Source organism: Leptinotarsa decemlineata, unplaced genomic scaffold (genome assembly GCF_025532065.1).
Source record: "Leptinotarsa decemlineata unplaced genomic scaffold, Ldec_3_MD MMD2_tig00002159_RagTag_RagTag, whole genome shotgun sequence".
NCBI classification, from domain to species: domain Eukaryota; kingdom Metazoa; phylum Arthropoda; class Insecta; order Coleoptera; family Chrysomelidae; genus Leptinotarsa; species Leptinotarsa decemlineata.
This window is the reverse complement of record NW_027412574.1, coordinates 450,451-1,027,166: the sequence shown is the minus strand read 5'-3', so window position 1 is coordinate 1,027,166 and position 576,716 is coordinate 450,451. Positions and strand designations below refer to the sequence as shown.

General features: G+C 34.4%; 6 protein-coding genes and 1 long non-coding RNA gene across 13 annotated transcripts in view; 4 read left to right on the top strand and 3 right to left on the bottom strand.

Moving 5' to 3' along the window:
* Positions 1-13,682, bottom strand: part of dlg1 (MAGUK family member discs large 1) — an 889,881-nt gene extending 876,199 nt beyond the window's left edge. For all 7 annotated transcript variants that reach the window (XM_074177005.1, XM_074177004.1, XM_074177008.1 and 4 more), the window contains exon 1: positions 13,520-13,682. In XM_074177005.1, the coding sequence (XP_074033106.1) occupies positions 13,520-13,667 (148 nt within the window). In that variant the 5' untranslated portion in view covers positions 13,668-13,682. The remainder of the gene's footprint in view (positions 1-13,519) is intronic.
* A 33,855-nt stretch (positions 13,683-47,537) lies between these two features.
* Positions 47,538-50,909, top strand: LOC141482943 (uncharacterized). The gene is made up of 2 exons (XM_074176985.1): positions 47,538-49,281; positions 50,257-50,909. Exons 1-2 carry the CDS (start codon positions 47,538-47,540, stop codon positions 50,907-50,909), a joined length of 2,397 nt encoding a protein of 798 aa, XP_074033086.1.
* Positions 50,910-127,629: 76,720 nt separating this feature from the next.
* Positions 127,630-493,821, bottom strand: LOC111509400 (uncharacterized). The gene is made up of 3 exons (XR_012465823.1): positions 493,441-493,821; positions 132,598-132,875; positions 127,630-127,930 (listed from the first exon to the last, which is right to left on the bottom strand). It is a non-coding gene; the product is annotated as an uncharacterized lncRNA (long non-coding RNA).
* On the bottom strand, positions 140,198-142,467 carry LOC141482934 (uncharacterized). Its single transcript, XM_074176974.1, has 3 exons — positions 142,230-142,467; positions 140,853-142,048; positions 140,198-140,719 (listed from the first exon to the last, which is right to left on the bottom strand). Exons 2-3 carry the CDS (start codon positions 142,038-142,040, stop codon positions 140,198-140,200), a joined length of 1,710 nt encoding a protein of 569 aa, XP_074033075.1. The 5' UTR covers positions 142,041-142,048; positions 142,230-142,467.
* Positions 267,903-275,868, top strand: LOC141482961 (uncharacterized). Its single transcript, XM_074177001.1, has 2 exons — positions 267,903-268,391; positions 268,476-275,868. Exon 2 carries the CDS (start codon positions 270,003-270,005, stop codon positions 271,617-271,619), a length of 1,617 nt encoding a protein of 538 aa, XP_074033102.1. The 5' UTR covers positions 267,903-268,391; positions 268,476-270,002; the 3' UTR covers positions 271,620-275,868.
* On the top strand, positions 291,661-292,956 carry LOC141482951 (uncharacterized). Its single transcript, XM_074176993.1, has 2 exons — positions 291,661-292,539; positions 292,601-292,956. Exons 1-2 carry the CDS (start codon positions 292,278-292,280, stop codon positions 292,714-292,716), a joined length of 378 nt encoding a protein of 125 aa, XP_074033094.1. The 5' UTR covers positions 291,661-292,277; the 3' UTR covers positions 292,717-292,956.
* On the top strand, positions 296,000-320,898 carry LOC141482955 (uncharacterized). Its single transcript, XM_074176995.1, has 3 exons — positions 296,000-296,135; positions 296,199-296,928; positions 320,872-320,898. The coding sequence occupies exons 2-3, from the start codon at positions 296,203-296,205 to the stop codon at positions 320,896-320,898; spliced, it is 753 nt and encodes a 250-aa protein (XP_074033096.1). The 5' UTR covers positions 296,000-296,135; positions 296,199-296,202.
* Positions 493,822-576,716: the final 82,895 nt, after the last annotated feature.

Here is a 576,716-nt window from a genome sequence, read left to right as displayed (position 1 = left end):
AAGTCCGAAATAATGAAATTCACTTCAATGACATGTTTCTACTTTAAGGTTAAGAATATATATATATATATATATATATATATATATATATATATATATATATATATATATATATATATATATATACGTGTCCGCGGTTTGCCTCCATATTTCTTGAGTGTCATGTCCACGAATTTCCTCCTTTTGATTTATATCATACACACTCAATAATATCTATATCTCTGTATCTATATCCTGGATCCGGAAGTCACGCAGGTAGCTATAGCTGCCTACGTGGTGATGTTAGATGATGCCTGGGAATGCTGGGTCTTCTAATTGAAACTACAAATGTGCGGTTGGCTCCTGTTGGTGACACCGTGCATATGTGATGTTTTTTTTTCCATTTTTGGTAACCAGTTGTTGTCCACCTTTGCAATTGGCTGCACCGCGCTGATGAGGCCAATAGCCAGAAACACGTGTCCGCGGTTTGCCTCCATATTTCTTGAGTGTCATGTCCACGAATTTCCTCCTTTTGATTTATATCATACACACTCAATAATATCTATATCTCTGTATCTATATATATATATATATATATATTTGTTCATTGCATATTGGTCAGCCCGGTATATGAACGGGGCGTTGGTCCACCCAGCACTTCCCGAATATATTTAGGTATATACTTTTCGGAATACTCTTCAGTGGTATGATTTTATTAATAGGCCCATCAGAGGGGTAGATTTTTTCTGAAAATAAAAATTTTACATATCCTTTAAACCTTTGTCAGCCCTATGCTGTTGGTCAGCCCATAGTTATACAAATCGCTATATGAAGAGCATCTTGGTCAGCCCTACAATGCTGCCACATCGAAGGGCTGACCAGGAACGCGATCCATTTCAGTGTATCATTGGATTTCATCGTGAGGGTATCAAGTATTTTTAAAATCCTGGCAAATCCAGTTTTTCAGAGATAAACTATGTGTTAGTTTACCGGAAAAAATATATTAGGAAAAGAAAAAGATGCCGTTACTATTGACTATTTATGTTTCATATAGTTTTTGTATTATGTATGATTGATTACTTGTTTATTTTGTGGTAATTCATGATTACTTTAATGAAATGAATAAAAACACTTTTGTCTAAGTACCACTAGTTGATTTTATGTATACGACCAGTTTCGGGTTTGACCCCGCATTATTAAGTATTTTTTCAATACTTCAAATAAAATCAAAAATCTTTATTTCCGTAGACCTAGGGACGGCATGGAAAAAGTCACATAACTCAGTACAATTACAATGAGGTCACAATCATAAAACAACATAATTATATGATATATTACATAACATTCAGACCATAAAAGTGGTACAAAAATTAAAATTTAAAATTCCAAATCAGACTGAAAAAATTCATCAAGCGAATAAAATACCTTTTCACATAATACTTTCCGAACTTTTTGTTTAGAGAGCTTTACACTAGTTATTATTTATTGGATATTGGGAGATTGTTGTACAGTTTTTTTGACATGATATGAGGTCCATTAGTCACCTTGGCTAACTTATGACTAGGAATTAAAATGTTATAGTTTTTTCTCAGGGTGAAGCCCGAAAGAAGACATGTATCATCTCTGTTCTAAAACTTGGAGCAATTTGATTTAACGTAGATTACGCAATTAAAAATATACGTGCAAGTAACAGTTAATATATTCAACTTTGCAAATAGTGGTTTACAGGAATCGAATTTTTTTTTAAAACAAATTGTTCTAATATTTTTTTTCTGGAAAATTGATAAGACACTGATTCTATTGCAGTTGCCAAAACAAATAATACAGTAATTGAGGGCAGAGTAAATATATGCATAATATAACTTTTAAGAATATCAATAGACACAAAATTACGCAGATTCCATATAACGAAACAATGTGTCGCTAATTTCTTCAGTATGAAATCAACATGATGATTCCAATTGAGGTGGGAATCAATAAAAACTCCTAAAAATTTTTTATAGTTTACCTGTTCAATATTTTTAATCTCAGACCTAACCAATACACTACAATCAGTTTCCTGAATTGTAAAGAAAATGGTGTTGGTTTTAAGATTATTTAGAATCAAGCCATTCTTAGAACAATAATTTTGCATGTTGAATACAGCATCATTTGCTCTTACTGACAATGTTTCACATTCCGAACCACTGACAGTAAAAGATGTGTCATCAGCAAATTGTATAGAGCACTGTGGATGATTAATTTTTGAAAGGTCATTAACAAATAAAATAAGTAGTGTAGGCCCCAAAACACCACCTTGGGGCACACCTGTAACAACATTTCGAAATTCAGAGAAAAATGACCCAGTCTGAAGCCTAACTTTAACAACCTGTGTGCGACCAGTTGAATAGGTTTCAATCCATTTCAGACTTGGACCACGAACGCCCATGCCAAACAGTTCATCAAGAAGAAGACCATGATGACTGATATCAAACGCTCGTGTCAAGTCGAAAAGAACACTAAGTGATTTTTCATCGTTGTCGAAGTTTGATAATACATGATTATGTAGAGAAAGGATGGCATCCTGGGTTGACAAGCCCACTTGAAACCCATATTGGTTGCCAGATACGATATTGTATTTATTTAAAAAGGACACAAGTTTTGATATGAATCTTCAAATATTTTCGAAAATGGAGATAGTAAAGCAATACCTCTGTAGTTCGACATTACATGCTTATCGCTTTTTTTATAGACTGGGACGACTATTGCTTGCTTAAGTCGGGAAGGAAAAATACCTTCAGAGAAAGATAAATTGATTAGATAAATCAGAGGTTCCATTATTTTCAAAGCAGCCTTCATTAAAACATTGCCTGGCAATTCATCAACCCCACTGGAATTTTTCGAACATGCGAATTTAATTATTTCCACGAGTTCAGTTTCATCTATTGGATAGAGGAAAAGACTCTCAGTTTTTACACAACGATTTTCAATGCCACCAGGTGCAGTATTTTTTACTAATGACTCCACTGAATCGACAAAATAACTACTAAATGCTTGAGATATACCGGGACCATCGTCAACAAGTACACCATCGCCAATGTCTTAGATGAATCGTTTATAATAGTATTTTTCCTGATGATAGACCAGGCAGCTTCAGATTTATGTTGAGCCTTGAGGAATTGATTATTAAAGTATTGACTTTTTAAGAGCACAATTTTTTGTCTATGATTTTTTAAGAGTTGCTTATATTGACCCAATAAATGTACATTGGTTTGGCTCTTGTTCAAATTATAAATATCTCTGAGTAATATACCTTCTTCAACGATATCCTTAGTAATCCATGGTGTGTGTCTACTTGAATTTTGATTTTGTTTAATTTTTTGAAACTGTTTAGGAAAGGATATATCAAAAGCTTGAAGAAAAACATCATGAAAATGGGAAAATTTAGTATCGAAGTCAAATTCAGTGAAGTATAGAAAATTGCACTTTTCATCCGATAATAAATTAATGAAATGGAGGATATTATGATCATCAAAATTTCTCTTCAAAAAATAATGGTATATATCAGCGGCGACGAAATTTATAGGTAAGGTAATACTTGGTAATGGGGTCAAACCCGAAAACGGTCATATAAATAAAATCAAATATAGGTAATTAGACAAAAGTGTTTTTATTCATTTCATTAAAGTTTCAGTATTCCTACGAAATCTGCAATTGTTTGACACGCGTTAACTATTTTGGCGCGAAACTCTTTGAGAACCGTTACGATCTTTGCAATGGTCCTAATGCTATTTTGTTAATTGGCTTGCCAATATTTTGGTATACTTAGAGAATAATTAGAGAATATATAGGTATATGACGATTACAAATAAATATCATAGAATCTACTTAATTTTAAGTAATTCACTGTTTTCCAATTCCTAACTCAAATGAAATATTATTTTCCTGTGTTTTCATTTTTAGTTCGAATGGATGTTCCAAATTTGGTATATCGATTTGATGTGAATGTGTGTAGAAAGTAGCAAGTATTAGAATAAATATGATACTTCACGGAAGCTCATCAATTTTTTTTTATCAAATAGATGTTACAGTTTGTTCAGGACTGTTGTATTAAATATTCATTATGCATGTATTTCTTCAAGCATTACGATATCCATTTATCACTAGTGAATAATGAAATCATTACAGAAAAGTAAGTAGGCAAGTTCGTTGAATATGTCAATTCCATCCACCCGTCAATAAAATTTACCACTGAGAGGAAGGTAAATAATTCATTAAATTACCTTGACTCAACCATTACAAAAAATAACAATGAACATGAATTTGCAATTTTCCACAAACCATCTTACACGGACATTATCATACATAATTCCTCTATGCACTCTTACCAGCATAAAGTTGCTGCGTTCAATAATATTCTTCATAGACTATTGAATAATTTCCAGAGTTTGATCAAACAAATCAAACAAAAACTACAAAAGCAAGCCATGGACCATATCTACCCAAATTCAAGATGCGATAACGTCAGTTATGAGAATTGTCATTTTTGGCTGAACCAACCAATAATATTTTTTTGAAGAAAGACTGCGTAAACTTAGCTCACAGAAATAGTAATAGTCCGAATAATGGTGTAAGTGCATTTATTAAAAACAATAAAGACAAAACTTCGGTATCGGATAGATCAGGAGTAATCAGCTGAGTTGTGGCTCTTGCCCAAAACTGTATAATGGCCAAACAGGGAGATTATTTTCCAAAAAATTAAAAGCTTAGATGTAATTTTGTGAATAGAAAGACCAATTTCACATTTGCAAACCACCTTTTAGCAGAAGTACACGAGTTCAGTCATGAATATGACATGTTATATTTAGAAGAGAAGAGTTTGAAATTCAATCTTCTAAAATGTCAAGCAATCAATAGATTCAAGAATTCGGGTAACTAACTAAATGATCAATTAGAATTGAATAACCGTTACTGAATATTTTTCAAATGTGGGGACTGGGACATAAGCTCAGGTCATTTAATCCATTACAAACTCAAGTACTTGAAATGTAGGTACTTTAAATTTTAAAATTAGGTATACCAAGCATTAAATTTGTAAAATATAGTAGATAAAGATACGCCCGAAGAAGCCATTGTATGGCGAAACACGTGTCGCTTTTTTATAAAACTGTTTAGTGGAACATTTTTGGCTGTGAGTTTTAGAAAGTATTTTGAAGTGTTTTGTATGAGAAACTTTGCCAAAAATCCGACAGATATAATTCAACGCGACAAAAGTTGTTTTCTGTTAGGAACTTGACAATAGAAATAATTGTTGTATACGTTTTTGTGAGAGATTGTATCAATTAATCTAAAAAGTCGTTCACTTATACTTCAAGGTCCTTCTTCACAGTAAATTAGAAATCAACCCTGAAAAATCATCGTTGAATTCCTGATAAAATCACTTATCCAGTAGATGGCATATATGGGGTTATTTTGTTTGCTATTTTGAAGAGGAGTGTGTACGCATCTTAGCGATACCTTATATTATTTCACAAAAATTAGGTGTTTCGGGAAATTTACATTACTGTCTTATTTATGGAGATATTGAACGTGGCTCCTTTTGAAAAAAAATCCCTATATGCAATCAATTATTTATATTTTGAGCTGTTTTGGAATCATCCGTATCTCTGAGTATAGGTTGGAAATGAATCAAATCACTTTTCAGTATCGTCCTTCCATTTTTTATTTTTATCATTCATTTTTGGATCCATTTTCAACCCGTTTGATATCTTGATAGAGTTTTTCAACACACTGATCTCATTTCAGATCATCAGACACGCACAGTTTTGAAAACAATAAAACTTTCTCAAAAACAAACTTGGTCTAAGGAGCAAAACGAAATATAGTCAAAAAGTTTTTCGCTCCGAAAAAGAAGTGCTAGAATTGAATTAGTTCTTGTTTGTATCTAAAATATAAGGAAAAGAAATATTCATCATTATTAAAAAATAGAAACTGGGCTGCAATCAAAGAATACGTTTACTGTTGTTATAGAAAGAAGAAATAATATTAATAATTTTCATTTGATAATTTTTTACCCATGTTGTAGTTTCATTTAATTAGAAATTATGTTATTTTTTCATACTACGTGTTTATTAGTTTACCGAACAATTTTTGTCAGCAGTTCTCAAATTGAAGAATAATACTCCATTCAAATAAATGTTTATTCAACCTGATCAAATTTTTTCTGTGCTGAAATATTCCAAGTGTTTTTTATTTTGATTGAAATGTCTGCTGCAGGTTATAATCGATGATGATATGACGTATTCATCGTCATGAACAGTCAACATAATAAAAAAACATTGGTTTAATCTCCACTTCATTATGTTCAACCTGAACAACATCATACCTCCAAAAACTGAAAGGGAGTTTTCGAAAAAACTATTGCTAAGAAAAAGAGAATTGAAACTTATTACTAATATCTGTTTCACAAATTATATCTTACCTTATGCTAGTCACTCAGAATTTCGTTTCGTCATAGAAAACATACTTAGTGCGATTTTTACCTAATTTTTGAACTAAATTATATATCGGAAATCTGTAGTGCTGCTGCGGATTTTTATATAGAATTTATTGAAACTGTAGACATTCTGGATATTCACTATTCATTTCTCAATAAATTCATTACCAGATCATTCATCACATTTTAGATTTTTCGTTTGTGAAAAAAATGTCATTTTTCATCTACTCATTTCTACTCAGTCACACTTCGATTATTTTTGTGCAGTCAGGTTTTCAAATCTACAATTTCAAAGTCAAATCCGAAGTTTCCTGCTTAATGTCTAAAATTGATTTACACAACGCGATTTCTCTTGAGGCGTCCATGCCAAATAATTAGAATTTGAAAATTTACATTTGAAAATACAAACAGGAAACGGTTTAAAATATGTCTGTCGCACCCCTACGAACGACAAACCTCAGAAGTATAAACTTGTACTAGCTATAGATTAACGAGGTCTTACATTTTAACGTGTGATTCCGAACACTATATTGATATTTTCAACTTATAACATATTCAAATTTTGTATCTAAGATAGTGCAGAGGTTAAAATTGCTTCGACAAGCTAAATGGAATAACGCACTGTTAGTAATTATATTATTATTATCCTAACTAGAACAGAAACAGTACATTTCCGTACTCGACACCGTTATCCGAAAAAGCTGATTTCGGGTAAGTAGTCGAATGTGGGAAAGTATGAGTTCAGATCAAGCATTTTTCTACAAGTGAATATGTTACGAAGCTCTGATAAAACTTTTATATGCGAAACAATTCCTGATCTAAATTGCTTGTATAGATATAGGGTGATGCACGCACACGAACGCTTGTACAAAAAACATACAAAACAGGAACTTTTTCATAAAATTCTACATCTCTCAAAAAATTTTCCATTTCTATTATCGAATTTCTGCACCACGACAATCTAGTTAGAATCATGAAATGCAAGTGCAGCGTTGCCCGATTGTGGGCTGACCAACATGCTATCCATTGAAAGTGTTCGTATAAACCTGGGCTCACAAAGACACTATTCACATCAGGTGTATACAATTACACAGCCACGCCTCCTGGCGAAGTTTTGTGAAAGTAGGTGGTGTATCAGCTATGTGTATATGGTGTAATGGTCGGCCCAACCGAAAATTTGCTAAACGTCATTTCACATGATAACATGTCCAAAAAACACTATATACAGTGGGAAACGTTGGTGAGCCCGAAACCGGGACGACCGACGTTTCCGAGGGCTGACCAGAGTTCACATCGTATATTCTACGGGCTGACAAATGACCGTTTACATATATATATATATATATATATATATATATATATATATATATATATATATATATATATATATATATATATATATATATATATATATATATATATATATATATATATATAGATACAGATACAGATATATATATATATATATATATATATATATAGATACAGATACAGATATATATATATATATATATATATATATATATAGAAGGGAGGGTTAGCTGGACTGGCTAAGTTAAGGAATAACGTAGGGAATGAATCGGGTATAGCAGTCAGAGGCAGAAAGATTGTAAAACTCTTCTTTCTGTTCAAGCTTTCGAGGCGTTCATTGTCTCTTCATCGGGACCTCTGCAATAATTTATGAATAAACAAAGGGTATGGATAACGTGTTCATACTTACGAAAGTAAGGTTAAAATGAAGTTAACAAATAAGTAACAAAGAGGATCCTCATATTTGTATGTCAAGCTTAGAATTTGTTGAAAACATGTAATATTCCGTAACAAAATTCACAAAATTCTAACGGAATGTTACATGTTTTTATATAATATCTGATTCATGCTACGATTCACTATTCATACAACTGATTATAATACTTCATCGTAATTATAATTTAGAAAAAAGAAAATTATTTTCTTGTTGTGTGATATGCGATTTCTTCACTTCCTTTAGTCGAGAAGAAACCGTACCGAAAGGAGCCAATAAAAAACTGTCACTTTTCGCCTCCTTCGGAGACGAATTTCAACAGCTATAACTCTCGATGGCACCGACGCGACAGGTCACGTTATTTATGTCGAAATACGGTAGAAACAGCTTGAAACAACAATATTTCACTCATGGATAGCCGGAGTTACAGCAGACGCCGTTGGAATGATTTCGTCAGCAAATCTCGTAATTGAAACGATCGAGTTATTCTGAAATACGATTTACACAGATATTTTGAGCTTTAGATACGATTGAATGGGTGATAATACGCAGAAAAAAGTTGATACGTTGAAATGGAACCTTACGCTTTTTATACACCAGAACTGGCGTTGTTCGACGGGCTACGCGTGTTTCGTTACCAACCATCATTATCCACCAAGTTATTGCATGGCAAAACGCAGTTTTGGAATTCTATATAACAGAAATCGCACGATAAACTGCAATACATAGTTGTGATATGAATTTTTACCAAGTATCGGCCAGTTCTATTCAATTTGTGTCAATTCCCACTAGACATATTAATAATCACTTGTTCTGTTGCTTTCTTGAGAACGCTCACCCTCAGAGTTCCACGTTCTTACCTTTTAACGCGCAATTTCTAGCACGGGACTGTTTAATATGGTTGATTGAATGCCAACCGACTATGTAATTATTATGCAAGAGAGCTGTTTGTCATGGGAACTTCATTGTTGTTCAAAGATCTCAGTTAAGATGTTTTTATTCCTCAACTTTCAAATTATGTATACACTAATCTAAACTATCGCAGGCAGTGATCGTTCTTTAAGCCCGGCCGCATACTTATTCGACATTCGTTTTCGACATGTCTGCGACATGTATCAGACACATTTGAATGAAGTCAAATGTATACGAGTAAAATAAAATGCTGAACTTCGCATATCAGTACAACATGTCGTCGGATGAAGATGCAGAAATATTGTCGCTAATAATATTGCGAATTTTTGCGAATAAATGATGGAAGATCCGATAAAATTTAAATCATATAGATGGCCTCGAGAGACATTTACTACACTTTTAGACAGAGTTGGACCTGTTATCAAAAAATCCGATACTAAATTTCGCGAAGCTATAACACCAAAGGAGAAATTAATCATTACATTAAGGTAATTCAATTTACATTTAATTGTACGTATTAAAAAGTTTGTGAAAAATCGTAGTCGTTACTTAGAGATGTTAAAGGTGTGCTTGTGTGACTTGAAGAAAGCATATAGATTGTGGTTGAGAGTTGTTTGACAATGCTGAATGCGATTGAAATGAGCTATGGCTGGCATTATAATCAGTATGTTGCGAATTTGTTGGAACCATATTATTTAGTAATGGTTGGTAGAATATTCCACCGATAATTTGCATAATTTTCCATTTGAACTATTCTATCGGTTGTTATTTGACACAAATCAGGCAAAAGACTTTTGAGAAATGAAAAGTCAGCATCTTCTGTTGTTTCCACTTGACAACGTTCTTCAAAAGCGAAATAATCAAAGGCATATTTCTCCACTGGATCAATTTTTTTGCGCTTTGTACGAGAAACTTTATTGCGAGTTCACGAACTTTCGGGGATTAACAAAAGTTCATTTGTAGCGGATTCTTCAACTACAGTAGTATGATTGTTGTTCTGTAGTTCTAATTTAAGAGGCTGTAGTTCGTACTCTGTCATCAATTCATGTATACATAACAAACTCATCATGGAGTTTAACTTTTCTGATACATTTTTACTTATACGGACATTTTCAGAGAGAAATTAAAAATTTGCTATAAAAATTTTAACATGACTGGTGCAAAGTTTCACTCACTTGGCTATTTTCTTAAACAAACCTTTAATTTCGAAAAAGCAGAGGCAACTAAAAAAAATGCAAATAATTTCAATTGAACTATTATTATTATTATAAATTTTAAACAACAATAATATTATAGAAAATACAAATGGGTACAAAAAATTACTTATTGATTTAAATGAGGTTGTCAAAAACTCATAGCCTACATATCAGTATGTCGTCCTCCACGTTCAATACGAATCATGGTCCTTCTACTGACATCTGTAACTTCATTTTTAATAAATCGGGGATTTATATTTGCACAGCACTCGCGAATGGTATTTTCCAGATGTTGTGTATCAATAAATGGTTTACTTGGTCTACACTTTTTGTTTCAGGTAACCCCACAAGAAAAAGTCTAAAGGCGTCAAGTCGGGTGATCTAGGTGGCCAATTATGTTCCCAGTTACGTCCAATAACTTTGCCTCTGAACATTTGTTGGGGGGACTGTTTAACAGCAACCGTGTGATGTATTGGTGCGCCATCAAGCTGATACCAAAGGTCGTATTTAATATTTAAATGCATATTATCTAAAACTTAACTCACCTCATCAATTAAAAGGTTGAGATAACCGACGGGTGATAAATCTTCCCTAATGAAAAATGGCCCAATTATTTGGTCGTTAAGTATCCCACACCATACATTAGTTTTAAAGGAATACTGATCACCACATTCAACTGTGAAATGTGGGCCCACCATCGGCAATTTTGAGAACTTACCGTTCCATTTGAAGAGAACGTTGCCTCATCCGTCCATAAAATTTTATACGGAAACTTTACATTTTCTTCTCTCTCTCTCCTTGAAATCAGAATGAAAACCCCAAACGGACATCAAAATCTCGTTCTTTTAATGTGTTAATAAATTTTGGCTTGCAAGGCCAAAATTTATTCTTTAATAAAATTTTTCTAAGACTGTCTCTCTTGTAATCGGATTTTTTATAATATCGGTTATGCTCGTTTGCCCGTGTTCAATAACTTTAAAACAAATGTTAATTTGCCCCTTCTCATCATATTTACTTGGAGTGTGCTTTTTCTTAAATTGATTTGCTACGGATCCTGTTTCTCTGAATTTCGACATTATCCTTGACACAGTAGTATGTTGAACATTCTTTCCTGGATGCCACTTGCCGGTATGGTGTATTCTCACCACATATTAAAACTATTTCTATTCTTTCCTGAAGAGACAACATTATTGCAACAATAACTGTTAAAAATTTGCATGCATTTTGTTTGTCAAGACCTACTTAAAAATTTTATTCAACGTGATTAAGCATCCTTACCGCCCTAGTTAGTGTTTATAAATAATCTGTTAATACTGAATATTGAAATTTTAATGTAATTTCAACTCTTGTAGTTTTATTATTACTTATTGCAGTTTTTGAGTTGTGTCTGCTTTTTCAAAATTGAAGGTACTGGCGTTTGTTTAAGAAAATAGCCAAGAGATTGAAACTTTGCACCAGTCATGTTAAAAATTTTATAGCACATTTTTAATTTCTCTCTAAAAATGTCCGTATGAGTAAAAATTTATCAGAAAAGTTGAACTCCATGATGAGGTAGTTATGTATACATGAATTGATGACAATTAACCGAACTTGTTTTTTAAAATAAAGGGGATATCTGTCAAAAATAAGCAAAACGTTAACTCAATCCTAGTTGCATAAAATTGCCGTAGACACACTTTTTTCAAGTAACTTTTTCTTACATTCGATCTAGAAATGCACTTTTTCAATTTTTTTCAAAAAAAAAAGTTGAATTTGACAAACACTGAACGTCAGTGGGTCGCAGTTGGCCGCATCATTTCAAGTTTAATTTGAAGCACAAACAAGTGCCGAAGTTAAACTTCATTGAACCTTTTCGAAAAAAAAGTTTCCCATATGGTACGCACTTTAATGGTGACACTGTATATATATATGTACATATATATATATATAAATCTCTTTTGATGTTCACAAATATAGGCAGTTAAGGCAGTTCAAGTTAAATGTACTTTTAAATTTTCTGTGTCTTTGTGTTGTTAGGGTCAAATTTGTATTGAACTTGTTTTCTAAATTTCTCTTTGAAGAGCTTCGAAAATTAGTTCGGGGGCTGGTTCAAAACCCATACCTTCAATTTTTTTTTAAATAGGAAACGACTGTTGAGTGCTTCTATTTCATTTGAGATTTTTCTGAAAATTATTGGGCATAGATGAGAGAGGAGTCTTTGTTTTTTGTAGTTCCAACCTTTGGTATTCTGGTTGTTTGGGTTTTCAGTCGGGAATTGTATGGATGGTTTATTTGAGGTAGTTCATACTTGTGTACCTTCTGGTGAGATGCAAGATTAAGTAAGTACAGTTGATGGATTGTTAACAGCTCAGATTGTTGGAAGAGTGTATCTGACGGAAATCTGTAGCTTTTATTTATTATCAGCCATTATCTTTATCAGCCATTTTTGTGTCACTTCTAGGTTTTTAATAAGATTATCAGTTATCCCACCCCGAACAAGTATGCAATAGTTCATATGTGTTTGTGCTAGGCTTGCATAAAGTATGTTCATTTGTGACGATTCGAATAATTTTTGATACAGTTTGAATTTCGTTATCAATGATCTCAATTTTTTGTTAGGTATTCAGCGTGTTTGTGCTATCTAAAATTTTGATCTTTTTCATTTTCAAATCCCTATCTATTAAGAAACTTAACCAATCCTAAAAGAATATTTAACTATAGATTGTCACGAGTTCGCCGGTGTCGAATGTGCGTTAGGTATAATGGTGTCAAAATTTAAAATACTAGATAGACCTATTCAATGCTCACCCAATAAAGTCGATAAAATTGTGAAGGCAATTTGTGTATTACACAATTTTTGAGAAAAAGAGGTGGAAGATTGTCAGAGCCAAGATTCGAAATGGATGAATCATTACATAGCAATACTGATAAATAACAAACATTACAAAATTTTCACCCTCAAAGTCAGCGAGGAACAGATGAATCGATTGTATTACGAGATAAATTATGTTCGTATGTAAATCAGCCCTAGCGGCATTGCCTTAACAGCCCAAATATTCTGTTCAATGATATATCGTAGATTAAATTTTATTTATGAACATTATTACGATAAATTATAAATATAATATGTTCATAACTGATATACGGGACGTTGTACTACTTGTTATCTCCGAACCTGGCATTCAACATATTTGTAACTAAAATCCTACCGGGGTATTATCATGAGAAACATACCTGTTTCATTTATTTCTTTTCCAACCTCGTACCATGTTTTGTCCTGCACTTGCCTATTCGAATAACCTTCTGGAGTATAATCATATAAAACAGGGTTTTTTTCTAGTATTTGTACAAATTTTACATTAAATGTTGGATTATCTTCCATTGTACACTTGTTCAATGCAGCAGTCGAGACAAATGACGCTTGAAATTCGAGCAAGTCGTGTCGTACAGAATTTGTAGGCGATAAGTCTCATCTCACCAACTTGTCTGCTTGATATACGAATCGTCATAATCATCGCTGTGTTTTAAATGGAACACATGTCTTTGACGTGTCTGATACATGTCGCAGACATGTCAAAAAGAAACGTCGTATGCGATCGGGCTAAGACATGTCTAGTGACACTACACTTCTCTGGTTTATAAAACCGAATATGTGAAACACGTTCCTCGTAGCAAGTTATTATAATCCGATTAGTCTCACCAAGAAACTGAAGATTTAGTGGTTTTTTACGAAATAACTTTTTTAAATTTCACATCGAAAAGACAGTGAAAGTACCGTGATTGACTCTGTGAAAATAAAAATTAGTTTCAAGCTCTGAGTTAATGATAGTTCAATAATATTGAATAATTGATTCAGTCATTATATCTAAACCATAAGATTCCTGCAATAAGCCACATCTGTTACTACAAGTGGATAGTTAGCAACTACCAGAGGCGTACCAAAAGTGTGTGAAAGGCGTATGGATGATATTTATGTTTAATTACATCGAATGTTCAACGGCGATAAGCAGATCGAAGCCAGCAATTTTTTATGAGTCCTGCACAGTTGAAGTGAGTGTACCAGTGTGCTCAACAAAATGTCATTTGAATGCTGTAAATCGAAGCCCCTTCGCCATTACGTGTGCACAAAATGTTCTTCTGTTAACTATCTATCAGTAGAGAGTCAATTGAAAGATAAACACATGGATAAATTGAATAAGGACAAGAAAATCTTGTTGAATGAAGCTATACAATTGGATACTGATTACAATGAATCACTAAACGAACACAAAATAAACATCTCAGATATGCAAAAACTTATGGCGACCTACAACAAAAAGTAAGAGAACGGACAAAAACTGTAAAATGCATGGCCACCCAAACAAATGCTATGACACAAAAAACGGTGACAATCATCGGTATTCAAACCTACACAGTGGAACAAAAAAATTCGGTTGATCGAATATATACACGGGAACCTGAAAGGCAAGTATTTGAACTCGGCCTTTCACTCCAAAAGGGGCTGAATAAAAACTCCGCCAACCCTTCGCATGAAAGGCAAGTATTTGAATTCGGCCTTTCACTCCAAAAGGGGCTGAATAAAAACTCCGCCAACCCTTCGTATGAATTTAGTATGTTTGAAAAAAGATATGAATCTTCTAAAAATGAAGTTGAAGTCATTCCAGACCGAAGAAAAATTCTACTAGTCTCTGGAAACAATGGCAAATATCTCTTGGAGCTTATAACCAGAAAACCAAATGCCAGTAATGAAATACTACTAAAAACTGCAGAAATGAACTCAAAAAATTTCAGTCCAATTGATACAATTGTTTTCTGGACAAATACTATGGATTACAATCTCTTTGAGAAAATTTTAACACATCTGACACATACGAATACTTTGGTTATTACAGAAACATACCGCTTTGATGGATGGGGCAACAACACCAATATTTACAAAAGGAACCTGTCACTCGTTAAAGATATTCATGCTAATAAAACTCACATGATAGTGCAACCTCTATCTGAGGAGATCAAATTACAATATGAAAGGCAGTTATATTAACAGAAAAGGAAAACTATTCCTAACCAAATCCATTCTAAACTTCATAAAGCAACACTCAACTGCAGTTGGTTCCAATACTATCAAAGCCGATGATTCACGAAAGTCAAATGATCTTCAACCTGAATTTAGTGAGGCAGAACTGAATAGCTCAGAGGAAGTTGATAGAAGCCCAGATGAAAGTCAAAAAAGTTTTTCCCCAGAACTAAATTTTTTATACCCCAGACGGTCATATTTAACAATAGACTCATAACTGAAACAGCGGCTAATATTTCACCTGAAAGCTCGAATAATTTTAACACCTGTCACAATTCAACTTATATTTCATATCATAACCTAAAAGGACAAACAAATAACAATATTCTATTATTAATTTTACTGAAAATTTAGTCAATGAGGAATAAATCTGATGAATTGTTTATTCGCTTAAAAGAAGTGAATTTTCCAAACATCATATTGATGAATGAGCATTAGTTAAAACAAGACGAATCAATTTTAGTATCCAACTACTCTGTCATATCGAAATATAGCAGATCCATTCACTCAAATGGTGGTACTTTAATTCTTGTGAATTATTGGGTGAATGACTTTGGCTTTGAAAATTTTGAAAAATTGAATCATCTATGTGAAGAAAAACTATTTGAGTTTTCAATTGTATATTCAACGAAATTGAAAATATACATATTATCTATATATCGATCACCCTCGTCAGTACCATGTCAGTTACCATGTAAAACTACCATTATTTTGACTGGGGACTTTGACATAAATTTTGGTGATACTGAGTCAAATATAACATACTCCCTCATTTACCTCATTTTATCCTTTGATCTAAGCATGCATGTAGAATCACCTACCCACATAACTCAGTACAGTCATTCGATCATTGACATGTAGGTATGTAGCAATTTAGATAATGATAAAATCCAGTGTTCGATAGATTCACCTGGTTTCTCCGACCACGAGGCGGTTCATGTCACAATATTGATTGACTCACTTATGAAAACTAGGAAATTCAAGCATAGACGACTTTTCAACTCTCGGGATTATGATAGATTCTACCACGGATGTCTTCATGCTGATTGGAATGTTATATTAGAAGTGCGAAATGAACCCCTTTCTGTTTTATATTCCCAAATAAAAAACATTTTTGATGAATCTTTTCCTTATCAAAGAATTGAACTGAAAAAAAGAAACACTGGATTACAAAGGACATACATGTTTCCGCGAGAAATATGAGATCACGGTTAGTAGGTATATATTTTCATACCTATGTTAAAAAATATAGAACTACTTATAGAAAAGTAATTGAATGCTCAAAAAAGATCTACTTTCAAAGCAGAATTTTGCAAGCAAGCAATAAATCAAAAGAGATGTGGTCCATGATTGATGATTTTAATAATAATAATAATAATATCGTCTTTATTATCTTCTAGTACATTTAAAGCAAATTGATCAGGAACAGTTCATTCATTATATGAAAATAAAAGTCAAAGTTCAATTAACATGATGACAAGTCATCATTCAATTGCTCTTCCACTTAACCTCCTAGAGGAAAACAAAGGAAAGAGCAAGTTGATATACCAATAAACGCAAACATACTGAACAATTACTATTGCTCTATAGTAGAAAAATGAACAAAAAACATACCGACTTCTCTTAATCTGCTGACTCATTTAAAAAACATATTATGGATCGCTGATAACCTTATTTTACACCTTACTAATATAAATGAGCTTAAAGAAATAATTTAATCTTTTGAAAATAAAAAGGCCGCGGTAATAGACGAAATTTGAATTATCATTTTTGCTAACCCTCCTGATACTACATTAAATGCTTTAGCGTTCGTAATAAACTCATTCCTCAAGACCGAAACATTCCCTTCCTGCCTAAAAAAATCAATAGTTATCCCATTGCACAAAGGTAGTGATTTCATTGATCCTTCAAACTTCCGTCCTATATATCTCATTCCCGCTCTAGGCTAGCTAATAGAGAAACTGGTTAAATTAAAATTGACAATAGTGTCATAAGCAATAATCAGTTCGGCTTTCAATCAAAAAAGAACACCCATGATGCTATCTTTTCTTTTTTATATGACGTTTATGAAAACATTGATGAAAAAAATTATCAGCAGCAGTGTTCTGTGACTCTACTAAAGCCTTTGATTGTGTAGATCATGGAATACTGCTAGATAACCTATATCACTATGGCATCCGTGAAATAACTCGCAAGTGGTTCGAGAACTATCTCACAGGAAGAAGTCAGATTGTGAAAACCTCATCATCCTCATCAGAAGGCGAAATAAAAAATGGCGTACCACAAGGTTCAATACTGGGACTGCTATACATAAACGATTCAGCATCTATCGATGTAAAAGGAAAATTTACCCTATTGGCTGATGACACCACAATATTGTGGCGTGATAAAACTTTATGTAATCTCCACGAGAATATAAGTACAGATATAAAAAAAAATTAAGAAATGGTGCGACTTTAATCTGCTGTCTTTCAATATTTCTAAAAAAATTTAATAATATCATTCCGCTGCTTTATCGACAGCATTTCTTTACCAACACAGGACGCGGACAGGATAATTGAAAACAGACCTAGTACTAAATTTTTGGGGGTAATAAATGACAATAAACTCAAATTCGCCGATCACATTGTAACCCTTGATGAAAAGCTAGCTTCAGGATGTTTTGAAGTGAGAATAACATATAAGGATCTTGGTTTGTCTGCTGCTAAATCGGCTTATTTTTCACTTGTTGAGTCGCATTCAAGGTATGGAATACCTTTTTGGGGAGTATGTTGCAAAACTCAAATGCAGACTGTGTTCATTATTCAGGAAAGGCCCATAAGATTCATGTGTAATGCCAAAAGTCGAGACTCCTGCAAACCCCTATTTGAATGAGCCTTTTTTCTGAGAATAGTACAGCAAACGTGTCACGAGAGGCAGCACTCGTAGTAGGGACAAACATAAACTATTCACATGTAAAACAGTGGTATTTAAGTAATATTAATTTTTTATTTGAAAATATAAATCTAATATACAAAATCATTTTGTGCTAGTATAATGCCAACAAGTTTCTTTTATTACAGTTTGAATCTACCGCTACTCTTTTACTAGTCTGTATACTAACCTGTCTATAAATTAATTTTTTTTCCAGTTACTTTTAAATTACGGCATGCAAGCCAACGTATTGATGTTACAATATTATTATCCTTTACAGTTGCAAATTCTTCTGTTAAAAACATTCTTTTTTAATTGTACTTTATCATATGTTTATATGAGTACTAGGCAGTGTTTGTCCCTACCGAACTACTAGCGCTGCTAGTGAGTGATTTTTCGTACTTCAGGAAAAAGGTTCATTGTACAGGAGAAGTTGTCTAGTAATTGTTGTGGATTCCAAACATAATATCATATGCAGGGCGTTCCATTTGAAAAATCAAAGTTGATACTACTTTTATATGGAAGTGGCAACACCACATCGTCGAGAATATTCACGTCTAATATGCCATCCACCGTGAATCAGCCTATATACATCAAATTCTAAACCCTCATAGGAGATTATTATAACTTGAACATTCAGGAATGGTAGTTCTTCATTATTGTCAGTTCCATATGATGACAGTATATTTGGGATTTTGTTGTTGAGGCAAAACAAAAAATTCTTATCCTCACTTCTATTCTTGTCGAAAAAGACAAATACATCATTATTATACTGGACCCATGAAAAGTAAATCAACTTTTCATTAGCTTCAATTTCAAATCTACTGATGAACATGGGGTTAAACACCCACCATTTTGAAGAAACATACATGAATAGTTCTTCAACGTATGTAATCATAACTTCAGTTCATTGTATATTCTTTATAAATCATAATTTCATAATTTTTTTCTCTTCAATTTTTGAATCAATTGGAATAGGAATAAAACTGGGTTGAATCATGATTTTGGAGTTTTTTCATTTATTGGCATCATAGTCTAATGATTGATACCAATTAATTGGAACGATTAACTAGTTATTCACCTTTCAGTTATTATCATCCAAATTTTACAGACAGAACCTTCTATTTGATATTAGCTTCTGTATTGAATAGCTTTTCTCCATAGAAACGACAGAAAAAGTCAAAAAACTTTCAAATCTCTCTATTGTTTCCACTCATATATTTTAAACTTTTTTCCAACAATTACCACATGTGAAAAAATCTGTGATTAGATTATGTTTTTTAGATACTTCGCATGGTATGCCCTCATACATTTTTGGCATTTGATAACAAAATTGGTTTGTAAGTATGAAACATAAACCACGATTAATTATCGTATTGTTTTCTGGTGGATAATGCTTTAAAACCGAAGTAACCATATTATGCCTGTTTCTTCCTGAGGTTGAGAAATGGTGGCCAGGAATAGAGTTCTCCTCATAGAAATGTTCTAAGAATGTGATTTTGATTGAAATTCATTCGCTACTATGTTCGTCTTCATCTGGAAAAGGAATATTTTCTTTTTTACACGAGGCTGATGTCAGAGGCTTCTTAGAATTCTGGTTTGGTTCATTAACCATGATTTTCTTCCGATTTGCTTTTGTTTTCAGCTTTTTGATAACTTTGTTTCTCCTTATTTTTTTTTTCTTTTTCCAGCTTGGCCTTTTCTTCATCTTCTTTTCTTTTTTTTCCAGCTTGGCCTTTTCTATAGCTTCATATATTTTTTCCATGCACTCGAAGTTATGATGAAAGGTAATCGTTCCGTCGTTCGTTTTCTTTTTCTTTCAGGTGTCTTGGGCCACAGGAGATGACTCTTCAATTTGTCTCTCATACAATCTTCCGAGTGGAATTTTGTTTCTCCAGAATAAGTCATAGCTGGTTATTTGATCATCGTATCATCTACGATCGTCAGAAAATTGGAAAAAGTGCTTGGAATTTCTGTTGTTAGTTGAGTATATTTCAGATAAGCAGAGGTATGATCTGCTAAAATGAGAATCGACATATCATTTATTCCAGTCTTTGTCATATAGCAATCAACAACAGGAATATTTATGTCCTTCGTTGGATTAACCTCCAAGCATGTTTCAACAAGGTCCTTATCCGATATTTCATTCAATTCAGATGACAAAATTTCATCAAAAACTACATTGGATATCTCAACTGCTGATTGATCAACTTCAAACTCTTCATATATATCGAGTGAAGTTTCGAACACATCCATTTCTGATATTTGAGGAACTGATTTGTATATATTCTCTTATCTGATGATTCACGTATTCCATGATCAACTTCAATGACATTGAATGTATTGAATATTTTCTGCAAAATTTTGAAGTGTCTCATCCCATCTCGGATTTATTCATTTGGTTTTCCTTGCTTCATTTCAGCAATGGTTTCAAGATCACTGACAGAATTTGTCTCTTCGGCTTTTTGCCCCATTCCTTTGGAAGGCTTTCTGCTACATTTTTGGGTAATCTTTTGTAGGGATATTGAAATATTGTTATCATTAACCAAGAGATAAAAATGTCAAATATTTGTGGATCAATTTGTAATAACTGAAGAGAGCATAGGAAAATAATTGATAATGCCTTTCCATTTATATCACAAATTATTCCACAATGAACTGGGAAAATCCAGTACTGATTAGGTGACCCAAAGTAACATGAAAAATATATAAAGAACATCGGTGGAAATATTCATAACAAGAATATTTTTAATGTGAGACACTGTGTAAATATAACACAGTAAATGTAAGGGTAAATTGCTCAAATTGAACCCAAGCTAGGAATAATTGCTTAACAAAATATGGCATTGCAAATGCTGAAGGCTTTCTCCACTAACCAAATCTATCATCTCCGATACTCAAATCATACTTAGAGAAAATAGCAGAAAGAAATTTCATGATAATCATTCATAGTTGGATACTCGTATATAGTTTCATAACACTCAAGAGCTCGAGATAACATTTGCAATCAACACTATACAGTAATTTTGATAAATAGTTTCAAAATAGTTGTTTCGAAGCCTTATACCTCCTGCACGTTGTATGCTAAAGCAATATTTTTCATTCAGAAAAGTAAAACCTTCAAAAAATAGATAAATACTTTGTAAGGAAACAGATCAATTTGTGGTTTGAGACAAACTATTTGAAATGGATCAAAAAATAATACAAATAGCATGAAATCAATCTCAATTATCACTAGTAGGAATATTCACCACCAAAAAACTTGTACAGTGGATATTGACAAGGACACTTCCGAATCAAATTATCAATTCATTTTTGGTAATCCGATTTGTGATGTGCCAAAGTTATTGCCTTCATCTGCTTTTAACTAGAAAATATGTTTTTTTTTTATTTCTTAATAATGTTAATTTTTTTCCATTCATTAGGAAATTTTTATCAATATGTTTTTTCATGTTAGTACCAATTTATTTCTACACGAACTATGCCATGTTTTCTTTCGGAAAAGCCGAAACAAATTTGAAATTCAGACTACAAAATCGATTTTTTGATTAAACATTGTAATAGTAAAAATGCGAAAATGTTAGAGTGTATTTGAGGAAAAAAAACAAATTTCATGCTGTTAAACTCACGAGGTATCAGTTTAGATATGTCAAGAACATATGCATACTCACTGGCGCACCGAAAATCTAACAGAGATATTTCTAGGCACTTGATTTGTATTTAAAAAAATATTTTAGATATTTGGGCTTTGGATTTTTCTTTTACAAGGAACAAACAAAACAGTTTCCTATCTTCAAAAAAAAGGCCTTTACTGATTAATAGATAGAAATTCACAAAAAATGACCGTTTTCTTTGTATTAATGATTTACAATAACATCAGAAGCACGTCACTTGAAAAACTATCTCAGGAGATTGTCACTGAATAGTCCATATACTGGGTAGTTTTGGAGACATGGATATTCCAGTTAAATCATTCCCAGAATGACTATTGCATAATATTTGAATAACTTTCACACTATTGGCTACTGCTTCACTATCAAATACTTGACATGAAGTTTCCCCTCCTATTTAATTTATATTCATTTATATCTTGACAACAACAAAATCATTTCCAACTCCCAATATGGATTCTGGGGCAACTTATCGACTGACCAAGCTGTTTTTGAACTAACAAATAAGGTATTCAACTGCTTTCAGGATCAGAAAAAATGTTTAGCTGTATTTTTAGACCTGACAAAGGCGTTTGATACCGTCGAACATAACATTTTCTTTCGGAGATTGGAGGACGTGGGAGTAAGAGGCATTGCATTGAATTTATTCAAAGATTATTTAGCAAACACAATACAGAGAGTAGAAATACATGATTCTTATAGTGATCCAATGCCTATTACCAGAAGTGTACCACAGGCAAATGTCATGGGCTCTATACTATTTTTACTGTATGTCAATAATATTTTTAACATTGAAAATTCCGAAGAAAATTCAACGTCTTACACTGATGATACGGCTGTATATTGAAACATTTCAAAAATCAGGAAAGAAATTTGTGTTAGTAATACCATTCATATTTCAAGAACAACTGGATTCAATTGAAATAAACAATCCCCAAACCCAACGACTTCGCGATCCAACCTCAGACAACGCTATATCGACCCGCCATAGGTCTAATCCATGGTACTATGATGAACCACAAATACATTACCGGACTTAACTGCCCTTGAAGACCAAGCCTGAATAAACAAAGGCGATGACATCTTTCCTTTCGAAGACATTTATGGCATTGATAGAGAGCTCAATCTTCGGTTATCAAACATGGTTATCAAAGATGAGGTCATTCGCAAAGCCAAGCTTCGACATAGAACGTCGACGAGTTTGGTCTTCTGTCTTTCACTGCAGCCTTCACTTCCAGGCAACTAATTGAAATGAACAGAAACCCAACACAACGAATTTGCGATCCAACTGACCGCCTTGGGGAGCCTCGTTTATCGTTGATATTCAATCGTCCTTTTTCAACTGGATTTGGGATTAAAAGTTAAGTTAGGTTAGGTCAGGTTAGGTTATCTCTTTCGAAAGCATCTCTAGATCCTCATTAAGATATAACTTGCTGTTGCTGGTGGAGATGTGCAACCACAGAGGTTGTCCTGGAATCCAAATGTAATGACGAGATAAGTGTGCTGTCGTCAGCGAAGCAATATATTGGATTCTTGTTTTTTTTCAATAAGTCGTTGATATGCCATAAAAATGGAGTGGAAGAAAATGGATCCCTGAGGAACACCAGCGTTGATGGTGAATGTATTCGTGATATATCCATCGACAAGCCATAGCATCGAAGTTTGCCAAGCAAACTCACATGCCACACACAGTCAAAGGCCTCAAAATTATCGAGCGCAACAGCTTTTGACTCTCCATGTTTCTCGATTGCGTTATTCCAAATATGGATGACATACGATAGGAGGTCGACTGTTGATCTTTGTTTCCGAAAGCCATATTGATGATCGTTCAAAATGTTGAATCCTTCCGATACGAACTGCTTTGGAACAACTGGTGGATACATTCATCAAATTTCAAGACTTCATAGTGGTAGTTTCAGTAATTAACATAGCTCACGACATGTCGTGATCTCAAGAAGAATTTCTCCAATCATTCACGTCCTTAAAAAATTATTATTCATGTTTTTGAGACAAGCAGGTAAGAAAAATATGAATTGGAAAATACATCATTTTGTCTAAATATAACTTATTTACTTGAATTATTCATGACAACTGTATTACAAAATCTGACATTCAATCATTCATTCAGTCATTGAAATGTGCTTTCAAAACAATTGTATCTGATGGAATATGAGTTTTAGGCCACAACGTTGGTCGATTCGTAAGATCTGAATGAAAATTAAAAATATTTTTCTAATCCTTGCCCTATTTCTTTATCTCAGGTTCTTTAAGTCTCTGGGATCCCATTTCCTATGGAATGTATGTTTTCAAAATTAATCAATGATATATCTTCTCAGTTACCAGTTTTCCGATGCGAAGAACCCTTCGAAACTAATCTGATTTCATTTTCTCAACTTGTATATCAAACCATCAGCGATATCGAAGAGTTCCATTTAGATTTCTAATTGCATTAACGCCCGCTCCCCTGACAAGCATTCGAAAGCAAGAGCTCTTCGACTAACCAGTTTTTCTGACTAGTCATCTCGCTTGAAAACTCCTTTAACTCCCTAAAGTCCCACTTTTACTGATTAGCTCCGGAGCTAATCGGGAACTTGACGGCAGAACTGCATTTAGTTGGGGGATGAGAGGTTTTGAATCTTGTTCCGTTTGAGATGGAAGGGAAGAAAAGAAAATATCATAGAGCAAGTGTTATAGAGGGTGATCTGACTGCTCATCTGCCAGTAATCTTATGAAAGAATGAATTTGATATAAAAACAGAAATCGACAAAAATTGAACTTTAAAATTTGTGGAATCCAAAAATCCGGTTCAAAATGGAGAATGGAGAGGAAGGGAGAATCGTTTTTCTGGATGTATTAGTGATAAAAAGAAAGAATGGCAGCTTAGGGTATGAATTATATAAGAAAACCTTCCCATACATCAGACCGATGTTACAATAAGAACTCCAATCATCATCCGCGACAGAAATAAGGGGTTATCAGGACTCTCAGAGACGGCAAGGCGTTTCTGTGGATCGAAAAGACAACAGAAGGAAATGTGTGACATCTGAAGAATGCGATTTTGAATAACGGATATAATGAGGCCGAAAACAATCGAGCCTTATGACCCATACAGAACACAAGGTGGATTTTAAAGTAGTAAAAGTAAAAGTAAAATAATATTTGGGCACCAGGTGAATTTGAATGCCGATATAGAATGATTGTGTGTCAAGTGAAATTATCAGAAAAAAATAACAACGTACCAGTAACAAACATAACGATTATGAAGAAATTTTATTCAATTAGAACCTATGGTCGAAAAAATGGTTATAAACTATGGTGAGAAATACTACACGGGAGGTTTTTGAACAAGGGGACAGTTATAAAAACTGTCATAAGCGACAATGGTAATCGATGACTAATTTTCATCAGACATCTTTGAATTTTCAACTCTTTCTAAAAATGAAAAGTTGGGTGAAAATTGAATAATGAAGTATCCGGTTCAGTTTTCCCAGCTACTTGCCTCTTTTATACCATAGCAAACAACTCTTACAAAAAATTAAAAACTATTATTGGTCAGATAACAGCATTCACCGTTAAGAATATTCAATCATCAATACATGATAACTTGAAATTTAATGGCCATTTGATCATAACGTTAACAAAACCTTCAATTATATTAATTGGATATTTTTACCAATTCATTGGAGTTGAATTACCGAAATACACACTTTTAGGCGGAATCTCTAAATCAGTTCTGATTGAAGAAGATTAATATTTGTAAAGTCCACCTCGTATCCACCATGCATTGAAAGCACATGGGGAGGAAATGAAGAACAAGGCATACAGCCCTCAAAATAAATTGTATGACCTACACACATCTTTTTATATAGTTTATTTTAGAATTGATTACTTTCTTTCTTTGGTATAAAGATGAAGAAATAGAAAGCCAAAACCTTTCTTTCCCAAATACAACTATATTATAAAAATAAAATCGTTTCGTTTAAGCTGAACAGCTTTATTCTAAACTAAATTGAATACAAATTATGGAATATGAGTGTGCAAGCAGCCATTTGCCTATCAAAACGAAGATGTTTATTCACACTTCCAAATCAATTGCAAAACTTATGAATTTATAGTTGTTTTTGAATTGTTTTCAGGAACTGAATCTAGACGAATTGAAAACGAATAATGAATTTCGGTGAACTACCTTATTTCGGAAGACTTGTTTTTCAGCATTCTCTAATGACTCGATTTACAGTCGACAAAGAGAAAAATTTCGTTCCTTGGTCTTTCCAACTCCTGTTGATCTTACATCAAAATTCCTAATCTACGAGAGACAGAAACTTGCCACATTTCAAACGGTTTCATTTAGCTTGCCTATTTGTTAGGGTCGAATTTGGTAATTGAAGTTTGACAGATTGTTCTGACTAGTCTAGTACTAGACTAGAATAGTACACTTTGAAAGATATGCAAATTCAAGATGGTCGCGGCTACAAAATGGCGGATCACATATTTTTCACAACCACTACAATATGGGTATAAAATGATATATCTTGATTAGTAGAATAGTAGTACACTTTAAAAAAGATGCAAATTCAAGATGACCGCACAACCCCAGATACAGAATGACCTAGGTGTAATACTTAGGTAGTAAATGATCTTAATAAAACGAAAAGAATTGAATAACGAAATTACAAACTAAAAATTGGAAATGAAAAAAATAAAAATAAAAAGATTATTATTTTAAATGTTTTATTGAAAATAATGATATAAATAACGTACTAAAAACTAAAAAATAATTCGGTAGGTTCTAGGTAACAGTAATCACATCATTCTCCTCAGCAATATACGTTATTGATCAGATTAAAAAAAAAAATCTTCAGGCGTAGTATTTGAATATTTCCTCAGGCTACGGCCAACGATTCCATTATTTTTTTTATTTGATCAATACCGTAGATTGCTGAAGAGAGTGGTGCTATCTGGAACTTTGCGAATTATTTTTCAGTTTTTTCACATCATTATTATCTTTCATTCCAATGAAATCATTCAACACAGTTTTATTTTAGTTTTTAATTTCCTATAAGAAAATCAGATTTATGTTTCATCATCCACTAGAAATAAATCAAAATGAATGATTTTTTTTCAAGAGATGAAATGGTGTGCGGTTTATGTATCGTTAACTTTATAATTCCTCCTGAGTGTGTGAAAATGTGGGTCACTTTCCCAAATTCGCAATTAAATACTTGAAACAACACCCAATGTATAGTTTTTCATGATTAAACCAAACAAACCTATTCAAGTTAGAGTGTTTAAGAAAACATTTATGTATTCTAACTACTTTATATTCTTGTCAAAAAAAAAAGACTATCGAAGATCTAATCGATCTTGAATTCTATAAAAAAAGCATTGAATTTTCAAGTTTGTGTACTACAATGGAAATTGTAGTATCAAAACTATTAATTCATTGTGAAAAAATAAAAACTCTTGGAGTATATTGGTTAGGCATACTAGATGTGACGTAAAATACACATCTATATTTGTAGAATTCCTACTGAATGAATAGACAACATATACGGTATTCACAAGTATCTCAATGCTATTTTGTTTTCTCTTAGTAGTCTTTTCATTGTATCTGATGATTTTCCTATATATGTAAGTATTTTGTAGGTGAAATTGTGTAATTTTTATTGTTGGGGTATACCTGATTGGTTTTCAAACCGGCTGGTAATCAAGTATACCCTCACATCAAAAATGACACTAACACCTTCAAAACACCCACATATATAGAAATGTCATCAGATGAAATGAAAACAATACTAACAGAAGAAAAGAAAAAATAACAAATCAGGAGTCTGCAAACTAACATGCGGATCGTGCACAGAACTTAATATAGAAAGGACTTCATGATAATTCAAAACGAGAATTTCCAAACATAAAGGAAGTTTTGGACTGAAGGAAACCAATTATATCAATATTTGGCACCTTTTAGAGAACAGAAGTCAAACCTACTGAAATATTTGCGATTCGATAAACACAAAAGTTCAAATTTTCTCATAAATGACTATTGTTGAACTTGTTTTAAATGAAATGTCAATGATCAACATATTTATAAACTACCTGTTTTCCTAAAAATTATATTGAATGGTGATTGCTTTTTCAAAATCTACCTGTTTTATCAGATTTGATGATATACCTAATTGAGTTTTCGCGATAATTTGACAATAATTACCATATGTATAAATTATCTGTTCACCTAGAAGTTATATTGAACTGTAATTGTTATTTTTGAAACGACCTGTTCAACTGGAAATAATCTATACATTCCATGTTTGGTTTTTTTTTACCCTCACAAGGATCATTTTCACGTTTCGGCATCTTCTACCATCTTCTGATGATGTCTACGCGAATAGAAAGAGATGGAACGAATATTTCATACAGGATCCAGAAAAAGTCTACAGTAGTGGTGTTAGGTAATGGATGTGAGTTATGGAACGACCGTTCCCACGGATTGCTGCTCTCACGGAAACATGATCTGCTGACAGCGGTTTTCCAAGAAATCCTCACCTGGACTTGTGAGGCGACGTTCATCATTTTAATGTTCATTTTCATTCATTCCATTTGTAACTCTTGATAGAGAAAGTCGTTTTCAATTGTACATTTATAAAATGAATATTTTTTAAAAACACAATTCTCCGTTCAAAGTATTGAACTGGCGCAGTCGGTAGGATTTATGCATTGCGTTAAAAGTAATTTTTCGCGACTTGGAGTGTCTATTTCTTAAGCACAAATTCGAAAAATCGTGATCCATCGAGGATTGTACCGGACGGACCAAGGAACGACCCTACTTCTGGAGGCTACAAAGAATCATCGGAGGAGGAACTGGAGACTACAAGATTTTGGACCACCAAAATAACTGTAAGTGCCAAATTTCCTTTTCGCCTTCACTGAACCCTCTGCATAAGGATTTCGGTGAAGATAATTTAGGCAGTTCATTGCGAACAAAATCGGTGTCTATTCTAGACGAGTAATTTAAGAAGAAAAAAAAATCAATTTTGTGTATTTTTGTTAAGAAATTTCAATAAATTCGAATCTGAAGTCAATAATACAGAATTATTGATTGAATTTCGATTCATGAACGAACTTGACGATATTTTAAATAGACTAGGTAATTTATCAGTACAAGAAAATTCAGTAGTTAGCGGAAGTAATTCGGAACCTGAACTACTATTACCAATAATAACAATGGCTCCACCACAGCAACAGAATGTTCAAATGAACTGGGATCTTTTCAAGTCTCGACTTAATAACCTGAAACCTTTCGATGGTGACATAGGTGTGATTCATTGATTAATACCTATGAAACATTCAACGATGCATCTTTTAACGAACATGTCTTTGAATGCATCCAGGAAAAATTGATCGAGAAAGCAGAATACATGGTTGGAAATCGACCAGAACTCAATACTTGGGAAAGTTTGAAAAATGCTCTGAAACAGTGTTTTTCTGACCGTAGGAATATAGATTGTCTCGTTCTGGAACTAAAGAGGAGTCGACCTCATAAAGGTGAAGACTTACTCAGTTTCGGAAGTAGGTTGCAACTGATCAGAAGTAGCGTGGTACAGAGAATCAGAAATGATTCTAATTTGAGTAGAGAATAGAAACTTTGTCAAATAACACATTATGATAATGTTGCACTTGGTACATTCATTGCTGGATGTACAGGTATTCTCAGAAATAATTTACATCTTAAAAACCCAAATTCTCTTGAAGACACAATGGCGTATGTGAACGAATACGAAAATTTTGAAAAGTTATATGGCACCGCCCAAGATAACTATAGAACCAAATTCAATACTCATACCAACAGACATACCCACATGACCAATGTCCCAACGAACACCACCGTTCAACAAACAACACCAAATCAATCACAGAGACAATTCAATTATCCCAACACCAATTTTTCGAACCCAAACTTCTCTCCGAGACTCATTTGGCCCAATCAACCAATAAATGTCCAACCCAGGCAACTACCACCCCGAAAATATCCTACTAATCGAGAAGTGTTTGGTACCCCTCAAAATGTCTTCAAACCCAAACAAATTCCTTCAAATCAATTGCCAAAATCTGAACCCATGTCGACTACTTCTAGAAACCCCACTAGGATGTCCCACCAACAAATTCCTCAATACCGGCAAGACCCCAGGACAAACTTCAGAACGCAATATGGTTCAAACCAATTCCAAAACCAACCACGATTCTTCCAACAGAATCAAAACCCAAATTTCATTTCAGAGGAATTATTTTCAAATGAATATGAAAACCCGATTGATTTTTATGATCAACCTACCAACCAATATCAATATTATGAACACCCCAATACAGACGAAAGCCCTGATCAAGGCAATTATTTCGAAAATGAATTCGATCAACAACCACCTTGTATCTCAAACGATGAGATTTTAGACCCTGACGAAATCGCAAATTTTCAGACGGCGAACTAACGAGACCAATCGACCAGCTGGAATCAATCTCTCATGCAATAATACCTTACCATATGTAGAAACCAAAAACCCAAAATTAAAACTACTTATCGATACGGGAAGCTATCGATCGATAATCAAACCTTCGATAATTGAAAAATTATTTCCAGATAAAATATATCACTCCAATACCATTATAAAAACGGCAACTGGTTGTCAAAAGGTCAGATATCAAGCTTCAATACCAGCCTTTTCTGAATTTAATACGGATTATGAAATTGATTTCATCTTATTCAATTTTCATGACTATTTCGATGGCGTTTTAGGACTGACAGATTTAATAAACATGAACCTCAATATCGATTTGATTAATAAGAAATTGATAGGAAAAAATACTGAAATACCATTCAAATTCAGACAACCTTCAGATTTCAGTTTCCTTTTCAGTAAACCCGCTGGAAAAGATGATAAAAAATCTGCCAGTGAGTGTGTATGAAGGCGAAATTTTAACAATCGAAGGAACTATGAATAATCTCACTATTCTCCAAATATTGACTATTGCCAAAAACGGATATGCCCCGATTGAAATTCAAAACCCCACCAATAAAACGATTTCAGTAAAATTACTCGAACCCCTACCTGTCACCCAATTTGTATCGTCGACATACGAAATATTCACCCTCGAATCTTTCCCAAACCCCGATAGACAGACAGATGACCATTCCGTATCAAACGAAGCTGACCTGAATATCGCAGACTTAACTCGCATTGACCACATGAATTCAGAGGAAAAGACAGCTATAATCAGAGTATGCAAAGAATATTCTGATATCTTTCTCAAACCAGCAGACGAGTTGACATTTACTTCAAAAATCAAACATGAGATAAGGACTACAGATGAAATACCCGTACACACCAAATCATATAGGTATCCATACGTCCACAGACAAGAAGTCCAACGTCAGATCAACGATATGCTTGAGAAAAATATCATACGACCCAGCTGTAGCCCGTGGTCGTCCCCCATTTGGATCGTGCCCAAAAAACTCAATTCATCTGGTGAACAAAAATGGAGAATAGTTGTTGATTATCGTAAAATCAACGAGAAAACTATAAATGATCGATACCCAATCCCCAATATTAATGACATATTGGATAAATTGGGACGTGCCCAATATTTCACTACCCTCGATCTGGCCAGTGGGCTCTACCAAATTGAAATGGCCCAAAATTCTATTGAAAAAACCGCATTTAATGTGGATCATGGTCATTATGAGTACTTGAGGATGCCATTTGGTCTCAAAAACGCATCATCAAGCTTTCAACGAGTAATGGATGAGGTCCTCAAAGACTTGCAAAATAAAATCTGCATGGTCTACATGGATGACATCATCATGACATGACATTCAGCACCGGACTTCATTAGCACATTCAAAACCTCAAATTGCGTGAAGCTCGTTTGAAAATTCAATTAGATAAATCGGAATTCCTTCGAAAAGGAGTCGAATTTTTAGGACATGTGATTACACCGGAAGGTATCAAACCTAATCCCCTAAAAATCACGGCTATCAAAAATTTCCCAATTCCAAAGACTCAAAAAGATATAAAATCATTTTTGGGACTATTGGGCTATTATCGGAAATTCATTAAGAATTTCGCCAGACTCACAAAACCCATGACCAAATGTCTTAAGAAAAATGAAAAAGTAGAGCACACGAAAGACTTCATTGATTGCTTCAATACATGCGAATCAATACTTATGTCTGAACCTGTTCTAGCATATCCTGACTTCGAGAAACCATTCGAACTGACCACGGACGCCTCAAATTTCGCAATAGGCGCCATTTCATCCCAAAATGACCACTCAATATGCTATGCCTTCCGGACACTGAACCCAGCAGAAGTCAATCATTCGACAATCGAAAAAGAACTTCTTGCCATCGTCTGGAGCTGTAAATATTTCCGGCCCTATTTATTCGGTCGAAAGTTCATAATATTTTCCGATCACAAACCCCTTCAGTGGCTCTTTCCATTGAAAGAACCCAACTCTAGGTTGGTACGCTGGCGTTTAAAACTCGAAGAGTTTGAATACGTCATACAGTATGAAAAAGGCAAGTTAAATCAAGCAGCTGATGCCCTTTCTAGAAACCCTTCCAACGTCGATTTGAATGCCCTTGAAACCTTATCCATTCAAAATAATCCAGGTGACGTCGACGAAATAATCAGAGACAAATTCCGAAGAAATCCCCGAATTGGACGAGACCGTTCATCAAATTATCGAACCCCCGAAAATCCACAGAAAATCAATATAATTTCTGACATTCAAATCATTCCTCCAAAAGAAAAAGAAGAAAATTCTGACTCAGAAACTGTTCACACTTCACTTGAGGACCCTATATGTAATATTCCCATTTCAGAGCGGGCTATAAATACATATAAATACCAGGTAATCATTACACTTGGGGATATAGAAAAATTGAAGTGCAAGATCGAAAAAGTTTTTGAAAATTTTCGGTCATATGTCACACTACCAAGAAAAAACATCAAAAATAACATCGTCAAATTACTCAAAGAATACATTGATCCAAAACAAACATACGCACTTCACTTTAAGGACCCTTCATTGCAAAGGCTTTTCAGCAATACGATACAATATCTTTTCAAAAATTCCTCTTTCAAAATTGTCGAATGTCCCACATTCCTTACTGATGTAGAAACAGTAAATGACTAAGAGGAAAAACTTCAACTTTACCATACGAAAAAAACGTGTCACAGAGGTATCAATGAAATGAAACAATCTCTGAGTTCACGTTTTTATTGGCCTAAAATGATTGATGATATCCAAAATTTTGTCAATAACTGCGGAGTATGTCAAAAGAATAAATATGATCGAAATCCCCCAATCATATTATTCAATCTCACTCCTACCACTTCAAAACCATTCGAACATATTCATATCGATACATTCACGATATCAAACGAAAGTTTTACTACAATTATCGATTCCTTTTCTCGATATGGTCAAGCATACCCCTTAAGAGTCCTTACCGGTGTCCTAGTTCTCGAAAACCTTCTCAATTTCATTTCTCATCATAGATTACCGCTAAAAATTACCACTGACTCTGGTACTGAGTTCAAAAATAAAGAACTAGAAAACTTTTGTAAATCATATCGAATAGAACTTCATTATACAACTCCCAAAAATAGCAATTCCAATTCCCCTGTGGAGAGGTTCACTCGACCTTGATCGAACATTATCGATGCTTGAGAGAGGAAAACAAGAATCTTTCCCCTGAGCAGTTAATGAAACGTGCCCTCCTAGGATACAATAACTCAATTCATAGTGTCACAAAATTCACCCCGTTCGAAGTACTAAGGGGTCACATTAATAATACGAATCCATTCGATCTCAGTGATCATATCATTATTTCAGAATACGTTCAAGCCCATAAAGACACTACCCAAAAATTGTACCAATCTATACAACAGACAAACCAACAAACCAAAGAAAAATGTATTGAAAAAAGAAATGAAAACCGAGATGAACCCCATGATTTTTCTGATCAACAAGTAGCATATATCAGGACCAAAGCACGACAAAAAGACCGACCCAAATTCAATAAGACTAAAATACTCAAGGAAACAAAAATAAAGCTAAAAACCAACAAAGGAATCTATCACAAAAATATTGCCCGAAAGTCCATGACTAACAAAAAAACTTTGTTACAGGGAATTGACGAAAATGAGGTTACCAATCCTGACCCTAATACTTCACGTACTTCAAGTACTATGTGACGAAGACATTCAAATCAATACCATTCATAACCCCATTCTTCCCATACAATTAGGCAACGCCAAAATTATCTATAGTAAACATACATTTCCTTACTACATCGATTTGAGTTCAATTATCAATCAATTAAATAACTTGAAAATATATTTCAATATAACCAAGAATAATTTCGATAAGGAAAATGTTACCAATCCAATTTCCTACCATGGTCTATCCGAAAATATGCTTCAGAGAACTGAATATCTCATTCAAACAACTCAGACAAAACTGGACAACCTTCAACCACATATTCGTGTTAAACGTGGTATGATCAATGGAATCGGCAAAATCAATAAATGGCTTTTCGGAACACTTGACGCTGATGACGGAGAGCGTTACGATCAAACCATTGCAATATTGGAAAAAAATCAAGAAAATATCATTCACGAATTGAATCTTCAAACCTCTCTATCAAAACAATTAATCAATCATCATAATCGAACCATTCGAACGCTCAATTCAAATCAGGAAGCGCTCGAAAACAGCTTGAAAACATTCCAGTTTGCCATTCAAAAAACCATTGTCGATCTCAAAAATTATATCACCATTACTTAACATTTATTAACCTTTCTGCTCAATTTCATCATCATTTCAAAACATAAATTTGCATACAGCATAATAATATATACAAAAATAGAGAAAACAACATTGAAAAAAATTAAGTAGTCAAAAAAAAACCTGTTGAATACATTTACTGGCCATTTTATTCATTTATTACAAAAGTTTTATCATTCATGAGATCATCAATAGTTTTATCCTTTTCTGACTCTTCTTTTAAGTTAGAATTGTTGGATTTGTGTTACAGTTTTATTACTTATCACACAAAATTTAAATATGTTGTTTTTTTGTTCGATTGATGACTCATTTTGTAGGAATTCATATTGATTATAGGATAAAGAAAGTAACGTTTGTCTGATTCCTAGTAAGTTTTTCATATATTACGACAGGTTTTGGATTATTAAAGCATTCTGCAATAGGGTCCTGAAATAACAAATATTACCTGCATTATCCATACAACACTACAATAATAACTATTTATCTCCTGCTTGTTTTGACAAAATGTATCCCTTACTTGGTTCAATAAACCAAAACCGGTCGTAACAAATAAAAAAAAAACAAATATTGGTTGAATCTGTCCATGAAATATGTCATCTATAAACTAGATAATGTCATCCACAGACAGGGAATAGATATTAATATATTTTTGAATCGTTTTTATTTTCTATCTCTTGAAGACAAAAGAAATTATTTTTCTTGCGTATTCACATACAAATTAGTAAACAATATTGTCAACTCACCAAAATTACTATCTCAACTAGAGTTTTTTTTGCCAAGAATCAGTGGTAGAACTGAACTATGTTTTTACCTACCAAAACCAAGAACCAATATGTTATTCAAATCTCCCTGAATACATATGAATACATTCATATAAGAAATAAAAAATATCATGTTCGCGAAGCAACAAATAATATTCATTTGAAATTTGTTTTGTTCAGGAAAAATAAAGAAGCACGTCAACCATAGTATACAAGGGGAAACATTTAGACATTTGCAGATTTGATGTTACTTCCCCCATAGCACCACCAGAGCATGTCACCAATTTTGTTTAAATGGATCCTCCTATATTGTTTTGCATTATCAGATGCTCCATGATGAGCAGATTTCAAAAAAGTATAAAACATATGGTCTGAAGCTTATGGTTCGGAAGCTAAAAATTATTTGAGTTGAAAACGAGCCACCCTGAATAACTTTTGGAACAATGATTCGCAGGAAAAATAAAAAACCACTTCAACAATAGTATACAGGGAAACACATTTAGATATAATCACGTTTGATTCAACTTTCCCTATGGCACCCCCAGAGCATGTCACCATTTTTTCTATAGATCAATTGTTTTGCATTATCAGATGTTCCATGATGAACATACTTCAACAAGGTAGCTCATAGTGATTGAAATAGTGAGTTTGTACTACCAGAATGGAAATAGTGCTGCTCGTATATTCAATGACAATCATCAAGGAGGAAATGTACGACACAAATACGTTTCGGAATTATTGGAACATCAACAATAAAAAGCATAACCGTTCAGGAATTGTCAACGATGAAGCTATTTGTTCTGTAAGTTTGTACCAAGTTATCTCGAGAATCAGGAATCAGTCGTACACATATTTTCAGGATCCTTCATGAGTACAAATTTCATCCATATGAGATTATACTATTTCATGAATTGTACGAAAATTATTTCGATGACGTATCGAATTTTGTGAAAGTATTACTGAACGAATCAACTCGCATCAGAATTTCTTGTATAAAATCTGTTTTTTGGATGAATATACCTAGTTTGAATGGGGAGGTGAATCGGCAAAATTGTCGATATTGGAGTGATAGTGAGAGTGGATTCATAGCGTCAAGTTCATACTCAACGACTTCAAAAAATGAATGTTTGAGTAGTAATTTCAAGTAAGCACATCATAGGACCTTTTTATTCACCTCATAATGCGGCTCCAGTGCGACAATTTTTGGATGACCATTTTCCTAGTGTCTGGATTGGCAGAAGAGTTCCTACAGAATTGCCACCAAGGCCTCTGGATCTCACTTCTGTAGATTTCTTCCTACGGGGTCATTTGAAGTCTAACGTGTATGAAATAGAATCAACAACATCAGAAGATTGGAGAAAGAATATCAAGAGGTATTGCAGAGAAATAACTCCCGAAATTCCCAACTATGTGAGGGTGACAATGGAATCTCGTTTGTACCATTGTATAGAAGTTGGTGAAAACGTTTTTGAACATTTACTACAGAACATTTTTTTTCTCTCATTGTCCAGTCATCACATTTTAATTCAAGAATTGATAAAAAATCTCTTTATCTCTTTTTCTGATTTATTGCTTCCATATTTGTGTCTAGAACGAATATTTCAAAATGTGGCCTCCTGTATAATTGTTGACCTATTTTTTCATTTTTCCTGCAAATAATTGTTTCAAAAGTTATTCAGGGTGACTCGTTTTCAATTCAAATGATTTGTAGCTTCCGATAATGAGAAACAATATGGGGTGATTCATTAAAAAATAATTGGTGACATGCTCTGAGGGTACGATACAAAAATGCACTTTTATAATGTTTGTTCCCCTATTTCGCAAATTCTCCAACTTATTAGTTCTCTTTAGAATTCAATTGGTTATATTATACGCAATTATTCTATTCAACCGACTCTATATTTACCCCAATTTCAGTGTGTTTTTTTGTTGTTATTAATGCCCTAGCCAAGGTGGTCGAGTGACTTTTAGAAAATGCATTGATATATTGTAGGATGAATCACTTGTCACCTTCTCTTTCATCTTCGTTCGATCCCATACCGACTTCCGTAAGTTATTGCCGGTGCATACCCTCAAACCGTTTCATCGCTTACTTGAAAACCCACTCTCAATATTTCACTGATTACAGTGAAGTTTCCATTCCTTGTGAACTTTCACAATCCTCTCTTGAATATAATCGATAGTTTGAAAATCGTTCTTTGAACTTCATTATACCTCCTTCTCCGTATAACAACTTCGACTAACTTTGACGTATCATCCAACAGATCAGGAAGAAGACCAACGGCCAATTTAACTTCTAGCGGCTTTCCGCATTCTATTGAAAGGAAACCTCGATACCCATGTCAAAATTGTTTTCTTTTTATACGTCATTATGACCGACTACAGCTTACTAAATCCTCCAGCATTGAAACATCAAAACCTTTTCAGAACAAAATGCAGAGTTGATATTATAAATGAAACATATTGTTCAAAATATAAAGGATGATGTTACTGCAGAATCATTACATCATCTATATCAAAGTTATCAAAATTCTCTCTACTTTTATATTCACACTAAATTGAAAAGTTTCTCCAGCAATGCATGAACACTTTCTTCTCTTTAGTTTACGAAAGGTCAAAATCAAATGTGAATATTAATGTCTAACTATCTATGAAAGAAATTTAAAAAATTCTCATCTTCAATAAATTGAAATTCATTTATCCATATAATTGAATTCAGATTTTTTATATAGCATTAATGGAAACCACAATTTATATCTCATTTATCAAATCACTTTTAATCATCATACCAGATCATCATGACTAAATTAGCTACAAAGGGAGGCAAAGGGTTTGCCATTGCAGTATCCTCGGACTGTATGGAGAAATAATTGTTAAACTGGCAACTATTCCGTTTCAAGCAGACCTATGCAAGTTGTATGTATTTTTGACTGCAAAACCTTTTATATCATTATATCATCATATTTTTTCTTTCGTATAATTCAATATTTATATGAAAGTAGCTGTTTCAGGAGGACTTTCTTTCAGTTTGTGTCTGAAAGTTACTTCTTTGCATGATCTACACATCCATGTATAGAGTTACTTCCTTCCTTTCTTTGGAAGACTCCCTCATCCTTCTTTTTTTGTATCAAGATGGACTAGTAAAAAGCCAAAAACTTTCTTTCCCAAAAGTCATATATATATATATATATATATATATATATATATATATATATATATATATATATATATATATATATATAATATATATATATATATATATATATATATATATATATATATATATATTCTGTTTGGTATAGTTGTTTCGTTGTTCTTGGGTTTTGGATTCTCTTGGGAAATGGAAAAGTTTTTTCAATTAAGTGTCAAACGTTTCCCCCCTGGCAGGCTTTTTCAATTGTTTATTTGAAAAATTGTTTTTTATAACACATTGGATATTTCACTGGTTTCACGAAATAGAATACAATTTTTTGTATTACTGTTGTTTTTCTTTTGAATTGATTCATTTTTTGAATGTTTATAATTTTTTGATTTGTACGTACATTGCTTAAAATTATTGATAACTTTTCAAAATGTAAATAATGTTGAAGTGCTGTTGTTCTTCTTATTTGATGGTGATTGTTAGTTAAGGTTCTGATCATGTTTTCCTATGTTTTTGGTGTTTATTTTGTGAGAATCGGACTGTCGTTGTCTTAAAAATGGCGACGCTCAGTCCAATTCTCAAAAAATAAACACCAAAAACATAGGAAAACATGACCAGAACCTTCACTAACAATCACCATCAAATAGGAAGAACAACAGCACATCAACATTATTTACATTTTGAAAACTTATCAATAATTTCAAATAAGGTAGGTACGTACAACACAAAAAGTTGTAAACATTCAAAAAATTAATTAATTCAAAATACAAAATTTTTAATGGAACAGTTAATAAGTTTTATGGTTTACCAAAAATCCATAAATCAACACTCCAACTCAGACCTATTATTTCAGGTATCAATAGCCCCAATAGGGGTGTAGCACAACTTGTCACTAACATACTCACATTATCATATAACAGCAATAATAATTATTTTATTAAGGACTCTTTTGAATTTTGCTCCTTCATTAATGAATTTCAACTCCCTTTCGATACCAAAATAATCAGTTTAGACGCCGTCTAGACACTGGACGGATATTTCTCCACATTGCAATATTTCACAATCGGCATTCTTAAAATTAATCGACTTCTTATATGACACAACAGTTTTCAGTTTTGACAAAAAAAAATTTTAAACAAGTTCTAGGCATGCCAATGGGTAGCCCAGTCTCTCCTATTATTGCACAATATGTGATGGATGATCTCATTGATGATTGTTTGAACAAAATCCAATTTGAAATAACTTTTTTAAAAAAATATGTAGATGATATTATATTAAGTGCCCCTCAGGACAAATTGCAACAATTGTTACTGGTTTTCAACTCCTATCATGAAAAATTATAGTTCACCATTAAAGAAGACGACATTAATCGTAGCGTTCCCTTCTTAGATACGAAAGTTATCAGAAGAGAGGACAACAAATTAATCACTAGCTGGTATACCAAACTTAGTGCTAATATGAAAAACAGGGTAATTAAATCAAGTCACATCTCTTTACGCAATGACAATCTCAAAAAACTTTTATAACTTCTCATTAGCACTGGTTACCCAAAAAAACTCTTACATAAATTAATCTTCAATAGGTCATCCATAGACATTGATCCCCTCAGGAACAATGAAGATAATTCTAATAATCAATCAGTTCAACAGAATCTTCACCTTACATTATCTCACATTCAATCATTGAATCATAAATTCAAAAATATTTTTCTAAAATTCCAAACATTAATATTGCATATAAAAATCAAATTACATTGAACAATATATTTCCAAAATTAAAAGACAATTAGACAATTCAAATGTAATCTAGTGCATACCTTGCACACAATGTGAAAAAAATTATATAGGTCAAACCAAAAGGAAATTGAAAGACAGAATTTGTTCTCATAAAAGCGATATTAGAAATTATAAAAAAAACGTGCTCTAGCTCAAAATACGATTGAACTAGACCACATACCTGATTATGATAATGTAACTATTTCAGAACATGAGTCCAATTCAAAAAAGAGAACTTTTCTCGAAATGACAAAGATCTTTAAAGAATCAAATTCAATCAATTATAGAACTGACATAAATTATCTCAGCACAATTTACTCATATCTACTAAGTCGCCCTCTACAAGGGACTTCCAACAACTGATATAACCCTTCCAAACATAATTTAATATTGGCAACCCTAGATAGTTGGTGTTTTTTATAGTTTTTATATTTTTTTATTTTTCATCTCTCATTGTACGTTGGCAATAAGGTCAAAAAATCACTGTCAATGATTTCATTACTGTCAACTTTCAACTTAACATCATAGTATCCATGGGAGACTATGATTTAATGAATACTGAGGTTATTTCAAATAATCTAATCAATCATTACATAAAATAAAGTTTCTATTTTCATGTTGTTTTTTACAAAGAGTGTTTGTCGTTTGGGAAATGTTATGTCTACAAATTGCGGCAAATGAAAGGGATCACTTTCGTAAGTGTCACACATTTCACAATGTGTTAAATAAATATTAAAATCAATCAATTCATTGTAGAGTTCCTGATGAAGAGCCAATAAAGACTCGAAAGCTAGAACAGAAAAAAGAGTTCACTTATTCTAATATCTCCTTATTGATTGCATACCCGAAAATTATAAAAGATTCTTCTTTATATATATAGCATTAAAGTGTATATAGCATTAAAGCAATAATCGTGTGACCTGATGAAGGGTTTTCACTGAGTGTAAGAGGCATTCATTCACAGTTGATATCTTCTCATTTGAAACATATGTATCAGTGTGAGGATCTAAATAATGTATGGTCAGATGGTGTTCTTCTAAGTTTTATCTTCGAACCATTATTATTCACATAAAAATTTATGTAGTTTCATTGTACTCACAACATGTACTTTGTTTGCTGGATACACGATTTTTATATGCGTAGAACGACAACCCTCAAAAGTCAACACTACAACCCTCAGAAGTCGAAATATTACTTGAAAATGAAAAGAATCAAAATATTGTTACATCATCAAATGCATATTCTAAAGTTGCAAACACTCTTGAGGATTTGGGTTTCGTTTTTGAGGATTATCTAATCGGCCAATTCATATTAAGAGGAATATTCTTCAGTGCTGTCTTTGTCCTGAGACAACTGGAAAATGCCATGGATACTCTATTCATTCAGCTTGGAATCAAATCACTACCAGTATGTCAATTTTTGCCGCATTGTTAGATATCCATAAAAATATCGGAAATTTTTCCGAAACACTACAGGAATCTGCAAAAATGACTACTTAACTGCTTTCCAAAGAAATATTTGAATTTAGATTTTTAAAACCGTCTACATTTCTGTGTGAAATCTTTGTGAAGTTCATAAGTTTCAACCAACTATCAAAAAATGTTTACGCGAGAACAGTTTTAATATAGTCGAGAAGTTTTCATGCGGCTTTTCAAATAACACTTCATTGTGAGATTTCAACTGACAATGGTAATGGGCCCAGGTTGCTAAATGATATAAAAAAAAAGTCATTTTGTTATAATTGAAAAAATATTAGGAAGAGTGAAAGTTGTGAGGTTGGGAGAAAATGATAAAGGTTAAAATTTCCTCTGTACTTCCTTTTCCACAACTAACAAGTAAAGTGCGAACTACCGAAACCGGCGTTTTATAGTTGAGATTTTGTTGGATAAAAAAAATTTCGAAAATATCGTTGATGGGAATACCGATGTTTACAATTCAATGACAAATGAACAGAAGGCCGAGTTTGAAAGAAAGGCAAAGTGCATTATCGTACAATGTATTTCAGACAAACATTTAGAATACATTAAAGATGCTAAAATATCTAATAGAATGCGGAAATCCCTACAGAATATTTTTGAAAAAAAAAGTGCTTCCACCAAACTTTTTGTGACGAAGAAAATGTTAAAATTGAAGTGTACTTCAGATGATTTACAGGATCATTTTATGCAACTTAGTCGTTGCTAAGATAACTGAAGGTAACTGGAGCAAAACTGGAGCAACACTGGATGAAAGTAAAAAAGCATTTTATTTATTGCTAACAATGTAAGAAAATTGTGAAAAAATCATAACTGCTATCGAAAGGGTTACTACGGATATAACAATCGAGTTTGTTAAAGGACGGCTACTTGATGCAGAATTACAGTTCAAAGACTCACAACCGGATGTTGTTGATAATAACTGTGCTTTTAGTACTGATGAGCATCACTTGGTAAATGTTATGAGTGTAGTGAACCAGGCCATTTTTACAAAAACTACCCTAAAGCTGTGAAGAAAATGGAAACAACAGGTAGAGGAAACTGAAAAAGTTATACAAGAAGATTCAGAGGCAACAACTATACAAAAGGTAGAGGTTTCAGGAGACAAGCAAATCTAACACTGTGAAAACAGTGATCTTAGTCAGGAAGAAAGTATATTCTTTGCAACTGAAGTAGAATCTGTAGATATGGCTGATGGTAACAATAATATAGAATCTGAAATTGAATTCATACTTGATATCGGTGCCACTGATAATTAGGTCACTAAAGATGTATTAAGATTTATGACAGATGTTGTCAATTTAGAAAATGAGATCAATTTCAGGGTTGCGAATGAAAATGTTGTTGAAACTAAGGATGAATCAACATAAAAGTATAAAAAGTTGAAAATTGATTTTTATGCATGAGTAGTTCCAGAACTGACACATAATCTACTGTCTGTTGAAAAAAAAATAATAAAAGGAAATCCAATTATATTTGAAAAAGAAAATGCTCAAATAGTAATGAGGGGTAATGACGTAATTAAGTGTTCTACAGGAGGTGATATTTATGTTGCAGAATTTATATTTTTCAATAGTATTTTGTTTGCTAATTCAACAATTTCAGGTGAAACATGGCATGAACGATTAGGTCACTTATCTGAACAGTACATGAAGAAGTTAAAGGTGAATTTAACTTCTTCATGTACCAACTAATATAACTGAATCTTGCAGAGGAGGTAAAGCTTCAATGCAATCATTTTAAAATAAATAGTTACAAGGTCAAAAAGAATAGGAGAGCTACTGCGTACTAATAAAGGAGGTCCAATTAGAATCCCAACAAAAAATGGTGAGAAATACTTCCAATTAATTATTGATGATTTTTCTTATTTCACCATTGCATAGGTACTCAAAGAAACAAAAAAAAATGAATCAGCAAAAAATTTGATGAATTTCATAAGTCAAAGCACGAGGCCATAAATGTGCTTCAATTGAATATGACAGTGGTGGAGATTTCTCAAATAAAGAACTTCAAAATAAATTCCTGTACACAAAAAAGAATTGAAATTAAATATACACTGGCTTATACAAGACAACAGAATAGTATTAGTGAAAGGGACAACCGAACACTCTTAGACAACGTTCGAACAATTTTTGCAGAAACAAAATTTACCCAAACACCTATTGGGTGAAGTAATACGTAATGCAGCAAACCAACTCAACAGATCACCAACAAATGCTCTATCAGCAAAAATTCAGATGAAATAGATCTACATGAATTAGGAATTTTTGGCAGTCAAGCTTGGATGTTGAAACTATCAAACTGTAGTGACAAGCTAGAAACTAGTGCAAAGCAACGTATGGTTGGTTATAGCACAAATGGCTACAGATTGTGGGATCCTGAAACCAACGACATCATTGTATCAAGATATGTTAGATTTGATGAGAATAATTCGTTTATGAATTATATGAAGTAGAACAGAAATGTACAACAAGGAGGTAGCGAAATAGATGAACTGGAAAATAGAGAAGATAAAAAAGATAAAGAAAAAAATAGAGATGTGACATAACACAGAAGAAGAAAATATTACAGACCTGATGAAAGACAAATAAATAGGCCATTCAAATTTAAATATTCTGAACTACATATTGCTTCATAACACAAGAAGGAGGCCTTGAATGGCAAAATGCAATAAACAATGAATTTCAAGCACACAAGAAACATGATACATAGGAACTACAAATTTTACCTGAAGGTAGAAAGGCTATAGATACAAAATTAATTTTTAAAACTGAACAAAATGGTTTGAAAAAGGCTAGAAGCAAAGGAGTATCAAGAAGACAACCACTATAATGTTTACGCACCAGTAGCATGATATCAAACAATAAGTATGTTCATGTTGGTTCATTACCAAACATTAAATTTTTATTTCTTTTTTTTTTCTCTCATTATTTTTGTTTCACACTTGTAAATATGGTTTAGGGTGCATTTACAATTTATGCGGGCAAATAATTCAAATTGTTGTTTTTCAAGAACCTTACTTTGATGAAATCCTACTACTTATTCCTACTATTCAAATCTACTCATGCCGATCCTGTCCTCTTTTTTTGTTTTCCTCGAATTTGTCGTTCCGAAATATATTTAAGGAGAGGAGTAGAGAGACGAAAAACCTTCGTCGTCGTGATTGGGTGTAAAAACTGCAATACAATTACGTCGTGGTGCGAGCCCACAAAGTTACATGTGCGATTTTTCCTTGTCTAATAAGGAACTTCCACTCCTACCATACATCCTTCTGCCATACTACATCAAACAAGATGAGTCAACTTATTCATCTTGCAATTGATTTTTTATTCGTACTTTTACGCAAAGTTTGAGATCAAAACAAATCTCAGTGGTGAATCTGCGTCCCTATTTCATACACCGCTTAAAAAACGTTCATGGTCCTTCTTCGAGCCGGATGTAGTTTCTCAACTACATTTGTAGTTTCAAACTTTGCAATAATATAAATATTGAATGCAACCTAAATTTTTCTCGCGAAATAGCTAGATATATTTGATTTATTATTGTTTGCAACTTTGCATTTCTTCATAAACATTTATCTTTATTTTGCGTTCCAACCTCACAGTTCAGAAAACAATCGTTTCTGAGAGTTGGCTGACGTTTTTTCGCGCATTTTTTGTACTGGTGTTTTGGTTCAGATCTTTGTTATTTCAAGGTCCGGCATTGAATTATTTGTTTTGAAATCAGATTCATTTGATTTAACTATAATGAATTCAAATGATAAGCTTGCTCGTACACGAGCATTGCGTTCTATTGCTCTTAGTCATTTTAAATTGATTGAAGAATCGTCAAAAAATGTTGATGACGAGGAACATAAAAATAAGTTCAAAGTCAGCTTTCGGAAGTTGAAAAAGGTAACCAAAGATTTTGAGAAACATCATAATATGCTTATTACTTTGATTGCAAATGAAGCGGATGAGTTGATTACAGAAAATAAAATATTCGACGATTTCACTAGGAGATGTGATGAGGTGGAAACTATTTATTTTGAATTTTTTGAACTCCCTACCGAAGAACAATCTGAGACAACGCTTCCTTCTGCCTCAAATAGTACTCTGATGCATTCTAATGACGTTTGTTGTTTGCCAAAATTGAAGTTGAAAACATTTTCCGGTGACATGACAGAATTTCCTGCGTTTCATCAAATGTTTATGTCCTCTGTTCATGTCAATCGTTCAATTTCTAACGTAGAAAAATTCAATTACTTGATATCTGTTTTGAGTGGTGCGGCACTGGAATTGATTGACGACATTCCAGTTACATCGGCTAATTATCAATCAGCTTATAATCTTCTCCTAGAACGATACAACAATAAACGGGAACAAGCTCTTACTCACTGGAGTAGAATAGAAGCCTGTCAAGCTTTGCGTACTGAAGATGCAACTTCTTTACGAAACTTAATTTTCACTTTCAAAAAAAATATTTCTGTTTTGAGAATTATGGGTTTAGAAACAGATAAATGGGATTTCATTTTATCGTATATGTTGCTAAATCGTTTAGATTCACATACTCGTAAATGTTTTGAACAAAAACATGCCTCGAATGCTATTCCCAAATATGATGATATTCAATCATTTTTGGAAAAACAGTGTATTGCTTTGGAATCTGCAGCTGAAACTTCTAGTAAGCTGTTGAATTTACCAAAAAATAATAATGAATGCATTACTTCTAGTTCATCCTGCAAAAAAACAGTTTCAATTCAGCTCAAAATAAATCAGCTTTCCTTGTTCAATCTCACAAACAGTATAAGTGTTTTTTGTGCTCAGATGATCATATTATTTTTCATTGTCCAATTTTCAAATCGAAAGGTCCTAAACAGAGATTTGATATCGCTAAACAAAATAAAGCATGCATAAATTGTTTGGCCACTTCTCACAACACTTTGCAGTGTTCCTCTACTGGACGATGTAAAGTTTGTAAAAAATCACATCACACCTTATTGCATTTTGAAAATGAATTAAATACAGATTTGAATCAGAATTCGAATTCTCCTGATCCGTCAGGTTCTCGTGCAAACAATGAGGAAATTCTTCAACTTTCTCGAGTTGGGATGTTACTCAACTCTAATTATGAGGTACTATTATCTACAGCGATGCTCAAAATTAAAGATAATTTCGATCAGTGGCTAACTGTTCGTGCCGTGCTTGATTGTGGAGCGCAATCTTCATTTATTAGTAGATCTTTAGCCAATAAATTGGGTTTAAAAAAGTCTAAAATATCCATGTCATTACAGGGGTTGGGAGAAATGTATTCATCTTCTCAGTCGGGGTCAGTTGTACCATTTCATCATTGACGCAACCTGAGTATTGTTGTACTTTGGAATTTATAATTATAGACAAAATTGGTGATGAACTTCCTTCGACTTCATTTTCAAAATATGAGATGCCATTCACAGATCATCTTAAATTAGCTGATCCTGATTTCAATAAAAAATCTCGGATAGATTTATTATGAGGTAATGACATTTTTCCTTATATTTTGAAAGAAGGAAAAGTTTCATTGGGGGAAAATAAACCGGTTTATCTGAATACAGTTTTTGGATGGATTGTTATGGGTGAAGTACCTCAAATATCTGCTAAATGTGATACTATCAAAGTTAATTCATTTTTTACTAAAGTATCAAATCCAACATTGGACAATATATTACAGAAATTTTGGACTTTAGAGGAGGTTCCCGATATTAAGGTCATTTCGTCTGAAGATAGATTTTGTGAAAATTATTTTATCAAAACTACTACTCGCTACCCTGACGGCAAGTATGTAGTTTCCCTGCCCTTCAAATCAACAAATCTGGATTTTGGAAATACCCGAGGGATTGCTTTACGGCGTTTTCTTTCTTTGGAAAAACGTCTATCTCAGGATAAAAAATTATGTCTTTCGTATTCAAATGTTTTGAGTGATTATTTACAAAAAGGTCATCTCATCAAAGTACCACCTCCTCCGGTAACTGAATTGACTGATTATTTTTACATCCCTCATCACGCTGTCATAAAACATGAATCTTCGACCACTCCTCTTAGAGTTGTTTTCGATGCATCTAGTCATTCCGCGAATAAATCATCGTTAAATGATACTTTATATGTGGGTCCAAAGTTACAAAATGACTTGGTCAAATTACTTCTACGTTTTCGGTTACATTTGTATGTATTCACATGTGATATCGAAAAAATGTACCGAATGATTTGGTTAGCAGAAGAACATCGTAAATTTCAGAGAATTCTGTGGCGATTTTCACCTTCTGAGCCTATCGCAGATTACCAACTCAATACCGTTACATTTGGAGTTGCTTCTTCACCGTACTTGGCAATACGTACCCTACATCAGCTTGCCAATGACTATTTAGAATATCCTCTGGCTTCAGAAGTTTTAAAGCATTCAATATATATTGATGATATTCTGGATGGTCATAATTCATTAAAAATCTGCAGTACGATGAAAAATGAAATAATTGAATTGTTGCGTAAAGGGGGTTTCGAAGCTCGTAAATGGGCTAGTAATTCTCCAGAACTATTACATGATTTACCTGAGTCATATAAACAAAATATAGATGTTTGTTTGGATTTGGAAAATAATATAACCAAAATTTTAGGATTACGTTGGAATCCCATCAAAGACTTATTTTTTTATTCTATTACAGCTGATCAAGATAAAATATGTACAAAGCGTAACATTTTATCCGAACTAGCCCGTATATTTGATCCCCTGGGTTTTTTGACTCCAGTAACATTCTTTGCGAAATTGATTATACAACGTCTTTGGTCGATGGGTCTCGGTTGGGATGATCGACCCCCTATTGATGTATCGAACAAGTGGGAAATGTTTAAGTCCGAACTACCTAAACTCCGGGAAATCAAAATACCAAGACAAATTATTACATTTGGTGGGAAAGCATACGAATTAGTCGGATTTTGTGACTCATCTCTTAAGGGATACTGTGGAGTCGTTTACGTCAGAACAACTTTTACCAATTCTGAAGCTAAAACTTATCTCGTGTGTTCAAAGTCCAAGGTTTCACCTTTAAAACCGGTCACAATACCTCGATTGGAACTTTGTGCCGCAGTTCTTTTAGCAAAACTAATGGAGTTTCTTCTAGATACTTTCAAAGACGAGATTCGTTTTGAAAATATTTTTGCCTTTACCGATAGCTCGGTTGCTCTTCAGTGGATCAAAGGTTCACCCCATTGTTGGCAAACATTTGTAAGCAATCGGGTATCTTTTATCCAGGAGCGACTTGCACCTAGTTTATGGTACCACATTTCTTCGGAATTGAACCCCGCTGATGGTGGTTCACGTGGTATATTTCCAAGTGAAATGATTAATAATACTTTATGGTGGAATGGGCCCCCCTTTCTGGAAAATCCCATTCACACTTGGCCTTTGGATAAATTTGTATCCGTGAAATCGGCAGATATTAATAAGGAGAAACGAAACATTGTTTTGAATATTATCGTGGAGAAACATTTCATTGATAATCTTATAGAGAAATTCAACTCATTTTTTAAAATTAAAAGAGTAACTGCACTCGTTTTGCGAGCTATTCATAATTTCAAGAATTACAAATCTCGAAACACTGATTACCTCACCTCTCTTGAGCTATACCATGCGGTTGTTTGCTTAATTCGACATATTCAGTCTATATGCTTTGTTAAAGAGATAGGTTCAATAAGGAATGGTGTCCCACTTTGCAAATCTATTAGGTCATTGAGTCCGTTTATTGACGATAAAGGCTTGCTACGGGTGGGTGGAAGGATTTCTCATTTCGCCGCTTCCTATGATAAAAAATATCCCTTTCTTCTGCCAAATAATTCTAAATTCACCAACTTGCTAATAAATGAGGTTCATATTAATTATTTACATTGTGGCATATAATCCACTCATTTTTTCTTGTCACAAAATTTTTGGATAATTTCTGCAAAAAAGGTTATTCGAAAGGTACTGAGTAAATGTTACATTTGTTGGAAAACTCAACCCAAACCTTTACAGCCTCCAATGGGTAATTTGCCCAAATTCAGAATTTGTCAAGCCAAGACATTTTCCAATGTTGGAATTGATTTCTGTGGTCCCTTTTCTATAAGAGCCTCTCGTTTGCGAGGAGCCAAAATACTAAAATCCTATGTCTGTTTATTCATTTGTTGTGCGACTAAAGCTGTTCATCTTGAACTTCTATCAGATATGTCCTCCGAGGCCTTTCTGGCTGCTTTACGTAGGTTTATTGCCCGAAGAGGCACCTGCTTGAACATATACTCAGATTGTGGTTCTAATTTTATAGGAAGTGAGTCATATTTACGTCAGATATTTGCAAAATCCGCTAGATCTGAGTCCATCTCATGGCATTTCAATCCCCCTTATTCTCCTCATATGGGCGGAATTTGGGAGGCTAACATCGAATCTTTCAAAACTCATCTCAAACGTATCGTTGGCAATCAAATTCTCACATATGAGGAATTCAACACCGTAATCATTCAGATAGAGTCAGTGATGAATTCCAGACCATTGTGTTCTATTAGTACAGACCCTAATGATCTGGCAGTGCTTACACCTGCTCATTTTCTTACATTAGAGCCTCTTTCAGCTTTACCGGATCCTGATGTATCTCATTTGATGATCAATCGTTTAAATAGATGGCAATTATTACAAAGACTTCATCGTGACTTCTGGAAACGATGGCGCCTTGAATACTTACATACTCTACAACAAAGATATAAATGGACTAAACCACTTGAAACTATTACTCCAGGAACCATGGTTGCTATTAAAAATGATAATGCTAATCCTTTAGATTGGCTAATGGGCCAAGTAACTGAATTAACTTTAGGTACTGACAGGGTCCCTCGTGTTGCTATTGTAAAAACTACAAAAGGTCTTATTAAAAGACCTTTAGTTAAATTATGTCCTCTTCCTGATTACGATGACTACTTCTGAAAATACGCTAAATATTTTCAGGGGGGTGGGAAATGGTTCATTACCAAACATTGAATTTTCATTTCTTTTTTTTTTCTTTCATTATTTTTGTTTCACACTTGTAAATATGGTTTAGGGTGCATTTACAATTTATGCGGGCAAATAATTTAAATTGTTGTTTTTCAAGAACCTTACTTTGATGAAATCCTACTACTTATTCCTACTATTCAAATCTACTCATGCCGATCCTGTCCTCTTTTTTTGTTTTCCTCGAATTTGTCGTTCCGAAATATATTCAAGGAGAGGAGCAGAGAGACGAAAAACCTTCGTCGTCGTGATTGGGTGTAAAAACTGCAATACAATTACGTCGTGGTGCGAACCCACAAAGTTACATGTGCGATTTTTCCTTGTCTAATAAGGAACTTCCACTCCTACCATACATCCTTCTGCCATACTACATCAAACAAGGTGAGTCAACTCATTCATCTTGCAATTGATTTTTTATTCGTACTTTTACGCAAAGTTTGAGATCAAAACAAATCTCAGTGGTGAATCGGCGTCCCTATTTCATACACCGCTTAAAAAACGTTCACATGTCGTATGCAATATAAAACAATTTTGACCAACCAACCAACTAGATATACTCACAGCGTTTCTTCATGGAAACCCAAACATAGATGTATATATCAAAATTCCTCGAGAAGTAATAATAGATAAAATTGTTTTACAGCTACAGAAAGCTTCATATGACTTGAAAGATGAACTACGTAAGTTGAATAAACGTTTTCAAGAACTTTCTGTAGAAACCAGAATAAGACGTTCAGGAAATGATTTTTGTTTGAACACAGAAGGCAATAATATTGAAGAAATATACCGTATAGAGAATTAATATGTTGCAACCAGAAGAAGACTAGACATTTCATTTCTTTCAGAATGAGCAGATTTTTAGACAAGCCAACAAATATAAGCGGAAAAATGTATTATGCCGTATTTAAAGGTTTTCCAAAATATCACTCTAATAATAAGGACAATCAATGTATTATCGTGTACTCAAATGCTGACTGGAGGAGCGATCACTTAGAAAAATGTTGGTGGCAATGTTGTATTTTTAATAAAAAGTTTCATGGCTTTCGTAGAAACAAAATGTTGTTGCACAATCTGGCTATGAGGCCGAGTATTCAGTCAGAGCTTTAACTGCCTCAAAAGTACTTTACTCAAAAGGTATTTGTTCAGATTTTCCTTCAAATGATGTTGAAGGTACTCTCTTGATAGTCAACCAAAGTGCTTTTTATTCAATCCAGAGCTTTGAAAACAGTAAACGTTCAGAACATATTGACATTAAAGCTCATTTTGTTGGAATATTGTAGCGAAAGGCTTATTGAAAGTCGAACACATTCCATTAAATGAAAACATTTCTGATATAATGACAAAGCCCTTAGCTGGGCTTTTTTTTTTTCAATAGAATGATGTAACTACTTATCACTTATATATTTTGTTTGGATATTAATTTCTTTGATATAAATGTTGTTACAATATAATGTATTTTTCTTTTACCGCATTGTAATTGAAGGGGGTGTGAAATGAATGTCCTTTTATATATATTTTGTGAGCATTGTATGACATAAAGAGTTATTTTATTTCTCCCAGTATTATAAAATTATTACCAAAATCCTCAACATCAATATCGTCAATAAAGGCCAATTCCATCACATATAATATAGTTTTTCATATTATTTTTTTAAGTTCACAGAGTTCCGCAAAATTTATTTCCTTTTTTTATGTTATGAATGATATTAATAAATTTACAGTTAATGGGACGTAAATGGTACCTTTTGATCTATGAGACTAATGACCTTTCGAAATGATGAATGAAATACGTCATAGCAATCTTTCTGTTATTGATATACTTTAGGTAATATTGGTTATGGAATGAAAAACAAATTTTTTTGAAGAAGTCCATATAATAATAACTATAACAAAGATTTTTTCCATTGAAAAGGACATAATGCTGTTGCTCGCGAAATATTTTCAATCGAGCAATGGATTTTCTCAAATTTAAAACGTAGTTGTAGTATTCACATCATTGGTATCGAATAATTCAAAATTGATCTGAAACTAATATCCGGTCTATGTTCGATGATAGTATTCACATAAATGTTCTCCCGGGATATATTTGAATGAGTTTCATGTATCATATTGAAAACATTTTCAATATGTCGTGGAGAATGTTGAGAAAATGCAAGAACTAATTTATCTGTCTCTTCGAGCCGTCGAAACCCAAGAAGACATCCTCCACATATCTGAACCAGAATATAAGATGTATTCCTGTGATAAGGCATTCTTCGAGATATGTGTGTTTTCCAAGTTGCTCGTGAAAATATTTGCTAACAAGGGACTCAACGGTGACTCCATTTGGAAGCCTGAATTTTGCAGGTGAAATTTTCCATTGTATTTGAAATAATTCTGATTAAGACAGATACCAAAGAGGTTGTATAGTTACTCAGTGATGTAAGGATTTGTATTCTGTTAATTCAGTATATCTGCTCAGTAGAGCAGGCATTCGTTTGTTTATATCGAAGGATATCAATTTAATGTTAGTAATGTTGCTGATATTAGTCAGCTAATTCGTTAAATCTATGGAATTAATAATATAGCGATGTTTGCTGGTGTGAATTTTGTTAGCTATCTGAACTTGGAATTCAAGAAACTTGCCTTCTTTGTGAAGGCAATCCCACAAGACCAGACGTGCCTATTCTACATTGACGCTCCATCCGTTGAGTTGTCAAGTTTCTTGAATTCCAAGGTCTGACAGCTAACAAAATTTACTTCAATTCTGGTGGGTAACGCAGGGAGTAGAATCGGGTGTAGCAGTCAGAGGCAGAAATATTGTGAAACTCTTTTTTCTGTTCAATAAACGAAGGTATGGACAACGTGTTCAACGTGTTCATAACATGAGGTTAAAATAAAGTTTGCAAAGAAGTAACACATAGAATTCACATAGTTGTATGTCAAGATTAAAATTGATTGAAAATATATAACATTATATACTATTTTTATGATGAAAAAAGGTTGATTGTATAGATAATATGTAATCAAGTACGAGTATTAGAAAATAAACTCGACAGGTTGTCGGACATATTTGAGTAGACACATGAAAATTGACAGAAAACGTTTGACAGGATTTTCTTGTTCTGACCATTACAGTGATGCCAGTGAGATCTTACAGAACTATTAAATGATACATAACAGGGAGTGAAGGTAAAGTGTATGACACATTTTTCTTACTATTATCAGAAGAAAAGTCATAATGTAGGTCCATGGTGTATTGAGAAACATCACGCCATAGTTAACAGGCCGTCTAAGGGAGTGGAAATGGGGTGAAAACTTCAAAAAATCATATCATCAAAAATTGAATTTGTACACCTACAAGATTGAGATATGTTATTTCTCATGATCAAATCGACGGGAAAAACATCATGCCATAGTTTAACAGAACGTCTGAAGAGGTGAAAATGGGGTGGAAATATTTAGAGAATTCGTAACATGAAAGATCCCACATGAAAAATCCCACAAACTGAGGTATGTTATTCCTCATGTTCGAATCGACAAGAAAAACACTACGTTATATTCTTACAGGCCGTCTGAGAGCGTGGAAATGGGATTGAAACTTCAAAAAATCGTATCATCAAATATTCAATCCGTACACTCATAAGATTGACATATGTTATTCCTGATGATCGAATCGACAAGAAAAACATCACTTCATAGTTCAACAGGCCGTCTGAGGGACTGAAAGTGGTGTAGAAATATTTATAAAATTCGTAATATGAAAAATCAACAGAGAAGCAATTTTGAAAGAAAAATTTTAATATTTCAATAAGAATGCATGTTTAAAGAAAAACCATCAGTATTATTTCCAAATCCAGGTTAATTTGGCTGTTACTGAAAGGAAAAGATGCGATCTTGATATTTTTAGTTAAAATGCAATATTCGTACAAAGAATTGCATTCAGTAAACTTTGCTGGAAAAACATGTCCCCAAAATTACAGTTTCTGTTACCTGCAATTATAGATTCTGTCTACCCAGCTAATATCAGAAGACGAAACTGGTCGAAAGATGGGATTGGAAACAACCAACATCCCGAAAAATTATCAGATTCATCGAACACAACTGAAATTTCATGCGTGAAACTACTCCCTAATGGATAAGTTGCAGACATTAACTACTATATACTACTATATGTAATGGGAAATAACACTACATACACAAATTGATTGTGTATTGACCTAAATTTTGTGATTTGAATGGAACAACTTGGTTGACAGATTCCATCATCAATCGTCCTTTATATGTGATTTTCAAACAACACCGTGACGTAAATGTTACGTTTATTCCAATGAAAAACTCATGCCATATTTAATTCAACAAACCAACTGAAAAAATCTTTTTTCGATGCACTATTTGATTTTTCAAAAAAAGATAGTACATATTATATTTCCTCTACATGTTACTACAAATCATTGGTGTTTCATATTCTTGAAAATGAAAAAAAAAACAATAGATTGATAGATGTACCCGTTACTGCTTGGTAGGAAATCATTATGAAGAAAAGAGAATTGAAACTTTCTATGTTTTTTACCACTTTTTTTGTAACTAACATTACTGCAGTTTCTTCTTATAAGGATATTTTCAAATTTATACATTGAACTTATTTAATGTAAAATCTATAAGTTTGAGAATGTCCTTATAGAACGAAACTGCAGTAACATTAGTTACAAATGAAAGTGGTAAAAAACATAGAAAGTTCCAATTCTCATTTTTCATGAAAAAAACATTATTTCATAGATCCCAGAGGTAATTCAATAAAAACCTCTGAAAAATACTCAGGAATATTCTGATAGTTTCTGAAAGAATATGATGAATATCAATGTACGAATTTATTTAATATGACTTGGGAACTTCAATCTCCAAGACTTATTAAACAAATGGACACTTTCAACTTTCGAGTATTCACAATTCATTCCTGCCAACAGTATGCTTCGAAAGCATCATTTGCAACCCCAATAGATAATGCCTTATTCAGAAAAAAAATTGAAATGGACTGTTAGTCTGTTAGTCAAGAAATGAAAATATGTTCATTATGTAAAAGAAAGTTACACGGTAGATGATTTTTGTTTAGAAATGGAAATTGTGATTTATGTATAATGTGATATTTTATTTATACTTCACGCGGTTTGAACCAATTCAACATAATACATTTTTGTGAAAGGCAAGTTTTGGCTTTTCGCTCCATATGCCAAAACCTCTTTTTTCTAAATCTAATCTCATGTGAAAATAAAATTGAACATTTTTGAAGTTTTGTCAGCGATTATTTTCAGAACCGAAAATGAAATGAAAATGCCACTACTCAGTGAAACGATCTTTTGGTTGATAGCCGGGAGGTTCAACGTGGGTGCTTTGTTCACTCAGTCAATCGGCCGATGTGTGACTTGATGGTTCAAGCCGCAGGCAGAACGATTTTCACTCGCTATCGTCCAACCTCTGTTAGGAATCACACGTTGAAAGGTAAGACCTCGTTAGTCCTTAGCTCGCACACGTTTTGATCCATTACACTATACAATTATAATGATAAAAAAAGTTTCAGTTTCATTTTCACCTTCTCATATGTGATAAACATTGACAAGGTGTTTTTTTGGTCAGTTAGTCATCAGTCATTAGAATTAGTCATTAGAATCTTTCAGATCTGTATATTCAATTTTCGACGATATGATTTTTAAAAGCTTCCACCCCATTTTCCTCCCTTCAGACGACCTGTAAAACTATGACGTTATATTTTTCTCCTCGATTTGTTTTCAGGAATAACAAATCTCAGGTTGATAGGTGTACAAAGTCGATTCTTCATGTTACTTGTTTTATAAGTATTCCCACCTCATTTCCACCCCCTCAGACGACCTGTAAAATCATGGCGTAATGTTTTTCCTGTCGATATGGTCATCAGGAATCACATATCTCAGTTTGACAGGTATACAAAGTTGATTTTTCATGTTAAGAATTTTATAAATATTTCCATTCCATCTCCACCTCTTCAGAAGGCTTTAAAGCTAGGGCGGTCCTTTTTTTTCACAAAGTTGTTATATGAAAAAATATTAGTTCAATATTTTTTCTTCTGCGAAATCTGTGGAGGTGGATAACTTCACACCCGTTATCTACTCAACGATTTTATATTACACACAGTATTACACAAAGCAAATATCCAATCAATATCTGATGCGCTGAGGATGAAGAAATTCATGGGTGAATAGAAATTTTCATCACTTATATTTCCATTATCCAATTTCCTTAAAAAAACCTGAATGTTCAACGGAATTTTTCTCAGTTAATTGTTCTATTCCATTCACAGAATTACTTGATTGTTCGTGTATTATCAAAATAATTGAGGACGATCTTGATGGTTTATAAATAACTTCAAAATTTCTAATGTCAAACAAGTTACGCAATGCAACACAGCATTTTATTCCACTGTATGCATATCTGGGATCAACTCGAAGATGATTAGGACATTTAAAAATACCAATAGCACTCTTTTGTTTTTTCATTAGCATCCTCAAAATTTTGTAAACCTTCATTCGAATCGATTGTTATGGCAAAATCAACCAAATTTCTCAAAGAATAGATGCTATCTTCAAAAAGAATCCTATCTAGCGATGATATCCATCCGCATTCCATACGCCTGCGTTTTCACAGACTTAATAGAATTTCAGGTCCGAATCCGCTATCAACATTATATTGAGAGAATAATAACACGCCATGTCTCTCCACATATTTCATAAGTTCGTCATTTCCAGGTGAATCTACAGTGCATTTCCTTAATTCCCCCCCCCCTTTTATTTTTGAACGTTTAAACTCAAAAACTTGAAATTTGGGATAATGAAATTAATGCATGAATACTTTATTTTGAAGTGAAATTGACAGATGAATCTTTCAAGATGGCGACTAGGCGACTGGGCGGAAAAAAATTAAATAGAAAATGAGGTCTTGTTACACATCTTTTTTAAGCTCTTGAGGAATGCTTCAAAACCCTAGAATGTCAATATCTTCAAATACTACAAAATGACGGAACTCGAAATGGTTGCCTTGAACTTCTTGACATATGAACAACCTATCCTATATTTCATGCCGAACATTTTCGAACACAGCAACGTCAATATCTTTACAAATATTTATTATTCTCTGCCATATGTCCAATATTGAAGCAGGTTCAGTTTCGTACACCTTTTGCTTCAAATAGCCTCATAAAGAAAAGTCCAAAGGTGTCAAATCTGGCGAGCGGGCTGGCCATTCTGTAGGACTTCGGAAAAGTAGTATCCAAATAGTTTCTTACTTGTGTGGAGTAATGTAGTACTCCATTTTGTTGGAATACAATATCCATATCTAATTCATTAGGATTCGCTTCGGCGATTTCAGTGATGAGAGGGTCAACAGTAGTTTCCAGCATATTCAGCAGCATATACAGTTCTCCTGTTGAATTTTGATCAATAAATAGAGGGTGTACCTTTTTACTAGTAAAACCGAAAACTAAATGAAAATATTCTAATTGAACAGTGATGTTCATTGTTGTACTGACATTTTCTGTCGTTTTATAAACAAAAAATAACTTAACAAACCTTATTGAGTTGTTGGAATCGCCATTTGGCAGATAAATAGGAATATTTCAAGAAATATCGACATTAATGTGTTTGTGTTCAGGAAATATTAAATTTTTCGCCATTGTGTAGTAGGTGAAGATATCAACTTCATATTCTATGGTTGTGAAGTATTCATCAGGAACTTCAAAATAATGTATCACAAAACCTCCCTTTCCATTTTTTTTCAGATGGCGCCCAGTCGCCATCTTGGAAGTTTCATCTGTTAATTATACTTCAAAATAGAGTTTTCATGCTTTAATTCCATTATCTCAAATTTCAATTTTTGAGTTGACCCGTTCGAAAAATAAAAGGGGGGACATTAAAGAAATGCACTGTATATTCATTCTTGGCATGCCTCACACATTTTTGATGTCATGTAAAATAGTTACATAAAATTTTTCAACAGTCTATTATCCTTAATAGCAACTACTTCTTTTGTTATTCTACAAACTGTGGCTTCAGACACTATGTGCATATCTTGTATGCCGTGAGAGCAGCGCCTATTTCCCTTCAATTCTGTCCTATTTACAGTTGTTGATGTTCTGTTTACAAAGAAAAAATGTTTTATCGCAGTCAACATATGAAACTGTTCTTCCCACTGAAAGCGGTCATTATATTCATAACTACTAGCCATATTATAATAACGGATTTCCTCTGAAGTCTTGTAATAACTTCCTCATTCAAATCTTGTTTCGAAATATTAATAAGAAAAGTTTGAAATAATTCATGGTTTCATTGAAAAAAGAAGATAATAATTGAGTAAATAATGTACTATAAACTAAAAATACTTCGTCCTAGGTAGCAGTCGTCCACCACTATCCTCAGCAATCTACAGTTTCGATCAGATGAAAAAATAATAAAATCGTTGGGCGTAGCGTAACCTGAGTAAATATGTAAGAGTGGTATGATGACTGCTACCTAGGACCTTCCGAATCGTTTTCTAGTTTTCAGTACATTATCTACATCGTTATCATCTTTTTTTTTTCATAAAACCGTTCAACATGAATTTTTTCTATCATTTCAGTTTCAAGTTTTTTGGTTTTTTCATTCTGTTCAGTAAATTTAGTGCCTCAGTATTACAAGGTTCTGTACTGGGGCCAATTTTGTTTATTCTATACATAAATAACCTATATTACCATATACTTCCTAAAAAATGTTTTCTATTTGCGGACGATACCATTTTAATAGAGTGTCACAGTAATGTGTATGATTTAATTGTTTCTGCCAACGCCACCATGGAGTCTGCAAGTAACTGGTTTGTTTTAAGTAGACTTCTTAACGAGGGTGAAAACCAAAATCTTATGATTTCCAAAAATACAAATTTAACCTCGGGTAAAAGTGTTGAGCTACTTGGGCTCTATATAGACGACAGATTGATCTGGTCATATCATGTGGATAAACTAGCCAAGAAATTATCGAGCGTAATATTTATGATTCGTAGACTGAGGGAATTCGCCGGTATCAGAGCGGTCAAATCTTACTTCAGACTCTTCCATAGTGGGATTCTTGTCATAAAAAAAATTGTTGCAAAAAAAGTTATACGTCTGATATCTAATGCTAACTTTAGAGGTCATTGTTGGCCACTTTTTAATCATTTCGAAATTATGCCGCCTCCTTCAGCTTTTATATATGAAACATTGATTAAAATTCATGAAAACATACATTTTACAATGTAGATAATGTAAATATTCAACGAGATCAGGAAATCTAATAAGAACTGGAAGATTCAGACTAAGCACCTCACAGAAAATTCCTATAATAAATTACCAAGTCACATAAACCTGTTTTTCTTCCACACTTCAAGTGAGTAACGATTGTTCTTAACATTACTTGTTCGATGTTTGATTTAAATCTGTTTAGATTTGTTGAAATCTGTTTTTTTTCGTTAACCAGCTGATTGTTTCATTATATTTGTTCATGTGTATATTGTTTTATTATACAAGCATTGTGATAAAGTACCATTTGTATATATGACGATATATTAGTAACTTTTTTTGTTTTGAATTGCTACAAATATTTGTTCGAATGTATCACGTAGCCAATAAAGCATTCTATTCTTATATTTAATCCGCCATTTTGTAGCTGCAGCCATTTTGATATTTGCATCTTTCTCAAAGTGTACTATTATTCTATTAATCAAGCCCTGTCATTTGATACCTATACTGAAGTAGTTGCGAAACAATACGTAATCCGCCAAATTTCAGATCAATATTGCAACAGAAAGGGTGTCAAATTTCAATTATTAAATTTGATTCGAATGAACAAACAAACGGGGCAAGATAAATGAAACTGTTTAAAAATAATGAAACTTCTTCAAATTACTTGAAAATTCTGAAAGGTATTTGTTCACTCTCAAGTCTCAATCATCGTAGATATTCACAAGTAAAGCGGCGTTCCCACGAGGCGTTAATCACGACAGTGAACCACGCTTTCTTGAAATACACTTCTGTGTGAACGCATAGTCGTTAAACTTGCTTTCGTGAGGAACGGCGCACGACTCAAGCGTGGATAGATCAAACCTGTTTGATTTTCAGTCGTGATATACCGTTCGTGAAGCCAAGATGTCGTCACAGCAACGTGGCATTATTAAGTTTAACGACAGTGAAACTACGCGTTTTTTGGAGTTATATTCGATGGAAAAGGTGTTATATGATCCAAGTTTGAAGGAATACCGTGATAGAGATTTACGAGCCGCCGCAGCTAAGAGAATAAGTCATGAATTAAATATTTCTGGCTTTGGACCAAAAGAAGTTGTAGCAAAATTCAAAAATTTAAGAAGCTCTTTCTGTCAAGAGTTAAAAAAAATATCAGACAGTGCAAGGTCTGGAAAAGGTACAGATGACATATACAAGCCAAAAGTATTTTGGTTTGATGGTGACTAGTCGAAACGCGAGGCGTGAACGGCACGAACCCCCCAACCGTGTGAACGTTTTATAAATTCACACTTTCGTGAGTGTCATGAACGAAAGTTGACTAGCGTGGTTAACTGTCGTGATTAACGCCTCGTGGGAACGCCGCTTAAAGTATTAAAGTAATATTTTATGAAATATGCCAAAAAACTCAACAAGTTTTATATTCGATAAATACAACTTCTACATTACTGATACATGTAAAATTACAATAACTTCAGGCACAGCTGTTCACCAGTAAAACAAGTACTACATCAGTAACTTCATGACATAGGAATGGTCTACACTTGTTGGAAATTACTTGTTTTTTTATGTACCCACAGAACTTTTATGAAGCAGACCTCTGGCATTGTTACGGTTTCCGTCAATATTTCAACTTCACGATTTCTATGCTGAATTCAGGAAAATCTTTCGAAAACATTTAATTGATCAACCCTAATTCTGGAAGTCTCTATTTTCTTCAGAATAAATTTATTTCACAGATGTTTCGTTTACTTCAACTGGAAACTTACCATAATTATTCTCATTAATTAAACAAGGCTGTTATTCGTGATGAATTGCCAAAGGCTAATTAGGGTGGAGATAGAACGGAAAAGTTCTACTAAACTTTCAAAATAAAAGACTTCAGGAAGGTTTTTATTCACATCTGGTAATGACAGGTTTCATTTTTCAGATTGGATTCGATGATCAATGCTATTTCGAATACAAACATGTTTTTCATTTAAAACTGTTTTTGATGAGCTTCATAAGAAAATTATTTGAACGAAGTTTTGTTTATAAGAGTGCAGAATACATATATACGGAATAAACTATGTTCGATTTATGACCTCATCAACGATTTTTATGTTTTTCCGGGTTTCGCTCCGTGTTCTGTGTTATTGATTGCTAAGTTTTGATTTTGGCATTAAGCAGTCTCTTCGATTTTTGGGAGTGGTGGATCTTCATGTTGCTGGTAATTTTTGCGCATCATCCCTCTTGTTCATATTACTAGGTTGTTTTTTAATTTCTGATTGTTCGAGAGTGGAAGATTTCTTTACTCGCTAGTGTTTTTGTGTTCTCGACATTCATGTTATGTCCTGTCGCCAGTACGTATTGTAATACTGAAGACGTGGTGACTTTTCCCTTCATCAATGATTTGTGTTCATTCTTGCGTATGTTGGTCTGGTCGATGCAAGTCTTGTCGCAATCTTGACATGGTACTCCATGAACTCCTTGGGAGTTTAGTGGTATCTGATCCATTGGATCACATAGCAAGGACCTTATTGTACGAAGTGGTACGAATGATGTTGCTATGTTGTGTTGGGGAAGAATTCTGCTGATTTTATCTGTGGCTCCTTCAATATATAGTTCTATGGTTGTTATCGATGTATCTCGGGTTTTCTGTTACTTCTGTGTAATCTTGATGAGAACCGCTTTCATAATATTCTCTGAGTAGTCATTCATTCATAGAGTTGAACACTCTTTGCTTGAAGGTGGTTGACAATGTTTCCTGGCGTATTTCATCAGTTCGGGCTTCCATTGTCTAATATAATATAAATCGATTTGAAATCCCTGAAAAAAATAAAAAGATCAATCGAAAATAACAATTTCAATAAAACAAAAAACTGAAATAACATACAAGCTACAACCAGAAAATAAAAAATTGAAATATTAATAAAGCTGAAAATTAAAAAATATTATTAACAAAAATGAAAAATAAAAATCAAAATCAAAAGATTCCAAACCAAGTTACGTCACGACGTTTCGATTGTTAGTACCTACAATCGTCTTCGGGTGATAACTGGTACCAGATATTGAATAATTATTATAATATAAAAAAAGAGTGGAGACATATGAGGCAGCCTATGTTAACAAGAAAAAGAAAGTACTTCTAGCTGCTTTCTTGGGAATCTTTTGAAAATACGTCCTTAATCGAACATCTTGGCATCGGAGAGAAGAGGGTTCAATGACATGAGCTGCAATTTGATAGACTGTTTGCTCAGACGAATATTAACATACATGACTACTATGGGAGAAACAATAGTGGCACGGGGTTGAATAGCTGATATTATGCTGGGGGTTGTCTCCATCGTTATGAAACATTGTTATGGACAGATAATTACGTCTTCCAGACCATAATGGATATTAAGTACTGGAGTTTGCAGATGACTCAGTGGGAAAGGAAAGTCAAACTGCAGGCATTGAATTTGTAGCAGCAAATTATTGATAATTTTCCGCTACAATTTTCTATCAAATTTATGGAGCTTTCTCAAATCCCTGCCTCTAACGAGGTTAGCGAAAGGTTTACCTATCAAAAATTGGACGCCTCGTGGTTTGATTAGGCAGAAAACTGGAATTTTTACTGCTCATTTACAAGATAGCAAGAATATCATTTTCACTCAATTCAGGAACGGCAATTATCAACTTCAACAGAAGGAAGAATTCAAATCCAAAAACTATTTCCTTTCACAACTACCTTGGCACATATGCCTCAGCAGAGAAAAATATCTAACTGAAGCTTCATCCTTGAAAATAATTATTCTTGATTTGACCAATCGAATCAAAAATATATTAGACAAATGAAAAGTAAGAGATTTAAAATTCCGCCTTAATCGAGAGCTGGCAACTATCCACCCACAAAAAGTGTTCGAAAGGCATCCTGAGTGAGTTAAAACTTCTGTTGTGTTTATTCCAATATTTATAAAAAATAATAGTAAGCTTACCTGGACACTACAACTTTCCATTACAAAATGAATGAACTGGAGGACTGAACATAAGCTAAACAAAATAGGTTATATCGTGGTGTTCATTGAAAGAAACAAGTACATCTTAAACTTTGAGGTGAAGAGATGCATCTGTCGAAAGAGATCAGATATATGGAAGTATTACCAAACTCCGGGTTGGCTTGGAGAAAACACCTAAAAAAAGTAAAAAGAAGGGTGGACCTAGCGCTGATACATGTCAGACGCATTTACGAAATGACATGAGGGCTAATACAACGGACTGGTCTCACACCAGGCTATTCAAAGCTATGACAGCATATTCAACTATGTTCGGATGGTTGAAGAAAAGTAGATGAACGATATTTAGAAAACAAGCGGGGTACAAGACTTCCTTTTTATGGATAATAGGCGAAATGAAAACTACACCAGCAGTATTAATGAAGACAATCTTGAATCTTCCATCTAGTATTAGTATGGAAGGCAAGAGTGGGCCAATTCAGACTGGTGAATTCACCAAACCACAATGGGCAAAAACAAAAAATATCAAAAATACATGCTCGACACTCTCTTCGCGTTCAAAGTCCCAAACCACAAAGAGAGAAGAATAAACAGTCATCTAAAGAAGAAACTCTGCAATAAAACCTGTTGTACAGACGGGTCGAAAACCGAACTTGGGCTCAGTTTGTCAAGCTAAAATGTATGAGATTATTTTTACAATGCATGAGAATTCATAATTTGAGGTCTCAACGAAATCAACTGATCAATATTTTGGCAGACAATCAGTTCACATTAATAATCCAATCCAAAGGTGTCTAGCTATGGGCGAACAGAGGGACGAATTAGTGAGAGAAAAGACCCAGATTCATTTCAACAATATTCATCGCTCTTTGTTGGCACATTGTTCCTCAGCGTAACTCTCACGAGCTAATTCAATGATAATGATATAGTGATAACAATGATACCAAGATTATTTCAGTCAAAATAATCAGGCTCAATGAGAACATCTTCTCGCCGCCTAGGCGAACCTTTTTTAGGAATTCCAAAGCAATTTGGCCGCTTATCATTCATCCTCATTTCTCATCCCTCACTACATTCTCGTTCCATTCATCAACAAACTACATGCATTCATTTCCCCCTTCGATTTTTCCTCTCAGTATGCATTTCTCCGTTTTTACGTTTCACGTGTACTTTCCATCGCGTCATCCAATCTTTGCTCTGTTCAAGCATCCTTCCATCATGTTTCAAGCTCCCTCCAATCACAGGGACAAGGCATATCCGGACTCAGGTTGAACCTAGTACTACAGAACCTGTAGAAAAGTCGCCCAGTCATCCAGTCATGCCAGTCTCTCATTCCACTTGCCGTTACTCCTCGATGCGCTTCTTCATTTTTTTCCGCTTCTCATTCTTACCCTAGCTTATCTTGGTATCCTTTCTTCATCCACCCCTTTAGCGCATTCAATATACACCCTCATACAACAAACAACGCAGATTGGTGTCCCCTTTTATTCCTTCCTCCAATCATACTCTGGATTCCCGCGACCATTTTATCCTTAACTAACCCTAATGTTTCACTTTTCTCATCAATTTCTGAATCGCTGCCAATTTTGCTTCAATCACGATACTCTTTCCGAAGAATCTATCATTTCGCATTATATATTCATTTTCGCCCCGTTCATATTCGCAGCCTAAGCCCATTCTCCGATCCCCCATTCTTGCTCCGGCATCCACATACCATCCTTCTCTGAATCCTTCAGCGAGATGCTTTGCAGCCTTTTACAGTACCCTCAGTTTTGCTGTCCCCATTTCTCCATTTCTGTTACTCGGTCCACTCGTCAACATAGAGGTGGCCATACTCGAGAATATCGTGTACGCTGCACATGTGGTAAGCAGGAATGGTCTCTGTGCTGCACCCAGTTGTCTCCTGATTCTGATATCATTTGCCCTACTCCCCCAGGGCAGTCAGTTATCATAGGTAACGAGAAAGCTTATCATTATAATGGACACGGATCATATATAGGACCAACAACAAAATTTTTGGTGGTACTGAACCAGATCGGGAAGTGAGTCTATAAGAAACATATCAGAGGGAATTTATATTTGGAAAACGAAGGTAGACATTTTATGAAAGAACCTTCTGAGGAGACAACAGGAGAACTGCAGAACACAGCAGGGATCGTTCTAAAATATGACAAATATCCAATAGGGGATCAGTACAAACGTATACAAGGTACATAACTGTTGAAATTAGTGTCATGAAATGAATAGGAGAAAAGCAATGAACAAGTTAGACTGCTACTTGATTTAGTATACGTTCACCAACGTATGAGCTGACCAAATACTTGGCAACCCTACTGCTGCCATTCATACAGAAAATACAGAGTCATTTATTAAGGCCTCAAGACACTTCATCGAAAAAAGTAGAGATATTAAGTTAGGTCCTGGAGACATACTTGTTGACTTCGACGTGGTCTCCTTATACATGATGATTTCAATTACGAACAGGAAACGGCTAATTAGCGAAGTATTTTCAGCAGATATAAACGCCCTCTTCGCTCACTGTTCATCATCAACTTATTTCCAGGAGTCCATTGGTACCGCAATGGACAATCCTTCAAGTCCGGCAGTGGCAAACGTAAATGAAAAATTTCAAACAAGCGGTCGTGGAACCATATTATTGGCTGACTCATGTTAATGATACGTTCACGGTACGTCAAGATGGTGATAAAACACTAAATAATTCTCTATTATATCTGAACTTTCTCGACCCAAAAATACAATTTACAATGAAACAAGAAACCAAAGGAAATCTTGCCTTCTTGGATGTTTTTGTTCAGACGTAAAGATGGTACATTTGGCCACAGAGTATATAGAAAACCAACACACACAGACAGGTACCTGAACAAAAAATCTAACCAACAATCACAATAAAAGAGAGGCGTGATCAAAACGTTGGTTGAGAGAGCACGATATATCCGAGAACCTGTCAGTCTTCCTGAGAAACTTACATACCTGAAAATTTCTTAAAAGAAAATGGGTACAGCGAAGGGGAGTTCGAATGGGTCATACGACCCAGGAAAGAGAATTTCAAGTAGTTGGAACAACGAGAACGAGTACCTGCGCAACTACTCGGACACTGCCACCGTTACCACATTGGCTTTGATAATGTCTACTGCAGTATTAGATGAAACGTCAGGTATATAAACCTTCAAACCACGGCTGAAAAACGGAAAATAGCTTTCAAACAACTATTTAGCGCTGTTTTTCGTGCAAGAACTAGTTAATCCACAAGTTCAGACTTCTGAGAGTTGTCGTTCGAAGGAGGCTACAGCTGGTTAACGGAAAAACAAATTTTCAACAGATTTTTAATTAATCGAAACTAATTTGTAGCGATTGTATTCATCTCAGCCCTTGCAAGGACCTCGCATTGAACGATTTTGCAAGTTACCGATTTTATCGGATTCAGCATACCCTCCTATGAAGAAGGTTCTGACCGCATTCAAACTTTCAAACTCTCCGAATGCCGACCAAACGTATAATCGTTTAACGACGTCCTCGGAGATTCAGTAAGTCCCATTATCAAGATTTTCTCTCTGGCGAGATTATTCAGAAGCAAGCCGTGATTTCGGAAGGCTTTTGTCTACTAATTACATTGTTATCATTACTTCCCGGAAGTGGGTATAAATAATGGTACTAAATAAGAGCGAGAATTTATCAGCCTGATTATTTCGGACACTGATGAATCAAATTATAAGGGTGTTCGTGAACAAAATAGATAGAGGAGTTAGGGACAGTGAGGAATGTATAATAATCGAGGATAAACCAGAATATAGTGACAAGAAGTGTAATTCCCATATATTTTTGAAAAGACCGTTGCATGATAGAGATGATTGTACATAGAAGAATTGAAAGGGGTATATTTTGGGAGTGAATCATTTTTGGGAAAGAGAGTTTTTGGCTTTCTACTTCTCCGTCTTCATAGACAAGATTCGTCAACTGAAAGAAAGAAAGCAATCAATTTCAAGATAGACTTTTCATAAAGATGTGTAGATCATGAAAAAAAGTAACTTTCAGACACAAAGTGAAAGAATAAACCATTTAGAAACAACTATTTTCATCTAAACATTGAATTACACGCAACAAAAAATACTTTCAAAACAACAACTATCATATGATCATTTAATTATACAAAAAAACTTTTTTCTATCCAGTTTGTACTCGAAACATTCGTTATGGATCGGTTTTGGAATGAGACACTTACCTCTTCAGCACCAATTTGAATAACTTCATAAGAAGAAACACCCAATTCATTTATGAAATTACGACTTTATGTCACGAATGGGTTAAATTTACTCATGTTATTCAAGAGAGCTTTTTTTCCAGTTTGTGTATGAAAGTTACTTCTTTGCATGAACTACACATTTTTGCATAGAGTGCATTTTGAAATCAATTGCTTTCTCCTCTTTTTTAAAAGATTTTCACATTTTTTTGTATAAAGGTAAAGAAGTGAAAATCCACAACTTCATTTTCCCGAATATATTTATACAATATATTTATACAATATTTATACAATATTGTCATAAATTACTTTCAATCAGTTTTCTCATTCAAGAAAATGAAAAAAAATATCAAATTATGAAAAAAAATTCAGAATATAAGAATCATATAAGTCAGATGTGTCTATTGTTGTTTGCTCATTGATTACATTCTATTTGCATTCATCCTGAATTCTAATTCTATTATGATGTTTCAAAGAACTTCATTAGTAATTACAAATCCGACAGGAGAAATACTCGTATGTTGAATTCAGTGACTCTTTCAGAAAAATCGGTCACCTTTTTTGAATTGTTTCTGTGTTGAAGTCATCTTTGCTCTTTATCGGCCTATATTCAATTCAGAAATTGATATTTTGGAATCCAATTGACTTTCTGTTCTGAATACTCATTTCACCTGCTACACAGCATTGAAATTATTTTCAATATATATGCTAGATTTTACAGGATTTGTCATGAAATGCTCGATTTTAAAATGCGCTTTAAAGTGCTTATGAATTCTCATAAATTTATATAGATTTTTATTTAACTGAAATATTTTGTCTTGATTTCATATTTGAAATAAGTATGAAGGTCATTTTTACAAAATCTTCATCTGAACATTCCACCTAAATTTTTTGCCCTTCCTATATTTCAATATTGTTTATTCATCATTCAATTGAATCATCATATTCGATGAGTATGATTTGTTATATCGACTGAATTTCAAATACACCCGTTTGGTAATTTGAAAATTATATTTACCAAATTCCAGAAGTTAATTTCTATAAATGAAACATATGTAAAACTGGCAAAGCGGTGCATATGTGGTTGTCAGTTTGATTGCATAATTACTTTTCCGTAAACGTTATTGAGTGGTAATTCAAAATGCAGTTTTGTTTATGATAGGAAATGTGGCTTTGTTAATGATGGAAGGTCGTATTACAAACCGACCGAACTCGATGATTAGTGAGACAAATGGATATTTATATATAACTGGTATGCAGGATTATTTATATCAGTTTGTCCAGGATTTATTCTACACTTGGGGTCTCAGTTCTGAAGAATAAACCGCTTATTTTGCTACTTCAAGTCATCTGAACAGCACATTTTCTCAAATGTTTGGAGAGTATAATTGACAAATGGTTTATTACGTTTTTCTTCCCATATTTTCGAGACACCCATTACAACCATTTTTGAAAGGTGTGCAGAAGTATGTCGATGGCAATACAAATTACCTAAAAAAGTTGTTTCATATCTTGCAACCACTAATTATAGGAAAATGATGCGCCGATGTTGGTATTCCTTGTCCACTTCATCCGAAATTGTTTTCAAAACAAATAAAATTAAGATAAAATATATCAGATATCACCTACTGATACATATTAATCATTCCTTCGAACCTCAACCAATGAAACAGAAAGACTCTTATTGTTAACTATCCTTATGAGTACAGACCACAATCAAGATGTAACGTCAATGACGTCTGAAAATTTTGATAACCAAGTACGCACTAACAGTAAAAATCAGAGATCCAAATCAGGTACTTTCATATGGTTTTATTTAGCTTGCTCTGCTTGTTTGGGTCAAATTTAGTAATTGAAGTTTGACCTCCTTTCTGTTGACAGACTGATCTGATATTTGGAACACACATCAACATTTGATGACAATACAATTTATTGAATTCTGTGTCGTTGTAAATCCACAGCTACAAAATGGTGGATTACATATTTTTCACAACTACCTCAATATTGATATCAAATGACAGGGCTTGACTAGTACTATAGTAGTACACTATGAAAAAGATGCAAATCCAATATAATGTATACAAAGAACTTTGTCAACTCAGAATCGGGATACAATCATGGATTTCCCACCCAAGTCAAGATTTTGTTATGTGTCGAGGACTGTGTGGCTTTAGGGTGGTTAAAAATGATACGTCGTTAGCGACACACTATCCAAGTTAAAGTAAAAGGTTAAAACATGTCTAGAACTGGCATTATTTCATGTTTTTTTATCTGTTTATGAACCTTTCTATATTTCATTCTCACGTTAGTAAGTTCTCCATATTTATATATTTTTACAAAATATATAATTTCATTATTGTAGTTGTCCTGACGAAGGTGTGAAATATTCCGAAAGCTTGACATATAAACATATAACAAAGAGTTTTCTTCGTAATAGCCCAGCTATTGACTGCAACCTCACGAATTGAACCGATTTATAGTTAATCCAGACACTAATTATTCTGTTATATATATATATATATATATATATATATATATATATATATATATACTGTCATCTTCTAGGCACTCCTCAAACTGTTTGAGAAATTATGTACTTACATTGTCATTGAGGTTGGACACAGTGATGTTTAAAATAATTTTTGTTATTATTTGATTTTAATGTTGAACTTAGATTTGAGGAATGGAAAAACATTGAAATTAGCTTGGATAGTGATTCAAGAATGATTATAGTTACACATCAAACAATCAAATATATAAACGTGAAATTTGGTAAAATTATTGTGAATCTAATCAATAAATTCCTTTTTTTTTATTTTTATTCTAAAATTCTGATTTTGTACCAGGCCGGTACATGTGATCACAAAATAGGTTATAATACTAATTTTGAATGAAAATGGAGAAGAAGAAATAAATGACATAACAGTTCAGAAAACAATTACATATATATATATATATATATATATATATATATATATATATATATATATATATATATATATATATATATATATATATATATATATATAGAAGTTTTGAAAAAGATGTAATCGGTAACCTAGCAGCATTGCGGGGTATATAACAAAAAGTACAGCGACTTCATAGTAAAATAAATCCGATGGAGCTAGTGAAGGCATAAGTAAAGGGGACAGATATTATAAAAAATACAGAGTTCAAATTGAATGGTGTTCAAAAATTATTTGAAAATTATTTATAGTTAATTATCGAAAATTTCTGCGAAAAATGCATTCATCATGTGGTTGAAGAAGAAAAAAAAAGTGGTAATTGAACCACATTGTAACGTATAATAGAACGTTTCACATATTCTACTATAATGCGATTCACTATAATATTCGGGGTAGTTTTTTTTGTGTCTTTTTTGTGTTTTCAATTTCTATCTGTCAACTCATCTATATTATTGACTGGTGATTTTAACACAAACTCACTCATAAATTTATTTTTAACTTTTGACTTGAATATGCACGTTCAAATACTTGTGTTTCCCAATTTTCTAGCTCTCGCATTGACTATGTTTGTAGTAATTTTGATGTACAGAACGTATCATACTTAGTGATACCATCCGGTTTATCAGATCACGAAGCAATTACTTGTTCTGTACGTCTTCACTCATAAATTATTACTCAACGTAAACTTGAGTTTGGGAGACTTTACAGTAGAACAAATTACAATAGATTTTATCAGAATTGTCTAAAGATCAACTGGGAAGGTATGCTGTCCGAAAGTGATCCTTTTTTCGCATTTCACAACGCGCTATTGAATGACTTCTTCAATAACTTCCGCAGAATATATAAATCCACTATTAAGAGAGCGAAGGAAATCCATTTTGATAACCAAATCGGTAAGGCGACTAATAAAATGAAAGAAGCAGGGTCTGCTATCAGTGATATTACGGGAAAATAAAAAAACATGTGGGAATATCACTGAGTCCTGATAAAATCAATGATTATTATTGTTCGATTGCAAAAAACATTAGTGAGAATATAGTGGTCCCTCACGATGCCTTAATAAATCTTGAAGATGTCAGAAGTGAGAATGACCTAACGTTGTACAATACAAGTATTAGTGAATTAGTAGAAATTTTGAGGAATATAAAGAATAAAAATGCAACTGGTTATGATGGAATCTCAAAAAAAATTATTAAAAAACTTCCAATTGAGGTACTGCAAACATTGCTATCTCTAATCAACACCTCTTTCCACAATGGAATTTTTCCTGATTTTCGCTGATGACACGACGAAATTGTGAAACAATAAAAACTCAAAGGATTAACACAATGCAATATCTGCCGATAAAAAAAATCAAGGAGTGGTGTGATGCTAATTTGCTATCCTTCAATATCACTAAATCAAACATTTTATTATTTATATGTGCTCTTGATGATCTGTCACTTGGTGATAACTTAGTGATCAAGAACGAGACTCAATCTAAATTTCTAGGTATTCACATTGACAACAAGCTCAAATTTATTGAGCATATTGAAAAACTCAAAAGTTAAATTTTTTCTGGATGTTATTCAGTGAGAGTAACTTCAATAAATTTTTGGAATCAAAACTGCCAGAACGGTGTATTGGGCCCTCGTTGAATACCACCTACGTTATGGAATACCGTTTTGGGGAGTATGCAATTCATCATTACTTCTGTCTGTATTAGTACTGCAGAAACGGGCTATCAGGTATATGTGTAAGATTAAACCTCGTGATTCATGCAGACACAAATTCGCTGAGCAAAAGATTTTAACAGTGATTGCTTTGTTCATTTTGAAAATGGTTTGCCTATGCAAACGAGAGTTGGAAATTCCATTATTTGAAATTCTTGGAAATTCATAAGCATAAGCATTGCAGATGTAACCTACTAAATGACCAAATCGACTTGGTCTACTCGCCGGTTTTCAGATTACCTTATCCACATTGTCACAGGTAAACAAAATCCAGGTACTCATTCAAGTTAAGCACCGTCTGTTATTTACAGTGTTGTATCTATACTTATAAATGCGAAAGTCACCTGACAATTATTCCATATAAGTGTCAGGTGACTTTCGTATATGAATGGTTTTCAGGTCTTAGATGCGCATCAATAAAGGATTTTTAAATATTCCAACTGGGGCGCCCCCAGTAGGGGTGAAAGGGGCACGTTCACATATTAAAATAAAAAATTACTTTTTCATTACTATTTCTCCGTACCGCTATATTTTCGCAGGCTGAAATTTTGTGTGTGAGTTCATTTAATTTTGTAAAAGTGCAATGAGAAATAATTTTTGAATATTCCAACTGGGGAGTCAGCCGCCGGGAAAAGAGCGCGTTCATAAAATGAAGTTACCTTTTCATCACTGGTATCGATATATATTCGCAGGCTGAGATTTCCTATGTGTAAGTTCGATTCATGTTGTAGATGGGCAATACGAAAGGATTTTAAAATATTCCAACTGGGGAACCAGAGCGGCTGAAAAAGGCGCGTTAATGAAATACAGTTAAATTTTCATCACTGTTTTATCATATCGCTATAATTTCGGAGGCTGTAATTTTGAATGTAGGTTTGTTTTATATTTTAGATATACGATAAGAAAAGATTTTTAAGTATTCCGACTGCGGAATAACCTTTTCATCACTGTTTTTCCATGCCGTTGAATGAACCTTTTTCCTGAAGTACGAAAAATTACTCGGTAAGAACTAACACTGCCTATTCCTCATATAAACATATGGTAAAGTACAATTTAAAAAAAAAGTTTTTAACAGAAGAAGATGTTCCTGGTGCAAAACTAAAATTTGCAACTGTAAAGGATAACAATGTTGGTACATTAAAACGTTGGCTTGCATGCCGAATTTGAAAGTAACTGGAAAGAAAGTGAATTAATAGACAGGTTAGTATACATACTCTAGTAAAAGAGTAGCGGTAGATTCAAACTGTAATAAATGAAATTAAAAATGATTATGAATTCCCGATTTATTTCTGAGTGAAATATGAATCAAATAAAGATGGTAATGAAATAAATTTAATCAAATATAAATAATGAATATGATTTAATAAACGATTGAGGTTATATCTCATTCTAATCAATGGTAAGTAACGATGAAAAATTTACTATTCATTTCATGTTCACATATATATGAATATTTATTTATTTTTGGAACTGTTGAATCCACTCTCCTCGAAGCATGTATCCATTTCTTACATCCAACGTCATCAATATGAGGTTTTATTAATGGTATATAAAACACGTTTTCTTCCGGATATTGATTATCCGACGTACACTTCGCAAAACAACAATGCTTTGTTGGCATTATACTAGAACAAAATAATTTTTATATCAGATTTATATTTTTGAATAATATATTAATATTACGTAAATAACACTGTTTTACATGTGAATAGTTTATGTTTGTCCCTGCTACTAGTGCTACCTCTCGTGACACGTTCGCTGTACTGTTCTCTCATTTCCGATGGCTGAATTGATATTCAGTAATTAGCAATGCTCCAACGCGGAGCCGGGGCGGATCGCTAGTAGATAACTATATTAACATTGTTGATCATTTCAGTTTATTGTATTTGTTTGAGAATGCGCTCATAGGAAAAAACTGCAGTAACGTTAGTTTCAAATACAAGTGGTAAAAAAACAAAGAAAATCTTATTTTTATTGATTTCAGGTAACCAATTGAATTCTTTCAATTAATAATCTCAGAAGTTATTGGGAACCCATTTCCATTAATGCATTCTATTCTACGTAATCTTCAATAAGGTATTCGAATAATCAATATGTTTGTTTGGAAAGAGCTTCAATTTGAATTTTCCAAATTGTACCGTTTGTCATGGTGAAAAAGTTTTTCATGGCCGATGTTTTCAGGTTTATCAGACGTGATCTACAGGTTTTATACCTGACATTTCATCTTCTACTGCAGCAGACATTGTCAAATTCTTGATAAAACCAGAGGCAATTCAAAGAAGCCTTAGAAACACAAACATTAGAAATATTTCAACGTGAGCCATGAATTAACAGAATATGTATAATTATCAAAATTACTCTGATGTTCGTGAACAATCATTTGATTCATGTGAATTTGTGAGGAGAAAACGAAGAATTGTTCTAAAGATGAGAAAGTTGATATGCTTTTCGTAAACGCAAGATGTTCGAAAAATGCCACTAAATCTCTAGTTTTGTAAGGGGGACAAGAAAATTTCTTCCTACATAGAGCTACAAATTTCTGATAGGGATTTGGACTACCTACTAACGTTTGGCTGGGTTTGCTAAACACCAAGATTATAGATCCTCACTTTTTGAGACATATTTGACAAGGGACTTATATTTGCAATTCTTGTCGGAGACTCTAGTTGGCTTTTTGAAAGATTTGATTTCGAACATTCTGAGAAAATATCTCTTTTTCTAATATGATGAAGCTGCATCATATTGCAGAACCATTCGCAGAGATTTCCTCAATACAATACGACTCAAGCCAGGACGATGGATAAGAAACAATGATCTTATCAAATGGACACCATGTTCACCTGACTTGACCTTTCAGAACTTTCCATTGTGGGGCTTCATCAAAGACAAGGTATTCCGCCTAATTTTGGTCAGTATTCAAAATTGAAAGAAACAAAAAGAAGAGCTTGCATGGCTATAACTTCACAAATGCTGAAAAATTGCCATAAAAATACTATTGCAAGAGCGAATATGTGTTTGAGTGAGTATTGTTTCTATGTATGAATTTCCGCCTCAAAGTATACCCTGAAGCTGCTGGATTCCATCCAGAAAAGAGCCATTCGCCTGATTGGAGACTCAAATATCATTTGCAACCTTGATAGTCTGGAACACCGAAGAAAGGTTGGAGATTGATCACTTTTTTATAGATACTTTTACGGAAGCTGTTCAAATGACTTAGCCCATTTTATTTCACTAAGAGCGGTACATATCAGAAATACGCGACGCACTGTGACTGCTCATCGTTTTGAGGTTCAACTTAGTATACGTTTGAACTTCACTATTGAAGAACTCTTTCATTTGGAAAACAGCGTTTATGTGGAATAAACTTCCTGGAATGGTTTTTTCAAATGAATTTGATCTCACGCTATTCAAATCCAACGTGAATCGCTACTTTCTCACAGGCCCTCAGAGATTCTTAAAGATGTTTTTGTAGTGCTTGTGTTTTGTCTTCAGAAAATCGTGAATGGCGTAGACGCGCTCGCATACAAATCCACTCGTGACGGGATATTATTAATGCGCAGTAGTCCTAAAAAATTGTACTATGAGATACAAACATCAAAAGTTCCGACAAGAGTGACACTACTGATTTTAGCTATACTGTTGTCAAATTATCAGTTTGGTCAATCCCTTGAGTCAAAGATATTGATATTTAAATTTAACTGAGACTCACATACACAGTTTTAACTGACAGTTCTAGTTGTTCAGTTATAAGTGACAGTTATAGTTGTTCAATTATAACTGTTAGAACAGTACATGTGTGGCAGACCATAGAGAGAGTTGAAGACTTCTCCTGGTTAATCATTTATATTCGATGGATCTTCAGGTTGATTGGTTTGTCGAATCAGATCAGAAGGCAACCTTTACTAAGTTTGGATGAAAAAAAATTAGTTTGTGAACTTGTTACTTCCGAAGGCCAATCTTAATGAACTGTGAAATCCACCATTCAAAATATAATGTTGACTACTGGCATTATACAATGTTCTTCCTTCATTCCAATTAAATGCTCGTCCAACAAACCGACGACGTAGCTAATGAGCCACAATGTAGGTCACTCTGTTAATTAACGTTGGTTTTCCTAGTATATCTGTCGTTGGAGACATAAATATTTATTGTTCAACATAAGGTATTTCCTCATATGATATTGATGTAAGAAGTTCATTGATATTCAACTTTATTTACCATTTGTGAGAACACCAACTGTGACTGCAATTGAAAGTGTCCAAGTGAAAACACAATTTACTTAGTATTTCTTGAATAATAATAGATCCATAAAAAAGATCCATACGTAACAGGCTTGTTCTGAGTCTCTGTTTCTTAGAGTAAGAGAAAAGTCGGCCTACTTAATACTGAACATGATGTTGCGTAAATCTTCTCAGTCTACAAGTGACTTACCGATTTTGTACAGTAAGAAAAGTATAACAGCTTCGTTAAGAGTAATGCCAATTTCAATAAACTATTTTTGATATTCCATTAAGCTCATTTTTGTATCTGTCCAGCTTACTGAAGTAGGGTGCTGATGATGCTTCTGATCTTCCCCTCACCATTAGATGTTGACCTTGAATGACATCACACGACCTTGAGCTATGAGCACGTCAATGACCTTGAGCACAAATTTTTGATATTAACGATGACTTTGTTCTTGATACATGACTTCGAGCTAGGACAACATCATACTACCTTGAATGTATAGAAGGTGTAACCTTGAACCCCTTCCTTCACGATCAATCCTATAAAGGCTGGTATTTTTATGCTTCCAAACTCAGTTTAGATAACCTAAAGTGTTCGAATATGTGATGAGTTCCAAGGTGACAGCAACAAGTAACTACCAATCCAAGCAGTGATTGTTGTTGTCATTGTCAAAGAGGTGAACATATTTCATATTCTCAAATCGTTATTTCAATAATTTTTTCGGAAATGGATAATTCGAAAATGGATATTGAGAAGATCAATTTCGAAATTATTCAACAGAGCGAAGTTTTACAGCAGATAGCAATAATATTACTTGTTATTGGTGAGGTATAAAATTGAAAACATTTTTTGCTTTCTACACGATATGGCTGATTCATCAAGTAGTTTTATTGGATGGGGAGAGTAATACTTCTTCCAAAACTTGTCACAGAGGAATTCACAGAAGACATCATGAGCGAAGTGAATTCATCCACGTCCAAATGCATGTTCAAATATATGGGTCAAAGTTTGCAGGATTATCCTGAGGTCAAAATCCGCTCGTTGGTACAATTCGATATTTCAGATCGAAGGTATTGGGTATGAGTTCCATCTCTTTACTGTAAATAATGAAGATATGGTATATTCATATGAAATATGACTCTCTCGCTTCAAACATAGTAAAAATTTTTAGTGAGTGCTTTTCCCGTTCACAACATATCTTCCACACTAATGAATACAACTTGTGTATTTTAAGAGTTCTTTCTCCTCCTACAAATATGTGGATGCAATATACGACTGAAAATTGTCTGAAACCAGGAATTCTGATTCGATGCTGAAATGGTCTGAAAACTTTGAAAGGGCAATGAGAAAAATAAGTTTGGTGTGGCGATATGTCATAAATATTTGTATGAAACTTAAAATTTGGATGAATTTTGTGAACTAATGATTGAAGCAGACTTGAAGAGACTTTGACAAATACCCCAACCAACCGCAGATTATCATAGGCAAATATTGATTCAGATCATTGTGTCAATTTTTACAAGAATTTGACTGATATTCTGAAATATGTATTGTGAAAAAAAGAATCCAATTCAATTCTACTTTGCATGTAGTGGCTACCACATAAGAGGTAGATATATGCTATCGCATACTCTCATTTGAAATTATTGAAGATAAACAACCTTACGGTACATTATATCCATGTCACACACGTTCGTTATATTATGACCTAAAATACATAACATCTTTGTGAAGTTTAATCTGAATCCGTTCAGTCGTTTAGGTGTGAAAGAGCCACAAACATACATAGGTACATACATGTATTCACATTTATGGATACATATATATATATATATATATATATATATATATATATATATATATATATATATATATATATTGATATTGATATCAATCTGGAAATGATCGAAAAGTACTTATCTACTCATTTTTTTGATTTTCATTGAATTATTTTCCAGCAGCTTGACTGCATTAACCTTTCAAGATTTCATATCATTTCTAGAAACATGTGGGTTCTTTTCCGATGGCACTTCAGGTTAGCTTCCCAAATTTCTGCCATCGCAGTTGTCGGTTGATTGGTCAAACCACCAACACTGGCATAAAAACTTGGCAAGTTGACTTGGGTGTCACACCAATAGGTGGTTCCACTTATGTTTTGCTTGCGTTTATGCAGCTATTTTTATCAATTACTTTCTTGGTTTTTCTCATTTTGTCTCCAATCGAGAACCGCCTGCTCGGTACTGACGATGCTCAATAGGCTGAAACAGCTGTCTACCGGTGGCTCTTGAATTGAAATCAATATGGGAATGATCAAAAAGTACTTATCTATTTATTTTTTTTATTTTCATGGAATTATTTTCCAGCAGCTTGACTGCATTAACCTTTCTAGATTTCATATCATTTCTAGAAACATGTGGATTCTTTTCCGATGGTTAGCTTCAGGTTAGCTTCCCAAATTTCTGCTATCGCAGTTGTCGGTTGATTGGTCAAACCACCAACACTGACATAAAAAACTTGGCAAGTTGACTTGGATGCGTTTATACAGCTATTTTCATCAAGTACTTTCTTGGTTTTTCTCATTTTGTCTCCAATCGAGGACCGCCTGCCCGGTACTGACGATGCCCAATAGGTTGAAACAGCTGTCTACCGGTGGCTCTTGAAGCTGACCTGAAATGCCATCGGAAAAGAATCCACATGTTTCTAGAAATGATATGAAATCTAGAAAAGTGAAGCTGCCCGAAAATATTTTCATGAAATTCAAAAAATAAATAGATAAGTACTTTTTGATCATTCCCAGATGGATTTCAATTCACTAAACGGATTTAGATTAAACTTCACAGAGATATTATGTATTCTAGGTCATAATATAACGATAAGTATCAAGTAAGTCGAAAACATTCTTCTATACCGTTGAAGTTACATGAATATAATGTACCGTAAAGTTGTTTATCTTCAATAATTTCAAATAAGAGTATGCGATAACATATATCTACCTCTTATGTGGTAGCCACTACATGCAAAGTAGAATTGAATTGGATTCCTTTTTTTCACAGTGCATATTTTAGAATATCAGTCAAAATCTTGTAAAAATTGACACAATGATGTGAATCAATATTTGCCTATGATAATCTGCGGTTGGTAGGGGTATTTGTCAAAAATAAAAGGCTCCAAGTCTGCTCCAATCGTTAGTTCACAAAATTCATCCAAGTTTTAAGTTTCATACAAATATTTATGACATATCGCCACACCAAACTTATTTTTCTCATTGCCCTTTCAAAGTTTTCAGACCATTTCATATATATATATATATATATATATATATATATATATATATATATATATATATATATATATATATATATATATACAGGGTCCTGCAACAGTGGCGCGGTGTTCCATATCTCTATATAGGAAGCAGATAGGAATCTAATTTTTTATAATATTACCTTATTGCTCGAGCTCGACAAAATAAAAATATTGGCGGTCACACAGGGTGTTCGATTTTTTCTGGGCGGATCCCAACTGTGTCTTTTTAAATGGCAACCTATATTTTTTATCGCTTTTTCGGTTTCTTCATAGAAAATAAAATAAACTTTATGTATATCTGCACTTCGAAAATATTGACGGTTTTCGAGATATCTAGCATGACAGGTTTTTTTTTTCCAATATTCGTCACTCAGAATATTTGAAATTATAAAGTGGTGCCAAGTCCAGTTGGAATTTTTTTTGGTTGAATATTCTACATTGGTAACTCTCTCAAACGATATATCTGAAATCGACCTGTGATATACAGGGTATGAAAAACCGCTTGCCAAATATTGTAAATGAAAATTTGCAAAATCTTCCTTAGATTAAATGGAACACCCTGTATATTATTGATCCATAAGAAGCGCCAACGAAACCTCTACAAATTTCATTAAGTATTCCCTATGGCTAAGTTCAATAGTTTTTCTTAAATGAGCATTTCTTTCGAAAAATGGTCATTTTTTCAAAGCGAAATCCATTTGACGACTAATAAAAATATATCTTGTTTCAATTTTGTGCATTAGAAGGTGTCCAAACAAATATTCTTTAACGAAATAAATGTATGTACCTATCACTTTTTGCTAAATGGAAAATTATTTTTTCATTGGATGCAGAATTTCACTCATAAATCGTGCAATATCAATCCAAACAAGTTAAAAGAAAGAAACATTATAAATAACTATTTTTTTCATGTTATTATATTCATTCAGAGCTTGAGTTCTAGATATTCAAATTTGTCAACTGGCAAATTACAAAACTACAAAAGGGAGAGTTTAATTAAGGTCGATAATGAAACTTTTATAAAATATGTTCAACATGTCTTCCATTTTCTTGAATGCAGAGCTGAAGTCTATGTTTGAAAGACTGTTCTACCCTGCGCAAGACAGCTGGTGTAATGCTGCGAAAAGCATTCGTTATTCTAAGTCGCATATTTTCGGGAGAAGTTGGTGGCTCAACGTAAACCATATTTTTTATATATCCCCATAAGAAAAAATCTAGTTTCGTCAAATCTGGTGATCTAGCGGGCCACCGTACAGGCCCATTCCGTCCTATCCATTTATTGGGAAATACTTCATTTAGATGATCTCTCACTTCTGCCGAATAGTGAGCAGGTGCACCATCATGTTGTAACCACATTCTATTGCGGAGGTCAAGAGGAATATCATCTAACAAACCTGGTAAATCATTTCGTAAGAAATTGAGATACATTGCACCATTCATATGTCCCTCAAAAAAGTATGGACCAATTACATATTCTCCAATGATGCCTCCCCAGACATTTATCGACCACCTATGTTGATAATCCACCTGTCTCAATAAGTGAGGATTTTCTGTCGCATAATAATGGTAATTATGTCGATTTACAAATCCATTTTTATGGAATGTCGATTCATCCGACCATAAAATATTATTGAAAAAATATTCGTTTCGACGAATTTTGTTCATGGCCCAATTGCAAAATCTCACTCTTTTCTCGAAATCAGCATACAGTAGTTCTTGATGTAACTGAACGTGGTATGGATGCAAGCGATGTTTCTTCAATACTCGTTGCACTGATCTCTCACTTATATCCACTATTTCCCCAATTTGTCGTTGACTTCTACTAGGATTTTCTTCAACAGCAAGAAGAACTTGCAATTCATTATCTTCATTAGTAGCTGGCTTGATGCGCTCATGTTTGGAATAATTAATAGATCCAGTTTCAACGAATCGTCCCAAGACCTTTCGGAAATATCTTTCATCTGGATGCCTTCTATCTGGATACCGTTGAGAATAAATTCTACTTGCCAATAAACAATTCCTGTCTGATTCACCTAATATGAAAATCATATCAATCAAATCACTTTTTGATAACAACATTCTGATGAAATTATACCGACAGTTCAACTTCACGATTGACTAAAAATTTCAATATTCATTTGCAGCCAAATATTTTGTTCTGTCATTTGCCAGATTACTTGATTTCCAATAAATATTTCATTCGCTGAAAGGTTGTTTTAGACCGAAAGAATATGGCACAAATTCCGAGATTTTTGAAATTATTGTAACTATTCAAGAACGTCCATTTTGTGGTGTAATTCGCAACTTGTTTATCTAGCAACAGGTAATTTTAGGAATGGGCGATATTTTAAGGAAAGGGTATTTTTTGTATATTCTTATCAGTCGTCAAATGGATTTCGCTTTGAAAAAATGACCATTTTTCGAAAGAAATGCTCATTTAAGAAAAACTATTGAACTTAGCCATAGGGAATACTTAATGAAATTTGTAGAGGTTTCGTTGGCGCTTCTTATGGATCAATAATATACAGGGTGTTCCATTTAATATAAGGAACATTTTGCAAATTTTCATTTACAATATTTGGCAAGCGGTTTTTCATACCCTGTATATCACAGGTCGATTTCAGATATATCGTTTGAGAAAGTTACCAATGTAGAATATTCGACCAAAAAAAATTTCAACTGGACTTGGCACCACTTTATAATTTCAAATATTCTGAGTGACGAATATTGAAAAAAAAAACCTGTCATGCTAGATATCTCGAAAACCATCAATATTTTCGAAGTGCAGATATACATAAAGTTTATTTTATTTTCTATGAAGAAACCGAAAAAGCGATAAAAAATATAGGTTGCCATTTAAAAAGACACAGTTGGGATCCGCCCAGAAAAAATCGAACACCCTGTGTGACCGCCAATATTTTTATTTTGTCGAGCTCGAGCAATAAGGTAATATTATAGAAAATTAGATTCCTATCTGCTTCCAATATAGAGATATGGAACACCGCGCCACTGTTGCAGGACCCTGTATATATATATATATATATATATATATATATATATATATATATATATATATATATTATATAATATATATATATATTATATATATATATATATATATATATATATATATATATATATATATATATATATATATATATATATATATATATATAAATCGATTTAATTCGTGAGGTTGCAGTCAATAGCTGGGCTGTTACAAAGAAAACTCTTTGTTATATGTCAAGCTTTCGGTATATTTCACACCTTCGTCAGGACAATAACGTGAGAATAAAATATAAAATGGTTCAAAAACAGATAGAAAAACATTAATAAATGACAGTTGATAAAAATTTTCACGAATTAAATCGATTTATAGTTAATCCAGTCACTAATTATTCTGTTATATATATATATATATATATATATATATATATATATATAATATCTACAATTCACGAAAGTAAAAGAATAGTATGTAACATATAATATATATATAATATATATATATATATATATATATATATATATATATATATATATATATATATATATATATATATATATATATATATATATATATATATATATATATATAATATCTACAATTCACGAAAGTAAAAGAATAGTATGTAACATGCTAAAACTTTTACACAGATCTATATATACATATACATCAACATTAACATAAATATACACACACAGATATATACCTACATACACAAAATAATATCATAATGAACCCACATTAGGAACCACCTATTTCATACATATATACACATATTCATACATATAAACATATACACACACATACATACACCTACATATACATACAAATTTATAATGTTCAATTTATCACACATTCTTTCAATTTAGTTTCAAACAATTTTATGGACGAAGATTCTCTGATTTCACGAGGAAGTAGAAAGATTGAATTTAACAATAACTTTGAAAAAGACAGATTTCATCGAACTAGCTTTAGAGGTTGGTTTTACATAGAAATTCATATTACTTGCAGTTCGTGTTGCTCGATCATGGATATTATTCACAGGAATCCATTGACACTGTAAATAATTAGCCAGTAAATTATTTATCATTTATTAAAATGAAAGTCATTGTTTGAATATAATGATTTTGTTTCACAATAAGCCAGTTGAGGATATCTAACATGGATTTTATCTTCGTGTACCTGTTGCAACCAAGGATAATACGCATTGCTTTGTTTTGTAAAATTAGCAGTATGTCATAACTAGATATGTTCGTGTAAATTATAGAACTGCAATAGTTGAAATGAGGCAATATCACTGTTATCCGACTAGACTGAGATAAAGATGAAGTTATACGTCTCATGAACCCGTTCAATCTGCTGATCATTTATTTTGATATCTAATTCCATACTTAGAAATTTTTGATCCAGAAAATTATTGCCAATAAACATATATTTACTTTTAGTTTCATTAACTTTCAGTTTATTGATTTTCAGCTAAGTTAGTGTTCAGAATTTTTGGTATTGGAACTATTGTTGTTTTGAAACATTGAGGTACTTTTCCCTTTGATAAACTCAAATTAATTAAATTCAGTAGTGGATAACCAACAATATGAAATACATTTTTGATAACTTTCAGACCAACTTCATCAATACTATATTTTTTCTTTGTGATTTTATTATATCATATAAGTTTTGTAGGGACAAAGGGGTGAATTCAGACATGTTTGACAAATAGTTTGGCACTGTATCGAGTATTTCATATTTTTCTGCATTTTCTGTACTGATACTAGTTATTATATCTTGAATACTATTAATAGAATACTGGTTCAATACATTTGTGATTGTTATTTGATCACTATAAATTATCCTTCGGCAGTTTAGACTGGAAATTGAACTTCCTACATTTTTCCCGCCTAAAAGTTCTTTCAGGTGCATCCACATTAACCTAGGATCACCTTTATTCCCATCAATTTGTTGTTCAAAGAAATATTTTTTTGACTCTCTCATTGTTTTGACGACATTATTTTTAGCCTGTTTATAGAGAATCCAATCTTCTTCCTCATTAGTTAGCTCACATGTTTTATATGCTTTATTCCTTTCATCAGTAGCTGATCTACATGCATCATTGAACCATTGTTTATGATTTGTCTTCATTTTTTTTGAGTCATGGGTGCAATCATAACAATAGAGGAAAAATATAGTGTGGCAGTTGCACTTTACTTTCTCTGTGACCATTTTATTCAATCTGAATAATAATTCAAATCATAAAATTATTCTATTTCATCAGCGGGGCCTTACAATTTTTTTTCTGATATAGTACGAGTAATAGTTCATACTCGTTCATGTTCCTAACTCATATTCTAATAATTTTTGAAGAAAATTGTTCTTGTGGAAATGCCTACATTTCATTTTCAAAACAACCGAGTGAGAAAAAATTGTATAAAATCTTTAACGTTTCTCTGAGAAAGTTGTATAAAAAGTTTGTTGAACTTTTTTTCATATCAATAATATATACAGGCAATATCGATAATTATAGAAAAAGTATAATTTCATTTAAAACTTCGAAATTTCTGAAAATATTGTAATTTGCAAAAGATTTGGATAAGTCCGCTTCGAAGAATGGATTTTGATAATCGACGTGGGAAACTGATAGTAGCGTAAAACTATATAATAATTCTCTAACCTCCCCCCAATAAGATAAACAACATATTACATTACAATTTTACCATATTTGCTATTTCTCAGAAAATATATGTGTAATTAGAAAAACGTCATTTTGCATAGCAAGAATTGAAAATACCAAAAATGTTATAGAATCAATCGTGTTATTATCAACAATTTCTATTGAGAAGGTCTTATTAGTTGTTTTCGCTAAATGTATAGTTCGGGAATGCATGCCTTAAAATGTTTATTCCACTTGAAAATTCAATCGACATTGAATATTTTTATAGACGGGAACTGGAACTGGAAATTGACAATGAAAAATGTTAACAGGCCCTTTTTATAGCTATTGGGGAGTAGAACAAAGCACTTCATTGCCGTAGCTCAAGAATTATTCCAGAAAGTATAATTTCATTCGAATTTTGTCGAGATACAAATAGAAACGAAAGTGGATGAATAAAAAAAAATGTATAGAATGTTTCTGTTCACGTATGGAAGTCGAACGAAATTCCAGTTACTTGTTTTTCGTACATTTCTTAGTTTAGGAATTTCCAAATGCTAAAAAATCGAGAATTCGATTCGAGTCGCACCACAAGTGCGGTCCCACTATTCACATTATTGGTATCATATTATAGTGTGAACAATATTCTCACGAATATGAGTTGAAATTACCATCTAGTCTATTGAATATTGGTTCGGTCGTAGTATTTACATAATTTCAAATGATAGTTTCGGAAAAAGTAGTATTTTCAGTTGGTTCACGTTTAATCGAGTAATCGCTCCGTGTTAAGAATCACACATTAAAAGGTAAGATCTCGTAGCTCGCATAGCTCGCACAAGTTTCGACTTCTGAAGGTTGTAGTTCGTAGGGGTGCGACATCTTGTTAACGAAAAAACAACATATTTTAAACATAACATATTTCAAACAAAAATATAAGAAATCATCTGTTTTCAAACGTCCAAGCTCTTCAATTTCTAGGTATTGCTTATTATGTGTGTGTTTGTGCGTGTGTGTGTATGTGTGTGACAATTGCAATAATATTTTACTGAAATCAAGCATGCTTGAACTCTCTGTTAGGTTTACCAACCCCAAAATAATAATAGTTGGTTCCGCAGTCGATGTTGCGAAATAGTCGATATAGTGTTGGCGTATCTGCTACAATTGTTCTATTCCAACTCAAGTATACTTATTTAGCAGGTTCGAGAGATTCCTCGGACAGTACAGTATGATACAAAACCTAATATAAATTTGCATGAAGTTTTTCTTAGAACTATTTGAATGTCAATTTGTATGTATATTTCCAGAGCTCCTGAGGTTTCAAAAACTTTCATGTTGATGTTTAGTCTCAGTGAAAGCTTTGCAGTTTATGTTCCCTATCATCGAACTGCACTCTGGCTATCTATGTGCTCGTATCGCTCAATCGCAAACTTCGAACAATCGCGCTAGAGAATAAATTAAAGCAGCCTGACAGATCGTTGTTACAAAGTCGTATTCTCGTTTTGTTTTGTATTCAAGTAGATACAGCTGATGTACCCGGCTTCACTCAGAAAGTTGACGATTGACGGATCTTGCTTCGATATATTTCCACGAACATTCCAGAATGTTTTGGAATGTTCTGAAATATTATGAAACACTCTCGAAGAGTCACTCGATTTCAGTTGTTCATAAAATATTTATGCATCAATAGAAGTGAAGTTGATGTCAGTGCTCAGACTAAAGAGAAGTAGGTTTCTGTCACGAAACACTTGTTCGTGGAGAATAAATTGGATCGAAATGGACGAATGGAAAAAATGGTCGCATCTATCTAAGAATTGGGCAATAATTTATATGAAAAACATTTCGTGGAAACGAGAAAATTTTTTCCGGAAAATGATAAATTTCAAATCAGGAGACAGAAAGGTGTATTTCCGTACAGCTCCATCAATTCTTAAGATGAATTGAATTATTCAAGAATATCACCAAAGGTGGATTTTTATGACAGACTGAATGAAACATATGTTTCTGATGAGAAATATAATAGAGAGAAGAAAGTATGCACATCTTCACTTCAAAAATATATTCACGGAATATTTTGCCATACGAAATACGTGTTACGTTTTTGTGAAACTATTTATTGAATATCTCACATTGAAGTGTTTCTTGAACACGTTATGGTTTTTAATCGAGCATCGGCAGATTCCATCAAATACTTCAAGAATGTATCCTTGAAGATTATCATCTGTAATAGGTACTATTGATATTTAGGTGACTTAATTCATCGGACATCAACCATGTCTCATTATCACGATTCGGGTTCCGAATGCAATGATTCCATCCAGTTTCCCTGGCATCAGTATCAAATCATATTATGTTCGGAGTGTGTCAGATGAAATGAAGAAAGCACTTGGTTTCGTCACATCCAAGTCAAGTGACGAAACCAAGTGACCGTTCGACCCATCGATTCTCAGTTAGCAGTTGAAAACAGCTCGATGTACGTACACACTACTTCAATTTATATCATATTGTTCAATATATTCTCAATACACTCCAACCCCTCTGAACCAGGTGCAGTTGTAGGAAGTGGAGCGGTTGTGGCTATCCAACAGAACATGGTCGCGGCTCCTGATGTTGTCATCTTTCAATGAACTCCAACCTAGAGCATGAGAATCTGGAGAAAAAACCATCGCTGCTGTCCATCATGGGGCCACCACATTTTTTGATTACCCCCACCAGGGTAAATTTGCTGGAGGCTTACAACCCAGACCTCGAGGAGTCGCTGCTGGGTGTCTCACTCCTTGATGGCGGTGTCAGACATGGAGGACTCATACCCGAAGGCTATAGTACATTCACCGAATATTTTGTCACAGATCAGTTCGGATGATGAGTTCAAGACCTTCAGGAAAAAGAAAAGTGGTGGTGAAGAGGTTGAGAAACCGGCTAAGAAGGCCAAGGAGTCTGAGTCAAAGCCACCATCCAGGAGGGTAGGCAATCTGAGTTCTTCTCGCAGAAAATGCGAAACAAAACAACCCTATTGATGCTTGGCCTGCAGCATCCGTACCAGTTCAACGTGTGGAAGAGATGAAAGTCATTATCGGATCTTCAACGCCAGTCATTGTGGCCCGAATACATCGAGATGATGGTCCATCACCCCCGCCATCCACCTCCAGATTCAAGTGGTGAGCACACCCTATGAGAGTGGATTTTCATCTAATTCTCGTGTTTGGGATGGACCACTTGAATATATACATATATATATATATATATATATATATATATATATATATATATATATATATATATACAAATATGAAAGTTATTGAGTGTCTTGATATAGAACCAGAAGTTAATATCGGACATAGCACTTTGCTTTGCCACTTTCATGAGTGCTATGTCCGATATTATATATATATATATATATAATATCTACAATTCACGAAAGAGGTATGGGTTTGATTTCATCGTAGAGCCGGCGCGCCTCGATAACATTCCTTTTCACAGACTGCGCGTAGGACCTGAAGCACACCCTATGAGAGTGGATTTTCATCTAATTCTCGTGTTTGGGATGGACCACTTGAATCTGGAGGTGGATGGCGGGGGTGATGGACCATCATCTCGATGTATTCGGGCCAGAATGACTGGCGTTGAAGATCCGATAATGACTTTCATCTCTTCCACACGTTGAACTGGTACGGATGCTGCAGGCCAAGTATCAATAGGGTTGTTTTGTTTCGCATTTTCTGCGAGAAGAACTCAGATTGCCTACCCTCCTGGATGGTGGCTTTGACTCAGACTCCTTGGCCATTTTAGCCGGTTTCTCAACCTCTTCACCACCACTTCTCTTTTTCCTGAAGGTCTTGAACTCATCATCCGAACTGATCTGTGACAAAATATTCGGTGAATGTACTATAGCCTTCGGGTATGAGTCCTCCATGTCTGACACCGCCATCAAGGAGTGAGACACCCAGCAGCGACTCTTCGAGGTCTGGGTTGTAAGCCTCCAGCAAATTTACCCTGGTGAGGGTAATCAAAAAATGTGGTGGCCCCATGATGGACAGCAGCGATGGTTTTTTCTCCAGATTCTCATGCTCTAGGTTGGAGTTCATTGAAAGATGACAACATCAGGAGCCGCGACCATGTTCTGTTGGATAGCCACAACCGCTCCACTTCCTACAACTGCACCTGGTTCAGAGGGGTTGGAGTGTATTGAGAATATATTGAACAATATGATATAAATTGAAGTAGTGTGTACGTACATCGAGCTGTTTTCAACTGCTAACTGAGAATCGATGGGTCGAACGGTCACTTGGTTTCGTCACTTGACTTGGATGTGACGAAACCAAGTGCTTTCTTTATTTCATCTGACACACTCCGAACATAATATGATTTGATACTGATGCCAGGGAAACTGGATGGAATCATTGCATTCGGAACCCGAATCGTGATAATGAGACATGGTTGATGTCCGATGAATTAAGTCACCTAAATATCAATAGTACCTATTACAGATGATAATCTTCAAGGATACATTCTTGAAGTATTTGATGTAATCTGCCGATGCTCGATTAAAAACCATAACGTGTTCAAGAAACACTTCAATGTGAGATATTCAATAAATAGTTTTACAAAAACGTAACACGTGTTTCGTATGGCAAAATATTCCGTGAATATATTTTTGAAGTGAAGATGTGCATACTTCCTTCTCTCTATTATATTTCTCATCAGAAACATATGTTTCATTCAGTCTGTCATAAAAATCCACCTTTGGTGATATTCTTGAATAATTCAATTCATCTTAAGAATTGATGGAGCTGTACGGAAATACACCTTTCTGTCTCCTGAGTTGAAATTTATCATTTTCCGGAAAAAATTTTCTCGTTTCCACGAAATGTTTTTCATATAAATTATTGCCCAATTCTTAGATAGATGCGACCATTTTTTCCATTCGTCCATTTCGATCCAATTTATTCTCCACGAACAAGTGTTTCGTGACAGAAACCTACTTCTCTTTAGTCTGAGCACTGACATCAACTTTACTTCTATTGATGCATAAATATTTCATGAACAACTGAAATCGAGTGACTCCTCGAGAGTGTTTCATAATATTTCAGAACATTCCAAAACATTCTGGAATGTTCGTGGAAATATATCGAAGCAAGATCCGTCAATCTTCAACTTTCTGAGTGAAGCCGGGTACATCAGCTGTATCTACTTGAATACAAAACAAAACGAGAATACGACTTTGTCACAACGATCTGTCAGGCTGCTTTAATTTATTCTCTAGCGCGATTGTTCGAAATTTGCGATTGAGCGATACGAGCACATAGATAGCCAGAGTGCAGTTCGATGATAGGGAACATAAACTGCAAAGCTTTCACTGAGACTAAACATCAACATGAAAGTTTTTGAAACCTCAAGAGCTCTGGAAATATACATACAAATTGACATTTAAATAGTTCTAAGAAAAACTTCATGCAAATTTATATTAGGTTTTGTATCATACTGTACTGTCCGAGGAATCTCTCGAACCTGCTAAATAAGTATACTTGAGTTGGAATAGAACAATTGTAGCAGATACGCCAACACTATATCGACTATTTCGCAACATCGACTGCGGAACCAACTATTATTATTTTGGGGTTGGTAAACCTAACAGAGAGTTCAAGCATGCTTGATTTCAGTAAAATATTATTGCAATTGTCACACACATACACACACACGCACAAACACACACATAATAAGCAATACCTAGAAATTGAAGAGCTTGGACGTTTGAAAACAGATGATTTCTTATATTTTTGTTTGAAATATGTTATGTTTAAAATATGTTGTTTTTTCGTTAACAAGATGTCGCACCCCTACGAACTACAACCTTCAGAAGTCGAAACTTGTGCGAGCTATGCGAGCTACGAGATCTTACCTTTTAATGTGTGATTCTTAACACGGAGCGATTACTCGATTAAACGTGAACCAACTGAAAATACTACTTTTTCCGAAACTATCATTGGAAATTATGTAAATACTACGACCGAACCAATATTCAATAGACCAGATGGTAATTTCAACTCATATTCGTGAGAATATTGTTCACACTATAATATGATACCAATAATGTGAATAGTGGGACCGCACTTGTGGTGCGACTCGAATCGAATTCTCGATTTTTTAGCATTTGGAAATTCCTAAACTAAGAAATGTACGAAAAACAAGTAACTGGAATTTCGTTCGACTTCCATACGTGAACAGAAACATTCTATACATTTTTTTTATTCATCCACTTTCGTTTCAATTTGTATCTCGACAAAATTCGAATGAAATTATACTTTCTGGAAAAATTCTTGAGCTACGGCAATGAAGTGCTTTGTTCTACTCCCCAATAGCTATAAAAAGGGCCTGTTAACATTTTTCATTGTCAATTTCCAGTTCCAGTTCCCGTCTATAAAAATATTCAATGTCGATTGAATTTTCAAGTGGAATAAACATTTTAAGGCATGCATTCCCGAACTATACATTTAGCGAAAACAACTAATAAGACCTTCTCAATAGAAATTGTTGATAATAACACGATTGATTCTATAACATTTTTGGTATTTTCAATTCTTGCTATGCAAAATGACGTTTTTCTAATTTCACATTTATTTTCTGAGAAATAGCAAATATGGTAAAATTGTAATGTAATATGTTGTTTATCTTATTGGGGGGAGGTTAGGGAATTAATATATAGTTTTACGCTACTATCAGTTTCCCACGTCGATTATCAAAATCCATTCTTCGAAGCGGACTTATCCAAATCTTTTGCAAATTACAATATTTTCAGAAATTTTGGAGTTTTAAATAAAATTATACTTTTTCTATAATTATCGATATTGCCTGTATATATTATTGATATGAAAAAAAGTTCAACAAACTTTTTATACAACTTCCTCAGAGAAACGTTAAAGATTTTATACAATTTTTTCTCACTCGGTTGTTTTGAAAATGAAATGTAGGCATTTCCACAAGAACAATTTTCTTCAAAAATTATTAGAATATGAGTTAGGAACATGAACGAGTATGAACTATTACTCGTACTATATCAGAAAAAAAAATTGTAAGGCCCCGCTGATGAAATAGAATAATTTTATGATTTGAATTATTATTCAGATTGAATAAAATGGTCACAGAGAAAGTAAAGTGCAACTGCCACACTATATTTTTCCTCTATTGTTATGATTGCACCCATGACTCAAAAAAAATGAAGACAAATCATAAACAATGGTTCAATGATGCATGTAGATCAGCTACTGATGAAAGGAATAAAGCATATAAAAAATGTGAGCTAACTAATGAGGAAGAAGATTGGATTCTCTATAAACAGGCTAAAAATAATGTCGTCAAAACAATGAGAGAGTCAAAGAAATATTTCTTTGAACAACAAATTGATGGGAATGAAGGTAATCCTAGGTTTATGTGGATGCACCAGAAAGAACTTTCAGGCGGGAAAAATGTAGGAAGTTCAATTTCCAGTCTAAACTGCCGAAGGATAATTTATAGTGATCAAATAACAATCACAAATGTATTGAACCAGTATTCTATTAATAGTATTCAAGATATAATAACTAGTATTAGTACAGAAAATGCAGAAAAATATGAAATACTCGATACAGTGCCAAACTATTTGTCAAACATGTCTGAATTCACCCCTTTGTCCCTACAAAACTTATATGATATAATAAAATCACAAAAAAAAATATAGTATTGATGAAGTTGGTCTGAAAGTTATCAAAAATGTATTTCATATTGTTGGTTATCCACTACTGAATTTAATTAATTTGAGTTTATCAAAGGGAAAAGTACCTCAATGTTTCAAAACAACAATAGTTCCAATACCAAAAATTCTGAACACTAACTTAGCTGAAAATCAATAAACTGAAAGATAATGAAACTAAAAGTAAATATATGTTTATTGGCAATAATTTTCTGGATCAAAAATTTCTAAGTATGGAATTAGATATCAAAATAAATGATCAGCGGATTGAACGGGTTCATGAGACGTATAACTTCATCTTTATCTCAGTCTAGTCGGATAACAGTGATATTGCCTCATTTCAACTATTGCAGTTCTATAATTCACACGAACATATCTAATTATGACATACTGCTAATTTTACAAAATAAAGCAATGCGTATTATCCTTGGTTGCAACAGGTACACGAAGATAAAATCCATGTTAGATATCCTCAACTGGCTTATTGTGAAACAAAATCATTATATTCAAACAATGACTTTCATTTTAATAAATGATAAATAATTTACTGGCTAATTATTTACAGTGTCAATGGATTCCTGTGAATAATATCCATGATCGAGCAACACGAACTGCAAGTAATATGAATTTCTATGTAAAACCAACCTCTAAAGCTAGTTCGATGAAATCTGTCTTTTTCAAAGGTATTGTTGAATTCAATCTTTCTACTTCCTCGTGAAATCAGAGAATCTTCGTCCATAAAATTGTTTGAAACTAAATTGAAAGAATGTGTGATAAATTGAACATTATAAATGTGTATGTATATGTAGGTGTATGTATGTGTGTGTATATGTTTATATGTATGAATATGTGTATATATGTATGAAATAGGTGGTTCCTAATGTGGGTTCATTATGATATTATTTTGTGTATGTAGGTATATATCTGTGTGTGCATATTTATGTTAATGTTGATGTATATAATAATAATAATAATAATATTATTTATTGGCAAAAATACATTGTTCAATGATACAAATTGTACGAGTCAATTTCCAAATAAATATAGAATTCCCACAGAAGGATATACCTGTGCGTGGGGTCTGCAGAAATTTGAATACTAATGAATACAATTCAAAATTTGAAATATAAAGTGGTATGAGTAAATAAATAAAAGGTAAGACGTTTTAAAATTATATCAGACATATTATTTTAATTATATCATCAATCTTCTTGTATGAATATGTGAATCAGTTTCTATGCATGTCACTATGATAGTAAACATTTTTCATATCAACGTGTTGGTGTATCTGAAGCCTTGGCAAGCCTAAGACCCTGGTTTTGAGTTCGTTCTTAAATGAATTATCACTCCTGATATTTTTTATATGATGTGGGACGAGATTATATAACCGAGGAGCTAGGTATGAGTAAGACCTTTGAAGGATGTTTTTCCTTGAATTCGGGACATATGAATTATTTTTTTGTCGAGTTTCATATTGGTGTTCTATTATCCTTAATTCATGTCCATTATTATGTTGTCTTATTATAGTTTTGAGAAAGTAGAGTTGTCTTATGTCTAGAATTGATGTTTCTTTATATAATGAGTCGGTCGGGTAAGTTCTTTTTTTGAGGTGGATAATTTTCAATACTGATTTTTGTGTTTGTTCTAGGTGTTTCAGAAAAGTTGTGTTTGCTGCTCCCCAAGCAATTATTCCGTATGTAAGGTGGGTTTCGAACAATGCATAGTATAACATTCGCATCTGGGCTGTTTGTAGGTATGGTCTCACGTATTTTAATCTATATGCAACAAATCGTAGTTTTTTGACTAAGTAATCAATATGTGCATCCCATTTCAGATGTGCGTCAATATATATACCAAGGTATTTCAATTTATCCACTGATGAAACGGAAAGTTCTACGTCATCATATTTTATTGAAAGTGATTTGAAATCTGGTAGATTCTTGGCATACGAAGTGAAGGTAATGTAAAATGTTTTGGATATATTTATACTCAATAATTTACTTTCGAACCATTTAATTATTATTTTGAAATTTTTTTCTGCTTTTTGTTTCAGAGAATTCCAGGACTCCGATTGAAAAATAATTGCAGTGTCGTCAGCAAAGCTGATTATATCACCTTCCACATTCAGTGAGAACATATCGTTCAGGTAGATGTTAAAAAGTAGCGGACCCAAAACGGTTCCCTGAGGTACGCCGTACTCAACAGTGTGTAGGTCACTCTTGACGTCTTTAATTTTTACACATTGTTTTCTTTGATTCAGATAACTGCACAATAGTGAGTACGGTAGACCTCTGAATCCGATGCTGTCCAGTACTTCTAGCAGTTGATTGTGACTGACAGTGTCAAAAGCTTTTTTCAAATCTACGAATATACATAGGGATGGTACATTTTTATCTACGTATTTACTAATGTGGTTTGTGAGAAATGATATGGCGTCTACAGTTGATTTGCCCTGTTGAAAACCGTACTGATTTTTAGATAAAATATTATTTTTATTTAGGTATGCGCTGATTCGCGATTTCAGGATAGACTCATAAATTTTCGCGAAATTTGTAATAACAGATATTGGACGGTAGTTCTCCAGTTTGGTTCTATTTCCAGATTTAAATATTGGTGTTATAATTTTGAAGGGGTTTGGACATATTCCACTACTGAAAGACCAGTTTATCAGGTAAGTTAATGGTTTTGCAAGTTCTTTAGCTATTAATTTGATAGTTTCTGCTCGGAGATTGTCGATTCCGGGACATTTTTTATTTTTTAGGTTCTGTATAGTTCGCTCGATTTCTAATTCATTGGTTTCTTCTAGGAAAAAGGAATTAATATTTCTATTTTTCAGATAGTTTTTTCTGTAATTTGGCCTTTTAAGAATGTCATTTGCTAGGTTTTGAGCAACTTTCGTGAAATATCCGACGAATTCATTGGCGATTTGTTGGGGATCATTAATTTTTTCACCATCTCCTAAACAGATTTCCCTTATTTCTTCTTTATTATTTCTTTTATTAGTAATTTCGTTTATTGTTTTCCACAACTTTGAGGAATCTCTTTTATTATCATCAATTTTTATTTTATAATAGTTAATTTTAGATTCATCCATTACTTTTTGAAGTTTATTTTTATATTGATTGTATTTTGTTTGATTCACTGCAGTTGGATTCGCCTTCATTGTTTTATACAATTCGGTTTTTTTATGTATCGACTTAAGTATACCATCAGTAACCCATGGGTTCCTTTTGGTATCTCGTCGTCTGATTTTCACAGTACTTGTACTCAGTTCCACGATTTTGTTCACTTTTTCAATTAATATTTCAGTAGCAGCTTCAATATCACCTGTTGAGTAGACTTCTAACCAGTTCTCACCAGCTATGTTATGTTTTAGTTTTTGATTGTCTATGAATTTTTGAAATTTTGGATATTGAGGTGGTTCACTTTTTGTTTCAGGTGTGATAATTTGTAATATGATCGAATAGTGGTCTGTAATATCAGTTTCAAGGATGAATGGATTGAATTTGAGTAAACTATTTGAAGTATTTTTCACGAAGCAGTGATCAATACAAGTGCCAGAGGTGAATCTAGTTATTCTGTTGATGTAGGATATAAATCCCTGAGTATTTAGGACATCTAAATAACTATTTGTGATGTCATTGTTTTCCATTATGTTGATATTTATGTCTCCTAAAAGAATATGTGTACTTATATTCCTTTCTTCACAATGTTCCAGGTATTCTGATAGACTTTCAATAAAAGCATTTGTAGACGTAGATGGTGGTCTGTAAATAGATGTTAATGATATATTTTTATTGTAAAGTTTGATTTCAGTTTGTATTAATTTGATTCCATTTTTGAGTTGTAATATGTCATAGGTATAAGATATATAGTTTTTTATAAAGATCATTACTCCGTCATTTTGATTTATAGTACCGCCATTGTAAATGAGATTATATCCATTGATGTTGTATAGATTTGGATCTCTAACTTGCCAAGTCTCAGACAAAACCACCACGTCGAAGATATGTTTAGATTCCTCAAGCAAAATTTTTATTTGATCTAAGTTTTTATTTACGCTTCTTATATTAGTGTGTAGTATTTTAATGTCTAAGTTCGTATTTGTCAGTTTCGTGAGTTGTGAAATATTCTCAATAATTTGAGTTTCTATCGTTTCAACTTGAAAGTCTCGGAGATACTGATTCATTTTTGAGTATTATTATTCATAAATTACACTATATAAAGTAATAGCTAATAATAGTATTGATATTCACGAGTACATACATATGTATAAATCAATATACTCACATATTTACAATTTACATATATAGGGACGATTTGTATGTTTTCATATAGAATTACTTGCTGGTTTGTTGACGTGTGATAATGCGGGTGTTATGAATTGAAGTGGAGGGTAATCTTTCCTTTTTCTTTTTATCGTCCGTCTTCTTTTCTTCGGGTTTAGTCCTGGCCACAGAATTTACAAATTTTTGTTCCTCTGTGTGTTGTACCTTTTCAGAATTTCTTTCAAGTCCCAGTAGCTTGTCCAATTCGTTTAGAGCGGTTTGATTCCTTTCTGTGTTGTTTAAAGTAGTTTTCTTCGCATTTTCTCCATTTCGGTCAAATTGGACAAGTATTTCTTTCTGTTGGCCATTTTCACTATGCGACTTTGGTGTCTGCAATGTAAAGAGACGAAGACTATCTTCAAAGAAGTTATATATGTATATATAGATCTGTGTAAAAGTTTTAGCATGTTACATACTATTCTTTTACTTTTTATATTTTCTGTAATCTGTATTTTTTATATTTTCTTATACATTGTAATCTGATTATCCGATGATAAATAAAGCATTCATTCATTATAAAGTGAATACATTACCAACTTTTTGAAGCCCAATGAAACCGTCATACCTGGAAAAAAATAAAATCTATTAGCATACTTTGATCAGTGCATCTCAGTCCGGAAATATTATTCAAATCCACAAATAAACACAAAAGTTCAAATATGGAGTGAGGAATACGGATGTTAGTAACCCTCATCCTCTCGAGACCCTAGTCTGCAAATCCACTTAGGCATTCGGATTTAGTGAACCCCAGCAAGCATAAAAGATGACAGTAGTCGCAGTAAAATTAATCCCTTGTGGAAATGTGAGAGAAAGTTTACGACACCCACAAGAGTGAACTAAGTAGTAGAGGAGTAGTTCAACAATAATCGATTTTGAACATTTTGAACTATATTGTGAAAATACAGTGTATACATTTATATTATTCACGTCATTCAGAATCTCAGATAAATAGGCTGACTAAAAGAAGTGATAATAATACCCCTTTGGATGTTAAGAACCACAAAGGAGGTAGAATGTGAAAAATCATAGGTAACAGATATTTTTCTTGAACGGCTCATAATTGTATTATTATATCGTGAAAGCCGAAATGAAGTCGAATCATAAAAAATTAACTCTTTCAAAAATTGTGGAAGTTCCTTCTTTATTTATTCATAAAAGAATTGATCGCTTTATGCATTTTCAAGTAACGAGAAAGTACTTAATATTTCTATGCACGTAATTAACGAGGCCGCAACAAAACATTTTTGAATTACAAAATGTTATTTCTATAATAATTATTGAAATTCAACAATATTTGATGATCAGAGCTTTTATATTGATATTAAATATCACCATTATTGAATTCCCTGGCCTTGATAAATGATTCGCAGGTATCGAGTTATGGAACGAATTTATTAAGTCAAAACTTCTTTATGACGATATAACTACAAAATCGATATTTGCTTCACATATAGTATATGAAAGAAAATTTCATTCATATGGAACACTGTCACTGGCGGCCATCGATGTTTCAGAATAAAACACTTGTCTTATCGCCTCTCCAGCATCAATCTGGAAAACAACAAGAGAAAGCATCAATTCATTCATGAAGATGGAGAAGTAGACCGTCAAAATCTTTCTCAAAAATTAGTCTCTCCTCAAAATATATCCCTTTCAATTTATACCGACTCCTTGTTGGGATTGAATCAAATGAGCAAATGAATGACATTACGTGCTATCATTGACGACATGAGTAGATTCAACTCATTCGTGACATGAGGTCGTAATTTAATGAATGAAATGAGTACTTCATCTTGTAAAGTTATCCAGATTGATTCTGTAGAAGCAATAAGGCAAGTGTTTTATTCAGAAACATCACATGTCCACCATTGACAATGACAGTATCCCATGTAAGTGAAATTTCAACTCTTTCATCTCTGATTCAATTCCATAATGGATGATTGGAGTACAAACTGAATTGGTAAACATCGATGTCCGCCACTGAGAATGACAGTGTTCAGATGAGTGAAATTCAACCTTTTCCACATAATAATAATAATAACAACAATCACGTTTATTATTTCCAAATTTGAAAAATACAATAAATATTAGATTTTGAGGTTTATATGGAAATCGAGAACGAAGTTTATTTTCTGTTGTGTGAGCACGACAAAAAATATTCTTCCACATAATCCCAAGCAAACATGTCCAAAGACAAAATGGTTAAAGTTCTCACGAAGTTTTCAGTGTCACTATTTTTTGGGTTTGAACGCCGTGGATTTTTGTAATTTTTTCCTGAAGTTTCACTGGGTGGCTAGCTTTCTCAAAGGTTTATACATCCTGAGTTAATATCCTCGATGACTGGCTATTACGGCTGCGTACAGGTTTTGTCACACCAGACTACCCAATCAATATAAACACTCTTTACGAAATATACCTAAGCCAGGTACAGGTATTAGCACACCAAACCACCTGAGGAGTCAACACGCGTTTTGCAGCCGTTACTTCCAGTCATCGGAGATATTAACTCAGGATATATAAACCTCTGAAGAAGTTAGCCACTCGTGGCAGCGAAACGTCAGGAAGAATTTCCAAAAACCTACGGTTTCCAAACCCGGAGAATAGTGACAATTAAAACGTGTTCAATGATACAATGAAAAAATATTGACATAAAAAGAAAAAAATACTGTAATTGTATATTTTAATATTTTTTCATACTCTGTATAAGGCAGTGTACTTGTACGGATACGAGATCAACTTTTAACACGCTTTTATCAGCTTCACCTGTATGTATGTATGTTTGTTTGTTTGCTGGTAACTCCCTAGCTCGGGATCTGTATTTGACGGAATTATCGACATAATTGCTAAGTATTTTTTCATCAGAACGCGCGCCTGCTGCCTCATTTGTAACCCTTCTTTGCGCGCCTGCTGGGTGCCTGCTGTAACCTGGGCTTGGTAGCTGATTTTCAGGCTCCCTCTCCGGAATCGGAAAATATCAATGGTCATTTTTCTGAACAATATACGGCTGATTGATCCCAAAGTTCAGATAAAATAAATATAGTTTGAAAAGACTCTGAAATACGCTTTTTTAGCAAACGAAACTACAAAATGAAAAATAAGTATGTTAAAAAACAAAAAAAAAATGCTTTTAAAAAACATCGAACTAAAAAGTTAAAAATGATTATTTTGAAATAAGCTCAAAAGAATAAGAAACGGAAAATACTAGTATTATGGTGAAAAAAGCATGGGCGCCTTGTGCCATATTTTTTGTATGACAAGCGCCCGTCGCTTTTTTCACAATATTACTAGTATTTTTCGTTCCTTATTGTTTGAAGCTTATTTGAAAAATTTTTTTTTTTACTTTTCAGTTCGATGTTTTTCAAAAGAGTGTTTTTTAGTTTTTTTAAACTATATTTATTTTTTGTTAACCTGTTTTTATGTCATAGTATCAGTTGAAATGAAAGCTTGTATTAGTACTCTTCGATTATTATTTTCATTTCTTGTGATTTCCTTCAAATTAAGGATAAACATATCACAAAGTGGTGACTAGGAAAGTTTCAGAGTGAGAATTTTTTTTATTCACGTAAATTACTTAGTGAAACAGCTATAGAGTGGGCCGCCCGTTTGTGTAATTTAATTTCTACTTGTGGTTTCGAAGGACAAACAGAGATTGAATCTGCGTTAGTCGATCAATTTGTAGTTGGCTACGACAGAGGATCTGTAACGGATGGATTTTATATAAGAAAAAATCTACAGTGACTTTTGCTTGAATAGTGGAGATCGCCGATTCGAAATCTGCTGTCCATCAGGGTTAATATCGACATCAGTCAAGAAAGAACTGGAAATTCATTTCGCCGGTACGAGTACGAAACAAAAGAATTAAAGATCAGTCATTTGGATCGACCATCATACAAAAATGTTCAGTATGTGGTCGCAGCAAGATAAGCGTGTTTTCCCTCAATGTTCTTGTCATATATGCAATTGAAATGTCATTTGGCGCCAATGTGTCAAATAAGAAAAAAAAATGATATCAGGCGTGTAAATAATTTTCTTGGAATAAAATAATCTTGCTTTATTCAATTTAGAGTATAAATCTTATCAGTGGTGATAAAAGTAATACTCGATAAAAAGTCGTTTACTTTTCAGTTGAATACAGGAGCAACAACATTTTGCAATAAACAGATAAAATTTTCAATCTTCATAACCGAGATAAATTTCTATCATTCGGTTCATTTGAAAATGAAATAGAATATAATGGAAAAATTGAAACATTAAATATTTTTGTAATTGAGAATGGAGGACCACCGCTTCTGGGACGGGACTTTTTTGATTTGTTTGAGTTGTGTATTTTCAATCCAAATTGGTCAGATCTTCCTAAAGACTTAGGTACATTTTCTAATAAATAAATATAATGATTAACTCTCACCTGGTTTAGGTACTTTTAACAAGGGAATAATTTCTGATAAAATTGAATCGAATTCAGTTGTATCATCAAAATTCTTTAGAGTCCGTCCTTAACCATTTGCAATGAGATATAAAGTGGAAAAGTAGTTGAATAGGTTATGTGAATAGGAATTACGGAACCGGTAGACTATTCAGAATGGGGAACTCCGATAGTATATGTTTGAAAAAAAAGATGGATTGGTACATACATGCTGAGATTTTAAGATAACAGTTAATTTTTTTATAGAAATTGATAGTTATCATATTCCATAAATTGATGAAATCTTCATACAACTACAAGGGGCGAACAATTTACCAAATTAGACTTGTCGAATGCATATCAACAAGTTTGTTTCGATAAAGATTAGAAAAAATTCATAACAATTTCTACACATAAAGGGTTGTACCGTTACAATAGAGCACTTTTTGGCATTGCAAGGTTACCTGCTAAATTAAAAAAAAATAGAATTATTACTGCAGGGCTTGAAAGGAGTCGTTTGCTTTTTAGATGATATTCTCATTACTGGTACCTAACGATAGAATTAATCACGCAAGATGTTTGGAAGAAGTATTTTCTCGATTACAGGGGCAGGTTTGAAACTTTCTTCAAAAAAGTGCAGTTTTTTTAAAATCGAAGCACGGTTTGCATACATCAGAATCGAAAAGTGAATGCCATTGTCTATTAAGTACCGCATGACGGTACTTCCTTAAAATCATTTTTAGGGTTGATAAATTACTATGGTGAGTTTGTTCAAATATTTCTACATAATTGCATCTTTTATACAATTTGTTGAAAACAAAAGTTGAGTGGGCCTGGTCTCTGGATTATCAAGGACGTCAAAAATTTTTTATCTTCCTCACCTGTTTCAGTGCATAACAACCCAGAGCATTACGGTTGGTTACAGTCGCGAGTGAATACGGGGTTAGTGTGTTGTTAGCACATATAACTGCGTACTGTAAAGAAAAAGTACTATCTTATGATTCACGAATTTTATCAGAACGAGAACGTAATTGTTGTACTCTTGAGAAAGAAGGACTAGCAGTCATTTTCGGATTGATCAAGTTCCATACTTTTTTATATGGTGAACATTATACATTGTTAACGGACAACAAACCTCTTTCATATATTTTTCAGCCAAATGAAAATATCCGACAATTTTCTGCAAATAGATTACGTAGATGAGCGATAATACTTTCCAGTTATCAATATGATGTTGGAGTAGTCAAATCAAAAAATTTCTGTAGAAAACATAGATCTGAATATCGTCCATTATTTTTCAAAGAAGGAACATTTTCCTATTGATTTTGAAGTAGTCCGGAAGGCCACGGTCAAGGATGATTTGTTAAAAACCATTTCGACTTTTGTTAAGTAAGGTTGGCCTTCAGGATCTCACAAGTTTGGCAAAGATGATAATTTTTGCGGTTTTTATAAAACAAAAAATGATTTGACCATTGAGTCGGATTGTTTAATGTGGAATGATAGAATCGTAATCTCTAATGAATTGTGTGGTGGAATACTGGAAAGTTTGCATCGTAGTCACATAGGGGTAGTAAAAATGAAGTCTTGCGCGCTATAATTTTTATTGGCCTGGTTTAGATAAAGAAATTGAAGTGATTTGCAAAACTTGCAGATCACTTCAATAGGGAAATAAGAAATCGCCTGAAAAATCAATTTTGAATCCGTGACCATGGCCTATTCAACCATGGAGCAGGTTACACTCAGATTTTCAAGGACCTTTTATGAATAAGAATATTTTGATAATTTTATATGCTCATAGTGAGTGGATATAAGTATTTCAAGTGACTTCCATCACTTCGACATTATTCATTGAAGTTCATAGAACAAGTTTTGCAAGATATGGAGTACCGAAACAATTAGTAACAGACAACGGAATTCTCTCTGTTCTGTACAGTTTGAGAACTTTTCATCAGAAAATATTATCACACACATAATCATACCGCCATTTCATCAGGCATCTATCGGTGCGGCTGAAAATTCAGTTGGAATAATCAAAAAGGCATTGGAAATGCACTGGGGATGTACAATAATGTAACGATGAATATGGCAATAAACAATTTTTTATTTCACTTACAGCTCCACACTGAACTACAAAGCAAAAGTATTTCTTGGGAGAGAGTTACGCAATCGTTATGATTTGTTATTACCGCAAAATCAATCAGATTTGAAAAGTTCTATCTTAGAGGCACAAAATAGGTAAAAATACTATTATAAAAGTAACATATTTGATTATTTTAAAACTGGTGAATCAGTGACAGTGCGTAATTATAAAAAACAAATACCATTGAGTGGTTTGAGGCAGTTGTTTTTAAAATAATAATAATAATCACCCCATATACATTTCAACCATCTGATATTGTTACAAATATGAGAATTCAAAAAGTTTTGTTGAAATGAAAAATATTATACCTAAGAGTGTGGTGAAACCTTAAGAGCGTTTAGAATTTGAGGCAGTGTACTTGTACGGATACGACGCACTTTTTATTTTACATACCTTTGGAGGTGTCATCATTGAATTGATGAAGAAAATGATCTCTTTTCTCCTTTTTCTAGATTCAAAGTTCTCTATATAATTTTTTTCTCTTGTATTGTTTCAATACTTTATCTCTCTCTTTCATTATTTGTTCAATAGAAAACGTCAATCAAGAAGCTTTAGGGGCATGCCTATCGAATAATTCGTTCAAACAATCAACCAAATAAGATAAGTTTCTATCAATATTTTTTTGATCATAAATAAAAAAATATGTATCGAGAAGGTCGTAGTGAAATGCAGCCTCATCAAATTGTTTCAAATTATCCGGATAATTTCAATAGAAAAAAGAAACGGTGAACTTCAATGGAATATTCAATCCCATTCTAAGAATTTCAGGGAAAGCTAACAGCATGTGGAAAATAGTCAATGAATGTTATCGACAAATTACCTAATTCATGCACTATGCACTAATTACCTAATTCATTAGCACTCAAAACTACCTGACACATTACGTTTTACTAAAACGATGAGTAAATAATCGGATATTAATCCAGGATATATAAACCTCTGAAGACGCTAGTCACTCAGGCCATCGAAACGTCAGGAAGAAATTTCAAAACAACAATTCTGCCTATTAATTTTGTTATACATCGAAATTTGAATTTGAAAAATTGTATTCGTTTAGATAAATAATTATATACTGACAAAAATCAACGCATAATGCGGAGGAGCGCCGTTCTATTATAACATCTACCGACCTTCACCATCATCAGATTTACACAAACAGAACCGAAACATATTCAAAAAACACATTTCACCTGATGCAGTTTTTTGATATCAATCCTCAATCGTATTTCCACACGTTCCATCTCATCTGATATAAAAGTAAATGTGTTGAGCAATATCACTGTTTAAGTAGCGAGGAGATGAAATAGATATCCTGTTTGAGTTCTTTGTCAATTTCGTATCTGAACAATACCGAGCGAAAGCCCTATGGCTAGAAAATCAGTTCATTCGAATCCAGCCAGCCTTTCACAAGCGATGGTGTACAGAAGTTGTTTTCAATAACGCCGATGGTTTTTGAAATGCGTTTTGAATGACTGAATCAAACCCCAATTTTAGGGAGGGATGTTGAATATGGGACATGGAATAATATACACTTCGTCGTTATTCGTTATTTTTGGTAGAGGAAAGGGTCGTTATGTCCACATCATATGCTATGAAAAATGTTATTTTTTCTGTGAATTTTACAGGATTTGGAATTCCAATAGATTTTTTCAAAAGTGCAGAAATTATGTTTAGGTACACGCATTAAGTTTCTATTTCACTGGCCGAATATATTTGAACACTACCTTGGAAAAATATCCTACTTTCATTTTTTCATCAGAATAAAAAAGTTTTCATATCAATTTGTGCTGTTTATAGGTATCACTTTGTTTTTCTATTTTTGCATAAAATATTTTTTATAAAAATCCATCTTGAATACATTCCTTCGGATACATAACTTTTTCTTACTTTTCTACCTTTTACCTTCTCTTCCCTAGGTTATCTGCGTCATTTGACTCCAGAAATTGAGAAGAAAATAAACAGTTCAGGGTTTATTCGCTAATAAGCTATTCGATTTGATCTATTTTACTTTCAAGTCAATAATGGCAGCACAAATCATCAGAAAGGAATTCTTATTTGTAGATAATGAACGTTGCTTGTATAAAAAGAAACATTTTTTCCTAACAAAGATCTCACCTGCTAATAATGGCCTGAATGCCGTTATGGTATCGCCCACTAGATCTGCGTTCATTAGAAGATAATGAGACAGTTTTGAAGTTTTCTTTTATTCTATAGCCGTTCTTCGTTCTCCAAACCTAATCTGATTCAACCAAACCTTCTAGCATTTGTTGGAGTGAGCAAAAAGGTTGAAATACTACTTTTACGTCCTAATTTAAAAAAATCGATTTAATCCGTTGGTCTATATTGGTTCGTATGGAAGGTCAATGAACTTTGAATTTGTGTTTCCGAACCAACTTATATATTAACCACTATAATTGAAGGGTAACCTTTGCTTTCAGCTATGTCCCTATTAACATTTTTCTCAATATCGCATCTTTCTTTACCCAAGAGAAACGTAACAAGCATATGGACAAGGAAGTTCGATCCTGCAAAATGGCAGGTCAATGGCAACAGTCGATGAAATTGTTGAAATCTTTATTAGCTTTGACCAATATATACAGTTTACCATCGAAAAGGAAGATGCTATTAGTTCAGGTGATATATGAATCACTGTTCTCACCATAGACAATCCATCAAAGTCAGTCTGGTCAAACAAATGAAACAACGTGAACATTTCTGACTCTTCCTTTCACCAAAAAAATTTAAATATCCTCCTTAAACTCTTTTTGCAGAATTCATATCCATTATCCCTATTGAATGAGATTTTATTTAGCACGTCTCCTATTAAACAATCAAATTCATTTGTAATTCAAATGACACTTCCGTTCTGTTTCTAGCCTGGTTGAGTTTCACATGGTTCATACATAAAATAATTTCAAATATCTTTTTTAAACTATGAATAACTATATATTCTTCACTCACCATCATTTCATTTTTATTACTTTTTAATCATAATTTTAATTATTGTATTTCAAATCATCATATTGCACAATCAAGATTTCAATCTACAATTGAATGTAGATTGAAATCTAAATAAAATCTGAATTTATACTGTTTGTTATACATAAGATGACCGACAAATTTTGATTTGTTATGAAGGAACTAGCTTCTCTCAAACTCACGATAGTAAGTAGTCTCTTCCAATCTATGAAATTGAAACGGTGTTGTTAATTTGTTTACAATTTTTTAGTATGTCCTGAAGAAGGAAATAAACATTTTCGAAAGCTTGACATAATACCAAAGAGTTTTTCTTACCCCCTGGCATCCTCAAAATTGACTGCAACCTCACAAACAGAAATCACATAGTGGTTTCGAAGTTCTTTCCTCTCTCTCTGTCTTTCTCTCTATCTCTCTTTCTGTTGGAGTTTATTTCGTTCATTCAGTTTAAAATCATTACATTCTGTATAATTAGATTCGATATTTTGTAAATTTTTGATAATATGTATAAGTTAGCTGTGACGTTGTTGAAAAAAGAGTTTGACAGACATAAAATTTTGGATTCCAATTTTTTTCTTCGAGACTGGATATTTCCAATAAAACCTAATTTACATGTAAAGTCAAAACACAGTGAAATATTCATCGATAAGAAAAATTTCGTTATGACAAAAGTGAGAAATGATTCGAAACGATTTCTTTTATTTCTCTCTACTGAATTTCAAGTTCTGACAGAAATACAGAACTTTACACGCATCGCTGGTGTTCAACTGAACACGAATGAAATGTGTTTCGTTGTCAAGATTGATTTAATGTCTGTTCAGAATGTTCTTTCTCTCTAAGTGATCTCTTTCCCTCTAAGTGGAATAATTGCCGGTTTTATTTTTGTATCCCACAACGTTGATGAAATCTGAGATCCTCTCGTAATTTCTTGGATATTACTTTCTCAGCATGGCAAGAAAATATCTGATAGAAAACTTCCTCAATCTCAACAAAGATGCTGTGTGAGTTTTATAATACAAACATATCCTTGTTGATGGGAGTGAAATAGTAGAGCTGGTGTTTGGCAATATATTATCTGTCTTAATAAGAAAGAAACAGGTTTTTATTATGCATGTAGTTAGTCAACCTCTTATACATAAATACGGTTGAAATGTTAAATGATTATTCAAAATTTATTGATATAACTGTGTAATGGCATTTTACTTTTTATTATTTCAAATGTTTATTCCTCAATTTGTTCACTTGAAAATTTATTTGTTTCAATTTAATTGAAACAAATAAATTTTGCTAGACACATTGCTAGACACATCAAAAACGATTGTTCATGTAATTTGTTCAATTTCAGCTGACAATTAATTTCAAACTCTACATAAATAAGAATATTTTCTAGTAGAATAAATTCAGTGAATTGATTTGAATTTCATAGTTTTGATAGAGTTGAAATTCGAATGCAAGAGACTAGAGAAATAAGTTCAAACTTTTATTGATTCCAAAAATTGGTCGTTTCAGAATATCACAAAATGAAACGCCAATTTACTATTGAATTATTCGTTCAGTAATGAACGAATAATTTTATTCAATAGTCAAATATTCATGAAGTAAATTTACTGAACGTTTCAATTCTCGTATGAGAGTGGTTAACAATGTTTCGTGGTTAATTTTACTAGTTCGAACTCCCATTGTGTAATATGATTTCAATATGATTTGAAATTTCTGAAAAAACAAATGAAATTCAAATTGATAACTGAAACATCAATTATATTGAGCAATAAAACGTGAAATGAAATACCAATAAAACGAATAAAATAATCAAGATAAAAGATAATAATGACTCAGGGTAAAAATACATGAAAATAAAATAAAAATTGAAATTGAAACGAGCAAAAAATTTAACAATTCAAAAAAAAATCAAGACATTAAAATCTATTTCATACTTAATTACCTCACGACGTTTCGATTGTTGGTATCCACAATCATCTTCGGTTGATAACGATTCAATTCATCATATAAATTTGACTTACGAATGAAATTTCAGTTGTTTATGTGACTGTTGAATTGAAATAAATCTACAAATTCACTTTCCGACAGGAAAATAATTCAGTTTTTCAGTTAATATTACAGAGAAGATTGAAGTTTTTGAAATGACTCCTATAATATCAAATCAAAAGTAGGAGCTTCTCAGTTCTTCAACTCTTGAATGAACTGAAAAGTTTCTCACAAGATTGAAAAATATGAAGCATGGTCTGGAACATTGGAAAGAATCATTCTTCACTATTCTCCATCCCGCTGTGAAACGAATCAGGTTTCCAGCGTTTGGCGGAGTTCCACTCTTGCTAGCTGACTTGAAAAATCACTCATCAAATGGAGTAACAGGCTTTGTTACGGGATTTGTCAATGAAGAAATTGATTAGGGAACTCCATATTTACAGTCCAACGGAGTGTTCATTTAAAATCATAAGTTTGACTTTGTTTTTCCATACATTGAAGTAACTATCATGAAGTATTGGCACGAAGGGATATCTCACAGAGAGACTTACAAAGTGGATATTACCGCCCACCTTCTCTTCATTGATGGAGTAGAGTCGTTTTTCAATCTAGAATCAAAAGTGAAACTCGTGATTTGATATGAAACTTCTCAGTGGAATGTAAGTATCGATTGTCAAAAACAGGGCTGCAAAACCATTTTATCAAGAGAGTTTTCATTGTTCTCATTTCAAAGAATGTGTCAGTGGTCCAATTTCCCAAAATTTTATGGTAAAATTTTTCGAAATTACGTTGCTGATAGAATATGTAAATTGACATAGAGAAACCACTAAAGAAGAAAATGCAACAGAGCTTGCCAAATTTTTCTAGATTTTCTTCTGATGAAGGTGGAGACTTCCACAACGCACACGAAAAATGTGAGTAAGTTAAAATAATTCGTTTGATTTTAGTTTCGAAGTTCCCCATTTCAAAATTAAATGCTTCAGATATTGGACGATCGATAAACATTCGATAGGACAACTATCACAGCTATCCGTATGTTTATATTTACCTAGAAATGTGCACTATTAGTATGTCCGCTCGAAAACCGGCACAATGTTTATCGTTTCTGAATATACTGCTATAAATAAAACTCAAACTCCTTTCTTTTCTTCTTCAAAATCGTATTTTATTCTTCTTGTTTACAAAAACTGTCATTCAACTTTTTTTCAAAATGTCAAAACAAATACAGAGTGATTCTTATTTAAAATAAAACTCAACATTCTCCCCCCTATATTCAAACAATGAACTAGTTGAATACTTCCTTCTAATAACTGAATTGGACACAGCTTGGCAACAGGGCGGCGATAAATATTGTCTTGAATCTTGATATCTACGACTCTTACTCTTCCATCTTTACCGGGGTGTACGTCAACAATTTTTCCTAATGGCCAATTGTTTCTTGGTAGCTTATTATCCATGAGTATGACAATATCACCCTTTGCTACTTTTTTCTTTTCTTGAAATCATTTGCATCTCTTTGTGAGTGTGGGTATGTATTCCGTTATGCGACGATTCCAGAAATGTTCTACAAGTTGTGAAAACTGTAAACTTTTTTTATCGTAATTGATTTTATTTGCATCAAATGTAATAGGTGGTGGCTTTGCTATGCTAGATGTACTTATGAGGAAATGATTTGGTGTAAGACTTTCGAAATCCTCTCCATCGGAAGATACATATGTCAAAGGTCTACTGTTTACTATATGTTCCACTTCTGCTAGCAAAGTTAAAAAAACTTCTTGCTTAGGTGCTTTTTCGTTCAGAATCTTTTTCAGTCCATCTTTCACCGATCGTACCAAACGCTCCCATATTCCACCCATATGTGGTCTTGCTGGTGGAATAAACTTCCATTCAATTTCCTGAGATATCATCTTCCTCTTGATTGAATCTTCGTCTAAATTTCTGATTATCTCCTTCAATTCTCGGTTTGCTGAAGTAAGATTTGAATCATTGTTGCTCCAAATTGATAAAGGCTGTCCCCTCTTAGAAATGAATCTCCTTATTGCTAAAATCGCTGAATCTGTGGTGAGAGATTCTGCGATCTCTATATGGATAGCTCTAATTGAAAGACATGTGAAGATTACCCCATATTTTTTTCTTCTCTTCGTCCAATAGAAACTTCCATGGGTCCAAAATAATCCATTCCAGTATAGATAAATGCTCTAGGTGGTTTCTGCAGTCGTTGCTCTGGAAGTTATCCCATTGTAGGAACCTGAGGTTTTGTTCTTCTTATGCTACAGAAATTGCAAAACCATATTGTTCTAGTTACCAGTTTTCTGGCCTGCAGTATCCAAAATATTTGCCTTATTTCATTCAGAGTTTGTTGCATGATTATTTTTTGAATGATAAAATTGAACAAGTAATCTAGTGAATGTGTGTTTATTGTCTAGTATGATTGGCCTCTTTGCTTGAAGAGAGAGCTCTGTAGAGTTTTCTGTTCTTCCTCCCAAACAAACAATATCATCTTCCATATATGGTGACAATTGATAAAGTTTGCTTGATTTTTGTATAGGTCTATTTTTCATCAGAAGATGGTATTCTTGTGGAAAACAATCCTCTAGCACTTTCTTATTCCAAATTCTTTCTGCTCTCTTCAATTCTTCAATTTTCAATTCTTGTTTTTGGATATTTTTGCCAAGTTGTTTGATATTATGTTGAAATCTGAAAACAAAGGCTATGCTTCTTATCAATTTCATGTAGTCAGAAAATCTTGTGATGTCTGGTAAATATTCAATTCTATGTGAAACTGTCAATAATATGAATTCATGTTTAAGTTCGAAGGTATCTGGATTTTCTTGAATTTCTTCGTCCTTGTCTATTCTTTTTTGTTCCATTGGCCAAAATTCTTGTTTATTGTATAAAAAATCCGGACCTTCCACCTATCACTTTCTCTGCATAGTCTTTCTCTAAATATTCTTCTATTTTCTGTTTGTAGGTCATAGCGAATTCCAAATCTCTAGCCATTCTTCTTTCAAGATACTGAAGTCTTTGAAGAGCTTTATACTTACTTTCTGGTAAAGTTGAACTATCATATCTCCATAACAAACCATTTTCCCAACGGTCTCCATCCCCTATTCTTCTTGAAAGTGATTCTATTATTTGAACTGCTTTTTTGTCTTCCGAATTCATTGATCTACCTTCAGAAATTTTGACGCCGAATGACTCCGTGGAAAAATAATTTTTGATTTCTTTATGTAATTTTTCATCACAGTTCATCTGATTATGGAAAATATGAAGAACAGTATTGCTATCTTGTCTACCTCTGAATTTTCTCAAATTTCCATGTGCTATCCATCCCAATTTAGTTTTTGATAACGCTGGTGAGTACTTAGAACCTTCAATTTCTTCTCGACTAGTGATTAGATCCCAGTTATCTTGTCCTATCAACAATTGCGGTTTTGCTTGAGCCATACTAGCAAAATCTATATATTCCAGATGGCTCCATTTTTCTTTTTGTCTTTTTCCATCAACCGTTTGCCTAGGAAGATCCATGTCTTTCACTGTATATGCATTTTCCATCTGATAAAATGTGGTCCTATTTTTGTCAGCTATTTCAAAACTTACTTTTTTTGAAAATAATCTCTTGCAAGTCCACTTCAAACCTAACTCTGTTTCTTCGCCAACGAGGTTCATCTTGTCTGCTAAATCTTCATCAGAAAGAGTTACCGTTGAAGCTTCGTCAAATAATGCATAAATTTCAAGTTCATTCTGAGAAGATCTTATTATAACCGGAGCGATTTTCAATAAAATTTCTGTACTGAATGATTATGTGGTATGAGCAACTATTTCTAGACTAACAGTATCATTTTTCTCCTTATTTTCATCAAATGCGTCATTATGAAGACTTTTATGATGTATTTTTCCACAGTTGTTTACCCCACATTTCTTTTTGTTACGACAAAATTTCATTTTGTGAGATGTTCCCAAACAAGAAAAACATATACCATTACTTTTCACGAAATCCCATTTTTTGTATATCGAGAGATCCAAAAAATTTTGCATTCATCTTTTATATGTTTCTCTCCACACATGATACATTTGCGAACTGAAGTACTCTTCTCTTGAGAAGTAACAAGAGTTGTTTTGATTCTCTCTTTATGAGGCTGATTTTGAGAGAACTTACCAGATACTTGATTTGTAGAAGGCTTACCCACATTCATAGATTGAGCGTAGCTTGCAGCATTGTCAACTTTCCTAACTTCGCTGATGGTGACATCCTTTTTATGACTCTCGCTTTTTGCTTTGGCAGTTTTGCTACGTGTTTCCATATTGCCGTTCTCTATACTGAAGGACCAGCACAATGTTTATATTTACCTAGAAATGTGCACTATTAGAATATCCCCTCGAAGACCGGCAGAATGTTTATATTTACCTAGAAATGTGCACTATTTGTATATCCGCTCGAAGACCGGCACAATGTTTATCGTTTCTGAATATACTGCTATAAATAAAACTGAAACTATTTCCTTTTTTTCTCCAAAAGCGTTTTTTATTCTTCTTGTTTACAAAAACTGTCATTCAACTTTTTTTTCAAAATGTCAAAACAAATACAAAGTGATTCTTATTTAAAATAAAACTCAACACCGTACACAATCCCACATTTTTTGGAAAAATTACGAATTTACAATTTCAAAAATTCATGGCAACCGTCCCTTATAAACGTATGTCAAAAGGCAGTAATTCATTCCTCCACGGCACTATGAGACTTTCCAAGGCCTTTAATTCTCAGACCGTCCAAAATTGAAATGTGTAGCTAAATTGAGTACTTTATGCGAATGCAACAAAAAAAAAAAACGAATAACATCATATTTGGAAATTGTTGGAAGAAACGCAGAGGTAGCACTTATGTTTGCCAGTCGATCCTACGGAAAGACATGAAGACTTAACCAGACATGGCTTAACACCATGGAGGTTTAACCCACGATAACATATGTATATATTCTGATGGCCAAACCAAACCAAAACAAACGACCGCTATTAGCAAACTTCGCAGTGTGCAAAGGCTTACATTTTTTTGTTTTGAAACAACTAGAGCAATGAAAACTGCTTCTACAGCTTCATTCGGGACATTTTTGAATCTTGATACTTTACATTTAGGAAAAATGGGAGAGGCAAGAGTAGGATGATTCAGACTGGAAAAGTCACGGAGAATCATGGGATCGGACAACACAGAAATTTCGAGATAAGTGAAGAAACTCACATCAAACATATTCTCGTACCTCCAGTGGAGAATGAATGGCCATCCTGAGAACATGCTAGTCAGAAACATGTGGTATACATACAGATCAAGAAGAAAACATGGCATTTACTGTGCAGAGAAAAATCTTGCAGTACACAAGGAGCATTAATTTGAGTCTTTAATGAACTCAGCAGGTCAATATTTCCATAGACATAAAGACTTTTCTTGTTTTGATGGCAAAGGCTTGCAATTTTTGTAATAACAAGAGCAATGGAAACTGCTTTTACAGCTTCATTCGAGATAGTTCTGAATCATCCTTCTTTATATTTAGAAATAATGGGGAAGGCAAGAGTGGGAGAATTGGAAGTGGAAATGTCACTGAGCGTTATGGGATCGGGCAACACAGAAATTTCGAGATATGTGAAGAAACGAACATCAAACATATAGTTACTCCGACCCCCAGTGGAGAATGAACGGCTATCCTGAGAACATGCTAGGCAGAAACATCTGGTATACATACAGATCAACAAGAGAACATGGCATCTATTGGGCGGAAAGAAATATAGCAATACACAATGAACAATAATTTGAGGCATCAACAAACTTAGCGAATCAATATTTCCACAGGCATCAAGACTGGTCCGGCAATACCGTAAAGAACTAATGAAACTGGCGGGGAGAAATGGGTTGACCATATACTGGTATGGAACCAGATCGGATAGTGTATCTATAAGAATCATAAAGTGAACTGGAAAGCATACCAAGAAACACATACGGGAAAACCTTTATTGAGGAACAGTTTGAGAAGAAAACTGAATAACTGCTTCAACGAAGCAGGGATCGACTCAGAACAATCACATGGATTCTCACTGGATACTGATTGTTGAGAGAACACCTGAACAAAATAGGGTTGAATACCGGAGAATTATAGGCAATGCCATAAAGGGACAGATACAGCTCTTCATAATTTATGCGTATGTGAGTCATTGGATCACAGAAGTCAAACGAATTATGGCTAATCTGAATTATGTCCAGAAGAATATGATAACAACGAGAGACCTATACAAACGAGATTGCTGGAATGGGTTTCATGAAAAAGATGAAAAAAAAACGCATTAAGAACACAACACAAATGTATCCCAAATAGTAGAAAACTAATTTTTCATATAACGGGTCTGAACATATCTACTTCCATATCTTTTCTATCCGAATTGAATTGGAAGGAAATACTTTTTGAAAGTAGAAATGGAGTGAAATTGAAATTTATCAGGTTGACAAAATGATAATACATTGAAAAATCTATTGGAGATGAATAATACTAATTCTAACGGCTATGATAATGGTTTTATATGCATTCTACATGAATCATTACCCTTCATAATGTGTCATTGAATTGATTGCTAGTATTTTCCTGTCATTTCTAATGTTATTTGTTACCTCCTTGATACTTATTATCTACTTTTTTTCACCTGTAATTATGTGAGAGTGTGAACAAAATAGGTACTTTTAGAAATGGGAAATGAATTTCATTCCATATGCATTTTTTCATTTCCAAACAATGGAAGGACTTTGTATGGCATACCACGTGTTGCGTTTTTGTAAAATTGTATAGTGAAAATATCACAATGAAGTGTTTTCTGAATGTCAAGTAACTTGTTGTCATGTATCGGTCTCAACAATTTCAAGTATTTCTCACTTATCCTGAGGCTATTCCCTATGAGACATTGAGCAACGTTGGACTTCTCTGGTCTTTGTTACCGAATATGTGAAACTTGTTCTGAATTTTCAGGAACACTTGAGCTTGGCGATCCAATAAACGGGTGCGGCGGTAAAACGCAAGTACCCGCGCATTGAAAAGAACTCTTAGCACAGGGTTGACAACACTGTGCTTATGAACAAATAATCAGAACAGCTTTATTGTACACTTTTCCCGTATTCTACAGTCTGAAAAGTACTCCCTTATGGAGAATCGGGAAGATGCGGAAGAAGGTCTTCCGTATCTGCACGAACAGTGACAGATACATTTCATTGAATGATCTGCTAGATCTGACAGAATTTGAGACAGTCACTGATCACATCAGAAGGTTTTCGTTTCTACTTAAAAGCCCGCTGACGAGGAAGGTCACGGCAATTTGAAGTCATCATATTTGGCCTCATGAGCACGGACTGATTTATGAAACTCTTAATATCTTCCGTGAACGCCCGAGCGTGATCGCGTTTAGTTCACAAGAAAACTAGCTAGGACAGTTCACGAGACATCCATGACCCCGAGAATTTTTCTAACCTGGTTTTTACATGAACGTTTTCCAGGGGTTAGTGAAAAACCTAAATGCCGAATAAACGGTACGCCATCAGGTTACGAAGAGCAACAACACGACAATTCTCGCGTGAGCCTGGGCAGAAAGCGAGACGCATTAGGCGGAGTACGTAATGAAGCTCTTTTGGGTAGACAACCACCCGTCACCATCAGCGGGGGCGTCCCCCATTTCCCAACGTGGGACTATGGGGTGGCGTTTTCATTGTAAACATCCTGGGACACAACATTGAAATCTCCCCTTCTTTTTCCCTATACCTTTCCTTCTTCCTACTCCTCGACCACCCACTCCCGTATGTGGGAGAAATGTATATGTTTATGTTTTTATGTTCTTTATTCCGTACATAAGACTGTTTATTAGAGCTCTAACATTGTAAAGAGAAACAGGCAATGAAGTTTTGATTTTGATGTATTACTAAGCGAACGTTGAACGATCCAGACCCTATACTTTCATATCAGATCATATCAGATCTGATATGATCTGATATCATATCAGATATAAGCAACCATATAAATTGTGCTTGCGATGCAATATGTATCACTTACTATTTGAAATTTGAAAATGATGTACATGTAATGTTTTAAAAAAATGTCAGTGCAATCGTAAAAAGTCCTGGACAGGACAAAAGTTGGAAGGGTGAATTTTTCATGGCCGCATCTTATAAGCTATTTCATAAGAAATCAAAACAATTGTTTTTTTGCATGTTGAGTTTACATCATTTTAGAATACTAATAACTTTCATCTTTAAATATCTGTTCATTTTCTCTTTGTAATAATACTGAAATGAAATATTATGTTTGTAACGTTTTGAATTCATCGTTAAAAATTCGGACTTTTCACTGATTGACATAAAACAGATTTCTGTTAGCTCACAGGAAATTTGAGATTAATGATGCGAGGAGTTTATCAAAATTTTCAAAGATTTAAATATTTGAGACAAATTCATACATTATATCTCAAATTCGTCTTTCAAATGATGGTCACAAATATATAATTCATAAGGCGTTCCTTGATGAATCGAAACAGTTGGTCTTTTTCCAATTCTGGATATATGTCTCCTGAATGTTCTTGAAACAGTAATTTTGGATTAGTGATAGCTTTCATTATAGAATATTTGCTCGTGTTTTATTTGTGATAACAGGAAATTAACCATTCTCTATCTTACGTCTTCAACTCATCAGCAGATTTTGATCAGTTCAAAGAAAATTATCTATATAATATAAATATATGACATTCAATGTTATACCAAATATTTGAATCCTAAAATATGTATTTATAACTCATAATAAACGTCAATGGGAAAACTGCTATATATTTATAATAATTTCAAAGGTCATCTCATTACGAACGTAATTGTGTTGATGTATTTTGGTTAACTTGCAGACTTCTTACGAAACTCGTTAAGTATATGCTTATAGCTTTTCTATTGAAGTTTGGTATGAGATAGGTAGGCGTTGACGTAAAAGCGACAGTTATAATTAGAACTATCGTGTTTTTCAGGACATTTGGGATTTTCATAGAATTTATTAAAAGAAAGTTTCGCATAAAGTCGCGAATTCTACCACTATCGAAATGGCTGTCATTTGTACGTTAACTGCGGATGATACCAAACTTTAACAGAGAACGGTTCAGGATTATTGAATTCGTCCCACGATTAATGTGAAAACTGTGAAGGTTTTTGTGAAGTTTCCTATATGTGGATGTATGTTTATCAATCACGCAAAAACAGCTGAACAGCATGGCATGTAGCACACAGATAGTGTGTAATGCATATGAGATTTTATATCTCGGCAGGTAAATGAAATGGTCAAACGATTTATGTTGCTGATATTATACTATCTGCTATTATCTGCTATTATACTATTATACTGCTGATATTACACTATCCTTCCAATACTATCTTCTGCCCGCGATCCTACTATTATAGCCCAAACGATATGATATCTTTTTGGTTTTATTGTTTGTTTTTCATACACATATATTGAGTGAATATACGAAAACGTTGTCTTTTTGAAGACGCTACAGATTTTTAACTTCAATTCGAAAAAGTGAGCCTTGTTTGAGATATCTGCAGACAATCGACAGATTTCGGTTCTTTGCTATAGCACTTACATGTTCAATGGTATCGAACAGTGATGATGGAACTTTTGCTTCATTTCATATTTGTAACGGTCTTGTTGGACCCAATTTCCATGCAATATTTCGATCATTGGAATACGTCATATCCATATTTTTAAAAAGACCTGTAGATTTCTTCATGAATTTCATAAATGATACATAATTGTAAATTCATTAATTCATCACAATACATGTTTTTAATGACTTTTCTTACGACTGAAATCTAAATGGAGTTTTTCTGTCGGACAAGTTTCGAAAAAAAGGGACACCAATAATTATTTGTCAACACTAAATCATTCCACTGATAACTTGAACACTTCTAGCTTTATCAGAATATTCTACCCATAAATTACTTGATAGTTTGTACTGGAACTTCTGGTGTCAAATGAATCGATTGAAAACACTTTCCCAACACCAGAACAAAATAACGGTTTTTCGACGCGTTTTGTCAACCAAATTAGCGTCGTCAATAGATCATTATGAGTCATAATGATCTCATGAGGACGCTAACTCGAATTACCAAACGCGCGTCGAGTGACCGTAATTTTGTTCTGGTGTTGAAAAGGTGTTTTCAATAGATTCATAAAAGGAGTATTTTCAGAATCAGTGAAATCAAGGGAGTTCTGAAATGAACGTCTTTTTACGAAGTAGGCCAGAGTAAATATCAATTGTATTGTGAATTACTAAAAAAGATAATTATTATATTCAGTGAGACATTCCAAGAGAAAAACAGAGAGTTTTCAAATGACCAAAAAGTCGATATACTTTTTGCATACTTGAAGTTTTTGACAATACTACCAGATCTTCAAGTTACCAATTTTCAAAAGAAATATGGAATTACTTTATGGCTCATTGGACTGAATAATAGAATTTTTGCCCCCACTTATATTAATTATGTTTGGAGTTTTTATCAGAAACTCTATAAATGCTTGAAAATAACTAAGAAAACACTAGTAGGTACTAGAGCAATAAGTAATAAGATATCGCGTCGTACGCGATATCTTATTACTTAAGAAATGTTACATGAAGCATTTCGTTGAGTTGGTTATTTTCTATGGTTTATTATCACAATACAATCTTTTTCCAAACTGTCATTGTGTTGTACTTTAATTTAATAACTAGGTATGTGCAATGACAAATAGTAATTTGGGCTTCTAATACAAAATATTCAGAATATTTTGTTAATGTGTTTTCGAAAAGAATCGTCGAGAAATATATGTGTTATAATACATCAATGCAATTTGTGATCATGAAGACTATCAAAAATTATTGACGTACAGGTCCGTTTTGAAAAATATAAATATTGTTGATGAATTTTAATGAACGAAACGTCGCCGACGCACTGAAAAATTTGTTTCACCGCTTATTGAAATTATTGGAAATTGAGTCGATGAAGCAAAAACATGAAATCATTTTCAGATTTTTGCATATATCTCCAAAAGTGTAGACCAGTTTTCCATATTCATGGTGTCATTCTGTTGCATCATTGAAAAATCTAGTTTTGTCCTATCAACCTACCTTGTAGGACAAACCGTCCTCAAGATAGCAACAGCGCATGGCGCTCGAGCTCAAATAGAGAAAAATATGTGTAGGTTCGCGTTTTCATGATTACGTAGAATCGTATTTTTTCAATAATTGCATATACATCAGTCGACGGCATTCTCTATATATTATTTTTTCTCTGAACCCAATTGTAAAGTCCACACCGACAAAGTTCCGAGCATAAGCTAGTTCTCAATAGAACCAATGTAATTCAATTGTTAACTCAACCTAATAATACAAAACCACCGTCATCATACATTTATCGGAAACAACAATCTAAGATTAAACGACTCACCTGTAAGGAAGTTCAATCTTGATTATATGAAGAACCACTACATCATAGACCACCTTGTAGTTACGCCTCTGAGGCGGAAACCGACCACTAGTTTTTACCCGAATGAAAGAAATATTCCATATCAATATACTCAGCCCATTGATTCATTATGATTTTTGGTGCACCTATTCCAGATCGCGTAAGGGTAAGCTAAAAATGAGGGAGGGTTGGGTTGGTCTATGATGTAGTGGTTCTCCATATAATCAAGATTGAACTTCCTTACAGGTAAGTTGTTTAATCTTAGATTATATTTCAGAACCACTCCATCATAGACCACCTTGTAGATGTTTAAAGCATATCAGCGATCTGAATAATACTCTGTAATTAATCATTATGATTTAATAATTCGTAATTTGAGTTCATAAACTTATCATAAAAAAAAATTATATCATATCGGTAGTAATGAATATATAGTTTATAAAATACATTAACAATAAACATTACAACAATAACAATTTATATAGATTAAATTCCCACTAATTTTTAAAATTAAAAATGATAGTTTGAGCAAAATTTTTACTATTAAACAACGGTTTATTATAGAATCTGGCAAACACACAAGATTTTTCAGACCACCCTGCCGCATTTCTGATAACATCAATAGTTGCTCCACTACGTTTTGCTGCCGAAGTGGAAGCATGCCGCGTGGAATGCGATGAAAATTTTTGAGTATCAATACCGCTTTTAGTCAAGGTTGTTTTGATCCATCGTGAAATACTTTGACTTGAAGCAGCATGATATGGTCTTCTGAGTGTTATGAATAATTTGTTGACAATACCTCGTAAATTTTGTGTTCTTGATAGGTATTCATTCAGACATTTTGCAACGCAAATCTCTGGCTTTTCATAGAAATATGGTGAAATTATCTGCCGGGCGCAAAAGTTTTAATAATTTCTGAAATATTAATTTGTATATTTGAAGACATGTCCCTTATGTCAGATATTTTTATGCTAGCAATAGTCTGTACCCTCTGAGCAGACGCCAATGCCAAGAGAGTTGCTAACTTGTACGTTATTTCATCCAATGATAAGATATGATATGGATAAAGTGTTTCCAAATATTGAAGAACCTGGGAAGGGTCCCAAGTCGTGGAATATTTTGGAAAAACTGGTCTCAATTTGAAAACTCCTTTGAGAAAACGTTTTATTACATCTTCATTATCAAGCGATACGATTATTATTTTAATGCTGATCTGTGTGAATTTAATGTATTATAATTTGCTTCACACTCAAATTTCTCTTGCAGGAATTGAATTATATCTGATATTCTAGGCTCGAAAACATTCACTTCATGCAGGTTACAAAATACCCACCACTGCTTCAACGAGCTATTATATTGTTTTTCAGTATTAGGACTTAATGATTCAAGTAGGGTTGGAATACTACATTCAGGAATTCTGCTTCTTATATATGTTTCCCTGATGAGCGCGCAGCAACCAGGGTAATCTTCGTCCATATTGGATGCGGTTGTCTGAAAGGGCTCAGCATTAGGTTTGATTTTGGTTCAAAATGAATTGGTTGAGAACAATGAGCTTTTTGAAAATAGGATAACATGGCTGCGTGCGCCAATCTGGCACTATTAAAATTCCTTCAGCTCTATCAGTTATTATTTTGTTAAGTACCTTCAAAATAATTGAAAATGGCGGAAATGCATAGAAAAATAAATTTGACCATGATATTGTGAATGTATCTATGTGAATGGAATTTGGGTCTCTTTTCCAAGATACATAATTCTTGCATTTGGCATTAAGCTGTGATGCAAAAAGATCGATACAGGGTTTTTCTGAAACTTGTTTTATTTTACTAAAGACTCTGTTATTCAATGAATATTCTGTTTCGACAGAGAGACTCCGTGATTCCACATCAGCATAAATATTTTCTCTAGAGGGAATATAGGAAGCAACTGATGAGGTTTTTTTTTACAAAAGGTAAACTATAACCCTGAATACAGTGCAGTATGTTACCATCAGAACAAATATTTTGCCAAACCAAAAACAACTTGAGTCAACCAGCATACTTGGTAGATACCTAATTTATTTCCTTCGTTTTTCTTGCATCCTCCTTCTGATCATTTTTCTTTGATACCTCGAGCCCTCGTTTTGGATCCTGTAGTCCACTTTTTGGTAATTCTTTATTCTGTGCTTCTGGAAAGGTCGCTTGAAGTTTAAAGACGTTGATGGTTGAACAGGTTCTTTATATTCTTTACAAGCATTTTGAGCAGCTTGTGCCGTTTTGCACTTTTCTGAAAACCCAGACCCAAAAGGGAACTGATCCGATAGATTCTTCAGCAATCTTTTTTACTTGTTCATTCATCATCGGAAAAATCTCATGTTTTCGGTGTCTCGAAATTAAAAAATGACTCTCGCACAATAATTTGGCAGAGTCTACCAATGTTGCTATGATTTTTTCCTTAATATCTTTATGATTGTCACCAGTCAATGAACAATCTAAAACTTGGCCAATTGCACCAAGACCTTTACCCATTTTATCTTGCACTGCCGATAAAAATGCATCTTTCTTCAATTGTATCCCCGAACATAATTCTTGCAGCTCATTATTCAGTTTTTGTGCACTGAGTAGAGGACAATTTTCAGGAATTTTCCATTTTTTAGATAGGGAATCTCGTATTTCTTTATCGAGACCTTTGCTCAAATAAACAGACCATCTTGTTACAATATCCCCGTTTATAGGTTCTCCCATAACCGTGTCTGAAGAGAGATCAACACCTAACAGATTGACTACAGACAGAGAATCACTTTCTGTAGTTGGGACATTCTGTACCTGCGCCTCTGTTATAATTCTCACAGGTGCGTCTTCATTTGCATCTGAGTCATCATCCGTCGAATTGAGATTTATATGACCCCTCTGTATATTATCATCTCGAGAATTATCACTGCTTCGCGATGTATCACTTTCAGATTCTGACACACCTAAAAATTTGTGTGAACACATGACACAATATTAACTGCCAAGAATATTGAGCAGCTAAGCACACAAGCCAAAATAGCAGGCACAATATCAACTGCCAAGAATATTGAGCAGTTAAGTACACAAAGCCAATTCAGCTAAATGTACAAGTGAGCATGTCTCATGAATAAGACCCTTGTCGCCACTCCTACTGAAAATAATAAAAGCTTGATCGTAACCCTTTTCAATTTCCTAATTTTCTTTTTCATTTTGCACAACTCATCAGGAATTTTCCGTCTTTTACCAGTCATTATTAATAGATGTGATCGGTACCGCACTAAAAAGCATAATAAATCAATGGGCTGAGAGTATATTGATATGGAATATTTCTTCCATTCAGGTAAAAACTAGTGGTCGGTTTCCGCCTCAGAGGCGTAACTACAAGGTGGTCTATGATGGAGTGGTTCGGAAATATAATAGACTCATTGTGATATTCAGCTTATTATTGGTTTCTTGGTATCGTGACAGAATAAACCAATCGGATAATGATTGCAGCAATTCGGAAAGACCTCATTGGGTGGCTGACATATGAGTCCGTTGATATTTTTTATTTTATTTCAATTTAATTGAATTTCAATATGGGATCTGTAACATAAGTGAACTGCCTAGTTTTTTTTAGGGACAAACCACAAGCACTACAGGAAAGTCCTTGAGGTGTCCTAGGAGCGCTGCCTGAGCGAAAGTAGCGATTCGCATTGGATTTGAATCGCTGGAGATTAAATCCATTTGAAAAAACGTCCTCGGGAAGTTTATTCCACTTAAACGCAGTTTTTCTAATGAAAATCTTTTCAAATAGTGAAGTTCGAGGTGTACTGGGTTGAACCTCAAAACGATGAGCAGCCACAGTACGTGGCGTATTTCTGATATGCACCGCTCTTGGTGAAAAAAATGTGTCAAGTAACTTTGAACACTTCCCGTGGAAATATCTATAGAAGAGAGACAAATCCCCAATCTTTATTCGATGTTCCAGACTATCAAGGTTGCAAGTGATGTTCGCGTCTCCAATCAGGCGAATGACTCTTTTCTGGCTAGAATCCAGGAGCTTCAGGATATGCTTAGGGGCGGAGCTCCATACATGAGAACAATTCTTCAAAGAAGGTCTGATCTGAGCTCAATAAAGTATTAAAATTTGCTGAGATTAAACGGAATCTACATACAATGTTGTCCTCTGCCATACCATATATACATCTGCTAGGTGCATGCATCTTACTTGTTTCAAAATGAATTTCACAATGTTGCCTTACCTGACTAGTTATCACATTCATCTAGTAAGAAGAAGATAGAAACACGTGTCGAAGTGTTGGAATAATGGTTTGGGGTTGGGAAAAAACTCCAGTGATATTCATTACTACACCAAAGGATCCAAACAGTGCATCACAAGGACATCATTGTTTGTAGATTTAGTTGATCATGAAATATTTTTATAATATTGAATATCAAACGAAAAATGTTAATGAATTACACTTCAAAGAGTAAAGTTTCTCTGGAGAAAAATTTTAATCTTGATGTTTAGAAAAGTTGTACAATTGCTTAACTAACTAATTTTTTCCAACCTCTACTAATACATATGCCCTCATAAAAATCAAAATTATATGATCAAAGATATCTGCTATATACTCAAGAAGATCATGTCTTTAGGGTTTATTGAAAATTATTTTGTTACAACACTTTTTTAAAATTGAATGATATTTATAAATTCAAGAATTGTTTTTTCAATATCATAATCACTACAACGTAGTCATCGACGTCATGTATTGATTCAAGAGGATGTTCCTCGTAAAAATTCAATCTTTGCTTATAATAAAATTGTTTTCTTATGTTTCCATTCATTGAATAATTAGTGCGGGAATAATTGCTTCTTTCAAGTCATAACTGTCATTCATCGACTATAAATTATTGATATGATATAGAAAAAAATGTGAATAAAATTCTAGAAACAGCCATGTGTGGAAAAATACACTTATATTCATATTTTATTTTTTTCATAACACTTTCTAATATTATACGATAGTGACCTATTGATTTGAGAAACAAACTGATATTTTTCAACTACTATTAGAGATACTATGGTGAATCTTCAGGTCGTTTTCATAACAGATCAATTACCCTTCGAACCTTCATCAGCTAATATAGACATTTTTTCATAAAAATCGAAGACTCTTTGATATTTTTCTTAATTATGAATTATTAATTAGGCAAATATAGTAATGGTCCTTTGTTCACTCAAGAATTATCTTCCAATCATATACATAACTGATTGTGAACTATATAGTACCCAAACACAACGCATTAACAATTCAACACCAGCCAGCGCTGTTTCAACCTGCTAAGGTCGAAGGGCAAGCCTAACCAGGTGAGTGTGACGCTATCTGAGGGATCGACAAAGAACTCAATCCTCGAATATCGAAGATAAACAAGACTTCCAAGGCAATTTGTTGATGAAATTAGCTTCATAAACGACTACCAACGAAATTTGCCCTCTATCCTTCACTGCAGCTCTCGCTGCAAGTCAACTAGCTCTAAAAACTAGAGCTCAAACATATATCATCTGTACCTGAAGGAAAAGTAGTTTCGTATCATATAAAAAGGTTGCTATAAAAATATAATGGGTGTATATGGATATATATTTATATATATATATATATATATATATATATATATATATATATATATATATATATATATATATATATATATATATATATATATATATATATATATATATATATATATATATATATATATATATATATATATATATATACTTGTTCCTTTTTTGCACGTTGGTCGAAAAATATTTGTTATTCAACAATTATATAGCTTTTTAAATCATCAAAATAAAAATGTTTCTCCTGCGGAACTTGATTATTTGAAGTGTTCAGATAACAACGTAATTCATTGGTATTTTTATATTGGTATTTAATACTATGTAGGAACCCAGTTTTGGCATTGAAGTGAAATTATAAATGTGGAGGAAGAGAAGTGCCATGATAAATAACAGAAAAAGGTAGAGTTATTGAATAACTAAGTGCCTTCTTTTTTCATCCCAATTCGTTGATAATAATTGCATTTATTGTGTGCTGTAAAAATATTGAAAATATTTTTGTACACATCATTATGAATCCAATGAACTATTGCTGATATTTAAGGAGCTTCATGTCGTTTGAACACATTTACGCTATCGGAATTTCAACGTCCGTTTTTTAGCGACCATCCCAAATCTACATGTGGTATCCTTACAGATAAACTAATAATATTGATTTACCTTTTTTGGTGGGTTATATCCATGTACCTCGCAGTACGTTGTATGCGTCAGTCTTTCAGGGCTCAGTAGAGTTTCAGCACACGGCAAAGTAGCAGGAGTATCTATAGTGAAGTCCGTTGTATTCGAAACTGGTGTCCGTTGTTGTTCCAACGACTGTCTTTCTTTCAAACACTCGCGCCGACACTTTGCACATCGCTTCATCTCACTGCGCATTCGCAATAGCCACACCATACCGAAAAGAGCCATCTTAGTCGGGCGCCTCATTGTAGATGCTCGCTCATATGGAGGCAGGGACACTCTATATTTAATTAACTTTTTTTATATTACATGTGAACAGCGCTTAACTGATGGCTAATATTTAAGAAATTATTTTTGATAAATCTTAAAATAGAATTTAGAACAATGGAATGACGATGTTTATATTTCACTGAATATTTTGTAGGTATTTCGTAGCAATAAATCCATTCGACCAGAAATTAATAACTATCCCAGTTTACATAGTGCTGCAGCGATAAGTTGCAGATGAATGCTCAGTTGAATCTCATACTGACGATGTTAAATAATATATGTTCTAATAGATTGTTTTTAAATAAACTTCTGCGAGTTATTGCTCACGGAAAACGAGCATTAGCTGAGAAGATATGACACAAGTATAAATGAAATATATGTTGCACACTTCACCCCCAATTCGAATATAAAGTTAACAGGTACAGAGTGGGTCCAAAACTAGATAGATGAAAACTGATGTTTATATCTGAGGGTCAAATTTTATGACAAACAATGGTGAAAACCACATATGGATATCTATCAGCGTTTCTGAGTTACAGCACGTTTTTAAAAAATGTGCATTTTCGAAAAGTTGCTGTAACTTTTTTCTGGTGAATATTACTTGCTTCTATGAAAACATTTCCCAACCTTTTTTTACGTAGAATTCAATGGTGTGAAAACCTTATTTCTTCGAATGAGTTATCAGTAGTTATTTATGGAAAACTATTTTTTCAATGAGACACCCTGTATATTTCTGCATATTTCAACAGAGCTCAAAATTATTTTTCAAAAAATGTAGCACACTTGATATTTTTCTAGAGTTATTTTTGAAATATCGATCTTTTAGGTTTTTTATGTCGACTTTGAAACGTACACTATGATCAAGTAGGCTTTGGACGACGCGACGATAAAACAAAAAAAATTATTCGGTAGTAGCTTTTCACAGCAGTTGCAATGAAACTGATAACAATTTATACTATATTTACTATTGATGAATGAAACTTCAATAATAATTAATAATGATATAAAACAAACAATGGAATATATTTCTTTAGAGAAGGTATTTAAAATGTCTACCAGCTTCTCTCACGAACAGGCGACACCTTTTCTGAACGTTTTTTTTTTCGAATCAATTAGTTCAATAGGGGTACCATTGAAAATGATATCTTTCAACTTTCTCGAGAGGTCAAAGTCCATAGGTGTAAGGTCTGGTTACCTGGCCGGCCAACGTTTGGGTTTTTGGTTGGCTATCCAATTATTACCAACATTTGTAGCTGAAAAATTGATGACAATTGCAGTGTTGTGAGGTGAAGCTTTGTCTTCTTTAGAATATATTTTTCAGAGCTCCATCAGTGGCATTTCATCAACAAGGGGTTCAGTATTTTCCCCTAAAATTTCTAAATATCTCCGAGATATGAGTAGCTATTCTACCCCTATAAATACCTGCCGACACACTGTTCCACAATAGAATGGGGATTTTGTTGTGCCCAATTATTAAAATTGTATAGGTTGAAATCTACCTAACGTCAATTCCTGATAGGCCTATTTATATTTTTTCCATTTCGCGTTAACGTTTTGAGATTATTATCAACAGTTCCTAAAACAACTATTTCTTACAACTCCTTATCCCTATTTGATTCATATAATTTTGGGCATTTTTTTTCAAATTGACCATCATCATTTAGGTTTTGTCGCAATCTTATGAAAATGTCTTTAAAAAGTTGTCTTCTTTCTAGATACCTCTCGTGATACTAATTGCTTGCTGCTTCTGCATTTTTTCCGGTTTGTATGAAACATACTATCATATCCAACTTTTCATAATTTCCAAACTTCATTGCGAATGTGTTTGAAAATTGAACAAAAACAACTAACTAAAGAGCGTCTTTACTGCTTAAACCAAATTTGACTGTAAAGATTTGCATTCTGTTTCATTGCCGCATCATTCAAAGCCTACTCGATCAAAGTGTGCTTTTCAAAGTTCACCTGAAAAAACCTTAAAGCTCTGTATTTCAAAGATCAAGTGTGCTACATTTTTGTAAAAGTTATTTCAAGCTCTATTGAAATGTAAAGGAATATACAGAGTATCTCATTGAAAAAAATAGTTTTCCATCAATAACTATCGATATCTCATTTGAAATAAAAAGTTATATACACCATTGAATTCTACACCAAAAAGTGTTCTGGAAATGTTTTCACGGAAACAAGATTTTTTTGAAAGTTACGGCAACTTTTCGAAAATGCATATTTCCAAAAAAACATGCTGTAACTCAGAAAAGATGATACATATCAATATGTGGTTGCCACCATTGAGGTTGCCATAAAATGTTACTATCTATCTAGTGAGCCAGCTATTTGATCTTTTATATATAACAAATTTTTGACAATTATGTTGACTAAGAAATTAAATAACCTTCCATAAAAAATAAACTGATGAGGATTTGTTAATATTAAAATATTAACCTGTTTTACCTCGCTAATTCTTTTTTGTATTGAGGTAAACGTATATTTCCTCAATTCCATCGATTCAATTCCTCACAGCTAATGCTCATTTTTATGACTAACAAATTGGAAACATTAATACAAAAATTTCAATCATTATGCATCGGTATGCGATTTAGCTAGACAAATCTTTTGCAGTTTTTTGATGTTCATATTTTCTAATGTATGATTTCTGTTGAATAATCGATTAGGGTATACATTTTCAACATCAGTTCTCAGGGTATTATAAATAATCTCATTATCCACTTCTAATGATCGAGTGTAAATTCTACATTCAATTTGATATAAAAAAATTAATTTCTCTTCAAGAATTTTTTTTTTCAGAAGTACTTCTTATGAGATCACTTCGGATAGTATTCGGTTACTTCAACCTTGAATTTTTGAGAAAACAAACTGTAGGTACTATTGCTAGTAGCCAAAATTCTCAAAAACAATATGAACTTTGACAAGAGACAGATGAAAGTTGGTACTATTCGAAAAGTCATCAGAATCGTTCTGGAATTGATTCATTTAGAGATAAATAAACTAATAAATTAATCACTTGATTCCCATACGATACTGATGATTTTTCAAATGCTAGCGATCATATCACAGTTTTTTTATTCATGAGTGCCAAAGTAAGCAATTCTTTCATCAAAAATTTCAATTAAGACATTTCCATTATTTTATTATTGGAACACAAGTCGCTTTCACCATATGATGCAATTCAAACTCAATTAATTGTCGATTGATGGCTATTTAATGAAATATAGGCCCTTAAAATTGCGTTAATGAATTTTATCTAAGATCTGGTATGGGAGAGATACCTATCAATGCAGAAAAATACAATATCAAATTCCACAATGTTCAACAATATGATTATTTTGTAGTTCTGGTGAATGTGTAATAAATGTGAGTAGTTTTCATCAGATCATCCCAAAAGATCCCTCTTTTGACAGTATAAATTATTTTCAACTATTGGCCATCAGTTAAAGACACCAGTCACCTGGCAAGATTCTACAGGTAAAACAAAGTTTCATTACATCAGTGCTCCGAGTTGAGTTTCAAATATCACCAATATAAAACATTTCACAAATAACGATTTGATCAATTGTTGAATTCATACACAATTGAACTATTTTCAACAAAATATTTCATTTTCTAGTCAGTCTTCATCCATTCATTTGTTCGTTTTCAATGACATGGTAGCATAGCGTTATGTTTCAAGCAAAAATAAAACTCTGGTTTGAACATTTTGTGAACCAAACTGCATTTAATTAATTTTTAATCAACTCAACATCCCGCATCCTATTGGAAATGTTTTGTGGGCTCATATTTCAGTTACATAAAAGAGTTCCAAGTTTTAACGGCTTCAATTTCAATTATTTGAATTCACTTACATCGTAAAAGGAACATTGGTTATGAGAGGAATTGAAATGTTCGTCTCACAGATCTTCGATGGATATACAAGTCTGAAGAACAGTAATTAGAAATTTCAAAAAATTCACTGAATAATTAAGGCTATGAGATTTAGTCAGAAAAGAAATATATGAAGTTGACGAATCGAATGGAATGTATAGAATAAACCTAACAAACGTTGATGTTCAGCAAAGTTGGAAAAATCTCTTATGAACAAATGGTATAACCACCAGAATATTGTATGACATGAAGTAGGCACTATGTCGACATCAAAACAGACATTTTTGCTTATTTATTTCATTTCAATATTCAGGTCTTAATAAAAAGCAAATCAATTCATATAACATCATCGATTCAAAATATCGATTGATGCTATCACTGAAGTATTGAATTGTTCAACTGAAAAACTGAGTCACTTCCTACAAGAATATATTGAGTCGAATAGATAAAAGGTATATTGACTGAACTGATTGACTACTCGATTGAGAATCTATGGCTACGAAATTTTTTATATAGAATATCTCTCATACTTAGATGAAAAACTCAGCGTAATAGGTGAAATTGGAATATCTGACATAAAATAAGTATAATGATAACATCAAATCAGAACTGTAATGTTTTTTTTTGACACGGATTTCATTGAAAACGCAAACTAATGAACAGAAAGTATTCAAGAGAATTAAAAAAAATACAGTTGAAAATTTGAAAAGTATTAAATTTCATTTTAATGAAGTGATAGTGGAGAATACTTGTGAACAAGCCAGTGCACTTTTTTATATCCATCAGATATTTACGATATACCTGTCCCTGACACACATTACACTACCAGATTGTCGGTTGAAGTCTCATGATCATTACACCACATTTCAAATTTCATCGCTTATTGATATTGAATTGAACTCAGGTCCTGTAGTCGCTCAAAACTTTTCACAGATGGAATCGATAGTTGTGAACGACTTGGCCATCTGTTCTAGACAGTATTCCTTTAGGACACGAAAACTCTTATTTTCAGACGAGTATTCACTTTTCATTCACTACCGAACTTTGTTAATTACTCCGGATTCTTCCATTATTAGAATCTGCGAAAAAATATACGAAGTTAGAAGCAGCCTAGGATCCCGGTGAATAACATGTTGTTCACAAAATATTGTGAATTTTTAGGTTTTCTCATTCCACTTTCAGTTATAAAATTAATTGTGTACTGTCTATATTAGATAATATAACAAAGAGGATAAGAAATGGAATTATTTTTGTATTCGAATTTCAGATATCTTCGGATATTATAGCTTTCGTGATATACATTTGGAATCTTGACTGTTGAATTTGAGACGGAAACATTTCGGTCCTGATAAAATTCAATTTTAAATCTTTCACAAACCTGGTATAAATTTATTCATTCTGCCTTACTTCACAACGTGAAATATTTTGTACTGAAAACTGAAAACTGGACAAAACTGAATTAACGATATGGTATTCCAATTGAGCACAAACCTTATGAGTAGAAAAAGTATTCACGCTAAGTTAGAACAATATTGTTATTCACCACAACATCAATCTAGACAATATTCAGAAAAGTGCCCTGAAATGATCTCATCTTCATTTTTATCACATCTCAAATAACATCTATTTGTATTTTCTACAAAAGAGATTTATATGTTTTCATTCAGAAGACAAGGAAAGCAAAACGTTGGAAAATTTCTCTCCTATAGATATTTCAATTATTCGTATTTTGAATTGTTGGGAACCTGAGAAATTTTTTAACTTTATTTATACTTGAGAAGTTACATTAATTGCTTTCATTGTCGAGTAGTCTCACAATCCGGTTGATGTTACCACGTATAGTATTTCACGATTCCAGACAAATGAAAATTGCATTTGAATAACAAATATTTTTGTTCGAAAAAATTATTCATTCATTTCATTACTAATGTAAAACACAACGCTCTTTACATCAGCAGCTTTGTCGAAAACTTCAAAAGACAATTCACCTTGCTGAAGATTTTACTACTGTAGGTCACTTGAAGAGAAATATTAACTTTTTCACAATCACAGTTCATAGAAAACATTCATACAGCCAGTTTTTCAATCCCACAGCCATGGACATTTCGTTTAATTGAAGAAATAATATTCTTCAGGAGATATTTGTTTTTGTGTAACAAATTTTTTGATCAGAGCATTATTGGAATCAAATATACTTGAAAGTATCGAGAACATATTATACAGGGTATTTTTGGTGGATACTTGTCATCTTCCAACTTCATACAAAATTAACTTTCAAAACCCTGTCGAATGACAAAAATTCGTTAGGTTTTCGATGCTTCTGCCAAACATACACGGGGTAACTAATTGAGACAGAACAAGACTAATGAAATGTCATCGATATATCCAAGAACTTGGAGATGATTTCAGAAGTCGATTTTGAAATAAGTATTCATAAAGATTCCCTAATACAATATTGGTAGTAGAAGACAATGTAGTGTGAAAGTAGAAGAAATTATGAGTATTTGTTGATTCACATACAATTTTTCATTCGGCTTATATTATGTCGGAAAAACGAAGCCGATATAAATAATTACAAAAAAATTAAAGTTGATTTCATCACATGGTTGTGATATTTGTCGTAAAAAATATAAAAAAAACCTTTGAAATTCATCAAGTGTGTAGCATTTTAAGTGTGCAGAATTTTTTTCAATATGTACCTTTTTCAGTCTCGATTTGAAAATGTTCAGATTTTCTGGTAAAGAGTTGTTCTATAAATATTGGGCACCAGTTTATCTCTGGAACGAGTTGGATAATAATTTCGCAAACTACACCTCACGATTCGATCCCCACAAACATGTTGTCATATATTTTTCAAATAAAGTTTGTAGACATCAAAGCGTGAGGTGTAGTTTGCGAAATTACTATGGATCTTCATCAAGTAACGTCCGAATCAATCAGAAAATTGGATAATAATGTTGCTGGTAAGGTACATCATGCTTGTTCCTATAAACGTATGTACATAACAAGCGAACCGACCCGGCTCCGCACGGGTATATGTTGATACTAAATATACAGAAAAACGCTAATCATAAACTGCTACAGGACGAAAATATTCATTCGAATTCATTCTCGAGGATGAAAAATGGATATTCCGTGTTATTCCTGAGAGAAAGAAAAATACCATAGCGGAATTTTTGTCAGACCCTTTCAAGGTGTATAATACTGTAGTACATTTTTTCAACTATCTCGTAGGGTTTAGCCGTACAAGATATGTGTTTATTTACATAACATTAGAAACCTCTGAAATTATTAATGTTTCTCTATTGTATTATGCATGTTATATACATATAAACCTTCCTTTCGAATCACTCTATCCAATAAAAAATCCTCATCAAAATCCTATATATATATATATATATATATATATATATATATATATATATATATATATATATATATTGACATATATATATATATATATATATATATATATATATATATATATATATATATATATATATATATTTGACATTGTCAGCCAAAATTTTTATCAACTGTCATTTATTAATGTTTTTCTATCTGTTTTTGAACCATTTTATATTTTATTCTCACGTTAGTAAGTTCTCCATATTTATATATTTTTTACAAGATATATAATCTTATTATTGTAGTTGTCCTGACGAAGAAATATACCGAAAGCTTGACATATAACAAAGAGTTTTCTTTGTAACAGCCCAGCTATTGACTGCAACCTCACGAATTAAATCGATTTATATATTTATATATATATATATATATATATATATATATATATATATATATATATATATATATATATATATATATATAACACGATATTCTGGAGAGTAAATGATTGTGAACTTCATCATCACACTTTTAGATGCATTGAGTGTCAAAAGTTTTTTTTCTTAACACTCAATACGTGTAAAGGAGGTGGAAACTTGTGAGAACGGATTAGCATCTAGCAAAAATCTTAGAAATATATCCTAGAAAGGATAGTACATATACTGGTGAAATAATTCATTCATTCAAAAATTGTATCCACTTGAAGTGGAATTCCAAAAGCAGAAAGGAGAATCGGCACTAGACACCGAAGAACAAGAAATAGAAAAGGAAGCTGAGGAGCAGATACAGGTGAAACTGAATGCGAAGACTGAAGAGAAGAAAGAACAATGTTCTACTACCACAGGCGACTTCACAATTCATTTTTCTCTTTTTTCAATTGTGACGCGAGAGGATGAAGACTATTATTTTTCATATATTCACCGTTCAGTTTGTTTAGTTATTTGAGTTACCTATATTTAGAAGTGAAAGAAAGTCATTATTTGTTTTCAAGTTAAGAGAATACTTGAAATATATTCTTACACAAAAAATGAGAAATAAACCTTTCTATGTTTTTTACCACTTGAATTTGTAACTAACGTTACTACAGTTTCGTCATATAAGGACATTTTCAAACTGATAAAATGAATTTTGTTTAAAAAAAATTTTTTAAGAATTTTTATTTCTCATGATGATTTTCTACCATGGCTATATCCATGAATTCATATATTCTTACATTTTCCAAAAGAAGTATAAGCATTTTTTGTTTCAAATCAATGTGGATACTGGTAATATTTATTTGAAAACACAAATTTTTAAAAGATCGGTTGAGTCCAATGTATTCGTGGTTAAGCCTAGCACCAATGATGACACATTAGCGGGTTGAACAAGGACTGTTAGGTGTTAGATCAGAAAATCTTTGTTTAAATGCTCGGGTTTTATCCAGTTACCTTGCAATGAAAGCTGCACTGACAGACAGAAGGCGAATCTCGTACGGTGGTCGATGTCAAAGCTTGACTCGTTCATCTTTGATATTCATGACTTTGACTTCATGAATTTTTTCACTCCCCTATAAATTGATTTAAATTGTTTTTACATTCAATGATACCCCATCATGGAACTTCATTTGAATATTTAATTTTTTTCAATAATTTTGATAAAAATTCAATACAATCACGAAATGTCATATTTCATGTATTTTCAGAAAGTTGACCAACTTTCCTCAGTCGAGTCAAAAAGTGACGCAACCCTCACAATTGTACCGCGTCAATACCATCTCTGGAGAGTGGTGTTCTGTGAGTGTTCTCTTAGTTGACTAGGGGCGATAATATTTGATTGAAACCAAAAAAAATAACAGTGGGATGAAACCCATTACAAAAGAAGAGAATATCATAATAATTGAAGGTAGTGGAAGGGGGTGAGTTTTCGAGGATAAAATATGGTTTATCTCGATTTCCGACAAAACTACATGCCCTATGGAAAAAAGGTCTATGATGGAGTTATAGGTAATGAAAAGATCTACAACTTTCGTTTACACAATTTTTTCACTCAACCCAAAATTTATGTGAAAAAATCAAATAACCAAGTTTTTGTTTTTTTATTTTTTTCTCTTGAAAAAATTAATTTTCTACGAAATTCTCTGAAAACTCACCTTTTCATGTCCTGAATACACTTTAATTTATTCGATTAGAAATATTTATTATTCACATTATTTTGACTTAATATCAGAAAAACACCCTAATTCTCAATCGAAAATTCTCTAGTCAAAATATTAGCTTTTTTCAAAAAGTCGATGTGTTTCCTCTTCGTCGGAATCTATACTTTCTGATCGTGTGAAAAAAACATTACTATAGTAAATGTTCTCAGAAAATGCAAAACAACCAAAAAAAACTTGAATTGGATTTTTTTATTCATTAGGTACAATTTTATCAAAGAAATGTGACTGTCGCAATTTCATTCAGTTGAAAAGTTTATACCTTAAATTTTAATTACATTCATGTCATAGAAAATCTCATGATATATAAATAAACATATGAATCGTACTTTTGAATTCAGATACTTCATTCTGATTACGTTATAGATTATAATATTTTTGAAAACGGTAATCTTATTATTTATAAATATCTTATCTTGAATTTTAATCACTTATCCATTAATTTTTGTCTCTTTGATGGCATTTATTCATCGTTAGATTCGAAGTAGCTGCTGGTACTGTTGTGACAATGACTGATTTTTTTATTTCGGAGATAATATAGCTGCTTGCTGCGTAATGTTTTTCTACATAGCGTAAATATGTATTCATGATCTCTTCCACAGTTTCATTTTTCTGCCAAATTACTTTGTGCAGTTAAAATCCACCGTCGACAACACGCACAATGCCGTCAGAATGCGTTGGTCTATTCACACTCACAAATAATTCATAGAGTTGAGATTTTACATTTTTCATGAGTCCATTTTCTGTAAAAAGTGACAGTGGAAAGGGTGCAAGCTCGTATTGTAAATAAGTTTCCATATCTATTTTACTGTAGATCGTTAACGATATACTTTGTAATAGCAATAATGGATCGATAGCTATAATATCTCTGTTTACTTTAACGGAAGATTGGACCGTTTTTATTGACAAGACTTTTTTTCCTTTTAAATTTTACACTGCAAAAATTCATTCCAACAACAGGTGGCAAATATTTTTTTTCCACCTTCATACGCTTCGCGGCAATTTACAGAATTACTGCTAATAAATCCAGAAAATATTGACATCAGGATCATACCTGTGGAAACATTTTTGTAATATTTGTAAATCATCTACATCTCTTTTCATTCGGTATTCCCTTGAATCAATGTGTTGCTATGTAGTTGCAAAAAAATATTTCAAAACTATTCCATTTGATTGCTAACTTTGACAAGTATCTATGATCATTGGTAATACGAATTTTGTTAAAACACTTTCAGATAAGTCACGATCATGTGTATAGGTACGTCCATTCTGAATTTTCATAGATCTAATTTTAAAACAACAATAAATAGGCATCTACGAATATTATTTATAGACGATTCTACAACCTTCTTGAAATATTGTCTTTTCAATGTAACATGGAATCTTAGGTTTTTTATGTAACTGAAGTGTAAATTTTAATAAACAGCACAAAATTATACATAATGATTGAACAAATTTTCGAATTCAAGTTTTTTTCGATTTTTTGCGATTTCTGAGAACTATAGTAATATATATTTTTTACACCATCAGAGAATAGAGATTTCAACGAATAAAAAGTACTCCGACTTTTTGAAAAAAGCTGATATTTTGACGCGAGAATTTTCGCTTGAAAATTAGGGTGCTTTTTTATATTGAGTCAAAATAAGGTGGTAAAATAAATATTTCAAATCGAATAAATTACTACGGAAGCGTAGAAGGACCAAATATTATTTGTTTATTTGATCCACCATAATTTTGACTCAAAAGTCGACTGTTATATCGTAATTTCGACTTTTATTTCGTAATTTAGAATTTTTTCTCATAATTTAGACTTTTATCTCGTAATTTCGACTTCTATCGCGAAATTTCAACTTTTAAGTCGAAATTATGTTGGATCAAATGAACAAATGATCTTTGGCTCTTCCACGCTTCCGTAAATCACAGGTAAGTTTCGTAAAACCGAAAACTTCCAACAAATTTATGGATGTGGCCGTTAGGAAATCATAATGAAGAAAACAGAATTGAAACTTTCTATGTTTTTCAGCACTTTTATTTGTAACTAACGTAACTGCAGTTTCGTCCTGTAAGGACATTTTCAAACTTATAAATTGAACTCATGTGTAACTCCAGTAACGTTAGATACAAATAAAAGTGGTAAAAAATATAGAAAGTTTCAGATCTTCTTTTATCATAACCAAAAACTTGGTTATCTGAATTTTTACATAAATATGTAGGTTATGTGAAAATATTGATAATACAATAGTTTCGGATCTTTTTATTACCTACAACTTTGCTCTTTAAATTTTTTCCATAGGACTTGTAGTTTTTCCGGAAACCAAGATGAAATTTTTTACGCTTGAAAACTCATCCCGTCAGAACTCGGATCGCCCGTAATTTATTTTTCGTTTAATTTTTATCATTTTCCCATTTGTCTAATGGGTTTCATTCATCTATTATTTTTTTATACTTTTTACCATTTTTGAAGGTTCAGCCCTGGTCTATTGTATGAAGGGGAGAAGGGGGGATATTGGGACGCTACAAATATAATTAGCTATGTAGAGCTTGGCTTTCGATATATTGATCAAATAATTTTATGTTGTTTACATTTATAAGTGTACTATCTATCACCATAGGCTTAGCGCTTATCCACTAATAGATAAATCAGATTTTGAGATTTTACCAAGTATTCGAAATGTCCCGATGTGCCCCTTGGCTGGGGTAGATTTGGACAGTGTAGGGGCAGATGTGGACAAAAACAAATTTCTTTATTAAAAAAGTTTTGAGTCATATTCACTTGGTGAATAAAGGTGGTACGATCTAACATAAATCGTATAAACAGTAAAATAAAAATAAAAAATACATTAAACAACATTTTCATTTGATTTAGTTGACATTATAGGCGCGGTAGTCAACTTGAAACCGTTTTATTGAACTAGACCTTGCAGTTGTTTCAGACGTTCTTGGCTTAGGTAGTTTTAGTTCCACTTGTTCCAATTCTATTAGGTCCTTATCAGGTACTTGGGGTAAGGTAAATCCAGTTCCTGTCTTCCTGAGAAAATTCATGAAATATTTTCCGTCGACAATTTCTTCCACTTCTCCTTCATAATATTTTTGGGTTTTCTTCGTGCAATACTTAACCAGCAAAAAGTCACCGACTTTGATATTTGGCATCCCAGATTCACGATCTATGATAGCCTCTACATCTTGCATGAATTCTTCTTCAGAATTTTCACGGTCCATTTCACTCAAACAGTCAGATTCATCATGTGCATAGCTCACTTTCTCTCCGGAATCATCTGAATCATTCGCTTGTTGCTCAACATTATCAAATAGGTTATGTTTAACTTGCTTCTTCTTTTGCTTAGCTATTTTTTTCTTCTTCCAGTCTATCTTTTTCTGGTGTCTCTGTTAAAATTCGTGATTTTCCGGGCTGTCTTCCTTTTGAATTTGATATCTTTCTCTCTGCTTTGGGATAGGGCCGTATTATGTCTGGAGATATGACATCCGACTGTAATGAAGTTGATGAAGTGCTACTGACCAACACAGATGTTGATAGTGCGTCTGTTGCTACTGGATCCCTTGTATCTGTTACAGATGCAGCAACGAAATCATCTTCCTTAAAAATACCTCTATCAAATGGCACAATCCCGGTTTTTCTAAACCCGGAACATATGTTGGCCAGAGTGAAAGCTTTCTGATACGCTTTTTCTGTCAATTGTGCGATTTCATATATAGATACCCTTCTGCCAGGATGGTTTACTAACCAATCATTGAAAGCTTGCTTCAAATATGTTTTAAATTTCGTACATTTTGTATGCTTTTGTATGTGTTTAATCAGATCCAAGAATAATATAGATGTCATCCATCCTGACCCTGACTTGTTAGCTAATCCAAGACTTCCCGTAGGCGCTGCTTTCATAAAAACATCCTTGAATTTGGCTCTTGGGAACACATAAACAGGAGGAATTGTATTTCCAACTCCACTTATTATAGCGCAAAATGTAACAAGCTCTCCCCGTTCGGCGGATACTGCCTGACCAACTTGTTTTGTGCCAGTTTTGGCAATAACTTTTGGTACATCTAAAACAGTGGCAACACCTGTTTCATCCAAATTGTAGATTCGTTCTGGTGTAATCTTATACTTTTCTAAAGCTCTCTGTAAATTATCGAAAAATTCCTTCACATTTGTTTCATTAAATGCCGAGACTCTTGCCATACTGGTATTTTCTGCCTTCCTCAATGACAAAATTGGATACCTCTTCATGAATGATTTCATCCAATCCTTTCTAGCGGATAACGAGTTATTCCAGCTCGGCGGATACTTCACATTTAGTTTTTTGGCATAATCATATGCCAGCTTTTGAGCTTGTGTATATGTGAGACCATAATTCATTTTCGAACTCTGGATAAAATATTTGGCCAGTTGTTCTTCTTGAGCAGATGTAAAAACTTGTTGAGACGAATACTTTGACTGGAATGGTGATGCAAATGATATTGGATCATCTGAATCTTGTCTGTCAGGAGCGTCATGGTCTCGGCCAGGATTTTCGGAACGTCGTCTCTTTATTTTTTTCAGTCTTTTACCCAGGGTCGATTTCGTCAAATTGTAGGTTGTGGCTGCAGTTCTTATTGAAAGTCTTCCTTGCAAAACATCTTCGACAGCGGCCATTATGTTTTCCTCTGATATATCAGAACGATTGGTCTTCCTCTTGTAAGTCCTTACCATGTTGATGCCTGAAAAAAAATGCAGTCAATTCCCACATTTTTCTCTGGGGCAGATTGGGACAGTGCCCCCGACTAGATGTCCCAATCTGCCCCAATCATTCTTATAAACAAAATGGGTTTATATAAATAACTAAAATAAACAATAACATCAGCACTTACAGACATAATGAGCATAAACAATTCCACTTACCTTCAGAATTTCAACAGAGTTAATTCTAGCATCCACTTGAAAAATATTCGATCTCAAACGATTTCTGATTTATTTACCACGCCGGACACGTGCACGTAACAAACTGTAACTAGGTACTGAGTCGCTTGACGCTTTCGAAACTTTTCTACAATAAAAAAGGTACGTGGTGCGCTCTAACGATAAGCATTACAACTCAACTTTATGCTTAATGGCGCAAAAATTTGAAATGTCCATATGTGCCCCGTATCTCAATGTACCCCCCTCTCCCCTACATTGCTCGGAAAATTTTAGCATTTGTTGAAATGTGAGCGTAACGTCACGTAAACTGTTGGTTTCAAATGTATGGTGTGATTAAAAGTGGTTAACCTTGAGTCATCCCTTTATTTCCATATCAGACAGTAATAATAATAATATTCATTCTTCATTCCTCATAGGAAATTTAATATATAGGACACATTTGGAATATTCAACAAATTGAAAGGAAGATGTAAAAAGTCAATAGTTCGAGAACGTACACAGAGTTTATCCTTCTTCAAAAACAATAAATCGCTCAGTTATTTATTAGGCACCAGATATACCCAACCCTATCCGAAGACACTAACATATTCACCCCTGCGCTGCGTCGAATTCGCTGTTGTTTTCGTCTTAATGAATGTCGTGAGGAATGGTATAAAATTTCAGAGAGCGTACGAAAACCATAACCATCAATTCACGGGTGGCGCAAACAACGAACAGATCGACTCGAGAATCGCGAGAGGCAGGGCCGGCGGATGTCGGGCCTCGTCGATTATCGTTATCCTCCGCAGAGTGAAATATTCATACTTACATGATTCATCGAAGTTTGGCATCACACCCACAACACCTCCCTAAATGTTTTGAACGAAGTAAACGGAGCATCACTATATCTGCGACGTGTGAAACAATATGAAATTGAATGAGCTCTCCGTTAGGTTCTTAAAATATGGTAGCGAAGCAATCCGTCATCTCCATTTTCAATATATAATTGAGAAATGGAAAGTCAAAAAAAGTTTTTCCACAAAATTATTGTTCGCATCCATACTTTTCGAAATTTTGCTAACTTGAATGAATGATGATTCGATAGCTTAATTCTGAAAATTATATATGTTTACGCATTTTGGTTCATATTAGGTAGGTATATGAGTGTTATATTTTCAGATTAGAAAACATCATTCAAATGAATGAATATGACACTATTTTACTAGTTGTAGTAGTGAGTACCAATTGCTCTCACCGCAGAACATTTTTCGCTATATAATAGCTTCCTGAAGTAGGAATGATAAACTTTTGAGTTACAACCATTCAAACTCTAACCATCGCTCCTCCCCCTGTTCCACACAGGTAGCAGAGCATAGTGCCCTAATAATAATGACCTTTGATGAAATTCACTCAAAAAGAAGTAGGTATGTTCACAACCATCGAATTTAATTTTGAATTGGGTAGCACCTATCTACCACAAGACAACACAAAAGAAAAGGGCGAACTTGACCTCCAAAAACCTAAACTAACCTAATCCAACTTGATCTAACCCGAAGAAATAACCTAAGATATCAATTTGAATTGTATGGTGTGAATAGCCCTTCATATATGCATAAAATGCGTATGGAAACCAATGTATTTATTTCATGATCATATCGTATCCATTTAAACAGCTCTCCAATTACCAATGACCACTTTTTGGGAGCGAATAATTTCTGGGAAAGGGAAGTTTAGGCTTCCGATTTCTCCATTTTTATACCAAAAATGTGAGAAACTTTCATGAAAACGAAGAAAGTAATCAATTTCGAAATGAAATATTCAGATGTATAGATCATGCATAAAATTTACTTTCAGACAAAAACTGGAAAAAAAACCCTATCAAAACAACTACTTCCATATAAACATTGAATTAAACAAAAAACACGTCATTTTGAATCAACCACTTCCATATGAACATTGAATTATACAAAAAATACTTTTTCTATTCAGTATGTACTCCAAATATTCTTCACAGAATTGCTACACAATAAGCCATATGAAAGACTGTTATCTTGAATGTTCTGAAATAGGACATTTGTCTTGTTGAATCTCCAGTACCAATACGGATTACATTACAAAATGAAACACTCAAATCATGCATAACAACTCTATTATATGTTAGGGCCACAGAACTTTTGTTTTAATTGGAGAGGGGATCAATTTTTGGGAGGTAAAGGTTTTGACTCTGCACGTCTCCAAATTTACACAAAAAATATGTAAATCTCCCTTTCTTTGCAAGATTCTTACATTTTTCAAATAAAGATGCAAAACTAGAAAGTCAAGACATTTCTTTCCCAAAGAGTATGTAGTGAATTGTTTCGGGTAATTCTTGAAAAATTCAGGCAGTAACGATGAATCATTATAAAATGTTCCATTTAATCACTTCGTCCATTGGTGAAAATCAATGAATGAAGTTCATCACATTCAGATAGACATGTCGTGCTAAAGGTACACAATCATGGATTAGTTCTTCTTGAACATTAAAACCTTTTCATATCAGCTAGAATTCCGAAGATATATTGGGAAAAATAGTTTTTTAATGTGTGTAGTAATTATTTTTATTCTCTCTGGCCCAGTATAGTGCTCAATATTATAAAATATTCGTCTTGGTTTGTCTTCGTATTTTTGAATATTTGTTTTGAGCCGCCTCTGATATAAACTACGAGAAATCGACTATGAAGAAATACGAGACGAAGAAAAAGCAGTTGTGGTGCGAAGGATAATTTGTATCGGAAAGTCTTCTCGTCGAAAAAGACATCTGAATGTAAAGAGATGAGACGTCGGCTGAAATTGATTGAGGTTGAGACGGTGTCGGGTATCTTTGCTGAAATTTGACGGTTGGATTATTGGAAGTGGCAATCTTTTCAATATCAAAGTTTTTACACATCATGTTGAAATTTTTCATATATTTAGACTATTCTTATTCACACAATGAAATGATATAACAATAATTTTTATTGCCTACAGTTTTTAAATTACTATTGAAGAAATACTACACAATGTTCAGCCGTATCATTTACATAATTTGGAACCACTGAAAGTATTTAGGCATAAAATTTCATTTGTCCGTAGAATGCTGTTTTTTAACTGGAAAAATCACTACAATTTGCTCGTCGCTAAACTATCTCCAAATCACTTAAGTTGATTTGGATTTGATCACGTACATTTTATTACAAACAAGTAGAAAGCTTACTTTGACATGAAGAGAGTTCAAGTGAAATTTCGATGTCGTCTTCTGGAACCTTCATTTCACAAAAAAAAATTGGTGCCTTGCTGGCCCTAAAAATAATAATCATGTGAAGACACCTTCAGAAATCTGAATCTGCTGACAAACACTGGTAAATACATGTTTTGGAAATGTGCGATTTCAATTCGAAAAAGATGTGATAATCATATCACTGACGATTTTCATGTATATTAAAGTCAAGAAAAAGATCTGCGTATACTCATTTCCAAAACTAAGGTTTCGTATGAAGTTCCATGTAAAGAGTGCATTAATTCATTCATCGGTATGAACTGGAAAAATCCCTTTGATAAAAAAACAATGTGAAACAATTATCTTGATGATATGCAAAAATGAATTAATAAAAAAAACATTCAGATGAATCAGAAATTCAAAAAAATAAATGGTGAATAAGTGATTATTCACGTATCTTTTGAATGCCCCAAAGGAGTTTGTGAAGAAATTTTGTACTGGCTCATTAGCCTCCTTAAAAATGCGAGACATGATCAAAACCATGATATTTCAAATGCGTCTTTACAATAAAGATAGTATTATCCTCCCTAGTTTTCTTTTGTCCCACTCTAAAATCAATAATGTTAAGAAGTTTTGGAAGATAATAGTGACTCGCTAACAACTTGAATAGAAACAATAAGCCTGTATGGATTCTTCTGTTTTCCAAAGTTATCAAACGAAAGATTAAATGAATGTCATTTTAGTTGAATATTTCACTTGAAGACCCATTCTGTGAGCATTTTTTCTGGATTCTTTCTAACAATTTTTTTTCAGACCAAGTAGGTGAGATGGATACCACAGAATAGATTTATAATCTGAGCCTAAGAGTTTTAGTGATTTGAATGTAATACTATCAAGAGTATTGAATGTTGGTTTTCCGTCAAACATAATATTAAGATTTTCAACTTCCTGAACGGAAAGGAAGCTTTCACAATATTCAAAGGTGATAGGTGAATGGTTACAATTGAAATACATCACTACACATTTATCAGATTTAAAATTCAAGTAATTCATAATACGACAATCAGTTGATCGGTTTCAATCAGATTGAAGTCTCATACAATCACCATAAGATTCAATCTGACGATATAACTTGAAATCATCTATAAGAAGTGAACATTTTAAGTCAATGATGTTAGTAATTAGATCATTAATGAAAATATTGAATAGTGAAGGTCCACAATGACTGCCTTGCGGAACACCAGATAGAACACCATTGGTTATGAATTGCTATGTTGAAGAAAATATTGAATATTTAGAGAATGTAACGAAAATGTAACGGAAATATTACGTGGTTTCATCATTAGTAATCCCAAAAAAACAATAAATCTTCATCAGTATCCCATATTAATCATTATTTCTGTACGTGTCATTGTTTTCTACATGAATTGGGAAACTTCAAAATTATGACAATTTAAACAAATAGAAAAGTTTCAGATAAAATGTGTTCAGGTTACATTACTTTACCAAGTACAGTTCATCTTCTGATGATGCCAAATCAGTTGGTGAAACATGTTTGGAAGTTCTGTTGTTCTAGTGTGTGGGAAAAGTATTTGTCGTAGTGTAATTCCATATCTCTGTTATATAATTTTGTATGTATAGAATGACTCCACAACAAAAAATATAAATCAGTTATTTATTATACTCAATCAGACGATGATACAAGAATATTTTTTCAGATTAGCAACATGGTAGTAAATACAAACCATCAACTTCATTAAAATCCAACTGAAAAATTATAAAACTATAAGCATATTAAACAACTATAAATTTTCTATTTTTTCTGGTTCGAATACAGGACTGAAGAAATTTGCATCAGGTCAGATCTTTTCCCCCAAGTTTAATTATCAGTTGAAGTTGATGACTCCCAGCCACACATTTTCAGCTTCAACTATTCCCTTGTTCTATGACGGATAATTCAATTTGAGAGCTTCGTGACGGCCTGAATTCAAATAACAGGACACTATTCTAGTCACGTATTCTGCATGCTATAAACTGATAATTGATTGTCGAACATAGAAAATCGTTTGAGCCTGGCTACATGCGTATCGCAATCGTGTAAAATTTCATTGAATGGGCCACCTGGTTTCGACGATGATTTTGTACGTGAGTAAGGTATTTCGGATAAATAAAGGATCAACTTGTTTGAGGAAACTCAATTATCATTATTGTACACAGGAATATCAAGTAGACAACTGATCAATCTACGATAATGAAACCGAAACATGTGAGAAATTGGATTATATCAGATGAATAAATGATGATTTGAAAAACTAATAAACACGATTTGATAGCAACACAAACTAAAAAAAATATTCTGAACTAATTTGAGATTGTGTTCAACATCGATAATAAGTCCTATGTCTTGATGTAACTAAAAAGTATTGATAAGTCTGAAATAAAGCGTGTGACGCTTTAAATTATATTTTTATTCTGGCTCCAATCTGGCAAACAGCTCCTAACCAAGTATTTATAACAATGGATATTTAGCACCTCACGCTTTTTTACAACATAATTAATTTTTTTCGTAAATAGTTTGATTCTGATTCCGGACTTATTGAAATTCATTAGTTTTGATGTAACTTCGAAACTAATTTAACACATTCATGGTTCACGACATATTTAGCCGACCGCACACAAGACAAAATCAATCTCAAGTAGGTAATATACAATGTGGTGTTTCGCAAGGATCAGTCTTGGGTCCAATTTCCTTTTCACTATATGTTAATGACCTTGACATTACAGGAAATGCCACCCTGTTTGCCGACGATACCACCATTCTATGGCGTAATGATAAGCAAGCTGATCTTCATCATATCATTAATTTAGATATAATAAAGGTCAAAGAGTGGTGCGACTTGAACCTTTCATCCTTTAACATATTGAAAACTCAGATAGTGTCTTTCAAATGTGCAGTTGCTGATATTTCTTCAAACCATCAGATCATTGAAAACAGTGTTTTTCTAAATTTATAGGACTATATATACATCGACAACGGTCTCAAATTCAATGAATATATCAAAAACCTGAATAAAAAATTGTCCTCTGGTTGTTATGCTGTGAAAATTGCTGCAATCGAACAAGGATACCCAACCGCAAAGACAGTATACTACTCCTTGATAGAGTCACATTTGCGATACGGTATCCCATTCCGGGGAGTGTGCAGTGGTAATATTCTTTAAAGTGTTTTTCTCTTACTGAAAAGAGCCCTGAGATACCTCAGTAAACAAAAATTTCGAAATTCGTGCAGATTTTACTTCAGGCAACACAACATACTCACGGTAGTGTCTATATTTATACTTGAAACAGTGTGTCTCATAAATGAACATAAACAAAATTTCATTACAGGAAATAGACACCCGTCGAAGTAACCATCTCAATCTACCATAACGGCTGCAAAAGGAACAATCACCTTCCAAAGATATTCCATCCAACGCCTGATTCAGAAAAGCAGTGAAAAGAGTTCTTTTCCATAGAACCTATTATAGTTTGGAAGAATATTATGTGGAAAAAATAGAATGATAAGTACACCTAAACTATACACTTTCTATGCACTATACACCTTCTCTTGTTTGTTATATTTTTAATTTCAAATAAGTTACTGATTCTTTTTAATTCAATTTTATACATTTATCAAATGTTATCAATTCAATTATAATTACATTTATATATACACGTTTTGTCAAGAAGATGTTATTCTTTGATATTAAAGCATATTTTGATTGTTTGATTGATCGATCGTGTTGAACACAATCTTAAATTAGTTTCGAATTGAATAATGTAAACATTCACGGCCGGAGATAACTGTATGAAGGCTATTTTTCGCGTTTCCTGGACGTGGTCTGCAGGTTTTAATTCCTGACGTTTCGTCTACTGCTGCGGTATACATTTTCAAACGCGATGTGGTAAGGGTCGCAGTACCTGAACTGGTGCTCTGATCCTTGTTCCTGCAGACCTGCAGACCACGGTCAGAAAACCCAGAAAATAGCCTTCATATATTTTCACTAGTTCGGACTTCCATTGTCTACTATATAAAATGATTTGAAATCCCTGAAACAAGTAAAAAAGAATAATTAAAAAAGAATAGTTGAAAATAACAATTATATTAAGCAACCATAAACCTGAAATGAAATGATAGTGAAATAACCTACAAGTAAAAATATACTAATTGAATAAATAAAAATTGAAGGAATGAAAAAAGAAGAAAATAATAAAAAATAAAAAGTGTAGAGATTCCAAGTCACGTTAGTTCACGACGTTTCGATTGTTGGTATCTACAATCGTCTTCGGGTGATGACTGGACTGATTCCTCCGAGAGATGACTATTTTATAGGTCGTTGAAATACTTTCACTTTCTCTACTTTCCATTTTCCGCTTCACTGATTCTGTGAGAGATGACCGTTTTGGCGGGAGTTGGTCATTTTTCGTTTGATGATGGGTTTCCATATGTTTCGTATATCTACGCTGGCCTGGCTGAATACGTTGTTGGACAACATGTTGGACAACAACGTATTCAGCCAGGCCAGCGTAGATATACGAAACATATGGAAACCCATCATCAAACGAAAAATGACCAACTCCCGCCAAAACGGTCATCTCTCACAGAATCAGTGAAGCGGAAACTGGAAAGTAGAGAAAGTGAAAGTATTTCAACGACCTATAAAATAGTCATCTCTCGGAGGAATCAGTTCAGTCATCACCCGAAGACGATTGTAGATACCAACAATCGAAACGTCGTGAACTAACGTGACTTGGAATCTCTACACTTTTTATTTTTTATTATTTTCTTCTTTTTTCATTCCTTCAATTTTTATTTATTCAATTATTATATTTTAACTTGTAGGTTATTTCACTATCATTTCATTTCAGGTTTATGGTTGCTTAATATAATTGTTATTTTCAACTATTCTTTTTTAATTATTCTTTTTTACTTGTTTCAGGGATTTCAAATCATTTTATATAGTAGACAATGGAAGTCCGAACTAGTGAAATTCATCAAGAAACATTGTCAATCACCTTCAAACAAAAGCCTTCATATAGTTTCAAATAATTTTTTATATTTAAGTTTGTGTTGCTATTGAAGCCTGTTTCTTCAGTTTTGAAACTATTATCTATTTTCCACTTTTTAGTTTGGCTTGCTAATTCAAGCCCCTTTGCTTTAACATAAAATATATAGGTATGCGCTGACAGTGTGATCTCATTTGTTCTCACACAGGGACTGTGTGAGAAAATCATTCAATCCTGGCGATCCTGATTGGGATAATGAGATAAACTTATGAAATTATTGATGAGTTCACAAAGTTAAAAATGAATTTGTACGTTTCAAGTTAGTCAAAATCGAATCCATAATGGTCGGTTACAAACATACATACAAGTGAATCTAATGAAAGCGTGTTGAAAAAGAGAATAATCAGCTAGAACTTCAAATTACTGTTTCAATGATGATGATGTGTCGAGTAATAGAAAACATCAAAGAATTCTGAATATGTTCCATTGGTGATCTATTCATATTGAATGTAGGATATAAAATACTTTCGTCTGATTTCTACCTAGTTTAATATTTGTTACAACCGGTTTCGGTTTGTTAGACCATTCTCAGTTACTTGAGAATAGTTTACCAGACCGAAACCGATCGTAACAAATAATGAACTCAGTAGAAATGAGACAAAAGTATTTTCTCCATCCCATATTGAATTCTGAATCGATAGAAAATTGCTATAGCAAATATGAATTGACGGATAGTGAATTCATATAAGCTTGATGCAAGATAAAACTAGAACTTTTGGCGTGAAATAAATCCAAAACAAGCACTTTTATCACAGTAAACATTATTTAATGAAGACGCCAACCTGGTTGGTGAAACGGGCGTCGAGTAGAGTATTGCAGTTGGGGATAGAGCTTGTTTTGGATCTTGAGCGTTTAAAAAGTAGAGAATGGAATTGAAAATGAGAATGAATCATCTCATGAGAATGAATCATCTCATGGGAATTATTGTCAAATTTCAGCATACCGTGAAACTTTCAGTGAAGTAATAGACAAAAATCTGCAAAAAAATAATACATTTCAGATATATGTGAATATACTCGAAAAAAGGACGACATCATCAAAAATGATCTTCAACGGAATGGCTACTCCAAAGCGATGGTAGAAAAGACTTTGGCTAAAAAGCCGTCACAACCAGTGCTTGCACCTCCCTACATTAGATGATTATCGGAGAGGATGAAAAGAATTGGTTCCAAGTACAACATCAGAACCTGCTTCAGATCCGGTAACAATATCCGTAGCAGCCTCACGAAAACCAGGCCACCAAACGTAGACTGTCATTTCCAAGAATTGCGTTTACCGGATACCTTGTGCGTGCGGAAAACCCTATATTGGTGAAACTGAGAAGCCATTGAATGTTCGCATTGTCGAGCATAAAAAACACACAGAGCGAGGGGAAAGCAGCAAATCAGGGATAGCAGACCATGTTTGGACTTATCAACACAACATCGAGTGGTCCAAGCTGAGATCATACACAGAGAGGAACATTGGTTTAGGAGAAAATTCAAGGAAGCCGCATACATGTTGTCCAAAAACGTGTTCAGCCAAGCTAGCGTAGAGATACGCAACATATGCAAACCCATTATCAAGCAAAAAATGGCCAACTCCCGCCAAACAGTCATCTCTCACTGAACCAGTGAAGCGGAAAAAATGGAAAGCGGGGATAAGTGAAAGTATTCGAACCCCATAAATAGTCATCTCTCGGAGGAATCAGTCCAGTCATCACCAGAAGACGATTGTAGATACTAACAATCGAAACGTCGTGAACTAACGTGGCTTGGAATCTCTTGAATTTTTCATTTGTGTTTTCATTAAATTCCTTCACAATTTTTCAAACTTTATTTTTTATTTTTTGTTCAATCGTTCTATTGTTATTTGTATTTTATTTCACTATTCTTTCTTTTCAGGTTATTTTTGCTAAATATTATTGTTATTTTCAGCTATTCATTTTTAATTCTTCTTTTTTAGTTGTGTCAGGGATTTCAAATCATTTTATATATTAGACAATGGAAGTCTGAACTAGTGAAATAGTTATCGTATATTTCATAATGTGGTAATACCTAATGAAGAAGAGTATAATCATCATCATTATATGAATTAGGTATTGGAAAAAATATTGAAATCGGAACAGCAAATTCACAGTTCCTTTCGGGGTACAAAAAAGGCTTATTAAAATAATACACATTGAGAAAAATAATGAAGACTATTGTTTTTGACAATGGAGTACACAACTAAATGATCATAGCCCAATTACAGTAGGTGAATTATAACACAAGAAAAGATAAATATACAAAGAATTGTCTAATTGCACAGCGCACGTATCTGATGGATAGAACATATTCAACTTTCAAAGATTCAACATTTTCATATACCATTTCCATGATAATGTTAAGTTTTTAATAATTTTGATTGTGTGATGGTTCATTTTTGTGGTAATACAGGTCATCTATTATTGCGTTTTCAATCAGTGTACCGATATTTTTGAATTGGAATCATTACAATTCCTTCCATTTATGTCAATGAATTAGGTAAAATTTTCATTTTCTTTCATTTTCGTATTTCTCCAATGAGCACTTGCTGTGTGTATTCCTGTATTCCAATTAGCCTTTTTTATATTATATAATTATTTTCCCAATTTTTGTGATATGGAATCATTCATCTAGCCATTTGTTACAAACCAACTTCTAATCCATTCATATTTATATGTGGTCTAACTTTGTTTCCATATCGAGTTTCAAGTTTATACGTTTTTTCTGAATGTCTCGAAAAACTAAGGAGCGAAACAAGAATTATTCAACATTTCAGTAACTAGTTGATTACACGCATGTTTATCGAGTGAGTTTAGTGTTCAAAAAGTGATATTGAGATTATTTCCAGAAAAAAACGGTTAATATAAACTCGAAATAATAACTTGATAAGGCTTATTATGAGCACTGATTACTGCTGATTTCGATCTGTTCAACAGATCTAGTGTATGATTCGCCATATACCCCAGTGAAAGCTAACTAACCTATAACTTTTTTTTTCGTTTTTTACCACTGAGCATATGAATCTTTATAATAAGGGGAATTATGATATATTTGCATGAATCAGTTATTTTACTCAAATGAAATTCTGAAGTACAATGACAAATGAATACCTCCTTGTTCACAATTGTAACGTCTTCCACCTCAAAGTAATGGCATACTCTGCAATATATGGCGTAATAATATATTCTACATGCAAAGTTAACCAAATATTACAATTGGAAATGTGATTCAAGCACAGTTCCAAATGCTGAACAGGTTTAGTCATGCAAATTACGTCAGTATCTCGTCAGTACGATTGTGCCACAAACCGAAACGCGGGTCTTGAATAAGCTTACTCATTGGCTTATAAACGAGTTCAACTTCCTGAGAAAACATTTCTATACTTGAGCATGGGGTATTACTATCAACATTGGTTGTATGCGGTATTTTCACTGTGAATAACTGAAACCTAACTAACAAATCATATTTTGTTTTTTTTGCAAATTTACATGAGATTCTTTTCCACAATCTCTATTCCTGTACGAGTTCATACTGGTGGTTTAAAAAAGTTTATTATATTCTTCTGGATTGTTTTGGATTGTCTAAATGTCCTATTTGTTTCAATGTCTATAATATACAGTTCATTTCGTTCAAGTGTTTTTTTTTCTTCAATGAACAGTATCTTATTGCTGGGGTCGAGTAGTCAGGCACTAGGTCACTGACTCCGGGGGAATAGCCGAGGAGGTCAGACCAGCCTCTCGAGGACGCTTATCCCAAGACCGTTGTGCGCTTTGAAGAATAGCACCCTGCACGAGGTGGCCCTGCATCGCAGTGTACTCTCAAAGCTCTGGAAGAGAGAGGGGCTGTGAACCGAACAAAATGGATCTAAACAAGGCAAGTTGACAAAATCTCCCAAGTCAAGGTGTGAGTTACCGTGTTGAGAACTGAATGGCAGCAGAGTAAGCTGTCGAAAACGGTACCTCTGAGACACCAGGTTGCATCTCAGAGTATCAAGACCTTACCGCGGCATACGGGGCTCTGTCACGGCGGACTAAGTTTCCCTAGCTACTCGTGGGATTCATTATGGATTCAAAAAATTAAAAAATGATTCAGAGGCGATCACGCCCAAACACACACAAAATCCAAAAGGGCTTGGTGCTAAGGCCCCAAAGCAAGCACCTAAACACAAGGTTCTTGTATCATCTCTAGAGGAGGCTATGAACAGCACACTACGTGTCCTGTCATCCAATATAGATAGGGTTGATTTGTTTTTGTTTCATTCTTCACGTCAGTCCTAGACCAGTTCGATAATACTTTTGAGTTTCATACATTTCTGAGTGCAGCCTGACTGTGCGAATGAATACTGAAACGCTCATTCATCTAGTTCTTAAATCATTGTGTCATGCACATTGTTACATATTGTGTGATTACTACTTCGGCTAAGCTGGTAGTTGTTGGACGAATTTGTACTACCTCGTCCCATGTTCGCTTCTATATCCATGCCTCAATATTAATGAATGAAGTCACGGAATTCGTGTCGAAAGTTTGTTTTGATCATTCTTTTGTATCCTGGTGCATTTTTCTATTTGAGTTGATCACCATTTTCATAAGATGTAAAGGATCTATATTCGAGGCATGATCCTATTGGTGAATGCGAAGGTACTGAATTCGACTTAATGTTCAAGACCTGTTGCATACCACCCCCACCATATTGTTGAATTTCTCTTGGATTAGAGTGACAATCGTTTTCATAGCCCAGTACATAATATTCATTATGACCCATTTTGTGAGTATTTTCTGATGTGAAATATTTGTCAACTATTTTTAAATATACAGTATGACAACCATATGATGAGAAATTTCACCGCAATGCGGTGAATCACCACATACATTATGAAACACCTGAAGAGTTATCAAGTTAGTCGTTAACTCCTGAATAATAACAGTTATTATAATTCTATTATATCTTTGGAAATGTTACCATATCAATTATATTGAAGTTACATATAGATAGAATGTTAAGAGATTATGGCAAAACCTTTTAACCATATTACTATTTTGAAAACTCGTCTTCATTTCTATTATCAAAAATAATGGGACTCCACATTCATCCTTGCCTAATTCAAATCTGACAAGATCTAGATAAAAAGCACACTCGAAAAAAACTGATGAATCTCCATTTCCCCTTCGCTATCGAAATGGTTCCGAGATAAATTGAATCCTGCTTGGAGTTCACAATGGAGATATTGCCTTGAAGACATTAGTGTGTTATCTACCATCATTATCTCTTAAACCGGTGCATAATTCAAGTGCTGGTCGATTTAGAGAAAACGTTTCTGGTGAAAATAGATGAGAATTTGGATTAGTAATAGGAAATTTGTTACAAATCACCTATAAGGACAGTTGTAACTTTCCTTTTTTGATTTGATATAAACAATTGAAAACTCTGTACATTTTTTATTTTTTTCGTATTCCGATAAGAATTACACTGATTACCAAAATAAAGCATCAGAGTCATGATTTTATCCAACAATTAATGTTCACAAATACTGAAACGATTTAATTGTAATACTGATTTTCCAAACAGTATAAACCTCAACTATTTTGGAAACAATTGATGACACAAAAATGATTTGGTTAAAGTGTCTATACTGTCTATATTAAGGTTTGTTTCCGGGTATTGCCTTGGTCTTTTTTGATAACTTTTGGAGATTGGAACCAAAGAACACCACGGCAAAACCCGGAAACCATCCAAAACATACTGAAATATTATTAAAATTGAAGAAATTTCTATAAAAATATTTTCCATTCTAACTTGATCGATACAAGGAATCTACCATTCAGCAAGAGATTTTTCAAATATTCAACTCTTGGTACAGTGCATGATGGTTACGGAGAATATTTGCACTGAAACATCAACTCAGTTGAAAGTTGAGGAAATACTATTGAGAAAATATTATTGAACTTCTTCCAATTCCTCACTAAAATTGCATTTGAACAGATTTTGATAGTTACATTATTCACACAGATAACATAATAGTGATATACCTAAGGATTATGAAAACATTCAGCGAACTCTACATTGAATTTTTGGCATTTTTTGACTGCATATAAATCTTCTGTTCAAATCTGTTTTTCCGTTAATCAGCTGTCGCCCCCGTACGAACGACAACTCTCAGAAGTTGTGAAACTTGTACGAGCTAAGGACTAACGAGGTCTTACCTTTTAACGTGTGATTCCTAACACGGTTGCATAATCATTCCAGCTTCAACCAGATAAATACTCCCGAGAAAAATATCTGGTCGAGGCGGGAATCAAACCCACGGTCTTCCGATCGTGAGTCGGGCGCCCTACCACCGCGGACAATTCCACAACACGAATAAACTAGATATATGAATATACTGAGATTTTCTATCTATTCTAATTTTTTTTGTTTTAATTAATAATTAATTTTTTTAAAGCGGGCAATTCAGTTTATTTTTAAAACTATAGCGATTCGAAATAAAAAATATTGAACTTCCATTTGTGGTTTTACTGGTAATTGGTGAAATTGAAGAATGGTCAAATATAATGAACTTCCTAATATTGAATGATTTGAAAAATTTTAATTCATTTACCTTCATTTTTTATGACGGTGTTCTGTGAGATGTCACTAGCAACACTGCGTAGTCAGTATAAGAAATTCTGTTAAACTTCTTTGGTCAATTTTCAGTTGGCATACAATTTGCCTAACGACTTTGTTAATTTGCTATTTCTGTCTCTCATTTTATCAATAATAATGCCACAAAAATCTTAAAATTTCATAGATAGGTGATTTTTAATTTTTAACGAAAACTTTGTTATTCAGCAATAACATGAGAGCAATCGGCAATATATAATACAACGGGTCTGTAGGACTCCTGGTTTTATATATTGCTGGTTGCACGATTGGTATTGCTCAAAAATGAAAATTTTTGTTCAAAAAATTTACATTCACCTGACAAAATTTTTAGGTCGAGTGGTATTCGTAAATAACTGAATAACAAGAAATGTTAGCAAGAACATTTCTTTGAAAGTACAATGTTCGAATATATGAACAGAGTAGAGTGAATGCAGGAAATTTGCAATGGAAGTTTGTAAAAAATCATACTCACCAAGGGTTCAGAGTGATAAGAGTGGAAACCACATATAGAATTAGTGAAACTAATATATTAATAGCATAAAAGTTATCAACAATCCCATATAATTCCCATATAGATGGCATAAACTTTGGTTTATACATAAATTCACTAAAACATACCGACTATTTAATGTGAATATAATTTGGAAAAGGATATTTCAAATTATATGCTCTTCATTTCTTTATGGGCAATTGTATACGCTTTTATAATAAACTACCCAGTAAGATGTTAGAGTTGTCATTGTATAAATTCGAAATTATTATTGGAAAAATTGAGAGGAAAATCCTATTATAGTGGATAACAAAAAAGATAACAAAAAAACATAAAAATTAATTGCTCAAACTACTGTATCAGCATGATGTTTGTGAGATCACATTAGAGTCGCCTCTGGCTAAATTTTTTCAAGGCTTTACTATCATAATGAGAGAACCTCTTAATTATGTTTTCCAAACAAAGAAAAGACTTTTAAAAACGTTTGTTTACACTTATTCAATGAGCTTTATGGCAGAGTCTTCGGCTGCACAATAAATGGAGTCAACTTACTAACTGACTAATCTTGAGAATATCGGAGTTTATATATAAAAAGGAAAAGTGGATTAGATCATTAACGTAAAAGCATTACATCGTTTAGTGTACTTATCTAAGTAACCTATGACATATTTATGAGATTAGTAGTACAATGCGTTATTCATAAGGCTACATAACTCTCTTTCAGCGGACGATATGGCTACATTTTTTTTGCCTCGATGAAATTATTTTTAGGATATTCAGATTGGACAATAGATAATCCTGTCTCATCTGCACGAAAAACTCGATCAGCCGCGAATTTTTTTGAATCGCAAACTTTTTCAAAGTCATCATGAAACTCGTCCATATTCTCAATTATAAATCCGTTTGCTCTTCCAAATGATGTTCCAGATGTTCCGTATTGATAATATGTGCTTATGCTTCGAGACAAATCCCTTGATGTATTATGGATTTGACAGATTATTTCTAAAAGCAAACTGGTAACCTATACTTATATCACTTTGAGTCAAACAATAGCCGACTGACTCTAGTCGGCTATTGGTTTGAAGTGAATAATCATAATAATTTAATCACATTGCTTCATGTTTTCACACAATTTTAACTTTTTTCATTTCTGACATACAAATATTGTTATTAAACATTAAACTAGACAAAACGGCAGTAGGTACTTGATAAACAAAGTTGTAGAGTCCACAATATTGTGCTAATTCGAACCGGAAGCTTAGTGATGAATGTAGCACTGATGAGGATATAATTTTCAGTCCCTTAAAATATAGTTCTTATAATCACGTATATCTCGTTCTCTTTGTCTCACATGTAAATATCGATATTTTGTGTTTTATTGAATTTCAGGAAATTAATCAAAGTTAAGCTAAGACATTTAATTATTCAATTTATATCAAGTCGAAAAACCACAAATCCACTTTCTTTTTGTCGTTTCATATTACAATCAATAATCAATAAATGAAAAAAATATAGTGAAAATATACATGGCTCAAGTCAATCCGTGATACACTTTCTTCGATAATTAATGATGTTTCCAATAATATATCAGTCATGGATTCATTCAATTTTATACTGCCAGACGCTGTGATTACACTGTTTAAGTATCAAACTGCAGAATGCATATACAAATGTTCTCATCAGGTTAAACTCGGAAAAAGTATTCATACAAATATTTTTCTTGTGAAACGCTATTGAATTTTATCGACATAGCCACCCAATCAACATCATCTGGCCATGTTCGGAGTTGAAAATATTTTACAGTGGTCGATTTATAGCTTTGATGTACGCCTGTTTTTGATAAATACACGAATCCAGTCATAAACACGAATTTTATCTCTTTATTTTTTGTTATGTACGAGCGGGTATAGCCTGTCGCATGTACTTGACCAATTAATAACTCAATGATGATTACAATCCTTTTTCCAACATTTCTGCTATGAATATATGTGTTTGATAGCAATGCTGGTATAATACAGGGGTTTTACTGGTAGTACTGAATCCGACATTTTCATCCCCAACAGATATAGCAATCAATATGCCTCGATCATTCGTTAATATTCAAGTATCTAGACAAATATCTCCATTAGCACTCGATTGGAAAAGGTGGCATTGAATGGCCTCCATGGTCACCAGATTTGTGCTTGACTTTTTTTCGTAGGAACACCTAAAAAGTGAAGTCTTCAGAATACAAATAGCATCTCCAGCATCTCTGCATCAGAGAATCATAGACGAATACCGTTAAACCAGCCCGAAAATGCCCCGGAAGGTGCTAGAATGTATTTTAGAGAGTCGGTAGACAAATAATGAAATTTATCCAATCTTGAGAAAATAGTGCAATTCACATCTGTCTCGAAAAGCAGAGTATATGCTTTTGTTTTCTTTTCCAAACCAATACCAATAAATCACCAGTATCGATTGGTATGGTTGAAACAACCCAGCATTTGTTCGGAAATGTCAAATGAAGATTAATTATTGAATCTAATTGAAGTTATAAGAAGTGAAAAAATAAGATAAGATACAAAGCAATAAATCAAATTTGAAAATGAGAAACCCATCTAGCTCTCAGGAGTGAATGGTAATAAGTTAAATATATTAGAAGATAAACTAGATCCATTGAAAAATAAATATTATTTTCAGGATGGAATATAAAAAAAATAATATTTTTCCATTCGGTTTGAATTTTGTACGCATATGTTGCGATATGTCATTGTCTTTGCAACTCATTTTGAATTACAATGAGATAATCCTCCACATGCGATACTCTATAAACTTCTATGTTTTTATAAAGATTGAAATATGTTTGAAATCACCAGTTTTTCAAAAATTTTTCTTTGTATCAAAAATTTTGTCCGTTTTGATGTCATGTATTTTTTCTAGCAAATATCTTCTCTACTGTGTCGTGATAACACTAAGCCAAAACGGAGGATCTCAGGATTTTATTATTGAAGGTGGGTGAGGCTAGCAAAAAAAAATTGAGAAACACTGTGTTGCCCTTTCATCATCTAGAATAGTTATCAAAACTTACAGATTCAGCTCCACACTAAAAGAAAACTCACTCAGTCATCACCTGAAGACGATTGTGGATACTAATAATCAAAACGTCGTGAAGTACCTTGGTTTGAAATCTTTTTTTTTCGATAAGTTTTTCAATTTTTTGCTCATTTTTATTTATACTCTTTTTATTTTTCAGTCCTTGTTACTCTGTAAATATATAGTGACAGTGTGAGCTTCGTGAAGGCACTTTCGTCTAAGAGAAATATTGTGAGATTAGTCGCTGGTTGTTGAATTAAAAATGTGAATGTAAAATGGAATAAATGTCAATGTTAAACATATAAATTGAAATTTATTGAAAATGATGTGAAAACTACAATATTCATTGTTGTTCACGTGAGCACTGCTGTCTTATGGAAATCAGAATTGGCAACAGGCCACGTATACACAACAAACCTCCAACCAGACGAATTCAGTTATATGGTCAACGGCTTCAGAAGCCAAGGCCATAATTACTTACTGTGACAGTGTGACACAGTTATGTTCGAGTCAACGAATAGATGGGAAGATCACTGTCCTCTGTCAAGCTCCCAGTCATTTCCCAGTATACCCTTTTCAAACCGTTTTGTATTAATAACAGACAATCCACAAATCCTTACATAATAGCAGTGCCAGTAAAATGGTAAGAAATATGACAAATAATACGGCATCCCAGAAAATAACAAATAGCGGACTTGACAGCAACAGATAATAATGAAAATTCAAATACAGTGAGCGTCCAACAACTTTCGAAATCGCTGATGGCCTTTTTTTAAAACCCGCAGTTTAGAGATTAGAAAACAGTAAGAACAATTATTGTATCGATTCATCATACATTGTATGTTAAGATTTCAATGAAAATTAGAGCCTAAATTGAATTCTGAAAATAATTCTGTCATTACTACTTGCTCAATTTGTCTGAATTCTCCTGATGAAAGAGATTTGATAACTGATTGTTTCATTACAGTTTTTTATATAAAGAGAAATGAATGACAGCTGATGAGAAGGGAGCATCCCGATGGTCTTCTTTTCAGTAAATCATAGGTCTGCTCAAATGATGAGCGATTCTGTTTCTTCTGTTACAAGAAGCATGAAAGGAACTATTGCAAGAAACTGCATGACTTGAAATCCAGTGAGTTTCAGTTCAATCTCCATCAGTTTGTTAAACCTGTATTTTTTTATAGATTCTGCTGCAACTTACCATGATGTGAAAGTACAGAATGTTCTGTTTGATTATCAGGTTTATAATGAACTTGTACCTGTTGTTGCTGCCTCAAAAACTGGGAACATATTTACATTAAGACAATGTACTTTACTCATTCTTGTTCATTTTGGAAAATGTTCCCACGTTTTACACTAAGCACATGTTCAGTTTGTGCCAGGTTTGGTAGAAAACGTTCTCAGTGTTAGGAATTTCAATTTTCACTATAAAACCAGTATTATAATGAATTCTGATAATGGTTCATTATTTCCAGAAAATTGAGAAGAAAACTTTTTCTGTTGTATATGTCTGAATGGATTGCACAATATGATTGTGAGAATCTGTTCTGAAAGCTTCAGATGTTATGATTCAAATGTTAATATTACTTCTGTTCCTGTTAGTCATAATGCAGCAAAAATACTTGAAAGTTTGAGTTGAACTGAAAACACTGTATATACGAAAATAAAGACTGTTGATTTGAATCCACTTGTTCAAGGTGAGGGACGAGAGATTCGTAAAACACGAAAGAAACTGACTCAAGTACAGATGCAGAAGTTAATCCAAGAGGGAGTTATGTGGCATCGTAGGACGGGTCACATTTCCTCTTATCTGGGTGAGTTGCCTAGAAGTACAAGTAGTTCAAAGAGTTGAACAACTCACATACAATTTGAAAACTATTAGCTGTTTTATCTATTCAAAATTGAAAATGAAGAAGAAACCGTGTTTGAAAGACCGTGGGAGAGCAGATTAACCTTGCCAAATATCACATGCAGATCTCTCAAACTGTCAGATCTCTCAAACTTTCAAAAATATGTTTTAGTTTTGATTAATAATAATTACCCTAGATATTCTCAATTTTTTCTCACGAAATTGAAGACAGAAACTCCTATACTTTTGAAATCTGCTTCACAATGATTTCATTCCTTTTTCTGGTCCTGGTCATTTTGGTAAGTTACGTTGTAACAAAGGAACAGAATTTACTTGTGAAGCTAGATAAGCCGAATCTTATCAGTACGAGCATAATGGCACTACTGAAAAATTCAATCGTACAATTCAAGTACGTGCTCCTGCATTGCTCTTTGAATTGGGTTTTTCAATCACTTTCTAGGGTTTTGCATTCGCAGTAGCAGATAATTATCTGTATAATTTACCATCTCACTCGTCTGTAAATTTTTTGACTCTTTAAAAAACTGATAAGAAAACAAGCAAATCTACAGAATATTCAACTGTTTGTCTCACGTGCAGTGGTTGAAGTTGGGAATATATCCAAAGGCAGAAATATGAATTCGCGTTTCAGCACAATGTATCCTATAGGATATACAGATACTGGATACACATTGTATGATCTAACAACACATAAAACTGTGAACTCTTTTAATGTCATGTTCAATGAAAGTTTTACACATAAATCATGTGTGAACAAACTAGCTGATATTTGCGATGATTTTGTATTTACGAAGATGAATCAAATTCAGTTAGACATAGTACATCACAAAGTTTGAATGAGCAGAGTTGGTAATATAAACTGAAATCGATGAACGATTGCATGAAGAGAAGTTTGGCGATTCTAGTAGTAATCAGTTAGAAAATTGGAAAATTCCAATAAAAGTCTGTGTTCTGAGTCCATATGGATTCATATATCACAGTGAGATTTATAATACAAACTTATTTAGAGGCACTATCATGCTCAAACAGTAGTAAATGGATGGCAGCTAGTCAGAACTTGCTGTATTCTGGATATATAAACAGCTTTTCGGTATGGAAACATCGATAGAGAAAAGTATGTTGGTATTCCAGATGGTGTGATGAAACTAAGTCCAAAAGAATTTTTCTTTCGTATAATTCAATGTTTATATGAAACTATCTTTATCAGGAGGGCTTCTGCTTCTAGTTTGTGTCTGAAAGTTACTTCTTTGCATGATTTACACATTTTTTTTAGTTGATTACTTTCTTCCTTTCTTTGGAAGTTTCCACATTTTTTGTATCAAGATGGAGTAGTAGAAAGCCAAAAATTTTCTTTCCCAAAAAATTAGTCACTCCTAAAAATATAACCCTCTCTATTTAAATTCCTGTTGGTTGGGATTTAATCAATTGTGTGCTGTTTCGTATAATGATATCCAGATTGGTACTGATGAGCCCTAAGGCAAGTGTCTTACGGCGAAACATCGATGTCTACCAGTGAGGATGACAGTGTTCCATGTAAGTGCAATTTTTTACCATTTATTCAATGTAGAATTCCTATGAATGTTACCTGATTTTATTCCATAACGAATGTTTGGAATACAAAGTGAGTAGAGAATAGTGTCTTTTGTATAATTCAATGTTCATATAAAAGTATTTGTTTCAAAATAATTTTTATTTTGTGTAATTCAATGTTCATATGAAAGTAGCTGTTTCAGGAGGGCTTTTTCTTCCAGTTTGTGTCTGAAAGTTACTTCTTTGCATGATTTACACATCCATGTATAGAGTTACTCATTTTTAAATTGATTACTTCATCCCTTTCTTTGAAAAATTCCCACATTTTTGTATCAAGATGGAGTAGTAGAAAGCCAAAAACTTTTTTTCACAAAACATTTTTGTTGTATTAACAAGTGAGAATTGATGAGGCGTTGTGTTCTTTTTGTATACATTTCAAATTCATAATAAATGAAGTCAGTATCTAACGAAACATAATGCGAGTGCTTTTTCATTCACTTCAGATTCACACTACAATATGTTTCAACATGAAGAAGTTATCGAGATCCAAACTGATATACTGAATATAAACCAACTTCGAGTATGAAATGGAACTCCAAAAATAAAAATGTCTGCGAAGGAAGGATATTTATCTCCGACAAAAGGACATAAAGCCGTATCAAATGAATATTTATCATCACACAATATAAATCAAAGGTTTTCCGATGGAAGAGCTGAGCTTCCGACTTCAATATTCAGGGCAAACTCCTTTGTTATCGTTTACGGAATGGGAGATCTAGAACAATTTACACTTGAGCTCTTGGAATCCACTGCCATGAGATAAGATGGCGTAACAGTGGCATCATTTATGCTCTCGAGGAAAGGCTCTACTCGTTCAATTATTCACTCAATTTTATGAGCTTATACTCGAAGAAACTATTTATTGCTTTTATGTGACTTCCAGAAATATATGGAGATCCTATTTCATATCAGAAAAAGAAATATTTCATGTTATGAAACGAATGTCATTGTACACTAGCATCAAATATTGTTTCAACAGGTATAAGATCACGTACTTGTGATGCACTGTTTGAAACCTTTGGTGTAGTAATGAATATTAATTTAAGAGACTCAAGACGCAGGTACCTGAAACAGGTATCTATGGTATGAATAGAGATATATTTGTAACTATGTTTAGTAGTTTGATCTTCCTCTTGAAGATGATCACTTGGTGATCTAAACACATGTCGAGGTGTTAAGATAACGGTTTGGTGTTGGGAAAAAACTCTAGTAATATCCATTACTACACCAAAGGTTCCAAAAAGTGCATCACAAGTTTTGACCTGATTCGAAGTTTTACTGAAAATGTTCATTTTCTACAAAACTATGTTTCTGGTTTCATCCTTTACAGAATCAATTTGAATTTTTCTGTTACTTCTTCTACATATTTGATTCAAATTTTAACTCATTTTGCTTTTGTGGTATGTTGTCGTATTTTGTGGTTCAGTTTGTTTCATAATTTGTCTCGTATTGCTATATGTTTCATTTCATCAAATGAATTCGAAATGGTGCCTGGTTTGAACATGACTCAATATACTGATAGAGACCAATCCATTTTTTTCATGGATATCAAACTCAATCGTGAATCTCTCTGATAATTATTTCACGGATTCTACTACCAGATGGGAAACTAGGACTAGAACAAGAAGACATACATACGTATCAAAAAAAACATAAATTTTAAAATAAATTCACTTCACACAGTCTTCTTGATGCTTCCCGTTCATCTAACAGCTAGACCACGCTGAAATCAATCGGGTAGAACAAGTAACGACCAATTTCCAGCTTCGTCGATTTCAGCTATTTTTCCTATTCCACCCAATTTTGAAAAATTTTCACGTCATTTCAAACAAACCTAAAATGAAAATTAATGATACACATCACTTCACAAACATAATTTCACTTTCCTGCAATATTTGCTACAATCAATCAAGCTTCTGAACCAATGTTCAATACATTCATTTCAACCTCCATTCTGGAATGTGGAATAAACAAAAACTAGCAGATAACATTGTTGGTATATCCTATGTTACGAGGCAGTTTCAGTAAAATGACAACTAATGATTTTGTCAGTTTTCTTCAATATTTTGACATTTCGTTTTCTTTACATAACATTATTCAATTTGCATTCTTTATTGCAATTGGTACAACGTATTGTTGATGCGAACACTCCAACTTCATGTAAAATACCACTGACGAAAAAAGTGGACAAAAACACCCAATCATCAGAAACTGATGATTGGGTGTTGTCCGCTCAACTACAAGATCCTCGATGTAGATATATCAATGAGGTGTTGAATAGAGAACCATCTGATCAAGAAGAACAGGATATTCACAGGAATTTCAAAGTCCACAACCGTGAAGTTTTTGATCAACTACGATGGATGGTGCCTAGACACGAGTTAAATACTTTGAACGGAGAATTGTGTTCTTAAAAAATATTTATTTTATAAATGTACAATTGAAAACGACTTTCTCTATCAAGAGTTACAAATATAATGAAAAAATGAACGTTAAAATGATGAACGTCGCCTCGCAAGTCGACGGAAAACCGCTGTCAGCAGATCATGTTTCCGTGAGAGCAGCAATCCGTGGGAACGGTCGTTCCATAACTCCTCCCTCCTTAAGTTCAAAAATGACGGAGTCATTTTTGTCTGGAAGCAACCATTCCGAATTCCGGGGTATTATCGTCCTTTTTTGTCTTCCTAGAGCGAAGCCATTTGAGTATGGTATCCCTTTCTTTCTTCTTTCTGATCAGTACGATCAGAATCAGTATCAGTATGATCGATCCGAAGATGATTCCGACGATCAACGTGTTGTTGGTGTTATCGACTACGTCGATCTTTTTCACTGTTGACAACTTTCCTGCCAAGTTGTGGAGCTCGTACATTTCGTTTAAGTTAAGTTTGGAGAAGTTCTGAGTCTCGTAGCCATTCGGGGTTTCCACATTGTTGAATTGGATTTTTGGCAGAATCAGAGGTTTTCCTTTTTGAATTTTCATGTTGTTGAAAAACGTCTTGTGGATTATTCGGATTTCACATGATTTGGGTATTTTGACGAGTGTGGGGATGATAACTTCGATATATCGATCAGCTCTGCACTTTGAGAAAATTCTTTCTTCTCGTACGGGGATGATCAGCACTTCCTCTTGGGTGATTGGTTCGGCTATGGATTCGCCTACGTTGATTGGAATGGGTTGGCAATTTGTTGTGATATTGCCTTCAATCAGCTGGGTTGTGCACTGGTCCTGTGGGTAGTAGTCTTTGATACAAAAATATGTTTCCTCCAATAATGAACACAGGTTTTGTTCGAATTGATTTTTCGAAGCTGCTCGTGCCAAATAGGGATATTTGAGGACAAAAATATGGTGGTTTTGGATGATGGGGTACACGTGATAAAACATAAAAATTTCGTTTCTGATAATTGGAACATGAATTGAGAAAATCAATTTCGTGTTCGAAAATGTAACTTGTGTGCCAAAGAATTGATAGTATGACAAAATATTTTCGAGTTTTGGAATTTCGCTTCCATCGTAAATTTGACTCAAGTATTCTATCATTTCTTCCAGATCTGAACTGGATATAATTGAATTATGCAAAGCATTCAATTTTGCGAAGGTAATTGCGTCTTCTAGGTTATCAATGAATGTTATGATATTTTGGCAGTCCAAAATGATCTGAAAAAGTACACCTTGGAAACTGATATAATATTTGAGATCGAAAATGGTTTTTTGAATGACAAACTGGAATGTTTTCAAGCTGTTTTCGAGCGCTTCTTGATTTAAATTGAGCGTTCGAATGGTTCGATTATAATGATTGATTAATTGTTTTGATAGAGAGGTTTGAAGATTCAATTCGTGAATGATATTTTCTTGATTTTTTTTCAATATTGCAATGGTTTGATCGTAACGCTTTCCGTCATCAGCGTCAAGTGTTCCGAAAAGCCATTTATTGATTTTGCCGATTCCATTGATCATACCACGTTTAACACGAATATGTGGTTGAAGGTTGTCCAGTTTTGTCTGAGTTGTTTGAACGAGATATTCAGTTCTCTGAGGCATATTTTCGGATAGACCATGGTGGGAAATTGGATTGGTAACATTTTCCTTATTGAAATTATTTTTGATTATATTGAAATATATTTTCAAGTTATTTAATTGATTGATACAATTGGACTCAAATCGATGTAATAAAGGAATGTATGTTTACTATAGATAATTTTGGCGTTGCCTAATTGTATGGGAAGAATGGGGTTATGAATGTTATTGATTTGAATGTCTTCGTCACATAGTACTTGAAGTACGTGAAGTATTAGGGTCAGGATTGGTAACCTCATTTTCGTCAGTTCCCTGTAACAAAGTTTTTTTGTTAGTCATGGGCTTTCGGGCAAAATTTTTGTGATAGGTTCCTTTGTTGGTTTTTAACTTTATTTTTGTTTCCTTGAGTATTTTAGTCTTATTGAATTTGGGTCGGTCTTTTTGTCGTGCTTTGTTCCTGATATATGCTACTTGTTGATCAGAAAAATCAGGGGGTTCATCTTGGTTTTCATTTCTCTTTTCTATACATTTTTCTTTGGTTTGTTGGTTTGTCTGTTGTATAGATTGGTACAATTTTTGGGTAGTGTCTTTATGGGCTTGAACGTATTCTGAAATAATGATATGATCACTGAGATCGAATGGATTCGTATTATTAATGTGACCTTTTACTACTTCGAACGGGGTGAATTTTGTGACAATATGAATTGAGTTATTGTATCCTAGGAGGGCACGTTTCATTAACTGCTCAGGGGAAAGATTCTTGTTTTCCTCTCTCAAGCATTGATAATGTTCGATCAAGGTCGGGTGAAACCTCTCCACAGGGGAATTGGAATTGCTATTTTTGGGAGTTGTATAATGAAGTTCTATTCGATATAATTCACAAAAGTTTTCTAGTTCTTTATTTTTGAACTCAGTACCAGAGTCAGTGGTAATTTTTAGCGGTAATCCATGATGAGAAATGAAATTGAGAATGTTTTCGAGAACTAGGACACCGGTAAGGGCTCTTAAGGGGTATGCTTGACCATATCGAGAAAAGGAATCGATAATTATAGTAAAACTTTCGTTCGATATCGTGAATATATCGATATGAATATGTTCGAATGGTTTTGAAGTGGTAGGAGTGAGATTGAATTTTATGATTGGGGGATTTCGATTATATTTATTCTTTTGACATATTCCGCAGTTATTGACAAAATTTTGGATATCATCAATCATTTTAGGCCAATAAAAAAGTGAACTCAGAGATTGTTTCATTTCATTGAAACCTCTGTGACACGTTTTTTTCGTATGGTAAAGTTGAAGTTTTTCCTCTTGGTCATTTGATGTTTCTACATCAGTAAGGAATGTGGGACATTCGACAATTTTAAAAGAGGAATTTTTGAAAAGATATTGTATCGTATTGCTGAAAAGCCTTCACAATGAAGGGTCCTCAAAGTGAAGTGCGTAAGTTCGTTTTGGATCAATGTATTCTTTGAGTAATTTGACGATGTTATCTTTGATGTTTTTTCTCTGTAGTGTGACATTTTCAAAATTTTCAAAACTTTTTCGATCTTGCACTTCAATTTTTCCATATCCCCAAGTGTGATGATTACCTGGTTTTTATATGTATTTATAGCCCGCTCTGAAATGGGAGTATTACATATAGGGTCCTCAAGTGAAGTGTGAACAATTTCTGAATCAGAATTTTCTTCTTTTTCTTTTGGAGGAATGATTTGAATGTCAGAAATTATATTGATTTTCTGTGGATTTTTCGGGGGTTCGATAATTTGGAGAACGGTCTCGTCCAATTCGGGGATTTCTTCGGGAATTGTCAATATGTCTCTGATTATTTCATCGACGTGACCTGGATTATTTTGAATGGATAAAGTTTCAAGGGCATTCAAATCGACGTTGGAAGGGTTTCTAGAAAGGGAATCAGCTGCTTGATTTGACATATGACGTATGACGTATACTGTATGACGTATAAAAGAGCAACTGGAGGGGTTTGTGATCGGAAAATATTGTAAACTTTCGACCGAATAAATAGGGCCGGAAATATTTACAGCTCCAGACGATGGCGAAAAGTTCTTTTTCGATTGTCGAATAATTGACTTCTGCTGGGTTCAGTGTCCGGGAGGCATAGCATATTGGGTGGTCATTTTCGGATAATATGGCGCCTATTGCGAAATTTGAGGCGTCCGTTGTCAGTTCGGATGGTTTCTCGAAGTCAGGATATGATAAAACAGGTTCTGACATAACTATTGATTTGCATGTATTGAAGCAATCAATGAAGTCTTTCGTGTGCTCTACTTTTTCATTTTTCTTAAGACATTTGGTCATGAGTTTTGTGAGTCTGACGAAATTTTTTCATTTTTCTTAAGACATTTGGTCATGGGTTTTGTGAGTCTGGCGAAATTCTTAATGAATTTCCGATAATAGCCCAATAGTCCCAAAAATGATTTTATATCTTTTTGAGTCTTTGGAATTGGGAAATTTTTGATAGCAGTGATTTTTAGGGGACTAGGTTTGATACCTTCCGGTGTAATCACATGTCCTAAAAATTCGACTTCTTTTCGAAGAAATTCCGATTCATCTAATTGAATTTTCAAACGAGCTTCACGCAATTTGGAAAATACCAATTTGAGGTTTTGAATGTGCTCCTGAAGTACGGTGCTGAAAATGATGATGTCATCCATGTAAACCATGCAGATTTTGTTTTGCAAGTCTTTGAGGACCTTATCCATTACTTGTTGAAAGCTTGATGGTGCGTTTTCGAGACCAAACGGCATCCTCAAGCACTCATTATGACCATGATCCACATTAAATGCGGTTTTTTCGATAGAATTTTGGGCCATATCAATTTGGTGGAACTCACTGGCCAGATCGAGGGTAGTAAAATATTGAGCACGTCCCAATTTATTCAATATGTCATTAATATTGGGGATTAGGAATCGATCAATCAACAACTATTCTCCATTTTTGTTTACCAGATGAATCGAGTTTTTTGAGCACGATCCAAATGGGGGACGACCACGGGCTACAGCTGGGTCGTATGATATTTTTCTCAAACATATCGTTGATCTGACGCTGGACTTCTTGTCTGTGGATGTTTGGATACCTATATGATTTGGTGTGTACCGGTATTTTATCTGTAGTCCTTATCTCATGTTTGATTTTTGAAGTAAATGTCAACTCTTCTCCAGGTTTGAGAAAGATATCCAAATATTTTTTGCATACTCTGATTATAGCGGTCTTTTCCTCTGAATTCATGTGGTCAATGCGAATTAAGTCTGCGATATTCAGGTCGGCTTCGTTCGATACGGAATGGTCATATGTCTGTCTGTCGGGGTTTGTGAAAGATTCGAGGGTGAATATTTCGTATGTCGAGGATACAAATTGGGTGACAGGTAGGGGTTCGAGTAATTTTACTGAAATCGTTTTATTGGTGGGGTTTTGAATTTCAATCCGGACATATCCGTTTTTGGCAATAGTCAATATTTGGAGAATAGTGAGATTATTCATAGTTCCTTCGATTGTTAAAATTTCGCCTTCATACACACTCACTGGCAGATTTTCCAGCGGGTTTACTGAAAAGGAAACTGAAATCTGAAGGTTGTCTGAATTTGAAAGGTATTTCAGTATTTTTTCCTATCAATTTCTTATTAATCAAATCGATATTGAGGTTCATGTTTATTCAATCTGTCAGTCCTAAAACGCCATTGAAATAGTCATGAAAATCGAATAAGATGAAATCAATTTCATAATCCGTATTAAATTCAGAAAAGGCTGGTATTGAACCTTGATATCTGACCTTTTGACAACCAGTTGCCGTTTTTATAATGGTATTGGAGTGATATATTTTATCTGGAAATAATTTCTCAATCATCGAAGGTTTGATTATCGATCGAGAGCTTCCCGTATCGATAAGTAGTTTTAATTTTGGGTTTTTGGTTTCTACATATGGTAAGGCATTATTGCATGAGAGATTGATTTCAGCCAGGTTGATTGGTCTCGTTGGCTCGCCGTCTGAAAATTTGCGATTTCGTCAGGGTCTAAAATGTCATCGTTTGAGATACAAGGTGGTTGTTGATCGAATTCATTTTCGAAATTATTGCCTTGATCAGGGCTTCCGTCTGTATTGGGGTGTTCGTAATATTGATATTGGTTGGTAGGTTGATCATAAAAATCAATCGGGTTTTCATATTCATTTGAAAATAATTTCTCTGAAATGAAATTTGGGTTTTGATTCTGTTGGAAAAATCGTGGTTGGTTTTGGAATTAGTTTGAACCATATTGCCTTCTGAAGTTGGTCCTGGGGTCTTGCCGGTATTGAGGAATTTGTTAGTGGGACATCCTAGTGGGGTTTCTAGAAGTAGTCGACATGGGTTCAGGTTTTGGCAATTAGTTTGGAGGAATTTGTTTGGGTTTGAAGACATTTTGAGGGGTACCAAACACTTCTCGATTAGTAGGATATTTTCATGGTAGTAGTTGCCTGGGTTGGACATTTATTGGTTGATTGGGCCAAATGGGTCTCGGAAAGAAGTTTGGGTTGGAAAAATTTTCGTATTCGTTCACATACGCCATTGCGTCTTCAAGAGAATTTGGGTTTTTAAGATGTAAATTATTTTTGAGAATACCTGTACATCCAGCAATGAATGTACCAAGTGCAACCTTATCATAATGTGTTATTTGACAAAGTTTCTGTTCTCTACTCAAATTAGAATCACTACTGATTCTCTGCACCACGCTACTTCTAATCAGTTGCAACCTACTTCCGAAACTGAGTAAGTCTTCACCTTTATGAGGTCGACTCCTCGTTAGTTCCAGAACGAGACAATCTATATTCCTACGGTCAGAAAAACACTGTTTCAGAGCATTTTTCAAACTTTTCCAAGTATTGAGTACTGGTCGATTTCCAACCATGTATTCTGCTTTCCCAATCAATTTTTCCTGAATGCATTCAAAGACATGTTCGTTCAAAGATGCATCGTTGAATGTTTCATAGGTATTAATCAATGAATCGCACCTATCAATAAATTTATTAAGTGCGTTACTGTCACCATCGAAAGGTTTCAGGTTATTAAGTCGAGACTTGAAAAGATCCCAGTTCATTTGAACATTTTGTTGCTGTGGTGGAGCAATTGTTATTATTGGTAATAGCTGTTCAGGTTTAGAATTACTTTCGCCAACTACTGAATTTTCTTGTACTGATAAATTACCTAGTCCATTCAAAATATCGTCAAGTTCGTTCATGAATCGAAATTCAATCAATAATTCTGTATTCCTGACTTCAGATTCGAATTTATTGAAATTTCCAAAAAAAATTCACAAAATTGATTTTTTCTCTTCTTAAATTACTCGTCTAGTATAGACGCCGATTTTGTTCGCAATGAACTGCCCTAAATTATCTTCACCGAAATCCTTATGCAGAGGGTTCAGTAAAGACGAAAAGGAAATTTGGCACTTACAGTTATTTTGGTGGTCCAAAATCTTGTAGTCTCCAGTTCCTCCTCCAACGATTCTTTGTAGCCTCCAGAAGTAGGGTCGTTTCTTGGTCCGTCTGGTACAATCCTCGATGGATCACGATTTTTTGAATTTGTGCTTAAGAAGTAGACACTCCAAGTCGCGAAAAATTACTTTTAACGCACTGCACAAATCCTACCGACTGCGCCAGTTAAATACTTTGAACGGAGAATTGTGTTTTTAAAAAATATTTATTTTATAAATGTACAATTGAAAATGACTTTCTCTATCAAGAGTTACAAATAAAATGAAAAAATGAACGTTAAAATGATGAACGTCGCCTCGCAAGTCCAGATAAGGATTTCTTGGAAAACCGCTGTCAGCAGATCATGTTTCTGTGAGAGCAGCAATCCGTGGGAACGGTCGTTCCATAACTCACGCTTGGCGTCAATTGACAATGTTTCAACATGATGGTGTCGGTCATTTGGGTTAAGAGAAAACTCTGAACTCGTTATCAGACGCTTAGTGGTTTCCAAACATGCGAAAATACGTGAAAAATTATCTGAAAAGATGTCTAGGATGTCTCTATAATAAGGAACCAGCTGGTAGGAAACCTGGATATCTGCATTCGATAAAAAAGGTTTCAATACCGATGCATACCCTACACATAGACCATTCAGGCCCATTCGTGAAGAGTCGAAAATCTAACACATATTTGATTGTGGATGCATTCACAAAGTTTGTTTTTATGAAAGCAGTTCAGTCAATTAAAGCTAGACCACTTTTTCGCATGTTGAGAAATATCTTTGAATTTTTTGGGGTTTCTAATAGGATTATATGTCATAGGTGATCATGCCAAACAAGCCGGGCCTTTAAGAATTTCTGCCATGATGTAGATACTAAGACAGTATACAACGCAACTGCCACTCCACGTGCCAATGGGCATGTGGAGTGGGAATGTAAACGTACCATACTAAATTCATTGTCAGCTACTTAGCCTGACGAGAATACATGGGATGATCACATTGCTACCATTCAGTGGGGGTTGAATTCGACTATCAATTCATCTACGGGAAAAACTCCATATGAACTCTTCTTTGGCTACAAGCCTAGAGGTATATCAGATGCGTTTCTGAGGGCTGAAGTAGAAATCCAAACAAAACAAAAACAAATTGGAGACACGAGAGCAGAAGCAGCTGAAACCATTGCCCGGAATCAAGCTGAAAATAAAATATATTATGATTCAAGAAGATGCAAACCATATCAGTACGTTATAGGTCAGCAGGTTTTGTTGATAAAACCTGCCAGTAATAATGCGGGCAAGAGTAAAAAACTCTTACCAAAATACGACGGACCATATGTCATCACCAAGATTCTGGCTAATGATAGATACGAAGTCAGAGATATGAAGGGCTCAAATAGATCGCGAAGAAAGTATACAGAAGTGTATGCCACAGATCAGATGAAGCCTTTCACGACCGATGTTAAAAGTAGTGACAGTGAGCAGAGTACTCAACTCCAATGATGAACAAAATATCGAAAAAGCAATTTCGCAACCGGAGTCAATGTATCCGAAAACTGAGGTATAATTTTGCAAATATTCTCTTTTATTTTTTTTCAAAGAACTGATCTTTTTCCCTCGAGGTCGAGCGGAATAGTAGCGTGGCAGACTGTAAAATTCCACTGACAAAAAAGTGGACAAAAACGCGAGGCCCGAAAAAATGTCATGGGCGATTGGCATTCAACTCAAGTCAGCCAGGCGAGCAGGAATATATATTTACTTTGGGTCAGTTACATATAGGAAAAGTGGTTGATGGTGTAATTGTTCAACATTTATGATTCGTGAATTGGTTTATCTTTTGGAAAATATATTCATACAAGTATTTTAACTGCTTTTCTTATATTCAATTCAATTGAATTAAGAATTGAACTCTCACACTTCGGAAATATTTAAAATTATGTTCAAATTCATGATTAAGATTTTTATAAATGGCTCAAGTGATATTCAGTTCATACGAATTTTGAATACTAGTAATAGTCGGTGAACCGCTTTTTTTCGAAATATCAACAATATATAAGCTCAAAAATGCAAAAAAATTAACAAGTTAAGGTGATATTGAGAAAAAATATTTGTGTATTTCTATATCTTTATATGTGAAAAGATAAGCTGAAAAGTTGCAAGTTTTGAAGCTTCGGAATGCAGTAACTCTGGAAATAAGAAAGAGCGCTGATTTTGATTTTCAAATTCGTTATCCAGACTTCAAAATACGTGAGTACACTAATTTTTTTCAAATCGGAATGTTATCTGAAATATTACCTGTGAAAAATGTTTTGAGTCAGTACCAATTGATAACAGTAGGTAATAATGATGATAATGATAATAATAATAATACTGCAGTCTCGTGAATAGAGGTTTCTCACACCAGGTACAGGGCTTGCCGCGAGGCGTCCGAGCTACTTATGCGCTTGTTATTAGCATGTACAGCATACGCGATTTCCTATATCGATCGAAATCATGCGGCCCTTATTTGGAAATATTCATTTTATATCCTCAGGCTGAAACAACCTAATGGGCCTGATATAGTTCTACACGACATAAGTAGTGTAGTTTTCAGCTGTGGATGGGAGCAGTATCATCGCTGGTGTGGGATTCCAATTTCCACCTCTCTATTCTCCAATCTCAAGAGCATGCCAGCTTGCCGCTCTGAAGCAGGAATTTTCGGAAGGATAAATAAAGAAAATGTGCTCTCCGCTGGCGAACAGTTCCAGTTCTTGATATTTGTTACTCTCTGATCATCAATATGCGTACCTATTCCCTTCGAATGTATTGCATTTTCGGAAAAGTCCGAATGGCAAGCTGTTGGGGGGAGCGGATGTCAATAATTATAATAATGATTTGAACTCGATGAAAACAAATGGAAAAAGCTGAAAATCCTGACTCATTGCATGTAATCATAATACATGACTGCTCAATTATCCCATAGATATAGATATTATTTTTAGAGATGAATCGCAAGTTATAGAGCAAAGAGAATATCAATTATTATGATGATGATTGGAATTCGATGAAAACAAATGCAAAAATTTGAAATTCCTGGCTTATTGCATCTACTCATGATATAAGAATACTAGATTATCCCACAGATGTAGATAGTATTCTCCGAGATAATGATGCTGATAGTTCATTCGTGATTATGGAATCTAAAAAAGGTTTCATTTCGAAAAAGAACCGCACACATCTATATGTGTGCTCCTCGAGTGTATAGGAGCTTCATAGGAAGGAACTAACCGATGGACCATTGGATGAAATGAGATAGGTATCACTCAATATAAAATCTAGGTTACTGAACTGTTGTAGTAATGAACATCGTGAACAGTTGTGGGTCAAAATAAAGAAAAAAAATACTTTTTCTGAAATCGATAATATCCACCGGCCACCCATAGGTACCTTAATAAATTTCATTGAAAACCTGGACGATTCTCCATCCCCAGTTTGGGTAACAGTGATCTGCTTTCAAACAATACATTAACCAACTCTTTAGGTGTTCATGGTCTTACACATTTGATAAATGAGCCTACAAAAATCTTCAAAGATTTGAAGAAATTGCTGAAGCCAATTTTAATCAGTGATTTGAAATATGGTGAAAGTAGTGGTACCGTTATATATAATCATTGCTTGGTTTATTGTGAACTTCACTTTCAATTCAATGAAACAAAGTTTAAAATACATTACTATTGAGATGATCTTGAAAATTTCAGTAGTGATCTCTATCAAGCTGTACTTATGATGCACTGTTCGGAACCTTTGGTGTAGTAATGAATATTACTGGAGTTTTTTCCCAACACCAAATCGTTATTTTTAACACCTCGACACGTGTTTCGATCACCAAGTGATCATCTTCAAAGAGGAAGATCGAAACTCGAGTTTTAATCTTCCTCTTTATATAAAATATCTCCAGCATTGCGGCGTTGCCACTTCCATCAAAAAGTCCTAGCAACTTTATTTTTTAAAATGGAACACCCTGTATATTTATACATTTTTGGAATTGCTCTGGTATTTTAATACTTTTTTGTTGATAATGTCATATACCTATCTCTATCTGTTTTCGAGATAAAAAATAAATTGTGCTAAATATGGTCCAAAACATAGCTTTAATTGAAATTAAGTACATCAGTAATCTCAATTCATGAAAAGTTGATATTTTGATAATAGTTTGGACAAATTTGAAATATTCAAATAACACCATGAAATCGACTGCATATCATACAGGGCGTGCTAAAATAACTATTATTTCCATTGTGCATAGAAGTAGTCATAAGTTGATTTTTTCAAATGAAACCCCCTGTATATTACTCGGTAAATTGAAAGATGGTGAAAAATACTTCAAGATAATATATCATGTCCCTATACCTAAATCATCAAGTTTTCTCAATAAAGTCGCTTCTTCTAGAAACATTATATTTTTTTAGAATTTGGATTTAGGGAGCAGTGGAATTATCAAGCTTATAGCAGTTCGGTTACTTTTATAAGTTATAAGTTTATAAGAGTTATCGACGGTGTTTCGAATCATCTTCCAAAATGAATGCAAATGTCGATTATTCAAACGAAGTTCTTGTGAAATTATTTATTATACACATGAACAAAGTGTTCAAATCATTGTCAGAACGTGTAAACAATTCAACCAAATGTATCCTAAATCAACACCAAAGAACGAGAGGAAGTTTGTAAGGTTTCAAAATGATTTCCCCAACTATGGCTCAAAGTTTCCAGGGAACAACTGTACCAAAAATCAGTCATTTCAAGGTAAAAAGGAAGATTTTGTGGGCTAAAACATGTTAAAGTACAGACAATAACAGAATAGTATGATTCAAAATAACAAAATTGTAAACAAAATATCACATTTTCACAATAGATGCTGAAAATGTTGTCCATTACATTCTAAACCCTTTAAAATGTTTTTCTGTGCGCGACTTGTGGTTGCTTTTTCAATTTCCTGGGGATCCAAATCTTCAATACTCCGCACTATTCGCCGTCGCAATTCTTCTTTGGTGGCACTGGAGTACTGTATACCCTTTCTTTCTAAATACCCCATAAAAAAGTCAAGTGGCGTGAGATCGGGTGATCTCGATGGCCAATACCACGGCCCTAAACGCCTAAACCAACGATCTTCGAAGAGTTCGTCAAGTTTCCTGGAAACTTCTTGGGTGGAATAAGCAGTTTAAAAATCTGTTTTAAAATCTGTTTTTCCGTTAACCAGCTGTCGCACCCCTACGAACGACAACCCTTAGAAGTCGAAACTTGTGTGAGCTAAGGATTAACGAGGTCTTACCTTTTAACGTGTGATTCCTAACACGGGGTCCAGCTGAAACCACGAATTCCTATATTCCTCTAAAGGCAAATTTTCAAGAAAATCGGTTACAGTCGTCCTTAATATTCAGAGATATCTCTCTGCATTCAGTGTGTCTTCATGAATAGAAAAGCTAATTTTATTGTTCTTCAGAATACAGAAAACATTCAGGTCGAATTTTTCTTGAAAACCCATTTCTTTTGTAACATGAGGATTATGATCAGCCCAAAAATGTTCATTCCTTTTATTATTATATTTATTTTTTTATTATTATTATATTTTGATTCGTCGCTCCAAATTATTTTTGCCAAAAATTCCCAATCTTCCTGTGTATGAATCAAAAGGGATTCACAAAAATGAATATGCGTAAAAATATGCGAAAACGTTAAGAGTATTGTCCTCATTTGAAGTAACAGGTTTTGGTAATGTTGAAGGCGCTTTTAACATGGAGTCATAGTTGAGGAAATTATTTTGTAATCATACAAACTTCCTCCCGTTCATTGGTGTTAATTCAGAATACATTTGGTTGAATTTTCTACAAATTCTGGCAATGATTCGATCACACTGTCCGTGTATAATAAATAATATGATAATAACTTCGTTTGAATAATCGATATTTGCATTCATTTTTGGCGATTTTTTGAAACACCGTCAATAACCATTTATCAATTACTTATTTAGGTCACCAAACTGTCATAAGCTTGATATTTCCACGGCTACCTAGAAATCAAATTCTTTAAAAATTATTTTTGTACAACTATTATTGACAATCTCTTTGATAGAAATACTTCAATCAGAACACCTACCAAAAAATCATTTAGAAAGGTTCACACATGCAGTTCGTGCTATTGGTAATATTAAGTCCCTGTGAAGTTACTGACGATGACGAAGTAGTATTCAGTCCAACTCTAGAAAGTCCTTCATGACTAACCAATAAACCTCCTTAAAATAACGTGAGTTGGCGTATGTATTTGTAACATATGCCTTGTAATCCAAAGATCGTGTGTTCAAATCCCATGGACCCTATAATTTTTCTTATTATCAGCAGTAACGTTATACAAAAAAATGTGTATGATACATTTGTTAAAAGTGATTTTATTTTGCTCGTGAGTTTGCTCCACTTGCTGACGCTCGTTTTGCAATAATCCCCACTCACAAAATAAAATGCCACTTTCAACACTTGTAGGTAAGACGTGAATAACTATTTTTCCACAAAAACGGCTTTATTGAGAAAACTTGACGATTTAGGTATAGGGACATGTATATAATCTTGAAGCATTCTTCACCATCTTTCAATTTATCGAGTAATATACAGGGGGTTTCATTTGAAAAAATGAACTTTCGACTACTTTTATGCACAATGGAAGTAATAGTAATTTTAGCACGCCCTGTATGATATGGAGTCGATTTCTTGATGTTATTTGAATATTTTGAGTTTGTCCAAACTATCATCAAAATATCAACTATTCATGAATTGAGAGTACTGATGTACTTAATTTCAATTAAGGATATGTTTTGGACCATATTTAACACAATTTATTTTTTATCTCGAAAACAGATAAAGATAGATAGGGAGTATAGGACGTTATTAACAAAAAAGTATTAATATACTAGAGCAATTCCAAAAATTATAGATAGATAGAAGTGGTAACGCCGCAATGCTGAAAATATATTAGATCGATAGAATAGGTAAGGAAATGTGAAAGGTGAAATTTTCAGAAAAATCATGCTTTGAGTTTTCCAGAAACGTCTAACCTACCATCGACCGTGAGTCACGCTGTATGAATGATAACAACATAATTCCTTAATGTGAAGTAGGTTCCAGATCAGGTTATAACAAATCGTTAGCTTTAATACAGATTATAAATGATATTATTAAAAATACCCATACGATACGCTCATCAAACAGAAGCCAGAAATTCATCTATTTTATTATGAAAAAAGGACAGTTGTACAAAAAACTTTGTATGATATATGTGTTAAAACTAAGTTTTTTGTTGTTGTTTCACTTACAACACGAACTCTTACTTTTAGCCCTCATATCATAAATAGCAATTTTCACCCCTGAAAATTTAAGATATTACATAATTTTGGGAAAGTACTTGTCAAAATGATATAAATTGATGTATGTAGCCATTAGGTACTACGTAGTAGGAGATCATCATGAAAATTTCTATGCCCCAATTTGAGATATGTTTGTCCATTCAGAAACAATGAAACAAGTAGAACAGTTTCGTTGCAAGAGTGATGTGAGACATCTGACGAATATGTTCAGTAATTTTTTATAACAGGCATTTTAGAATTTGAAATTAATTGAAACAAATTTCAGCTCGCTCTTATTAGAAACCTATTTTACCGGAATTATGACGCAATTCTATATGGAGACTACTCCACCAATGATTTTTCACAAAATGCTTCGGATTATTTTTCGATGGATAGCTAATAATGATTATATTCTTTGGTAACACTGTAGATTTTTCAATGCTATATTTTTTACTTGAAGGCAAATATGGAAGGCTGGATGCGGCAACGAATGTTAAGCCCGGGCCATTGAGGTAAGCGTTATCAAGTGCTGATCAGATATAAATAATCTCTGGAAGTTTGAGTTGATTAATTTAAATTATAACTGAATGAATTATTTTCAATCGTCTAGTTTCTGTTTTCAGCATTACTCTATAGAAAATAAACTTGTAATATTAATTTAACGTGAGCAGAGTTCTTGAATATCTCTATAATTTGTTCCGAAACACATAGTGTTGACAACTTCATGTTCTAACTTCTAACTTCCATCACAATAAATATGATTCAATAATCATCGGTTTTATAATTTATAATATTCAGCATAATATATGTCAGAACTTAAGGTTTTAGGTTTTTTGAAATTATTCTCACACTATCTATTTTGTGAAGGAAAACTCTGTATATATATTTCCTTTGAAATATAAATAAATAAAATGACAACATGAATAACAAACCCATACATTATGTTGATTACCATCATCCATAAACATCATAACGATTCTTTCTTGAATAACGAAATACTTGCTTGAATGCAAATTTTTGTGAATTAAATGAATTGGAACGAATCAAATATACCTATTTAGCCAAACTGTTAATTATTGTGGTTGTGAATTAACCAAAACTACATCAAATTGTTTTTGATTGAATGGAACGGGTCACCGCAGGAATTGTTTGAATTAAATTTCGTTTCAGAGTTTGACTCGTGCCTTTGGTGGTCTGAAAACATTTGCCTCTGGTGGTCAGGAAACATTTGAATAATATACAATGTTTCATGTTAATTATCAGTACTCAACGAAACGTTTGCATATGATTGAATATTGGACTTGTGACATTAGAGACACTAAACATTTATAAATACATTCTGTACATCAATATACGTGATGACCGTCGGTTAGCCGTATTTTGGAAAATAACTGAATTCATATCCTCGAAATTGACAAATATAGGTTTTTCATCGAATGGAAATAATGCCGTTTTTCCAACATTTTCTGTTATACAGGAAGTTATACCGGAAGTTCGGCTCTCAAGTGATTTCTCCATGAGAGAATACTTGAAAAATACGTTATTTTGTCGTTTGTGAACAATATTTTCGAATTTTTTTACAAGGTGTTCGGAATCGATGACTGACTCTGACGATATAAAAATGGACCAAAACTCAATTGTTTCAAATAGAACACTATGTATTTTAGAACCGTTTTGAAATTGCGAGATGACTTCAACTCGTTTTCATGAAACATTTTCTACAAAAAATATCAACCGTTCAAAGATATTTGAGTTTTTCTCAAAACAATTGAACACACGATGGTGTATTTTATGAATCTGTGAGCAGAATGTTCCGTTTAATTTCCTCTTCAATCTTCCTCTTGATGATGATTACTTGGTGATTAAAACACGTGTCTAGGTGTTGAAAATGTTTGGTGTTGGGATGGACTTTCAGTAATATTCATTACTACACCAAACAATGCATCACATGTCCCGTTTGGGTTATACGATCGAAGATTTTTGAAAACTTGATTATGATCTATGGTGAATGTAATCGTACTATCGAACGGATATGCAGGTTATTTACTGAAATTTACCCGGCACAATAGTAGAAAGGCAGTTGAAAACTCGTTTGCATCATTGATCATTTTTTCCAAGAATGACCAAATGAGAGCCTCAGATGAATAATGAAAATTTTGGAATACATGTTCTTAGATATTATGCTGTTCATCCGAATGCGTCTTCAAAAGATTGTGAGGAAAAGCTATCAGTCAAACCAAGAACCGCTCACTGCATTTTGGAAAAGTATGAATGGAAACCGTGCAAATATCATCTCGTACATCATCTGAAAGACACAGATTTATATTGTCCGATTGAGTTTTGTGAATGGTTGCTGAGTCGGGAAGGTCCACATGTTCTTAGAAAACTATATGGAGTGATGAAGCTGATTTTACCAATAATAGATTATCCAATCATCATATTACTCATTTTTGGGCTGATGAAAATACACACTTTATCCATGACCGATATTTTCAAGAAAGTTGGAGTTTTGACGTTTTGATATTGTGAGAGTTGCAGTGAATAATTTTTTCAATTGAAAATGCGAAAACTATTTGGTACCAACAGGATAGGGCTTCACCTCATATTTGCAGGAACGTAGGCGTATTACTCATCAATTATTTTATGATAGGTTGGTTGCCAATACTTGGCCGTACCTTTGACCATCACGTTTCTCCAATGCATCTCCTATGCACGATTTTGATAAGATAAGATAAGATAATATTTATTGACCAAAACGCGATACACTTGGTATATGTGGTAAGTCAGGGTATATATTTAAAATATGACATTATGAGGACCCCAAGTCAAATAATCAAATGAGTAGTACATTCAGTGAACTTACATCGCAGTGATAAGGCACACACAAAATAAGCAAAAATATATACATAATAACAATGTTAGACTAGGAATGCCAGACAAAACTTTAAATTAAAATGTATTTGAGTTGTTTGGGAGATCGTCGTTCAAGAAGTCCTGATAACTATAATAGCATTTCTGTATTAGAGGGTTTTTAATATTGTTGTGAAATTTTAGGTTACTCTTGACCGTTTTAAATTTATCTGGTATCTTATTGAAGCAGGTGATAGCATTGTACTGTGGAGATTTTTTGAAAAATGACATACGATGTTGAGGAATTTGCAATAGATGTCCATTTCTGGTATTGTAGTTATGGACAGTGGCGTTCTCTGTGAAGAGATTAGGGTTTTCCCTAGCAAACATTATGCATTTCAAGATAAAGATGCAAGGCGCTATCAACATTTTTTTCTCAATAAAGATAGCACGGCAACTGTCCCTGTAGTTCATATTGAATATAAGTCTTATAATTCGTTTTTGGGCAACAAAAACTCTCATAAAATCATTTGCCCTCCCCCAGATCATAATATTAAAATTGATATGGGAGTATACCATAGCATAATAAATGCTGAGTAACGCTGATTCCCTTAATGTTGATTTCAGTTGCTTTATTGCATAGTATGCTTTATTTATTTTAGAACATGTATTGTCTACTTGTTTTTCCCAGTTTAGATTATAATCTAAATAGGTACCAAGAAATTTCGTCACCTGTACGTTTTTAATTTCATATGTAACAGGAGCATTTAGAGTATCAGTCCTAAAGTGAAACTTCATCGATACTGATTTGGAGGTATTAAGGATAAGTTTGTTTCTTTGGCACCAAGCACTGAACTGGTCAACAATACTTTCAGATTTACAAATAAGTTGCTCAACGTTTTGTCCCGTTAAAGTTATGGTAGTGTCATCCGCAAACATCGTAATGTGTCCATATTCTATATATTGAGGTAGGTCGTTTGTATATAGGAGAAACAGTAGGGGGCCTACAACCGAGCCCTGGGGCTCACCGAGTGTTATCTTTTTGGTCTCAGAGAATGACCCATTGCAAAGTACCTTCATATTTCTTTCGGACATGTAAGATTGTATCCAATTAATTATATTAGTTGGGAGACCTAAATTGGATAGTTTAGGAAGTAGAAACTCCGGGCACACTGTATCGAAAGCCTTCGATAAATCGAAGAATAAAGAGAGGACATATTTTTTGTTTTCGATCTCAGTGTATATGTAATTCATTAGATGATAAGATGCTGTTTCAACCGATTTTTTCCGTCTAAAGCCATGTTGGGAATCGCATAAAAGATTTTCATTTTCCAAATGGTCCATTATTCTTACCGAAACTACTTTTTCAAAAAGTTTTGATATAGAGGGGAGTAAAAAAATTTGTCTGTAATTTTCAATTTCTTTGCGGTTTCCTTTTTTATGTACGGGAATAATTACCGCTCTTTTTAAAACATTTGGAAAAATACCTTGTTCATAAGGTAAGTTAATGGTTTAATAATTGTTGGAATGATTTTCTTGAGAGTGATTATAGAGAGTTCATCATAGCCTGCAGATTTTTTATTTTTCATTTCAGACAGAGCGCTTAGTACCTCGTATTCCGTTAGAGGGTTGGATGAAAAAGGTAATATGGTACCAACCAATTTAGGGGTAGTACAGGGAAGGGATAAATTTTGTCCAAAGTGGTGGAATGCCGCATTTTCTGCTCCCATTGAAAAATGATTAGCAAATAATTCAGATACTGCAACAGGCTCCATTATATGTTCATTATCTTGTTGGAGAGAGATCGTTAGTTTCAACCCATTTTTATTTCTCCCGAGTTCATTGTTTATAATGTTCCACGTTTCTTTTATTTTGTTTTCGGACTCACCTATTTTTCTACTAAAGAACTCTTTTTTTGCCATGTTTATTTTCTGTTTATGCTCTATCAATTTTGTTTTATAGCTTTCGAGAAATGTTGGATCAGCTTCATGACAATTGGACAGAAGCCAAAATAGATTCCTAAAGTTCTTTCCTTCCTCAATGATTTCCGGAGATATCCAACATTTATAGTTCTTTTTGCCGCATGCTCTCTTTTTTGGGCATGATATATCAAAATACCATAGAATTGTATTGATGAAATAGTTGAAAGCATCATTTAACGTCATGAGGTAAATTAGAGTCCAGTCTTCACTTAGAAGCTTTGTTCGGAACTCCTCAATATTTTCATTTCGAGTCTGACGTCTCAAAACTGGAGAGGTATTATTAGGTTTTTCAGTAATATTCCTGTGCTGGTATACCAATACATGAGCTAGATGATCGGCTATATTAGGTTGAACTAGTTTATATTCATAACTAGATTGCGGAAGACTGGTCGCCATATAATCAATACAGGTTGAACTCCTATGAGCGTTTCTATTGGTGAATACTCTGGTGGGACCTAAATAATTATTACTGAGTTGATGTGAATTAAAAATATCTAATATAAGCTTAGTATTCATATTATATTTCTGGTAATTTGTGTTGAAATCTCCACAGACAATTACTAAATTAGATCGGTCAGTGGCTACATTGAGTGCTTCAGTTAACCTATTTACAAATGTATTTACATTGCCATTGGGTGGTCTATACACAGATACAATAGCAATTCTGCAATCATTTACTGTATAGATGATAGAGGCTAATTCAATTACACATTCAATTGAAAGTAATCTAATATGACCAAGTTCAGAGAAACTATTATCGGTTTTTGAGAGTATCAAAGTACCCCCATGAATATGGCTTTTTCTAGAAAAAATTGAAGCTATTTTATAGTTACCAAAATGAACATCGTTTATTCCACAATTTTCTTGCATCCAGTGTTCAGACACACACAAAACATCAATATCGTACGTTTTCACAAACAACTCAACTAGGAAATGATTATTTAAAAAACTTTGCACATTTACATGACAAAATTTTACAGGGGAATCCCTGATTGTGCTTAGATTAACGTTTATATCAGCAGATTGCTTTGTTCCTGGTTGGATAATAAAAAATCACTATTGGAATTAGTTGGTGTAATATAAGTGTCTGCTACGGTATTCTGTAGTTCTTCAGCAAGTGATATTGGTCGGTCTTCAACAGCGTTAGATTTGACTGAGTATTCGGAGGTAAATGATATTTGAGACAATGGGGGGTACAGATGATCGGTTTGTTCATCGCAGGTTGTAGGGGCTGTAGGATATATTTTTTGTGATACTCGGTAACTTTCAAGACCCAACTGATCTGATGCAGGATTGTGAAGTGTACTGTAATGAGTACTGATGTGGTTGAGTATAGCCTTACATAAGAACCATTTTCCTGATTTTCTAAGTGTGCATCCGTCCAAATTATAGTTTGTTTGTCTGATTTTACCATTACATTCAATAATATTATTTGGTAGTTTCCATTTTTGAAAGTATATATATATATATATATATATATATATATATATATATATATATATATATATATATTTCAATATTAAATTCTACAAAAAGGATTTGAAACTTTATATCTTCCATTAATTATCTGCGAGCGCTTTCGACAGTTGGTAGTACTGTCATCTTCTAGGCACTCCTCAAACTGAACTGGCCATCCTGTTGTCTGCCTCTTTATACGGTCAGAGCGTCTTAACTCAGGTATTTCAGTTACTTTAGGTGAATTTGCCTGTATTTGTTCTGCATCAGGTACTCTTCTTTGTGTTAGATCTTCTATAGGAATGTGTTTGGTTTTGTTTAATATATTGAATGTGGGGTCTTGTTGTGTTTTGATTTGTACTTGTTCCTCGATAAGTGATTTGTGATTGTTAAATTTATGGATATTCAAGTTTTCCCAAATGTCCATGCGGTTTCCCTTGTTGACTTGTTTTATGAGTTTTATGTTCTCTGGTGGGGGGAAATTATGTTTGTTTTGTATGGCGTGTGTTGCAAGGTTTGATTTATATACTGTTGTACTTGTTCCTCGATGAGTGATTTTTGACTGTTAAATTTATGGATGTTTAGGTTTTCCCAAATGTCCATGCGGTTTCCCTTATTGACTTGTTTTATGAGTTTTATGTTCTGTGGTGGGGGAAAGTTATGTTTGTTTTGCGAGGTTTGATTTATATACTATTGGGTTTATGTATGCCTTTTTGTGCTCATTGTACCTTTGGATCAGTTTTTTCTTGGTTTGGCCGATATAGAATTTGTTGCAGCCCGAGCATTGTATGCTGTATATCCCGTTTTGGTCTTTGTCTTCTTCTTTTTCATAGTTGTTTATTTTTTGTGTTATCTTCGTGTTCGGCTTTTATGTGATGTTGATGTTCAGTGGTTTGAAGATGTTTGTTTGTTTGTTAGTTTTTTTGGTTTGGTGTCCTACATACGTAAATGCTGTCCATCGTTGTGTTGTTTTGTCTGTTGGGGTGGCTTGATGCTTGTTCTGTATTTTTTGTTTGATTCTGTTTTCTAGTTTATCTATTGTCTTTTGGGTGTGTCCGTTTTCGTTCGCTATTTGGTATATGATTTTCCGTTCTTTGTTTCGGGCTTCATTGCTGAGTGGTATCCTTAACATTCTATATATGAATGCGTTATAGGCAGCCATTTTGTGTGATAGTGGATGGTTTGAACTTGCGGGTATAGTTGAGCTTGTTTGTGTAGGTTTCCTGTATATTGCCATTTGTACCAAAGGTACAATGAGCACAAAAAGGCATACATAAATCCACCAGTATATAAATCAAACCTTGCAACACACGCCATACAAAACAAACATAATTTCCCCCACCAGAGAACATAAAACTCATAAAATAAGTCAACAAGGGAAACCGCATTGACATTTGGGAAAACTTGAATATCCATAAATTTAACAGTCATAAATCACTTATCGAGGAACAAGTATAAATCAAAACACAAGACCTCACATTCAATATATTAAACAAAACCATACACATTCCTAGAGAAGATCTTACACAAAAAAAGTACCTGATGCAGAACAAATACAGGCAAATTCACCTAAAGTACCTGAAATACCTGAGTTAGGACGCTCTGACCGTATAAAGAGGCAGACAACAGGATGACCAGTTCAGTTTGAGGAGTGCCTAGAAGATGACACTACTACCAACTGTCGAAAGCGCTCGCAGATAATTAATAGAAGATATAATGCTTCAAATAAATGAATAAATAAATAAATAAATAAATAAATAAATATATATATATATATATATATATATATATATATATATATATATATATATATATATATATATATATATATATATATACATATGCCGATCCTACAACAATTGAGGGAAATATGATAGAAAAGTTTAACAAGCATTGAACAGCCTAGATGCCGATGAAATCAGTGGTACTATGAATAAAAATTCGATGGAGAGAGTTGATATATGCCTGGACGTTGACGAAAATGTCTTCGAACATATTTTGAAATAGTTTCAATATTTTGTGTGAATGCAATGCAGTACTTTTGATTTTTCGTTCTTTCACATTCAGAATGAACATTTTCAATTCATTATTTGTTCATATGAAATTATTTCTTTAATAAAAACCATGACGACAAATCAGTAGCTCTGATTAAATTGCTGTAACTTATCGAAATTAGGGTTTCGTAGCCCGTAGTTTTATGATGGATATGGGATAATTTTATAGAGAATATAGGAAATGAAAAACAAAATATCAGCAGTTGTATCAAAATGTGATAGTTAATAAAGAAATAATGAACCAGATTTCAAAAAGACAATCGTAATCTATCGAGGTAAAATGGTTTCGGGGCATGAGTGAGCCTTCTAGATATATGCCCAATGTCATCTGGATGATAGAGAATGTTTTTTTTAGAAAAACATGAACGCGCAGTGCGTTTCGTAACTTTCGAACACCTGGTTACTATTCACAAGCTTCCAATTTTTCTCCAGTTAAATGAGTGTTCAATTCTTGAGGTCATAGCTGTGCATCGAAAGCAGGAGGTTTGTGAGTTGGGGCGGTGTCAGGTCCTCAGAATCATCTGATGTCGAATTTTTATTGAAGTGTTGTTCATAGTAGAAACAAGTATGTCTACAAGCTGGCATCCCATTATAATAGCCTCTTGAACTTCTTTTTTTCCAGTATCTCAATATTGTTGTTGACGATTATGAAAAAAAAATTATTACTAATAGTACGTTAATCATGTACGAAAATTTGAAATTGAAATCTTGCCCATAGAAATAAAGTCTGTTTCAACTCCTTTCCAAAACAACTCATATAAACTCATATAAACTAACAGAAAAATTCAAATGGTTATAACCAATACATTATTTCTTTCTGAAAATGGTCTTCTTTGGTTATAACCTCCAAACTGAAACTGAAGCTTTCATTTCTGCCGTACTGTAATGACGGGTTCGCGCGAACTTCCCGCGCGATTTAGTTGAGTTTTGGCGATTTTCAATGCTGTGTGGCAGATGCGGTAGATACGTTCTCTCTTCCTTTTTGTTGATGTTGTCTTTGTGTTTGTGTATTTCTATGGCTTCTAAATACATTCCTGTTGAATAATTATTTGACGGGAAACACAAGATCCTGTTCGAAATTACAGAGAGGTTAGCAATGTCGAATAATTATTCAACAAAAATGTATTTAGTACTCATAGAAATACCCAAACAACAAGAGAACTTCAACAGAAAAAAGAAGAGAACATATCTATACCAAAGATCTGGTACACAGCATTGAAAAGCGCCAAAACGGAGCCAAATCAACCAAACCGCCCGGGAAGTACGCGCAAACCCACCATTAGAGAAAGTGCGCAAAAAATCACCACTATAAATGACACCACAAAAATGAGAGCTTCAGTTTCAATTGACACGTCAAGAAAAGTACTTCGTTCACGCCACTGAAGATGACTGCCGCAGTTGCAGTTGAAACGTTTGGAGATTATAACCACGGTAAAACCCGGAATACAACTAAAAAATGAATGAATACAATTTGAAAGGGTTATATTTTTATTATTGACGTGGGAATCTTTCAAAGAAAGGAAGGAAGTAATCAATTTAAAAAAAAATTAACTGTATACATAGATGTGTAGATCATGCAAATGAGTAACTCTCAAACAACATTTATGAAATTTTCAATACTATCATCATGATTATTGTAAGTTTGTATCGTATAAGATTTTGAGCATTCGTCATCAATCTTAGCTCAAAAACTATAATTTTTTCTCTTTCGAAAATCGTCTTTTATATTAACGAATGTAAGAGAAGTCGATGTTTTGAACTTTCCAATAAATGGCACGTCACCATGGTCTGACTGATTCGCTTTATATTTATTTTTCGGTGGGTTAACTAACGAAAGCGTGTACAGAAAATCTTGTTACCAATTTTCATTCAACATGATGAAAATAAGCGATTGTGGGAATGCTCAATTTAATTTAAGTACAGTACTAAGAGTTTTCATTTTCGTTGTTCTTTTTTAGAACGTGCTTCTTTTATCTTTCAAACACAATTTTGTTCGGCTATACTGGAGATTTCTGGAATGGACGTTACTCTAAAACATGTTCCAGTAAAGAAGATTTATAGCTGCGACTTTCTGTCTGTAAACCTAAAGGAATTCAGTTTCACGAAGGAAATTAATCAAAAGGACAGGTTTTGTCCTTTGAGCTGGAATAAAGAATAGCACCGCTCCTCACTGGTAGGTACAATAAAGGAGACTTTGAAATTTACAAGTTTGGGAGTTTTGTATATAGTTTGTGCAGTCAACTACGACAACAAAACTGGAAAACTTCTACAACGTTATATGCCTTTCGTGATTCTTTTATTTTATATTGAACTGTATTTTTTGGCATTGAACCTGCATTGTATTAAATCAATTGATGATTTCAAGAATATATAGATATCTTGAAGTTGTAAATTTTTTTTTTCTTTTTTTGAAGTTAATTTGGAAAGAAATAGTGCCTTTTATTCAATTCATTTCGTCATTTGACCACCGAGTTGTCATTTTCCTAAATATTTTTGGGAAAATCAACAAATCAGAAACTGGTTTATTGTAATTGTATTTCGTAGTTTATTCAAAACGAAAGAAGTTTTCAAATTGACAACATTCTTTTTCGAAAAATAGAGATAATTTTAAAGTGATTTTTTTTCAATTATCAGTTAATCTAATAATAACACTGATGATCTTCAAACATGACTCAACCTCTGACAGAAGAACCAAACTCTTGCGAAGGTTTGAAATAGATGAAAATCTAGCAGACCACTATTATAATCTCCATGCATTCATTGTTCACTGTGGTTCTGACGTTGAATCTGTTATTATTACGCTTTGGTCAAAGACGAAACGGACTGGTTCAAATTTGACGATGGTCGTGTCACTAAGTATTCTGGTGATGCAGTAAATTTAGTGGAGCCTGTGAAAACAACCTACATTTTGTTTTATGAGAGAGAGGATATTGGTAGGTTAAGATCTTCAGGTGATGTTGTGATGCAGGTTCCTTCGGGTTTTCCTGCATATGAGAGAAAAAAAATGCAACACTGGAATCAATGAAGCCGCCCCGGAGCGCCAATTAATTTTTGTTGTTGTTTCATAATGTTTTATAAATTTGTATTTTAGAATTATTTCCCATTATATCCCAGTTTTTTATCTGTAAAATATCAAATGACAGTACACGTTTGTAACGTTACCTTATTCTTTTCTGAACTTAGAACAAGTGCCACGACTGGCAGTGGGTGATGCGGAGGCAAGAGTGTGGTTCGTTTCTTATATTCTTTATAGAAGCTCAATTCTGGGTTCCGAAAAGGGTTACCAAAACCGAGTCCTTAAATGGGCGCCATCTACAGAATTATATAGAAATAGGGCACCCTTCTCAACACTCGTCACTGTAGATCAACGTTACTACACCGGGATATGAGATACTTCCAGACTACCAATAAAACAAAGAAAAACGGTGTAAAAATTTAATGAAGTATATAAATTAATATAAAAAATGGGACTGATTCTTATACAAATGAACCAGATAGTTGGTGGTTTAGAATGAGTTTTTTTTCTGATGATGACCTCGATATGAATTTTAATAAATATAAGAACTTACCAAAGAATGCAATGCATTAAACCTTACAATATCATATGAAAATCATATTCTTTGGAACCATCAATATAACTCAAAACCAATGAATAGCAATCTTCCACTCCGACTTATCTAATCAGGTGATCCAGGATTCTGGCAGTCTCCGATAGATCTCCACATTCCCTTAACGGACTCCCCCAACTCTCATATAGTGGTGCTCCTATCTCAACTACTTGTGGTCTCGTCCTCAATATTTTTTATAAGTTACTACGCCTCACATTTGCCTGAATGTTAGGTTCAGTTTTTATGTATCAGTTTCAATTTTACTTTTATTTTTTTTATTTCAGTTTTTCCGATTCAATTTTTCTATTTAATTCACGACTTAATTCAGGACTCAACTTCTATTCAATTTACGACTCAAATTAGCTTGGCAGAACTAGAATGAAAAAACTACTGTCAAAAAAATTTCAATTGATTCTACGGTGAGCTTCAATTTACAACTTCATAACATTATTCACCATCATCCCTATTCAACTTACAACCCATAATTACCTTCACAGTTGGAATCCAGTTATATGGATGACTATCAAAATTTTATAATTATTTTGTCACCACTAGACGTTCTCAGTTAGAAAGCCAAGCACAGAAAGACCGTTTCACAATTTCATTCTATCTATATCAAATCGGTACCAGTTCAAACTCCTCATTCACCTAATAAAATAGACATATAAAGCAAGTCCACCGATTCTAAGAATGACATAAAATATATATTTTTCTCTGTGTGTCTAACTTTTAACTTGATCTTACTCGGTAAAAATGAATTTCCTGACTTGATAACATTACTCTTTGAAAATGGATTCTGTAACTGAACAAAAGAAGAAGAATATTTATCTGAGGTTTCTTTGCATACCTAACCGTGAAACGGAATGAAATAATCAAAACAAATAATAAGGCTGTCAATATTCCCACTTATATTTGGTAGCGCTACCGAAGACTGCTCAGAAGAATCCCAGATCTGTGAAAATTAAAATAGAAATTTAGATAATGGGTATATTATAGTTCACAATTTGAGATTGAAAAGGAAAAGGTTTACTTTGTGTTCAGATTGTGTCACAAACAATATGAAATTACCAATGGAAAAACGGAACGCTACACGTTGAACCCCACCGTTGAGTCTTCATTTGGAGAACTGCGTTTATGTAAAATGAACTTCCTGAGAACGATTTTCGAATAAATACAATGACCAGCGATTCAAATCCAATGTGAATCGCTACTTTCGCACAGGCACCGCTCTTAGAGCGCCTTAAAAATTTTCCTGTAGTGCAAACAAGCGTCGTCTACCTACTAAAAAATGTGGCGTGCCTTCAAAAAATTACAAATGAGGTAGCCGCTAAAATTGGATTGCACTGTAAGTGTCATGTATACGGCAGGATTTCACATCCGCCTGATTGATAAGAGCCTAAAGGAAAATCAGGTAGCAATGTTTCACAGATTTTCGATATGCATATAAAAAACTCGCAGGATATTTTACTAAACATACACTTAAACGGTACTTCTGTAGAAAAAGTGTAATTTCTGGCCAATGGTAATGGGAAAAAAATCTGACTGGTGGAAAATCTGCCAGTTCCAGAATCAAATTTTTTAAAAATTAGTATTTTTTCATTTATCTCTGCTTCATACTCATAGTTTCAACACAATGGTAGAAGTGTTACTGATTTCATTCGGGTTTAAAGGCCGTCGTAGTTCACAACTGCAACCTAACGTTACACCAGCAAGAGTGTCTGGCTTCTTCAGAGGTGTAATCATCTTGATAAATATAATACTTTGATAAATAAACCTCTGAAGCCACTCATGATGGCGAAACGATAGAATTCAGTTCTAAACTACGACGGCATTCAAACCCGATAGAAGATAGTAACACTGAAAATTCTCGGCCGCGAAAGCCTTAACCAATCTATCTATGTTAGTATAGTTCAAGTAAATCATATAGTTAAATCTACCTTCCAACAGCTCCTCTTTAATAATATAGTTAGTTATAGAATATATATATATATATATATATATATATATATATATATAGGTATTCATTATATGCCAGCGCTTTCGACAGTTGGTCGTGCTATCCTCATCAAGGCTAGCACGATCAGCTGTCGAAAGCCCTCGCATATAATAAATAGGAGTTATAAAGCTGCAAATCCTTTTTCTTTCATATATTAATATTGAAATATTGAAAATAAGAGAAAATTTGTTGCATCATTCAATATATATATATATATATATATATATATATATATATATATATATATATATATATATATATATATATAGAGGAGAAGGTAATCGTTGCTGACTAGTTAGGAATGGAACTAACAAATAATGGGGCTGAGCAGCATTGCTGCTCAGCCCCATTATTTGTTAGTTCCATATATATATATATATATATATATATATATATATATATATATATATATATATATATATATATATATATATATATATATATATATATATTACAATGTAGGTTTTCACGGATAGTAGAATATGATGTGTTGTTCTTCCGGGTGTTCATCCGTTGGGTACTATTCGATAGTCTCGATACTATCGAATAGTACCCAACGGATGAACACCCGGAAGAACAACACATCATATATATATATATATATATATATATATATATATATATATATATATATATATATATATATATGATTTTGAACAGATAACAAAAATTTCAAGTAATTATAACTGCACCAATATCGGATTCCAAAAATCGCTATCAGTTCCTGAACTGAATACGACGGCGATAACCATCCCCGCATTCCCTGATTTCTATTCATCACCGTAACAGGACTTTAAATTTGATTTTATCACTCTTCAGCCAATCACAATACTCGGTTAGTCAAAATTATCCAATACGAACCGCCAAGTCTACAGTCCACGTGTACTAATACACTGCCGGTTCATTTCTATGTAAAAGTAGTTATTTTGGCTTTGAGAGTGCCGCCAACTTTCAATGTGCACAATATCGTTCACTTCGACTATAACTGCTCTCCAAATTTGATGCTAGCTTTTAGGATATTTCCGTTTATGATTCAACCATGAGTTTCATGGAAACGTTGAGTTTCCTATGAATCATGATTTTCTTCAAAACTAGAAGTTGAAGTACTATCCAAATTCGCAATTTTTTGGTATTCATAGCCTACTAGATGAAGTTTCGAAAAACAGTTCCGAAATACAAAATGACCCACGAAACTAAATTTGTCACAGGTAGTGTTCAAGACGTGTCCCCTAAATCTGAAAGTTGAGTTCTGCTTTGAAAGAAAATGTAGAGGAAGTCTTATCTTGTAAGCCTGGATTTCACCGCATCTGTTCCATTTACTGGGAAAACATGTAGGTGGAAACTCATCCACATTGTTTACTACTCATAATCGATGGGGAAGTTGTTCACTCTGAAACTTGTGAAGCAACATCCAAGAATAATGAAGTTCATTTTCTTCATTATTTCCTTTGAGAATTTGAGAGCGAATGAAAACAAATTTTCAATATTGCTTATTTGGAAAAATGTGTGAAATTGTTCCAGAAACACGAGTGAAAAAGTATTTGTTGTGGTCTTGTTTTATTTTTTCTTCAGTAGGTATTATATGAATTGTGTACTGTATACATTATTTCGAATTCTATTCATTAATAGATATTATATTTCTATTTTCACTTGTTAACAAATAATTGTATGATCGAAAATATGATATACTTTGCCATAATTATACAATTATCATTATTGAGCATTCACTTCAACGTGTTATAATTCTATGGAGCATTTCATTTCAACAATCGTATATTTATTTCTTTCAGGCTTTGAAAAATCACTTTTATCCTAGAAATATACTGGCTTCACCTTTCATGTCTTAATTTTCATAGCAGCAATTAGCAATGAAAATATGACAAATATAATGTGATAAATGAAAGAATATTGATACGGATCCATGCAAAAATTGCTGTCGCTTGCATGGATTAAAAACAATATGTCAGTTTTTCGTCATGAAAGAGTGACACTAAGGTGTATTTTGATTGATATCAATAACTTCAGGTGGTGATAACGTGTCATATTTAAAAAAACCATCCTCATCAACGGCTGTGCTAACTTGCTCATTTTACAAGTAATGGGATGTCACAGTTTTACTAAAATTACATAAGTAAAAAAATATGTTGAACAGTAATATATAATAATGATGAAGATGACGTGAAAAATAATTCGGATGGTCCTAGATAGCAGTCATCTCACCACTCTCCTCAGCAATCTACGGTAATGATCAGATAAAAAAATAATAAAATCGTTGGTTGTACTATTTACATATTCACCCAGGTTACGCTAGGCCAAGAATCTCATTATTTTCTTATCTGTTCAAAACCGTAGTTAGTTTTTACTACAAATCTGAATCAGTGTTATCTTTTTTTTTAATAACACCGTTCAACATAAAACATTTTATTTACTAATGTTATTTCCACCAGACAGAACCAATTTGAAAACGGTGATAAATTTCTGGATAGTATTGTTTATCGTACTTGTGCGGTACATCGAGCATGTCATTTGAACTGGAAAGATCCATACATAAGCTTTTTTGCACTTTGAGACTAGTTAGTCCACGGAAAGAAACGTGTTCGTTATGAATGAAGTATTTCTCTAAAAAACTTGCACTTATTTTGAAGTTAATCAAAAAATCGAATCGATTATATCGTTAACATAGTTTAATGAGGCTGAAAACATTGAGATTAAAATATACGAAGGTTTAGTCAGATAATTACTCAGGAATTTAACTTCGATCATAATAATAACGATAGACTTTGATGAGGCAGAAGTTAGCTAAAGATATAAATCCAATTCCTTCAATTTTACAGTTGACCAGATGAATGATGGTCGTAATGATTTGCGTTGTGAATTGATTTGAATAACTACTTTATGTTCCAAAAGAATATCTTGGGGTTGACTCTACCTACCGTAAATAAAAGTTCATACATGAGTAATTAATCCAGGGTTGAATATTTTCATAACGAACTTCTCAAAAGAATGGATAGACACATCCACAGATTGATGACATTCAACAGTCAGAAAGGTTGATTCAACCCCTGATAGAGATAATAATTCTTCGACAGTTTTTCGATGAACGATCGGAATATGTATGAATCTGAAACATACAGATAGAGACATTACCACCTCCTTCATAGAAATAGATAGTAATTATGTTGATTTCTGATAGAAATGATGATCCCAACCCTGAAGTTTCATTAAATATAAGCTATTATGTACCAAATCTTGAACGAGAATGGCAAAATCCATTGAGGAGAAATGACGGATCAAGAATGTCGAAAGTTTCATTTGTCGATAGAATTCACATATATGTTTCTTTGAAGGTGGTTGACAATATCTTATGGTGCATTTCGTTAGTTCGGACATCAATTGTCTATATGATACAAAATGATTTGAAATCCCTGAAGCAATCAATGAAATTTGGAAGATTAGCTGAAAAATAACAAATATATTAAGCAAAAAATCTGAAATTACAATGAAATGAAATACAAGCAACAATTGAAAATTGAACAATTGACAAGAAATGAAAATTGGAAATTAAAAGATTCCAAGTCAAGTTACTTCACGACGATTCGATATTTACTATCCACAATCATCTTCGGGTGATGACTATTCGGGTGCTTTCACATTCGGGTGCTTTCACCTATCTCCTCTTTGCTCTCTTCGCTTCTCGGTTTAGCGGAAGCTGACCATTTGGCAGGAGTTGACCGTTTTCCGCTTGATTATGGGTTTCCATATGTTGTGTATCTCTAAGCTAGCTTGACTAAATGCGTTATTGGACAATACGATAACCAGGCCACCAAACGCGATTCCAAAAATTGCATTTACCGGATACCCTGCGGATACCGGATACCAGTGTTCCTCCACAAGGTGGAACACTGGTCTAGGAGAAAATTCAAAGAAGCCGCATATATGTTGTCCAACAACGGATTTAGCCAAGCTAGTGTAGAGATACGCAACATATGAAAACACATAATCAAGAGAAAAACGGTTAACTCCCATCAAACGTTCAGCTCCTGCTAAACTAGTGGAGCGCAGAGAGGAAAGAGGGGATAGTTGAAAGCACTTGAATGACCTATAAATAGTCATCTCTCGAAGGTATAAGTGCAGTCACCACCCGAAGACGACTGTGGATACAAACAAACGTCGTTAAATAACTTGAATTGAAAAATTTTGATTTTTAATTTTCATTTCTTGTCGTTTCTTCAATTGTTGCTTGTATATCATTGTAATTCAGTTTTTTTGCTTGTTATAATTGTCACTTTTCAGCTAATTTTTTAAATTTTATTGATTCTTTCAGGAATTTGAAATTATTTTATATCATATAGACAATGAAACTCCGAACTGATTGAATGTAGATTCATGTTTGTCTCGACAACAGTTGATCATTAAACAATCTATATTAGCATGCATCTAAAATATGAAAAATAATACCTCTTTCATGGAAATATAAATCATTTATGTTGACTTCTAATAGAAACAGCCTCGATATCATGTATATGAGAATTTGTTTTTGACAGTATTCGAAAAGGTTGTGTAAACACCCCTAATAGGTATACATTTCAATAACACTTCGACGAAAATCTGTTGAGATCGACATGAATTTAAAACGTGAAAGTATTGAAAATATTACCATCATCTTAAATCTCTATTCGATTGACGCTGAGTAACAGTATGAAGGGTAATCTCACCTCTACTGCTCCAATTAATAAACGTCTCTTCGTCAAAAACGTAATCGGCAAAAATTCAATGTCTCAAATAACGTATAATATTTCTCGCTACAGAATATACATGAATGAATATACGCCTCATTGAAGTTTATAGTTATAATCATGATCTTTGTAAAATATCTGAGTAATCGTCTGACTGAACATTCGTATATTTCAAACTAAATATTTTCATTAATGGGATACAATTCGTTACCAAATACCATATTCCGTGGTTAATTTGTCTGGTCAACTCTAACTAACTTCTCCCTCAGAAACCAAAATTGTACTAAGCAGAAGGTAACGCAGTCGGAAATAATTAGTGAGCCGCTTTCATGGTCGTGAAATTTTCATCAAAAAGTTCTCTGATTATTACGCTCTTCAATAATCACAATTACGTTTCAAGAGTTTTCAGCAATGCTGGTTTCTACGATTATAAATGTTTTCTTGAATTTGTTAAAGGGGATTGTTCCAGGGATTAATAACATGAGAGGATTACTATGCTTGAAAATATCAATTCAAAATAAACAGAAAGTACTTCAGTTACAGTAGTCAGCTTCATCATTACAGTCTAACAGATCACATGAATATGTGTCAGAGAAATCAAGACTTTTCGTTGAATTGAATAGGATATATTTCAAAGAAACGAAGGTTTTGGCTTTCTACTTCTCCGTACAAAAAATGAGGAAATTTCCGAAAGAAGGAAACAGTGATTACTTTCAAAATATATATACTCTTTACAATGATGTGTACATCATGCATAGAAATTATTTTCAGATATAAACTGGAAAAAAGCTCTTCAGAAACAACTTCTTTCATATGGACTGAATCATGCGAGAAAAAAAAGTACTTTCGAAACAACTAGTCTCATGTGAACAATAAACTAAGTACGATGTAAAATTTCACCTACATAGAACAGTATCATTTCCAATGGCGAACTTCAAAGTTTCGGAATGAGGCATTCATGTTATTGCATCATCAGCACCAATCTGGATGACATTAAGAGATAAAACACTCAATTCATAATATTATGACTTCGTGTCACAGATGATTTAAGTTTATACATGTCACGATTTTGTTCATATTGAAGGGGATGTGGAAGAGATTAGATTTTGGAAAAGGAAGGTTCTGACTTTCTACTTCTCCATCTTCATTCTTGGTTATTTTTTTCTTGCTTCTTGGGTGTTCAAAGATTTTTTTCTGTTGCCCTTCTAGAGAAATGTAACTCTTGTGAATTCCTATTATATTGTCTTTCGTTTTGGGAATATCTTCATGATGATTCAAATTGTTATCTTTCCTTCTTCCTCTGATGATGTTTGTGTTTCCAATAGTTTCTTTTTTTCTGATCATTATATTCTGTATGAAATCCTTGTAATTCATTTTTCGATTTTCCAAATTTTCACCTATTGGTTTAAAAAATATCATTATTTATAGTTTTTTCTGTATTATGTATAATGATTGGTTTCGCTGTCTTGATGACAATTTCGTTATTTGCAATCACAGTTAATAAACTGTACAACAGTTTTCATGCCACATTTATGTTTACCATTAGAAAAAACGAATAGAAAAAGTTTTCTGAGAATAATGGGTAATAGAAAAACTGACGGAAAACTAGGTCATACAGTTCATCGTTATCGCAACCGTATGATCAATATCTCAATGAGAACTCAAAATATATCGGAAACGTAGAATGATGAAAACATCTGTTTGATCGTTTTACCAGGATTTGTGAGCCCCACATATTCTTGAAGAATAACGTCGTCATCTAGACCAAGCTCAATAGGCCAATGAGTTCAAAGCGCAAGAAATTGAACGTGCCCTACATCCTAAAATAAATACTTCGACTTACGGTCCAACTATGAGTGTCTTCGGGTGATGACTGTCATCACCCGAAACGTTGTGAAGTAACTTTGCTTGGAATCTCTTAACTTTTTAATTTTATTTTTAATGTTTGTTCAATTTGTTCCATTTTCACTTGCATTTTATTTCACTATCATTCCATTTCTGTTTCTTTTTTGCTCAATATAATTGTTTTTTCAGCTATTCATTTTCATTATTGTTTGTTAATTTTCAATTCTTCTTATTCAGTTCTTTCAGGGATTTCAAATCATTTTATATAATATCTGACAATGGAAGTCCGAACTAATGAAATTCAAAAAAAATGTGTGACACATTTGAATTCTTAAGTTCTACCATTTGACTGAAAATTCAAAACATCGATATTCAAAAACGTACAATGAAAGTTGACAGAATTTAGATTGATTATTTCCTATAATGGTTAAAACAATGAAATAGTTGAAGGCTAGGCAGCCTTCATCAGATTGAAATGAACATAATGAATGGAATAGTTGAATGCTAAACAGCCTTCATCAGATTAAAATGAACATAATGAACATGAAGTCCTTATTTCGAATAAATCCTGAATTTTGATAACATTTCAAATCTGTTCAAAACTGACTGTAGAGCCATAGGGGCAGAACCACCGCGTCACATAGCGGTCGACTGAATAACTCAACGAATCACTCATGCTAAACTAACCAGCTACCGTTTCACCAAATGAAGCATATTGAATATTCTAAACTACGTTGGAAATGTTCATTTCATAAATTCATGATTTTCATTTATTAGTTGAATGTTTCTGAAACATGACATTTGAATGAATGAATAGAAATATGAGTTTTGTCTACACGAATCAATCAAGAAACAGTATCACTAGACATGAAGATGAAAGCAAACGGAGCATGAAATGAGAGGACACATGCATACAAATAGTGAAATTTTGCTCCCCTAATATTCCTCTAATATTCTTTCTTGCTCAATTACGCATTCTTCACAGTCGAATCCACTTCAGTGGAAGTTATGGGAGTTCAAATTGTATTTAAATTTCAGTAACTCCACAGTTATTCAATGGATTTCATATTTTTCATGGTTGAATAAATGACCTTTTATATGTTTTATCTTTCCCAACGAGCTCTACGATTAAATCATTGCTTTTTGAATATAATAAATAGTTAGGAAGCTATTTTGGTCGTCGTTCTTACATAATTGCTAATAAATAACACTTGAAAATATGGAGTATTACTCTGAAATTAATGTGGATGTGATGCACTTCATTTCTGTTTTCTATGAGGAAGACAGTGGAAAATCATTTTTGTTATCTATTATTCAAATGAATTACTTGTTCAAGATTTGGAAACAACGAACAATTTCCCAAACTCCTCGCAAGCTCCAAGGTTATGTGACATATCATGTTTGTAATATTTCAACGTGAGTATTCATGATTTACATTTTTTATCAAACCGTCCACTATAAATAATTGATTTTGAAACAAAAAATACCAGTTTACCACTATAACTTCACTAACTCCAAGAGAAAATGACGTAGAATACTCATCATTATCATCACAGCTAACGGGTCTCTCTAATTTGCATCTTTTATGTTTTCATGACAAGGAAAAATAATTCAAGCACAGAAAATTTCATCCTCTGCGGAACCCAGCTGTATATTTGTCGCTTCATTGTTTCTGGAATATTACCATGATGCAAACAAATTAAAGGGTAATTCACCGTTGAATTTTGAAATTTTGAAACAATGATGCAATTTTTAATACGAAATACAAATACTTCAAAGCCTTAGGTTGATTTCAATGTAATAAGATTTAGAAAGAACAGTTTGAACATGAATAAATAGAAAATCGAAAACAGTTTCCTTGTACTAAAACTCGGAACTGTCAAACAAGCTCTGTGTCGTGAAAGCAATATAACAGTAATAATGGTAGCGTGAATTGTATTGCCCTCAAACCATCACTATTTGAATTTGTTGAATTTTTGGGACGAAAAAATATATGGTAGGTATAGTTGAAGTAATTGGTATTGTGCATAGTAAAAGGTGCCGGCGTTCTCAAAGGCCAAAAAAACAATACAGAGGAATAGAGCCGTTGCCAACGTCCACGTGTACTGAAGAATTGGCGGTTCGTATTGGATAATTTTTACTAACCGATTTTTAAAGATTTCAAATGGAGAAATAAAAAACAAAACATCAATTTGTGCTAGTTGTAATGTATTTCAGAATTTTTCATACAAAATCTCTGAAATTTAATGTTTATGGAGACTTGAAAAAATATTTTCGATCAGAAAATTCCGTTCAATACTTTCTTATAGCTTTGCTACAGTTGCTGAACCCTGCTCTTTTCGAGTTGAGTTTATATTCAGTCAAAGATATATTTTCAGAATTTTCTTAGACAAAATGAAAGTCAAGGTGTAGTTCAAGTAAACGATATTGTGCAACCTACCTTTTGGATGATGCAACTAATTTTTTCTTTATTTTCAGTATTTTACTATTAATGTAAGTTACAAAAAGCATCTGAAGCTCTATGACTTCTATTTGATTTTATCTGCTTCCGACAGCTGGTCGTGCTGTCATCTCCTAGGCTCTTCTATCTGAACATGTTATCCTGTTGTGTGTCTTCTTATACGGTCCGAACGCCTCAATACAGGTACTTCTGTTGCTTAAGGTAAATTTGCCTGTATCTGGATTACATCAGATATTATTCTTTATGTTAAATATTCTCCAGGTTCATTGCTTCTAGGAGTGTATATTGATTTGTTTATTATTTGTTAGGTCCTGTTGTGTTTTGATTTGTACTTGTTCCTCGATGAGTGATTTTTGACTGTTAAATTTATGGATGTTTAGGTTTTCCCAAATGTCCATGCGGTTTCCCTTATTGACTTGTTTTATGAGTTTTATGTTCTCTGGTGGGGGAAAGTTATGTTTGTTTTGCGAGGTTTGATTTATATACTATTGGGTTTATGTATGCCTTTTTGTGTTCATCGTACCTTTGGATCAGTTTTTTCTTGGTTTGGCGGATATAGAATTTGTTGCCGTCCAAGCATTGTATACTGTATATCCCGTTTTGATTTTTGTCTCCTTTTTTTTCATAGCAATAACGCAAAAAATAAACAGCTATCTCTAGATAGAAGAGTGCCTAGAAGATGACAGCACGACCAGCTGTAGAAAGCGCTCACAGATAATCAAATAGAAGTCATAGAGCTGCAAATCCTTTTTGTAACTTACATTCATTGTAAAATACTGAAAATAAAGGAAAAATCAGTTGCATCATCCAAATATATATATATATATATATATATATATATATATATATATATTTATATATATATATATATATATATATATATATATATATATATATATACAACACAACACAACAAAGTTTTTGTTTCGGGGTTGAAATTAGATGATTTTAATGTATTTCCACGTGTTAAAATCGAAAGTGACCATAAAAATTATATATTAGCTCTTGTTTTCAAGATATAGTATCATTATATTATATATATGTATATTGAGTTTTCAACAAATGAAATATTTCATCACCAACAGTTGGTACACATGTTTGTTTACATATCACCCCTCTCATCAGCTGTTCTTAAGTAGTGAACATAACCTATGTGAGTTTGTCAATTGTACGCACGTGGTTGCTATTGAAATTATCGTGTGAAGTTGATTTTTAAATTAATTTAAGTGCTGATCTGAAATGCCTCGAAAGTGTGTGAATTCTGTCTATAGCTTTTGCTATATATGTGGTGAAATAAAATTTAAGGCTCAGAAACGTAAAATGACACCTATCGTTGAGACAGCCTATGAACATTATTTTGGTGTGAAAGTTGGGGACCAAGATAAATCATGGGCTCCTCATATAAGTTGTAATTCTTGTTCCGTCATATTGCGAGAGTGGCTGAAAAATAAAAACCAGGCAATGGCTTTTGCAGTACCTATGGTTTGGCGTGAGCCTACCAATCATACAGACGACTGTTATTTCTGCTTAACTCCTCCCATTAAGCAAGGTTTATCTATGAAGAAAAGAGGAACGGTTAAATACCCTAATCTCCCATCTGCTCTTCGGCCTGTACCACACTCAGACAATTTGCCAGTCCCTTCTCCACCCCAAAACTATGAAATTTTAGAGGAAGGTGATGAAGACTGTTTAGAAGGAGAAACCCATCCTTCTACATCCTATGACCCTGATTTTGAGGTAAGCGATAGGTCTAGTGATCCGCACAGAATTAGTCAAGCAGAGTTGAGTGACCTTATAAGAGATCTTCGCTTGTCTAAGGAAAAGGCTGAGCTGTTGGGGTCAAGACTACAACAGTGGAATCTTCTAAAACATGATGTGAAAATATCTCAGTACAGACAGCGTCAAAAAAATTTGCTTCCTTTTTTTGAGAAAAAAAAACCTCATAGTTTGTTCTGACGTTGATGGTTTGATGGACTGCTTGAATTTGGATCACACTCCATCTGAATGGAGACTGTTTATAGACTCTTCAAAACTAAGCTCAAAAGCTGTACTTCTGCATAATGGAAATCAGCTACCCTCTATTCCTATAGGTCATGCAGTTCACATGAAGGAAACGTATATAAATATGAAAACACTTCTCCAATCAATCAAATATGAACAACACAAGTGGCACATCTGTGGTGATCTGAAAGTCATTGCTATACACCTAGGAATGCAATTAGGGTTCACCAAGTACTGTTGTTTTTTGTGTCTGTGGGACAGTCGGGATAGAAAATCTCACTATAAAAAAATGAACTGGCCTACACGAGACCTAAACCCTAATGAGAAAAATGTAGTTTACGAGCCTCTTGTAGATCCTAAGGATGTTCTCCTTCCCCCATTACATATTAGGTTGGGACTAATGAAAAACTTTGTGAAGGCCATGGACCAGGAAGGACAAGCTTTTAAGTACTTGAGAGCAAAGTTTCCCAGGGTGAGTGATGCTAAAGTCAAGGAAGGCATCTTTATTGGGCCTCAAATCCGTGAAATCGTAAATGATCCTGCTTTTGACATGATTTCAACAGGAAATGAAAAAAGAGCCTAAAAACATGGGTTTTTAGGTAACAAAAGAGATGATAACTTCACAGCATTGGTTAAAGAGCTTCTTCAAGCTTACCACCAACTTGGATGCAACATGTCCTTAAAAATTCATTTTCTTCACTCTCATCTTAATTTCTTCCCACAAAACTGTGGAGCTGTGAGTGACGAACATGGAGAAAGATTCCATCAAGACATTGCCTTAATGGAACAGAGATATCAGGGCCGTTGGAATGAAGCAATGCTTGCAAACTACTGCTGGTCTGTGTGTAGGGATGCTCCCTACACACAGGGAGCTAAACAAGAGCTAGACAAGCTAAACGACAGCGATCTTACAATGAATCGGATGGACTTAATTGAAATTTGGTGGTACAAACTTCTTTTATTTGTCAAAACACTAAGAATAATGTTTTTATTTATTAATTTTGTACTTCAAATATTCTAAAAACAACAATATTGTTTTATGTACTTTCACTTTTCACGTATAGTATAACTACTCTTTAAGATTAAGTACTGTGTATCTCAAAAACCAGAGCTAATAAAAATTTTTCATTGTTATTTTCGTTTTTATCACCCCAAAATTAGTAGTAATTGACTAATTTAGTGTAGGAAACATTAAAAAAATATTTTTTTGTTGTGTTGTGAATTGATAGTGTAACGACCGTATGTATATATAGAATAGTAGTTTTTTGGGTATATATATATATATATATATATATATATATATATATATATATATATATATATATATATATATATATATATATATATATATATATATATATATATATATAGAATAGTAGTTTTTCGGGGATTCGGTCTGATTAGAATAAATATTTACTCTTTTTAGCTGCCCGAGCTTTCGCTAATGTTTATTAGCTTTATCGAGGGCTGTAATATAAAAATGACATAATATATATATATATATATATATATATATATATATATATATATATATATATATATATATATATATATATATACATATATATATATATATATATATATATATATATATATAAATATACATATATATATATATATATATATATATATATGTATATATATATATATATATATATACATATATATACATATATATATATACATATATATATATATATATAAAACATAATAACGGATGAAACAGAATATCTGTGCTATGTGAGAATATTCAATTTGGAAATTTCAATTTTGAAAGAAGTCTTCAACATCAAAATGACAACTTTTTGATATTGAATAATGTGAAATACTTTTTCAAATTTTTATTATCGTTCATTATGGGGATTTATACTGTGTTAATATTACAGGATGTATTCAGATTTATATTTTTTGTTAGTGAAAATGAATAAATTTTGCTGAGGTTGTCGATGTCTGTCTTTTTGTTGATATTGTTTTCTTTAATTTTGATCTCAGCCATTTCCAGAAATTGCCTTTTATTTGAATCTGGTTCGAAATGGAGAATTTTGGTGTTAGTATAATTGGCTGAATGATCATTATCTAGAACATGTTGTGTGATTCAAATAAAAGGCAATTTCTGGAAATGGCTGAGATCAAAATTAAAGAAAACAATATCAACAAAAAGACAGACATCGACAACCTCAGCAAAATTTATTCATTTTTACTAACAAAAAATATAAATCTGAATACATCCTGTAATATTAACACAGTATGAATCCCCATAATGAACGATAATAAAAATTTGAAAAAGTATTTCACATTATTCAATGTCAAAAAGTTGTCATTTTGATGTTGAAGACTTCTTTCAAAATTGAAATTTCCAAATTGAATATTCTCACATAGCACAGATATTCTGTTTTATCCGTTATTATGTTTTTATATATATATATATATATATATATATATATATATATATATATATATATATATATATATATATGTATATATATGTATATATATATATATATATATATATATATATATATATATATATATATATATATATATATATATATATATATATATATATATTTATTATGTCCTTTTTATATTACAGCCCTCGATAAAGCTAATAAACATTAGCGAAAGCTCGGGCAGCTAAAAAGAGTAAATATTTATTCTAATCAGACCGAATCCCCGAAAAACTACTATTCTATACATACATACGGTCGTTACACTATCAATTATATATATATATATATATATATATATATATATATATATATATATATGAAACAGCTGTATAACGGTGGCTCTCAAATTGGAATCAATATGGGAATGATCAAAGAGTACTTATCTATTTATTTTTATATATATATATATATATATATATATATATATATATATATATATATATATATATATATATATATATATATATATGTATATATATATATATGAATACGAAGGTTATCGAGTGTCTTGATATAGATAAAGAAAAAGAAGATGTAGGCAGAAAAATAATTTGGGATTGTTTGGTTTTTCCTGTATATCTCTAGAACCAAAAGAGTTATATTCGATTTCTTTACATCATTGAATACGTCTCTAAAATACACAACTTTGCCACAATTTAATCGATACTCTTGAATAGCCCTGTATATATCGAAGTGACAGGCACAATTTCATTAGAAAATCAACCCGAAATTCTCTCAGCGGCCATAAATTGACTTTAGATTGAGAATTCGAGCGGATGTAATCGTGATTGCGTCGTCTGCTACAAAATTTAATGGGCGGGAATTGATGGATTAACACTACTGCAGATAAGGACTATACTTGAAGGGGAATGAACCGAAATGACAGTTCTTCGAATCGGAATAACGACAGTTTTTGACCAAATACTCAAGCAATAACCCAAAACTAATATACAGGGTGTTTGCCAACTACGGTACGAAACTTCAGAGTGTGATTCGTTAGGTCGTTTCAATGGAAAAAGTTCTTATGAACATGTCCGAAGTTACTTTGTTTCGGAGATATAGAGCGTTGAAGTTTGAAAAAACGGTATTTATCAAATATCTTCACACCTATTTAATTGAAATTCACTACAGTTATTTTAAGTAACAAGGCGCTTACTTAGCCCTAAGTCGATTGAAATTATTAGGTCTAGTGGAGTCTCAGTTGGCACCACAGACAACAGTATTGGAAAAACATTGTTCGCCACTGACTTGTTGTTTAAGTTTTCCATTTTTCCAAATTGATCAACTGGAAATACAACTTTTTCGTAGCTTGTGTTTTCTTCATATCTAGCTTCGTTTTCGAGAAAAAAAAATTGATTGAAGTCACTTTGCATGTCATGAACACCTGCTTTGCAAACCAGCTGACAGTGATAGTTTGGTCATATCAGTGATAGTCAGAGTTGTCAATCAGCAGTGATTCCATTATGAAAAATTTTACTAAAGCTGCAATAGCGAACGTGAACTTTAGTTATGAATTAGCAAATGGAAACGCGAAAGAAACACGACGAATTTACCAGAACAGTTATCTTAACAAAGTAATTCCATATGCTAAAACATTTAAAATTCTGCATGCAAGATTATGCATAACTAGGAGTTTCAATAAAAATGCAGGTGGTGGAAGACCCGAAACTGTACCAGGAAGATTCTTCAGCTGAAAACCAGCCCAAAATCCATATATATAGTTCTAAAAAGGAACCTCCTATACTCGTACCATGTACAGCGGGTCCAAGCTCTACTGCCTCGAGATTTTTACCCACGAGTGATATTTTGCAAGTGGTTAATTCATACGATGGCACTCAATAATAACTTTCTACCAAATATTTCATTTGCGGACGCAAATATTTCACGAGATGCTATTATGAACTTTCACAATGATCATTTTCGAGCCGCTGATAATGCCCACGTTATTAGGAAAAGCCATTCAGCAACAATTTTGGCTGAACGTTTGGGTATAGAAACGATTGATGACTACCTGATTGGCCTATTTTTCCTTTCAGCAAGATTAACAGGTGAATCCTACACGGACTTTTTGCGAGATCATTCACTCATTTTGTCAGAAGTGTCGGTACGTATAAGAGTAGCCATGTGGTTTATGCATGTTATATTAAAAAAATCAATGCACCCTTTGTCCAAGGATTGCACCATAATAAACAAACATTGCATCAGCCACTACGCAGTTACCCAGGAAATGACTCAGCATATTCAGCACATTTCCAAGGTTTTTCTAGAACATTCGAAGAAACGCATATCTACATCAGCAGTTCCTGATTCTATAAATATGGGAAAACAAGAGGACGCCTCATTCTTGAATCACTTCGCGACTATCCAAGTTCGTCGATTTCTTGAATCATAATTTTGTATTATTTAATACTTTATTGTAAATATTATATTCAATAAAGTTTGTTTTTAAAAATATAAATTCAGTGTGAACCACATAACAAATTGGCGCAGTCGTACGGATCTTGAGAAACGCTGACATCCAAACAGCGGTAGTCTCCAGACTTTCGACAAGAAGAAGAACAAGCACCAACCCCAGTGGACAGGACGGTCTCTTCAGCAACAAGAAACCCGCATAAGTCGTCGCCGTTGCTCATCCGTTGTGAAGAAATCACTCCAGGAAACACGCGTAAGTCGTCGAACGCTGCTCATCTTGCTGTAGCCAGAGCTCATGAAGTAGGATTTCATCCCGCCACACCAAGCAACCAGAAGCCACAACGAAAAAGAAAAACAAAGAAGAATAGCATAAGAAACTAGGATAAGGAAAAGCGTGAGTACACTTTGAATTATCATCACAATTGAAGTTGAAATTTTGATTAACCCTTGTTCAAATTTTGAATAACAATTTAAAAATGGCTGAAAATGATCCAATTGAACCCTACAAACTTTCTGAAATATTTTCAATTGTTCCCGAATACGATGGTGATTCAATTTCGCTAGGAAATTTCATAAATGCTTGCGATCATGCCGAACGCATGGCCGTAGACCAACAAAAAACTTTACTCACAATTCATATTAGAAATAAATTAAGAGGAAAAGCTGCTCAATTGATAAATTCCAGAAACCCAGGAACTTATCAAGAGATCAGAGGTTTATTAAATTCTCACTTTGGTGATACGCGAGATCTAACGTCACTAGTTCAAGATCTACAGAGAATAAAACAAGGAAATGGAGAAAATGCACTGACATTTTTCTCAAGACTACAAAGTCACAATGCAAAAATGTTATCTTGCATACAAGCTTCAAACTTGACTCACGAACAAAAATTAGCACAATCAGTACTAATCGAGTCAATGATATTAAATACTTTATTGACAGGATTAGAACCCAAATTAGGTCACATAATACGAGCAAGTAATCCAACAACGATGTTAGAAGCATCAATTAGAATAAAACGTGAGATACAGCTCTCATACTTTGAAAATCAAAGATTGAATACACGTTTACCCCCAAATCAAAGTCAGAACAAACCAAGACAAATGGCAAACACCCAAAATAATTTCCAAAGAAATTATATGCAAAGCCAAAATCCAATAAGACCCATTGGAAATCAAAGTCAAAGCTTTCAACAAGGTTTTCAAAGACCTCAAAACTATCAACAATCATATATTCCAAGACCCAACTTTCCAGTACAACAACGTACACAACCTAATCAAACAAACCAGTACAGACAACAGAATTACGGTCAACCACAAAATAGACCCACAGTAATTCAGAAAAATCCCCAAAATCCAATAAATAATAACATGAGAACCCATTATCTTGATTACAATGATTATAATTATGATAATGAGTATGATCAAAATGAATACTTTTATAATGACAACCAATATCAAGACGAATACAGTTCGGAAAATAATTCATTTCACGATGATAACAATTATTTTCAAAATCAATATGAAGAAGAACAATTCTATGAGGATTTTCACAATACCCTGTCTTTAGACAACCCTCCTATAGCCAACCCTCATATAGAGAACCCATGTATACGAACTACCAACAGTCATTTAGACAATATCAATCCCCAATTACGACAAACCCAGTATACAGACAAGTTATTAATAGACCCATCATGCGTAGCACAGCCGATAACCGAGAAATTTGCGGCAGTCATCAAAACGAATATCAGTCCCGTTCGAACAATGAACAAAGAACAATTATTCGTATAAGTCCGATCCTAAGCAATCTTTATTATATAAACAGTTTAAGTAACTTTAAAATACTAATTGATACCGGTGCAGGAATATCAATTTTCAAAAAGAAAACTGTAGAAAATTATTCAAAACGATTTAAAGAAAATATTCAAATAACAGGAGTAACTGAAGGAAAAGTAACAATCGATGAATCCGTATTATTACCATTCGGAAAAAATAGAGTTGAACACAAAGTTTATATTCACGATTTAGATATCGATTTTGACGGAATTTTAGGATGTGATTTTTTGGAACATTTTGAAGGAGTTGTAGATATAAAAGAACAACAATTAAAATTAAATTATGGCACAATCCCGCTAATAAAAGCAACAGAAATGATTGATGACCAAAAATCTGAAGAGAAACAAGATGACCAAAAATTTAAAGAGAAACAAAATCAAAATAAAGTCACTCTTAACCCTGAAACATCAATGGCTGAAATAAATGATATTTTTGAGTATGACCCTGATAATTATTTTTTCGAAAGTAAATACGACTATTACAAATACTTAGAAGATGAAATTCCCATCAATAATATAAAAATCGAACCAAGAGTAGAAAAAGTTTTCAAATTAAAATCGAAACTAAGAAATACAGAAGCTATACTGTTAGCTGCTGAAAAAGAAAAAGTCAGACTTCCAAACGCACTTGTAAAAATAAATGAAAAAGGAGAATTTTTAGTAACAGTTGTAAATGGAAACGCAATTGAAAAATCCATTGATTTCCCAGACTTACAATTTGAAAAATTTAATGAAAATGAAATTCAAAATGATTTTAGTGAAATTTTTCCAAATCGTTCAACAGAAATAAAAAGTTTGCTTCGCTTAGAACATTTGAATGAAGAAGAAAAAGAACTCATTGAGAACCTTTGTTTAGAATTCTCAGACATATTCTATATAGAAGGAGATCCTTTAACATTCACGAGTGAAATAAAACATTCTGTAAAACTAAAAGAGAATGCCCAACCCATCTCAACAAAATCTTATAGGTATCCACACATTCATAAAAATGAAGTGAAAACTCAAATTTCAAAACTATTAGAACAAAACATAATACGACCATCAGTCTCACCTTGGTCAGCCCCAGTTTGGATAGTACCTAAAAAACTTGACGCATCTGGAAAACAGAAATGGCGCGTTGTAATTGATTACAGGAAATTAAATGAAATCACAGTAGACGATAAATATCCTCTACCTAATATCTCAGACCTTTTAGATCAATTAGGAAAGTGTCAATACTTTACAACACTTGACTTAGCATCAGGATTCCACCAAATTGAAATGGATCCTAAAGACATAGAAAAAACTGCATTTTCTGTAGAAAATGGCCTCTACGAATTTCTGAGAATGCCATTCGGGATGAAAAACTCACCCTCCACCCTTCAACGAATTTTAGACCATATACTAACCGGACTAAGAAACGAAAGATGTCTAGTTTACATGGACGACATAATAATTTATTCCCCAACAATTGACGACCACTTGCAAAATTTAAAACTAGTATTCAAACGCTTAAGAAAAGCCAATTTAAAAATACAACCCGACAAATGCGAATTTTTAAGACAAGAAATTGCATACTTAGGACACCTTATAACCAAAAATGGAGTAAAACCAAACCCAGAAAAGGTGAATTGCATAATAGACTTTCCAGAGCCTATAAACGTTAAAGAAATAAAACAATTCTTAGGTTTAGCAGGTTATTACCGAAAATTTATCCCAAATTTTTCCAAAATATCTAAACCAATGACACATTTATTACAAAAAGATGTGAAATTTAATTTCGACAATGAATGTAAAATTGCATTTCAAGAATTGAAAAAAGCATTAACGTCAACCCCAATTCTAATATATCCTAACTTTGATGAACCCTTTATTTTAACAACAGACGCATCTTCCTTTGCAATAGGAGCAGTATTATCTCAAGGACCCATAGGAAAAGATTTACCTATAGCCTATGCATCTAGAACATTATGTCCAGCCGAGACAAAATACTCTACCATAGAAAGAGAATTACTAGCTATGGTATGGGCAGTTAAACATTTTCGTCCCTACCTTTATGGAAGAAAATTCAATTTTATAGTAGACCATCGCCCTTTAACATGGTTATTTTCAATCAAAGACCCTGGCAGCCGATTAGCCAGATGGCGATTAAAATTAGAAGAATACCAATTCAATGTAATTTATAGACCCGGAAAAATACATAAAAACGCAGACGCTTTGTCTAGAATTAAAGTAAATTATTTCAAAGAATGCGCAAAATTTCATTCAAAAATTTTCGCAATTGAAAATGAAGCAATCGAAAATGAAAACCAAAATGAAAATGAAGAAATTTCAGATACTGAAACTGAAATAGGTCAAGAAACAATTTTTGAAGAATTGAAAAACTTTACAAAACTTTATGAATCAAAATCATTAATTGACTATTCTAAATTCATTTTTACCAATGACCAATTTTTAGACAAAAAACATAAAGATATAATTGTCTTTCTGCAAAGAAACAAACTTACAGAAATTCATGACAAAATACTCGAAGACATTTTCGAAGAATATCCCGATTTCTTCTATAACAAAATCAATGTTGTATCCAGCAAAACGGTGAAAGATCGAAAATATTACTTGATCCCATTACCTTTTGATCATGACGGAGCAATAGAATACTTGTTTAGCTCTCTATACAAAGACCAAAATTTATTTGTACCAAACAAAGTATACCAACTCGAAACAAATGTAGGATTCCCAATACAAGAAATGTTATCCTATATTTTAGCTGATAAAGATGACATAAAATTCCAAATATGTCAAAACATTGTAACGACCCCTGACAAAGATCAGATTCCAATAATATTACACCAGTTTCATAACGGTAAAAACAATTTACACCGTGGAATAAATGAAACTCTACGAAGAATAAAACAAAAATACAACTGGAACGGTATAACAAAAGATGTTGAAAATTTTATTAAAGCCTGTGAGGTATGTCAAAAAACAAAAATCTGCAGGAAAAACTTAGAAAATCCGTTAGTAATCACGGAAACCCCCAAAACAGCTTTTGAAAGAATAAATATAGACATTTTAGAAATTCCAACAAAGAATTATCTCCTTACAATTCGAGATGAACTTACAAAATTCACTCAAGCATACCCTATATCTGATAAAACGGCGAAATCAGTTGTAAACACATTATTGCTATATTTCCAACATTATGGAACACCACTAAGAATCCATGCCGATTCAGGAAAAGAATTTAACAATTACCTACTAAAAGACATATGTTTACTCTATAATATTAAATTAACATTTTCCAGTGTTGACCATCCACAATCAAATGGCTCACTTGAAAGATTCCATGCCACCCTAATGGAAATGATAAGAGTAAATCTAGCAGAAAACCCCAAAGACCACCCATTTTCTATTATACCCTATGCTGTTATATGTTATAACAACAGTATTAATAAAACCCACGGATTTAGTCCTTACGAATTAATATTCGGACACACATCTGGTAGACCCCCAGAAACCTTATATAATCAAAAAGACCTTTTGACGAAGTATGTCAGAGATCTTAACAATCGTATGGAATATTATTACAAAGTAGCACGCACAAATACTGAACGAAAGAAAGAAAAAGCTAAAGTAAGATTTGATAGTAACTTACATCATGAACCAAAAACGTACAATATAGGTGACAAAGTATATGTAAAAGAGTCCCAAATCAAAAATAAGTTAGAAAATAAATTCAACGGACCTTTTGAAGTAATAGAAATTTTCAAAAACTCAGCATTACTGAGAAATCCTGAAACTAACCAAACAACAAAAGTCAATTTCGATAGACTGAAACCAAGTTTTGTTTCAGATCAAGAATGATTCTTCTACTGGCACTAACGATTCAAATAATCAACGCCCAGTATATGCTAGTACCTGTGAACAACACTATAGGTATTTATTACCATGAAACCGGAAGCATGAAAATATCAAATGAAAAATGGACTTTATTAGTTGTAAAAGACATGGCACCTGTAAAACAAGCCATTGCCCAGAATCGAAATATTTTAAGTAATCTCATTCACCTATTTGAAACAAACAATTTAAGAATGAAAACTTTCAGTTCAGAGATAAGCACACATATTAGCCTTTTAAATAAAGTAGCTGATTCAGTAGAATTAAAATATGAAGAGACGCAAATAGACGCGAATGATTACAATAAGAATAATAAGCGATACAAACGAGGACTTTTAAATGGAATAGGTTCCGTATGGAAAGCAATAACCGGCAACCTTGACGCCAGTGACGGCGAATATTTTAATGAATGTATTAACAAGATTTATAAAGATGAACACCAAATTGAAAATTTATTAAAAAACCAAATTTCAGTCACAACCTCTGTAATTAAAGAATTTAATACTACAATACGACAATTACAGGTTGATGAACAAGCATTTAATGAAGATATAGTTCAAATTGAAGCATGGATATATACGCTATCCGACAGAGTATCTTTAATAAACGCAAGGTTGAAAGCCATCCAAATTTGTGAACAACTTTTAGAAAGTTATGTATTTCTAGAAGATTATTTAAATGATATGCTGAACGCAATTACTTTTGCCAGACTTCATATCATTCACACATCAATCATAAAGCCAAACGATTTAGTTTCGTCCCTTCAGGAAATTGCTCAAACAATACAAAGAAACAATTTACCTTTACCAACAAGACTTTCTTCAATATCAAAATATCTTGACATAATTGAATTACAAGCTTTTCAAGCAGATTCAAGACTTGTCTTTATTTTAAAAATACCACTAGTAGAACCTGAATTATATACTGTCTATAGATTGTACCCCATTCCAATTTTGGATAATCGAACAGGGTTACATCACATTTTACCTACAAACAAGAAATTTATAGCAAAAGATGATGATTCAATGCTGTATGCTGCATTTGAAAATCTAAATTCATGTAAAAACTTAAACTATAATATTAATATATGTCAAAATGTAATTTCGTACCCAATTGATAGTAACGCAATGTGCGAAGCTCAAATTTTGAGACCACTTTCAGAACTCCCTAGAATGTGTTCAATTTCACTTTTATTTGCAAAAGATTATAATGTGTATGAAATCCAAAGTAATACTTGGCTAATTGCATTATCAGATCCCTTAGCTGTAACAATAAATTGCCAAAAACGTGAGGTTGAAACACGAATTATAAAAACCAATTCAATCTTGAAACTTCAAGATAATTGTAATGCTTTCATTGGAAACACAAGAGTGTATTCAAAAATACTTGCAAATGAACAGAAATTGAGTAAATTGAATGTAGACAATCTCAATATTGCTCAACATAAATTAGATCAATATTCAGATCAGTTGGACCAAATTATAAATGAACCATTCGTAAACCGACATGTTTCATGCTTTACTATTTTCACAATTGTAATAATTGTAATAATAATAGTACTTTACATATTTTGTAAATGTAGAAAAAGACGTTCTATGCAAATTGGTATAATGACATCAAGCAATGATGATCAACCACCTGGACCCAGAAGAACTTTCGCTTCATTACGAAGACTACTTCCAGCTCCAGGAAGAAGACCCAGTATCCACCTAGAGGAACCCATTGAAGAAGAAATTGAGTTAAGCCCAAATAAAACATTTGCTTGACTGAAAGTTGCAGCACCGCATCAACTTTCTTTTCAAGGGGGAAGTTGTTATATTAAAAAAATCAATGCACCCTTTGTCCAAGGATTGCACCATAATAAACAAACATTGCATCAGCCACTACGCAGTTACCCAGGAAATGACTCAGCATATTCAGTACATTTCCAAGGTTTTTCTAGAACATTCGAAGAAACGCATATCTACATCAGCAGTTCCTGATCCTATAAATATGGGAAAACAAGAGGACGCCTCATTCTTGAATCACTTCGCGACTATCCAAGTTCGTCGATTTCTTGAATCATAATTTTGTATTATTTAATACTTTATTGTAAATATTATATTCAATAAAGTTTGTTTTTAAAAATATAAATTCAGTGTGAACCACATAACATGCATGACGGAGCTACAGCTCATTTCAGTTTTCGGGGTCGTCAGCATTTCAACATCTGTACTAGATGTGAACGACATGAGGAATTGAATAACTGAACGTGTCAGACAATTGATGACAAATAGATTGCATTCGTGTATTTTGTCAGAAGGTGGATATTTAGCTCATTCACTCCAAGGTCAAAATTGTTTATTATTTACTTTTGGTTTTTATTTCATGTTGTCCATAGATAGTTTTTTGAAGTGATTAATTTTTCTCGAAAACGAAGCTTGATATGAGGAAAGCACAAGCGACAAAAAAGTTGTATTTTCAGTTGCCTGATCTGAAAAAAATAAAAGAATACAGAAAAATTTGTTGCTTTCTTTTTTTCTCGATATCGGGCTAAATAAGCGACTTATTACTTCAAATTACTGTATCAAATTTCAAACAAATCGGTGTAAGGATATTTATGACATCTTTTATCATTTTACCATTTTTAAACTTCAATGCCCTGTTTCTCAAAAACCATGCAATTTCGGACATATGTTTTTTCATAAAATGATCTACCGAATCACCTTCTGAAGTTTTGTACCGTAGCTGGAAAACACACGGTGCAAAAGACTCAACCTGATCTAACTTATCTCCACGGTGAGTGGAAAAGTCAATAGGAGGGAGAGTCGGAGACGCGCGAGTCTCATGATGCTGTTTCAAAATTATACCTTGGTTTGCACAGTTCGACAAAACTGATTGAGTGGTATTCGGTGATCGCTGGAAATTGATTGTATGGATAAAAATACACTGACCCACTACTTTGAAAATCAATAACACTATTCCGGATAATGATAAGTCAATTTTCACACTATGACTTTTCAAAATGCGTTTCACTACACAGTAGTGTAACGAATTAAAGAATTAACTGTCTTAAACAAATTAATTTTAACAATACTTCACTATCACAACTAATTTATTTACACCACTTAGTAACTAACGCTTAATTTATCTTCACCGTTTGTTAACCGCTCGATTCGCTTTCTTGGTACAGACTGCTCTTCGGGATGATTAGCGACGTTTTAATATCGTCAACGAACGTTCCGGATCCCTCTGCGGATTTCGGGACCCATCCGGAATTTTCGCGGTATGCGTCATACTGAGAACCGGTCAGGGCCGGCTTCAGATTCATTACATTGCCCCCTCCTTAAAGACGTTTCGCCCCGAAATGTCATCCTTGGCGTGTGTCGATACCTGCAGAACTCTCCATATTTGCACTGTGAAGTTCGATGGAAGTAACACTCCACAGTCTTTATGCTCGGTCGTGGAAGATGGTTACCACACACCAAAATCTGGATGCCGCTGGATCTGAAGATCGTTTCCAACATGCTTCTCACAATTCTCCAGTCCAGCCTGTCGAGCCCAGAGGCTAATTTCGGGATCGCCAACTCCACGAGATATTGGTGGAGCATCGTCTCCTTCAGTCTAGTAAGACTCCTCCAGATATCTTCATAGGATGGTTTGTCTCGAGAATGCTTTTTGGTCACCAAGTAGAAGATGTTTCTCTGACCCTTCTTCAACTGCAGCACTCCTCCGACTTCTGGATTCTGTTCTCGTAATGTTTGAAGCTGACCGAATTTCTTGTTGAATACCACAGCGATGCCCTTGGACATTTGGAGATCCTCTGCCACGCAGTGCGCTAGGGCGTAATCAACTGGAACCTTGAAAAGGTCTCGTGGCTCTTCTCGAGTTACCACATGTACGACCTTCTGTCCGTTCGAGTATAAAGACATGAATTGCTGGAACGTCATTCCATCCTCTGGTGGTCTGAGGGCGCGAACTTGGTCGTGATTTCCAGCATAAGGAGCCAATCTATTAAAATGGACGACCCTAGGCTTTCCTCGAGGTGGCTTATGGATTCGGTAGACGAGGTCATTAATCTTTTTCATGATTTTGTACGGACCTTCCCACGAGTTCCGCAACTTCGGTGATAAACCACGGCGGCGCTTAGGATTGTAGAGCCAAACTAGGTCGCCGATTTCGAATCCTCCAGCATTCGCCTTGATGTCATAGGCCTCCTTCATTCTATCGCTGGCACTCCGGATGTTCAGACGGACTCGTTCATGAATGTCGTCCATTCTCTGCCGAAGCTTGCTGACATAGTCTTCCCCCGCAGTGTCTTGTTCTGGAGGCATCCCAAATTTTAGGTCGCAAGGAAGCCGCAGCTCTCGTCCCATTATAATACTGGCAGGGGTTTGGCCGGTTGACTCGTGCACTGCCGAACGATAAGCCAGCAGGAACAGGTGGAGGTATTGGTCCCAGTCTCTTTGATGGTCAGAGACTACCTTGGACAAGTGGCGGTTTATAGTCCTATTCATTCGTTCCACCATTCCGTCGGACTGTGGATGTAAGGCTGTGGTTCTGGTCTTTCGAATGTCCAACAGTTTACATATTTCCTGGAACAGGTTGGACTCAAAATTTCTGCCCTGGTCCGAATGCAGCTCCAATGGGACATCGAATCGACATATCCATTCCTTTACCAGGACGTCAGCGACGGTAAAGGCTTCCTGGTTGGGCAGGGCATAGGCTTCTGCCCACTTGCTGAAGTAGTCCATGGCTACCAGGATGTATTTGTTCCCATGGTGGGACTCTGGGAACGGGCCGGCGATATCGATGGCGATTCTCTCGAAAGGACTACCCACGTTATACTGACGCATTGGAGCTTTCGGTCGTATCCTAGGTCCGTTACTGGCAGCGCATACAGCACACTTTCTGCACCAGTCCTTGACTTGACTATTAACCCAGTAAAACCGTTGTCTTACTTTCTGGAGGGTCTTCGTTACTCCCAGATGTCCTCCAGTGACTCCATCATGGATTTCTTTGAGCACCTCCCGTCGTCTGCTCCTGGGTACCACTGTCTGGTGCCTTTCTTCTGCACCGTCTTCAGACTCCAACACCCGCTTCAGAACCCCGTTTTCCAAAGTAAGGGAGTTCCATTGTGCCCAGTAGGACTTGATCACTGGCGAATAACCTGCTACCTCCTGCCACGATGGTCTTCGATTACTTTTCTTCCATCCGATGACTAAACCAAGATCTGGGTCTTTCTCTTGGTCTTCCTTGATCTTATCATCCTCCCAGTTGTCGTCTAAAGCTGTAGTTCTACAAATAGCTGCTTCCTTCTCTTCTGCTCGTCGACAATGTGAGCAGTCATCGGGGCAAGGTCTCCGTGATAGGGCATCTGCGTTTTTATGGCTAGTCCCAGCTCGAAGTTCTATTTCGAAGTCAAATTCTTGTAATCTCTCAATCCAGCGCGCTACTTGGCCCTCGGGATTTTTGAACTGCAGAAGCCATTTGAGAGCTGCATGGTCCGTTCTCAACAGAAATCGTCTTCCATACACGTATTTGTAGAAATGCTCTACTCCTTTGACTACGGCCAACAGCTCTCGCCTGGTGACACAGTAATTACGCTCTGGTTTACTGAGCGTTTTGCTGAAGTAGCTAATAACTTTCTCCTGTCCATCCTGGATTTGAGAAAGAACTGCTCCAAGTTCCACGTTGCTGGCGTCCGTATCCAAAATGAACTTTCCATCAGGTAAGGGATAGCTCAAAACGGGAGCGTTGATCAAAGCTCTTTTCAGCTTCTTGAATGAGTCTTGGCATTCCTCAGACCACTGGAACTGGATCTGCCCTTCTGTGAGGCGAGTCAATGGTTTGGCGATGTTGGCAAACCCCAGCACATATCGGCGGTAGTAGGTACATAAACCTACATAAACATAAAAAGGAAGCTCCGAAGCTGATGTATGTCTTTTGGAATGGGCCAGTCCTTAACTGCTTTGATCTTTTGTTCGTCCACCGCCACTCCTTCCCCAGAGACAACGTGGCCAAGATAACGGACTTCTTTCTGGAACAGATGGCATTTCTTGGGACTCAGTTTTAATCCAGAACTCCTCAGACGCATGAACACCTCCTCCAGATTTTTCAAATGATCGTCGAACGATTTTCCGACCACGATTATATCGTCGAGATACACTAGGCACGTCTTCCATGAGAGACCTTTGAGAACCGTCTCCATCAATCTCTCGAAGGTCGCTGGAGCATTACAAAGCCCGAATGGCATAACCGTAAACTGCCACAATCCTGAGCCGATGGTGAAAGCTGTCTTTTCTCGATCTTCTGGGGCCAATTCAACTTGCCAATATCCACTCTTCAAATCCAAGGTCGAGAAAATTGTGGAGCCGGCTAGCGTGTCTAGGGTGTCGTCGATTCTAGGAAGAGGGTAGCTGTCTTTCTTTGTCACGTGATTTAGTTGGCGATAATCCACGCAGAACGTTGTTGAGCCGTCCTTCTTCTTCACTAACACGACTGGGGAAGAACAGGGGCTGTCAGAAGGTTCGATGACTCCTTCTTTTCCCATATCGCTGACTATCTTGTCTGCCTCTTCTCTCTTGGCAAGAGGGAGTCTTCTAGCTGATTGCCGGATTGGTCGGGCATTTCCAGTGTCGATTCTATGCTGAACCACATTCGTTCTGCCGCCTTTTCCTTCTCCAATATCGAAGATTTCCTGGTACCTCTTGACTAACTCCCTCAATTTAGATCGGTGAGTTGATGGTATGTCTTTGGAGGAAATGTCAATTAACTTCTCCAACTCTTTAGGCAAGTTGTTGGCTTGGCTATCTGAACTGCGTACACTCCGTATGACAGAGGAAATGGACGAACAGTGCCCCAGCATGGTTCCTTTCTTCAAGGTCACGGGAAAGTAGTTGACATTCATGACCCTGACCGGCACAACTTTATCAACACGCAACAGAGTCGTCCCCAGTGCAATTCCCCGTCCAATTTTCTCGTCATGTATCTTGGGCTCGAACATTACCACATTCCCGCTGCTCGCACCACCGTCCAAGCGAGCTTCTAGTATGATTTCAGCCCTCTCAGGTACGCACACGTCTTCGGCCAACAGGACTCTAATCGTCTCTTCGCTTCTTCCATGAAGCACCAGCTCTTCTCCGCCGACACGTAAGACGCCGTCTTGAAAATTCAGCTCGAACCCTCTGGAATTCATTATGTCCATTCCAATGATCGCATCGTCCTCGATGTCCGCCACCAATGCACGATGTTTCAATTTTGTGCTGCCCAACACCAATTCAATTGGTATTTCTCCAAGTACATTGGCTGGCTCCCCTGTTGCAGTGCGTAGCTTCCAGCTTGACGGTTCAATTCTTGCCGGTGTTTTGGCAAAGGTTGGCCCAAGAATGGTTCTCGTCGCACCTGTATCTAGCAGCATGGTGCAAGGCTCGTTGTTGATGAGGCCGTATACGAAAACACCTCTGTCTTGTCGTTGGAGAACGGCAACATGTGCGTTTTTTACGGGAGCTTGCTGGGTACAGGCCGACGATTGCTCCCTCTCATCGACCCCCTCTAGTTTTCCTGATTTGGGTGTCGATTCTTCGAAAGCTGGACATTTGCTACGCACATGTCCAATTTTCCCACAGTTTCAGCATCTTATATTTTTCCTTTCATTACTTTTCTGATGGTGGCCTCAATATCTGCAGGCACTTGTCCATCCTCCTCGATAGCTCGAACTTTGCTCTGGCTCTTGCAGGATTGTTTTGCAGCCTCAAACTCCAGAGCGCTTGCCAGTGCATCCACGAGATGTTTGGTATGAGCTAGCGTCAAGGCCTGTCTCGTTTCTTGGTCGCGAAGTCCATCCAAGAATGCTTGAACTGCTAACCGCTCCATTACATTTTCAGGTGTAGCAGGATACGCCAGACGGACCAATCGAGCTATGTCGGCTTCAAACTCCTGTAGGGATTCTCCTGATTTCTGGCAGCGGTTCTTGAGCTGTGAATGGTAAACGTGCTCTAGGTGGGCCTGTCCATACCGCAGTTCAAGATGCTTCACAAGTTGGTCATAGTCTTCCTGTTCCTGGGCCGTGAGGGTTTGCAGGATATTCGTTGCTTCTCCACGCAACGCCAATGTTAATGCTACCGCCTTTTCTCCTGCATTCCATCCATTCGCTCTGGCCGCAGCTTCAAATTGTCGGCGGTAATTTGCCCAAGGAGTTTTTCCGTCGAACTGGGGCGGCTTCATGGAGAGCTTTCCTGGTTCAGAACTGAGTTTGACATCTTTCAGTTCCGGAATTGAGTTTTCAGTAACCGTTTCTGTGGGGTGGGCAGAATTAACAATTTTGTTTTGCAACCTGCTAATTGTTTTCTTTATCTCGCTGATTTCTGCCTGAACTCCGTCTTTGATTTCTTCTACTTCCGTGTTCATTTCCTTCCTGATTTTATCTATCTCTATCTCAATGGTTCCTATTCTTTCTTCGAGTAGGCTCGCCACACTACAAAGCTCTTTCTTCAAGCCTTCTGCATTCTCAAGAAGTTCTTCCTTCAAGCTATTCGAATTCTCTAGAAATTTATCTTCCAAACTTTTAGAATTTTCCAGAAGCTTCTCCTCCAGGCACTTCGAATTTTGTTGAAATTCATCTTTCAAACTCATCGAATTTTCCAGAAGCTTCTTCTCCAGGCACTTCTAATTTTCCAGAAGCTTCTCCTCCAGACTTACCGAATTTTGTTGAAGTCCATCGAGTTTGCTCATTATTGAACTCAAATCACCCCCAGAAACTTCGAATAAATATGTTTCGGGATCTTCTCCTGATTCAATCAAGTTGTCCCATAGTCTCTTCTGGAGTATTGATTTTTTTCCGGAAGAATTTAGTTCCCTCTCCTCCAATTCTTGCTTCAATTCGGCGACTTTCAAGTCCACTAGGGGCACTTTTCTTGAACACATTTTATCTCTTACTGTCTATTTTACTCAAAACTGAATATGTCCACTTATTTAATGGAGTCCGAAACACTTATTTATTTTCACAAGTCTATTTTTCGCGAGAAAGGTATATCAGTTTATATTTCCGGCGTCCGGTACTGTCCGCTTCGCGAAACACAATGAATCACCAGTCTATCTGCGCGAAAGTGCGAAAGTTTTATAGTCAATTTCACCGTAATACAAAAATTGTATTATATATCCAAGTTCGTCGATTTCTTGAATCATTATTTGTAACATTTGATCAGATTCTTGAATCACTTCGCGACTATCCAAGTTCGTCGATTTCTTGAATCATTTTTGTAACATTCAATACTTTATTGTAAATAATTATATTCAATAAAGTTTGTTTTAAAAATATAAATTCAGTGTGAACCTCATAACATGTATCAATGGAACTGTTAGATTTATTATCACTCGGTAGGTCCAGTGTAGTACGCTATACTTTCATTTTGGCTACGTTAATAATTTAAAAATTACCAAAAATTGTCATTGTCGAAATTCTTTTTCGCCCCGTATCTTCGAAACAAAGTGCCCTTTCAAAAATCATCAGAAAACAAAATATCCTGAAAATAGTCCCTTAATGTTTTGCTATATATTGATGTTATTTTTTAGAAAGACAAGAGACGAGAATCTCTTGTCTCATCTTATCTTAAACGAGACAAGAGAATATTTCAATTGAAAGGGGTGTATTTTTAGAAGAGATACATTTTTTTGAAAAGAAAAGTTTTGGCTTTATACTTCTACATCTTCATACAAAAAACGTGAAATCCCCAAATAAGATTATTTTGTCTTTCAACAAGACAAGAGATTGGGTTATCTTGGTTCAAACAAGACAAGACTGAAGAATCCTCTCCTGACCATAGAGGACAAAGGAAATCGAGTAACATGAAAATCCAATTTGTTTTCCATGCACCCCTCGCCAAGAGCAATTTTATTTTCATTCTCATTATCAAAGAAAAAGTATCGATTATATTTTTTATATAGTTTCTGCTCTTTTTACCTGCTAGTGTTAATAAGGTTTTTATAGATCCAACAGAATCAACAGTGACTCGTTTTCCTATAATCTTGTACATGCCAAATCATATATGTATTCTACTCTATTCAAACGACAAGAATTTTTCGCATTCATTCGAAATTATTCTCTACAAATTTTTCATTCCCTTCAGTCTTATTGAAATCATACGATTGAAATATTTTGAAAGTTTGTCATCTACACTATAATTCTGAGAATTTGTGCCTACTATGCACACAATTCTCAGAAATGACTAGCGTTTTCCCCTCATTCTGTCTCTTTCACAGGCGTACGGAAATTATACTGAACAGATGAGGAAATATGATGATGAAATATATAGAATCATAACCTTGACAAAACAATGTTTTCATTTTAATGCAATAATATTTCTAAGAATTTAGTGGCTACTATTATGGAATGGTACTATAGAGATAATGTAATGACAATTTTCTAATATGACGTTTCAATTCGCAATAAACTGAAAACAACAGTATCAAACTTTATATTCAAACTCGTGAAATTCAATATTGAAATTTTACTACAGACTCCAATATCCGTGAGATCATTGAAGATAAGCACTGAAACCATTCATCGAGTTATAGAAAATAAACGAAAACTTCTGGTATCGTGCACAAAAAATATTTCTCAGCATTTGCCTGTCGTATTCAAATGGAAATTTCGACTTCCTTTATTTGTAGGGAAGTCTGATATCTTATATATGGAAAAGAGGATCAAGCGAGCCACAAAAAATTGTATATGTGAAAGGTTTTTATTTTTGCGAGAGTATTGAAACATCTCAAACAAAATATCTTCTCATATAATTCGGTTGAGAAAGGGAATGAATATGAAATACAACATACCGCGTTAATTCAATATATAAAGAATATGTAACTAGGTCTTGGAGAACATATTATTACTATCCTCTTTCAGACATTTCCATATAATGGCTTAGCTGATTCAATCAGATGCAACTGCCTTTGATAAAAAACAACAGTTGCATCACGAACTCTTCATGTGTGGTATCATATATGGGATCATTTATTCACATAATGAAATATACGTAGAACACGTGTTGTGTGTCTGTGAATTGTTTTACAACAGAGTCTATAAAATGGAGTTTACGAAATATGGACCGCAAGCCCATGCTGAATTTTCAAGTGATCACATGACCATATGAAACAAAAAATGTATTTCAGTCATCAGCTGAAAGTGGTGCGTGTGAATATAGAAAAAAAATTATAATTTTTGGACAAGTGAGCTCTCCATTCAGAGGCTATGAATTACTGTACGGTTTTTAAAAAATGGGTTCGTTATATCGACAAGGGTCATTTATTTTGTCATGCCATATTAATTACTTGGTGCAAGGGGTGGTGAACATGCAAAATGCAAAAATATAAAATTGAAGTTTCTCCTTTGAAGTATATATTTCGATTTGATTCGACTCGACTCGATTGGACAATATCGTTCAATACAGGATTGAAAAGAATCTAACAAAATAAAAATAAAAATGAAATTTCATATATTCGTAGATATGGCAAAATGACTATAAGACGTTAATTCGGTCATACAGTATATGTGATGTTTTCGAAAAAATGCCATTAAAATTTATTTAAGTGAAGAAAAAATCGTCCAATTTGAAATACGTTTTTGAAATAGGAATTTCGTTTTTCGTTGGACATGAAAAGCTGCTCTCCCATCTCACTTTTGAACAGGCATTATTTTTAGAATTTTGTAGTAAAACAGACAAAAGTGTAACATAGTTTGTCGAGAATGCTATCGACTATTTTTCAATATAAACGGGAGTATTGTAATATCACGTTCAATAGGTATCCGACCCTATATAATTACCAATTTTATTTTCTATTCAGAATTTGCAACCTCATGATGAATTTCGTAAATTGTAAAATCAAACTGCTTGTCCGTGAAAAAAATTCATGAATAATTCTCTTGATTGAATGGGTAGGGTGAAAATAATACTTCACAATTCACACAACTTTAATCATTAATACTAACATCTGGTTTGAAACACTGTGCTATTTTCTGAGCGAGTAATAAACTGTCAAGGGGTCTAAGAGCGGTGCCTGTGCGGAAGTGGCGATTCATATTGGATTTGAATCGCTGGAGATTAAATCCGTTTGGAAAAAAGTTCTAAGACAGTTTATTCTACATAAACGCAGTTCTCCAAACGGAAGAGTTCTCAAACAGTGAAGTTAAAGCTGTACTGACTTAAACCTAAAAACGATGAGCAGCCACAGTCCGTCGCGTATTTCTAATATATACCGCTCTTAAATGTGCCAATCCACTTGAACACCTCCCGTGGATGTATCTATATAGAAGAGAGACAAATTCTCAAACTTTTCTCGATGTTCCAGAATATCACGGTCGCAAAAGATGTTAACGTCTCCAATCAAGCGGATGTTTTATTTCTGGATACAATCCAGCAGCTTCAGGGTATGCTTAGGGGCGCAGCCCTATAAAGGCTTGAAATTGCAAAGTAGCCTTTGCAATTTCAGCGACATGATTGTACCAAGCCACAGTGGGTCGAAACAGCTCTTAGCTGCATTGTTAGCAGCATTGAATGTTAGTGTTATGTAAGTTGTAAAGTATTATTTTTGATGTATTGTCATTCTGTCACTGTATATATATATATATATATATATATATATATATATATATATAATATATATATATATATATATATATATATATATATATATATAGTAGAAGCAAGTATGATTCAAAAATTGAATCCAACTAATCCAAAATAATATCCTTTACAAATCAGTTATCAGTATCACTTCAATCTTCAATAAAGATAGATGTCCAGTGAAGCACTTTGTTTTCTCATACAGTCTAAAAGAGTCCCAAATGGGATGCCATTTGAGTATTTCTTGGCATGGCTGACTGTGCACTGAAGCAAAGTCAAAACAATCATTCTGATCCGTAGCCAGCCTTATCTTTAAATAATTTGGCCCTGAATGATTGGAAAACACACGTGACGGAATTTGGCCGATATTTGATGAAAATCCATAATGTATTCAAGTAACATTTCATTGTTAGATTTCCAATAAACAGTTCATAAATCCGCATCACGTGTTTCGTTTTACAAACGCTTCCTCGGGCGATACATACAGTATGAAAACAAATTATGCTTTAAGACGAACAATGTTGGAATACATTGTCTCATAGGGGTCATCGAATGAGTATCGCATACACTCGCCTTCGTTCGTATGCGTTGATAATAATTTAATTCAAGAACGCCCATCTGTCGTTACAGACACAAGCTGAAATCCTCCCTAATTAAAATTTGCTTCTATAGATTTGGCGAATTTAAAGGATTCTGTTATTTCATATTTTTTTTCGACTAATGTTTTTTGTTTTTATTTCATGACTATTTCGTTGTACAAATCTGTATGCATGTTTTCACAACACGTATCCACTTACTCATGTAATGGTTTATAGTTGATAAATAAATGAAATGAAATGAAAAAGGAGCAGATATAGTTCGTCAAGTCTTATGAGAATGTGATTTATTGACTTCAAGTTGCCTGGCAATTTATGAACTGTCAAAATGGAGCCCAGAATAATATGACAAACATCCACAACAAAGGGCATGTGTGAACTTAAACAGCAATAGGATTATTTGATAATAAACTGAGATATGGGAAAAGAAAAACTTGACGCTACAGTGTTTCCGTGAAATTCAGACTGCATCCAACCAACAAAAAATGATTTATGTCGGAAAATATCTAAATTGAGTCACAAAAATCACGTCACTGCGAATGAAATTTCTTTTTTGTTACACATACACTCGTTACACATACACTAAAAATATTTCATAATGAATATACTTTGAAAAATCGGAATCCTAACAAATTTTTGTATGGACACGTATAAAACAAATTTGTCATGAATTCTCTTCGATTGCTTCCGTTAGTATTTTGCCAATGTATTGTGGTTTTTTCAAAAAACGATACTTTTGTTGAATAAATGTAGAACTAGTTAGAATGATAGATTGAAGTATAACTTTACCCATTTCCATTTCTCTAGCTAAAAAGTGTAAGATTGGTATTCAGTAACATAACGAATTAACTATTGAAGCAGTTATGCTCTTACAAATCGAATTGAAAAATCTTTCATGGTATGGTAAAAAAAGTGAAAAAATGATTCATGAGAATGACCCCAGTTGAAATAGTGAATCTTGACCATCTGGGCAGCACAATTTATTTTTTTAACGAGGTCATATTTTTAAAGGGTTTGATTCAAACACGCCTGAAGTAACAAAAGAAACTGTTATATAGTAAAACAAGTGTTGTTTTTTTGTGAATTGCGCAATGAAAATGTCATAACGAAGTGACGAAAAAATCATGGATATTCATCAATTATCGATCAATTTCGTCACATATGGCAGAAAGCAGTTGGTGCAGTTGCTGAGAAACTCCAGGAAGAGCATATTTGGAAGATTCCATAAGGAAAAACCATCATATGTAGTATTATCAATAACAGACATCATAGATGTGCTTCAACAAATTCTGAGCAGTTCAGCAAGTAGCTCAAATTGTAGAATATTTCTGTTGGATATATATATATATATATATATATATATATATATATATATATATATATATATATATATTTATATAACTATAAATATACAATAATAGATATGTTACAAAAAGTCACCAAAGTTAGTATAAAATTTAAAAATAGGCATATAAATCCAAATATTATTCCAGATTCAACCCCTAAATTACTTAATATATTTCGTGACATAAAAAGTATTAGAATTTCTACCAAGATATATAAGATTATATGAAATATAAAATGGTTCAAAAACATATAGAAAAACATTAAATAATTACAGTTGATAAAAATTTTGGCTGACAATGTCAAGTGGGAAAATTCTGAAGGATACTCGAATTACTATTTTCTTTATCATATTTCAGTAGGTACGTGTAAATTTTACTAAGACTATCAATATCAGTTCGTTAATTCATTGAATGTTCTTCGTTATTAATATGTATCATTTCCAAAAATATTCTTTCAGTTGTATTGGTTTCTCTATCTAAAATATTTGGATTTTCAAAATTCATTTTATTGTAACAGCCCAGCTATTGACTGCAACCTCACGAATTAAACCGATTTATATTTAATCCAGTCACAAATTATTCAAATTTAGTTGACTGGTTATTATATAACTATAAATTATTTTTGAGTTGGGTATTTCAGTCAATATCTGCGGGCTCTCAGCAACAAAGAAAAATCTAATGTTATATATAGTATTCCTTGTTCTTCTTGTAATTCAATTTACATTGGTGAGACTAGTCGTAATCTATCTGGAAGAATCACTTCACATAAAAGTGACTGCAGACTAAACAAATGTTCCTGTGAACTAGCTGAACATGTTATCTCTTCAGATCATGTTATGGATTATCAAAATACTAAAATTTTAACAGTTGAAAATAATAAATTCAAAAGGCTTTTTCTAGAAATGGTTCACATATTTAAACATAATAATAATTTGAACAAAAAATCAAAATCAAAAAATTATTACTAATAATTTTTCACTTACACTTATATTTAAATCTCACTGTATGTATAAATATTAAAATAATCACATTTTCTCTGGTGCTGTAACAAAATTTTCAACGTCAAATTTTGCATTTGACTTTTCGTTTTTGTTTGGATTTATATGCCTTTTTTTATATTTTATACTAACTTTGGTGAGTTTTTGTAACATATCTATTACTGTATAATATTCACATGATCTTTTTTTTGTAGATATTCTTGATAAAGGAAAAAAATATATTTCCGAAAGCTTGAATGACAAAAAATAGTGTTTCCATTGCCCGCAGATATTGACTGAAATACCCAACTCAAAAATAATTTATAGTTATATAATAACCAGTCAACTAAATTTGATCTTTCAATATATATATATATATATATATATATATATATATATATATATATATATATATATATATATATATATATGACAAATGTGATTTTGTCGAAACTTTGCGAACTTCATTCCCATCGGGGATGACAATACACCACACGGAATAAACCCGAAGAATAATTCTTGTAAACAAGATCTATTAAGTGAAACCACAAATGTGCGGCTGGCTCCTGCTGGTGGCTCCGTGCATTTGTATTCATTTCTTCTGGTAACCAAGTGTTGCCCATCCTTACACTTGGCTGCACCATACTGATGATGGGCCAAAAGCCCGAAACACGTGCCTATGGTTTGTCACTTCCTTGAGTGCTATGTCCGATTAAAAAACTCCTTTATCTATATCAAGACACTCGATAACCTTCGTATTTATATATATATATATATATATATATATATATATATATATATATATATATATATATATATATATATATATGTATATATATATATATATATATGTATATATATATATATATATATATATATATATATATATGTATATATATATATATATATATATATATATATATATATATATATATATATATATATATATATATATATATATATAAATCGGTTTAATTCGTGAGGTTGCAGTCAATAGCTGGGCTGTTACAAAGGAAACTATTTGTTATATGTCAAGCTTTCGGTATATTTCACACCTTCGTCAGGACAACTACAATAATAAGATTATATATCTTGTAAAAAATATATAAATATGGAGAACTTACTAACGTGAGAATAAAATATAAAATGGTTCAAAAACAGATAGAAAAACATTAAATAATTACAGTTGATAAAAATTTTGGCCGTGTAACAGCCCAGCTATTGACTGCAACCTCACGAATTAAACCGATTTATAGTTAATCCAGTCACTGATTATATATATATATATATATATATATATATATATATATATATATATATATATATATATTTTTATATATATATATAATATATATATATATATATATATATATATATATATATATATATATATATATATATATATAACGGAATAATTACCTAGTGACTGGATGAACTATAAATCGGTTTAATTCGTGAGGTTGCAGTCAATAGCTGGGCTGTTATACAGCCAAAATTTTTATCAACTGTAATTATTTAATGTTTTTCTATCTGTTTTTGAACCATTTGATATTTTATTCTCACGTTAGTAAGTTCTCCATATTTATATATTTTTTACAAGATATATAATCTTATTATTGTAGTTGTCCTGACGAAGGTGTGAAATATACTGAAAGCTTGACATATAACAAATAGTTTCCTTTGTAACAGCCCAGCTATTGACTGCAACCTCACGAATTAAACCGATTTATATATATATATATATATATATATATATATATATATATATATATATATATATATATATATATATATATATATATATATCCCCGATGGGAATGAATTTCGCAACGTTTCGACAAACTCACATTTGTCATATATATATATATATATATATATATATATATATATATATATATATATATATATATATATATATATATATATATATATATATATATATATATATATATATATAACAGAATAATTAGTGACTGGATTAACTATAAATCGATTTAATTCGTGAGGTTGCAGTCAATAGCTGGGCTTTTACAAAGAAAACTCTTTGTTATATGTCAAGCTTTCGGTATATTTCACACCTTTGTCAGGACAACTACAATAATAAGATTATATATCTTGTAAAAAATATATAAATATGGAGAACTTACTAACGTGAGAATAAAATATAAAATGGTTCAAAAACAGATAGAAAAACATTAATAAATGACAGTTAATAAAAATTTTGGCTGACAATGTCAAGTGGGAAAATTCTGAATGATACTCGAATTACTAGATTTTTTATTTCCTTTATCATATTTCAGTAGGTACGTGTAAATTTTGCTGAGACTATCAATATCAGTTATATATATATATATATATATATATATATATATATATATATATATATATATATATATATATATATATATTATATATATATTATAGATATATGTATATTTATATAATTGTTATATTCTAGTGATGTTGATAATCAATAATTTGTTTTTGTATTATTTTTTAATTTGAATTTTATAAATGGGTTCAGAATTTTATTCTTAAACTTTTGACTTTTATTGTTTGTTTAATCAAATTTGATAAATATACTTCAGGTATATACCTTATCTTACAGATATTTCTTACCTTGATTAGCTCAGTCGGATTTATATAAGCATGCAGCGCCCTCTCTCTCTCTTCATGTAGAGTTCTTGGAAAAGTCTTGTTGGTTTTCAATAATATTGTGCCAAATGAATTTTCAAAAAGGATAATAAATATAATTATGAATTCAAAAATTATAGCACTAATACAATTAACCTTAACCTACCTACACCTGCGAAAAATATCTTAAAATTAAAATCGTGAATGGAATTACACAAAAAGGTACCACTCTATAATAATTGCTGTTCCGTGGTATAATCTTGTTGAAATTAAAATGCTACAACGTTCTCTGCCTTATGACAGATTACTAAAATGGCTGCTCAGTGAATGTTTATGAATTAATCATTAATATCAATTTTACAAATTGTTATCGTTCTCAATGTGTTTTAAAATGGTGAATGAATGTTCAGTGAGTTTTCAAACACTGAGAAATTGAAATGTCTCTCCTGGATTCCTTCTATCAGCAAATAGGTTTAGTGATGGCGATTTGAGTTTTATAAATGATTTCTAAATACCTTGAAACTTTTCCTTTTTGGTGCGGTGAATTGATCTGGCTGTTTCTTCTTTCAACTCCAATTTTTTTCTAATTGGTACTATGGGTAAGTTCAATTGTCTGCTTTCCACTATCTATATTTATTTAGAATTGAATCTATATGTATTTCAATAGGTTTGATTCATCAATTCTCAATTTTAATTCAATTTTAAAAACTTTCAAAAATTTTACGTGCTTCTCATTCCAGCGTTCATCATCCACACCTTTGGCTTCCCCTTTCAACAAACTCCCAATCTCCTTGGCAAGCAATTTTGGAAAATTCTAGATGCTGTCAAAACCTTCTAATTTGTAAATTTTGGCACTTCACTCAAACTATACTTAGTTTATTAACCATTTGTACTCATAACAAACTCTAATATCTAATATTTACAATATTGGTTGTCTTATTGTCATGTTCTGTATTTTACAAAATTAATTTTTGGAATTTGCATTTGGCAAAATTCATGAGCTCCTCTCCAATTCTCTCACCTAGTAGGCTAGACAATATTTTAGCTACATGGTTTTTTCACATACTGAGTGTTTTTCCTTTCACAAATTGAAACTCTTTCAAAATATTGATTTGAATAATTTGAATAAATTATAATGTTGTTTTGTTTTCTAATATTGATCTGAATGGTTTTGTTAATTTGTTTTTGTGTTTCAGGAAAATATATATCTGGTGACTGATCTTTTCAATACTGGATTGTGACATTTGAATTTCAGTGGAAACAAACTAAGGAATGATTAAGTTGTTACATTGTGTGCGTAACCATTTTACTGAGAACAAAAGATAAGAAATTTCTAACTAAGGTAACGTATCTAACCTATATTTTAAATTAACAAACTTGATAACTAGTCTCATTGGTCAAGATTCTTATAAATAATAAATATCATAACAATATATATATACATATATATATATATATATATATATATATATATATATATATATATATATATATATATATATATATATATATATATATATATATAACCAGTTGTTGTCCATCTTTGCAATTGGCTGCACCGCGCTGATGAGGCCAATAGCCAGAAACACGTGTCCGCAGTTTGCCCTTTTTTTGAGTGTTCTGTCCACAAATTTTCCTTTTTGATTTATATAATACATTTATATATGCTGCATATGCTGTTAGCGATATAACTGCCGGAATCAATTTTCAATTATTGGAACACACTTGCAACTGGTTTTGGGCTATTTGGCCACCCTTCAGTGCAAGGTGTCTATCATTAATTTGAAGTCGATGATAGTTGTCCATCACCCTATAGTGTAAGTGAGTTGAGACTGGCCCTAAAAAATTTTTGTTTCAGATAATTTCATTTATTTGGATGACAGTACTATTCAGTACAGTACTGTACTATTCAGTGATGATAATATTTTTTTCTGACCTTATTGATTTCATATCTAGAAAAAGAAAGGAGTTATCCATTTTTCCTTCAATGAATTGAATAAGTTGCGTCTTTCCTTCTGCAGGTATGGTTAGAATCATAACATCTACAAAACGTTTGATGAATAGAATACGAAAATACATTTTCCCAAAACATTCAAAAAATAAGCTCATCTAGAACATAATTTGGTAATATTGATGATATAGTTGAACCCATTGGTGTATTAAACATTCATTTGTGTTATTTGTCTTCAAATATAAAATAAGTTGAATCAAAAATAAAATATAAAATTTTTATAAACGTTATTTTGTTGCACTATTCTGCAATGATTGACCAATTTGAGTAAAGCGGTGGTAATAATTTACATTAGATCTAGGTCTGAATTCGACGAATACTGGTATATGATTTGGTAAAAGAGTTGTTAATTTTTTTCTGGATCTACTTGTTCTTTCTTTAGTTTGGATAAATCACAAATAGTAATTTGAATTTATGAATTCAGAGTTTTTTTCTCAACTTCAAATTGAATTTATTAATTTGACGTTCTATTTGTCCTTCTTGATGTTTCATTCGGTTGATGATTTTATGGATTCAACTGAATATATGATTGCAAATGTGAGCGTTGATTATAAATTAATCAACAATCACATCGATTCATCTTCATCATCTATAGATATATATAGATATATAGAGATATATAGATATACAGGGCTTTTCATGATGAGCGTTAACTAGCCGTTTCTGGCAAACTATTCAACGGATCAACCTGAAAATACCACAGTATGCATAAGTCAATATGACCTACACGCCTAAAATATTTTAGACGAAGCGGCATTGTCGCTTCTACTATAAAGTAGCGGCTTCTTTGATTTTTCAAATGGAACACCCCATATATAATATCATATTATGATTCATTATCATTTTGTCAACAAATTCATATACTATTTCCCTATACCTATCTATTACCGTTTAGAAGATATACATTAATTTCGATATTTTTCTTAACCAACTATGAAATTTTATAAATGCTGATAATCTTGAACTCTCCTGCACTGAAACGATCAAATTTGAAATGGAGTGGAGTGATACTATGACGATCTTCACTCCGAGTCATATTTTCATTTGCCTCATACAGGGTCTTCAAAAAATGCAGATATTTTGATTTCATGAAAAATGGAACACCCTGTATATTTCAACATTTTTGAGCTCTACATCCAATTTTAGATCAACTTTGTTCAGATAATACTATTTCTATTTTGAACCGTTTTCGAGATACACTGTTTCAAACGGAAATTGACATGGTTTCCTTGTTCATCACTCATTTTTGTAAAACAGATTTCGTTTGATGTTTCTCAATTAGTCACAGATAATACAATGTAAAGATAATTATTGAAATACTCCTCAACCATCGAATGAAACTTCTCTTCAAACAATAGTTTTATTAAGGCTGAAACATGAACTGTGTTATATTGATTTGTTCATCTTTTTATTAGTTTGCCTTATTTATTGAAAATACAACCCTGTAGATAAAAAAACAAAATGTTTTAGATAGTTACTGATAATTTGTCAAAGGAAAAGTCATTAAAAGTTTATCCCGACTAAAAGTAGGATTTATTGGGCATTTCCGAGTTTGATAGTTATCAAGGAAACAACATTTGGTGACCCCGACGTGATCACGATATGGAGAAACGTACGTCCAAGCGAGAAGGTGCAGGTCTGAATCAAAGTCTGTCATCAGACTACGTATGGCCAAACGGATTTGGAAGTCGTGAGAAACCAGAATTCAGTCTAGACAAACTACCTGAAAAAGTCGTTGAAGATAAATCCGGCGAGTCAACTTCCTTGATACATGAGGTTCACGCAAAGCAGTCTGTTCATTCGAGAGCCTCAAGGGATACCGGATTATCTCGACGAAGTAGTTTGAATTTGAAAAAAAAGAATAGCTCTAAAAATAGAAAGACAAAGACGGGAGCTAGAAAGAAAATCCAGAGAGCTAGAACTGGAAGAACAACAACTAGAAGAAAAGAACCGTAGAGAGTTGAAGAAGAAGGAAATAGCTGATAGTTTACACCTTCTTCAACTCGAAGAAGAATTGCATGAAGCCGAGATAGATGCCCAAGAAGAAGGCAGCAGTTACGTTCAATCAGAAGCAAGAAGCGAAAATATCAGGAGAGAATTAGTTGAAGAACAAGAACAAAGAAACAGAGTGTCTCAATGGGTAGGTTCCACATCTGAACAATTTCATTATGATAGACAAGAAAATCTGTCACGTATTCCTGAAAAAACTGAGAAACCTAATGATGACATACCCAAGGTCGAAGGACAATTTCCCGAAGAGAAACCAGGAAATATCACACCACAAGACATACAACAGCTTTGCGGAACTGTTGCAAATGTTCTCAGAACGTTTTTTCTCTCAGCTTCAACAACTCAAAACCCAACGTCACTTGAAGTAATGAATCCAGATAAATTCCACATGCGAAAAATGTTAGAGAAGGATTTTCCACAGTTTGATGGCAGTCCCCAAGATTGGCCCCTGTTCCATAAGTCTTTCAAGAATCTTCGCAAGTTTTGTGACTACAGCAATGAAGAGATCATGGTGAAGCTGCAGAGATTTCTAAAACGGGAAGCAAAGACAACAGTTGCAGGAATGATGTTAACTGCCGATAACGTAGATCTTGTGATTGAAACTTTAGAGAAACGATTCGGAAGACCTGAATACATCATAGATATTTTGATGAACAGAATCATCATCCTTTCTTCCATAAGAGAAAATAACTTTGAAAAGCTGATTCATTATTCTGCAGAGGTGAGCAACATGGTTTCGATCATGAAGAGTCTAGGAAGTAAACGTTATCTCGAAAATCCTCAATTTATTCATGAATTACTGACGAAAATTCCGGATTCAATGAAATTATCCTGGGGTGAAAAGTTGGAAATGAAAAAGGGTGATATCAATTTGGAAGATTTCTCTTTGTGGTTGAACGAGAAAGCAAGCTTTGCGTGTAATGTTAGTACCCCACGCAATGAAACATTCTCACAGAAATTCGCAAATAAAATGAAGAGGAATGAAAGAGTATACAATATTCACACCCAAAACACTCACAAGACATGTGGTTACTGTGACAAAATACATGAAGAAAGCATTTGTCCGCAGATGAATCACGATGACCTGAATAAGAGATGGAAAATGGTAATCGGAAAAAAAACTATGTTTCAGTTGCCTTCAAAAGAATCATCAAAAATTCAAATGTAAAAAGAGGAAGATTTGTGGAACAAACGGCTGCAAACTTCATCATCATCCTCTATTACACAAAGAATTAGAAGTCAATAGCAATTAGGCAGCGATAGGAAGAGATACTAATGATGATAATCGAGGAAGAGTATGCTCTGTCAGCAAACCTTTCACTACGATTCTTCTGAGAGTGATTCGTATAAAATTATACGGTCCACGAGGTGTTGTCCCTATTCTTGCTCTTTGTGATGAGGCGTCTACGGTGACATTATTAGATGCAGAAGTAGCACAGACACTTGGGCTAACTGGAACGAAGGAATCACTTTGTCTACAATGGACAAACGAAAATGTCATGGTTGAAGAAAATTCCGTTCGTTTAGACGTGACTGTTTCCAAAATTGATGACAGCAGAATGTTTACTATGAAAAGAGTCCGAACTGTCACTCATATGTCGTTACCAGAACAACACATCACATTGGAAAAAGTTTTCACATCTAAAAGGTGTTCCAATAAAAGATATCGATCACGAAAAACCTTCACTGCTTATTGGACAAGATAACATACATCTGATACTTGCGAGACAGATAAGAACCGGCCCAGAAAATCTTCCTGTAGCCAGTAAATGTAAGTTAGGTTTGAAAGAGGTTTCCCCGCTAGCGGGGAAAACTCTTTCAAAGCCCATACTTTACACATTTGTGAAAAAGAGACGACTGATGAAGAACTGCAGAAGATGGTAGAGAAATCTTATCTGACCGAAACATTTGGTACTTTGATCGCAGCCGACCAACCATCTTGTGAAAGTTCACGAGCATTAGAGCTGATAAGAAACACCTTAGAGTATACCGGAGAAAGCTACGAAATCGGTTTATTGTGGAAAACCGATAACATAGAGCTACCTGAAAGTAAATTCATGGCACTCCAAAGACTAAAATGTGTCGAAAGAAAATGTCGTCTGAACGAAAAATTTGGAAAGGAATATTGCAAGAAAATTATGGAATATGAAGAGAAAGGATATATAAAGAAGTTGACCTTAGAGGAAGAGAAAATTGACAATCCTCATCTTTGGTATCTCCCTCATTTCGCTGTAGAAAATCCCAACAAACCGAATAAAATCAGGCTAGTCTTTGATGCTGCAGCAAAATCAAGAGGTATGAGCTTGAATGATGCTCTACTCTCTGGTCCAGATCTGTTGCAGTCATTGGTTGCAATTTTATGGAAATTTCGACAAAGGCTATTCAGTTTTTGTGGAGATATTCGAGAGATGTTCCATAGAGTAGGAATACAAGAACGAGATAGATGTGCTCAACGATTCCTTTGGCGAAATTTGGAAAGCAACAAACCTCCTGATATTTATGAAATGTTGGTCATGACTTTTGGAGCAACCTGTTCGCCCGTATGTGCTCAATTCGTAAAAAACTCGAATGCTGAAGACTTTTCTACGAATCCAGTCATCCGAACAGCTATTATCAAAAAATTCTATGTAAATGACTATTTGGATTCAAAAGACACTGAAGAAGAAGCGCTAGAAACGATAATAGAAGTATGCAAAGTCCAGAAGGTTGCGGGATTTGAAGTAGTCAACTGGATGACAAACTCCCAACTGATTCGAGATAAGCTATCTGATGATATGTTACTGGCGGCTACAAAAAATATCGATGACACTTCCTTACTTCGAATATTAGGCTTATGGTGGGATCCCAGAAACGACAAGTTTTCCTTCAGACTGACTTCAGAAAACTTAGTGGCGGAACAACCTACGAAGAGGAAGGTTTTGCAAGCTTTGATGTCGGTATACGACATCATATGTCTTGCATCAGTATAAAATACTGATGCAAGACATTTGGCGAGTAGGAATCGATTGGGATGATTTGTTACCTGAAGAACTTCTCATCGCTTGGAAAGATTGGTTGAGTGACATGGAGAAAATTGTACTGATCAAAATTCCAAGATGCTATAGTCTATTGATTCCATCAGCATTACGAATCGAAATTCACACATTTTGTGATAGTAGTGAGAAAGAATTCTCAGCCGTTAGCTTTCTTCGCGTCATTGGAGAAAACAGAACTGATGTTTGTCTTATCTCAGCGAAAACGAGAGTTTCTCCTCTGAAACCTCTTTCCATCCCTAGGCTTGAACTCCAGGCGGCAGTGATGGCCAATCGGCTGGCTCAAGTGATAAGGAATGAACTCGAGTTTCCCATAGATGGAATGTTTTATTGGTCCGACTCATCATGTGTCTTGAATTGGATACGAGGAGATGTAAGAAACTACAAACCGTTCGTATCACATCGAATCGGTGAAATTCAAGAATTGACACGTATAGCGGAATGGCGATGGGTCCCAACTGAACTTAATATCGCGGATGAAGCTACACGCAGGAAAAAAATCAACGGAATAATTTCAAATGAATGGTTTTCTGGTTCTTATTTTCTCAAAAATTCAGAAGAATCATGGCCAATCGAAAATAAAAGATCTTCCTATTTGAATGAAAATGACGTAGAGCTGAGAAATCAGAAAATTAAAACATGTTTTGTCATTTTTCAAAAATATGAAGAATGCCTCCCAGACATACGACGATTTTCGAAGTGGAATAGACTGATCAGGACTACCGGATGGTGTTTGAGATTTTTTGAAATTGTAAGGAACAAAGAAAAATTTCCTCCAAACCTAACAGTAGAGTAAATCCTGAAAGCTGAGAAGATATGGCTGAAACATGTTCGACAGGAGTGTTTTCCAGAAGAAATAAAAACACTCAAAACTGGGAAATCTTTGAGTGGTCAAAGCAAGCTAGCCTGTTTATTCCCAGAAATGAAAGATGGAATTATGGTACTGAGTGGACGAACGAATTTTACAGAATTTATGGCGGAGAGCACACGACAACCCATCATTCTGAGTCCAAAACATGAATTCACCAAATTGTTGATACACAATTATCACGAAAAATTTCATCATAGAGGAGTAGAATTAGTCATAAATGAAATCAGACAGAAATACTGGGTGATAAACTGTCGAGCTGCAGTCAAATCAGCATTCTCAATCTGTTTCAAATGTAGGATTGAGAAAAGCAAACCTTCACCACCTCTAATGGGTCAACTACCTGAAGCACGATTAAAGAGAGGTGATAGAGCTTTTATCAACACTGGAATGGACTATTTCAGCCCAATTATGATGAAGATTGGTAGGAGATGCGAAAAAAGATGGGGTGTGCTATTCACATGCTTGGCAGTTAGAGCTATTCATCTAGAAATTGCACATAGTCTGAGTAGCGATTCCACGATTCAAGCCATACTAAGAATGTCGGCTAGAAGAGGACAACCTCAGGTCATATTTTTTGACAATGGAACAAATCTGAGAAATTCGCCAAGCCATGGAAAAATAGATCGAACAGCGATTATTGATTCTTTGTCGTCAAGAGGTATTCGCTTCCAATTCATTCCACCGTCTGCTCCCCACATGGAAGGAATATGGGAGAGGTTAATAAGTTCAGTGAAAAGTGTCATCGGCAAAGTACTCTACGACTCATCCCTGAAAGAAGAAACTTTACAAACCTTTTTTGCGGAAGCGGAGAAAATCGTTAATTCTCGACCATTGACAAAAGTTTCGATGGATTCAGCTGACGCAGAAGCACTCACTCCGAATCATTTTTTGATTGGCTCTTCCAACGGAGAAGGTGATTTGGTACCAATCAATCCAGATGCGAATACTCTGAGAAGAGAATGGAAAATTTCTCGAATGCTAATTAATTCGTTTTGGACTCGCTGGACAAGAGAATATCTGCCAACCTTGTCGAAGCGAAGTAAATGGACTAATGACTGCAAACCCATAGCACTCAATGACATGGTCATCCTGGTCGACGATCAAGCACCACGCTATAAGTGGAAATTTGGTAGAATAACGGCTGTTCATCCAAGAGTTGATGGCAGAATTCGAGTCGTCGACGTAAAAACCAACCAAAAAACCAACTTCGGAATATAGGCGCCCAGTCACGAAAATTTGCAGATTGGAGCTAGAGGAAAAGTAATTCCTCCAGCGGGGGAGAATGTTATATTGATTTGTTCATCTTTTTATTAGTTTGCCTTATTTATTGAAAATACGACCCTGTAGATAAAAAAACAAAATGTTTCAGATAGTTACTGATAATTTGTCAAAGGAAAAGTCATTAAAAGTTTATCCCGACTAAAAGTAGGATTTATTGGGCATTTCCGAGTTTGATAGTTAACAAGGAAACAACAAACTGAAAATAATAAACCCATAAATTAATGAGTTAATTTAATCGTCAGTGTATTTCAGAATATGTTCAAACACATCTCCACCTCTACTTAAACAAACATGTAATCTCTTCAAAAGATTGTCATGTGTAGCGCTTCTGATCAAGTCTGGAGTCAAACTATTGAAAGCAGTTGTAACTCTCGATTTCATATCTTCCATTGTTGTTATTGGAGTAGAGTAAACCACATTTTTAATGAAACCCCACACGAAATAATCTAATGGATTGCCATCTGGTGTTCTAGGAGGCCAACGAAAAGGTCCGTTATTACCAATCCACCTGTCTTCGAAGATTTCGGTTAAAGCTTCGCTGACTGAATGAGAATTATGGGGTAGAGCACCATCCAGTTGGTACCATACACGTTCTCTTCCTGGTCTATTATTTAAACTCATTTGAATTCCATTCCTCAGTAAATCCTCATATTTTGATGCATTCAAATTATCATCATAAAACTCGATATAAAAAATTTACTCATTCTTTATGGCACAAAATACATTGAATTGCCATCTTTCTTGAAAACCCCTTTGGCGGACAACATGGGGATTTTCTGGCTCCCAGTAATAATTGTTGTGTTTATTGAAAACTCCATTTTTTGTGAACTTGGCCTCATCTGTCCATATGATATTGTCAAGGAAATGTTCATCCTCTTGAGTCTTTACAAGTAACCATTCAAAGAATTCCACTCTACGAGGTAAATCAGTCTCTTTCAAATGTTGGACACAGTAGAACTTATAGGGATGCCATTTATGCTTATTAAGAATTCGACAAATTGTCACGTAGGGTATACTTACCTTCCATTCAGCTTCGTGCAGAGAAGCATTTGGAAATGCATGAAAGTATCCCAAATCTGTTATACCATTGTCATCATCATCCACTTTAGTCTTCTTACGAATGATTTTTGGACGGAAGGTCCATTCAACCTACAGTTTTTTAGTAGTCGATTTATCACATTATTATTCGGCTTCGGAAGTTGTGGATATCTTTCATGAAATACTCGGTATGTTCTACTTGCAATTCTATTGCACTCACCATAAATTATTGATAAATTCAAAAAATCTTCATTACTGTAACCTAATCTTGACATCATTCTATTATAATTGGTAGCTATCACAATCAGTCAAAACCACCAAGGAAAGTCTGACGTTAAATAATTGGTTTATTTATTTTTCCAAAGCACACTATTGGAAAATATTAATCTGTAGGTACTGTTGTACGTTAGAGACCAATACCTCAATGTATACAAATTGTAACTTTTTCTAAGGTAGGTACATACCAATTTCGAATTGACTGATCTGAAACAGTTAAAAAACTGGATCAAAAATAAATATTACTAAGTATAAAAAAAATGTTGAATATCCAAAATAAGTGATGAATTCAAAAAAACGAGCAAGAAAACCACGTCAGTTTCCGTTTGAAACAGTTTATCTCGAAAACGGTTCAAAATAGAAATAGTATTATCTGAACAAAGTTAATCTAAAATTGAATGTAGAGCTCAAAAATGTTGAAATATATAGGGTGTTCCTTTGAAAAAATTGAGTTCCACTAATTTTTTCATGAGATCAAAGTATCTGCATTTTTTGAAGAACCTGTATGAGGCAAATGAAAATATGACTCGGAGTGAAGATCCTCATAGTATCACTCCACTCCATTTCAAATTTGATCGTTTCAGTGCAGGAGAGTTCAAGATTATCAGCATTTATAAAAGTTCATGTTTGGTAAAGAAAATATCGAAATGAATTTATATCTTCTAAACGGTAATAGATAGGTATAGAGAATTAGTATATGAATTTGTTGACAAAGTGATAATGAATCATAATATGATATTGTATATGGGGTGTTCTATTTGAAAAATCAAACAAGCCGCTACTTTATAGTAGAAGCGACAAAGCCGCTTCGTCTAAAATATTTTAGGCGTGTAGGTCATATTGACTTATGCATACTCTGGAATTTTCAGGTTGATCCGTTGAATAGTTTGCCAGAAATGGCTAATTAACGCTCATCATGAAAAGCCCTGTATAGAGGTGAGTCAGAGTCTGAGATTTTGTCGAAACGTTGGTGAAATTGAAGATGATATCACATACACGGATCAAATACACGAAAACCAGTTCAGCATAGTCCTATCCGCGAGAACTTCAGATTTGCCATTGGATATCTTAACGGGAAGAAGAGGTTAATTAAGAAGAAGAACTCAGGTAAAAATCAACAACAACATTTAAATAGTAGGCAGTAGGGCGTGTAAGGACACTGTACTTCCGAACACATAACAAACACCATTTTACCAGTATAGTAAGGAGCGGTTTGAGCAGGGTCAACCGACTCCGAACACGTAACAGCACACCTAGATAATGACACTTATTTTTTTTTAAACTTCAGAATTGTTCAATTTCGACGTAAGCAACAATCTTCCTGTTCCATGAATGTTTTTGGTGTCATCACATATCAACCAAAATATGTGAAGAATTGAAAACATAAGAAATTGCCGTCTGGTAGTTCAATATAGTGATATCAAAGGTTCTAGCGAGAAAAAGTCAGAAACAGTAATTTTTAAAGATTGGCACATGAACCATCACACATTTTGTTCATCATATGTGGAAAAAAATTTAGTTCTCATTGTGTCAACTGATTCTGTTAAACCAACTGGTTACATATACAAGGTGTAACATAAGTACGTTCAAATATTCAAATGGCGTATTCCTGAGACCATTTCAAGAAAAAAGGTCTATATAAAATTATGTCCGGAAATGCTTCGTTTCGGAGATACAGGGTATTGAAATTGAATTTTTTGTTCGTTTCTCAAAAATAACTTTTGCATAAAATGAGTTATTTGCACGAAATTTGGTTACCGGGTTTTTTGATGGATATCATAATTTCATATTCATTTTCATATAACACCTAGAAGGCCCTGCGTACGCTGTCATTATTTATTTCAACATAACTTCTTTGACAGAAAATTTTTGGAACTTTTCATTGAATAACCCTTTTCCCACACTTTTTCAAGTAAATAAGGTACACTTCCTCAACAATACTGAAGGCGATCATTATCGAGATATTCACGATTCACGAACATTACAAAAACTGAGTTTTCGAGATTCAAATTGTAGAAATTTGGAAGAAATAATGACAGTCTTACACAGCGCCCTCTGGATGTAACATGAAAATTATTATGAGAATATGATTTCTCCCTTCAAAAAAACTCCGGGTACCAAATTTTATTTTTTGCCAAAGTACTTTTTGAAAAACGAACAAAAAGTTTAATTTCAATATACTGTATCTCCGAAACGAAGCATTTCCTGACACAAGTTTATAGAGACTTTTTTTCTTACTTCTGTTTCAGGAATACGTCACTTGAATATTTCAACGCACTTATGTGTCAACCTGTATATTTCAATACTTTCTGTAGTTGCTGGGTACTACCCGAAGAAAACATATTTTTTACACCACAACAGAAACAGTGTCTCTTGCGTGTTTCACTAACCAATTTACCATAATCAAGATATGATAACAACTGTCGATAACAAATCGATACAGTGTTTTTGATCTGGTGTGAGAAAAGTGTTTTCTTCAGATTCACTTCAACTCGGAGGTTCCAGTTGTACCTATCAATCCGGCCTTTACAATAATTATGGGACATCCTGGTATTTCCAAATAATGAATTTAATTTCAGAAACGAAATCAAATATTAAATATTAGTCATTAGTTGTGATTTAATATTTGACACTATTTTAGTTGTTAGCATGTAGATTCTAGCCGCTACTACTCTTAACTACAATAATTTCAATTTTTTTTAATAAAAAATATCGCCCAATGAAGAATCTCAACAACACCACTTGTCTGTGATCTTATCCAGTTTATTCATTTTTCGTTTAAGAAAAGCTAAACGTAATGGGTTCTTTATCTTTGGTGGAGAGCGCTTCTGATTCAACGAAACCAGCTCCATTCATCAAATGAAAAGATTCTGCCAATTCGTTCCATTTATCAAACACTTCTGGAAGTCGGCTCGAATGAAGAAAAATATACCTACCTTCATCATATTATGTTGAAATCGCGAATCAATTTTTATGATATAATACATTCACCTCATTACAAATGGCAGTATGAGAATTTTATAAATTGTGATCAGTTTCAATCCTAAGGATTTTTGAATTCTAAATAATGTAGACATTGATTTCTCCAAATGAAGTACAGCTTTCAACTTCTCTATTGAAGTACGAGAAGGGTGTGATCTACTGTTTCCTGATGAGTGTATTGGGCGTGAATGAACTATTCCTTGGCCGCAGAGATCATCGGACCTAACATTGATGGGCATTTATGAGAAACAGGAATATTGATGGTTTGCCGTACTGATGCTACTACACAGGAGGACATCAAATTAAAAAATTCGTGAGGCAGTTCAGTGGATTTTACTTTTTAATCTGGGCCGCGTATGATACAAATTCCTCAAAGGGATTCAGAAAATTCACAGATCAAGTTGAAAGACATTTTGAAATTGTGAGATTGCTGCCAAATCCTTCATTTCGAATTCAAAACGTAATTATTTCGTATTTTTTTTCAATAAAGCAAATAATTATGAAACGGATAGAAATAATATATAACATGTTTGTATTCCCGGATACGTAATTCCGAATAGAATGTGAAGACAAACTGATATATAAGGTGTTATTTTTAGAAAAGTTGCATAAACTTCAACTAAAGTTGACAAAAATGAAAATAATATTTGCAGCACCTTGTATAAATATAAATCTTCCTCAGATCAAAATATGCTATATTGATATTGTCTGAGCGACGCTATTAGACAACTTTCAGATATTTGACAAAAAAGGTTGATTATCAGTCATTTCATTCTGAGTAGAAAACAATGGGACCATTTTACTGACAGAAAAAATGTTGTTCTATTCAAATAGTTCATATTATTTTCTCTTATTGAGAAATGCAATACCCTTTACATCTGAAATAAATTTCACATTGTTACTTTTCTGGTGCCAAATAACTCTCATTGGAAACTTATATATGGCACGTTTGGCAAATTATAAGGCAAATTTGAAAGTTTTTCGAAGAATGCATCAGAAACTCTACAGTTAATGAATAGCTAACTGTGGAGAAAAAAACATATATGGCGGTAGTAGCCGCAAATCAACTATTTGGGTAATGAAATACAAAAACTCAATTTCCATTCAACAATTACAATTTGACAATGTGCTTGAGCTACGGCTCGAATTTTCAATGAATTTGTCCATAAAAAACACATCATACTAATACGTGATTCATGAATGAGTTCATGGATTCGGTATCAGTGCTGAATAAAAAAGATATACGAGAGAAGCCTATGAGAAATGAAGGGTTCGCTGTTGCAGTTGTAGGACATGCGGTGATGGACAACATTCAATCTTCAAGACAACTATTTCTGGAGTTTCTTTAAACAACATACATCAAATTCTGAAAGAAACAAAATTCCATCCTTATAAAATGCAGAATGTACAAGAGTTAAATGAAGACGGTGATAGTCTACCTAGGTCAACTCACCTTTCAACATTTTGTTGCACCTGTACATCAATTTTCAGATGACAATTTCACAGGGAGATCGATTGGAAGGCGAGAACCAATAGATTGGCTGGCTAGTTCTCCTGATGTATCACCATTAGACTTCTAATAATGAGGTGATTAGAAATCCAAAATTGATATTACACAGTCAAATTCTCCTAATGATCTACGCAGAATAATTGTTTTGGAATTTTGAACCTTTTATATGATGATTACATTTTAGGTAATAAAAAATAAAAATATCTTGATAAAACTCAGTTTTCATTAAAATCCCAACAACACTTGATCGATCCTCAATTTCAGTATACTGATGTATTTGTAATTGAATTCCCTTCAAAATTATGTATCACAATTACAGTAGTATGTAGTCTGCTGCTAAGCAAATACAATGGATTCACCCAATACCTATTGATTCTTCAAATTGGCTTTTCCTTCAATATAAAACTTCATCTTTGTTATTGAAGAAATATTTCATTGGTTCCACAATTACTCTGTATATCTTCAGAGAGGAAGTCCGAAGCTCTCACCCTTTCATTGAACTTGCAGATCACCAAAGTCTACTTTACAAAACTTGAAAAGTTTCGAAAGTATTGGCAACAAAGCCGACGATTGAGGTTGGAAAAACTGAAAACATCTGTTCAAATCGTTGAGAAAATACGTCTGTGAAAGCACCTGGCCGGAAGGTAATTAGAATATCGCTTACCGCATAAACTCCGATATTATAGGAAGTAGCAAGAACGCGTTCCCCAATTCATTCTTAGGCAAATAAGGAACTTCTCCGTTCTGCATCGAGAAACAAAATGTAAATGTAGATTGAGGAATAATTTCCATTTAGGAATAAAGTGAAAACGTAGCTCGGGTGATGTATACCAAACTTAGTTCGTTTCGAAATTTTATATTTTGATAACGGTCATATAATAATTACCGAAAGGAAGAACTTGAATCTCTGGTATAGAATGGCCGCACTCAAGCTCCCTACGAAATCTGAAAAAATGCCATTTTTGTTCAGATACACACTTTAGTTCTGTCCGGGAGTTAATTATGTACCGCTGAATTCCGTCCGTAGTCTTTCCCCTAAAGTAATTCTCGTTGTCAGTAGTACTAGGGATAATAGGGATCGAGCGTAGACCACTTTCAAAATTTTGGTGGTTCCGGTAGACCCCCTGCAGCTAAATTTCTACCATATTCCGTTGCGGCTGTGTTCCTCGAATTATTACTTCCCGAATAAAAACTGACAATAATTAGGTGTTTGTGCTGTGAGTGAATGTCAAAAAAAGTGGAGTTAGTCACTAAAAAAAATGATTCCATCCAACTTTACTTTTTTTACATCTACTCACAGTTTTTTTTATCTATTCTACCGTTACTTGATGAACAGGTAGAACGTTGGGAAACTTAGTTAAACATAATAAGGACAAAACATTCAAATTCAAGAAATCAGGAGTATATGAATTGAATTGTGAAACATGTCTTGAGCTATATATTGGTCAAATTGGCAGAACATCTTGGAATCGCATCCAGCAACATCATAAGAGCTATGTAACTGGGAAAACAAGTTCAACATATTCGAATCATCCTTCAGAAGAAAATCATTTCGAAGCAATGGAAATTAATACAAGTAAAAATTCAAACATATTACCAATTGGATTTGAATGGATCTAAGACATTGTATTATTGACATAGAATTGATATACCTAATATGCTTTAGAACTTAGATAATCATAATTTGATGTTGAAGAAAAATTAGGAAAAATGCAAAGAGTAGAAATCGCTACAGATCATAGCATAAAAAGTGATTTCCATAAGCTGATGGAAGTGCTGAAGCAGATTACAAGTCAAGTGAAGTCATTAGAGCAAGTTCTAAAACAAACCTACAAGCCGAAAACGAAAATCTGTGAGATCAGTAGCAGCCTGAGCTTTCACGTAGAAAAGCTGAAAACTATGTGTCCTAGAGATTGGTTAGGCGATACTGACAATGTTTCTCACCGCCATCAGAAGCTACTGATGAAAAACGAGAAACTACGGAAGCAGATTAAAACCATGGAAGAGAAACAGAAAATGCATGCGGAATATATTTCTGACGTGAAATGCGAAAATTGTGAGAGAGACCAAAAAATAAGATCAAGAAGTAAACAACTGAGGAAAGACGGACATACGAAGACTTTTGTGCTGTCCCTGGAGAAGATTGGCACACTGGCATACTATGTTTGTAGCAAGTCATCTTTGGCTTTACATTTGAAATTACAAGTTAAAATTCACACAACATTCACAAATTGAAATTTACACAACAATCACATATGTAAAAACTTTGAGAATCAAAAAGAAGTAGTGACTTGTATGTTACCACAAAAATGTGTTCTGAAGTCAACGACAGAATAGAAGCAATGCCTCAACAAATAATTTTTCAGTTTTCTCTTGTATGTGTTCAGACTGAGTTCTTTGAAATCTTGGGGCAAAATATTGTTCAGAGAGTAATCTATGGAATTTTTTTGCGAAAAGTGAAGACGAAATCGATTTAATCTAATGTGAGCGTTTCGTGTGTTATGTTGAATGTGACATTGTTTCGTCAAGGACGGTTTCTTCTTATGGATTTCAATCAAGACGTAATATAGAAATAAAGTTGGCAATGGCATAATTCTGAGTTTTTTGAAATATTTTTGACAGTGATCCCTGTATCCAATATTAGCCAGCACTCTCCATGCCTTCTTTTGCATCCTAAATATTTGAATGGAATGACATGAATTTCCCCAAAGTTGTACCCCATAACTGATATGTGAGTGAAACAGTGAGAAGTATGAGGTTTTTAATATATTTGCACTAGTGATGTACTTCAATGGGCGAAGAACAAATAGAGAACCCGAGAGTTTTCTCTTCAGTTGAGAAATATGTGCAGACCAGTTAAGTCTATTATCTAATGTAATGCCCAGTAATTTAACTTTATTAGTTTCACAATTAGAGATAATTTGATTATTAGCAGAAATCTGGATGTATTGTGTTTTCTGACAATTCAATTTCAGCTCATTAAATAGAAACCACTGATTAGCACTATTAGATATCTCGTCGAGATGAGACTGTAACATATCATTATTTTTATCTGACAGAATGAAAGTGGTGTCGTCCGCACAAAGAACCGATTTGAACGGCAACATATGTTTGCACAAGTTTTCACATAAATGACAAATAAGAGCGGGCCCAAAACAGACCCTTGCGGAACGCCGTGCTCAATAGTTTGAAAGTTTGTAAGTAAGATATGTTCTTATTAAGTGAAGTGGAATACCTCTAACTCCGTAATAGTTTAATTTTTCCAATAGAATTTCATGTGAGACGCAGTCGAACGCTTTCGACAGGTCACAAACATCAACGCTGTGTGATTGCCATGCTAAAGTTCCTCAATCACGCCAGACATGACGTCTTACACTGCATCTATTGTTGAACGCGAATTTCTGAAACCATATTGTGAGTTGCTGAAAAATTTATTATTTTCAAAGTAGGCATAGAGCTGAATCTTAATTATAATTTCAACCACTTCACTGAATATTGAAATAATACGTATTGGTCTGTAGTTATCGATGGCTTTTCCATCACTTTTTTTAAAAAGGGGCACTACTTCAGAAGACTTGAAGATATCTGGAAAGATACCAATACATAAGATTAAATTGATCAGTATAGTAAGAGGTTGGATTATTATAGACGAGGTTTTTTTAGTATTCGAGTATTGAGTTCATGGGTATCTGAACATTTGGTGTCCTTCAGTGAATTAATCGCTTCCAAAACTTCTATCTCATGCACGGGTCGGAAGAAAAATGACTTACACGGAGCAGGAAATTTTTCAAAACTTAAAAGCTCCTCGTTTGCAACATACGGGAGAGAATTAATGATATTATCAGCAATGTTACTGAAAAAGTTGTTCATCTCATCAGATGATACTTCGATTGTTGGTTTCAAATCGTATTTATTTCTCTCGAAATTTATTATTTTCCAGCAAGCTTCAGATTTATTATTGGACGAAGAAATGTATTCATCATACGCCATACGCCATACCATATTCTTTTTTGACCTGTTTGTACGCTGTGAAACCATTTGGGGTCTTGGTTATGTCTGCTATTTGTTTGAGGCTGTGCATATTATTTCTTAACAATTTCAGATCATCTGAGAATTTACCGAAAATTTACAGACCACGGATGCCCCAAATGAATCTGGTATTATCTTGTTACGTACTAGCAACATAGACTCCAAAGATAAAACTATAAATGGAATAATAAAGAAGTTCGGAGACAGAGAGGGATTGGTCCATCAGAATAAGAAGGTTGGTGAAATAGCTATGATGCGTCAGTCACTGGAATTTCCAGATAATGATGGAAATCTCAATCATACAACAAGATGGGTGTATTACCCAATCTTTGAGCGAGACATTGTAGCAAATAATAAGTCAGACAAGCTACTTTTTCATTCTCTAGCGAATATAAAGGAACACGCATCAAGACAAAACCTAAACAAGCTCGTCATTCCTGAGACAGATGGTCTCCTTGGACTAGTAATAAATCGTATGTGGGCCTTTTTGTTCACACCCGTTATCTCAAGACCAGAACAGCGAATAGGCAAAAACAAAGGAGAGATGATGGAAAAACAATATATGAGTAACACCCAAACAAGTAATGAACAGAACCAGCAGACAAGAAAACCCAGACAGGATACCTTATTGGTGGTACATATGGAAGAAAAATCATACGCTGATCTGCTTCGAAAAATAAAAAAGACAGTCGACCCCAACGAAGTGGGTGCTGGAATCAAGCAAATCAGGACGAGTAGAAAAAATGAAGTCATCCTAACAGTTCAGAATGGATGGAGCAACGCTGAAGCACTTAAAAAGAAACTGGAAGAAAAAGTACCGGACGCCACGACTCACCTACTCAAAAACAACAAGACTATCCATGTTAGGGGTATGGATGAGGTGGTGACCGAGGTTGAAATTCGTGAAGTAATTTCAAAGATTATTCAAAAAAACAGAAGAGTTTGAAGTGAGAGCGATTCGACCAGCCTATGGCAATAAGCAAAACGCTACAATCATATTACACGAAAATGACGCTGAAAACTACTGAAGGCTAAATCAGCAAAAATTGATTGGACTACCTGTAGATTCTCTAAGAGAAAAAATGATAATCGATGTTTCAGGTGTTGGGGGAGTGGACATCTGAAGGAGTAGTGCACTGGGCCGAATAGGGAACAACTTTGTATGAAATGTGGGCAGGAAGGTCATAAGGAACGAACGAACGAACCACACTGCCTTCTATGCAATCTGGAAGGCCACCAGACGGGAACTCAAAGAGAAAAAGATCGGAGGCATCAGAAATTCATTCTCAAAAAACCTGGTACAGATATGTGACAAGGTTATGCCAATAACCAGGAAAGGAATCTGCAAGAAACCTGTCTACTGGTGGAATCACGAAATTGCTAGCCTTCGAAAAGAATGCCTTAAGAAGCGAAGAGAATAAACGAGGAACTCTAGAACAACCTCACTAGCGGCAAGGGAGATTCTGTGGGAATCCTACAAAGGAAGTAAAAAGTGTATCAGAAATAGAATTAAGAAAGCAAAACAGGATTACTGGATAACATCACGTGGCTTCATTGATAGAGATATCTGAGGGGACGGCTATAAAATTGCAATGAGGGGAATATCGGAGTTTCCTCCTCAAATTACTCTCACAATGGACGCAATGGAGAAGGTGACCAATCACTTCTTTCCGACTCATGAGGGGGTAACATTCATTTGCATTCAGTGGTAGACTTCCACACTTCACAGTCGAAGAGGCAAAAGCTGCCGACAGAAAATTAAAAAGTAATAAATCTCCTGGACCAGGAGAAATACCATCAGAAGTAATGAAGATGTTAGTCGCTGAAAAACCCGAGAACGTGCTTGAAGTCTACAATGATCTAGCAGATCATGCAAAATTCCTCGTAGAATGGAAAAAAGCTAGGCTTACTCTGATGAGGAAAGGTGACAAATCAATGGAAAATCCTTCTTCACATAGACCAATTTGCCTACTGGATATAGAAGGCAAGTTCTATGAACATTTGCTACTCGAGCGCATCAACGGAGAACTGGAACAAACCGGGGGACTATCAGCTAATCAATATGGTTTCCGAAAGCAACGGCAAACCATGGACGCAGTTAATGAAGTGATACTCTGTGCAAGGGAAGCCATGGCCCAAGGACTTCTCTGCGTTGTGATAACGCTGGACATCAGGAATGCCTTCAATAATGCATCGTGGCAGTTGATTCTGAACAAACTGAAAGACAGAGGGATATCGGAGAGCCTAATAAGTATTATCTTCTCATACTTGTCGGAAAGGGAGGTAATACTGGAGAGTGAAGGAAGTGTCAAATCTATTAAAATAAATAGTGGTATACCCCAGGGATCGGTGCTGGGCCCCACTCTATGGAACATTTTATATGACGACTTTCTGAAATCGGTAATGCCTAACGGAATAAAACTTATCGGTTTTGCGGCTGATGTTGCGATAGTCACAGCAAAAACAGAAGACGAACAGAGGACTGATCCGTATCTCAGAAAAAATCCACCATCTGCGCTTGGAATTGGCAAGACAGAAGCTGCCCTTCTCTCTAAGAGAAGGAAACTGAAACTAATAAGTTTTGATATCCAAGGAACAGCGATTGAACTTAGCAAAGCTGTGAAATATCTGGGTATATGACTAGACACACAGCTCACCTTCGCTGAACATATAAGCCAAATTGTAGTCAAAGCCGACAGAACCGTGGCTGCACTATCAAAGTTAATGCCGAATATAGGTGGCTCCAGGGCATCGAAACGATTAATCATATCCAGCGTGGTGCACTCCCAGATGCTGTACGGTTCACCTTGCTGGTACATAGCCCTCACTAATGAAAAGCTACTACTAAAAGTCACCCAAATACAGAGAAAACTGGCGATAAGGATATGCAGCGCATACCGGACAATATCCGTAGAGGCGGCTGGCGTCATAGCGGCAATTCCTCCAATAGAACTGCAAGCTAGCGAGAGAAAAGACGGATATTCAGGCGTACAGAAATCGATTGCAAGAGGTAATCTAATGCACAGCTGGCAACAAAATGGGAAGGAGGAACTTATGGAAGATGGACATACTCCTTAATACCTGATTTAGAGGTCTGGATCAATAGACCTTTCGTTGAAGTGGATTATTTCCTTTCCCAGGCACTTTCGGGACATGGTTGTTTCCGCAAATACCTCCATGTTTGCAGGAGAGCTGAATCGCAAATTGTCCGTACTGTCAAGCAGAGGACGACGTAGAGCATACACTTTTTATCTGTACAAGAAGGCAAGACCCAAGAACTGCATTTTTACGCAAAACGGGAAGAATTTTCTGCGCAGAGAACATGATGCCTATAACACAGTACGATCTATCATCGAAACCAAAGAAGTGGAGGATAGGTGATAAAAAAAATGTATATATAGATATGTCAAATATGTCGAGAGAAGACACATAAATGGTTATAAAAAGCATTAATAATGAGACAGCAGCCCAAGTACCGAAGTAATGCGAAAGCGGTCTCAGTACTTGGAGCTCAGTGAGGAGAGGTTTTAGGTGGTGAAAATCCACCACTACGGAACTACCCTAGTCTTTTTGAAGATTTCCTATCCACTGACAAAAAAAACATAATTTGAGTATGTACTTCAGATATATAAAAGTTAAGTGGGTGGTATCTCTCACTTATGATTACGTGGGGTATATAAAAATTAGAGTATAATAATTACATTTCAGTGTTGCCTTACGAGGGATATTGAATCCACCCTCAGGCTCATACAGCCTGATGTAGTCGTTCTCGACCACCAGAGCAAGACGATATTTGTCGTGGAGTTTTCAGCTCCTGGCGAGACGAATATAGTCCGAAGAGAGGAGGAAAAACGGATAAGATATCGAGATTTCCTCTTCGAACTCCGCAGACTCTATCCAGACCACTCTGTCAAGATGGTTGTTCTGATTATATTGGAGTCATTGGTGGAATGATGATCTCTCTACTCTCGAATTTCAAAATCATACCGGCTTGCCTTACTAAGGCAGAAATCTCAGCCGGGCAGATGCCTTGGCTTACTACGCTTGCTCAGGGCACATGATTTTCGGGCCCAATGATCACTTACCCCACAGTGTGGGGAGTGGTAATACGGTAATAAAATTATAATAATAATAATGGTCTTCATCGGGTGAAATAGGACATGACAATCAAACGGAGAAATTCAAAACTGAAGTGTAGAACACTACAGGTTTGCTATACCACTAAACGCCAACGTAGACCCCCGTCGAGTCTCTCGTGGATCCTTGGGGGTCTATCAGAACTACTTTGTGAATCAGTGGCAAAAACCCTAACTTACTTACTTACGCACTTATGAAATTGAAAAATAGAATTAAGGAATTTCTGAAAACGAAAATACTTCATGTTGAAGGATCTTAATATTGAAGTTTATGAAATGAAAAATTTAAATAAGGATTGAAAGTTTCAAACCGTAATTATAGAATTTCTGAAGAAGGAAATGTTTCATCTCAATAAAGAGATAAGAAATTCACGGTGAAAAATAGAAAAAAGAGTAGCTCTCAATGAAGGCCCTGTAGGATAAATCTAAAACGAACAGCAGTGTTTGTTTTTGATATAAACATTGCTCAACAATTTTCTACAGTTTCGGTGCGAATATGCGAATTCACTTCAACCGAACGGGTAGGGTGAAAATAATACTTCAAAATTCACACACCACCAACATTTAATGCTAACACTGTGTCATACAGTTATACAAGTGTATAACTCGCTCAGAAGAATACACAGTGTGTCGAAACGGCTGTTTTGTGCTGTGCTTTGTTAATGCTATGTGAATTGTGAAGTATCACATTCAATTACTTAACAATTCAATATTCTATAAATATCCCTTTCGAAATTGTTGTGTTGAAATAATTCAACCGCTGAAAAAAATCTAATTCTTGTGTTTCTTCTAATTTCAAAAAATTATAACAGTCGTCTGATAGTTATTGGAAACTATGGATCATAGACTGTAATTTTTTCAATGGAAGCTTCTAGTTGTTTAGTTTTTCGAATGTACTTCTCATTGTCGTTTGAAATCTGTTTTAAAATCTGTTTTTCCGTTAACCAGCTGTCGCACCCCTACGAACGACAACCCTCAGAAGTCGAAATTTTTGCGAGCTTAGGATTAACGATGTGATAACTTATAACGTGTGAATCCCAACACATCATATTCAATTATTCTTTGCAATGGCTACAAATTATATTTCTACAAGCACCGAATAGAAAAGAAAACTTCACTATCGAATTATACGAAGTTTATATCAATTCAAGTAATGACGAGATAGAAGAAAAATGAAAAAGTATCGAAGAAAATATTCTGAGATTTTTTGAGGATTTTCAGCGTACAGACTGACTGGAAAAAATGAAGTTCTTCGTGATTTGATATTTCTACTAGACGGTAAATATTTTGAGTGAATTTCCGTTTTATAACTGAAGAAAATTTCTCTGTATTATGTATATATTCCTGCAAGGAGTTTTTCTAGATATTTTTCTTTTTGTTTTGTTTTTCAGTAAATTCCATTCTCAATACATAAGACTATATAGGGAGGCCATGGAAATTCAAAAAAAGATTTAATCCAGAGAAAGAGAGAATTGACATTAACACAATCTGGCTACCTGAAATGAATCGCTCTCGAATCAGATCATTGAATTCAGGCATTAGAAACGAAGCTACGCCCACCACCAATGACATAAAACCGGAGAATCAAACAAATACAGCAGTTACTACATGCTTTGAGTACAAACAGAATATTTCGTCCGCTGATTTATCGCATTTGATAAAGTCTACCGCATACATAGACGTAACATTCGACATAAAAATCTACAGACAAAATCTTCAACACAGTTTTTCCGGCAGTGAGATTTAAACTTTTTGATAGAAAGTCAAAATGTATTCCCAAAAAGTTAACTAAAACACTTTCCTCTCGAATAATACCTATATTAATTCACATTGAAATACTCATTGTTGGGGTTAACCCTTGAATTGTTTCTTCTAATTGTTGGATTGTCCATCCATTTTTCGAACAGTGATAGTAACCCCAAGTATACTGATTATTTACATCAGTTTTCTACGAATTTCTGAAGTATGCGAATCTTTAAATTGAATCATTCCCGAAAATAAACCAGAAACAATTTTCCAACGTAAATTAATACCACTGAATTCTTGCTCACAAACCAAACTCTCTAAGTTGGTTAAGGAATTTAAGGTTCGAAATGAAAAATTCATGCAATTTTTAGTTTGCCATATCTGTAAGTTGTCAAATGTTATTGATAATTCAAAACTTTATGTACAAATTGCAATAGATACGCCTCTGTCTGTACTTCTATCGAGTACCTAACTACCAACTAGTTTCACAGTTTAGGTACAAAATTTCAATTCGGTATATCTCCAAAGACGGTCAACATTTTATAATACACTTTGAACTAGTTGTTTGTTTTCTATATCGGCAGTGATGAAATATTAGCAGTATAATATTGACAGCATATGTTTGAAGGTGGTTGACAATGTTTCGTGATGTATTTCATCAGTTCGGACTTCCATTGTCTAATATAATATAAATTGATATGAAAGAATATGATAGAATCTGTAAAAAATTAAAAAGATTAACCGAAAAATAACAATTTTTATTGAACAAAAAACTGAAATAACAAAGAAATAACATACAAGCAACAACAACCAAAACATTGAATTATTGATACAGGCTGAAAATTAAAGAATTAAAAAATATTATTAACAAGAAATGAAAATTAAAAATTGAAAGATTCCAAACCAAGTTACGTCACGACGTTTCAATAGTTAATATTTACAATTGTCTTTGGGTGATAACTGGGTTTTTTTTTGGTGGTTGATTGTATGTTATTTCTTTGTAATTTCAGTTTTTTGTTTAGTAAAAATTGTTATTTTTCGGTTAATCTTTTAAATTTTTTACAGATTCTTTCAGGGATTTCAAATCAATTTATATTATATTAAATGGACTATTCTTCTCTTTTTATTAATTCAAGAATACGTACACTCAATAATAATGACATGATGCTGCTGACTCCCTTGCAATGAACGGCGCTACAAGCGCTTTCATCAGAACAGAACCTGCCATTGGTATTGTTTGAAATTTTGCCAAACACTGAAAATCTTGATTGCTTGTACCTACAGTTTAAAATTTCTGACAGGAGTGGTTCATTCCAATGCATATAATCATACGTCCTCCGGAGCAGGTATGTTACCAGACTGTGTCTAATAGACCTACTCACTGAATCATCATATAAACAAACTTGTACTGTCGGAAGACATACCGTCTCATTTACAAGCTGATGAAACAGCAGAGCAAATTCAGTTATTCAATAATTTGTGCATGTCTAGCCGCGGACTGAATTACATTTTAGTATTTGACAGAGTTTCAGAGCATTTACCAAATGAACTAATTAGCTTCGATAGAAAGTAGACATCATTTGGTCGAGTTTAAACTGGTTAATCTCAACCTCTCGCAAGGTGGAAGTTGCGAATGAATCCACTCATACAACTGATAATCAATATAATCTCCACATATAGTTTCTAATCAATGTTGGAATCTACACCAACACAATTTTCCATTGATTTCCATAGAGGATGATTCATATTCTTGATTTGAGAGAGAATGTATGGTTATGACTTTGGAATTGAGACTGTTTTTTTAAATTTTCATTCAAGTTACCCGAAAGATTTTTAACGAAAGTTGGTATCACTTGTCCATTCAATTTCTTGTTACATTATTACCAGCGGTTTCAATATGGTAAATTACTTGAAAATTAGATCACTACTCAATTATTTATTTTGAAAAATAAATACAGCAACGGAAACACGTTCAATCAAGTTTGAATGAGTAGGTATTCATCATCAACGCAAAAATGTTTGTGTCAAACAATTCTAAGAAACATTGTTGTTGAAAAATAATTTGTATATATGATACTATTCAGTTAACAGATCCAAACTTACTGCAATGAGAATGAATCCCGATGATGCCAAAGTTCCAACACATAATTTCTAACTAGAGTTTCAATCCCATTAGGCAAATTCAGTAATTTGATACTGGACAGATTGATCTCTATTATGAGAGTTGGCTCACAGTCTAACTTCGATAATAATCCAATAGGGTATTATTGAAATATCGATTGACATTCGAATTTAATGTGACTAAATGGAAGAACCGATAATTACAATAGACTCCCTATCTTTCATACAATCAATATATATCTGGAATTCGGAACCTCTGATATGAAATTAATGTGTTGAAAAGAATTTATCACCCACCAAAACAAAAATGCTGTCTCTTCAGGCACGTTTCGCTAATCAGGTTAGCATATTCATCAGGAGATGACCAAAACTATTCTGTACAAGCTATGTCAATGTTTCTATATGCATCTGCACGATCATTACATTGCATAAAAAGGGTCAAATGATTACTGCCACGTATTTTGTTATTGTTATATTATTACTTACCACCCGACTCTTTTTCCTCAAACTGTAATTGTTTACTAGTGAAACCAATAACCTATTAGAAATTGTACTTTTATCAATGTTCATAGATTTCATTCCATATTTTTCGATTTCAAAACTTTCGAAGGTATCTGAAGACTTATTGTTATGTACCGGTCTCAAAAAATTTTGAGCTTCTTCACTTATTCAGTGATCATTATCTATGACATGTTGAGCAACCAGTGGTGTTGGGCAGTTACAGTTTCCTCAAGAGCAAGGCTTCATTTATTCAGCTTCATAAACTTTCTTCCATGCTCAGAAAACATTCCTAGTACCCTGCTTGCCAAGAGCGATAAAATACGACTTCTCAGTCCGTAAAAGATTTCAAAGCATGGATATACAATGATACTTTGCATGATGTTTCAAAAATGTGAGTTGTAATCTCCATTTTTTACTCAAATTTTTTTTGGAATTCAAACGCTGCATGGATTATCAATCTTTCTAAAAATGCAATGTGATTTTTTTGTTGGAGTCTAAGACGGCTGAAAATGATAAATCGTTGATCCCAATTTTTCAAAAACGCAGTTGATAGTAGCGTCCTCTTCTGGATGGATATCAATGTATAAATAATAATAAATGCTTTTATTGAAAGGTTACTCAGTACAAAGGATACTAATCTAACCTAACAAATGGCAGAATTCAACGTAGTTAGTATTGAACTTGCAAAATGTTATAACTTGGTAGACGAGTGATATACATCCTAATAAACCTAATTTTTCTTTTCAGAAGTCAAGTTGAATATTTGTTTCACCCACTTTGCTATTTGATTGAAGTCTTTACGAAATTTCACTTTGAGGTGTTGCCAATTTTTGTCACTGTACTAGATAACCGTATGATCAATGGACGTGATTCATCTGCTGCATTCAAAATGAGTAAAGTGGAGAGCTATAAAATTTACCTATTGAATAATTTAAACGTTAATGGCTGACTGTCAATCGTGGAAACTATAGTGAATTTGAATGATTTCATATAATCAAAGTGAAATTTTCACATTCCTTGAAATACACAACTTTTATGTGTAGTATTCTGAATGCTGTGAGTTTAAGTATTGGATAAACAAGATAATTTACGAACATTGAGAACGATTTTCACTCAAAATTCCTTCATTTCAAAATATTCATTTAATGACTGAAAATTCAGTATGTGAACGCTTTTACTTATTATATTATTCATAGTTTCATTCAAATGAGCTCAAAAAGTATCGAAAACATACAATTTTACCGATATATCGTACACATTCACAATACAAAAGTACCTACTTGAAGTTTGAGGATAGTTCTCTGTGCTATATTCTTACAGCTCTGGAACAAGTTGAACTATCACTAATGAATTGCTTTTTGTGAAATTAGTTTTTCATTCTATATCTCAAATAGAGCAGTGATAGATTGATATCAACTTGGTATTTGCCATTTGAAAGCATAGAAGCAACAAGCTATACTATAGTCTATACACACTAGTTAATACACACTAGTCAATACACACTATAGTGTATTCGGTGTTGTCTGAGAGTGAAAAAATTTCAATATGAATTTTTCAATTATGTGTTTTGTATGATGAGAAGATGATTTAAATATGGTAAAAACTAATTTTGTTTAAATATTTCATTTTGAGACGGAAAATTTATATTTGAAAGTTTTTTATTTAGGATTGTTACTTTCTACCGATATATAAATCATAATCAGAATTTAAAATTCAAAAATAAATACCTACAAATGTAAAAAAGGAAAAAAATTCTGCATTTGATAAATTAACTTTTACAAAATGAAATCTAATCTCTTAGTAATTTGAATTTATAAAATTTTGCAAATAAAAATAACTATGTAACATCTGGTGACATTTTGAAGACTATTCATTTTCTTTATCCAACCTATTTAAATGAAAACATTATAATTTGTAGTTATGATTCGTCTTTTGATGTAAATCAATTTGATATTCTTGTAATTGACACTGAAGATTCATATTTTTCACTTCATTTTATAGTTCATTCAGAAATAATTTTATAGCTTCAATGGAAATATGTACATTTAATGAGATATTTGGATGATTTTTGATCTGAAAAACATCTCATGAATCACAGTTCAATTAGGATTAATGACAATTAGAATTATTTTTGTAATAATGAGTCTATACAATCGGCCAGATCCCACATCTCTGCTTCGATTCTGATTGTTTTGTAGAAACATTTTTCACAAGCTTCTTGGTCTGAATAGGCATTTCTTTACTCAACACAGTTTGAAGGTCCTGTTATTCCTTGCGATGAATCCTTCAACTTAAGCCCAAACTCTATTGGATTCAATTCACAGTAATAAGGCGGCAATAAAACCGACATTCCTTCAGTCTTCGCCATCCCATCGATGGCATCCCTGACGAATTTTGACTTATGACATTTGGCCGAATTAAGAAGCTCCGTCTTGTCGTCTCGTCTACTGTGATAACTTGCGTTTTCCATTACTACTACGGATCTCTGCGGGAGTTTCACAGGTATATTCATAAAACATTCTTCGAATACTGTGGCACCCATTTCTTGATGATAATCCTCATTTTTCTTCAATTCAAATAACATCATTCCATCCTTCACGAATCCCTTACTGCTGCCTATGTGAGTCATGATCAGATGATGACCTTTTCCAACTGAAATTTTTGAACCATTGGACCAACCTTCCACGAAGGCTTGTCTTTCATTTTTGATGTTCTGGTCTTGTCCAACCTTCGAAATGGTATAACCTTGATTGACCCATGTTTCATCCAAATATAAAAATAATTCATTCAGTTCTTTGGCTTTTTTTATTTCTCTCAAATAGTTTCTCCTCCATTCTACAATCTCGGATTTTCCTATTAGCATTGGTGACTTGGGTGTCACACCAATAGGTGGTTCCACTTATGTTTCGCTTGCGTTTACGCAGCTATTTTTATCAAGTACTTTTCTGGTTTTTCACATTTTTGTCTTCAATTGAGGACCGCCTGCCTGGTACTGACGATGCCCAATAGGCTGAAACAGCTGTCTACCGGTGCCTCCTGAATTGAATTGAAATCATTATATATATATATATATATATATATATATATATATATATATATATATATATATATGAATATACTGCTGTAGTCTCTCTCATTTCTGAATAGACTATACTTCATTGATTGAATCTATTTCTGGAGAATAAATTCCAATCTGAAAATGAAAACCACCATGAAGAATAACTTGGAATTGAAAATTACTTCTGTGTATCGAAAGATCAGGTTTATATTCTGTATATAATAGATTTCAAAACGAATATTTGGTCTTGTGATAGGAATACAAAATATCCATTTCCTAAGGCAACAAGAAGCCCATATTCGGTGTTGAATACTGTATTTTTGGCTCATTTGAAATCAAACTTATGTTTCCAATAACTGCAGATGATATTGCGTTTGTTGTGTATTCGGGATTTTCGACACTTTGCATTGAAATTTCGGTATCTTTCATAATTTATATTCACAGTAATCTAAAAGTTGGTCGATTTTGGTGAATGGGGAACATGAGGTTTGATGAACGTATTTATGATGATTTGATTGTGGAAAATTTATCAAAGACAAAAAGAACAATTAATATCAGAGAAGTACATTCAAGAAGACATGCAAATCATACACGGATGATATTTCATATTCGAATCAAAACAAGCTCTTTTGTTACTAGTGTTCATTCTCTAGTTCAACAGCAGTTACTCCAAGGATTTATTAGTATATTGCTATCCTCAGCTATACGAACAGATAGCATCCGAGTGACGCAGCTGCAGGTGCAATACTGGCATCGTAAGAGAGAGTTCGCTCAGACCTCTTTGTGGCACATTATTACTCGCATCAAAATTTTGCTTTATGAAGCTTGCCAACCGTCATTCAGGCTGAAACTCCACTGAAAACTTCTATATCATCGTGTTCGCAATGACTAAAGCTTATTTTGATATCACATTATTTTTTACGTTTAATTTTATGCCAACCCAATAGTAACGCCAGAAAAGAATAGCCAACCCAAAGTATGTATATTCTATAATCTTCATATTTTTGATCGATATAAAATTTGGTCATTTGAGAAATATTTGAAAACACTTTGATTTTAAATTATACCAATCTGGAAGTAATGTTGGAAAATTGTTCGCACATCGTCATGAATGTTCACAACAATCATCAATATTATAGAATTTCATCTACTCAAATTTTTGTCATATTCTGTGTTATGTTCGTTAGGTATGTTTTGTGTTTTTATCTGATCATTAGTACTAGAGTTGAAAAAAATAAAAGCTGTTCTTATCGCCTAGGCATTGAAAATGTCACTTCTATGATCGATAAGTTGACGTTTATTGCCAATCAGAAATAAACCAATTTTTCCATTTCACATACTACACACGACAGAAAAAGATAGAAGTTGAGAGACGGAAAATATTTAGTGTGTTCACATGGCATTTCAAAATAGGATTTTTATCAACTAATGTAAATGAAAATAATATTCCAAGATCCGAGACAACCTAAATCGGTACGACCAATCAGCCTCACATCCTTCCTGTTGGAAGGGCTTGAGAGGATACTGGACGGACACATCAGGAAGGTAGCATTATATGCATCTCCCCTGAATAACCACCAGTATGCTTATCAAACCGGCAAATCTACAGATTTATCATTCAACAACCTCGTTGAGAAAATCTTACAATCCCTTGACAACAAAAATATTGCGGTTGCTGTATTTCTTGATATTGAAGAAGCATTTGACAATTCTATAGGATTGTTTCTGGCTAGGAAGGGTATAGAATCGACCATAACTGGCTGGATCTATGCCATGCTAGTAAACAGAACTGTAAATACGACTCTTCAAAGTGTGCCATTAGGTTCAGGGTCACCAGGGGCTGCCCTCAAGGTGGGGTACTATCTCCCCTTCTGTGGTCACTCCTGATTGATAGTCTGCTTGATGCCCTCGACAGAAAAAAAGTTGATCTACAAGCTTATGCAGATGACCTTGTCATCCTGGCAAGGTCCACGTCCGAAGGGTAGCTTGTAATATCCCCGAAAGCGCGTTGGACGTTGTTCACATTTGGTGCCTGAGGAAGTAGCCAGAGGAGTAGTTGTTTTCTGATAGGCGACAGTCTATTTCACCTACTGTGTAGGTATATTCGAGACTGGCTTGAACGTTTAGAGTTCATTTCCTAGATTTGATTACATTATTATTATTATTTCTGAACATCAATATGGAAAGTATAATTAGAACAACTACTGATATTAATACCTTGGGATATTGAAGAGCCTTGTAATATATTTGAACTACCTGTGTTGACAATTTCATGGACATTTACATTCAAAACTTGACGTGAAGAGGACGATGCTGTAACGCTGGAATTATTGTTTCAGCAATAACCTTTTTATAATAAATAGATTTATCCATGCTTCTTAATATCCGTTATATTTGCTCCCGATTCTGCTAGCAAAGAAGCAGAACACCTTCTGAAACAATGACCTGTATATTCCTTTGGTATCGGGAGGTTCAGAAACTCATCAATGGTAGAGAGCATTTTCCCAAACGTCTTGTTACGTGTTCCAAAGTTTCATAATTCAAATACAATTGTTTTGGTTCCATCATTGCTTTATGTAAAGAGAGACTTCAGAAAAATCAATACCACTTATTAAATACATACCTGCCATATGGGTTATCTATTCTAAGGGACTATTTCTTTATAAATATACTGAACTAAAAGAAAAGAAAACAAAAAAATGAAAAAAAACACATCCTACTTGATTTAGGTGGAAATATCACTTGTGCCGATGTCGTCTCGAGTTTAACTTTGTTTTGCTCTTCTCTAATTTGAGGATAAATTCTCAAGACGTGAAATTTGTGCTGAGGAAGTAATTGGTGAATGGATTTACAGTTCCTGTTGGAATCATTCCGTTGAGTTGGTTTTTTTTACTCCTCTAGCTATCGACTTAGTCGGATATTTTTTTGTGTTTACCGGCACTTTGTCTTCTGTCCTTGCGTAGGACAGCTACGTTTCAAGCCACCCTTCTTCCACGTAAGTTGAATTTTCTTATTTTTTTTTTCTACTTCTGGATGGTCGAAAATCCTTATTATTTTTTTCATTGATGTTTTCTCCTAGGGCTTGTTCTTCCACCCCTAGATTGTTTGGGGCCTACTACCCTTGACTCAAGTCATCTTTGTTACCCGGAACGAGTCCTGATGGGTAGGTGTTATCCTGCGCTCCAGACGATCATCCCTGAATAGATTGGTTCCAGTCCAGGAGATCTGACTTTTTATCCCGACTCACCACCCTGAATAGAAACATTAGATCCACTACCTTCATATTGGACAGAAACAGATAAGTCTAGCCAATAAGACAATTATTTTGAATTCCTTATTTATTTATGTTTTTTAATTGTATTATAATAGAATATCATTATAATTTGTATGGGGTTGTGCTACGAAAGAGTTAGAAGAAATTGTATATGCTTATGTCGTTGATTATTCTAATGTGAGACGCAAGTGAGATCTCCCTTGAGTACTATCTCAAATGTTCATGTTCATTGATCTAAAATCAATAATAAATAAGGCGAATTCATGAGTCAGGTTCGCTTGATTCACTTGGAATTATTTATGATATCAGAACCCGCTATACAGAGAACCTACCCCCAAGCTAGGCAAAGTTTGTGTTTTAGTTTTCAGGATTATAGTTGATAAGGGGAGTCACTAGAGCACGTTAAATATTTTTCTTATTATAACTTTCAGGTAAGAACAAACCCCTGATTAGAAGACCGATATAATTTCGTTAATGGTGAATATCACCAGATATTCTCCCTCCCCCCCTTATGTAATAAGATGGCGCCCAATAATTAATTCTAGCTGGTTCTTATTTTTTTTCTCATGTGTATTTATTCGAAAGTGATTTCGCCTTGTGTTCGTCGAACGATATCGCATATATTTTTTGTAAATTGTTTTTTTTTGGATTTAAAGAAGCTGTCAAGTACTGATTTATGTTTCCAGAATTGCTTAGTTGCATATATACAGGGTGGTTACACGTTACCATAAACTTATTTGTATCATTTTTTTTTTCACCTACAGGGATGATCGAAAGAGTAATCAGGTATTTTTGTTGTCGTTATTGAGGAATGTTCAGACATACAGGGATTTTTAGACCAGAAATCAGGTGCTTTCGTTAGATCACATTTAAGTATTCTCTATGGTACAAGGTGTCTCAAAACTTCCCGTGGTTTTGATTTTGAATACTTAAGAGTTATCGAATCCGCAATCACTGACCTTAGTTTTTTTTTCTTTCCTTTATACAGGGATTCTCGGAAGAGTATTGAGCTGCATTACTCTTGATAATAATAAGTATTTTTAGGCATAGTAATAACGATTTTCTAGCCAGTTATTACTTCATTACATCACCCATAGGTATTTTTTTTCATAATACAGGGTACTTCGTAAGTATCGTTACCGTTTTCATGTTTTTATTTTTGTCTTGAAGTGATAAGTGTTTCAAAAGGCATTCACTGACCTTATCCGTTGACGTTTTGTCCTTTGATTGAATAGGGGTTTCAGGAAGTTATTTGGGTAGTTGTTTTTTTTTTCGGGAAATCGGGAGATATAGTTATTTTTTTATCTGAGTAATATTAGTTTTCAGTGAAATATGGAAATCAACAGATTATTATCTGATGAACTTTCTTATGAACTATTAGTAAGAGGTGCGGTAAGTGATGGTTCTGTCGATGATAAACGAAAACGATTGAGAATATTTTTGAAGTTAGAGAAATCAGGTAATTTTTTGACCAATTCAGTAGAAGGATTAGACCCAAATAATGAAATTCAAATTTGTGAATCTAAAATTGAGGATTTGAATAGTATCGTGAAAAATTTTGACTTTAATAATACAGCGAATGAATATGCGAAAGTACGAACTCGGATTTTCCATGTAATAGGGCGGTTGAATCGGGTAATTTCGACAGATTTTACTGAATTGAAATGTCAAATGATAACAAGGGCCGCGGAACTCCTTGATCAATTAGAAGAGTCAATAAGACAGAACAGTTTATCAGAAGTCCTGAACCCGGAAAACCAAGGTTCAATTCTAGACCAACCTAATCCTACACTCCCAGTAATAGAACCGACTTCCAACAGAGAAATGTTGTCACACTTATTAGATGCTCCTCTTATTGATTCATTGGGAGCAGGTGAAAAAAAATCTGATCCCACTGGATCACCATGTCCGGTCGAACAGTTGGTAACAGGTGTTCAGTCTAAGGTGAATATAGTGGATGTCCCCCAAGGTGAGATACAGGTTGGCCCTATTTATAAGGCAGGCCAAGCCACTCCATTCAGGGAGACGGAACAGAACTTGCATTCTACTTTAGGAATTGAGCCTAGAGTTCGGCGAATGGGGTTGCAAGATCTTGCCATGCCACCCGTTGAAAGTCAGTTCAATATAACACCATATCCGGTCACGTTGGATTTTTCACGAAGTTTCATTACGATTTCGAAATGGAATGTTCGATTCAATGGACAGGGTAGCGTAACAAATTTTATTGAAAGGATTGAAGAGCTCAGTTATGCTTGCGGAATAACAGAAAAAGAGCTTCTTCATAGCGCTGTCATCCTGTTTTCAGGAACAGCATTATCGTGGTATCGTGCAATTCGAGATAACCTTGATTCTTGGAGCAGTTTTAAAGCAAAGCTCCGCTCAACTTATTTGTCCTCTGAGTATGAAGAAGATGTTTGGGGTGATATTCGAAATCGAACTCAAGGGGCTGAAGAGAAAACTGTAATTTTTAGTGCTCAAATGAAAAATTTGTTCAGAAAGCTTTCTCAACCTCCGAGTGAAGAAATTCAGCTGAGAATTATCAGACGTAACCTCTTACCAGTTATTCAGAATCAATTGGCCCTATACCCTATAGGAACAATAGATGAATTAGAAAGAGCTGCTCGAACCATTGAAGATGTGCAATTGCGCACAATGCGCATGCGCCCACCTCCCACTAATCCCAGTATAGTTGCGGAACCTGAGCTTATGTACCAGAGGCCCCGCAGACCACAAGTTAGCGCCATTCAAGGGCATGCTTCGTCTAGTTCTGCTACAGACGCTAGTCGAGAGGTATGTTGGAATTGCAGAGAGATAGGCCATCGTAAACGAGACTGTACTAAAGCCTTCAAGAAGCATTGCTTTAGATGTGGGAAAGCAAATGTTACCTCTCGTACATGTAATGATTGTGTCCGTTCGGGAAACGCGACTCCGAACCATCCGCGGGTCTAAGGATGAGTTCGGAGAAATTCGACCCAAAATCATATAATGATAGTATAGTATGTCTTAAACCTGTTCTTGCGTATATTTTTGCACAGTGTGAAGGTGATAACCGTCCCTATTTAAATTTAACCATTTTTGGTATACGCTTCATGGGTCTTCTGGATTCAGGAGCAAATTTTAGTTTTATGAATATGAAAGGTTGGAATATTTTGAAGAATTTAGGAGTAAAATTATTACCTTCTCGCGTTGAGAATTGTACCGTTGCAAACAGTCAATCCTGTTCAGTTTTAGGCTCAGTCAGTGTTCCTATTCAATTACAAGACAAAGTTGTTGTAACAAATTTGTTGATAATTCCAAATCTTTCTCATACCTTGATTCTAGGTATAGATTTTTGGCTACAAATGGGTATAATCCCCGACTTACGGAAAAATTGTTGGTCCTTTCAGAGTTCCCCTCCAGATGTTGCTTGTGTCAATTCTTTAGTGGCTCTGGATGTACTGACAGCTTCCCAACGAAAAATTCTGAAGGAGTTAACTGAGAAGTATTTTGGGTTAATGGGTAATAAGATTGGTTGTACCAATCTGATAGAACACAAAATTATTACGGAAGGGGAACCAATTAGGCTTAGACCTTATCGTTATTCACCAGCGGTACAGAAACGTATCGATGAGGAAATTGAAATCATGCTCAGAGATGATATTATTGAGCACTCCGATTCAGCGTGGTCTTCACCAGTTCTTTTGGTGCCCAAAGGTAATGATAAATGGAGATTTTGTGTAGATTATCGGGCATTCAATCGTGTCACGAAAAAAGATGCTTATCCCATTCCTTACATTGCTACGATCCTGGATAAGTTACGCAATGCAAAATACTTGAGTTCACTCGATATTCGCTCGGCATATTGGCAAGTTCCAGTAGCTTTGGATTCGAGGGATAAAACTGCCTTCACAGTACCCGGACGTGGTTTGTATCAATTTAAGAAAATGCCGTTTGGGTTGACAAACGCCCCTGCCACTTGGGAACGTCTTGTAGATCGTTTATTTGGTGCAGAAATGGAACCGTATTCATTTGTCTACTTGGACGACATTATCGTCGTTACCGAAACGTTTGAGAAACACCTTGAAGTGTTAGAGATAATATTCCAAAAACTATTATCTGCAGGATTGACGCTCTCTCAAGAAAAATGTCAATTTTGCCGGAACGAGTTGAAGTATCTCGGGTATGTTGTGGATAAGTATGGGCTGCATGTGGACCCTGACAAAGTTAGTGCGATATTGAATATCAAACCTCCTACAAATACTACCGAAGTAAGGAGAATCATTGGGATGGCATCATGGTATCGCCGGTTTTTACCACAATTTTCTACAACGATTGCTCCACTTACAGCATTATTATGCAAACATAAAAAATGGCATTGGTCTGAGGATTGTGAACGATCCTTTCAGTTTATCAAAAATTCATTGGCTTCCGCCCCAGTTCTCACTTGTCCTGACTTCACCAAACCATTTATTGTTCAAACTGATGCTTCCGCTTATGGAATCGGTGCGGTTCTTTCGCAGGAGCATGATGATGGAGAACATGTGATTTGTTACATATCTCGGTCTCTTTCTAGAAGCGAAAAAAACTATTCCACCACAGAGCGAGAATTACTTGCCGTCATTTACGCATGTGAAAAGTTACGACCATATCTCGAAGGGTATAATTTTAAGGTCATTACTGACCACCATAGTTTGGTGTGGTTACATAATCTTAGAGAACCCACAGGCCGCTTGGCTCGTTGGACTCTTCGATTACAACAATTCAATTTCGAGGTTGTCCACAGAAAAGGACGAGATCATGTCGTACCCGACGTGCTAAGTCGTTCAGTCCCTGAAATTACCAGTATCGATCCTCTCTTTATCAATCAAGGTGGATCAAAGAATAGAGAAGATAGTTGGTATGATTCTCTACGAGAAAAAGTCTCAGCACATCCCTTGCATTATCCTGCTTGGCGATGTCAGAACAATTTACTTTTCAAGTATGTAAAATGTTCATATCCAAACCTGCGAGACGATAGCGAATTTTGGAAGATAGTGGTACCAAAAAGTCGGAGACTGGCCATATTGAAAGAAAATCATGACCAGATGTCCTCAGGACATGGAGGTATTTTCAAAACCTATGAGCGCATTAAAAGACGGTATTATTGGCCTAAGATGCGGTCTGATGTTGCGCGTTATGTTGGTAAATGTAAGGTTTGCTTATCAAATAAACCTGTTCTTCGTTCTTCGGCAGGCTTTTTAGGTAAGCCCCAAGAAGTTACGAAACCATGGGAAACAATAAGTGTCGATCTTTTTGGACCTTTGCCACGTTCCTCGTCAGGTTATAAATTTGTATTAGTTATAATGGATGTATTCAGCAAGTTCCCACTTTTCTTTCCGATTCGTTCAGCCACTGCTTCCGCAGTGACAAAGATAGTCGAGGAGCAAATTTTTCTTGTCATTGGATGTCCTAGGTATTTACAGTGTGACAATGGAGTCCAGTTCCGTAGTACCTCATTCTCAAAATTGTGTGAATCCTACAGAGTGAAATTATTCTACACTCCTAATTATCACCCTCAATCAAATCCCGTCGAGAGAGTGAACGGAGTACTCAAAACTATGTTGCGTTGTTATATAATGGATAATCACAAGAACTGGGATGCCCTTCTTCCCAAAGTTGGTTGTGCCATTCGCTCTTCGACTCATGAAACCACTGGACTAACTCCATATTTTATAAATTTTTCTAGGGAGTACGTTGGTTCTGGCGACCTCCATACGTCTCCAGATTTTGCAACCAGTACCCCACAGGACTTACTGTTACGTTCACAACAGATTGTTCAGGTCTATCAGGATGTACAAAAACGAATCGCCAAGGCCCATAAGGGTTCAAAGAATCGTTACAATCTGAGGCATCGTCCAGTTAGTTATACAATTGGTGACTGGGTGTACAGAAGAAATTTTGTTCTGTCGGATGCCACAAATAACTTCACTGCAAAGCTGGCCCCAAAATTCGTAGGACCCTTTAAGGTTAAAAATAAATTGAGCCCAACTACATATGAGTTAGCCGACAAAGATGATCGCCCGAAAGGATTATGGCATGTGAAAGATTTAAAAGCAAAACCTCCTGACTCTGAATCTGATGACGAATAGTTTAGGTTATCCCATTAAGTTAAAGGAGAATTACGAAGCAATTCTCCTGGGGGTTGATGGGGAATGTTACGTGTTCCAAAGTTTCATAATTCAAATACAATTGTTTTGGTTCCATCATTGCTTTATGTAAAGAGAGACTTCAGAAAAATCAATACCACTTATTAAATACATACCTGCCATATGGGTTATCTATTCTAAGGGACTATTTCTTTATAAATATACTGAACTAAAAGGAAAGAAAACAAAAAAATGAAAAAAACACATCCTACTTGATTTAGGTGGAAATATCACTTGTGCCGATGTCGTCTCGAGTTTAACTTTGTTTTGCTCTTCTCTAATTTGAGGATAAATTCTCAAGACGTGAAATTTGTGCTGAGGAAGTAATTGGTGAATGGATTTACAGTTCCTGTTGGAATCATTCCGTTGAGTTGGTTTTTTTTACTCCTCTAGCTATCGACTTAGTCGGATATTTTTTTGTGTTTACCGGCACTTTGTCTTCTGTCCTTGCGTAGGACAGCTACGTTTCAAGCCACCCTTCTTCCACGTAAGTTGAATTTTCTTATTTTTTTTTTTCTACTTCTGGATGGTCGAAAATCCTTATTATTTTTTTCATTGATGTTTTCTCCTAGGGCTTGTTCTTTCACCCCTAGATTGTTTGGGGCCTACTACCCTTGACTCAAGTCATCTTTGTTACCCGGAACGAGTCCTGATGGGTAGGTGTTATCCTGCGCTCCAGACGATCATCCCTGAATAGATTGGTTCCAGTCCAGGAGATCTGACTTTTTATCCCGACTCACCACCCTGAATAGAAACATTAGATCCACTACCTTCATATTGGACAGAAACAGATAAGTCTAGCCAATAAGACAATTATTTTGAATTCCTTATTTACTTATTTTTTTTAATTGTATTATAATAGAATATCATTATAATTTGTATGGGGTTGTGCTACGAAAGAGTTAGAAGAAATTGTATATGCTTATGTCGTTGATTATTCTAATGTGAGACGCAAGTGAGATCTCCCTTGAGTACTATCTCAAATGTTCATGTTCATTGATCTAAAATCAATAATAAATAAGGCGAATTCATGAGTCAGGTTCGCTTGATTCACTTGGAATTATTTATGATATCAGAACCCGCTATACAGAGAACCTACCCCCAAGCTAGGCAAAGTTTGTGTTTTAGTTTTCAGGATTATAGTTGATAAGGGGAGTCACTAGAGCACGTTAAATATTTTTCTTATTATAACTTTCAGGTAAGAACAAACCCCTGATTAGAAGACCGATATAATTTCGTTAATGGTGAATATCACCAGATATTCTCCCTCCCCCCCTTATGTAATAGTCTGCATCCATAATTTGGGTATTTCAGAAAAAAACGTTGATGATTGACAACAGAAGGGCGTAATGCAATGTATTTATTAAAATAGTCAATGTTTTTTCCAACAAAGTAAAAAGAACGATCTATTTTCGATATGGATAAATCATCGAAAATCGATGATCCATTTATTTAATGTCTTCTATTGATAAATGGTACAGCTCTTCACGCCGGCAGGCACCATACATTCCGAAAATAGTAGCAACTCATCATCAAATATTTTTCATGTGGCACCTCATTCATAAACCTCTGGATTATTCAAACGTAGGAGTTTTTGATTTTTTGGGCCTATAACTTTCATTTTTTCGCTTGAAGAATGCTATAAACTTAAAATATTTACTTGTATTAACACTATTTTCAACGAGCGCAATATACTTTATCATTGAAAACTTGCTCCACAAAGTTGACGAGTTCCATATTTTTTATTTCTCTTCTAGATATAGTAGGAAGACGGTTTCGCTGAAATTTCCTTCCACGTTTTTAAGTCCACACCTGCAAAGAAAATTAGAATATGCGATGTCGTACTGCTGAGCCAATTTTTATGGTAACAATTCAATTGAAACTCCTTTTGCAGCCTCTTCAATATCGTCGGGAACACATTTTTCCTCACTATTGTTCTTCATTATTCAAGACATTAAACACCAGCAAGAACTTGAAATGTAACTTTAAATAAAACGCGCGAGCTGTAAACAATATTGTTTGTTGGTAACCAAGTGATTTGGCGTCACCTGATACGGCCATTTCACAGCAAATGCGATAACATGAAAACAGTTAATTGACAAGAGATGTCAAAATGTGTTTTTATAGAAATGATGAATTTATTCATTTTATTATGCAAACATGAAAATTGTACAAAAGACTTTGTATGATATTTGTGTTAAAAGTAAGTTTTATTTTGTTCACAAAGTGAAACCTTACTTTTAACACTCATATCATCAATAGCTATTCTAATGCTATTTAGGTACAGATCAAACTATCAGATCAATGAATAGTTCTATTTATATGAAATATTGTTTTTAAATACCTTAAAACCCGTCAAACTTCCAACTTGCACAAAACATTTTCAAGAATGTCTTTATCGACTAACGAATGGCAAATAACAAATTTCAAAATATTATATTACGGTTTATGTTGAGGTGGCTTATATTACGTAATCACTGAAGTGTGGTGGCACTTCAGCAGATTCTCTATGGATTCAGTTTTGTCTATTTTTCAGATTTTGGATAGTTATACATCCAAAAAATATAAAGAAACAACAAAAAAAATGTCTTTCAAGAAATAATCTTAAACTCACTTTCAGACCCTCAGAAAGACAAATTTATCTACAGACTAATGATTGACTGAGAACAGAGTATATATTTTTAGTTTTGTTCCTTTCTTTGGAGAGAAATTTATACCAATTTCGCGAATGCTAGAACGGCAGAAAAGCGACACAGTAAAATGGGGTGCGAATTTTCGATAAGACTTACGTTGGGAGATTTACAGGAAGTTCAGAGTTGTTGCCATCTCAAAGAACTTGCCGAAGGCTTCGCAAGAAAAGAAGCTGGAATCACATAAAGTATTTCATCTCTTAAACAGTGACAAAGAGAATATTTCATAATGAACTAAAGTGAAAGTTATTTACGATAAGAGGGTTTCAGAGAAATCATGATTTAGTATTCCATATCATTATGGAAAATATTGGGATACCTTAGGAAGTTGAAGAACGATTGATGCTTTTTTTTCATCATTCAGCCATTCTATTATTCATAAGCAGGAGAGTGTATATTCTGTAGAATAGTTATGGCACAAATTCATTATTTTGGTAAATTTCGGTTCTGAAGAAAAATCCTGATATTGATATAAATCACAATGTGATTTAACACTGACTTTATTAAAGTTCATAGTTTCGAATTCTTCATAGTTCAGTTGGAACATTGAACAAAACAAAATTGAATCCTTTTTCCGAGCAGGTCAAAATAAATGTGAATATCAACACATAATAGAATAATTACAAAAATTTTATTTTAGAAAAATATTTTATATTTCAAACGAATACGATTCCAGTGTTCATGACAATTTGTTTTCTCAGCATGTGTATCGAATTTTGAAGAAAACACTTTTTGTGAATGTAATCATGGTTATTTCATTTACGTTTTTGAAGATTTTGATCTGCATCTCAAAGTTTTTCACTATGATATTTGTCGGATATTAGTGTGAACCTTCCTGTTAGTTGAGAATGAGTAGTTTCAGTTTATATTGATGTTTTTAGGTACCGATGGCTCGAATAGCAAAGGATTGTTTTATGTGTAGTTGGAAAATAAAAGTGAAAATAAAAACTACTGTCTTGAGTTTCAGTAATGGTATCACCCTCAAATTAGGGAAGAATACAATAATTGAAATTTCCATTTTTCTCAGATTGTGAGGAAGGAAAATCGCCAAGAGGGTGAATGTTTCACGAAAAAATTGACAACGGTTTGCATCGATTTTCACAACTCTCCAAATAATGACCAAATTCGGAAGATGAACAATGAAATGAAACTTTTTATTCCTCAGCTTCAATTCATATGAAATCTTCTAGCCAGATAAGCTTCATTTCAATCTAAATTCAGTGAAATAATATCGATTGGTATTATGTTGGACTCGATGATCTTTCGAAATCAGTATAAGCCAGATTTTGTTTTCCCCAACTGAATATTCATTTTTGTGTTATTTTTTCAGTTCATCCCTCATTGACTGTGAAATGATTTTCAATGAATTTTACGAAAATCTATCAATGGTAGTTTGAAGTTTGATATTTTTTGAAAAATACATTAATCGTATGACTGATCTATATTTCTAAAAATGTGGAAGTAGAAATTACGATCGAATTACACTAGGACTAGTTACACAAGTTGTGATAAATCTTGATTATGATTTCATCACCACTAGCATTTCGAATTATTTCATTTGCTACTGATCAATTTCCATTTGTGTTCATAACGAAGGTCGGTCGGTCAGATTGTTCCTACCCTTTTTTAAATCTGTATCTCCTTCTGTTCAATGCACATCATTCAAAATTATTTATTCTTTCTCATGACATCAATATAAAAATTTTTCACAATTAGAACAAAGTAGCGAACAAATTACCATGAATTCAATACATACGTTCGTAAATGATATTAGAGATCAAAATGGTTGTTGCATTCCTGGTTGAAAGTGGTTGGAAATATTTCTTCGTAAATCGTACAAGAACAGATTTCCATTTTCTGACATCATTATAACAGATAAGAAATCTAAAAAGGAACAAATAAAATGAAATTGAATCAATTGGTGATAACGAAAACGATTATAAATTTTAAATTTCATCTGGTATTTCTTCATCATTCACGTTGATTATTTCATTTTAATGTGATTCAATTCAATTTTTCAATTATTCGTCAATAATTAACATTTCACTAGTTAATATTACTGGAGTTTTTTTCCAACACCAAATCGTTATTTTCAACACCTCGACATCGTGTTTCGAGCACCAAGGGATCATCTTCAAGAGGAAGATTTACCTGGAAACTTCGCGAAGCTAACGCTATTAATGCTATACAGATATACCATACAGGTGAACCATACAGGTCTACCACAAATACAAGTATACTACACCTAAATTAATTTTACAATTTGCCTTATCTATTTTTTTTCTCCAGTAATATTCACCAAAGGTTCCGAATAGTGCATCATAAATTTCACTAATTGTTCAACTCATTATCAATTCATCTTCATTTGTTTCCTCCACAAATAAATATTGCTCATTTTTCTAGACATTACTACTATTTTGTAACTAGCTTAACCTAATAATGTCTGATATTTTCAGCATTTCCAATAATTTCAACATTCATTTCAATTTTATTTAATGTGTTATTCCATAGATTCCGGACCTGTTAATAACATTTGCTGAGGGATTAGTTACTACTATGATATATTCATTTTCTTACTTAGCTATCCAAAGATTGGCCGAATGCTTATGCCCGTTAGGTTATACACAAACAAAAATAAATGTTGGTAAGTATAAAAATAATAATGCGAATTATTCTACTTTGGACCAAGGTCCTTTGTTTTCCACCATATCCACCATGTATAGGAATATTCAATACAAATGAAAGGAAACACCACCTAAATAATATTGCGCTTATTGTTTTCTACTATTATTTTTTCTATCTTCACGGCCTGAAATTTCCCAACTTTTCCAAGTCGAAAAAACAGCGAAAAGCTGGAAATTTTGTAAAATTGTCTGTTCGAAATTTGTGGACTGTTCTCTTACTTGGGAGAAATTAAACTTTTTTGAAGTTTTCAAACAACTCAGAATTTCAAAGTATGGGATCTCCAAGTTATGCATGTTGGAAAATCCCAACCCTCTCCCGGTTCTTTCCCTTTCCTTATTACCTCTTCCTTTCTTTTCTCTCATTTTTATTTTTATAATTTTCATTCAATTTTGTACTATTATTTTTTTCCATCTTCACGGCCCAAAATTTCCCAACTTTTCCCAAGTCGAAAAAGCTGGGGGGGGGGGGGAGACTCCCCCCCATGGCGAAGGCCCTGTTTGTGCGATGTCATCAATTTTTAAGAGTGTTGCTTCCCCAACAAATACAAATGGTTTAAAATGATCATGCATCGTCTAAAGAGCATATTTTTAAAGAATTTTCATCAAAATCAATAATCTTTTTTGTATCACACAAAAAACACTTTTTACTCATTTTTGACATCCCGATTAACATTAATTAGCACGTGTTGTTACTAATAAATGATTTTTTGACTGTACAGGAGCATATGCATTCGGATACATTCAACGGTCAGGTAGCGCGCAGCTGCTATGTTGTGTCCTGTTCTATCACACGGTTCTCGAACGATCTACTTCTTCTTTCGTACCTATCAAATAGCTCCAATTCTAAACTTCGATAGCTTGTCAATAATATTTCATGTACATTTTTTGAAGGTAAGCCTATACGATTGGGTTTCTAATCAAAATATCTTACTTATAATATCAATTTCGATAGGTTAACAGATAGGTGTATTTACTTACATTGACTTACCTCTTCACATCTACTCGCCAGGTAGTCATGCACAGAAATAAGTAGGCAAGACTACCGAGGCATACTCTGTGTGTCAAAAACTATCAGACGAAGTTCATTCGATTATGAAAAGGGTGAAGGTGATAAAAAAAATTGATTAAAAAGAATTCAATTGAAAAAAGTTAGGAGCCCTTTTCGATAAGCAAGTTATCGTAGGCATGTTTGTTAATCAATTATATTTGACAAAAAATATGTCTCATTAAGTTATCTGATGGGTGAAGGTCGATCTCCCACCGGCTCACATAGAATATTGTCATTCTTACTAGTTTTCTCATAATGTTATTCAAATTGGTACTGAAGAGCCCTCAGGCAAGTGTCTTACGGCGAACATCCGATGTCTATCAGTGAGGATGACAGTGTTCCATATAAGTGAAAATATTCACTCTTTCATTCAGTATATTATGTAGGAATCCTGTGAATAACATCTGATTTAATTCCATAACGAATGTTTGGAATACAAACTGAGTAGATGAAAGTGTTGTTTGCATAATTCAGTGATCATATAAAAGTATTTGTTTCGAAAGTATTTTTCTTTTGTGTAATTCAATGTTTATATGAAAGTATCTGTTTCAGAAATTGATTGTTTTCTTTCTTTCTTTCCTTGAAAGCATCTTACATTATTTTGTATCAAGATGAAGAAGTAGTAAGCCAAAATCTTTCTTTCCCAATATTTACATGTCTTCTTTTAAGAGACGACGGATACATTGAAGATTGTTTCTGGATGAAGATTTTGCATTTAATTTTCAATATTTGGAGCAGAACTTTAGCGATTATGTTTCGGTTTATTGACTACCGATTTGAATAATCTTAGTTATAAGTATAATTCTGAAGATGTTATATTCTTTATGAATCAGAGAGGTGATGCGAAACTGAATATTGAAGAGATACAAAAATAAAGTCACAACAGAAGAAATCAGAAGTGAGCATGTACATATCTTTCCATGAATCAAAGCCCGAAAACAAATTATAGGTGATCCGATATTAAACAGCGCTATTTCGGCCTGCTAAGGTCATATCATGTTCTGTTGGATTCAACTATCCTTAAAGGATAATCCTGAGTATCTAGAGGACATGACATAGAACTAGACAAAACCACAATACAAAAACAAAAGCATTGGTGATAACAGATAACGCTATATAGACTTGTCGAAGGCCTTATAAGTTGTGCTAGGCTGAACCATGTATGCATTGTTGGACTCGCCCGTCCTTCACTTGTCCGTTTACCCATTCTGATTCTACTGGCGTATTCTCAAATGAGCTTTGTATTTTTGAACGAAAGTAATTTATTGTGGAGGAAAATCAGTTTTCATTCGACCTTCTTCTGATATTTTTATTTCCACAGTCTGAAAAATATAAAAATTGTAATGAAGAACTTCATACATTTTTCATATCGTGGAAGGTCTTTCAGGCATCCGAAGTATACGCATATTTTCATTTGAACTGCACGTCTTCTTGTTTTTTATAAAAATGTAGGCAAAATATATGGCAAGGAGTAATACTTACAAGTTGGATGAGTCTGTTTCTGAATTCTGTTTTGGCTGCTGTTGCTACTTATGAACGACAACCCTCAGAAGTCAAAACTTGTACAAGTTCAGGAATCAGTTTCAACATTTGTACGATACTCAATGGAAATTGATCATCCATTTCACATGATGGTCGATTGAAACAAACTTTTTTGTGAAAATTTCGTAATTCCTCCACTTCAGAAAGTTCTCAGAAATCAGGAGAGTAAAAAATCCATAAATTGCGTTGACCTATCGTAATATCTTATACACATTATATAATTCTCTGCGCATATAAAAGTTATATTCATTATCTTCGGAATTTTTTAAAACGAAACTAATAAGTATTTCACACTCATGTGTGAATTAATTCTGCTTCGATAGCACCATTTTTCTCGATGGAGCTTTATAACACATGAAGGGGTTTTAAAGTACCATTTTTTTAGAGAAGGCGTTTCGTAAACAACACGTTTCTTCTGGCAAACAAATCGAAAAGGATCATTTTGAAACCATTTCAGCGATCCTTTTCCGAATGAACTGCGTAGGACTCTAGAAAGGACGTTGGAATTAGTTTCGGTATATAGTCTAGTTCACAAGTGCCATTCGCAAAACTAATTTTCATTCTTATTGCTTGAAAATTTGCATTGTTCATAGTTCAAAGACACTTCAAATATACTGGAAATGATGAAATATGTTGATATGCTGAAAATTATCTGATTTATATCAGCATATTAAATATTAGCATGTTATTGGGAAACACCCTGATGTGATATATGAACATAATTGATTTTTTCACATGAAACAATGTTAATTGTATTACACAATTTAATTTCTGTATTACTACACCTCGTTAGCACTATTTCTGATTTCATGTTGAAAATATGAGAGTCGATTCAGTTGAAATTTCACGTTCTTGATCAGTGAAATTGTATACTTATCTGTTTTGTTAATTGATTATTAATATTATTATTTTCATTTTTATTATTTGTTAGATAAAATCGAATCTTCTAGTAAACTTCCACCATGAAAGATAATGATAATAGGTTTTAACAAATCAATGACTACTGAAGGAAGAAGATTGTTCGTGAGAGAGATGAAAAGTAGTCGGATAAAGACTCCAATAATGAATCACAAACATAACAAGAACTCCTTGGAATTCATTATTCTTATTATAATTCTCAATGTTTGTGTTTTGAAAACCATTTACTTCTCAAAAAAAATCAACCGCTACAAATTTTAAATTCCAAACCACCGTTCTTCCCCTGTTCCAATGCGAACTACGTTGACTGAGAGATTGGTTATGAATATGCAACAGAAGCAAAGTGGAAGCTCGGATGGAATAAAAAAGCGACCGTAATCAATCAGTGTTTGCTATAAAACCTCCATTCGATATTATAGATAATATGCTGAGTAATATTCTGGTAAAGTTCCTTTCCACTTCATTTTTAGGTTCTTATAAAAATGACATATTGGTAATTGAGGAAGAGATGAATCCGTAATCTTGCTTTTTCATTCCCCACGATAGATGGGGAGATTAAATGGTAATTTTCTTGTGAAAAGAAGGGCCAGCTTTTTTTGAACTTGAAAAAGTTGCCAATTTTAGAGTTTATTTAAATAATTATTTGGAATTGGAAAATGTCTATTTGTTTCGGAGATATTCAAAAAGAAAGGAAAACTGCTAATTCAGTTTTGATCGGAAAACATCAGAATAAAACTTTCATTTGACACATTTCATGCTATACAAGATTGTGTTTACAAATTCCCAACAAGCCATCTTGAGAATATCAAAAAATAAAGAAAAAATATCAAAGTAATTGACGAATGTTCAATAACACAGCTCGGAAAGATACAACACCTGATTGTTGTCTTCAATTAATTGAATTTTATCTATCATACACCGTCCAATAATTGCAATTTGAAATATATTCAGAATTTTATAGAGAGAATAATCTTCCACGAAAGTAATATGAAATAAATGAAAATTTCTGCGCATTAACGCAACTTTCTCTTGAAACATGTCATAAATTCATGTTCATTGAACTTGTGATGCACTGTTTGGAACCTTATGTGTAGTAATGAATATCACTAGAAATTCTTCCGAACACCAAACCGTTATTTTGATATATCGACACGTGTTTCGATCACCATGTGATCATCTTCAAGGCGAAGATCAAATTAATCATACCTACAAAGTTGTCCTCATTTATATCATAGATAACCCTTCTAGGTACCTGCGTCTTGAGTGTCTTAAATCAATTTCACAATATTGCCTTATATGCTAGTCTGAAATTAATTTTACAATGTGTCCTCATGTAACAGTCATGTAAATCTAATACATATTATTTTAACAACCTATATAAAATCAATTTCACAATATTACCCTATATACCATTCTTAAATCAATTTTCGGATGTGTTCTTATATAATAGTCAGGTAAATTTAATAATCAAAATTTAATTTTACCAAGCTATATAGTATACTATCAGGTATTGGTCCACCATTGTTATTCATGATATTATCATATACTCATTTCTACACTCTCATAGGCATCTCTGTTGTTAACTTGTCTAACTAATCTTAATGAACTGAAGTCTACGGAATGGTTTTCTTGCAAAATATGATGGACCACCGCTGATTTTTCAGATTTTCCATATTTTAAGTGTGCTAAGTATTTCTTATATCTTATTTCAATAGAGCTTCTTGTCTGTCCATGATATTTTGCATCGCAGACCTTATATTTAATTTTGTAAATTTTTGACTTTTTCGAATTCTCGACTTTTTTTTTTGAATTTTCTAAAAGGTTCTGTAGTCTATGACCTTGTAAGGACTGCGATTCAAAATATTATGAACAGACAAAAAGATCTATCAACATAAGATATAAGGAACACTTAGCACACTCAAAATATGGAAGACCTCAAAAATTAGCAGTCGCCCATCATATTTTGCAACAAAATCATTCCATAGACTTCAGTTCATTAAGAATAGTTAGACAAGTTAACAACAACAGGAATCTAGATGCCTATGAGAGTGTATAAATAAGTGAACATAATGATATTTTGAATAACGATGGTGGACCAATACCTGATAGTATACTATACAGCTTGTTAAAATAATATTTCAATCATCATATTTACCTGACTTCAATACAGGGTGGTGAAAAAAACAGTTTTTTTGTTTGCTTGAAAAAGTGACAGAATGGAATACCCTGTGTTTCATTACAAATTCAGAAAGCTATTGGAATTTGCTTTCTTTCTATGCATTTAATGCGTATACCTAGTTAGTCAAGTTTCAGATTTCTGTGCATTTATTTGTGAAAATGTCCCTTCAGGATGGTATTTCCATTCGGAAATTTGTAAGCAGGCCATGATCACTATTTGACCGAAACGACATCCAAATCTACAGCCAATGAACATCAAGAAATTTATGTCAGTTTATAATATGGTATAGTTGATTAGAAGGTGTTAGCCCGATATATAGCAAAATTAAATTATCGACTAAAGAGATAGGAAATTCTTATCTATTCAAATTGCTCAAAAAATTATGTGATGGAATTGACCGATACTGAAAATCCACAATGCCTGAAGAATCAATTTTATAGTGGAACACAAGTTGTGGTTTTCTAAATGCCGTCACATTTACATTTTATGGCTTGTTTTTTTAGTGATTTCATCAGTGGTTCAGACTAGTACAATGATGAGACCCAGTAAGTCAAGTCAGTGTTGTCTTGTGTTGGATCACAAATCTATCGAGTTCTGGACTGAAAGCTGCAGTAAAAGACAGACCATAACCTTTTAATATGATAGCCTCGCTTCAGACAATAAACATTGTAGAAAGTTGTTAGATAGATAGATGTATCAAGCGACCTGCTTGAGAAAACTATTGCAATGAGGATGGAGCTGGGCTTGAATAATTGATCTTCAACGTGAGAGTTCTTCTCATATCAACTCATGAAGAGATCCTCCTCTTGAAGATGATCACTTGGTGATCGAAACACGTGTAGAGGTGTTGAAAATAAGGATTTGGTGTTGGGAAAAAACTCCAGTAATATTCATGAAGAGATGGCTATAAGTGATTTTCAAATACAGTTGGACGAATTATCACCTGTCGTAATGGAGATCCTTAAATGAGTTGCATGGAACTAGTCACTAGTCTAATGAAAACACTTTCCCAACATCAGACTCCAAATATTTCGAGGGCATCTGAGAATAATCACGCAAAACCAATGATTTATTGTTTATATGAACATTCTTTTTTTTCAATATCATATTCATGCATTTAATTTTCATTGATATTCCTTAAGTGTCTATGTTTCTAACTTTTCAAAACCCACTTTCAAAACGAGAAAGTTATTAACCTGGAAAATTAATAAATTTTTGTCAAAATAAATCTATGGAAGCTGTGACCAGCTTGAGAGATTTGAGACTTGAGAATATGTTTTTACGAGGCCATAAGTCAGTTTTCGTCCTCTGGTTCACAAAATTTATGATGACCAAGGTTATGACTATATAATTCAGTCAATATAATTTTAATCAATATGATATCGACCTGTTAAGAAAGTACTCGTTCATATGTAACCTTTTCTTTATCTCATTTTCAGAAGACTTTAATCTTTTCAGCAATTACCTCTCTTCGATACTGAAACGGAGAAAGAAGAAGCTGAGATAATTGTACCAAAATCAATTCTTCTTGCAAAACTAGCGCGTCGCTAATCAAATTTATATCGCCTCTGTTCTAGGGAAACCCTCTGTGATACAAACCATCACTTCATCTAGATTTATCAGGCTACAAGGGGTCCGGAATTCCCCGCATGACACAATACAAGAACAGGGTAAACATCAATAAATAACAAAATCCGTGCGGCAAAGTCTATCTCGGCTACCCTGGCTTCTCAAAGTGTAATTTTTCAGCGACATCGGACGCCTATCACAGAGCAAAAACCCACATAAAGGGCGTCGCGTCCCAAGCAGCTCAATGATATCCATAGTCCAGTGAATAGACGGGGAAGGACTGTTCAGTTTTGTTAGAGGCTGGAGAAAACACATTTCTTTTGATCGTTTTTGAGTTTTCAAGGAATGTTGGGAGATATTTCTTCTCAACATAATATTATCAAATGGGATTATAATCTACATTCAAATTCTAGTCGTATGTCAACTCCTTCAATAGAAGGAAATTAATATCTAAAAGTAGTTTTGAAGTCGACCGAAGTAGTTGTCGCGCAAAATGTCACGAATTACCATTGTAACCTAGCAGATATATTTCCGACAGTATCAAATTCTCAAAAAGCATTGCGTATTGAGTATATGGCCATTCAGATATTTCAAAACTGATGGTTGCGATTTAAAACGAATATCAATACAGTGAACCAATCTATTCAACTGGAAAAGAAACATTTTTAGAGGTTCACGATTTTGGTAGAAACCTGTTGGCTTCGTCAAGGCTAGGAATGAAAATCAGACGAATCAATAAACAATCTACAGAAATGTGTATAGTAAAAGTTTCTTTCAGACACAAACTGAAAGGAATATTCCTCTCGAAACCAATACTTTTAATTATACACATTCAATTACATCGAAATCATTTTTTCCACTTCAGTTTTTATTCTAAACATTCTCAATGGAATTGAAGCATATACGAGTATGATACACAAAATCGCGACATAACCTCGGAAGGAGATTCACTCATATAAACTTATTACGTTGGAAGATACACCACTTGTATTATTGTTACAATTACAGTTTAAAAATGGTTTTCTACTTTCTGTATAATGAAGTTTTTTTCCAAAAGCTATTCTATTCCGAAATATATCATTACCTTTGGAAACGTATCAATATTTTTTACGAAATGTAATGAAAGTAGTTCTGTCTCTTTCGATGAAATAAAGTTGTGAAGTTTTTTGTAACAATTGTGTGAATCTCCTTTCAAATTTATCAAAAAATATGCTGATGAGGAGTTGGAGGCTGGTTTTTTACTCCAAACTTTGATAAGTATTTCGTGAAGTATCCCAAATGAGGATGAACATCGGAATTGTTTAATTTTTTGGGGCAATAATAATATCTTAAAATCATACCAACTTGCCGCACTAGGGCAGAAATCTTAGCCGCACAGATGCAGAAGGCTGTCATTCTTGGCTCACTGCGATTGCTCAGGGCACATGATTCTCAGACCCAATGATCACTCCCCCCACGGTGCTGGCGCGCACTCCCGAATGTATCGGTGCTTCGGGGGATAGGGCCTGACCAGCGCACACTACGGTGAAAAATAATAATAATCTGTTTTATATGGATGATCTTAAACTGTATGCCTCTGGAGAGAAGGATCTCTATCAGTCTTTGAGGGTGGTGGAAAAGTACACGCATGCTATCGGTATGAAATTCGGGATAGACAAATGTGCAATGGTTCATCTCAAAAGAGGACGATGCGGGGATTACGGAGAGGATGTGCAGGCTCGTAGATGGAAGCATCCTACACCATCTGGATGCCGGAGAGACGTATACTTACCTCGGGGTGGAACAACGCCACTCACAAGAGGTAACTGCAGTGAAAAACTCTCTACGCGGCTAGTATCAGCACAAACTTCGACAGATCTGGTCATCGAAACTATCGGGGAAGAACAAAATAGCTGCAACAAATATGCTTGCCGTTCCAATCTTACTCTACTCCTTTGGAGTAGTGAAATGGACTCGGGAGGAGCTGTATCAACTCGACGTAAGGACCCGAAAAATGATGCATCTCTATAGGAGTTTGCATCCCAAATCGTCCATTCCACGGTTGTACTTCCCCCGACAACAGGGAGGTCGTGGACTTTTGAGTTTGGAGTGTCTACATGACAGAATGGTACTGGATACAGCCTGTAAAGTCGTCAGGAGTTCGGATCCCCTTCTCTGCATGGTCCGTGACCATGAGAGTGCAGGAATTGGGGCATTTCTCCTTAGGGCAGCTGCTCGAGCAGCTGATGAACTCGGTATAGTTTCCGACTCTGAACGAGGTGACTACAACTCTGTCACCGAGTTGGAACCCTTTCAGCAAAAAGCTCAGATAAAAGCCGCAGAGATCACCTTACTTCTGCGGAGACACAGGGATAAGCCAATGCATGGAATCTTCTTCAATAACATTGAAGACCTTGGCTTATCAAAGCGCCTGACGTTCGCTTTTCTCAGGTCGAGTGGGCTGAAGCCGGAAACTGAGGGGTTCATCATGGCTTGCCAGGATGGTGTCTTCAACACCTTAGTCTACCGCAGTCGCGTGATGGGTATAGAGGTTCCTGACACAAGGTGTAGGGCCTGCCGCGAGGCGCCCGAGACCCTAATGCACTTGCTATCAGCATGTCCAGCATATGCGGTCTCGGCCTTTATCCATCGACATAATGCGGCCCTAAGAGTGCTATATTACCATCTACGGCACTCTTACGGTATTGACGAGACACCGGTGTTGCCCTACGCTCCGGGGGATATTGAATCCGTTGTGGGGAATGAGAAGTGCCGAATTTATTGGAACTATTTGATGTAGTCCTTCTCGATCACCAGACCAAAACGATATTTGTCGTGGAGTTTTCAGCTCCTGGCGAGACGAATATCGTCAGAAAAGAGGAGGAAAAACGGATAAAATATCGAGATTTTCTCTTCGAACTCCGCAGACTCTATCCAGATCACTCTGTCAAGATGGTCGTTCTGATTGTTGGAGTCCTTGGTGGAATGATGTCTTCTCTACTCTCGAATCTAAAAATCATACCGGCTTGCCGCACTAAGGAAGAAATCTTAGCTGCACAGATGCAGAAGGCTGTCATTCTTGGCTCACTGCGTTTGCTCAGGGCACATGATTCTCGGACTCAATGATCACTTACCCCACGGTGTGGGGAGTGGTCATTGGTTGATTATGCTGGCGCGCCCTCTCGAATGTATCGGGGCTTCGGGGGATAGGGCCTGACCAGCGCACACTACGGTGAAAAAAAAAAAATAATATATTTATTGTCATGGGTTTCCTATGAAACCCATATGTGTCAGATACAAAAATAGAAGAAAGTATGCATATGTATACAACTCATACATTACACTATACAGACATTGTAAAATTCGTTAAGTGAATATAGGGGATTTTCAGTCAGATAGTCCTTCAAAGTTCATTTGAAGATACTCATGGTATTGATTTCTTTGAAATGTGGAAGCAGTGCATTATATATTTTTATACAGTTATAGTACCGACCTTTCACGAATAGACTTGTTCTATGTAGTGGAATGCGTAGATGCTTACTTCCTCTTGTTACCATATTGCAAATGTATTGATTATTTGCAGTAAATTTGTGCAGGTGTTTTTCATCGAATATTGCAATATTAGTAGGCACAATGAACAGTCATAATTCCTAAATTGGAAGATAATTGTCTGCAAGAGGTATTATTTTTCAGGTTAAGCATAGTTCTTATGACTTTTTTCTGATAGATCAGGGGTTCCCAATCTTTTGTAGCCTGCGGCGCAGTTACATGTTTAATATTTTTTCGCGGCGCCCTGTCCTAGCTAACTATTTGAAGAATACAGTCGAAAGAAATAGGTACCTACAATAATAGTAGTTAGGTTAGGTTGATCGAAACGAAATCAAAACACCACTATGAAATTGACTTTTTTATTATAAAAGAATTTAAACTGAAAACAACAATTGAAGAAACGACGGAGAAGAGAAAACGACTGAAGAAAAAACAAAAATTAAATATGATATTTACTCAGTGAATTCAATGTGAACGATGAGCTTGGTGCTCTTCGCACAGTTTTTCAAAGCGGGGAATAACACTGCTACTCTCATTAGTAGGGTGCTAATGCCGACTGAACGCCTCCCCCCACCCCTTTTGACCTTGAGACGTCACACGACCTTGAATGACGTCACCTAACCTTGAACGTCGTACACGTAGTATGAGCTTGAATGCGGTGTTTGACCTTGAGTGTGGGGTTTGACCCTGACGTTCGACACTTCGACTACCTTGAGCTTGCTCCATGGCTTTGAATGTTGACCTTGAATGAAATCGTGACGTGTACAGAATATACAGTGGGATTAGGCGTTGCGGTGTTTGACCTTGAGTGTGGGGTTTGACATTGACTTTCGTCACTTCGACTACCTTGAGCTTGCTCTGTGGCATTGAATGTTGACCTTGTAGCTCCCATTTGGGTTATGGTGGGAACGTTTCACTCATTTCAAATTCTCCTTATCGTACGGTAGATATTTCTATATACAAGATGTATTCGTGCGTTGATTGTAAAAAAAGTTTCACTCGTAGTGACAACCTACGTCGTCATCAGCGGGATTCCTGCACATCCACAAATGGTGATGGACCTCCAAAATCTAAGAGGCAGCGGTTGACACCCCCAGCACTTCCAACACTGCAAAGATGCGTTTGCTGCAATTTGACTATTGCAAGCGATCAGATGAATGTACATCGAAGGACGTTGTAGCATAGAACAAATGCATGTGTTCAATATGGGGAAGGTGTGAAAATTGTCAATACAGCTTTCAAGTGTCGAATTGTGAGCTACCGAGTGGACAGTGAAAACCACCACATGGATTACCCAACATTCTTCAATGAAATTAAGCAGAAAGTAGTGAAACTACTCGAAGAAGTGTTGGATATCCATAAATGCATGAAAGTGAACATGGAAGTGTTTGGGCGGTACAGTCTGCAAACTAAGGATCTTTCAGACATCAAATCATTTAATAGTCCCAATGAAGTAATTGATCAATCGAATGATTTGGATGTGGTTTATAGCAGTTTTGCAGATAGTTTAACTGTTAAAGCAGCGGAATTTCAAGATCGGGATTCAGGTATGTGATCTAGTCAAAATGTTGATGATGATGGACTTATAGAGAAAACCCATATTTTCAGGTTGGACCATTGAGAAAATTTTGTACTTGGAGGTGAATATCAACAAGTATAGCCCCTTCGGAGGGTCTTCTTACATCAAATTGCCAAGGTTCATCGAATTGAAAAAAGTGTGGTGAATGTTCTTAATCAAGATCAGTGCTGCTTTGCGTGGGCTGTGACTTCAGCTTTATACCCTGCCAGTCAGAAACTTAATGAAATTTCATCATATCCCCACTTCTCAACCGTCTTGAATGTAGCAGGTATGGAATTTCCAGTTAAGTTGAAAGATATTCCTAAGTTTGAGGTTATGAACGATTGCTCTATCAATGTTTATGGGTTGGAAAATGTTTTTAAAAATGGTAGAATTGAATATGAAGTTGTGGGTCCGTTACACTATTCTAAACGTAGATTAAATAGTCATGTTAATCTGTTGATCATCACAGATGATTCTGGTAATAGTCATTATTGTTGGATTAAGGATTTATCGAGACTAGTATCATCACAAATATCTGCCCGTGGTCATAAAAAGTATTTTTGTGATGGTTGTTTATTGTACTTTGATAATGAACGAACTTTATTGCGACATCAGTTGAATGATTGTAATCACATATCGACAACGACACCATCCACAAATTTCAGGGTTGATAAATTTGGTAAAAGGGTACCTGAGAATATTTTGAAATTTGAAAATATCGAGAAACAGTTGAGGGTTCCATTCGTTGTATATGCTGATTTCGAATCTATTCTGAAACCAGTGCATACTAATGAGCCAAATCCTGCTAACTCTTATACAAATCGAACATATCTTCATGAACCATATGCTTTTTCTTACCTCATAAAGTGCTCTTTTGATGATTCTATATCTAAATTTGTACTATATAGAGGTGCTGATGCAGCTAAAGTGTTTGTGTCAAACTTGGAGGCTGATGTCACCAATATTTATCACAAATATTTGAAGAAAGGCATTCCAATGAGTCCATTGACTGATGAGGAAGAGCATGATTTCAATATTGCCGCCACATGTGGTATATGTGGAGAACCATTTGGTGATGGTGATATTGAGGTGCGTGACCACTGCCATCTAACGGGGAAAAAAAGAAATGGAGCTGCACATAGTATTTGTAACCTCAATTTCAAATTGCCCAACTTTATACCCATAATTTTTCATAATCTCAGTGGGTATGACTGTCATTTGTTCATAAAAGAGTTATGCACAAACAAAACAAAAGTTGATGTCATTGCTCAAACTAAAGAAAAGTATGTTTCCTTCACGAAACATATAATTATGGAGAGAATAGTAGATCACAATGGAGTGATGAAAAATAAGTTTTTGAAATTAAGGTTCATCGATAGTTTTAAATTTATGGCTGCTTCCCTTCAAGAGTTAGGTGACAATTTAGATGAAAAACATTTTGTGGAAACAAGAAAATATTTTCCGGAACAGGATAAATTCAAACTTATGAGGCAGAAAGGTGTTTTTCCGTACAGTTTTAACGATTCTTTAGATAAATTAAATTATTCTAGTATATCATCAAAGGTGGACTTTTATGATAAATTAAATGAAAAACATGTTTCTGATGAGGATTATGATAGAGTAAAGCAGGTATGGAACACATTCAATTGTCAAGATTTGGGTGAATATACTGACATATACCTAAAATCTGATGTTCTACTGTTGTGCGATATTTTTGAAAATTTTAGAAATATGAGTTTAGATACATATAAATTGGATCCTGCTCACTATTTCACTTCTCCAGGTCTTTCTTGGGATGCTATGTTGAAGTATACGGGTGTCAACTTGGAATTATTAACTGATATCGATATGGTGCATTTTCTCCAAAACGGTATACGTGGTGGTGTAAGCCAGTGTTCGGAGAGAAAGCATATTGCAAACAATCAGTTTCTTCCAAATTATAATCCCGAAGAACCTCCATCTTTCATAATGTATTTGGATGCAACAAATCTGTATGGTCATAGCATGTCTCAATCATTACCTTTTGGTGGGTTCACTTGGTTGACCGCCAGTGAAATATGTCAGTTGGATATCAATAGTATTCCAGATGATAGCCCCCAAGGATACATACTTGAAGTAGATGTGCATTACCCTGTCGAGTTACACGATCTACATTCGGATTTACCATTTTTGGTTCAAAGTATTATACCACCTGGTTCAAAGTCCAAAATACCCAAACTTATTCCTAATTTGAATGATAAAAAGAAATATATCGTTCATTATAGGAATTTGAAACAAGCGGTCCGTAATGGTTTGATGGTGATGAAAACTCATAGAATTCTCAGATTCAATCAGTCACCGTGGCTGAAAAAATATATCGATTTAAATACAAATTTGAGAAATAAGGCTACCAATAAGTTTGAGAAGGGTTACTTCAAATTGAATATAAATTCCATATTTGGCAAAACGATGGAAAATGTAAACAATAGAAGAGACATTCGAATTGTCACACATTGGGAATCCATAAGAAGAGGTATGGGTGCCAATGCTTTGATAGCTCGTCCCAATTTCAAAACATTATCCATATTTTCGGAAGACTTTGTCGTCATACATATGGATAAAGTTAAGGTTTGTTATAATAAACCATTGTATTTGGGGTTCAGTATATTGGATATGTCGAAAACAGTCATTTATGATTTTTTCTATGATGTCATCAAAAAACATTACGGACCACAAGCTTCTCTTCTCTATACCGATACGAATTCTTTGATACTGAAAATAATGACGGATAATTTTTATAATTTTATGATTGCAAATGTTGACAAATTTGACACTTCTAACTATAGGTTGGGTAATAAATTCAATGTGCCAGATAGCAAATCGGTGATTGGAAATATGAAGGATGAACTTCCGAGTGATCCCATCATCAGTTTCCATGGCACCGGTGCGAAAGCATATCATGTACAAAGTGTGTCTGATGAAATAAAGAAAGCAAAAGGTATTAAAAAATCCGTTATAAAAAATCAAATTTCAATTGAAGATTACATTAGGATTGTTGAAACAGGCGGTATAATATTTAGAAAGATGAATGTATTCAGGAGTGATTTACATGATATTTACACGTTGATGTGCAATAAAGTCGCGCTATCACATAATGATGATAAGCGATTCATCATTCCTAATACCACCAAGACATTACCTTGGGGCCACAACGATATTGAATTCTATCAGACAAGTTCCGAACAAAATTTAAGAATTCTTTTGAATGTACTGAAAGATGAAAACAGTATAAGTGACAAGAAATTAAATTTACTTATTGCCTTATTGGAAGAGCAATCGAGTAATTGAATTTTTTCACTCATTATCTGGTTTGTTCAACAAATTGTAAAATTCATACTTGTGGAATATTTCAAACGAATTATCCTACCCCACTTCCACCCCCACTCCCATTCCCACCCGAAGTGGTAGGGAGCATACGGCTATAAAACATGAGGAGGAGGCCACAGTTCATCATTCGATTGCAGTCTTCCTTCGAAAGAAGCAGCCAACCTGAGATACCTGCCAGCCAACTTAGTTGAAGTTGAAAATTCCAAGCAGCTTGATGTAAGTACACACTTCCATACTATTTATATTATATTGTCTAATATTTTCATTTTCTCTTTCTAGAATCATGTCTTTTCTAAGGAATGCTCTGATGACCCCGATTACCACTCTCAGTGAGAGACAGTTGGAAGATGTAGAGCGGAGGAGGGTGGTTGTCCTACAGGACATCATGGTACAACCACCAGCTGCACCACCAGCTGCAGCTCCCATTCCACCACCGGGGATGACTTCCACCCAGGAAGTGGCGGCTCCCATTCCACCACCGGGGATGACTTCCACCCAGGAAGTGGCGGCTCCAGACTTGAAGTTCTTTTTCGAGGACTTCAAACCAACCCCCGAGGAGGAGATTGACTCCCCACCAACTTTGTCGACATTCAGACCAACTTCTTCGTCAGCACCCCAAATCGAAGATTTACTGAATGTGTACAACCCGGACCTGGACGAGTCTCTGGCGGATTTATCGCATCTTCAAAGTCTCTTATCGCCCATCGAACTATTATCGCCCATCGATTCAGGGGATGAGTTCGAGAAACCGGTGAAGAGGGCCAAGAAGATGAAGAAGTCCGCACCTGTGAAGAAGTCCGCACCTGTGAAGAAGTTCGCACCTGTGAAGGCATCCAAAGCCAAAAGTGGGAGGGGTGGTAAGTTGAGTGCTTTTCGCAAAAAGTGTGAAAAGAACTCACCTTACGTTGGTTGGCCTACAGCACCCCTTCCAGTGATGGAGGTGCAGAACTTGGTGGAAGTCGTCGCCCGGGTCCATCGGGATGCGTCACCCCCTCCAGTCACCCCCCAGGTCCATCGGGATGCGTCGCTTCCTCCAGTCACCCCCCAGTTACGTGTTGAGCATTCCGAACAAGAGGTTGGCCCGGAAAATGTCCTTTCACAGACTGTGGTAGAGGGTAATAAACTCAAAGAGTCTATTACCTATGCACAGTCTGTGAAAAAGAGATATTTGAGGGAAAAGAAGGTTGTGGATGGTTCTGATTCCAGAAAAAGGGCCTTGATGGCGGATATTTCCACCATCGAGGCCCAGAAACTGGAATTAGAGAAGCGACTCTCTTTGCTTAGGGCGAAACTTCAAGAAGAAGATTCGCAACAAGGAAAGAGTTTGGCTTACATCCAAAAATATGGACCTCTTGTTCAGGAATGGGATGCCATGTGCCAGGGGTTCCTTAATACCTAACCCCTTTTGTAAATATATTTTTGTTTAGTTTAAGTTAGATGTATGTTTAGAATAAAAAATTGTAATTTTAGGAATATAATAAAAACTTGCATGTTAATTTTAAGGTTATGAATGTTATGAATGAAAAAATAAAATAAGGAATATTGGAGTGCATATCTATTTTGGTTGTTGCACACAAAATACTGCGTGGTTGGGGCAGTATTTATTCCTTCATTCTAGTCATTTTCTAGTCACATGTAGTAAATAGAATAAAATTAGTTAAATAGAATAATTGTATAGAATTTCCATCATTTGAAAGTGTGTGAATAGTAAAATAGTTATTTTTTCTAGAGAATAAATAAAGGTGATTCTAGTAATGCTCTGAGTATAATTCCGAAACCTTTTGACACTTCTCTCATCATTGCTTCTCTCAACATTATTCAAACAAATTTCATTTATGTGAATGTGTAAAAATAAAATCATGAATCTAATTAATATTATATTGGATTTATTCCCCAATTCTCACATCAATACTTGAATAAATAACCTAGTGGGTCTTTATTTTTCACATATTCCCCTTCCCTTACTCTACCCCACTTTCTTCAAATCATATAAATAAGATTGTATTCTCAATATTCTTCAATTCGTTCGTTCATCATGAATCAAGCAACACCAATTATTCGGGAAGCTGATTCCACCAGTGAACCTCATTTTGCCCCACCAGAGAATTGGTCCTATGGTGACATTCAAGTTGCTGTAGTTGATTCAACATCTCCCGATGATGAATTCGATGGGTATTCAGATACAACAATAGAGCTGAATGAAGAACAAGATGTAACCTCAGACGAAGATGAGTTTGAACATGATGAATTTGCCAGCCCAGAACTTGTGGATCAACTGTGGCTTGAAGATCATCAAATCGCTCCACTAAATATCATCGTGGTGGTTGGTTCTCCCGAACCTGACATCATCATTATAGATGATTATGATGATGATCAGGTAGGTTAGGTTAGGTTTTCCTCGGAGTACACATAGTACCTGGTTGGTGCACACGGAATGCTGCGTGGATGGGGCAGCATTCAACCTAACCACTCTATTTGGTAGTAGTGAAAAAAATAGGCCTATATCGGAACACCCTTGCGGTGAAACGTTAGTTGTTTCGCTATAAAACGAACTAATTAGAAAATGGAAACAGTTAATCATTATCTTTGAATATCTTTGGAACATTATTTTAATAATGTTGATAAAAATTCGTATCATAAAGAAATTTCAAGCAATGTATATTCGGATAAGTAACGAAGGGAAAGGTTGTATAGGCGATCGCGAAGCGATCGCTCAGCAGGCCGCTTGGCGGCCTGGGGCGCTCAACATCCACCACTAGCATCCGGGGCGCGTTTTTTGCGACCCCCACCTCCCCCCCACTCCGCCTCCTGTGCAAGAGTATAAATGTAGGAGTTCCTCAATGTAATCTTCAGTTGAGTAGCTATCGTCAGCATGTCAACATACCAGGAAGCCGATTCCACGACCGGACCCCAGGCGGAAGAACCTACAGCGCCACTCCCGTATCTTCAGTTGGAGGATTCCGATATGGAGAATCCAGATATGGAGGCCGATTCAACCACCACGCCTCATCACCCTTCCACATCTTCGGTCCAGGTACTGCATGTGACCACTCCGAAGACTCGAGCAGCTCGGATGATGATGACGATCTCTGGGACGACGACGCATTTGCGGAGGAAATGGCGTTTTCTGAGGGTTCGGTGATGTGGCAATACTTCCCCCGACCCGATGACAGCGACGACGACGACGACGACTTGTAATCCTTTCCTTTTTTTTCCCTATTTTTTCCCTATTTCACCCATCCTTTATCCTTCCTCGGAGTACACATTTTGTTTGGTTGGTGTACATGAGACACTGCGTGGTTGGGGCAGTGTCCACCTTTGAAATAAATATTCTGAATTACAATACCAATTACTCTTATTGACTACTCTGAATAAACACCCCTCGAATTTGAAATATTGTCTTATGAAAATCATATTTCCAAATCTTGACATGAATTCTGCAATTGTTCAGATAAGAGAGAGCTAGTATGTTATCAAACAGATTCAAATCCACTCGGACGCTTAAACAATCATTTTTCAATGTGATTTATTTTACAAAGATAAGATATTCAGAGAACTTACATATTCTATAACACATTTGTGCATACCTCATATGTATATGAATGTACATTTTAGAGGTATATCCATATATTACAAACTACTCTTCGTATGATTATGTGACACTCAAAATATTCTATTTCTTTGACTGAGTGATCAATCTTATTATTAGATATCTACACTTTGTTTGTAGCTCTGAAAAGAGCTGTATTTTTGTTGACCCGAAAGTCCACGGTAACTGCTCCGCAGATGGGGTGTTGTTGCAATCTCATTATGAGATATCTACTCTTTGTTTAAATAATGTAGCCCTGAAAAGGGCTGTTTTTTTTGTTGACCCGAAGGTCCACGGTTACATCTCCAGAGGTGGGGTGTTGTTACATATGATACAGACGGCTATTCTCCTAAAGTTGGTCAAAGGCCTATCACATGCTTTACACCATGTTTGCCCCATCTCCATGAAGCGGGCGGTGTAATGAATGTCGACGTGCTCATAATACCCTCCATTGTTATTCCGCACAGAATAAAAGCGGAAGCAACACCAACACAACTTCTCTATTTCACCGTCAATCGTTTTGATCCTGACATGGCTATCCGTTACACAATACAAATCTAACGGATCATCCAATGTCTCAGTGATATTCAACCACTCAACATTGCCAATAACTACTCCGCTGTCGTCAGTCTCGTGAGTCGAATCTGTTGCGATACCTTCATCTTCTTCTTCAACAAGACTTTCTTCATCATCATCAATATCTAAGTCCCCAACACCTTGCTCAATTGCCTCATCGTCTTCGATATTTAAGCCACCTTCTGCACCTTGCTCATTCACCTCATACTGCATATCTCCACCATCATTTTCTTCGTCAACACCCACTATCTGTCCAACGTCTTCAAACTCTTCCACCAGCTCATGGTTATTAATATCCCTCTGAGATAATAATGCTAACACAGCAGCTCTCTGGGCAGACATATTAATGTATTCTTATGGTGATACTTGAATACTGACTGAAGTTTACAATCACTCACCGATTTTTATATAATTTTTGACAGTGGTGGTGGTAGCTCCCTCCACTCTACCCCACTCTTCACGGTACCTGTTTATAAGAGGGAAACATGGGAGCGTGAGAGTGTAGTTAAATTCATCGATTGAATATTTGTACATCTATCAGTGAATATGTCTTTCCCTAAAGAGTGGGATACAAAACCGACAATACGCGGCTTTCCAATCAAAATTGGCAAACATATAGTGTGTTACAACTGCCATGGGTATTGGCCTGAAACATATATCAACCCATGTACCGGCCTGTGTCGTAGATGTGTTGTGGCAAGGAATCCAGACCCACTTCGGAAGAGGATAAATGGTTCAACTCTAGAAGTAAGTGACTACCGCCAGCAGTGCAGAGAATGTTCGAAGGAGATTATGTGTAATAATATGGGCATTTCAAGGAATATATGCATAAATTGTGTAGCGACTTGCGATACATTAGTCCAGCGATGTCTACAATGTGGTGAATATAGTGTGGATTGTTGGAACAATTTATGCAGTGCTTGTAGAAATGATTGGCAATTGTGTGAGAATGTCGGCCAATTTCACCCCAACAGAGATGTCCACTTTCGAGAGTGCTGGTGTCTAACCCATGAAGAGCGGATAGAGAGACGGAGGATTCATGGAAATCTTATGCTAACATACACATCTTGAAGTGATTTCAATATGTTGAATTTATGAAAAATAAAACCAATAGTTTACATATTACTTGCATCATTTCTAAGGTTATTATTCTATTTAGTTTTTAATAAATAAAACAATTTTAATACACTATTTTTTTTTATCTAATATTGAGTACAATCATGATAATGCCATTACACTAAAGAATTTTCATCGATCCATGAGTTGTGATCTTCAGAGAACCCCAGCCACTTTACATAGAGGCGATGTCCTTTTCTTTTTAAAACTCGCTCCACCAAATACATATTGGGATCTTTCGTTTTATTCAACTACAGCCCATAAAAACAGCCTTTGATTGGTTGCCCATTCACATCTTCTAATGCATAAGTTATAGGTTCTGTATTATTAACTTTCACAACTTTGAATATTTCAGCTGTAAAATTTGCTGTATAACCTTTATCGAATGCATTTTTATATTTGCTGATTCGAACACTATCCCCAATTTTAAACGTACTTTTTTTACGTTTCACATGTGGACTCTTAGATTCGGCATACATTGACAATTTAGTAGACTGTTTCACATCTGCAGGTTTCATACCAATCGTACGATGAACTTTGTTGTTATACTGACGAGTAATTCTAGGAAGAATGTTCAACCACTTGTAATGACCTTGAAGTGAAAACTCCTTATAAAGCCAACTCTTCAATGTTCTGATTACTCGTTCTGCAATTGCAGCTTTTTTTGTGCTGAATGTTGAGTAATGATTGATGTTGTGTTTCTTCATTAACGATGAGAATTTCGAATTATAGAACTCAGTACCATGATCAGATTGTAAATTTTTTGGAGTATATTTAGCATCTTTCAACACGCTTGCCATAGCTGCAGTAACTGAATCACCAGTTTTATTCTTCAACGGCCTTGACCATACAAACTTTGAATAACAGTTGATAACTATAAGGATGTACCTACATCCCTCATTTTCTTTAGAATATGGTTGCATTTCCATCAAATCCATCTGCCAAAAGTCAGAAAAACCCTTTATTATTGTTTTCCGACGGGGGAAATTTCGACGCGCCGGCTTGTGTATTTCTTTCACAACCTGCCATTTTGCATTACTCATATTACTGCTCTAAGACTTCTTCAAGATGATAAAATTGAGGAATCACTTTTCTACTGTTCAGGTGCAAGTGTAACGATTGACTATTAAACTTCAATGACTCGCTCAGTAAAAGTATCAACCAACTTAGCTATTACGTCAGTTCGCTTTTCCGCATTACTCAATTGATCAGCTAATGCAGAAGTGATGAGTGCATTTTTGTCAATGATTATTTGCACCTCATTATGTTTTGAATCAATATGTTTTCCGATGTTACGTAGCGTTGATGCAATGAATTCTTGGAAATACTTCAGAGTTGTCTCATTGACTTTTCTAATGTGATCGTCAACATATCCTTTAGTAACAGAATCTTTACTGTCTACAGGTTCACCAATATTTTGAAACCGCTTATTCTGAATATCATAATCACCATTTGGTGTGAGAATGAATCCAACACCAGATCTTCCAACTATTGGTTTACTAACACCACCTCTTCTACGACCAAATTTATCAATTGTGGTATGCATAGTTAGATCGTTTGTGATCGACTGAGCCAGTTTCACACATCATGTTCATGATATTGCGGTCAATAGACTAATCCTTCTTCACGTAATTCCTCAATTATGGCTAATATTTCATTATCATGTCCGGTATGTCCAGCCAGTCGTGAACTCCAAAGTAGTCGAAGGCGATCAATCAATTCTTCGAGTTCATTCCAATAAACATAATCTGTATGCTTATTTCTGATATATTTTTTCTGGGTGGGTATTTTGATCATGCCAGCACCTTCTCTACTAGGGTTTCCATTGGATAATAATGGTAGGATTATTTCTCTATATTTCTTCCAATTATTCGATAGAAGACCTTGTTTTCTCTCATTGTATTTATATGCAGCCTTTGTTAATTTGAGTATATCACCATATGTGGTCATATCGGAAGAGGGGATATTTCTCGATGGTACTTTCATGAATATCAAGTTATATAGTTTTGGAGTGCCCTGATAAGAGCCAATAGTTTTACCATTTTTCATAAACACAATTTTCTCATCGATAAATTCCACATCAGCTACTCCCATTTGTAAATTTCCCGTTTCAGTGTTCATGTGTACTCCAAAGACTGTATCGTAAGAGGGATTTCCTGATAGTAACTTTTTTATATGCTTTTGTACTTCATCACCATCATCGAATACATTAGGTGATTGTGAATCTAAAGTTGTCAATTGAGAGGTTTGAAGATCCTTCGAGGAAGCCCCTTCAAATTTCGGTTTCCACTCACTTTCAATTATAGTTTTGGCTGTTAATGGTGTAGCAGGCTTTGTTTTCTGCATCACTTGATTCATTTGAGATGCTCCTTCAGTATTGGCAGATATTACTTTCAAAGGTGTTATTATTGGCTCATAGATCCTCTCGAGTGCTGATTGATCACCTTGACGACTACTTTTGATATAATTGAATTTCTTCCGAACGGCATCCGTTGCTTCCATTAACTTTCTTTTTAAACATATTTCATCATCATTTTTTCCCTCCATAATTCACTCCAAGAATTTGTATAATGAAGTGTTATCTCCACTATCTAGCACTCAAGTGATTCAATTCTTCAAGAACGTCAAGGATATATGAAAGCGTCGAATCCTTTTCGATAACGTCCATTTACCACTTCTCGATCCTTATCAATTACTAAAAATCCATATTTATCTTCCCAACATCTCGCACACATATCTTGAAATTGCTTATATGTTACATCTGGTGATACATGGTCGGAAAAAATATGATTGAGATTCATATCATCTTGTTTGAACATTACGATAAAATTTGCATTATCTCGTATCAATTGTTTCGGAACTCGTGAATATGTTTGGGCTAAATAGAAACAATCCACATTTTTATGACGACCCATACTGAAATATGATCGTATAACATCCTGTTTCTCGCACATAACATCATCAAAAATGAATATCGAATCAGGTTTGGCGTCTGAAGGCTCTACTATTTCACCTGCATTATTGGCAAAAGTGTAAAAACCCAACCCTTCGATTGGAGACAATACTTCACGTAAATACTCGTATTTAGGTTGATAAAGAGACTTTGAATAAAGATAAACATTTGCGAATCGTAATCCTAGAGGATGCGTTAGCAAAGAAATCATAACATTTGTCTTGCCACAGTTAGAAGGTCCAATAATCAGGCCGCGAATAGAAAGTGGAAGTAAAGATCCGTGACGTTGTTTGACACCGCTTCCCGATCCACCACCCACTTTTTCATCGAAATTATCGATGGAAAATTGCTGCTTCTGCTTCAATATGCGCATTGTATGACAGTTGGAGACTATATAAGCAGGGTTCCACATCGATTCCTTTATTTAAATAGGGGTTATGAGTCGATGCAGATCTACTGAATTGCATTCAAATAAAACTGGTAGAGGATTGATCAATTCCCTCATCAATAATCTACCTTTTGAATTACACTTACCTGGCTATCAGTATTGCGGTCCGGGCACCAAATTGCAGAAAAGATTGTTGAGAGGTGATTCGGGTGTCAATCAGCTGGATTTTGCATGCAAAAAACACGATATTGCATATTCACAGAACTCCGATAATCTTGCAGCTAGATAAGCGGATAAGGAGCTTGCAGAAAGTGCTTGGAATCGTGTCAAAGCAAAAGACGCTACTATCGGAGAAAAAGGAGCTGCTTGGCTAGTTACGAATATAATGAAAGGGATACGCCGATTTGGTATGGGTTGTGACTCATCTCCCAAGCAGTCACACATTCCGAAGAAAAAGCGTTCTATTAAGAAAAAAAAAGTTAAAAAAAAATATTGAAAGCTTCTAAGGTGATAGCTTTTGGTTCTGGGATCGTTCAGAAAGTGCGTGATGTTCTACACAAAGCGGGTGGAAGTGAATTTGTTGTCAAAAATTCTAAAAGAGCAGCTGAAATTGCACTCAAAGCAGCACGCAAATATATGAGGGCTGCAGGTGGGAAAAAGAAAATTCGCACACCGCGAATCATACCGATTCCTAAAATTGGTGGAATACTACCACTCATTCCAATTTTTGCTGGTTTATCAGCACTAGGTAGTTTAGCCGGTGCTACTGCTGGTATAACGAAAGCAGTTCAAGCAGCAAAAGCGAGTAGGGAGCAGTTGAATGAGACAAATCGTCATAATAAACACATGAAGGCAATTGCTATAGGTAAACAAGGAAGTGGTATCTACTTGAAGCCTTACCGCAAAGGATTAGGAGTCTATTTGAAACCTCAAAATTCAAAAAACTCATAAATTTGCTACCTGAAAGAGCTCTCTCCAATATCGACCTCAACTATTACGCTAAGAAAATGACGATTCCATATTTTCGGGGGGTATATATGCGTGACGATTTACCAAAATCAGGACCACTCCGATATGAATCTGCCATAGTAAATTTGGATAGTCGACATGGTCAAGGGACACATTGGGTAGCATATAGAAAAAGGGGAACTTCGATAAAATATTTTGATAGTTTTGGCGATTTACCCCCTCCCAAAGAACTGATTCACTATTTTTATATGGGTTCGAATCCTATCAATACTATCACATATAACTATAAGCGTGAACAACGATTCAACACAGTATGGTGTGGCCATTTGTGTTTGAAGTTTCTTCAGAACAAGACATGGAGTTAACACCAGTACAGGATAGGGAAAGTATCAAGAGGATGAGTCATTCATTGATCGCATATTCCAGAGTACGCACTTTACAAAAAATGAGTAAAGAACAACTCGCTGATATGCCGAAAGAGGTGTTGATTGGGTGTGCATCACATGAAATTGCATCTGTATGGGATAAGTTACCACAAAACCTACAAAATGATATTGATGTCTTGAAGTATCAGTACTGTCAAGAGCATTACAATGATTCCAGCGGTAGCAGTAGTAATTCCGATATGAATGATGGTCCACCTACAAGAAAAATTTTTTGTTGTTATTGTAAAGTGAATGATGTGAATGTAGTCACACATAATGATATGGATAGACCACCGAAAAAGCGACGATTGGTCCACAATTTCTGCTGTCACCAATAAAAAGACATGAATCATCGAAAATTTGTCAGTCATGTCACGCACGTTTTCATTGTCGGGATACTCTAGCGAGTTGAGTGCCAACTTCTACCCACCCATCGAATTGGATACCAATAGTAATTATGGTCTGGGATTACATGGTTTCTACTCCTACAATTCCATATTCAATGTAGATGCTAAGAATAATGTTATCGGCTATTCGAAGACAATTATCTCACCCCCCACTATTATAAAAATTCCACCTGGGGCATATGAAATTGATGAAATTAATAAGGTGATTCAAAGATTCATGAAATCCAAAGAAGTGCAACTAGAAAATGGAATTGAAGAAAATATCGACGAAGTATTTCTCCTACGTGCAAACAACAACACTCTGAAATGTGAAATGCGATCGAAATATTACATTCATCTCAAACATGAAAACAGCATTGCTGAACTTCTAGGGTTCGATGACAATGTTTTCAATTGTGGTGAAATACATGAATCAACATTGCCCGTGAATATCAATAAGGTGAGGATTATTCGTGTAGATTGTAATGTCACAGCTGAAGCATATTCGAATGGCGATGAAATCCATAGCATCTTTGAATTTGATATTGATGTAGAGCCCGGTTACAAACTCACCAAGGAGCCACAAAATATTATTGATATGCCAATCCGACCTGGTGGTTGTCAGTACCTCGACAATATCACTCTTCGCATATTGGATGATAATGGTAATCTGATCAATTTCAATGGTGAAAAAATAATAGTCAAATTGGAATTGATAAAGCTATAATAATCATCATTTCTCATATATTTATTCACAACATCGACGACAGTCATTAGTAACAATCATCGTTTCTCATACGTTGATTCAGAACATCGATGACTGTCATTAGTGTATCATAAAGAAAATGAGTAAAGGAAGCATCGATAAGTTTGGTCGCAGAAGTAAGGCAGTTTCAAATACTGTTTTGCGTGGGCAGCCTGGAGTTGGTTTCAAATTAACAACCGATGGAAACTATGATATGGAAAATAAACGTATGAAAAATATAGCAGAGCCTGAAGAGAGTACCGATTGTGTTAATCGAGGATATGTCGGTTTTTACATCTTAAAGATGAGAGGAGAATTAGATACTGATATTGACAAAATTAATTTGAAATTAGATGGAGTAGAAAAATATTCCGTATCAGTGAGGGAAGATCTCATTACGCTTGGACTGAAATTAGTAGAATTTGTAAAAAAGTATGAGCATATGGATAAGGATATCAAATCGCTGCAATCTGATTTGAAAAAACAACCCTCGATAAGCATTCAAACGATCGAGCAAAAACGATGGTGAGCGATGATCATCTGTGAAAAAAGTCAATATAAAGCTGAAGTTGATCAAATTGTTACTCAGTATTTGTTACTTCCTAACGCTGAGCAGGTGATATTCATTGATGGAACTATAAATTCTGCGATTATCGTTTCTAAAAATGGGGTTGTGCTTCAATAGTCAGCGATTGCCGCAGCGGCAGCAGTTGAGTCAGCATAATGTATTTGGTGGAGGCTATGATCATGTGCATTTAAAGAAGCGAAAATCCAGCAGTCGATTCATTCCACGTATATCTGCCAAACGGTCAAGATATAGAATAAGTGCTAGTAGCCTGAACTTTCTCAAATCTATTGGCTTGAAGGTGCGATATAAAAAATAGTAATAACATGGCGACAATCACCACAAGTGATAAATTGGAAGTGTTCGAGGAGCCCATGTTCGACCATTCCCTCATCAGCCTTCATGAGCATACATATAAGCCGTATGGTTCACCATATTACAAAAATTCAGATGAAATACGAATTCCAATCAATTATCAAGATCTCATACTCGATATTGCAGATAGTTACATTTATATCGAGGGGAAGTTCACACCATCTGATGCCACAAAGCGGTGCTACCTATCCAATAATGCTCTCGCCTTTCTCTTCGACGAAATTCGCTATGAAATGGGTGGTGAGCAAGTGGTTTTTGTTCGAAAACACGGCATAACTACCACAACGAAAACGATGATATCATTCGGAAAAACGCATGCAAATTCGCTACTACCGATAGGATGGGGACTCGATGTGAATAAACAAGATATATTCGATTCCGTTAGCAATGTATTTAGTGGTAAATTACCCTTGAAGTATCTCATGGGTTTTGCTGAAGATTACAATAAGGGGATAATGAATGTGAAGCAGGAGCTCATTTTGATTATAGCTCGCTCATTCAAAAATTCATTCATTGGAGAAGTCGATGCAGATTTGGAAATCAATAAAATAGAATGGAGAATCAGGCACATTGTGCCGGAAGATCGACAGAAACTGAAACTATTGAATCGCATAAATAAAAATGGTAATAATGCTAAAGTGAAGGTGGCTTATCGTATGTGGGACCTTTATGAATTACCCACACTTCGTGATACATCCTCGGATATATGGGCGGTGAAGACAACCAGCAGCCTCGAAAGACCACGATATATCATCATCGGCTTTCAAAACACCGACCAATCCGAAAATATGTCAAAAGATGTAACGAAATTCACACATGTGAATATTAATAATATTCGACTATCTCTGAACTCTGAAGTGAACCCATATGAGCGTTGGAATCTGGATTTCGACAAGAAGTTAGACTCATCAGCTTACTATGCATATGAAAACTTCCAACGTAGCTACTATTATAAAACTATGAGTGAACCGATGATGGATATTGGTAGCTTTCGCAACAACCCACTATTCATTATCGACTGCTCCCATCAACCCGAAGCTATGAAGTCATCCACTGTCGACATCAAAATAGAATTCGAAACACGCAAGGTGAAGTTTCCAGCAAACACCAAAGTATATGCACTCATCCTCCACGATGCTGTTCTATCATATAATGCTCTTAATGGCTCTGTTCAAACTGGATTGTAATGATATTGACATGTAATATGCTATGAAATATTCGATATTGATGAATAATAAAACACTCAATAATTATGTTATATCTTTTATTCACCAAACAATTAGATACAAACAAATATGGATTGAAACATTATTTTATTCACAAACATATACAACAGATTTCAAATATTTACAACACCATCATTTATCGCTTCTTCCAGTTGCGGGTTGGGACTCTGTGGTTCCAATTGATATTTCTCTATGATATTTTGCGGTAGGTAGGTGCATATGTCTTGAAGAAAATGTTTCAAGTCTGCTTCAATTATTAACTCACAGAACTCATCCAAATTTTTACTCCCATATGAATATTTATGACACAATGCCACACCGAGTTCATACTTCTCACTAAGCTCCAAAAGTTTTCGCACCTCTTCAGCATCGTAACATACACTCAAATCATAATTTGATGAATGTAGAGCATCAAAACTCAGATCAGCCATCTCCCAAGCCATTTTTCTTATGGCGGAATCCAAATCCACTGCTTCCGGCCACTCTTGGGCTGAATATTGCATCCACATATTTATAGAATGGTGAGTTCTGAAAATTCATAAATGGCATTCATTAGTTTGAAAATAATATAAAAAAAATACTCACTTGAAATCTGACTATGTCTATGAAGTGACCAAGTTGATACATATTTTATATTAATCTACCATATTTTCACTATTTCCAAAAAAAATTCATAATTTCAAAATGTTCAATCTAAAACATTGAATTTCATCAATGATCGGGTTTTAGCACCAGGATAATCCTGCGAACTTTGACCCATATAAGTAAGTGTGAATTTGGCTTTGGATGAATTCACTTCACGAATGAAGTCTTCTGGTAATTGCTCTGTGACACGTTTTGGAAGCCATGCTTTAAAAGGAGTATCACTTTCCTCATCCAATAAAACTACTTGAATTGATTTACCATATCGTGTGGAATACATTGACATTTTTTCAATTTTATATTCTTTATCAATAACCAGAGCGTTTATAGATTTCTGCTCTAAAGCTTCACTTTGTTGAATTATAGAAAAATTAATTTTTTCAATGTTAAATTTCAAATTATCCATATTCATAAATATAGTGAAATTACGGTTAATTAAAATAAAATATATATTCACCTCACTGACGAAAACGCCCTCTCGGATGGGTTGATACTCGTTGTCTTCACTTTGGAATTCGACAAATACTTCTGTTTACCTATTTGGGTATTTTAGAGTGTCTAAACTGAATGTGGAAGCATGATATTCTGAACTTATATAGGAATTACCAACAAGGGAGGGGGCAACGCCGAACCCCACTGTTCAAGGTTATATTCTGTGCACGTCACGATTTCATTCAATGTCAACATGCAATGCCACAGAGCAAGCTCAAGGTAGTCGAAGTGTCGAACGTCAAGGTCAAACCCCACACTCAAGGTCAAACACCGCATTCAATCTCATACTATGTGTACGACGTTTAAGGTTAGGTGACGTCATACGATATTCTGAACTTATATAAGAATTACCAACAAGGGAGGGGACAACGCCAAACGCCCACTGTTCAAGGTTATATTCTGTACACGTCACGATTTCATTCAAGGTCAACATTCAATGCCATAGAGCAAGCTCAAGGTAGTCGAAGTGTCGAACGTCAAGGTCAAACCCCACACTCAAGGTCAAACACCGCATTCAAGCTCATACTACGTGTACGACGTTCAAGGTTAGGTGACGTCATTCAAGGTCGTGTGACGTCTCAAGGTCAAAAGGGGTGGGGGGAGGCGTTCAGTCGGCATTAGCACCCTACTCTCATTCCTTGCTCCACATTGATCCTTGAGCGATATTTGTTCTTTATCACAGCTACAGCTGAAAATCCAGCTTCACATAGATATGATGTTGGAAACGGAATGAAAATTTTTAATGCTTTGGAAGTTAAATTTGGATATTCATTTTGAATCGATAAACAAAACTCGACCAATGAGACTCTCATCATCTTGTGATGCAAATCATTGTGGACTTTGTGCATGGAAAGGATCTTGGATCCACGCAAATTTTTCAACATCATCATCTGCAAAGTACTTTGAAAACCATTCGGTGAGCTTCGCTAGGTGTTCCGCGAAAAGGGCGATCAGGTCTTGTGAGACAACCAGTTCAGCCGCATATTTATACAATTGCGGCAAGTGATCTTGACCGCCACCTTCATTCAACTTTTTTATCCACAACTGCAGTTTCTTTCTAAACGCCGCAATCCTCTCCGAAAGTTTCAAAATGTGCGTGTTGTTACCTTGCAAAGACAAATTCAAATTGTTTAATTTCTCAAATACATCGCATAAATATGCTAGTTTTAGCATAAAATCAGGTTCAGTGAAATATTTGATATTTTCTTGACGTTCTTGATGTAAAAAAGTGCGAATTTCATCGCGTAATTCGAACACACGAAATAAAACATTTCCACTTAAAAGCCATCGTGAATTATAGTAATACAGCAGGGCTGTATGTTAAGCTCCCATATATGTGCATAGTTTTTTAAAAATTCTGGCCTTTGGAGGCCTAGTTTTTATGTAGTTTACCGCATTAATTACACATTCCAGTACTTGGTTCAGTTCAAAGCTCATTGATTTTAAAGCCAGAGCTTCCCTATGAATGATGCAATGGGTCCACATCGCATTCGGCGCTTTTTCACGAATAAGCGCTTGAATTCCCCCATACTTGCCAGACATGGATCGAGCACCATCAGTACATACACCGATACACTTTCCCCAATTCAAACCATTTTCTGTAATAAACTTGTCTAAAATTTCAAACAAGTCTTGGGCTTTCGCACTACCGGTAATGTTTTTGCAGAATAGACAATAGTATTGTCAGCCAGAAAGGGTGCGTAGCAAATAAGATGTGCATCATCGTTACTGTCAGTAGCCTCGTCAAGTTGCAAACCAAAATCCTTACTTTTAATTTTTTCTATTAATTGGTAATTGAGATCATCAGCAATGTCATGGATTCTTCGACTGATAGTATTGTTAGATAAGGGTATTTCGAAAATTAATTTTTCAGCTGACTCTCCCACCATAATATTCACCATGTCGGGAGCAGCCGGTAGAATAAGCTCTTCTGCAAATAGTATGAGGCTTTTTGCATTTTGCCACCCTGTATGCCACCTTGAACGATGCTAACAGTGCGTTTTTAGGTACTGAGGCCTGCTGAGTGAATACGTTTTTCGTTTTATTTAAATTTTGTAATTTCCGGTGAAAAAAATCACGCGATTTATCAGTCATAGTTGGATGAATTGTCTCGAGATGTCGCTTTAACTTACTTGGAAGCATACTTTCGGATTATAGTATTTTCATACAAAGCACACACTGCTGTTTTTCTTCATTGTTTACTTCTATTGAAGTAAAACCAAAGTTCAAATAGCTTTCATCGTATTTACGATATTTCGGCTTCTTTGCTTCCCCGCCGCCACTAGTAGATGCTTTATCACTTATCATTTGAACTGCCGGCTTGTTTATTTAATAAAAATCTGTTCATTTTGTGTGAGGTATTTGAAGAAAAATAAAGCGAAACAAAACAACAACAAACAAAACGTCCGTCGCGGGGCACACGATAGGACTATAGGTAAATAAACGGGCATTACGATGCGAGCGCGTCAAGACGTGGGAGGGGTAGAGTATCAACGGTGTTGAAGCGCGTAGGTACTTTTTGGCGAGTGAACGACGCGACGGCGAAAAAAGATTTCTACGACGATATGTTCGTTTCCGATGCGAACACTCAAAAAGGGTATCCGCTAATTTTGTGGTGTCCAATAATTAGAGGATCGACTTACGGCGCCCTTCTTTACTTTCTACGGCGCACCAGGGCGCCGCGGCGCACACTTAGGGAACCCCTGTGATAGATGAATATATCCTTGGATGTTGGTGCATGATACCAAAATAGTACGCTATAATCAATCACCGAATGGACATAAGCGAAATAAAACATTTTGATATTGTTAATTTTTATGTGATCTCTGAGGTATCTTATGACACAACAAGCTGACGTTAATTTACCCATTACTGCTTTTACCTGATCAGTCTAACGTAATTATTCATCTATCATAATCCCTAAATATTTGGAAAAAAATGTTTCATCTAATTCGGAATTGTCTATATTGATATGTAGTGGAGCTTCCGTACCGTTTCTAAAATGTATATAATTGGTTTTATTTTTATTGATTAGGAGACAGTTCTTTTCACACCACTCAAAAACTTGAAGCACTGTTACATTAGATGTTTCATTCAGAGAATTAATATTAATATATGAGATACCGACTATTTGTGTTCGGTTGCTGAGGTAAGATTTTATAAGATCATTGGCTTTTTCTCTAACACCATGGCGTTCCCTGCCATAACTAGCTGCCATAACTAGCTGGGCCAGATGAATTAGTGGAACAAATCACCCAAATCACTCAATCTACTACCGTCCGAACACACTAGTTCATCTTCTGAGGACGCAATCTCTGTTGGTAAAACGCGCGTCGAGAGGAGTGTTTGAGAACAGTGCTAATTTCGAACTCTCATTCCTCAAATACATATGGGGCATGCCATTTTTTAGATTGTGAAAACGCAGAAACACCACAGTGCCTTCCGTTAATTCACTTCATTTCACATCTTACACCTTGGCAGATACTGGTTTCTTTAATCCGCCACTGATACAGTTCAAGTTCTGCTTCAGGGTATTTACTTGACACGATAGTGTTAACAAAAGGAGAGATGTCGAATACACTAACACTGCATATGTCAATTTAGTCAATAATATACTGAAAACTTTTTTTCTATCGTCAGTCTTTCATACATCAATAAAAACAGAAACTACTTTAGCAAAATTACAGAAAAAGCTATTACTTTGTGTCATGTCAATTACGTTGTGTAATTACCAAATATTTTATAGGTACATTGTGCATTTTATTTTCATTATGAATCTAGTATGTTCAACATTTTTAAAATGGGCTATATTTTCAACACGGCAAAATTTCCCTACGGTGAGTATTCTTAATAAAAATATCATTATTTCTCATCACTGTAGTAGACAACAGTCATAAACTTTGTGGAATGTATGTTATGGAAACTCATTTTTACAGAGTCCTGAAAAAATTCAATTGAATTAGAAACGTTTGTAAAAAAATAATTGTTTTTCTAGGAATCATTGATTCTCCTACCCAATTAACTTTTTGATAGTAGTTAGATCTATTGACTAATGAAAATATTTTGATCACATAACTTTTCTGTTCCAAGCATCAACGCGAAACATTTTGCATTAGAATATTTTTGAAAAATTTTCTCCTTTGAAAAAATTAAAAACCTTTATGAAATTCATATAATACCGGATTTCCCTACTTGCTGAAAGCATACAAAAATGTTTTTTGTAAAGATAAGGAGAAAGATCAAAATATGTCCCAACCTATCAAAGTGCCTGACTTTTGCTTTCCTCAGGTCGAGTGGGCTGAAGTCGGAATGAGGGGCTCATCATGGCTTGCCAGGATGGTGTCCGCGAGGCGTCCGAGAACCTAATGCACTTGCTATCAGCATGTCCAGTATATGCGATCTCGGCCTATATCCATCGACATAACGCGGCCACAAAAGTGCTATATTACCATCTATGTCACTCTTATGGTATTGACGAGACAGGATATTGAATCCGTTGTGGGGAACGAGAAGTGCCGAATTTATTGGAATAATTCATTCTCCACCCTCACGCTCATACAAGCTTATAAGCCTGATGTAGTCCTTCTCGACCACCAGAGCAAAACGATTTTGTCCGAAAAGAGGGGGAAAACCGAATTAAATATCGAGATTTTCTCTTCAAACTCCGCAGACTCTATCCTTTCTATAGAAAAGTTGATAATATGCCTTAAATAAGGAAGAATGAAAGGACAACAAAATGTGATAAATTTTTTACTGAGCCCATTACATCGAAAGGATTTTTTAATCAAATATGTTATTCGTAATATGCAAATATAATCCGCATATAAATCATTATGCTCTCTGCACGAAGGAAGGCTGTACAAAAAGCATATGCATAGGTACAAGGCATCCTATTATGTTATTTAACTGAGAATGAGAAATAATTGTAGTTGCCAATATTAACACGTCTTCTCTCACTAGATTTATTATAATGGCATTCGTTTGATATTCTGGAAGTTTCCATTTATGATAGGCGCGAAAATACTTCGATAAAAATCGATAGGTATGATAATTGAAACAAAATTCGCCCCAAATCGCTGTTCTCAAATGGTTTTCAAATTTCTAGGTTGCGTTTATCGTACAGATCCATTTCTCACCCACTAGGGTCATTTCAAAGACAAAATATTAGATATATTTGGTGAATATATCTGAAATATTGATTTTATAGAACACGTATCGCATTGTACGTAGTGTCAATGAAATCACGAATATTTATTTTCATCACACAAATAACTGAACCATGCCAAAGTTCTGTATTCACTTTGTTAATCACATACTCAGGTAGCAGAGTCATTTTATTCGAATTTTTGGTCGATGTTTCATTCTGGATAAAACTCTCGAATAATTAGATACTAAAAACACAGAGGAAATCCCATTTCTCCAGAACACACCTGTCACCAATATCACCCCTAAACGGTCTTCCTTTCCATTTTTCACAATAACGATGTAAAGTCGAATCGAATCATGCTGTTCGTCGCAAATTTTGCTGTTCAACATTCCGGAAATAGGGTGTATTCAGAAAAGTCTTTCAAACGCATTCGCCCCAAATTGTATGGAGAGAAATGTCTGGAATTTGTTCCAATTTAAATCAACGGCGGACAAGAGTTGAATTTAATTTTTCTCAATAAAAGAAACATTCTAGAAATATTTTTCAGTCAAAGATTACTTAGAAACCACATCCCGAATGATGAAATCATTGCAAAAATTCATATTCCATTATTTCTGAAATGAAAAACTTGATATTTGGAAATAGTATAGTATAAATAATTCAATTATTGAAATTATTGAATATTTCTTCCGGTTCAACCGGAAGTGACATCAACTTGAAAATTCCGAATAGGAACCCCTATATTTTTCTCGATAATTGAATAGAACAAAAACATTCTCTTTTCAACGATATGTTACTGATCGACTGATTTTCATGAAGATTATTTCCTGAAATAGTCTCAGGTAAATAAATCAATTAAAAAAATAAATACTGATTACACATAGATATGAATTCCACGACTGTCACTTTCATCGCTATCCGGAAAGCGTTTCATCGAAACTGATACCACAAGAAGTGGAAATTAAATTGAAAGAGTATATTTTAAGGAGATATTTATTTTTGAGAAAGGAAGGTTTTGACTTTTTACTTCTCTACTTCTTCTTCTGTGAGTTTTCCACATTTTTTCGTGTGGAGATGGAGAAGTAGAAAACCAAAACCTTTCTTTCCCAAAACTCAATATTTTAAAGGTAAATTTCAATTTTTTTAACGAAAACTTCATTATTTAGCAATACCATGAAAGTTAACAGCTTCTTAAAGCCAAAAGTATGAGTAGGACTAGTGGTATTATCTATTGCTGGTAGCTAGCTCTATTGGCATTACTCAAAAATAACAAAGTTGGTGTCTGGAAAAATGGGAATTCATTTGAGAAAATTTTCATATCGAGTGATATTCATGAGAATTCTATCATGAAATATTTTCAATTGAATGCATCCTCATGAGAAAAAGTTCTGATTGCGTTACTCAAATGACAAGATCGGGACCTGAATTCTGTCTTTTGACAAGAATGTAGAGAATTTCCTGTATTATTCATAACTACTACATCTTGTACTACATTTTGTTAATAAAATCAATAATCATTATATTCATTGTTATTACTGAATCTCCAATTGAATCAATTCCATTACTTGATCAACCAGCCAAGACCGCAGAAATGAGGCTAGATGCATTAACTGTACGTCGCGTATTCTTTTTGATTTCAATGAAATTGATACTATTCAGAAAAATGTTTCAATTAGAATTGGAAGTATTTTAATGAAGCGTTTATATTTCAAATTCTAAATGAAATTATATATACAAATTGAAAGTAGTGTATTTTTTGGAGAGGTTAATTTTTGGGAGAGGAATATTTTGGTTTTCTATTTCTCCATCTTTATATAAAAAAAAGTAGGTATCTTCCTAGTGTGTCTATGTGTCTATATAACAATGTAAGAAAATAAAATAATGCATAAACACTGTATAAAAACATTGTATGGAGGATAATAATGAAGAAATCACAATGGAGCTTCATTGTTATATTCCTGAAGGGTATAGTATGCTTTTTCTGAACAGCCTCTTTGTCAATTTTCTTAACAATTCATATCAGGTGATAGTACTGAATTCTGAAGAAATGTGGGCTTTCATGAAACATTCAATTTTTTGTTGGTTTAAGATTAAGGAATAGGAAAAAGTAAATATTTGCGAGAATTCCAGTTTGAGGATCCACGAGATCCTCCTGTATTATATTTTTAAAGAATTAGACACACAGATTCGATAATGAAAGCACATGTGATCATTAGAATTTCTCTTTATATGAAAATTTGTCAAGATAGACCATTTTTACTGTTTTCAAATTTAGTTTTCGCGACAAACTTTTTGTTTGAAATGTGTTGTGTTTTCTCTACTATGGTCGTTGAGTTTCACATCATCGCAGTGAAGATGATAAGGTTCATTTTTTGAATATTCTAGCATATTTGAGGTAGTCTTGTTATGCCAAAAATCGGTGATATCGTTCGCGAAAATAACAGCTAACTTGTTAGCTGCTATTTTCGGAACGGATGGAAACTAGTACCAACCCTCAAAATTGTTTCTATAAAAGTACATTTTTTTGTAGCAGTTTCATTTATTAGTTCATATCGAGACACCGAAGAGTACAGACGTGTTTAGTAAACGAAATCTTATGTTATCCGAAAATATACCTAATACCAACAATTTTATATACATTTTTCAGAGCAGAATTTCTTTAAGGAACACTCTACAAACTTGCCGACGAGAACCAAAAACTCTGGGAAGTAAACAGAGCATACAAGAGGGATATCACCACACTTTTGGAAGAACTGAAATAGATGAAAGCAAGGATACTGGAACTGGATGAAAAAGGAAAGGAAGCAAAAGATAGCAAAAACACGAGCACTCTGGCTACAAAAGCCGGAAAAGCAGCTGAGGAAAGCTAAAAAGAACTTCTTGAAAGAAGGAAATACAGGGACAACGAAAACACACTCCCTGAAGAAGGGAATCAAAAACAAGCGAGTGACAAAAAACTTCCTGAAGTAGGGAATAGTAAAGTAGACTTGAGAACCTTCAAAAGGCCTCATGGTCCAGCAGAAACCTCAGAATACGATTCGTAAGACAGATTCCAATAAGTGGAAAAGAAACCAAACCGAGGCGATGCACTAGAGAGCGCTTGGCGCAAGCAGCAGCCACAAAAAAGCAAGCGAACAAAAGATGGAAACAGGCACGATAGAACCCGAAAAGGTAGCCACTGAAGAAGTGGTATCAACTGAAGCACAAATACCGACCAATAATGTAGAGAGGCAAATCACTGGAGAAGTGGTGTCAACCTCTACAATAGCTAACAAGGAAGTGGTGTCAACTATAGACACAAGCAAGCCGCCACCGATAGTTCTTCACGATTCCAAGCAATGGAATCAGATCTCAAAGGAATAAGAAAAAGAAAAATACAATTCCACAGATCCAGATTAACGAAAGATAAAATTTATATTTTCACAAATAACGAAGTCGAATGGAGGAGAGCGACTGAATTCATGGAAGAAAGAAAACTGGACTTCTTGTACTTGATAAGTACTCGTTCAAAAAGGAAACACCGCTCCACGTAGCATTCCGCAGAATACCGGAAAACGTGGAGGAGGTAGACGTCGCAACCGATGTAGCCAAACAAGACTACACAGTCTTGGAGTGTCACCGAATGACATCCAGGAGTACGAAAATGATTTTACCGCTCTTCCTGGTAAAAGTGCCAAAGAAGCAAAAAAAGATCTTTACACTTAGAACATGTGTGAATCTCATCGTGCGGGCAGAACCGCAAAGAACGAACAGGGGAGCAGTGTCTCAATGTCATCGCTGGCAATATTTCGGACACGCGCAACAATACTGCCACGCAATTGCACGTTTCGTGAAGTGCAGAGAAAACAAGAGAGTGTCAAAAAACGAGAGAGACGCCAGCCAAATACGCTAACTATTTGGGTGCGCACCCGGTGAGTTACAGGAGGTGCAGGATATTCCTCAAGCCCCGAACCACACATTCAGCATGGAACAGGCCCAAGCAGGCGTAGAGTCAGAGGACTAAACAAGAGCCGACAACCGAAAAGACACTACTGAAGGCGCAGACAGACAAAAATAGCAATGACCTAATAAATAAATTGGGAAATCTTACGACTGAGCAGCAGAGAATCGCGCAAGCGGTTACTACAAGCACCTGGACAACGTTAATGCCTGCACCGATTTCAGAATTGCTAAAGATATGATCGTGGAACATCAAGGGTTTCACAGAAAGGAGAAACGTCATGAACGTCATGGCACAACAGGAGACAAGGATAAGGAGTGAAAAGAGCTACCGCATCCCAGGATACAACCTATACAGCGTGACTCACGGTCGATGGTTGGTTAGACGTTTCTGGAAAACGCAAAGCATGATTTTTCTGAAAATTCCACCTCTTACATTTCCTTACATGTTCTATCGATCTAAAATATTTTCAGCATTGCGGCGTTGCCACTTCTATCAAAAAGTCCTAGCAATTATATTTTTTCAAATGAAACACCCCATATATTAATACATTTTTGGAATCGCTCTAGTATTTCAATACTTTTTTGTCAATAATGTCCTATACCTATCTCTATCTGTTTTCGAGATAAAAAATAAATTGTGCTAAATATTGTCCAAAACATAACCTTAATTGAAATTAAGTACATCAGTACTCGCAATTCATGAAAAGTTGATATTTTGATGATAGTTTGGACGAACTCGAAATATTCAAATAACACTAAGAAATCGACTCCATATCATACAGGGCGTGCTGAAATTACTATTATTTCCATTGTGCATAAAAGTAGTCGAAAATTAATTTTTTCAAATGAAACCCCCTGTGTATTACTCGATAAATTGAAAGATGGTGAAACATGCTTCAAGATGATATACATGTCCCTATACCTAAATCGTTAAGTTTTCTTAATAAAGCCGTTTTTGTGATAAAATAGCATTTTATTTTGTGAGTGGGGATTATTTCAAAACGAGCGTCAGCAAGTGCAGCGAACTCAGGAGCAAAATAAAATCACTTTCAACAAGTGTATGATACACATTTTTTTGTATAACTTTACTGCTGATAATAAAAAAAATTATAAAGTTTATGGGATTTGAACACGTGATCTTTGGATTACAAGGCATATGTTACAACTACACACGCCAATTCACGTTATTTTAAGGAGGATTATTGATTAGTCATGAAGGACTTTCTATAGTTGGACTGAATACTACTTCTTCATTGTCAGTGACTTCAAAGGGATTTAATATTACCAATAGCATGAACTGCATGTGTGAACTTTTCTAAATGTTTTTTTGGTAGGTGTTCTGATGGAAGTGTTTCTATCAAAGAGATTTTCAATAACAGTTGTACAAAAAATAATTTTTAAAGAATTTGATTTCCAGGTAGCCGAGGATATATCAAGCTTATGACAATTTGGTGACTTTTATAAGTAATTGATAAATGGTTATTGACGGTGTTTCAAAAAATCGCCAGAAATGAATGCAAATATTGATTCTTCAAACGAAATTATTCAAACGAAATTATTTATTATACACGGACAGTGTGATCAAATCATTGCCAGAACTTGTAGAAAATTCAACCAAATGTATCCTGAATTAACACCAATGAACGAGAGGAAGTTTGTGAGATTACAAAATAATTTCCTTAACTATGGCTCCATGTTAAAAGCGCCTTCAAATGAGGCCAATAGCCTACTGTTAACGTTTTGGCATATTTTTATGCATATCCAGAAGCTTCCATTCACAGTGCAGGAGAAGATTTAGGTGTATCACATGATTCAGTACAACGAATTTTGAAAAATCACGGAATGCATCCGTATAAATTTACCAAAGTTCAAGCTCTAAAAGCAGAAGACTTCGAACGTAGAATGCATTTTTGTGAATCCCGTTTGATCCATACACAGGAAGATCGGGAATTTTGTCAAAAATAATTTGGAGCGACGAATCAACATTTACGAGGGATGGTATTTTCAATAGAAGAAATAAACATTTTTGGGCTGATCATAATCCTCATGTTACAAAAGAAATGGGTTTTCAAGAAAAATTTGACCTGAATATTTTCTGTATTCTGAAGAACAATAAAATTAGCTTTTTTATTTATGAAGACACACTGAATGCAGAGAGATATCTCCAAATATTAAGGATGACTGTAACCGATTTTCTTGATAATTCACCTCCAGAGGAATATAGGAATTCGTGGTTTCAACTAGACGGAGCGCCAGCTCATTCCACCCAGAAAGTTTCCAGGAAACTTGACGAACTCTTCGACGATCGTTGGTTTAGGCGTTTAGGGCCATGGGATTGGCCACCGAGATCACCCGATCTCACGCCACTTGACTTTTTTATGGGGTGTTTTAAAAGAAAGGGAATACAGTACTCCAGTGCCTACCAAAGAAGAATTGCGACGGCGAATAGTGCGGAGTATTGAAGATCTGGATCCCCAGGAAATTGAAAAAGGAACCACAAGTCACGTACAAAAAAACATTTTGAAGTGTTCAGAATGCAATGGACAACATTTTCAGCATTTATTGTGAAAATGTGATATTTTGTTTACAATTTTGTTATTTTGAATCATCCTATTCTGTTATTGTCTTTACTTTCACATGTTTACTTTTTACCTAGAAATGACTGATTTTTGGTACAGTTGTTCCCTGGAAACTTTGAACCATAGTTGAGAAAATCATTTTGTAACTTTACAAACTTCCTCTCGTTCATTGGTGTTAATTCAGGATACATTTGGTTGAATTTTTTACACGTTCTGACAATTATTTGATCACTTTGTTCATGTGTATGATAAATAATTTCATAAGAAATTCGTTTGAATAATCGATATTTGCATTCATTTTGGAAGATGATTCGAAACACCGTCGATAACTCTTTGTAAATTACTTATAAAAGTAACCGAACTGCTATAAGCTTGATAATTCGACTGCTACCTAAATCCAAAATCTAAAAAAAAATAATGTTTCTAGAAGAAGTGACTTTATTGAGAAAACCTGACGATTTAGGTATAGGGATATGATATATCATCTTGAAGCATTTTTCACCATCTTTCAATTTACCGAGTAATATACAGGGGGTTTCATTTGAAAAAATGAACTTTCGACTACTTCTATGCACAATGGAAATAATAGTAATTTTAGCACGCCCTGTATGATATGGAGTCGATTTCTTAGTGTTATTTGAATATTTCCAGTTTGTCCAAACTATCAACAGAATATCAACTTTTCATGAATTGAGAGTACTGATGTACTTAAAGTCAATTAAGGCTATGTTTTGGACCATATTTAGCACAATTTATTTTTTATCTCGCAAACTGATAGAGATAGGTATAGGACATCATCAACAAAAAAGTAGCAAAATACTAAAGCGATCCCAAAACTGTATTAATATACGGGGTGTTCCATTTGAAAAAATGAAGTTGCTAGGACTTTTTGATGGAAGTGGCAAAGCCGCAATGCTGAAAATATTTTAGATAGAACAGGTAAGGAAATGTGAGAGGTGAAATTTTCAGAAAAATCATGCTTTGCGTTTTCCAGAAACGTCTAACGTACCATCGACCGTGAGTCACGCTGTATAGGACAGATATGCCATAGGGACACCGCGCCTCGGATGGAGCTACTATTGAAAACCAAACTAGCGCAACATAAAGATAGAAATCCAGAAATAGAAGTCGTGGAAGCAGTCGCGCGACTGGAACTGCACGAATGAAAATCAAAGAGGCAGACATCTAACCAAAATACTAGAAGAATTCGAGGACATCGTTATAGTAGCACCAGAATCCTAACATATTACCCACGAGAAGACCAAGTCCTTTACATTCTTGACGTCGCCATAGTGCAGAACATCCATTCTACGGAGATGAAAGTACTAAACGAAGGATCATCAGACCAAAACCCATTTCTATTCACAATAATAAGAGTTGAAGTGGAACCAGATAATCCAACAAAAAGAATAATCGATTGGAAATATTCCAGCGTACTATTCACGATGCGATAGGAGACATACCACGCATCGAAACAAAGACTGATCTGGAGAACGCCATACAACGACTGCAACAGGCGATTACCCAAACAATGGAAAGAAGCGCACGGTCCCAACCCAGCGCTTCAACTCACAGAACATCTTCCACCAGAAACGATGGAGCTCATTAGAATCAGAAGACGCCTGAAAAGACGATATCAACTGACATGCGCACCAATGGACAACAGGTGTATGCAAAGAGCTGGCAGAATACTGCGAGAACTGAAAACAATCCAAGATCAACAATGGACAACCCGCCTGGAAGAACTAAACACCAAAAACCAATCTGCATGGAGAATGCAAAACCTCTCAGGAAGAGACCTCGAAAGCCATGCCCGCCAATACACGGCACGCAGGGAATCGTCTACACGGACCAAGAGAAATCGGAAGCATTTGCAGACCATTTTGAAACGCAGTGTAGAGAGAACGACGTCCCATTCACGGACGAAGTAGAAGTAATAGAGACACAGGTGGAAACGACGGTACGTAGACTCAGGAGACAAAGAAAGCACAATGCGCAACCCCTGGCACCAAGAACTCCAAAGGGAGTGAAGTATATCGTAAGACGTCTAGCTATTCGGAAAGCCCCAGGCCCAGACCAAATAAATAACCGGGCTATAACAAACATCATAAATGCTATACTCAGAATGCAGTACTACCCGTACCCGTTCAAGGAGGCGACGTTTGTCTACATACCGAAGCCAAAGAAGAACCACCTATTGCCAGATAACCACAGGTCAATCAGCTTAACTCCTTCCTTAAGCAAAGTGGCAGAACGTGTCATCCTGAAAAGATTAGAGGACCAAACCAACGAACTAGGAATCCTACTGAATGAACAGTTCGGTTTCAAATCAGAAAACTTGACATAGTTGCAAGTCCTGAGGCTGGTAGACTTTGCGACGGAAGACTTCAACCTTGGCAAAGGATATAATACCGGAGCGATTTTCTGAGACGTCCCCAAGGTATTCGACATAGTTTGGCCTGACGGACTTCTGGCCAACATGTGCAACTTTGGCTACACGAAACAAATGGTGAGATTAATCGAGTCTTTTCTAACTGACAGGTGATGCCAGTGCGGAGTAGAAAAAGAACTCTCAACCATGCGATTACTGGAAGCAGGGGTCCCACAAGGTGCAGTCTTTTCGCCACACCTCTTCTCGGAATACACAGCAGATGTGCCCAAGCCAAAGAACAATTTTAACAAGTTGGCACTCTACGCGAAAGACACAGCTCTGCTGGCGAGATCAACAAGCCAAGCGCACGTCACTTGATACTTGCCGCAACAGGCAGATAGATTAGAGGGATGAGCCAACCTGTGGAAGATCAGTATAAACCCCGACAAAAGTCAGACAATACTGTTCACCCGGAGGATGGTACACCCGGAAGGAAATGTCACCTTCAACGGACAAGAGACTTCGTGGACCAACGAAGCTAGATACCTCGGAGTCAACCTAGACAAAAGATCAACATTCAGGTCTCACGTACGGCAGAGAATAGGAATGATGAGATCTGCCCGACAAAACGTATCACTAATAATAGGTCGAAGAAGCAACATGGGATTGAAAGTGAAGCTGCTGATCCAGTCATTTATGAACGCGTGCGTGAGGACTGCCATAAACGCTCCAAGATATATGTACCGAATAGGTACATATTCCGGGATCTAGAACGAAATTTTTTTTAATCATTTCATAGGTATCTTTTTAACTACTTTTTGAGAGTGGTGGAAAATGTTTATAGTTACTGCCGAAATGTTTATGAAACTGTTTTGTAGTGTTTGTAAAAGGCCTTACAAACTATCAATCAAGACTATAATGTTTTATAAAACGGTGCCAATTTCCCACTCACAGCTGTTTTATAAACACATTGAGAACATTTCTGGGAGACATAGAGTTTTATAATTTGTTTCTTCGACAAGTTTTCACAACTATTATCAAATATAAAATTGCTAGTTGGGACGAGAGACACCACAAAATATGTTCCTACTCTCTGATAGTTTGCCTTGTGTTTTCTCAACCTGTTTTCTGTTACTAATATAGGACTCAAACCAATTCAGACACACTCCTCTAAGACTATAGCATTTATCGCCTTGTATACTAGACTATTTTCGATACTGCGGTAAATCAATATGAGAAATCAACCAATCAGAGGAATTTCTATTGAATATGTCGTATAATGTATTTGTAGAAAAATTGATTAATTCCAGTCTTCATGTGTGCTTTGTATAGTAACCGCAGTCAAGAACATGAAGTATATCCCTACTTCATCGGAAAAAGTTTTCACCGATGCATTTCAAATTCAACTCGAGTGTGAAACTTGGAGACCAAATGCATTAACTATCTCGAAGTTTCATAACTTTAATGTGGAGTGAAGAACGTCTGGGAGAATGTTGACTCTAGAATGGTGCCTCTGGGAAGTTTGTTTTTCGTGAGATTTCAGAATATTTATGAAACCGGGAGCACAAACGGAATCTGATTTGCTAATTGCCGTATCCATGGAAGTATTGCGAATATAATGAATAATTTAAAGTTGACTCTTATTGCAAACTAGTGCATTCGGCGAAGAATGAACCAAATGTGTGCTATTTTGAATGGTTACCCATCTACTATCTCATGAATTGTATTGATATGAACTCATTGGTGATATTCTTGTCTTGTTCATCCAAATAACAGTTGAACAGAAAATTTAAAATACTACTGGTATGAATGTGAAAGTTTGTATATGATTGAATGTTTGTTATTCAATCACACACAAAAGGCTAAACGAATTTGGATGATATTTGGTAAATAGTTGGTTTTTAAAGTTGATTAGGTGATACATATGTTACTTTTCGCCACGACTTTTATTCAATTATTGTCAATTATTAATAAATATAATGAAAATTTAATTGATCGATTGCTGTGAGTTTGTGTACTCTGATCTCGAAAATAGCATAACCGTTTTGGGTGCAATTTTCACTCACGTGAAACATTTGTTGAACAAAATACTTCAAAAATACTGTTCAATTGATCTGGCTGAGACATTGTTGACCACATTTGTAGTCTGAAAACGATAATATAATCCACAGATGAGCAAATATATGGAAAATTTCTGCTGTTAGAAAATGTGCAGTTCACGTGCACAGCAGCTGTACAAACTATATATAAAATGTTTGGAAAACAATTCAATAAAGAGTTTATTCTTTGATTTCAATTGTGAAAGTTCACTATACATTTTGATTTCAGTATTGTTTCTGATTGTTGATCAAAGTAATTTGCTCGTTTCAATATTATTGAGAATTTCTGAAGGAATTCACACAATTAGAATTGAGAATGAAAAATTAAGTTTGGAAGATGATGATGATATATATGTGAATTTCAAGATGCTGTTTTCAACTATCTCACTTCAAAATTGTTGATTGTTTTTTTCGACACACGATTCATTTACCGCTTTGGCGTCAACAGAAGATGATTATTCCCACACATATAAGCTATCGATGAAAATCTTTGAGAATCATCCTGTTACTGCTCTGAATGCATTGGCGAAGGCAATCAATCATTTATTTCTCGTTCTTAAAAACCTCGATTGTAATCCCTCTTCACAAAGGCGGTGATCAAGAGAATCCTTCGAACTTTCGCCCAATTTCTCTCATTCCATCGTTAGCAAAAATTATTGAAAAACTGGTAAAATTACGTTTAACCGAACATTTGAACTTTGGTAAAATTTCAGTCATTTTTATATGAAGTGTCTAGTTACATTAATAGATCACAGCAGCACTCTTTTGCAATACCTCTAAAGCATTTGACTGTGTTAATCACGAGATTCTGCTCAGAAAACTTTATCTCTATGGTATTGAGGGTATTACTCAGAACTGGTTTGCATCTTATCTATCGGGTAGGAGTCAAAGGATTGAATATACAGCAGTATCTGTCATCTTCTGGCACTCCTCAAAACAGTTTGAGGAGTGCCAGAAGATGACAGTACTACCAACTGTCGAAAGCGCTCGCAGATAATTAATAGAAGATATAAAGCTTCAAATCCTTTTCGTAAAATTTAATATTCAAATATATATATATATATATATATATATATATATATATATATATATATATATATATATATATATATTTATATATTATATGTTTATATATTCGTGTAGGTATCTTATTTTGTTTATATTGTATATAACCAATTTTTTTCAGAAAATGTAACATTTAAAATTTTTATTTTATTTTTTATGGTAGGACTCTAGATATTTTTATTAATTTACTAGCTCATACTTTGATTTCTCAAAGTATATTCGATCTGTGGTTCTGAAACTACCAACAGACTTCTCGAATCAGCTAAATTTTCTCAGTAGTTATCTATTTTACAACAATTATAATACAGCCAATAATCCCACCAGAATTACATTAACTGCGGAATGAAAATAACTGAAAAAATATTTTTAATCACAAGCTACCCCTTATTTTTGCGCAACCGTGAGAAGTCTTGAAATACACGCGCGAGCTAAGAGACACTAAGTAGTCTTATAGTTCAACGTACGATTCCTATCAGCTGCTATAATAAGAGTACAACTGAAATATAATATTATCTAGGTCTCAAACACCAGCATTGGCATAGTGGATACCTTCTCAACTCATATTTTTAGCCACTGAATTTTATTGTTTCCCAAGAGATCTATTAGATTGAGAAATAAACTGAATATTTTTTTCATTTTTATCGTTCTGAATTAGGAAAAGAGTCATCATCTGAGAAGGTATTTTGTATTTCCGACTTCAGGTTTGTAAACCGATGTATTGGTCTATTTCCCTCATAACTTTGTTATGAGTAAAATACTTCAACAACAAAGTCCACTACTCAGTCTCCATCGTTTCAAAACAGACATAATATCTTATTTTTCATATCAGTGACTATTTACAATATGTGATATTTACAAATAACTTGATAATAGCTTTAGTGACCTCTATATCTAATGACTCCAGGGCTGTAGTGAATAACATATATGTTACGAAAAAGCTACTGTGATAGCGAAACATATCGTGATATATTTGAAAATAAAGATTGTGAAGATCGGATCTTAAGGTGTAGTTTGTGAAATAAGTATATATCTCCATCAAGTAATCGCCAAGTTAATCAGAAAAATACATCTGAATTATTGAGCAAAATATTAATGAATTATTCAATTTCATTTGATGAATATATTTTCAATTCTCAATAATTCAAACCAATTAATTTATAGTAGCTCAAGAGGAGACGAAAGCCCATACGACTGACTGAGGATGCGGTTATCAAATTGATATTCTCAAGCTCGTGAGGCTCAGAATGGAGAGGAGACAAACTCCCCTTGAGCAGGTCAGCAAACTTTCAAGATTGAACGATGATTTACAAAAGTTTGCTTGGTGTATCGTAGGTATAACTGACTTACATTTAGATAGATTGCTGCGGGCATCAAAGTGAAAATTTTGCACCTTTAATATCCGACAACCTCAATATCGACCACTCAACTGAATTTTCTTTCATATACCATTATGGCTGCCATAGAAAATATTCCAAAAGATGGTCCAGATGTACGATTTTGAGGAGAACATATCTTCCTGCATAGCTACAGGTTACCTGAGGAGATTAAAAAAGTGTCTCCTTTCTGGTAGGTGCAGTTAGTATCCTGTAATCAGGGAAAATTGTCTTCCTGGAATGCATCACAGCAAACCTACTCCACACGCTATATACACATTTGTGTTGCTGTCCTACCTGAGAAAGTCGATCACAGACGGACCGCCGATCAGGTTGAGGAAAATGTATCAGAGTCTGCCAATTTTGAAAACAATTATTCTTTACTGGGAAATTGAAGTCCTGGTACCAGAACACATACTCTGTGCTCAGGCTGAACCAACTCAGGCTTTCAGCGTTTGGCGGAGTCTTACTCTTTCCAGCTGATCTGAAAAATCACTTACCAAAGAGAGTAATCTCCTGACTTAAGAAACTGATGTTAAATAGGTGTGAGCCATAATAAACCCTCCGGGGTAACAGTTATTGGTTGAATTCACACATCAGAAATGCATTGATTTGAGTAAATTCAAACTTTGTCGAATGAATCAAAAATTAGGTTCCATTCACGAAGTTGTAACAATAAAAAAATAATGTTTCATTATTTATTATAGGGAGAAAAAACTGCCAGTGAAATGTTTTTATTGAAAATGATCACTCACGAAGAATAGAAAACAACTTAGGTTCGTAAAAGAATGAAAATAACTAAATCCCAGACAGGAAATGAATCGAAAAGGTTCATAAGTCTGACAAACTGTTTTTCCGTTTTCTTCCATTCCCTGTTCCGCCGTGAGAAACACTGGAAATAAAAACAAAAATGGAATGGTGTCGATCCTCCAACCGTACTGTTCTCTGATTATCCAGTTTTATGACACATCAGGCGTGGTTTTTCTGTTGAGGGAGATCGTGAACTCGAAGGTCCGACACAATTATTTGCACGTTTTCTCGACGACTTGGCGTTTTCACGACATGACACTCGACAAGAAACAATTCACTTTTATAACGATTCTCCTTCATGAATCAGTGGTGTTTTCACAATTAATGGTTTCGATATTTCGATATGAATTACATATGAATTTTTATATTTGATATTTTCCATCAAATGTATCAGTGAGCATATTTCAGGAAATAATTTTTTGTACAACTGTCTTTGAAAGATACATTTTTAATGGTTGTCAAGAGTATTGAAAGATGATGTTTACAAAGTAGCGTGGTAAAAATATTTTCAACACTAGATACAGATACAATTAAATTCTGTTACAAATGTATTATATACATTAAACACCAGCAAGAACTTTAAATATGACTTTAAATAAAACGAGTGAGCTGTAAACAATACTATTGTTCATTAGTAACCAGGTAATTTGGCGTCACCTGACACGGCCACTTCACAGAAAATGCGATAACATGAAAATAGTTAGCTGACAAGAGATGTCAAAAAGCGTTTTTATAGAAATATTAAATTTGTCTATTTTATCATGAAAACAGGACAATTTTACAAAAAACTTCATTTGATATTTGTGTTTAAAGTAAGTTTCATTTTGTTCCACTCACAAAATAATACTTTACTCTCAACACTCATATCATAAATAGCTATTTTGTCTTCTACTTTATTAAATTCAAAATGAAAATTCGTATACAAAGATAGAAAAAAAATGACAAATTCTTTGAAAGACATTTTTTGTAGGGGATTCAATACTTCTTACTACCTTCCACAATCTGAAAAAATAGACAAAGTTGAAGGGTGATGCAGGGCAAATTGAATAGTTCACCCTGAAAAGTTACTGAAGAGTCCAATTGTTCATTAGGCAGCATGTAATCAAACTCTCCAGTGGTTTATATTAGGCAGTAAGTTTTCGGGGTGAACTTTTCAGTTCAACCTTTATTAAACTTTATCAGATTCTCTATAGATATAGTTTTGTTTTTCAGATTGTGGAAGGTTGTAAACCCAAAAAATGGTAAGAAGTGAATGTAAACTTTTCAAGGGAAGAAGTAGAATGTTCCGATTGTCAGTATACTGAGTCGACTTCCGGTAATAATAACTCGGAAAATTATCAAGTAGCTTGGTTTGACATCTCACTCTTTGAGTCTCTCTAATTTTTTCAATTTTCTGCTGTTTCTCACAAATGATAATTTTTTTATTCTCATTTTTATTATGTATGTATTATTATCTCAGAGAGGGTTTCAATAAAACGATCCTCTAGGTCTTGCTCTTTTCTGCCTCACCTTGCAAGAACTGACAAAGTCAGTGTGAAATTTTTGCCCCTTTTCAGATACTTACAAATCCTTTCACAATGATTTCTTCACAAATTAAGATTGTACCCAAAACACACTTGTCTTTATTGGGAGCTCCTCTCTCTGTAGAGTCTTTATCACGTTGCCTCACACAGAAAATTCTCTAATTCCACTGTCATCTCGTCTCAATAGTTTTCCTCCCCATATAGCATATTTTTTTTTAAATACCGTTTGGCAATCCCTAGATTATTGTATACCCTGAGATGCCAGATTATTGTATACCCTGAGATGCAGTCCAACTTGGATATGTCAAACTGAGTTACAGGAATTCGATTCCACCTAACGCCAATCTTCACAAAAAATTATCAATAATGATTTCGAAGATATCACTTGGAGTCAAGCTACTCTCCCAGTTAACTCTGGTGATTTAGGTATTCGATTAACCTCACCCCTCTCACTGCCAGCATTTCTTTCCTCTCATAACAGTTCTCGTCATTTGATCAACTCCATTCTTTCCAAATCTTTGTCTGAAATTTCTGATGCGTATTACTTGAATGGTGAAAATTAATGGTTATCTCAAAGGAAAATACCCTTCCCGAAAATAAAAAGTGTCAGAAAGCCCATCTTGAGTCAGCTGAACGTTCCGATATCCAAATGGCTAGACTCAAAGCTGTTATGCCCAAAGAATCTGGTGCCTGGCTGAATGCTCTTTCCGTGGCTTCTTTGGGTACCCTCTTAGATGATGCATCTTTTAGAATTTCGATAGGTCTTCGGTAAGGTTCTTCAATTTGTGTTAGTAATAAATGCAGATGTGGATCCACTCTAGAAAAAAATGGTTACCATGGCCTAAGTTGTAAATTTAGTTCTGGCACGTTTTCAAACCATAATTTCATTAATGATCTTATAAAAAGAGCTCTAGCCACTGCAGAGGTTCCTTCAGTTCTTGAACCCCTTGTTGTTAGTCGAGATGATGGATAGCGTCCAGACGGGATGAGTCTAATTCCTTGGGAATTTGGAAAACCTCTGGTTTGGGACTTCACCTGCGTGGATACAGTTGCAGCTTCACACCTTGCCGCTACGTCGAATTCCACTGGTGCAGCTGCTATGATTGCAGAAAAATCAAAATTTCGGAAATACTCCACTTTGCTAAGTTCCTACTGTTTCTTTCCTGTTGCTATTGAAACCTTTGGTGTTTTTGGATCTCATGCTTCTGAATTGTTGAAAAAAATTGGTGGACGAATGATGAATTCTACCAATGACAGCCGAGTCTATTCATTTTTAATTTAAGGAATCAGTATCGCCATTCAAAGGGGTAATGCCACATAGATATTGGGTACTCTTCCATCTACTCAAAAATTAGATGAAATATTCCTGAACCCACAAATCAAATCAAAATTTCCTATGAGCATCGTAAAATGGAGTAAGCAAAGTGATCATTTCCCAATTGTCTCAGAAGATGCAGAGGAAAATAAACAAGTTCTGGAACTATTTTTCTATCACAAATTCAAAAAAACCACCAAGAATATATCTGATTCAGTTTCAAGAAATTCAACTTCAAATTCCCCATTCCGTTGGTCCAATGATGGAAAATATCATCGCTACAACACAATTAGATCAGTGATACATTCCTCAGTCCAAACCCTTGGGCTCAATGGGTTGAAAAATATTGGCATCACCTGTTTCATGAACAGTGTAATCCAATGTTTATCGAATACGAGATGGTTACTGGAATATTTGAATGAAGGTGAGTGCATGAAAGATATCAATACTGATATTTCTAGTACGGAGGGAGGGTGCTTTAATGAAAGCTTTCGCAGAAGTTATCAAGGAATTGTGGTCACAGTCTCCTTAAAAAGTCAGATTCAGAGTTTTACCCCTCGATTCATGGGTCATGCGTATAAAGACGCCCAGGAGTGCCTTCGTTATGTTTTATAAGGTTTACATGATGACTTCGAAAGAATTATTGAGAAACCTTAACCGATCTCAACGGAGATTAACGAAAAATTGAGCGACAGCGGAAAAGCACAAGAGTCACGGCTGATTTATTTGAGTACATATAACTCTAACTCTAAGATTGTAGATGATTTCGTTAGTCAATTAAAATCCACGATGAAGTGCACACATTGTGGACACTCATCTGTAATCTTCGATCCTTTCTGGGATTTGTCACTCCCCATACCACAAAAAGCTGGCCAATTGAGTTTATCGCAGTACTTGAATTCCTTCACAAGAGAGGAAACTTTGGATGGACATAAAAAACTGACGTGTTCAAGTTGCAAGGAAAGAAAAAAAATGCTCGAAGTCTCTGCCGATCCATAAGTTTCTCCGTATTCTACTCCTTCATTTTAAAAGATTTCCTCTGACAGAAAGATTTAGAGGCTAGTTAAATGTTGCCATCGAATTTTCTCTACATGGATTAGATATGAACAATTATGCAGCAGACAATTTGACTCCTAGTCGTTATAATCTATATGCACTTTCGAAACACAGTGGGTTTCCATACAGCGGACATTATACAGCATTCTGTAGACATCCTTATACTAGGACGTGGCACGAATACAATGATTCACACGTGTCACCAATTTCACCAAAATCGCTTATGAGTAGAGAACGTTCAACCACTGTCTCTATATTGTTGTTTCACTAACTAAACTAGCATCATACAAAGATGTTTACGTCTGAGAATAGTTTTTCCATTTAAACAAACTAATTTTGGCAAAGAGAATGGGGATGCATTATATTGTATCGCTGTGAAGATCATTATTGATAATAGAAAATACTGTCCTAATTCCACCGTGAATTAAAGCACAATTTCAGGTGAGACATGTTGTCAAAATCAATTTTCATGATTTTTATATCCCAGTTCAACTCATCTCTCCATTCTCAAATATTGACAAAAAATAGTATCAAATCAGTTCAACTTCTCTGATCCTAGCCATCAAAAACTTACTTCATAAAACTTACCAACCCAGTATAACATACGTATGTTTTCCATTCATTTCTACTAGTTTTTGTATAATGTCCTATAATGTTAAAATCAATGGAAGTGTATCGATTAATGAAATGAAGTCAAATTCAATCCAATCGTTGTTGGTTTTTGTAATTGTGGAATCAAAAAATTTATCGTTCATCGAAATCAACAACAAACATGATTTCGCAATTTACCACAAACCAACCAACACCACACTGATCACCACAGAGAATTTTAATTTGATATAACAAATTGCAGTAAACAACAACTTTCAACCCCACATGATTCATTTCATAATAATTGACAAACAACTTTTCAAACGTGGCATTAACAAAATATAACACCAATATTCACAAAACACTCACGTATACAATGAAACCATTAGATGAAATGAAAATATTACTAACAAAAAACACACTAATATACCATATAAGACCGGTAACTCTTTGGGTAGACGTTTGTTTGAAGGTAGTTGACAATGTAGCTTGGCTAAATGCGTGGTTGTCCAACAACGGGTAGAGATACGTAACATATGGAAACCTCTAATCAAGCGGAAAACGACCAACTCCCGCCAAACGGTCATCTCCCGCTAAAACCAATGAAGCGGTGAGAGGAAAGAGGGGATAGGTAAAAGCACTCGAATGACCTATAAATAGTCAGATCTCGGAGGAATAAGTCCAGTTATCACCCTAATACGATTGTGAATACTAACAATTGAAACGTCGTGACATAACTTGGTTTGGAATCTTTCAATTTTCAATTTTATTTTCTTGTTGATAATATTTTGAAATTTTTCAATTTTCAGCTTGTATTATTATTTCAATTTGTTTATTTTTTTGGTTGTTGCTTGTATATTATTTCTTTGTAATTTCAGTTTTTCGTTCAATAAAATTGTTATTTTTTGGTTTATCTGTTAAATTTTTCACAGATTCTTTCAGGGATTTCAAATCAATTTATATCAAATTAGACAATGAAAGTCCGAACTGATGGAATACATCCTTGGGTAGACGTATGAAGGATAACTTGGGGAAATATAACAAATCTGGGGTTTACAAGCTAACATATGCATCATGTCCAAAAGTTTTTATGGAAAGGACTTCGGAGAACCTCCGAATAAAAAAGTTTCGAACTGAAGAAAACCAATTCCACCTATGCTTGCCATCTTCTGGAGTACAACCACAATTTCACCGCGGACAAATTAATTACAGGAAATAAAGGACAAAAATTGAAGATGCTGGAAATCAATAAATGCAAACACCAAATTTTCTTCGAACGACCAACACGAAGTTATTCGTTCAATAGTTTTGTTGTTGTTTTCATAAAATGGCAAGAATCAATATATCTTTAAATGACCAGTTTTTCTAGAAGTAATATTGTTTCCCAAAATCTACCTGTTTTGTCAGAAATAATAATTTATCGACGGTAGTACCAGCAGCCTCAAATAATATCGAAAATGTTATATGTATTTTCATTACCCTTTATTATAAATAGTAAGCTATGCTGGTTTTCATGACGAGAGATACCAAGAGAGGTACAACTGAAAGGTACAAACACTGTTGTAACAAGTGATAGATAACAAAGTTTGTTTCTGTTTATTGATGTTTCAAAATCAGGAGTAGCTACTCGTCTGTGAGAATTCCAGCCCATAAGTCAAGAAAAGTGTATAAAGAAAATCATTTGTTATTTGGTGAAGTCAAAATAACGTCTCTGTACAAAACACCGAGCCCGGTAACTGATAACGACATCAAAAATTGGTCAATTTGGAAACAAAAATTCGAAAGATATCTGAAAGCATTTGATGAATCTGAAATTCAAGAGGATACCAAAATAGCCATTCTTCTCAATTGTATCGGCGACGAAGGTTTGAACTTCTATTTATTATATGCGAGCGCTTTCGATAGCTGGCAGTGCTATCATCTTCAAGGCTCTACTCAAACTGTTTGAGTAGAGCCAGTTTCAGTAAAGCCTGCCAGGCATCGGAAGCGCCCGCATATATATATATATATATATATATATATATATATATATATATATATATATATATATATATATATATATATATATATATATATATATATATATATATATATATATATATATATATATATAATAAATATTAAATATTTCAGTCAAATTTCTGTGGGCTATAGAAACACTATTTTCTGCTATTCAAACTTTCGGAAACATTTTTTCCTTTATCAAGAATGTCTACAAAAGTATGATGCAAATATTATACAGTGATGAAATATCAAAAAAGGACTCACCAAAGTTAGTTTAAAATATAAATCGGCATATAAATACAAACATAGAAAAGCCGAAAAGTCAAATACAAATTTGACGTCACAGCACCAGAGAAAATGTGATTTTTAAGATATTTGCAAATACAGTGAGATTTTAATGATGTAAGTGGTATATAATTTATTATATTGAAATTATTTGTTTAATTGTTCAGCCTGTCCACAAGAATGTTTGTTGAGTCTGCAGTGATTCTTCCAGAAAGATTACGACTGGTCTCACCAATGTAAATTGAATCACAAAAAGAACATGGAATACTATATATGATATTAGAGTTTTCTTTATTGCTAAGAGGGGTTTTAATTTCAGAATATAGGGATGAAATTGTTTTATAATTTTTGGTAGAAATTCTAATATTTTTTATGTCTCGAAATATATTAAGTAATTTCGGGGTTAAATTTGGAATATATCTCATAGAATAATTATATATAATTTGATTTTTCTCATTAGAAGATGGAGAATTATCTGTTTCAGAAAATGCATGCCTAATGTTACGTGAAGTTAGTGTGGATAAATTTTGGTCACTTGAATTATGATGATTGAATTTGGGTAAGTTGAATAAATATTTATTCAAAAGCTTAGGAGTTTTCCATAAGAATATTTTTCAACATATTCTAATGGAAAATTCATATCCTCCTAAGCTTTTGAATAAATATTTATTCAACTTACCCAAATTCAATCATCAAAATTCCAGTGACCAAAATTTATCCACACGTAACGTGCTCAAAATGCACCTACCACCTGAATGGGGTTGGCGAAAGTGATATACACTGTCTGCCACTCGCGATGGAACACCCCATTTTTACGGTAAAACATATTACGGCGCAAAATAGTTCGCTTCAAGAAAAAATTTAAATTGTTTTAATTGTTGGTGAAGGGGTGAGGTCTTATCGTGTAGCGGCCGCTGAATTTAATAGAAGACACCCACTAGAGGTACAGAGGCGTAAAATGCATACGTTCAAATCCAAATTTTTACATACTTTGCACGAGGGAGATGAAATCCGCCGTATGGAGTATTGTTTATGGATGCAGGGAAGTTATCTCAATGACAGGAATTTTTTACAGTATATCTTATACAGAACATGAGGTTTTGAGCTGAACAAAATCCAAATTGTGTGGTGAATTGTAGAGACCAAATATCTCAGAAAGTTAATGTTTGGTGTGGTATCCTGAACGAAAATATTATCGGGCCATTTATTTTCGATCAAAATTTAAACGGACGACTATTCGTTGATTTTTTCGAAAATGGCATTTTCCGATGTGTTGGAACAACTACCTTTGGATGTGATACACAGCAAGATTTTTCAGTTAGATGGTTCACCAGTTCACAATATTGGCATAACAAGGGTTTGGTTGAATAGGAATCTACTTATGAAATGAATAGGACCAAATAGCCCTCTTGTAGTATGGCCACCACCATCCCCAGATTTAACTCCACTGGATTTTTATTTATGGGGAAACTTGAAAAATAAAGTTTATAAGGATAGGCCAACAAATAAGAAAGATCTCCGTGCAAGAATTATACAAGCGTGTAGAGAAATCACACCTAGAGAACTGAGTTGGAGGAAATAATAGAAAGCGCATAGAAAAATGTGTTCGATTGGAGGGAAATTTCATAGAAGGCACGGAAGTATAAAATTGTCTACAGTTTTTTAATTGAAAATGTGATTTTAAAAGTAGTACTTCGAAAGAATTTTGAACTACATAACATTTTTCGCCACAAAATATCCTTGTTCTTTTTATTTAAATAATGGGAAAATGGGAATATGAACTAACATTGACCATCCTAAAACCTCACTGATTACATGTTTCCGTTCCTCTTACAGCATTACTATTTTCTCTCTTATTGAGAAGGAATAACTTTCCTGACAACAAAATAAAAAATAAATTATTTATGTAAAAACAAAAGTCGAGTTTCTCTCAAACAATTTCGTTCATGTTTTGATGTCAAAACCAAAAAAACAATCTACTTCAATAATTACGGAAGATACGGGGGTGTTTCCATGAGAAGTGAAACAAATTCGGATTTTTCAGGACTGAAATTCTTTCAGGAAAAAAGTGTAATCGTAGTAAGTTGGTAGTCCTGATCACGAATCTGAAGGAATTTTGAGCCTATTTTGCCCCCTAATATGTTTACCATAAAAATGGGGTGTTCCATCGCGAGTGGCGGACAGTGTATATCACTTTGTATATCAGTGTATATCACTACCACAATTCAGGTGGTAGGGGCATTTTGAGCATTTCTATCAGTCCAAAAAGTTTCATCGTTCGAGATAATCCTGCCTTCTATATATATATATATATATATATATATATATATATATATATATATATATATATATATATATATATATATATATAGAATATATATAAATGTGCGGTTGGCTTCTGTTGTTGACTCCGTGCGTATGTGTTGTTTCCTGCTTTCTATATATATATATATATATATATATATATAGAAGGCAGGTTATTTCGGAGTTTATTATCATTATCAAGGAAAGACTACAAAAATTGATACAATAATATGAAATTGTTACAAAAAGACTCAACTTATTGTTAATGAGGATGGCCGTGTCGAAAAGAATATTACATTCAAATAGTTGAAACATGCCAGTAAAATAAAACAAGTCACCACAATTAAAAAGTTTGTCTCCTCACTGATATAAGGAATAATATTTGAATTTACATAATAGAATCGTGATTCGATTCGATATTATAAAATACTGGTAAAAGCCATGTAGCTGCAGACCAAGTAAAGAGATGACAACACAGTTGACAGTTACAGCTGTCATGTGATTTATTTTGAAAATGGTTTGTTTGTACGTCTAGTTTGAAACTATGGAACAAAAGAGAACAATAATGGTGCAAGTGTGATCAGAGTCATCTACTGTTTTATGAAATCATCAATGAAAAAACCCAATGTCGAATACATTCTCAAATACATATTCTCGTGTCATCTGCAGTTTCATAGGTAACAACCATCTTTGACTGTTTACACTTTAGACGAATATAGCCTTCAGCTGCTGATATCACGAAATCACCTTCCAATTATGAATTTCTGTAACTACTGTACTCCACCTTTCAAAATAAAACTGACGCAGGAGCACAGACCAGCAGGTCTAGTTTTTACTGCAGGTGCAACAAATTCAGTGTTTTTTATGAATATAAATGTTGACTGATCGGACGGTATTTGATTGGTTATCATACAATTCCGAAATTTTTTGTATATCAATACATTTTCACACCGATCAATCTTGTCATTCATGAACTAAAACCTAGAGATTCCCTAGAATCACTTATATAACAGGCTGAAAATAGAGTGAACAAAAATGAACTACTGGTGCTTCCTAATCAGGAGTTGCTGGAAAATCGACATTGGCAGTAAAGATAATATCATCAAAGAGGGTTTTTATTGTCGAATGGAAGGTCTAATTGAACCCTGAGAATTTCCAGACTGTCGATCGTTTCTCATTTTGTTAGTTTGAAATTCAATTTGGCGGTGTTAACCAACTGCCATTGAATTTGATTGGGGTGAATTATTGGAATTATAACTCCATCAAGAATGGTAATTGTTCATGATTCAAAAAGGAGAAAAATAATATTCAATAAAAACTGACGGGGCGAAAATATTCTTGATATATCTATAATAGACAATTTTTCCAATTTTAGAATTGAATGACTGCGAGATAATTTCAAATCTACATTATTGAATATTAGAATACTGTGAAGGTAACTTGCTGCATGTCTCGATATTTACGCTCAGATTTTTGTAAAACCCTTTTATTTATCTCACAAAAAAGCTCCTTCATCTCTAGGAATGACCATGCATAAATTCTAGATGAAAAAAAAAGGTATTTCATTTATATGCACTATATTCAAAGAAAAAAAAATGATTTAACTTATATTTGTAGTTACTAATTAATAAAATAATGAAGTTTTTCACTCAATCTTTACATCATTTTCATAATTCAATATTCAACAGAAAATACCCTGCGATTACACTATTTCACCCACTACCTAGAAAATGGTTGCACTGCTTTCCTCTTCATATAGTATAGGATCTCAGTATAAAACGACCTTCACCATGCTGGTTAATGGATGGAAAGTATTTTATATCAAATCAAATATGTCAATTAATATATTGCAAATGGGTTGACTAAACAATTTCAGTCCTGAATATGATTTTTTTTTTCGAACATTTCACTGGTTTGGTTATTGGACAAATTTATTATCAATCGAAAATATGAAGCGTATAGCTTATGTCAGGTTGACTAACTTTTTCCGTCACAACTCTTGAGAAGGCAAATATTAAGAGGTTAATCGATACTAGTAACTTGCAGTAACTTGCACCGGTCTGGTTAATGAATTAAAGTTAACCCATTAGTGCATATGGTCCTTTCAAATGGATGTCGATATTTTAATTGTCAATGCTGTACCTCCAGCTTTGCTCGACCGCAAAACATCGCCAATGCCTTCCAGTTGCTCACTGTTATTGCATGAAGTAACAAGTTCCTTCCGTAGAGCGCTATAAGTGTTGAAATTTTCTATTATGGATCCAAGTTTATATTCGAATAAAAATGGAGAGTGAGTACTCAATATTTTCATCTGATAATCAATTCCATTATCATGAAAACCAAGATATTCTATAAAATAACCTATTTTCTAACACCCAATGACGTTTCTTTCGCATTCGCATGTTATACCTAATGAATATAGTAGTATTTTTGACAGATCCCATAAAAAGGACTCCATGCATGATGTACAATTTTTCCTGTTATTTTCAGATTATCACTTCACGAGTTACTTCAATATTTAGAAGATAATTATGAACAAGAAACAAATGTTTCTAATAGTGCTACCATATATATCCAACCACCTGAAAATACTAGGGCAGAAACAGACGAAGATAGTGACTTATCTGACCAAGAAAAAGGTAATATAAATCACTTACCTCGTGGTATCCTCAATTAACCATGTGAAATAGGTCATGGAAATAATGACATCGAAAGTGATGATGATGATGAATCAAATATTCCATTATCCCTTCTAAAAGAACAATTATTATCACAAATGCCCTCTACATCTCAACGACCAACCTCTATACTACAAAATCAATTGAGCAAGAAAAGGAACAAGTCACATAATTGGTCCACGAATACCCCAGATTACGATATGAATATCCACTGCGAACCTAAGCTACCATCAAATAAGGCCCGAATGGCAGAGACACCAGAAGATTTTTTCAAACTATTTTTTGATGACAATATTCTGGAGAATTTTTTGGGAAAGAAAGTTTTTGGCTTTCTACTACTCCATCTGATACAAAAAAAATGGATGAGAGAATCTTCCAAAGAAAGGAAGGATTAATCAATTTGAAAATAAGTAACTCTATACATGGATGTGTAGATCATGCAAAGAAGTAACTTTCAGACACAAACTGAAAGAAAGTCCTCCTGAAACAGCTACTTTCATACATACTCTCTGAAAGTTACTTCTTTGCATGATCTACACATCCATGTATAGAGTTACTTATTTTCAAATTGATTAATCCTTCCTTTCTTTGGAAGATTCTCTCATCCATTTTTTTTGTATCAGATGGAGTAGTAGAAAGCCAAAAACTTTCTTTCCCAAAAAATTAATCACTCTTAAAAATATAACCCTTTCAAATCAAATTCTGGAGAATATTGTGGATCAAACTGAAAAATATGGACAGCATAAGAATACAACTCTCAACTTTTCCAAAAAGGAGTTATATGTTCTACTAGGGGCTATTTTACTTTCTGGGTATGCTAAGTATCCCAACAAGAGGATGTTCTGGAATAGTGGAGAAGATACTCCTAAAATACTTCTGAATTCCATGAGATTGAATCGTTTTGAACAACTCATTAGACACATGCATTTCAATGATAATCTCCGAAATGACTCCACTGACAAACTCTATAAACTGCGTCCCCTTATTGATGATTTGAACAAAAATTTCAGAGAACATGGAGGTCTAGATGAATACCTTTCTATTGACGAGAGCATGATACCTTACTATGGGAAGCATCATGCGAAGCAGTATATAAAGGGAAAACCAATCAGATTCGGCTATAAAAACTGGGCCCTCTGTAGTAATACTGGCTATATGGTTAGTTTCGATATTTATACTGGTAAATCCACCAATGAGAAACAATTTGGCTCAGAAGGAGATGTGATATCGCTGGTGAACTCAGCAGGAATACCTTCGAATAAGGGTTTCAAATTATACTTTGATAATTACTTCACCAGCATTACTTTATTGACTCATTTAGCAGGAAATAATATATGTGCAACAGGTACCATTAGAGCTAATAGGATGGAGGGTTGTCCAATTCCTGATAAGGGATTCTGGAACAAATCAGAGAGAGGTACCTATAAATTTTTATCAAACGGTAAACTTTCACTAACACAATGGAAAGATAACAAAGTGGTTACCATGGCTACCAATTTCGAAGACACAAGTGTTACATCTGCGAAAAGATGGTGCAGGGAAACAAAATCTAAAAAGAATATTTCCCAACCGAAAGTTATTCACAACTATAATCAGAGGATGGGTGGTGTCGATAAAATGGATGGGCTCGTGGCGGCATATCGATCTAGAATTAGACAAAGGAAGTGTATTGGCCAATTTTTCAATACTTGTTAGGTGTGAGCATAGTGAATGCCTGGTTGCTTATGAAAAAATTGAAACCGCATGATCCCAATTGTGTCAATCTGCTCACTTTTCGGCGGTACATTGCAAACAGTTTTTTGCAAACTCATGGTGAAAAACCTTCAAAATACAAGGCAACTGTTCCTATTCAGAATGTAAGGTTCGATGGCATGAATCATCTTATTCAGTATCATTAGAATGACAAAAAATGTAAGATATGTGGAAAAAATACAAAATTCATCTGTGTGAAATGTAATGTAGGGCTTCACCCAAAACACTGTTTCATAACCTATCATAGGAAACAATAAATACCTAAGAAATTGATGTTGTTTTCAGTCTTCAACATTTTATGGTAAACATGAAATTATGCATGAGGTCCTTTTAAAAAGATGTGCTATAATTTCTCATCTGACGATAAAATTGAAGAAGTAATTATCAAAACTTGTTGAACACAACACATTTGAAGTATTTTTATGGGGAAATTTGATAAATTCTAATAAAAAATTTTCTATGCACTAATGGGTTAAGTTAAAATAAATATTATTTCATTACAAAAACGGTGGTATAGGGTTGTTTGCAAAAAATCAGGCCTGAATTCCGGTTGTCGGGTTTTAAAAAGTGAAATATTGTTGCGAGTAGATACATCCGACCGAGGGCTCCCAGCGAACCATCCCACGCGATAGAGAAGGACACAGCATTGCAGCTGTGTGTAGTTGGTCCATTGAACGAAAGAGATTGCGTATGCTATTTGTCCGTGAAAATGAAAAGAATAGCGATAGATTCGTAAATGCTATGCATCATTTTGGATTATAGTTTAATGTTGAAATAGATACTTCTTGAAATGATTTTTTGATAAATCAATTAAATATGAGTGTATATACTTTATGTGACACTTAAGTATACCTACAGTGTGATCCACTAAGTCTGCAACAAATGGGACATTTTTTATTATCGATTTCTAAAAAAAAATTATTCCTGACAAAAGTTGGTGCATGTTCCAAAACTACACAAAGTGTATCTGAAATGGCTTTATGACAAACATCATACAGGATAGGCCAAAAAATATGAAGTTCGTTCAGGAGTAAAGTACCTTTATTTCAAAAAATATAGAAATATGTGAAGAGAGAAAAGTTGCTTAGAATTGAAAGTTATGTTCAGATACGAAGTCATGGCCTGGTATTCAATTTTTTTTTCTTTTGGAAAATTTTGAATTACCTCCGTATGATACATATTTTTACTATTTTGTTTCAATATGTATTTAAAGTAGCCACAATCGAATCAGTTTGGAGTATTTTTTATCAAATTGAAGGTGACCGTCAACTTCATGTTTGTTGCAACGATATTTAACAGAACTCTAGAATGAGAATAAGTATACAAAATACTAATCTTACAAATATTTCTTTCATCAGCATTCAAAATAAAAATGAAGAGAGCAAAAATTTATCATAAAATAATTATATATAATGAAGATGTGTTTTATACAAAAATTGTATTGTGATGAACTGTAATTACAGAAGTGTTTAAATTAACAAATTATTCAACATCCAAGTCATTGGACATGACTTTTTGATTTCCAAATAGTATCAGGTTTTTTCAATTCTCACTATAGCGACCCTACGAGCTATTCCAAAATTATACGAGTCTATCGCTATCCTTTTCATTTTCAGTGACAAATATCATGCGCACTCTCTTTCATTCAGTGGACAAACTACACACAGCTGCAATGATGTGTCCTCTTCTATCGCATGGGACCCCTCTGTCGCACGTATCCACTTGTAGCAATATTTCACTTTTTACAACTCGACAACCGAAATTCAGGGCTAATTTTCTGCATACAACCCTATACCATCGTGTTTGTAATGGAATAATCTTTATTTGAACTCAATTTTAATATGTTTGAAAGTGATTGACAATGTTTCGTGATGGATTTCATTATTTCGGACTTCCATTGTCTCATATTATATAAAATGATTTGAAATCACAGAAAGACCTAATAAAATAGCTGAAAGAATAGCTGAAAATAACAATAATATTAAGCAAAAATACCCTGAAATGAAATAACAGTGAAATAAAATACAAGTGAAAATAGAACAATTGAATAAAAAAAAATTAAAATATAAAGAGATTCCACACCAAGTTACTTCACGACGTTTCGATTGTTAGTATCCACATTCGTCTTTGGTTGATGACTGGACTAATTCCTCCGTGAAATGACTATTTATGGATCATTCGTGTACTTTCACTTATCTCTGCTTTCCTCAAACTAAGTTTCATCTTCCTCTGGAACATGATCACTTGGTGAACAAAACACATGTCGAAACACGTAATATTCATTAGTACACCAAAGGTTCCAAACAGTGCATAACAAGTGATATAAAACACTTTTTATCCATTAACCAGCTCGGTGAAGTCGTTTTATACTGGGATCTCAGATTAATAGTAAATTTTAAAATACTTTCATGGATATATTTCACTTCATTTCAAACATTTTTTACACTACATTGGGCATCGACAAGTCCTCTATGCGTCCAACGAAAAGAACTTTTATTCATTGACAATTTGTCCCAATTGTTGTATAAGTATTTTCTCTTCTCATTTCAATATCTGGTATAATTCATATATTTTCTGCGGCTCTACATGTGTCACCTCACTTTTCGTAAGTACCATAATAAACTGTTCTAATGTATTTTTCACAAACAGTTGTCTGAAGTTTGAACAGAAAAAAGAGTACAAATTTTCTCTTGTCTACGACTGCAATACCTGCCCCAAAAATTTAATTCTGTTTTTTTTAACTCACCTTCCACTCAACCTCTCTCTTTTACAATATTCGTGAACCATAACTCTTCAAATGAGTCTCTACACAGTAACAAAATTACACATCTTCAGTTTTATTCGATATATAATTCCGCACTATATATATTATACAACACTAGGGTAGGAAATATTAAAATCTACTATTTGTCAAGCTGTAACAATTTTCTCACTGTGTAGTCACTTTAGATTTTGACGTATTCTGGTATACACAGGTATTCACTCGTGACAATACGCTCTGATGTCACACAAGATTCGCGCTGGCGATTTTCTGTTTTTTCAACGAATCACTCTTTTAAAGTACGTTGAGTTGGAACCATTTTTTTCTTGACTCTTCTATTGATTCATAAGATGATGTTGTCGTGGGGGTAGTCGTCATTAACACTTCTCACTCAAGTTAAGTCTGAAGACAAAATGAGATCCAAACATTATCAGGCCTAGTAATACTTTTTTTTTATAGCAGATCCAAACAGAATTGTCAGGTATTGAATCAAGAATGCTTTTGAAGTCTGATATCATCTGGTTGCTTGCTTCTGGTCAAAGCTGCAGAGAGACAAAATAAAACGATTTCTTAGACGTCGATAAATGAGCTTTGTATGCTCTGCTGCTCTTTCCTGCTTGCATCGAAATTTATTTTCTAATAATTGTGGAATTTATATTAAAATATTCATTATTGATATTTATAATTTGAGATTTTGAGTAATATATTGCAATAACTAGCTTAGATTCTTGAGTTTACCAGTATAATACAGCCACGTTAACATTTTTTCATGTATATTTTAATCACATATTTTTTATGAATGTTTCAGTACCCAACAATCATCACAGGGGCCACAAAATATTATTATTGATATTTCATATCTGTCAGGCGTCCATTGACGTCTCACAATTTTCTCACCCAGTAACTGATTTTGATATTCACCTTCCAAAGTATCAAAATCTGGTGTATGAACTTTTGAAAAAGTAAAAATAATGAACTCATTTGATAGTGGTTGAATAAGGTTGAATCCTATAGAATTAGAAACAAAAATGTTTGAAATTCTACTGACAGAAATGAGAGAAATCAATAATGGCAGGGCACTGGATATTCATTGATGATTTTATTGAAATCTGCTTCTGTCAAACCAATGATTTAAATATTCTACCTGTTTTCCAAATACTTAAAAGCACTTCAAAAACAGTTTATCACATATTTCTCGTATTTTCCTTTTCTATTTATCTTTTTCACGTATACGAGGCTGAGCAATTTGAACGTTTTAACGTATCAAGGTTAGGTCGCCCCAGGAGAGCAGTACATTCAGTAGTTTCAGTGTATTACGAGTGTTTATATTCCCAGCAAGTCAAGAAGCAGAATAAAAAACGTTATATATCACCAGAAAGAGTCGCAAGGGTGAATATTCTGAACACACTCATATGTTATTTATAAAATACCTGCAGTGGATATTGTCGGAATGACGTTTCAGTTGAACTTACCTATATAATTCATTCGTTTCTTAGGAACGTTATATCATGAAAGTTCAGCTCTTGATAAAATATATATCAGCAGGAGTTCTATGATACCTACAGGAATTTTTATTCTATCACTACTTCGGGTTTACCTCCATTCTAATACTTGACTCTGTCTCTGTAAATCTGTAAAATTTCTCTGATGGTCATTAGCTAAAATTCAAATTCTCACTACAAGTTTCAATTAGTAAATAGTACAATTTGGTTGAGATAACGGGAGATCGAAAAAATCGAAAAACAATGAATTTGACATTGTCCTCTGAAATAGGATCTTAACTTGACATATGCGCTTGAACAATAAGTATGGATTTTGCAATTCAAATCTATGGAACCATTCGTGTGTGATCGAGTAACGAACATCACATCCAAACTTACAAACTTACACATTCGTAGTACTATTACCGGGATAAAAAGTATTTTATTTGGTCACAAATTTTATCAGAGTCCTTTCAGCTCTTTGTGCTCGCTTGAGTAAAAATCATCCAAACATTGATACTTACAGACTTTTACATTCATGATATGGGTTGGAATACATTTATAAAAAACTTGTCAACACCATGCAGAAAATGATAAATCGGTGGCGATTAACAGATGCGACATATTTCAAAAATATAGCCCGCCATTTTTTTTATAGTACTGTCAATCACTTGAAGTGAAATACTGTTTTAAAAAAATGTATTTCAATATCTTCGTAAGTTCAAATAACATAAAAAAACTATATGGATATTATCAAGATACTGTAGGTTTGCGGTAGCGATATTATAATAATGCTATGGTGAATGTGATGGTGTGATCCTTTTTATTTTTTCCGCAAAAATATAATACAGTCAATCCACATATCACAAAAGACTCAATCATGCCAAATCCCACATTTCACTTTTTTTACTTTTCTTCTACAAATTGTTTTGTATTCAATTTAAATTTCCAATTACCCATTTGCCCATTTAAAGCAATAAGAAATATATGATAATTATAATTCTTTCAATATCATTCGAATATTGAACAATTATCAAAGATAATAAAGTTATGATTTTCATTAAGAAATCCCATTAAAAAATAATCTGTTTAAAATCTGTTTTTCCGTTAATCAGCTGTCGCCCCCATACGAACGACAACTCAGAAGTTGAGGAACTTATGCGACCTAAGGACTAACGAGGTCTTACCTTTCAACGTGTGATTCCTAACACGGTTGCAGAATCATCCCAGCTGGTCGATGCAGAAATCGAACCCACGGTCTTCCGATCGTGATTCGGGCGCACTACCACCGCGGCCAATTTGACTCCGTCAAAATAACAATCGGAATGAACAAAACAACTTAGTCATTCTATCACAGAAGAAATACAACTCATGGAGTATTCTCAGAGTTGTTACAAAACTGATATAGTGAAAGAAACTCAACCTGAATCTATCCATGTGTACCATGTTAGGATTTGTCAAGAGACTGACTAAATCTTTATAAATGATGAAAAGAACGGTAGAGGTAACGCTAATTTCAGTCGCGAACAAAGATAAACGGGCCAGACATGATTGATTATAAACAATGGTTGTGGAATACACGATAAAATATGCATGTTTGAGTTGGTAACAAAAAAAAAGCAAGAGACAACAATCAACTGATTAGCAACGAATCAGCCATTCGTCAGCAAGAACAATTCGTTTCTTCGAATAATTTTTCCGCTTCATTTTCAAATTATGAATTTGCAAAATAATTTTGGTCTAGTTTCAGCTGCAAATGGAAGGGTGTCTCATTGACGAAGTTAGTCGCAGACTTATCGCCAATCAGGTCCACATTACATTGTCTTCCAATTTTGCGGTGGATCATTCTTCAGAAGAAAATTCAGAACCTGGTAGCAGATCATATAGTCTGGGTCTGCCCCGTCGTGGACTCTAATAGGTTTTCAGTATTTGTCAGCTGAGATGAAGGTGGACTTAGTTGGTAGAGTTTGAATATGTGTCAACCACAATAAACCCTCTCGGGTTGCAGTGGACGGTCGAATAAACTCACTCATTTTGCAGCTACCGGCCTACCCATCTAGTTCAAGTTCATTTCAGTGAAGAGAAGTATCAAACATTTTAAATTTTACTCCTCACCTGGCAGTAATTCAAAAACACAACTCTTGGAGAACTTTGCCAAACAATTTGAAACCTTTCATAACAAGTTTCACCACCTACTGATGATATGAACGTATTTGCCAAAACGTACCTTTTGAAAATTGTGTATACAAATCTTTGGTTGGCAACTGAAGTCATTTGGTTGCATTCTTTTCTATTATGCGAAGAAAAAATAATGCCTTTAGTGAATCGATAATGTATATGTATGTCATAATGTATAAGTAAGACGTTAATCAGCATCTGTATGATCTGCAAACATAAGGCAACGTTACAAATAAATCATATTGAATTCCTAACAATGTGAAACCCATTTCTGTTAAGTGATACCAGAAATTATCAAATATTCAAATTATCATAAATCAAGAAGAGTTTCTTAAATAGCACAGAAAAGGCTACTAACAGTAACAATTATACAACTACTCACTATATAATCTCCATAAATGAAAGTCATTTTCTCAAATCATCCTCGCCTACTGAATATTTGTTATTGTGAGGCATTGATGTGATAACCAACAAATATTTATCAAATGTGTAGAATAGTCTGTAAAAATTAAAAGGTTAGCTGAAATTATATTAAACATAAAACTGAAATTACAATGAAATAAAATACAAGCAAAAACCCAAAAATAAAAAAATGAACTATTAACACGATATGAAAATTGAACAGTTATTAACAAAAAATGAAAATCAAAAGATTCCAAAACAAGTTACTTCACGACGTATTGATTGTTAGTATACATATCCACAATCGTCTTCGGGTGATAACTAGACTTATTCCTCAGATATCTGACTATTTATAATTGATTTTTACAGATTCTTTCAGGTATTTCAAATCAGTTTATATCATATTAGTCAATGGAAGTCCGAACTAATGAAATGCACCATAAAACATTGTCAACCACCTTCAAACAAAGGTCTTTCCTTAGATATTTGATAGTTCGGCATCGGCTGGCTGATCAAAGATTTCCTCGTTTCCTCGTTTGGTTAACGGCATGAATTACTAAGGTATGTAACAATTAGTGGCCACAAATCGCAATTTCAGAACTCAGTTCTTCACATCATTCTCATTATGAATATCATATGTTTTAATTTTCTTTCTGTTCTAGTTTCAAATGGCGTATTCACACAATAAAAATGGCAGGATATCAGAGTTCAGCTGGTATAACTTACTCCTGTTGATAAAAGAAGTTCTGATTGAACAAGTATTGCAAGAATTGATATAGAATCAAATAAAACACACAGAATCCATACCAAAATCAAAAAGCGAATTGATATGTCGTTTTAGGAATTGTCATTTTTCATTCTACTTGTTAGTGCGACTATGGTCACGGTATCCAAATAAACGCGTTTTCACCCATAAAAAATAATGGGTTATCAGAAGTCTGATAGTCTTGTGTCATTCATATCTTTATAGAATTTTCAGGATGAAAAAAATACATTATTGAAATATTCATTTGATTAATTTACCCATGAATTTCATTGTTCCATGTTGATTCATAAGTAGATGTTGAAGAGTTGAAGTGGAGACACTGGTTTCAAAATTAAAGTTTCCATGTCACCTGGAGACTTCTGTCCTGAAGTTTGTGAAACCAACTTGAAAAATTTGGTACCAAAGGTTGACCATATTTTTATACAATCGTTCAGATTGAATAATGCTGAAAATTAGATTTTGCTGTATGCACAGAACAGGTTGAGTACTTTTTTCAGGGACATGAGGGCACAAGGCTATTGAACAGGTAAATTATTGTGGTGTAATACAATTCACAATGATTGAATGAAATTTTAATTGATTTCTGACTGATGGGGGAGGGAGGTAATGGTAATATCACTATAATATTGGTAATTTTGGATTCGAGTACAATGTTGACCAAATAATTCTTACAGGAACAGAAAAAAATATCAGAAGTGTCCTTAAATTGTCGTAGTAATTCAAAATGAAGAATGTTTATAGAATATTTATTGAAGTCATCATTTCAACCCAATATTCGAATTATTTCAATAAGCCACATTGGAATAGTGGATTCAAATTGCGTTTTGATATTCGATAACTGATATTGAGGGTTTTCAATATTTTTCAAAATTGGCAGATAGAATTGTTTGAACATTTTTTATCTATCAGTATTATCAATGGATTCATATAGATTTTAGCTTTCGATACCGATAAGTATATAAGAACATAGGTTTTTATGGCCGGAGTTATGATTAAAGAGAAGAAAATTCGGGTTGGTAGGCCGTGGAACCTGGGGTACCGAACGTTCCGACTGCTACGGCGGCATACATCATCAGTTGTATGTGCTTAGACTGCCAGGACGAAGATTATTATTTATCGAAGTCTTAGCAACTATTGATTGGTGAGCTTCGTGTGCACTCGTAGTAATAATTACAGAGGGTGGTTAGGACGATGGCGAGGTGTCCTTGCAATTGCTCACTTCTGATTGATCCGTCTTTTTGCTAGATATTTGTTGAAATTGTTGAGATGCTTGTAAATAGGTATATATAACTGATTTTTTCTGTCAAGTTTATGAAGTGAATGGATAATTAATTAATATACTTTTAATTGAATGGGTTATTTTTTCGAAGAAATTATTTTCTGGGGAAAAAATCTGGCTTTTCACTCCTCTTTCTTCATACAAACATGTAGGAAACTTCCGAAGGAAAAAAAAATCAAATTAATTTTAAAATGAACTTTCCACGAAGGCATAAAGATCGTATATAGATGCAGATGCAAACTGGAAAAAAACCCTCGCGCAACAATTCTCATCTTGATCATTGAATATAACTAAATAAAAAATAATTTAGAAATAACTACTTTCATATGAATTAAACGAAAATCACTTTTTCTTATTCAGTTTGTACTGAGAGCATTCGTTATAAAATTGAATAAGCTATCATTCACATGAACGCTACACAATATAACATGTCAAAGATACACGATATAAACTTTTACTTACATAGAACACGTCATCTTCAATGGCACAATTGAAAGTTTTGGAATAAGACACTCTTGTCTTATTACCTATTCAACGCTGTTCTGGATTACATCACATCACGACTTTATGACACGGAAGAGTTCGATCTTCTCATATCAACATGCATAGAAGTTACTTCAAGATACAAACTGGAAGTTTCCCACATTTTTTGTATGGAGATAGAGGATTAGAAAGTCAAAAACCTTTCTTTCCCAATTGATATAATCTACAAATCATCATACAACTTCTAATTATTCCAGTTTTCGGCACAATCCGGAAAATCTGTTACCAAAAATATTTCCGATAGATGACATAATTATTATATAATATGAAAGGTGCCAGTATTTTGAGTATCTAAAATGAATAACTTATAACACACATATGTTAACAACCGCTTCCCATTTCAGAATTCGTTCACATTTCAGGAAATTTGTAATATTTCTATGGATTCGTATCGCTGTAATTATGACGTTTCTCACATGAAGATAGGCAAATCATGGTTATATTTTATAATTTATACTGTATAATAATATTTCAAGGCTTCTAGTATGTTGCCTACAGATATAACTAACCTTCGAAATCCCTAACGAGCGTAATATGGTGAAATTAGTTCATAATCATCTGTGCCCTTAGGTTATCACTGGATATTTTGTGGATGGTTATATGAACTCAACTTTTCGTTAAGTAAACTATGTTCACACCAGAAAGACAAAGATAAGCTTCACTCACAACGAAATGCTACTGATATTCTTCATTATTTTATTCGAGGTCACGAATAAATATTCTGGAGTTAATTTCGTGACATTGTACTGTAGGCTTTGCAGTTATTGACAAAAAATCTGAGCCAACACCATCAGAAACTCGCAGATATGCTAACCAGAGTGCAAAAATCCCCATAAAATATTATTCTTTGCCAACGCTCCCAAACATTCATATTCATCTGTATTTCATAGAACCAGATTGTTTTATTCGTTTTTTCAGTAGCCCTTTAAAAAAATAAATTATCTCTTCATTTATATTAGAATTCCGTATTTTGTGAAGTGAATGTGTTTTGAACACGCTTCAAAAATGTTTATCATTGAATAAGTATTGATTTGAAAAACGAATTCTAGTCAGTGGATGAGACAATTACGAAAGAGAGTAACCAGAAGGTGGGTTTGACATTTCTTGATATTTTCATCATGCCGGCTACAATTGATGAAATATAGAACATGATGGAAACTATGTGAAAGCTGTTTTTTAGGTTTATTGGCCGTAGTCTACAGGTTTTTATATCTGTCGTTCTATCTATAGCTGCGGTAATAATAATCAAAGGCGATTGGTCAACAGATATAGTGCTCTGGTTGTCCCAACAACCATAGTCGGCCAATACACGGTGATAGAAAACTGAAGCATACTTGCACGAGAACAATTGTGGAATTAAACTTTTAAAATACAGTTCAGACTCATTTGTCAGTACAAATTCAGCAGTAAGTGATGTGATCAACTTGCATATGAGCATGATTCAATAAAATTTTATTTTATGATGGATACTGCTGTACAATAGTAATAAAGAAGAAACAATTGCGGAAAAGAACAAAATGGGTAATTTTAGTTTTGAGCTTTCCAAAGGTGTGGATACTTTGATACATACTTCTGAATTAACAAATCATACCTTCTTGCTTGTGCCAAACGGCCATTTTTTTACGCAATAACCGTCAAGCCGCCTGAATTGAGGTCTGGAACTAAAATGTTAACATCGTTTTTCTATGCACGCCAAGGTTTGATTGACGCGCGCCACGCAAAATTGAAGTTAATCTCTACACGGTGTTGCAAAAATGAAGCATGCTTACGCGAGAGCATATGTGAAATGCATACTTTCGAAATTTTCGGTCCAGATTTATTCATCAGGGCAATGTCAGTATTAGTGGGTGTTGTAATTTGAACGTTGATACCTACTAATAAATTAACGCATTATATTTTAATTGCACTAAGGGGCTATTTTTTTCAACGTAATAACAACAATTGAGCCGCAGAAGATCGGAGGTCATATCTAAACTTTTCATGATTTCGAGAATGGCATGTTTTAATGAAAAAAATATTTTTTACATAGTATTAGTGGAACTGATACGTTCAACTTGTAAGTATGTTGATGAAACATGGTTTGAAATGAGTTTTATTTTCATAACGATAATGCAAAATGTATATAGAAAATACGTCGCAAAATGTATATATTACCTTCTTGATTAGTATGCTGTTAACCACGACTTGAAACTGGAATGTTGATGTCGTTGTTCAACAAATTTACGCACCACGCCGAAATTTGAACCTGATATGTCAGTTTTGATACACATACCGTCAAATTTGCACGAGTGCGCCGACATATATTCACACCACTGCGTTTGTTGCCTTATTGCTTTCGATTATGCTTACTACACTTGTACAGAGTGGGCCAAATTGGATAATTTGGAAGGGAAACTCCTGTTTTCAAATAAGATAGATGAACACTAATGGCTGTGTCTAACAGTCAAATTTTATGACAAACACAATGGTGAAAATCGCATATCGTTATCTATCAGCATGTTTTTCGAAAATGTTTATTTTCGAAAAGTTGCTGTACTTTTCTTTCTGTGAAAAATTTCTTGTTTCTATGAAAACATTTCCATAGCACTTTTTTACATAGAATCCAATGGTGTGAAAAACTTATTTTTCCAAATGAGATGTTAATAGTTATCGATGAAAAACTATTTTTTAATGAGACACCTCGTATATTTCTGTATATTTTCATAGAGCTTAAAATTACAATTCCAAAAATGTAGCATATTTGAATATTATTGGAGTTTTTTCCAACACCAAACCGTTATGTTAACACCTCGACACATGTTTCGATCACCAAGTGATCATCTTCAAGAGGAAGATTGAAACAGTTTCAATCTCCCTCTTGAAGATGATCTCTTGGTGATCGAAACACGTGTCGAGGTGTTGAAATAACGGTTTGGTGTTGGGAAAAATTCCAGTAATATTTATTACTACACCAAAAATTCCAAACAGTGCATCACAAGCACACTCGATATTTTGCAAGTGTCATCTTTGAAATACAGTGCTTTTACGTGTTTTCATGTAGACTTTGAAAGGCACATTTTGATCAAGTAGACTTTGGACGATGCAGCGATAAAACAAAATGCAAATTTTTACTGGTAGCTGTCAACTTTTGATTTGAGCAGTAAAGACGCTCCTCAATTAGTGATTTCTGTTCAATTCTCAAACATATTCACAATGAAGTATGAGAATTATGAAAAATAAGATATGATGGTTTGTTTCATACAAACCGGTGAAATGCAGAAGCAGCAAGCAATTTGTAACACGAGATGTATTCAGAGAGAAGACAACCTTTTAGAGACATTTTCGCAAGACTGCGACACAACCTAATTTGGTAGTGAATTTGAAAAGAAAATGACAAAATTCCATGAATTGAATAAAAATAAGCCATTGAAAGACAGAGTCCTTTTATAAGCTGTTGAAAATGATCCCAAAACGTCAACGCAAAATTTGAAAATATCAACAGGCCTACCAAGAACTAACGTTAGGAGGATTTCGTATAAACACAAACTCAAACCATACAGTACCAGAAAAGTTCATCCTCATTAGCATTTTCGACCGCTACAATTCTTATATTTGGGCACGACAAAATTCTCATTCTGATGTGGATGTAGTATGTGGGCAGGTGTTTTCCGGAGTGGAACTATCGGTCCCTTCATTCATAATGACACTCTCACATGTCAGAGGTATTCATAAATTTCAAGGCAAAATATTCAACCCTTTGTTGATGAATTACCACTAATGGAGTTCAGAAAAAAATGTTCAACAAGACGGGGCTTTGCCTCACGACACTGCAATTGTCACCAATTTTGTTGCTGCAAATTTTGATAATAATTGGCTTGCCAACCAAGAACCCAGCCGTTGGCCGGCTAGGTCTCCAGACCTAACTCCTATGGACTTTCACCTCTGGGAAATGTTGATAGATCTTTTTTTCGAATTACCGACGAACTTTAGATACGAATTGAAAACGACAGTGATGCAAAGTTTCGCTTCTCCAACTTCTATTGAACTAATTAATTCGGTGTGCTACACACAGGTGTCCTCTGTGTGTGGGAGAAGCTAGTAGACATTTCGAACACCTCATCTGAAAAAACATATTTCATTGTTTGTTCTTCACCATTATCATCATTATTGTTGAAGTTTTTTTCATTAATAATAAATATAGTATAAATTGTTTTATCGAAACTATGCGATTTAATAACTTCTGTGAAAAAATTTCTCAACATATGATAGCTACCACTAAACATCCAAAGCCTACTTGATCAAAGTGTGCGTTTTAAAGTCTACATGAAAAAATCTAAAAGGTCTGTATTTCAAAGATTACTCTAGCAAAACATCAAGTGTACTACATTTTTGAAAGGTAATTTTGAGCTCTATTGAAATATGCAGGATTATACAGGATTCCTTATATAAAACAGTAGTTTCACATCAATAACTATTGATATCTCATTTGAAAAAATGTTTGACAAGTAACAAGTTACATGAACTTTCCGAAAATGCACATTTTCGAAAAACGTGCTGTTATTCAGTAATGATGAAAGATATCGATATGCGGTTTTCACCATTAATTTTATCATAAAATTTTATCCTCAGACATAGCCATCAGTTTCCATCTATCTGGTTTGAAAATAATAGTTTCCCATTAAAACTGTCCAATTTGGCCCACTTTCAACACGAGACGTCGTTCATAAAAACCTGATTACCAAGACCAACAAACCCAGAAAAAAGTTTTTTCATGTCATCTAGGGCCATGAAAGTTCTAACGCTTCGATTACGGATGGCATATCCAATATTTAGAATGTGAACTCGAAGAAAAAAACGAAAATGAAGATATGAGCAGACTATAATATTTCGAAAACGGTAATTGTAAAAGTAACCTTAATTTCCGTGACATCATGATTGAAAAGTATTCTTACTAGAGGAAGCTATTTTTATTAGTTCAACGAATCTCCTGTATGAATCCTTTCAATACTAAAATTGTAAAATTGCGTTTTTATTGTATTCGCAAATATTTTGGAAATTCATTCACAATCCAATATAGCAACTTTAAGTGTATTAAATAATTTTCATATATTTCATTCAATATAGTGAAATCAAGGTGCTCTCGATAATCATCAATAACATTATTTAACTATTGATATCTCTAAAGGAGGTAAGAGATATATTATAAACTAATACCCCGACAGAAACCAAAATGACTGTAATGACTCCTTCGAAAAGAGATACATTCCTGAAATGAAATTTCACGTTTCCGAATATTCCTACACAGAAGAATCTGGTGAATACTAACTTCCCCGGCTAATACCACGATGAAAATTGAATTATATCCGACCATTATTTCTACAAGTTACCTTAGAGATGCCAGTATTGCAGATAACTCGTTCATTTAGCAGCAGGCCCAAGCTGAAATCAATCTGCTAGCCCACTTTTGTGATTTTGTTCACGAGATGGAGCTGCTTCTAGTAAATGAATCTTTTCCAAAGATGAAGATTCCTGTAGAGCCAAGTTTGACGTTAATCGGGTGCCAAGCATAATTTAGTTTGGGACGGATCTTTCCTACAATGAAGAGGGGTTCTGCTAATGGATGAACATTATCCTTCGTTAGGTAACTTGAATAACTCCGAGCAGGAAATTAACGGATTCTACTATCAAATCAAAACTTTATTCATCCATTTCATAATTGTCATTTTTACAATTGATATTGTTGTTACAGATAATATAATATATAATATAATCCTGTACACAAATTACCTAAGCATAAATGCTTGTAGTGCATATTTCTGTACGAGGAAAAATATTATTTATTTTTTTTGTTTCAATGTTTTAATGTTCGGAGAGGTGCAAACTGATTATGCATAGAGATAGTTTTTTTTTCAAAACATTGTATAAAAAAATTGAGTAGAAATGAGTAAACTTGAGGAGCGCTTTTTCATTTTTTTTTCCTTCATTCATTTATATTTTAATTTTTTTCATTTATTCGTTCATTTTATTTTATTTTCATTCATTCATATATTTTTTTTATGTTTATTTTATTCATGCACTTTTTTTTTCATTTTATTTTCATTTATAGGTATACTTTATTTTCATTAATCATTTGTTTTATTTGGTGTTTGAAGGAACTGAGTTTATATATTTTTTCAATTTGTAGTGGTAGTTTATCTTGTTTCGGACCTACATAAAAAAGGCTATTTTGGCAGTGACTTTTTCTAAATAATGGTATATAAATTGATAGTTTTGTAATAAATCGGGTTGGAATAGTTTTATTGGGATTTATAGTTGGTTTTGTATTTTTATGCATATATAGCAAGCATTGGTGCATATGTAATTTGTCAATGTCAAAGATGTCTAGGTCTTCGTAAAGCTTATTAGTGGAGAAACGTATATTTTTTCTGAAACCTATTTTTGGTATACAGTTCTGAGTAGTTTTCAAATTTTGTAATGCATTATTATATGATCCTCCCCATATTACTATACAGTATCTAAATAATGGTTCAATTAAAAATGTTTCAGGTTACGATTATCTGAAATGTACCTGAGTATGTAAAATTTTCGAATTATTTGCCTAGCTTTATTGTTTACATAGTTGATATGCGCGTTCCATTTAAGGTGTTGATCGACAATTACGCCAAGATATTTTATTTCTCTGGTTTTTTGAATAGAAGCATAATATAATTTCTGTTTGGTTGAGTGTCGACATTTGTAGAAAATATTATAAATTAATTTTAGACGTATTCAGAGACAACTTGCTATAATTTAGTCATTGTGAAATTTTTATAAGATCCTTTTCAGCTTTATTGAATAGATTATCTCAGTTATTATCAGTAAACAAAATTGCCGTATCATCAGCGTATGAAACAAGATGTCCTTGGAAATTTTTAATATTTGCTATCGAGTTGATATAAACAAGGAAAAGAATTGGGCCTAGAACTGTTTCTTGCGGTACTCCTGTTGTTATTTCAAGTGGTGTGCTGCAAATGTGATCAATTTTTACTCTCTAATATCTGTGTTTTAAATAGTTTTCTAAAATGTTCAATGCTGGACTGCGAATGCCTACCTTATTTAGTCTTTCTATTAATATTTCGTGACCTACCGTATCAAAAGCTTTTGCTAAGTCGAGAAATATACATATACTTATCTAAGCAGTCAACAATCCCTTTTGTAAGATCAATTATGGCTTGTTGTGTGCTTAGATTATTTCTGAAACTAAATTGCCTATTTGATATTATTTGATTTTTCTCAAAAAATTCCATAAGTCCAGATTTCGAACATGTTTCAAAAAAGTATGCTAAATTATTTATTACTGAAATTGGTCGATAGTTACTAGGATCTTTTCTATTTCCAAATTCAAAGACAGGTGTTATATTACTTTCCTTCCATTGCTTGGGTATCACCCCTTTTGAAAAGGATAGATTAATGTTGTATGTCAGTGGTGAAATGATGTGCATATGTATTAATTTGATTGTATTCACGGTCAGGCCGTCAGGACCAGCTGAATTTTTATTTTTTAAGTTAGATATGTGTTCAATTATTTCATTTTCCGTGACAGGTTTCAGATAAATTGAAGATGAAACATCAATTCATTGGGTTTCAGTTGATCATCCTTATATATGTTTTCTCTGCCATTTCTTTGCCTATGTTAGTGAAGAAATCATTCAGTATGTTTACTTTATCTAGATTATTTATAGTTTCAATGCCTTCCCTATCATAGATTGGAATGTTTATTAGTTCATGTTTATTTGATTTAGTATTATTTGAAGCGCAGTTTATAATTTACCAATTTTGTTTGTAGTTCCTTCCTGCGTCGTGTATTTTATTTCTATAATATTGATTTTTTGTTTCTTTCAGTAATCTATTTAGCATATTTCGATATCGTGAGTATTCTGTTTTATTTTCAATTGAAGAATTTTTTAATAATTTTCTTTTTAAACGGTCCCTATATTTGATTGATTTAATGAGCCCAGTTGTGATCCATGGTTTAATTTTTTTAGAATATAGAAAACAGTTTTTAGTTTTTGTACATTTCGTTATATTCTCATTAATTTTATCTATGAATAGGTCGTAGCAATGTTGAACATCTTCATTCAAAAGAATATTTTGCCAGTTTTCTTTTCGTAAGAGCTGGTTTAGCTTGGTGTGATCCAAAAAGCTATTTTGTATTCCCTTGTTTTGTTCCCCTTTTTGTTTTTTATTGTATGATACAGATAAGAATGTTGAATAGTGATCAGATATATTCGTTTCAATAACATATGCATTGATATTAGTTGTTTCCTTATTTTTTCTGACAAAAATGTGATCAATTAATGATTTACAGTTTTTGGTTTCTCTTGAAAACGGCCTAATGAAAACGTCCTATATCAGGACATTTTCATTAGGCCGTTTTCATTAGGAACATTTCTGTAATTATTCACATCAAGAGATTCATCATTTAGAAAATTGATATTTATGTCACCCATAAAAACGTCTAAATCATTTTTGTTCAGTTTCTCCAAGTAATTATAAATTTCATTTATGTAACTAATTATATTTGTTGATGGAGGTCGATATGGTGCTGTAATATTTATATTATATTTATCACTATTTATAGAGAGATTGAGTAAGTTGATATCAGTTATGGGAATTATAGTAAATTCAGCTGCCAGATAACTTTTCGAATAGACCATCGTTTTGATTGAATTTTGAATTATTATAATGAATTTGAAAATTTGGTATTTCAAAGTCACTCACCTCATCCACGTGCCATGTTTCAGATAGAATTATGATATCCAGTTTTTTTTTCACTGGTTCAATATACACTAATAGTTCCTCAAAGTTCTTATTTATACTCCTTATATTGAAATGTATCATGTTGAAATGTTTTTCATTTGAGTTTTTAAAAGTTTTATCTTCTATAGATTCTAAGACCTTGGTTTGCACCTCTCCTTGTTCCAATGTATTCAACAAGTTCAACATGTACAAAAATTGATTTATATGTAACTTTTCAATATATATCCTCATCAGTTAGATTTATTCCCATTGCTTGATTAATTGTATCACTCAGTTTTTGTTTACTGTTTTCGTGAGCTTCTTCTTTTATGTTGAACACACGAATGTTCTTCTTTATTAATTGTTGATCATATTGATCAACTTCTCTGGCAAGTTTATCGTATTCACCCTGTGAGTTGGTGAATGATGATTCCATTTTTGCTATTACGGATTCGTATTGTTTGTTTTGGTTTTCTACCTTTAATAACCTTTGTTCGTATTCCAACAATTTTTTGTTTACGTTCAGCAAAACACAATTTGTCACTTTATCAGTGATTCTTTTTATGAATATCTCGTCTGTCCATAGTTTTTTCATTGCAGTGTTCATAGCTGCTTTTAATTCTTCATCTTGCTCGCGTGTTAATACCATGATTTTTTTCCGTGGGTATCACTTTTTGTCACCGGTAGGAAATGAAACTTATAACAGAACTTGCACTTTTTTTGAGTCTGAATTCTCTCTCCACAATCTAATATTTGAAATTCAGAATAGGAGCTCTCGAATATACGTCTACTCTGCTTAACACATGAATGAATACTCCAACTATTTAGGGAAAAGGTGAAAGCTTTCATATTTGATTTTATAATTTTCATTTTTCTCATCTCTTTCGATAGATCTTATTAGATCAAAAAAAATGATCCGGCGTTAACAGTCACGTGTCTTGCATAACATGCATATATCCGGTCCGATCATTGATATACAAATATCCCATATTTCGAAATCAACATCGACAGTATCATCGGAAACAGGTCAGTTACTATCAGTACTATCCATTTCGTTTTAGGATTAGAATCAAACAAACAGATTCAAGTTTTTACTCTGGGTTATTTTGGCTGGCTATGATTTCAAGTGAGATATAAAATGCAATGAAAATATCATTATAGTTATTTCATCATGAAATTTGCTCCGTAGTGCTGCAGATGAAATGGTATCGCTTCCAAACCCATTCATTTCCACAAGAAGCACTATCATAAAATACACACCCCCTATGTAATGCAGTTGGTGAAAATATGGCGTTATATAACTCACTTTAATCGACAGCAGTGATCTATTTTTTTCACCTGATCCACTTCATATTTTGCAGCAAAAAATTCATACAAAACACCTACTATTCATATTTTCACAATTGATTACATAATTATGCTCATGGTGAAAAACTCCCAATCGATTACTGTTCATTTACAATTTCAGCGCAATGCAACTATGGACTAGGTCTATGTGTTTTTGTTTGTTTACTAGGAAACGTGTTTTACATTACTAGATTTTCAATGTTTTTCAAAGTACATCTACTGAAATTTGGATTTCCTTTTGAAATCTAATGAAATTTTGCCACTTTTACGAAACGCAAAGGTAATAGAAATCTGGAGTATGTACATTTTTTCATTATTAGTATTCCACAAACTAAAGAAGTGAAAGAGGATGACAATTAATATCTCACATTAACATTTCTACCATGATGAAAAAATTAATATATGAATGTTTTCTATCCTAGCTTCACAAAATGAATTCCAAATTGATAAAGAAGTTTGTTCAACTCTAAAATTGAATGAATTCAATGTTCGTAAAAATTGCTTCAATTCACTTCTACCTGGAATGATCTGAACAATTTGTAACTGCGCTTGTACAATGTAAGTAAGTTTGACTTTGATAATATCTTTGATAATAATCTAAAAATCTAGTATCATATACCGACCTCGAATATTTCAAACAATGTTCATTTCATTTCAGAAGTTAGTCAGAAAACAAAGCCGTAAATTCACTGACAGATTAATATACCTCCAGATCAAACAATCAGAAATCAAGAAATGGTTAAATCTAACATATTTTGGTAAAAAAACAGAGATAATTACGAGTTTCTTCATATATATATCAATGTGGAATTGCCATTCAGACCACATGCCAGGTTATCTGATTTCCTTTTCAATGCCAAAGCTAAAGTGAACAAATTTGAGAAATCTTGAAAGTTCAAGTGTGCGATTCCTTGTCATGCAACCACAAGTTCCGGAATCTAAGCGATATGGAAATTTTGCACTATGCAAGGAAGGGTTGTAAACTCAATTATTTGGAATCCTTGAACATTCACAAGCATGAACATTGCGGGCGCAACCTGTTAAATGATCAAATCGATTTAGTTTACTCACCGGTTTTTGAATTAGCATATCCACATGTCACTAGTAAACAAAATTCAGGTATTCGATCAAGCTAAGTACCACTATTATTAACTACAGTGGTGTTATATGAGCGATAATGTAAACAATCATCGTTAGTTTAATGTATAAGTTTGAAAATGTCCTAATAAGACGAAACTGCAGTAACGTTAGTTACAAATAAATGTGGTGAAAAACATAGAAAGTTTCAATTTTTCTACTGAAATTTGGATTCCCTTTTGAATTTCAGTTCCACCTCAAGTATTTATTTTACACAAGTCAGTCCTCAGACAGTGAAATGTCGACCAATGTTACTGCATGCATATACGTTCCCGGTGGAAGAAAATTAGATAATCTCAAGACAAAAGATTTTGCAATAGTTATAAAAAATTATTACAATATGTTAAAACAACGATAAAAATAAAATAAATACAACAATAAAAATTAATTGGCGCTCCGGGGCGACTTCATTGATTCCAGTGGCGCATTTGCTTTTTCAGCTGCAGGAAAACCCGGAAAAACCTGCAGCACCACATCATCTGAAGATCTTGATCTAACAATGTCCTCTCTCTCATAAAACAAAATGTAGGGTGTCTCCAGAGGCTCCAATAAATTCAAGACAAAAATTATCATCAACTTTCGAGTTAGTATATTCAGATAAAATTTTCATAAAATTTGATTATACTTGCGAGTTCAAAAACTGAAATCTAATGAAATTTTACCACTTTTACGAAACGCAAAGGTAATAGAAATCTGGAGTATGTACATTTTTTCATTATTAGTATTCCGCAAACTAAAGAAGTGAAAGGGGATGACAATTAATATCTCACATTAACATTTCTACCATGACAAAAAAATTAATATATGAATGTTTTTTATCGTAACTTCACAAAATAAATTACAAACTGATGAAAAAGATTGTTCAACTCTAAAATTGAATGAATTCAATGTTCGTAAAAATTGCTTCAATTCACTTCTACCTGAAATGTTCTGAACAATTTGTGACTGCGCTTGTACAATGGAAGTAAGTTTGATAATAATCTGAAAATCTAGTATCACATACCGACCTCGAATATTTCATTTTTCCATGATCGATATTCATATCTGTAGGATGCTAGATTGCTAGATGTTATCATGCTAGATGCTGGAATGAAAATTATTATTCATGTGTTGGCACGTTTTCGGAAATACATCAGTCAGATGCAATGAAACTCGTATCACAAGGCGACGAGAGAAAAATGAAGACCGTTCCTTTTGTAGCAGTCGATTATTTTTCTATAACGTGGTTTCAAATTGAACTGGAGAGCTCTGTGAAATTCAATCCTGATGTTCCTCGGAGATATAAATTTCAATTCAGTTAGCATGTATTGAATGACCCAAATTTCAGATATTCCTTTTATCTTCAAAGTAGCACTGGATAAAAATCTGCGACTCGAATTCATCACGCTAATAACTCTCACAATCACCTGGAATAAAATGTGACTCTGGTACGTGGAAATACGCACGTTGAAATAAAAAAAAAGAAATATATCAAAACTAATATTGAAATTGCGAAACGAGAGTTTCAGAACAAAATAATTTTGAACTAAAGAAGAGTAATTTCACCTATATTTGCCTTCTTTTACAGAAAAATCAACATTTTGATATGAACTATGACATGTTAATTGGAAAAAAATAAAGATAAAGGAAAGACAATTGAAACTTTCTATGTTTTTTCTACTTTCATTTGTAACTAACGTTACTACGGTTTCACCTATAAGGACATTTTCAAACTTATGCATTAAACTAACAATGATTGATTACATTAGCCCTTATATAACGCCACTGTAGGTGATAATAGAGGTACTCAGTTTAATTTAGTACCTGAATTTTGTTTACTAGTGACAATGTGGATATGGTAATTTGAAAACCGGTGAGTAAACTAAATCGATCTGATCATTTAACAGGTTGCACCCGCAATGTTTATGCTTGTGAATTTCCAAGGAGTCCAAATAATTGACTTTGCAACCCTTTCTTGCATAGTGCCAAATTTTCGTATCGTTTAGATTCGGGAACTTGTGCTTACACGTTCAGCATACCGTTTTTGGAAATTTTGACCACATTGTCCCACATAATTATAAACCAGATTTCTCCAACTCGTCGATTTTATTTTTGGCATTGAAAAAGAAGTCAGATAACCTGGCATGTGGTCTGAATGCCACTTCCACATTGTTTTTTATGAAGAAACCCGCAATTATGTCAGTTCTTTTACCAAAATATGTTAGAGTTACCCATTTCTTGATTTCTGACTAACTTCTGGATTGTATCTGCGTTGAAACCATTATTACAATTTTCTTAGCTAGATTATTAGCAGACAAAAGCAGTGTGAATGATCTGTGCAACATTGAATTGCAGGCTGTTAATTTATCACTGTTTGTATATTGGATGGAAATAATCAGTTAGGATGGTAATGTCTGTATAGCTAGGTATATGAATTTGAGTTCATTCTGTTTACAGAAAACCTAGCTATACAGACATTACCATCCCAGGTAATTCTTTCAATCCAGACAGTCACGAATTAGCAGCCTACAATTCAATGTTGCACAGAGCATTCTCACTGATAACAATCTAGCTAGGGAAATTGATATAATTACACAGATATGTTATAATAATGATTTCAACGCAGATAACGATGGTTGCCTATTATATTTCGGGATTAGAGAACGAAAACAAATATTTATTTTTTTTCAAAATATTCCCCATGAAGGTCTATACACTTTTGCATGCGTTTGAATCAATAGTCTTTTGCCACTCTGATTGAGATATCTCCAAAACATGCATTCTGAATGCAGCAACCGCTTCTTCTGCTGTCGAAAAACGTTGACCTCTCAGTTTGTTTTTTAAGTACGGGAATATAAGGCTCGCATTGTCGCGGTGAAGAGTGGTCCGTTTTCGGCGGTTGGTTTTCCTGATTTCTTGGGAGACAACTGGAAAATAAATGGTTGTGTACCACTCATAATCGACTGTTATGCGTTGTTCTAGTGGTACGGTTGCGACATGTCCAGTTTTTCCGACAGGCGACCATTTTCTTGGAAGTGCTTCGTGCGCGAACAACTTTTGTTGGATTTGGATCATCGTGAAACACCCATACAGTCGACTGCTGTATACTTGCGGGCTCATACGCGTAAATCCACGATTCATCACCAGTCACGATGTCATAGACGTGTTTCCAAGCACCGCGATCGTATTTTTTGAGCATTTCCTTCGACCAATCGGCACGAGCCTTTTTTGAGCGATTGACAAATTGTGTGGGATCTACCGCGAACAAAATTTTTGACAGTCAAATATTTATGCAATATTCAATGTATACTGGTCCCACTAATGCCTAAGGTTGTCTCAATTTCACGATAGGTCACATGACGGTGTTACAATATCAGTTCTCGCACAGCATCAATGGTTTTCGGAACAACAACTGATTTTGGACAACCTTCACGAAATTCACCATTCCATCAATAAGCACTGGTCCTTGATGGAGCTTCATCAGCAAAAATTGAATTAAGTTCATCCACACACTGTTACTGAGTTGATCCACGTCGAAAGTTGTAAAAAATAATCGCACGAAAATGTTGACAATTTATTTCCATTTTTGGGCTGAGACGAATCTTTTAAGTTACTGTGAACAACACAAATAGCGCGCGTATGTCAAAAATTTCTGAGTACATATAAGCTTTAAAATGTCCAACTTTACGATAGAGCTGTCAGTTGCCAGATTGCAACACTAGGGTTGCCAAATCCCGAAACATAAAAGGCAACCTATCTACAATTCAGAAGTTAGTCAGAAAACGAAGCTGTGAATTCACTTACAGATTAATATACCCCAGATCAAACAATCAGAAATCAAGAAATGGTTAACTCTAACATATTTTGGTAAAAGAACAGAGATAATTACGAGTTTCTTCAGATAAAACAACGTTGAATTGCCATTCAGACCATATGCCAGGTTATCTGATTTCCTTTTCAATGCCAAAGCTAAAGTGAACAAATTTGAGAAATCTGGAGTTTATAAGCTTAAATGTGCGGAGTGTAATAGTGTTTATGTGTGACAATGTGGTGGAAATTCTCAAAAACGGTATGCTGAAGATAAAAAGTCCTTCAGACTAGGTGAAAATGATTCGACGTTTTCAAACGATTCCTTGTCATGCAACCACAAGTTCCGGAATCTAAACGATACGGAAATTTTGCACTATGCAAGTAAGGGTTGCAAACTCAATTATTTGGAATCCTTGGACATTCACAAGCATAAACATTGCGGGCGCAACCTGTTAAATTATCAAATCGATTTAGTTTACTCACCGGTTTTTGAATTAGCATATCCACATGTCACTAGTAAACAAAATTCAGGTACTCGATCAAGCTAAGTACCACTATTATTAACTACAGTGGTGTTATATGAGGGATAATGTAATCAATCATCGTTAGTTTAATGTATAAGTTTGAAAATGTCCTAATAGGACGAAACTGCAGTAACGTTAGTTACAAATAAATGTGGTGAAAAACATAGAAAGTTTCAATTCTCTTTTCTTCATTATGATTTCCCACCACTTCGAAACGGCTACATCCATTAATTTATTAAAAAATAAAGAAGAAAAATTGAACCTTCTGGAATTCCTGAAAATCTGTAAAAGTGTTGTTGTATAACAATTCATGTACAATAGTTGATGACTACTGAAGTTGCATACCATCAAATTATTCAGAAATATATCTTGTGAGAGTATTTGAAATGTTATTATACTGGTTTACGCATTTCCTATCATATTCTGTACGAAATTTCAAACATTGGTTCTAACAAACACTTCACACCAAAAGGAATGGGAAAAGCTTGTGAAGCAACTTTCTAAACCCAACTCTCTGCAATCATTTACAAACATTACCGACAAATACTAAGCATAGTTTGTGGCAACATCTCTAAAGTTTCAAGCATCAATGGAATGTTGACTATAATGATTACTGGACCGTATTCTAGCTCGTTAGTAATTTCTGTCAGCAAATCTCAATTTCAGCGAACTCTTGGCATGAAATTGTTGCGCAATATGTATTGTCAAGATGAAACGAAATATCATTTTGCACAGACGGGAAATAGCTTGGAATTATATGCTTCCTGTCAGTTGTCTAGAAATTCTAATGAATCACTCAAATATTTTTAAACTTTCTACAAACATCTTGTACAAATGAGTAAGTCATGCTCAAAAAAATAAACTAAAGAAAAACTCCATTTTTGTTACAAACGTTGAAATGAGTACTTATTGAAATTTCAGTTACGGAATTTCATTCAGAAGGTTAACCTCAAATTTTATTTTAAAACTAGTTGCATACTTTGCTACTCTTTCAGGTATACCTCAGGGTTTTGGGTGAAAACACTAATCATTGGAACTCATCTTCAAGGACATCAAAAATGATTTGTTTGTTTTGTCTATGTTGGCATAACCTGACATACTGTCGGTACCCACAATCCCCCTGTCTAAATCTATGATATCTATGGTTTTGATAAATGCACTGGATCATTATCATGGCAGCGAAATAACTTCAGACAGCTATTTGACATGAAATTAGTTGTAATTTCGATATTTGCTCCCTCAGCTATCTCTACTCTTTGCATATTTTTGTATCCAATGCACATTTTTTTGCTATGTCTATCACATTCCTTGATGATGTCGTCCATGAAAATGTTAAAAAGCATTGGGCTCAATGATCCACCTTGTCTCAAACCCTCTTTTGTTTTGGAAACCTTCTGATTTCATGTTGTTCTTGATAACATAATTTCTATTATTTCTATATATGTTTTTAATCATATTTATGGTTTTTTCATTGATATTTCTATTTTTCAGACTCTCCCATAATTCTGTTCTTGGTACCTTGTCGAAAGCTTTTTCTAGGTCTATGAATGCCAAATATATATTTTGGTTTTTCGATCTTCTCTTTTCTATTATTTGTTTTATTGTGAAGATGTGGTCTTGTGTGCTTCTTCCGGGCCTGAACCCACTTTGTGGTTCTGAGAGATGTGACTCTATTTTATTCCTGAGTTTGTTGTCAATTATTCTTTCTATTATTTTTGTTATGGTATTCAGTAGCGTAATCCCTCTATACTTATTGCAATTTTTGTAGTCTCCTTTTTTATGTATCGGTGTTATTAGAGCTGTTCCTCATTCCTCTAATACAGTTTCTTTTTTCCATGCCTTATTGATTATTTCTAGTAGACTCTTTCTTCCAGTCTCTCCTAAGTTTTTCATCATTTCTGATGTTATTTTGTCCTCTCCTGGTGCTTTCCCATTCCTCAATGTTTTGATTACTTCATATATTTCTTGCATTTCTATCAATGGTTCGCTTTCGTTTAAATGGTTCCTTTCTGTTGTTTCTGTTGATCCTTCTTCATTTCCTTGTCCTAGTAGTGTCTGGAAATATTCTTTCCATCTCTTCATTATATCTATTTCGTTTGTAATTATTTCACCTTTTGGATTCTTAATTTGTATGTATTTTACGGGTTTATCTAATCTCATGGATTTTAGTGCTTTGTAGAATAGTTTTTGGTTACTTTTACTGTCTTCTTCTAGTTTATTACCGAGTTCAATCCATGACATTTCTTTTGCTTTATCAACTAATGTTTTTACTTGTTTTCTTCGGTTTTAATATATTTCATACAGTTCTGTTGTTTTATTGTTCAAGTATTTCTTCCATTGTATTTTTTTTCTTTTATAGCCTTCTTTATATCATCGTTCCACCATGACGTCTGTTTCCTATTATTATTTGTTTTGTAGGTGCCACATGTACTGGTAGCTGTTTCTATGATAACATTTCTAAAAATGTTCCACGCTTCTTGTAGTTCTGCTTTCTTAAGGTCGTTGTATTTGTTTTCAAGTTTTTCGTTGGTAATATCTTTATATCTAGTAGCTACAGTTGTGTCTATCATTTTATATGATCTGATCGTGATGTGTTCACCTTTCTTAGTCACCGTTTCTTGTTTCTTTTCTGTTGCGTCTCCTTCGATTTTCATTGTCTATAGGAAATGATCATTGCGTATTTCTGCTCCCCTTCGAACTCTAACATCTAGAACATTGTTCCTATCTTCTTTCTGTACCAGAATGTAATCAATTATTGATTTTTCTCCTCTGCTTTCTTGTACTCTTGTGAATTTATGTATGTTTTTGTGTTGGTAAAATGTATTTGTAATGATCAGGTTTTGTAATTGACAGTATTGAAGCATTCTCTTTCCATTGTCATTTCTGGTTTGTTCTCCATATTTTCCTAACATTGTTTTTTATATATGGTCCTGTTTTCCCACTCTGCTATTAAAATCTCCCATAACTATTATTGTTCCTCTTGCATTTTCGGTTATTTCTGTCAATTTTTCCCAAAATTTTTCTTTTTCTTCTATTCTTTCATTTTCATCTGGTCCGTATATTGCTATTATTGTACTCACTTCTTCATTTTGTTTTTCTATTTCTATGGTTATTATTCTGTCATTTATAGCTTCCCATTTTCTAATTTTCTCGATTAAGTCTATATGTATTATTAATCCAACTCCAGCTGATGCCCTTTGTTTTATTTCTACTCCGCTATATACTAATTTGTGTCCATTCTGTAATAGTATTTCTCCTGTCCCTTTATTTTTCGTTTCGGTTATTGCTAGTATTTTCAATTTGTTCCTTTCAAATTCTTCTACTATTTCAATTTCTTTTCAATTCAAGCTTCTAGTGTTCCACGTTCCTAGTAACCATGCATTTTTTTTATTATTTTTATTGCCACTTCTCGTTAACATTTCATTTTTCCTAATATCGTAATCCGAATTCCTTGCCGTTTTCTTCTTTGTTCGATCTATGTTTCCTGTGTTCATTATCAGTTTTTTGTATTGATTGTATTGTATTCTAGTTCGTTTTTTTCTAGGTTCCAGTACCCTCTTTCTCCATCTATCTCTAGTTTTCTATATCCAATTTTCACATGTTTTCCTTCTTTTCTTTCTTCTTCAGCTTGATTTCGTATCTTTTTTTCTATTTCTCTTTGTTCTTTTGACATATCATCATTTACATATACCTTGTATTCATTGATCCTGCTGAGTTTGTTTATATTTTTCATCACTTTCTGTTTTTCGATTGAGTTTTCCAATTGTAGTAGACACCTATTTTTCTGGCATTTCTTATTTTTAAATCGATGTCCATACTATTTTTAATGAATGAAGTCATTCCTTCTTTCAACTCGTCTTCATCATTTGTTGTGATTGGTAGTCCTTGTATAACCACATTATTTCTTCTCGTTTCTCTATCTATTTTGTCAAGTTTGCTATTGATTGTTTTAATTTCTTCTTTCAGTTTTTTATTTTCATTTTTCAGTATGTCATTGTCCGTTTTGATTTTCATCATTTCATTTCTATATTCTTTTTGTTCTTCCCTTATTTGTTTGAGTTCCTTTTTCATATCCGTTTTCATTTCTTGAATCATTGTGATGAAAGTTTCTAATTTGTCGTCTTCTTCTTTTTTCTTTCTTTCAAGTGTTCTGTTAATTTTTCTGCTTTTAGAGAATATATTTGGTAACTTTCCAGTATATTTTTTCTTTTTCCCTCCGTCTGTCATCGATTCTTCGTCGCTACTCATTTTGATGTTTCTTAAATCCGACTCTGTATTGTCTTAATGTACCGCGATGAGAAGGTTTCCCGAATCGACTTCTCAGAGGTCACCCACTTCTCAGTACAATATTTATTTTATTATAGTCGTTCTACTCACTCTGTTCCTTCAAACTTATTCCCAATCAATTTCACTCTTATGTTATATATACAGAGTCAAATCAATTTGTTTGGCCGTAATAGGCGAGGAAAAAAATAATGTTTGACAAAACTCCAACTAAAGTACCCGAAATATTCCGGGTGCCAAAAATTATCGAGCTACATGGAAAAGGAAACATATGGAATGTTATATATACAGAGTCAAATCAATTTGATTGGCCGTAATAGGCGAGGAAAAAAATAACTCTCAACCAGACCATCAGTAAAGTAACAGATACATTTCGAGTGCCAAGAATTGTTGTATTTCGCAAAACTGAAAACATACAGATGAAAACATGTACAATGTCAAAACAATTTGTTTGGCCGTAATAGGCGAGGAAGGAAATGTCTGATAACAGTTCAAGTAAAGTTCCCGAAATATTTGGAATTTCATATATTATTCAGATTTTCATGGAAGAAAACATGAAGTAGGGTTATATATATTGGACGATTAAAAAAATCGAAATTTTTTTCTTCTTCAATATATCGAAAATATTCAATATTACTGGAGTTTTTTTGCTCAATACCAAATCGTTATTTTAACACCTCGACACGTGCTTCGATCACCAAGTGATCATCTTCAAGAGGAACATTAAATATTACTACACCAAAGGTTCCGAACAGTGCATCACAAATATCGAAAATGTTGTTGAAAATGATTAAATAAAAATCCTGTGAAAGTCACATCTATCAATATCAATATGAAAATGATATTATTAATGATAATAATAATGAAACGGGAGGCCGTGGACTTTTGTCTACATGACAGAATGGTACTGGATGGTAAAGTAGTCAGGAGTTCGAATCCCCTTCTCTGCACGGTCCGTGACCATGAGAGAGCAGGAATTGGAGCATTTCTCCTTAGGCAGCTGCTCGAGCAGCTGATGAACATGGTATAGTTTTCGACACTGAACGAGATGACCACAACTCTGTCACCGAATTGAAACCCTCCCAGCAAAAAGCTCAGATAAAAGCCGCAGAGATCACCTTACTTCTGCAGAGACACAAGAATAAGCCAATGCATGGGGTCTTCTTCATTAACAATGGTGACCTTGGCTTATCAAAGCGCCTGACGTTCGCTTTTCTCAGGTCGAGAGGGCTGAAGTCGGAAACTGAGGGGTTCATCATGACTTGCCAGGGTGGTGTCTTCAACACCTTAGTCTACCGCAGTCGCGTGATGGGTATGGAGGTTCCTGACACAAGGTGCAGGGCCTGCCGCGAGGCGCCCGAGACCCTTATGCATTTGCTATCAGCATGTCCAGCATATGCGTTCTCGGCCTGTATCCATCGACATAACGCGGCATCTACGACACTCTTACGGTATTGAAGAGACACCGGTGTTGCCCTACGCTCCAGGGGATATTGAATCCGTTGTGGAGAACGAGAAGTGCCGAATTTATTGGAACTATTCGTTCCCCACCCTCAGGCTCATACAAGCTAATAAGCCTGATGTGGCCCTTCTCGACCACCAGACCAAAACGATATTTGTCGTGGAGTTGTCAGCTCCTGGCGAGACGAATATCGTCGGAAAAGAGGAGGAAAAACGGATAAAATATCAAGATTTTCTCTTCGAACTCCGCAGACTCTATCCAGATCACTCTGTCAAGATGGTTGTTCTGATTTGTAGAGTCCTTGGTGGAATGATCTCCTCTCTACTCTCGAATCTTAAAATTATACCGGCTTGCCGCACTAAGGCAGAAATCTTAGCCGCACAGATGCCGAAGGCTGTCATTCTTGGCTCACTGCGCTTGCTCAGGGCACATGGTTGGTTGATAATGCTGACGCGTTCTCCCGAATGTATCGGGGCTTCGGGGGATAGGTCCTGACCAGCGCACACTACGGTGAAAAAAACAATAATAATAATAATAATAATAATAATATCGTCTTTATTATTTCATGACCAAAACACAAAACACAACATAACTTATATATTCAACTTACAATCGAAATAAAGGGCGAAGTTCATCGTCCGTAATGAAATACATCACGGAAAATTCTCTTTCACTGAACCCTGAAAAAGGAACAAAAGAAAAAGAAAGAAAATCATACATGAAACAGTGATTGGTATATATATGTGAAATGAAAACGAATAAACACCTCACATAAAGAGTTTACTACACCTATTCATTACAAGATATCAATTATTTGATTTAATTTCAGTCTAACAAAAATATACCGCTTGGTAAATTTCAATTTCCCTTATGATCAACATGGGAAAGCTTGGTTTTTGAGTTTAGAATTTTATATCTGTTCAATATTACAAAAAATTGAACACTTTGCAAAAAACATATCCTATAATTTCTTGATAAACAGACGCGTTTCAAACTTATTCATCTTCAAAATATAATTGTGAAATTTCTCAAATTTGATGTATTCCTTTCCCATGTAGCTCAATAAATTTTGGCACACGGAACATTTCGGGTACTTTAGTTGAAGTTTTGTCAGACATTATTTTTTTCCTTGCCTATTACGGCCAAACGAATTGATTTGACTCTGTATATATAACATTCCATATGTTTCCTTTCCAATATAGCTGAATAATTTTTGGAACACGGAATATTTCGGGTACTTTAGTTGAAGTCTCATCAGACATTATTTTTCTCCTCGCCTATTACGGCCAAACAAATTGTTTTGACCCTGTATATAATTTCAACTATATGTTTTCAGTTTTGCGAAATACAAAAATTCTTGGCTCTCGAAATATTTCTGTTACTTTACTGATGGTCTTGTTGAGAAATTATTTTTTTCCTCGCCTATTACGGCCAAACAAATTGATTTGACTCTATATGTATAACATTCCATATGTTTCCTTTCCAATGTAGCTCAATAATTTTTGGCACACGGAATATTTCGGGTACTTCAGTTGATGTCTTGTCAGACATTACTTTTTCTTCGCCTATTACGGCCAAACAAATTGATTTGACTCTGTATATATAACATTCCATATGTTTCCTTTCCAATATACCTCAATTATTATTATTATTATTACATTAGTTTTTTCAATGTAAGGATACTTCAAATAGAGAACATACTAGACTGAACTACAAAATTACATTGTTTTATAAAGTACATTAGAATAACGTTAACCTCCTGTGGCCATCCTACCAACGGCAATTGTAAAGATTTGAGACTTGTGCTAGCTGAGGATGGACAAGGTCTTACCATTAAGCGTCCGATTCCTACCACGGGTTAGATGATGGGCAGTCGCTCTTAAAATTCTGGTGGGGATTCTTGAAATCAAAAGTTTCTACATCTTTCGTAACGGTAGTCCATTCCAAAACTCACTACACTACAGTTTGAAGATTTTTTGAGACAAGAGTAGGTATTGAACACATGTTTTTCGAAATTATAATAATTACTGTTTGTTTGCAAATTCTTGAAATGAATATAAAAGTCCGCACTACATAATGACATTTTTCCACTTTTCTTCATCGTTATACAAAAAATCTGGGAAACTTCCGAAGTATAAAAGAAAGCGATTGATCGTAATGTTATTGATCGTAATGTTATATATGAAATGAGTGCTTTGTTTCGCAATTTTATCCATATATATATATATATATTTGTTCATTGCATATTGGTGAGCCCGGTATATGAACGGGGCGTTGGTCCACCCAGCACTTCCCGAATATATTTAGGTATATACTTTTCGGAATACTCTTCAGTGGTATGGTTTTATTAATAGGCCCATCAGAGGGGTAGATTTTTTCTGAAAATAAAAATTTTACATATCCTTTAAACCTTTGTCAGCCCCATGCTGTTGGTCAGCCCATAGTTATACAAATCGTTATATGAAGAGCATCTTGGTCAGCCCTACAATGCTGCCACATCGAAGGGCTGACCAGGAACGCGATCCATTTCAGTGTATCATTGGATTTCATCGTGAGGGTATCAAGTGTTTTTAAAATCCTGGCAAATCCAGTTTTTCAGAGGTAAACTATGTGTTACTTTACCGGAAAAAATATATTAGGAAAAGAAAAAGATGCCGTTACTATTGACTATTTATGTTTCATATAGTTTCTGTATTATGTATGATTGATTACTTGTTTATTTTGTGGTGATTCATGATCACTTTAATGAAATGAATAAAAACACTTTTGTCTAAGTACCACTAGTTGATTTTATGTATACGACCAGTTTCGGGTTTGACCCCGCATTATTAAGTATTTTTTCAATACTTCAAATCAAATCAAAAATCTTTATTTCCGTAGACCTAGGGACGGCATGGAAAAAGTCACATAACTCAGTACAATTACAATGAGGTCACAATCATAAAACAACATAATTATATGATATATTACATAACATTCAGACCATAAAAGGGGTACAAAAATTAAAATTTAAAATTCCAAATCAGACTGAAAAAATTCATCAAGCAAATAAAATACCTTTTCACATAATACTTTCCGAACTTTTTGTTTAGAGAGCTTTACACTAGTTATTTTTTAATGGATATTGGGAGCTTATTGTACAGTTTTTTTGACATCATATGAGGTCCATTAGTCACCTTGGCTAACTTATGACTAGGAATTAAAATGTTATAGTTTTTTCTCAGGATGAAGCCCGAAAGAAGACATTGTTCTAATTTTTTTTTCTGGAAAATTAATAAGACACTGATTCTATTGCAGTTGCCAAAACAAATAATACAGTAATTGAGGGCAGAGTAAATATATGCATAATAGTAACTTTTAAGAATTTCAATAGACACAAAATTACGCAGATTCCATATAACGAAATAATGTGTCGCTAATTTCTTCAATATGAAATCAACATGATGATTCCAATTGAGTTGGGAATCAATAAAAACTCCTAAAAATTTTTTATAGTTTACCTGTTCAATATTTTTAATCTCAGACCTAACCAATACACTACAATCAGTTTCCTGAATTGTAAAGAAAATGGTGTTGATTTTGAGATTATTTAGAATCAAGCCATTCTTAAAACAATAATTTTGCATGTTGAATACAGCATCATTTGCTCTTACTGACAATGTTTAACATTCCGAACCACTGACAGTGAAAGATGTGTCATCAGCAAATTGTATAGAGCATTGTGGATGATTAATTTTTTTGAAAGGTCATTAACATAAACTTAGCTCACAGAAATAGTAATAGTCCGAATAATAGTGTAAGTGCATTTATTAAAAACAATAAAGACAAAACTTCGGTATCGGATAGATCAGGAGTATATCAGCTGAGTTGTGGCTCTTGCCCAAAACTGTATAATGGCCAAACAGGGAGATTATTTTCCATAGAATTAAAAGCTTAGATGTAATTTTGTGAATAGAAAGACCAATTTCACATTTGCAAACCACCTTTTAGCAGAAGTACATGAGTTCAGTCATGAATATGACATGTTATATTTAGAAGAGAAGAGTTTGAAATTCAATCTTCTAAAATGTCAAGCAATCAATAGATTCAAGAATTCGGGTAACTAACTAAATGATCAATTAGAATTGAATAACCGTTACTGAATATTTTTCAAATGTGGGGACTGGGACATAAGCTCAGGTCATTTAATCCATTACAAACTCAAGTACTTGAAATGTAGGTACTTCAAATTTTAAAATTAGGTATACCAAGCATTGAATTTGTAAAATATAGTAGATAAAGATACGCCCGAAGAAGCCATTGTATGGCGAAACACGTGTCACTGTTTAGTGGAACTTTTTTGGCTGTGAGTTTTAGAAAGTATTTTGAAGTGTTTTGTGTGAGAAACTTTGCCAAAAATCCGACAGATATAATTCAACGCAACAAAAGTTATTTTCTGTTAGGAACTTAATAATAGAAATAATTGTTGTATACGTTTCTGTGAGAGATTGTATCAATTAATCTAAAAAGTCGTTCACTTATACTTCAAGGTCCTTCTTCACAGTAAATTAGAAATCAACCCTGAAAAATCATCGTTGAATTCCTGATAAAATCACTTATCCAATAGATGGCATATATGGGGTTATTTTGTTTGATATTTTGAAGAGGAGTGTGTACGCATCTTAGCGATACCTTATATTATTTCACAAAAATTAGGTGTTTCGGAAAATTTACATTACTGTCTTATTTATGGAGATATTGAACGTGGCTCCTTTTGAGAAAAAATCCCTATATGCAATCAATTATTTATATTTTGAGCTGTTTTGGAATCATCCGTATCTGTGAGTATAGGTTGGAAATGAGTCAAATCACTTTTCAGTATCGTCCTTCCATTTTTTATTTTTATCATTCATTTTTGGATCCATTTTCAACCCGTTTGATATCTTGATAGAGTTTTTCAACACACTGATCTCATTTCAGATCATCAGACACGCACAGTTTTGAAAACAATAAAACCTTCTCAAAAACAAACTTGGTCTAAGGAGCAAAACGATATATAGTCAAAAAGTTTTTCGCTCCGAAAAAAAAAGAAGTGCTAGAATTGAATTAGTTCTTGTTTGTATCTAAAATATAAGGAAAAGAAATATTCATCATTATTAAAAAATAGAAACTGGGCTGCAATCAAAGAATACGTTTACTGTTGTTATAGAAAGAAGAAATAATATTAATAATTCTCATTTGATATTTTTTTACCCATGTTGTAGTTTCATTTCATTAGAAATTATGTTATTTTTTCATACTACGTGTTTATTAGTTTACCGAACAATTTTTGTCAGCAGTTCTCAAATTGAAGAATAATACTCCATTCAAATAAATGTTTATTCAACCTGATCAAATTTTTTCTGTGCTGAAATATTCCAAGTCTTTTTTATTTTGATTGAAATGTCTGCTGCAGGTTATAATCGATGATGATATGACGTATTCATCGTCATGAACAGTCAACATAATTAAAAAACATTGGTTTAATCTCCACTTCATTATGTTCAACCTGAACAACATCATACCTCCAAAAACTGAAAGGGAGTTTTCGAAAAAACTATTGCTAAGAAAAAGAGAATTGAAACTTATTACTAATATCTGTTTCACAAATTATATCTTACCTTATGCTAGTCACTCAGAATTTCGTTTCGTCATAGAAAACATACTTAGTGCGATTTTTACCTAATTTTTGAACTAAATTATATATCGGAAATCCGTAGTGTTGCTGCGGATTTTTATATAGAATTTATTGAAACTGTAGACATTCTGGATATTCACTATTCATTTCTCAATAAATTCATTACCAGATCATTCATCACATTTTAGATTTTTCGTTTGTGAAAAAAATGTCATTTCTCATCTACTCATTTCTACTCAGTCACACTTCGATTATTTTTGTGCAGTCAGGTTTTCAAATCTAGAATTTCAAAGTCAAATCCGAAGTTTCCTGCTTAGTGTCTAAAATTGATTTACACAACGCGATTTCTGTTGAGGCGTCCATGTCAAATAATTAGAATTTGAAAATCTACATTTGAAAATACAAACAGGAAACGGTTTAAAATATGTCTGTCGCACCCCTACGAACGACAAGCCTCAGAAGTATAAACTTGTACTAGCTATAGATTAACGAGGTCTTACATTTTAACGTGCGATTCCGAACACTATATTGATATTTTCAACTTATAACATATTCAAATTTTTGTATCTAAGATAGTGCAGAGGTTAAAATTGCTTCGACAAGCTAAATGGAATAACGCACTGTTAGTAATTATATTATTATTATCCTAACTAGAACGGAAACAGTACATTTCCGTACTCGACACCGTTATCCGAAAAAGCTGATTTCGGGTAAGTAGTCGAATGTGGGAAAGTATGAGTTCAGATCAAGAATTTTTCTACAAGTGAATATGTTACGAAGCTCTGATGAAACTTTTATAAACGAAACAATTCCTGATCTAAATTGCTTGTATAGATATAGGGTGATGCACGCACACGAACGCTTGTACAAAAAACATACAAAACAGGAACTTTTTCATAAAATTCTACATCTCTCAAAAAAAATTTTCCATTTCTATTATCGAATTTCTGCACCACGACAATCTAGTTAGAATCATGAAATGCAAGTACAGCGTTGCCCGATTGTGGGCTGACCAACATGCTATCCATTGAAAGTGTTCGTATAAACCTGGGCTCACAAAGACACTATTCACATCAGGTGTATACAATTACACAGCCACGCCTCCTGGCGAAGTTTTGTGAAAGTAGGTGGTGTATCAGCTATGTGTATATGGTGTAATGGTCGGCCCAACCGAAAATTTGCTAAACGTCATTTCACATGATAACATGTCCAAAAAACACTATATACAGTGGGAAACGTTGGTGAGCCCGAAACCGGGACGACCGACGTTTCCGAGGGCTGACCAGAGTTCACATCGTATATTCTACGGGCTGACAAATGACCGTTTACATATATATATATATATATATATATATATATATATATATATATATATATATATATATATATATATATATATATTCTAATCAGACCGAATCCCCGAAAAACTACTATTCTATATATATATATATATATATATATATATATATATACAGCTACAGCTTTGTGTAGATCATACATGGCTGTCTGCTTTGTTTTCCACATTTCTTGTATTGTTTTTTTTTTCGATAACTGATCTCTCCTGAAAAATTCAAATGCAGATTTGTCTCAACATTCCAAATATCGATGCACAATCTTGATAGAATGATTTCAGTAAGTGGAATAATATATTCATTCAAACGGATATGAATAACATTTCCTGGCAGTGAAGAATCGTACGAATCTATATATTTTAATTTCCTGGAAATGCAAACGAATATCAGATTCAATTTCCTAGTTTGAATTAATTTGAATGAATCACTGGAAGGTTTTATTTTCTATTCATGTGGCAGTAGGTTCAATCGGATATGGACAAAATGGGAAACTATACAAAATATTATCAGTTCACTAAAAATAATTCCATTAACTCTCCAGCAGAACGTCCTGGCTATGAATATTCAGAAAATCTTTTGTTTCTTTTCAAACTCAATTACCATTCTCTGAAGATAATATAATATAATATGATATGATATGATAATGATATGAGATGATATGGTATAATATAATATAATATAATATAATATAATATAATATAATATAATATAATATAATATAATATAATATAATATAATATAATATAATATAATATAATATAATATAATATAATATAATATGATTCAGGCGTCACAATACATGTATTGCGTATTGTATTGCATAGCGAAACATGTGACGCGGTTTCGAAAACTTTCGTGTGGAAATCTCATATTGAAGTGTTTTTTGAATACGTTTCAAAATCGCTCGATTCAAATCCAGTTGACTGTTTCGTTTGGAGGGTTTCGTTTTGGAGGAAATCGTATTTTTTGAGTTATTGGAGTCGGTACCTGGTATTTGTTGAGTTTTTGGAGTCAGTACCTGGAGATCAACTTTCATTCATTTACTATTAGGCATAATATTGGATGAATATTTATATGTAGTGAAAATAAATGAGAAGTTATATAATGTTATTTGGGTTTGTGAGATGTGAACAATTGAGAAGCTAAACAAAATAGATAAATCATTCTATATCTTGGTTATGAGGAATATAAGACCCGTTGAATACAGTTCATTTAGAACTTTCTAGATCACAGGTGTCACACTCAATTGTGCAGAGGGTCATATATTCGATTTAGAATGTGTAGGCGAGCCACATTCAAATTAAAAAAAAAATTAATTAATTATTGTAACATTTTATTCATTTAATTATGTAGTATACTATCTTTCACCCGCGGCTTCGCTCGCATTTATGTCATTGAATAAGTGTCAATACAATAGAAATTAATCAATATGAGAACTACATTTTAATGCTCGACTGTGACTATCAATTTTTTTAAATTATGACATACGATGATATTTCGAGCCGGTTCTAGGGCTCCCCCCACCACTATGATGTCACGTGGGGTGAATGACCTAGACCGGCTCATGCCTCCCCCAACCACCATGACGTCATCAACGACGTAATGGTGTAGTTAGGGTAACCTTAGTTGACATGTCCGACTCATGCCTTCCCCACCACTATGATGTCATTAACGATGTAATGGTGGAATTAGGGTAGCCTTGAACGACATGTTCGACTCATGCCTTCCCCACCACTTTGACGTCATTAACGACGTAATGGTGTAATTAGGGTAGGGGTTGATGAATTGGGGTGTGTGAAGTGGGTTTACCTTGGGTCAGATTATCCTCCATGTGCACTGAGCACAAACTTTCTTGTACAAAGAACACATTGGAATTTGCACAGTGAAGATATCGTTCATTGAAGAATAAATTGCATACATGGTAAAATGCACGGTACAGGATTCATCATGTGCGTGTCATACGTTTGCATACTTCAAATGTACTCTAAGAAATGAATTTTCCGACGGTGTGAACCCAGCAAGTTAGTAGTGGTGTGACGTCATAGCAGCAACCGTTCGACGGATGGAGAGCGAGATGTGCACACCACGGCGTGTGGCTGAGTAATGCGTATTCATCGGTGTGCCCTTACCTCTCTCGATGCGGTGATAGCTATGACGTAACGCATCGGTCTACCCACGCTGTCGATGGTGACGCGCAGGCGGCGAGGACTGTGTTAACGTCTGTCTTCTACGATGGCGCAACGACTACTGTCTGTTCATATCGACTTCTGTTAACGCGTCCAACTGAGAGATGGGCTTGGCTGTGACGTCAGGCATCTCTAGTGGGTAACAACTAGCAATGTGAACAATTTCACTAGTTCGCACTTCCATTGTCTACTATATAAAATGATTTGAAATTCCTGAAACAAGTAAAAAAGAATAATTAAAAAAGAATAGTTGAAAATAACAATTATATTAAGCAACAATAAACCTGAAATGAAATGATAGTGAAATAACCTACAAGTAAAAATATAAGAATTGAATGAATAAAAATTAAAGGAATGAAAAAAGAAAATAATAAAAAATAAAAAAGTGTAGAGATTCCAAGTCACGTTAGTTCACGACGTTTCGATTGTTGGTATCTACAATCGTCTTCGGATGATGACTGGACTGATTCCTCCGCCACTTTCACCAGTCATAGCCAACATATATATATGGAATGGTTTGAAACTCTGGCCATTGAAGAAGCCCACAAGAAACCTCGAGTCTGGTTGAGATATGTTGACGACACCTTCATAATATGGAACCATGGGAATACTGAACTAGACGCCTTTCTGAAATACATCAACAGCGTGAGACCTTCCATCACTTTCACAATGGAGAAGGAAATCCACAATGAATTGACATTCTTAGACGTTTTGGTGAAGAGGACCGATACTAAGTGGGAAACATCTGTATACCGAAAACCCACTCATACGGGACAGTATCTGAACCACGAATCCAACCACCATCAATCGACAAAAAGAGGAATCATCAAGACTCTATTAGACCGTGCTTTTGGGCTCTGTAATACAAAGGAAGGTCTCGAGAAGGAACTAGACATCATCAAAAATGATCTTCAGCGGAATGGAAACTCCAAAGCGATGGTAGAAAAGACTTTGGCTAAAAGACAGCAGGAGCCTCGCAAGGAAGAGAAGCCGTCACAACCAGTGCTTGCACTTCCCTATATCAGAGGATTATCGGAGAGGATAAGAAGAATTGGTTTCAAGTACAACATTAGAACCTGTTTCAGATCCGGTAACACTATCCGTAGCAGCCTCACGAAAACCAGGCCCCCAAACGCGGACTGCGATTCCAAGAATTGCATTTACCGGATACCCGGTGAGTGCGGAAAATCCTATATTGGTGAAACTAAGAGGCCATTGAATGTTCGCATTGCCGAGCACAAGAAGCACACACAGCGAGAAGAAACCAGCAAATCAGAAATAGCAGACCATGTTTGGACCCATCAACACAACATCGAGTGGTCCCAAGCTGAGATCTTGCACAGAGAGGAACATTGGTTCAGGAGAAAATTTAAGGAAGCCGCATACATGTTGTCCAACAACGTATTCAGCCAGGCCAGCGTAGATATACGAAACATATGGAAACCCATCATCAAACGAAAAATGACCAACTTCCGCCAAAACGGTCATCTCTCACGGAATCAGTGAAGCGGAAAATGGAAAGTAGAGAAAGTGAAAGTATTTCAACGACCTATAAAATAGTCATCTCTCGGAGGAATCAGTCCAGTCATCACCCGAAGACGATTGTAGATACCAACAATCGAAACGTCGTGAACTAACGTGACTTGGAATCTCTACACTTTTTTATTTTTTATTATTTTCTTTTTTCATTCCTTTAATTTTTATTTATTCAATTATTATATTTTTACTTGTAGGTTATTTCACTATCATTTCATTTCAGGTTTATTGTTGCTTAATATAATTGTTATTTTCAACTATTCTTTTTTAATTATTCTTTTTTATTCGTTTCAGGGATTTCAAATCTTTTATATAGTAGACAATGGAAGTCCGAACTAGTGAAATTCATCATGAAATATTGTCAATCACTTTCAAACAAACGTAGCAATGTGAACCTTTCGAAATGTAGTAAGGTTTCATGGTGAGGGTGACTCGCGCTGTTCAACATGAATGAAATACCTGGCTCACTATGGAATTAGTAGACGAATATGTCTGCAGCAGTTAGCAAATTTTGAAACATAAAATAGATAAAGATAATTTAAAGATCCTACATACATGCGAAAAAGTGAAAATGATGAATCTGTTGGAATCTATGGAAATAAACAGGTCAAAGAAAGATCCCAATTCTATTGTCCTCAACGAACAACTTGAATTAAACAATAGTCCTCTCCTGAACCTATAGTCCAGATCCCAAAACCTACATTATATTGAAAGCTTTGTTATGTTCATGGATTTTACAGGTATATGAAACGCAGGTACCGGATATCAGGTATATCAGATATATCAGGTATATCAAATCATTTATGCTAGAATAATATAGGTATAAATTACTCGGATTTAAATGTAATCAGTTAGTTTTGAAAATGGTATAATAGCCGAAACCGGTCAACAATAAAGAAATATAGTGGAAAATAGACAAAAGTGTGTTTTTGTAGTGTATCCTCAGTGAACATGAATTTTCACAAAATAAACAAGTCGTCAATCGAAGAAATATGAGTATATGGTATGATGAAAAACAAATCGAATTGTGTCTTCGTGATGCTGAGAACTATCGGAGTGGTGCAAAAGTTTGTAATGAATTGGAATTGTGTTGTCATCTTTGTGAGGTTATGATTGAACTGAACCTGAGAAAATTCCTGTAAAGTCTCCAACCATATTTGCCAGAATGGATTATTCATCACTTTGAATTGAATGTTGAAAATTGAGAGGAAATTGAAAATGGTCGCGAAAATGATGACTAAGAGGAAAAAGTTATTTTGGATAGTCTGTATGTTTCTGTAAATCATAAAAAATATCAAATAAAAACTTTGTATTATTTTCATGTTTTTTTTATTTGAATCCCATTATATACAACTAAAAATGATTACAAAACAATAAATATGATAAATACGAATTAGGAAAAAATTACAATACATGATATAAGTCAGTTACAAATGAAAAAAAAGGATTATAAAACAGTACATGGTAGAGTGGAAAAATGAACTAGTATCAATAATTCAAAAAGTGTCAATATCTGCTGTGGACTGAACTATCCAATGCATTGTATGTTGGAACTGTATCATGCAAAATTAATGCATATACTTCAGTGTTGTCTGGAAACTTGGTCTTCCTCTTCTCAAACTTAATCTTTATATCAATAGTTGATGATTTTGTTGCATTCGGTTGATGGGAACAATCGATGATGAATAGTGGATTCTCTCTAAATTGTCCAATATTCAGCAGAGATTCACTCATATCTTCATCATAATAACTTCGTTGGAAACTCTCAAAAGTATAATAAGCAAGAGCACCAAGTTTTTTATCGAAATTCAAATTCCAATGCTCATTTGGATAAACTTCAGAATTCAAGTATACTCGAATACTATTGATATCGGCAGTGGTGAACCTCCCTTCACTATGACGTCATTAACGACGTAATGGTGTAATCAGGTGAAATCAACATTGAACGACATGTCTGGTACAGAAAAACAAATTTCAAAAGATGGTGAGGGGGGGTAGACCTTGGCTCAGATTGTCCTTCGTGCGTACCGAGTACAAACTTTCTTGTACAAAGTACACATTAGAATTTGTACGATATCCTTCATTGAAGAATAGATTGCATACACGGTAAAATGCACGGTACAGGATTTATCGTGTGCGTTTGCATACTTCAAAGATACTCCTAGAAATGAATGTTCCATCGGTGTGAGCTCACCAAGTTAGTAGTGATGTGACGTCACAGCAGTAACCGTTCAATGGTAGGAGAGCAAGATGTGCACTCCACGGCGTGTGGCTGAGTAAAGCGTATTCATCAGTGTGCCCTTACATCTCTCGATGCGGAGGTCGCTATGACGTAACGTATCACTCTACCCTCGCTGTCGATGGTGACGCGCAGGCGGTGAGGACTGACACATCTTAATTGTACAAAGTTCGAGACAAGAATGCCTGTACTGCGCTTTCGCCTTAACGCATCGGTGGTGGGGTAGCCCTGTGACGCTACCTCTCGTATCGTCTCTGTCCATTATTGGTAGTGGGGTTGTCCATGCCGAGTATTCAGCGGCGTACATTTGTTGCCCTGTGGTGGGGTGTGGCTCGTTATCCACTATATAAGGAATGGATATTTCCATATTCAGTCATTAGAAGAAGCTGAATCTGTTAGAAATTGTACGTGAGTGAGTTAAACAGTGTCTGATAAGAGGTTGAGGATCTCAATATCAGCTGACATCTAGTGATTTTGTGAGAGCATATTTGAAAATGTATTCCTGTGATTGTGGTGAATCTTTCACTCGTAGTGATTAACTTTCGTCGTCATCAGCTCCAGAGTTGTCAAGGAGGTCCATCAGTGAAACGAGTGAGATTAGATGACGCTGCAACACCTATGTACACATGTAACATGTAATGTCACATGTGTACATAGCCACATGTAATCTGACGATTCCATTGACTCAAGTGAATTCTCACAATAGAAGTCTGCAACATAAAAATAATGCATGTGTACAATTGAGTTATGGTTTTCAAATTATAAATAGTGCCTTCAAGCATCGGATTGGTACATACAGGGTGCAGAGTTCCATTGTTTCCACGGATTACATGTTATTCTTCAATGAAATCAGACAGAAAGTTATTGAACTATGGGAATCAGCCATCAAGGTTCACAAAATCATCAAAGTGAATATGGAAGTATTTGGGAGTTATATTCTGCAAACGCAGGACCTGAAGGAAACCAAATCATTCAACTCTCAGGATAGAATAGCTGACCAATCTACTGATTTGAATTCCTTATTCGATGGATTTCGAAATGGAATTATCGCTCAAACTACAGAATTTAAGGAACGTGATTCAGGTAAGCATTTCTACATAGTTTAAATTCATTGTATTAGTAATTTTGAATTGTATTTGAAACATGATTTGGAAAAATCATGTTTCTGGAGGTGAACATCAATAAATACAGCCCGATCAGTGGATGTTCATATGTGAAGCTACCTGAATGTATCGAGCCTAGGAAGGCCGTGGTTAATGTTCATAATGAAGATCAACATTGTTTTGCATCGGCTATCACTTCAGCACTACATCATGCAATCGGTAGAACGTCAGAAGTTTCATCATATCCACATTTCAATACTATCATAGACGTAACATATATGAATTTTCCGGTGAATTTGAAGGATATTGTGAAATTTGAGGACAAGAATGATATTTCAGTTGATGTGTATGGTTTAGAAAGTGAACTCGAGAAGGGTAAAATAATGTATGAAATAATTGGACCATTATATTACTCTCAGAGAAGACTTAGGAGAGATGTCGATTTGTTACTTATCACAGATGATTTCGGTAATAGTCATTATTGTTGGATCAAAGATCTTTCAAGATTAGTTTCTATTCAACTATCGGCCCATGAACATAACAAATATTTTTGTGATGGATGTTTATTATATTTTTCTGTCACGTCATGAGATGAATGATTGTAATCACTTGAGTACTACAACACCATCAACCAATTTCAAAGTCAATAAATATGGACAAATGGTGCTTGAAAATATACTAAAGTTTGAAAACTTTGAGAAACAAATGAAGGTGCCATTTGCAGTGTATGCCGATTTTGAATCAGTACTCAAGCCGATTCAAACCACTAAGCCAAATCCTGAATACTCGTACTCGATCAAGACATTCAAAGATGAGCCTTATTCATTTGCTTATTTGTTCATTGTATTTAGATCCGGGTCCAGAATATAAATACAAAGAGAGATTTTATCGAGTGAGTATGATATAAAAATCAAAAATGAAACAATTAGTGGACACAACACTCCAAAAGTGGGGCAAACCGCGGACACGTGTTTCTGGCTATTGGCCTCATCATCAGCGTGGTGCAGCCAAGTGTAAAGATGGGCAACACTTGTTTGATTGATGCAACTAAGTTTCCTTCATTTTGAGTATTTCAATATTAAATTATACAAAAAGGATTTGAAGCTTTATATCTTCTATTAATTTTATCTGCGAGCGCTTTCGACAGTTGGTAGTACTGTCATCATCTGGCACTCCTCAAACTGCAGTAGAATTTAATATTGAAATATATATATATATATATATATATATATATATATATATATATATATATATATATGTAAACGGTCATTTGTCAGCCCGTAGAATATACGATGTGAACTCTGGTCAGCCCTCGGAAACGTCGGTCGTCCCGATATATATATATATATATATATATATATATATATATATATATATATATATATATATATATATATATATATATATATATATATATATATCATTTTTCTGGTACTCAAGCATCACCATGTATGTATTGAAAATAACAAATGTTCCATATAAACAATATAATTTGAAGAATGGTTATAACAAAATCGTAGAACATTGTGGTATGATATTCAGAAAGATGAATTCATTTAGAAGCGTGTTGCATGATATATATACTGAATTTAAGAATGGAGTTGTAGTATCATACCACGACGATAAATGATTTATCATTCCGAATACTAGCCACACTCATCCTTGGGGTCATAATAATATGTGATATTAATGTATTGTGTACGTATATGTATTACTTTTACCAAATTACTTTCATGAATAAAAAAGTTATAGAAATCTTATTTGTTTCATTTCTATTTTCCTAACCAATCACTTCAAAGTATATAGCATAATGTAAATGAAAGAAATATCAGTTTGACAAGAATCATCGTGGGTGCACAATGTCTAAAACAATAGATGAATTTGGTAGAAAAAGGAAATGAGGTGGTAATGTCATTCGAGATCCTCCCGGTAATGGATTTAAATTAACATTAGATGGTCATTATGACATGCATAGAAAAATATTGAAAAATACAAGCGAACCAATTGACAAGAGTGATTGTGTAACTGTAAAAAAGAAACTTGAGACTCTACAAAAAAGATTCCTAAAAATAATATTTAAAAGAGACATGTTGTATCCTACAAACCTTCTTTATCAAGAGGCTAAAATATTTGATATTAGTCAGTTGTTCTACATACAGTTAGTGTATTTTCAATATAAACATAAACGTCACGATTATATAGACCACGTACATAACACTAGAAATAAAGTAAAAAAATTGATCAAAACAGAACTGACACTCAAAACAATTGGTCATTGAAGTCATTTGCATTCAGCTAGTCGAGCCTATAATATACTTTCGGAGTCCATTCGACAGGCAGAACATTTTAAAAAATTAAAAAAATTAATTAAAAAATTCGCTTTGGACGAACGACATCAAATTAATTTGTTACTAAGAGCCTGACGTCCTAGTAACATGTTATGTTGTTCTTTTTTTGTATTGGCAAATCCTGTTGTTTGCAATGGTTTGTAGTTCTTTCTGTTTATTATTATTTTTATTAACTACTACATACAAAAGTTTTATTTACTGTCTAGATTATTTCTTCTGTATTTCTTTTTTGTTTGTTGCTATAGTTTATTTCATAAAATACGTATATTTTTCAATCGAAAATTTTGGCAGTCTCATCGCATACAAGCTCTGCTTTCGCGATGTTCTGTGTTGGTGTTTATTTGTGTTTATTTGTATATTATATAATCGATGTAAATTAGCATGTGAACAATTGTCAAATAAACATATTATTATTTTTATTATTATTATAACATATTTTGAGGAAGAAATTAATAGAACAAAGGAGGTCATACTTCTAGCCCTACAAGCTGCAATACAATCCACAATAGGTAATTTTTCTCGCGATGCACGTCAAGCATTCGACGATAAAATTGCGGAGGCTCGAATAACTCTGACTCGTAAATATGATAATCTTAAAAGTAATGTAGAAATAAAAATTTCTGGCATAACAGCATCTACAATGAAAAACTATGACGCTTCGGAACAGAGAGTTGTAGTTTTGGAGAAAAAACATAAACTTAGTTCATCAAATGGACCATTACTGTGGTATCCAGGAGTTGACATGAACCCAAATGTTAGAATAATAAAACCAGAACCGAAACCAACAGATGACGTATTAATTGAACCAACAGGGTGAATTACTATACTTGAATCTTCGCCTCTGCGCACACTCAGTCCCAAGCCCCACCATCGAACCCGTTTCCAAAAGAGTGAAATGAAAAACCAAAGGTGTGCGTCTACCCATTGATGATTGCGGGGGCTATTGTGTGCCACTTTTGCCAAATAAGTAGACCTAAGGAAACCATTAATCCATGCTGGTATGTGCAATGATTGTGTGTCGCGGATTCAGCTGTCGCCTCCATCTCATCCATCGAAGTGGACGAAATCAAAATATCGTCAGCAATAGTCACAGTGCCTGAAGTCTTCCGAACCTGTAATATTCAATAATATGGGTATTTGTAGAATACCCATACCCTACCTGTGTTGCTGTGAGCTGTTCCAGCTCCGCTGCAACGTTGTTTGCGTTGCGATACATACTCAATGAATTGTTGGAATCATGTATGCACTACATGTAGATCTATGTGAGAAGGTTGGTCAACTTTACCCCAATAGAAGAATTAATTTCTTTCAATGTTGGTGTCTGACACATCAACAACAAATATTGAGGAGGAGAATCAAAGAAAGTTCCACATCAACAGAGACACATTAACACTTTTGATTTTTATTACCGTCATTGTCCTCTGTTATTATTAAATATATTATATTGATTCTATTTGTATTATTTAGTCACATTTTAAAAATGCATGCAACAAAGTGTTCCTCTTGAATGACAAAGATCGTCACATGCGTGAACAGTTTAGTGAAAGAGTGCATGTGCTAGTTGATGGAAGAGCGCATGCGCTAGTTCATTTCCTTCTATAAAAGGTAAGGTATTAGTTACATCATCATCTTTCCTATTCACATTCTATTGCTATCACATATCATTCCTCAGACCTAAATAATCATTATCATGAACTCCATGCCACTATTGATTGGTGAAGATGGTTCACCACTTGTTGATATCGATCACAGTGATTCTGAAAATATTCCAGTATTACATTTATCGAGTCAGTAGTCGATAAATGATTTTGATATTAACGACTTCATTAACCTTGCAGATGTGCCTGAATCAATTGAGCAAATTGTTGTTGGAAATCCAATCGTTTCGCAATTATCACTATACTAATTCCTTCATCTACCCTTTTTTTGGTGCTGATAAGAAATCTAGAACAATCAAGAGGAAGGTTACTGATGCATCTTCATCGATTTTCACTGATTTCAAAGAAAAGAAACAATCGAAAAGTGTTGTGTGTGACAGAGCATAAATAGGGCCCTGTATGTAATATTTCTGAAGTTACTTGATATAGCACGTTTCCAAATATTCTGAGAATAGTGAAACTTACGACAAGAGCCATAAATGCCTAATAAAAATAAATCACTTGGAAACGAAACCTATCTTTGTTAAGAAAAGAAATGTCTTTTTTTTTGGCGACATCAGGAATCACACCACTTGCAATCGATTGTTCTTCGAAATTCTAAATAAACTTTTAGCGGAAATAGAACATGTGTTAACGATCTGGACGGAAAAGACCCAGGCCAATTCTGAATAATATTGGAACGACCTTAAGTTACTTGAACGAATATTTTTCAATAAATAACATATATTGTTATCAGAAATAGAAAGGCAACATGAGAACTATCTCTTCCTCTGGACGATCGTCGCAAGTTTTTTGATAGTATTTCTAGCAAATTTCATAAGCCATAGTCAACAATTACACACGAAGAGATAATAATTGTACGGACAACTATCGCCATTCTCATGAAGAAAGGTCATAGCTTCATGTAAGTAATGCACGCATCTCCATCATATTATATTTTAGGGTGAATAACTGACTTGGCACAGATTGAAACATTATCTCATATTTTGGCTACAAGTATTACCACCTTTTGACGGAACCCTTAAGTAAACCCCCGACAGAAGTGGTAACTTCAATTCTGATTTTGTGGGCGTCACCCACCCTCAAAACGAATAGATAGTAGGATTGATCTTTCAGATTTGTCCGAAATCGATAGTGGCACCAGATAACCAATAAAAAAATCCAAAGTAAGAAAATATAATTTCTTAAGAGGGAGAAATAGTCGTAATGGAAAAAATTAGTCAAATACAAAGTTAGTTACATTTTGATTCTCAACAAGTAAACTTTCGTTTTTTTCTATCGAGTGTTCTGAAAAGGATTATTTCTCTCAGTTTTTTCTTTTAAGTCTTTCTTGTTGATTTCTTTGTTTTTCAAAAAGTGAGTAAAGCTTGTAAGTCTGCCATTTTATCGTTTTTCATCTATCAATCTATGTATCTACGGTCAGTTATTTGATCAGCTTGATAAAGTTCTTATGAATATTAAAGTTCTTATCTCTCATGTTATCTAGAGTTACCATTCTGGGGTACTTTTGGGAAAAAGTCAAGGTTAGCGATTAAAAGTTAATTGATTCCTCATCAATTGTTTTGTGTAATTTCAGTAGAAGCAGTTTTCTTATCTCTTTGTGAATTATTTTTGTTCTGTTCTTATGTTATTACGTAATATTATCTTTCGACCTTCCTCGCCAATAAATCAGAAAAGATATCATCTCTTGTTTTATTAAGCAAATCAAAAGGGTTAAGTAAATTAGCTCAGTAACGAGGGAGTGGGATTGATCTTTGTCCTCACAATAGGACCAACTACTTTAATCTAACATGAAAAAAGTCCTATAAAATCATTAATTATCCTTATAAGTGAAACTCACCCTCGATAGAAAGAGTGTTACCATTCGAGAAGAACTACGCAGCAGCACGTCAGCGTTCAGGGTAGGTAGAATCCAATGTTCCTCTTGATTGATATAGAAATTCCGAGTTGGTAACTTAAGATTCTCCAGAAGTACTATCCATATTTGAAGTTGAAATCCTAAGTTGAAATTCGTCAATAAGTATTTCGATATCGATACATATTACTCTCGTTTTGAAGATCTATCAAGTAATACAGAATAAAATCAAGTTCTTACATCACTTTTTCCAATGCTAACTTACAGGCCAGCCTAAATGTTACATAGGTGTCAGATAATGGGATTGGAAAAGTGACAAGTACAATTTTGTCTATAAAAATATAATAATCATAATAGTAATTAATTTTTCAATGATTTTATGACTTTTTTTGCCTTTCTCAATTTTTAAAATAACGTTAAATAGAGGTTCTTACTTTTGTTAATTATTATATAGCATTTCTCAAACTGAAATTCCTCATTCAATATTGGGTTCAAACAAATTACGTTCTATAAGGTTAAATTTTATCGAATATCATTAGTTGATTCATTGACGATGTTGCTCATCAGTTCTTCTAGAACGGAATTAGTACCAACAAAAGAGGGCAAGAACTGTTTTATTTTTGGGTTCATATAAAAAAAGGATAGACTTTGAGAGATATAAAAAAAATGTAGCATTTTTAAACATGACTTGACGAGGACCAAAAATGTCAACTCCGACATGTATCTGTCGTTAACTGATTAGATATAATTTTTTTTGTTCTCTAGACGAGGACTAAGTCGAAATAAGTTATATATATATATATATATATATATATATATATATATATATATATATATATATTCCTTAATTTCTTTTTGCAGTTGGGTAGTTTTACTTTGGTGTTTTTTTTTGAATTTGTGGAAAAATATAGGAGTATTTTTCATAGGTTGAAATATACCGACGATTTTAATAGTAGAAATGAATTGATATTTTTCTTGTTACTTATGCATATTGTATAGCGGGTATGCTAGATGTTGTCATTGTCAAAATAAATTTCCTATAGTAGAGAGCCATACTTTCGAATTTTTCAATTATTTGTTTTGAATCATCTTCTTTGGATATTAAAGATTTGGATACTGAAGTTAAAATTCATGGTCAAATTTATGGGGAAATCTCATCAAAAGAACCGTTAAAATCTCAAAGAAAGTTCTTCACGATATCTAGTATCGTAACTCTTTTGAAAGAAGATTAAATTTAACTTGTTCTGTTATTCAAAGATCAGATATAGATACTTCTAATTGGAAATTATTTTTTTTGCTCACCGAGCAATACTTTATATGGCACATCTAAATTTTGAGGTTCAATAATACATTCTTCCAAAAACAAAATTAGCTAACGAACACGTAATATTCAAAATTACAATGAAAATTTCCCATTGTGAACAGAAGAAAAAAAACATTACAATGCCAAGTAAGCAGTTATTTTTCTGTCAAATTATCATTTGATTGTACGAAATCAGTTCCATACGATGTCATACGATTCGTTAAATTTTCTGTACACCTGTTGACTTGGTGATTTATTGATCTTACTCAATCCGGTTCAGTTAATTTTGGGGTAGAGATGACCTTGCGTGAACTGCTCATGAGGTTTCACAGCAAGCGGAAAATTCTCGAAAAAGTGAAGGACGCTGAATATCGGTGGGAGATAGACAAAGATCATCACGTTAACAATACAATATTGCTATAGTCTTTGTGAATGTTAAGAAAACAATCTTTTTCTTTCGTCTAGCTAGATTTTTTTAATTTGTGTTAGATGAGATGTTTTTTGTTACTCACTACGTAACTCGCTAGACTGCTAAAAGAGAAACGAACAGTTATGCGATAATGAAAAGAGAGTCGTTTAGAGAACTCTAACCGTTTTTAGGTATTGATCTGTTCTATCAAAGAAAGAAGCAACCCTATATATATTGTCACGTTCTTCAAAAAAAAAACAATGAAGCAATGAAGCTATACAATTAGAACATTTTGTTAAGTTTTGATTTATCATGAGGTAAACGCCAAAATAAATGAAGAAGCACGAATGCACTGATAGGTCATTAACAGAATAATCTTCAAGTTAGTACCCAACTTGCAAATTAAAGGTACACGAATATTTTTTTTGTTGGATGTAGCGCACCGAGATCAGAACCGTTTCTTCTTACTAGGATAAGCCGATTAAGGCTGACCGAGATCGTCGATTGTCGAGCGACCCGCATTTACTAATGTAATGTTTCTCTTTCAGCAAATTACAACAAAGGTCAAGAAATATTTGAATTGTTACATTTAATTAATCAACGTTTTTCTTTTCGGCATCGTTAAGGTTGAGGGCGCACCACGTGTTTCTAAGTTGAGGAAAACACAATTATTCATCGTACATTTTGATTTTTTTTTCGGGTCAAAGTAGCTGTGGGTGTTTCCTAGAGAAGTAGCATTTCAAGTAGTAAAAGAAAAAACATATCTATATTATGCTAGATATGACAACCAGCGACTCTTCATCGGTAGTAAATACCGTCACCACATCGGGTGAACGGCAAAAAACGGTGGTAACAACTATGAACGCAGGAACGGTCATGACTACCCGTATGGTCGGTAGCAGTGGAACAACTTCAACGGAACCCTTAGCGACATCGGCATCGTCATCATTTTCTACAATGCCACTACCAGCAGCGTCTCCGATGGATGAAATTCATTTCTATTTGAGACGATTGGTATTAGGAGGAGCCAGCGATGCAGCTCAAGTGGATAATTATGGGGGAGGACCTGACTATGAAATGTTCCTAAATGCCATGCAAAGTATTGGTCAATCTCATACCTGGACGGAACAACAAGTGATAAGGAACGTCGAGATGAAGTTAAAGGATATAGCCAGAGAGTATTACGAAGCCCTATTACCTCAAGAACGACCAACCACCATTGAACAAATGAAGCAGTGGTTCCGGAGTGTCTTCGGTAGGAAACTGACTGTGAGTGCCGGCAAGCGAGAGTTGGAACAATGCATCCGACACCCTGATGAAACTCTTGGAGAATTTGCTCAGAGGCTCAAGGTGATAGCCAACAAGATGTTTCCCCCCAGTGACATTCAAAACTCTGGACAGTATTATCACAGAGAGCTTCTTCTAGTAAATCAATTCATAGAAGGAATCGAAGGACGACTAGCCAATGAAGTTCTGAGAAGCGGAGAATTCTTGCCGAGTGTTTAAGAGAGGCCGAAGAATGCGAAGAAGTAGTCTCGAGGATGGTCAAAGAGACCAGATACGATGCTAGAGTGTCTGTCCGGAGCATAAAAGTAAGAGAGGAGAATAGTTGGACGCAACCAGCAACTAGTAGTACACCAAGGAGAAACCAAAGAAATAGCAACTCACGAAATGGACGAACTATCAACCGTATTGAAGCTAGAGGAAATGCGCTGGACAAATATCCATACATGAAAAACTGTTGTTTCCGCTGCGGAGAGGAAGGTCTTGTGAAGAGGGGATGCAGAAATCCTCATAAATTCTTTTGTTATCATTGTGGAAAGGAAGGATCGATCTGTTCTTTAAACTCCTAGGGTCTCAACAATCAGCCCACTACGTAAGGAATAACCAACAGCAACCTTTACTGTCTAACATCATCATTTGCCATATTAATACCAGCAACGCCAAATACATAGAGCTTTTCATCTCCAGAGTGGCAACGACCTGGCTTTTCGATACATGTGCATCCGTTTCACTCGTAAAAGAAAGGATGGTTAGACAGTTTAAATTGAAAGTGAAGAGGAGATCAACGTCGGTTATAACCGACATATCTGGTAATATTTTGAAAAAGGAAGGAACGGTGGAACTTACTTTTCAACTACCCGGATGCGGCATAGTCTGCGGAGACGAGCCTAACTTCCCTTCCGACGGACTGCTAGGAATGGACTTTCTGGATGAATTCAAACCAACAATAGACTTCGATAGGGATTTGCTCAGACTCAGCGGATGTACTATTTCTATGTCGGACCATTACCCACACCTTAGCGGCTTGAAGAATTATCATCATGACCTCAGAATAGCCAGGCAATTACCCACAGATTTGCTGCGTCACCGATCGATAGCAGAACCTACAAATGATTGGCAATGCGGAGCGGTAAGTTGTGATAGAAATATATTGTCGAAGAAGTTGTCGGTAGAATCTACCCTGGTTAAAGAAGACGGAACTGTACATAGTGAAAAAGAGAAAAAGAAAAAGTTTTGGGAGTACTCTGAAGAGCCCAGTGATTTTCCAGGAAAGGAGCGTGAGAGTATTTTTACCCCTCCAGTAGATTCTCGCGCATTGACAGAGGTACCTGTTTGTCGGACTGCTAACGATTTATTAAGTGACTGTGAATTGCCTAATGATAGAAAAGAGGCTCAGGTAATTCAAGAGGTCGACGACACCAAAGATGAAAGCGACAACCCAAGGACCATGAAGGAAAATAGCTATGTAGTCCCAGAAACTATCTCAGCTGCTAGTCAACGTCCCAGGGTTCCAAACGTAGCTAGAATACAGTAGAAATTAGAGATTCCACCATTTTATGGCTGCGATGTGAGCGTTCCAGTGGATATCCGAAATTCCGCTGGAGAAAAGCTTTGTCAACTTCTCAAATTACCTTCAGGAGTGTGTGCTGCCCACAAGGTGGTGGCCCTGGTAGAGGGCAGGTCGCAAAAGCAAGAGATTGTCGTTCGAATTCTCAACACTACTCCCATGTCCCAGGTTATTCGCAAGAATACCCCATTCTGACGCTAGAAGATGCAAAGGTTGTGAAAAATGTGTATCGACTAGGAAAAGGAAGAGTGCCCATGTATAATTTGCAACATTCACGTACTGAAGAAAAAGAAAGATTCCACTCGTTCCTAGAGACATACCAGGATATTTTTGAGACGGAGGGAAAAAACTTGAAAGCTACCAATCTAGTGAAACACACCATCGACATCAGAAACAGTTGACCCATCTTCAAAGCACCATATCGAGTACCTTAAATCATATCACGGGTGGGAAGAGAAAAATCATCAGGGGTGGGGACACTAATATGATTTTTTCAGAGGCGAAGAAAAATTCCGTAGATGAGCTAACCCAGACCAAAAAGACAACGAAAATTGAGTCGTTCAAGATGGCCACCCCTGAAACCGACGACTGCGGAGAAAGGGACGAATCGAGCCAACGGCAGGAGCTAAGAGGAGACCAACAGGACGAATACCAGAAACAAGAACTGGACGACCTCGAAATCAGACAGTTGGATAACGCGTTCAAGAAACTAGGACACGTAGAGAGAAACACAGGTATCACGACTCCGAGCCCAAACTTCGAAGAAGACGCCCAAGAAGCTGAACATCAGGTCACTCAGGAAGAAGAGGAACCAGTGAAAGATGTCCTCATCCCCAAAGACAACGGACCTCATACCATGTTCATCCGGAGTAAAGGACCAGCACCGGACTACCCATGGATTAGGCTGGATCGAATATAAAAAGGGGAGTAAGGTTTTAAGTTAATATAGTAGGATAGTATAAGATTTCATCCAGAAGATCTGTAGATCATAGAGTAGAATTTCAATGATGATATACAAATGCAAGGAGAGTTAAAGGGCACAATGTTTCAGGTGGAATTGCAACGTAGGATGACCAGGAATGCCCCGAGACTGAAAGTGAACGGCGGCTGCAGGGTACACCTGGATGTCCAAAGTAGCTCTCATCTAACTCTGAAATGGGTTCCCCAGCTCATTTCTTACAGTCAGCAATAAGGACAACCAGAGAAGGATTCCTGCGAAATTTGTGTATTCAGAAAAATTGTTTAGAAAAATCATGTTCAGTTGATTGATATTCGTTCAGGATCCGACGTGTCACTTTATTTCAATTGGAAAAAAATGTTACGTTTTAAGGGGAGGTATGTGTAACAGAGAATAAATAGGGCCCTGTATGTAATATTTCTAAACTTACTTGAGATAGCACGTTTCCAAATATTCTGAGAATAGTGAGATTTACGACAAGAACCATAAATGCCTAATGAAAATAAATTACTTGGGAACGAAATCTCTGTTAAGAAAAGGAATATCTTTTCTCTTTTGGCGACATCATAAATCACACCACTTGCAATCGATTGTTCTTCGGAATTCTAAATAGACTTTTAACGGAAATAGACCATGTGTTTGCGATCTGGACGGAAAAGACCCATGCCAATTCTGAATAATATTGAAAAGACATTAAGTTACTTGAACAAATATTTTTCAATAAATAACATATATTGTAGTTAGAAATAGAAAGGCAACATGAGAACTATCTCTTCCTCTGGACGATCGTCGCAAGTTTTTTGATAGTATTTCTTGCAAATTTCATAAGCCATAGTCAACAATTACACACGAAGAGATAATAATTATACGGACAAATATCGCCATTCTCATGAAGAAAGGTCATAGCTTCATGTAAAGTAATGCACGCACCTCCATCATATTATATTTTAGGGTGAATAACTGAATTAGCACAGATTGAAACATTATCTCATATTTTGGCTACAAATATTGCCACCTTTTGACGAAACCCCTAAGTAAACCCCCGACAGAAGTGGTAACTTCTGATTTTGTGGGCGTCACCCACCCCCAAAACGAATAGATAGTAGAATCGATCTTTCGGATTGGTCCGAAATCGATAGTGGCACCCGATAACCAATAAAAAAATCCAAAGTGAAAAAATATAATTTCTTAAGAGGGAGAAATAGTTGTAATGGAAAAAATTAGTCAAATACAAAGTTAGTTACATTTTGATTCTCAACAAGTAAACTTTCGTTTTTTTGTATCGAGTGTTCTTAAAAGGATTATTTTTCTCAGTTTTTCCTTTTAACTCTTTCTTGTTGATTTCTTTGTATTTCAAAGAGTGTGTGAAGCTTGTAAGTCTGCCATTTTATCGTTTTTCATCCATTAATCTATGTATCTACGGTCAGTTATTTGATCAGCTTATTAAAGTTCTTATGAATATTAAAGTTCTCATCTTTCAAGTTATCTAGAGTTACCATTCTGGGGTACTTTTGGGGAGAAGTCAAGGTTAGCGATTAAAATTTAATTGTTTCCTCATCAATTGTTTTGTGTAATTTCAGTAGAAGAAGTTTTCTTATCTCTTTTAAATTATAACTCTTCTTCGTAAAAACATCCTCTAATAGGTTGTTCATTCATATCTTCAAGATTATAGGTCGTGGGGGCGGTTTGATTGATTTTAACAATTTTGAAGAACTCCGTGGTGAAGTTCGCAGTGAAAGACTTCTCAAAAATATTTTTGTACTTGCCTATACGTACAATATCATTCAATCGGAATTTGGGTTTTTTTTCCTCCAATTCCTTTGATATTTCTGAATTTCAATTTTATTGTTGAATCAAGATTGATGGGTTCCATACCTGTTGTACGATGAACTTTATTGTTATATCTACTAGTTTTAGTTGGAAGAATATCAAGCCATTTGTGGTGACCTCTCATCGAAAATTCCTTGTAGAGCCATGCCTTTATTGTACGAATTACTCTTTCTGCTATAGCTGCCTTCTTTGTGCCAAATGTCGAATAATGATCGATATTATATTCTCGCATGAGAGATGAGAAGCTTTTATTAAAAAATTCTTTGCTTTGATCGCTTTGTATATGTTTGGGGGAAAACTTGGCTTCCTTCAGTACATGTTTCATTGCATTAGTTATTGTACTACCTGATTCATCTTTAATTGCTACAGTCCACAGATATTTTGAATAACAATCAATCACTACTAGTATATATCAGTAGGTATCCTTTATTACTTTTTGCGTAAGGTTGTAGTTCAGCTAGATCTATTTGCCATAGATCTGCAAAACCTTTCATGGTGGTTATTCATCTGCGAAAATTACGTCTTGCAGGTCTATGTAATTCATTAACAACTTGTCGTTTGACATCACTTATTTCATTAGTCGTTCCTTTTCAATATTATTGAAGGTGATAATGTTACTGCATTTGAATGACGATGTGACAGTGAATATGTTAATATATTATACTTTCTTCACGTAATTCTTCAATTATTGAAATTATTTCATTTTCATGTGTAGTATGTCCAGCTGATTTTGAAGCCACTGATAGTCGTAGGCGAGCAGCTAACTTTTTCAATGAATTTCAGTACACATTATTCACAGGTATAGAATTATATGTTCTCTACAGTTTCGCTCGTTTGAGTGCTCCACCAATTTCACTTCTACTCCTTATTGGATATTGTGGTGAGTCTAATAGAGGTTTGATAACTTCACGAAATTTTCTAGAATTTGTCTTTTCATGATGAAGTCGAATAATGAATTAATTTTTATTGTTGTTTTTATTTTATTTTCATCGTTGTTTCAATGAAATGTTCAAAGTTAATTTCTTTAAATGATATTGTTCATATGGATCATTCGTTATTTTCAATATTTTGGAATATACTTGACGAATTTCTTCATTATCAACAACTTGCGGAGTCTTCAAAAGATCATATCATAAAAGTCTGGACTACCTGCGCATTCATATTTTTTCACTTTATCAGCATCCCAAAATGAAATGTTCACATCTTTGAAATTTACCACCAGACTTCCCATTTCCAGCTTTTGTGTAATAGGATCCATACATACACCAAATGTTCCATCATATGCTGAATTTCTAGTTTTTTCATTATTCAAATGTTTCGCCAAAACATCTTCACGACTTTCATTCATATTAAGTGGAGTGTCAAGATCCGAGGAATCGATGTGGTATGATGATGGTATTTCGAATGGAGTTGTTCTCATATCGTCTTGAAGTGTGTTCATGTCACTATTCACAGATGATACACTACCAAAATATTGTTTTTTTCCTATTGGAGTACTCATGGGATTATTTGAAGTAAATTGAACATGTCCATGGTTTGACGATAACACTGATGATTTCGAAGTAGCACTTGATGATGAAACATTCAAGGGTTTCGTTATGGACTCATACAATTTTTTGGAGGAATCAGTCCAGTCATCACCCGAAGATGATTGTATAGACTAACAATCGAAACGTCGTGAAGTAACGTGACTTGGAATTTCTCCACTTTTTATTTTTATTTATTTTCTTTCATTTCTTCATCTTTATTTATTGAATGGTCCTATTTTTACTTGTATTTTATTTCACTATTATTTTTTTTCAGGTTTATTTTGCTTAATATAATTGTTATATTCAGCTATTCATTTTTAGTTGTCTGCAGTAGACAATGGAATTCCGAACTAGTGAAATTAATAATCAAGATGTTATACTAGATATTGCCGAGTGCTTCATTTACATAGAATGTAAATTCACCCCCAAAGACGTAGCGACAACATGCTATCTCTCGAATAATGCAATTGTATTTCTCTTTGATGAAATTCGTTACGAAATGGGTGGTGAACAAGTGGCTGTTGTTAGAAAACCCGGAATAACATCTACAATGAAAACCATGATATCATTTGGACAATCACATGCTAACACATTATTGACATCTGGCTGGGGACTTTCACAATTGAAACAAGATATCTTGGATACAAACAGTCATGTATTTAGTGGAAAACTACCACTGAATTATTTGATGGGTTTTGCTGGAGATTACAATAAAAGTATCTTGAAAGCTAAACTGGAGTTGATTTTGATTATCGCTCGATCATTCAAAAACTCATATATAGGTGAGGTCGATGCTGATTTGGAAATAAATAAAATCGAATGGAAAATAAGACATATTGCAACAGATGATAAACACAAGCTCAAACTCTCGAGGAGAATAAACAAAAGCGGTCGGAATGCCAAAATCAAGTTGGCTTATCGTATGTGGGACCTCTATCAACTCCCATCATTACTTGGGACTTCTTCATACACATGGGCCATCAAAAATAGTATTCGAGTATACTTAAATTCTGAAGTTTGTCCATATGAGCATTGGAATTTGAATTTCGATGAAAAACTTGAAGCTCCTGTTTAAAATGCTTTTGAGAGTTTTCAACAAAGTTATCATGATAAAGATATGAGTGAACCTCTGATGGACACTGGACAATTTAGAGAGAATCCACTATTCATCATCGATGGTTCCCATCAACCGAATGCAACAAAATCATCAACTATTGATATGAAGATTGAGTTTGAGACGGGAAAGACCAAGTTTCCAGAAAACACTGAAGTATATGCATTAATTTTGAATGATACAGTTTTAATATACAATGCATTGCATGGTTCAGTTCACAGCAGTTATTGACACTCTTCAAATTATTGATACTATTCCATTTTTCCACTCTATCATGTACTGTTTCATAATATTTTATTCGTAACTGACTCATATTATGTATTGTAATTTTTTCCTAACTCCACTTCATATATATCATATTTATTGTTTTGTAATCATTTTCAATTGTATATAATGGGATTTAAAAAAATAAAACATGAAAATAATACAAAGTTTTTTATTTGACATTATTCATGATTTACAGGAATATACAGACTATCTAAAATAACTTCTTCCTCATAGTCATCATTTTCGCGACCATCTTCAATTTCCTTTCTATTTTCATCATTCAATTCAAAGTGATGAATAATCCATTCTGGCAAATATGGTTAGAGACTATACAGGAATCTTCTCAGGTTCAGTTCAATCATAACCTCACAAAGTTGACACAATTCCAATTCATTATCCAAAAATTCATTACAAATATTTGCACCACTTCTATAGTTCTCAGCATCACGAAGACCCAATTCGATTTGTTTTCCATCATAGTATATACTCATATCATAAATGCTTGAATGTTCGGCTCCATCATCCAACACCTTCAATTCAGTCGACAAATGTTGAACTGATGATTTGGGATCTACAACATTGATCCAATCTTGACTTGCATACTGCATCCACATCTTTGAATGGTGGAACTGAAATCGAATAAAAAACAATAAGCAAACTCCAACTTGTTTCCATGATATAATACTCACATTCCCATTTTACTTGTAGTTATGAAGTGAGTGTATCCAACTGAGTTGTAATATTTTTATTTCCATATAATCATCATCTAAATCATCTAATATATGGATATTATTAAAACAAAAAAAATCACTTTAAATAATTATTTTTATTATTCAATCATTTCGAATTTGACTAGAGATCGTGTTTTCATGCCAGCAAAACTTTGTGGGCTCTGACCTAAATACACCATCGTATATTTACCACCCGATGAGTTGATACAAGTTATATCATCATCACTGAATTGCAACGAAATACGTTTTGGTAGCCATGTTTTAAATAATTTATCATTGCTTACATCTTCCAAAGTTGATAAAATTTATTTACCAAACCTTGTAGAATAAGTTGACATATTTTTAATTATGTACACTTTATCAATTGGCAATGATGATAAGACCGTTTGCTCTAATAGTTCAACCTCCTATACAATCAATTCATTGATATTATGTTAGTCCACTTTTAAAACGGATATGATGGAAGTTTGTATGAAAATATAAACATTTTCCAACAGAAAAATACACTCACCGTCTTCCTTCTATTACGAACTGAATAACACTACCAATTGCTAACTGCTGCAGATATATTCTAATTTCATAGTGAGCCATGCATTTCTTTTATGTTAAACAGCGCGAGTCACCCACACCATGAAACCGTACTACATTTCGAAAGGTTCACATTCCTAGTTGTTACCCACTTGAGATGCCTGACGTCACAGCCAATCCCACCTCTCAGTTGGACGCGTTAACAGAAGTCGATACGAACAGACAGTGGTCGTTGCGCCATCGTAAAAGACAGACGCTAACACAGTCCTCGCCGCCTGCGCGTCACCATCAACAGCGAGGGTAGAGCAATGCCTTACGTCATAGCCATCGCCGTATCAAGAGAGGTAAGGGCACACCGATGAATACGCATTACTCAGCCACACGTCGTGGAGTACACATCTCGCTCTCCTACCGTTGAACGGTTGCTGCTGTGACGTCACACCACTACAAACTTGGTGACACGCACATGATAAATCCTGTACCGTGCATTTTACCGTGTATGCAATATATTCTTCAATGAAGGATATCTTTACCGAGCAAATTCCAATGTGTACATTGTACAAGAAAGTTTGTACTCAGTACACATGAAGGATAATCTGACCCAAGGTCAACCAACCCCCACACCTCAACCCATCCACCCCTACTCTAATTACACCATTACGTCGTTAATGACGTCATAGTGGTGGGAAAAGGCATGAGTCGGACATGTCGTTCAAGGTCACCCTGATTACACCATTACGTCGTTAATGACGTCCTAGTGGTGGGGAGAGACATGAGTCGGACATGTCATTCAAGGTCACCCTAATTACACCATTACGTCGTTAATGACGTCATAGTGGTGGGGGGAGGCATGAGTCGGTCTGGGTCATTCACCCCACGTGACGTCATAGTGATGGGGGTAGGCCTAGAACCGCCTCAAATCTCCTACTGGCAGGAACGCTATCCGTAGTTGTGCTGCTAGGTTAATTAAAGTCAAGTTCATATTCTGCTATCAAATGCTCAATTGCAGAATAAATATTACTCTCTGTTGTAGTACCTGTCAAAGGAACGCACTTTGATACATCTTTAGTTATTTCAAAATTACTGTTAATACCTCGTGATAGGACAGCAAGTTGAGCTGCATCAATAGTATCAGTGCTTTCGTATTAGTTGAAGAACCAAATTTTGAGATGAATAATTCATTCTTAAAGCAGCAGTGTTTCTTGACAGCGAAATATTTTAAATCATTGACTTCTGAAATGGAAGTAAAACATCGACAACTCTCCACATACATCTTTAATAAAATCACCATCAGTGAAAGGTTTTGATCTCTTCATGATTTCTAATGCAATAATAAAACTTGATTTCAGGGCATCTTCGCTCTCAGTATAAGCTTTAGTAAACATTGATTGTTGTTGACCTTGAAGTTTGAATATGACAATGTGGCCATTCTTGTTTTTTCTGTGTAACAATCGAATTTCGATTTATGATTCGTATCGTAGTATCTCTTCAAGTTAAACTCCATACAAACAGCAACTGTTTGATTGTGAATCAAACACAGTGGTTTACCTTTCCATTTTGTGAAGAAATATGTTATTTCCCGTCCAGACTGAAAAACTCTGCAAGTGAGTGCACGTGAGTGCAGAGTTGATAGTGATATCAACTTTACGTTTTTGGGACATTATGTCAAAATCGTAAAAATTATGGAAAAAAATATGAAAAAAAAGCAATACAAATTATGAAACAACAAAAATTAGTTGGCGCTCCGGGGCGGGTTTTCCTGCAGCTTTTCAGCTGCAGGAAAACCCGAGAAAACCTACAGCATCACATCATTTGAAGGTCTTGATCTGCCAATGTCCTATGGCTATGGTGTCAGCGGATATTTCTGCAATTCTGGAACCCTTATGTACCAGTCGAGATGATGGTGAACGACCAGATGGTATGTCTCTCATACCATGAAAATACGGTAAACCGTATTTTCATGGTATGAGTATGGGACTTCACTTGCGTTGACACGGTCACAGCTTCCCCTCTAGCTGAAAATTCGTAGTCTGCTGGAACTGCAGCATTGTCTGGCATAAAAATTTAAACGAAAAAAATACCAAAATTTTGGTAATAACTATCTGTTCCATCCAGTAGCGGTTGAAACTTTTGGTGTTTATGGCCCGGAGTCTCTGCAACGAAAGATTACCGTTCTACTTCTTTTTTGATAGAAAGAATTGGTATTGCTATTCAACGTGGTTATGCTGCTTTGCTCCTTCACATAATTTTGATGAGATGTGTATATTTATCAGTCTCTTATCAAGGTTGATTCGCAAGTCCACCTTCTTCTTTTTCAGAGCAGTCAATGGACCGCTCTGAAAAAGAATCAAAACTCTAGACCGCTCTGGATTGAATGATTCCGTACAGTCCATCTCGTCTTGTGTTTGTAGATATTTTGCTGGAAAAATCCTCACTAGTTCACTACGTAGTATATATTCAAGAGGTAGCATAAACGTATGTGACTTTCTAGAACTCCAACTAGCGTTTCCTTAATATATGACTGATAACCAGTCCGTGCAAAGCTTATTGTTCAATCATCTACAAATAGAACTTCCAAAGGGTGATGATCAACTGTATTGCCGAACTAACAGACTATTATAAGACAACAAGTATAGCTGAGGCACCAATCCATCTAATTATAACACTGATGATTTTCAAAAATGACTCAACCTCTGACGGAAGCACCAAACTCGTACGAAGATTCGAAATAGATGAACATTCCAAACTAACAGACCATTATTATAATTTCCATGCAGTCATTGTTCGCTGTAGTTCTGGCGTTGAATCTGGTCATTATTACGCATTAGTCAAAGACGAAACGGACTGGTATAAGTTTGACAATAGCCGTGTCACTGAATATTCTGGCTTCTGGAGACACCCCACATTCTATACTCTGGAAGAGAGAACATTGTCAGATCAAGATATTCAAACGATGTGGTGCTGCATGTTTTTCCGGGTTTTTTCGCGGCTGAAAAAGAAAATGCACCACTGAAATCAATCAAGTCACCTCGGAGCGCCAATTAATTTTTGTTGTTCCATAATTTGTATTCGAAATCATCAATTATACGAAAAAAAATATCAAATAGTTTCATTAAGATATTTTGCAAAATATTTCAGCCGTTTCATTCGATATAATGGCATTATAATTCCAAAATAAGGAGTTCTCACTTCAGAACAGGTTGATGGTGAAATATTTTCAGAATGAAATTTCTGCAAATTATTCAATATGCAAGAGTGGAGGTCGAAACTGGTCTACAAGATCACCAGATTTCAATCCAGACTTTTTCGTTTGAAGGATTTTGTTTTGAAGTGGATAGTATTCGTTCAGTTATCAACTTTCATAAATTTACTATTAAGCATTATATTGGCAAACATTTATATGTATTGTTTGTGAGATTGAGAAGCTGAACATATATATCGGGAGTATCATATCAGGTATATACCGGTTAGGATAGTTGGCAAACTCAAATGTAAGAAGGGGTATCGTCTCAGTATGACAGGCTTATGATGCACTGTTTGGAACCTTTGGTGTAGTAATGAATATTACTGGAGTTTTTTCCCAACACCAAATCGTTATTTTTAACACTTCGACACGTGTTTCGATCACCAAGTGATCATCTTCAAAGAGGAAGATTAAAAGAGTTTTAATCTTCCTTCCAGTACCTATACAGATGTTTTCCAGATAGTATTGGTCCTCTTCATCAATACGTCTAACAATTCGTTGTGGATTTCCTCTACAAGCTAAGATCTTTCACAGGGAAGAACACTGGTTTGAGAGGAAGTTCAAAGAAGCTGCATAGCGTAAAAATACCCAATATATGTAAACCTTTAAGCAGGCGGAAAATCGGTCAACTCCCACTAAATCGGTAAAGCAGAGAAAGAAGGAGTTGAGTAAAAGTAACTTTTCGGAGGAATAGTTCAGTTATCACCAGTAGACTATTGTAAATACTAACAATTGGAACGTCATGAAGTAAACTGGTTTGAGATCTTTTGAATTTTTATTCCATTTCAGTTTTTCATTTCTTTTAACTTTTTGCTTATTTTTATTTTATTGTTATTTCATTTCACGGTTTATTGTTTATCAAAATTATTATTTTCTGCAATTCATTTCAATTTTTAATTTCATTTTTTCTTTCAGGAATTTCATATCATATTAGACATAAACCCTATAAAATACATATAAAACATAACACACAGTCAGATGCTATAAATGCAATACGCATATATACAGACGGCTCACAACGGCTCAGGATGTGGAGTGTACAAATCACTAAGCCTAAGGATTGAGTGGGAAATCGGAAAAAATACCAGCGTGGTTCAAACAGAACTGGCTGGTATCTCAATCCACACAAAAGAAATAACCAGGAAAGGAATTTCTGGCAGAAACATAACAATCTACACTGCAGACAAGCCCTATTCGCCTTGAACAGACAACATGTTACCTCAGGCCTAGTACTAGAGTGTCACCAAGATTTAGCGAAAGCCTCGGTAGATAATAACATTATACTGAGTTGGGTAAAAGGGCACGACAGGAGTAAAGGTAATCGCATTAACCACTCTCTAGCCAAGGAAGCGGCTAGACTAAGAATTTTACTTAGTGGCACCTACGGCCTGATGACTTCGACAATTGCGGAACCAGCCAAACGTCACACCCATGCTCAATTTCTAAAGAGATGGGATGAAATTTAAGGATGCAATTTTGCCAGGATCGCCCTGGGCAACCCTGGGAAGCTGGCGCCGAAGAAATATCTGTCGATGACCAGGAAATATCTACGCTTGCCAGTGGGATTTCTTGCTGGCCACTGTCAACTAAGGCAACACCTCCATATTATGGGGCTAGTGGACACACCTCTATGCAGAATGTGTGAACAGAAAGATGAAACTCTCAGGCATTCCATATGCGAGTGTCCAGAGTTATCGTCAATAAGAGATTGTGTTTTCGGCGAGTCTTGGCCTACACCTGCCGATATAAAGGAGATATCTCCCAGTGACATGCCCACCTTCCTGAAAAGGATAGGATGGACGATGACCTAGGAGTGCAACTCCTCGGAAGGATGTACAATGGATCACATTTGGCCTAAGTGCTGTGGTCCTACACTCACCCTCCCTACTCTACAGATATCATATTAGACAATGGGAGTCCTAACTAGTGAAGTTCAGGTTCTCATTTATTCCGTTACCTCAGCTGTTAATAGAATTCGCATCTTTCGATTGAAGAATATGATTATAAGCATATTTTTTCGGTGTACTCAGACAAATGTGTTTGATTTTTTGCAGTTCTTTATCAAAGTTACAAGTAATGTCAATATGAGAATGACTCAAGTCAAATTGAAACATCAAATCAAGCATAAAATAATAATTATGAGCAGTTTGTCTAAAAGACATTAAAGATTTCGAAGAGATAAAAAGGTACGTAGTTCACGACAGTTCTTAGTTTCAAATTTGCACAAGCATCTGAATAGTACATATTATTCATAATAAGTTGAATTCAATACAAAATCATTCTGTTGATAATCAGTTCTATAGAACTGACTATTGCTAAATTCAACCATTTTAATTGAAAATAACTGGCGGCATACTGCGGAAATTCTATTTCGATCAAATTGGCCCATGTCAGATTTTCATGAAATATTATCAGAAATTAAATATTTCCCGATGTTTTCGATGGGAACTGATAAATACATTATTAAATTTCATAATGGAAATATCAGTTCAAGGGTATCATACGTTGATTTTCATCATGTAAGGAAAGAGAATACCTATTATTCCAAAACCCCCGTAAAGTCACTGCATAATATAAACCACAGAAGAGTCTGATTAGTCAGTAATTCAACGAAATCAAATTTGTTTTCTACAAATTGGATAATCATCATGTTAAGTGTCATTTCTTATCATTAGGTAACGGGTCAGTGTATTCATGAAAATTAAATAGCTAAATAATCCTATCTAAATAGCTCAATGAAACTTGTTTGTTTACCAAACCCAAAAATTCACTTGTGAACATCGCCTCATTTGCAAACAGCTATATTTTTTTCGAAACACAAAATAACACCTTTTCAATAAACAATAATTCCAAACATTCGCCATAAATTCTCTGATTGTATTTTGTATCCAAATAAAAACAAAATCAAATTTCTTTAGGAATATATTCAAGAGCGATATCAAAAAGAATATGAAAATTTTGAAAAGTAGCGTAAAAGCAAGAATGTAAAGGTGATTAATGAAGATGTATTATTAGCCTATACGAAAGGAAAATCAGAGGTTGATTCTCCTAACTACCTGTGGACCAAGATTTCAATGTTAATTAAAACTTGCTTTGGACGTTGTTTAAGACAACAATGACATTTCAAGGTTAGTTTTTCAAATCGTTCAAATTTGGAAAATTATTTTTGTTCTTGAGAAGAAAGTCTGATGGATAACCACCAAAGAAAGCAAAAATTTTGACTAAAGAAGAAGTAACTAAGTTTTTGTTGGAGGCAGATGATCATAGATGATTGCTTGAAAAGCAATGTATCTTATGTTATTTTATGTAGACGTGACGAATTTGTAAAGCTGACTGTTGAGTTGTGGATTTTTTTTACCAATGAAAAACATTACAAATCATATTTACAGTTAAAATGACATTTGTCATTCCCAAAGAAGGACTTCTTTTTGATGCCTATGTTTTATACAAAGAATACGTAGATTTGCGGCCTTAAAATTTGTAAAATCGGGATTCTTTATTGGTTATGGAAATGATAAATGTGTAATGTGGGTATTCATACTATTAGAGCTGTTCGAAAAAAACTAGGAAAGCTTCAGCTCTACACACGGCACTCGTTTCGCAGATATTCGGCTACTATGCTTGTAGAAAATGATGGCAATCTACTATCGATAACAGAACTTGGAGGTTAGAACTTCTCTGTCGTGTATTGAAAATTCAGTGAACGAAGATAAGGAGAGAAATATTTCATAGTAATGTGACCACACCGACAACAAGTTCAAATACTGGTGCTATGGATGGTGAATCTCTCATCGATGGAATATAAATTTCAAATAATAGCAATTGTTAAATTACTTTTCAAATTCATAAATAGTAAATATTATTATAATTATTGTTATTGTGAGCAGAATTAATTTGAAAAATATATTTGCATAACAGATTTCTTAACGGCCGTTATAAAATATTAATGGGCGGAGGATGTTACCATTAATCTTTCAATAGTCATCTGAATACCGATAAATCAAAATAACAGTATGGGATTACAAAAATCATGTATACGATCATAATATGAATACGTACTTTTTTATCAACGAAAATTTGTATTTCCACAATGAATTTAAAAAAAGTTTCGAAAGAAAATATGAATTGTTGTACAGGTTGTATGCTCTTGGTTGGTCCAAGAGTAGTAGTAGTAGTGCAAATTGTATGATGTTGTACATACAGTTCGACGCCGTTCAATCGTACGAAAATACACGGTCTAGTTTTAGAATAATAATGTTATATTCCCACATTAGGTACTGCGAACAAATATTGAGGGATGAATATATTAGTAATTCATGATAACGTTCTATTGAATTCATTATCACGGACAACGACTCGTATAAAAGTTGATATAACATGGATTTTGTTATGAATAAACTATCCATGCGTTGTTTTGTCATGTGGATACCACACAAATTTGTTACTAATGAATATTCTGATGAATTACTATTACAGCAATTATTTTTTTTCTGGATTCAGTAGATCTTCAGCAGAGAAGGTGCAATTACGTATCAAACTGAAACTCACCTCTGAAATTCAAACATTTACAATGCACTTTTAAAAAATTGGGTCCACTACAATAAAATTTCATTAGTAAATTAACTTTTTTTGTGTAATTTCATACAGTAAAATTTACACATCATTGAAATTTCAATACGAAAATTTCAAAAAAGTCACGTAATTTTATGACAAGAATTACGAATTCAATGAGTATATTCACATAAATTATCATGTAATGAAATTTTACATCTAGTGTGTATTAAACCGAATCGAATGTAAAAGTACGTAATATAACGTTGGCAACTAATTTACAACGTTTTTTTTTTGTACTTTCACATTTATATTTTTACTGCGTGTAGTAGACATCGTTTGAGAAAAATGACAGGACAATGAACTGTTAGCAAAAATTATCGTTTCGAAATAGGTTCTGGAAACTCAACCATTATGTGTATATATTAGACCTGAGTCGAAATGTTTCACGTTGCTTTCGTTCAATACTGACCAATGGCTTTAAAAAAGAGTAAAATGTTTACGATTCAAGAAAAAATATCAGATAGTAACTAAAAACTATTGAAGTTAAAAGTTAGTATACTATCTTAGGTAGGTTGATTACCTATTCGGTCCTCATAACTGGAAAGAATCGAGAAAGATGACACTATGTAGAAGCTTTGGTATATTACAAAAGGTATCAAAGATAGGTTTTTTTTTCCCGTGACGCCGGTTTTAAAGGAAGGAGGCAATGCCCTAATTCCTCATGGCCAGGTAGAAACTGAAGAGATGACAGGGAAAATAATCCATTTTCTAAGCATGGCTATCAAAGAGATCGAAATGGAAAAATTGTTGTCATAATCAATAAAAACCCTAAGTAGGGTGGTAAAGGCAATGGAAAATCCAAATTATCCAAATAACCATGATGGGAACTTCATCTCACAACTTATTTACCATTCACGGTGATAATTAACCCGTATCATCGATACGAAATTAATTTTCATCTCAACAGTGCACACTTTCCAGAACACAATCAATCTTCATATTCACGATGATGTAAGATACATTTCGAACATTGAAATTACAAAATTGTGGTGCTTATCCGCAAAACATCCGCTCTTACTGGCGTTCAAAACGAAAAGAAAGAGGATCGCAATGAGACTTCCTGGCAATTTTTATTCAAAGTTAGTAATATCTCCAAATATTAATGGAGGGTGACGAAAAAAAGATGAAATTACCTCTGGGAGAGCAAATTATTCGGCAGCAAACATTCGGAATTTTTTCAAAATTTACCTTTGTCGACATATTTTCCAATGGTAGTAAAACCATCAACAGAGGAATATTGTTTTTTGGAAAAGATGAGACGATGTCGAATATGTGGTTTTACTCAAATGTTGTTTTCAATTTCACCCCCACTAATCCACAGTGAAAGCCTCACAAGAACTTTACCAATCAACTCTTCTATATTTATTCTATTCTATTCCTTCATAAAAGCTGAGAAAAGATTATCGATGCTCTCATCATTTGTTGTATATCACTTGTAGTTCAAAGCAATGCCTCATTGTAAACAGTTGTATGTTATCAAATTATCTTGCTTCGCTCTCATCGTTCATCAGGGATCGAACATAAACGTCCCCTTTTGCGATTGATGTCTACTCACGGGGCAATTATCATGGGTTCGACTGAGAAGGTGCAAAGTTCAAGAATCCAGGAATATACTTTTACGAAATATACTTATTATTATTATAATTTATTGGTACCGGTGTGGTTATATAATAGGGTGCTTTTAGACGTCTTCTACAATTTTCACATTTATCAACAAGGACAAGGAAACAAACTCAAAGGAAGTTGAGATATACGAGTTCGACTGTAATGATTACTAGTACACAACTCAAATTATGTTCGATTTTTATCGTTTTCAACTCGTTGAAAGGTTCATATCTCTCTTACGTCGGAATATTCTCACCTCTTGGATGATAGGATAATGGATAGTTGATGTACAGTCTTTTTATCAAATGAAGTTTAGAAATAAAAACAAAATATGTTCTTTTCAAGATTCTGTTACCAAATGAAATGCTTTAGTGACTAATATACTCAAAACCTTCTAGTTATTATTACTTGTTCCTTCATATGATGATGATATCTGCAAATAATTGTTTCTTCATATGATGATGACTAGGCGTAAATATATTCAGTTAGTCAGTCTGACACGATGCACAAAGAAGGTGGAAAACTAATCGAGTTGATATTGATTCCTTCGATTAACCATTAAACTAGCAGGGAACTCACAATGTGTACATTGTAAATTTGTCAGGACAAATGATTGATTAAGAACTCAAAGTTCACTGAAATAATCAATCATTCACCAATAAAGACATAAATTGGATTTTCCATTCATTCTGAAAACCGATACATTAATGGAATTCACGATAACATTGTTGAGGTTGAAGGAAATTTGAATTTTAATAGATTTTCAGTTTATATAGGGCGAATATGTTTGGCTTCATGCAGCTTCTCGATAACGTTACGTCATTATGTTATTGATGGTATCCACGTCCAATAATTTGTATGTAATTTTCAAAATTCAATGTTATTTAATTGATGTATTGCTCACAAGTAGGTTCAATTATGATGGTTTTTGTTGGGTGCCGATATTTTTATAGCAAAATCATGAACCAGATTGATTGAAGATAAACTTAAAAAGTTAGTTATTCGGGAAAATTATCGCGAAGCCTGTTTACAAACGTTGTGGTGGAACTATGAATAGGTATAATGATTTTCTGGAAAAAAATGAAAATTCAGAAATTCCAAATAACTGTAGTAGATAACAATATCAAACATCTATAATTCTATTCTCATAATGAAATGTTATAGAATACGTTTATTATGAAATTCAACTCTTACAAAAATCTCATCAGCAAAAATATTCAAACAGGTAATTTCAAAGTTTTGAGTAGAAGTTAACCAAACTGAATTATATACAATCACTTGAGATTGAAACATCAGAATATTTTTTTCATTCACCTTGTCTAAAGGAGGTTCTGGTTTGAAAAGTCTTCGACAAAGTTGGTGTTTCTTATATGGTTTCATTTTGCTCTTGTAGGGGGAACAACTCTCTTTTTGAAGCTCAACTTAACTGTATGAGTCAGCAATAACAGAATAATAATCATTTTGTTATAGCTTATATCTGGAAATTGTAGTGAAATAATGAATGATTTTCATTGACAACGTGTGTTTGTTACATTCTAGTGTATGTTACACTTTCAGTAAAAAAAGTACTTCCTACATGAATGACGAAATATATCCGTAAAGGTCTTCTTGAATTCAAGTGTTTGATAGAAAGTAACCTCCAATTATCGAAAATATTTTCAGCATATTATTTTTGAGAGTAGATAGGTATTGATTACTATTGTATATGAAAAACGAATCACTGTAATGAGACCTACAATAATAATTTCCATCCATTATCTTCCTTACGTATACTCGTATATGCATTCATGTTACTGAGGTATTTTGGGAACGTTGTATTCAGTGTAGTATTCAGTGTGTTTTCTCGCATTTACTCCTACAAAAACATTTCTTGCATTTGCTTATAAGCCATTTGGATCGAGTAATGCCAATCCTCATATAACGAGTGCCAGATGTAATGCACTTTGCGTTTTCAAAGGTAATATTAACTGATACTCGTTGTTGAAGAATATCGAGTGTGTAAAATTTGTATCAATGAATATTAGAAAAATTTTATTATAAAGTGATGAATTTTGAAGTTTGTTATTCATATGAGAAGAAACAATGATCAATTTCTACTTCTATTTGTGTTCGCTCTATGTCCATTCAGAATATACCTACTGAACAAACTATTAATAAATGTGTTGCACTCCTTGGGTTACACTCTCAATTTCAAATATCCAAATTCAGTCCTCTACTTGTCATCACATTGTTATAGTCTTACAGTAGTAATGTTATTGGTAATCAAACGATTCAGTGATATTTTACCATTACGCTTGTAACGTACTCCATGAATGAAAAATAATTCATAAGTTCGTGAAATGTTAAACAGCGTGTGGGCATGTGGGTTCGTAAAACCTTGCAGTATATTTCAACAACTGATAGCGATTTTCTGCTATCAAAAAATGGATCAAAGAATTTGCATCAAATTTTGTGACAGTGGTATACGGTGATTCTTCTCTGAGTCAAAAAAATGTTCACAAGTGGTTCAAGCATTTTATAGAAGGTCGAGAAAATGTGAAAGATGACACTCGGTCTGGACGCCCCAGCACATCAACAACCGATGAAAATGCCGAGAAAGTGAAAAAAATTGTTGTAGAGAATCATCGGGTCACTATTAGAGAAGTTGGTGGGGATGTCAGCATATCGGTTGGCTCATTTCATGCATTTTTTTTTCGAAAATTTTGGGCATGAACCATGTTCCAAAATTGTTGAATTTTCACCAAAAAGACCATCGCATAAGCATCGCTCAGGAATTGTTCATCCAGATCTGCTGGAAAGGGTCATAACTTGTGACAAATTATAGGTGTATGGTTATGACATCAAAACCAAAGTCCAATCGTTCCAATGGAAGAACCCAGGAGAGCCAAGTTCGACCAAACGAAGGAAACGTCTGGTATTATAAGAAAACAGCTTATGGCACGATAATACACCCACTCACTTGTCACTGTTTGTTCGAAGTTTTTTGGCCAAAAACAACACCGTAATCATGCCTCAGCAACCATATTCACCAGATTCGGCCACCTGCGATATTTTTCTGTTCCCAAAGTTAAAGAGACCAATGGAAGGATGGCGTTTTGCGACGATTGATGAAATAAAATTTGAATCAATGAGAGAGCTCAAGGACATATAAAAAAGAACTGCTCCGAGAATTCGAAAAACCACTGGCAGAAGTACATATTTTTTGAGAATGATGAAAATTCACCTGATCTTTTAAAAAGAAAAGTATGAACTGAAAAGTAATAAGTTGACTAATTTTTGACTTATATAGCTCAGTGGCCGGAACAAAACAAATGAAAATCTGTGCTCCCAGCACCTTGTCAAAAAATATTGTCATACCATCTATTACTGAACAATTAAATGACTGAGTTTCAAATAACGAAAGGAGACTCAGCTTCGCTTCATGGAGATTATCAGTTGGGCTTGGAGGGACACCAAAAGTCATGTTACCTTGTAGCTCTGGAATATTTTATGAAGACTGGAGAGCAGCTCCACCACAGGTTAATCAAACATCAACTTATCATCACCCGAAAGGTAGGCTTCTTCTCAGGTTATTTGCGTATCATAAAATAAAAGAGTGACTTGCATACTGCACTTCAAACGGAACTCCATAAAAACGTAGGAAAACTTCTCTCTACCATATCACTTGCGTGATATGGTAGTAGGCCTCTGTAATATCAGAAAAACAATTCTAATTCAAATTTGGAATATATATTTTTAAAACGATGTAGTTGTCTCCTGAATACTCCGCTTTCAAAAGGCTGAGATCCCGAACTTTTTTTAAACAAGATTGTTTTCAAATTTTTATTATTATGTTTGTTCATTAATACAGACCTCACTTTCTGAACAGTGTCAAATTGATATCCGGTTTTTTCGATATATTCATTAAGAGTCAAATACTTGTGCATTCTTTTATCAAATGCCACATCATATTGCAGAATAGACACTTCGGAATTTCATGTTCGGTATATTAGCACGAGACTGAGACTGAGACTTTATACCAAAAACACACTTATTTACATAACGCATTTTGTAGTCAAGAACCAAAGTGGCCAAGAATCCACAATTGATCAGGAAGTAGGCTTTTCAAAATGGAATAAGTTTTTATTTGAGAAAGCTATGAAAATATAAGATAAGAGTTCATTGGTATTTATAATACCATAAGTTGAAAAGACAACAAACATAGTATGTTCAGAAACGTCAACCAGAAAATTTAAAATATAAGAAAAACTAGCTACAAAGGTGCTAAAAACTGCACCAAAAACATAATTTATTTTGTGAAGTGCTTGGCTCACAAGTGCCCGCTTCACCTTAAAGTTTTTTAATTGGAAAGTTTTCTTCATTCTTGCGGAAGAGTATCATATATTCTGCCATACAATGCTTCGGATTGCTTTTCAGTATTCACCATACTCATTTCAGTTGTTGTAATGATCTCCCTGCTTTTAATATTGTATTCGTGTATGATTGCTCCAGTAGTGTATTTATCTTCATTTCTATGAACATATAATATAGCTTCGAGTATATATAAATATGGGACAGTGAGAATCTCTAGATTGTTTGCTCTAACCATCTCTTTAATTATTTTTTTTGAGATATAATAACTTCATTCGCTGCTGATACTGAAGCCCAAAGTAATATTCCGTTAATCATTTTGCATAAGGATACCATCTAGATCAAAGCAAAGAAAGGCCGTTACAATCTGTGATCCAATATTGTTTAGGTACTCCCTAACTTGTGTGTTGTAACTCCATCACATTCCTTACAGTTATACTAGTTACATTTATCATATCTCTGTCTAACTAGGTTCGATAACTGATAGTTGATATTCTGTATTTCATAAACTAACTTTTATTGAGAACCTGCAAATCACTCACGAACTGTAGATAAATAATTCAAGCACCCTTCAATTTTTTTCATAAAAACTCAAAAAAACTGAGAAAACTTTCATAGAGAGGGCTCCAATATATAATTGACGATCAGTATGTGTTAACCGTTTTGATATTTATTTCTCGATACAAGTATTTGTTGTTTGTACTTGAATATTGAAAATATCTCATTATCAAGTATATTTTATCACCGTGAGGTGAGAGCATTGGAAAATTCTATATTAGTAATACATTAGATACATTTTCGTGTTCACAGAATAAAAAAAGACAAAAAATTATAATGAATCAAAAAACACTTTCAACTTTGTTGTTCATGTTCATGTTGTTCATTCGATGTTGATCATTGAACGTATAATGAATGAAAGTTACCAAAGTCGATTGATTCAGACAGCATGAAAATTGGGTAATCGGGATTCAATAAAGTCGACGGAGGCCGTTTTTGGCAGACTCTGATTGGCAAAGGTTTTACCGGTGAGAAAGGTATCGAAGTGTTTGAGAAGATAGTAGTCGGTTAGCGAGAGCTCTAGGAAGTATGGTATGTGAGGCAAAACTTCAAAGCACAATTCGTTTTCGGACGGTGATTTGTACCCATAACCCTTCATTGGTGAGTTTCCGCTTTTGTTGAGTGCCTGGGTGGCCAATCACTGTCCTGAACGTCTCCTATTGTCTTAGAAGTAGGAGATTTGAGCCGGTTCTTAGCCTTCCCCCACCACTATGACATATTGATTGCTTTTTTTGTTGCTGTTTAGTGAAGTCAAGGCGATGTGACCTTGAAGTGTCTGGTGCATGGATCGTTCAGAATTTTTTTCCGGTTCTAAGCCTCCCCTCACCACTATGACGTATTAATTGCTTTTTTTGTTGTTAAGTGAAGTCAAGGCGATGTGACCTTGAAGTGTCTGGTGCATGGATCGTTCAGATTTTTTTCATATGAGATTTTGTGTGTGTGTGTGTGTGTGTGTGTGAGAGAGAGAGAGAGAATACACGGTACATGGTTTCATCATGTGCTTGTCTATGTAAAAACATACGTCTGCATACTTCGAAGATCCTCCAAGTAATGAATGTTCCATCGGTGTGAGTTCACCAAGTTAATAGTGATGTGACGTCACAGCAGCATCAACCGTTCAACGGTAAGAGAGCGAGATGTTCCCTCCACGACGTGTGACTGAGTAATGCGTATTCATCAGTCTGCCCTCACCTCTCTCGATGCAGTGAAGGCTGTGACGTAACGCATCGCTCTAGCCTCGCTATCAATGGTGACATGCAGGTGACCAAGGACTGTGTTAACGTCTTCCCTCTACAAGAGCGCAACGACCACTGCCTGTTCGTATCGACATCTGTTATCGCATCCAGCTGGGAGGTGGGCTTGACTGTGACGTCAGGCATCTCTAGTGGGTAGCAACTAGCAATGTGCAGAGCAACCTGAGAAGATTCCTGTTTAACCTCCAACCATACTTGCAGTAATGGATTATTCATCACTTTGAATTGAATGATGAAAATCGAGAGAAAATTGAAGATGGTTGCGGAAATGATGACTATGAGGAAGTTATTTTAAATAGTCTGTATGTTCCTGTAAATCAAAAATAATGTCAAATAAAAAACTTTGTATTATTTTCATGTTTTATTTATTCAAATCCCATTACATACAATTGAAAATTATTACAAAACAATTGATATGATATATATGAATTAGAATAAAAATACAATACATGATATATTTCAGTTACAGATAAAAAAAAGATCATAAAACAGTACATGATAGAGTGGAAAAATGAAATAGTATCAATGATTTGAAAAGGGTCAATATCTGCTATGAACTGAACCATTCAATGCATTGTATGTTGAAACTGTATCATGCAAAATCAATGCATATACTTTAGTGTTGTCTGGAAACTTGGTTTTTCTCTTCTCAAACTTAATCTGTATATCAACAGTTGATGATTTTGTTGCATTAAGTTGATGGGAACCATCGATGATGGATAGTGGATTCTCTCTAAATTGTCCAATGTTCATTAGAGGTTCGATCATATCTTTATCAAAGTAACTTCGGTGGAAACTCTCAAAAGCATAATAAGCAGGAGCATCAAGTTTTTCATCAAAATTCAAATTGCAATGCTCATATGGATAAACTTCAGAACTCAAGTATACTCGAATACTATCGATATCGTCAGTTGTGAATTTTGTAATATCCTGTGTTCTATATTCAGATGTGGTAGTATTTCGGAATGCGATGATGACAAAACGAAGAGTTTCCAGAGCGTTAGTTGTTTTGATGGCCCATATGTCTGAAGAAGTCCCACGTAATGATGGTAGTTCATAGAGGTCCCACATACGATAAGCCAACTTGATTTTGGCATTCAGACCGCTTTTGTTTATTCTACACAAAAGTTTGAGCTTGTGTTTATCATCTGGTACAATATTTTCCATTTGAATTTATTCATTTCCAAATCAGCATCAACCTCACCTATATATGAGTTTTTGAATGATCCAGCGATAATCAAAATCAATTCCTGTTTAGCATTCAAGATACTCTTGTTGTAATCTTCAGCAAAACCCATCAAATATTTCAGTGGTAGTTTTCCACTGAATACATGACTATTTGCAAAACCCATCAAATATTTCAGTGGTAGTTTTCCACTGAATACATGACTATTTGTATCCAAGATATCTTGTTTCGATTGTGGAAGTCCCCAGCCAGATGTCAATAATGTGTTAGCATGTGATTGTCCGAATGACATCATGGTTTTCATTGTAGATGTTATGTCGGGTTTTCTAACAACAGCCGCTTGTTCACCACACATTTCGTAACGAATTCCATCGAAGAGAAATTCGAGAGATAGCATGTTTTCGCTTCGTCTTTGGGGGTGAATTTACCTTTTATGTAAATGAATCTCTCGGCAATATCTAGTATAACATCTTGATTATTGATTGCAATTCTAATTTCACTCGAATTCCTGAATAGCGGTGATCCATAGGGCTTATATGTGTGCTCATGTAAACTTATGAGAGAACGATCATGCACTGGTTCATCGAATATATTCAACTGCTCACTGTTTGTTTCGAGCACCATTGTTATTTTCTCACTTTCAATCCAATCTGTTTAAAAAAATTAAGATCACTCACAGACAGAGCGTTATGTGCTAACTGTTTAGCATACACGTATGGAATGAGCTTCTTTTTATGCAAACTTTTCTTTCTATGCACACTTTCCTTTTTGATGGTGCAGTTTGTTTTGGTTTGCGATTTTCTTCAATTCCAAAATAATGAAAATCTCTTCTTCACTTCCAAAATCGATATGGTTATTTTTTTTATCCGAAATACGCACTCTGATGTTGTGAATCAATTGACGACCTTCTGGGTTGACAGGCATATATATAATAATGTGTGGTTCTTTAGTAAGATTGTATCCAGGTTCATCATCAATATCGAGTGAGAACAGAATGTGGGATTCTTCATCATTTATATACGAACCAGATATTATATTGCAATCTAAGCGAATAAGTCTCACAGTTGTAATGTTTATTGGTAATGAGGATTCATGTATCTGATTTGGTGGAAATATGCCATGAGCGAACTCCATCATTTCAACTATATAATTTGGATGTGTCAATTCAATTTCATATTTGGATCGCATTTCACATTTGAATGTATTATTATTGGCGTGTAGATAGAAAATATCATCTGCAACGATATCAATTGGTTTTTTATCATGAAACAACCTGAACATGATATGTTTCTGTTTGACGGCACTGATCTTTTCTATTTCGTAAGCACCACATGGAATTTCAATTGTAAACTTTTGGAGTATCGACGAGTTGTCATTACTCATTCTGAAACTCACTAAATCATTAGCTTCAGTTATATTATCCATAAGTCCTAAACCATAACGGCTTGTAGCTCTAACTTTTTTGTTGTGCACAGCAACAGCACATTTGAGACAATTTAGACTTTTTGGAAGGTGTTTTATTGTAATTAATATCATTTTTATTGAAACCGATATTCACATCCTCTATATTACAAATACAACACATAGATTTTCGAGGTATAGGACCATCATTAACATCCGAATCTGAATTTTCATCGGGGTGGTGTTCATAACAATATCTATGTTTCATTATATCGATGTCATCTTGTAGATGTTTGGGTAACTTTTTCCAAACATATGCAATTTCATGTGCAACACATGCAAGTATCACTTCCTTGGGCATATTTGCAAGCATCACTTTATCAATTTTTTTCAAGGTACCATATTTTGAAAACATTCTAAGTGAAAACCCCATTCCCTTGATAGCCTCACGATCCAGTTCTGGTGTTGTATCTATTTTTATTTGAAAAATTATTCAGAGAGACACTGTAGGCACAAGTGACCACAGAGAACTGTATTAAATTTCTGTTGACGATCATAGTTATATTTGATTTTTACATTCGAACATTTTCGAAAGAATGGAGTATATTCCAATAGTGCAAAGCCTGCAATGCCACAGTGATAGCTTTTTTGCTATTATTCGTCACAAATTGATCCCCACCAGCTTTCTTCAATACATTTCGCACTTTATGGACTATTCCAGCACCAAATGCAACTTTTCCAATTTTATTTTTCTTCGTTTGTTTTCTCTTACTTTTTTTCTTATTGATGCCACAACCCATGCCCATATGTCTTTTGGCTTTCATAATGTTGGTGACAAGTAATGCAGTTGCTCTTTCTCCAATACTCGCGTCCTTCGATTTAACCCTATCCCAAGCGCTGTATTCAAGTTCTTTGTCGGCTAAATGTCTTGCTGCAAGGTCGATTGGATGCCAAGAATATTGAATATCGTGTTTTTTGCATTCAATATCTGATTTATTGAATCATTGCGAGCTGAACGTCGTTTCAGTTTTGTACCCGGTCCACAGTATTGCTAACCTCCGGGTATATGCAATTCGAAAGGAAGTTTGTTTATTGAATCATTAACAAAACCTCAACTCCTTTCAATTTCACGATCACTTTCAATACGTCCGTATCGTTTGATGGTACACATTGAAATGAATAAGCTAATAACATTTATATGTTTATAAAAAAAAACAGCCATTTTCAGGGCTACAATTGAAGACTGAAACAAAATACAGCTCTTTTCAGAGCTATCATTATACTTTCAAACAGAAACAGGTTCATACCATTGTTAACATTAGGTTAACATTATAGTCTCAAACAAAATGCATGTAAAAGTACCATCATCTCTGTAGTACTCATCATTATATGCATATATATATTCAATGATTGATAAATTGCCAACTTCAACTTTCAGTTAAAGTAGTACTCATCATATGCACAGATATACAAAAACTAACAAATTTCCAACTTAGACTTTTCATTAGTCAAAGTAGTCATTTGTCACATAATCTGTGAAAACTTCTACATCAACTGTTTGTGTGAATATTGTAGCCCTGAAAAGGGCTGTTGTTTTTTTCGACCAATAGGTCCACGGTTATTCTGTCAGAGGTTTGACATTATGGCATATTATGCATGCTGACACTCTCGTGAAATTTGTGAGCGGTCTTTCACATGCCTCACACCAATACTGACCAGCCGCCGTTATTGTTCCGTATCGAGTAAAATCGAAAACAACACCAACATAGCTTTTTGATGTTGTCATCAATCGCTCGGATCTGCACATGTGCGTCCATCACGCAATATAAATCCATGGGATCTTCTAACGTGTCGGTGATGTTGAGCATTGAGCAGGACCAGCTCCTCGACCATGTCATCATCTTCATCGCTCTCGTTAGCCTCGTTTTCATCTTCGTCGTTTTCATTAGCCTCATTTTCAACTTCGTTGACTCCAAGGTCAATCTCCTCTTCATCGACTCCAACACCTTCTTCAACTATCACTTCCTCTAGCGGATTGTTGGCATCCTCGTCATCTGACTCGTCTATCCAATTATTTGCATCAATAGCAGATATTCTGTTTAATGCAGCAACTATTTTTTGAGTATTCATCTTGACGTTTTCTCACATTTGCAGAGTGAGTGAATGAGTGAACTTCAGGATCGCAAGTCAACTTATATAATTGTATATGTAGTGGTGATGGTACGACTCCCACTTATCACTTGACTCGTTTTGAGTGGGAGAGAAGGAGATAACATCTCAAAACATAAGATGGTATGATGAAGTCATGTTTGTGAGAAGGAGAAGTTATTCCACTATACTTTCACATGATGTTAATTTGTATAAATAGAGAATGTCGGTATAGTAGAGAGCAGTCAGAGTTTCTATAAGTCATCTCTTAATATTTCTAATCGAATTAGTAAACTGCCGTTTCCAAAAGAGTGGAATGAAAAACCAAAATTGTGCATCTACCCATTGATTATTGCAGGGGATATTGTGTGCTACTTTTGCCAAATAAGTAGACCTAAGGAAACAATTAATCCATGTACTGGTATGTGTTGTGATTGTGTATCGCGGATTCAACTATCGCCTCCATCTCATCCACCGAAGCGAAAAAAATCAGATTATCGTCAACAACAGTGACAGTGCCTGAAGTGTTCCGAACCTATAATATTGAATAATATAGGTATTTGTAGAAATATTTGTGGGACCTGTGCTGCCGTTCCAGCTCCGCTGCAACGTTGTTTGCGTTGTGATACATATTCTATGAATTATTGGGATCATGTATGCACTACATGTGAAAGTACTTGGGATCTATATGAGAAGGTTGGTCAACTCTACCCAAATAGGAGAATTCATTTTTATCAATGTTGTTGTCTGATACATGAACAACAAATATTGAGGAGGAGAATCAAAGAACGTTCCACATCAACAGAGACATATTAACATTTTTTATTTTTATTATCGTTTTTGTCTTCTATTATTGATATATATATATATATATATATATATATATATATATATATATATATATATATATATATAATCATTATCATGAACTCTATGCCGCTGTTGATTGCTGAAGATGGTTCACCACTTTTTAATATCGATTACACTGATTTTGAAAATATTCCAGTATTACATTTATCGAGTCAAGATTCGATGAATGATTTTGATATTGACGACTTCGTTAACTTTGCAGGTGTGCCGGAACCAAATGAGCAAGTTGTTATTGAAAATCCAATCGTTTCGCAATTATCACCACTCAAACACCCTTTATCTACCCTTCCTCTTGATGTTGATAAGAAATCTAGAACAATCAAGAGGAAGGTTACTAATGTATCTTCATCGATTGTCACTGACTCCAAAGAAAAGAAACAATCAAAAAGTGTTGTGCCAGAGAAAACTCCCACAACGAAAAGTGACAGATCGAAAAAGAAGCCAAAAGGTGCACCTGAAGAAATGGAGGGTGATTTGAAAGTTGAATCGCTATCTTCTTTCAGTCCACTACATCGGTTTGGAGAAATGAAAAAGAAATCAAAATGCCGCACAGATGGCCATTGCTGAATTCGAAAAGAGTGAGCGAGCTATTAATGTTAATGAGGAAACTTTTCAAGCATCAGATGCCAAGATTGCATTAGCGAAGGTTGAATTGGCTGAAATGTGTAAAGATGCAGACGAACTCCCTTCAAAAATTGTTAAAGATAATCAATTCAATCAACGTTCGAGAATGCAAGCTAAGACAGAACTTGAGGAGTCGACTCAACTTTATGAGACGGCAATATCAGTAAGAGATGATTATCGAAAAGAGTTGGAGAGTGCATTTCAAAGTGACGGCGATTAGTTTTGGAAATGATAATGTGTTTTCAATATCGTGAGTTGAAAAATATAAGCGGGAATGGAGTATACAATTACCGCTGCAATATTTTTCATTTCACATGCTTATAATTGAAATGAAAACAATAATGAACTCTAACATTACTTTATTCATAAATACAATAGTAGATACATCCAAAGCATATCTGATTCATCAATCCAAGAATACTGTTCGCTAGGAAGGCCTAACCACTTTATATATACTTTATTTTTTCTTCTCTTCAACACCTTCCCAATCAGATATACGTCAGGATTCTCGGTTCGTAATAACTCTTCTTGGTAAAAACATCCTCTAATAAGTTGTTCATTCATATCTACAAGATTATATTTCGTTGGGGTGGTTTTATTAATTTTAACAATCTTGAAGAGCTCCGTGGTGAAGTTCGCCGCGTAAGACTTTTCAAAAATATTTTTGTACTTGCTTATAGTACAATATCATTCAATTGGAATTTGGGTTCATTTTGTTTTCCTTCAATTCCATTGATACCTATGAATTTCAATTTTGTTGTTGAATCAACATTGATGTGTCCCATACCAATTGTACGATGAATTTTATTGTTATATCTACTAGTTATAATTGGAAGAATATCAAGCCATTTGTGGTGACTTCTCATCGAAAATTCCTTGCCTTTATTGTACGAATCACTCTTTCTGCTATAGCCGCCTTCTTTGTGCTAAATGTTGAATAATGATTGATATTATATTCCTTCATGAGAGATGAGAAACTTCTATTGAAAAATCCTTTCCCTTCATCGCTTTGTATATGCTTGGAGGAAAATTTTGCTTCCTTTAGTACATATTCCATTGCATTAGTTATTGTAGTACCTGTTTTATCTTTAACTGCTACAGTCCACAGATATTTTGAATAACAATCAATCACTAAAAGTATACATCGGTATCCTTTATTACTTTTTGCATAAGGTTGTAGTTCAGCTAGATCTATTTGCCATAGATCTTCAAAACCTTTGATGGTGGTTATTCTTCTGCGAAATTTACGTCTTGCAGGTCTATGTAATTCATTAACAACTTGTCGTTTGACATCACTTATTTCATTAGTCATTCCATTTCAATATGAATAATGAGGAGAAGTGATAATGTTACTGCATTGAATGATGATGTGATAGTGATCATTACTTGTGGATATATTAATATATTATACCTTCTTCACGAAATTCTTCAATTATTGAAATTATTTTATTGTCATGTCCAGTATGTTCAGCTGACTTCGAAGCTACCAATAGTCGTAGGTAAGCAACTAACTCTTTCGGTGAATTAGTTCACAGGTTAAGAATAATGTTTTCTACATTTTGAGTGCTCCACCAATTTTACTTCTACTTCTTATTAGATATTGTCGTGAGTCTAATAGAGGTTTGATAACTTCACGAAATTTTTGAGAATTTGTGTTTTCAAAACCATTCTTCAGATGATATTGTTTATATGGAGCATTCGTTATTTTCAATATTTTGGAATATACTTGACGAGTTTTTTAATTATCAACATCTTGCGGATTCTTCAAAAAGATCATATCATACAAGTCTTGACTACCTGCGCATTCATATTTTTTCACTTTATTAGCATCCCAAAATGAAATGTTTCCATCTTTGAAATGTATCACTAGACTTCCCATGTTCAGTTTTTGTGTAATATAGGATCCATACGTACATCAAATGTTCCATCATATGCTGAATTTCTAGATTTTACATTATTCATATGTTTCGCCAAAACATCTTCACGACTTTCATTCATATTAGGTGAGGAGTCATGATTCGAGGAATCAATGTGGGACGATGATGGTGTTTCGAATAGAGTTGTTCTCATATCGTCTTGAAGTGTACTCGTGTCACTTTTCACAGATAATACACTACCAAAAGATTGTTTTTTCCTATTTGTTCAAAATCTGTTCAAAATCTGTTTTCCGTTAACCAGCTGTCGCACCCCTACGAACGACAACCCTCAGAATTCGAAACTTGTGCGAGCTAAGGATCAACGAGGTCTTAACTTTCAACGTGTGAATCCTAACACGGAGTGATTCCTATTGGAGTACTCATGGGATAATTTGAAGTAGATTGAACATTTCCATGGTCTGACGATAACATTGATGATTTTGAAGTAGCGTTTGATGATAAAACATTTAATGGTTTCGTTATGGGCTCATACAATTTTTTAAGTGTCGTACGATTTTCATTGTAAACATTCTTGATAGAGTTGAATTTCTGCCTAGCTTCTGTTGTCTCTACTAGTTGACGTTTCAAATTCATTTCATTGTTTTTATTTTCAGAATCATTTTTCGTATTTATAATTCCCTTTTTAAATTAAAGCTCAATTCGCTGATGAAGTGACCTCTACAATATTCAGTGATCGAATAAGTTTGAATAACAAGATCATGGATATATAAAACTATCGAATCCTTTGCGATATCTAACTCCATCTATTTTTCTGTCCATATCAATGACTAGAAATCTATATTGGTCCTCCCAGCATTTAACACACATCAATTGGAATTATTTGAATGTTACATCGGGTGATAAATGATCTGAATAAATATGGTGTAAATTCGTCTCATCTTGTTTGAATATTATGATGAAATTGGTATTGTCACGCACTAATTGTTTAGGTACCCGTGAATAAGTCTGTGCGAGATAAAAACAATCAACATCTTCGAAATGTCCCATACAGAAATATGATCTAATAATATCTGAAAACAGAATTAGGCTTAGCGTCGGAGGGTTTCACTATTTCTGATTTATTGCTGAATGTATAAAAACCTAATCCTTTCATAGGTTCCAAAACATTTCGCAAGTGCTGATATTTAGGTTGATTGAGTAATTTCGAATATAGATACACATATCTAAATCTCAGTACTTCTGAATGTGTTAATAGCGATATCAGTGCATTCGTCTTTCTACAATTTGAAGGTCCTATAATGAGTCCTCGAACAGATGATGGAAGTAGTGGATCATGTCTGAATACCCTTTGTCTATTCAATCCACACCCATATTTCTCATCTAGATTATCTGCAGCAAATTTTTATTTCTGTTTTACAAGGCGTATCGTGCCATGGTTGGCGACTATATAAATATTATTAGCTTATTCATTTCAATGTGTACCATCAAACGATACGGACGTATTGAAAGTGATCGTAAAATTAAAAGAGGTTGTGGTTTTGTTGATGATTTGATAAACAAACTTTCTTCCGAATCACATATACCCGGAGGTTATCACAACTGTGGACCGGGTACAAAACTGAATCAACGTTTAGCTGCAACGATCCTGGAATCAATAAATTAGATATTGAATGCAAAAAACACGATATTCAATATTCTAAGCATCCATCCGACCTTGCAGCAAGACATTTAGCCGACAAGGAACTCGAATACAACGCTTGGGATAGGGTTAAATCGAAGGACGCGAGTATTGGAGAAAGAGCAGCTGCATTACTTGTCACCAATATTATGAAAGCAAAAAGACATATGGGCATGGTTTGTAGCACCAATAAGAAGAATAGTAAGAGGAAACAAACGAAGAAAAATAAAATTAGAAAAGTTGCATTTGGTGCTGGGATAGTCCATAAAGTGCGAAATGTATTCTGGTGGGGATCAATTTGTTACGAATAATAGCGAAAAAACTATCACTGTGGCATTGCAGGCGGCACGTAAATACCTCAAAGCTGCCGGTGGAAAGAAGAAAATCCGCACACCACGCATAATTCGTGTTTCCAAGATCGGTGGACTTTTGCCATTGATACCAATTTTTGCTGGACTATCCGCACTAGGGAGTTTAGCGGAAGCCGCTGCTGGTATTACCAAGGCCGTGAATTCAGCAAAATCCAGCAGAGCGGCTCTAATGGAAGCCAATCGCCACAATAAAACCATAGAGGCTGTAGCATTGGGCAAACGCGGAAGTGGAATATACCTCAAACCGTACCGTAAAGGTTTAAGACTATATTTAAAACCATACAATCCACATACAAAACAAAAAACTAATTGAACTCCTACCTCAGAGACCTCTCACCGATCTCGATCTCAGTTATTATGCACAAAAAATTAAAATTCCGTCGTGGCGTTTTTATGCGTGACAGATAACCCTCTTCAGGTCCAAAACAAAACGAGACAGTTATTTGTTAGCATATATGGAATAAGTGTACTAGGAACACATTGTGTGTCATATAGAAATGTGGGAAAGAAGTCGCATATTTCGATAGTTTTGGAGATCTACCCCCACCATTGGAATTGACTCGATTCTTTCGAAAATGTTCGAATGTGAAAATCAAATATAACTATGATCGTCAACAGAAATTTAATACAGTTCTCTGTGGTCACTTGTGCTTACAGTTTTTCTCTGAATAATTTTTCAAATAAAAATGAATACAACAACAAAACTGGATCGGGAGGCTATCAAGGGAATGGGGTTTTCACTTAAAATGTTTTCAAAATATAGTACCTTGAAAAAACCGATAAAGTGATGCTTGCAAATATGCCCAAGGAAGTGATACTTGCATGTGTTGCACATGAAATTGCATATGTTTGGGAAAAATTACCCAAACATCTACAAGATGACATCGATATAATAAAACATAGATATTGTTATGACCACCACCCCGATGGAAATTCAGATTCGGATGTTGATGATGGTCCTATACTTCGAAAATCTATGTGTTGTATTTGTAATATAGAGGATGTGAATATTGGTATCAATAAAAATGATACTTATTACAATACAACACCTTCCAAAAAGTGTAAATTGTCTCAAATATGCTGTTGCTGTGTACAATAATAAATTGAAATGTGTTTCAAAATATTCATCAGTCATGTCACGAAAGTTCGAGCTACAAGCTGTCGGGACAAGTGTCTTGAGTGCGGATTTTTTTTCACCAGTTGAATTGGATAGGAACAGTGGTTATGGAATAGGACTTTTGGGATTCTATGAATGCAATACAATCAATAATATAACTGAAGTTGATAATTCAGAGAGTTTCAGAATTAGTAATGACAACTCATCGATACTCCTAAAGTTTACAATTGAAATTTCATGTGGTGCTTACGAAACAGAAACATATCATGTTCAGGTTGTTTCATGATGAAAAACCAATTGATATCGTTGCAGATGATATTTTTTATCTACACGTTGATAATAATACATTCAAATTTGAAATACGATACCAATATGAAATTGATCTGACACATCCAAATTCAATAGCAGAAACGATGGGGTTCGCTCATGGAATATTTCCCTCGAATCAGATATATGAATCCTCATCACCTATAAACATTACAACTGTGAGACTTATCCGCTTAGATTGCAATATAATATCTGGTTTGTATATAAATGGTGAAGAATCCCACATTCTGTTCTCATTCGATATTGATGTTGAACCTGAATACAATCTAAGCAAAGAACCACACAGTATTATATAAATGCCTGTCAGTCCAGAAGGTCGTCAATTGGTTCACATTACAATGCGTATTTTGGATGAAACAAATAACCTTATCGATTTTGGAAGTGAAGAAAGGATTTTCATCATTTTGGAATTTTATAATAGACAAAATCTTATTGAACAATCAAAAACCAAAACAAGCTGCACCATCAAAAAGAAAAGTATGCATGAAAAGAAAAGTGTGCATAAAAAGAAGCTCATTCCACAAGTGTATGCTAAACAGTTAGCACATAACGCTCTGTCTGTGAGTGATCTTATATCGCCGAGAGTTTCATTTACATAGAAGGTAAATTCACCCCCAAAGACGGAGCGAAAACATGCTATCTCTCGAATAATGCAATTGCATTTCTCTTTGATGAAATTCGTTACGAAATAGGTGGTGAAAAAGTGGATGTTGTTAGAAAACCCAGGATAACATCTACGATGAAAACCATGATATCATTGGGACAATCACATGCTAACACATTATTGACATCTGGCTGGGGACTTTCACAATTGAAACAAGATATCATGGATACAAACAGTCATGTATTTAGTGGAAATCTACCACTGAAATATTTGATGAGTTTCGCTGAAGATTACAACAAAAGTATCTTGAATGTTGAACAGGAATTGATTTTGATTATCGCTCGATCATTCAAAAACTCATATAAAGGTGATGCTGATTTGGAAAAAAATGAAATAAAATCGAAAATAAGACATATTGTACCAGAAGATAAACACAAGCTCAAACTTTTGGGTAGAATAAACAAAAGCGGTCTGAATACCAAAATCAAGTTGGCTAATCGTATGTGGGACCTCTATGAACTATTATCATTACGTGGGACTCCTTCAGGCATATGAGTCATCAAAACAACTAACGCTCTGGAAACTCCACAGGATATTACAAAATTCACATCTGCCGATATCAATAGTATACTTGAATTCTGAAGTTTATCCATATGAGCGTTGGAATTTGAATTTCGATAAAAAACTTGATGCTCCTGCTTATTATGCTTCTGATAGTTTCCAGCGAAGTTACTATGATGAAGATATGAGAGAACCTCTAATGGACATTGGACAATTTAGAGAGAATCCACTATTCATTATCGATTGTTTCCATCAACCGAATGCAACAAAATCATCAACTATTGATATAAAGATTGAGTTTGAGACGAGGAAGACCAAGTTTCCAGACAACACTTAAGTATGTGCATCAATTTTACATGATACAGTTTCAACATACAATGCATTGGATGGTTCAGTTCATAGCAGATATTGACACTTTCTGAATCATTGATACTATTCCACTTTTTCACTCTATCATGTACTGTTTTATGATCTTTTTTTATTTGTAACTGAATTATATCATGTATTGTATTTTTTTTTTTATATTTATTGTTTTGTTTTGTATTGTTTTATTTTAATCATTTTCAATTGAATATAATGGGATTAAAATAAATAAAACATGAAAATAATACAGAGTTTTCTATTTGACATTATTTATAATTAACAGGAACATACAGACTATCTAAAATAACTTCTTCCTCATAGTCATCATTCTCGCAACCATCTTCAATTTCCTTTCGATTTTCATCATTCAATTCAGAGTGATGAATAATCCTTTCTGGAAAGTATGGGATGGAGGCTATACAGGAATTTTGTCAGGTTCATTTCAATCATAACCTCACAAAGTTGACACAATTCCAATTCATTATCCAAAAATTTGTTACAAACTTCTGCACCACTTCGATAGTTCTCAGCATCACGAAGACATAATTCGTTTTGTTTTTCATCATAGCATAGACTCATATCATAAATGCTTGCATGTTCGACTCCATCATCCAACACCTTCAATTTAGATGACAATTGTTGAACCGATGATTTGAGATCTACAACATCGATCCAATCTTGACTTGCATACTGCATTCACATCTTTGAATGGTGGAACTCAAATCGAATAAAAAAAAACAATAAGGAACCTCCAACTTGTTTTCATGATATAATACTCACATTCCCATTTTACTTGTAGTTATAAAGTGAGTGTATTCAACTAAGTTAGTGATGTTTATATTTCCATATAATTATCATCTAATATATGAATATCATTGAAACAAAAATAAATTCACTATAATTACTATCATTATTCAATCATATTGAATTTGACTAGAGATCGCGTTTTTATGCCAGCAAAACTTTGTGGGCTCTGTCCTAAATACGTCATCGTATATTTACCACCCGATGAGTTGATACAAGTTATATCGTCATCACTGAATTGCAACGAAATACGTTTTGGTAGCCAAGTTTTTAATAATTTATCATTGCTTACATCTTCCAAAGATAGTAAAATTGATTTACCAACCCGTGTAGAATAGGTTGACATATTTTTAATTATGTACACTTCATCAATTGTCAATGATGATAAGGCCTTTTGCTCTAGTATTTCAACCTCCTTTACAATCAAATTATTGATTTCATTCAAGTTCACTTTTGAAACGGACATGATGAAAATATATATGAAAATATAAACAATTTCTAACAGACAAATACACTCACCGTCTTCCTTCTATTACGAACTGAATAACACTCTACCAATTGCTAACTGCTGCAGATATATTCGTCTACTGATTTCATAGTATGCCAGGCATTTCTTTTATGTTAAACAGTGTGAGTCACCTCCACCATGAAACCGTGAAAGGTTCACATTGCTAGTTGCTACCCACTAGAGATGCCTGACGTCACAGCCAAGCCCACCTCCCAGCTGGATGCGATAACAGATGTCGAAACGAACAGTGGTCGTTGCGCTCTCGTAGAGGGCAGACGTTAACACAGTCCTCGGCCGCCTGCGTGTCACCATCGATAACGAGTCTAGAGCGATGCGTTACGTCACAGCCTTCATCGCATCGAGAGAGGTGAGGACAGATAGATGAATACGCATTACTCAGCCACACGTCGTGGAGTGAACATCTCGCTCTCCTACCGTTGAAAGGTTGCTGCTGCTGTGACGTCACACCACTACTAACTTGGTGGGCTCACACCGACGGAACATTCTTTACTTGGAGGATCTTCGAAGTATGCAGACGTATGTTTGTACATAGACAAACACATGATAAAACCCTGTACCGTGCATTCTCACACACACACACACACACAAAATCTCATATGAAAAAAAATCTGAACGATCCATGCACCAGACACTTTAAGGTCACATCACCTTGACTTCACCAAACAACAAAAAAAGCAATTAATACGTCATAGTGGTGAGGGGAGGCTTAGAACCGGAAAAAAAATTCTGAACGATCCATGCACCAGACACTTCAAGATCACATCGCCTTGACTTCACTAAACAACAACAAAAAAAGCAATCAAGACGTCATAGTGGTGAGGATAGGCTTAGAACCGGCTCAAATCGCCTACTCTTAGATGATCCACTTTTCATCACGCGTGACGATCCAATTCAAAAAGTGACCGTTTTGAATTGGATTGTCACGCGCCCTTCTTCGAATATTTTTCACTGCACGATTGATTTTCCTGTCTAACAATGCTGTGTTGAAGGTCCTCAATATTTTGATATTTCCTCTGACCATAAACTCTATTTTTCAGTGTACCACATAAGAATGTATACATAACACTTGAGTCTGGAGACCTTACTGGTCACCTCATCGGCCCATTATTTCCCGGTCCATTTATCACCAAACCTTCCAGTTAGGTAATTAGATACTCATCTGGTAGTGTGCGGTGGAGCACCATCATGTTGAAACCAGATGTTGTTATAGTTAGCCAAAGGTAGATCATCCAAATATTGAATATTACTGGAGTTTTTTCTCAACACCAAACCGTTATTTCAACACCTCGACACGTGTTTCGATCACCAACTGATCGTCTTCAAGAGGAATATCAAACTTCTGTTTGATCAAACTTTTGTTTGACCTTTCTCCTGAAGATGATCACTTGGTGATCGAAACACGTGTCGAAGTCTTGAAATAACGATTTGGTTTTGGGAAAAAAATCCAGTAATATTCATTACTACACCAAAGGTTGCAAACAGTGCATCACAAATCGACATTAAAAACCAGTGGTAGGATTCTCCATTCAGAATTTTGTCAAATAAATGAGGACCCAAAATTGTATCTTCCGAGATCCCAATAGTGAGGATCGAATTTGAAACACCTTCAAGAGTAAAAAATCATCTTTCAATCAGTATATACCAAGACACAATAGAATATATATTGAGTGAGATAGGGAGCTACAAAAACACATGCCATTGAAACGTACAAAAATTTTTAAACAACCTTATGATGAACTACGTATTTGAACACACACAAATCGATCATGCAAATGATTCAACGTCTTCAATTATATGTTAGATTATAATTCTATTTTTTTTAATCAGTTTCATATGGATACAGTAAATTCACAACATTTTTTGGCCATCATATATAGCAGGGGTGGCCAACTTGATTAGACATAAGATCTACTGTTTACTGATGAAACCCTGTGCGATCTACCACTTACATACTTCTTGAAATCTTAAATGAAACAGCATAGTGTTTAGTACACAATCATAAGCTATTTTCTATTGGACAGTCTTAGGAGTCTCTTTTGTATCACATATGAGATTATTTCCTTAAATTTACTCAATACTTTGGAATGAAAGTCTGAGTTGATGAGGTTCAATCAACATTTATAGGTCCTATCTATATATTAGTATGAGCATTGCGTCGCAGTATCTTCCACTAGTTTAGCATAATCTGGTTTGTAGTTGGAAATTGCCAACCTTAAAGAATCCAATGTATGAGCGTCTGTCAAGCGAGAACGGTGTTTACTTTTTGTTTGTTTTAAATAGGAAAATGCTGACTCACATAAATATGTTGAACCAAAACACGAGTGAAGTTGTTTAACACATTTCTTCAAATTTGGATATTTTTCATTGGAGATCAATGCCCAGAAATCTTGACCTGAGAATGATCTTGCTTTTAGAAATATGTCGCAGCGCAGAGTAATAATTTCATTTTGTAACATAATGTGCTCCATTTAAATTATATCTGCAAATTTTGTAGCCAATTCATAGATATCACTATGATCAATGGAATCATTAAACGGATAACTGATGAATTGAACCAATTTCTCAATTTTTTTGAAATCACTAAAGCGAATTTCGAAGTCTGCTATCACTGCCCTAATTTCTGTCGTGTACTTCTCAGAAATGAAATTGTAGGTAGGATGTTTTTCCATATGGCCCCTGATGTTTACAAATTGTTCAAATTTTGTCTTCTCTATGTCAATTATCATAGACGCTGTTTTACTTTGAAATGCTGCAATATAACTCATCATTTCTGTTAATGTTTTATTCTTGCCTTGTAGATTCAGATTTAATGTACTCAGTTTTATAATAAAATCGGCCAAGAAAGCTAAATCACATTGCCAGTCTAAATCACGTTGCCCAGTCTGGTCTATTTATTTATATTTTTTGCCTTTCCACGATCGACTGGACTAATGGTCGCGATCGACCGGTCGATCGCGATCGACCGGTTGGCCACCCCTGATATATAGGTATAGTTGACCGTCCGTTTCGTTTCCTCACAATTGCAAATGATTTGTAGCATAACAATCATATTTACTATACTAAAATCTGAAAGTCTTGATGAGGAATGGAATGTTTATGTCTTCAATCGGCGCCCTTCGTCTGGTTGGTCTTCAGAAAAGTCATCAACTATGGGTCGATCTCTTTCAAGACTAGTTAGTTATTTGAGACAAAAATGATATATTGTTTGGGTGGATGGAAAAGAAAATTTTGACTCAGTGGATTTTAAAAATGGAACATTTTCCTCTCTTCTGCATAAATTCACAGTGGTTTTTAAAACGCTTCATAATTGAAAAACAGGATAACTCAATATTTCAGACTCAAAGATGATCAGAGTGCCATCTCAATCGGAGTGAAAATACTAGAAAACCGAAAGGAAAGTTCACATATTGAATATTTGATAACATTATCACTCAGCTAGAAATCTTGATTGCTATTTGAAATACTTTGGTTTCTATGAAAATAATAAATGAAACTTTCTGTTTTTATATCACTGTACTCGTATTTGTAACTAACATTACTGCAGTTCTATAAGGATATTTCCAAACGGAAACAATGGTTTTTCTACTAGAAGGATCGACCATGCAATAATGCTGAGGAGCTTGAAAATTCAATACGATTTCATTGCAGAAATGTTCCTGCAAGTCTGTTGCGATCTACTCTTTGTGAATTTTGTGATCGAACAATTAGATGCAATAAACGATAAAGTAAACACACAGAGAGACGTCGTTAATTTTTTCTTCACACATTCGATAATGGTTAAGTTATAATAAAATAAAGCCGATAAAAATTGTCGAAACCATCGGCATTGCTTTCAAATACAATTGAAAATATTGTATTATTTATTTATTTTTGGTAATTTCATCAACATTCATTGATAATAACAATAATGTTTACTTTCCACTTTCATTTGTTTTGTTCTGCGATTATTATGAAAAGATTTCATGATTGTCGAATATTTTGTTTAGCTTTTTCATAAAATTTCAAATACAAAATGTTAACTTCAAATGAGAGTTTTTGAATACACATATTATCGTAAGTAATGTTTCACCTTGTTAAAAATATGGGTTGCGAAATTTCAAAATTGTGTTAAATATCATTGCAACAAACATAAAGTTTGTGATTCCCTGTAAAAATTAGAATTCAACTTAATCGAACAAATAATCATGAATTTGAACGAAGTAATGCTCAACTGATTTTGCTATGATTGATTCATGAAAGTGTTCAGAGTGTTTATAAAAAAAACTACATACTGAAAAAAAAACAGCTTCTCGAGATAACCGTAACTTTCCCTACACCAAAACAAACATTACGGTCTCTCGATGCGCGTTTCGCTAACTCCTGAGAACGCTAACTTGGTTAGCGAAAAGCGCGTCGAAAGACCGTAATGTTTATTTTGGTGTTGGGAAAGTGTTTTCAATACCTTATAGATACCTTATTCATCTACAAACAGGTTACATGTATTGTGACTTTCAGGAAAATTAAAAAAAAATGGCGAATGCATCGAAGGTCATTAACGAGCATTGACTTCGCCAAAGTATAGTGTAGTGCATTATTGAGTCTGCCACTTATTTAAGTATGTAATTCAGAAGCGTAACAAAATTATATCTAATATTTTAAGGGACAATCGCCACCAATAAAACTATTTGGAAAATATCATTGATATTATTTGGCGGTATCCAATATTCTCTTAAAATCTGAAAACAAAAAAAAATATTTTTATTAAGGAATATCAAAAAAAATTATAATAAATTAAGTATTTTGGTTAACATTTTCAGAAAACCTAAATCATAACCTCAAATTCAAAATGAAACATTGTCAACCAGGATAAATATCTCATTGAATATTTTTGATGTAATACCATGAATTATCCATGAATGCTTATGATATTGAATGGAGCAGTCACAGTTATTAGCCAGAAATATTTATCGGAAAAAAATGATTTGCAAACTATTACATTATTTGCTTTGAATTTATTCATCTCCAAAGCAATTATTATCCATTTAGAAGCTGTGATGTAACTTTCAAAACGCAAAATTATTCAGATTTACATTCTTAGAAGATGGATATCAATATTTCCATCTGTGTATTGTATTCTTAGTAGAACTCTGAAAAAATCAATCGTAATATTTGAGTGCTGAAATATTTCACGTTTTCCTATAATGTTCCTATAACTTTGAAACTTTTGTTTTTTACGAAACTTATTGTTTCAGTTGAAATATATTTGAAATTTTCCCAAGTCTGTTGGGTCTTCATCGATCTCAAAACATGAAGTGATGTGTCAAATAATGAAATCTTTATATCGTAGATGGATATTCATTTCAAAGCAGTTGCAGTAAGGGTTCAATGTGACTTTTGGTTTTGTGACCTAATGGAAAGAGGTTTTCATCAAAGCAATTTCATTCTTTCATGTCGTAAAGTAGACATTCATTTCAGAGTAAATATAATATTCATTCTAGATGAATTCGAAGTTCGAAAATTGATGGAATTGAAAGGAAAGAAGCCATATTTTCCTCTGAAAATTGTCCTAAGGTTTGGAGAAAATAATTTGAAGAAGCTCTGAAACTACGAAATTACGGATTTTAATTTGGATAGCCCTTTCATAATCTTAAGTGATTTTGAATTGGGAAAGCAAAGTTTCAGAGGATTTGAAATTCTTTCCCTACTGAAATTTCTGAGTATGTAAAAGATTTTTTTATGCAGAAACTCCTTGTCAACTTTTTATCATATTGAATTCATTCATTCATTTAATCCGATGTAAAGAATATGTTTGCCAGTATCGCTTCAAATGAAACGATAACTCTTGTAGATAATCTATTGGAAGAAAAGTATTTCAATCCGGTAGTGAAAAAGGAGTACTAGACTTGCTTACGGTTTGTTTGTCACAGAATTACTTCTAGTTAAATGAATTCTTCACACATCCTGCAAAAATCTCATAATGGGAAACCCACTTAGTCCTATTCTGACAGAAATTTTAATGGACAATTTGGTAACCCACTGGTATTGTGGGTGTATTGATATACTTATATGGATGATATGTTGGTATGTTTCACAGGAACGAACAGACACTTGACTGAGTTTTTGAATTTCATCAGTTCTCTTAACACTTCTATCACATTCAGATTGGAGATGGAAAAGGTCGACTCTATAAAGTTTTTGGACATGACAATAGCAGAAGTTACCAACAAACATGATTTTTAAATTTATCATAAACCGGCACACATAGATAGTATCATTCATAATTCGTCCACCCACCCGTATCATCACAAAGTAGCAGCTTTCAACAGTATGATCCACACACTGATAAATGTGCCCTTGTCAGAAGCGAATTTCAATAAAGAACTGAATATGATAGAACAACAATGCAGTCTAATACATTTTTTATTGTCAAAAAAGTTATATGGTCAAGCTTTGAAGGAAGAAAAGGGGATATAAGTTATAGAACCTTAACCTACTTAGGCCAACCAACTACAAATATTTCATATTTCCTGCTCAACAAAGGTGTTAATATTGATTTCAAAACCAACAACAACTTAGGCATGCACATTAGGAATAACAAAGATAAAAGTTGAGTTTCGGAAAAATCGGTAGTATATAAATTATCACGTGGGTCATGTCCTATGCTTTATAAAGGTCAAAGCGTTCAAAGCCCGCATAAAGAAATATAAAAATAGTTTCCAGAATGGGAAAATGAATTCCACATATGCCACAAGAATTCATATGAACGAAAGTCCCAATAGCAGAATCTAGTAGATATTAACTCCAACATTGACTACTGAAAGTTTTACAAAGCATCTTATATTCATTATAATGAACTCAGGAAAATACTCGCTGGAAAAAACTTACTGAATGTATATAAATTAGCTAATGTAGATGAGTCCATAGCTTATTCAGTCTCTGAAGTAGAATGAAGTGTAAAAAATGTACTGAAAAACTGAAATGGAAAGAAACCAGCTTAGGAAAAATCCATAGATCACAGACAGTCTGATCGCTTCAATGTATAGAAAAAATGAATTATATAAAATTGTTACGAAAAAATACAAATAATTTTAAACGTCGCAGTAAATTCAATCAGGAAGTGGAACAACACAACTGAATTATCCAAATCCTCCAAGTTAAAGCCCGACCGTTGAAACTGATTTTTGTTTTGGTTCTTTTCCTTCAGTGAATCTCATTCTCTCTTACTAAATTTTGCATACAGTTTCCGATTAGCACAGTTCTGGGATTAATTAGATCCTGAAAAAAATATCCACATGCAGTTTACCAAAACAAAATGTAAGGAGAAACTTATTTATCTCAGATGAATTTAAAAGTAGATGAGAGTTTCAACAAAAGATTTCACAAAATTGTGTTATGAATTTGAATTATCAATTTTATAGCCGAAATCATCTTTCGGAGTTTTCGTTCAACACACGCCCAAAGTCATAGAATGAATCACAGGATCATTCACAATGATTTTTGAATTTTTTTGAACAATCATATTCAAATTTGAGGTCGTTGAATTGAAATTGAATTATGTTGTTTTCGTGTACTCTGTTTCTCAATTAAAAAAATACTAAAACGCTAACAGGTTGCCCTATCAAAATTTTGTGATGTTGAAGGTGAGTTTATAATACTTTACCGGTTGTATGACAACTAGTCGAAAAAAAAGAGGTATCATGAGTGTTCGGGTAATGTCATATTTGGAGAGGCGTGCGTTTGGGTGTTTAATCGAAAATTCTTGTTGAAACTTATAATTATGTTCATTGATTTATGAACAATTTAGATTATTATAACATATCAATTTAAAATATTCAGATAATAAGTTATGCTCATTCAAGAAGATGTTAGGTAGGTATGAGCAGAAATTATGGTGTGTTATCATCAAACATATCCGATGAATCTTCATCGAATATTATGATTACAATTTCGCATCTAAATGATCTAATTTTCATATGTTCAATTCGTTTCCGCTATTTCTCAGAATCGACACTTACGGTGATTCCTAAAGAATATTTTGACATCTTTCATTTCAATTGTTGTATTTCTTCTTGCAACTAAACCCTTCACTTGAGCCTAAACGAGTTTAATGGAATAAAGTTCGCAACGAAAGGGAACAGTCGCAGAATGATAATATTTTGTTTCAGTGCCATTTTGTCGACTACATATTCCATAAAACGAGCTTTATTTGAACGTAGTATGGATAATAGTTAATTTTTACTTTCCTCATGTTTTCTTGTCGAAACGACTCATAATATCCCCTTTTCTCCATGCATTGGTTGATATTCTTTCAATTTTTCTAGAATGATAACTTGCATTTTCATCACAATCACAGAGTTGTGTGGAATGTTGTGTGGAGAAGGTAACTTCGATCTAATAGACCAGCCGTCTAAAAATGCTTGACGTGAACTTGTGATGTTTTCGTCTTGCCACATTTTTCCAACGATATATCCTTCGAATACTACTGGAGTTTTATCCCAACCCCAAACCGTTATTTCGACACCTCGACACGTATTTCGATCACCAAATGATCATATGTAAGAGGAAGGTTAAACTAAATATACATACAATGTTATCCTTATTAATACCAATGATACCCTTGCCAAGTACCTGCATTTTAATTGTCTTGAATGTATTTTACAATGTTGCCTTATCTTCTAATTCTTGTGTTGCACTGTTTGGAACCTTTGTTGTAGTAGATGCTATTACTGGAGTTTTATCTCAACACCAAACCGGTATTTTCATCACCAAGTGATCATCTTTAACAGGAAGATTGAACTTCCTACGTTGAGAATATTTCAATTTGGTGTTCAGGAAATGACTTACAATCAATTCAAGACCTTTCTCGTAATAAATTTATTTCGATTATGATCAGTAGAGTATTGAATAAACCCAGCTTCATCAGTAAACCCATTGTTGTAATTGTTGTCTTGGAATTTGTTAGGGAAAGTGTTCATGGGTTTATCGTCCATTTTTGAATTCTCTACATTGTCCACAAGTCTTTCATATCTGATAATGAGGTTTAGAAATACTATTATATGAAATCAGACGAATTATAAAAGGAACGCTTCATGGTTTTTGCTTGTGAATCGAAATGCCAGTTCATGATACTGGCACAATGGTAGATGAAAATGCATATCAGATATAGAAAATAAATATTATATTCGATATTTTGAAAGTCAAAATTCAGATTATACTGAAATTAAGCTTTCTTATTACCTTCCAAACGATTCAAATTAATAATATAATTTCAGAGTCACATGACAACTGAAATAATAGAGATTATTCCCCGCAAAGTGATACTTACAAGAAACAGGAAAATTCGTGAAAATATATTCTCGTAGAGGAAGTAAATTAAAATTATCTCTAGAATAAATCTTTTTTAATTCATATTTTCTTCCTTTACCATCATTTTGGTATCGTGAGGTGTTACATTTAGCAATGTTACTGAAATATGACTTCACTATCGACTGAAATTATAATATACGAAATCATGAATGAAAAGTTTCCTAAATGGCTCCTAGACACTTTTATCGGCTGGAGGAGAAAATTGAAATTACGCGTGAAAAAAAATCACAAAAATTCCTGAAAATGGTTATAATGGAACAAATCAAATTCTCGAGTTTATAGGTATGAAAATCATTAAAAAAATATTGGTAATGACAATTGATAATCCAATGCATCTACTTTTTGATTAACATAGTTTCAATACTGAATAGCAACCCTCTGAAATCAGAACTTTTGTTGTCCGGTTCTTAGGCGTTACTCACGATGGAATGAGTTCAGTTCTGTTGATATTTTTCATAACATTAAAAAAAAGTTATTCGAAAATTGAAAGTATCGATATAAAAAAGTATTTTCACAAATTGCGGTGATTCAGAAATAGTTTGGACCTGTTGGTTCCTTCTGAGAGCATATATTATTATTCAATTTTGACATTTTTTTTGTTACCGATTTGATATGATCATTCAAATTAATTCGGTTTTGAATACTGTTTATTTCCATGCATTGAGCATTTCTTAAGCAGCGCCTTATGACTACAGTTCAGATAAGAGATAGAAAGAAAATGATTTGGGTTAGCGGGAGTCTACAGGATTTCGTGAACCTGTGGAAAAGTCTATATCGGTCACACGAAAAGAAGCATTGGTACCCGCCTGGTCGAGCACAAGCGGAGTTGCCGATTGGGACAGACCGAGAAGTCTGCAGTCGCTAGCAAACTCAAATCATTATTCAACAAGAATATATTTAGAAACCATAGAAATAAACAAACACCAAGAGAACTTCAACAGAAAGGAAGAGAGAACATACCTACCAAAGATCTGGCACACAGCATTGAAAAACGCCAAAACGAAGCCAAGTTATGCAAATCGCACGGGAAGTATGCGTGAACCCGCCATTAGTGAAGATGCGTGGAAAATCAGCACTATGAATGACATGGCAGAAATGAGAGCTTCCGTTTCAGTTGACACGTCAAGAAGAGTACTTCGACCACGCCACTGAAGGTGTCTGCTGCAGTTGCAGTAGAAACGTTTGGGGATTATGACCAAAGAAGACCACGGCAAATCCCGGAAGCCAGTCAAAACATATGTCACTTTTATTTTCATTTTGAAAACTGAAATAATTTAGATGTATTTCATATTCGTTCCTATAAAAGAAATTCCCATGAATGAAATAGAAAACACAACGAAGACGTTGACCTGTCAGTTCCATATCTGTGTAGTGTTATTGAGCGAACCTTCAATGCAACGTCTCGGGTGGGCTAAGAATCGCACATTCCATGCCTCCCACAAGTTTCCACTTTGTGGGTTAATTTTTACAGGAGAATGAAACCTGATCAGAAAATCCAATTTTAACATATTTATCATATTGAGGATTCATTCTGCGAGTTTATTTCAAAATATTAATCCACATCGTTGATCAATTCCGGAAATGAATAGAGTTATTATTTTTTTCAAACGAACATATTGTTAGCGAAGGCGATAATATTCTCTGTAACAAAGACGTCGTCTATGGCATCGACAGAAGACTCAATTCCGAATATCACTACATATAAATTAAAGTTCTCCTGCCGTTTCTGTTAGTCTCTTTGTCTGAAAGCGATTAACTCAAATGAACCGATTGATTCAAGAGTTGTGTACAATTCATGGAATATTTTGTGTAGATTTGTTGAAAGATGGCGATGCTAACCGTGTCAAGCCGAAGCAGGTCACTAGTCAAAGATGAATGAGGCTTCCGAAACGGCCTGTTGCAAAGCCATGCGCTCTTTTAGCTCACCAGAGGTCTCATCCACGGTTCTAGGCTGAACCACCAATGCATTACTGGACTCAACTGACTTTGGAAGATGAGCCTGAGTAACTGAAGGTTATGCTCTCTTCATTACAAAGACTGATTAGATCATGAATGCTTTGTTTTTGGGCTCTGGTTTGAACTAGTTACCGCCTTGCAAATAGAACTGGAATGGAAGACAGAGGACGAATCTTGTTCGGTAGTTGATACTGTAGTTTGAATTTGCAACTTACCGTCGAAGGGAACCTTCTTTATCTTTGATATTTGTAGATTAATTTTTTGAAACTGTTGATCTAATAGCTGTCGATGACAATTGTCATGGCTCTACTTGATCATTAAAAAGAATCGCATCATTGATATGAGTCAGCGATCGGAGACGATTTTGTAAAACAGTTGTGAAAAAATTGTGAATAATTGGATTTCAAATCCTTCCTCACCATTTTTGTCCAATCTCGATATTCATTTATCTTGTATTGTAGGTTTCCAAACTCAACAATCCGTTCAGCAGAAAATATATCATAATCCGAACGTTAATTGCAATATGATTAAATGCCAAATATCAAATGGATCTAATGAAACATCAAATAACTACAAACGCAAATAATTCATTGATAACTAATTTAACTTACAACATGATAAAGGATCGAATGATTTGAACCAAAAAAATTGATGTGCGTGAATTAAACGTATAGTAATTTGAATCTTCATTGGTGAAAAGTTGGATTACCAAAGTGAAGTATAGAAATATGATTTTCGGATTAATAGCTTTCATCTGAAATATATTATAATGATTACAATGAAAGTTTTTCATTTTTGAGTTACAATAATTTCACTTATACAAAGATTATATGAAGATATTTTAACGAACGCTAAAAGTATTACTATCAACATTATCATCTATTTTTTATAGTAACTATTGAAAGGAAAACATTTTATGTTACGTCTACACATAGTTTGAGATCAACTGCGAACATTTGTTTAAAATAAAAAAATGCATATTTAAAAATTACCAAATACTTCATCGAAATACTGGAAATTCTTATTATCCCGAGTCATCGTCTCAACTGACTGTCAACAAAATAATAATAGCTGGCCAAACACACAGAGATATATCTGTCGGTTTGAAACATTGCGATCGAAACTGTTTGTGGAAAATGTGTTGAATATACAACGTGGTTTTGCTCAACAGTATTATTATTATTATTATTATTATTAGCAGTATTACAGTTCATGTTCGTCTTGAAAAAAACAGAATACAAAATCATTTCTTAAAAAGCTATTCAACTGGTGGACCAATGTGGGGAATAATGATGGGTCTCTGAACAGAGGAAAATTCTTTCCTAGAGTAAATCTAAATTAAGATGCGGAAATTATATTACACTGGTATTATAAAAACCTTTCTTATTCAAAATCATCGAGGAAATCCCGAGTTCACAGAGTGTCAATTACATTGGAAAGAAAGGTTCATAATTTAGAGACACTATCAAAAAACCATTTATGAAAGTGCTGAGACTAGAATGGGAAATAAAACAAACTTCAATCATATTATGAGGATGAAATACGTGATTGAGGATAATTTTTATAGGTTTGAAAAAAAAATTCAAACACATAAAAAAGACCGTTGACATATGTGATAGTTTACTGGAATTCATTATTAGAAATATTAACATTTCAGAAATACCGTAACTCTGCTGAATCTGTATTACTCTTATGAAGTCGTTGAACTATCTATCGTGAAAGCCCGAAGTACCTATACAATTCTCAACACTAAATTGAGAGTGTTCAAAATAAATTCATCAAACATCTGACCCATGAGATAGATATTTCTATAATCAAAGGAAATATTCATCCACTTTCAAATAAATATTCCCAACAATCTCTTACAGCTATTTCAACTATCACTACAGTGACATAAGGGATCGACAGTGTGCGCTGGATAGCGGAGGTGTGAACAACTGGATCAGAATGTTTTACTTCTGTGTGACAAAGACGGTGGCTTCATATGAATTACAAAAATCAAGGGTGCTACAATCACCAAGAGAAATGAGATCCTGAGTTGCAGATATATCCGGTAGCCTGGTGGGTTAGCATGGGTGCTTTGTTTCACTCACTCAATCGACTGTTGTGAGAATCGGTGGTTCGAGCTGCAAGACCCGGACGATTTATTTCCAATTCCTATCGTCCAACCCGTGTTAGGAATAATACGTTAAAAGGTAAGACCCCGTTAATCCTTAGTTCGCGAAAGTTTCGACTTTCAAGAGTTGTCGTTCATAGAGGAGCGACATCTGGTTAACAAAAAACAGATTTCAAACAGATTTTTTCAAAATGTAAATCTGATATATGCAGATATATCAGTTGTGGAGACTGATTCTTCCAGTACCAAATTGTTTCCAAAGACGGTAACGTTTCAGAATTTATATCAACTAGAAGTATCTTATTTGAGTTTTCACCATTTATTTAGGGCGAAATACATGGTGAGTAATACATGCTGACTTCATCACCAGCTTCGATGGATGAATAATCAGAGCAAGCTGACGCCAGATATTTCTTCCATTCAAATATCACATACAAATTTGATTAGTTCATCAACTGAATCCATAACCATTATCGCCAGATGAGCAGCTGCTGTTCGCTATATGGCTTCATTAAAAAAAATTAATGCCACAACCGTGGAATGTTGTTCTTTTTAGAAATCCCTTCATATATCGCTTAATTTTTCTGATATCTTTCTCACTTTATTTAGATATTTCATTTTTTAAATTTCTATAGGAGCATTCTAGCTTTTGCTCAGATCTTAATCCTATATTTTTGACTTCTGATTGATGCTTGTTATGAATTGTAGCAAATTTTCTGATGAAATATTTGGTTTAAATAATCATCTGCAGATGATGAAAGGAAAACTCTGACATCAGACACAGACATATGGAACTGTACGTTACTAGCGACCGTGGTACACAAACAATATCATCTAGTTACTCCAGAAACGATCCAAAATGTCAAACAACGTTTAGTGACTAACTTTTACTCATGTATGGCAGTTGATGCAGAATAGTTTAAGCATCTACTGTGGAATAATGTAGTTTGTAACTATTAGAATTTTTCATAGATTTTCATTTTTTGGGTTCTTACAACGTACATTTTTAGAATTGTTATCTGTTTATGATTCGTCCACATTTTCTTTGAAATGAAGTATCATCCATGTTAGCATCTGTGTTAGGAATCACACGTTGAAAGGTTAGACTTCGTTAGTCCTTAGCTCGTACAAGTTTCGACTTCTAAGAATTACCGTTCGTAGGGTCGCGATAGCTGGTTAATGGAAAAAACATATTTAAAACATATTTTTTTAAACATAACATGAAATGCTAAATACTTGCTTTTCCTGCAAAAAAAGAACTGAAAAATTATGTAGTGAAAAACAACATACAGATGAATTCCTTTTAAAATAATCTTTTCATTGATGTGTCACACTGAGTACTTTTTCTATTTTGATGATATAATGAAGTATTATGAAAAACGACGTTTTCTCTTGTCATTTGTGCTTTTTTTGAATAAAAACAACAAATTACCAACCTAATAACCTTGTCGTCTAACCCAATCTCCAAGTCAATCCACCCAAAATGAGCTAACCCAACCTCCAAGTCCACCCAAAGTGGCCCAACCCAAGTCAACCCACCCTCGTCTACCCCAAAATCCACCCCAACCCAACTGAGGAGTGAAAAATTTTGGAATCCGAAAAATCCTGAAAAACACTTACACACAATACACAATACGATTCGGATCTTAAATCGCAAAAATTCTACATTTCACCAAGAGTGCATCTCGAAAACGGAGAATTTGCCCAGAAAGCGGTTATCGCTATTTTATTTTACGCCTCTTAAATAGCCTAATGCAACCCTCAAATCGACAGTTGAGGTTATAATAGGAAGATTGGAATTGGAATTGAAAATTAATATGTTTCCACATGTTTTTCCAATATATTTTTTTTAAATATTGAATATATCTTGTTTTCGGTGCCGCAAAATATATATGTGAACCACATAGTAAGATGGAAAACAAATAAATTCTAAAATTATTGGTGTATCTCTACGTCAAAATGATCTACTGAAAACACTCATTGTGCACTTTCTGCTGCCAGCTGATATAATTTAATGGAACTTGGGAACATATTCACGTTCAGAAACATAAATTTTCCACATATCACCCATTAAACATGTTGAAGGTGACGGTGACGTAATACATATGGAGTTTATTGAGCTTAGACAGGTTCCTGTCTAGACTTTCGTGATAAATTCTTTAAAATTCATTTCTTTCAAACATGGATGATACTTCATAGGAACTATTTTATTATGTGATGGAAGTGGCTGATACTTGATAGAAATTTGTGATAACGTATTACAGTAGGAGAAAGGCGGGAAATCACACGCAGCGGGCAATGGTACGCATGGCCTTGTATAACCAAGTGATCGTTGAATGTCGGTGCTAATTTTTCACACACTGAAAGATTCACTTTCCTCAATGCTTCAATATAAATTGTAAATGCAGGTTACAAGTGACAAAACTGGAATGAGTAAAATAATGTCTAGCCTATATTTATAATACAATTCAAACAACGACATGTCTATGCGGTATGAAAGAGTATTCATGGTGAAAACGCAAGTTATCATAACAAATATTTCTCGGCCGAAAGCAATTCAGCATATAAAAAGTATCAGTAGAAAGCAAGTCAGCATAAATACATCCCGGAATAACTGTTTGCTGCAGGGTAGGACTCAGGAGCGTAACTCCTCCCTCCTTAAGATGAAGACTGGGGTAGGTCTGGCTGGCCAGGCTGCATATTTTCCATATGGGTTGGAGTGGAAAACAGAATTGTTTCTGATGTCAATTGGTCTGCCGAAGTTTTTTGTTTTGAATCTTCTTCATACTGGTAGAGTTTCTTCACTCTCATTTAGGATTAGGTAATGTTTTAGGGGTAATATAATTTCCATTATTGATAGGAAGGATAAATAAAATATGTTTTGAAAGTGATAGGATTTCAATATTGGAAAGTGAACAAGGAAAATAATTTTCTTCATATAATTTTTGAATATACAGGGTGTTTGGTGTAGGTGCTACAGACCAAAATTCCATTTTTTAAAATAGAACGCCCTGTATATCATTACATATTCAGATGCTACGTTAAATTCTGATATCATTTCATGTTTGGTTTTTGAAATTTGGTTACGGCGTTGTTGAGTTATTGCTTAAAATGTAAAGTCTTGAGAACGACTATTATTTTTAAAAATATCTCATACAATTATTCTCTCTGCATCAGATCACATGAAAATTAGCCAAAATTTTGGGTGTTCGAAGTAATGGTTTCAATTTTGAGTTGTGGAATTCAATCAGGAATCATTTTGAATAAACAATTGCGGAATTGAGAGAGGTGTATTCGAAAACAAATCTTCAATTAATAACAATGTAAATAATATAACTTGATAAATCATTTCATAAGACTAGTAGGTACCTAGAAATAAGTCATAAAAATTGTTCAAAGTGATGCCCATTAGATATTATACAGGCTTCGAAACGTCAAATCACTTCTCTCGTACAAGTCGCTCTTATAATATCAGGCATAATATCACTGCACGCTAGTCGAATTTTCATTTTCAGATCATCCACTTTCAAAGGGGGAGTAGTGAAAACAATATCTTTCAAATAACCCCATAGGAAAAAATCAAGCGGTGATAAATCTGGGGAACGAGCCGGCGACCGAATTGGACCCTTATTACCAATCCATCTATTTGGGTACATTCTATCCAGATATTCAGTAACAACCTGTGAATTGTGAGGAGGAGCACCATCTTGTTGCCACCAAATTCCTTGTCGTTCTGCTATGGGAATATCTTCCATCAACTGGATCAAATCATTTTCTAGAAAATGTAAATATCGCAATCCATTGAGATTTTCATTGAAAAAGTAAGGTCCTATGATGCGGCCATTGAACAATCCACACCATACATTAATACCCCAAGTAGTTTGAAAATTACTTTCGCGGACCCAGTGGGGATTTTCTTGAGACCAATAGTGACTGTTATGTCGATTCACAACTCCATTATTGTGGAATCGCGATTCATCGCTCCACAAAATTTGACTGAATATGTTAGGACTTTCATGTATTATTACCTGAATACAAGCAATGAATTCAAGTCATCGTTCAAAGTCCGTGGGTTACAAACATTGTACCAACTGAATTTTGAATGGGTGGTATTTATTTTCTTTCAGAATTCTCTGTACATTAGATTTACTCACACCGACTTCTTCTGCAAGAGCACGGATAGAAACATGTGGATGAATAATAATATAAGCCAACACATTGATCTCTAAATCTTCAGTTCTAACAGATCTCGTATGATGACGATGCTTTATAGTAGAAGGAAATGACCCAGTTCGCAATTTTTCTACAACTTTCGAAAAAGTCATTCGTGACGGAATGGGTCTGTCTGGAAAACGTTCTTGGTATAGACGTTGTGCTTGACGGCAGTTTTTCTGACATTCCCCAAAAATTAATAACATATCAATGCGATCACTTGGACTAAACGCGAAAGGCATACTGGAGTTTTCGCACAAAGAACTCAGGTACTGTTTTGCAAAGAATCACTGAATCGAATTGACAAGTAGATACAATTCACTAACATTTGTTACTATGGCATCAACAAGCATAAGCTACTTGATGAAATTGTGCAATATAAAGCAATTCACCCTCAAGTTAGTCACATTCTCAAGAATTTCAATATTATATTCAACTGATATCGATATCGTATCGTAGAGGTGAGAATAATGGTTTGTATTCAGTAGTAGTCTAATTCAATTTAATAAAAGATATAGACTGGATTCGTGTACGAGTAAATAAGTTTTTTTGAAATTTTATATTTAAGGAAAAGTGCAATAACTCAACAACGCCGTAACCGAATTTCAAAAACCAAACATGAAATGATATCAGAATTTAACGTAGCATCTGAATATGTAATGATATACAGGGCTCTTCATCTAAAAAATGGAATTTTAGTCTGTAGCACCTACACCAAACACCCTGTATATTTAAAAATTATATCAAAATATAGCTCTCATGAACTCCTAAAACTTTTGTATGAAACATTTTTGTGTATCTCCTTCAACAAACCAGATATTGCCTGTCACATAAAATGTGGGACACCCGGTATATATATATATATATATAATCTTGAACCCTTTCACCCTCAGGGTGTCGGATTATCATTTTATTGTTGCTTTATGAACTTTTTCCATTCCTTTCTATCTCTAGTCAGTGTCTTTACTTCGTTCCATTGTTTATTTCTTCCTTGTAGAATCTTGCCTATCATGTCGTTCCAGGTTTTTACAGGTCTTTCTCTTCTTCTCTTGTTTTGTGTTTTCGCTTCATAGATTTGTTTCACAGGTCTATTGTTTGGCATTCTCTGTATGTGTCCCCACCATCCTAATTGTTTTTGTTCTATGAATGAAATAATGTCTTCTATGTCTAGCTCTTCTCTTATTCGTGTATTTCTTATCTTATCTCTCCTTGTCACTCCTATAATTCTCCTCAGGTATTTCATTTCTGTTGCTTGTATTCTACTTTTGATTTTTTTTGTTAATATCCAAGATTCACATCCATATGTCAATACTGGCCTATATATTGTTTTGAATATTTGTAGTTGTGTCTGTCTTGAAATTTCTCTTTTATTGATAGTTCTTATTCATTGTATAGTACAATTTTATGGTTTTCCCGATTCTGTTGTTAATTTCTGCTTCTTGTCTTCCTTTTTCGTCTATTGTTACGCCTAGATATTTGAAATCTTTTACTTGTTCTATTTTTTTATCATCTATCATTATATTTATTTCTTCTCCTCCTATGTTCATCACCTTGGTTTTATCTTTGTTCATTCTCATTTGTTTTCTCTTCGGTGTTTCATTCCATATTTTTATATTATGTTGTAATCGTTCTTCATTTTCAGCTATCAGTATTATGTCATCGGCAAATGCTCCCTCTGCTATCCCTACTCTTTGCATATTTTTGTAACCAATACACATTTTTTTGCTATTTCTATCACATACCTTGATGATGTCGTCCATGAAAATGTTAAAAAGCATTGGGCTCAATGATCCACCTTGTCTCAAACCCTCTTTTGTTTTGAAACTTTCTGATTTCATGTTGTTCTTGATAACATAATTTCTATTATTTCTATATATGTTTTTAATCATATCTATGGTTTTTTCATCGATATCTCTATCTTTCAGACTCTCCCATAATTCTGTTCTTGGTACCTTGTCGAAAGCTTTTTCTAGGTCTATGAATGCCAAATATATATTTTGTTTTTCTGATCTTCTCTTTTCTATTATTTGTTTCATTGTGAAGATGTGGTCTTGTGTGCTTCTTCCGGGCCTGAACCCACTTTGTGGTTCTGAGAGTTGTGACTCTATTTTATTCCTGAGTTTGTTGTTAATTATTCTTTCTATTATTTTTGTTATGGTATTCAGAAGCGTAATCCCTCTATAATTATTGCAATTTTTGTAGTCTCCTTTTTTATGTATCGGTGTTATCAGAGATGTTCCCCATTCCTCTAATATAGTTTCTTTTTTCCATGCCTTATTGATTATTTCTAGTAGACTCTTTCTTCCAGTTTCCCCTAAGTTTTTCATCATTTCTGATGTTATTTTGTCCTCTCCAGGTGCTTTCCCATTTTTCAATGGGATTATTGATTATTGATTATTTCTAGTAGACTCTTTCTTCCAGTTTTCCCTAATTTTTCATCATTTCTGATGTTATTTTGTCCTCTCCAGGTGCTTTCTCATTTTTCAATGTTTTAATTACTTCATCTAATTCTTGCATTTCTATCAATGGTTCGCTTTCGTTTAACTGGTTCCTTTCTGTTGTTTCTATTAATCCTTCTTCATTTCCTTGTCCTAGTAGTGTCTGGAAATATTCTTTCCATCTCTTATATCTATTTCGTTTGTAATTATTTCACCTTTTGAATTCTTGATTTCTATGTCTTTTACGGGTTTATCTGATCTCATGGATTTTAGTGCTTTGTAAAATAGTTTTTGGTTACTTTTACTGTCTTCTTTTAGTTTGTTACCGAGTTCAATCCATAACATTTCTTTTGCGTTATTAACTAATGTTTTTACTTGTTTTTTTCGGTTTTTATATATTTCATACTGTTCTGTTGTATTATTGTTCAATTATATACCAATATGTGTCCATTCTGTGATAGTATTTGTCCTGTCCCTTTTTTTTTTCGTTTCGGTTATTGCTAGTATTTCCACGCTGGTGAAACGAGGGGCCAATTTGTCACGCGTTTGTTCTTTGTGATAAATTGTTTCGTCTGTTGTCAAAATTGGTGGTTTTTGTCGATTTTCGTTAATTTTTTCTACTTGTGTAGTCTTTTTATTATATATTTCTTCATTAATTTGTTTGAATTTTCTATTCATTATTTCTTCATTATTTTGAACATACTTCGATATGATATCTTTTTCAGATATGTTAAAGGGATCTTTCGAAGAGAGATGTCCAGAAATGATTTAAAATGGTGTATATCCGATAGCAGAATGAATACAATTGTTATAATGTAATATTGAATATTTCATCAAATTCTGTAAAGACTGTGTAGGGTTTTGTTTTGTTTGGGTTCTCACGTGTTCAATTATTGTAGACTGGAATCTCTCAATATAACTATTCGAATTTGGATTTTTGGGAGTTGTGAAATGGATATATTTATAATGGATATTTGGTATTACTTACAAAAATCTTGAAAGTTCTGGTTATAAAATTCAGATCCTCCATTACATACTATTGTATACGGTACACCATAATGGGAAATAAAAGTCAAAAGTCCGTCAAGTATATTAATCCCATTTATTCCTTGTATTGAATAGGCTTGTGCAAATTTCGAAAAAGTTTCAATAATTGTGATGAATTTCTCTTTTGATATACATAAAGTACCTATATGAATTCTTTCGAAAGGTTTAGTTTCTATAGGGATTGGTTGAAACACGAATTCAATGGGTTGCCGTTCATATTTTGATTTCTGACAAATATTACAGTTATTTATAGAATTTCTTATGTCTTTATCTATATTAGGCCGGTAATAATTTATTGTCAACGATTCTAAAGTTGTAGTCTTTCCGCGATGGCCAGTTTTGTAAATATGATGAAAATTCATTTTGTCTCTTTGTTCGTTTTCTTGTTCGATATCTTTCAGCATATTTGAACATACAATTATTTTTGAGTTTATTCTCGATAGTTTATCTTGCATAGCTGTAACAAAAATTTTTTCATGTTCTTTATCGGGAAAATGCGAATGGTAACTTCTATCATTGATTAAATTTGTTATGAATTCTTCAAGGTCATTATCAAGATGTCGTTTTCTAAGACTGATGAAAAATCTGTAATTTTCAAATATTTTTTCTTTGCGACACAGTATTGCTGGGATAGCAATACTGTGTCGTGTGTGTACTATTTTAACGATCATTTGGTATTTGTGATAGTTTAAAGCTTTATCTGAATAGGAAAAAAGTTGATAGAGGAGCTTCGTCAGCCGTATGAGCTGTAGATGCATAATTTTCACATTCTTGAATGAAATCTTGAATAATTTCGTCTGAATCACCTACTTTATTTATGATTGAAGTACTATCAGGTGAATTTCTAGAAAGTGCATCAGCAACAACATTCTCTTTGCCTCTCATATAATCAATTTCATAATCATACTCAGATAATGAAAGTTCAATCACCTTCAAACAAACGATGAAAGTTTCTATCTTATCAATTTCGAATTGGGCTCTTTCATCTGTTTTGATTTTGAAATGTCTCCCAAAAAGATATGGTCTGAAATACTTTACTGACCAGACTATTGATAATAGTTTTTTTCCAATGGTAGAATAGTTGGATTCATTTGGATTTGAAGTTCTTCTAGCAAAACATATAGGTTTTCCGTCTTGACATAAAACTGAACCTATAGCTTGACTTGCATCAGTAATGAGTAAAGAAGTTTTTTACAAGTTTCGAATGCATGTACAAACTCTTGAGTGTGTTCAATCTTTTTACCTTTTTTCAAACATTGAGTTGAGGGTTTTGTTATTTTCGCTAGATTATTTATGAATTTTTTATAGAATCCTATCATGCCTATGAAACTTTTGATTTCTCTGAATGTCTTTGGAATGGGAATTTTTTCTATAGCTTTCACTTTCTTTGGATTAGGTTGAATACCTTGAGGGGTTATAACATGCCCCAAAAATTCAACTTGCTTTTGTTAAAAGTCACTTTTGTCTGGTTGCATCTTCAGATTATACTCTTGAAATTTCCTAAAAAATTATTTTATATTGAAAATGTGCTCATCTAACGTTGAGGAAAATATGATAACGTCATCCATATATACCAAACAAATTATGTTTACATAATCTTTCAAGACCTCATTGATAATACGTTGAAACGTTGAGGGAGAATTTTTCAAACCAAATGGCATGCGAAGAAATTCAAAGTGCCCTGAGTCAGTAGAAAAAGCAATTTTTTCTATGGAGTTTTAATTCATTTTGATTTGGTGAAAGCCGCTGGCTAAATCAAGAGACGTGAAGTATTGGGCTTTTCCCAGTTTTTCTAAAATGTCAATATTAGGAATAGGAAATCGATCTTGATTTGTTTTATTGTTCAATTCTCTATAATCAATTGATGGGTCCATCAATGGGAATTTCGTCGATTAAAAATCCTATTTTTCGTAAATTTCGCTTCATCCGTCCAGATAACGTTTCCTAAAGATCGAAATAAAATGAATTCACAGATTTCAACTCTTCATGAAAAGTCAGTCTCTTCTGGATGTTGAACTTAGGAAAAAACATATTGATGACATATTATTTTTGTGTACTTTTGCTTGTACAGATCCAAAATATTCGAAAAATATATTCAAAAATGTTGATGTATCAATGTAAACTCTTAACATATACATATGCATATTATTTTGATTTGTTATTTTCATTATGGGATACATCAGTAATTATTGTGGTTGACTTTCAGACCGAGACAATAGGCGTATGGTATGAGAAATAAGATACATATGTTTTTTAGTGAAAATTAGAAAGATATCTAGAGAAAACTGTATCGATATTTGTTCCATGTCATGTGGTAGGCTCCTTTCAGTTATCACTCTTTTGTAGTTCTATTTCATCTTGTAGAAAGTTTACCAATAGTTGTCTTCGGACGCGAAATTATTATTGAAATCTGCTGCTACAATTAGTAGCAACGTATGATAGTTCTCTCCTAATTCTTCAAAGTCTACTCGACCGTAAATATGTGCTCGCACCTCTCTCTCTTGTTCCTACAATAATATATGATCTTCACTAACTTATACCTCCCTCTCAACTTCCGTTCGCCTCGCCCGATCGCACTTTTCGTAACGCACTCGTCACGCATTTACCAGCTTAATTCTCAAGTCAATGGGGCGTAAGAGAGATTTACTTGAGAAATGTACTACTAACACAATTCAAAAATATGAAAATATGAAATCCGGCTGGGATACATCTAATGCATGGTATTGGGAGAGTTAGTTTGGACGTAGGTTTCGATGACAAAATATTTACATCTTCTTTGAAATGCATTTCTATAAACCCACGGAAAAATACCTTCACTGAATTGAAGATGGATCGTGTTATTTCAAGTATATCATCTTCTCATTCCACAAGTATAGTTAACTTTGTATTGACGCTTCATAAAGGTCCTTGAAATTTGAGTAGTTTTATACTCATTATAATCTTTGAAACCTTACTACTGACTAAAGCTTTTTTGATTGTAGATCAATTATTGTCAGGTTGAGAAGTGTTCTTTTATTTAATCAAGAATAGCTATTGACTCTTTGGATTGTAATATACTTCGTAGAAGAAAAAACTAGTGTTTCAAATATTCGTATATATTCATATTGAATATAGTTTTTATCAACAAGTATAGCTTTCTTCTCGATACTACATGAATTATTATTAACATAAGAGTGGTTAATTTCTTCAATTGAGAATTACTATTAAGTGGAAGAAATGCATATTCTTCATGCATAAAGAACAATACTTCACGAAATATTTCTATATGTTTATATCAAGAATATCAATATTGATTTTCCACATCACACAAGAATTGATATTTCTACAATGAAATATTTTTCTTGTAGAAAGCACATATTATATTTCGACCTATTACAGTGCTTTTCTTCAATCTATCTCTTCCCCTCTTAATTTTTGAAAGAGTTTGATTAGAAAATTAAAATTTGAAATGGAGTATTATTGGTTTCATGAATGCTACATTTCAGTGTCAGGTGAATGCAATTTTTTGTTGAGTGAAAAAACGAAACATATACCTTTGAAATTATGTAATGCAAGCCCATTTTGAATATTTTACTCGTAAATATAATACTGACAATTATGTAACATATTTTCAATTCTAATTTGGAATTTCCTTACCTATTTGAATCGGTCGAAAAATTGTGATAGAGGAAGAATACATTAAAAAAAGCATTGAGTGTCATTTCTATTATATATTTATATCAATTTTGATTTTCTGTTACATTTTAGATAAATTCTTGAATGTACTTGTTGCTTTTTAAATAGGGGATACTGAATAAAAATTCAACGAATACTGTTTTCTCCTGTTTATTTATTATAGGGCTGTTTTCCAAGTCTAAAACTTGCATGTTTTGATCTTCACAGGGTTGTAGTATGTTTCTTTTCTTGTACTGCTTCAAATTTTCACAGATTAGAATTCTAGTGTCTATATAGAGTATCACCTTTTTTTATCATATATTCGGTTAAGTTTTTGATGTTTTACGAATCAATTTTTTTAAAGAGGCAAATAATTATTACAGTTGCACTGTTTATGCTTATAATAAACAAACACAACATATCAGCTGACGGAGTGTCGCATTGAACAAGTCAGGAATTAAAATCAGCACCTGCTTTACGCTCGAAAAATAGCACCACCAAGATAAGTTTGGCTCTGAATATTTTTTTAAAATATAAATCTTTCGTAATTTTTATTTCAATAAATTGAGAAGCTCAAAGGAATATTATTTACTCTATCTACAAGCTAAAACATGCTGTTCTGGAGTGATAATACCAAACGTTGGTAGCTAATTGGGTTGACGTAGTTGGTTTGCTCCACTCATTCAATCGACTGCTGTGATAACCGGTGGTTGGAACAGCAATGCCGAACAATCGATTTTCACTTCCTATGGTTCAACCCGTGCTAAAAATCACACGTAAAAAGGCAATACCTCGTTAGTCCTTAGCTTCGACTTTTGGGACTTGTCGTTCGTAGGGACGCGACAGCAGGTTAACAAAAAAACAGATTCCAACAGGAAATGGAAAAATCATGAGAATTCGGAATCCGAAAGATACGAGACAATATTACCAACAGACGATGTAATTAGTTGTACTATCGATCGTATAAGGTTGCACTGTGAGGCACAGAATTTGAGAATTGATATTTTGTTTTTATATTGATGCATTCAACTGAGAATATTTCAGGAGATAATTTTCACGAATTCCACTCGACTTGAACATTTTCTCGGATAAATGGTCATGGTTTTATGGTACTGCCAAATAACAAAGTAATCGTTAAAAATGGAGATTTGTGAGGTCTTGTGATACTCGTATTACTTTTGATGAAAAACATCAATTTCAAATAAAAGTATTAACTCATAGATAGGCACTTCTCAGAGTGAATAACAATAAAAAAGTACATTCCGAATTCAAATAATCTTCACCTCAATTCTGATCGAACCGAATTTTCTCAGATACATAATAATCCCTTATTTTCATCTAAATTTTAGCGCCTGCATAATTGTCATACCCAGAGAACGAGATCACGAAACATAATAAAAACCATATAATCCAAGCTGTCTAGCATGAAACACGCCAACCGTCGGCCATATTTGATTTGTCACCTCGCCTCTCGTAATGTAATCAGTGAGATCTAATTTAGAGGATAATGAAATTATGCGAACGGTTGCGCCCAAAGCAAAAGACATGCTGTGTACAGTATTTCAGTATAAACTTTGATACGGAAAACATTTTTTTATTATAGTGGAGTATATGATAACTATTTCCAAGATGAATACTTGAATAATTTATTAAATATGGTTACATAATCCAAACATGAGTAAAGTAATTGCAATATAAAATAGTTTCTGGTGATAATTGGTCAATAATTCCAGATTACATACATCTGATGTGTTCAAGATCCACTTCATTGTGAGATTTTCACTGAACAGTGAATCACCTGTTTCACTATACGAAAGCTTTCTCAAGCGTTTTCATATTGACTAAATTGTACCTGATTAGTGCTTTATATAATACAAGAATTTGAATCATACGATTTTCAACGTACTTAATGTCCAATAATTTTTGCAGCGTTCCGGTATAAACCATTTAACAATTTGAACAGTATGAAAAAAATTATAACAACCCACTGAAGGCATGTGATAAACTAAACACCAATTTTCATATCAAAAAACAAATTCAACATAAAAATGAATTCAATTTTATCCTATTTGGTCATACATTAAATTTCCCGAATTCTTGATTATTTGATTACTTGATTATTGAATAAAGACATTTTATTATTATTATTATCATACTTTTGAGTAAAATAGGAGTGTTTGGTATGTTCTTCAAAATTATCTAATTTACCTGAAAAACATAAAATCAGTTCATCTGCGTAAAAGTGCATTTCACGTATTACAAGTGCTTTGCCAAAATCAGAAATATAGATAATGAAGAGTAACGGAGATAAAATGAATCCTTTGGGTACACCATGTAGGATTTGAAAACCTTTCAGTTCAACACATTTCGTTCTATCACAGAGAAATGATTTGATACATTTTTCTGAGATTTCATTTAAATCAATATAGTGAAGTTTGGCACAAAGAAGATTATACAATAATCAATTGATATATAGAGAGTTAATTGATTGTTGTCACAAGACCGAAAGATATCTGACATTTTCAGTATGGCGCTAGTGGTGCTGATTCTCAGTGATCCTTCTTCAATTGAATCCAAAGCATGTTTCGTCACAGAAGGAGCTGATTTTTACTGTATGGTCAAAAAATATCTATAAATGTTCGGCACCACATTCTCCTTCATTTATTTTCACATTGAAGTCTAATGAAAAGTAGTTCAACCAGAAAACCAGTTTTAAAACTCATCAGTTTAGTGAAATTTCACCCTTTTTGATTTAATATACTGATAGATCGATAATCTTCACAAATACAAACATATACAAAACGATTTTGTTCGACTCCCAAAATGCATGTTGTCAAGAGTGAAACTGAATTCAGAAAAGAGCAAAATATTGACTTCTTTGATTGACGACTTGTTAATTTTATGGAAATTCATGTTAACTGATGATACACTACAAAAACACACTTTTGTCTATTTTCCACGATATTTCTTTATTGTTGGCTAGTTTCGGACATTACACCATTTTCAAAACTTACTAGATTACATGTAAATCTGGGTAATTTATACCTACGTTGCCTATCCTATCATAAATAATTTGGTACCTACATTGTCTATATCTGGAATATCGATGAAAATAACTTAAAAACACTTTTGATATAGTGTAGGTTTTGAGAACTGGATTATACTTCAGGAGAAGACTATTATTTAGATCAAGTTATTCGTTAAGGATAATAGAATTGGAATTTTTATTTGACTCATTTATTTCCATAGATTCCAACATATTCATCGTTTTCCCTTTTTCGCATGTGTTTCGCACTTGAAATATTTGTCATCTTGATGATATAATTGAGGAATCTAAATCCACTTCTTCTCTTAGAGAAAAACAATTCCTTTCTATTTTTCAACTCGATTCCATATCTTCCGCAAATTTGGGATCTCGACACCTTACTTTTTTAGAGGTTCATTCCGAATGATGAAATGACATACAGAAATATTCCCGACCATTTCTGAAATCGATATTTCAAAACACTCCTCCCTGCCTTTCAAAAATGTTTGGTGAATTTGAAGAATTTGCTTTTATCAACGTCATGTTGATAATTCAGTTGATGAACAGATTCAAATTATTTGTTTGAAGGTGGTTGAGAATGTTTCATGGCGAAATTTATTAGTTCGGACTTCCATTGTATACTATAATTCCACTGAGATTTGAAATCTATGAAAGAACAAATTAAATAAGGATAAATAGTTAAAATATCAATTATATCGAGCAATAAAACGTGAACTTATGATGCACTGTTTGGAATTTTTGGTGTATTCGTAGTAATGAATATTACGGCAGTTCTATCCCAACACCAAACCATTATTTTCAATCACCAAATGTTCATCTTCAAGAGAAAGATTCAACAAAGTTCAATCTTCCTCTTGACGATGATCACTTGGCGATTGAAACAGATTTCAATCTTTCTCCTGAAGATTATCACTTGGTGAATGAAACACGTGTCTAGATGTTGAAAATAACGGTTTGGTGGTGGAGTATAACTCCAGTAATATTCAATAAAACTTGAAATGAAAATACAATAAACCGAATAAGATATTCAAGATGCAAAATGAAATGTAAAGTAAATGCAAAGTAAAAAGAACTGAATGAAAATAAAAGTGGGAAAAAAATTAGAAAATAAATTGAAAAATTGAAGAATTTCAGACCAAGTTACTTCACGACGATTCGATTGTTGGGATCCACAATCATCTTTGGGTGATGACTATAGGTTATTGTGCATACTAACAACCGAAACGTGGTGAAACGTGGTGAAGTGATTTGGTTTGAAATCCTATTTGATATTTTAGTTCATTTTTTAATTTTTTGCTCATTTTTATTCTCTTCAATTTTTTTTACACTGTGGTCATTTTCATTTTGCATTTTGAATATTCTATTCGTTTCATTGTATTTTTATTTCACGTTTCATTGCTTGATATAATAGATATTTCAGATATTCCAGTAGAATCATAATACACAATAAAAGTCCGAACTAATGAAATTCAGACTTCATCTAATTCTCACAATCGTATTTGAAGAAAAATAACTCTTTGGTGAAGTACTTTGTGAAATGTTTTACCTTTTCCAGTGGATATTCAATTTAATTGAAACGATTTACTGGGGAAACTCTCGTAAATAATCCACTGTAGAAATAATAGAAGTTCCATCGAACTCATGCCGTAATTTCGAAAACAGAGCTATACGACTTCTGAACATTTTGCCATAATAATGGCAAAATGTTCAGTTCAATAGAACGTAGTTACCTTTAGGAACAACAATGTGTAACATAGTAACACAGTAATAAAAATCATTTAAGATTCATATAGAGAATCGTATGTTTAACATTATGACTCATAAATAGAAATTTCGGAGAATTAATCGAAACTCGTTTCCCTCATACCGTTAGATGAAAATCCCTGAATATTTTCAAATCGATGGTTGAATCATTGAAACTTGAGTTTTTATAAATGATAATGCATTGACAATTCCAATTGAAGGTACATTGTGTGGCACATAGTTTGAAAGATGGTGGAAAGAAAAAGTTACAGATCCACATTGAAAAAACACTAAAACTATGTGTTAAAACTTATGTTAATTACATTTCTCATTACTTTTGTTTCAACCGGCAACCCTGCGAGGTGCCTGCTGTGAAATGAATGATTTTTTGTAAAAGTAAATAAGATGGTCGATTCGAATAATATAATGTATAAACCAGTGTACAAGCAATTGTCATTCAATAAAGACGTTTATTCATCTATAGACAAAATTTTTCATCAGAAATAAATCATACAGTTCACGATATATTCAAACATTAAAAACATTGGTCCTTCGAGCCGGATTCTATTTGAATCAATCATAGAAATCAAAAAAGTTAACTAAACGATATTTCGTTTTTTCGCTTGTTTACCTACATTCAACCGCTAGAATTCAACGTGGAACAGCGACGATTCTATTCCAAAAAAAGGAACTGGGGCCCAACAGGGACGTTAAAAAAATTGGCAACAATTCGGTGAGCCGGTTTTCCATTATTCATTCCTTATCAACCTTTACAATTTTTTCTTAATTTGTGATTTCGATGTTTTGAGTTCCTTAGTGTTAAAATTTATTGAAATATCAAGGCTTCATTGATATTTGCTATCTATCTGTAATCAAAAGAAAGTGAAGGTAGGTTGTATTCTGCAATTATAAAACAGTTCAACTATTTCGTGTGGTCGCATTCAAGCGCTCTGAAGTCAAGTTGTTCAAGTTTTATTAATCATTAATTACTATCAGTAATATTTTACAATCATCTTGAAAAATTACGGCTATTAATTACATTGTTTAGTGAAATGATTGAAGAAATGTCAGCTCTCAAAAGGAAGAGGGGTGTTATTAAAAAGAAAATAGGAAATTGTGAAAAATTTGTAAATAGTATTAAAGGTTCTGCTCCTGAAAAAAGGCTAGGTTTAATCGAAACTGAACTTCGATTAAAAAATTATGAACTACTTTTGCGAGAGTTTCAAGAAATTCAGTCTCTCATAGAAACTGAATGTGATGAACAAGACTTGGAGAAACAAATTGAGGTTGCTGAAGAGTTTGAAAATAAATTTTATCCATTATTAGCCTTTCTGAAAGAATATATGTTTAATTTGTCACAACTCGTTCAGAATGCAGGCCCAAATTTAGATCAAATTTCTGGACCGGTTTTAGGTCAAAACATAATAAATCCATTGTTGGCTCCAACAAGTTCGTCTCATTCATTTGATTTGCAGTCAGTCAAATTGCCAACTATAAAATTACCAATATTCAAAGGAGATTATAAACATTGGCTTGAATTTAAATCTAATTTTATTTCTATTATCCATACTAATTTGAACATAGGTAACATTCAGAAATTCCAGTATTTAAGATCCTCATCAGAATAAGCAAGTTATTGACACTCTTGAATTCACTGAGTCAAATCATGAGACTGCTTGGGAACTCTTGTGTAAAAGATTTGATAATACCAGAATTTTAGTAAACGATCACATAAAAGCAATTTTTGGTATCGATCTGATCACAAAAGAATCAGCATCTCAATTTAGACAGTTACTTGATATTGTGTCAAAACACATGGCAGCATTGAAAGTGTTAAAACAACCCGTTGAAACATGGGATTTACTTGGTATTCATGTGGTAGTTAGCAAGTTAGACAAAAATACGCAACGTCAATGAGAGGAAAATAAAACTGTTAATGAACTGCCCACATTGGATGAACTTTTTTCATTTTTGAAATCTAAAGCCGATGTATTGGAAACATTACAAACTAATCAAGTTCATGGTAGCAAAGATGAAATTTTTCTTCATAAAAATAATGCAAGGCAATATCAAGTTAACGTTTCTATTTCTAATCCTACATGCAATTATTGCAAAGGTAAACACCTTATCTATTCATGTGATTCGTTTAAAAATCTATCGGTTACAGAAAGAATAGAAAATGCAAAAAATCTCAAACTTTGTTTGAATTGCTTAAAGTTAGGGCATCCCAAAGAAAAATGTTTTTTAGGACCCTGTCCAAAATGTAAGCAAAGGCACAATACTTTGCTTCATATAGACAATAAAGACAATATTCCAAGTCAAAATGAACAAGCAGTAAGTACTGTAATGTCAGTTAATCCTGATGTTGATCTTTCACAGGTGTTATTATCAACTGTTATTTTACGGGTAAAAGATGTTTACGAGAATGATCATTATTGTAGAGCTTTATTAGACTGTGGAGCTCAATCCAACTTGACAACACTTTAGCAAATTGAAGTTACCTTCGAGTAAAATGAATTTAATTATTTCTGGAATCAACCAAGTTACGTCAAATTTGAACAAAAATGAAATTTGTCCATTTCATCCAATACCATTGAATTTGAAACAAAAATCTCATGCTACATTATACATCAAATTTCAAACAATTCACCCTCTCAACATATCAATAGTTCAAAATGGCAATTTCCAGAAAACATTCATTTGGCCGATCCACGTTTCAATCAGCCAGGAGAAATTGATATGCTAATAGGTGCCAATCTTTTTTGGGAAATACTACTTGACGGTAAAATCAATTTAGGAAAGGGTTTACCCTTCTTACAGAATACAATGTTTGGTTGGGTAATTGCAGGTTCTGTTCCGACTTCACCTTCTAGAATAGTGTGTAACTTTATTCAATTGCATCCAGGAGATGATCTATTAAAAAAACTTTGGGAAATTGAAGAAGTTCCTAATGACAACTTTATTCAGTCAATCGATGACATTGAATGTGAAACTTTATTTCAGAAAAATACGATTAGAGACAATAATGGGCGTTTTGTTGTCAAATTTCCACTGAAATATTCTTCAAATATTTGATGGATCATGCAAAACTACTTCTGGGTGGTCTTTGAACGATCTCCAAATTACTGGACCAAAAGTTCAGAACGATATTTTTCCTATTCTATTACGTTTTCAGACTTACAATTTTGTGGTGTCCGCCGATGTGAGTAAAATGTTTCGTCAAATCATAATGTATGACGAGCATCAATATCTACTCAAATTATCATGGGACGAAGAAATTCCATCAGCTTACGCCAAGAGATGGAAAACATTCAGATATCAATTGAATTTATTGAATAGTCAGAAAATTCCCAGAAACTGTTTAAAAACAGATTACATTCTTACTGATATACACTGCTTCTGTGACGCATCACAAGAAGCCTATGCCACATGTGAATTCAGGGTACAATTGCTTTGTTTCAAATCAAAGGTGGCACCACTAAAACCACTGTCAATTCCAAAACTCAAGTTATCGGCTGCCCTTCTGGGTGCACAATTGTTAAAGCAAGTACTTTCATCATTAAGTTCGAATGTACAGTGTTATCTTTGGCCAGATTCACAGGTAACATTATATTGGTTGAATACACATCCAAGTCAATTGCAAGTATTTGTAGCAAATCGAGTTTCCAAAATACAAGAAATCACTAACGTATCCGATTGGAAGTATGTAAACACCAAAGATAACCCAGCAGACTTGGCTTCACGAGGTCTCTATCCAGAAAAATTACTTTCTTCAACTCTGTGGTATGATGGTCCTCAATTTTTATATTCCCCACAGGGTGAATGGCCCCAGCTACCATTCAATTTAGCTATGGAAGAGATCCCTGAGTTGAAAATCAAAACACAAGTGTTTACTACTATAAAAACTGATTCTCATAATAATGAATTCAATATTTTCAATTTATATTCTAGCTTAACCAAATTGAAAAGAGTCACTGCTTTTTGTTTACGTTTCATTCAGAATTTGAAACTTAAAAAAGATAATTTGGAAATACAAACGGGTCTACTAACAATATCAGAGCTTAGTTCCGCTTTTAACGCGCTCATTAAAATATCTCAACAAGAGAGCTTCAAGAATGACATAATGATTTTAGTCAAGACAGGTTTTTTAGACAATAAACATCATCTATCAACCCTCTCACCCTTCATTGATGATTCTGGGTTATTGAGAGTAGGAGGACGTCTTCGTCTTTCTTCATTTGATACAAATATTAAACATCCAATTTTACTGTCAGCCAAACATAATTTTGCTAGATTATTATTTGTTCATAAGCATCATACACTACTTCAATCAGGGTCACAGTTACTGCTTTCATCTATGAGACAAAATTTTTGGGTTGTTGGTGGCAGAACTTTAGCCAGACAAACCGTAAAATCATGTTTAACATGTTTCAAGTACAAACCCGACTTGATTTCAATGCCAATGCGTCAGTTACCCGAACAAAGATTGAAGCAATCATTTCCATTTGAGGTCACTGGAATAGACTATGCCGGTCCATTATCTCTGAAGGATCGTAAAACTAGAGGTTTTAAACTTGTTAAATGTTACATATGTATATTTTTATGTTTCAGCACTGAAGCCATACATTTAGAGGCGATCACAGATATGACCACAGAATGTTTTATAGCATGCCTCAGACGCTTCACGTCCAGACGAGGTATTCCAGCGCACATTTATTCTGACAATGGAATCACATTTGTTGGAGCCAAGAATGAATTACATGACCTAGGACAATATTTATCTCAACATTTTGATTCAATTATTAATCAAACATCATTACTGAATATAAAATGCCACTTCATTCCTCCATATACTCCAAATTTTGGCGGTCTTTGGGAGTCTGCGGTGAAAAGTACAAAACATCATCTAAATCGAGTAATGCAGAATACAATCCTCACCTATGAGGAAATCAGTACTTTACTAACTCAAATAGAATCAGTGTTGAACTCAAGGCCTCTATTTGCCCTATCAAATGATCCTAATGACCTTGAGCCTATTATCCCATCCCATTTCCTAATCGGGCGAGTTGTCACTTCAGTCCCAGATTATGATTTGTCCGAAGTACCAACAGAAAAGATGTCTTGTTTTCAATTGGTGCAGAATTTGCAACAGCAATTATGGGTTCGCTTCAATAAGGAATATGTAACTCAACTACACCAGCAATACAAATGGAAAGGACTTCCGACTCCACTCACCAACGGTACTTTGGTACTGGTCAAAAATGACAAGCTACCTCCAAACCACTGGATGCTTGGCCACATCATTGAACTGCTACCCGGTCATGATGGAATACCACGTATAGCCACAATCAAGGTGTCTTCAGGAGTTATCAAGCGATCTACAAGACATTTGTGTATCCTGCCACTTCAATCAGAAACAAATCATTGAACACTTCAGTGTCAGTAATGTGTTTATGCAAGGTCATATTTTGAAGGTGCCCTTCAAAGGGGGAGCTATGTTAAAACTTATGTTAATTACATTTCTCATTACTTTTGTTTCAACCGGCAACTCTGCGAGGTGCCTGCTGTGAAATGAATGATTTTTAGTAAAAGTAGATAAGATGGTCGATTCGAATATTAATGTATAAACCAGTGTACAAGCAATTGTCATTCAATAAAGACGTTTATTCATCTATAGACAAAATTTTCATCAAAAATAAATCATACAGTCCACCATATATTCAAACATCAAAAACACTATGGCTTGGTTAAATCTGTCAATAATGAACTATGTATATAAAACTGTTCAGAAAAATTGAGATAATCTGGTGAAGAAATAAATTTCAACAGTATAATACAAACAGTATAAACATAATCTCAGTAGGTTATAATGGAGAAGGAAAAACTGATTTCTACAAAAAATAAATAGTTAAAACTCAAAATTGTCCTGATCATATAATAGCAATTGCGAATATCACTAACAATTCAGATTCAGTGCAGAAATGGATAACAAGAATAATAATAAAAATCTCAGATATCCAAGCAATGAACTATTCAGAGAAGCACTTAATGTGAATAAGTGACTGACATTTCACACTGTTACATCGACACATGAACTTCTGACACGGTTTACTGACAAATGATTATACAAGCAGACTTTTGGAAGCACTTTATTATTCCACTAATGTTGAAGACAAAAGGATGAAAAAGTCATATATATCTTGTCCTAAAAATATATAGTGAAATACTTAGTACACGAGTATTATAACAAATAAATAATTATTTCATTACATTATTCAAATCGAATGGTTGCTAGAAAAATGCTGTCAAGACTTCATATTATATTCGCATTCCAACAATCTTGTTTCTTGTTCGTTAATAATTTTGCTCATTGAACGTCATATTTCTCTTGACATAATGTGAGTCGTCTATAGATTGCTTACCTCCTGTGATCCAATGCCTCACATTCACATAAAACATGAAAAGCTGTTTCTGTCGCTTTATTGCATAATCTGCAGTTGAAGTATCCGTTGTACATCCCTATTTTGTTCAGGTATCTTCTCAGTGGTCAATGTCCATTGAGTAGCCTTGTGAGTTTTCCTAACAGATTCCAGCTTGGTTGAATCAGTTTTCCATTCTCTTCTCAAACTTTTCTTTCATGAAGGTTTCACCGGGTGTGTTTCCGAGATTATTATCACATAACTCTTTATGTTTCTTATAGACCCAGTTATCAATATGGTTCCATACTAAAGATTTTTGTACTCCCAGCAGGTTCAGAGCCTATGCATGAAGTTGATATCCGTGTTTTACCCACTTATCATCTTTTTCGTTACCTATAATACCTGAGTGTCGTGACCCCCATTATAGAGTCAATCTTTTCTAATTCCATTCGCCAAACTTCTCAGTTCTCAACAGCATTCCCAGATCAGTCTCTAAGTCACTTTTGGGTTCTTTGTTGCCCCAAGTGCAGCCTGATTGTCTGTTCATTTCGTTGAGACCTCGAATTAATGTTCCTGGCACATTGCAAAAGTGTATGCACCCCAGCCAGGAAAACTGATGTGTATTGACCAAGTAGATCAATTTACTCCTTTCAGGAATGTAGGCTTTCACCGCTGGCGTCAATGTTTTGGTTGGTTTCCTGGTTTTGCCGTTGTCTTCTCTGGTTATAATCTCCAAACGTTTCCACTACAAATGCGGCAGTCATCTTCAGTGGCGTAGACGAAGTACTCTTCTTGACGTGTCAACTGAAGAAGTTTCAGTTGAGATAGAGACAGATAGAAATAGATAGATATATATTATTGACAAATTCAACCAAGCTATCATTGAACCAAGGGCTCTTGCTAACCGGCATTCTTTCGATCTTCCTAGTTCCAGTGTTCTCTTCAATGTGGTTCTGCAACTTTTCTTTGAATATTTTTACCATATTCTCCTTTGTCACATGTGGTAATCGAAATTTGAATTAGAATATTTCCATGAGAGATCAGTTTTTTTGGAAAAGAGCTTTTTTTCTCCTCACTTCCCAATCATAAAACAAAAAATTAAGAAAATTCTCTTCACTTTGTGAAGATATGTAGAAGATTCTTCCAGGTACAAAACATCCTTTTCAAACACCCACTTCCATATGAACATTCAATTACATGAAAATCTATTTTTTAATTCAGTCGGTACTGAAACCTTTTGTTATGAAATTGAAAGTGAAATCATCAATAGAAACACTACAGAATGTGACACATAAAAGAGTATTGATATAAAATGTCACACGGTACACTATCATCCTCAACGATGTACTTAGAAGTTTCGGAATGAGATACTTGTCTTATCTCTTCATCAGCACCGTTTTGGTTAACATTACAAGACCAATACCTCAGTTATTTCATAACATTCCAACTGCATTTTACCGGAAGAGACAAATCTAGTCTTGTCAAGATGATAGTACATAAACACATTCATACGGTCAGGCTAAACTGAGTCATAGAAATTACATCTGGATTGCAATAGGAATATTTTCATGATAGATCAATTCTTCGAGAAAATATTATCAGGCTTTCAACTCCTTCATCAGGAAGCCATATGAATTATAATTATTTTTTTTTGAAAAAATAGCATTTTTAGTACCTAGTTCTGGAAGAACGTACGTCCTGAAATAGGCCGAGGAGAAAAACATAGTTGTTATTGTTGTGAATATGAAAATCTTGATAAGTATGGTTTTGATGTAGTTGATCATTATCATAGCAGCGAAATAACGGTGATAGGTTTTTGACATGAAATTAGTTAACATTCTGAGTTATAGAATTTTGCATGGTTTTTGTTCGCAATTATCGCAATAAACTGTGAAAAGCAACGGCGATAGTGAATTTAATAATGCCTTACGAAATATCCAATGCAGCAGCTGCTGCTACATCACAATAATTGCTGGAAAAGAGGAGGTCCAGGTACGAAAACGTTTATGATTTGTTCTCGAAGTGGATGGATATAAAGAAATGCCAAACTATTACAGAGGATGTGATTATGGCTTATTTAGCACACAAATCTGAAACTATCCATTTTAGCGATAAAAACATGTGAACCGCATTTCTTGAAAGGTGGAATGTTCATTATAAAGTACAGAAATCGTAAGTTTCCAACAGCGAGAACATCAATAAACTCATTAGGGAAGGAAATAATCGAACATATCTAATACTAAAAGTGATTTTAACAGAATATTACGTTTGTAGGATATACAAGTATCAACTTAATTTGCTTCATTCTCAAGTAGCAACAATTATTGTATGCGTGTATATAGACGGGAAAAACTAACAAAAATGTCAATTGATTCAGTGATTGACGAGAAAGGCATTTCTATAGAGTTCAATTTACCATAGACTGGAAAAGTTTATATTTTGAGCATACTTTCGAAAAAAAAGTGAGCTGATAATGACGTAACTTCTGTACCAAGAGTTCATTTTTTCATAGTGAAGCCATATACTCCAAGCACGTCTTTTCATCATCTTCCAAACTATGTGCCACACAATGCACCCCCAGTTGAAATTGTCAATTCATATTCATATGAGTTTTTATGTTTACACAAACTCAAGTTTCAATGATTCAATCATCGATTTGAAAATATTCAAAAATTTTCATTCAACTCTATGAGAGAAATGAGTTTCAATTGATTCTCCGAAATTTCTACTTATGAGTCAAAATTTCAATCGTAAAATCATCTATATAAATCTAAAATAGTTTTTATTGCTGTGTCACTATGTTACACATTGTTGTTCGCAGAGATAACTACGTTCAATAATGGAAAAATGTTCAGAAGTCGTATAGCTCCGAAAGGTCTGCTTTCGAAGTTTCGACATGAGTTCGATGGAACTCCTATTATTTCTGCAGTGGATTATTTACGAGAGTTTTCTCAGTAAATAGTTCCAATTAAATTGAATAACCACTGCAAAAGGTAAAACATTTCACAAAGTACTTCACCAGAGAGTTATTCTTCTCCAAAGGGGTTGACATGTTTATCGAGAATGTTGTTAGAACTAGATGAAGTTTGAATTGAATTTTTTCAGGCTTACATTGTCTTATATGATTCCACTCTGATTCGAAATATATGAAGGAACAAATGAAATTAAAATGAAGAGCTAAATTATCAATTGGATTACATGACTGCCGCAGTTGCAGTTGAAACGTTTGGAGATTGTAACCACGGCAAAATGAAGACCACGGCAAAACTCGAAAACCAACCAAAACAATACACTCCTTATTTTATTTCACTGATATAAGTAGGCAGTTAGGTTAGGTATCTCGATTCAGATTTCTGGTTACGCAAAGGGTTTGAGCATTTGAAATATTTCGTGACCCAATTCATTAGAAAGTAATTTTTCGTTCAACACATCCCCTTTTCTATGAATTTCTTCCACTGATGTCAGACGAACATTCCATCTAATTTCAGATCAATTGAAAAGAGGTATTCTAGATTTGGTAAAATTTGAGGCTTATACGAGTTAACACTTCCAAGGATTCTGCGACGTTTGAAAATAGTTAGCCAGCTAACTATTGAGAGTAGACTCGCACAATACTTTTAGAGTCTCATCTGTGCGACAACATTTGACAGTTGGAAAACCGTTCAAATAGCGAACCCGAAAACGTCTGTAAAATACATTTGATCGTGTTTTTTCCCAACACCAAATCGTCATTTTAACACCTCGACACGTGTTTCGATCACCGAGTGATCATCTTAAAATAACGATTTGGTATTGAGAAAAAACTCCAGTGGTATTCTTTACAATGCTAGTTAGAAAACTACGATATTACTTAATCCAAAGTAGAAAATAAGTTCCAGATGATCGAGATAAAGGTTATTTTACTTAGTAAGGAATAATATTGGTGTATTTGTTTATTTCATCAATGTAATCGAAAACGCAGCAACATGATTAAATTTTCATTTCAGCAAAATATTTTCATCATAACCTCATCATAATTTCACCAGACGTAACGTAATAGGAAGTACTTAACACGAATTGAATTTATTATTATAATTCAACTAATTCAAAGCCATTATACATGAGTGTAGCCCTTTATGCGAAAGCTTTCAGCTATTGTGTAACAATTAAACCTGAACGTTAAACCATAATTACACTTTGCTATTTACTGTACCATTAACCTTTGACGAATAATGGCTCAATGGATTTTATACGTAGTAGTTGAGACTGTTGCAGTCGTTTGAATTCATTTATGTAATTAAATGTTTCAATGGATATTTCCGGATACTAAGAGTTTTCCGTTCATTTCTATTCATGCCCGTTGCACACGTTCGAAACGAAACTGTATTTTATGAAACAAAACTTATTTGCTTCAACAGTTGAAACATCACGTTCGTTATATGATCCTGGCAGTCATGTTCAAGAATAGACTGACGTTCTTTTCGCTATTTTAGTAGCGCAAAATAAAAATCCATAAACTCAATGGTCAGCATGTATGACCAACAGAAATAATGTATTCCATTAAACTCACTGTTAACCCTCATTTGGAGCGAATAATGATAGAATAACAAAATGATATTACTTCCACTGTGCATTTTTGCAAAGTATGAAAAAAATCAGTCAACAACGACTGATCAGTTACTGATAAAACAACTATATCAGTTACTGATAAAACAACTATATCAGTTACTGATAAAATTGAGTAGGATGTCTGACGATCATCAACAATCACTTACCATATAATATTCCTATAATATTCGAATATCGCATCTAGTGCAAGAAAACGTTACCCTAAGAGATACATTGAAGTTGAAAAGTAATTCAAGGAATAAGATAATCATTTCTCGAGTAAAAATTTCTGATAAATTCGAGGACCTGAAACACATAAGCAACATTCTAAACAGTGAACTTACTACAGCCATGAATAGCATCCACTACATTGCTAGTAATACTGAGAAATCCATTTTGAAATTGAATTTCTATCCTATCGAAAAAATTAAAGCGTAAAAGAATATCTCAAAGTTGAAAGTACAGGTCTATCCATCACCAACGATCTGAGTGCTAAAGAACAGGCAATACATAAAGCTCTACGCCCCATTTTACATTTGGTAAAAAAGTATAGTTAGCATCAATATGGCACACTCTTTTGACGGGGGATAATGACAAATGTACTATGCAGAACCTTGAATCGGAACATATTCTACTTTATTTTCAACTGGATTGTGCTAAATAAAAAAAAAAGAAATCATTAGTTACCCTGCCGCAAAAACCATCTAGAGAAAATCCTCCATAATATGCCAAGGACATGAAATGGACATGCCCAAGTCAACTGTCAATTGTCTTGTTGAACAGTAAAATGTAAAAGATAGTGTCTGAGGCATGGAATCTAAAGTGGAAGGATGTGTCTCTTAGACAACTGTAAGTGTCAATGGAGTTGTAATGAACTATAAAATGTTTGTCAGTACTTAAAGATTCATTAATGGATTTCGAAGGTAAATTGGATAAACGATTAGTTGCTCTGTCATGAATAGAAAACATTAGAGATGATTCAAATGCTGTTTAAAATTGACACGATGAACAATATTGACTATTAAAGTTAGGAAAATGAACTAATGGTAATCATTATTATAAACTGGTTAACTAGTTATTTATCGGATGATTGTGGAATGTTTTATGGTTATTTAGGTGGAACAAGTAAGTATAGAATATGTTAAATCCTTCTATGTCCCTTCTAGAATTCATACTGAGGGGATCTTTAAAGATGTTGGACATTTCCAGGAAAGTTATTTCATGTAAGTTTTTGGATTGGTGTCATATTTTGACACTGTCATATATTTTGTGGTCGAAGAGAAATATAAAAACCAATAAGACTCAACAAAATAATTTTTTATTCAACGCAACCTGGTTTTTTAATGATTATTGTATTATTTTTTGAAACTCTCTTGGTCTCTTCAGTAGTTTATTATATGATGTTACTTTTTGGGGTAAACTATTTAGTTTGCCTGTATCATACTTCAACATATTCTCTATTCATTTACTTTGTTCGTTTTTCAAATTGTGGAAGGTCAGAAATTTTTGGTGGAGGTTATACTCCCTTCCACCAAAAATTTCTTCCAGAGTATTTGTTTTCGAAAAATACATAACCGTACATACACAACGCACAATTTGAACTAGGAATAACTTCAGAGTGAGACTAGGATCTACTAAAACGTTCCGGTTTATTATGACAATTTTACAATTTTACGTTACAAAGTATTCAGTTTGACATATCGACATTATCAATTATACTGAATGATCCAATATTATTTCATTGAAAATATGTACGACGATTCACAACATACTCCCCCCTTCCAACAGTCTTTGATATTTTTTTATTTGAAAACATTTTCGACCAGCCTAAGTATTCAATTGTAAACCTGCGTCGTAGATCTTCTTTCCTTCTCAACCTATATTTCAGATGTTTTCTAAGATCATTTGCTTCGGTGGCATCTATATTTGGAATATCAACTTCATGTATTCTTTGCAAGAACATATTAGGTGTTAAAAGAACTGAATCTCTACAATCTTCATTATAATATGTTAGTTGACGAGAATTAACTATCGACTCACTGTCGCAAAGAATGGTGAGAATGTTCTCGTGTGACAAAGATGTTTTCTCCAACACTCTACATAGAAAGTTTTTACGATTCTTATCAATCTCTCCCACCAACCGTCCCACCATGCAGCTGTTGAAGGGTTGATCTTCCATTGTACCCACAAAATTCATTCAATTATCACTATCAATGATGAAAGGTCTGTCTCGTTCCGAAATTGATCTTCTCAATGACTAGACAACAATCTGTGGAACGTCATGAAAACCATTCTGAATGAATCGAAAGATAGCACATGTGTATAAACAAATCAAAAATTCTTTCCCTGATTCAATGAACCCGCTAAGTCAACTTCTGTTGCTTTGAAAACGAAGAGGGAACTTCAACAGATTTACTGTTGAGTCTTTGGCATACTACACATTCGGCATACTATGTATCTGACTGTTTTCCTTTCTTTGAGTACCCAGAAGCGTCCTCTCAGTAGGCTCTCAAGTAGGCCCTTTACCCCAACATGTGAATTTTCCAAATGTTTCTCACGAATACATTTTTCAACGACGGAATGTCCATAAGGTGAAACAAAAAAAAACGGAAGTATCGAAAATTTGTACGATCGGAAATTTTTGTCTTAATTCGAATAATACCTTTCTCTACTTTGGAAGGACATATTACCGTCTTAAGTTTAGGATCATGTACTTTTCACGGCTGACGTCAATGTTTTGATTGGCTATCGGTTTTGTCGTGGTTTCCTTTGGTTAAAATCTCCAAATGTTTCAACTGCAACTGCGGCAGTCAGCTCCAGTGGCGTGATCGAAATTTTCTCCTTCTCTCCTCTCCTTGATGCACTAGTATTTGCAGACTTTCCAACCTGTCTCACAAGGCAGGCGTTTTTTCTTCTTTGCTCGCTTTCAGTGTATTCCCAAGAAGGGCAAGAAAAATCTCCTCTACAATAATGGACCAGTCGCTTTGCTATATAAAAAATAATAGGGGAAGGATGTGTCTCTCAGACTAACTGTAAGTATCAATGAAGTGTAATCAACTAAAAAATATTTATTAATAGAGATTTTCTAATGAATATCAAAGGTGAATTGGATAAACGATTAGTTGTCCTGTCATGAATAGAAAACATTGGAGATGATTCAAATGCTGCTTCCAGTCTATTCCCAATAAGGGCAAGAAAAATCTCCTATATAATAATAGACCAGTTACTTTGCTATATAAAAATAATGGAGAAAGCCGCAAACCACCATATTCTCAAATATTTGAAAGGCTGCAACAATTGAGCGATCATCAAAGATCAACAATCGACTCATATTTGAAACAACGCAATCGATAATTCTCAGGTCTTTGGCAGTGTGTAGCATGAGAGTTTGCTGGCCAAACTCCGATGCTATGGCTTGTAAGGTCATTTTTGTGAATGACTCTCCAGCTTCCTGACATAACGTTACCTGCAGGTGACTGTCGATGAATATCTCTCATATACTTTCACCATCAACACTGGTGTTTTCTAGGGAGTCATATTGTTTTCAACCCTCTATTTATTCTATATCATCCAATATATATATATATATATATATATATATATATATATATATATATATATATATATATATATATATATATATATATTTGCTGACAGCAGCACACTCGTCTCGTCATTCCATTTGAATTCCAGGACATCGGCTGCGGATATACATCTTAACCGGAAGCAGGAGGTTGTATAAATCAATGAGAATCTACAGATGATTACGAATTGTGGTGAAAGTAACCAGGTTCAATTCGCGATAAAGGTAAATGTCTCCAAAACGGATATAACAATGTCAGGACAAAAAATTCTGCTTTCTGCTTCGATAAGTTTGTTGGGGGACACCAATATGTCTTGGGATAATCATGTCGCTGGAATTACAAAGGCTGTTTCACAAAAGCTTGTAACACTGATCCGAACCCGAAAACTGTGCAAACCCCAGCAACTTCCGAAGCCTAATAAACGTCACATCACACCTTCTTTAGACTATTGTTCACATATATCAAGCTCCGCCCCTAAGCATACCCTGAAGCTGCTAAATTTTATCAAGAAAAGAGCCATCCGCCTGACTGGAGACACGAACATCACTTGCAACCTTGATAATCTTGAACATCTCTGTTTTATAGATACTTTCAAAGAAAGTGTTCAAGTGACTTGGAAAATTTGATCTGAGGAGGTTTTTCCAAATGATTTCAATTTCCAGCGATTCAAATTCAACGTAAATCGCCACTTTCACACAGGCACCGCTCCTAAGTAGGGTTAGGTTAGGTAAAATGTGAGTGAGACTATTCGATCCTCCACCGCAACCTGCCAGGATTTATTGCGACTCACACCTATTCACACTCGATCAAATAAAACCAGCCTTGAGGATTTTTCTGTAGAGCTTGTGTTTTGTCCTAGAAAAAAATGATAGCATATCACTCAAAGCTCATCCGTTATTTGATTTCCGACTGTATACCAGGTTTTTTGCCAAACAAGTTTTCAATATGACTGTTCACGGTTTGTGACATTAACGTAAAGTTTTGTATCGATAGTGTGCTTCTGATGTTTCTCCACACATCATAAATCGGTGAGTTTACCAGTAAAATTGGCTTACCCTTGCCAACTCGTTGTTACAATATGTAAAGAAATTAGATTCAAAGGTGCCTTCAATGCAGTTGTTGATGAGGTTTTTATTACTTTTTTAAAAATTTGTGAGTTTAAGTTTCCTTCCTAGTTTGTTAAAAAAGGTGGCTTCATCTTAGGCCACTAAATCGAACAATTATATGCTCTCATGACTTTATCACCATTGAGTATATAGTCTATTTCAAAAGAGTGTAGAGTAATAAAATCTCATTAAGTATTCAAAAGCGCTACAGGGTGATCCGTCAATAAATTCTATCACTTCCCTAGTCCGCATTGCAAAATTATGTCGTTTCATAAAGAGCAGGTAGGTATCACCCTGTTTTAAGGGATTTGTCCATTGTTATCGACGGATAAATACTGAGCCAGAGGCGCGCTAGTGGGATAATTGCCAAAAGAATATGCATTCATGAAAATTATATTAAAGGAAATAAAAATTTAATACAGCAGAACAGTGTTATTAAAAAAATATAAAATGTAACAATAAAATATATACGAACCGAAATCAGGAAATACTCACAAACACACACGAACGAACTTTACGTATTGAAACACTTGTGGGGACTTTAAATCAATTTATTCACAAAAACGACAAGAACTTTACTGGATACGTTATTACAATTTGACACTTGAACAATACTAAAACTGTGAACTTCCCTTAACGTTTAACAACACTCTATTTATACCCTAATTGAATGTTCTAGAGATTACTAGGTACAATTTTCGAGAACCTTCCGAGAAAATAATTATTCAGCCTACCCTTAATTCTAAACCCTAACCTAAGCAAAAGTGTCACTGTCACTGATACACTGGTCTCTGTCCAGATTGCTTATCCCGCTACAGTATATTTACAATTCAATTAAATTATTCTACATCAGTATAGTCTTCATCCGAAGAACTGTCATCATCCCCTGGTGTTATAATTATAGGGTCAACCACCTGATCGACCAAGTTGTCCAGTTCCCACATTTTATCTTCCTCTTTTAAAACATGCTGGATTGCTTTTTGCCAGTTTTCTGATGTGATTTCCATAATGGCTTGATCAAACAATACCTTGGCATCTTTCATTTTAAATGTGGTATTGTGCCTTGCAACATATCCTTTAACTTGTGCCCATATAAGTTCTATAGGATTTAATTCGCAATGATATGGCGGTAGGCGTAGCACAGTTACTTTATACTTTTCTGCTACATCTTCTACGGCATATTTCATGAAGCGAGATTTATGTTGTTTTACTATGGCTAGTAGTTCCTTCTTTACTGAATTCGTCTCAAACTGAATACCTTTATTTGACAGCCAGTTAATAATTTCTTGCTTTCTCCAAGCTGAAGTTGGTACCTTCTCTAAGCGCCTTGAATGGTAGCTTGCATTATCCATAACCACGACCGAATCAGCTGAAAGAAATTTTAACATTTTCCCGAAGTAGTCTTCGAAGACATCCGAATTCATGTCCTCATGATAATCTCCCGTCCGGCACGACTCAAAGCTTAACAAACCTTCTTTTAAAAATCCGTCTTCGCTTCCAATGTGAGCAATTATAAGCCTCTTCCCTTTCCCGAAGGCACTTTAATACCCGTCGAAAGGCCTTCTATGAAAGCTTGGCGAGAACTTGTTATATTTTTATCTTGCCACATTTTTTTGACTATATAACCTTCGTTTATCCACGTCTCATCAAGATAAAAAATTTTCTTTTGCTCTCTGCGGTACTGCTTTATAGTTGTCAAATATTTTCGTCTCCAGCAAACAATTTCATCACTTTCCAGTAATAGTGCCTTTCGATTGTGCTTTTCCCAGGCAAAATTCATACTTTTTAAAGTTTTCCATAAAAGTTTTCTGGATATCAAAGGAATATCGTTATCTTGGCTTATCTCGATAAATATTTTTTCAAGAGTGGGTATTTCCTTTTTAAAATAAAACGAATGAACTTTTCTTCGAATGTCACATTTGGTGTCTTCATCTAAGATTTTTATTGGTCTTCCTGATTTTCTCTTGCATGGACTTACCTGGCCTGATATCTTTCTTTCTCGCAATAATTTAAAAATCGTGGACTGTCCAATTCCAGTAATTCGGGCACATCGCTCAACACTTTCTTGCACAGACAAACTAGGGTGATCGTGTTTTATGCAATCATATACATTTAAAATTATAACTTTTTCGCAAACAGATAGCGGAGAATTTTTTACACTTCTTTTCTTTGGAGTAAATGTCCCCATTTTATAACTTTTTCACTATTTCTATATCACAATATCACTGTACGTTTAATTGGTGTAGTAACAATTACTATTATAACTCGAATGTTTAAGACACCATTACAATATATTTAAACCCTTTTTCTTAATTACCTGGGTTTAATAGGTATTGCATGATTGGTGGGCAGGGTCAAAAAGGGATTATTATAATGACATGGCACCTCGGAACTAAGTGTTAACCCTTTTTTGAGAAATCATGCTCAAGTATATGAACCCAAATTGCATATTAAATAAGTTTACAAGAACCACTAAAATTAATCTTAATCTTTTTTTAAGAAATTTTACTTACCTAAATACATGTAGGTACTTAGTTTTAGACCAAATTACTTCCCAAAAATGGCCTTTTATTATTATCTATGTCTGTAATTTTTAATTTACTTTAATTATTAAGTTTAATAATCCTAAGATTTGCCTACGCCCATGAACGACAACGAAATTCAGGCAAATTTTATGACACTTCATGATTTATTACTCTACACTCTTTTGAAATAGACTATAGTCGTCATTCAGTCTAGATCACTCCTAGATATTTAACCTTTCTCAGTGTTGTAGAGGTCCTAACCCCTCTATCTTGATCCTCTATCTTATTATGGTCGATTTGAATGGGCTCAGGTTGAGCCCCTATTGGGGCCTATTGAACACGTCTTATCACTTCATCGTTATATTTGTCGTATACTAGGATGAGGAAGTCGTTTGTAGCACCCAGTATTTTATATCCATCATGGTGTAGGAGACGTGGGAACTAGGCCATCACAAGGTACCATAAAAATGGGGACGACATCCATTTTGGGAGTACTGTTCGTTGGAAAGTTCATACTAATGCAAGTTATAACAGGTATTAGCAAGTAAATTTGTTTTTGCTGTTGTATTGCTGATATTATTGTGACTGATGAAATTGTGTAAATGTTTGAATTTTACTAACAGCTTCGGCTACTGACTATGGAGATCTAGAACCGTTGGGACTGGAGAACAACACAGTATTTTTCAATCTCTTGTTGCGCATTACTTTCATCTATTGCCAATTACAATCTGTTGTGAGTATTGTTGAATCTTGAATGATTTTTCCTTGAATTTTCGTACCACTTTCTGTAGGCGAGATTTATAGAGGCAATAGTTGGCTTGCAACTGTTGTGGAACTATAGTTTTTTGTTAGAAGATGATTTTGATGGAAAAGGAATATATTCACCTACGCCTGATAGAATTATTACCTTTGTAATTTCAGAAGCAGATGTTGGATCATCAGAGAAGAAACAAATGCTGTGCCAGAGGAAAGTTCAAAAATGATTTTAAAAGTGTTTTTACTCAATACAACTCATGGTGATTCTACCAGAACTTTGTTATGCTGATTTGGACTATTTATTTGAATATCTAAATCTATCACTGAATATATGTTTACACTCTGAATAAGAGCGCTTCTTGCTGATTATTGATATTCGAAAATTCGATTAAAAGTAGCCAGTGCAATTATTAAAATTGTACCCTTCGTTGTGTTTCTTGGAAGTCGACTGATGCAACTCCACAAGACTTGGGGTTCTCGTAAATCCTTTCAGAAGAAGAAAAAATTTTAGAATTATGCTCAAATCCAATGAAAGTAATTGTTTGAATAATAATCCAGTGTGTTAGTTCTAGCACTGACCTTTGTATTGGTAAGTGTCAGATGTAAGTACTTCCAATTGATGTTCTGAAAAAATTGATTTGGAATTATATTTTCAAAACCAAGGGACCATTAAAGTTCTGACCAACAAGTCGATTATGCAAAGCTTTACTGAGTCTACCAAGAGAATATCAAGTCTTTCGACGCTAACATTATTCATAGGGTGGTACACAAAATGTCGAGATGAAATGAGAAATCATATATAGGCAGAAACTGCACTTGGTTTTCATCAAAATTTTGCGAAAGAATTAACTTTGAGTATGTCGTCAATTTTTTTTATAAGTAGTAGAGGCTACCGTTCCAGAGTTGTACTCTGTTACTCAACGAAACGTGTTAACCAAGTCGCCAGCAGTGACTCAAGCGTGACATGGATATGAAAGTTATCGCCATGTTTCATCATATCCACAATGAAGTACTCTCACAATCCTCATTAAAAAAAGTCAACAATTGAAATCAACACTAGGAAACGTGATTCTCCACTTCTTCCAGGTAATTCCAGTGGATAATGAAAGAAAATCCCTCGAAGCGTTCTCGACGGATAAAATTCCCTTGAGATCTTGTAGATTAGAAAACTTATACACTTTCAGCTAACAAGTTCAAAAGAAATTCCCTTCCAGCAATTGAGTGCGAAAGTGGTTTCGGTCATTTTTTCAGTCCTTTAATACATTATAAAAAGACATTTTGATCGGAAATCTCCTGAAGCCATATACATAACTTGTTCATTCGAGTTTCTCTCAGAGTATGGTGAGATAATTTTATTTTTTAGTGTTTTGGAATCACTTTTGAATTGTGTGAATTTCTGAAAATTCTGTTCAATGAATTGAAGGACACTTTGAATATGGATGTTCCTGAAGGAGAATAAGTAGGTAGTTCCGGAAATCCTCGACGAATAATATAATTAATAGAAGCTCTTCACCAAATCAAGTCATGTTGTTTCTATGGATTCAGATAAAACTCTCACTTATATTCAAAGGTGAGACCTCGTTAGTCCTCAGCTCGCACAAGTTTCTCAATTTCTGGGAGTTATTCGTATGGGGGCGACAGCTGATTAGCAGAAAAACAGATTTGAAAAGAAACAGATTTTAAAAAGATGTATCACTGTTATTTTCATAAAATAAAAAAATCATGGTAGTTCAAACCAAACGTTAGTTGTTGACAAATACTCGTATATCTATTGTAAAAGTAATCTTCATACAACCACATCACTACCATCATCATGCCCATGAATTGAATGCATATACTAACTCAGGATTAGTAAAATGTCAGTTTCAATTAACGGATTCCTAGCAGATTGACTCAGTGAATAAATATCAAAACACAAAACTACCTAAGGTCATACCATATTGAAAAATAATACTCAAGCTTTAGTACTCTGTAGTTCAGAAATTGAGACCTTTGGGGCATATAATTGTATAAATTGTTTTTTCAATTGAACCCAAAAAAACCCTCCTGAATATCGGCAACTTATCAAAAAACACCTTCTTTATATATAACAAACCGTTTAATTCAATGGCAGTATTAAATATGTAACGAAGGTGTCAGCAAAGGCTCTGATTCGTTCTGAAAGAATATTATAGATGTGTTATCGTCATGACATCGATGGAATGGAAATTCTCTCTGGATATCACAGAAATTCATTGGAAGGTATTTGACGAAACCAATTTGAATGTAAAATATAACTGCAGAGACGTATAATACCGTATCAATTTTTGTTTGAAGGTGGTGGACAATGTTCCATAGTGAATTTGATTGGTTCGGAATTCCATTGTTTGACATGATTCGAAATCCCTGAAAAAATTAAATTGAAAATTGAAATGAATACCTGAAACTAACATTCACTATTTCTGACAGTCAGAAGGGTCTTCCTAACATCAGTCCACAAAAAAATAGCATGGTAACAATATAGGGCACTATCCGCTTCACTTGCAAACACCATTGACTTTCTGCAAATCAATCATCCCACTGCTGAAATTTCCATATTCGTTGACTTCAATGTCCACAATATCGAATGTCTCGAATTTTCAAATATCAATGACGAACAAGGTCGCGAGGCTGAGGCTTTTGCGATAAGCATGGCATGAGCATAGCAACATGGCAGCGAACCGTTCAAATGTGTGTAAAAGTGCTCCGAAAAATAAATCCTGTAATAAGTGTAAAAAATACCTAGTCAATGGGGTAAAGTGCACCCTATGCGAAATCAACTTCCATACAAGCTGTGCGAGAAATATCAATGTCAAATTTCTCAACGAAGACATAGTAATATGTTGTTCTTCCGAAAAAGTTAGTGGTGATAACGACCAAGCGTTTTTTGATGCGATGGAAAACCTAGCAGGCGAAAGTAAGGTAGTTGATCTTAAATATTTTTAATTATATTTTAAAACAAAAAGATGAAAAAGAAATTATACAAGAACTTCGTGACAAAATAGATTTGATGCATGAACAACTTGTTCTATTGAAAGAAATGACGAATGTTTCACCCGTAAAAAGTCTGTAAAAGGCCTGTAAATCTGAACCCTCTCAACAGCGTTACCGGGTGTTCAAAAACTTCAGTCTAACTATTACCGAAAAATATGTAACACAACCCTTTTTGCGACTTGCCACGCAAAAAAAATGTGAAGAGATTATGAATTTAGCGAATAATATGGAGGCCAGTAGCAGTGACTGGAAACTAGTCAAAAGAGCAAACTGGAAAAGAAAACTGATTGTTGGGGATAATAGTTCTATCAAAGTAAATGATATAGAACTGAAGGGCATTCCAAAAATGGCTTGTCTACATGCATACCGGGTTGATCCCTCGATGACTGCGGAGGAGCTTAAAAGGTCTCTAACTACTCATTTCTCTAAAGTTAAAATTGAGTCTCTAACTTCCAAAAATTTATGAATCCCATTTTGATATTGCGATGGATCCAACTTAATGGTCCAAAGCAGCATACGTTCAACGTTTTTTAAACTTTCGGAGGTCCGTAAATCCTCCACCAACTTGGGTGAAATACCAGAACAAGTCGATAGTATGGGCTATAAGTTTCGATTCGTGTTGAATGGACATACTATTAGTAAAATTAGGTGGTTAGGCTCATTCGATCCGGAATATTGTCTAGATCATTGTGAAAAAGAAGCAAATTAGTTCATAAAAATTCTGAAAGTTATAAACAATTGAAGACCCTAAAAAGCAGTGTTCGGTTTTGTTGTTTATAGTTCGTAAACTATAAATATTTTTTAATTCTGAAAAAAAAGATCCTTGAAGAGGAGGAAATATAGGTAATAAAAAAAAGTTCCAACTTTCGAAACGGAATCTCCATTATTTATAATTTTAATTTAACGCTGAATTTACGTAACTTGAAGATATTTTTAAGGTACTTTAAGTAAATAGAAAAATTCAAAAAATTCATGATATAATCTAAATACACTAGAGAACTGATTCCTGTTGAAATTTCTCATTAAGTTATTTTTTCAATAATCTAGACAACTGTTGATTAACAAAATTTTCATAAACTTCCTTTATCGTTCAAAGTAAAATAAATATTTAAATAATTACCATAAAATTTTTTCGCTTCGTGGAGCCCTTCTTAAATACATACAAAAAAAGATTCTATTTTATTCTGTTAATTTGTAGTGAACTGTTAATTATGATTTAAGAAAAGGAAAAAATGTCTCAACTAATAATTTAAACAGTAGATATATAAAAAACCGATTATAAAGAATTAAATATTATTATTAAGAAATTTTTTTTCACAGAAACTCATTTACTTAAGATGCACTGTTTGGAACCTTTGGTGTAATAATGAATATTACTGGAGTTTTTTCCCCAACACCAAATCGTTATTTTTAACACCTCAACACGTGTTTCGATCACCAAATGATCATCTTCAATGAGGAAGATTAAAACAGTTTTGATCTTTCTATTGGATATTGGCTTTTTTTAAACAGCAATCTCAATTTCCGTCAGCACTACGATAATCTCACTAAAATACTCAATGAGCAGAGTTATGTGTTAAGAAACCTGAAAAGAATTCTAGACTACTCTGGTCTACTTTTATATTACCATGGACAGATATAATCAAGAATTAACTATGGAATTATTGTTTAGGGAAAGTCTCCACCTGCACACAATGTTTCTGTAAGGCAAAAGAGAATTATTAGAACCATTGCGAACGCATCACGAACATCATAGTGCAGAATATTATTCAAAAAAATGAAAATTTTGCCTCTACCTGCTCTCTACTTTCTGGAAGTTTTGTTGTACATCTATAAAAATAAAGATTTTTTCAAACAAAACCAAGCTTTCCATGAAAAGAATACCCGCATCAAACATATTTTCACATCTCTACTTCTGAACGCGTTTGAGATTTTAGGGCTGAGATTATACAATGCACTTCCGGAGTTTTTCCGTATTATAACCAAGGAACAAGTATTCAAACATAAAATAAAACAACTACTTTTTGAAATTAGCCCCTATAAAATCGATGAGTTTTTTTATCTACATTAGTAAAAATGTTTTGTATTATTTTTTATTGTTGCTGCTTTGTTCAGTTGTTTCGAAAGCTCTTATCATCATTTATATTTGTATTTCATATATGTATCTGATATGTACTGACTTGTTCAATTGCTCCTTTCAGGCTTATTCTAATGGATCAATAGAAATATTATTATCAATATTACCTTGGCAGGGAGCGAGAAGCCTTAGGCAGAGGTCGAAATAAAGCTCTGTTGGGCAGGGAGATACCCGTTACCATCAGCGGGGGCGTCTCCCATACCCCTCCGTAGGTTTATGTGTTGGCGTATCCACCTCGATTATCTTAATGCTCAGCAATTGAACTTCCTCCTACTTCCCCCTGTTCCCTACCTTTTCTTTTTCTAACCCCCCCCCCCTCCAACAACCGACCACCAAATGTGGCAGGATTGTACATATGCTTTTATTTTTGAGTAGAGGAATAGGAAATAAAGTATATTGACTTTGATTTAATTTTTTGGTTTTAAATTTACTTACAAGATCGCTAACAAATATTTTGAAAAGCAGTGGGCTCATTACAGTTCATAAGAGAACACTACTTACTGCTGGGTACAATTTTAAAAATTGCTCATCTATTCGAACACGGCAATATCTATTCGATAAAAAATCTAGAATCTGAAAGAAAGGGTCTGTAACACCAAAATGCTGAAATGGGACTCTATCAAATGTTTTTTGTAGGTAGATTAATAGACGGGACGACTCACGTCAAGTTCAGAAGAACAATACAATGCTTTTTTTGAGTACTCCAATCTCTAAAAAAGAACCAGTTAGAGTTTTTCCATGCTTGGGTCAATTTTTTCCCATTTACGTATGAATCAATTTATCAATTTTTCCAAAAGAGAAGCGAGTGTTGACTGGAATTGCTTCATAATGGAATATTATCGGGACCAGCACAACTCATTTCATTCTTTGAATAGAGTTAGGAATTTTGTCTTTGGTAAATGTGATATTTCCGAATTCCTGTCTATTTCTGGTTTGGCTTTCAAAGGAGGGATGAATAATAACTATTTTGAAAGGCAATGATCCCTCAAACTCCTGGGAAAAAATGTTCGCACCATCATCACATTAGACACTACTTCATTGCTCTTATTTCAGAGAGGAAAAGTTCTGATTTTCGATTCGAGAGTTCCTTTCTTATAATAAAAGAAAATTGTTTGTTGCTTGTTGTTTGTATTAACAATTTTTTTCATGAGTAGATTTGGTTTGAGTATTGCCTGTATGTATCATAGGCCTCAACGTCGTTATCACTCCTGTATTTATTCCAGAGTTTTCGCTTTTTGTTGATTCCTTTTTCAATATCCACATTGATTTATGGTTTTCTATCAAGAAAACGTTTTGTTTCCGTATTAAACTGATGCGAATAGTCAATTCGATCGCTTAGAAATTTCCATGAAGCTTTTACATATACATTGGGTAATGCGATTGAACTAGGATTTTATTTATATTCACATGACCTCCTCTCAAGAAATCCTTGAATTATTCATTGTTCTCTTTTGATATAATCAGAGAAATTTGTGAGGTTGCTAGGACCAAACAGAAGGAAACAGACCTCCGTTTTCGTCACGTATTGGATACTGCCTAGTAAAACAAAATCACTGTAACTCTCTTTCAAGGTATTCACATCAACATGTTATTTTTTTCAATGGCATTGTTCACTATTGGGACATTATTGGGCTCTATTCAATCCACCTGCGACCAATCCGAATGAATTCAGAGCAGATCAAAAACAGAAACAAATAATCAATTCATTACACAGGAATGCATCTTCAAAAACCTACCGAATAGACATCAACCATTTTGTTTTGATTATTTTATGGTATTGAAATGATGATAGAATCAATATTCAGTTTCAACTCACCACTTATAAATCTGTTGGTTCCCAACTTTTGAAAAATTTTTCACATACGAGAATTTGAGAGCTAATATTTCTACGTACGACGAATATTGTTTCACCGTCAACCGGATATTGAATAGGAATGTATCCTGGTAGAATGAAGATCTGGCAAGAATTAAACAACAAACTAGAGAAACCATTGAAAGAACTAAATATAAAAGTTCCTCAACTGAATACAACGAAGCCCTGAGAAAATCCAAGAGAGAGTCATGGACAAGGCAATGCGAAAAGATCGAATATACCCGAGTAGGCACAAGACTCTATGAAATACTTTCGAAGGGCCCTCAGATATCGATGAATAATCTAAAAGAAATAGAGGAGAACACAAAAACAGAAGATGAGACTATAACACAGCTTCTCCGGGTTCACTTTCCCGGGTCAAAAATTAAAAATTTAATTCAGAGTCCTGAACAAATTAAGAACTGAAATTCATTGAAAGCACGTTCAGAGAAAAATGGCTGACGGAAAAGAAAATGGTAGATTCAGAGAACATTTGAAAGGCCATAAACCCATTCCAAACTTGAAATTCGCCGGGACTAGATGGCATTAATCCAGTCATGCTGCAAGAAGGACCGGAAGTTTCACTTAAAAAATTGTGTTTTTCTCAAGGCAAGTTTGGCTTCGAGATTCATACCAAAAGCATGGAGATTGATCAGGGTCATTCCATAAACTGAAAAAATCGAATAGGACTCGACGAAGATCTTGAGATCAGTCAGTTCCATGTCATATGCATCAACGACATAAGAAAAACTACGTGACTATTAGAGACATAGCACTGGCTAGCAGATTACTGTGCAACCAATTTATAAACAACCCTAATCATGTTATAGTTATAAATATTACTGGAGTTTTTCCCAACAACAAAAGTGATTTTAACACCTCGACACGTGTTTCGATCACAAAATGACCATCTTCAAGAGGATAATTCACTTGAAGATGATCACTTGGTCATCGAAACACGTGTCGAGGTGTTAAAATAACCCAAATTATGTTTGAGTTATATCAATATCATATTTCATCAGAAAAGAAAGTTTACATACAAGGCTTCCCTTAAAAAAAACCATGTGCGTTACTTAACTGTATTTTTCGAACTCTCTCCCAGGTTACCGGACCTCAACCCCTTGACTTCATTTTTATCTTGATAGTTCATGCTAGAACCTCTGGCATAAAGTATATCTATTGAAAATACTTTCCCAACATCAGAACAAAATTACGGTCTCTCGAAGCGCGTTTCACTAACCAAGTAAGCGTCCTCAGAAGATCATTATCATCTCTAATTTCATTGATGATAATACCGTATTCAACCCAATTACAATACTGTAAGGCCCATATACTTGTATCTACGTATCTATATTTTGAAGTAATTTTCACCCATGCTATTTGATTTCGAAATTCCTTCATTTTATTTTACCTAATCCGCATATCTGTATTATATGTACATTTATATCTAGGAAATGATATTTTTGTTTATGGAAATAATATACCTCGACATTACGCGCCCCAGTAAACCATAATTTTCTCTCGACGTTCAATTTTCTCTCCAATTTATCACAGAAAGAATTTTTCCATGAGCATAATTATTCAACTCGTAGTGGAATTCAAAAAACTCCTTTCTCAGTTCAAGAAATAGCCGATTAAATCAACTAGCTGATTCTATCGAACAAGTGAAGTGCCCAAAGGACAAGAGCAAAAATTAATAGTCAGCTGAGATCGCCGCAAGTTCTCAACGGATTGTTAGAGATGAACAAGAAAAAAAGAAGTAGCACGTTTTATTCCTCATCAAGCTGGTTTTTTAATTTATCTCAGTCGAATAGTTTCACCTTGCCTGGAATCCGCAAAATCTATACGTTACTTCTCTTCTGAATCTTCATTACATAATAACTCGATCGATGGTTGAGTAGATGAATAAAATATCTCTTATTGTTCATTTCTCGCAGTGACCAATAAAACTTAATTAACAGCATACCATTTACTTAGACTTAAGCATTCTTATTTGTTTATTCCTTGTAGTGACCAATTAAACTATCAATAGAATACCACTTACTCAGACTTAAGCATTCTCATTTGGTCTTTGCAGTGACTAATTGAACTTTACGAGTATCAATGCAAGGAACATTCACAAGTCAAATCTGAAAAATAAAAATGTCCTCAGAATCCAAAATAGGTCCCAATTGTCTGGATTCCAAGAACACATTTAAAAACAAGCATTGCAAAATTGAAATTATAAAAATTCAGATTCTGAAACTGTAATTTGATGAAGATGTTAGTATACATACTAGAACGTATTACTTATAAGATATTTTTTCAAATGTGATAGTTTGAATTTTTTATAGTATAAAATATTCATCAACTGGTGAGATCATTCCTGAGCACAATATTGATATCAAACTATTACTCACTAATCTGAGGGCGAATTTGAAAAATATGAACCGCACAATAATTATTTCACTCTCTTAACAAATACACAGGCACAAAATTATTAAATTTGTTTTCAAACTCCGTTTACAATTGTAAGAAAGAATTGATTCAAAAACTTCGATTCAATCATTGTATATTTCAGTAAAATTCAAAATGGTACGTGTCTTCACTCAACAGGTCGCGAAACTTTTTGGGAAAAATCGTGGAGCTGTATCAACAACGTAGATAACTCGCGCTGCGCAATCTGAAACTGGGCGTCTCGATGTTGGTGGTCGCTTGCCGTGAAATTGGCGCGTCTGCGTCACCCTCATCTCTCCCATTAGAGAGGGTTATCTTCGTTGATTTCGAAAATCATTTTTACTCTTCGTATGACATGTCTTGTTTTATGAATAGCAAAAACGTTTTTTGGTTTTATACTTCTTCATTTTCACACAAAAAATTTAGCAAACTCCCAAAGAAATAAAATAGCTACAATGAAAAATGTTCAAGATGTGTAGAGCATAAACAGAAGTTTCATTCAGCGACAAACAAACAAAAGGACAAATAAAATATATATACAGGGTGTCCCTGGACTTCCTCTTTTCCTCTCGGGAATATATAGATGGGGTCAAAATATTACCAGTACTTTATATAACTTTTTTTCCTAAAAGTCTTCGTAACCAAGTTACGGGCCCTCGAAGTTACAAAATGAAAAATGTTTTTCTTTGATAACTTTCCAAGTGAATATTCAAAATCATTCAAATTTTGGTAATTGACTAAACAAATGAATTCCGTCGATGAGCTTTCATGCAGGAGTCAGTTGTTTTGCTACAAAGTCAGGAACGGACTACCCCCGATGGTCCACACCCCAAAACTTTGAAATGACAGATATTTTTCAATATTTTTCAACAAAATAAGGTTACTCGGACAAATTTATGAATAAAAATACTCGTGTGGAAAGTCGATCGGAGCAACGAGTCTTGATAAAAATGTAGTACTACTCGACGACATCAAACCCGCTCGTCCACCATTATTTTAAATGAATAATTATCAAAGCAGAAATAATAATGATAACGTTAATTCAACAACATTTATAACAGGAATAATACAAAGTATGCTAAAATGAAGTCGTAAACAAAAAGTACAGTACCTATATGGAAGTTTATGTCACAATTGTGATAGCAGATATTTTTTCAAAAGAAATATCAAGTTCTGTAGATTCGTGGTGTTTTTAAACTAACAAGCTACTCTAATAAGAAATATCGAATTCATTCCATATTTTGTATGTACATAATACGTGTGGAATAATCACGTTTCGTGTTGATCAGTTATCTGAATCTTATGAAACTCAACATTCGAATGTTTCAAATTCTTCTTCACAGCTAAACTGTTGAGGAGTTCCACTGATAATTATAATTTTATGGGAGAAATTCTTTAACACGAATCTAAATTTAGCTGAAAAAACGCACATCGGAAAAAATATTTACTATACTAATAAAAAGCAAACGAATGAACTACAAAAACGGCTACACATGATCAGGTGAAAAATATCCAGGGAATAATTATGTTCCATTTCTTTCACAGATGTTGACAAAAAAACCTTTTAGAAAGTTTTGATAAAAAATGAGAAACTGGAATGCGATTTTGTTTTGTTGAGTGGTGCGTTGTCATATGACTATCATTGTATTGTCAATATTCTATAGGATACTTTGAATTTTTTTGATATGGCCGAACAGTTTACATTCAATGAATATGCAGATATGCATGTATTTTATGGACGAGCATTTTGTAATGCTGCAGAAGCTCGTCGTCTGTATTTCGAGCATTTTCCCAATCGAACGGTACCGTCAAGAGAAACATTCGAGCGTGTCGATCGCAGCTTGAGGGAGACAGGTATGTAATAATTGATAATTAATTTGAGCACGTTGTTTTATTTCGATATTATTGTAGGTACAGTTTTGCCAAAACGAGGTGGTGTGGGCGCTCCTAGGACTGTACGTACCGTTGTATTGGAGGAAAATATTTTGGAAGCCGTCGCTGATGATCCTTCAATGAGCATCAGAAATCTATCAGAACAGTTCCATACATCCAAGTCCACTATTCATAGAATAATTAGGGAACAACTGCTCCACCCATTTCACATCCAGAAGGTACATGCCATGACACCTCAAGATTTTCCAGCACGACTGGAATATGCCAATTGGTTCATGGATAGGCAAAGAGAGGATATGACTTTTATTCACTGATGAAGCAGGTTTCAGAACGGAAATTCAACGTGAATGTTTGGGCCGGTATCATAGGAAATCATCTTATAGGACCATTCGTTCTACAGGACCGATTGAATGGAGAACGTTATTTGGAGTTCATTCAGAAAGATTTGAATGGACTTTTGGAACATGTTCCATTGCAAACCCGAAGAGATATGTGGTTTATGCATGATGGCGCTCCTCCTCATTTTAGTTTGATTGTGCGTGACCATCTGAACCATATTTTCCACAATAGATGGATTGGTAGAATTGGGCCATATTCATGGCCATCGCGGTCTCCGGATTTAAATCCTTTGGATTTCTTTCTGTGGGGGCATCTAAAAAGCCTTGTTTACGCTACACCTATTCACACAAGAGATGCATTGTTGAATAGAATAACATTACACTGTGAAGCCATACGAAACGACCCTGGAATGCTATTTCAAGTACAGAGAGGGTGTCTTCGCAGACTAAGAAAATGTATAGAGAGAGAAGGTGGTCATATCGAGCAGTTTCTGTAGCGGATTTTTCATTTCTGTTTGCTCTTGAGGCTCTTGAGTTTCGTTAGTTAAACGTGTTTGCATTATAAAAATTCGTTATGAACATTTTACCTATCATTTCCATTTTCCTTAAAAACTAATATTTTCGAATAATAGTAGACATCTCAGGATAAATGTTGTTGAATTAACGTTATCATTATTATTTCTGCTTTGATAATTATTCATTTCAAATAATGGTGGACGAGCGGGTTTGATGTCGTCGAGTGAAACTACTTTTTTATCAAGACTCGTTGCTCCGATCGACTTTCCACACGAGTACTTTTATTCATAAAATTGTCCAAGTAACCTTAATTTGTTGAAAAATATTGAAAAATATCTGTCATTTCAAAGTTTTGGGGTGTGGACCATCGGGGGTAGTCCGTTCCTGACTTTGTAGCAAAACAATTGACTCCTGCATGAAAGCTCATCGAAGGAATTAATTTGTTTAGTCAATTACCAAAATTTGGATAATTTTGAATATTCACTTGAAAAGTTATCAAAGAAAACATTTTTTCATTTTGTAACTTCGAGGGCCCGTTACTTGGTAACGAAGGATTTTAGGAAAAAAAGTTATATGAAGTACTGGTGATATTTCGACCCCATCTAAACATTCCCGAGAGGAAAAGAGGAAGTCCAGGAACACCCTGTATATATATATATATATATATATATATATATATATATATATATATATATATATATATATATTTTGTTTGTCCTTTTATGCGGTCCGAACGCCTTAGTCCAGGTACTTCAGGTACTTTAGGTAAATTTGCCCTGAAGTACCTACTAAGGCGTTCGTACCGCATGAAAAGACAAACAAGAGATTGACACGTTAAGTTTGAGTAGAGCCTTGATTATGATAGCACGACCAGCTGTCGAAAGCGCTCGAATATAATTAAATAGGAGTTATAAAGCTTCAAATCCTTTTTGTAACCTATAATAATAATAATAATATAATTATTCTATAAGATATATTCCAAATTTAACCCCTGAATTACTCAATATATTTCAAGACATGGAAAGTATTAAGAGTTTCTACCAAAAGTTATGATCCCTATATTCTAAAATCAGAACCCCTCCCAGCAACAAAGAAAAATCTAATATTATTATAGTATTCCATGTTCTTCTTGTTATTCAATTTACATTGGTGAGACCAGTCGTAATCTTTCTGGAAGAATCAAGTCATATAAAAGTGACATGTTATCTCTTCAGATCATGTTATGGATTATGAAAATACAAAAATTTCAGCAGTCGAAGGCTATTTCTAGAAATGGTTCACATAAGTAAAAATAATAATAACTTGAACAAAAACTCAGAAATACAAATTTACAATTATATTTTAACTTTTGTTCAATGAAATTGAACAAATAATTCCAATATATAATTCCAATATAATAATTCTTCACTTACATTCAAATGCAAATATCATGATAATCACATTTTCTCTGGTGCTGTAACAAAATTTTCAAGGTCACTTTTGCATTTGAATTTTTCGTTCTTTATGTTTGGATTTATATACCTTTTTTATATTTAAAACTAACTCTGGTGAGTATTTTGTAACATTTTTATTACTATATAATGTTTGCATCACATTTATTTTGTAGATATTCTTGATAAACGAAAATATAAATTTCCGAAAGCTTGAATAGCAAAAAATTGTGTTTTTATAACTTGCAGGGATTGACTGAAATACCCAACTGGAAAATAACGTATAGTTATATAATCAGATAAAAGGACAATTTTGGAACTATAGAAGTTAATTATAATAACCAGGGCATCCGAGTGTCATAATTCACGTTATCTTTTTGCTCATGAATTCTGATATGTCATAGTAACATTCATTGCATTGAAAAAATCTGTTTAAAAAATCTGTTTTTCCGTTTTTAAGCTTTCTTTTAAAAACATTGGCATTGTCTTCCAATCTCATACAGGCGCGCAGATGATTCAGAAATTGAATTCCTTTGTATATTGGACTTCTCCCATATAAACTAGTTCCATCTTCAAGAGGCCTCATAAGTTTCGAGGATCGATTTGGGTAGTCATGATAATTATAATCGAGAGAAGTTATGATAATTACTCTCTGCATATAGAATGTATTTGTAGATGTAAAATTAGTAAAATGTGAGAATTCCATGTTCTTTGAAATGATTACGACTTGTTTCTCTATAGTCTAGGAGTCTAGGTTGAAAATTTATCGTATAATCCTCTTTTGAGAAACGAAAACCCTGGATGCTCCCATTGCACCACCCCAAAGAATAATAATAAAAGAAATGTGGGAATAAACGATAGCATAGTAAATGCTGATCAACTGGTAAGTCACAAAAATATTCTTCAATTGCAATATAGCAAACTAACTACTATTCAATTTCTTGCAAATGTGATTGATATTGCTGTTCCATGGCCTACTACTCCTGTATCACCTCTAGAAATGAGTGCTCCGTCTTGTAATTTTACACAAAACGGTACTGATGAGGTGATAAGACAAGTGTCTTGTCCAGAAATTTCGGAATAGACAAGCTAAGAATGATAGTGGTATTCCATGTGACTTCAAGTGACTCTTTATGTTTTTTGTAGAGTTTCTATGAATTATATCTGTAATGAGAAGATTGTAGAAGCGTGTCGCGAAGATACTTTTCAGTTCAAGCTTGGTGTCCAGTGATTTTATGAAGCATTGGCAGTTTTCTATCTGTGTTCAGTGACCAATGAACTTCATAGATAGATAGTTTGCTTTCGTTCGTATCAAGAGGACATCACATTTATGTCTTGAGAACTTTTCAATAGTTTTCTGTCTTTCTGTCAAAAACTTTTTATTCCAAAGGTGGAAAACTAGGAAGTTTTATCGGCCATATTATTTTTGCGTTGATCGATAATTATTTTGAGAACCTGTTTTATTCTGTAACCACAGCTATAATTAATAATAATAATAATAATAATAATAATAATAATAATAATAATAATAATAATAAAACGGTGTCTTCAACACCTTAGTCTACCGCAGTCGCGTGATGGGTATAGAGGTTCCTGACACAAGGTGCAGGGCCTGCCGCGAGGCGCCCGAGACCCTAATGCACTTGCTATCAGCATGTCCAGCATATGCGGTCTCGGCCTATATCCATCGACATAACGCGGCCCTAAGAGTGCTATATTACCATCTACGGCACTCTTACGGTATTGACGAGACACCGGTGTTGCCCTACGCTCCGGGGGATATTGAATCCGTTGTGGGGAACGAGAAGTGCCGAATTTATTGGAACTATTCGTTCCCCACCCTCAGGCTCATACAAGCTAATAAGCCTGATGTAGTCCTTCTCGACCACCAGACCAAAACGATATTTGTCGTGGAGTTTTCAGCTCCTGGCGAGACGAATATCGTCAGAAAAGAGGAGGAAAAACGGATAAAATATCGAGATTTTCTCTTCGAACTCCGCAGACTCTATCCAGATCACTCTGTCAAGATGGTCGTTCTGATTGTTGGAGTCCTTGGTGGAATGATGTCTTCTCTACTCTCGAATCTAAAAATCATACCGGCTTGCCGCACTAAGGCAGAAATCTTAGCCGCACAGATGCAGAAGGCTGTCATTCTTGGCTCACTGCGTTTGCTCAGGGCACATGATTCTCGGACCCAATGATCACTTACCCCACGGTGTGGGGAGTGGTCATTGGTTGATTATGCTGGCGCGCCCTCCCGAATGTGTCGGGGCTTCGGGGGATAGGGCCTGACCAGCGCACACTACGGTGAAAAAAAAAAAAAAAAAAAAAAAAAAAAATAAAAAAAAAAAATAAAACGGATAAAATATCGAGATTTTCTCTTCGAACTCCGCAGACTCTATCCAGATCACTCTGTCAAGATGGTCGTTCTGATTGTTGGAGTCCTTGGTGGAATGATGTCTTCTCTACTCTCGAATCTCAAAATCATACCGGCTTGCCGCATTAAGGCAGAAATCTTAGCCGCACAGATGCAGAAGGCTGTCATTCTTGGCTCACTGCGTTTGCTCAGGGCACATGATTCTCGGACCCAATGATCACTTACCCCACGGTGTGGGGAGTGGTCATTGGTTGATTATGCTGGCGCGCCCTCCCGAATGTATCGGGGCTTCGGGGGATAGGGCCTGACCAGCGCACACTACGGTGAAAAAAAAAAAAAAAAAAAAAAATCGTCTTAATTATCTTCTAATACATTCAAATCAAATCAATCATGTACAGTTCATTTATTATAAGAAGATAAAAGGCGAAGTTCAATTTACATGATGACAAGGCATCATTCAATTGCTCTTCCACTTAACCTCATGGTCTTATATTTTTATTTGACCTCTGTAACAAATTTCATAATAATTTGAAAAACAAATATTGCGTTGTTTTTTGTCTCATCTATTGTGTCACCTCCAATTTGAACTGTGGTTTCTTGTCTTTAGATCTAACGTATCCGAATACTAATCAACACAACTACAACGATATTCCATTATATTTTCTTGTCCCCTACCAGCTCGAATCTCCTGAGAATATAAAAAGTTTCGCAGCAACTCTCTCATCGGAAACCATCCTGACCATACAACTGATGTGTTTTTACGCGTTTCCATTAGATACGCTCATCAAAAAACTATTTGAAGAGTTTGCTCCTGCTTTGAAAAATTTCCATTTATTCATAAAGACACAATCACTACAAAAAATCTTTAAGATGATTATAATTCTTCAAATTATATTTATTTGAAAAAATGGTTCCAAAAAGTTTGTTCCACAACGATGTCATTCTGCAAATGGAAAATATCTCAAAAAGTGTAGTTCGAAATTCACTGCGAAAAAACGGAAAAAATCAAACTGGTATGGTTTACATTAGTCAGTCGAACACTTCAAAAGTTATCAAGGTGTGTACAACATTTTAGTTTGATTTGGTATTCAAAGTTACTGAGAAGCGCTTTCATTGAAATTCCAGTAACGTGATTAGGTCTAAACATATTTTAATCAAATTTGACACCTAACAAATTATTGTACACAGCTGATGGAATAGGCTATTTGACAGTATTGAAAATACACTAAAAATTGTGGTCATCCTATTAAGTAATAGCATAATAAACCATATTTCATTTTCATCTATATCATTTTCAGTTTATTAATTGAGAAATGAACAAAAAAATATGCAATACATTTTTGAAATTCAGTCTGTGACGGAAACGCTTTGTCATTGGTCAATCTTTCGGGTGACGTCACATACAAGTAACCACCAACTGAATGGCTAATTGTAAATATTATTGTAATACACGTCGTTTATTTTGTGACTATTTTCTGAAGCTTTCTACGTTAATTTTACTATAGTTTTTTGCACATTCCAATCCGCATTTGTTAAATTTTAAAATGGAGCCTAGTTTCGTGCGAGCAGATAACAGTAATCTACCTAGGATAGATGCATTTATGGTTGCACTTTTTTTTCAAAATAATGCCGATTACTATGCTGCGGAGCTTAAAAATGTAAAAACAGCAGTGTAAGTACCATGTGGGAATTGTTTATTTTCATAAATGTATGAAGGATCATATACCTAAATATTTTAGGTTATGTTGATACATACTAGATAATATGATAATTGTTTTATATCACAGGTCTGCAAAGGAATCCTATGGAGACGATGCAATTGGGTATGTACAACTGCACCGGGAGTGCGGGCTTTGCACTGTTAAGTGTAAAATGAGCCCAGAACACAAAGTAAAAACCATATAACGTGACGCTGAAGGTGAACGAAAATGATAACGAAATTATTAGCTGTCAGTGCACTGATTGTGCTGCTTCAGCAAGAGGATGTAAACATACAGTGGCATTTTTAATGTGGATTCATCGTCGTAGTGAGGAACCTGCATGCACTTCAGTCGAGTGTTATTGGAGAAGTCTACCTTGTCCAGAGTAGGCACTACTCTGAAGTACATTACTGTGCAGCGGTTGTCCACAAAAAATATACCTCACAGGCCGAGTTCATCAGTAGTTTATGATGAATTTCTATTCGAAGCGAAAAAAAGAAAAATTAACAACTGCGACTTGCTGAAATATCAAAATGATTATAAACACAGTGATGTAATGCAGTATTCATTGCACTGTTTTTTAATGGAACAAGTACCAGAAGTCAAAGCAGATGATGACAAAGTATTAGGTGTTAAGAAGAAAATTTTCACTGAAGCTGTGAACAAGACCATTGAAAAAGCAACAAGGAAGCAGAACAAGACCAGCATATGGTATGAAATGAGATATGGTCGTATAACAGCTTCAAAGGCACGTGAAGTAAGTGTTTGCCATACACTAGAGGGGTCATTGACAGCCACCATAATGGGTGCAAAATTACTCGATACTAATGCCATGAGAAGAGGCAGAAATTTGGAACTGTCTGTCCGCAGTCATTAAAATAAAATGTCCTTCCAAGACAAAAACAAAAGACAATTAGTCAAAAAATGGTGTTCTCTCAGAAAAATGTAAGGCACAGGTACAGTTACAAATGCATGCAGCTGGTTTGAAAAAGTGTTATTTTTGTGTTGCTGATAGCAAGTTTGAACAAACATAAGATGTACACATTGTTTAAGTGACATACGATAGTGACTATGTTAATGAACTAATACAAAAATTATCAGTTTTTTTGGAAATCTAACATATATCCTATTTTGAATCATAGTACCAGTCTGTGAAACTACAAAGATTAAATGAAAAACTGAAGTCAAATTCAAACAAACTTTATTCACATAAACTTACAATGAGCACTGTTGAATTGTTATTGGTTTTTTCTAGCCAAAATCTTATTTTTGTTTCCAATATTAAATTTATAAATATCACTTTGTCAAAAATATGTCATTGTTTTTCCATTTTAAATATACACTCTTTGAATGTATTTCTTGTTTTATTTAATTATCTAAGTAATCGTACAGTTTTTTTGAAATAAAAAAATAAGACAAGTAGGTCTTCTAAAATTTTATTTTTTAATTCAGTCATAATGAATCATAACATACTTCGAGATTATATAGTTATTGCATTTGATTTAATAAATTTAATGATATATCATTCAATAGGAGACTCCTGTAAATTTATTAGAGCACATGCAATAACAATGACATGATCTAATACACGAAGTATGTTATGATTTATCACTGCATGTTATTTCAACACATGAAACTCTCTTAAACGCCTTACCACCCGTTCAACGTGGATTCGCAAGCTGGCAATTATTTTAGTTTGTCGAACTTCAGTTTTAGTCAATTTTGTACCAGCTTTTACACTGGGTGGTCTTAATAGTTTCATACCCTTTTCATGAAGAATCTGTTCAAGGTGCTTGAAACCTCTGTCAGCTAAGATGTAAGTTCCCAGAGGTAATCCATCTAAAAAGTTACAATTTTCTACTATTGCAACATTACTTGTTCTACCACCAAACCCATGAGAAATATAATTGATTAAACCATTAGGTGTGCATGATATTAAATATTTTACAGTGTTCCCTTTTTTGTACTCCGACCATGTCACAGTCTGATGAAGAGTCTTTGATGGCTTTTGTATATCAATTTCTAAACAATCTGTGATGCAGCTAATATTATGGTAGTTATATCTAAATGCAATAGGGATTTTCTTAAATTAATTTTTTATCCAAGTTTACAATGAAGGGTCTTAAAAAACTACCTATTATTGGTATGTTTGTTAAAAATAATTTACTAGCATAAGATAATGATATTCCAAAATTATCTTCTAGTTCTGAAAAAGTGCTATTCAATCTAATTTTTTGAAGCATAACAAAATGTATTCTAATTTTATATTCGAGTGTTTATGTATCAACTGAATTAAAAAATAATATTCTTCAGAAATATCAACATACATCAAAGGTTTCTTATGAATTAAACCAATAGTACTTTTGAGACACTTTAATTGTTCAATAGCCTCACTGGTATCGGAGTCGGTGACCCTTGATGATATTACTACGGAAGGTGATCCACGTTGGCTTTCAAAATTAGATATATCGCTATCTGACCTTTCATCTTCAAGTAAAATATTTCTCGTGACGCCATATTGTGATGGTTGAAGATGATACGGTTGAATCTTAAAGGGTGAAGTGTAACGTGAAGTCGTGGAAACTTTGAACGGTGAAGTAGAAATACTCTTATATTGCCATTTTGTTTGCACCGCTTTGCTCCTATAATGTAAATTCACTTTTGTTGTTACTTGAACAGATTTGTCTACAGACATGATGAGGTCTTGAGACTTTGGCAATTCTGAAAAGACAAATATTTTAAATTAATTACCTATTTCTTTGATATATCAAATAAAATGCCTATAAACATATTATTATGACTTTATAAGCAGTCTAATAAATTGTTTACCTTCAGACTCAACAATTTCTCTTAACTCATTCTGATCTTTTTGTAAGCTTCCTTTATGGATGTCAGTAGCATTTTCACTTTGTAGACTATTTTTGACAATGTCAAGTCTTTGCCTTTTAATTGATGCTTCTCGAGAAGATCCAGGTCCACCATCAGATAGCTGTCTTTTGCGACCCTGACTATAAAATTTTGTTGTTACAGCATCATCTGTTAACAATATTTTTTTGCTGAAGCCCATAGTGTACCTCATATAGTTAGTTGTTTCTTTTTCCATCTGTAATTCAAAATATTTACTCAGCATGTGAAGTATTTATTATTAAAGGGGATAAGTAATATGTTTCACATCTATACTGTATCACTAGTTATAAATCATGTTGAAATGAAATCACCATTCGTTAAGAATGGATACACACTACTTGAAACTGATAAAAACATGAAAAACAAAAATAAAATATTACTTACATCAAAGTGATCTTCACACATAATCACATTTGTGTGCGATAAAATGCTGTTGGTATCTCTTCGAAGTAATAAGGCTAGGAGAATTCCAGCGCTTCATTCTGGCGTTTTTTGGACCTCAGGCCCACTTCACACGGAAGGGGCAAAGGTCAGCGCATCGTCTCTGCCAGGCGTTCATTATGTGTAAACTGAGCCTTAGCCTTCAAAGCCCACTTCAGACCACCTCCACTTTTAATGTCATTCCGTCAACCAATCAGAAGCTACCGCGCATACAGCGAGAAATTCAAACCAGTAGATGAACAAACTTGTTCCTGGCGCAAAATCCCATGTATTTTCTTATGAAGCTGAACTTTTTGCAATTTTTGGTTCAAAAAAAAAGGAGTGGGGGAAACGTGTGACGTCATCAACGCGGGATGGAACGAGTATCGTAGCGATTCAAGCGTGGAACTCGGCCCCCTTAGTACTCCGCCCTCGGCCCCCTTGAGACTCCGCATCACCGCTCAGGCCTCCTTGTCACGTGATTTTAATTTAAAAAAAATTATAGTTATGAGATTCGAACCTGGATCGTCTGCACGGTAGACATCGTCCTTAGCCTCTACACCTGAAAGTAACGAATGCGAAGCGAATGTTGGGTATTTATAGCGTTAGTTTTGTCGGGACCGAAATTGACTCATTTTATATACTTGACAGCATTTTTTTTATTTCCGTAGAGTGTAATCATCATTATAATGTTGAAGATAGGGAAATAATTAACATTTCATGTAAAGATGTGTATGTGTGTGCAAGGGCGAGAGACGCGTGTGACGTAATCGAGGCAAAAAGAGATGGAGATGGTATCGAGGTTTTACCGGTTGCTGGCGCAAGCAGGTGTTGCCGGTTGTACAATAAATTGTTGTTTATGGGGCAATGTAGCTTTGCCTTTGAACGACTCGATGAAAATTGGAAGCGCGAAAGTGATATATTAATAATAATGAATCAGATTTGAGAAAAAACATTACAGATTAATGGGGCTGTATCGTTTCAAAGTGCGATCCCTCAATGTTACACGGTATCTCAAAATACATCATTGAAAACAAACATGGCGTCGAAGGGTACAAGATGCGTCAAATAACATCATTTAAGAAAAAAAAACATAACAGTTCCACGAGGCTGTAACTTTTCAACGTGCGATCCCTCACTGTGTACAAGGTATCTCAAAATACATTATTGAATACAAATATGGCGTCGAAGTCTACAGGGTGCGTCAAAATATATCATTTAAGAAATAAACATGTCGGTTCAACAGAAGTCTAGCGTTCCATCATGTCAGAAGGACACTGAGTCTCGTTTCTTTGTTAACCAAGTTAGCATCATCAGGAGAAGGAGGAGGTGGCACTAAAGGTGTCGAGGGGTTACGGGTTGTGGAATCAACGTGAGGGCAATGGGAGAGCGAAGTATTCGACCGTTTTACAAACGTTTCGACCGTTTTACGTGCGACCGTTTTGCGTACGATCGTTTTACGTGCGTTTTCGACCGTTTTCCGTACGTTTTTGACCATTTGCATGCGTTTTCGATAGTTTTCCTTGCATTTTCCATCGTTTGCGTGCGTTTATTCGTTATCGTTTCATCGTTATTATCGTAACGGTTTTTCGTGTTTCAATATGACAGTCATTTATCATTTAACGCGTTCCGCTAAGCATCATCCATAAGCATCATCAGGAAATGACTAAAGTCCATGCTTTGTCGTATGAAGATTCATTTTGCGAATTTTCAGACTCTTGACCGGAACCTTGTGGAACACTCAACCTAACTTCTGTTACAGAGTAGTGTCGGTCAACTAATTAGAATGGAGAAATCAAATATCGCTCGATTGATTATGCTAGATGAAATTGAACTGGAGAATGTGGGTCGAATAATAATAATAATAGTGATAAAACCTTAAAAGTGACGTAGTCAGCGTGGGAGGTGGTGGCGTGTGTGAGGGTTTGTGGAAATTAATGAGTTATTACAAAAAAATAATAAGGAAAATCAAAGATGGCGCAACATGTCAGGTGAGCGCTAAGCCAAATCTTCGTTAATGATAGTTGAATCTCAACGTGCAGACAGAGAAAAAACGAAGATGGCGTAACGAATATAATATTCAACGCCTAATGTGAAATATCATAGGAAGAACTGCAAATTCAACAGAAATCATCGGAAAAACTTGGAATTGAAGAATGTTGGGTTATCAATAACTATAAGTTTATTCCAATTGCAGAAGCTTGATTCAAATCACAGAATTTATTGACAAAGAAAATGAAAAAATCATTGTATACTGAAACATATGATATATTTGGATTCCTTAGGGTGGGAAGGTTTCAAATCCATCAAAAAACGACTACTTCCGGTTTCCACTTCCGGCCATCCGATTTCAATGATGAGGGCCTCATAACCTATTTTCATTATACTAGCCACAACAGACCGATGTGGGTACTCATTCCAAATGATTTCATTTGTAGATTATGAAAAGCGTCTGATGTGAAATAGCATTGGAAGAATTGCACATTCAGAGAAAATCTTTGAACATACTTGAAATTAATAGTTGTTGGGTTATGAATTACTATAAGTGTAATCCAATTGCAGAAGCTTGATTCAAAACACAGAATTTGTTGACAAAAAAATGAAAAAATCATCGTATACTGAAACATATGATATTTTTGGATTCCTTAGGGTGAGAAGGTTTCGAATTCATCAAAAACAGGTCACTTCCGGTTTTCCACTTCCGGCCGTCTGATTCCGATGATTTTGATATCAATGGATTTGTTTAGATGTAAAAAAACATAATTAATCATTCAACGGAGCCGAAGGGACCTCATAACCTATTTTCGCTATACTAGTCGCAGCAGGTCGATGTGGGTACTCTTTTCAAATGATTTCATTTGCTGATTATGGAAAATATAGAATTGAACGTCTAATCGAACGTCTAATGTGAAATAACAAGGGGAGAAATGCAAATACAAAGAAAAAACATTGAAAAAACTTGAAATTTAATGTTGTTAGGTTACCAACAACTGTAAGTGAAATTCAATAACAGCAGTTTGAATCATAATCAAACCAGAAGGGGCCTTAAAGTTTGGAATTTCCCTATCATACTGTCACCACTAAACTGGCTAGGTTGGCGTGAATTTGTGTGTAGTTGATAGTGGGGTGAAGACCAAAAGTAAATAATAAACTATTTCGAGCCTGAAGTGAATGAGCGGAATGTCCGATAAAATCACGACTACGATCGATCTGACATTGATTATCTGACATGTTCAAAAATACCAGTTCCTTATGTCATTGCATCTGTCAATTATTCGGCTCCTCAAGTCATTCATATCTAGTACAGGAGTTTTGATGAAAAGAAGGTGACCCTATGAATAAAAAATCTAGAGGATTCATATCAGGACAGCGAACCGGCTAATTTTCAAGTGTCACACGTCCAATTTAGTGATTAGGGTATGTAATGTCAATATAATAAAAAAAGTGACGTATTATGCTATGAAGCGGTCATTTCCCTCATAGAAATATAACGCGATGAAACGATTATTTTGATCATTTCAACCGCAGCAAAAAAACACGTATTTTTGAAAACCCATTGTCTCCAAAAACCCATATGATGTGTAATGTAACATTACGTGTCAGTTTAAAGAAATAACCATCCACAGATATTGGAAATTGTTATTTAGTCAAACAATTGGAATTGAATCAATGGAGAACCTTTTCTGTATAGAGAGTTGTCACTCACGATATTAGTAAAAATGAAAAATCAGTCTACTTTGGTTGAATCATATAGATTCGTAACGGCTCCGCCACGTGAAGAAGCAATATTTCACCTTTCGAATAGATAAAAATTGCTCGTTGACTGTAATTAGCATCATGTTAGTTATGAGTGAATGTCAGTTGAACTGGAAAAGTGGATGGGTATGAAAATTATTCATGAATTAAAAAAATATTCTACAAAATATTTATTGATATCTAATTATTCCATTAATATATTCACAATTATATTTTAGAAGTATCGATACATTTTGCTGCTATGAATGTTTTTTAAATCTCTATACTTCGAAATTACTGATAATATATAGTGGTTAGTTGAACATTCAATAATAATATATGAATTTTTTCTCAGCTGTGAGAATTTATATATGAAAACAGATTTCCTTCTTCTCGCTGACGTATTCGAACAATTTCATGCTAGCTGCCTCAGGACTCATAATCTGGACCCTGCCCATTACTATACGCTACCAGGCCTTACGTGGGATGCGATGCTCAAATATACTAAAGTTGAACTGGAACTACTGACAGATCCTGACATGTTTCTCTTTATTGAACGAGGGATTCGAGGTAGACTTAGCCAAGTTTGTTCGAACAAAAAAGCTCAAGCGAACAATATGGTCTTGTCATCACGAAAATTCATCGATTACTTCAATTCAATAAATCACCATGGTTGAAGTCCTATATTCATTTGAATACTGAGTTGCGGAAAAGAGCTACGAATGAGTTTGAAAAAAAACTCTCTAAGCTAATGAACAACGTAGTATTTGGGAAAACGATGGAAGACATTAGAAAATGAGTCGACATTAAACTCCTCACTAAATGGGCTGGTCGCTACGGAGCCGAGGCCTATATTTCTAAGCCAGAGTTCAAAAATTGTATGATATTCAATGAGAATTTGGTGGCAGTCGAACTGAGAAAACTGCAAGTTCATCTAAATAAACCGATACAAGTGGGACAAGCTGTCTCAGACTTGCCGAAGACTACCATATACGATTTTCGTTATGGCTATATGCGTCATCAATTCGTAGATAATTGTGTTATTCTCTACACCGATACAGATAGCATGAAATATGCAATCATGATCGTTATAAAATCATACATCAAGATTGTCACAAATTCTTCGATACTTCGGATTACCCGTCCAATAATCAATTCAACATTCCTTTGGTGAATAGAAAGGTTCTCGAGATGATGAAAGATGAGAATAACGCAATTCCGATGACTGATTACGTAGGGCTCAAATCTAAATTGTATACAACTAGGGTACTAGGATAGTACCAAAAGGAAGCGTCAGCATTTGGTAAATGATGACTATGATGAGGAAGAAATTATTCAAATAACCTCATGCTTGGGGGTTACCAAGAAGGCAAAGGGAGTCAAATCTTTTGTGATGAAGAATAAAATTACGTTCGATGATTATGTGAAGTGCTTAGATAATTGGAAGAATATGAGTATCACCCAAAATTTGATTCGATCTGATAAACATCAACTACATTCCATCGCCCAATACAAGATTGCTCTCAGCCCTGAAGATGATAAGCGTTAAATAATTCCAGATTCATACAATACGCTTCCTTGGGGTCACTATTTTATCTCTCAAACATTAAATGCTATGGATATAAACGATTAGCTCATGATTACTAGTATATATGTATTTGGCTGCAGTTCAGCTGGGAAAATATTTATATATTATTATTGAATGTTCAACTAACTACTTTATATTATGAGTAAATTTTAGGTATAGAGATTTAAAAAAAGTTTTATAGCAGTAAAATGTATCGATACTTCTAGAATGTAATTGTGAATATATTAATGGAATAATTAGATATCAATAAATATTTTGTAGGATATTTTTAGAATTTATGAATGATTATCAAACCCATCCCCTTTTCCGGTTCAACTAACATTCACTCATAACTCACATGATGCTAATTACAGTCAACGAGCAATTTTTATCTATTCGAAAGGTGGAATATTGCTTCTTTACGTGGCGACGCCGTTACGAATCTATATAATTCAACCAAAGTAGACTGATTTTCTATTTTTATTAATATCCTGGGTGACAACTCTCTATACAGAAAAGGTTCTCCATTGATTCAATTCCAATTGTTTGTATAAATAACAATTTCCAATATCTGTGAATGGTTATTTCTTCAAAGTGACACGTAATGTTACATTACACATCCTATGGGTTTTTGAAGAAAATGGGTTTTCAAAAATACGTGTTTTTTTGCTGCGGTTGAGATGATCGAAATAATCGTTTCACTGCGTTATATTTCTATGAGAGAAATGATCGCTTCATAGTATAATACGTCACTTTTTTTATTATATTGGCATTACCTACACTAATCACTAAGTTGGACGTGTGGGACTTCAGAATTAGCCGGTTCGCAGTCCTGATATGAATCCTCTGGATTTTTTTATTTATAGGGTCATCTTTTGTTTATCAAAACTCCTGTTCTAGATATGAATGACTTGAGGAGCCGAATAATTGACAGATGCAATGACATAAGGAACTGGTATTTTTGAACGTCTCAGATAATCAATGTCAGATCGATCGCAGTCGTGATTCCATCGGACATTTCGCTCATTCACTTCAGGCTCGAAATAGTTTATTATTTACTTTTGGTCTTCACCCCACCATCAACTACACACAACTTCACGCCAACCTAGCCAGTTTAATGGTGACAGTATGATAGTGAAATTACAAACTTTAAGGCCCCTTCTGGTTTGATTATGATTCAAACTGCTGTTATTGAATTTCACTTATAGTTGTTGGTAACCTAACAACATTGAATTTCAAGTTTTTTCAATGTTTTTCTTTGTATTTGCAATTCTCCTCTTGTTATTTCACATCAGACGTTCGATTCTATATTTCTCATAATCAGCAAATGAAATCATTTGAAATGAGTACCCACATCGACCTGTTGCGACTAGTATAGCGAAAATAGGTTATGATGTCCTTTTGGCTTCGTAAAATGATTAACTATGTTTTCTACATCTGAACTAATTCATTGATATCAAAATCATCGGAATCAGACGACGGGAAGTGAAAAACCGGAAGTGACCTGTTTTTAACGGATTCGAAACATTCTCACCCTAAGGAATCCAAAAATATCATATGTTTCAGTATACGATGATTTTTTAATTTAATTGTCAACAAATTCTGCGTTTTGAATTAAGCTTCTGCAATTGGATTACACTTATAGTAATTCATAACCCAACAACTTTTAATTTCAAGTTTGTTCAAAGATTTTCGTTGAATGTGCAATTCTTTCAATGCTATTTCACATTAGACGGTGTAATTTATACTTTTCATGATCTACAAATGAAATCATTTGGAATGAGTACCCACATCGGTCTGTTGTGATTAGTATAATGAAAATAGGTTATGAGACCCTTTTGACTTCGACAATTGATTACCTATGTTTTTCATATCTAAACTAACCCATTGATGTCAAAATCATCGTAATCGGATGACCGGAAGTGGAAACCGGAAGTAGTCGTTTTTTTGATGGATTTGAAACCTTCCCACCCTAAGGAATCCAAATATATCATATGTTTCAGTATACAATGATTTTTTCATTTTCTTTGTCAATAAATTCTGCGTTTCGAATCAAGCTTCTGCAATGGGAATTAACTTATAGTTGTTGATAACCCAAGATATTTCAATTCCAAATTTTTTTCAATGATTTTTGTTTAATTTGCAATTCTTCCTATGCTATTTCACTTTAGTCGTTGGATATTATATTAGTTACGCCATCTTTGTTTTTTCTCTGTCGGTAGACTCTGTATTCTTTTTTCCCACATTTGATGTGCTGCACGTTGAGATTCAACTATCATTAACAAAGATTTGGCTTAGAGCTTACCTGACATGTTGCGCCATCATTGATTTTCCTTTGTCTATGAATTCTACATTTCTCATATTTTCATTTGACGTGATGTACGCGACGATACGATCATTATTAGTGTACAACTAAGTGCCCTTCTGACAGTTGTGCTATTATTTTTTGTACTAACTCATTAATTTCCACAAACCCTCACACACGCCACCACCTACCACGCTGACTACGTCACTTTTAAGGTTTTATCACTATTTTTATTATAATTCGACCCACATTCTCTAGCAATTTTATCTAGCACAATCAATCGAGCGATATTTGATTTCTCCATTCTGATCAGCTAACTGACACTACTCTGTAACAGAAATTAGGTTCCATTCAAGAGTCTGAAAATTCGCAAAATAAATCTTCATACGACAAAGCAAGGACTTTAGTCATTTCCTGATGATGCTTACTTGGTTAGCGGAACGCGTTGAATGATAAATGGCTGTCATATTGAAACACGAAAAACCGTTAGGACAATAACGATGAAACGATAACGAATAAACGCACACAAACGATCGAAAACGCACGGAAACGCACGGAAACGATCGAAAACGCATGCAAACGATCGGAAACGTACGGACTTTTGTTGAACCGACATGTTTATTTCTTGAATGATGTATTTTGAAACGCCCTGTAAACACATTATTATCATATTTTAAACCGACATGTTTTTTCCTTAAATGATATATTTTGACGCACTCTGCACACTTCGACGCCATATTTGTTTCCAATGATGTATTTTGAGATACCTTGTACACAGTGAGGGATCGCACGTTGAAAACTTATACCCTCGTGGAACTGTTATATTTTTTATTATTTTAAATGTATTTTGACGCATCCTGTACACTTCGATGCCATGTTTGTTTTCAATGATGTATTTTCAGATACCTTGTAACATTGAGGGATCGCACTTTGAAACGATACAGCCTCATTATTCTGTAATGTTTCTTCTCAAATCTGATTCATTATTATTAATATATCACTTTGGTGCTTCCAATTTTCATCGAGTCGTTCACGAATAATTTCAAAACCGGCAACGCTACATTCAAAAAATCTCAAAAATCTGTTTTTCCGTTAACCAGCTGTCGCACCCTTACGAACGACAACCCTCAAAAGTTGAAACTTGTGCGAGCTAAGGATTAACGAGGTCTTACCTTTTAACGTGTGATTCCTAACACGGGTTGGACGATAGCTAATGAAGATCGATCGTTCACACTAGGGCTTGAACCATCGACCAACACGGAAGTCAATTCGAGTGTGTGAACAAAGCACCCACGCCAAACCGCTTGGCTACCGACCGACCGACCGACACCATAAACAACTATTTATTGTACAACCGGCAACACCTGTTTGCGCCAGCAACCGATGAAACCTCGATACCATTTCCATCTCTTTTTACCTCGATTACGTCACACGCGTCCCTCGCTCTTGCACACACATACACATCTTTACATGAAATATTAATTCTTTCCCAAATCTAAGTATATTTTCCTATCTTTAACATGATAATGATGATCACACTCTACGGAAACGAAAAAAAATGCTGTCAAGTATATAAAATGAGTCAATTTCAGTCCCGACAAAACTAACGCTATAAATACCCAACATTCGCAGTTACTTTCAATATCCCACATTGGTGTAGAGGCTGGTGTAGAGGTGGAGGATGTCTACCGCGCGGACGATACAGGTTCGAATCTCATAACTACAAACTTTTTTTAATTAAAATCACGTGACAAGGAGGCCTGAGCGGTGATGCGGAGTCCCAAGGGGGCTGAGGGCGGAGTACTAAGGGAGCTAATAGGTTAGGCGGAGTACAAAGGGGGCCCAGTTCTACGCTTCCTGCGTCGATGACGTCACACGTTTTCCCCAGTTTGTTCATCTAGTGGTTTGAATTTCCCGCTGTATGCGCGGTAGCTTCTGATTGGTTGACTGCATGACATTGAAAGTGGAGGTGGTCTGAAGTGTGCTTTGAAGGCTGAGGCTCAATTCACACATAATGAACGTCTGGCAGAAACGAGGCACTGACCTTTGCCCCTTGCGTGTGAAGTGGGCCTGAGGTCCAAAAAACGCCAGAATGAAGCGCTATAAGAAAATACATGGGATTTTGCGCTGGAATTCTCCTAGCCTAATTACTCTTCGAGATAACTCTAACCATTTTCTACGTCTTTTGGGATTTGTTGGAACGGAAACGAACACTTATTGTGGAGTATGTATAGATGTACATTGTGACACTACACACCATTTATAAACCATTTTACCTGATGAATAGACCAAAGTTATAACATACATTTGAGACGAACTGATTTGAGTTGTTTTTGATTACTGTTCACTTGCTTTAAACGTCACAATGTCACGTGACGGCAGCCATTACAAAAACAGCTTTTTTGGCGCAGGTTTAGAAATTTGAATTTTGAAAAGCATTTTTACTGAAAAATACATTTTAAATCTCCTAAATATTAATAGAGGAGATTTCTTACGTAGTGAAGATTCATTTATAATGATTTCTAAAAATTAGTCAAATAGCCTATTGGAAATCCTAATATTATCATTACCATTTCTGTCACATTCTACTTGTTTCACACACCAAAACTACTTTTCATGAGGCATTTAATTATCCTTGTTATTGTCATTCCTAGACGACAAAAGTTCATTCAGAACTTCATTGTATAAAAAAAACTAAATGAAAAATACTGGAATCAATGAAGTCGCCCCGGAGCACCAATTAATTTTTATTGTTGTTTTTATTTTTATCGTTGTTTTGTGATTTCACAAATAAAAATTTTACCCTGAAAAAAAATATAAAAACTGTGAAATTGAAACTCATTGTTATTGTACAAGTCAAAACATATAACCCGATAATATCGAAGTACTCAACTAATAATATTACTAGATAAATTGTCACTTTGATCTGAAGATCGTTCAGCTAGCACAAGTGTTCACGAAATGTCAAGCACGGCGATAGACAGATGAGCATAAAACATAAAAATATAATTGATACTTATTCAGTATCCAGTATCCAGTATCACGACTTAAAATTTGATGAAGGAGACACGATTTTATCAAATGCAAATCGAAATTTTCTCCAAAACATTTTATATTATTGAATTGTTAATGTTCAATGTATGTACTTCCTTTATAGTAGAAGATTTGAATCAACTAACATCATTTAGCTATTTGTTCAATAGATACAAGGTAGTTTATATAAAATTTAATATGATAAAAAACTGAATTCTGGATTGGCTGAAAAAGTCTGACCCGATTATGATCAATTCAGACGACACTCCATGAAAATCCAAAATGTATCCAAGAAATACTTCATTGTAAGAAAATCTCACAATGAAATGTTTTTAAATATTGATCTGACCGATACTTGATGGATATCCATAATTACTATGTGAATTTTCTATACAGTGTGGTCCAACGAAAACTTAACACCTCGAGTTTCCGGCGTTAACATGAAAATGTGGAAAATCGCTCGAACCCGTCAATTTCTGATTCGAGGGGGAACAACTGTTCCACTGTTTTCATCCCCGTGACTTCAACCCCCTAACGGGGGTGAGCACAACCCCTTGATTTTGAATAGGGATGAGGGGTGTTGAGATACCTCATTTTGAAGATCTTATCGTGTACTATCTGACCGTAAAATTTCGCTCCAAAATATCCATCGATAACGACATGACAGGTAAAAGAGTGGAAGAGTACGTACTTTTGTGATTACTTTATTAAATGTTCGAAATGGGCACCATCCACTTCCATGCAGTAATATAAGTTTTGCTGAAAACGTTCACGTACATTACTCAAGATGTCTGGTGTAATTTGACGGCATTCATTAATGATCCGAGTTCGCAAATCATCCAGTGACTCAGGCTGGGTAGCGTAAATCTTGGATTTCAGGTGACCCCATAGAAAAAAGTCCAGTGGAGCCAGATCCGGTGATCTGGGTGGCCACTCAATATGTCCCCTTCTTCCAATCCAGGCGTGAGGAAAATTGTCATCTAAAAACTGACGCACCGGTTGAACAAAGTGAGGTGGTGCGCCATCTTGTTGGAAAATGATCGTTTGATGGTCTTCTGCATTCTCCAATACTTGCACGAGGGCTGGATAAATAGCGTTCTCCAATAGATCGAGATAAAGTTGGCCTGTGAGATTACCGGGTAGAAAAAAAGGGCCGATTATGTGATTTCCATAAATACCCGCCCAAACATTTAATTTTTGGGGGCGCTGTGTATACACCTCACGAAATAATCGTGGATTTTCATCTGACCAATACCGACAGTTATGCCGGTTTACAATGCCGTTAAGGTAAAATGAACACTCGTCCGAAAAACAGATATCGAACATGTAGTTTTGATTGCAGTTAATTATTTCACTGATCACTTCACAGAACTGGAGTCGGCGATCGGGATCATCCTCATTCAGTTCCTGAACCAATCGTATCTTATACGGATGGAATTTATGTTGTTTCAGGATTCTCATGATTGTTGTGCGTGAAACACCAGATACCTCGGACAATTTCCTAGTACTAACGGTCGGATCCATTGCTATATGACCTAAGACAGCCACGTCCCTCGCTTCGTCTCTTTCATGCACCCTCTTTTTGTTTCCAACTGACCCAGTAGCGTCAAATTTGGCAACCAGTTGCACAACGTAAGCAGCGGATACATTTTTTCCAGGATGTCGTTCGTTAAATAAAGCCGCTGTTGTGCGCGCAGAGTCGTTATTTCGGAAAAATAATTTTATCATTTCCACCCTTTCTTCTACGGAATACACCATTTTAATTCCACTACAAATTTACAATCGCTTGTACACACTTGTGCCGTTCTTAACAATTCACGATAGACTAAGGTACAAAAACAAGGTCCGTCTACTTTTTTGGACAAAAAATTAACCACTCAATACCTTTGAAATGCGTCGGATACGAATAATATTCTCGAGATAAATTCCATATTGCCTCTTTCACTATTTTCGCTGTTATTTCATTATCGATGGATATTTTGAAGTGAAATTTTACGGGCAGATAGTACACGATAAGATCTTCAAAATGAGGTATCTCAACACCCCTCATCCCTATTCAAAATCAAGGGGTTGTGCTCACCCCCGTTAGGGGGTTGAAGTCACGGGGATGAAAACAGCGGAAAAGTTGTTCCCCCTCGAATCAGCAATTGACGGGTTCGAGCGATTTTCCACATTTTCATGTTAACGCCGGAAAATCGAGGTGTTAAGTTTTCGTTGGACCACACTGTATGTATTTCTAATATTAACCAAACTATCTGTTTATTAATAGGCTTCCCATTTTTAATTAATACCTCCTTCTATTCACCTGATTTCAAACTACTAAAAATATGTCTGTACATTTACTAAATACCATTTTCTTTGAAAAAGTTATGGGAATAGTAAAACACGTCATATATCACAAGTAGTAATATATTGTGGTTATTAAAAAAAACAAGTTTTTTAATTTGATTCCTGTTTTTGAATATATTCAAAAATGACGTTTTTCCTTTCTTCTACTCCATCTTGATACAAAAAAATGTTAAAAATTTTCCAAAGAAAGGAAGAAAGCAATTTTAAAAGAAGTAACTCCATATATAGATGTGTAGATAATGCAAAGAAGTAACTTTCTGACACAAACTGGATAAAAGCCCTCCCGAAATAGAGCTACTTCTAAAATTGATTACTTCCTTCCTCTCTTTGGAAGATTCTATTATATTTTATAAGCTTTGTCAACTGCGTTGATATACAATTTGTTTAGTAGCTAGGTGATAGTAGTTGATGTAAGATAGTTGAATTAATAAACAGTTTTGGTTTGGTTCATTCTACTCATTCTTCCACAGTTTATTGGGTATTTCCAAAAGGTTATGGGCCCAGATCACGAATGAGTAACTGTTCTTGAAGTTAATAATAGAAGAAAACGTTCCAGAAAAAGCCAGCATCCCTGTATTGAATTTGGAGAAAATTGTGACTCTTCTAGTTGTCATTGTCACATTGGTTTTACTTCCTGAGGAAAACGTAGAGTTCAGGCACAGTAAGAAATGAAATGGACAAGTTTAGAAGTCTCAGTATCCAAAAGTTTGATGGCAGCAATTTCCAGTTATGGAAATTTCAAATGAAAATAATCTTCATAGCTGAGAGTTTAATTGCCTTAGTTAATGGAGCCAACCAACGTCCAAGTGAATTAGTTTGCGAGGAGAGAAAGGATTGGGATGATCTCAATGCGAAAGCAATGCTTCTGATATCTACATCGATGGAATTCTCCCAACTCCAAACTATAATGTCTTGTGGAAGCTCTCCAGAAATGTGGACAAGAATCAAACTCATACACGAGCAAAGATCTTCTGTCAACAAAGTAATGCTAAAGCAGCATTTTTTTAATTATCAAATGTCCGAAACAGATACGATTGCTCAGCATATAAGCAAGGTTGAATCAATGGCCCAAGCATTATCCGACGTAGAAGAAAAGGTGTCAGATTTTCATAAAGTTGCAAAAGTTTTGGGTAGTCTACCTCATAAATATAGCGCGTTTGTTAGTGCATGGGACTCTTATGATGAGGACAAACAAACTTTTGATAACTTGACGGCTAGACTTTTGAAGGAAGAGCTGAGGTTTAGTCAAATGGAAGAAACTTCAAATGCATTTGCTGCTGTGATATTCCACCATAAGAGAAACAATTCAAGTGTTGATAAAAGTAATTCCTCCAAAGTTAAGAACAAACAAAACATTGTGTGCTTTTATTGTAGGAAAAGAGGACACCTGAAGTCAGAATGCAGAAAAAGAATCAACAAATATGGTGAAAACAGTCGTGATAGTAATCAGGAATATAAAATTGATATCAACAATTGAGAACACAATCAAGCACTAAATGCCGAAGAGAAGAATATTATAGCCCATGGATGTGAAGATATTTGGCTTGCTGATAGTGCTGCCTCCAGACACATGACCTCTCATATAGAATGGTTTAATGAGCTGAAACCACTTGATTCCAAAATTGCCATTCAGATAGGAGATAACTCAGTCATTTATGCTGATAGAATAGGTTCGATAGAACTAATAGCCTCAGTGTCAATGGTCGTCGAGAGTTTCGTACATTAGAAAACACATTGTACGTGCCAAAACTGGAGAAGAATCTATTTTCAGTGGGAGCTGTAGCCAATAAAAACTTCAAAGTTATTTTCGATAAATCTAAAATCGAAGTAACAAATGAGAAAGGTTCAATTGTCTCAGGAATCAAACAGACCAATCAGTGCTACAGAGTAATTCTGCACAAATACAGTCTGCAATGATGTGGCATGATCGACTAGGTCACATTAACTTTCGTTCACTGGAGGAAATGGCTGACAAAGGTCAATTACCACGTACAAGAATAAAAAGTATAGATGGTCTATTCTGTAGCAGTTGTCATTTTGGGAAACAACAGCGAAGGCCTTTCATGACAAGTCATCATGTTCCAATTTGGAAACCAGGAGAATACATTCATACTGATGTCTGTGGCAGAATATCATGTACATCACTTGGAGGTGCAAATTACTCCATTCTCTTCAAGGACGAGTGTACATCGTATCGCTTTGTATATTTTGTCGAACACAAAAGTGATGTTTTCTCAAAATTCCTCGAATTTCAACAAATGATCAGAAGACAAACCAAAAATGAAATCAAGATCGTCAGAAGTGACAAAGGGACAGAATATGTCAATCAGTCATTCAAAGATCATTTTAATAAAGAAGGAATTATTCATGAAACTAGTGCGCCATACACTCCTGAACAGAACGGGAAGGCAGAACGAGATCTCAGATCAATTGTTGAAAGTGCAAGAACCATGTTAATCAAAAGTAAACTTCCTATGGATTTATGGGCAGAAGCAGTGAATATGGCTGTGTATCTATTGAATCGTAGAATTCCCAGAACTGATTACAAAACGTTATATGAAAAGTGTACAGGAAAGCAACCCAATCTCAGTCATTTACGAACATTTGGTTCGGAAGCATATATTCACATTCCGGAACAGTTTAGACGTAAGTTTGACAAGAAATCCAATCAAGAGTATCTTGTTGGATATGATGGATATGGTCCAAACTACAGAGTTTATGATCCACATTCAAGAAAAGTCATTTTGGCGAGGGACGTAAGTTTCAATGAAGGTGTTTTCGTCAAAGAACTTCCAAGTCCCGACTATGCATCATTTGAGATAGAAAACCTGCAGGAAAATGATTCTGAGAGAAATTCCGTCCAGTTCACTGAAGAGGAAACTCTTCTAGAAAATGTCTCTGGAAACATAGAAACCGATTCCAACTTGCATAATCAAAATAAACGATATCAGTTGAGAAATCGGGACCTATTACAAAAACCACTAAAATTCAGTGAAGTACTATGTGCGTCTATTATCGAGGAACCGCAAACTTACACTTACAAAGAAATTTGGAAATTCGTCAGTTTGACATCAAAACTGCGTTTTTGAATGGAACTTTATCAAAAAATATATTCATGAAACAACCTGAAGATTTCGAAAGTGAAGATCGTTCCTTGGTCTGCAAACTGAAGAAAAGTATTTATGGGTTGAAGCAGTCGCCACGATGCTGGAACATGGAATTCACAAAATTCCTTGCTGAATTTTCGTTCAAACAATTGTAAGCGGATAAATGCGTTTTTTATGGGAAAATGGAAAACGTAGATATATTTTTGGCATTGTACGTTGATAATGGACTAGTTCTGTGTGAATCAGTTCAGTTAATAGATATTTTTATTGAAAAACTGGCAGCCAAATTTAAGTTTGACAGTTGTGTCACGTCCAGATATAATGTTTGCTGTCAGTCAAGTGAGTCGATTCTTGTCTAATCCAAAAAGAAATCACTGGAATGCTGTCAAGCGTATTTTCAAATATCTTAAAGGTACTGAAAATGTAGGACTACTATAAACTGGAAAAGAAGAAACTTTGATTGCTTACTCAGATGCTGACTTTGCCGGTGATTTGGATACCAGAAAATCAACAACCGGGTACTTAACAAGTACCCGTGACATGGTCTTCTCATATTCAAAAATGTGTTTCATGGTCGACTACAGAATCCGAATACATTGCCGCCTCGGAAACATCTCAAGAAGTGATGTGGCTTCGAATATTTTTACAAGAACTTGGCTTTTTAACTGAAGTTCCTACCAAGCTTTTTGTAGATAACCAGAGTGCAATACAGTTAATTAAAAACACCGAATAACATAAACAAACTAAGCATGTCGATGTAAAGTATCACTACATACGTGAATGTGTAGAAAATGGTTCTCTTACTGTCTGCCTCGTCCCTTCGGAAGATCAGCTAATTTGTGAAGAAGAGAGAAGCCCTTTTTATCGTATAAAACACAGTTATCAAAGAGTGGAAGTATTATATTTTATTAGCTTTGTCAACTGCGTTGATATACAATTTGTTTAGTAGCTAGGTGATAGTAGTTGATGTAAGATAGTTGAATTAATAAATAGTTTTGGTTTGGTTCATTCTACTCATTCTTCCACAGTTTATTGGGTATTTCCAAAAGATTCCCACATTTTTTTGTATCAAGATGAAGTAGCAGACAACCACAAACTTTCTTTCCAAAAATTTGTCTCTTCTAAAAATATTGTAACGAATTAAAGAATTAACTGTCTTAATCAAATTTATTTTTAACAATATTTCACTATCACAACTAATTTATATACAACACTTAGTAACTAACGCTTAATTTATCTTCACAATTAGATTCCTTTCCTTAAACGCACGATTCACTTTCTAAGTACAGACTACTCCTCGGGACGGAGAGCGACCTTTTTTATACCGTCAACTAACGTTCCGGATCTCTCTGCGGATTTCGGGACACATCCTCACCTTTCCCGCTGTTTCGCGATCAGACATTCGTTTGCTGACTGGGACATCGGTCAGGGCCGGCTTCAGATTCATTACATTGCCCCCTTCTTAAAGACGTTTCGCCCCGACATGTCATCCTTGGCGTGTGTCGATACCTGCAGAACTCTCCATATTTGCACTCTGAAGTTCGATGGAAGTAATACACCACAGTCTTTATGTTCGGTAGTGGAAGATGGTTACCACACACCAAAATCTGGATGCCGCTGGATCTGAAGATTGTTTCCAACATGCTTTTCACAATCCTTCAGTCCAGCCTGTCAAGCCCAGAGGCTAATTTCGGGATTGCCAACTCCACGAGATTCTGGTCGATCATCGTCTCCTTCAGTCTAGTAAGACTTTTCCAGACATCTTCATAGGATGGTTTGTCTTGAGAATGCTTTTTGGTCACCAAGTAGAAGATGTTTCTCTGACCCTTCTTCAACTGTAGCACTCCTCCGACTGCTGGATTCTGTTCTCGTAATGTTTGAAGCTGACCAAATTTCTTGTTGAATACCACAGCGATACCCTTGGACATTTGGAGATCCTCTGCCACGCAGTGAGCTAGTGCGTAATCAACTGGAACCTTGAAAAGGTCTCGTGGCTCTTCTCGAGTTACCCCATGTACGACCTTCTGTCCGTTCGAATATAAGGACATGAATTGCTGGAACGTCATTTCATCCTCTGGTGCTCTGAGGGCGCGAACTTGGTCGTGATTTCCAACATAAAGAGCCAGTCTATTGAAATGGACGACCCTAGGCTTTCCTCGAGGTGGCTTATGGATTCGGTATACGAGGTCATTAATCTTTTTCATGATTTTGTACGGACCCTCCCACGAGTTCCGCAACTTCGGTGATAAACCACGGCGGCGCTCAGGATTGTACAGCCAAACTAGGTCACCGATTTCGAATCCTCCAGCATTCGCCTTGATGTCATAGGCCTCCTTCATCTTATCGCTGGCACTCCGAATGTTCAGACGGACTCGTTCATGAATATCGTCCATTCTCTGCCAAAGCTTGCTGACATAGTCTTTTCCCCTGCAGTGTCTTGTTCTGGAGGCGTCCCAAATTTTAGGTCGCAAGAAAGCCGCAGCTCTCGTCCCATTATAATATTGGCAGGGGTTTGGCCGGTTGACTCATGCACTTCCGAACGATAAGCCAGCAGAAACAGGTGGAGGTATTGGTCCCAGTCTCTTTGATGGTCAGAGACTACCTTGGACAAGTGGCGGTTTATAGTCTTATTCATTCGTTCCACCATTCCATCGGACTGTGGATGTAAGGCTGTGGTTCTGGTCTTTCGAATGTCCAACAGTTTACATATTTCTTGGAAATGGTTGGACTCAAAATTTCTGCCCTGGTCCGAAGGCAGCTCCAATGGGACACCGAATCGACATATCCATTCCTTTACCAGCGACGGTAAAGGCTTCCTAGTTGGGCAGGACATATGCTTCTGCCCACTTGTTGAAGTAGTCCATGGCTACCAGGATGTATTTGTTCCCATGGTCGGACTCTGGGAACGGGCCGGCGATATCGATGACGATTCTCTCGAAAGGACTACAAACGTTATACTGGCGCATTGGAGCTTTATGTCGCATCCTAGGTCCGTTACTGGCAGCGCATACAGCTCACTTTCTGCACCAGTCCTTGACGTCGGCTTGACAATTAACTCAATAAAACCGTTGTATTACTTTCTGGAGGGTCTTCGTTACTCCCAGATGTCCTCCGGTGACTCCATCATGGATTTTTTTGAGCACCTCACGTCGTCTACTCCTGGGTACCACTGTCTGGTGCCTTTCTTCTACACCGTCTCCAGACTCCAACACCCGCTTCAGAACCCCGTTTTCCAAAGTAAGGAAGTTCCATTGTGCCCAGTAGGACTTAACCGCTGGTGAATAACCTGCTACCTCCTGCCACGTTGGTCTTTGATTACTTTTCTTCCATTCGATGACTAAACCAAGATCTGGGTCTTTCTCTTGGTCTTTCTTGATCTTATCATCCTCCCAGTTGTCGTCTACAGCTGTAGTTCTACAAATAGTTGCTTCCTTCTCTTCTGCTCGTCGACAATGTGAGCAGTCATCGGGGCAAGGTCTCCGTGATAGGGCATCTGCGCTTTTATGACTAGTCCCAGCTCGATGTTCTATTTCGAAGTCAAATTCTTGAAATCTCTCAATCCAGCGCGCTACTTGGCCCTCGGGATTTTTGAACTGCAGAAGCCATTTGAGAGCTGCATGGTCCGTTCTCAATAGAAATCGTCTTCCATACACGTATTTGTAGAAATGCTCTACACCTTTGACTACGGCCAACAGCTCTCGCCTGGTGACACAGTAATTACGCTCTGGTTTACTGAGCATTTTGCTGAAGTAGCCAATAACTTTCTCCTGTCCATCCTGGATTCGAGAAAGTACTGCTCCAAGTTCCACGTTGCTGGCGTTCGTATCCAAAATGAACTTTCCATCAGGTAGGGGATAGCTCAATACAAGAGCGTTGATCAAAGCTTTTTTCAACTTCTTGAATGAGTCTTGGCATTCCTCAGACCACTGGAACTTGATCTGCCCTTCCGTGAGACGGGTCAATGGTTTGGCGATGTTGACAAACCCCAGCACATATCGGCGGTAGTAGGTGCATAAACCGAGGAAGCTCCAAAGCTGATGTATGTCTTTTGGAATGGGCCAATCCTTAACTGCTTTGATTTTTTGTTCGTCTACCGCCACTCCTTCCCCAGAGACAACGTGGCCAAGGTAACGAACTTCTTTCTGGAACAGATGGCATTTCTTGGGACTCGGTTTCAATCCAGAACTTCTCAGAAGATGCATGAACACCTCCTCCAGATTTTTCAGGTGATCGTCGAACGATTTTCCGACCACGATTATATCGTCGAGATACACTAGACACGTCTTCCATGAGAGCTCTTTGAGAACCGTCTTCATCAATCTCTCGAAGGTCGCTGGAGCATTACAAAGCCCGAATGGCATAACCGTGAACTGCCACAATCCTGAGCCGATGGTGAAAGCTGTCTTTTCTCGATCTTCTGGGGCCAATTCAACTTGCCAATAGCCACTCTTCAAATCCAAGTCGAGAAAATTGTGGAGCCGGCTAGCGTGTCTAGAGTGTCGTCGATTCTTGGAAGAGGGTAGCTGTCTTTCTTGGTCACGTGATTTAGTTGGCGATAATCCACGCAGAACTTTGTCGAGCCGTCCTTCTTCTTCACTAACACGACTGGGGAAGACCAGGGGCTGTCAGAAGGTTCGATGACTCCTTCTTTTCCCATATCGCCATATCGCTGATTATCTTGTCTGCCTCTTCTCTCTTGGCAAGAGGAAGTCTTCTAGCCGATTGCCGGATTGGTCGGTCATTCCCAGTGTCGATTCTATGCTGAACCACATTCGTACTGCCGCCTTTTCCTTCTCCAATATCGGAGATTTCCTGGTACTTCTTGACTAACTCCTTCAGTTTTGATCGGTGAGTTGGTGGTATGTCCTTGAAGGAAATGTCAATCAGCTTCTCCAACTCTTTAGGCAAGTTGTTGCCTTGGCTAACAGAACTGCGTACACTCCGTATCACAGAGGAAATGGACGAACAGTGCCCCAGCATGGTTCCCTTCTTCAAGGTCACGGGAAAGTAGTTGACATTCATGACCCTGACCGGCACAACTTCATCAACACGCAACAGGGTCTTCCCCAGTGCGATTCCTCGTCCAATTTTCTCATCATGTATCTTGGGCTCGAACATTACCACATTCCCGCTGCTCGCACCACCGTCCAAGCGAGCTTCTAGTATAGTTTCAGCTCTCTCAGGTACGCACACGTCTTCGGCCAACAGGACTCTAATCATCTCTTCGCTTCTTCCATGAAGCACCAGCTCTTCTCCGCCGACACGTAGGACGCCGTCTTGAAAATTCAGCTCGAACCCTCTGGAATTCATTATGTCCATTCCAATGATCGCATCGTTCTTAATGTCCGCCACCAATGCACGATGTTTCAATTTTGTGCTGCCCAACACCAATTCAATTGGTAGTTCTCCAAGTACATTGGCTGGCCCCCCTGTTGCAGTGCGTAACTTCCAGCTTGACGGTTCAACTTTTGCCGGTGTTTTGGCAAAGGTTGGCCCAAGAATGGTTCTCGTCGCACCTGTATCTAGCAGCATGGTGCAAGGCTCGTTGTTGATGAGGCCGTCTACGAAAACACCTTCGTCTTGTTGTTGGAGAACGGTGTTGGAGAACGGCAACGTATGCGTTTTCAACGGGGGCTTACTGGGTACAGGTCGACGATTGCCCCTTTTCATCGACCCCCTCTAGTTTTTCCTGATTTGGTGTCGATTCTTTGAAAGCTGGACATTTGCTACGCACATGTCCAATTTTCCCACAGTTCCAGCATCTTATATTTTTCCTCTCAGGCAAAACTTCTTTCATTACTTTTCTGATGGTGGCCTCAATATCTGCAGGCACTTGTCCATCCTCCTCGATAGCTCGAACTTTGCTGTGGCTCTTGCAGGATTGTTTTACAGCCTCAAACTCCAGAGCGCTTGCCAGTGCATCCACGAGATGTTAGGGATGAGCTATCGTCAAGGCCTGCCTCGTTTCTTGGTCGCGAAGTCCATCCAAGAATATCTGAACTGCTAACCGCTCCATTACATTTTCGGGTGTAGCAGGATATGCCAGACGGACCAATCGAGCTATGTCGGCTTCAAACTCCTGTAGGGATTCTCCTGATTTCTGGCAGCTGTTCTTGAGCTGTGAATGGTAAATGTGCTCTAGGTGGGCCTGTCCATAACGCAGCTCAAGATGCTTTACAAGTTGGTCATAGTCTTCCTGTTCCTGGGCCGTGAGGGTTTGCAGGATATTCGTTGCTTCTCCACGCAACGCCAATGTTAATGCTTTTTCTCCTGCATTCCATCCATTCGCTCTGGCCGCTGCTTCAAATTGTCGGCGGTAATTTGCCCAAGGAGTTTTTCAGTCGAACTGGGGCGACTTCATGGAGAGCTTTCCTGGTTCAGAACTGAGTTTGACATCTTTCAGTTCCGGATTTGAGTATTCAGTAACCGTTTCTGTGGGGTGGGCATAATTAACAATTTTGTTTTGCAACCTGCTAATTGTTTCCTTTATCTCGCTGATTTCTGCCTGAACTCCGCCTTTGATTTCTTCTACTTCTGTGTTCATTTCCTTCCTGATTTTATCTATCTCTGTCTCAATGGTTCCTATTCTTTCTTCGAGTAGGCTCGCCACACTACAAAGCTCTTTCTTCAAGCCGTCTGCATTCTCAAGAAGTTCTTCCTTCAAGCTATTCGAATTCTCTACAAATTTATCTTCCAAACTTTTCGAATTTTCCAGAAGCTTCTCCTCCAGGCACTTCGAATTTTGTTGAAGTTCTTCTTTCAGCAATTTAGTTCTCTCTCCTCCAATTTTTGCTTCAATTCGGCGACTTTCAAGTCCACTAGGCGCACTTTTCTTGAACACATTTCAACTCTTACTGTCTATTTTACTCAAAACTGAATATGTCCACTTATTTGATGGAGTCCAAAACACTTATTTATTTTCATAAGTCTATTTTTCGCGAGAAAGGTCTATCAGTTTATGTCTCCGTAGTCCGGTACTGTCCGCTTCGCGAAACACAATGAATCACCAGTCTATCTGCGCGAAAGTGCGAAAGTTTTATAGTCAATTTCACTGTGATACAAAAATTGTCCACCAAGCGCTCAAAAATTCATTTTGAAAATCCACTTCTGATCACCAGTTGTAACGAATTAAAGAATCAACTGTCTTAATCAAATTTATTTTTAACAATATCTCACTATCACAACTAATTTATATACAACACTTAGTAACTAACGCTTAATTTATCTTCACAATTAGATTCCTTTTCTTAAACGCACGATTCACTTTCTAAGTACAGACTACTCCTCGGGAAGGAGAGCGACCTTTTTTATATCGTCAACGAACGTTCCGGATCTCTCTGCGGATTTCGGGACCCATCCGCACCTTTCCCGCTGTTTCGCGATCAGACATGCGTTTGCTGATTGGGACATCGGGCAGGGCCGGCTTCAGATTCATTACATTATAACCCTTTCAATTAAAAAAAATGAATAATCCTTTCAGTTTAATCAAAAATGCCATTTTAACTATAGTCTCATTTGTTTAGTACATAAATTTTATACCAGTCGAAAGTATGACTCCTAAAAATATTTATACATAGGCCTAACTATTTTTTTATTGCGTACCTAATGAAAAGACAAGAAAAAACAGGTAAGTGTTTATTAGTAATTTATATCCATTATATACAAAGTGATTCATTTGTTTCATAAATAACTGTCATATCAAAATGAGCGCTGTTTCATTACGATATGACATGCGAATAATTTGGCCTAAATGACGGTTGGCGAGCTTTCAAAAGCTGTATTTGGATACGAGTAAAGTTATGCGACAAAAGGTACAAGCGAACTGTGTACAGTACGATAAAAGAGGATGCAGCATTGTAGCATCTTCGGATGAAAGAGGAGTGTACATGCTGTTTGTTAATGTAATTGGAAAGGGCAGTGATAGACTAATGAGTATTTTATTTCGGAATAGTCAACCTTCAATGTTAGAAAAGAGACTACGTACTACTACGTATCGTTATTTATTGTCGGTGTATCATAATGGAAACTGCTGAAAAATTCATTGATGTTGGCTTTCCTTGTAATGAATAATTTTAATACCTACAATGAACAGGGCTAACTACAGAGTTACTCGACTTTATCATAACTCGTGTTATTAAAAATTTAATTCTTCGAGAATTAAATACAATGAAGAAATCAATAATTTCAGTACGGAAAATTTGTTGAATAATATATGATTTTCATAATTTGATATTATAATTATAATAAGAGGATAATACTTCAATTTGTGGAATTTGCACATAAGCTAAATTTGTTCGAACAAGTTAATATTGACCAACCAGTTGATACTTGTCAACCAAAACTTGTTATGAAAAGAAAAGATAGCCAACCTAACGTTTGTATTTTCTGTAGTTTTCATTCCTCCGATAGATATAGATTTTGTTATTTGAACAAATTGATATAATATGTGAAAAAATGGCTTTTTTAAATTTTTGATAATTCAGTCTAGCCAGAATTTTTTCAACCAACGAAATGGGTGAAGGTCACTCTTGATTCGGATCTAGACTCTTATACAACTAGAGTTTCCACCTTCAGTGATGAAAGTTGACACTGACGTTTTAAAGCAGTTCTCTTTATTGAAACATACATTTACACTTTCAGTTATTGCTGTAATTTCTTTCTATTTATCCATTATCTCAGTGCAAAAATAATTTTTACACAAAACGGAGTGTTGAAGTGGGTTAATAAATATCAGTTGATAAATATAAAATATAAAAACTAATAAATATTGGAGAAATCAAAAAATAACTTTTAAAAAATTAGGAGGTGTTTGCTGTCAATTTTTTTCTATTCTATCGAGTAATGACTGTTAATTGGAAATATTAAATCATTTTTGTTTCTCAGTCTCAATATTTTCCAGGTTTGAAGGCCGTGGATTTTTGGAATTTCTTCTTGACGTTTTGGTTTTTCCCATTCGAATAAAAATATATATAATCAGCAGTCTGTAACGAAATGAGATAACTTTGCAATACCCTCCAATTCAATCTCCTTTTACAGACATTTATGTCTTAAAACTGTCATTTTCACGAGATCCATATATCTATCGTTTCATCAGTTGACGCCCTGAAGCTTTATGGATGATTTCGTGAAAAACTCCTTCTCGCTTCTTAATGACTCAAAATGCATTATGCTCAAAAATCACCTCCTACTAACGCTATTTCATCAGGAATCTACAACGGCTTGTAATCTTCAGGGATAATTACATCACCTCTGGAGTGTAGTATTCGTTGAATATTGACTGTACGAGGGTTTCCTTTGTTTAATTGGAGCTTGGAGCATATATTCATAGGAGTCTCCAACGTTCTTGCAATATCTTCTCTACAGAGAGAGATTATTTATTTTGATAGTTTGATAGTAATCGTTACACAGGCCGTTTTTTGAGCTGATCTCTTTTTTGCTACTTCGGAAACGGCAAGACCTACCAGGTTGATTAAATTAGACAGAAATTCACTATTTTAGGGAACTAGAATAATCTCTTTAATGACTGTCATTACCCGAAGACGATTGTGGATATTAACAATCGAAACTTTCTGAAGTAACTTGGCTTGAAATCTTTTAAATTGTATTTTTTTCAATTGTTAAATTTTCAATCGTTGCTTGTATTTTATTTTATTGTAGACGTCTTTGACGGTTGTGTTAGTTTTGCGAATTTCTTTATAGGTATCATAATTCAATTCTCGAAGCTATTCATTACTTAGTGTAGTGTATTCATTACTTAGTGTAGTGTAGTGTAGTGTACTTAGTGTTTAGTTACTGTATTTTTGATGTGAAAATATAAATTACTAGATGTTGCCCGCACTTGTATTAACGTACAGCCAAAGCTACTGAACCCAGAATCTTAAAATATGTAGGTAATTTATTTATATAGGATAAATGAGCATCAAAAAAGGGAATCAGGAATTTCCACCGCCAAAGAGGTAAAATAGGGGTTCAACGATTGCATTGAATTTCGTCAGTTTTGAAGTTTTGGGTTGATAAAAAATATTTTATCTATTTGTTTGAAATGGTCTGTCACGAAACTGTAGTGACTGACCAAATTCTACGCGGGCGAAGCCGCAGGGAACAACTAGTAAGATCATGAGGAAGTATAACATAAAAGAAAAAATACACTCTACAGTTTTTTGTGTAAAACAGAAATAAAATGATAGCTCCGAAAGTGATTTATTTCCTGGCTTACTCAACCATTTGCTTTTCAGTGTCGGTTACTGGTTTCAATAGTTCCAAGAAATATTTCGTCATCCTGTGATTACTTCCAGAAGCGATCAGTCGAAAATTCGACTAGTTATTCTCATCAACGTATTGTTTTAGTTTATCTTGATTAATTCTTCTAATTTCCTAATAATGCTGACTTGATAAGCAAAACGCGTGTCAAGAGACAGTGTTTTGTACTGATGTAGAAAAACGGTTTTTGATAGATTCATTTCATGTCAGAGGTTCCAAATCTACTTATCAACGAAAATTAAAAGTTCACTGTTTGTTTAAAAGTGGTTGACAATATTTCATGATTTAAAATCTCTGGAAGAACAAATTAATTTCAATAGTTGAGGAAATAGTCCAGTCATCACCCGAACTTAGTTTGAAATATTTTTTAGTTTTTAATTTCATTTCTAATTGTTCAATTTACAATTGTTTGCTCATTCTAATTCTATTGTAATTTCATATCAAGTTTTATTGCTCAATATAAATGATAATTTTATCTATTAATGTTAGTTCCATTTGTTCCTTTCAGAGATTTCAAATTATATTAGAATCATATTAAACAATGGAAGTCCGAACAAGTAAAAGTTCACTGTTCAGAATTATTGAATATTCTTTCAAAAAATGGATTTTGTGTTCAAAACGATAAACATGAAAATAATACTATTTTACCGAGTGAAGTAGTATTAAAGCTGATTCAGCTGCGTATATCTCAGCTGAATCACTCTGAAATCATTCAATATGAGAAAGTATCGAATGAATAGGTTTATATCATTCATTTATTCATTTTCTGTGATTAACATTTCCGAAGGCGAATTCTCTGAATATTATTTTCGAATAACTTTCACATGACATGTAATAACAAGGGTCGATGGTCTCGTTATTTTGGTACCAAAAGGTCGTAGATATTCCCACCGACCGAATTCAACACAGAATATTTATATATGATTCCACAATAATTCTACATATTTCATTATATTTCAATTGAATCACACTGAATGAATTCAACACATTAAGGATAGATCTTAAAATGTTATGATTGGAGGATGTAATCTCTAATGAGAAAACCCCGAATGAGACTATTGTAAAGAAGAAATACACGAATACAATCACAAACATTTCAAGAAAATGTAGTGAACCTTGAAATGAATCAAATTTTCGACGCAGGAATATTTCAATCTTCCTGAAAGCTTGAAAAATCCTTACGGAATAAATCAACATTCCATCAACATAATGCTTACGTCACAACCGAAAGAAATACGTTTCCGTCCTATAAAGAACTCAAAAATATATTTGTCCTCTAACTTTTTCTTTCAATTCATAATAATGAATGCTATGGCGAATTAACGATCAAATATTCCACATTGCACTTACCAAATCAACGGATATTATATTTTCAAAACTGCAGAGTAAAATACAGTGGTGAGGACGTTACAAAAAAGACACAATTTTGGAGAGATATTTTATATCAAGTGTAGTATCTCTTGAAAATCGAAAAAAGTAAAGTAGCGATTGAGAATTCTCGAAAGTGTAACGTATATTTATACTAGCAGACCCGGCCACGCGTTGCTGTTGCTAAGGTTTTTGTTATATATTACATTGTAGTAAACTATTTAAGAAGAACGGTAGGAGAACTTCAGTCACGAGGACCACCATGCTTTTTAACATAGATGCCATTTGTAAAAAAATATGGCGACCTCCGTGACATATTTTCTACTACCGTAACCCCTTAGTACAATGAAATTATTATTTACGAACGAAGACGGAACGTTAAAGCTGGTATAAAAATTCACTGAATTGGGATTTGAAGGGGAAGGACTTCAAACACGATTGATTAAAACTTTTGTACAGTTGATATTTAGCAAAAATCAATACAAAAGAATTAATTTTTTAATTTATTATTATTTTTATTCAATTTTGTAACAAATGAGTATATCACAAAGTTGTTAGTGAATAACATGTGACACTTAAACTTATAAATGAGGTAGGTAGGGCTTTAACAATAACACTTATTATTCTGAATTATAAATACTTTTGATTTCAATTTAATTTAGCAGTAATCAGTGTACAATATTTTTGGTTAACCTGTCTTTAAGTAACACAGATTCGACGGTTTACCTACACGTGAACATGCAACATATAGTTGCTCATGAGAAAAATATGGATTTTCCAAATCTAAACCAGAAGTAAACATTGTTTTGCCATGAAGACTAATTTATATACATGGAAAAGCTAAACGAATTGGAAATTATAGCATTCTGAAGGGTATTGTATAATCTGACAGTGTCATTGGAATACGTGGCAACAGGACCACTTTTCTTTCAAACTTCCCAGTTAAAATGGTTGCTTCAAGAATATTTCCGGTGATCTTTTTGATGATCAAACGCGTACCGTTGCATAACTGAGAAGGATTCAAATTACGTGGGAGAATAATAGGGGAACCAATCTTTAATCGAAGATTATGTGGTGGCATTCCAGGTATATTTAGTGAATTTAAAATTTCAATTGGAAAATTTGCCCTTTCATTTTCATCAACAACAGTATCGATTGATTTAAAAGACATCAGATCGCCTGGTGACAACTGTTGTATCTGGAAGGTAATTTCTTCAACATTGTAGCTTGTATGACACGTTTGTAAGTTTAACATAGTAGCACCATCTATTGATCACTTACTCAATTCAGTCAACAGATATCGCCATCTGTCAAAATCGTTTGAAGTTAACAGATAATTATGAATGTCAAATCATAGACAAATAATTTGCAATAAAATAATATTGCGACTATAAATTGAGATGTAAGTATCCTATTTTCCAAGTTGAATTAAACTACACACAGTGTGCAAATTTTTTCGAAATCGGTTTAGTAGCTTAGGAGTCCATCGCGAACTAACAACGTGACACGTAATTTATATATATATATATATATATATATATATATATATATATATATATATATATATATATATATATAAATATATATATATATATATATATATATATATATATATATACAGGGTGTCCCTGGACTTCCTCTTTTCCTCTCGGGAATGTATAGATGGGGTCAAAATATCACCAGTACTTCATATAACTTTTATTCCTAAAATTCTTCGTTACCAAGTAACGGGCCCTCGAAGTTCCAAAATGAAAAATGTTTTTCTTTGATAACGTTTCAAGTGAATATTCAAAATCATCCAAATTTTGGTAATTGACTAAACAAATGAATTCTTTTGATGAGCTTTCATGTAGGAGTCAGTTGTTTTGCTACAAAGTCAGGAACGGACAACCCCCGATGGTCCACACCCCAAAACTTTGAAATGACAGATATTTTTCAATATTTTTCAACAAATTAAGGTTACTTGGACAATTTTATGAATAAAAGTACTCGTGTGGAAAGTCGATCGGAGCAACGAGTCTTGATAAAAATGTAGTTTCACTCGACGACATCAAACCCGCTCGTCCACCATTATTTGAAATGAATAATTATCAAAGCAGAAATAATAATGATAACGTTAATTCAACAACATTTATCCAGAGATGTCTACCATTATTCGAAAATATTAGTTTTTAAGGAAAACGGAAATGATAGGTAAAATGTTCATAACGAATTTTTATAATACAAACACGTTTAACTAACGAAACTCAAGAGCCTCAAGAGCAAACAGAAATGAAAAATCCGCTACAGAAACTGCTCGATATGACCACCTTCTTTCTCTATACATTTTCTTAGTCTGCGAAGACACCCTCTCTGTACTTGAAATAGCATTCCAGGGTCGTTTCGTATGGCTTCACAATGTAATATTATTCTATTCAACAATGCATCTCTTGTGTGAATAGGTGTAGCGTAAACAAGGCTTTTTAGATGCCCACACAGAAAGAAATCCAATGGATTTAAATCCGGAGACCGCGATGGCCATGAATATGGCCCACCTCTACCAATCCATCTATTGTGGAAAATATGGTTCAGATGGTCACGCACAATCAAACTAAAATGAGGAGGAGCGCCATCATGCATAAACCACATATCTCTTCGGGTTTGCAATGGAACATGTTCCAAAAGTCCATTCAAATCGTTCTGAATGAACTCCAAATAACGTTCTCCATTCAATCGGCCCTGTAGAACGAATGGTCCTATAAGATGGTTTCCTATGATACCAGCCCAAACATTCACGTTGAATTTCCGTTGGTGTTTGGTTTGCAATATCCAATGGGGATTTTCTTCGGCCCATATATGGAGATTATGAGAGTTGATAACTCCATCTCTACTGAAACCTGCTTCATCAGTGAATAAAATTCGATTAATAAAAGTCATATCCTCTCTTTGCCTATCCATGAACCAATTGGCATATTCCAGTCGTGCTGGAAAATCTTGAGGTGTCATGGCATGTACCTTCTGGATGTGAAATGGGTGGAGCAGTTGTTCCCTAATTATTCTATGAATAGTGGACTTGGATGTATGGAACTGTTCTGATAGATTTCTGATGCTCATTGAAGGATCATCAGCGACGGCTTCCAAAATATTTTCCTCCAATACAACGGTACGTACAGTCCTAGGAGCGCCCTCACCACCTCGTTTTGGCAAAACTGTACCTACAATAATATCGAAATAAAACAACGTGCTCAAATTAATTATCAATTATTACATACCTGTCTCCCTCAAGCTGCGATCGACACGCTCGAATGTTTCTCTTGACGGTACCGTTCGATTGGGAAAATGCTCGGAATACAGACGACGAGCTTCTGCAGCATTACAAAATGCTCGTCCATAAAATACATGCATATCTGCATATTCATTGAATATTAACTGTTCGGCCATATCAAAAAAATTCAAAATATCCTATAGAATATTGACAATACAATGATAGTCATATGACAACGCACCACTCAACAAAACAAAATCGCATTCCAGTTTCTCATTTTTTATCAAAACTTTCTAAAAGGTTTTTTTGTCAACATCTGTAAAAGAAATGGAACATAATTATTCCCTGGATATTTTTCACCTGATCATGTGCAGCCGTTTTTGTAGTTCATTCGTTTGCTTTTCATTAGTATAGTAAATATATTTTCCGATGTGCGTTTTTTCAGCTAAATTTAGATGCGTGTTAAAGAATTTCTCCCATAAAATTATAATTATCAGTGAAACTCCTCAACAGTTTAGCTGTGAAGAAGAATTTGAAACATTCGAATGTTGAGTTTCATGAGATTCAGAAAACTGATCAACACGAAACGTGATTATTCCACACGTATTATGTACATACAAAATATGGAATGAATTCGATATTTCATAGTAGAGTAGCTTGTTAGTTTAAAAACACCACGAATCTACAGAACTTGATATTTCTTTTGAAAAAATATCTGCTATCACAATTGTGACTTAAACTTCCATATAGGTACTGTACTTTTTGTTTACGACTTCATTTTAGCATACTTTGTATTATTCCTGTTATGAATGTTGTTGAATTAACGTTATCATTATTATTTCTGCTTTGATAATTATTCATTTCAAATAATGGTGGACGAGCGGGTTTGATGTCGTCGAGTAGAACTACATTTTTATCAAGACTCGTTGCTCCGATCGACTTTCCACACGAGTACTTTTATTCATAAAATTGTCCAAGTAACCTTATTTTGTTGAAAAATATTGAAAAATATCTGTCATTTCAAAGTTTTGGGGTGTGGACCATCGGGGGTAGTCCGTTCCTGACTTTGTAGCAAAACAACTGACTCCTGCATGAAAGCTCATCGACGGAATTCATTTGTTTAGTCAATTACCAAAATTTGGATGATTTTGAATATTCACTTGAAAAGTTATCAAAGAAAAACATTTTTCATTTTGTAACTTCGAGGGCCCGTAACTTGGTTACGAAGACTTTTAGGAAAAAAAGTTATATGAAGTACTGGTGATATTTTGACCCCATCTATACATTCCCGAGAGGAAAAGAGGAAGTCCAGGGACACCCTGTATATATATATATATATATATATATATATATATATATATATATATATATATATATATATATATATATATATATATATATATATATATATATATCAGATATATGATGAAATCGGCCGATACTTGATGAAAATCCATAACGTAAACAATTTCACAAAAACGCATCTCGTGTTTCGCCATACAATGTTTTCTTCTGACTTTTATTGGCCCGAAGAAGCCATTGTATGGCGAAACACAAGTTGCGTTTTTGTAAAACTGTTCCGTTAAAATCTCACAATGGAGTGTTTTTGATTAATATATTTATATTAGTATATTTATAAAAGTATATTTAGAAAACACATCAAGCTAATAAATAACCAATGGCATTTGAGTCTCTTTTCCATATTGAACTGCAAAATCTTAAATTCAGCATTGATAAAAATTAGTTCATTTAGTGTAGATATGCATCTTAAAAATTTTGGCATACTCTCTTTCCGCTTTGAAATCACTTCGACTTGATGGATTTGAAGCTTCATAACTCCTATTAATTATGTGCAAGCGCTTTCGACAGCTGGTCGTGCTATCATCATCAAGGCTCTACTGAAACTGAACGTGTCATCCTTTTGTTTGTTCTTTTATACGCAGGTACACAAAACAATACACACACACGAAACAATACACACTCCTAGAAACAGTAAACCTAGAGAAGATCCAACACAAAGAATATCACGACCAGCTGTCGAAAGCGCTCGCATATAATAAATAGGAGTTATAAAGCTTCAAATCCTTTTTAGAACATATATTAATATTAAAATACTGAAAATAAAAACAAATTATTCGCATCATTCAAAAAAAAATTAGGAAGGTGTATTTGAGTCCCCTTCTGGTGAGCAACAAATTCATAATACTCCGTATTCCAGAAAATACCGGTTTCGAGATAGCAAGAACAGGGGGAACTTAAAAAAATATCAAATATCGGCCGATCAAGGCCAATTATTTTGTTGCTGATTCTCGGAGTATATTTGAGTACCCTCCTGATGAGCAACAAATTTGAAACACTTTTTATTCTGAGGAAAACTAGTTTCAAGATAGCAAGAACATTGAAAATGAAAAAAAAAATTAAAATCGGCCGATCGGTTTCAAATATTTTGGTACTGATACTCAAGGTGTATTTAAGTATACTCCTGGTAAGCAACACATTTGAAACACTTTTTATTACAAGGAAAACTAGTTTCAAGATAGCAAGAACATGGAAAATGGAAAAAAAAATTAAAATCGGCCGATCGGTTTCAAATATTTTGTCGCTGATACTCAAGGTGTATTTGAGTATACTCCTGGTGAGCAACAAATTCAAAACACTTTTTATTCTAAGGAAAATCAGTTTCAAGATAGCAAGAACGTGGAAAATAAAAAAAAATGAAAATCGGCCGATCGGTTTCAACTATTTTGTTGATGATACTCAGGGTGTATTCAAGTTTACTCTTGGTGAGCAACAAATTTAAAACATCTTTAATTCCAGGAAAAACCAGTTTTAAGATAGCAAGATCATAATAAATAAAAAATAAATTATTTGATAATTTTTCGCTATATCCAAGGTTCAGCAACTAAATAGCAACTAAATATACTGAAGTATATAATTTATTGAGTTATCTTACTACCTTTATATCAGGATAGCATTATTTACGATTTCTAGATATCGGCAAATTAAATGATTGGAACGAGAAAATAACTTTTTAAAAAGAATTTATTTTACAAACTAGAGACGACTGTCTCTTACGAGAGCTACAAACAGAATGATTATTAATATAATGTTAACTGGATGCAAACTGCATGTCGAGATAAGGGATTCCTGGAATATCTCTTACGCAGCTGAATCTCCGTGTGAATGGCCGTGTCGTGGGAACTATGACCACGTAACTCCTCCCTCCTTAGGCCGAAAAAATAATGGAATTATTTTGGCGGCTTGGAACCATATCTTCGTCATTGGAATTTTCTTCTTTTTGGGGTGTTTTGAAGCAACAACATCCCAGTATACGGGTTTTAATCCAATTTTTCTTAAAAGCTGCCAATATCAGGACAATTATTGTGATAGTAACTCCTGCAAAAACGCCAAAAATGGTAGTGTTTTTTTCGGAGTTGTTAAATTTGTGGATTGGTTTCAATCGGTCCACTATATTGTTGATTTCGTAGAGTTCTTCAAAATTTAGTCTCGAGAAATTTTGTGTTTCATATATTGTTGACTTCTCGATATTTTTCATTTCAATTTTAGGTAAGATCAGTGGCTTGCCTGTTCCTATTTTCACGTTGTTGGTGAAAATTTTGTTTCTCACTTCAATTTGGCAATTTTTCGGGATCTTGACTAGGGTGGGCGCTTTTATTTCCAAATATTGATCGGTTTTACACTTGGAAAATATTCTTTCGCTCTGTATCGGAATTACCAGGATTTCTTTTTGAGTGATTTGTTCGATAATCGACTCTGCCACATTGATTGGAAGAGGCTGACAATTATCGGCGACTTTGCCTTCGATCAGGTGGAATGTGCATTGGTCTTTGGAAAAGTAATCTTCTGGACAATAATACGTTTTCTCTAATACTGGGCATGGACTGTCTTCGAACTGGATATTGTGGTTTGCTCGTGCCAAATATGGGTATTTTGGGATAAAAATACTGTGATTTTGGATGATAGGATAAAGGTGGAAAAATGTAAGAACTTCGTTTCCGACAATAGGAACGTGTATTGCGAAAATTATTCTGTCATTCGAAAAAGTTACTTGTGCACCGAAAAATTGATAATATGTCAACATACTTTCAAATTTCGGGATTTTTGAATCAGAGTAGATGTTGCTTAAATAATTTATTATTTCTTTCAGTTCAGAACTAGGTATTATTGAATTGTGTAAGGTATTTAACTTTGCAAATGTGATAGCATCTTCTAGATTATCGATAAAAGTAATCATATTTTGGCAGTCAAGGGTTATTTGAGAAACAATTCCTTGAAAACTAATGTAATTCGTCAGGTCGCCAATGGTTTTTTGAACTGCAACTTGAAATGTTTTTAGACTATTTTCTAATTTTTCTTGATTTGAATTCAAAATTTGGATAGTTTTATTATAGTGATTGATTAATTTTTTGGACAGAGAGATTTGCATGTTTACCTCATTAATCATATTTTCTTGGTTACGTTCTAATATAGCGATACTTTCGTCGTATCGTTTACCATCATCAGCATCAAGAGTACCGAATAACCAATTTTCGATTTTTCCAATAACATTTATCATACCTCTTTTAATACGGATATGGGGTTGGAGGTTTTCTAATTTCTTTTTTGTCATTTCAATAAGATACTCGGTTCTGACTAGCAGGCTGTATGCTAATCCATGATAGGAAATTGGGTTATTAATTGTTCCCTTATCAAAATTATTTTTGATTATTTGGAAGTAGTCGTCTAGTTTGTTTAATTGTTTTATTATAGAGCTAAGTTCTATGTAATATAAAAATGTATGTTTGCTGTATATAATTCTTGCATTTCCCAGCTGTATGGGAAGGATGGGGTTGGTTATAGGGGTTATTTGAATATCGTCACTTTGGACTCGGAGCACGTGAAGTAGAAGGTATAGCGGTATCAACACGTGTATCTTCATGTTCTTTTACTCCCTGTAACAAAAGTTTTTTTGAAATTTTTGGTTTTCTGGCTATTGTTTTGTGGTAGGTGCCTTTATTTGTATTAAGTTTTATATCGGTCTCTTCAATAATTTCAGTTTTCTTAAATTTCGGTCGATCTTTATTTCGCGCCTTTGTTCTAATATACGCAACTTGTTGATTTGCAAACTTTGGGGGTTCATTTCGTTGGGTATTTCTGTTTTCAATTACTTTTTCTTTAGTAATTTGGTTGGAATTTTGAATAGATTGATACAGTTTTTTGACATTTTCTTTGTGTTTTTGAACGTAATCGGAAACAATTATACGATAATTTAAATCAAATGGGTCTGTGTTATTAATATGACCTTTAATCACTTCGAAAGGTGTAAATTTGGTAACACTATGTATTGAATTATTATAGCCAAGGACAGCTCTTTTCATCAGCTGTTCAGGTGTGAACGATTTTCCTTCTTCCTTTAAGCATCGATAATGCTCAATCAGTGTTGAATGAAATCTTTCAACTGGTGAATTAGAATTACTGTTTTTTGAAGTTGTGTAATGCAACTCAATGTTATAAATTTTACAAAAGTTTTCTAGATCTTTATTTTTGAATTCGGTGCCTGAATCAGCGGTTATTTTGAGTGGTAAACCGTGATGGGTAATAAAATTGAGTAGATTTTCGACTACTAAAACTCCGGTTAAGGATTTTAATGGATATGCCTGACCATATCGTGAAAATGTGTCGATAATTGTTGAAAAAGTTTCGTTTGAAATTTTGAATGTATCTATGTGAACATGCTCAAAAGGCTTGGAAGTTGTAGGTGTTAGGTTGAATTTAATTACAGGAGGATTCCGATCGTATTTATTTTTCTGACATGTTTCGCAATTATTAATATAATTTTGTATGTCTTCTGCCATTTTTGGCCAATAAAATCGTGAACTGAGGGATGTCCTCATTTCATTTATGCCTCTATGGCATGTTTTCTTAACGTGATAGCATTTAAGTTTCTCTTTCTGTTCTTTCGATGTTTCTACATCCTCTAAGAATGTTGGACAATGAACAATTTTGAATGAAGAATTCTTGAGTAAATTTTGGATTGTTGTATTGAACATTTGTGAGACTGCTGGATTTTTAAAATGGAAGGCAAATGTTTGTTTTGGATCGATATATTCTTTAATAAGTTTAACAATATTCTCGCTCAGATTTTTAGAGGGTATGGTAATATAAGATCGCAAATTCTCGAATACCTTTTCTATTCTACATTTAAGTTTTTCTATGTCACCAATAGCTATAATTATTTGATTTTTATATGTATTAACTGGTCTTTCTGAAATGGGAATTTGAAAGACAGGGTCTTCGAGAGAAGTGTGAACGGTTTGTGAATCTGATGTTTTTTCGATTTCATTTGATTTTGGGGGAACAATTTGAATATCAGATAATATGTTAATTTGTTTTTTCGGTTCTTGCGGTTCCAGGACTTCATTGAGAACGTCGTTGTCTAAAACTGGAATATTATCGTTATTCAAATAGATGTCGATAAGTTGGTTTATGTCTCCGGGATTATTTTGAACTGAAAGTGTTTCGATAGCATTGAAATCATTTGTATGAGGATTTCTGGAAAGAGCATCCGCTGCTTGGTTGCATTTTCCTTTCTTATATTTTACAACATAGTCGAATTCCTCTAATTTCAAACGCCATCGCACAAGTCTTGAATTAGGTTCCTTTAGTGAGAAAAGCCACTGAAGGGGTTTGTGGTCTGAATAAATTGTAAACTTTCTGCCAAAAAGGTATGGTCTGAAATATTTGCAGCTCCATACAATCGAAAGAAGTTCTTTTTCGATAGTTGAGTAATTAATTTCAGGTGGGTCAAGTGTTCGAGAAGCGTAACAAATTGGGTGTCCATTTTGTGACAAAATGGCGCCAAGGGCGTAATTTGAAGCATCAGTTGTGACTTCAAAGGGTTTTTCAAAATCGGGGTATGCGAGAACCGGTTCTGAAGTCAATACTGATTTACAAGTATTGAAACATTCGATAAATTCTTTAGTGTGTTCAACTTTTGCGTTCTTTTTAAGACAACTTGTGAGAGGTTTTGTTAGTTTTGCGAAGTTGTTTATAAATTTTCGATAATATCCCAATAATCCTAGGAATGACTTTATTTCCCGTTGTGTTTTTGGGATTGGAAAATTTTGAACAGCTCTGATTTTCTTTGGGTTTGGTTTTATGCCTTCGGGCGTAATAACATGACCCAAAAATTCTACCTCTTTTCTGAGAAACTCCGATTTATCCAGTTGGATCTTAAATTGTGCCTCTCGTAATTTAGAGAAGACCAATTTTAAGTTTTGGATATGTTCTTGGAGTCCAGTGCTAAAAATAATTATGTCGTCCATGTAAATCATGCATACTTTATTTTGTAGGTCTTTCAGAACCTCGTCTAATACGCGCTGAAGACTTGATGGACCGTTCTTAAGGCCATACGGAAGTCTCAAATACTCGTAGTGTCCGTGCTCTACATTAAAAGCCGTTTTTTGGATTGAATTTTCGGCCATCTCGATTTGATGAAAACTGCTTGCCAAATCGAGGGTGCTAAAGTACTGAGCTCGTCCCAGTTTATCTAAAATGTCGTTTATGTTTGGGAGTGGGTAACGATCACTAATGGTTTTATCATTAAGTTTTCGATAATCGACTACCACTCGCCATTTTGGCTTCCCGGAAGCGTCCATCTTTTTTGGAACTATCCAGACCGGGGAAGACCAGGGACTACAGCTTGGTCGTATTATATTTTTTTCAAGCATGTCTTTTATTTGACGCTGAACTTCGCTCTTATGAACGTATGGATACCTGTATGGTCTGGTATGTATGGGTATTTCGTCTGTGGTCTTGATTTCGTGTTTGACCTTGGAGGTGAATGTTAATTTATCTCCAGGTTTCAAAAATATATCTGAAAATTCTTAACAGAGTTTCAGTATAGCATTTGTTTCTTCCTTGTTCATGTGGTCTGTACGTATCAAATCAGCGATATTAATTTCGGTTGCCAGTTTAGATGAGTCCGTCCTTGTATTTTCGAAAGTTTCGTAAGAATACATTTCGAAAGTAGAGGATTGAAAGCTCTCTACAGGAAGTGGTTGTATCAATTTCACTGATATTGTTCTATCGGTGGGGTTTTGTACTTCCATAAGGGCGTAACCATTTTTTGAAGTTGTCAATATTTGCGGGATGAAAAGATCATTAAGTGTTCCCTCAAGGGTAAGAATTTCACCTTCAGGAACTGTGACAGGCAGATATTTGAGTACTCTTTCTTGTGGGTTGACAGAGAAAGAAAAACTCGTATCTGTAGACTGTCTGAACTTGAAAGGAATTTCAACATGATTTCTTATCAGTCTCTTATTCACAAGGTCTATATTCAGATGCATATTTATCAAGTCTGTTAATCCTAAAACTCCGTCAAAGTAATCGTGGAAATCAAATAAAATAAAAGTAATTTCATAGTTTGTGTTGAACTCTGGAAAAGCAGGTATCGAGGCTGGGTACCTTACTTTCTGACTTCCTAAAGCCGTTTTAATAATAGTATTTGAGTGATAAATTTTGTTTGGGAATAATTTTTCAATAATAGATGGTTTAATAATCGATCTTGAACTTCCAGTATCGATTAGTAGTTTAATAATTTTATTTTTGTGACTAACTTCGACATAAGGTAATGCATTGTTACAAAATGCATTGATTTCGGCTAAGTATGATCTTCGAATTGGGTTGTTAAATGAAAATTTCCAGTTTCATCACAATCTATGTCGCTTGAGTATTCATTCTGAAAATTTGGTTCGTTTTCTAAATAAACAGCATTTTCTGAAGTGTATGCTTCTTCACTGAGGTTGGGATTATCATAAAATTGTTGATCAGTGTCATTATATTGAGGAAATTCATCGTATTCGTTAGAAAATAATTCCTCAGATATAAAATTGGGTTTTTGACTTGCGGTAAACATTTTTTGAGGGTTTCGGTAATTATTAGGGTTCCTAAAAGTGTTGTTTTGTTGAGAAAAAGGTTTTTGAGACATTTTTGTTGGGTTTCTTGATGTAGTGGACATGGGTTCCGGTTTCGGTAATTGATTAGGTGGAATATTTTTTGGTTTAAAAACATTCTGAGGAGGTCCGAAAACTTCTCGGTTTGTAGGGTATCTTTGCGGTGGTAATTGTCTAGGTTGGATATTAATTGGTTGGCTAGGCCAATTAGGTCTAGTTGAGAATTGTGGATTGAAAAAATGTTGTTCATTTTTTGAAAAATAATTTGGGTTAGAGAAATTTTCGTTTTGAAAATTTTGTCTTTGAGGTTGTATGAATCTAGGGCCATTTTGGTTGACGTTTGGCATGATGGATTGTCTGCCGAAAGTATTGAACTTTGGTTTATAATCGTTTAACGAACCATACATTTTTTCAAAATTTTCGAACTCGTTTACGTATGCTATGGCATCTTCCAGTGAGGCTGGCTTTTTAAGATGCATTTTATTTCATAAAATACCAGGACAACCAGCAATGAAAGTACTGAGGGCTACTTTATCGTAGTGAGTTGTTTGGTAAAGTTTTTCTTCTGGAGTTAAGTCTGGGTTGTTACTGACTCTTTGAACTACATTACTTTTGATTAATTGAATTCTACTACCGAAAGTCATTAGGTCTTCTCCTCTATGGGGTCGACTTCTAGTTAATTCTTGAACTAAACAGTCCAAATCTCTCCTATCCGAAAAACATTGTTTCAGAGCAGATTTTAAGGCATCCCAAGTATTAAGTTCGGTTCTGTTACCAACCATATACTCGGCTTTACCTGTCAATTTTTCTTGAATACATTCAAGAACGTGTTCATTGAGTGAAGCATCATTAAACACATTGTACGCGTTAACTATAGCATCGCATCTACTGATAAATTTGTTCAATGTATTGCTATCACCATCAAAAGTTTTTAAATTGTTTATTCTAGATTTGAAAAGGTTCCAATTTATTTGAGTTGGTTGGGGCGGAACTGGTGGAACCATTGTGGTTTGAAAAGTATTATCAAAATTTTCAGTATTATTTGCTGAACTTTCTTGAAATGATAAACTATTCAATCGTGATAAAATATCTTCAATTTCATTCATAAATAAATAATTGTTTTTCTCAATAAATACTTTCTTAAAATTACTCGTCTCGAATAGACAACAATTTGTTCGCAATGAACGATACTATATATCTTCGCCGAAGTCCTTATACAGAGGGTTCGTGAAGGCAAGAAGGAAATATTTGGCACTTACTTGTAAGTTCCAGTTCCTTCTCCGTTGATTCCTTGCAGCTTCCCTGGGCTCTGTCGTCTCCTTGTCCGCTCGTTCTGGGTGGTCCTCAAAGGATTCTTGTTGAATTTGTGCTGAAGGGGTTGGAACTCCACGACGCAAAAAGTTCGTTTTCACGCTGCACAAATCCTACCGACTGCGCCAATTAAATGATTGGAACGAGAAAATAACTTTTTAAAAAGAATTTATTTTACAAACTAGAGACGACTGTCTCTTACGAGAGCTACAAACAGAATGATTATTAATATAATGTTAACTGGATGCAAACTGCATGTCGAGATAAGGGATTCCTGGAATATCTCTTACTCAGCTGAATCTCCGTGTGAATGGCCGTGTCGTGGGAACTATGACCACGTAACTGGCACGAGCATCAAAATCGTTGTTTTGGCAAGTAATTAGCTACAAATTGATGTATTTTTTTTGCAATTCTGCTGGATCCGCCATGCTAGCCTGATAGGGCTACCCTCTTGCCCCGCCATATGCCAGCAAAAAATAAAATCTCGACCCGAAACATCAAAGTGGCCGACGGAAGTGATTTTATTTGTATTTACTTATATACGGTGTCCATGAGTAGTCGGGGCAGTAATGCTACCCGGGGAGATTTTATACAAAAGGCATGTCTGATCGCATCGAGATATAAGACCGAGTAGAGACAAGCAATAGAACGTTGTAACGTAACTCTGTCGCGTGATTACTTTGGACTCCATTCGCAACAGCATATAGGATTGTATTCTCGTAACATTGCAGCGTTTTATGATTTGTCGATATTTCAGCGTTTCATATTCATTTCATATTACCGAAGATGTTTGCAAGTCTTGAACGACACGAGAACATTACATCAGTTGATAGTAATGTGTTTCGCTATGAGGATGAAAAAAATTACTTCAAATTTATTTGAAATTTACGAGAGAAAAGAGAGATTGTGTTATGCCAAGCACCCCATATCTGTTTAAAAAATATGTTTTTTTTTCGTTAACCAGCTGTCGCACCCCTACGAACGACAACCCTCAGAAGTCGAAACTTTTGTGAGCTGAGGATTAACGAGGTCTTACCTTTAAACGTGTAATTCCTAACACGTCAACATGTTGTAATTGGGTTGAAATGAATGATGCTATTTCTGGGAGAATTGAATTGAATGAAAATTCAGTCATTCGACGGAATCCTCGAAACTTTTTTTATTTGCCACAAAGTGTTTGAAATTCAAGATCCAAGAGTAAAAAACGGCCGCTATAAACATTTGCGTCTGCCACCATCGTTTTGTCTTACATAACTATCCAGACTGCAGCAGACATGTCATGGTTAATAATGAAATAATGAAACTGTTTCGAGACGACGTAATGTTTCGCATGAACGATACAGGACGATGTTCTACTGCAATTCGAACCATATGAAGGGTGTTTCCTAATCACGATGAAAAAATGTAAGGGCGTGTTCAGGAGCTAATTTAATTGAAAAAGAGTTCATATTAACATGGGTCTAGAAACGAATTGCGAACTAAGAAAACAAATCAAGAAACAGAACAGTTTCATTTTTGGATATTTTATCAAACAAAAAAAAATTATGTTACAATGAACGTCAGTGGTGTACATTTTTTGATAAATAATGAAGGGTAAATTGTGACCCAACCAACACTGTATTCAATGATTTGTATCTCATTAAGGCCAAATGAACCTGTCATCACTCAAAATTGTACTGAAATCAAATAAGGGATATTTACAATATTAATATAAGAAAGGAAGGTTCAGTCAACACATTCTATCTTAGAAACAATGCGTTTTCGGACCAATGTTTATATGAATTCAACATCAACATCAACGTCAGAGTTGCATGCAAAACAATTCGAAACAATGGAATTAGCCCTTAACAAATTCAAGTAACCCTCTATTGTGAGGATTTCACTGGACAGTTTACAAAACCGCAAATAAATTCAAGTGGCCTCACAAACCGATGCGATACTCATATTCCAGAAAGGTTTATTTCAAGGACAAAACACAAGTACCACAAAAAATCCTCAAAGCGCTCTAAGAGCGGTGCGAAAGTAGCGATTCATGTTGGATTTGAATCGCTAAAGATTAAATTTATTTGGATAAACGTTCTCAGGAAGTATGTTCCATATAAACACAGTATATGAAATTGAGTTGGTTTTGTTTCATGTATTGAATCAGTTTGATAATTGAGCTCGAACCAAAGAATTAGCCGACACTTGATGGAAATCCATAACGTATCCAAGTAACACTTTGTGAGATTTTCACTGAGCAGTTCACAAAACCGCAACACGCGTTCAACTATACAATAGCTTTCTCGAACGTTTTCATATGAAAAGTGGTCATGTTGAATCATTTCCAACATTGATGCTCAAAGGAGCGGTTGATCCCTACTGATATTAGAATGAAGATATCGTAGTCTGATTCACAAGTGTCATTTTTTATAAAAAAATCTGACTGAAGGCTTTATGAAACTTTTGAAGAATCGCTGAAACTGTAAGAGTTATGAACAATTGTATGAAAAATAATGGTTTGTTTTTTACAAATATCTGAATTTTTATTGTGTTTAAAATCTTTGGTGTAGTAATAAATATCACTGGAGTTCAATCCCGAACCCAAACCGTTATTTTCAACACCTCGACACGTGTTTCAATCAGCAAGGGATCATCAAGAGGAAAATTAAACAGTTTAATCTTCCTCTTGAGATGATCACTTGGTGATTGAATCACGTGTCGATGTGTTGAAAATAATGATTTGGTGTTGGGATTAAACTCCAGCTATATTCATCTGAAAAGTTATTCGATGTACCTACAATCTGAAAAACTACTCTAAAACAAAAAGTTAACTGGGGAAGGTTTAAACTCCCAAGACGTTATCGGCCAAACTTGTTAATTGCAAGTTAACAAAATAACCTTGATGATTTTGAAACCATAAACCTGATATTTTGAATTTTCAAAGCTAGGTATTAGGAAAAATTCCAGTTGAATGAATTAGATAACTTTGATATCACATTTCCTAATGAACAATTGGAAATATCATTTCGAATGATATTCGTCATAGAAATTTAGACTTTTATTGAGTGTGGATAGCACTAAGTCATTCAACTCCCAAATTTTAACAATAAACTAATCTTCTGATTTGACTTCCGTATTTGATTGATTTCGTGATAGTATTGTCGTTCAAACTACAGAACTCCAGGAACGTGATTCTTTTTTCTCGAATTTCAATTAGATTGATTGGTAAAGTTGATTTTGTATTTATAGTTGGAAATATTTTGTGGAGTGTCCATGTACCTCTCCATACCCAGGGGCGAATGTAATTGGTTTATTTATCTGGAAAAACTAAAATTCCAGTGTCATAAAGCCATCCAATCTCAGTAAGAATCCAAAAAAAATTGCTATGACGTCATTCACACATATGCACCAGACAAACTATGAAGGTCACCTTGATGATATCATCAGTAATTTAAAATGCCATTAATTGCATCATAATGGTGGCGGAGGCTTATAACCAGCCGTAATCTCCTACTAATCTTGCAGATGGCGTTTTCGCAAGCGGAAATGTCATCATCTCCGCTTACAGAAGGATTGTCTTCCACGACATGTGCGTTCACAAATGCATTCGTAATTCAACCTAAAACTACTAATGAGACCTATGGCAGGTCAAAACAGCGTTGTTTGGTGTTAGATCAAGAATAATTCGTGTTTGATCTTTGATTAAATATTTATTCTATAGTCTCCGCAACAATCTTGTTTATTTGCTGAAGATATTAAACACTGTATACGTAGTGGTGGAAAAATCAAAAAGAAATGATAAAGAATATCACTCATTAGTAGTGAAGAATTTGTTTATATTTATTTGTCAAAAATATACATAAACAAAATTATTACATCTGAGGTTTATACATAGACACTAATTTAAAATTCAGAGTCTATTCTGTGAAAACATGAATAAAATTATAGTATCACAGAAGTAGTATGTGATTTTCCTTTATTACTATTCGATTCTAGTTCACTTGAGTATACCGGGTGTCAACGAATCTATTAGACAAGTCATAACTTCTAGACTATTAGGTGTATCAAAACGATATTTGGTACAAATGAATGGTATGTGGAGAGGAGAGTTTTCACATATTTTTCACTTTCCGGTCACTTCCGGTTTCAGCGGAAATGGCTCCGGTTCTGAATTTTTAAATGGAACACCCTGTATATTGTAACATTTTTGGATTTCTGAGACAATTCTAGATCAGAAACTGACATTTCCGGAAGTTTTTCAGCCTACTTGATTTTTTCAGAGTCACTTTTAAAATTGCATCTAGGTGGCCATGATCGGACGTAAACTAATCTATGGACCTCAGGTGATATCAGAAAATTGCAATAGCGGAGTTTTAGTGACTAGTGTGTTGAATATGAATGAGACAAGTTTACAAAATAACATTTTCGTGTCTAACTATTATTTTTCAAATGGCGACCATTTTTTGACAAGCACTTTCCGAAAAAAGGATTTTTTGACGAATCTAACGATACTAATTTATTTGCGATTGGATTACAAATAAGAAAATAAATTAAATATCACTGAGGAAAATACTCGATACAAATTCATTTACTTTTGTCAAGGGTGCCATGGATAGGAATGATGCATAATATTTTGCGGTTATTTCCATCAAGTCCACTTTGGAGAACAAAACGCTCACCTAGGTTATGACAGTGACATAAGCTTTATGAGCAGAAAGTAGAAGTTTCTCTTGATTTTCGTTAATTTTAGTTTGATTTTTTGTCGAAATAATGTATGAATAATGAGTAGAAAATACTCATCAGTATTTTCCCTATGTTGAGAGTCGTTTTAGGCAAGAGGGAAATCGAGACGCAGAACAGAGGTTTGTCATAAATGAGGAGACTGAGATTAACGTTCTTGCTATGGTAGAAGTTGACAAAACGGTTTTTTTAAGAGAAATTAGTAGAGAAATGCAGATAAGTCACGAATCAGCAAGAAAAATACTGAAAAAGCACGGATATCGAGCATTTAAATATCAGTTACATCAACATTTGTATGCTGACGACGGCAATAGAAGAGTAGTATTTTGTGATTGGTTGCTTCAAAATCATAGAGTTAACCCAAATTTTATCAACTTCATTCTATTTTCCGACGAATCACGGTTTACAAATAATGGCATGTTTAATAAGCAGAATTGTCGGTACTGGGCCCAACAAAATCAACATGCAATGGGAAAGGGGAATTTTCAAGAAAGGTTTGGCGTCAATGTCTGGGCTGGTATCGTTGGAAACAGAATAATTGGTCCAATATTGTTTCAAGGTCAGTTAACAGGGGTTAGATACTTGGGTTTTCTTCAAAATGAAATCGAGGATCATCTTAATGATTTGCCTTTAGAAGTTTTACGGCAAATTTACTTCCAGCAAGATGGAGCACCACCCCATAATAGCAGAGACGTACTTGATTTTTTAATAGAGCATTTTAATAATAGAGTTATTGCAACCAACGGTCCAGTACGGTGGCCTGCCCGCTCACCGGATCTGACTGTGTAAGATTTCTTCATTTGGGGATCTGTAAAAGAAAGGGTCTACTATGCAACAGCCCCAGCCACTCTCGAAATCTTAGAAGAAAGGATTCAACAGGCATTTAGAAGTATATCGCCTCAAATGTTACAAAACGTGTTGAGAGAAACAATTGAACGAGCTGAAATAAGGAGGGATGCACTTTGAAAATTTACTATAGTGGAATTTTCAAGAACTTAGGATATTGCAAAAAATCTAAGTGCATCGCTGAAATTATTAGTTAAACTTGTTAAATTTGTTGATCCAATCGCAAATAAATTAGTAACGTTAGATTCGTCAAAAAATCCTTTTTTCGGAAATTGCTTGTCAAAAAATGGTCGCCATTTGAAAAATAATAGTTAGACACGAAAATGTTATTTTGTAAACTTGTCTCATTCATATTCAACACACTAGTCACTAAAACTCCGCTATTGCAATTTTCTGATATCACCTGAGGTCCATAGATTAGTTTACGTCCGATCATGGCCACCTAGATGCAATTTTAAAAGTGACTCTGAAAAAATCAAGTAGGCTGAAAAACTTCCGGAAATGTCAGTTTCTGATCCAGAATTGTCTCAGAAATCCAAAAATGTTACAATATACAGGGTGTTCCATTCAAAAATTCAGAACCGGAGCCATTTCCGCTGAAACCGGAAGTGACCGGAAAGTGAAAAATATGTGAAAACATTCCTCTCCACATACCATTCAACTATACCAAATCTCATTTTAATTCTCCTAATAGTCTAGAAATTATGACTTGTCTAATAGATTCGTTGACACCCGGTAGGTATGCGACATCAGTTCTAAGTCTACAGTGAGATTGGAACAGGAATTAAGTTTCTTCTCGAAGGAACTTTGTTTTTAAAAACCATTCATTTAACAATTTTGAGAACTAGTGGTTACAATGATCTTAACAGAGTAAAATCTTAGGTAAAACTAATCTGATGTGTACATGAAATGTGCCCTTTTATACTGTCAAGGCTATTTACAAAACATTGGTTTATCGTTATCTTAAGTACCCTAAGGAATGTTCTAGAAAGTAAATACGTAAACAGTGGATGATTATTGTCTACATAACTCCTCCCTTCCCAGAGAAGAAAATAGGGGGTCTTCTATTTTCTGACTGTCCTTTTTTCGGCATTTTTGGATTCCTTGATGTTGACGTCGGTGGAATTTTACATAATATACGAAAGCTGCTAGTGTTGCGATGGCTGCGATGATTCTAGCTGTGTTGACCCAAGAGTGGTGGTTTCTTGGATAAATAACTTGCAGATTGGTAGTGTGCAAATTATTGGAATTGGTGTCGATTCTTTTGATGCTTTCTGCGTCCAATTGTTTCAGGTGGAAAACTTTTTCTGATCGATTACTGCTATCTTTCGATATATTGAAAGTTGGTAATTCGAAAATGAATTCTTCATGTGTTGTTTGTTCCGCTCTGAAGTACTTGCCGTTTACGAAAATTTTGCAATTTTCTAGAGAGACGATGCAGGGTGAAGATATTTCATAGATTCCGTTGGCGTCGCAGGATGTTTCCATGCTTATTGGGTCTGATGGGATAATTATTATTTCTCTCGAACTGATCTGGGAAATGCTGGTTTCCGAGAGATGTATCAGGGTTCTGGAACATGTATTTTTTCCTGTCCTTATGAGGTTTGCGATACAGGGTTGTCGTTTATGAAGATGTTGTTGTAAACAGAAATACTGGTTTTCTATTCCTGGGCACTTCTCTGATGTTGGACAGAATTCTTTTGTGTTGAGTAACAGGTAGGGTTGATCGGGTATAATTGTTTGGTTTTGGATGGGTACAGGATGTATTTGGAAATATTTGAAAAGGAAAGTACCGATAGGGGTGTGAATTCTAAATAATATTAATTTGTCTCGAATATTGACTTGTACTGAAAATAAGGAATAATAGTTCAATAATTTTTTGAGGTCGGGTGTTTGTTCTACACCGTAAATTTCGTTGAGTTTTTCTAACAGGGCTTTCAATTTATTTGGTTCGATTATTGAGCTATGTAAAATATTGATTCTTGCAAAAGAGATTGCAATTTCTAAGTTATTTATGATGTGTCGTAAGGAATGTAAGTAGGGTGCTAATGCCGACTGAACGCCTCCCCCCACCCCTTTTGACCTTGAGACGTCACACGACCTTGAATGACGTCACCTAACCTTGAACGTCGTACACGTAGTATGAGCTTGAATGCGGTGTTTGACCTTGAGTGTGGGGTTTGACCTTGACGTTCGACACTTCGACTACCTTGAGCTTGCTCCATGGCATTGAATGTTGACCTTGAATGAAATCGTGACGTGTACAGAATATAACCATGAACAGTGGGCGTTCGGCGTTGTCCCCTCCCTTGTTGGTAATTCCTATATAAGTTCAGAATATCGTATGACGTCACCTAACCTTGAACGTCGTACACATAGTATGAGATTGAATGCGGTGTTTGACCTTGAGTGTGGGGTTTGACCTTGACGTTCGACACTTCGACTACCTTGAGCTTGCTCTGTGGCATTGCATGTTGACCTTGAATGAAATCGTGACGTGCACAGAATATAACCTTGAACAGTGGGGTTCGGCGTTGCCCCCTCCCTTGTTGGTAATTCCTATATAAGTTCAGAATATCATGCTTCCACATTCAGTTTAGACACTCTAACATACCCAAATAGGTAAACAGAAGTATTTGTCGAATTCCAAAGTGAAGACAACGAGTATCAACCCATCCGAGAGGGCGTTTTCGTCAGTGAGGTGAATATATATTTTATTTTAATTAACCGTAATTTCACTATATTTATGAATATGGATAATTTGAAATTTGACATTGAAAAAATTAATTTTTTATAATTCAACAAAGTGAAGCTTTAGAGCAGAAATCTATAAACGCTCTGGTTATTGATAAAGAATATAAAATTGAAAAAATGTCAATGAATTCCACACGATATGGTAAATCAATTCAAGTAGTTTTATTGGATGAGGAAAGTGATACTCCTTTTAAAGCATGGCTTCCAAAACGTGTCACAGAGCAATTACCAGAAGACTTCATTCGTGAAGTGAATTCATCCAAAGCCAAATTCACACTTACTTATATGGGTCAAAGTTCGCAGGATTATCCTGGTGCTAAAACCCGATCATTGATGAAATTCAATGTTTTAGATTGAACATTTTGAAATTATGAATTTTTTTTGTAAATAGTGAAAATATGGTAGATTAATATAAAATATGTATCAACTTGGTCACTTCATAGACATAGTCAGATTTCAAGTGAGTATTTTTTTTATATTATTTGCAAACTAATGAATGCCATTTATGAATTTTCAGAACTCACCATTCTATAAATATGTGGATGCAATATTCAGCCCAAGAGTGGCCGGAAGCAGTGGATTTGGATTCCGCCATAAGAAAAATGGCTTGGGAGATGGCTGATCTGAGTTTTGATGCTCTACATTCATCAAATTATGATTTGAGTGTATGTTACGATGCTGAAGAGGTGCGAAAACTTTTGGAGCTCAGTGAGAAGTATGAACTCGGTGTGGCATTGTGTCATAAATATTCATATGGGAGTAGAAATTTGGATGAGTTCTATGAGTTAATAATTGAAGCAGACTTGAAACATTTTCTTCAAGACATATGCACCTACCTACCGCAAAATATCATAGAGAAATATCAATTGGAACCACAGAGTCCCAACCCGCAACTGGAAGAAGCGATAAATGATGGTGTTGTAAATATTTGAAATCTGTTGTATATGTTTGTGAATAAAATAATGTTTCAATCCATATTTGTTTGTATCTAATTGTTTGGTGAATAAAAGATATAACATAATTATTGAGTGTTTTATTATTCCTCAATATCGAATATTTCATAGCATATGTCAATATTATTACAATCCAGTTTGAACAGAGCCATTAAGAGCATTATATGATAGAACAGCATCGTGGAGGATGAGTGCATATACTTTGGTGTTTGCTGGAAACTTCACCTTGCGTGTTTCGAATTCTATTTTGATGTCGACAGTGGATGACTTCATAGCTTGGGTTGATGGGAGCAGTCGATAATGAATAGTGGGTTGTTGCGAAAGTTACCAATATCCATCATCGGTTCACTCATAGTTTTATAATAGTAGCTACGTTGGAAGTTTTCATATGCATAGTAAGCTGATGAGTCTAACTTCTTGTCGAAATCCAGATTCCAACGCTCATATGGGTATACTTCAGAGTTCAGAGATAGTCGAATATTATTAATATTCACATGTGTGAATTTCGTTACATCTTTTGACATATTTTCGGATTGGTCGGTGTTTTGAAAGCCGATGATGATATATCGTGGTTTTTCGAGGCTGCTGGTTGTCTTCACCGCCCATATATCCGAGGATGTATCACGAAGTGTGGGTAATTCATAAAGGTCCCACATACGATAAGCCACCTTCACTTTAGCATTAGACAGTTCCTGTCGATCTTCCGGCACAATGTGCCTGATTCTCCATTCTATTTTATTGATTTCCAAATCTGCATCGACTTCTCCAATGAATGAATTTTTGAATGAGCGAGCTATAATCAAAATGAGCTCCTGCTTCACATTCATTATCCCCTTATTGTAATCTTCAGCAAAACCCATGAGATACTTCAAGGGTAATTTACCACTAAATACATTGCTAACGGAATCGAATATATCTTGTTTATTCACATCGAGTCCCCATCCTATCGGTAGTAGCGAATTTGCATGCGTTTTTCCAAATGATATCATCGTTTTCATTGTGGTAGTTATGCCGGGTTTTCGAACAACAACCACTTGCTCACCACCCATTTCATAGCGAATTTCGTCGAAGAGAAAGGCGAGAGCATTATTGGATAGGTAGCACCGCTTTGTGGCATCAGATGGTGTGAACTTCCCCTCGATATAAATGTAAATATCTGCAATATCGAGTATGAGATCTTGATAATTGATTGGAATTCGTATTTCATCTGAATTTTTGTAATATGGTGAACCATACGGCTTATATGTATGCTCATGAAGGCTGATGAGGGAATGGTCGAACATGGGCTCCTCGAACACTTCCAATTTATCACTTGTGGTGATTGTCGCCATGTTATTACTATTTTTTATATCGCACCTTCAAGCCAATAGATTTGAGAAAGTTCAGGCTACTAGCACTTATTCTATATCTTGACCGTTTGGCAGATATACGTGGAATGAATCGACTGCTGGATTTTCGCTTCTTTAAATGCACATGATCATAGCCTCCACCAAATACATTATGCTGACTCAACTGCTGCCGCTGCGGCAATCGCTGACTATTGAAGCACAACCCCATTTTTAGAAACGATAATTGCAGAATTTATAGTTCCATCAATGAATATCACCTGCTCAGCGTTAGGAAGTAACAAATACTGAGTAACAATTTGATCAACTTCAGCTTTATATTGACTTTTTTCACAGATGATCATCGCTCACCATCGTTTTTGCTCGATCGTTTGAATGCTTATCGAGGGTTGTTTTTTCAAATCAGATTGCAGCGATTTGATATCCTTATCCATATGCTCATACTTTTTTACAAATTCTACTAATTTCAGTCCAAGCGTAATGAGATCTTCCCTCACTGATACGGAATATTTTTCTACTCCATCTAATTTCAAATTAATTTTGTCAATATCAGTATCTAATTCTCCTCTCATCTTTGAGATGTAAAAACCGACATATCCTCGATTAACACAATCCGTACTCTCTTCAGGCTCTGCTATATTTTTCAAACGTTTATTTTCCATATCAAAGTTTCCATCGGTTGTTAATTTGAAACCAACTCCAGGCTGCCCACGCAAAACAGTATTTGAAACTGCCTTACTTCAGCGACCAAACTTATCGATGCTTCCTTTACTCATTTTCTTTATGATACACTAATGACAGTCATCGATGTTCTGAATCAACGTATGAGAAACGATGATTGTTACTAATGACTGTCGTCGATGTTGTGAATAAATATATGAGAAATGATGATTATTATAGCTTTATCAATTCCAATTTGACTATTATTTTTTCACCATTGAAATTGATCAGATTACCATTATCATCCAATATGCGAAGAGTGATATTGTCGAGGTACTGACGACCACCAGGTCGGATTGGCATATAAATAATATTTTGTGGCTCCTTGGTGAGTTTGTAACCGGGCTCTACATCAATATCAAATTCAAAGATGCTATGGATTTCATCGCCATTCGAATATGCTCCAGCTGTGACATTACAATCCACACGAATAATCCTCACCTTATGGATATTCACGGGCAATGTTGATTCATGTATTTCACCACAATTGAAAACATTGTCATCGAACCCTAGAAGTTCAGCAATGCTGTTTTCATGTTTGAGATGAATGTAATATTCGATCGCATTTCACATTTCAGAGTGTTGTTGTTTGCACGTAGGAGAAATACTTCGTCGATATTTTCTTCAATTCCATTTTCTAGTTGCACTTCTTTGGATTTCATGAATCTTTGAATCACCTTATTAATTTCATCAATTTCATATGCCCCAGGTGGAATTTTTATAATAGTGGGGGGTGAGATAATTGTCTTCGAATAGCCGATAACATTATTCTTAGCATCTACATTGAATATGGAATTGTAGGAGTAGAAACCATGTAATCCCAGACCATAATTACTATTGGTATCCAATTCGATGGGTGGGTAGAAGTTGGCACTCAACTCGCTAGAGTATCCCGACAATGAAAACGTGCGTGACATGACTGACGAATTTTCGATGATTCATGTCTTTTTATTGCTGACAGCAGAAATTGTGGACCAATCGTCGCTTTTTCGGTGGTCTATCCATATCATTATGTGTGACTACATTCACATCATTCACTTTACAATAACAACACAAAATTTTTCTTGTAGGTGGACCATCATTCATATCGGAATTACTACTGCTACCGCTGGAATCATTGTAATGCTCTTGACAGTACTGATACTTCAAGACATCAATATCATTTTGTAGGTTTTGTGGTAACTTATCCCATACAGATGCAATTTCATGTGATGCACACCCAATCAACACCTCTTTCGGCATATCAGCGAGTTGTTCTTTACTCATTTTTTGTAAAGTGCGTACTCTGGAATATGCGATCAATGAATGACTCATCCTCTTGATACTCTCCCTATCCTGTACTGGTGTTAACTCCATGTCTTGTTCTGAAGAAACTTCAAACACAAATGGCCACACCATACTGTGTTGAATCGTGGTTCACGCTTATAGTTATATGTGACAGTATTGATAGGATTCGAACTCATATAAAAATAGTGAATCAGTTCTTTGGGAGGGGGTAAATCGCCAAAACTATCAAAATATTTTATCGAAGTTCCCCTTTTTCTATATGCTACCCAATGTGTCCCTTGACCATGTCGACTATCCAAATTTACTATGGCAGATTCATATCGGAGTGGTCCTGATTTTGGTAAATCGTCACGCATATATACCCCCGAAAATATGGAATCGTCATTTTCTTAGCGTAATAGTTGAGGTCAATATTGGAGAGAGCTCTTTCAGGTAGCAAATTTATGAGTTTTTTGAATTTTGAGGTTCCAAATAGACTCCTAATCCTTTGCGGTAAGGCTTCAAGTACATACCACTTCCTTGTTTACCTATAGCAATTGCCTCCATGTGTTTATTATGGCGATTTGTCTCACTCAACTGCTCCCTACTCGCTTTTGCTGCTTGAACTGCTTTCGTTATACCAGCAGTAGCACCGGCTAAACTACCTAGTGCTGATAAACCAGCAAAAATTGGAATGAGTGGTAGTATTCCACCAATTTTAGGAATCGGTATGATTCGCGGAACTTTTTTTTCTTAATAGAACGCTTTTTCTTCGGAATGTGTGACTGCTTGGGAGATGAGTCACAACCCATACCAAATCGGCGTTTCCCTTTCATTATATTCGTAACTAGCCAAGCAGCTCCTTTTTCTCCAATAGTAGCGTCTTTTGCTTTGACACGATTCCAAGCACTTTCTGCAAGCTCCTTATCCGCTATGTGTCTAGCTGCAAGATTATCGGGGTTCTGTGAATATGCAATATCGTGTTTTTTGCATGCAAAATCCAGCTGATTGACACCCGAATCACCTCTCAACAATCTTTTCTGCAATTTGGTGCCCGGACCGCAATACTGATAGCCAGGTAAGTGTAATTCAAATGGTAGATTATTGATGAGGGAATTGATCAATCCTCTACCAGTTTTATTTGAATGCAATTCAGTAGATCTGCATCGACTCATAACCCCTATTTAAATAAAGGAATCGATGTGGAACCCTGCTTATATAGTCTCCAACTGTCATACAATGCGCATATTGAAGCAGAAGCAGCAATTTTCCATCGATAATTTCGATGAAAAAGTGGGTGGTGGATCGGGAAGCGGTGTCAAACAACGTCACGGATCTTTACTTCCACTTTCTATTCGCGGCCTGATTATTGGACCTTCTAACTGTGGCAAGACAAATGTTATGATTTCTTTGCTAACGCATCCTCTAGGATTACGATTCGCAAATGTTTATCTTTATTCAAAGTCTCTTTATCAACCTAAATACGAGTATTTACGTGAAGTATTGTCTCCAATCGAAGGGTTGGGTTTTTACACTTTTGCCAATAATGCAGGTGAAATAGTAGAGCCTTCAGACGCCAAACCTGATTCGATATTCATTTTTGATGATGTTATGTGCGAGAAACAGGATGTTATACGATCATATATCAGTATGGGTCGTCATAAAAATGTGGATTGTTTCTATTTAGCCCAAACATATTCACGAGTTCCGAAACAATTGATACGAGATAATGCAAATTTTATCGTAATGTTCAAACAAGATGATATGGATCTCAATCATATTTTTTCCGACCATGTATCACCAGATGTAACATATAAGCAATTTCAAGATATGTGTGCGAGATGTTGGGAAGATAAATATGGATTTTTAGTAATTGATAAGGATCGAGAAGTGGTAAATGGACGTTATCGAAAAGGATTCGACGCTTTCATATATCCTTGACGTTCTTGAAGAATTGAATCACTTGAGTGCTAGATAGTGGAGATGACACTTCATTATACAAATTCTTGGAGTGAATTATGGAGGGAAAAAATGATGATGAAATATGTTTAAAAAGAAAGTTAATTGAAGCAACGGATGCCATTCGGAAGAAATTCAATTATATCAAAAGTAGTCGTCTAGGTGATCAATCAGCACTCGAGAGGATCTATGAGCCAATAATAACACCTTTGAAAGTAATATCTGCCAATACTGAAGGAGCATCTCAAATGAATCAAGTGATGCAGAAAACAAAGCCTGCTACACCATTAACAGCCAAAACTATAATTGAAAGTGAGTGGAAACCGAAATTTGAAGGGGCTTCCTCGAAGGATCTTCAAACCTCTCAATTGACAACTTTAGATTCACAATCACCTAATGTATTCGATGATGGTGATGAAGTACAAAAGCATATAAAAAGTTACTATCAGGAAATCCCTCTTACGATACAGTCTTTGGAGTACACATGAACACTGAAACGGGAAATTTACAAATGGGAGTAGCTGATGTGGAATTTATCGATGAGAAAATTGTGTTTATGAAAAATGGTAAAACTATTGGCTCTTATCAGGGCACTCCAAAACTATATAACTTGATATTCATGAAAGTACCATCGAGAAATATCCCCTCTTCCGATATGACCACATATGGTGATATACTCAAATTAACAAAGGCTGCATATAAATACAATGAGAGAAAACAAGGTCTTCTATCGAATAATTGGAAGAAATATAGAGAAATAATCCTACCATTATTATCCAATGGAAACCCTAGTAGAGAAGGTGCTGGCATGATCAAAATACCCACCCAGAAAAAATATATCAGAAATGAGCATACAGATTATGTTTATTGGAATGAACTCGAAGAATTGATTGATCGCCTTCGACTACTTTGGAGTTCACGACTGGCTGGACATACCGGACATGATAATGAAATATTAGCCATAATTGAGGAATTACGTGAAGAAGGATTAGTCTATTGACCGCAATATCATGAACATGATGTGTGAAACTGGCTCAGTCGATCACAAACGATCTAACTATGCATACCACAATTGATAAATTTGGTCGTAGAAGAGGTGGTGTTAGTAAACCAATAGTTGGAAGATCTGGTGTTGGATTCATTCTCACACCAAATGGTGATTATGATATTCAGAATAAGCGGTTTCAAAATGTTGGTGAACCTGTAGACAGTAAAGATTCTGTTACTAAAGGATATGTTGACGATCACATTAGAAAAGTCAATGAGACAACTCTGAAGTATTTCCAAGAATTCATTGCATCAACGCTACGTAACATCGGAAAACATATTGATTCAAAACATAATGAGGTGCAAATAATCATTGACAAAAATGCACTCATCACTTCTGCATTAGCTGATCAATTGAGTAATGTGGAAAAGCGAACTAACGTGATAGCTAAGTTGGTTGATACTTTTACTGAGCGAGTCATTGAAGTTTAATAGTCAATCGTTACACTTGCACCTGAACAGTAGAAAAGTGATTCCTCAATTTTATCATCTTGAAGAAGTCTTAGAGCAGTAATATGAGTAATGCAAAATGGCAGGTTGTGAAAGAAATACACAAGCCGGCGCGTCGAAATTTCCCCCGTCGGAAGACAATAATAAAGGGTTTTTCTGACTTGTGGCAGATGGATTTGATGGAAATGCAACCATATTCAAAAGAAAATGAGGGATGTAGGTACATCCTTATAGTTATCAACTGTTATTCAAAGTTTGTATGGTCAAGGCCGTTGAAGAATAAAACTGGTGATTCAGTTACTGCAGCTATGGCAAGCGTGTTGAAAGATGCTAAATATACTCCAAAAAATTCACAATCTGATCATGGTACTGAGTTCTATAATTCGAAATTCTCATCGTTAATGAAGAAACACAACATCAATCATTACTCAACATTCAGCACAAAAAAAGCTGCAATTGCAGAACGAGTAATCAAAACATTGAAGAGTTGGCTTTATAAGGAGTTTTCACTTCAAGGTCATTACAAGTGGTTGAACATTCTTCCTAGAATTACTCGTCAGTATAACAACAAAGTTCATCGTACGATTGGTATGAAACCTGCAGATGTGAAACAGTCTACTAAATTGTCAATGTATGCCGAATCTAAGAGTCCACATGTGGAACGTAAAAAAAGTACGTTTAAAATTGGGGATAGTGTTCGAATCAGCAAATATAAAAATGCATTCGATAAAGGTTATACAGCAAATTTTACAGCTGAAATATTCAAAGTTGTGAAAGTTAATAATACAGAACCTATAACTTATGCATTAGAAGATGTGAATGGGCAACCAATCAAAGGCTGTTTTTATGGGCTGGAGTTGAATAAAACGAAAGATCCCAATACGTATTTGGTGGAGCGAGTTTTAAAAAGAAAAGGACATCGCCTCTATGTAAAGTGGCTGGGGTTCTCTGAAGATCACAACTCATGGATCGATGAAAATTCTTTAGTGTAATGACATTATCATGATTGTACTCAATATTAGATAAAAAATAAAAAAATAGTGTATCAAAATTGTTTTATTTATTAAAAACTAAATAGAATAATAACCTTGATGCAAGTAATATGTAAACTATTGGTTTTATTTTTCATAAATTCAACATATTGAAATCACTTCAAGATGTGTATGTTAGCATAAGATTTCCATGAATCCTCCGTCTCTCTATCCGCTCTTCATGGGTTAGACACCAGCACTCTCGAAAGTGGACATCTCTGTTGGGGTGAAATTGGCCGACATTCTCACACAATTGCCAATCATTTCTACAAGCACTGCATGAATTGTTCCAACAATCCACACTATATTCACCACATTGTAGACATCGCTGGACTAATGTATCGCAAGTCGCTACACAATTTATGCATATATTCCTTGAAATGCCCATATTATTACACATAATCTCTTTCGAACATTCTCTGCACTGCTGGCGGTAGTCACTTACTTCTAGAGTTGAACCATTTATCCTCTTCCGAAGTGGGTCTGGATTCCTTGCCACAACACATCTACGACACAGGCCGGTACATGGGTTGATATATGTTTCAGGCCAATACCATGGCAGTTGTAACACACTATATGTTTGCCAATTTTGATTGGAAAGCCGCGTATTGTCGGTTTTGTATCCCACTCTTTAGGGAAAGACATATTCACTGATAGATGTACAAATATTCAATCGATGAATTTAACTACACTCTCACGCTCCCATGTTTCCCTCTTATAAACACATACCGTGAAGAGTGGGGTAGAGTGGAGGGAGCTACCACCACCACTGTCAAAAATCATATAAAAATCGGTGAGTGATTGTAAACTTCAGTCAGTATTCAAGTATCACCACAAGAATACATTAATATGTCTGCCCAGAGAGCTGCTGTGTTAGCATTATTATCTCAAAGAGATATTAATAACCATGAGCTGGTGGAAGAGTTTGAAGACGTTGGACAGATAGTGGGTGTTGACGAAGAAAATGATGGTGGAGACATGCAGTATGAGGTGAATGAGCAAGGTGCAGAAGGTGGCTTAAATATCGAAGACGATGAGGCAATTGAGCAAGGTGTTGGGGATTTAGATATTGATGATGATGAAGAAGGTCTTGTTGAAGAAGAAGATGAAGGTATCGCAACAGATTCGACTCACGAGACTGACGACAGCGGAGTAGTTATTGGCAATGTTGAGTGGTTGAATATCACTGAGACATTGGATGATCCGTTAGATTTGTATTGTGTAACGGATAGCCATGTCAGGATCAAAACGATTGACGGTGAAATAGAGAAGTTGTGTTGGTGTTGCTTCCGCTTTTATTCTGTGCGGAATAACAATGGAGGGTATTATGAGCACGTCGACATTCATTACACCGCCCGCTTCATGGAGATGGGGCAAACATGGTGTAAAGCATGTGATAGGCCTTTGACCAACTTTAGGAGAATAGCCGTCTGTATCATATGTAACAACACCCCACCTCTGGAGATGTAACCTTGGACCTTCGGGTCAACAAAAAAAAACAGCTCTTTTCAGGGCTACATTATTTAAACAAAGAGTAGATATCTCATAATGAGATTGCAACAACACCCCATCTGCGGAGCAGTTACCGTGGACTTTCGGGTCAACAAAAATACAGCTCTTTTCAGAGCTACAAACAAAGTGTAGATATCTAATAATAAGATTGATCACTCAGTCAAAGAAATAGAATATTTTGACTGTCACATAATCATACGAAGAGTAGTTTGTAATATATGGATATACCTCTAAAATGTACATCCATATACATATGAGGTATGCACAAATGTGTTATAGAATATGTAAGTTCTCTGAATATCTTATCTTTGTAAAATAAATCACATTTAAAAATGATTGTTTAAGCGTCCGAGTGGATTTGAATCTGTTTGATAACATACTAGCTCTCTCTTATCTGAACAATTGCAGAATTCATGTCAAGATTTGGAAATATAATTTTCATAAGACAATATTTCAAATTCGAGGGGTGTTTATTCAGAGTAGTCAATAAGAGTAATTGGTATTGTAATTCAGAATATTTATTTCAAAGGTGGAAAGGAGAGAGGGAGGTAGACACTGCCCCAACCACGCAGTGTCTCGTGTACACCAACCAAACAAAATGTGTACTCCGAGGAAGGATAAAGGATGGGTGAAATAGGGAAAAAAATAGGGAAAAAAATAGAAAGGATTACAAGTCGTCGTCGTCGTCACTGTCATCGGGTCGGGGGAAGTACTGCCAAATCACCGAACCCTCAGAAAACGCCATTTCCTCCGCAAATGCGTCGTCGTCCCAGAGATCGTCATCATCATCCGAGCTGCTCGAGTCTTCGGAGTGGTCTTCGGTACTGGTCACATGCAGTACCTGGACCGAAGATGTGGAAGGGTGATGAGGCGTGGTGGTTGAATCGGCCTCCATATCTGGATTCTCCATATCGGAATCCTCCAACTGAAGATCCGGGAGTGGCGCTGTAGGTTCTTCCGCCTGGGGTCCGGTAGTGGAATCGGCTTCCTGGTATGTTGACATGCTGACGATAGCTACTCAACTGAAGATTACATTGAGGAACTCCTACATTTATACTCTTGCACAGGAGGGGGTATAGTGGGAGGCGGAGTGGGGGGGAGGTGGGGGTCGCAAAAAACGCGCCCCGGATGCAAGTGGTGGATGTTGAGCGCCCCAGGCCGCGAAGCGGCCTGCTGAGCGATCGCCTATACAACCTTTCCCTTCGTTACTTATCCGAATATACATTGCTTGAAATTTCTTTATGATACGAATTTTTATCAACATTATTAAAATAATGTTCCAAAGATATTCAAAGATAATGATTAACTGTTTCCATTTTCTAATTAGTTCGTTTTATAGCGAAACAACTAACGTTTCACCGCAAGGGTGTACCGATATAGGCCTATTTTTTTCACTACTACCAAATAGAGTGGTTAGGTTGAATGCTGCCCCATCCACGCAGCATTCCGTGTGCACCAACCAGGTACTATGTGCACTCCGAGGAAAATCTAACCTAACCTACCTGATCATCATCATCATCATCTATAATGATGATGTCAGGTTCGGGAGAATCAACCACCACGATGATATTTGGTGGAGCGATTTGATGATCTTCAAGCCACAGTTGATCCACAAGTTCTGGGCTGGCAAATTCATCATGTTCAAACTCATCTTCGTCTGAGGTTACATCTTGTTCTTCATTCAGCTCTATTGTTGTATCTGAATACCCATCGAATTCTTCATCGGGAGATGTTGAATCAACTACAGCAACTTGAATGTCACCATAGGACCAATTCTCTGGTGGGGCAAAATGAGGTTCACTGGTGGAATCAGCTTCCCGAATAATTGGTGTTGCTTGATTCATGATGAACGAACAAGTTGAAGAATATTGAGAATACAATATTATTTATATGATTTGAAGAAAGTGGGGTAGAGTAAGGGAAGGGAATATGTGAAAAATAAAGACCCACTAGGTTATTTATTCAAGTATTGATGTGAGAATTGGGGAATAAATCCAATATAATATTAATTAGATTCATGATTTTATTTTTACACATTCACATAAATGAAATTTGTTTGAATAATTTTGAGAGAAGTAATGATGAGAGAAGTGTCAAAAGGTTTTGGAATTATACTCAGAGCATTACTAGAATCACCTTTATTTATTCTCTAGAAAAAATAACTATTTTACAATTCACACACTTTCAAATGATGGAAATTCTATACAATTATTCTATTTAACTAATTTTATTCTATATGCTACATGTGACTAGAAAATGACTAGAATGAAGGAATAAATACTGCCCCAACCACGCAGTATTTTGTGTGCAACAACCAAAATAGATATGCACTCCAATATTCCTTATTTTATTTTTTCATTCATAACATTCATAACCTTAAAATTAACATGCAAGTTTTTATTATATTCCTAAAATTACAATTTTTTTATTCTAAACATACATCTAACTTGAACTAAACAAAAATATATTTACAAAAGGGGTTAGGTATTAAGGAACCCCTGGCACATGGCATCCCATTCCTGAACAAGAGGTCCATATTTTTGGATGTAAGCCAAACTCTTTCCTTGTTGCGAATCTTCTTCTTGAAGTTTCGCCCTAAGCAAAGAGAGTCGCTTCTCTAATTCCAGTTTCTGGGCCTCGATGGTGGAAATATCCGCCATCAAGGCCCTTTTTCTGGAATCAGAACCATCCACAACCTTCTTTTCCCTCAAATATCTCTTTTTCACAGACTGTGCATAGGTAATAGACTCTTTGAGTTTATTACCCTCTACCACAGTCTGTGAAAGGACATTTTCCGGGCCAACCTCTTGTTCGGAATGCTCAACACGTACCTGGGGGGTGACTGGAGGGGGCGACGCATCCCGATGGACCTGGGGGGTGACTGGAGGGGGTGACGCATCCCGATGGACCTGGGCGACGACTTCCACCAAGTTCTGCACCTCCATCACTGGAAGGGGTGCTGTAGGCCAACCAACGTAAGGTGAGTTCTTTTCACACTTTTTGCGAAAAGCACTCAACTTACCACCCCTTCCACCTTTGGCTTTGGATGCCTTCACAGGTGCGGACTTCTTCACAGGTGCGGACTTCTTCACAGGTGCGGACTTCTTCATCTTCTTGGCCCTCTTCACCGGTTTCTCGAACTCATCCCCTGAATCGATGGGCGATAATAGTTCGATGGGCGATAAGAGACTTTGAAGATGCGATAAATCCGCCAGAGACTCGTCCAGGTCCGGGTTGTACACATTCAGTAAATCTTCGATTTGGGGTGCTGACGAAGAAGTTGGTCTGAATGTCGACAAAGTTGGTGGGGGGGTCAATCTCCTCCTCGGGGGTTGGTTTGAAGTCCTTGAAAAAGAACTTCAAGTCAGGAGCCGCCACTTCCTGGGTGGAAGTCATCCCCGGTGGTGGAATGGGAGCCGCCACTTCCTGGGTGGAAGTCATCCCCGGTGGTGGAATGGGAGCTGCAGCTGGTGGTGCAGCTGGTGGTTGTACCATGATGTCCTGTAGGACAACCACCCTTCTCCGCTCTACATCCTCCAACTGTCTCTCACTGAGAGTGGTCATCGGGGTCATCAGAGCATTCCTTAGAAAAGACATGATTCTAGAAAGAGAAAATGAAAATATTAGACAATATAATATAAATAGTATGGAAGTGTGTACTTACATCAAGCTGCTTGGAATTTTCAACTTCAACTAAGTTGGCTGGCAGGTATATCAGGTTGGCTGCTTCTTTCGAAGGAAGACTGCAATCGAATGATGAACTGTGGCCTCCTCCTCATGTTTTATAGCCGTATGCTCCCTACCACTTCGGGTGGGAATGGGAGTGGGGGTGGAAGTGGGGTAGGATAATTCGTTTGAAATATTCCACAAGTATGAATTTTACAATTTGTTCAACAAACCAGATAATGAGTGAAAAAATTCAATTACTCGATTGCTCTTCCAATAAGGCAATGAGTAAATTTAATTTCTTGTCACTTATACTGTTTTCATCTTTCAGTACATTCAAAAGAATTCTTAAATTTTGTTCGGAACTTGTCTGATAGAATTCAATATCGTTGTGGCCCCAAGGTAATGTCTTGGTGGTATTAGGAATGATGAATCGCTTATCATCATTATGTGATAGCGCGACTTTATTGCACATCAACGTGTAAATATCATGTAAATCACTCCTGAATACATTCATCTTTCTAAATATTATACCGCCTGTTTCAACAATCCTAATGTAATCTTCAATTGAAATTTGATTTTTTATAACGGATTTTTTAATACCTTTTGCTTTCTTTATTTCATCAGACACACTTTGTACATGATATGCTTTCGCACCGGTGCCATGGAAACTGATGATGGGATCACTCGGAAGTTCATCCTTCATATTTCCAATCACCGATTTGCTAACTGGCACATTGAATTTATTACCCAACCTATAGTTAGAAGTGTCAAATTTGTCAACATTTGCAATCATAAAATTATAAAAATTATCCGTCATTATTTTCAGTATCAAAGAATCCGTATCGGTATAGAGAAGAGAAGCTTGTGGTCCGTAATGTTTTTTGATGACATCATAGAAAAAATCATAAATGACTGTTTTCGACATATCCAATATACTGAACCCCAAATACAATGGTTTATTATAACAAACCTTAACTTTATCCATATGTATGACGACAAAGTCTTCCGAAAATATGGATAATGTTTTGAAATTGGGACGAGCTATCAAAGCATTGGCACCCATACCTCTTCTTATGGATTCCCAATGTGTGACAATTCGAATGTCTCTTCTATTGTTTACATTTTCCATCGTTTTGCCAAATATGGAATTTATATTCAATTTGAAGTAACCCTTCTCAAACTTATTGGTAGCCTTATTTCTCAAATTTGTATTTAAATCGATATATTTTTTCAGCCACGGTAACTGATTGAATCTGAGAATTCTATGAGTTTTCATCACCATCAAACCATTACGGACCGCTTGTTTCAAATTCCTATAATGAACGATATATTTCTTTTTATCATTCAAATCAGGAATAAGTTTGGGTATTTTGGACTTTGAACCAGGTGGTATAATACTTTCAACCAAAAATGGTAAATCCGAATGTAGATCGTGTAACTCGACAGGGTAATGCACATCTACTTCAAGTATGTATCCTTGGGGCTATCATCTGGAATACTATTGATATCCAACTGACATATTTCACTGGCGGTCAACCAAGTGAACCCACCAAAAGGTAATGATTGAGACATGCTATGACCATACAGATTTGTTGCATCCAAATACATTATGAAAGATGAAGGTTCTTCGGGATTATAATTTGGAAGAAACTGATTGTTTGCAATATGCTTTCTCTCCGAACACTGGCTTACACCACCACGTATACGGTTTTGGAGAAAATGCACCATATCGATATCAGTTAATAATTCCAAGTTGACACCCGTATACTTCAACATAGCATCCCAAGAAAGACCTGGAGAAGTGAAATAGTGAGCAGGATCCAATTTATATGTATCTAAACTCATATTTCTAAAATTTTCAAAAATATCGCACAACAGTAGAACATCAGATTTTAGGTATATGTCAGAATATTCACCCAAATCTTGACAATTGAATGTGTTTCATACCTGCTTTACTCTATCATAATCCTCATCAGAAACATGTTTTTCATTTAATTTATCATAAAAGTCCACCTTTGATGGTATACTAGAATAATTTAATTTATCTAAAGAATCGATAAAACTGTACGGAAAAACACCTTTCTGCCTCATAAGTTTGAATTTATCCTGTTCCGGAAAATATTTTCTTGTTTCCACAAAATGTTTTTCATCTAAATTGTCACCTAACTCTTGAAGGGAGGCAGCAATAAATTTAAAACTATCGATGAACCTTAATTTCAAAAACTTATTTTTCATCACTCCATTGTGATCTACTATTCTCTCCATAATTATATGTTTCGTGAAGGAAACATACTTTTCTTTAGTTTGAGCAATGACATCAACTTTTGTTTTGTTTGTGCATAACTCTTTTATGAACCAATGACAGTCATACCCACTAAGATTATGAAAAATTATGGGTATAAAGTTGGGCAATTTGAAATTGAGGTTACAAATACTATGTGCAACTCCATTTCTTTTTTTCCCCGTTAGATGGCAGTGGTCACGCACCTTAATATCACCATCACCAAATGGTTCTCCACATATACCACATGTGGCGGCAATATTGAAATCATGCTCTTCCTCATCAGTCAATGGACTCATTGGAATGACTTTCTTCAAATATTTGTGATAAATATTGGTGACATCAGCCTCCAAGTTTGACACAAACACTTTAGCTGCATCAGCACCTCTATATAGTACAAATTTAGATATAGAATCATCAAAAGAGCACTTTATGAGGTAAGAAAAAGCATATGGTTCATGAAGATATGTTCGATTTGTATAAGAGTTAGCAGGATTTGGCTCATTAGTATGCACTGGTTTCAGAATAGATTCGAAATCAGCATATAAAACGAATGGAACCCTCAACTGTTTCTCGATATTTTCAAATTTCAAAATATTCTCAGGTACCCTTTTACCAAATTTATCAACCCTGAAATTTGTGGATGGTGTCGTTGTATTCAATTCTACCATTTTTAAAAACATTTTCCAACCCATAAATATTGATAGAGCAATCGTTCATAACCTCAAACTTAGGAATATCTTTCAACTTAACTGGAAATTCCATACCTGCTACATTCAAGACGGTTGAGAAGTGGGGATATGATGAAATTTCATTGAGTTACTGACTGGCAGGGTATAAAACTGAAGTCACAGCCCACGCAAAGCAGCACTGATCTTGATTAAGAACATTCACCACACTTTTTTTCAATTCGATGAACCTTGGCAATTTGATGTAAGAAGACCCTCCGAAGGGGCTATACTTGTTGATATTCACCTCCAAGTACAAAATTTTCTCAATGGTCCAACCTGAAAATATGGGTTTTCTCTATAAGTCCATCATCATCAACATTTTGACTAGATCACATACCTGAATCCCGATCTTGAAATTCCGCTGCTTTAACAGTTAAACTATCTGCAAAACTGCTATAAACCACATCCAAATCATTCGATTGATCAATTACTTCATTGGGACTATTAAATGATTTGATGTCTGAAAGATCCTTAGTTTGCAGACTGTACCGCCCAAACACTTCCATGTTCACTTTCATGCATTTATGGATATCCAACACTTCTTCGAGTAGTTTCACTACTTTCTGCTTAATTTCATTGAAGAATGTTGGGTAATCCATGTGGTGGTTTTCACTGTCCACTCGGTAGCTCACAATTCGACACTTGAAAACTGTATTGACAATTTTCACACCTTCCCCATATTGAACACATGCATTTGTTCTATGCTGTAACGTCCTCCGATGTACATTCATCTGATCGCTTGCAATAGTCAAATTGCAGCAAACGCATGTTTGCAGTGTTGGAAGTGCTGGGGGTGTCAACCGTTGCCTCTTCGATGTTGGAGGTCCATCACCATTTGCGGGTGTGCAGGAATCCCGCTGATGACGACGTAGGTTGTCACTACGAGTGAAACTTTTTTTACAATCAACGCACGAATACATCTTGTATATAGAAATATCTACCGTACGATAAGGAGAATTTGAAATGAGTGAAACGTTCACACCACACTCCTTATAAAAGCCCAACTCCTCCCCCCCCACCATAACCCAAATGGGAGCTACAAGGTCAACATTCAATGCCACAGAGCAAGCTCAAGGTAGTCGAAGTGACGAACGTCAATGTCAAACCCCACACTCAAGGTCAAACACCGCAACGCCTAATCCCACTGTATATTCTGTACACGTCACGATTTCATTCAAGGTCAACATTCAATGCCATGGAGCAAGCTCAAGGTAGTCGAAGTGTCGAACGTCAAGGTCAAACCCCACACTCAAGGTCAAACACCGCATTCAAGCTCATACTACGTGTACGACGTTCAAGGTTAGGTGACGTCATTCAAGGTCGTGTGACGTCTCAAGGTCAAAAGGGGTGGGGGGAGGCGTTCAGTCGGCATTAGCTCCCTACTAATGTAGTTGTATTGATAAAATGTCATTAATATTGGAAAAAGAATACGTGTTCTATGTTGACAAAATCCTTGATATCGTGTGACAACTGCCTTATTTGTCTTTCAAGAGTAATTTGGTTTTCATTATGATTATGACATGTCCTAAGAATTACACAGATTTGCAAATAAATTCACATTTATCTAGTTGAACTTTCAACCCAGCTTATTTTAATTTGTCAAATGTTTGTTTCAGGTTGTTAATATGTTCCTGTGAAGATGTTGAGAACACTATTATGTCGTCCATATAGACGAGGCATATCTTACTCTGCAAATCTTTCAGAACACTATCCATCACTCTTTGGAATGTCGCTGGAGCGTTTCTCAATCCAAAGGGCATTCTAATGTATTCATAGTGTCCATGTTCGACACTGAAGGCAGTTTTTGGGATAGAGTTTGGGTGCATCCCAATTTGATGAAACCCTGATGCCAAGTCTAAAGTAGTAAAATATTGGCATCTTCCTAATTTGTCAAGAATATCTGGAATATTTCGGTAATGGGTATCTGTCAATTGTTTTTTCATTTATCTTTCGGTAATCAACTACAATCCGCCATTTTTGTTTTCCGCTAGCAGCTAGTTTTTTAGGAACGATCCAAATAGGAGAACTCCATGGGGATTGTGAAGGTCTTATTATTCCGTCGTTGAGCATTTTCGATATTTGTGTTTGTACTTCATTTTTATGAACGTACGGATATCGATACGACTTGGTGTGTACGGGAATTTCGTCTTTGGTTTTCATCTCATGTTTTACTTTATTTGTGAAGGTCAATTTATCTTCTGGTTTATGCAGAATTTCTTTATACTTGAAAAGTAGTGACTTGAGTGCTAGTTTTTCTTTTGTATTCAAGTGATCCGTTCTTATTAAGGAAAAATTGAATTCACAATTCTGATTCTTAATAAGAGGTTCAGAGATTTCTTCGATGTTGAAGCATTCAAATTCGTTATCTGAATAAAATTTTGCATGTCTTTCAAGGAAGTTACTATTAATTTCAATTATTATTGTCTCGGAAGAAGGGTTACGAAATTCTAAGATAGTCAATCCGTTTCTTATCGTAATTAGACTACCAGGTATCTCGATTTTGTTATCATTTATCAAGTCGGGTATACAGAATTCGCCATCTGTTAAGTTCGTTTTCATTTGTTCCATTATAGAAGTTTGAGGTGGTAATTCAATTTTTTGGGTATCAAACTCTTCTCTATATGAAAGTTGGATTTTAATTTTGTGGTTATATATAATTCTATTATTAAGATTTATATTTATTTATATTTATTAAGATTTATATTCAAATTTATATTCCCTATTATACCGTCAAAATAATCATGAAAGTTGAATAGGACAAATTCTATAGTACCTGTCAATGGAGAAAATTCTTCGAATAAAGGTATACGGGCTTTATAGTTGGATTCGCGTTTCCCTGCACAAGTTATTATTGGGGTATCAGATTTGAAAACGCAACTGGGAAAATATTTTTCTGCGATGTATAGTACAGCCTGTATCTATAAGGAGTTTTATTGCTGGGTAATTTATTTTTATATAGGGTAATGAATTGGGTATTAAATTATTCAAATCTATGTTATTTCTGTGTTTTCTTTGATTACACAAAAATTTTGGTCGTTATCTTGTGGAAGTGAGTAATTAGTTTCGTCATTTAGATGCGGTGTGTCACTAATGGATGGGTTTTCTACTGAGTGAAAGTTGTTAAACATATCGTTCGTGTGATTTGGATAGTTTGTGTAATAATTTTCTTGGATGTCTGTTTCTAAATTAGTCAGTTCTTCTGAAATGAAGTTTCGCGGTCCATAACTTCTGAAATGATTATTTTGTCTGTGATTAAACGAAGGGTTTCTAGATGTAGTTGACATAGGTTCTGGTTTGAATTGGGGTTTATGGCTATTTCTTGGGGCAAATATATTTTGAGGTTTACCGAAGACTTGTGCGTTGGAAGGGTAATTTCTTTATATGGGTCTCGGATTTATTTCGATGGGTTGACTAGGAAATGATTTGGGCTGAGGGTTTTGTGAAAGATGCCTGTAATTAATGTTTGGCATTTCGTTAAATGATTGATAATTTCGTTGAAAGTTTTGTGGTGGATTAAAGTGTGATTTTGCAATGATTATCTATGATAGTTAGAAACAGGTTTATGTGTCGGTCTAGAGTTTTGAACGGGTTGTCTTAAAGAGAGCTGTTGTTCAATTAAGAAGTGGTTTATGACCGGGGATTTGCCTCTTCAATGTCTTTAGGTACTTTTATCTTTAGAAGTGTCCTCAATTCTGCGTTTGCATTTGTTTGCTTCATTTTGATTGATTAGGGAGAGTTTCGTTGTTGCGTCTAAATGAGGATCTGAGTTGATTTTTAGGTTCAATCGCATTTTTAGTACTTTGAGTCTCTCTAAAAATTCCGATATATTTTCATTTTTATTTCTGGTAAGAAATATAAATTGTTGCTGGAGCACGTGGCGGTCAACTTTGTCGCCGAATTTATTTCTTAGAGCTTGTTTGACTTGGGGCTGAGTGGATAAATCGGGGCAACATAATAAGAAGTCGCCTGCTTCGTCAACGATTTTTGAACATATCGATGCAAAAACAAATTCGTTGAGACTATTATCGGTTGATTTACCGTATCTGTCATGGAATTTATCGACCAAATTTGAGATGGTTTCTAAATGTTCGCTGCGGCCTGAGAATAGTCGCAGGGTAATTGCAATTTCTTTTGCGGCTTGAATTGTTGGTACTCGAGCGGTATTGTTTTCTAGAGTCATGTTTCCTAGTGATTGACTGAGGTCGTCAATCGAGGGCATACGGAATTTTAATATAGATTTTATTTTATTACGTAAGAAAGTTTCACTTTTTTATGCAAATAAAAAGAATTTTTCACGAACTATTGATATCAGAATTCACTAAAGTAGTAAGGAATGGGACATGTAAGGAACTCAACACTTACTTGAAGCTTCGGAGTCCTGGGTCCTTTTCTCCAGATGAGTGATTGAAATCAGCGACGAACTTGCAATTTTCTTCAGGAAATTCGCCTTCTGGATCCTACAACGACTGCGCCAATTAAGTTTTTTCTCGAAGGAACTTTGTTTTTAAAAACTATTCATTTAACAATTTTGAGAACTAGTGGTTACAATGATCTTAACAGAGTAAAATCTTAAGTAAAACTAATCTGATTGTAGCGCTCAAAATTCTCCTCAAATATATTTGTTCCAAATCATAAACAATAAAAAAAAATTAAAAAACAACTCGTTACCTCGTAGATAAATTACTAATTATTCGGACAATTGCCGCTAACCTTTAACCAGTGGAGAAGGGAGTGGTTCGATCAAACTTTTATGATGGGCGCCACATGATTTTTTAGTTGTACAAAAAAAAGTTCTTAGAAGTTCATCACACTCAAATCATGAAACAATGGGATGGATCAGGCGAGTAATTGACAACAAGAATAGAGCAATATCTATTGTAGTAATACCAATAAACAACATACACCTGGTAATATGAGATTGAAAATAAAAGTTTATATTCTCACATCCAAAAGCAAAATCTCGAATATAATACTTAGCATTATTGACTGCTTTTATCTCCCGACCGTAGCTTAAGTTCAAGCGCAGGCGCATGTATAGGAGTATGAAGTAAAGTTGAAAATCCTATTAACGAGGAAATCTCCGCTTTCCATAGAATATAAAAAAAATTAAAAAAACAATGAGACGTATCGCATACAAT

Bases quoted from the DNA above. Each gene is read 5' to 3' on its own strand.
- LOC141482934 (XM_074176974.1), bottom strand. From the start codon at position 142,040: ATGGTAAGGACTTACAAGAGGAAGACCAATCGTTCTGATATATCAGAG. The intron at 140,720-140,852 runs GTCAGTAGCACT...GAATTTTAACAG, and splicing joins CACTATCAACATCTGTGTTG to AGACACCAGAAAAAGATAGA.
- LOC141482955 (XM_074176995.1), top strand. From the start codon at position 296,203: ATGTCTTTTCTAAGGAATGCTCTGATGACCCCGATTACCACTCTCAGT. The intron at 296,929-320,871 runs GTCCATCGGGAT...TTTGATTTCCAG, and splicing joins CCCCTCCAGTCACCCCCCAG to GTAGCCGAGGATATATCAAG.
- LOC141482961 (XM_074177001.1), top strand. From the start codon at position 270,003: ATGGAAATCAACAGATTATTATCTGATGAACTTTCTTATGAACTATTA.
- LOC141482943 (XM_074176985.1), top strand. From the start codon at position 47,538: ATGGGTGAAGTACCTCAAATATCTGCTAAATGTGATACTATCAAAGTT. The intron at 49,282-50,256 runs GTATATTTCCAA...CTAATTTTATAG, and splicing joins CGCTGATGGTGGTTCACGTG to GAAGTGAGTCATATTTACGT.
- LOC141482951 (XM_074176993.1), top strand. From the start codon at position 292,278: ATGGATTACCCAACATTCTTCAATGAAATTAAGCAGAAAGTAGTGAAA. The intron at 292,540-292,600 runs GTATGTGATCTA...CCATATTTTCAG, and splicing joins ATTTCAAGATCGGGATTCAG to GTTGGACCATTGAGAAAATT.